This window comes from Ambystoma mexicanum, chromosome 8, assembly GCF_040938575.1.
Source record: "Ambystoma mexicanum isolate Mex_15411 chromosome 8, UKY_AmexF1_1, whole genome shotgun sequence".
In the NCBI taxonomy this organism is placed as follows: Eukaryota; Metazoa; Chordata; class Amphibia; order Caudata; family Ambystomatidae; genus Ambystoma; species Ambystoma mexicanum.
Window position 1 is genome coordinate 457982613 of NC_090929.1, and position 576716 is coordinate 458559328.

General features: G+C 47.2%; 1 protein-coding gene across 1 annotated transcript; it reads right to left on the minus strand.

Moving 5' to 3' along the window:
- Positions 1–62772: 62772 nt before the first annotated feature.
- ZMPSTE24 (zinc metallopeptidase STE24) lies at positions 62773–476668 on the minus strand. Its single transcript, XM_069610066.1, has 10 exons — positions 476407–476668; positions 433537–433683; positions 388274–388360; positions 376786–376902; positions 352245–352397; positions 302598–302739; positions 215737–215930; positions 161785–161895; positions 159956–160099; positions 62773–64418 (listed from the first exon to the last, which is right to left on the minus strand). The coding sequence occupies exons 1-10, from the start codon at positions 476512–476514 to the stop codon at positions 64194–64196; spliced, it is 1428 nt and encodes a 475-aa protein (XP_069466167.1). The 5' UTR covers positions 476515–476668; the 3' UTR covers positions 62773–64193.
- Positions 476669–576716: the final 100048 nt, after the last annotated feature.

Consider the following 576716-nt stretch of genomic DNA (forward strand, 5'->3'; position numbering starts at 1 on the left):
GTTTATACAGCCCAGGTAAAAGAGTACCAGGGAAAGTAGTTCCAGGCCTGCCACACCCAAAACACTAGACCGCATAGCTTGGTTCTTAGGAACCAAGCTATGTGGATGCCTCCATGTTGGCTGACAATACAATAAAGTAGTTCCCAAGCACATTGTTGTGCATGGTGTATGAGCCTGGCGCCATGGGCGCCAGGACTGGCCCCATGAAGGCTTTTGAAGAGGATGCCAGGCTCTAGAGGCCCGAGTCCTGGACTCCACCTGGCCAATGGGTTTGCCAGAGGGGGTTTTGGGGGGAGGGTCGTGACACTATCTGGTTGCAATCCACGCTTCAGGAAAGTGCAAGGATTGTTCACGTCAAGGGAAGGGCCTGTATTCCTGAACCCAGCAAGGTAGGACAAATGTCCCTGTCACCCGAAGACAGCCGACTGGCACATAAAGTCCTCTTCCGCCTAGTCACTGACTGTCCAGAAATGGTAGGGAGACCTGTCGAGGTTGACGTCCTCAGCTTCATCAGAGATCCAGCTAATGTCGCACAGATGGGAATGCTCCTCCACGGCATAATGTTGCAGGTGGAGCTATCAAACTTTCAGAGAGATTATATGAGGAGATTCCAGTGAATCTTTCCGCCGATGGACAGATCGAAAGAGCAGAGACAAGAACTTCACCTTTTGTTGTGTGATTGCCATTTTCCCATTTTTTCACAGTGACCAGTGTCCAGAATGTCCTCAGGACTGAAGCAGATTTGAGGGGTGGACTGGGAACTCACCTACTTTGAGCATGCACAGTAAAAGTAACTCACCAAAGTATTAGTCTAATCTATTCTTTCCATAGTCTAGCAAGACAACTGTATCCTGTATCAAAAGACAGTCGTCACCCGCAAGAGGGGGGACACCTGTGAAGCACCAGACACTTTATGACACAAACTGTTTGAGAACTAAATCGAATTGGGGGAAAACAATAACATTGACATTAAATAAATAATCATGATGGGGGCCCAGAATAGTAACCTGGTCCTTTCACAGGGGCATCCTCCCTTCTCTGGAAGGAAATGCTGCCGTCTGACCTACCGTACTATCATGTATCTATGTATTGTGTTTATCATTATTTTGCTGTCATTGACGATCAAAAGTGCATTTTTCCTTGGTGCACGAAGCGGTCCAATTTCAGTGCACCCACCTGATGGTGGGTGCACTGAAATTGGCCTGGGTGCTTTTGTGGGATCATGAATCCCACAAAACCACCCAGGCCCTATATAGGTATCCCAGTCCCGAGGAAATCTGATGATAAGGCAAATGAACTGAGAATGAATGTAATTAGCAGTGATACATACACACTTGAGGTAATGAATGAAGACAAAAGCTGGAGACAGGGTCAGCACGGAATGAACGAAAACATAGCACTGACAACTACACGCACCCACACACTGAATGCACACGAACCAGAGCATGCGTCAATGGCCACAGAACCTCAAGCAAATGCAACCGAGAGTATGAGACTGCCTACCAAACAATCAGTTCCAGAAAATAATGAGAGAGACCAAACAGAATCCAGAGAAAGGCCAACGAAAAAAGATTTAACAAAAGCCCTTAAGAAGACAGAAGTGGCTGTAGGAGAATTCACTGCAAGAACACACATGTTAATAGATCATTTATTCCCATTTATAGCCAAAGCTAAGAGGCGTCATGAGGAACTGAAAAATGAGACCACAGAGACTCTATTGCCCGGCACACAAGTTCCAACACAAGGAACAAGTGCCAGGTCCACGATGCAGCCATAAACTGGGCCAGCGACAGGCTGGTGGTTGATAAAGGCACTTATAGAGAGCAGAAAATTAATGCAATGAGAGAACTACAAAACCTCACCTACCTCATCGATGCAACTAAAGAAACCTGCTCCATGGACCAGAAAACCTGAGAGTCCCCCAGCAAGGAAATGTCACACAGGCACGTTTAGAGATGTAGTTATAGCTAACTACAGGAAGATACTAAGAAGCCCACACAAAGATAACAATGAACTGAATGATTACCTGGATAGCACAGCACATCTAGGAAACAACATCTGGCATCAACACATGAAAGAAGGCGGATGAAAGAAGGCGGAAGAAGAGGATCAGAAGGAGAATGCTTCGTTTACGCACTTCTACCGTACAGCATGGGGAAAACCAAGATCTTCGTGGCTGTAGAAATTGATGTCCCGACAGCACACTGTTTGTCATATGTAGCAATGTGCAACACCAGAGGACAGTTTATGGGAAGGGATGCCTCATTGATATGGGCAACTGAAACGGATTACCCCGATGAAGATGACTACGTCCAGAACATTAAGACAAGAAATAGAGCTCATACTAGGAATCACGTGATCAGGTATGAAAAGCCAGGAGTTAAAGGGTCAAGAATAAGATGGGAAATTAACCCAAGACTAAACGTCCAAGGAAAAACTCCAGAAGAAGCTCAAATTTGGAAGAACCGAGGCCAGATGCAGATTTGGGGAACAGTGCTTTCACCAAACAAATGGGAAGAAAGAGTGGTGATCTGCCGAGCATGGATGGTCCTTGAAGCCTGCAAGGAAGCAATAGAAAACTCACAGAGATTGTGTAAACCTTTATGGCCGAAACTCACTAAATTACTGACATGGGTCGAAGACAGAGGAGGACCCTTGCAGATAGTGCCACTGGAGAGCCCAAAATTGTGCTTCAGAAACAATGGCACAAGGAAGATGAGAGAGAATCAGAACTGCTGACACATTTTTGAAGCTCCAGGAATGACTCATGGAACCGCAGTTATTATAGATCATTGCTGGGCGTGTGGATCGAAAGCATACATAAGACTGCCAAGGAACTGGGGAGGCATATGCACAACAGTGAACGTCCACGTTCCTGCACTAGTGATCCCGTAAAGTGATCTGAATATAGACAGTTTCCCGAAAGCAGATGCCCACCTGAGGAAAAGGAGATCTGTGGAACTGACAACAGGCTTTCAAGCCTCACCTCATCAGTGTTCACAACAATCTTCATGCCAAGAATCCAAGTTGGGGTTAATACCAAATGGTTGCAGATAACCAGATTTGAGTTATTCCAGACCATCAACACTACCATAAAAGGATTCAATGTGATTAAGGAAGAATTAAGAGCAATCCAATTGATGACTCTACAGAACAGATATGTACTTGACATGATCACAGCGATGGATGGAGGTGTTTGTGCAAAAATCGGAGAATCATGTTGCACATTTACACCTTCACATGACGAAGAAAATGGAACTTTAACTGAAGCCATACATATGCTGACAAACCTACAGAACCAGATGATTGATGAAACTGACGAAGTTGTTGATGATAGCTGGTTTGGAACACTATTCTCATGGATCCCACAATGGATGGCAGACATATTCAAGTTTCGGGGAGCCCTGCTATTGATGATACTACTAGGATTTTGTGTCATTAAGATAATAATCTCACAATGCCAGAAAACTTGCAAAGAAAGCCATAGGGAAGAAAATCATGATCGATGTCAAACCAGGTTGGAAGCCCAGGGACCTGACAGACGGGGAAATAAGTGTGAAGGCCAGCAAATATGTGCCAGAAGGAACAAAGTTTGTGTATCCCAGAAAACGTAGAAATTATGAAGGAAAATTGATCTATTGCAGTCCAAATGGACAGTGCCAGCTAATGACCTGGAACAAAGACAAACATGTAAAAACAGCAGGAAGTTTGAAACGAGTGATAAAAATATGGACTCCAAAGAAACACACATTGACACCATCATGTACGAACCCAGCAGACGAAGAAGTGGATACAGAAGAACCAAGTAAGACTAATTGAAAGGCGAAAGAAGAAGTGGTTGATAAACCGACCAGAGGGGGGAGTGTAGAGGAGGTCCCAGATATGGCCTGCACTCCAGCCACCCATTTTGAAATACCAGGAACATACTCGCCGAGATATGTGACGTATGAGGAGCAAATAAACCAACAGAGAGCAGCACTAGGGCTCTGCCCAGTGCCCATTGGATGAGCAATACCTGTTTAGGTGCCGATAACCAGACAACCATGGGCAGCACGGTACCCATTCAGACAACTGTACCAGCAGCTGACACTAAATGAAGACTACTTACATACTGTCCCAGAAGAGAACCAAATGGCCTTAATTGAAGGCGAATGGTGACAACACAAGGGCTCGGACAGATTTACAGATGAACGTAATAACAACCAAAGGATGACAAGCAAAGATGAAATGATATGAATAAAGAGGTAAAGGACTTAAAAGAAGAGACGATGGTGAAATACAAAGAAACGTAACCATAAAGCAGGATGGAAATATGCAACTGGCTAAACGCCTGTAAATAGGCTTGGAACGCAAGAAGCTAAGGAAACAGTACTGCTTGCTATGCTTAGTAGAAGAATAGAGCGGCAAGCGCCAACTATAGATCTACCTCAAAAGAAGCACATTATACAAGTGCGACTCCATTTTACAAAAGCAGAATTAAGCTCAGAACGGCAGGGGTCAAACAAGCCAGGATTCATATACCAGCACAAAGCCAAACGAAAGAGCGGAATCGAAACTTAGCAAGAAGCAGCTCATGCCTGGGAATTCGACGTCACCCAAGGAGGGGAGGAGAGCGGCAACTTCGAGGAATCGAAACAAAAGAGCACATCATCCTGCCAGTGAAGGTAGAGATAAGGAGGCCCAGGCAGGTGGCAAGGCTAAAGGAAGAATCAAATATGCAAATAGAGGGAAAATTAAGCAGATTCACGGTGTACTGACACGTGACCAGCCAAGCTCGAAGAGGTACCAACGTTTGATGTCATCCAAAACCAGAGGATGCCATAACTTCTTCTGATAAGGAGCTACAGTTTCGAGGCCATCCTCTGCCAACTAATTGACACATAGCCCAAAAGTACTGATTGATGGAAGGGAGGAGGCAGGGTGAATCTTGGGGCATACCGCATCTGGGTGATCATTCTGCACGCTGCTAATTAAAGTGGAGATTTATGCCTAGGGGTGTAACCGACCCAATCACAATGGACCAAATAATCAAGGGTCCTATAGCTAGTAGAACCAATGAGATGTCATACTTTTTGTGACGTATAGCACGAGTGATGTAGAGGGATGGGCTTAGACGCCTGCCCGATAAGTTTTATCCAATCTGAAGGGGCCCCTGAGGGACCCTCGAATGTGGAAACAAGGCAAAGTCACCACACACGAATAGATACGCCAAACACGAGGTTCCGTTCCCAAAATCAAGGGTTTATTGCAATACAAAATATTCCCAATTGGCCAAGTGGTCTAACACCCCGCGACGTGTGTCTAAACAGACCTCAGGGGACGCAAGCAAGCAAACGACGTACATCAGTTACATATATACAAAAGGAGCACCTTACAATCAGCAATGACACAGTATGATACATTTGATACCGCCCCCAATTCATTTCCCTTTGAATTAGAGGCGATTATTGACCAGTGTGACAAATATGACACCTTAGACCACCATATTTAGTAACAGGTTGCAATCTCCAGTTTTACAGACATCATTCTTTGTTTGAGAGAACACAACGTTTCTGTATCTCATAGGCAAGCTGTACGTAGGAGACTGGCGCATACCAGGTCTCCCAATCTCTAAGTTTCGATTCTCGCTCTGGAGGTCAGCCCGCTCTCCAGGGCCTCACTGGGCTTTGGAAGGGGGGCCGTAAAGAAGAACATAATTCAACTCTTTAAATGCTAGTTTCGTACATTGATATTCTTTCAAGAGACTCGCTGGCATTTATGTACTGATTAAATGCCTTGCTCCCTGTCTTCAAGGATATATGAGGGAGGGAATCGGGCATTTCTGTCTGGCTCTCCAGTGTAATGTTTCAACATGTTTTAGTAGCGTTGGACCATTGAAGCAAAATAATATCTACAGCAAAGCAGTTTTACATGAGGTAAAGAGGCAACGTTAAAGAGAACAGAGAGAAAACAAAATGGCGATTCTAGTCATCTTAAAATGGCCGCACTCTAGCTGGGCCAATAGCTACGTAATAACTAATGAGCATGTATTCTTAACCCTTTAAATGAGGCGATTGGTCTTCGGCCAACCAATTATCCTACATCTCCTTCCACTCAAGGGGTGTCCAGTTTTCCTGGACTGACAAACGCTCCTCTTGGCCGTATGCCAAACGCCTCATCCATACATTGCATCCTCCTCTGACCAAGTACCTAGATCAGATTCGGAATCTGATTCCAATTCTGACTCATATATGCTTGTTGTCTCCTCCTTATTATTATTAATGTCGATTGCCATGAACTCTTTGATCGTTCTAGATTCATCACCTGTGTGGGTGTCTGGCCTGATTATATTCTTGTGTGTTACCATCTGCACACATTCTTCATTGATTGCAGCGCACACTATGGGAAGACAGTGTATGCAACAAAAGCATGTCACGAATATTCCCAATATTGCTACTAAGATTGCAAACAGTTTCCATCCCCAGGACCACAACACTCCCCAGAACCAGGAGCTTATGTTCAATTCCCAGCCTCCTTCAGGGGGATGGATATCCGAGCTTAATACATGCAATTTTCTTATCGCCTCAAAAATCGTGGGGGAGGAATCACTTACGAATATGCAACAAGCTGATCCCACGATTTTGCAAACACCACTGCGATCAACTAAGATTATATCAAGGGCCATTCTATTTTGCAGTGACATTAATCTAATTCCCTTTTCCTCAAGAGTCATATTATATAATATGTCAGTTGTTCCATTTATTGTTTCTTCTAATATTCTAGACAATCGTCTTATGTTATACGAGTTTATCGCCTGGCCCCAAAATGGTACAAATGATTTCGCTATGTCTTCTGCAATGAACCCATCCACATTATTCTGGCGAGATCGTGACCTAGCCAGCTTGGCAATATCTGCGGTGTTTGAAAGGAACACCCCAGGAAATAGGAATCCCAAATAACAAGTACCTCCCCAGTTTCTTGGCAACCAGGGATAGGCTTTTTCTCCACATATAAAATAGACAGGATCTCCCACATAAATTGGTTCAACTTATTTATCAAGGAATGCTATATTATTACTTCTAGTGAATGTCCCTACCTGAAAGGAGCCCTTCTTTCTTAAACAAAAAGGGACAGAACATGGATTATAATTTACTGTACAGGAAGGGGGTTCTGCATCCTTATTCCCCTGTGGGTTCATGTGGAACGTGATCACAGATGTTTTATAAGGTACAGACAATCTATCCTCTGGCATTATTGCTGGTGTAATTAATCGGCTTTTATGGAACATGGAGCAACCCACCGGTTTCATAATCACTTCCTCGAATTCATTCATATTTGTTTTATCTAGTTGACCAGTTTCACTTTCGTTCCATTTCCCATAATATAGGGCACTTAGAGAGGCATAGCATGCAGAGGTTAATGGCAGGGGTTGTACGTACCATCCTATTCCTTTGCCACCATGTTGCGGCAAATGGGCACAAACCCAACAATTATTTTTTCTTAGGATAGAATGTGTCATATTCATTATTAATAACAATGTATTGTTCCCATATCCTTCCTTATGTCTCTCTTCCATTGGGGACAATGTATATGAAATCACATGGACTGGGCTTTCTGTTGTCGAAATGTTCATAATTGGCAAAAGTACTTCAAGAGGGTGCATTTCCTCTAGATAGCATAACACAGATATAGTCAATACTGGGGCTATTATACTCATTATGCACATTACTATAGTTAGACCCAGCATACAATTTGTTTTACCATGTCCTTTTTTCGCTTTCTTATGCACTACGTTTAACTCTCCATCGTATCGGTGCAGGAGGGGGCATTCGCTGATTTCGACATTCTTCTCTCGTCCTTCTTCCGCTGTGGTCGTCGTGAATATATATATTTGTTTTTTCTCCTGTGTTTCTCCGGACATTGAAACAGTTCAATTAATGTCTACAGTCTTTTATGCCAGTTGCTGTCTGCCTTGATTACTTTTTCATTTGGCAAAGCCTCCGTGCATTTTGCACATTGCTCTATAGTTTCAGAGCAACGACCTTTGTGCCATGTGCACCCCGCTTGTTCACTCGGGTTCCTGACACATGGACTTAACACCGAGGAGTTGCGTTTCGTGAGCTGTCTAACTTGCACAACACTTACGCCACCCTCCTCTAGGCCTCCGGCTCCCACTTCATCCGAAAATAGGAAACAGAGTCAGGAAATTCACAATGAGATGAAAATGTGATCACTCCTTCTTTCTGCTCCGCAGGTTGTACCGGTTTGCTCCTGGTACCGGGTGATCAACAAAATAGTGCGGATGCACTTCTAGTTTCAAGCTCTGAGTTCAAGCCTGGGGAACAATGGCAGATGATGATGAGTGCTCAGGCGACAATGCAGGCTGTGGCACAACAGGAGATGGTGGGTGCCACAGATGTATGCGCTCGATGTTCGCAAGCAGTGATGCGCAATCTGCTGGATAACGTTGAGGCACTCTTTGTCCTTCCGCTCTTATGGCAATCACATCAGGCTCTGTGCTTCGATCCGGCAGCTTTCGTGGCACAGGACTGGCAATGGCATTTTTCGTTTCTGGAACCGTTGCTGTCTCTTTCTTGTCTTTGTCTCGATGAGTTGACGTGCCGAATGGCGATGGCACTTTCTTGGCGCCTTGCGTCCATCCACGCGTAGTGCTGTCTGCGTGGTTAAGAGAACTTCGTAGGGCCCACGCCACCTAGCTTTAATGCATGTCCTGGGCCCATATCACATCGGTAATGCCTCCTGAACCTGCTGATGAATTAAACGTAGTTTTTTTTTTTACTTAACAAATTACAATAACTGCCGAGTACAAGGTCTTTAACCTTCGTCTTTCTCCTTGACTGAGGTGCGTACCACACATTCATTTGTTTCCCCACTTTTTTTATTTTAATGAGTGGAAGAGACCCAGTCCTGGCCCATACTAACATTCACATGCCCTACCCCAACCTCATTTTCTAAATGCACTTCCCGCTGGAGTGACTATTCCTTTTCCCATATTGTGCTGTATTGACAATATCCTGTTCACCCAACTACTCGATTCTGCATAGCCCTTGGCCCATCCCTGTATTTCGTCAGGAGTGCCCCCACCTGTATTTCTTTAACCATCATAATTCTATTATTTATTATGCAGGGCACTTCCTCCAATCGTACTGTCAACATTTCTGTATTTAAATCAGTGGTAGTTTGTTTCAATGTCTGCAAATGCGTTTCCTTCTCCCACATTACATATCACTTTTTATGTGCCTCGCATTTCATTATTGCCACGTGTTTTGGACACGTAAGTGCAGACATTAATCGCACAATCAAAGGGCCATGTTGTATTCTAGCCCCATGCGATGTTAAGAACCCTCTCTCGGCCCATAATCGGCCAAAATTATGGACTACGCCAAAGGCATACTGGCTATCAGTATAAATATTTACACTTAAGTCCTCTGAACTTTCACAGGCTCTTGTTAAGGCAATTATCTCTGCTGCTTGGGGGAGTTATAAGGAATTCTATTACTCTCCACAACATTTTTTTAAAGTGGTGACAGCGTATGCAGCAGTTGACATGCCGTCAGGTAATTTAAAACAGGAGCCGTCACAAAACAGTTCCCCTTCTGATTCTTTTAGGGATGTATTACTTAAATCAATTCTCCCCTTTGTTTCTTCCTCTGTAACCATTAAACAATCGTGGGGAGGGAATTCAGCCCCATAAATGTTTTCTCCGGGTATGGGCATTAGTTCTGCTGAATTCAAAAGCGCTACACCTCATTATTTGGATATGGGGTGCGAATAAGACAATTTCATATCTAGTCAATCTAGCAGAGGTGAGGTGTTGCGTTTGTGTTCTATTGAGTAGAACATCTATGGCATGTGGCACCATCAAAATGAAGGTGTGCCCCAATACCATTCCTTCTGTTTGTTTCACTGACGCAGCAGCCGCTGCAAAAGCTCGCAAACATCGGGGTAGTGCGCGCGCTACAGGGTCCAGCGCAGAAGAAAAATAGCCGCACGGCTTATTTCTTCCACCTTGTTCCTGTGTTAAAACATATAACGCGCATCTTCATTTCTCATGCATTAATAGCCTAAAAACCCTGCCATCATTCGGTGCGCTCAAAACTAGAGCAGAACTCAAAATGGTTTTTAGCGAATGAAATGCTTTCTGACATTCTTCATTCCACTACTAAATCACCACTGCATCCTTCTTCGTTAATCTCACCATCGCTTCCATAGCTAAAACGAAAGACACAATTCACTTATCAACAATATAAAGCCATGCCTATCATAGCTCTCACATCTTTCTGTATTATTGTAATAGGCAAACCAGAAATGATTTTTATTTTGACAATACACGTGATTTCTTTACACTTACTTTATGGCCCTATGCAGCAGCTAGATGAGTTAATAATAAAATAATACCTTTTGTCTGCCAACATTTTGTACTGCTTAATTCGAGGTAGCATTATTCCTCTTCTTTTGTATTATTTGTTTTCAAGCATTTCGCATCATTGATATTCATGGCCCAAATATAAGTTGGCATTGTACTCAATTCTACTTTTCTTTTTAATTGTTTTTAATTCTAAAATATTCTCTCTACAATACTTTTTTAGCGGAAATGGACAATGTTCAGTAAAATACCCTATTCTGCTTTACTGAAATAAACCCCTCGTTCCGACCCCTATTCTGGGCTGCTCTACTGGGGTTACAACTAGAGTGGTAACAACCCATCATCCGATGTGTAATCACCACTGTTATTGCAGTATGCACCTGTCTGAGTATCAACAATGTTCCCCCTTCATTCTCTGTTTCCCATTTGTGCACCCTGCTCATTTTCACTCCAAGTAGTTACATTGAACGCCTGGCCTCCATTTTGTGCTCCATTCCCTTGATCATTCTGATGCTGCTGCATACAATTTCTGTTATGACCATTTGTTCCCCTGTGCCCTCTGCGAGACCTTCTCTGACCATCTCCGCCTCTATTTTATAAGTGCGGACATTGTGCTCGCCAATGTCCTTCCTCCCTGCAATATGCACATTGGTTTAATCCCAAAGGCCCTCTATACGTACTTGAATTTCCCCTGTTCCTGTCTTGTCCTGCTACCTGCTGAAGTAACATCCCTACTATTGTTCGCAAGGCTTCTATTCTCATTTGCAAAGGATACTCATTACATATCTCATTTATTTCCCCCTACCGAAGTGTTAGGGCTTGACATCCATCTCATTGTTTCCCGCACACACCTCTGCAATCTTTGTCTATCTCCTATCTGTCCCGGGGGTGGCAAAGATCTCTGCATATATCGTCCTGCTGCTTTCTTTCTGCCTCCCTCAACATTCCTTCTCTTATTCTCCGGTCTGACAAATACTTCAGAATATTCTTCATCAAGCTCATTCTTTATTTCAAACAGTCTATCTACATGTTCTTTTATTTCCTCATCTACCACGGGCTAATGCATTTAAATCCAACAATCGTTGCGGTGGTAGCTTTCCAATCAACTTTTTCCATTCTCCCAATATATATTCCCCCATGTATTCCAACAATACCTGTCTTTCATTGTTCCCTCTGAAGTCGTGCAGCGATGCTAGCGTAGACGCCTCATCATTGTCGTCTATATACATTTCCGCCTGCATTTGTAGCCGACGCTTTCTTTACTTGCTAATCGCGCTGCAAGTTATTCTCTTACATTCATCTTGTTTAATTCCACTGATGGGAGGGGATGTTGGAACAGTGACACTTTCTAGATCAGGAGGTGCGAAGGGATACGCCCGCTGAGGCTGTGATAATTGCGAAACACTCGGAGCTTGCTGGCTAGTGGGTAGTGCAGTGTCTGATACAACCTGTGGCTGTGCTGGCGTTGGGAGGGGCCGAGCAACGGGAGGGGGTTGAGCGACGGCTACTCACGTACTCTGTTTGGTTCCACCCCTCTGACCCTGTTTTGTATCAGTCAAAATGTTGTTCGTTAATTCGTCTGATGTGTGTAGCTCTCCTTTCGAATCTATTTTCTCTCTGTTTAATTCATCGCGTCATTTTGCTTTTCGCAAGCTATTTCTCCACTCCGCCTCCTTTTCCTCAGCCTGCCCTGTTTTTGACTCACGCCTGCGCGCATATTCCTCTCCACTTCTAAATCTGAGCATCGCTTCCCTCCTCCAGTCCCTAAGGATGTCTAGTGCCTTGGGGCGTGCTCTTTTACTTATCAACACCTTTTCCAGGTTATCTATACGCCCCATCTCAAAACTCCCATGGCTCGGCCACTGAAGGTCTGCCTGTTTTCTGGTTTGCTTATGCCAAGTCTCACACAACATTATCGCTCCCATACCATACTTTATGTACATCTCATAAGCCGGCGTTCCTCCTGGGGGTGCTTCCTGGCCAGTTTTCAAAGATTGTTCACAGCAGCGGAAAAATCCCGCTAAAGTGGACAATACCCCAGGCATGTTTTAACCTTACCCTTGGCTAATCAAACTTACTCTGGGTGTTTGATTTTGCAAAATCATCTCTCAACCAATATCAGGATTACTTACGAATTGGGGCACGACTCACCTGATCAATCAATTTGTCTTCTTCAAGACACAATTAGTCCGTATACTGATGCAACCAATTACGTCGTGTCTGCGTATCTCGCTCTGCCTTGTTTTCGGGACCCTCGCCCCCTTGTCCGCTGGCCAGGGACGTCGATCAGGGATCAGCGGTGCGCAGATCTGCAAAATGAGTCTCTCATTGCTTTCACAGAGGCCCCCGTACACCTCTCGATCGCGGCTCGATCGCTCCCCTCCTCGCCGTTCTTCCGCCTTCCTTATGTCACAACGTACATGATGGAACAAGTGGGGGAGGGTCCCTATTCGTGCACCATCTTGAAGGGGCCCTTGAGGGACCCTCAAATGTGGAAACAAGGGAAAGTCACTACACACGAATAGATACGCCAATTACGATGTTCTGTTGCCAAAATCTAGGGTTTATTGCAATACAAAATAGTCCCAATTGGCCAGGTGGTCGAACGCCCCTCGATGTGTGTCTAAACAGACTTCAGGGGCTGCAAGCAAGCAAACGACGTACATCAGTTACATATATACAAAAGGAGTACCTTACAATCAGCAATGACACAGTATGACATATTTGATACCGCCCCCAATTCATTTCCCTTTGAATAAGAGGCGATGATTGACCAGTGTGACAAATATGACACTTTAGACCACCATATTTAGTAATAGGTTGCAATCTCCAGTTTTACAGACATCATTCTTTGTTTGCGAGAACACAGCGTTTGTTTCTCATAGGCAAGCTGTGCGTAGTAGACTGGCGCATACCAGGTCTCCCAATCTCTAAGGGCCTCATTACACGGTAGGCGGTGAGCCATGGCGCTATTAGCGCCATTGCTCATGCCGGTAAAATACCGGCACCGCCTTGGCGGAAAGGGGATTTACCGCCCCATTCCAAGGTTGGAGGGGCGGTAAATCCCCCTTCCGCCATTGCCCTTCCCCATTCCCATTTCTGCCCCATAGGGATCTATGGGAATGGGGAAGGCGCTTATTACGGCACCGCAATTTTGCGGTGCCGTAATTAGCTCCGAGGTCCCTTAGCGGGTTGGTTTTAACGCCTGCAAAAAGCAGGCGTTAAAGCACCAACCCGCTAAGGGACCTCGTAGTACGGCGGTAAGGGTTAACGGTCACCGTTGCCATTAACGGTGACCGTTAACCCTTACCGCCGTCCGTGTAATGAGGCCCTAAGTTTCGATTCTCGCTCTGGAGGTCAGCCCGCTCTCCAGGGCCTCACTGGGCTTAGGAAGGGGGGGCCGTAAAGAAGATCATAATTCAACTCTTTAAATGCTAGTTTCGTACATTGCTTTTCTTTCAAGAGACTCACTGGCATTTATGTACTGATTGCCTTGCTCCCTGTCTTCAAGGATATATGAGGGAGGGAATCGGGCATTTCTGTCTGGTTCTCCAGTGTAATGTTTCAACATGTTTTCGTAGCCTTGGACCATTGAAGCGAAATAATATCTACAGCAAAGCAGTTTTACATGAGGCAAAGAGGCAACGTTAAAGAGAACAGAGAGAAAACAAAATGGCGATTCTAGTCATCTTAAAATGGCCGCACTCTAGCTGGGCCAATAGCTACGTAATAACTAATGAGCAAGTATTCTTAACACTTTAAATGAGGCGATTGGTCTTCGGCCAACCAATTATCCTACATCTCCTTCCACTCAAGGGGTATCCAGTTTTCCTGGACTGACAAATCCTCACACTCCGTTACCATATACAGATATAGTAACTATACTTAAGTTTTCTTTTAAACCAATAGAAGTGCATGCCAAACTTTTGAGTGTTACACGTCAATGATGATGAGAATTTGCTATAACTATTGCTGTCTGAATGAAGAATTTGGAAGTTGAAGCGAGACGGGCGATCGCATCACTGAAGATTTCCTACTGTTTCCCCTTGAGTTGTCCTTATTGATTGGTGTTGGAGTAAGAGAATCCCGCACCCCATCCACCTCAAGGTGCAGCTATCTCGTCTTAAAGTACTCGAGGGTGAGCTCTGATCCCATGGGCCCGTCAGAGGTAGCTCCGCCCTCTTGTACAAATGAATGTGTGTTAACACCTGCAAGTAGAGCGTCCCGCCTTTCTGTGCAACATGGGGCTGCATCCAGATGAGCCCGACGCCGCTCCCCTCAGCCCACCATGCCAAGATGAACCAGAGAGTTATACAGTGGTGTTTGAATAAACTGACCCTTACCACTTAGTAAAACCTGCTGCCACCATGCTATATATTGCTTGTGAACTGACACACACCCCATTCTTGTGCCCCCATTGAAAATGCCAGGTGAACATTCCAATTGAACTTGTTAATCTAATTCATGGTCCTTTGAACATATATGTCTTGAAGCACAATAACTTATTGTCAACCCATCCAATGATAAGATCTAACATCAGACCCATCAAGGGACCCCTAACCTCTAAGCTGGGATGAATAACCTGAACTAAGCATTCTATTCTCGTTTGATGTTAACTTAATGGTTTTGTAAATTTGTAGGACACAATGATTTGTAGCTGTTAAATGAATGAGTATGTGTGGCCACAAGGGCAAATGTTAGCAATTATTAGATAAGGCAACATGTATCATCTCGAGAACTGCTTGGACCCACATGCCAGCCCAGCTGACCGATTGACCCAAGAAACGTCATCACAGCATCACATGAGTGTCTGCCAATCACCGAGCCATGAACCTATGGAGGCCATAGGTGCCAACCCTTAGCAACCAATCCCCACTTTCCATGTGCCCCCTAGGACTCCCCTACACGGATGACGAAATTATGCCTTAATACCAAACTGTAACATGTTTTCGGCAGAGCGCTCTCGGAGTTGGCAAAGCAGCTTTTGCTTACCCTATTTTCGATAAACGATTTTTGTTATCACATGCACTTGGTTTTGGTCTCATTCCCTTCGGGGATGTGTTCTATTTGACTCTCATTGGGAGTGTTTAAGTGCAAATTAGGGACTTCTCACTTTCACATGATAGCAGTCAAAACCACATTATGATCCCATGAAGGGGAATGTTCCCTGTAATGGGTGTGTATATGAAGAAGCCCCCAAAAATGCAACTTTACAATTTCATTGTTTAAAGAGAAGATTTCTTCTGGAGAATACAAGTATGTAGCTATGGCAGAATAATGGTGCTTACAGGATTGAATCTGAATGCCTAGTTCTGCTAAATAAGTCATAAAAGACAAATCATTGTCCAAAGAGGCTTTATCGGTATCAGTAACCGAATCTTAGTAATTTGCTTTTATATTTGCTTGTTGTTGAATCCTTTTCTGCTGCTCACGTGATCAGTATGTTTTCTTCAGAGATTCCAGCTGTGGCATAAACTAGTTCTTCAGGAACCAGACGTTCAAGCTGATTAATGGTAGGGAAGGATGAAGAACCAGCCCATTTATCTGCTGTACTAGAAGATCTCTGGTTAGTGAAGGGGATGGACCACTCCCTTTGAGAAGAGGAAGTCCAAAACCCACACCTCGTGTGGCCAGTAACGAGCCACTAAGAAGAGGCTGCAACCGCGGGCCTCCATGTAGGTGCATAAAGTTTGTCGAATTAGAGGAAATGGCAGGTGGGCAGAGGAAGCAGAGACATTTGTCCAACCGATCCAGACTGAAAGTTTCTCACAGAGAGCAGAAGACCCAACCCCTAACGAGAGGAATATTCCAGACGGTCACAAACAAGTTCACTGAGAGAGGGCCCCATTTCCCTCCCCCTCAAAAAGTGTATGACAAGTGCCATGAAAAGGCTTGCAGGCTAGGAAACGAGGAGAGATATTTTGTTAATCTCTGCTTATTCGGCCATAACATTGCTGGGGTGTTGCCCATGAACACCTGAATCACTTTCCCCTGGATCAGAGGGATGAAGGACTTGAGGTGCAAGAATATTGTCTCGAGTTCCAAGAAATGTATGTGTAGAGCCCTCTCGTGAACATTCCACAACCCATGAGCTTGTTGATTCTGACAGTGACCTCACATCCTGAGGCAGGAATCTGTCATCATGGAAATTTGCGGCAGATGGGGACAAAATGGCAATCTTCAGGAAGGTTATCATCAAAGGTGCACCACTCGAGAGAACTCAGAATTTCCTTTGTGATGTAATCTCCATGGATAGAGGATATGGTATGTTACTTGGCATTTATATAGCGCCTTATATATCATTGGTATGACCTCAAAGCGCTGGTAGGTTCAACGCCCTCGGGAACCGCAGTTGAGGGCAGTAGAGAGCGAGAGTGTCGAATAGTGCGTGGGCGCATCAAATATGTGTGCATCTGGTGTGGTTCTTGCATGATAGCTGCTTCTTAGCAGTAGGTGTGGGCTTGAGGAAATAAGTTGGATGTGTTCAGTCTGGAGGGTGGACACCCAGACTGAGTTCTGGCTGCATTAGTCCTGAGGAGACACCTAAGCTAGCCGGAATGTGCTCAGCTAGCTTTGTTTTATTAGGATGATGAGGTGTTCATGGGCTCATGTTAGTATGAGAACAGCTAGCCCGAATTTATCATGGTTTAGCTGTGTTCTAGTTGGTTGATGGTGTATAGGGAGAGTAAGCGTAGTAGTGTGATATGGTGGTTATCAGTAAAGCGCCTGCGACCAGGTACGAAAGCAGGACAGAGGGGCGTACATAGCGGTATGTGTATATAAAGTGCCAGGATGGATAGGGTAAACATGTGATACAGATAGGGATACAGGTACATAGCATATATAGTATATACAGATATGTACCATCAGCCACATCATTCGTACCATCCGCATCGTCCGTAGCATCTGCACCGTCTGCAGCATCCGAAGAGTCCGCACCATCCGAAGCGTACGCACCATCCGTTACATGCACTCCCTCCGTTACATGCACTCCATCAGTCCCATGTACTTCATCCGTACGATATACTCCATCCGTACCATGTACTCCATCCGTTCCATCTGCTCCATCAGTTCCGTCCACCCCATCCATTCCATCTGTTCCATCCACTCCATCCGTTCATCTACTTCATCCGTTCCATCCACTTCACCCGTTCCATCCATACCCTCTGATCTATTCGCACCATCCAATCCATTAGTTCCGTACACTCTGTTCGTTCCATCCTTTCCATCCACTCCATCTGTTCCATCTACTCATCCGTTCCATCCACTCCATCTGTTCCATCCACTCTATCCGTTCCGTCCACTTCGTCTGTTCCATCCACTTATCCGTTCCATTCACTTCATCTATTCCATCTACTCCATCAGTTCATTTCACTTCATCCATTCCATCCACTCAATCAGTTCCATCTACTCTATCCCTTCCATTCATTCCATCCGCTCCATCCGTACTATCTGCTTCATTCATTTCATCCGTTCCATCCCCTCCTCTGTTCCATCTCCTCATCCGTTCCATCGACACTATCCGTTCCATCCACTCTATCTGTTCCATCCATTCAATCCATTCCATCAACTCGAAACGTTCTATCTGTTCCATCCATTCCGTTCCGTCCATTTCACATACTCTATCCGTTTCATTCGTTCTATCCGTTTTAGTTACATTATCCATTTTAGTCTTTCTATCTGTCCCATCAACTCCCTTTGTTCTTTTATTTTCTTTGTTCAAACAACCTTGGATTTCTGTTTATTGTGACTATTCATTCCATTTTCTCTAAGGGTCGATTCGTTATGGGAAGAGCCATGTTTTCAGTAATTTGCAGAAAGACAGGTTGTCTTTGGTGAGACGAATATGGGGTGGAAGCAAGTTCCATAGAGTGGGGGCCAAGGCTGAGAATGAGGATCCTCCTAACCTGACCGAGTTTGTGTTTGGTATCACTAAAAGGAAGGCAGAGCTTGATGTTAGAGTGCGCGGTGGGTGGTTGGGTTTAAGCTTATCCTGTAGGTATAAAGGTCTGGTTTTATGCACTGCTTGGTGGGAGATGCATAAGGTTTTGAAAGTCACCCTTCGTGCAACCGGGAGCCAGTAGAGCGATCTGAGAGCTGGAGGTCTCTTGAGCCAAGTGCCAGAAGAATTTTAGCGGCAGCGTTTTGTGCGCTTTTTAATTGAATGATGTGGTATGCTCAGACCCCAAGGTAGAGGAAGTTGGCATAGTCCAGTCTCGACATTACAATAGATTGGACTTCGGCGAGTCTGTTGGGAAAGGAGAGGTATGTAAAGATGCATCTAAGAAATTTGAGGTGGTAGTGGCAGGACTTCGAGACGTTGTTGATTTGGCGGGAGAGGGTTAGGCCAGAGTCGCAAGTGCATCCAAGGTTTTTGACAGGTGGTCCCAATTTGCCAGCAAATGGAATGTTAAGGACCTCATTCTGAGTCTTGACAGAGGTACAACTAGAATGAATGAGGCCATCAGCTCCAGAAGCCAATGGAACCAGAAGTTTGAGCCCTGAATTTGAAGTGGTGGCTTGTTCATTTGAAGGCTGGAATCCGTTTGGCAAGGGAGAAAGGTATACCTGGAGAGGTGTCCAGAACCGGCCCTATGAACAAAATCTTATGGGCTGGAACAAAAGAGGACCTTGAAGAGGGAGACCTAAATGTGGCCCTCATTACACTGGTCCCGCCCCCATCTCAAAGTCACAGAAATGAGAGGTGTACCTCATTCCTGGTCCCCTCCTCCCCATCATCGATGTATCACAAATGTGAGAAAGATTATTCACTCAGTCAGCCATTTCGACCCTACCCTGATGACGTAGTTGAAGAGATACATTTGTAATCGATGGAGCAAGTCGATGGACTGTAACCACAGAGAACGCTGATGACATCACACTTAGACCCTGATGTAGATGCATTGGACATGAAGCACACATGCATTTCTGCATGAAGTTACGCACACACTTTGGCTGCACTACACTTGGACACAAAAAACTTGCCTATGCGTCACTTGGATGGATGACAGATACCTCTATATTCAGAAACCGCGAATTGTACAAGGCTACATGACTGCTTGTCGATGCTTAAAAGCAACTAATATGAACAGTCCTGTAAACAAAGATGGACGCCCCAGCTGCATTGAAATGAATGGAAGACGCTGGAAGGGATTGAGAATACAGAGAAAGACCTGACATGTTGAGACACGCAGACCAGGCTATCAGTGCCGCCATGGTGCATAGCCTTGCCAAGGATACCGAGGGATGGAACGGTTCAAGATAATAGGAGAGATAGGACACCTGCAAGAGTAAAAGCCAAACATCCTCATAAATGCAAGCAGGAAAATTATGTTTGTGGTCCCTACACACATGACCTGAAACCTGCAAGACAGAGCCTATTCATTCAAGCCAGACGGAGACCATTGCTCCCATCCAACTGAAGGTAGGATGATGAAAAAGTAATACCAGGAAAAAAGCTTAATGTTCTGTCTCAAGGCCTAGAGGATCGGAGATGGTAACTTGCTAGGTATAGACAGGAGCTCTGTGGCTGTTCACACAACCTTGAATAGTTGCTCATGAGCTGGTACCCTTCCAAAGCGCCATGGCTGAGAAGACCCTTGCTGACAAATCCCTATCCACATTCCACGGTAGTTCACACTTTGTTGCAAGACCCAATCACAGCGCGCTAACCGACATACCTCTAGTTGCAACATTTGGTAGGTGGTCGCAGGAGGAGCCACCAGATATTGCCTAGCCAATAAGGTTACTAACCCTGTATGTACTCCATATGTAGTTTACCTCATTAACCAATCCTGTGTTCCCTTAGGTTTTTGTCAATGTAACTTGTATTTTGTGACATCACAGGCACTTAAGAGACGGTGACAAGCCTTAAAACAACGAGACCGTAATGGAGAATTGCTTGTTGTCCATTAACTTGATCCATGTACCGAAAGCTTTCGATAAATAGTGAATTTTGTCACATTGGTGGACTCTTCAGTTTTTAGTGCAGGGGATTTCCTTCGCCAAGTTCCTCTTGCTTGTAATTAGGGAGATTTACAAATCCCCCGCCTGATTTCAGGTGGTTGCAGAGGACAGTCGCTAAAACCCCCAAAGCAATTGCCGTTTTTTCTGTGTGCCCAGAGGGATGAGGACCAGACCCACCAACCACATGTGAAAACTGAGATGGTCATCAGGAGCCCGCTTGGTGAAATTCCTGCCCGCTGCCCATGGGACGGCAAGCAGACGAAAAGGAAGAGTGGCAGATTGTGGGAGTGACGGCAGCCAAGGGCTTCAGCGGATCAACAGAGAAGGGAGTATAAGTCAACCAAGTCGACAAATTTTGTGAGGGAAAGGATTGCTGTGTTGTGGTTTGTTCTAAGTTATTTATGGAAGATTCTGTTTCCGAACGTTAGCTAGGTTACGGATGATGAGACAATTCCCTGTGGTTAGGCGGTTAGCTTAGGTTGCAGGAGGTAGTAAATTATTGATGTTATAGAAAAAACAATTTGGAGGCTATCCTGTGCACTTACAATGTAGAAGAAGGGCCACATGCCCTTGAGTGGGCAATTAAGATGGATTCCCCTGTGATTTGAGAAACTTCCATATCTGTGGTGTTGTTTGTTATTGCTGGGTTTAAGAGTGCACTCAGATATCTAAGCAGTTAAACTGTTTTACATGCGCTGGGGTTGGTGAAGTCACCTAAGGGTTGTTAATAGGATACAGCGCATTGGCAGTGGTAACGGCCCGCAGTGGGGCACAGAGTTGTTGGTAAAAGAAAAACAGAGGTGTTTTGTGGCAGAACGATCTGGAGGGGATGTTTGTTAGAAAGTGAGAAGTTTGTGGTATAATTTTTGGGTTGGGCTTGAGCAGCACATGAAGAGTTGTGACTTGGCCTTTGAAGGTGGAGACTAGAGTGTGGGTGGTGTATGGAGCACACCCTTGCTGGTGTTGGTGAGCCAGAGAGGCTAGTGGAATAAATCGGAAGCTATTTTGTTTTTGGAGAACTTGATTAAGAGTTGACAATTTTGACATTGAATTTGACATTATTGAAGTGTGCATAAAATCTTGATTTGAGGTCAAATACGTATCGGCAGTCAGAGAGTGACGTGCCACCATGGGGGATACACCCCTTAAGCACTTGTGCAAGTCCCTTCCGTGGTATCAGGTCAAAATATGCAAGTATAATGCGGAATGGACTCGCAATACAGAGGGCAAAATGTTGAAGCCATGGCCTCGGGAGGGTAGTCTTTCCAAATATGTGATGCAGTACATGATCACGTATTTACATGCTGCATATAAGGGAAAGAAATTAAGCACGGAATTAGCAATATTGGAGTTATGGAAGATGTCTGAGGATAAGGAAGAGGACCCACCGAAGAGAGAATGGATGCTTAACCAGCATGATGGGTGGTTGGGGGGAGGGCAAAGTACCACACGGCACCTCCTCCATCCTCAAACAACTGGGCCACCGACAGGAGGCCACACATTTTACCCCTTGGAGTTAAAAGCAGCGGCAGGGTACACTAATCCTGTTTATGCACCACCTGCGTAAAGAAGCAAAGATGTACTTAGTGGCGCAAAGCTGGCGAATACAAAAACAGGGGCTATGAAAAAGGAGCATAAGGAGCGCAGCAACCTGCAAGCGAAGTTGACTGGGGGTGACAAAGTGGCTCAGGCACGCATAGACAATAATCCCGCTGAATGAGTGGGTGGGGGGACAGATATTGCTTAAACTGGATGGAAGGAGTGTAACAAAGCCTAGAAATATTGATTACTCTAAGAAACAAAAGGAGGAAGAAGAAGACAGAATGGGTAGAGGTAATAGAGGAAGTGATAAGAGAAAGAGGAGGGAACAGGAACGATTGAGAAAGAAGGCAGAGACAGTAGGAGAGAAGGAGAGAGAGGAAAGGGAAAAAAGAAGACAGAAGGAAATTGAGGAGAAGGCGATGAGAAAGGCTGAGGAAGAAAAGGAGAGGCAGTTGCAATTGAAGAGAGAGAAGAGGAAAATGGAGATTGAAAGACGTGTTAAAGAATGTTGACGCAGAGAGGAAGAAGGGTGGGACAGAAGGCAGGAGCGAGAGAGAGAGAAGTAGAGAGATACCTCAAGGAGGTAGAGGACATAATGACTGAGCACAAATGTTTAGATGACGATGAGGAAGCAGGAATATGGAGAGTAGGTATAATGTATAAGAACAGGAGGGATAGCGCTTCTGTCCCCAAGGCAAGCATGAGTGTAGTGGGGTCACCATTGGAGAATGACTCACTGGACAGAGGAATGGGGGGATGACAGGGGAAAAGCATGTTGAGGAGGCTCCATTTTGAGAACGAAAAAGGGTGAAGGTATGATGACAGCTTGGGGACAATGGGGTCAGACAAGGACCATGGGGTGAGTGAGGACGGAGGCCACACTGCCCCTCCAGGGAAGTAAGCCAAGAGCAGGAGACACTGTGGGACAGAGAGAGGATACCGAAAAAGGGAAGCTAGAACCTGGGGGACGCCTTGAGCATTGCAAAGGCAGATCGCATAGTGCAGACAAACTTACTCCATACGTGCAGAGGTTGAAAACATGACTGGAATGAAATAGAACCAGCATGACAAGAGCATTTACAACTATGAAACACATAGGGAAATATGACAGAGGTATGGGGTTGACATAGTTTCAGCTGCTAGAAAAGGGCAAATGCCAAGCACAATATATACCCTGGCAACAGATGAGGTATAAGTTGCCGTAGCTGACTGCAGAAGCAGGGAAATGGATTTATGAGCTAGAAAGACTGACAGCAGGGACGACACAGGCCGTGGGCGACATGAAGAGCTTACTTACTCTCCGCCATCCTTGGGGAGGTAGCTGACGATGTTTGGAAATGAGCAGGGTATCCCAGAGTGACAGCGTGGAATAAAGCACAAAATGGCGAGCCGCTTAATAATTGTAGAGCAGCGTATTGCAGGCTCTGAGGGTACAGTACACTGACATGAGCGCAATTATGGCATGCAAAATGCGTGCTGGCGAAGATCCACTTCAATATATTCAGGAGATACAGGAACACTGGCGTCTTGAGACTCAGGAATCGTGGGATAAAATGGTGTGTTTATTTTACCACATATTAAGGCAGGGGCTACCAGAGCAGGTACATAAGCAATTGAAGATATTGGTGGGGATGGAGGTAAAGCCTTGGCTTAGAAATTCAGTTGACTATAGTACATTATTGTGAACTAATGCAGGAGAACGGGAAAAAGAAACTTGAGGAAAGAAAACAGGAAGAAGCAAAGTTGGTTCAGAAAAAACTGTCAAAGTATACAATGGAAGGAGGGATGTTGACAAGTTGAGAGTGAGTGGTTGCCCAAAACGTGCACAATCAGCCGCAGATGGCAGGGGGAAATTTTACGGGATGAGGAGACACAAACTATTGGGGGCATGGAAGAGGTGGTGTGTCCAGTGGAAGAGGAACAGGGTACCCAGTGCAGCAAGATGCAGTTGGGTTTAACAGGGGACAGCCTAGACCCATGGGAGGTCCAACACAATGTTGGACGTGCGGAAAACTAGGACACATATCACAAGTGTATGAGAGCAGAGGAGGAATGCAGCAGAATGGGGGGGCAAAATACCAAGCGCCATACCATGCCAAACAGCCTTACTATTATGCCCAAGATCGCACGCACACTCAGATACATGAGCTGCAAATGGCACCAGCACAACATGCATCAGTACAGTCACAACAACCCATGACATACACACATCCACGGCAAGCACTGACAAATCCAAATTCTGCAGCCACGACACACAGACACCACAATGCAGACTCCTGTACAAAAACTCGGGGCAGTGACTGTAGTAGGAGGGAACCCTTTCACTGGGGCAGGGATGACTATATCCACAATAGGACAGCCCACAGACTGACTTGATGTGTTGAATCCTATCCGTTACACCCGACACAACATGAACGAGGAACCACATGCAGGGGTAAGAATGGGTGACAAGACTTTCTCTTTTCTCGTAGATATGGGGGTGACCAGATCCTATGTTATGGAGGGGAGATAATCTATGCCAGGCATTGCGATGAATGCTCAAGGCTTCTCTGGGGCTACATATTTTGTTCCTTTCACTGACAAACTGCCAATTTCCATTGGGCAGCATGACATTACTATGCCACTGTTATATTCCCGACAGACACCAGTCAAAAGTGTATTCATGCATTTTGCAGCCAGGCTGCGCCCCTAGATCAGGAGTTAATTCAGTGTGGGGTGGGAGTACTATTAGCATGGCTCCCAGGGAAACAGGGCAATCTGCTTCACTTGCCCAACAAATTCCTGTTTAGACCAGAGATTCCCCTAGATGAGGAAAGTGGACAGGTGTTTCCACTAGAATTGGAGACAGTTGTAGTGAGAGACAAAAGAATAGTCCTGCACAGGACTGATGACACAGGGCGAGCGTGGAGAGCAGTAATTGCGGTAGTAGAAGGGCATAGACTGACTTGACAGACAAAGATTCTGATCTTGAGAGTGCTCTTTATGAGCATCACTTACTGGGTAAGAATTCATTACAGTGAAGTCCCACAGACAATGGCCCCAATGAAAAAAGGCGCTAGAACCATTTCTTGAGGAAGGCCTAGCACAGGTACCTAACGCATTATGGACCAACAGCACGTATGACGTTGGGCTGTTGAAAGGGGTGGGAGCTGTTCAAATTAAGCTCAAAGCAAAGGATAATAGGTCGACTACCCCTACCTCGAGTCCCTGAGTTGCACAAGGTTAGATCCAAGATAATCTCATATAATTTTAAGATTACTAATACCACACGTGACGTTCAAAAAAATATATTCTCTTTTTATTATTCAGACAAAACATGCCTAGAGTTAAAAAAGGCTTTGTGACGCCTAAAGCTATAAAAGCGAACTGTGCTAATCACTTACAATCTAACTGGTGTTAACACACCAGCCCTTTCAGAATGCCAAAGTACATAGAGAAAGGAAGGAAAGGAAAACGGGAAAAACAGTATACATTACTGCAAACATGAAAACGTATAATCACTCAGAAGGGTCAAACATATTAGAACCTCCTAACTATAATGTATGCCTCATAGGTTTTTTGACCAGAGCGGGTGATCTAATTCTGTAATTCATTTACTAACCACTCTGTTGTAATATATCTATGTTGATGTAGGGTATCTGGGAGTTACTCAATGCACACCAACTACCCTTTCACAGATTTGCTGAGATGAGAGATAGGAAACAAAAAGATAAAAGAGTTCATATTAGCAAGTCGACATATGTTTCGGCCTTTTTGACTCATACGGTACTCTCTCTTGGTGCCGTTGGTTCTGATATTACTGATGGCCGTCTTCAGGACAAAGAAAGTTGTGTATTCGGTAATTAATACTTTGCCATTGCTGTAACATCTAAAAAGTGAAATACATAAAAAGTATATTTTACTAAGGGCATTTTATGAACAAAAAACGTGCTAAAAACAAACTAAAACGGTGGTAGCTCACAGTGTTCAAACTGTTGTTTCTTGGACTAACCTGTGTGTTTCTCAATTTCTTTGGGACGTTTAAGGTAACTTTATCAGCAATTTAATCCGGCTCCTTGACGGATGCCGCGCATTCGATGTAATTTCATGCACCGTATCTGTAAATGCACATACAGCGATCAATAGGGCGCTTATATCTACTTCGCGTTATTTAGTCATTTAGATGTATAAGCAGGTGAACTGCCCAAATTAGGTAAAAGTACCTTTAATATTTTGACTTTTGACTAAATGACAAGTGCAAGAGTCTTCACGCAATATTGTTCACGGAGGTACTGAGTTCAATATGATGGCACTTTCAACTGTCCACATGAAGTGGCATTAGCTGTAAAGAATAACATACAGAGTTGGTCACAACTCACTACAAAGATTAGTTAATTCTAATTATTAGCTTTTGCACTCCGCTAAAAGTGCCTGTGCCCATAATACTCATTTTAGCATTAGACTCTGGGTTGCATTTACCTTGTTCATAAATTTGAATTAAGGTTATAGCCTTTAGGACTACGGACATAGAAAGGAAACTTTCACCCGATTATATTGCTTCTCATATTTAAAAAGGCCCCAAACTCTTTCTGTTGAATTGTTGCGTAATGGGTAAATATAAATAAATGCAAACATACCCAATTGCCTTATAGCTCTAACATATAGCATTAATTAGAGAAACTCACCCGGCCCCTGATTCCACGCGGTTTAAAACGTGGTGGGGGGGTGGGGAGGACAGGGAAGGGGGGTAAGGTTGATTGAAATGCCATTTGTACCATTCTTGCGCGCCTAGACTCACCTCTAAGGGGGAACCTTTTCTGGCTCCTGACTTGCACTCGTTCAGAACGGGAAACCACTGTCTCACCAGGTAGGCATTCGTTTACTACTTTCTAAGTGTGATATTTAAAAGAACGTAATAGTCACGTGATATAATGTCACGTGATAATTGGGGAGAAGTATTTTATTCACCCAGATTCATACGCCGCTTTAGCGAGAGAGTTAATGTTTAATAATATCATCATAGGGGCAAGGTCTCTCTATCTACCGCTCATAATTTCAAAAAACCCCATAGGCTACATTTTATGTGTGTGTAGCGCCGAGGTGACTACAGATACACTGGGATGTGTAGTTTCCAGAGGGTATCTATTCCGTGTGTCAGCATGTTGCAAGTATAAGATACTTTGTCCAACATCAGGGCTCATTTGTAAAAGTGCACAACCAAGTGACACAGATGTTTTTGCCACTTTAGAAGGAAAGCTATAAAGGAAAGCTATAAAGCTATATGTATTTAGCGCTGAGGTGACTCCGAGTTCACTGGGACATGTAGTTTCCAAAAGGTGCATATTCCGTGTGTCAGCATATAACAAGGAAAAAATACTTTGTGAAACATCAAGACACATTTGTAAAGTGTACAATCAAGTGGAACGGTTGTTTTTGAAAGTAGCCACTTTAAAAGAAAAGCTATAACCAGTATATAATACTTTAGATTGAAGGCCTACAGCAAAATGCACAATCAAGTGGAACAGATGTTTTAGAGAGTAACCACTTTGAAAGGAAAGCTATGACCAGTATATAATACATTACTTTGAAGGCCTACAGCACTGTAGCAGTTCAAATACATACATAATTCAAAAACATAAATAATGAATGTCAAATGAAATGTAGCTGTACTGGTTGGAGGTAAGAAACAGATGTCAACAATTGAGGCTCTATAGTTACTCGAAAAAAAGGTTTTCTCACAAGAATTTATTCCATTCTACAGCTACATTCAGACCTCCTTTCACTGAATTGGTTTCATAAATCCAGCGTTATTCGCACCTGGTCAAAGCCAAATCCCGGTTTCCTCCTCTTATAGCTAGTTGGACAACTTGTAGGACACACCACAATTATTTTCAAATAATGTGCCACCAAAGGTTTATTATTTTTGATGGCACATTATTTGAAAAAACAGCACAAACCGACAGATATGCTCTGGTGTGTCCTACAAGATGGCATAGTAACCACATAATTCACCTGTTGTGCTTTTTTAGTAACCGGGTGTATACAATCGTCTGTATAAAAATGTGAGCATTAATTGTACATTCATTATTTATGTATTTGAAATATGTATGTATTTGAACTGCTACAGTGCTGTAGGCCTTCAATGTAATGTATTATATACTGGCCATAGCTTTCCTTTCAAAGTGGTTACTCTCTAAAACATCTGTTCCACTTGATTGTGCATTTTGCTGTAGGCCTTCAATCTAAAGTATTATATACTGGTTATAGCTTTTCTTTTAAAGTGGCTACTTTCAAAAACAACCGTTCCACTTGATTGTGCACTTTACAAATGTGTCTTGATGTTTCACAAAGTATTTTTTCCTTGTTATATGCTGACACACGGAATATGCACCTTTTGGAAACTACATATCCCAGTGAACTTGGAGTCACCTCGGCGCTAAATACATATAGCTTTATAGCTTTCCTTCTAAAGTGGCAAAAACATCCGTGTCACTTGGTTGTGCACTTTTACAAATGAGCCCTGATGTTGGACAAAGTATTTTTTACTTGCAACATGCTGACACACGGAATAGATACCCTATGGAAACTACACATCCCAGTGTATCTGTAGTCACCTCGGCGCTACACACACATAAAATGTAGCCTATGGGGTTTTTTGAAATTATGAGCGGTATATAGAGAGACCTTGCCCCTATGCTGATATTATTAAACATTAACTCTCTCGCTAAAGCGGCGTATGAATCTGGGTGAATAAAATACTTCTCCCCAATTATCACGTGACATTATATCACGTGACTATTACGTTCTTTTAAATATCACACTTAGAAAGTAGCAAACGAATGCCTACCTGGTGAGACAGTGGTTTCCCGTTCTGAACGAGTGCAAGTCAGGAGCCAGAAAAGGTTCCCCCTTAGAGGTGAGTCTAGGCGCACAAGAATGGTACAAATGGCATTTCAATCAACCTTCCCCTCCTTCCCTCTCCTCCCCCCCCCCCCTCCACCGTGCTTTAAACCGCGTGGAATCAGGGGCCGGTGAGTTTCTCTAATTAATGCTATATGTTAGAGCTATAAGGCAATTGGGTATGTTTGCATTTATTTATATTTACCCATTACGCAACAATTCAACAGAAAGAGTTTGGGGCCTTTTTAAATATGAGAAGCAATATAATCGGGTGAAAGTTTCCTTTCTATGTCCGTAGTCCTAAAGGCTTTAACCTTAATTCAAATTTATGAACAAGGTAAATGCAACCCAGAGTCTAATGCTAAAATGAGTATTATGGGCACAGACACTTTTAGCGGAGTGCAAAAGGTAATAATTAGAATTAACTAATCTATGTAGTGAGTTGTGACCAACTCTGTATGTTATTCTTTACAGCTAATGCCACTTCATATGAACAGATGAAAGTGCCATCATATTGAACTCAGTACCTCTGTGAACAATATTGCGTGAAGACTCTTGCACTTGTCATTTCGTCAAAAGTCAAAGGTACTTTTACCTAGTTTGGGTTGTTCACCTGCTTATACATCTAAATGACTAAATAACGCGAAGTAGATATAAGCGCCCTATTGATCGCTGTATGTGTATTTACAGATACGGTGCATGAAATTACATCGAATGCGCGGCATCCGTCAAGGAGCCGGATTAAATTGCTGATAAAGTTACCTTAAAAGTCCCAAAGAAATTGAGAAACACACGGGTTAGTCCAAGAAACAACAGTTTGAACACTGTGAGCTACCACCGTTTTTAGATTGTTTTTAGCACGTTTTTTGTTCATAAAATGCCCTTAGTAAAATACACTTTTTATGTATTTCACTTTTTAGATGTTACAGCAATGGGAAAGTATTAATTACCGAATACACAACTTTCTTTGTCCTGAAGACGGCCATCAGTAATATCAGAACCAACGGCACCAAGAGAGAGTACCGTATGAGTCAAAAAGACCGAAACATATGTCGACTTGCTAATAGGAACTCTTTTATCTTTTTGTTTCCTATCTCTCATCTCAACAAATCTGTGAAAGTGTAGTTGGTGTGCATTAAGTAACTCCCAGATACCCTACATCAACATAGATATATTACAACAGAGTGGTTAGTAAATGAATTACAGAATTAGATCACCCGCTCTGGTCAAAAAACCTTTGAGGCATACATTATAGTTAGGAGGTTCTAATATGTTTGACCCTTCTGAGTGATTATACGTTTTCATGTTTGCAGTAATGTATACTGTTTTTCCCGTTTTCCTTTCCTTCCTTTCTCTATGTACTTTGGCATTCTGAAAGGGCTGGTATGTTAACACTAGTTAGATTGTAAGTGATTAGCACAGTTCGTTTTTATAGCTTTAGGCGTCACAAAGCCTTTTTTAACTCTAGGCATGTTTTGTCTGAATAATAAAAAGAGAATATATTTTTTTGAACGTCACGTGTGGTATTAGTAATCTTAAAATTATATGAGATTATTTTGGATCTAACCTTGTGCAACTCAGGGACTCGAGGTAGGGGTAGTCGACCTATTATCCTTTTCTTTCAGTGTAATAGTTTCCCATTGATAGTGTCGTCCCCCCGATAACAAAAAACTGGGAGTACCCAATTCTGAAATACTAACGAATTAAGCTCAAGCCAGGGTTGATTTTTACCAAGGGTGAAGCAATATCTTATCTAGGGAAGCAGATGAAGGTTTATTTGAGAAAATGTCTGTGCTAGTGGAGCAGTGGATTTTGGTGCCATCAGAATCACAGTGTAACATGGCTGCGTACCCGGTGAAAAAGCTGACAGGGGGATGGTGGAGTTTTATTTAGGATTTGCGCCCTTTGAAAAACATTGTTGAAGCAGAGTTTCCTTCAGTTCCCAAACCAGCGACAGTATTGCGTTTTATTCCGCTGGAAGCCACTCATTTTACGGTGATAGTTTTGAAGGATGCTTTCTATCGAAGAGTCACAGGATCAGACATAATTCCTATATAGAAATAAAAATGTTAAACATACAAGACTTCCTCAAGGGTACATTCCATAGGATCCTCCAAATGGACTTAGGGAACATACATTTGGATATCATGATCATTCAGTACGTAGACATTTTAATATGTAGCAGGTCAGAAGAGCAGTGTCGAAAAGACTTAGTACAGTTAACAGTACTAGCAGGAAACGGTTACAAGTTGGACAAGGCGAAATGACAGTATTGCCAGAACAAGGTTTAATATATTGGACAGTTAATATCGCAGGAAAGTAACCCTGGAAAGAGTATAGGCAATTTTCAGAACGGCATCAACAAAGACTGTGGGAAATGTAACAATTTTTAGGTCTCTGTAATTAGTGCAGGGCCTGGGTGTTCGTCTACAGTACATACAGTAGAACTCTAAAGCGGGCTTGGGGAGGCCCAGAGGGGGGAGAGTAAACTAACATGGACAGGGGGGATGATAGAAGCATGTGAAGAACTGAAGGGGGCAATATACACAGCCCAAGTATTAAGGATTCCAGATTATGGTGCAGAATTGTATTTGTTCTCACACTTCAGAGTGTGATGATGGCAATGCTCACACAGAAAACTACTCTAGGGCATAGACCAATAGATTACTACAGTGGGCATTTAGACCCAGTGATGAGACGTCATTATCCTTGTAACCAAGACTTGGCGGCATCTGCCTTTGCAGTAGAGAAATCAGCAAGTGTCATGATGGTCTCTAGCACCACGCTGTTCGTGGAGCATGCTCTTGTTGCCATCATTGAAAAGCCCAAGAGCACATTGGCCACACAGAGAGCGTCAGGATATGAGGTAATTATCTAGAATCTAGCGATAAAAGTAGTTAGGTGCAGAGTTGTGAACCCAGCGACATTTATAGCAGAACCAGTAGAAGAAGGAGACTATGTACATGACTGTACCACGTACACAGAATAGTAGGACAACATTCATAGAGCAAGGGAGAATGCCCTTGGAGGAGGGGAGGTACACTTTATTGACGGGTCCTCAACCATTGAACAGACAACAGGAGAGACACATAGTGGGGCGGCAGTAGTAAAGCTGAAGTCGAGTGAGACAGATGAAGTCGTGGCGAGCGCGAGATTACCCCCGCATTTTTATGCGCAAGCGGCAGAATTGGTAACTCTTATAATGATATTAGAAGGGTTTGAGGATATCAGTGTTCTTTGACTCTGCCTATGTGACATCAACAGTACACGCAGGAGTGTCACGTTGGAAAAGGAGGACCTTTTGCCATGCTGACGGTACGCTGGTGCAGCACACACCCCGATTGGCCATGCTCATAGATGTGCTTCAGCTCCCATCAGCCACAGCGGTAGTGAAGTGTCAAGCCCACACGAGGGGGGAAGACGCAATTTCCTGTTGCAACGTAGCCACAGAAGCAAAGCGAGCAGCATATTTTACAGAAACAAACGAGTTTGACACCCCACCTAATAATTAACGCATACGAGCGATCAGCACAATATTGCTGGAAAAATATAGTTAATTGCCTATTACCCAAATAGTAGAATTCCAGGGACAAGCACCAGCACAGGAGAAAGAGTTGTGGATAAAGAGAGGGTGTTCGATATCCCCCACAGATGCACTGTGGTGACAGAAAAGCATAGGAAAACCAGTTATTCCCTCTGCATTATTGCAGATTGTGCTCACGCAGCTGCATTACCCGGTCCACCTTAGCAAAGATGTTCTTGCAGCACATATAGGGAAAGACTGGTTCTACACCCAATCTGGCAGAATATTGTCACTTTTATGCACAATTGTTTTGTCTGCCAGAAATTCAATGCGGGTTAAATGTTGCACGTAGTGCGGGGAGCAATACCGCGCCCTAATGAGCCCTTCCAACATCTCCACATAGATTACATGGATATGAGCCAAAATTGTAATGGCTATAGATATATGCTTGTAGAAGTGTACCTATTATCTCACTGGATCGAAGCTTGTCCATGCTCACACCCAGATGCCTTCAGTGCAGAGAAATTCCTCGCCAGAAAGGCATTCCCATGGTGGGCGGGTGTGCAAGGTCCTATGATCAGATAATGGACCTCACTTAGTAAACAAAGTGTTTGAGCACATCACAGCTGTGCTGGGGATTAAGCATTGAGCACATCACAGCTGTGCTGGGGATTAAGCATATGTTTTCCTGCACTTATCACCCACAAGCAAATGGGTTTTGTGTACACCTTAATGGCTTGCTCAAAGAAAAATAATCGCAAAGATAAAAATGACACTGAAGAAGGGATGGCTTCATTGACTACCCTTAGCATTATTCACATTGCACAATCAGCCTGCATCTGACCACCATTTAACCCCTCATGAGGTGGTGACAGGACGCATGCACCTCCCACTTGCTCCTTCTCTTGAAAGGGGCCCCTAGGGGACCCTGACGTCTATGGAAACAAGACAATTCACCACACATGATAGAAACGCCAGACACAAGTTTGTATTCCCAAAGCTAGGGTTTATTGCAAAGCAAAAGTCTCAGTTGGCCAACTCGGTCTCACGCCCTGCGACGTGTATCTCTAGACCTCGAGGGATGCAAGAGAGTGAATTACGTACATCAGTTACATATATACAAAATACATATCAAACAATCAGCTATGACATGTTTAACACCCCCCTTTTATTGGGTTTCTTTGAACTTGGTGTGATGATGGACATCTCTGACAGCTATGACACCTTCAAACATCTATTCTAGTAACAATTTGCAATTTGTGAGTGCGGAGGCATCTTTCAGTTGTTGAATAGAACACAGCGCTTCTGTTCTTGGAAGCGAGCTACATACCGGGGGGGAAGAGTTGCATTCCGGACCTTGCTATCTATTAGGTGCTATTCGTGTCCTGGGAGCAGACACGCTCTAGCGGGCTCAGCAAAGGGGGGCCGTAAGAAAAGCATAATTCAAGCCTTTAGCAGTATTATTCTAACATATTCTACCATATAACGAGACTGGCTGGCAGTTGTGAAATGATTAAATGCCCTGCAGCTCTGCTTCAAGGCTACATTCGGGAGGGAGCCGGGCATTCTTCCTGGCGCTGCCTACGTTTGTGTTTCAATGAACTCTTGTTATCCTCTCGGACCTGCGGCCTTGTCCTTTCTACGTACAGACAACAATGTTTTGCAGTCGAGCAGTGTAAGTGGAAAATATACTGCGAAGCAATAGGAACAGAAAGCAATGAGCAATGGTTAGAAAACAAAATGGCGATTCTTGTTACATCAAAATGGCCGTTCATAGGCAAACTCAAAAACCTATATTCTGTCATATCGTGCATGAGACGGTTGGCCCACGGCCACCAAAATACGTTTGCGGTCACAAAGTATAGGTATCCATTTTTCTAGACTGACAAACCCTCCTTTGGCCGTATGCCAAACGTCTCATCTATTTATTGAAACCTCCTCTAGTGATGATGAGTCTGAAGTACTTATGTCTGAATTTTGCATGCTATCGTAAACATCATCGTCTTCATCAATATCTATTGCCATCAACTCTTTTACTGCTCTCATCCCATTTGGGTCTGGGTCAGTTCGACCATGAGGTTGTTTTTTCTTTGTCATCATATGCATAAAACCTTCCGTACATCCCTCAGTTACCTCCGTGCAAATTATGGGTAGACAATGTATACAACAACAGCACGTTAGGAATATTCCAAACACCACTACTAATATTGAGATCAACTTCCATCCCCAAGAACGTAGTATTCCCCAAAACCAAGATCCTATTCCCCAGCTCCCTTCTCCAGTGGGGAGTTCAGAGCTTAGGATGTGCATTTTCTTTATTGCTTCAAAGATCGTGGGGGAATAGTCACCGACATAAGCGCAACACGCTGATCCCACTATTTTGCAAATTCCTCCACGATCAACCAGGATCACATCGAGAGCCATTCTATTTTGCAGCGTCATTAACCTGATTCCTCTTTCTTCCAGCGTCATGTTAAATAGTATATCTGTTGTTGTGTTTATTGTATTTTTTAGGATTCTGGACAGTTGCCTTATATTATAGGAGTTCACTATCTGCCCTAAGAATGGAATGAATGATTTTGCTACATCAGTTGCTATTAAAACACCCTTGTCAGGCCTTTTGACTCTAGTTCTGGATAATCTGGCCATGGCTGCTGTTTCTAAGAGGAATACTCCTGGGAACAGTAGTCCTAGGTAACATGTACCTCCCCAGTTTCTGGGCAACCAAGGATATGCTTTCTCTCCACATATAAAATAAACTGGATCACCTACATATACTGGTTCTATTTCCCATTTTAATACCACTGTATTCATGCAACCAGTATATGTTCCGACTGAAAAAGAGCATTTCTTTTTTAGACAAAAAGGGACAGTTCTTGGGCTATAATTCACCTTGTAAAATGGGGGGATTGAATCTTGTTCCCCTTCTGTTCTTACACGAAACGTCATTACAGATGTTTTATCTGGTGGGGACAATCTATCTCGTCTATTTTGTCACGTTATCTTTCGTGTACTTTTCCTCGTGGGCTCTGGGGCTATTACTTGTACTTTATGGAAAATGGAACAACCCACAGGCTTCATTATTATCTCCTCAAACTCATTCATGTTGGTTCTGTCTAATTGACCCGTATTACTCTCATTCCATTTCTCATAGAACATTGCACCTAAAGATGCACTACATGCAGAACCTAATGGTAGTGGCTGCATATACCACCCTATTCATTTCCCAGCATCCTGTGGTAAATGGGCACATACCCAGCAATTTGTTTTCTTCAGAATTGCATGTGTCATGTTCATGATGAATAGCAAAGTATTATTTCCAAAACCTTCCCTGTGTCTTTCTTCCATTGGGGGCAGGTGATCACCTGAACCGGGCTTTCAGTAGTGGATATATTAATTATTGATAAAAACATTTCTAATGGGTGTATTGTTTCCACCCACCATAATATTAGGGCTGTTGATATTGGTGCTACCATGCTCATAAAGCACATTATTATTGTCAGTACCAGCATACAATTTGTTTTACCATGCGTTTTTTTTAAGCTTACAGTCTTTATTATTGACTCATTCTCAGCGGTGGTGGTGCAGGAGGAGGTTGGAACCGGTCCCAGCATGTTTCTCGTCGTCCTTCTTCCTTATCACAGTTCGTTGTGGGTATCTCTCTTCGTTGCGCTTGCTCTGATGTCAATAAGTTCAACGGAATTGTCACAGTTCAGTTCTGCCTGTCCTTTTTTTTAGCCTGGACTCGATTATTTGTTTTTAGGCGGGATCACTTGTCCTTTCTTATACTGCTCAGAGGACCTTTGATCAGTTATCTTATCGCCTTAGTATCATGTGCACCCAGCTTGTCCGCTCTGGTTCAGGACACATGTACTTTTATGATTGCACCGAGGAGCCGCGAGTCTTGAATTGTCTGACTTGCACAATTCTCACGCTTCTCTTCTCTACACCTCTAGTTCCTTCTCCGTCCATGAGCTGAACCAGAGGTTGACATTTACACCAAAAAGAACTGCGGATCACTTTGTCTTTCGAGGCTGCAAGTTGTATCGCCTCACTCCTGGTATCGTGTGATCCGTAAACAGTGCCGGTGCACTTCCAGATTCAGGCTCAAAGTCAGCCTGTGGCGCTACTGCAGGTGCTGGTGTGCGCCACGCCAATGATGCAGATCCGTTCTTTGGCGTGCTGGCAAGTGCTGGTGGGCGCCAAAGGGGTACACGATTTGTTTCTGCTGGTATTTGCAAGGCAGATTTCGTGTCGGCCAGCAGTGATGTCGATTCTGCTGGGCAACTTTGGGGCACTCTTTGCCTTTCCCCCTCTCTGGCAATTGTCTCAGGCTTTGTTTTGAGTTTCACTTCTCGTTTTGGCAGATTAGGTGGCTGCTTACTGACAACAGTTTCTTTCGTTTCTGGGACCGCTGTCTCTTTCCGGTCATCAGTGTCAGGCAAGTCTTTCAGTGCAGTTGGAATCTTCTTGGCATGGATCCACGACTTCCTTCCATCCACCCGTATTGCCGTCTGCATAGCCAAGAGTACTTTATAGGGGCCGCGCCACCTGGGTGCTAATGATGACTTTCTTTCAAAGTTTTTGAGCAGCACCCAGTTGCCTGGCTCCAGCGCATGCCCCGGACCGGTGTATCTCACTGGTAATGCCTCCTGCACCTGCTGATGAATCAAACGTAATTTCTGCATAAAAAGGCCACAATAAGTACTATGCACAGGATGTTCTATCTCACTAAGTCGTTTTGGCTGTGGTGCGCACCATACATTTGCCGGCCTCCCCATCACCATCAAATTCGTACGTGACCATTAAAGTCACGTACGAATTTGGCAACATCCACTTTCTAGTTCCCTTGTCCACCCAACAACCCTCCAGATCCAACTCAGCAGATCCCTCTGCCAACCCCTGTATTTCATCGGCCGTAGCTTCGGCCTGCATTTCTTTGACAGTGGCAACTCCATTTTCGATCATACAGGGTACTTCCTCCGTCTGAACTGTCATAATTTTGGTATTCAAATCAGTGGCAGTTTGTTTTGCAATTCTGTCTGTAAACGCGTTTCCCTCTCCTACTTTGCATGTTACCTTTTTATGTGCCTCGCATTTCACTATTGCTAGGCGCTTTGGAAACTTGAGTGCAGACAGCAATCGTACAATCAAAGGACCATGTTGAATTCTGGTGCCATGTGATGTCAAAAACCCTCTCTCAGCCCAGAGTCGACCAAAGTTATGAACCACTCCAAAAGCATACTGACTATCAGTATATATATATTTACATTCAAATTTTCAGAAATCTCACAGGCTCTGGTTAATACTATTATTTCTGCGGCCTGTGCTGAGTTATAGGGAATTCTTTTGCTTTCTACAACACTCTCTAGGGTAGTGATAGCATATGCGGCAGTTGTCGTGCCATGTGGTAATTTAAAACATGAGCCGTCACAAAATAACTCTCCATCTGGCTCTTTCTGTGGGATATCACTTAAATCAACTCTCCCCTTGGATTTCTTCCTCAGTGACCATTGAGCAATCGTGGGGGTGATTCATTCTTCCCAATTTCTTTTATGGTTGGTGGCATTAATTCTGCAGGATTCAAAGCGCTACACCGCATAATTTGGATATGCGGCGCGAACAAGATAATCTCATATCTTGTCAATCTAGCAGAGGTGAGGTGTTGCATCTGTGTCCTATTTACTAGAACGTCTATGGCATGTGGCACCATCAAAATTAAAGTGTGCCCCAATACCATCCCTTCCGTTTGTTTCACTGACGCAGCAGCCGCCGCGACAGATCGCAAACATCGTGGCAGGGCGCGCGCTACAGGGTCCAGCGCAGAAGAAAAATAGCCGCACGGCCTATTTCTTCCACCTTGTTCCTGTGTCAAAACCGCCAATGCACATCCTGCACCTTCACACACAAATAGTCTAAAAATGTTCTCATAGTTCGGCATACCCAAAACTGGAGCCGAGCATAATGCAGTTTTCAATCCATCAAATGTTTTCTGACATTCCTCATCCCACTGCAAAGGCATAACCGCATCCTTTCTAGTTAAATTCACCAACGGCTCCACAATTAACGCAAAATTACCAATCCATTGTCGGCAATATGAAGCCATGCCTATTATGGCTCTGACTCCTTTTTGTGTCTTTGGAATAGGCATGCAAGAAATACTTTCCATGTGTTCTGGCGTTAGTCTTCTCCCTCCTTTCGAAAGTAGGTAGCCCAAATAGGCCACCGCCTTTCGATTATATTGAAATTTCTTCAAACTAGCTTTATGGCCATGTGCCGCTAGGTGTGACAGTAGTGATGCAGTGCTTTCTTTACAAATCTCCTCTGTGTCTGCAGCTAGCAATTGATCGTCTATGTATTGCAAGAGTACACAACCCATGGGTAATTCCAGCATGTCTAGCTGCTCTTTTAATGCTCTACTGTAAATACTTGGACTTTCCGTGTAGCCTTGCGGAATCCGCGTAAATGTAAATGATCGTCGTCCTAATGTGAACGCGAACGAATATCTGCTGTCCTTGTCCACTGGAATGCTGAAGAACGCGTTTTTCAAATCCACTACACTAAAATATTCTGCTGAAACAGGTATCATTGTCAATATTGTAGTGACATCTGGCACTAGAGGAAATTGTGGATCTACTACCTTATTCAATGCGCGCAAATCAATTATGAAACAGTATGGTACCTCATTGCCTCCTTTTTTATAAACCGGAAGAATCGGGCTGTTGCATGTACTGCCTGTAATTTCCTCGATTACCCGTAATTTCACCAAATCTGTAACAATACTCTTAAATCATTTCTCACATTCAGCCGAAATTCTGTATTGGGGTATTCGGGGTAGAGAAACACCTTCTTTTAAGATGATCTTTACTGGCTCTATCTTTAAACATCCTACATCATTGTTATGCATTGCCCATTTACAGGTTGGTACTTTACTTAGTTCCCCTGGTAACACTTCAGATATGAATTTGGACACAGGGGCATCGTGTGGCCAAATCGTCAGAAACACCCCGTCTTCCGTGCAATGCATAACAGAACCTAGTTTCTTCAACAAATTTAATCCCAACAAATTCTCCCCACAATTTTCTGTTAAAAGGAAAGGACAATGTTCAGTAAATGGTCCTATTGTAACTGGGACTGGTTTGGACACTGGGTTTATGACTGGTGTACCTGCGAACCCTACAGAAACATTCTTTTGCCCTGACAGTGGTATATCCGGAACCAAGTGGTGGTTTATTGAACACTTCTGCGCTCCTGTATCTACAAGAAAGCGGTGCTCCTCATTCCCGACTCTCATTTCTACGTAGGGTCCTCTCTGATTCACGGGAATAGACACTGGTTCCGACCCCTGTCCTGGGCGGTCCTATTGGGGAAATAACACATCATCCGATGTGTAATCATTGCTGTTACTCTAATACGTGTTTGGCTGTGTATCGAAAATGTTCCCACTCTTCCCTCTATTTCCCCCACTCTGGTTTCCATATTGTTGATTTTGCTTTTGGCCTTGGTTTTTATTACCTCCGTTATCGTGATGCTGCTGCATACTATTCCTATTTGGTCCATTCGCTCCTGGGTGTCCTCTATGCTGTCTCCTCTGACCAGACCCATTTCTATTCTGTAGATACGGACATTGCGCTCGCCAATGTCCTTCCTCCTTACAATACGCACACTGATTCGGTCCCACTGTTCCCCCATGCATATTCGAATTACTCCTTCCTTGTGCATTCCCTCGCCCTACATTATGTCCTGTTACTTGCTGCAATAGTACCTGTGTTCTCAATAGGCATTCTTTCAAGTCTTCCCCCATCTGTTTAAGCAACGATAATTTGTTCACCATCTCCTTCTGCCCCGGTGATGGTAACTGCCGCCGTTTATTATGCGACCCCTTTTTCCCCTTCCCAGGTCCCCCGATATCCCTACTCCTGTACGCAGGTGTAGTAAACATTTTGACAGGTGTAGTAAACATTTCGACATAATCATTATCTAATTCATCTCTAAGCTCAAAAAGTCTATATACATGTTCTCTCACTTCGTCATCCCTTTCCCTAAAGCGTGCTAATGCATTCAAATCTAACAATCGCTGCGGTGGTAATTTCCCAATTAACTGTTTCCATTTCTCCACCAAATATTCACCCATACATTCCAACACTACCTGTCTTTCATTGCTTCTACGGAAGTTATATATCGAAGCCAATGTTGTCCTCCCATCATTCCCGTCTATATACATCTCTGCCTGTTGCTGCAATTCCACCTTCCTTTCTTTGCCGATTGCGCTGCGAGTTACCCTCGTGCATCCCCGTTGGTCAGTCCCGCCTCTTGCCCCCGTGGTTTCAACTTCAACCCCGGGAGCAACGGACAGTACCGAGTCTGTGTCTGAGGCGGGAGGTGCGGATGGGACAATGGGAACAGGGAGTGTCTGTTGTGGGCCTGGTTGGCTAATAGGAAGTGTTACGCACGCGGTCTGTGGCTGTGGGAGGGCTTGAGCTACCGGAGGGGGAGCTTGGGCTACGGGCAGGGTCTAGATAATCGCTACTGACGTTCTTGTCTTACTTCTGATCTTGGGCCTTGTTTTGTATGGGTCAATATATTTTCTATTAATTCATCTGCTATATGTAATTCCCGTTGTGGATATATCTTTTCTATATTCAACTGTTCTCGCCTACCTGCCCTTCTTAGACTCTCAGTCCACTCCTCCGCTTCTTTCTCGTCCGCTACTTCGCCTTTCGATTTATGCCTGTGCGCATGCTTCGCTCTGCTTTTAAATCGGAGCATTGCTTCCTTTCGCCAGTCTTTAATAGTCTCAAATGCTGCAAGACGCGCCTTTTTTCTTATCAACACCCTTTCCAGGTTATCTATCCTCGCTATCTCAAAACTACCATTAATCGGCCACTGATGGTCTTGTTGCTTTCTGGTTTGCCTATGCCAAGTCTCACAGAATATTATCGCACCCATACCATATTTCACATACATCTCATACGCCTGCGTTCCCCCAGGTGGTACAATTTGGCCATCTTCCAAAGATTGACTACCACAGCGGAAAAACCCTGCTAAGGTGGACAATACCCCAGGCATGTTTCAACCTTCCCCCTGGTTAATCAACCTTACCGAGGGCGTTTGATTTTTCAAAGGCAACTCTCAACCAATATCAGGATTACTTTGAATCGGGGAATGACTCACCTGATAAATCAAGTCGTCTGTATACTGACGCACCAAAGGACGTTGTGTCTGCGTTTCTTGGCTTCCGCCTCGTTTCGGGACCCTCGCCTCCTTGTTCTCTAGCCAGGCACGTGGATCAGATGTGTGCAGATCTGCAAAGGAATCGCTCATCACTTTTACAGGGCGCCCCGAACACCTCCTGATCCCGGCGCGATCGTCTCGTCCTCGCCGTTTTCCGCCTTACTCAATTACAACGTTATGTGATGGAACAAGTGGGGGGGGTCCCTATTCGGGTGCCATCTTGAAAGAGGCCCCTAGGGGACCCTGACGTCTATGGAAACAAGGCGAGTCACCACACACGATAGAAATGCCAGACACGAGGTTGTATTCCCAAAGCTAGGGTTTATTGCAAAGCAAAAGTCTTAGTTGGCCAACTCGGTCTCACGCCCCGCAACGTGTATCTCTAGACCTCGAGGGACACAAGAGAGTGAATTACGTACATGAGTTACAAATATACAAAATACATATCAAACAATCAGCTATGACATGTTTAACACCCCCCTTTTATTGGGTTTCTTTGAACTTGGTGTGATGATGGACATCTCCGACAGCTATGACACCTTGAAACATCTATTCTAGTAACAATTTGCAATTTGTGAGTGCGGAGGCATCCTTCAGTTGTTGAATAGAACACAGCTCTTCTGTTCTTGGAAGCGAGCTACATACGGGGGGAAGAGTTGCTTTCCGGACCTTGCTATCTATGAGGTGCTATTCGTGTCCTGGGAGCCGACACGCTCTAGCGGGCTCAGCAAAGGGGGGGCGTAAGAAAAGCATAATTCAAGCCTTTAGCGGTATTATTCTAACATATTCTACCATATAACGAGACTGGCTGGCAGCTGTGAAATGATTAAATGCCCTGCAGCTCTGCTCCAAGGCTACATTCGGGAGGGAGCCGGGCATTCTTCGTGGCGCTGCCTACATTTGTGTTTCAACGAACTCTTGTTATCCTCTCGGCCCTGCGGCCTTGTCCTTTCTACGTACAGACAACAATGTTTTACAGTCGAGCAGTGTAAGCGGAAAATATACTGCGAAGCAATAGGAACAGAAAGCAATGAGCAATGGTTAGAAAAAAAAATGGCAATTCTTGTTACATCAAAATGGCCGTTCATTGGCAAACTCGAAAACCTATATTCTGTCATATCGTGCATGAGACGGTTGGCCCACGGCCACCAAAATACGTTTGCGTTCACAAAGTATAGGTATCCATTATTCTAGACTGACAACTAGAGCGCTGACATGTGCCCAAAATGTTGCCATTGTTCTTGGTGATGAAATGCATGAATATCTCGCTTCTATAATGGCTAGTGCCTCTTATCTCTCAACAGATGAAGTCCTGGCTGGGGAGGTCAAAGAAGGGTGATGAAGATAAGGCACAAGTAGAGCAATCTGAACTGCTTAAACCACCACTTCTTTATTGAGGTGACAAAGTCCTTTGAAGAAACTCTGTTAGAGCGTGGCACACACCATGCTTTGATGGCCCCTTCATAGTAGAGCAAGCACCAAACAAGGCCGTCAATCTAGTAGGGAAAATGGCTTGGAACTACCTAGGAGATGGAAAGCCCTGCTGAGGTGAGACCCCCTCCGGCCCAACACGTAGACGATCCACCGCAAGAAGATGAACAGTGACAGATTCAAACACGTTCAAAGACCAGAGCTAGACAAGAGCACACACATTGTTTTTTCTTACTCTAGGTAATGCCCTGTATCGTTTGTGAACTGAGTTCAAGGAGAAATCTTACATCTACACTATTGAAGAAAAGCACTTTTATGAACTCCTAGTAACCCAGAGCAAATGGTGCCAGAAAGAATTGATAAATGCTTTCCTACTTTACATTCCACACTTACCCAATTCTGACAAGCAATAACGTGCCTATTGTTGACGTGTTTGGTAATCCCAAGGTACAGTTTATATTCAAACACCTTTTTATTGCCACATTGGCACAGCACTAATCACAGAAGAGCCGGTTTTCACAATGATGACCTCCAGAGGTATGAATTTTGGTAAAGGTTTGTGTTGAATTCATGGACAACGTCAAGAGCGTACCCCATATGCAAACTATGGACACTGCAACCAGAGTTATTGTACTGACATTTTTTGCATTCTGCGATCTCTACCGCTTTACCCTCTTTGCTCTACAAAAGGTTGCAGCTTATCACACACACTTCGAAGAGTATGCTAACACAACCATTATTCCCAGTGTTACCAAAACAATCCCCAAGCTAATTACCAGCATTGCCCGTGCAGTAAAGACTTGAGAGACGCATGAATACTGACTTTGAGCATGTAAATGCCTATTTATTTATTTAATGTTATATTTTTTTATAACGTGCCTAATACTGCACCTAAGTTCGGTTTCTAAGCGCGGATCCGGGATTCAAACCTCTGTTGCTCTGCGTGGTCTTGCTTCCAAGACCAGTGTGTTGCCCCTGTGCTAGCCTGCCGTTTATGAATTTAGCTGATTCGGCCCACTTCACCAATAATATGTGGTACCAGCACATGACAAAGGTGGGGAGAGAAACCACAAACGGTAGCTGCTATGTGTGTTCTCTCATCTCCTTTGCCATGTGTACCTCCAGAACATTCACAGCAACAGAAATTCCAGCAGCCAGAGCCCAATGCCTTATGCACTTCGCGCTCTACACCACGAGAGGCCAATTTCAAGGAAGATGGGCCACATTGCGATGGATGTCACAAAAGACATTCCTGTATGAAGATAGCTACATCAAGATCGAGCAATGATGGACTATTACAGGATCTCAGAAAAAGCGATACAGTATATACTGGACAGACGAAACAACGGGGAAGCAAGTGTAGTGACTCATAAGGAATTGCAGTGCCCATAAATTGGCAAAACGGAACCAGTTGGTGTATGGACAGGTGTTCACAAGAGAAGGATGGATGGAAGGGATGATGGGGTGCAAAGCACAGGCACTCCTAACGGTTACAGTAGAAGTGGTCCAGAAGGCAAATGATCACTCTCAAAGAAGGGGTGGCGAGTGCCAAGCTGTTCAAGTGGGTTAAGAATGAAGCAGGCCCTATGCCCATCATACTGCTCGAGAATATTCCCTGTGTTTCCAGGATGATGGTCCAGTGAAGGTTGGGGAGAGTAACGGATGCAAACAAACTTCAAAGATACAGGGTATGAAGGTTGATACTGCAGTGATAATGGACCAGTAATGGGCCTGTGGACCCAAAGTATACATGCAAATGCCACCAAACTGAGGACGGATCTGCTTTTTAGTACAGCTAAATACACCAGCTTTAGTAGTGCCACAGAAAGACATACAAATGTACGGGTTTCCCAGAATGGAGGCACACCAAAGGAAGAAAAGATCTGTGGAGCTGACAAGAGTGAAACTAGGAAACTAAATCTCACCCAAAATGGAAGAAGCCCTTGATGCAATACCAGAGCACAGACTGTTTAGCAGAACCAAAATGATCTTCGCATCAGTTGTTCCAGGCCAACTCGAACGCCAAATGGCTACAAGTAACACAACCGGAACTGTTGCAGACGATCAATTAGACGTTAAGGGGTTCAACGCCATCAAAGAAGAATTGAGATCTGTCAGACTCATGACCCTCCGGAATAGATATCCATGAATGGAGGCATGTGCACGGAAATTGGCCCGTCTTCCTGCACATGCGTACCCTCCCACGAAGGAGAGAATAGCATCCTCACAGAAGCTACGGTGCAATTATCAGAATTACATGTCAAAATGGAAGAAGTCACAAGCCCAGCGGAAAAAGATTAAGATTGGCTGACTTAAATTTTTTCCTGGATACCATCATGGATGGCCAATGGACTGAAGGTACTCGGAGCTGGCTTAGTGTTAGTATGACTGGCCGTCTGTGGAATCAGAGTAGCAATAACACAGTGCAGGAACACTACAAAGACGACATGGATGAAAATATTTACTGAATGTAGAGACAAAGGCAGGCAGAGAGACACAGACATTCGAAGTACTACAATCTCATTTGAAGCAGTGTCCCCTGTTCCCGCCAGGCACAAGATTCTCCCATCCCCCGGATCCACATAATTACATGGGACATTGGGTACGGTGCAAACCTGATGGAGAATGTTGCTATATGACCTGGGGTTTCGATGAACAAGTGAAGTATGAAACTGACCTGGGAGGAGTGACAAAAGTATGGATTCCAAAACTGTACCTCAGCAGGGAAAACATCCAAGGGAGTGTGGTTATTGCTCGACCACAGGGTGATTGAAGAGTGAAACCTAAATGTTGCACCAGCCAGTGTGTCTTCATCTGGAAGTCACAGAAATGAGAGGTATACCTCATTCCTGGTCCCCTCCCCCCCGTCATTGAGGTATCGCAGATTTGAGAAACATTTTTCACTCAGCCATTTCGACCCTACCCTGATGACATCGATGAAGAGATACATTTGCAATTGATGGAGCAAGTCGACTGGCTAACCGCAGATAAAGCTGATGATGTTGCAACTAAGACCCTGACGTAGATGCACTGGACATGAAGCACACACGCATTCATGCATGAAGTTATGCAGACACTTAGGCCGCACTACTCTTAAACATGAAAAACATGCTTATGACTCACTTAGAGGACAGACACAAATTTACTATGCAGTAACCAAAAGTTGCACAACAATACATATGAACTGCTTGCTGACGCTTAAACTCAACTAACATGAACGGCATGTAAACAAAGATGGAAGCCACAGCTGCATTAAATGAATGAATGGAAGACACTGGTAGGGATTGAGAATACAGAGAGCGACCAAACATGCTAAGACGCAGACTAGGCAGTCAGTGCAGCCATGGTGCAAAGCTTTGCCAAGGACACCAAGGGAAAGTTTCAATTTAAAAGAAAGGATAGGAAACATGCAAGAGTAAAAGCTTAAAATCCTTATAAATGCAAGCAAGAAAATTAAGTGTGTGGTCCCTAAGCATATGACCTGAAACCTGCAAGAGAAAGCCTATTGAATTGAGCCAGTCGGAAATGATCGTTCCCAACCAACTGAGGGCAGGATGATACAAAATTAATGCCATGATGAAAGAGTAATGTTCTGTCTCAAGGCCTAGAGGATCGGAGATGGTAACTTGTTAGGTACAGGTAGCACCTCTGTGGTTGTTCCAATCACCTTGAATAGTTATTCATGGGCCGGTACCCTTCCAAAGCACCAAGGAAGAGAAGACCCTTGCTGAACAATACCTATCCACCTCACACGCTAGTTCACACTTTGTTGTGAGGCCCAGTCACAGTGCACTATCCTGACATACATGTAGTTAAAACATTTAGTAGGTGGTCACAGGAGCCACCAGATATTGCCTAGCCAATAGGGTTACTAACCCCTTAAGTACTCCATATGTAGTTTATTTCACTAACCAACCCCCTCAGCCCAGTTCTTCGTGCTTGTAATTAGGGAGTTTTACAAATCCCTAGCCTGATTTCAACCTTTTCATGTTGATCGAGAACCCCAGATCGTGTAGGGTGTTGACAGGACTGTAAGGTTGTTTAGATTTGTCTCCTGAGACAGGGGTCCTCATCAACAAATCGTCCAGGTAGTGATAAATGTGGATCTTCATGGGATGAAGGTAGGCAGCCACTACTGAAAACATCCGTGTACAGCATGGGGGCCAAATGTAAACCAAAAGGACCTTGTACTGGTAGTGTTGACATTCCAGGGTGAAAATGAGGTAGTGACAGTGTTCTTACTTGATGTGAAAGTAGGTGTCCTGAAGATTGAAGATTCACTGATGGTAGTCAATCCCCGATCTGGACAGCCTCTACAATCTGTGCCAGGGTTGTCATTTGAAATGTCTCCAGAGGGAGGACCTCCTTGAGCTCCATGTGATCCATAACTGGTCTTATCCTGTGACCTATTTGGTACTGTCAAGTAATGAAAGTAAAATCCATGTTTTTTCCTCACTGTCTGGGACCAACTCGATTGCTCTATGAGGCAAAGATTTTGAATCTCCTGCACAAGCAGTGGGTTATACTACTGACATTCCAGTGGAGAAGGGATGTTTAAGCTCAGACCTTTTGTAACGTGTACCTTGGTACTCTGCGGAAGCACATGGATCTCTGCTGAATGTTCCATACCATTCACCGGCCCAAACCTGTGCAATGTACCTTGAAATCACTACCGGGTTTAGAATGGAAGGGGTGGGAATGTTGAGCGTTGTGAACCCCCAGGAAACAGATTGGTGTCTTGCTGTGATGTGGGGTACCTAGGGCCAAAACACATGGGTGTCAATCTTTGGCTGTTAAATCCCTGCTGCCCCTTAGCACGCCATACCCCGGGGAAGGATGGGCTCAGCCTTTATGTACTGCACATGGGAACATGGATTTTGGTCACATCCATTGCTAGTTACTTCACTAGCGTTCCGCTTGCTTAGCCCGGCTGTACCACGCTAGACGTGATGCTTCTTGTGCTCAAAGTCTTTCTGCTATTTTGCCTTTTGTCTGTCTGCTTTCAGTCTTTTGCTGCTTCTAATTGCTTTCTCAATGCGCTCAAAAGTCTGTTATCACTTTTGCTTTCAGTCTCTTTCTATGCCTTTCGTTCACTTTCTAGTTTGTCTCCCTTACTTTCGCTTGTGCACTCGTAGAGCTTCCTTGCTGTGCTCGAAAGCCTTTGTCTTCTTCCTGCAATGTCGCTTTCAGGTACGCGATTTGATGAGGCGCCGACTCCTTGAGGATAATGGGCCAAGGTCAGTGCGGATCCAATGCGGTAAGTATATGTGCTTCTGAATGCCCGAATTGTATGAAAATATGCACTGCTGTGGTCGCAGAGTCACTTACTAACGTGAATCTTATTCCCTTCTTTAGGTGGTGTTTGCAGTAGCCGGAGGGACCTGGATAATAGGTTAGCTGGAGAGCAGGTGGCTAAGTGTTAAGCTGCAAATTGCAGAATAACGCAAAGCAAGGACGAAAGGCATGGGTGCGGCTTTTATAGTGACCCCACCCTAAATGCTATATCGTGGCCTTAACTGGCTGCCTATGGGTTTCTCAGCTGCCATGTTGGGGTTGAAAATTGAAGCCCAATGTAGCAGCCATGTTGGTTGAATATTCGGTTATGTTGATGCTCCAAAATGGTGCTGCACGTGCCAGGAGCGAGTCAGAGCAGTCCAGCCTTGCCCCCTCTAATCCCATGATGAGGGGCGCCTTGGGTGGTGCGAGAGGCCCTGAAGCCCACACTGCCGGTGGTTTTACTGGTGATCATGACACCTTCCCAGATATAAAGTACCCCGGGATCTTGTGTGATATTCAACCAGGCTTCGTAAAAGTTGGAAAGCCTTCCTTTGACTGGGGATGCACAAATCCTGGGAGAGCAAGAACATGCACCCCCACTTTGAAGCTGAGCCAATTTGGAAGCACTGTCCTGGACGGTAGGAGGAGGAGACTGCTGGCTTGGGTCTTGATCGAAATCTGTATTTTTTTTGGTGAAATTAGAAGATTTGGATGGAGACATAAGACTTTGCCTTTCAGAATGTCTTGCTTTTAAAGCATGTAAAGCTGCTGAGGGCTGAAAAACAGATCTGGTCGTTACTGATATGACAACGATTTGGCAGTAATGAAGCCAGTCTTCCAGGTTTGAAGTACATCATCTGTTGAAGAAGAAAAAAGTTCTCTTATAAAGGTGTAAATCAATCACTGTCTCTTGGATATCGGCATGAAGAAAAATGTTTTGAGATAGGCATGCCTTCCGTTGCACACAAGAGTTCATGGCTCTGGATGTGGTCTGCAACTGTTGCAAAGCCGTGTCTTTGCTTTCCAACAGCAAAAAGAAAAATCCCTCTTGGGCCTCAGCAAGAAGTAGATCTTTAACATTTTGGAAAGCTCCTCCTTTCTGTAAGCTGTATTGGGTCAGTACATGTGCTGCATTAATCGGTCTCATGGAAAGAGAAGCATTCTGAAAAACATGTATGCCCAGAGATCCCCACAATTTGGAATCTTTGTTGAGCACGGAAGCCAGATTCTGAATAGGACCTTGCCCTTACACTAAGGACTGCATAGACAAACTCAGACTAAGCAGAGTCGACCTGTTTTTGGTTTGCCAGTACAGAGGTAGCCAATTTAGGAACTGTTGATAGGGACTTAGCAGTGATGGGACCTTGGCGGGTTAGACTTAACCTCACAGTGAATGGAGTTGGACCCCATTTTAGAGATCTTGCAGTCTTTAGAGTGAACTTGGGCATCACCGATCAGGATCTGGCCTGGCTGACCTCTTTCCTCTCTGATCGGCCCTCCCAGGTCCAACTTGGGTCCATCCTATCATCTGTCTTCCTCTCCACCTGTGGTGTTCCCCAGGGGTCTAACCTCTCGCCCTGGCTTTTCAACCAATACCTGGCAACTCTCACCCGCTGTATTGCCATTTTCTGCTCAAACTTCCAGTGCTACGCAGACAACACTCAACTCATTTTCAGGCTGCCCTCGGCCGCCTCCTCCACCTCTCTCATCACCGATTGCCTAACTGCCATCCAAGATTGGTGTGCCGCCAACAATCTTTGTCTTAATGCCAGCAAGACAGAGATCCTCCTCATTGGCACACCATCACCTTCCTTTCCCCTCACTCTCTGGCCGGCCTCCCTTGGCCCTCCTCCTATCCCCACCTGCGAGGCCAAGAACCTTGGTGTCACCCTTGATTCCACAATCTCCTTCTCTGCCCACATCGCTGAGATATCAAAAAAGTCAAACCACCTACTGCACCTCCTTAGAGGTATTCTTCCTTTCCTCTCATTCCCCCAGAAGCTCACTGTCTCCCAAGCTCTAGTTCTCTCCAAGCTGGACTATTGCAACAGCCTCTTTCTTAATCTACCTGCCTCTACTCTCCGCCCTTTACAACTTATCCAGAACAGACTGCGAGACTGGTCCTTGGCCTCAAGCCCTGGGATCGTATCTCTCCAGCTCTGAAATCCCTCCATTGGCTCCCAGTGGATGCAAGGATTAAATTCAAAACCCTCTGCAATGTCCACAAGGCTTTCTGGGGCCTGGGTCCAACATACCTTCAGCTATCCCTCCGCAAATACCACTCATCTCGAGCACTCTGCTCCTCTACCTCTAACTCCCTCAGGGTCAGTCGTTTCTCAAAGAAACAAGTTGGGGGTAGATCTTAGTCTTCGGCTGGGGTCTCCCTCTGGAACAGCCTCCCTGCCACTCTAAAACTTGAGGAGGACCATCTCCGGTTCCGGAAGCACCTCAAAACCTTCCTCTTTGCTTCTGCCTTCTCCTCCCCTCTCCCGTGTTGATTCTACTCTCGCTCGGCACCATGCACCTGGCCACCCTCTGTCCTCTGGGCCCAGGTACCTGCTCATCTTGCCACCCTCACGCACTGCGTCCGGGCCACCCCCTGCACTGGGGTCTATCTGTACCCATACAGCCCTCCCCTTTTCTTCCTGCACTTTCAGACCTACACGGCATGCTGCCATAAACCCAGCACTTGCCACTTGCTGGCTGCACTCCCATTGTTTGTTGCCTTTTTATTTCTTATTTTATTATTATTTTTGTTTTCTTTTCCTTCTCGCTCCGCACTCTCCTTTTGTTCCCCCTTCCATGCACTTCTCCCCCTTCTCCCTCTACCCTGCACTTGCACATTCTCCATGACACTGGGCCTAGTAAGATCCGTTTTGTTTTGTTCTCCCCGGTTCCCTTTCCCTGCCTGGTCACGCTCTGAAGCACTTGTGTATGAGCGCAATAGAAATAAAATATCAATATCAATCAAAAACTTTTTTCTTTTCAGGACAATGCTGAGATAAAAAACACTTCTCCATTACCTATGGAACCTTGCTTGGAGCGAAAAGGTCACCCGGTATCGAAAGCCAAGCCTTACGTCCTCAGGTTTTCCCAATAAGATAGGTGAAAGGTCCCTTGGGTCTATCTAAAGTGACTACCTTTGCAACCGTTACCGAAAGGCGATGCCGAATTGGAGACCGATCCATCCTCCTCACCGCTAGGATACAAAGACATCCGTCCTTCCATTATGTCCACGGTAGCTTGTGGGATTGAAGCATTCAGCATGGAAACTAAGCGCGTTAAGTGACCTAGGTTTCATTCCCACACAGAACTGACAGCTACTCGTCAGGGAATGTACCAAACACAGTTCGCCAAGGTTCTGCCGTGGACCTTGCTTACTGTATCCAATGCATAGCCTAAACCCTGTTCATGCGTGGAGAAGGAAGCAACCTCGACAAAAAAGATCCAATTAAATACACCCCATCAAGCAGGGGAGACAAAGAATAATAAAAAACGACCCCCAAAAAAGTGAGAAGCTCTTCCCACATCCAACCGCATAGGTGGAAAAACAGGAACTGGGAAGTGTTGATTGCCAACGCCCGGCCAGAGCCAGGAGTGCAGAGAAAATGCTTGTGTGTATCGAGCCCCATTCTAAAAGCCTTAAAGTGACCGCCCCTTCTTAAACATGTGTAGAAGTTATGCAGTAAAATGGTTGAGCAAGGACCAGCTAGACATGGAAAGGTCAAGGAGGCGTATTTATGGACGCCAAGACTAACAGACAAGCCTACTAATAAAAAAAAGAGGGTTCTCCAAAATATTGCAAAGGATTTGTGTGCATGAGGTGAGGCACTGTTAAAAGAAACTTGAAACGCAAACAGTCAGAGAAAGAAATCTGAAAGAGGACAAGAGAATAGGTAGGCCCAATGAGCTCAACGTTTAGTGTGTAATCAGATGTGTTAAAAAAGCAGGAAATGGGAAGAGTAAATGGGAAGCTGAATCAACTTAATGGGAGACCATTTTAATTATTTAAGTGTGGAAAGAAAATATTAAAAAGAAACCACCACAAATATCTCATGCCTGTTCCCAATATTTATGGCCAAGTACTTACATCCATTTTATAACTATTGAAAAAGTAAGAGAGCAACACCCACCATAGTTATGAGTCAGAGCAACAGGAAACAATTCAATGCAGCTTAGCCTAAGATAGATAATTCCTCAAAGGTATCAACAGCGTACCCAATGTTTGGTCCTCATCCACTCTCCCCCCTCACCCTCCCTTCTGGTTACCCCTCTCTCTTGGTCAGACCATTCTCTCCTCTACCCCCACCTGGGCCCCTTTCTGCCCTCTGACTGCACCCCCAAAAGCCCTGCCAACCTCACTCACGAACATCCACCTGATGAAACGAGTGACAGCTGCTGCCTTTGCTTCCACCTTCACCCCCCGGAACCCCAACCTCAGTCTCTACCACCGACTATGCTCTCAGCAACTTCCACTAGGCCATCACCAATACTCTTGACATTCTTGCCCCAGTGATGAGGATCCGCCTGAAACCTGCCGAAGCGTAAGGAACAAGTTACTTACCTGTAACTGTTGTTCTCCAGCATCTGTAACTGTTGTTCTCCAGCATGGGTCTGGCATGGATTCACATGCTCATGAATATTCCCCGTCGTCAGGCTGGGAATCCTCGGTAAAGAAAAAATCAGTATCAGTTTCGTTTCTGATCTGTCTTTCTTAGTAGTAACCAATCACTGATCTCTGGGTCATATTGCCTCCAGCCAATGACTGCCCTCTCCCTAAGCCCCGCCTCTGGCAGCCATCCTCAGATTTGGTAGCACGCCAAGTGGCAGTATGAGCAAGTGAAGAGCCGCAGAGGGGTAGGTGGGAGGGTTCACATGTGAATCCATGCCAGACCCATGCTGTAGAACAACAGTTACAGGTAAGTAACTTGTTCCTTCTCCAGCATGGGGTCTGGCATGGATTCACATGCTCATGAATAAAAGAATACATAGCAGTATACACATGCACAACCATGGGAGGTGGCAACAGGCTCAACATTAAGCAATACCACAACTCAACATTAACCATCTCTTTCCTCCTCACCAGGCTCACCCTAAGCAAACAGGTTTTGCAGCACTGCTTGGCTGACCCTGAACTCCTCCCCTGGAGTCCCGATCGACGCAATAGAATCTTGTGAAGGTGTGTGTCGACCTCCACGTAGCAGCCCTGCAGATGTCCAGCAGGGGCACACCAGACAGGAACGCCGTGGTAGCAGCGATCGCTCTGGTCGAATGGGATCTCGGAGGGCCGGGCAGTGGTCGGTTTGCCAACCGGTGAATATGCATGATGCAGCCGGAGAGCCATCTGGAAATGGAAGTCTTCGAGAGAGCCTTCCCTTGATTCACAGACCCAAAGTTCACGAATAGCTGTGACGTCTTCCAAAAACTCTTTGTGCGGTCCACGTAGAACTTCAGCACTCTAGCTACATCCAGCGAGTGCAAAGTCCTCTCGGCCGGCGTCGAAGGCGACGGGAAGAAAACTGGTAGCACCAAGGGCTCATTGAGGTGGAAGTCTGACGGCACCTTGGGCATGAAGGAGGGGTGCGTCCTAGGCACTACCCTTGTGTCATGAAAAGTCAAGTATGGAGGCTTGCAAGATAGGGCCTGAATCTCTCCCACTCGTCGTGCAGAGGTGATGGCCACGAGGAACACTGTCTTCCATGACAGGAACTTCAAAGGCGCCGAATGCATAGGCTCGAATGGGGCTCCCATGAGTCTGGTCAGCACCACATTAAGTTCCCACGCCGGGGCACGGGCCTTCACCGGCGGGAATGATCGGAATAGTCCCTTCATAAATTCCTTTACCAGGCGATGAGACCACAAGGACGCCCGTCCCGTAGTCCTGGTATATCGGGAGATGGCAGCCAGATGTATTTTTTTATGGAGGCGCGAGCCAGTCCAGCTTTGGCCAGCGACAGTAAGTACGGCAGCACTTGAGGGGCCGTAATCCACAGAGGGTTAATCTTCTGTGTACGGCACCAGATAGAGAACCTCTTTCATTTATGACCGTAACACTTGAGAGTTGAGGACGCCCTGGCCTTTGCAAGAACCTCTCTGCAATCAGCCGGGACATCGTACCCTCCAAACTCTAGTGCTGCAGGAGCCAGGCCTGCAAGTTCAGCGACTGTGGGTCGTGGTGTAGAATGGCGCCTCCTTCTCTGAAGAGAAGATCCGCGTCCGCCGGCAGCCTGACTGGCAGAGAGGTTGACAAGTCCAGAAGGGAACCAGACCGGCCACGCCGGTGCGACGAGGATCATCCTGCACCTGTACTTCTTGAGCTGGTTGATGAGGCAGAGCAGCAACGGCAATGGAGGGAACGCGTATAGAAACAGGCCGTCCCAAGGGAACGAGGAAGCATCGCCCATGCTCCTCGGCTGTGGGAATCTGCTGGCAAACCTCTGGCACTTGGATTTCTTCACTGTCGCGAACAGGTCGATCTGGGGTTTGCCCCATCGTTGTAAGAGTCGATCGACTTGATCCTGGTGCAGTTCCCACTCATAGCACAAGCGTAGCTCCCTGCTGAGTGAGTCGGCGATGGTATTTTTTATTCCTGCCAGTTGGAAGGGAACCAGAAACATCCCCTGGGCGACAGCCCAGTGCCACAGATCCTGGGCCACCTTAGATAGGGCTGGGGATCTGGTGCCCCCCGGTGCTTCCGTATGTAGAACATCGTGGTGGTGTTGTCGGTGAAGATCCTCACCACTTTGTCCTTGAGGGACGGGAGGAACCACTTGAGCGCCCAGAACACTGCATGGAGCTCCAAGATGTTGATGTGAAGAGACCTCTCCTCCGGGAGCCAAAGGCCTCTTGCATAGAGAACTCCGGCGTGTGCCCCCCAACCCTCCAGAGAGGTGTCCGTAGTCACCGTCTCCTGAAACACCGGGATTTGAAATTCCGTGCCCGTCGTGAGGTGAGCCCGGGTGCCCCACCATAGGATTGTCCGACGGAACTCCTCGTCGAGGGGGATCCGGTCCTCGAAGCAGCCCCCCGCCTGAAACCAGCGGGTGTCGAGGAACTCCTGTAGCGGACGCATCCAAAGTCTGCAAAGGGGTACAAGGTAGATGCATGAGGACATCATCCCGAGAAGGGACTTGATGGACCTCACCCTGGCCACGTCCGTGGCTAACAGTCGCCGTACCTTGCCCAGGATGGTTTTGGTCCTCTCCTCTGAAGGGGAGGCCAATTGCTCCACTGTATCGAGCTTCGCCCACAAAAACAGTGCTACTTGCGACAGAACCAGGTGGGATTTGGGGTAGTTGATGGAGAACCCCAGCTCCGTGAGCAACTGGACGGTCCTCGTATGATCGACGGCGAGTTCCCTTGACCTTGCCCGGATTAGCCAGTCGTCCAGGTAGGGGTAGATGTGGATCGCCTGCAGGCGCAGCGGCACCGCCACTGGTGCCAGGCACTTGGTGAAAACCCTGGGTGCCGACTTTAATCCGAACGGTAGGGCTCTGAATTGGTAGTGGCGTCCTTGAACCACGAACCTGAGGAACTTCCTGTGCCTTCTTAGAATGGGGATGTGGAAGTAAGCATCCTCCAGGTCCAGCGCAGATAGGAAGTCACCTTCCTCCAGCTGTCCCAGCACGTGCTGGAGGGTGACCATCCTGAATTTCTGCACCTTGATGTACTTGTTTAAGCGGCGCAGGTCCAGGATGGGGCGCCAACCGCCTGTCTTCTTCCTGACTAGGAAGTACCTTGAGTACACTCCGGAGCCCCGGAGCCTTCTGGGGACGAGCTCGATGGCACCTTTCTTGAGCATCGCCCTTACCTCCAACAGCAGTTGAGGGACATGATTTTTCCTTCCTGGCCACGGGAGGAATGCGAGGGCACTTCTTTTGGAATTCCAGCGAGTGCCCGTTGGCCAGGGTGTCCAACACCAAACGGTCGGTGGAGATGGACTCCCACACGCCGACGAACTTCGTCAGCCGGCCTCTCACCGGGGTGCTTCGGTGGGGGCCCGACAACACGGCCGGGTCAGTCTTGCTTGGAGGCGGCCTTGCCGCCTTGGCGACGACGGCGGGAACCCCCTTGTTTGCCGCGACCTCTGTAGGCCTCCTGGGTAGAGGAGCGGGCCGCCTGGCGGTAGGTGGAGGAGCCACTGCTGGATCCTTTGGAGGCACTCTGTCTGCCTCCAGAGCTCCGAAAGGGCCGTCGCTGCTGAAGCACCCCAAGGGCCCGGGCCGTCCGAGTCGGTCTTGCTGGCCTGTAGAGACTCATCCACTGCCTTACCAAAGAGGTTGTTGCCATCGAACGGCAAATCCAACACTCTGGTCTGGACGTCCTGGCGAAAGTCTGTCGCCTTGAGCCATCCTCTTCGTCGGAGGCAAAGTCCATTGCCCAGTTGGCTAAATCCGGTATCGGCAATGTCCGTTGCCACCGTAATGGCGTGATCCGACGCCACCTCGCCCTCCTGCAGAATTTCTAGGGCCTCTGCCCTTTTGTCATCATGCAGGAAATCTAGCAGGGGAGCTATCTTGAACTAGAGCTCCCTTTCGTAGCGGGCCACGATCGCTAGGGCATTGGCCGCCGACGAGATGACTCGTCGTCCCATAGAGTCGTCCCCCCCTCTTTGTCAGCCGGGGGCTTCACAGGGTCTTAGCGATGGGCTGGAAAGATGATTCCCTCCGCAGCGGCAGGGATACTCTGGGCGCAGAGGCCGTTTCCATTGGCGTAGTCTCAGCCGGCTCCGCCAGGGTCACAGAGACCACTTCGGTAGAGGCCTTAGCCGGGTGGATCAAGGCCCTCACCACCTTAGGTGCGTCCTGGGCCTTCACCTCGCTCCCCCTTCGAGATCGACCGGGTCCGCTCCAGCGGCCTACCCGGGTTCTCGGACTTCCTCTTCCCCGACCCAGAGCGCTGGCTCGTGGTCGAACGTGCTGGGGAAGTAGCGCCCTGCTTGGCAACTGAAGAGCCCGACCTTTCGGCGCTCCCGGAGCCCGCGTACTCACAGTGCTTGGCCTTCTGTTGGGCCCCCGTCGCCAGGGCGCCCTCAAAGGACTTAGAAGCCCGCTCAGACGACTTCTTCGCCTTCTCACTTGTTGTGTCCTTCACCAGCCAGGTGACAAGGCGGGAACGACGATCTTGTTTGGTCCGTTCCGAAAGGTTCTTGCAGAACGCACAGTCCTTATCCACGTGCGTCTTGTCCCCATGGAGGAAGTAGAGACATTGCGAATGCTCGTCCTCCTTGAAAACGTTATATAATCTGCATCCAGGGCAGTTCCTGAACAGCTTGGATCTGGGCGTCGAGCTCCCTTTGTCCTGGGCCATGTCTTGTGGTAGGCCGCAGATCTTCCGGAATCCTCCAAGAAGTGTAAACTTGACGAAAACTTCACCCTTGAGGGGCGTAGAAGAATTCCGAAACGGGTCCCCGTTATCGGAAGTAGAAACGGTGGAGCTTGAGGCTCGATTAAACCGAAAAAATGAGAAATTCTCCTGAAGAAACGTGAAACGCAGTAAAAAAACTCGAGAGCTAAACACGAGGACTCCCAACACTTGAGCGTGCGGTAAAAATCTGAGGATGGCTACCAGAGGCGGGGCTTAGTGAGAGGGCAGTCATTGGCTGGGGGCAGAATGACCCAGAGATGAGTGATTGGTTACTACTAAGAAAGACAGATCAGAAACGAAACAGATACTGATTTTTTCTTTACCGAGGATTCCCAGCCTGACGACGGGGAATATTCATGAGCATGTGAATCCATGCCAGACCCCATGCTGGAGAACACCTGGTACGACTCCGAACTTGCAGCCCCGAAACGAAAGTACAGAGTGGTGGAATGGAAGTGGCAAACCTCAGGCTCACCTTCTGACAAACTGGCCTGGCTCTTGCTCCAAAAGCAATACAGACTCTCCATCCAGGCCATGAAAAAGGGCCCACATTCAGGCACATGAATTTGGTGCATCCAACAACACGGCTGAACTTTTCAAAATCTGCAGGGAACTAGCCAACCCTTCTGTAATCTCCTCCTCTTCCTTTAGAGGACCTCTGCAATGTACTGGCCACACACTTCGCCACAAAAACTCAAGACATCAGGAACAACCCATCCCACACTCCCTTTGCCCCCTCACCCTCCTCCTCCCCCCCTCCTCTTTCGCGAGTCACGCCTGAAGTTACCAGAGTTGTCTGCTCCATGAAGGTCTCTTCCAAAAAGGTTTCCCCTTCCTCATCCAGAACCATCAAGGACAACATTGGCTGTCTTGCCGCCGCACTTGACGAATTCTGCAACCACTCTTTTGCCAGCCCCCAAGCACTCGCTGGTGCGCCCTTCCTGAAAAAACCTTCTGCAGACCCTAACTGTCCAGCTAATTACCACCCTATGTCCATCACCACCTTCCTGGGGAAACCGTTGGAGAAGCTGGCCTTGCCCCAACTCAACTCGCACACTGAACTTGTTGGTGGTCTCCACGGCCATCAATCTGGATTCCGAGCAGCCAGAGGCATGGAAACGGCTCTTAACACCCTTGAAGAACTGCTTGTATCACTGGACTCCAACTTCCCAGCTGTCCTCACCCTACTCGATCTCTCCTCTGCCTTTGACACAGTCAACTACTCCATGCTCTTACAAAGGCTCCCCGACTGCCATCCAGTCCTGATGCACTTCCAAAAATCTCTGCCTCAATGCCAGCAAAACCAAAATCCTTCCCATTGGAACTCCTGCTCCCTCCTTCACCTCACTCTGGCCTTCCACCATGGGCTCTCCCCAGCTCCTCCTTCTGAAGCAAGAAACCTTGGAGTCATCTTCGATGACTCTCTCGCCTTCCTCCCTCCCTTCCTCCCTCCCTCCCTCCCTCACACTCAGGACATTGCCAAGAAGTCCCATTTTCAGCTCTTCCTTCTCAAAGGAATTCTCACTTTCCCCAGAAGCTCAATGTTAACCAAGCCCTGGTGCTCTCTAGGCTTGACTATTGCAATAGCCTCCTCCTGAATCATTCTTCTACTCTGCCACCACTCCAGCTAAACCAGAACAGGGCAGCAAGACGTATCCTTGGCATTAAGCCTGCACTAAAAAGTCTTCACTGGTTCTCAATTGCTGCACAGTTTAAATTCAAATCCCTCTGCATCATCCAAAAGGCTGTCTGGAGCCGGGGACCACCATCTGCAACACTCTTACTAAATACTCTCCCTGTAGACCTCTACGTTCCTCTGGCATCAATTGTTTGTGTGTAAAACGTTTAGATAAATAGAGGGCAGGAGGTTGATCGCTTTCCTCAGCTGGCTCCCTCCTATGGAACAGCCTCCGCCTCCCGCTACATCTTGAGCAGGACTTGTTTAAATTCCAGAAGCTCCTCAAAACATTCCTCTTTACCACCTCCTTCCATTCTTCTCTCCTCTGATAACCTCTCAGTTGCTGTGATTGGTGTCCTGGGCCCTTGACCTCCCACACCAAATAGCCCGAGATTCTGTCTACCTTCAGCACTTGCCTCGGCACACCCTCCGCCCTGGAGGCTCGCACCTTCCACCCAACGAGGCTCCAGGGCGTGTAGCACTTTGCATACCTTGCACCTCATCTGTGGCTCACCCACGAGCATGGACACCCCTGCACCTACCCCCCACTGCCCTCTTCCCTGCTGCACTTGTAGACTCTGAATACTCACAAGGCATAGTAGGTCCATCCTTTTTTCCCTCCACTGTATTTAATGTGTTCAATTCCCATGTTCCCTCCCTGTTGCCCTGTGGGCGCTTTGAAACAGAATGTACTTACTGTATAAGCACCTAACAAGCGAACAAAAAAATAAATAAAATTGTGCATTAACCAGGTCCAACACATACATTAGTCTTCCGCATATAAAAATATGCATTTGTTGACATTGCCTACTTTTATCCATAGTTGGGAGTGGGTCACTAAATACTGCAAGTCATTAGTGAAAAGTGGTATTGCGAAGGATACAAGCAATGCCTTACTAAAGTGGGCGTTTCTTAATGGGACCTATGAAGAAGTCCATTTGTCAACATAGGTCTTAAGCCAAAAAGCCTAAAAGTGCAGTGGTGTATGATATGACATGCATTACTCACCGTAATAGTATTTCTGATGATCGTATCTGCTTAGATTCACATGCTGTGCATATGGTCCGACATCCAGTGGTAACTGCAGAGTATTGCATCTTGTCTTTCGAGGATCGAAAGGGGACGTTTGCATAGGCGTGTCTGTAACACTATCCCTATAGTGACGTGTAGTGTACCCAAAATCCCTCATGCGTCAAGGTCCCTCCGATTGTATTTTGTTCTGCCATGAGGGAGCCCAATGACTATCGTGAGCGAGTACATAAAAGAGAGAAAGTAGTAAGATGTCTATGTTCCTTCCACCCGAGCGGGGAAGAAGGGTGGGCGCATGTGAATCCAAGCATATACAATCATCAGAAATGCTATTATGGTAAGCAATGCATGTCTTCTGATGCTTGTTAATCTGCTTAAAATCACATGCTGAGCATAGACTAGCGTGAAGTACCATGAGTAGGAGGTGGGTTGTGAGAAGGAACAGTAGTGAAAACACGTCTTAATACTGCTTGTCCCACCTGGGAATCAGACCTAGAATTAGTGTCTAGGCAATAGTGTTTTGTAAAGGTGTGTAAAGAACTCCAGGTTGCCACCTTGCACATGGACTCTAGGGGAACATTTGCAATGAATGCTATGGAAGCCCCAGTGCCGCGAGTAGAATATGCTCTAGGCTTGAAAGGCAGTGCTCTCTTAGCAAGAGTGTAACAGTGTGATGCATTTGACTATCCACCTCAAGATTGTTGATTTAGAGACGTGATCCCCTTCTCTACCAGCTGCCACTGAAACGAAAAATTGGTTTGTCTTGCTCAGTGGTTTAGCTCTTTACAGGTAAAACATGACTGCCTTGTGCACATCTAATGTGAGTAGGCTTCTTTCGGCCAGGTTAGTGGGGTTCTGGAAGAAAGTAGGCAGTTTTATTGATTGGTTCACATGGAACTTAGAAATAAATTTGGGCAGAAATCGAGGGAGAGTGCGCAGAACCACCTTATCTCTGAACTGTAACAAAACTGTCTAGAACTGAAAGGGCCTGTAGTTCACTAACCCTTCTTATGGAAGGGATAGCCACTAGGAAGGCTGTTTTATAGGTAAGGTCTTTGAGACTTGCTTTATGCATAGGTTCAAAGGGAGACCCCATGAGTCTAGTCAAAACCACATTTGGGTCCCATCCCGGAGCTGGGTTCGAAATGGGGGGGGATGAATCTCTTAATCCCTTCCATGAAAGCCTTGATAACTGGTATTTTCCACCACAACACCCTTTGTTGTGACGTAGTGTAGGCTGAAAGAGCAGCTAAGTGTACCATCAGGGAATTAAAAACCAGGCCCAAGTGTAGTAAGTGAGTGAGGTACAATAGAATGCGAGTAGGAGAGAAGTCAATGGGATTTACGCCCTTGGTATTACACCAGATAAAGCCTTTCCACAATTTACTGGAATAGCAATATCGGGTGTTGGGTTTCCTTGCTTCCCTGAGTATGTCCATGCATCTCTGAGGAAGTTGAGGGTGTCCAAACTATGACCTCAGGAGCCAGGCTGCTAAATTCAGAGTTTGTGGGCATGGGTGAAGTGTTTCTCCCCTGTCTTCAGATAACATGTTGTATGGGCAGGGCAGTTTCATAGGAGGAGCGAGGAACATCTCCATCAGATGGTGACTGGTTCCCGGTGCATCTTGTGCACAATCTTGTTGAGCAGGGGAGTCGGGTGGAGGGCGAGCGAGCGTAAACACATTTTCCTGACCATGCTATCCAGAGACCATTCACCTTGGGTACCTGGAGGCGTAATCTTGGTCTTGGCATTGAGCGTTCTCCAGGTTTGCGAACAAATCGATCTCTGGAAAGTCGTAATCTAGGCGTAATCTCCAATGGCTGTCCATCAAGAGCAGAATTTCTAGTAAAGTACTATGACTCACACATAAATGTCTGGCTAACATAGCGCCTAAATACCTGATGTGCAAAATCTTTAAGAACACCTCTGCCCGTCCCACTAGAGCAACCCTCCAGAACCGTCTACTAATCCCTAGATTCAACCTTCATGTAAATGCCCTGATTGATTGTTATTTATTCTGTGTTCACCTAACCTATGCACCTAGATACCTTTGGGTTTGGTGCGCTTTATAAATGAATAAACTAAACCAATCGGGTTTGCTTTGCAGAACTGTTTTTAAAATTTCAGTCCAGTTTCAGTCACGCCAATCCCTCTCGTTATTACAAATTCGTATGTTTTCCCAGTTTATAATTAAGGTGCAAGAAACCTATGCAACAGTGCCTTCCGATCCCTAAACATACATATGCCTCTAAATGCTTGCCTTAACAGTTCAATGACCGCCAGTGATGGAGCACAATTGATTTTGAAATAATCTACTATGGATTCCCACACTTTGACCATTGACCTCACAGGAGGAGCTCCTGGGCAGTGGTCGCTTTGCCACTCATTAATCCAAGTTTAATAACATGAGAACTGTTCAGCCTGTTCTGTTATAGGATACATTTGTCATTAACGGGCATGAACAAAGAACACACAACTCATTGAGGTGGTCACATTTTAATGAGTGCACAGTAGGTTTCATTGTCAGAATCCCAACATACGTATGTAAAAAATACTTTTCTTCAGGTGTCAAAGTATTCTCCACACTCAACATAACCTATCATTCTGTATTTAAGAAACTGCATAATCCAACAGTTCCAAAACTTCAAACAAAGGCAGCCAGTGATCTCAAGACAAACATTTTGTTGATTTTGTCCGTAATGTATTAAAGAAACAATAAAACAGGTTAAAATCCATGCAAAATAGCATCCTAAACTTAAAAAGGTGGGTTCAATTGAAGAAAGGCAACAGTGTGTGGAGCGAGGCAAGAGGGACAAATAAATATTTGTTTACAGGACAAACAAAAGTATTTACCAGATGACATTTTTGTTAACATTTCTGTGAATTTAAGCTTAAACAAAATCACACCTCACACATCTTTCACAGCTATAGCTGGTAATGTTCTGCTTTCAAACAGACAAAACCTCACTAGTCTTAAAAAGAATGTACCACATTTTAGCAGAATCGAAAAAGACACTCAAACATACACATTTAACCCAGAAGGCAATAGGATAAGTCAATCAATTCCCTTGCATACATTTGAATGTTTCACTTGAAAAAAGAAATGCTGAAACACTATGGATAAAGACTAATTCCGAGTTATGCACGTAATTGAAAACATATCAACGCACCTGCGAACGGCTCATACAGAAATCAATTAATTACCAGCGTGTGTGCATTCATAACACCAAACTTATAAGGATGCCAAAATGTGGCAGATTCAGTACAAAGAAAATGTTTCAAACTTTTGAGTGTTCTATTCCTAACTTTTTAACTAGAGAAAGGTTTTAATTCACATAACCATCTTGTAATGGTCCTGGCGCTTATATAAATCAGCAGGTGATCAGCTTTCACACAAACCACAGGTTCCAAAGCCCGTTTGAATTTCTTTACAACTGTTTAAACACTGATTACTTCTTACAATCATAGCGCTGTAATCATAGCATCCAAAAACAGTTCTGGACGTCAAGTTACAGATGAAAACACAGTTTAAGATGCCCATCATAAATAAGATGCTTTGAGAAACAAGAAGGCAGTGAGTAACATTTTTTAAAACATGAACATTCTGTGCAGTATGAACGTTGTGACAAAATATTTCATGTTACAGTAACTCCAGTTTTTACCGGACAGTAAAGGTCTTATTTTTTAAAAACAAACTCTCCACCCATCTCTGAACACTAATTGGGCTCATGGGTCCTTTCTTCAAACAAACTTCAAAATTCAAATACATCTAGACTGCGGCATGGTTCACACAAAATGTTTCTAGAAATGGAATGGAGATGTAAATCAAGGTGCCTGAAATGAGTGGAGAATGTTCTCCCTCTGGCAAAACTGCATTATTCAGTTCTGAACAAACTGCGCTTCAGTCCTGTTTTGGAGCCTTTAATGCCTGCAGCCTCTCCAGCAAGGGAGGGTGTGAATAATTCCACATGGAATACATCCAGTCTGAAACAGGGAATCCCAAATTATCTTTGTTCAGTTTGATAAGAGCAGAATACAAGTCTTTGGCTTTCCCAAGGTTTTTGGCAAATGCGTCTGCCTGGAACTCAAATCTCCGGCTCAAAACCGTCAAACAGAAGGAGAGAACCTACGAAGAACAAAGATGAAAATAAGCTTCAAGAAACATTTTCAAATAAGACCAAATCAAACTGAGGAGCACCAGGAACAATTAGTAAACTATGGACATAAATTAATACATATTTGTAGTTCTAGTTTTCCATCTGGGGTGTCTATTATATTCATAAACACTTCTCACCATCCTTATCCAGGATCTCAGCATTTGATTTGCTGATGGAACCTTAACTGATGGAATGTTACGAAACGTTACACAGCAAAATTCAACAGAATTGGCAAAGCCAACAGTTTTGGTTTTGTATAGGCGCTGGACAGAAACACCACCATAACTCTATAACTCACCCTGCCATACAGAAACAGAAGAACAAGTTACTTACCCCTAGTAACATTCTTTCGACTGGATGTTCCTCATCTTTGTTATTCGTAAATCGTTAGCTTTGCTGCTTTTGAAAAGAAAAAATCCACACCAGAGGGCGCTGTGCTTGATGTCATGGCGTCAATGTCCCTAGAGGGCTGCCGTAGAGTGTCAACGTCATCAGGAGTACAAAGAGCTTGAGCCGCACCAGTTGGCTTCAATTCTGTTTTTTCGTTCCCATCAATAAAGGAATTGACCAGGTGTACCCCAAGACCGCAAGCTCTCAGGAAGCGCAGAGTGTAAAGCACGTAAATTGTACGGCGCAGTAGGCTGGGAGGGGCGATAAGGAATACGTGGGAGGAACATCCAGTCGAAAGAACATTACCAGGGGTAACTTGTTCTTTGAATGGATTGTGTCCTCCCACGTATTCCTCATCTTTGATAGACTCCCAAAGTAGTGATAATTTGGAGGCGCGAGCACTAATTAATTTAGTCATGGAACGCATGAAGAACGGCCTTTGCAAAAAGACCTCCTTGAGATGAAGTTGAGTCTAAACAGTAATGCTTTACTAATGATGTGTGCATAGACAACCAGGTGGCCGCTGCACAGATGATATGTACCGGGACACCTCTTTGGAGAGCCGCAGAAGTTGCCATGCCCCTAGTGGAATGAGCTCTTAGCCCATCTGGAGGTTCTTTACCTGTCAGTCTAACATTCGCCAATTGTTAAAATTATCCATCTGGATATAGTCAGTTTGGTTACTTCTAGGCCCAATTTGTGGGCAGCATACCCAATGAAGAGTTGATCATCTTGTCGAAATTTGGCAAGCCTTGAAATATAAAAGCTTTGAGCCCTTTTTGGGTCTAGCCTGTGAAGCCTTTCTTCCTCCTTACCTACATGAAGGGGGAGGATAAAAAAGGTTGTTCGTGTTATCTTCTGTGACAAATAAAAGTCGGAGACTACCTTAGGCAGGAATGATGGTTGGACTCCGAGGATGACTTCATCCTTAAGGAAGGCAGTGTGCAGAGGCTTACAAGAAAGCCTGTAACTCACTTACTGTGCGGGCTGTTACAGCCACTAGTAGGACTGTCTTTCATGTAAGAAGCGTTAGAGGACATGAATGTAATGGCTCGAAAGGCATGCATGTGAGAAATTTGAATCCCAAACACGCACATGAAATGGGACTGGAGGTTACGTTAGTGAGACCCTTTAGAAATTGAATGATCATGGGTATCTTGGCTAAATGCAACAGGAAAGAAAGCACCATAAGTGTGCCACATATAAATGGATCCACATTCTTATCCTTGCACCAATTACTGAACTTATTCCAACGACCATCGGTACAAGGATTTGGTTGCTGGCCTTCTGCCCGAAAGCAAAATCTCCATTACATCATCCGGGAGGTCACAATCCTTATATCTCAGCCTCTCAGAAACCATGCGTGAAGGCCGAGTGTCTTTCTTTACCTCTGGATTGAGAACCCAACCTTCCTCTTGCGAGAGAAGATCATTTCTTTGTGGAAGACCTGTTGGAGGGCAGATGGACATGTCCAGACGGTCCGGGTACCACGTCCTGGTCCAATTCGGAGCAATTAGGATAATTGATTTCCCAAATTTTCTCAACCTCCTGATCATGTGAGGAATGACAGGGACTGGAGGAAACACGTACAGAAGCGGAAATTCCCAGTCCACTACAAACACGTCCCCTAGCGCTCCTCTTGGAGGAAATTCCCTTCAGCAATACTGTTCGCACTTCCAATTGACTACAGTCGCGAACAGATCCACTTGAGGGGTACCCGAAAGGGTGAAGATCTCTTGAAGGACTTCCTGAGCTAATTCCCCACTTGTGGGAGGCTGTGGTCTGCCTGCTCAGAGTCCGCCGCCGTGTTCTGCTCTCCAGCTAGGTGAACTGCCGACAGAGATTCCTTCTTGTATTGCCCAGAACCAGAGCTGCATTGCCTCTCTGCACAGTGGTAGTGACCGTACACCACCTCTCTTGTTGTGGCAGTACATGGCCACTGTGTTGTCCGTCATTATCCGGACATTCTTTCCTCGTACAGAGGGCAGAAAGACCTTCAGCGCTAGTCTGATTGCCCTCAGCGCCAAAAGGTTGATGTGTAGTTTGGACTCCAATGGAGACCAACGACTGCTGATAGTCGGTTGTTGTGGGCTCCCCACCTAGTGAGTGAGGCATCCGTCACTACCGTTATCTCCGGCCATGGTTGCTAAAAAGATTCTCCCTTGAGTATGTCGTCTTCGCAAGCCCACCAAAGAAGGTCCTGAGCAGCTCCGCTCGGGACTTGCAGTTGGTCTCACATATTCCCTGAGAATTGGGACCACTGAGTTATGAGAGCTCTTTGAAGGGATCTCATTCTCAATCGGGCCTCTGGCACAAGAAAAATGCAGGATGCCATGAGGCCGAGCAACCTCAGGAAATCGAAAGCCGGAAGATGCTGGGCATTCTGGAACTTTGTTACCATCTGCAGAACGTGTTGAGCTCTCACCTCGGGAGGCAAGGCTTTCCCAGAGAAAGTATCCAGTACCGCTTTGATGAATTGGAGTCTTTGGAATGGTATCATATGGGACTTCTTGTAATTGAGGGAGAAGCCCAGTTTGTGTAGGGAGTGGCAGGTGATTCTGAGAGGCTTCCTGGGCCTGTTTGGGTGAACAAGCCCTGATCAACCAATCGTCCAGTTAGGGGTAGACGTTAATCCCCCCCACCTCTCCTGAGACTCGCTGCCACTACTGCCATCAGTTTGGTGAAAACCCTTGGGTGGGGGTCAGCCTGAATGGTGGAACTCGAAACTGATAATGAGAACCGCCAACCGTGAACCTCAGGTACTTTCTGTGCTTGAGATGGATTGGCACATGAAAGTAAGCATCCTGAAGGTCCAATGATCCCAACCAGTCTTGAAGTTGGAGAGCTTGAAGGATCTGAGAAAGGGTTATCTTGAACTTGTCCTTCCTGAGGAACTTGTTCAAGTTTCTTAAGTCCAAGATGGGTCTCAAACCTCCATCCTTCTTGGGAATGAGAAAGTAGGGGGGAATACCAACCCTTGTTCCTCTCCGCTACAGGTACCTGTTCTATTGCACCTTTCTCTAGCAGGGTTAAAATCTCCTGCATAAGGAGCGGATCCAAAATTTTGACAGAGTTGTATCCTGATGGATGATCCTGAGGCCTTTTTTGAAAAAGGAAGGCAGTAACCCTGGGCTACTATTTCCAGTGCCCAAACATCTGAAGTAATGCCCCGCCATTCGTTCAGATGCTGAAAGATTCTGCCTCCCACTGGGGTCTTGTGGGTCAAGGTCTCAGAGTGGCTTAGAGGCAGATGCGGCAGCAGCTGAGAGTAAAGATGCCGCTGCTGGGGCTGATTAGCACGCCTTCCTCCTCCACCACGAGGGAATCTTTGTTGTCCCCTTTGCCAGCCTGTCCTCTTCCCTTTCCAAATGAGGAATAGATTAACGAAAAGGACGACCCTCCAAGAAGATGAACCTGAATAGGATTGTTGTGGAGGTTGACGTATGGAGGCCCTACATGATTTAACTGCTGCTTTGGAGGTCTGCAGCTTCTCCAGACTCATCCACCTAGCTGCCAAACAACCTCAAGCCGTCAAAGGGCATATTACGTAGCCTGGCCTGCACATCCGCTGCAAAGCCCGACTTTCTCAACCACGCAAACCTGCGCAGTATGGTGCAAGAAGTCATGGACCTGCTGATGCGGTCAGCAGTATCCAGTCCTGACTGGAAACACTCTCCCATTGCCTCCTTTCCATCCTTCACTATAGCCAGGAAGCGGTCTCTTTCCTCGCCTATCGGAATGTGCTCAGCCGCCATGCTAACAGTCCCACAGGGTGTAAGCAAATCTTGAAAGTGTACAAGTAACATTAGCAGACTTCAAGGCCATAATGCCCGATGTGAAGATCTTAAGAGCCCAGGCATCAACCCACTTGTCTCTATCCGGGAGAATAGAGGGATAAGAAGACTGCCTGTACAACCAAGCTTTCTGGTGTAGGGTGCTTGGGCAAGTAGTCCGATCAATACTAGAAGGCCTGTATTTTCTTGCAAGATTACAGTTTACAGCAGGTCCAGATTCTGGAGGTTCCCAGTTTGCCATGACCTTTCTCTGAAGGGCTGAATGAAAAAGGTAATATTGGCTCCTTCTGAGGGCCTTGATTTAGGATATCAGTCATATCATCCTGCTCATAGGTGGGAGAATTCCTGCTCCAGCCCATGTACTCAATGACCCTATTCATGAGGTTCCTGTATGCAGAACCCCTATGCTCAGCTGGATCAGTCTTGCCAAATTCCAGCTCTGGCAAAGTGTCTATACCACTAGCAGATTGGAGGCAATCAAAGATCAGTTATCCTGGATTCCTGATCAATAAGCTCCTCAGGAGCATTTTGCGTGCCACAATGCAAACCAAAAGAGAGGAGAATCCTCTTCAGAGGCTTGATCTTCCCCATAAATTGAGGCCATAGACTTGAAAGTCTTTCTTCGGTGTAGGTCTATAAACCTTCTCCGGAAAGGGCAGAGGCCTCGAAATAGTCAAAGTAACCGTCGAAGACGTCGACGCTGGTTTCGACGATGGCGTCGAAGAAGCCTTCGACAATGGCACAGTTTTGCTTGCCGTTGCCTTCGATTTATGCAGCAACAGGATTGACTTCGATGGGAGTTGACAAATTCGTCGAATGTGTCGACGATTTGCTCTTCTTCAGAGGTATCAGAGAAGGACAATGTTCTCGAGACGATGCCCTCGACGATTTCTCTTCGGACCGAGAGCGACTCGCCGGTTTGAAACACGGCTTTGCGATGGTAGTCTTTGACCTCCCCAAGTCCTCCAAAGCAGCGACCGGGGCATGGGCTTTGCGCGATTCCTTCAAGGGGTTTGAGGCTGCATTCTCGAATATATGCAACATTTCATTCTTAAAAGCATCTAATTTTCTGGGGGAATCAGATATGGTTGGGCACCCGATAACCTTGGTAGAGGAATCAGAAGAAGAGGGAGACCTATGGCGTCCCTTCTTTGCCTTTTTCGACAAAGACGACGAAGATTGTCTCGACAGACTCCTCGACCGAGACTTTGACTTTTTATGCCAGGACGAGGCCATTGACTTCCCGGACTTTTTATCCGAAGAGGACTTCGAAGCCGCCCTCCAAACCGCCACTTTACCTCGGCGCTCCCCGAGAGCTTTCCTTGTCATGGCCTGACAGGACCTGCAGTCATCGGTTCGGTGTTCGGAACCCAGGCAGACACGATGGGGGGCGGAAATAGACATCTTTGCCCCGCAGTAATGGCATTTTTAAAAACCAGACCTTGGGTTGGAAGATGAAGACATTTTCTTGACGAAAACTGAAGTGCGTCGTTCAACATTCGAAGCAAAGCTTTCGGAAAAAAGGTATTGAAGCCAACAGGCGCGGCTCAAGCTATTTGTACTGCTGATAACATTGACACTCAACGGCAGTCGGAGGGACATAGATGCCACGACATTGAGCACAGCGCCCTCTGGTGTGGATTTATTTTTTACGAAGCAGCAAAGCTAACGATATACAAATATCTAAAAAATTGAGGAATACGTGGGAGGACACAATCCATTCAAATGACAATGCATTACTTACCGTAAAAGCATTTCTGATGGTTGTATCTGCTTCGAATCACATGCTGAGCATAGTCCGACATCCAGTGGTCACTGCGGAGTATTGCATTTTGTTTTTCGTAGTCGAAAAGGGGACGTCGACAAGGTGTGTCTGTAACACTATACATATAGTGACGTGCGTTGTACCCACAATCCCTCACGCGTCGAGGTCCCTCTGTTTGTATTTTTTCTGCCCTGAGGGAGCCTTCTATACGCGAGTACAGAAAAGAGAGAGAGAAGTAGAAAGGTGTCTATGTTCCTTCCATCCGAGTGGGGAGGAAGGGTGGGCGCATGTGAATCTAAGCAGATACAACCATCAGAAATGCTTTTACGGTAAGTAATGCATTGTCTTCTGATGTTTGTTAATCTGTTTAGAATCACATGCTGTGCATAGACTAGCGAGCAGTACCCGGAGTTGGCAGTGGGATATGAGAAGGAACAGTAGAGAAAAGATGTCTTAATACTGCCTGTCCCACCTGGGAGTCAGATCTATAGTGTGCATCTAGACAGTAGTGTTTTCTAAAGGTGTGCACAGAACTCCAGGTTGCCGTTTTGCAGATGGACTCAAGGGGAACATTTGCAATGAATGCTATGGATGCCCCAGTGCCTCGAGTAGAATCTGCTCTTGCTTGAAGGGTAGTTCTCTCTTAGCAAGAGTGTAACAGAGAGTGATGCATTGAACAATCCATCTAGATATAGTGGATTTTGAAACTGCATCTCCTTCTCCTCCTGCTGCCACCGAGACAAAGAACTGATTAGTCTTTCTCAGTGGTCTGGTTCTTTCCATGTAGAACATGACAGCTCTGCGCACATCAAGTGTATGCAGACTTTTTTCTCCCGAATTGGAAGGGTTTTGAAAGAACGTTGGTAGTTCTATTGACTGGTTTACATGGAATTTTGAGATGAATTTCGGTGCAAACCTTGGGTGCGTGCGTAGAACCACTTTATCTTTGTGACAAAGGGGTCTAAAACAGAAAGAGCCTGTAGTTCACTTACTCTCCTAATGGAGGTGATAGCTATTAGGAAAGTGGTCTTAAGAGTGAGGTCTTTAAGAGTTGCTTTGTGCATGGGTTGAAAGGGTGAGCCCATGAGTTTGGTAAGTACCACATTCAGGTCCCGGCCGGGAGCTGGGTTTGCTATCTGAGGGTGTATTCTCTTTACTCCCTCCATGAAGGCTTTGATAACTGGGACTTTCCACCACGACACTTTAAGCTGAGAAGTGATGTATGCAGAAAGTGCCGCTAGGTGGACTTTATGGAATTGAACACTAGACCTGAGTCCAGTAAATGGGTCAGGTATAGGACAATGTGCGTGGGGGAGCAGTCAACTGGGTCGATGCTTCTTCCTCTACACCAGATGACAAATCTCTTCCATTTGCTAGAATAACAGTGACGAGTGTTAGGCTTTCTAGCCTCCATGAGGATGTCCATGCATCTCTGCAGGAGTTGTAAGTGTCCAAATTCTAAGATCTCAGGAGCCAGGCCGCTAAATTCATGGTCTGAGGGCATGGATGCAGTGTCCTGCCCTTCTCCTGTGACAGCATGTTGTGCGGGCAGGGAAGTTTCACTGGGGGAGATCGAGACATCTCCATCAAGTGAGCGAACCATGGCTGCCGGGCCCACATAGGGGCCACTAGTATCATGGTAACTTGTTCCTGGTGCATCTTGTGCACAATCTTGTTGAGAAGGGGAGTCGGGGGAAAGGCGTAAGCAAATTTCCCTGACCATGGAATCGATAGACCGTTCCCCTTGGATTGGTTCTGGGGGTACCTGGAGGCGTAATCTTGGCATTGTGAGTTCTCCAGAGTTGCGAACAGGTCTATTTCTGGGAATCCCCATTGTGTGAAGACGTCGAAGACGATGTCTTCGTGCAACTGCCATTCGTACTCTGAGGGCAGAGCGAAGTCTCTGCTGAGTTTGTCTGCTAGCAGATTGAGTTCCCCTGGTACATGTTGCGACAGTAGGAACATGTGTTTGAGAGCCCACTTCCAGATATTCTGGGACAGCTTGGACAGTCCTGGAGAGTGGGTGCCCCCTTGCTTGTTGAGGTAGTACATGGCTGTGGTGCTGCACTGTCTTCCCTTGTAGGTGTTCCTGGAAGGCTTTTAGTGCCTTGAACACAGCCAGTAGCTCCAGTAGGTTTATGTGCTTGGATGCTACGCTCTGAGTCCACACTCCGTGAGCAGTCTGATGGGATAGATGAGCCCCCCATCCTGTGAGGGATGCGTCTGTGGTTAGAGTGGCTTCCACTGCGGGTGTGGCAAAGGGTTTCCCTCTTACCAGGTTTTCCTTTGTCCACCACCGTAGCGAGAGAACCAAGGCCTGCGAGACCACCACTAGATCGTCCCATTGTCCGCTGGCCTGACACCACTGGCTGTTGAACCACTCTTGCATTGGGCGCATGCGCAGGCACGCGTGAGGTACCAAATAAATACATGACGCCATCATTCCTAGCAAGCGCATCGCTTTGCGCACCGTCACCTCCCGACCTGCCACATATTGGGGGATCTGAAACAGCATGTTTTGGACCCTCTCGTTGGAGGGGAAGACGAGGCAGTTCGAATTAGAGCCCCTAGGAATTGTTTGACTTGGCTGCGGTCTAAGCTGGACTTCTTCTCGTTGATGGAGAAGCCCAGTTGGAACAAAAGGTCTACAGTCTTTTGGGTGTTTGAGAAGCATGTCTCGTAAGAATCCCCTGTTATGAACCAGTCGTCGAGGTAAGGGTATACTGGGATGGATAACCTGCACAGGTGGGCCGCTGCCACTGCCAGTATTTTCGTGAATACCCTTGGTGCAGATGCTATGCCGAAGGGTAGCACTCTGAACTGGTAGTGTTTGCCCTCTATCATGAACCTGAGGTATTTTCTGTGCGCTGGCAACATTAAAATATGAAAGTATGCATCTTTCATGTCCAGTGTTGTCATGTAATCTCCCTGTGATAGCAGTGGGATCACTTCCTGTAAGGTCACCATATGAAACTTTTGGGGTTTGACAAACTTGTTCGCTGGGCGCAGATCTAATACAGGGCGCATGGTTAGATCTTTTTTAGGTACAAGGAAGTACACTGAATAAATACCTTCTGTTACCTGAGATAGAGGCACGACCTCTATAGCTCCTTTTTCCAGTAGCTGGTCCATTTCTTGGAGAAGGATGGCGAGGTGTTCTGGTGTCATGCGTCGTCCCCTCGGGGGTCTGTATGTTGGGGAACTGTTGAACTCTATACAGTAGCCGTGGGCTACGGTGGACAGTACCCAGCGGTCTGATGTTATTCCCTCCCATGCTGGAAGAAAGGATGTTAACTGGCCCCCGACCGGCGATGCATGGGAGGGGACCCGAATCTTCGTGTCACTTGGTGTTGTTGGTGGCTTGGGAGCCTGTAGGGGTGGAACCCCGGCCTCTCCCCTTGCCACGGCTTTGAGATTTGGTCCAAGGTCTTTATGGTATCAAATTCTTTTTTTGCATTTTCCAGTGCGTCGTCCACTGCCTTTCCAAAGAGGATAGACTCTTCAATAGGCTTGTTAATGAGCGCTGCTTGCGTTTCCACCTTAAACCCGGAATTGCAAAGCCAGACGTGGCGCTTCAGCAGAATTCCCTGTACCAAAGAGCGGCCAGCTGTTTCCGCTGCATCGAGGGTATTCTTAACGATGCATTGGTTGACCAGAGACCCTTCATTAACTGTAGCCAGCAATCCAGTTTTTAGGGGTTCAGGGACTTCCTCGATGTCCTGCTTAAGCTTTCCCCATTGTGCATCAGCGTAGCTTGCCAGCAATGTGTTATTATTGGCAATTCTGGTTGAGAACGCTGCCGAGGTGGTAATTCTTTTGGCTAGGGCATAAAGCTTTTTCCCCTCTTTATCCGGGGGTGCCTCGCTGGTAGACAGTGGAACCCCAGCCCTTTTCCTAGTGTTAGTCACCACTAAGGAGTCCGGGATTGAGTGACCCTTAATATATAGTTGGTCTGATTGAGAGGGTGAAAACAATTTTTTGATTCTTGGATTAACCCCTCTTACTAGTGCAGGGGTGGCCAGTGAAGGGTTGATTCGTCTCTTAACAGAGCCGAGTATTGGAATTGTTTGGCTGGTGGGGTTTTTTTCTTTGATAATCCTTTCCACAAAGTCAGTGTCTGGGGTGACCTCCCCAGTTTCGACCTCAAAATGTGCTGCTGCCTTCCTCAGCAGCGCGTTAAAGGTGGGCTGATCGTCAACAGGCGAAGGGTTCCTAACTGGTGTGGTCTGAGGAGACCTGATGTCTATAATGTCTGGCTCTGTAGACCCTGATGGTGACAGCCAGGGATTTGGGTCACCCTCACCTGGGTCTTCCTTGTACCCTTCCTCACTTATGTTAGTGTCCTCATGGAAGCCTTCTCCCTCTTGTTGGTTTTCATCATTAATGAACTCCTCTCCTTCCTGGAAGTGAGTGTCCTCTTCGGTGAGGTCGTAAGAGTTCATATCCTCCTGAAAGGGGTTATAGAACAACTTTGGGTATTTAGCCCTTGGACTTTCTAGAAGTACCTCCCTAGGTCTTTTAGGTATCCTAGGTGTCCTATTTTCTGGAATGGCCACGAATCTGTCTAACTTGTCCATACAGGACTGGAACCTCTCTAAGGTCCACTGAGGTAGGCCAGAGCGGTCTGGGAGTGAAAAAGGAGTTTCTTCTCCTTGTATTCGCCTAGATCTGTCCCATAGCGTCGAAGATAAGGTGCCTTCGCCTTCTGAGAAGTGTTCTGGCAGGCTAGGGCTTTCCGTCGACCGTGGGAGCTGTCCCAGCCTACTTTTCGACGCCTTCGGCGTTTCTTTGGCCTTGTGCGCGGTTTTCGGCATGTCACTTGTCGTCCGTCTCTGGCCGTCCTTAGAAGATATACGCGCGAGGCTTTCGGCGATCATTCCGTCTGCCGAGGGATCGCTCGCTGTCGCGCTAGGTACCGTCGAGTCTTTACTGGCAACGTGCACACTCTTACGAGGCGCGTCGCCGCCTGAGGGTTTGGGGTTAGCGCCCTCATTTCCAGCGTGCCCGGTCGCCTGTCGCGGGGAGGGCTGGCGACCGTTACGGTCGGCGGAAGACGCCGGTGGGCCCGGCGCCTCCGTTGGCACTATGGCTGCCTTCGTCTTTGACGAATGCGTGCCGTGGGGTATGTGTTTATGAGATTTCTTGTGTGCGTCCTTGTCGCCAGGGTGTTCATCCCCATAAGCTGGGCGTGAGCCGGGCTTGTCGGGGCCGGGGACGGACGAAGAGGAGCGAGAACGCTCCCTCGAGAGGTCTACAACCTCCGTTACGGAGGCCGTGTAATCACTGTCCTCGGCACATTCGGCGGCGGCAGCGGGCGAGGAATCTGACCTAGACATGGCGTAGGCCGCCCACCTTTTTACCCTGCGGTCCTTTATCGTTTTGGGTTTAAGTAACTTACAGGCCGCACAGCCGTCCTCCTTGTGATCGAGAGGCAAGCAACAGTTGCACCGTTTCTGCTTGTCCTTCTAGGTATATTTGCCTTTGCAAAGTGGGCAAAACCTAAAGGGCGTCCTCTCCATAGCTGAGGGCAAGAAGTGTGATTACGACCTCGAAAGAGAGGGAGGGGAAAGAAAAGATCACACAACCCCTCTCCCTACTGTGTAAGGCCTGCAAGGCCAGGCCACGTGTTCGGCGACGCCGAAGGATCTCCTCCGCTCGTCTTTCCGTCCAAGATCTTGCTCGGCGGAGAAACAGCTTGCAGCTTCGTCGAGGGAGGGATCTATGTGTTAGATATTAATAATAATGAACGACCAAGGGTCGAAGAAATGATTTTGCAATGTCTCTCGAGGAGCTCCGCATAGAGGCGACCAATAACTGGGCGGAAAAAAACAATCTGAAGGACCTCGACGCGTGAGGGATTGTGGGTACAACGCACGTCACTATAGGGATAGTGTTACAGACACGTCTTGTCGACGTCCCCTTTTCGACTACGAAAAACAAAATGCAATACTCCGCAGTGACCACTGGATGTCTGACTATGCACAGCATGTGATTCTAAGCAGATTAACAAACATCAGAAGTATATTTACCTGGAAATTATGTTCTGCCTTCTAGGTTTATAAACAGTAGGGTTTAAAACTTTTGTCTGTAGATGTTCCTGTGGATCAAGAGTCATTGCTTGGTATACAAGGCTGCAAAGTAGTAGGCTCTAACCAGAGGTGCTTGTATAAAAAAAGAAAATAAAAAAAATTAAAAGCCTCACTGACGTACATGGCCGTGCTACAGGTGTAATTATCAACCCCTTTAACATAGCACTACAATTTAATGCAGTAAATCTGCTATGTGCCAATTCAAATGAAAAATGGCAATTTCAAAAGAAGACATACTGTCCATTAATGCATTTTTCTATGCTATATGTGATGTTAGGTATGATGGCCTGAGCAGTGTATTGAAGAGGCGCGTTAGAGGTGTGTTGCTAATGCATACCCATCAAGTGCACTGATCTTTCTGGACATCTAGATGCCTTTCAAGGCATCAACTACAAAATTCTCCTTACATTTCTTGTGGAAATTGGACTGTAGGTAACAATGGTGTGCTGGAAGAGGATGTTCCTCTCCAACTGGGCAGAGACAACCTTTTAAATCAACCTGCACATAAACAACTCTGGTGCCACCACAAAGGACTAGCTGGTCGCCAATGACCTTCAACGTCTCACCAGCTAGAATTTCCCAGACAATCCTCATATTGCCTACACACGTTCAGAAAGGAACAAGTTACTTACCTGTAACTGTTCTCCAGCATGGGTCTGGCATGGATTCACATGCTCATGAATATTCCCCGTCGTCAGGCTGGGAATCCTCGGTAAAGAAAAATCAGTATCAGTTTCGTTTCTGATCTGTCTTTCGTAGTAGTAACTAATCACTGATCTGTGCGTCATACTGACCACAGCCAATGACTGCCATCTCCCTAAGCCCCGCCTCTGGCAGCCATCTTCAGATTTGGTAGCACGTGAAGTGGCAGTAAGACCAAGTGAAGAGCCGCAGAGGGGTAGGCGGGAGGGTTTGCATGTGAATCCATGCCAGACCCATGCTGGAGAACAACAGTTACAGGTAAGTAACTTGTTCCTTCTCCAGCATGGGGCCTGGCATGGATTCACATGCTCATGAATAAAAGAATACATAGCAGTACACACATGCACAACCACAGGAGGTGGCAACAGGCTCAACATTAAGCAATACAACAACTCAACATTAAGCATCTCTTACCTTCTCACCAGGCTCACCTTAGGCGAACAGGTTGCGCAGCATTGCTTGGCCGACCCTGGACTCCTCCCTAGAATCCCGGTCGACGCAGTAGAATTTCGTGAAGGTGTGTGTCGACCTCCACGTAGCAGCCCTGCAGATGTCCAGCAGGGGCACACCAGATAGGAACGCCATGGTAGCTGCGATCAATCTGGTGGAATGGGCTCTCGGACGGCCGGGCAGCGGTCGGTTTGCCAACCGATGACAGTACATGATACAGCCGGAGAGCCATCTGGAAATGGAAGCCTTTGAGAGAGCCTTCCCCTGATTGACCGGTCCAAAGTTCAAAAAAAGTTGTGACGTCTTAAATCTTCGTACGGTCCACGTAGAACTTCAGCGCTCTAGCCACATCCAGCGAGTGCAAAGTCCTTTCAGCCGGCGACGAAGGCGACGGGAAGAAAACAGGCAACACCAAGGGTTTGTTGAGGTGGAAGTCCGACGGCACCTTGGGCATGAAGGAGGGGTGCGTCCTCAGCACTACCCTTGTGTCGTGAAAAGTCAAGTACGGGAGCTTGCAGGAAAGGGCCTGTATCTCTCCCACCCGTCGTGCGGAGGTGATGGCCACAAGAAACGCTGTTTTCCACGACAAGAACTTCAACGGAGCTGAGTGCAGAGGCTCGAACGGAGGTCCCATGAGCTTGGTCAGCACCACGTTGAGCTCCAACGCCGGGGCCGGAGCCTTCACCGGCGGGAACGATCTGAACACTCCCTTCATGAATTCTTTCACCAGACGATGAGACCACAAAGACGTCCGTCCCGTGGTTCTGGTGTATCGGGAGATCGCAGCAAGATGAATCTTGATGGAAGCGTGCACCAGTCCAGCCTTGGCCAGGGTCAGTAGGTACGGCAGTACTTGAGGAGCCGTAATCCGTAGAGGGTTAATCTTCTGTGCGTGGCACCAGACAGAGAACCTCTTCCATTTGTGTCCATAGCATTTAAGAGTTGAGGACGCCCTGGCCATTGCAAGAACCTCTCTGCAGTCGGCCGGTATGTCGTAACCTCCAAACTCTAACGCTGCAGGAGCCAGGCCTGCAAGTTCAGCGACTTCGGGTCGTGATGGAGGATGGCGCCTCCTTCCCTGGAGAGAAGATCCGCGTCCACTGGCAGCTTGATTGACGGGGACGCTGATAAGTCCAGAAGGTCCGGGAACCATATCTGCCTCGGCCACGCCGGTGCGACGAGGATCATCCTGCACCGTGACCTCTTGAGCTGGTTGATGAGCCGGATCAGCAACGGCAATGGGGGGGGAACGCGTATAGAAACAGGCCCTCCCAGGGGAACGAGAAAGCATCGCCCATGCTCCTCGGCTGGGGAAACCTGCTGGCGAACCTCCGGCACTTGGAGTTCGTCGCCGTCGCGAACAGATCAATCTGGGGTGTGCCCCACCGTCGGAAGAGGTGGTCCACTAGATCCTGTCATAGTTCCCACTCGTGGCACGAGCGCAGTTCTCTGCTGAGCGAGTCGGCGATGGTGTTTTTTATTCCTGCCAGATGAAACGGCACCAGAAACATCCCTTGGGCGACGGCCCAATGCCACAGATCCTGCGCCTCCTTGGACAGGGCTGGGGATCTTGTACCGCCCTGCTTCCTGATGTAGAACATGGTGGTGGTGTTGTCGGTGAAGATCCTCACCACCTTGCCCTTGAGGGACGGAAGAAAGGACCTGAGGGCCCAAAACACTGCACGGAGCTCCAGGACGTTGATATGGAGGGACTTCTCCGTCGGAAGCCAAAGGCCTCTCGCGTGCAGATTTTCGGTGTGCGCTCCCAACCCTTCCAGGGAGGCATCCGTGGTCACTGTCTTCTGGTGGCCCGGGGTCTGGAAGTCCATGCCCGCCGTCAGATGCGCGCGGGTGCTCCACCACCGGATCGCTCGTCGGAAGCTCTCGTCGAGTGTGATCCTGTCCTCAAAGCTGCCCGTCGTCTGGATCCAGCGAGCGTCCAGGAACTCCTGCAACGGGCGCATCCGAAGCCTGCACAGGCGGATGAGATAAATGCAGGAAGACATCATTCCGAGGAGGGATTTGATGGACCTCACCCTGGCCGCGTCCGCAACCAGCATCCGCTGCACCTTGCCCAAGATGGCTCTCGTCCTTTCCTCCGACGGAGAGGCCAGAAGCGCCACTGTGTCGAGTTTCGCTCCCAGAAACAGTGCGTCTTGCGCGGGCACCAGGTGGGACTTGGCGTAGTTTATGGAGAAACCCAGGTCCGTGAGTAGTTGGACGGTCCTCGCCATGTGCTCTGCGGCGAGCTCCCTTGTCTTTGCTCGGATGAGCCAGTCGTCCAGGTAGGGGTAGACGTGGATCCCGTCCAGGCGCAGCCGCGCCGCCACCAGTGCGAGGCACTTGGTGAACACCCTGGGTGCCGACCACAATCCGAAGGGAAGGGATCTGAACTGGTAGTGACGCCCTTGGACCACGAACCTGAGAAACTTTCGGTGTCTCTTTAGGATGGGGATATGGAAGTAAGCATCCTCCAAATCCAACGACGACAGGAAATCGCCCTCCTCCAGCTGACCCAGGACGTGCTGGAGGGTGACCATCTGGAACTTCTGTGCCTTGATGAATTTGTTCAGTCGTCGTAGGTCCCGGATGGGACGCCATCCTCCTGTCTTCTTCTTCACGAGGAAGTATCTTGAGTAATCTCCGGAGCCCCGAAGCCTCTTCGGGACAAGCTCGATGGCGCCTTTCTTGAGCATCGCCTTTACCTCCAAGAGAAGCTGAGGGACGTGATGTTCCTTCCTGGCCACGGGGGGGACGCGCGGGCACTTCTTTAGAAACTCGAGCGCGTGACCCTGGGCCAGGGCGTCCAGCACCCAACGGTCGGTGGAGATGGACTCCCACACGCTGACGAAGTTCGCCAGCCGGCCTCCCACCGGGATGCTTCGGTGGGGGCCCGACCCCACGGCCGGTTCAGTCCTGCTTTGACGAGGCTTTGCCGCCTTGTCCTCCCTGGCGACGACGGCGAGGTCCGCCCGACTTGCCTCGTCCCCGGTAGGCTTCCTGTGACGACGAACGGGCCGCTTGACGGTAGGTGGAATATCCGCCGCCAGAACCTTTGGAGGCACCCTGCTTGCCTCCGGCGCTCCGAAAGGGCGGCCGTCGCTGGAGAACACCAAGAGCCCGGGCCGTCTCCGTGTCCGTCTTGATGGCTTGTAGGGAATCGTCCACTGTTTTCCCAAACAGGTTGCTCCCGTCGAACGGCATGTCCAGAACTCTGGTCTGAACGTCCTGCCGGAAGTCCGTTGCCTTGAGCCATCCACGCCGTCTAAGGCACCCGCCGTTGCCCAACTGGCGAAACCCAGTGTCAGCGATGTTCGTCGCTATCGTAATGGCGTGGTCCGACGCCACTTCTCCTTCCTGCAATATCTCTAGGGCCTCCGCCCTCTTGTCGTCCGGTAGGAAGTCCAGCAGGGGGGCGATCTTGTACCACAACTCCCTGTCGTAGCGGGCTACGATAGCCAAAGCGTTGGCAGCCTTAATCGTCGTCGCTGCCGACGAGATGACTCTGCGTCCCATTGTGTCTAATTTCTTTCCCTCGCCGTCCGGGGGGGAGGTTGGCGTAGAGGCCGAAGCCCCCCTGCTTTCTTCCTGGCCACCGCGGAGACGACCGAGTCCGGGGACGGCTGTGCCCGAAGGCACAAGGGGGTCGCGTCAGGGACCCGGTACTTCTTCTCTACCGATCCCTTCTCGCAGGAGTTGTGGATGGGTTCTTGGAGGAGGGCGAGACCCTCATCCTAGATATCGTCCAGTAGAGGTACAGCGAGGACCGTCTTCCTCTTTGTCTCGCGCCGCTGATAAAGGAAACCTTCCTTCTTCTTCTCTTCCGGGCAGAGTTGGAAAAGCTTGGATGCCCTGGCGATCATGGCATGAAACGATCCAATCTCGTCGGGTGGGGAAGCCCGGGGAGGAGGTGACGACGGAAGATCCTCGTCGTAAACTTCGTTGTCTGTCCCCAGGCGAGACCGTGTCCGTCCCCGTATCAATCCCAAGGGTCGTGGACGGGGAGGAGGGCTGAGCAGGGCGCGATGGTTGAAAAGGAGGTGGAGGATGAATCCTTCTTCTCTTAGAAGGAGGGCTCCCAGAAGGGCCTGGCTACGGGTCCCCCGTCGGGAGCGGTTCCTCCGTTGGTGGTAACGGCAATCTCATCCTTATCTCCGAGCATAAGGACTGTATAGCCAACAAAATGGCAGCCGAGTTGTCTTGCGGCACTGGTTGAGGGGATTCCGACGGGCGGTCAGGAGCCTCGTCGGCACCCTCGACGTTCTCGTCGTCTCCTACGTCGGGGTCCCTCCTGACGGGCTGGTCTTCTTCCACGCCAATGCCGTGGCTTAAGACTTCGATCAGCTCCTCTTCAGAGGTTGAGGCCGAATCCACGACGACCTCCTGCCCCCCCCTTTTTCTTCTCCGTCGGAGGTTTCACGGGGGTCCTGTCGATGGGCTTGAAAGAGGACTCCCTCCGCGGTGGCAGGGAGATTCTGGGCCCCGAGGTCGCCTCCACTGGTGTAGCCTCCACAGGCTGAGCCAGGGCCGCCACGACTGTCTCGATAGAGGCCTTGGCAGGGTGGATCAAGGCTTTCACCACCTTAGGTGCGCTCACCGCCTTCTCCTGGGGGGTGGGGGGGGAGGGTCACCGCCTCGCTCCCCCTCCGATGGGGCCTTCGAGCTCGACCGGGGCCTCTCCAGAAGCTTTGCCGGGTGCTCGGACTTCCTCTTACCCGAGCCAGAGCGTTGGCTCGTGGTTGATGGCGCCGGGGAGGTTGCGCCCTGCCTGGCAACCGAAGAGCCCGACCGTTCGGCGCTCCCAGTGCCAGCGGACTCGCAGTGCTTGGCCTTCTGTTGGGCCCCCGTCGCCGGGGCGCCCTCAAAGGTCTTAGAAGACCGCTCGGACTTCTTTTTCTCGCCCGACGGGCTCTTCCCTTCCAGCCAGTTGGCGAGACGCAGATGGCGGTCCTTCATGGTCCGCTCCGACATGTTGCCGCAAAACGCACAGTCCTTCTCCACGTGCGTCTTGTCCTCATGCAGGCAGTAGAGGCAAAAGGAGTGTTCGTCCTCAAAGACATTCTGAAGCTGGCATCCAGGGCAGACCCTGAACAGCTTTCCAGGCGTCGAGCCTTCCTTCTCCTGGTCCATGTCCGAGATGGGCCTGAGAAACTTCTGGAGTCCTCCAAAAGCGTGGCTCGACGAAATCTTCACCCTTGAGGGGCGTAGAAGAATCCGACACGGGTCCCCGTTGATTGGATAAAGAAACGGTGGAGCTTGAGGCTCTTTTGACCGAAAAAAGAGAATTTTCCTATAAAAAAAGCGCGAAAACGCACTAAAGCTCGAGAGCAATAGCACGAGGATCCCAACACTTGAACGTGCGGTAAAAATCTGAAGATGGCTGCCAGAGGCGGGGCTTAGGGAGATGGCAGTCATTGGTTGTGGTCAGTATGACGCAGAGATCAGTGATTGGTTACTACTACGAAAGACAGATCAGAAACGAAACTGATACTGATTTTTCTTTACCGAGGATTCCCAGCCTGACGACGGGGAAAATTCATGAGCATGTGAATCCATGCCAGACCCCATGCTGGAGAACATACATCAACCCGACCTCTGCAATTGCCTCTCATGGACAGATGCATGGATAACTAACAGACAAACCTCAAACTAAACTTAGTATCTGCTACTGCAAAATGACACATCCCACCAACATTCATCTGACAGTAGAAATGGGAACTTGCACGAGCCAAAACAGACATTCATGCATCTCAAACCTCTTCTTTCAACTAAGATCTGTCTGTCAGGTCATGTTTGACCGAATGGCATAGCACTGAATCATGGTAGTCTTCACCCTAGCACACCCAAGACTGGACACTATGCCAATAGCCTTTACCAAGGCCTTCCAGAATGCCTGCTAACCAGTCCAAAAAGAGTACAAATCTTGGTAGAAAACTATGGCTAACAAACATTACGCTTGAGGTGCAAAACAAAACCCCACAAATTCCCCAGTTACTCAGCGACCGCCATGCAATGCTGAAGACTACTCACATTGTGCTCAGCAACGTAATTGGTGCTTGAATATAATCTTTACAGTCCATTCAGGATTTGTTGTGTTGTCTGACAAATTAAGTTAAAAGCGTGCATAAGCAATCTTGGTAACTACCGTTTCCTCACTTTGTTTCTCATGTCCTGTAGAAGCCATAGTAATTTGTGAAGGCATGTATGGAGTCATGAGCAGTGGACACTGAACAGGGCATGGCCTTCAGCCATGTCCCAAGCTCCTACAGAGCTGCAACGTGGCCACTGGAAATTACTTACGCCTTTGCCCAGTGGAAATTTGACTGGGGAATGACTTTGTTCCAGGCACGGACAGCTAGTGCCCACTTAGCTCAGGCATAGGCTTTGGCCATATCCTATTCATGTTTAGCCCCCAAGCTATACTATGTACGCACTTGGTCAGGGCCTCAGGCCATGCCCTATGGCTTCTTTTCCACGGGCAGTGCCTTAAGTTATGGCACAGGCTTCTCCCAGAGCCTCAATGGGGGCAGTTGACAGGGTTCAGAGCCACACTGAATAGAAACAGCCTCAGCATGACCTTTGGTCTTGCTGCGTGCGCATCCTAGAGACCCAAGGGGCATGTGGCCCAGAGCATGCCACAGGCACCCACAAGCTGTTCCATAGCCCCACTGGGCTTGGCCTCTGGCCAGGCCCTGTCGATAATGTGCATGAGGAATTTCCTTCAGCTATGCACAGATCTCCCTGAACCCCACTGTGGTCAACCAGATGTCGGTTTGCAAAGGGCATGCCTTCCCACTCAAAGTGCCCACTGCTTATAGCCTCTGGCAATGCACTTTGGCCATTTTGCATGGGCATGCCTTTGCCCATGCCTCTGGTAGTTTCACACCACCCAATGTGTCCACAGACATTCCCAGCAGCATTGGTCAGAAGCCACTTTACGAAGCACATAGATTTTAGCCATGCACTGGGCACCCCAAACCTTCTACCATGACACTGGACATGGCTTCAAGAGGGGGTAGGCCCTCTTCATTGGTTTCCTTTCTATATGTTTGTTAATATTGTGCATGGTAAACATAATGAGTTTTATGAAGGTTAAGGTTGAATGTGAAAAAAAAATCAAAATAAGCTGGGGATTGACGGGGAAGCAAAGTTATAGGGATGGCCTAAAAATATGTTCCACATAGGGCAAAGTTTGCTCCCCCCACAGAAAAAAAGGTTTGATGAATTTGCACTAAACCTAAATAAAATGCACCAAACCTAAATAAAAGGCTGGTGTATGGTCCAGAAAGCGGGCTTTTGCTGGTTTAGCACAAATTCACCCAGCAAGTGTTTTAAAAAAAAAAAAAAAAAGAAAAAACAAGTGTCAATTCTCCATCTTGGGATCTTCTCAACTATTCATAAACTCAAAACAATGGATAAAAAACAAGCTCATTCCTAATAATTGAAAGAAGGGCATACCAGACAAGAGGGGGTGGCGAAGATGGATAAAAAACAAATAAGCAAATCGGTTATGCAAAGGATTCCTAAAGACTCCTGATCCTCTTGGGCATTAGTTCTTGCGTCAGAATCTAAACAGTAATATGAAACAAAGTATGAACTGGCTTATGTGAGAAACCAGAAGGTGTCTCACCCACTAGTCCCCGGGGATCTGTTATGCAGGTGGTGTATGGGAGGATAGGTCCAAGAGACCCCCCTTGCCCTGCAGCCCCCCCCTTGTGGAGTCTCTGGCTTGTCGAGGGCCCCCCTGCCACCAGGGCCCAGGTGGCGGGTGGACCACTGGCTGACACATTGACCAAACATGCTGTATTAATGTAGGCCCTGGAAACCATTTTTCTTACACCAGAACGACATGAGCCCTTGTGCGCTGCAGCACGGCCCCAACCTTTAGAGAGTCCTCGCTTGTCCCTGTGGCCTTAGCTCCCTGGCAGATCCGCTGAGAGCCCGTTCCCACGAACAGACGGACATGAGCTAGTGCTAGAAGCAAACACTAACATTCGCCTTCCGCAGTGCCTTCCACAGTATGACCCGGCCAGCAGGGACGGGGTGGAAAAGAACTGTAAAATGGTCCCCCGACAAAAGTAGAGACCCTAAATACCAATATACAAACTGCCTGTGATAAAACTCTTTTCTCCAGGACCTTTTGATAAAATATGTAAACTCCATGAAGATGGCAGTATGTGTGTTCATGTGGCATCCTGGTTGAAATACCCATATCCCCTTAGCTATGCGCAAATGGTAGAAGTGTCCCGGGTTTTATGTTATATGTTTCTCCGAGAAGAATGTACTCCAAGGCCCTATGCCATAACTGAACTAATGCTGCTAGAGTGTAATGGAAAACAAGTGCAACAGCATTGGGAGCTCATGTAAATTGTGTAAGAAAACGCATAGAATGTATTCGAATGTTCAAGCTCACCATGTGTCACTGCCATCAGTCTTATTGGCCAGTTGTTCCTGCGCGCTCCACCAACCTTAATACTACCTCGCTTATCGTGTATGCATAGAGTGTAACAAAATGTTGTGGTTGTTAAATACTTAACATAACTTATCAATAGCAACATTGGTATAGGTAACGCATTTGAAATGGACATGTATAGGCACTAACAATGTAGAAATGTAAGCTTTTAAAAAACTCAATAAGTATTGTACATTATATGAATGTTTATGCCTTTTCTATATAATCTGCAACACACGAGGAGAATACCATTGTGGGCATATCCAAGGCAATTTCCCCTCCCTCCCCATTGAAGCCTGCCAGACGAAAGGCAGAGGCCCGGGCTGCTCTGCCTCACCTCCCCCAATTCGGCTGGAGCCGCTTCAAGCATTCACGTTCCCCCGCAGCTCACATGGCCACTGCCAGCCACCTGAATTATTTACAACCCAGCAGTAAACCCTGGCCATAAACGCAGGCCAGAGGTGCCCTGTCTTAGGCTCCACGACCCACCAGCTCACCCCAGGTCAATGGCCCCTGTAAAATTAGGACACCCAATATTATAGCAACACTGTAGGAACACATTCATAATGACTTCTAGCGAGACATGAAAACTTGGACAGATCACCCCTTGCCCTGAGACCCAACCTTGTGACCTATGATACCCAGCCAACAGGATGATGGTAACCATGTATTGATGTATCACCAAAGGACCCCACTCTAGGTGCAATCCTCCTGTGTTGCATTAACCTGTAGAATAACCTATTGTAGGATTTACAGGGAAAGATAATATTGCAGTATTGAATGAATGGGGTGTGCGTGGCCCTTAGGGCAGAAACCAAGGAAGACGTTCATCAATGACCATGGCCACGCCTGGCACCGCAGCACCGCCCGGATGAGCCCAGCTGACTTGCCTGCCCCACGTTGGCACCCAGTGACGTCCACCAATCACGGCGTAACACATCTCAGCTGCACCTATAGTTAGTCGCCACCACCCAATCCCCACGAACATGTGCCCCCTATAGTGGGTAGGCTCTTATGACGCGTTTTGTAAATATATATGCCTGTCTTTGCTAGTGTCGGACAGAGCGCTCTCGGAGTTTGCAGAGTCCTTTGCATGCCCTATTTTTGACTTATATAAACTCCCATTAAGCCCACCCGCACTTTGTCTTAGCCTTATTCCCATCTTGGGAGAGTCCACTACTGCCTCTCATTGTGGGGAGGGTCGTGCTATCTGGGGACGCTCGCCTTCAGTGGTGACCCCGACAGCGTGATTATTTTTCTTAATATATCCCTACCATCCCCTTTGGCACGAAAATCTCAGGTCGAAAAGGGATACGCACGGTGCACTGGCTCCTGTAAGCTGCCCGCCAACGGCGACCGGTACGCATAGAAGTGCGCACTCAACAGAGAGAGGGTACGGGATCCCGGTTGAAAAATCCCCTTTGAGTACCGCTCGCCGGAGCCGGGGCTGACCGTTGAGCGTGCGGCAGCGCTGCCTGGACGGACCCAGTTCGGAGACTCTCGGTTCAAGACGGGCACGTGAGTATTAAGTGCGAGCGACCATAAAGGGAGTAGGGGAGGAAAACAGGATAAAGAACGAGGTCATTTAAAAAGGGACACTTTGGGACTACTAAAAACTACTCTAGACTTTTACTTTTTCTTTGCATATGGCCATTAGGATCAAGAGGTGAAAAGAGATAAAGAGACGGGAACCTAGCTCTGCAAGGGGGGAGAAGGCGGCGCCGCATAGTGCTATCTTGACTAGTACTGGGAATAATATGAACAAGTGAAGAAAAAAATAAAAGGTGTCTGGTAAAAAAAGGAGACAAGGTGAATACATTAGTAACTGCTATTTTTCTTCTTTCACTCTGGGTTTATAGGGAAAACAGGGTCAATACTGAAATGCAATTTTTTTTTTTTTAGGAAAAAGGATACTTCATATCAAACCAAGAAAGAAGGAGACAACTAGGGAGGGAGGAAAAAAGATTACGAGTTGAACTGTGAATAGAGTGTTGCTTATCGGTGTATATGCATCATGTGTGTCAGGACATATTTGTTAAGATGAATATGGAAAAATGGTAAAATGTGCATAATTATGGTGTGGTCATGTTAAGTGTGACCAGAAGATATTTTAAGGGGACGAGCCCAATGCAGTAAACTGACTATTTTTTGAATAAGTGTGCTGAAGATATTGGTAGTGTACAAAAAGGTGGGTTGCTCTTGTATGTGCCCCCTAAACTATACAGAGTATAAGCTGTGCATACCCACTCCCATATTGCCCAGGTGGTGGAAACACACAGGTCTTTACACATATATATATATATATATATACACACATATCTAGTGATATATAGGGCAGCTACACACCATGGGGGCGGAAACACCCCTGGCCCATATTTGTAAGAATCTACCTGGGTATGCTGAACGTATTAAGAAATATCACAATCAGTGGGTTACGGAGCTAAAGGGGGAAGGGTTACCCCAAATATGGCCAGAAGGAGGATCGTTTGACAAGAGTGTCCTGGATATGGTAGCAACATGCATTTGTATAAAATACAAGGGGAAGCAGTTACATAATAGGCGAGAAATATTAGATCTATGGAGATTGTTTGAAGAAGTGCCCCCTCCCAAAAAAAGAGAGCTAGGAACTGATTTGCCATCTACCACTGATAATCCATTGTTGATACCTGAAGACGACAAGGTGTTGCAAGAAGGGGGACCACCAGTAGAGGTAACTAGATTGTACCCAATATTAAATAAACCAGTGCCCGCAGAAGGATACAGTGACCCCACATATGTGCCCCCAACAACAGTCACTACGACTCAAGGGCCGACTGCACTCCCACCGTACGAGAGCCGTAGGCAGCGCGACCAGGAAAGTACACCCGCAGTAAACATAGAAAAACTAACAGAAGACTTAGAGTCTAGGCTATCCTTAGCAAAAGATGAGCTCTCGAGGATAAAAAGCATATGTGAACAGAGTGGGGCTAACGCTGCTCGGTCAGAGCCGACAACAAGAACACAGGGTCATGATAAAACAATTGAGGAAGGGTGGAAGAAGGGGGAGATACTGTTCAGAATACAAGAAGAACCAACTCGAATAATTGAACTAGAGGAAAGGGAGGAGCATACCGACGATGAAATAATGGCCCCAGGAGGTAGAGAGGAACTATGGTGCGATATAGAAGAGGACGCAGAGGAAGGTGCAAGATTAAGTATGGCGATGGGAGGAGGAAATGAGGGGATGGATGGTGCATGTTCGGGAAGAACAATGGAAGAAGAATGGACAGGATGACTAAGGAATAGGTTGGGGAAAATGGCTCCACTAGGAAAGAAAGGAATGAAGGTGAGAACAGGCAAGGCAACAAAGGGAAAGTTACAACTCCCACTAATACACAGGGGAGGAGGGAGGCCGAATTACATACCCTGGGCTCAGATGGACAAGGCCAATTTGTTAAAGCTATTACCACTGCTATCAGGAGGGGCAAAAGCAAGTGGATATATGCATTTGAGAAGCACACAGCCGGGGTACCACTAGCAGTAGGTGATGTGAAAAGTCTGCTAGTATCGGCAGTTGGGGATCAAGCTGATAGAGTATGGGTAAAGGCTGGCTTCCCGGGGGTAACGTTAGACTGCGATCGCCATGATGGTGCCTCTTTTAAACACAGTACGTGCAAGGGTGTGGGACGCATTAAGATAAACATTTCCAGACACCCCAGATTTGCAGTCAGTCATGCAATGTACGATGAATGATGGAGAAGATGCTATGGATTACATTTTTCAGGTCCAGGAGATGTGGAGAGCGGAAACAGGCACGCCCTGGTATCAGTCAACCTCATTATTTTACTTCATAATAAAGAGAGGGCTCCCCAAAGAGGTACAAAAAGCACTTGACAAAATTGCAGGTATTGAAGCGAAAGGGTGGCCTGAAATACAGAGCATAATAGTTCACCACTGTAAAAGGATAAAGAAGAGGGAAAAGGAAATGTCGCCAATCTTTTTTGCGCTGAGGCAAAGTTAGTACAAACAAAACTGGTGAAGGTCACAGCAGCAGTAGCCGCGCTCCCACACAGCAGGGAGGGAGAAGAGGAGGAGGAGGGGCTGGTAGCAATACAGGGGAGGATGGCAACAAATTGGGCAGGAGCAGGGCAACCACAGTGGAACGAGCAGGAGCAGAACGGAGGTCCGCAGTGGCAAGATTGGGCCCCTCGAGAGGGACGAGGTGGGTACAGGGGTCGCAGAGGGGGTGGACAAGGGTACGGGGGAAACAGAGGGAATGGATGGCAAGGTCCCAGAGGTGCGCAGGAAAGTTGTTGGAACTGCGGGAGGTGGGGACACTTTTCTCGAGAGTGCAGGAACAGACCAAACAACAGATTTCAAGAGATGGAACAATATGGTAACCCCCACCCGGGAAGCCCATACGGTCTTCCAATGGGACAACAACAAAGGGAACAAGAACAGGGGTATGCAGAGCAAAGACAAGCACAACATTATAGAACACAGAATCACCCACAAAACAACGACAATATGCAATACACCCCAGGCAACCCTTTCGCAACGGGTGCCAATGGAGCACCAGCCCCAGCCCCCTATAGTGGTGTGTCAGTAGTTTCAGGAAAGGTCTTCAGCCGGGGGTGGAGGGGGCAATGAGGCAACCAGCATAGGACAGCCCACAGAGAACACTTGCGTGTCCTGTTCCATCTACTACCTACAATGCAGCGGAGGAACCATTGGTAGGGGCGCAGATAGGAGACAAGCAGTTCATATTTATGGTGGATTCGGGAGCCGAGAAATCATGTATCTGTGAAGGCCGGTTTCCGCTATCTAACCGGAAGTTAGAGACGCAGGGGTTCTCTGGGGCTGTAATTGAAGTTCCTTACACAGAAGATTTGGATGTGACAGTGGGGGGTAAAACGGTAAAGACACCCTTACTTTATTATGAATAATCACCAAAAAACCTGCTTGGAAGGGACCTTCTCAGCAAGCTTAATATGACAATATCGTTCACAGAAAGAGGGATAGTGTGCTCAACCCCAGGAATATGCCCATTGCGCGTAATGCTAGTGGTACATGCCCGAGCAACAGCACCAGAAATACGCGGCATGCCAGTGGACGAAACAATGTTTATTGAAGGATTAAAAACACTGGCCCAAGTAGTACCCGAGCTAAAAAAGTTAGAGTGGAGGGTACCAGCAGAATTCATCTTCCGCCCAATAGTACGCCCAGACATAGCACCAGGTTCAGTGGTATCCTTAGACCTGCATGCTGTGCAAGTATCAGCTAAAAGGATTGCAGTAATTGGGATGGACATAGATGGGTGTGAATGGCGCACTGTACTGTGCATCAATGCTGATATCGCCCTACGTGACTTGTCTGATGAGGATCTCTTTTCTGATTCAGAGAGTGATGGCGAAATAATAATGGAAACAGCAATACCATGTGACATTTTAATTCAAACAAGACAAGTGCCCGTCCAGTTGATGGCAGTGGTGGGAGTACCGTCGCCATTTTTTGATGATGACATGAGACTGGTGCCAAACAATTTGTGGACAACAGGCCCCCATGATGTAGGCTTGTTTCATGGAGTAACACCAGTAGTAATAAAACTCAAACCAGGGGCAATTGTGCCCCGAGTGAAGCAATACCCATTGTCCCGCGAAGCTGAGGAAGGGATAAAAGAGACAGTAAGTGCATTGATAGCACAGGGAATAATAGTGCCCTCAAACTACCCATGTAACACTTGTATCTATCCGACCAAAAAAGCAAAGGGAGGGGCTTGGAGGATGATCCAAGATCTACGCCCCCCAAAATGACGTCATACAAAAAGAATTTCCTTTGGTCCCGAACCCTGCATCCATACTGTGCAGTATCCCGAAGACGGCATCACATTTCACAGTGGTTGATTTGAAAAATGCATTTTTCTCCATCCCCTTGGCAGAAGAAAGCAGATACTTGACAGCATTCACACTAGGGGGGGGGGAGAGATACGACCATTGCAGGCTACCACAGGGGTACTGTGAGAGTCCCAGCATATTTAACCGCATACTACACGAAGACCTGGTAATTTAACAGTTGAAAGCACGATCATTCAGTACGTAGACGATTTGCTCATCTGCGCACAGAATGAGGAGATGTGCAGAAGAGACTCGGTTACCCTCTTAAACCTGCTGGCCCATAAAGGGTACAAAGTGGACAAAGGGAAACTACAATACTGTCAATCAGAAGTGCTGTACCTGGGGCAGCTGATATCAAAGGATGGGAAAAGAATAATACCTGACGGAGTGGAAGCAATCAGGTCAGTGAGAGAACCAACCACAGTGAAGGAGATGCAAAAATTCCTAGGAATGTCTAACTATTGCAGAGCATAGATACTAGATTATGCAGCCTACACCAGACCTATGCTGCAAGCACTCAAAGAGGCCCAGCAAGAGAACAGGAAAATAGGGTGGTCAAAAGAAATGAGTGACTCGTTTGTATCACTAAAAGAGCTGAATTTGAGTGCTCCACTACTCGCCAATCCTGATTATGAGCGCAAATTTTACCTGTTCTCACATTGCAAGGGGACTCTTATGACAGCTGTGCTGACACAAAAGACTTCCCTAGGACACAAACCATTGGCCTACTATAGCAGCACATTAGATGCAGTAATGCAAGGCCAATTCGTGTGTGAGCAGTCTCTCGCTGCCGCCGCATTCGCCATTGAGAAAAGTGCCACAATAGTAATGGGGTGCCCTGTCACATTGTTCGTGGAACACTCATTGTTTGCAATACTGGAAAGATCAAAAAGTACACTGACTACACAGCGAGCAACTGCCTATGAGATAATATTGTCCAGCGCCAACATTCACGTAGTGAAGTGCAGGACAGTAAACCCAGCAACATTCATCACAGAACCGTGCACACTAGAGGACATGCAAGAACACAATTGTGCAACATACAGAGGAGAAACAGGGGAGGGCACGGTGGTGTGTGAAAATGCCCTGAGCGAAGGAGAGGTGTACTTTGTAGATGGGTCAGCGTCAATTGACATGGACACAGGAGAGAAACATGTGGGACTAGCAGTAGTGAGGCTAGAAGAAGGTGAGTATGAAGTGTTAGTACAATACCGCCTTCCATCCCATTTCTCAGCCCAAGCAGCAGAACTTATCGCCCTAATGGAAGCATTACATGCAGCTAAGGGATGTGCAGTGACGATATACACAGATTCAGCTTACATGACGACCACTGTACACGGAGGTCTAGCCCGGTGTGGGCGGAGAGGGTTTCGAAGGACAGATGGGACCCCAGTGCAACATGCCGAACTGTTGAAGGAATTGATTGAAGCCCTAAAAGGCCCAACAATGGTAGCAATAGTGAAATGCCAAGCACATACGTCTAACACCGGCGTTGTGTCTTTGGGGATCGCGGCAGCAGACGCTGCTGTCAAGGAGGCTTCGTATTTTGAAAGACATGGAGCAGGTGAGTACCTACTGCAGCACCAGACGAGCAAAGAACTTCCAGAAGGATACAATGCCATGCCCATATCGCAAATACTAGAGCTGCAGGAAGGTGCAAGTAGTGAAGAAAAAGTGTTGTGGGAAAAGAGGGGTTGCAGCCAATCGGCAACAGATTTATTGTGGCGCCAAAATAACTCAGGAAAAGTAGTGATGCCCATCAAACTGTTAGAGATAGCATTCCAGTAATTACACTTTCCAGCGCACAATGCTAAACACCACATCACGGCAGAGATACAGAAAGATTGGTTCGTGCCATGTCTCCAGGAGCACATATCCAGGTTGACAATGGAGTGCACGACTTGCCAAATATATAACTCCGGGATGACCCTACGGACACTCAGGGGGACAATTCCAAAACCAACAGGGCCCTTCAGAGAACTGCATATTGATTATGCAGACATGGGAGAGAGGTGTAATGGGGCACGCTACACGATAGTGGTTGTATGTCCATTCTCCAGGTGGGTGGAAGCGGGTCCATGTGCGCGCCCTGATGCTAAGAGCGCTGCAAAGTTCCTAGTGAGGGAAGTGTTCCCACGCTGTGGAATTTGTGACGTAATTCGCTCACACAACGGCACTCATTTTGTGAACAAACTCTTCAAGGAAGTGACTGCATTATTGGGAATAAAGCATAAACCCTGCTTGATTTATCATCCCCAAAGTAACGGTGTGGTTGAGAAAATGAACGGCCTGTTAAAAGGAAGATTGTCTAAATTGTGTTTTTCGTTAAAGAAAAACTGGATCTACTGCCTACCCCTTGCACTGTTTGAGCTGAGGAATCAGCCGAGCAAGGATCATCATCAGTCCCCGCACGAAATTGTGACGGGAAGACGGATGCATACAGCACATTCCCCACTGCGCCAACACTCAGATGCACACAGAAGCGCCACAATATTAGGAGATGACTTCACAGATTACCTGAAGAAGCTAACTAGGGCAGCGCGTGCAATTTCAAGGCAGCTCTGACCACCATTTACAAGGGCAGAAGGGAACACAACGGTGTCCTTTGTGGAACCGGACACACAAGTACAATTAATGCCAGGAGAGTTCATTTATGTCTGGAGCTTTGTGCGCCGGTGGAATGCCCCACGGTTCCATGGGCCATACGAAGTAGTGTTTTGTACACCCACAACTGTAAAGGTGAAGGGACTCAGGTACTGGATACATTTGACAGATGTGCGGAAGGCATATAATAGTGTGCGGGAAGAAGTGGATGGGGAGGCACAGACAACAGCAAACAAAAATAATGGAAATGATGAGTAAACAAGAACAGATGAATGGAGGAGTGTAACTGGTAAATTGAGAAGTTAAAAAAATAATTTCATTACAGGTTAATGCTTGAGACAAGTGAGAAAAGTTAATGATCGAAAAAGAAAAAAAAAGTTTATTATTTAGAAAATAACGGTGTAAAATATATTTATTTTCTGTTCCCTTCTCTGTGCACCCCCCCCCCCCCCCAACAATCTCCCTTTCTATGACTTCCTGGTACACACAGTATCAACAAAAATGTTTACATGCACGTACTTAATGCACTTTTATATTTTAAATAGGAACTACCATGGCAACAAACGGGCAGCCCGCAACTAATAGATTGATTAGATGTAGAGATGATTTAGCTGAAAGGTGTAGATATTCGTATGAGTGTGGATTGTCTATATGCATTACATTATTTTTTACAATACTTTTTGGCTTGGCTACCTATTGCTTTATAGCGTTCATCTCTATCGAGATGAACGAGGGGGGAGGGAATAACAGGAATAATGTTACAAATCAAACTACAACTGCGGATACTAAAGAAGGTGAATTTTTTTGGTGTGGGACGGATCTAAACTTGTATGGGGATAGAACACGAAACCGCCCAATGCAGCTACCTCGCCAAATGAAAGAATGCAGGATAAAATGCAGGATAGCACAACTTCCCCGCCAAATGTCTCCGATTACAATACCCAGAGTTTAAATGATAGCAACCCTTATGTTATATCATGGCTGTACAACACCCCCACCACCGTGCCCACACATGTAACCACCACCACAACAACAGAGAACACACTACCTGATAGAATAAAGAAAGAGAATGAAGAGATGGCAGTGAAATACGCAGCATTATATGATGAATGGGAAAAGGGGGGTGGAGGGAAGAAAGGGGGGTCTAGACTGCTCCTCGCCCGTGAAGCTGGGAGATATCTTAGAAATAATAGGAGAAAAAAGGGAGGTGGGAAGTAGAAAATACGAGTATTACGGGTTGGGACTGGACAAGATGGAAGACCCACGACACCTCCACCAGACAAATAAATGGTATGCAGACATGAGTGCAACTGCAAAACAAACAACAACTGAGAGTTGCTATGTCTGCTCCCTTATTCCCCATGCTTCAGGTACACCCAAAGTATTGCTACCAAAAGAGCTGCCTATTGTAAATGCCCAATGTTTCCATCTCATGTTGTGCAGAATTAAGAACGCCTTCCAGGCACACGAGGTAACTTTTAAAATGCTGCAGAATGAGAAGACCTGTTACCCGAAAGCGGAAGGAGTAATATGTTTGGAGAACCATTTTTTATAATAAAAGGGACATTATTCTCGGAAAATAAGTGGAAAGATGAAGAGATAACGTGCAAAGCTGAGGCGCTGCGAGGTGTGTCACCAGAGAAACTGCAGTGGATAGAAAAAACATGTACACCAGTATGGAAGGAGCACATCTCAAAATTGACCTGGGTGACTGCCATTGAAAAGCCATTCAAACTACAGAAAGAAATAAACTATGAACTGTGTTTCCAGGGAGACGGGAAAACTATCATGGGGGTAAACAAAAACTGCAACAAGACCCTCACAATCCCGGATATGAGAAAAGGGACAGCGGCACTCATGGACACTTACTGGGTATGTGGCAGCCAGGCATACCTGCACCTCCCAAAATCATGGAGCGGCATCTGCTCACTGGCCACACTACATTCTGCACTAATGGTGATACCAGAGAGCCACATTAGTGGGAGCAAGAAAATGCGAGAGACTCCTCGGGAGAATGATGCCCAACCATGTCCTGTCTTCCGGCAATAAGGGGGAAAGGCTGGTTCGGAACAGACGCTCGTCGAACTACATATCAAAAGCATCCTCAGAACTACTGGCACAGATCCCAGACAAATATCGATTGTTCAGCTCTGCAGAGACTTTCTTTGCCTCACTCATCCCCAGCATCCAGGCACGGGCAAATGCAAAATGGCTCCAAATCACACGCTGGGAGCTGATCCAGTTGGCAAATGACACTGAAGAAGGGTTTAACGTAATAAAAGTGGAGCTGAGAGCACTGCGGCTAATGACCATGCAAAATAGGTATGTCTTAGACCTATTAACAGCGATGGACGGAGGTGTTTGCTAAAAAATTGGAAGTGCCTGCTGCACTTTCGTACCTTCTGAAGATGCAGATAATGGTACCTTATCCCACGTGATCGAAGCAGTACATATACTAAGAGAGAGGATGAAAACGGAAGGTGGGGCCGAAGCAAGCGCATGGTTCGACAACCTCTTCTCCTGGGTCCCGTCATGGTTGGGAATGACTGTGAAATTGCTGATGCCCACGGTGGTGTTCTTCCTTTTTATTTTTTGTATGTGCCAGGTGGGTCTTCGATGTTGTGCAGACGCAGTACCAAATGGTGCGATGATGATGGTGACAATGGGTAACACTCGCGGTGCAATACAAAATATGCAGGAGGTGGAGGTGCAAACAGGAGAGGAAAACACACCAAAATTTCAGATGGTGTCCATATACCACAGTGGGGATGTAGTAGACAGGCTATGGCACACTACAATTAAAGAGCCCCATGAACTTGAGTGGTATAAGGAGGTGTGGGTGGATTTGGAAGGGGACGGGGATTGTATATATATGACCTGTACACCAGACAAGTATGCTAGAAGGGGGGGAAAGCCTGCGAGGGGTATGTAGGGCATGGATGCCCATAAAAGGCACCCCTGCGTGGGACGAGGCAGTAGCTGAAGAAAAGGAATGCCAGAGGTTGGGGCAGTTACAGTATTCGTTACTTAAGTAACGAAAGGGGGGAAATGTATGGGAGGATAGGTCCAAGAGACCCCCCTCCCCTGCAGCCCCCCCCCGTGTGGAGTCTCTGGCTCGTCGGGGGCCCCCCTGCCACCAGGGCCCAGGTGGCGGGTGGACCACTGGCTGACACATTGACCAAACGTGCTCTATTAATGTAGGCCCTGGAAACCATTTTTCTTACACCAGAACGACATGAGCCCTTGTGCGCTGCAGCACGGCCCCCCCTTTAGAGAGTCCTCGCTTGTCCCTGTGGCCTTAGCTCCCTGGCAGATCCGCTGAGAGCCCGTTCCCACGAACAGACGGACATGAGCTAGTGCTAGAAGCAAACACTAACATTCACCTTCCGCAGTGTATCACTGTCCACAGTATGACCCGGCCAGCAGGGCCGGGGTGGAAAAGAACTGTAAAATAGTCCCCCGACAAAAGTAGAGACCCTAAGTACCAATATGCAAACTGCCTGTGATAAAACTCTTTTCTCCATGACCTTTTGATAAAATATGTAAACTCCATGAAGATGGCAGAATGTGTGTTCATGTGGCATCCTGGTTGAAATACCCATATCCCCTTAGCTATGCGCAAATGGTAGAAGTGTCCCGGGTTTTATGTTATATGTTTCTTCGAGAAGAATGTACTCCAAGGCCCTATGCCATAACTGAACTAATGCTGCTAGAGTGCAACGGAAAACAAGTGCAACAGCATTGGGAGCTCATGTAAATTGTGTAAGAAAACGCATAGAATGTATTCGAATGTTCAAGCTCACCATGTGTCACTGCCATCAGTCTTATTGGCCAGTTGTTCCTGCGCGCTCCACCAACCTTAATACTACCTCGCTTATCGTGTATGCATAGAGTGTAACCAAATGTCGTGGTTGTTAAATACTTAACATATAGTTATCAATAGCAACATTGGTATAGGTAACGCATTTGAAATGGCCATGTAAAGGCACTAACAATGTAGAAATGTAAGCTTTTAAAAAACTCAATGAGTATTGTACATTATATGAATGTTTATGCCTTTTCTATATAATCTGCAACACACGAGGAGAATACCATTGTGGGCATATCCAAGGCAATTTCCCCTCCCTCCCCATTGAAGCCTGCCAGACGAAAGGCAGAGGCCCGGGCTGCTCTGCCTCACCTCCCCCAATTTGGCTGGAGCCGCTTCAAGCATTCACGTTCCCCCGCAGCTCACATGGCCACGGCCAGCCACCTGAATTATTTACAACCCAGCAGTAAACCCTGGCCATAAACGCAGGCCAGAGGTGCCCTGTCTTAGGCTCCACGACCCACCAGCTCACCCCAGGTTAATGGCCCCTGTAAAATTAGGACACCCAATATTATAGCAACACTGTAGGAACACATTCATAATGACTTCTAACGAGACATGAAAACTTGGACAGCTCACCCCTTGCCTTGAGACCCAACCTCGTGACCTATGATACCCGGCCAACAGGATAATGGTAACCATGTATTGATGTATCACCAAAGGACCCCACTCTAGGTGCATTCCTCCTGTGTTGCATTAACCTGTAGAATAACCTATTGTAGGATTTACAGGGAAAGATAATATTGCAGTATTGAATGAATGGAGTGTGCGTGGCCCTTAGAGCAGAAAGCCAAGGAAGACGTTCATCAATGACACTGGCCACGCCTGGCACCGCCCAGATGAGCCCAGCTGACCTGCCCACCCCACGTTGGCACCCAGTGACGTCCACCAACCACGGCGTAACATCACAGCTGCACCTATAGTTAGTCGCCACCACCCAATCCCCACGAACATGTGCCCCCTATAGTGTGTAGGCTCTTATGATGCGTTTTGTAAATATATACGCCTGTCTTTGCTAGTGTCGGACAGAGCGCTCTCAGAGTTTGCAGAGTCCTTTGCATGCCCTATTTTTTACTTAGATAAACTCCCATTAAGCTCACCCGCACTTTGTCTTAGCCTTATTCCCATTTTGGGAGAGTCCATTACTGCCTCTCATTGTGGAGAGGGTCGTGCTATCTGGGGACGCTCGCCTTCAGTGGCCAGGAGACAGCCATCACTTTTGGATCCAGTTCCTTGGGGTGGACTAGTGCGGGAGGATCACCTGGGTGAGGTGTCTTCAGGGAGTGGGACACCGGATGGTGAGGTGCAGTATTCCCCTTCCCTATAACACCTTTACCCCATCCTACCCAATATGATATTCAGAAACTCTATCGCCCACCCTCTTTACAACCCGAACACTTTCTCACGGACAGCCCGCTATGAGAGAAAACGGACTAACACCCGAGCCGTATACCAGACGTGTCCCACTACAATAGTCAGGCAAGATCAGGCAATTATTGACTATTAGTTTCGTTTATTTGTTTATAGAGCACACTTAACCCTCAGGTATCCAGGTGCTAAAGCTTGAATACATAGTTACAGAAACAAGACAGATAGCAAATAAATTAAATACCGTTACAGAGACAGAGCACATAGCAATTGACCTAGGTTACATAACCATTTGGGAGTCAGGTGGCAGGCAAAAAATTACAAGTACATTTTCAGAAACAGAGGCTACCTACATATGCTTAGAGAGTGTGTGTAGAAAGAAGTGATCTACAAGGTTATAGGTAGGTCACTGAACAATTGGTACATAGCGGCACTGAGCAATTGGTACATAGTGGCAGGGGTGCACCTTAGTTCTGCTGGGCGAAAAGCCAAGCTTTTGCGCTATTTCTGAAGGACCAAAAGGATGGTTTTCCTCTGAGAATGTTGCGCAATGTGTTCCACAGCTTGGCAGCTAGTACAGGGAAGCTGGGCCCGCCTGCTTTTGTAATTTGAATGGAATGTTAAGGCGATGTGCGTAGTTGGATCTGGTAGGTCTAGTGGAAAGGTTCCTGGTGAATTTGTCAGACAGGGATTTTGGAGTTTGTTGGACAGGCATTTATGAATGATTACTAGTGTTCGCAATGAGATTCCGTCTCGCACTGGTAGACAGAGTAAATCCCTCCGGAATGCTGAGACATGGTTAAACCGATGGATATTTAAGGCTGATCTGAGTGCATTATTCTGAAACACTTGAACTTTGTTTAGATTACGATCATTCGTGCCTAGAAATAGAATGTTACAATAGTCGAGCATGGATAAAATCAGAGCTCTGGCCAGTGCAATACAACTGTTGGTGGAAAGATGAGGTTTGCAGGCATTGATCAACTTGGCAGTGTATGCTGTTGATGAGGCAGTCACATTGACTTGCCTAGTGAGAGAGAGAGGGTGGAGTCTAAATAGATACCTAGAGTTTTGACCTCACTAGAGACCTTGATGATGGTCCCATCAATGTTGAATGATTTGTAGAGTGCATCTAGCTTATTTAGTAGTGATTGAGAACCTATGATAAGCAACTGTCATCGTTTAGGCATAGGCCGTGGGTGGCCATCCAAGCCTGGATCTGAAGATAGATGATATGTAATATTTTCGAATCCTTGTCGTAGCAGCCCGTCAGAGTGATGAAGACTTGGGTGTCATCAGCATAGTTGGTGTGGGTGACACCCAAGCCATCAAGGTGGTTGAACAGAAGCTTTGTAAAAATATTGTATAAGGTAGGAGAGACGCCAGAGCCCTGAGGGACTCTGCAGGAGATTGGTACTGGATCAACAGATGAAGTGGGAGAGAAGACCCTCATGGTCCTATTGGCTAAAAAGGATTGAATCCAGGTGGCTGCGTTGGTAGAGAAAGCAGTGGCAGTAGTCAGATGTTTGGTGAGGATCTGGAAGTCAACCAGATCAAAAGTTGCTGAGAGGTCAAGCAGCAGAAGGATGGCTATGTTGCCTTATCCTTTAATTCATCCATTTGGATTTTTAAATCAAAGAGAGCTGTTTCCATACCATGTCTAGGTCTAAATCCAGATTGCCGCAGGCCTAGGAGGTGGTTGTCTTCTAAGTTATTTTGTATCTGGAGGTATGCCGCTCTATCAAGGACTTTCAAGAGAAACTGTACTGTAGTTCTAAGTCTATAGTTGTTAGGGGTGTTTGGATCTAAATTGAGTTTAAGAAGGGGCATGACCCAAGCCTCCTTAAGATTATCAGGGACTGTGCCAGATTTGAAGGAAGCATGAATCAAGGAACTGATGAATGGCGCTAGATCCATTGCTGCTTCCTTTATAGCCGAAACTGGGCAAATATCCCCTTGACATCTAGAGGGTTTTAGACTGGCTATGATGTCTTCTACCTCTTGAGTAGTAACTGGTGAGAATTGGAATGGCTGACACGGTATGGGTTGTAAGTCATGAGGCTTGTTGAAGAAAGTGCTCTGTGTCAAGCTGCGCTTTTTTGCCTCTATTTTGGTTTGTAGCAGAGTTCTTTTGTCCAGAAGGGCTTTTTAGATCTTGGCACAAGCGCCTTTAGTGCAAGATTCTGTAGGTGGAACTGGAGTCTCCAACTCCCTGAGGATAGTGAAAAGCTCTTGAGCCTGAATTAGCGTTTTGTATTCTTGCGTTATAGGTCTCTCTTTTGGTGTTTAATATAGCTGCTTTGTAGGTGGTAGCGGCCGTTGTAAATGTTTCTTTGAGGTCGGTGGGTGTTTTTTTCAGTTATTTTCTGAGATTGTTTTGATAGTACGTAAGGCTTTTGAGTCAGCAGAGAACCACTTGTTTAGCTTTTCTTGTTTTTAGCGGGCCGATTTTGTTTAATTCATGAAGTAGGGTATGGTTGTACAGCTCCACGAGTAGATAGGTGTCATGATGCCTACCCCCGGGCATCAGGACCAAGGCCATCATCTCCGGGAGCAGGCATCCAGACATTTATTTAAACCTCAGCAGCCCCGGCTAGGGTCTGTCTGGGTTCAGTCCTGGCACCTTAGGCGCCAGGCTCATCATAGAAATCAGTCCTGGCGCCATAGGCGCCAGGCTCAGACTTTACTTACCTGATGCAGACCATGCTGCAAAAGAGTCCAAGCCTACATGAGGCCTGGATGGGACTATTTTGTTACAGGGACTATATTTTACTCGGGCGTGGCTCTAGGGAACTTCTTACCTGGAACTACTTTGGAGGCTATTTAAACCACGCCCGAACAGCAGCACATGCTTCGCGTTATTCTGCATTCAGTAGCGTGACGCTCACCGTGCCTGCAGCCAGCATCCAGTCTTCTGCCACGCCCGCCTCGAATCCGGAGCTCCTAGAATAACAAGGAAGAAAAGGACAAGGTTAGAAAACTAACTTATTTCAATTTCCTCACCTGATTCCAGATCCATTTCATCTCCTGACATGGAAAGTACATCAATCCTGCACGCGCCGCTTCGCCAGCTCCAGCGCCGCGCCATACTCACCAGTCCTCACAGCACCATTCGATCCGGCGCTGTGTCCATCATTTCTTCGCCGCACTCTGGCACCTAGAGGACACAAGAAAGAACAAGGTGAGCCAAGGGAATCAACAAATAGTACCTCTTTACCACCATAGACTTACCGGATTTACCACCGGAGGCATTATACTGTAACTCTCCACATTTTCATATGCCGCACCTGTAAAGAGGGAGAAAAACAACACGTTAAAGCATGCAATAGTTACTGGACTGCGTTGGGTAATACAGACTCTTACATGAACTCCATCAGCAGCCACGGGACTTTCTTCTCACGAACTCCGCTGCAAGATAAAGAAGGAAGGGGACAAGAGTGAACATCGGACACATTGAACTCTTTGAACTTGATACTTACTAATCCCGCCAGGAACCTCAGAGTCAATACTCTCCGGAACTCCTCCAGTACCTTCAAACCAGTGAAGTAACTGGTATCTACGCGCCCCTGCAAGACTCGCAGGATGGAGAGCTCATCATTTAAAAATATAAGGTGAGGCTACTAGAGGGGGTATCAGAGGGGATTAGTGGGGGAGAACGAGAACAGTGGGGGGGCCCATCAATAAAACCCACGGGTGGCTAAATCCCTGTCTCCACTTGCAGGAAAATACTTCTTCGGGTCCAGCAGACAAGACTAGGCGGGCCAGTCCAGACAGTCATCTCTGCACTACGCATCACGTTAGCGGAGACCGCAGCTGTCTGGGTCCGATCGACGCCTCTGTGGGGTCCAGGTGAGCGTAACAGAACGCAAAGCCTTTCTACAAATACCCACCCGGGTGTCATGGAAACCTCAGAAACCGACCAACTGGCCCAATTATTGGGGGAACTTAGGGCGGAAGTGCATGCCACTCGCCAAGAGACTAATGCCCTCGGGAGAGAGCTGATTGTCTCAAAGGAGCGCACTGATGATCTGGCTAGGCAACTACTGCAAAACCAAGCTGGGCAAACGCCTCTACCTGGATATGGGGGGAACCCAACCCCTGTTGCATCAAGCAATCCTGTGCAAGTGGTTTTACCAGGAAATATTCCATTAGCTTCACCCGAACGCTTTGCTGGGGACCCCAAAAGGTTTGCTGTGTTTATGAACCAATGCCGCTTGCATTTCTTATGCAGACCGGGAGCCTTTCCAAATGACCAAGCCAAAGTAGGCTTTGTATTATCATATCTTAGTGGCAGCGCAGCGGATGGTCCATTCCATTAGTTAACCAGGATGACCCTCTTCTCCGGGATTTTCAGGGCTTTCAAAGGAGCATGGAAAGACTATTCGCCAGACATTCCCAGGGTCAAGCCCTGGACAACAAACTTATCCCTACGACAGGGTAACCAGGATCTGCTAACCTATATCGCAACCTTCAATAGGTTGGTGGTAGAAACCGAATGGCCGGAGGAAAAACAACTTACATTGTTTCATCGTGGACTTCGGGGAGAACTCAAAGACGTCTTCGCTCAAGTTGTGAACCCACCTCAGGATTGCGCAGAGTTTATAGACTTAGTGGTCCAGCTAGACCACCGACTTCAGAATCGAAAGACTGATCGAGCTAAGTTCGAGAATCGGGTATTAGTTAAACCCAACTTGGCCCCCAAAGGAACAGATGCATCTGAACCATTGCAGATCGGGGGGCTTAAGGGACCCTTAACTCAAAAGGAAAGGGAAAGAAGGCGACAGATGCAATTGTGTTTGTACTGTGGAACCTCTGGACATTTTCTACGGGATTGCCCCATAAAACCACCCAAGAAGGTGGTAGGAGTTGCTGATAAAAGCCACATAGAGCCTGATCCGGGAAACGACCACGCCCGACAAGCGTAGAGGACCGCTTGCCGAGCTTAAAGAAGGACACTCAGACCTCGCAACTGATCATCCCAATGGAACGAATTGATCCCAGGCAGCCATCACGTATGCACGCCGTAAGGGCATACATTGATAGCGGGGCCGTAGGAAACTATATGGACCACGAATTGGTGTCAAGGATGAATCTACCTCTTTGCAAAAAGACTACTTTGGATGTCATCACCACAGTTGATGGAACTGAGATTGCCTCGGGGCCTGTAACTCATTCCACTACAGAGATGACACTGTTGAGTCAAGATGGGCATCGAGAGACTATTGTGTTTGATCTAATCAAAGCCCCACAGTTCCAAATAATACTGGGGATGCCATGGTTGGAAAAACAATCCTTGTATTGAATGGCGAGAGAAGAGAATAGCCTTCCCGGATTGTGCAAACACCTGTTACCCGGAGAAAACCTGGAACAAAGGCCTGGCTACAGTCGTTAACCCAATCGTGCAGTTACCTCAGGAATACCAAGAATTTCAGGATGTTTTTCAAAAAGAACAGGCCAATACATTGCCACCTCACAGATCATACGATTGTCAAACCGACCTCCTACCCGGTGCACAACCCCCATGCAGTAAAATCTATGCCCTCACGGAACCTGAAAATCTTCACCTACGGCAATACTTGGACCAATACCTTGCTAATGGCTTTATTCGTCCTTCCAAGTCTCCTGCATCCTCAGCTTTATTCTTCGTGCCGAAAAAGGAAGGTGACCTTAGAACATGCATAGATTACCGTGCATTAAATCAGATTACGGTAAAAAACGGATACCCATTGCCTCTGATCCCCGAATTACTAGACCAAGTAAAGGACTCTTGTATCTACACTAAGTTAGATCTCCGAGGGGCATATCATCTGGTACGTGTCAAGAAAGGCGACGAATGGAAGACTGCCTTTCGCACCAAGTACGGATTATTCGGATATCAGGTGATGCCCTTCGGGTTGTGCAATGCGCCAGCAGCCTTCCAGTATTTTATGAACGTTGTCCTTCGTGAACTCATTGACGTCTGTGTTGTTGTATACATAGATGATATTCTAGTGTACTCCTCTTCAGAATCAGACCATGTTAAGCACGTGCGTGCAGTCCTTGAGAAACTACGCCAGCACAAGTTATATGCAAATTTGGAAAAATGTGTTTTTCATGCTACGGAAGTTGAATTCCTTGGATTCATCTCAACTCCAAAAGGAGTCCGAATGGACTCTCGGAAGGTGGACGCAATTCTCAAGAGGCCATCACCCAGTTCAGTCAAAGGGGTACAAAGCATGCTCGGAATTGCTAATTTCTACCGCAGATTCATTCCGGACTTCTCCCATGTTATACACCCCATCACAGCACTTTTGCGAAAAAACAAACGCTTCTTGTGGACCGAAGAGGCTGAAAAGGCCTTCCAAGAGCTGAAAGCGAAATTCACATCAGCACCTGTCTTAAAGCATCCACGCCCTGAGCTTCCATACATAGTTGAAACTGATGCATCCAGTTTAGCCATGGGAGCTGTCCTGACCCAGAAGGATCCTGAAACCCGTCAACTTCACCCAGTAGCATTTTGGTTCAGAAAGTTCTCAGCACCTGAGTTAAACTATGCGGTTACCGATAAAGAGCTACTAGGCATCAAATCTGCCTTTAAGGCTTGGCGGCACTATCTCCTTGGTGCCAGGCATACCATTACCGTAATCACTGATCACCGGAACTTGCAGTATTTAAATACAGCCAAAGCCAAATCATTGCGACAACTTCGATGGGCATTATTCTTTGCCGAATTCGATTTCGTGATCACGTATTGACCAGGCTGCAAAAATGGCAAAGCAGATGCCTTATCCCGAATAGGGATGGGAGAAGCATATGCGAACCCGGAACCGGTGCCAATAATTCCCGAGCAAAGGATTCTTGGCATAACTACTCTACAGACACTAGAAGATATTCATTCAAAAATCCAACAACTCTTCGATCCAGCAACCCTGCAGGACTGGGTAAAGAAAGGCCCGGACTACTCAGTCATCAATGATCTACCTTATTATCAAGGACGACTATTTCTACCACACAAGGAAATACAAGAACTAGTCATCTCCAATTACCACGACACCTTGATAGAAGGGCACCCAGGTATCGCAAAAACTGAAGCTAAAATTAAGAGACAGTTCTGGTGGCCCACTTGGCGAAAAGACGTAAAGTCATTTGTGATGTCTTGTGGCATTTGCGCCCAAAACAAAAGCCAGAAGAAAAAACCTGCTGGCCTTTTACAACCTTTGGATATTCCACCTACACCATGGCACACCTCGTCTTTAGACTTTATTACAGATCTACCTCCATGTAATGGATTTAACACCATCTTAGTTATTGTGGATCTTTTTTCCAAGATGGGCCACTTTATTCCTTTAAAGGGGTTACCTTCTGCTTCGATTCTGGCCAAGGAGTTCCTCGAAAACATTGTTCGATTACACGGATTTCCTTACGTATTGGTTTCTGACCGAGGTAGTCAATTTATCTCGCATTTTTGGAAGAAATATTGTCAACTGGCGCAAATCGACGTGAGGCTATCAACAAGTCACCATCCCCAGACCGAGGGTCAGACGGAAAGGACCAACCAGACCCTTGAACAGTACCTACGCTGCATGCTACACCAGACCGAAAGCAATTGGTAAGATATTTTATGGATTTCCGAGTACGCATACAATAACTCTGTACATTCAGGAACCGGACAAAGCCCTTTTTGTACCATATATGGACATCACCCTTGGACCTCAGAACTCGATTCGCCTCAGCACTTAGAAATGCCCGCAGTTAGTCATTTGCACTCTATTACACAAGCCTTTAAGGAAGCCACAGAACATTTAAAACAAGCAAAAGAGAAATACAAGAAAAATGCTGATCAACATAGAAGTGAAACTCCACAATACCAGATTTACCAGATATTTGGGACCTTACACCATTAGGGCCATTGTCAACCCAGTGGCCGTCAAATTGGAATTACCCTCTAATATGCGAATTCATCCCGTCTTTCATGTTTCACTTCTAAAACCAGTTCAACCAGGGACAAGATTAACCAAACCACCTGACCCCATCTTGATAGATGGAGAACCTGAATTTGAGGTAAAAAATATCCTGGACTCCAAGATGATTAAATCAAAACTTTTTTATTTAATCAATTGGAAGGGCTACGGACCACAAGAAAGATCATGGGAGCCTAGCGACCACGTTCATGCACCTCGGTTGGTGAAAAGATTCCATTGAACTTCCCAGACAAACCGGGGCCAGGGGGAAGAACAACTTTAGGAGGGGCCTTGGGGCGGGGGGAGTGCTGTCATGATGCCTACCCCCGGGCATCAGGACCAAGGCCATCAGCTCCGGGAGTAGGCATCCAGACATTTATTTAAACCTCAGCAGCCCCGGCTAGGGGCTGTCTGGGTTCAGTCCTGGCGCCAGGCTCATCATAGAAATCATTCCTGGCGCCATAGGCGCCAGGCTCATAGACTTTACTTACCTGATGCAGACCATGCTGCAAAAGAGTCCAAGCCTACATGAGGCCTGGATGGGTCTATTTTGTTACAGGGACTACTTTTTACTCGGGCGTGGCTCTAGGGAACTTCTTACCTGGAACTACTTTGGAGGCTATTTAAACCACGCCCGAACAGCAGCACATGCTTCGCGTTATTCTGCATCCAGCAGCGTGACGCTCACCGTGCCTGCAGCCAGAATCCAGTCTTCTGCCACGCCCGCCTCGAATCCGGAGCTCCTAGAATAACAAGGAAGAAAAGGACAAGGTTAGAAAACGAACTTATTTCAATTTCCTCACCTGATTCCAGATCCATTTCATCTCCGGACCTGGAAAGTACATCAATCCTGCACGCGCCGCTTCGCCAGCTCCAGCGCCGCGCCATACTCACCAGTCCTCACAGCACCTTTCGACCCGGCGCTGTCTCCATCATTTCTTCGCCGCACTCCGGCACCTAGAGGACACAAGAAAGAACAAGGTGAGCCAAGGGAATCAACAAATACTACCTCTTTACCACCATAGACTTACCCGATTTACCCCCGGAGGCATTATACTATAACTCTACTCATTTTCATATGCCGCACCTGTAAAGAGGGAGAAAAACAACACGTTAAAGCATGCAATAGTTACCGGACTGCGTTGGGTAAAACAGACTCTTACCTGAACTCCATCAGCAGCCACAAGACTTTCTTCTCACGAACTCCGCTGCAAGATAAAGAAGGAAGGGGACAAGAGTGAACATCGGACACATTGAACTCTTTGAACTTGATACTTACTAATCCCGCCAGGAACCTCAGAGTCAATACTCTCCGGAACTCTCCCAACACCTTCAAACCAGTGAAGTAACTGGTATCTACGTGCCCCTGCAAGTCTCGCAGGATGGAGAGCTCATCATTTAAAAATATAAGGTGAGGTTACTAGAGGGGGTATCGGAGGGGATTAGTGGGGGAGAACGAGAACAGTGGGGGGGGGGGGCATCAATAAAACCCACGGGTGGCTAAATCCCTGTCTCCACTTGCAGGAAAATACTTCTTCGGGTCCAGCACACAAGACTAGGCCGGCCAGTCCAGACAGTCATCTCTGCACTACGCATCACGTTAGCGGAGACCGCAGCTGTCCGGGTCCGATCGACGCCCCTGTGGGGTCCAGGTGAGCGTAACAATAGGGGTCCTTATCAAAGCTTTTAGATGGGTTGGGAATTGGTTGTAGTAGTGGCCGGAGACTGTCCATAGTAATGTTGCAGTTGTTTCTAGTTGCGCCCTGAGGTGCTAGGATGGCCTTTGGACTAGGGCACAGGCTGTCCTGTACAGTAAAGGAAATGCAGCGATGGTCTGACCAAGCGCTGGGTGAGTTGGCGATCATTGTGGTCGAGCAATTTAAGTCTTCTAGACAGTCCAAGGTTCTTCCTTTGATGTGTAGGGCCGCTGACACAGTGTTCGAAGCCTAGCTGTGAGACAGTATTCTTTAGCGCTGTTGCACTGGTGTTGTTCATGTCATGAAGACCTAAGTTGAAGTCTCCTAACACTATGATTTGGGAGTTCAATTTAGTATTGCGCGTGAATAGGAACGTAATGTCTTCCTCAAAGGAGGAAATTGGTCCCGGGGGTCGGTAAATGAGATGCAAGAGCAGAGTCTGAGAGGCTGACATGGGAAGTTTAACTGATAAAAGTTTGCCTGAGGGGAAGCTTTCTTTGGTGAGTTCTCTGAGGCCCTGTTGGGTTTTTCGCAATTAAAGCCACTCCGCCACCTCTGCCCGAATCTCTATCTGCTCCGATAATGGTGTAATCTTCAGGGATCGCGAAGGACAGGGAAGGCCCTGATGCTGCGTGTAACCAAGTTTCGGTTATCGCCAGAAAGTCAAGCTGGTTAGTAGTGAGGAGATCCGAAATGTCTAGCGCATGAGCGTTGTGTTAACTTGTATTGATGAGTGCTCCTTTGATGATCGGTGCACCAGAGGTAGGTTTTGCATTAGCTAAGTTTCTAGATACAGCCAAAGGGTGTTTGTTAGAGTAGATGGGGTGGTTGGGCAAAACACATGGCCTAGCGGTGGTGGTGGGGAGAGGTTTATGCTTGGTGGGTAATGAGCGATGCATGTTAAGCCTGTTAATGTGACGCACCCTCCGCACTAGTACTGCTCTAGATATCTGACACCTATCTCTGTTCCACTGTTATCTGGCGGCCTCCTGGCAGTCTCGACCTACGGTTTTACCACACTGTACTTGTTACCTACTGCACTACCTGACTGCATTATGTATATGTGACCTATTGCACCACGCCCTCACTGTAATCGGCAAGTGGTAGCAAGTTATCCCTGTATGCCTGTACCCATAGTTTTTTGCTGTAACTAAGCTTTAAGTATACTTGTCCTGTTTGCGCCAAGCTACCCAAGGGTTCGGTGCATATAACCAAATAAATTAACAAACAAAGGCGGGATCCTAGTTTCACATTCCTGGCATGGGCTGAGAAACATAGGGATCCATTGTACTGGAGTCAGGGGGCACTGGTCAGTGTTGTCGGTTACAGTTGGCAGCGGTTGAGTTATCCCTCAGAAGGCAGAGTTTGCACACCCGGTGCTTGTCCTTCCAGGGAAATTTTTTGTTGCAACTGGGGCAAAATTTAAAGAGTGTACTTTCCATAATTGGTTGGAAAGGCAGCCTGGGGAAAATAGAGGGGGAAAGGGGATATATGCATTCTCTTAGTAGCTATGACCACCCCCCGCTCTCCCTACTGTCTGGGCCGAGGTACAGATGGGCCTTCCAATGCCGAAGGGGTGTTGTTGAGGCAAGTTCTGCGTCGACAGCGTTTGTCCTTTAAAACATTGTCGAAGATGACTGTCGAAGACCGGCAATACAACGGACAGAAAGCGTAACTAGCTCTAAATATGATGTTAATCAATAGCGTTAGCTGAAAAGGAACGCTGCGTTTTAGCATGCGACGATGATGGCGGAAAAAAAACAATCTGCGCGACCTCAACACGTGAAGGACCATGGGTACCGTGGACGTCACACTAGGGATAGTATTACTGGCACGCCCTGTCGATTTCCCTTTTCGAGTTTCGAAAACAACAACTGTAATACTCTGCAGCTTCCACTAGATGCCGGACTATGCAAAGCATATGATCTAAGCAGATCCCACAAGCCTCAGAAATTGGTATGGAATTTCTTTCCTGGCTGGGAGTTGTGATATGGTAGCACTGGCATATATTGGTGCAGCCTGAATGGACACGTATGGAGAGGGCCAGCATGAAAAGGGTTCTTATACTGGCTTTATGTTGTCAGCAAAGGCATCACGAAAACGCTCCTGTGCACTGTTGGGGACTTGCATCTATTGTGCTTTTTCATGTGCTTCATACGAAACAGGAGTTGAAACTGTGCTGCTTTTTACCCAATTTCGCAAATAAAGTGTGCTGTAAAATGCACCATTTTAACCCATTATTTCAAAAAATGTCTTGGGGTGAAGAAACCACCATAACCACCTGTTGGTTGGTTTGGGCTCCCTTGCTATGCTCAGTGACTCCCACATATTTGGAGAAAATATGTATGCCCCTCCAAATCAAAAACTCACCAGCCGCAACCCCTCATTGCAGTGTTCCTGTGAAAAACGTGTCATCTCATATTTTGCCCATTTGGCATTTAGATCATGCACAAATAAGCAAGGGGTTTACCAAACTGTCCATGATTACATAAACAAATTCATTTCTTGTTAATTTCTAGTTAAAATGCCAATCCGTTTCTCCAAATATCAAAAGGTAGAACTACCAAACCACTCTGTACAGCAGCGTTTGAATGCTCCACTATTTGACCAAACTGACTGGCCTAACTTGATTACAAATGCATCATTTGCCACCATTTCCCAACTATTTCTAGGACAATAGCCCTAAAGCACCAGTAAAGTACACTTTTAATCCTATATGTTTTAACCAGTGTTAACGGTCGTTTCTGATTACAAATGCGCCCCATTTGCCACTTTCACTCCTTGAAAACATAAACTTGATCTCAAATTCAGTTAATTCAGTTAACTATTTCAGAAATCGCTTGGCCTAGATTTGCACGTCAAACTACTATTAAACTGCTGTACATTAACATGTTCTATTTGTAAAATTCCATTTACTACCATTACAATTCGGGTTGCAATAATTTTGCCACCCCCTGAAAGACTATATGTTCCGTCACGGCACGGCTGTTGCTCACCATTTCATTTGCTAAGCTAATATTGCTTATTGCCCACAAAAGGTTGGGGGCCCTGTTGTACCACCTGAGGATGTGGGTAGCAGGAACAGAGCAGCCAGGCTTAATTCAGGAGGGAGAGAGGGCTACGTTAGAATGCAATTCAGGGAAAGCAAAACCCAAGTACACTTTAAGACGCAATGCATTTCAAGGTTAAGCAATTGACCTATTGGTATATAACTATCCGCTACCTAATAGCTAGTTATACCCAGTATACTTTAAAGAAGTGTAGAATACTGTTTCTAAGGTAAGTAAGATCTTTATGAAACTATTTTAGAATATCACAAATACAATTCAGGGAAGTACAACCCACAAGTTTAGAAGAGCAGCAGCTTATCAAGATGAGTAAGACCTATATACTTTTAAGAGGGGCTACAAGCAACTCAAAGCTTAGTATTAACTCTCAGACTGTTTTAGGTCTATATAAAGCAGAGCAGGGAAAGCAAAACCCAATGGTACACTAAGAAACACTGTATTTCAAGGTAGGTAAACCATAATGATGAGCTTTTACACTCATTCAGTTAAGAATACTAAAACGTTTACATGTGACTGCCTAAACAGTAGTGGCTTGCACCCACAATTTACAGAAAAATGACAGTAATGACAGTTCCACTGTTTAACTAGTAGTGGCTTGCACTAGCAATTTTAACAGTTACACCACTAACTGATAAGGATTCTGTCTGGAAATTGTATCGAGCATAACAGTACTTAAAGTCTTTCCCGAGTCATGGTGTGAGTTTTCTCAGAGGCAGAAGAGGGACTCTAGTGGTCTAGGTGCCAGCTGTAGGCAAGTTAAGCTATGGTTTAGTTGCAGGAGAGTGGCAGATGATACCTTCTTTAACAAGTAAGTATTAGCTTCATTTGGTTAAAAGTGTTCAGGGACTACAGAGAAAGCTCCCTCATATACGTTCCAGCATTAGGCCTGGGCAAGTGGTATGGGCAATCTCCCAACTACACGACTCACCCCGGAGCCTCACAGGATTCACACAAGACTTAAAGGTAAGTATTACCCAAGCCAGCACAGTACATTAGGAGAAAAGAAGAGCTTCGGAGTGGATGCCTTCAGGATGCAGCAGCACAGTATCCCTGGATTCTTGGTCTGGAGATGAAAGAACTGGACACTAGATGGGAACTTGCAGCAGCAGTCATCGGAGGCTTCCAGCAAAGGCTTCTTAATGGATTCTCAAAGCTCTGTGGATTTGGTGCCATTTTACAGCGAGATGAAGAACAAATATCTGTGGTTGGATCCACTTCACTAATATGGTCCTGCACACTGGTGAGGGGACTTCAAGGATTTGAATTGTGTTTCTTTAGATACAGCAGGAGTCCAACGTTTCAGATAGATTCGGACTTCGGAAGACCATGCACTGCACTCAGGCTCGCTGTCCCAGCGTATTGGCGTTTTGCAGTCCAGCAAGGTCGCAGCACGTTGTGGGATTGCTCTAAATGCAGGTCGTATGGAGACTAGTGGATCTCACCAGCCTCTGGGTATGAGTCGCATTCGGGACACCCCCCCTTACCCCCCAAGTCGATTGGAAGGAAGGGGTGCTTAAAGTTCCGGTAACACAGCAGGCTCTCTGGTCACTGGAAATCGCTACAGACATCTTTTCTTCATCTTACTCTTTGGATTCCGCTCCAGTGGTCAACTTGTCAGCAGCTTCCAGGATCGGAGTATTTATCAGGAACTACAGCACAACTTCTGCAAACTCTCCCTGCAGTTAACAGAAATGGGCGGTCTGGCTGTCCAATCAAGATAGCCCGCCCACCCCCAATTGGGAGGGACTTTGTCTTTCATCTTGCCTGAAAGGAACCAAGGGCTGCAGAGTTTTGGACTACTCCGTCGCTTTCTGCCTTCTCAGACACTCTGGAGCCTAGGCGTGGAATACAAAGATTCCCGCCGAAGACTAAACTTTAACTGAGGTGGATCCCACCTAGAATGGCAAGCGAAGACTTCAGAAACAACAAGCAAACGGGAAATGGCAAAAAAAGATGGAACCCACCATTCTAGCAGAATGGTGGCCCTTCTGTGCATTACAGAGGCTAATTTAACAGCCTGCGAGTAATAAGACTAAAAGGTCATTACGGTAAAACCACTGTCACCAGCTATTCAAGTAACCTTGGATTGTAACAAAAATGTTACCAGGTAAGTAGGAAAGGGGATACATTGTATCCCCCCAGCACTCCACATAAGGTGGGTGTTAAGGGAGTTTTCCTAAAGTCATACTGGTAATAAGACTTTAGTAAACTATCCCAGTGGTTTGTAGATCTCCAACTCTTAGTATCAGTATGTACCAACTCAGGACCTTAGTAGAGTGGCAGAGCAGTCACCTTAAGAGTAAGATGTGAGCTGTAGGATAAGTCCACTGAACCTAGTTTGACATGCACACCAAAGAAACTCTTACACTTATAATTTAAATACAATTATATATACACACCAGAATCACTTTAAATACTTTAGACGTTTACACTATAACACTTCGGAATACTTGAGAACATACTTCAAAGGACACTTTCACTTTTGTGTTGGTTTGCGGTTACATTTGTAGCAACGTTAGAAATGGAAAAGACAATGTTATTGTATTAGTGGTTACTGCGCGCACCTGTGGTTCTTAACAGTTCACACGGTAATGCATTTACTCTGCAAATACATATAGTAAAGTAATTTAAAGTGAGGAAAATGGTTATTAAGTGTAACATTAGCTTCATTCAAGGTTCTAGAGAGGGTTTCTTCACCCAGTAAGTATTTTAAGCCCCAAAATGCAACCCCAGCTAAAGGCAGTTCAGAGAGGGCTCACAGTCTTGACAAGCAGCAGAATACAGAGTTCCAGAAGATTTCTTCCAGTCTCTAGTGTTATAGAAGCAACTAACGAAGGAGACCTTTTAAAGGACTCGAAGGGACACAAGCAGCAGCTTGAGTCAGAAGTAAAAGGGGGCTAACCTGGGCACCTCTACATGCACTACAAAACTCTGAAGCAACTTCTTGGAATCAGGTAATTGTTAGGCAAGAATTGATGTAGTAACCCTGTGGGAGACTACACAACACTTGTCCTCTTTGTATAGGTCTGCATCTCACGAGGGATAAATGGGAGCCTTAGAGCTGCAGCAACGAAATCCACCAATACAAGTATCCAAATAACACTTACACAAGGTTTTCTAGTAAAATAAATATTTAACAGTCAGTTTTAAATAAGCTTTCTTTAAAAAGGGCAATATATGTAACAATCAAATACACTTCAAAATACTTTCTCAGAATCAACACAAAGGAAGTAGATACTCGTTAGAGATGCTTTTTATACACACTTCCTACACCCTGAGGTGACTTCACTAACTAGGACAGTAGAACAAGTTACTAACTGTAACGTTCTTTCGACTGGATGTTCCTCCCACGTATTCCTCATCTTATGATATTCGTATCCTGCCAGCTTCGTTGCTTCGGAAAAAAAAAAAACTCTCGGCAGAGGGCGCTGTGCACAAGGTCGTGGCATCGATGTCCCTCAACAGGCTCTGTATACTGTGTCGACGTCACCATCAGTTAAACTTGTACCGTGCCAGTTGGCTTCAGTTCCGTTTGTTCGAGGAACACCCCGGCGTGCCTCATGACCGATAGACTCTTCATGAGAGGAAAGTGTAAGAAATGCAAACTGTACTGCGGGGTAGGATGGGAGGGGTGATGAGGAATACGTGGGAGGAACATCCAGTCCAAAGAACGTTACAGTTGGTAAGTAACTTGTTCTTCAAATGGATTGTGTCCTCCGATGTATTCCTCATCTTATGATAGACTCCCATAGCAGTGGTAATTTTGGAGGTGGGAGTACGAATTATTGTTTTCATGGACGGAATGAAGTACGCCATGGCAAATAAACCCTCATTGGAGGAAGAGGCATCTAAGCAATCGTGCTTGATGAAGGTATGCTTTGATGCCCATGTTGCAGCTGAACAAATATCTGCTGCAGGGACTCCCTATTCAGAGCCGCAGAAGTAGCCATCCCCCTAGTGGAATGGGCTCGAAGCCCATCTGGGGGGGAGGGAAGGGGGGAGGGGGGAGGTCCTTCCCCGCCAATCTGTAGCACTCAATTATAGCCAGAATGATCCAGCAGGATATGGTTTGTTTTGTCACGGCTAATCCCAATTTATGACCTGTATAACCTACAAAAAGTTGGTCATCTTGACGTAATTTTGACATTCTTGAAATGTAAAAACTGAGAGCCCTTTTGGGGTCCAGTCTATGCAGTCTCTCCTCGTCTTTGCCCAAATGAGGAGAAGGATGGAATGTTGGTAATATGATTTTTTGTGACAAATGGAAGTCAGAAACTACTTTTGGTAAGAAAGAGGGTTTAACTTTAAGAACCACCTTGTCCTTGTAAAAAGTAGCATATGGTTTACATGAGAGAGCCTGTAGTTCACTAACCCTGCGGGCTGATGTTAAGGCCACAAGGAGGACAGTTTTTAATGTTAGAAGCCTCAAGGGACAAGGGTGCAGAGGCTCAAAAGGTATACAAGTTCTAAACTTAAGTACTAAATTTAAATCCCAAGTTGGGACATGAAAGGGGACTGGAGGATACACGTTAGCAAGCCCTTTCAGGAATTTAATTATCAATGGAATTTTGAAGAAACATCTTCCGAAAAGCGCTTGAAAATGGACAGCGGCACCAGATATCCTTTGATTGTCCAGATCTAGCCGATCTGGAGCCCCAGATTGGCTAAATGCAATAGGAAAGAAAGCACCATTGGGGTGCCACATTGGAAAGGGTCAACATCTTTATCTTTGCACCAGTTACTGAACTTGGCACAAGGCTTTTGTTGCTGGCCTTCTGGCCGAAAGCAAAATCTCCATTACGTCATCCGGAAGATCCCAATCCTTGTATCTCAACCTCTCAGAAACCATGCGTGAAGGTTGAGTGTCTTGACCTCTGGATGGAGAACCCGACCTGCCTCTTGTGAGATCCTCTCTTTGCGGAAGACGTATTGGAGGGCAGATGGACATGTCCAGAAGGTCCGGGTACCACGTCCTCCTGGCTCAATCCGGGGCAATTAGGATCATGGTTTTCCTGAACTTTCTCAACCTCCTGATTACTTGAGGAATCACGCGGACTGGAGGAAACGCATACAGAAGTGGAAACATCCAGTCCACCACAAACACGTTTTCTAGAGCTCCTCTTGGAGGAAATTCCCTGGGACATGTCATGATCTCTGCTTCCAAAAGGTCAGGGTTTTCCCAACTCCCTTGGAAGCAGATTCATAACCCAGGTTCCGAGTGCCAACCAGTCCCAATTGGGACCTTTTGGACCCAGTCCTGGCGCCAGTGGCACCAGGCTCATAAATATGCCCAGTACCAGCGCTGGAAGCGCTGGGCTCATAATGCTTGGGTGGACTTACCTGCAGCAGACCATGCTGCTTACTTGCCTGCCAGTTGAGCATCTGATCCTCTTCTGTTTGCAACTACTTTTCCTGTTGGGTGGGGCAGGAGCCACTCCCTAGGTTCAGAACACTGGAACTCTTCTGGAAAGCAGGAACTCTTTTCTTACCTAGGCGTGGCTGTGGAAGGAGACACCTAAGCACTACAGGAGGCTATTTAAACCACACCCGATGGATGGATCTTGCTTTGCGTTATTCTGCATCCTCTGCAGCAGAACGCTCATCGTGTCTTCTGCATCTGATCCTGGGCCTAAGGAAAAAGGCTTACCATCCTGAATCCAGTCTTCAGCAACACCTATAAAGACAAGAAAGAACAGGTTAGCATTACGGTCTTCAGTGACAGCTCTTCACTTACCTGGGCCATCGGCTGTCACCAACGCCTCGCGCTGCATTCTGAAAGACAAAGGCTTACCTACTCTTCGTGCGCTCCGGAGGTCTTCACACTGCATTCCGGCATCTGAAAGACAAAAGCTTACCAACTCTTCGCACGCTCCGGAGGCCTTCGGCGCTGCATCCCGCATCTGAAAGACAAAACAAGGTGCGCTTAAAGACATTGGGGAACTTTAATACTCACGTGCCATTACTCCTTTCCACATCTAACCCAGTGGGCATTCCGGCACCCTGCAGCCGCTCCGAACTTGTACCTGCAAAATAAAAAGACAGTTAGAGCGCATCGTGAAGCAGGCAACAAGCGCTTACTTACGTGCTTCCAGGCGCTTCTATTCATCACACGGGCTCCATCTTCAACTCACTTCAGCCCGTCATCCACCATCGCCGGAACCCTGCAAAACAAGAGACATCATTACTAAAGACTTTAAAGACATTAGAATTACTCGAAACTTACCGTTCGTGCAGTAAACGACGGACAGCAGTCCTCTGAAGTCAAGAGGCCTGCTCCCCTTATCCAGTGAAGAAACTGGTTACAGCACCCTGCCCCGAGGCAGATGGAGAGCACGGCGTTCACTTACCTAAGACATATTACCCTTCGAGTCAAACATACAGTGCACAGAGGTCCAGCCCAAAGAGCCAGCCGTGTGTTACACATCACCTTTGAAGATACGGTATACGCCCAGTCAAGACCGGCGCCTCTACGGGAATCAGGTGAGCGTTACAGGACAGTACTGTTCGCACTTCCGGTTTACCGTGGTCATGAACAGATTCACTTGAGGGGTTCCCCAAAGGGCGAAGATCTGCAGAAGGACTTCCTGACCTAGTTCCCACTCGTGGGAGACTGTGCTCTGACTACTCAGAGCATCTGCCGCAGTGTTCTGCTCTCCGGCTAGGTGAACTGCCGATAAAGAGATTCCTTCTCGTATTGCCCAGAACCAGAGCTGCATTGCCTCTCTGCACAGTGGTAGTGACCCTACGCCTCCTCTCTTGTTGAGGTAGTACATGGCCACTGTGTTGTCCGTCATTATCAGGACATTCTTTCCCTGTACAGATGGCAGGAAGGCTTTCAGCGCTAGTCTGATTGCCCTCAGCTCCAATAGGTTGATGTGTAGTTTGGACTCCGATGGAGACAAACAGCCGCTGATTGTCAGATCTTTGGTATGGGCTCCCCACCCAGTGAGTGAGGCGTCCGTGACTACCGTCATCTCCGGCCATGGTTGCCAAAAAGATTCTCCCTTGAGGATGTTGTTGTTGCAAGCCCACCATAGTAGATCCTGAGCGACTGCGCTCGGGACTTGCAGAAGATCTGACACATTCCCCGAGAACTGGGACCACTGAGTCCTGAGGGCCCATTGAAGGGACCTCATTCTCAACCTGCCCTCTGGCACCAGAAAAATGCAGGATGCCATGAGGCCGAGCAAGCTCAGAAAATCGAAGGCCGGCAGAGGCTGGGCATTCTTTGTTACCATCTGCAGAATGTGGAGAGCTCTCATCTCGGGAGACTAGGCTTTGCCCGAGGCAGTGTCCAAAACTGCTCCGATAAATTGAAGCTCTTGGGATGGTATCATGTGGGACTTCTTGAAATTGAGGGAGAAGCCCAGTTTGTGAAGGAAGTGACAGGTGATGGATAAATGTTCCTGGGATTGTTTGGGAGAACGTGCTCTGATCAACCAATCGTCCAGGTAGGGGTAGATGTGAATCCCCCCCTCTCCTGAGACTCGCTGCCACAACGGCTATCAATTTGGTGAAAACCCTCAGGCGGAGGTCAACCCGAATCTGATAGTGAGAATTGCCAATCGCGAATCTCAGGTACTTTGTGTGCTTGGGATGGATTGACACATGAAAGTAAGCATCCTGAAGGTCCAATGATACTAACCAGTCTTGGAGTTGGAGAGCCTAAAGGATCTGAGAAAGGGTTACCATCTTGAACTTGACCTTCCTTAGGAACTTGTTCAAGTTTCTCAAGTCCAAGATGGGTCTCAATCCTCTGTCCTTCTTTGGGATGAAAAAGTATGGGGAGTACCAACTCTTGTTCCTCTCCGCTACAGGTACCTGTTCTATTGCACCTTTCTCTAGCAGGGTTAAAGTTTCCTGCAACAGGAGCAGATCTGGAATTTTGACAGAGCTGCTTCTCGGTGGATGGTCCCGAGGCCTTTTTAGGAAGGGAAGACAGTGACCTTGAGCTACTGTTTCCAGTGCCCAAGCATCTGAGGTAATGCCCCGCCATTCTTTCAGATGCTGAGAGATTCTGCCTCCCACTGGGGTTTTGTGTAACAAGGCCTCAGTGATTTGGAGGCGGCTGCAGGAGCGGCTGAGGGCAAAGATGCCGTTCATGAGGTTGGCTTTGCAGTCTTTCCTCGTTTACCACAAGTTACATTTCACTTGCCTCTTTGAAAGGCCTGTCCTCTTCCTCTACCAAAAGAGGAGTAGTACCGAAAAGAAGGACCCCTCCAGGAAGATGAGCCCGAATAGGGTTTCTGAGGCGGTCGCATGGAGGCACTAAGATTTAGCTGACGCTTTTGAGGTCTGTAGTTTTTCTAGGCTTTCATCAGCCTTACTATCAAACAGCCTCAAGCCATCAAAAGGCATGTTGAGAAGTCTGGCCTGCACATCTGGTGCGAACCCCTACTTCCTCAACCACGCAAATCTGAGTAGCACTGTGCTTGCAGCCATGGATCTGCTAATACTATCAGCAGTATCCAGTCCAGACTGGAGACATTCCCCCATTGCCTCCTTTCCGTCTTTAACAATATTCAGGAAGCCTTCCCTTTCCTCGCCTTCTGGAATATGTTCAGCCGCTGCCGAAATGCAGTCCCACAGGGTATGGGTCAACCTGGCCAGGGTACAGGTGACATTAGTTGACTTGAGAGCCATGCTACCCGAAGTAAAAAAACGTTACGGGCCTAAGCATCCACCTTTTTATCGTCTCTATCCAGAGGGATAGACGGATATGCAGTCTGTCTTGAGGTAGTTGCAGCTTGAATAGCCAGACTTTCTGGAGTGGGATGCCTGTTTAAATACTCAGGATCAGAATTAGAAGTTCTATACTTTTTAGCAAAATTATTGTTTACTGCAGCAATGTCGTCAGGAACTTAAGTTTTTTTTCTACCGTTCCCTGAAGTGCCCTATGGAAGTGGAGAACTGGATCCTTCTGGGGGCCCCGATCAAGTATATCCGTCATATCGTCCTGATCAAAAGTGGGTGAGGCTCCACCCCAGGCCATGTATTCTACCACCCTATTCATTAAACTCCTATACCCTGAATCTGCATGTTCTGCAGGGTCAGGTTTTGCAATCTATAGCTCAGGTGACGTATCAAAACCACTAGCAGTGTGAAGGGTGACACACAGGTCTCTCATTTTCGATTCTGGATCAATTAGCTCTTCTGGGACCTCTCTAGTACCATATTGTATTCCAAAAGGAGAAATCTCCTCTTCATCCGAGCCACTTTCTTTAAAAAAACAAGACAATGACTTAAACAAGTTTGATTTTGGTAAAGGAGTAAATCTCCCGTCTTGTTCATAAGTTTTGGTCGAAGGCATCGAAGGAGTCTTCGAGGACACCGATGTCTTCGAAGACGCTTTTGGCTTCAATTTTGAATCCGTCGGCGCCGACGAAGTTGCGGATGTTTTCGACGACTTTTGTTTTTTATACGTGTCAGGGAAACACTCGATTCTCGAGGAATCTTCGACGACTTTGCGTTGACTCCAGTTTTACAGGTTTCACCCATACTACTGGGTTTTACCACAGCAGTTCCTGACTTCCCTGTGTCGTCCGATGGAGCGACCGGGGTCTGGCTCTTTTGAAGCTTCTTTGAGGGGGGGGGCGGGTCGAGGCCGCATTCTCAAAGACCTCCATCATCTTCCTTCATCCCATTTTCTTGGGTAATCCGACTTAGTCGGGCATCGTACCAATTCGGTAGATGAATCGGATTATGAAGAGGGAGATCTATGTCTCCTTTTAACTTTTTTTGAAGAGGAAGATGAAGAGCGCCTCGATCTACTACGAGATCGGGATCTTTCGAATCGCTCGATTTTTTATGTCTTTTTGCTAATGCCTTTGCGGAGGCCTTAGAAGTTTCCCGCCCCCGAGAAATTCTTTTTCCGAAGCAGCAAACCTGGCAGGATACGAATATCATAAGATGAGGAATACGTGGGAGGACACAATCCATTCAAAATGGCATTTATATATCACTTGTACACATTGTATATTCTGAGCTTGGTTGGGAGGGAAGGTTAAAAGGAAGAAAAAAGGTTAAACAGGTTCTCGGGGCATGTGAGAACTTTAAATCTTCTAATGAAATCTAGATAAAAACCTTGCCCAGCAATATTATTTTAAAACCAATGCATCACCTATGAGGGACAGTAAGATTCAAAGTCAATGGAATAGAAGAGTCTGCAGGGAGCCAGGACAGCCAATGTCAATTGAAGCAAAGTCTATGGAGCTGAGGCATTTCTTAGATAGCAAAAGTCTTGCACAAAGTTCTAGAGTGTGTTGTAGAAAAATCACTGTAGGTTCACAAGCTGCTACACTTGTGAAAGTTAGAGCTGGACTTAACTTAAGAAAAGCAGCTACTGCAAGTCTGAACTGAGAAGATCAAGCTACAGACAATGAGGCAAGTACCCCACAGTCAGACAGTACCTTTGGTTAAAAGAAGAGGGTCCAGCTGGCTCCTGTATGGTTGCAGCAATGCAGATCCTTTGTTCCTGGGCCTCAGTCGTGGGGACAAGAGGGAGGATGTTTGGGAGCTTCTGCGGCAGCAATTCGATAGTCAGCGGCAGCAACGTGCTCTTTTCGGATAAGCAGTACTTTGCAGTTTCAGCACACTGTAAATAGCACCACCGTGGATCTTGGACACCGGTTGGGCTTCCTTCACTCCTTGAGTCTTGCTTCTGGAGGGTCCTCTGGTCCTCTGGAGCTGGTGTCAGACTTACAGACGTTGCACTCGACCACAGATTTCTCGACCTCTGGCACCGTGTCCCTCCAGCAGCAAAGTACAGCCAGTCGGGGAAGGTCTTCCAGCAAAGTTGGTCTCTGGCTTAGCTGGTCCCACTAATCCAAGTGAAGAAGTCGTCCTCTCCGGAGCTTATTTATTTATTCGTATTTGTATAGCGCGCAGCAGCCCTAAGTCATCGTGGCACTTGTTACAGAGAATGAACATACTTAGTTGGAGCGATATACAGTTGCCATTTACACTTATTGAACATTTATGATATACATAATTACATTACAATTATATTACAGTATACAGTTAGAAGAGAGTGGAGAGAAGGAGGAGGAGAGTTACTTAAGGAGGGTGGTTTGAGATTTTTACAGAAGGCATGGATGGAGGTTTCAGCTATAAGGGTGGTGGGGAGAGAGTTCCACAGTTTAGGTGCTAAGTATGAGAAGCCCATCACTCCGGCTTTGACTCTTTGGATGCGAGGGATGTGAAGTTGGTTGGTATACTAATAAATAGTAGGGCGTGCAGATGCAGATCTGGATATAGATTCTGATAGGTATGTGGGAGCTGTGTGATTGATGCATCTGTGTGTGATAGTGAGGATTGACTAAGTGTAATGCAGCCTTTGACCTGGAGCCATTGAGTTGACTGTCTAGCTTGTGAGAAATGGTCTCTTCTAGGGATGTTCATAGCAGCTCCAAGAGCGTTGTTTTTTGTTTGTAGCCTGTGTACGTTTTTGGAGGAGGTGCCTTCTAGTGGAGCATTGCAATTGTCGAGTTTGGCGCCTATGGTTGCTCTGGCTATTGCAAAGCTGTTGGGTTTAGAGAGGTAGGGTTTTATGGCATTGATGAGTTTGGTGCTGTATGCAGATGCGGAAACAATGGCGCTAACTTGTTTGTTCATTGGTCAGTTGGCATCAATGTGCACACCTAGTGTCTTGACAGAGGAAGAAACCGTGATGATGGAATTGTCTATGTTAAAGTTGGAGTATTGAGGGTTTAACTTGGCTATGGTGACTTTCTTGCCGTGGATAAGAATTTCGGTCTTGTCCCCTTTCAGGCATAATCCATTGACAGCCATCCATGCTTGTATTGTGGCGTAGAATTTGTGTAAAGCTGTAGCGTCTTGATGGTAGGAACCAGATAATGGTATAGTCAGCATAATTTGTATATGCTATACCCAGAGTCAAGTAGATCAAAGAGGATTTGTGAAAAGGTTGTACAAGATGGGGGCTGTACAAGAGCCTTGGGGTACTCCACAGTGTATAGTGGTGGGGTCCGCGTTTGCTTTGTTGGAGAACACCTTCATAGCTCTGCCTTCCAGAAAGGAGGTGATCTAAGAGGCTGCTTTTTTAGAAAAGTGGGTTGCTTGAATAAGATGGGTGGTAAGGGTCTTATGGTCAACCATATCAAAGGCTGCCGATAGGTCGAGAAGGAGGAGGAAGGCAGGCTTACCTTTGTCCATGATGTGGGTGATTTGTTTTTTTTTAGGTCTAGTAATGCAGTTTCTGTTCCATGACCTTTACGGAATCCAGATGGTCTTTTACTCAATATGGAGTTGCATTCTATGCATAGTTGCATCTGGTTGTGGGCTGCCTTGTCCAGGATTTTAAGGAGGAAAGGGATTGTTATAGACCTGTAGTTGTTGGGCTGAGCTGGGTCTAATGTGTTTTCTTTTTTAGAAGGGGGCGTACCTTAGCTTCTTTGAGACTGTCGGGAACAGTACCTGCTCTGAAAGAAGCATTGATGAAGGCAGTTAAGAGGGGAGTAAGGTCTTTGGCACATTACTTAATAATTTTAGGAGGGGCATATGTCTCCTTTGCAGAGGGAGGGTTTGAGATGTTTAATAAGATCTATGTCCTCAGATTCAGTGGTGTCTCTAAAGAAGAAATGGGAATGGTGGGAGTCATTATGCTCGGCTCGTGAGACAGAATTTGTCTTTTGGTTCGGAAGGGCTTTGCAATGGTCGATTTTTTTTTGGAGGAGATCTATTTTGTTTAGCATTGCAGACTGAATGCTTGCACAGCATGTTTTGTCTTTGATTATCTCATCTGTACTGGTGGGCGATGTGGTCATTTCATTTAGGATTGTGTGTCCAGGTACCTGCAGGTACCTGCTCATCTTGCCACCCTCACGCACTGCCTCCGGGCCATCCCCTGCACTGGGGTCTGTATCTGTACCCATACAGCCCTCCCCTTTTCTTCCTACACTTTCAGACCTACACGGCCTGCTGCCATAAATCCAGCACTTGCCGGCTGCACTCCCATGGTTTGTTGCCTTTTATTTATTATTTTATTATTATTTTAGTTTTTTCCTTCTCGCTCCACACTCTCCTTTTGTTACCCTTCCATACACTTCTCCCCCTTCTCCCTCTACCCTGCACTTGCACGTTCTCAATGTTACTGGGCTTAGTAAGATCGTTGTTTTTGTTCTCCCCTGATCCCTTTCCCTTGCCTTGTCGCGCTCTGAAACACTTGTGTATGAGCGCGATAGAAATAAAACATCAATCAATCAATAGCTCTTTGGCTTGCGAGTTGGCCTTGGAGATCCTGTCGTTGAAGGAGTTAGCTCTCCAATACAAAGAAGCTATTATCGCAGCAAAAGCTATGTTTGAAATTGTTCTTATTTGGGTCATTGGGGTTGGCTTGCCAGTTTTTTTGAGCCTGGCACTTTTGTGAACGGAGGGTTTGGAGCTCGTCCGAGAACCAAGAGTTGCAGTGAAAAGATTTTTCTTTCTCGTTTTCGAGTGGGGCTATTGCGTTTATAGCATTGTTAAGTGTGTCTTTAAAAATGTCTGCTAGTACGTTAGGATCCCGAGAAAATGGGGGAGCTAAGCATGGGTTGTTCAGGTATGGTCAGAGGTTGTCCGAGTTGAGTTTTTTAGAGCTTCTAGTTTTGGCTGGAGGGGCGTGTGTGAGAGCTTTGTAGCTGGGGGCTGTAAGGATGGTGAATTCAATGCAGGTGTGGTTTGTCCATGGGTAGGCAGTGTGAAGTAATGGTGGGTGCACAATTGTGATCCATCACCCAATTTAGGGTTCGGCCTTTGGAGTGGGTAGGTGCGAGTACTTGTTGGGAGGAGCCTAGGTCAGATAATTCTTTAGCTAGAGCTGTGGTAGGTTCATCCTTCGGGTCATTGAATCCTAGGTTTAGGTCTCCTAGAAGTACATTTTTGAGGATATTTGAGTCGGTGTGTGAGGTGATCTTGAAAGGCCAGGGGGCCTGTATAGGATGTGGATATTAATGGAATTATTAGGTGAGGGTTAGTTTAGCGAATAGGATGTCCGCATTACCACCCCATGTGCTGGAGTCTGATAGCCTGATAGAAAGGGAATCTTTGTAGATGAGGGCAACTCCACCTCCTATTTTGTCAGATCTATCTTGTCTGAGGATGGTGTAGCCTGGAGGGAGGGCTAGACTGACAGCAGGGCTGGAGGCGTCATGAAGCCACGTTTCAGTGATACTTAGTATGTCAAGATTATGGGTGGATAATAGGTCATTTATTTCTAGTGCATGCGCGGGAAGTGAACGAACATTCAGCAGTGCCCATTTGCGGTGTGGATGGTGTAAGTTTATTTTTTTTGTTTCTGATTGTGAGGTGGCTGGCTTGGTGTTGTGCAGGATCTTGTGTGACTTGGTGCGTGAGAATGCTGGATAGGATTGGAATGGCGATGAAGAGGGTGCATAAGCTTTGCTGTGGTGGGTAGAAGGTGTAAGAGGTGTACGGATGCTTAATCTTGAGTTCCTTAGGGGGAGAGGTAAAGGCGCGCAGAGCAGGTATCTAGGTAATGTGCGGTTTCTCGGTCTATGAAGTCTATCAGCTGGACTGGGGGCTCAGACAGTGTGAGGCCATAGTTTAATGGGGTGGGAGGTGTTTGTGTCCTCCGTAGTGGGTGTTTGCGAGTGTAGTACTGTGCATTGAGTGCAGTATATTAAAGCAGGGGAAGAAGATATGTGTCATCGTTGTGTAGGACAATACATAGGCTGCAGCGATGGCTGTGAGGAGCGCAGCGATGGCTGTGAAGAGCACAGCAATGAGGATAAAGGTGTGTTGGCCGATGTGTGCAGTATGTGAGACCATGGGCCGCATGATGGGAGTGGACTGTCGGAGTGACTTTCTATTCGTACGTGGGAGTTTGGAGATCTAGGATAGTCACTGTGGCAAATGCTAGGTGTTTAGCATATTAGAGAACTTGCTCTGGGAGCCTGAGAGGGAGCGAAGAGAAGACGTGGAAGGTCTGCTATCTTATTGTGGTGGTTGATTGATGTGGGTAAGATTGAGTAATAGTAATCAAGCATGAATTGGGCATGAGCAAAGTATTAAGTCAGGATTGCTAATGGCAATAAAATACAACAATGGTGCCTAATAAAGTTCGGGTAGTTCAATGCAGGAGGAGCAGCCAATGTTAGCAGGCATTGGTGCAGCGTAAATAATGCTAATCCATATGGAGAATATACATTAAAGTAGGAGCAATGCTTAATCGTTATACAGGCAAAGTCAACGTGATACAATATACTGTTCGTGAGATGCTGGGGTAGATAAAGCGCATTAGTGTCGTCTCCAATCAATGTCTACAACGCGGGGAGTGCTAGGCGTAGAGAGCGGTTGCTTGCAAGTAGTCTCTGATGTGGGCCTCTGAGGGGTTCTTACCTCGGTTAGTGACGCACGGCGAATGGGCAGAGTGGAGGGCCCAACGGCCCTGTACGGCCACAACAGGCCAAGACATGGGTGATCCTTTGGAATAGGTCCTTTGGGATGAGGTCCGGCTGACACCTTTCTGGCAAGGGGCAACAGAGGAAGTAGAGAAATCCTTCAATCCGGACGGTGCAGCATCCGCTGCGGGGGGTTGCCTAGCAACCGCACTTATCTATTTAACCCTAAAGGCTTGGATGATGCCGGGGTGATGCGGGCGCAGTCGTAGGAGTCAAGAGCTTTTTCTCAAGCCGCGGCGGTCAGGGCTCCTGCCCTACCTACGGAGCTACAGCTGCTGCTGCGGCGGCGGTGATGGTGGTGAACTGATGCAGTTGTTTCATGGACTTCATTACTCCTGCACAAAACAGCCAGACGTCTCCGATTTTCATCTCCTTCAGAACCTAGAGCGTGTTTTTAGGCCAGGAACTCGCTCCAACGGCACGCGTGCTGCCACAAGCACAGGAAAACCGCACGTGCTGTGCTGCTGGACAAAATGTCGATTAGAAAAAGGCGTTTCAGCACAGCAGCAGGGCTTTACCGGGAAGTTCAACGGTCCAGGAGGAGGCAGCAAGCTTCATTTACGGTTTCTTCGTCAGGTTGTTCTTCCCAGTGGTCGATTGTCTTCAGTCCCAAAACTCTCACCTTTTAAGCAGGTTTCTCCCATTCATGCACAGCCTAGCTGTCACTCACACAGCAGGGTGGCTGTCCTACAAAGACAGCCAGCCAATCAGGACTAGGTGCATTCAGGTTTCCCTGGAGAATAAGGACAGGGAAGTTTCGGGCACCTCGGGTTTCAGTACTGAAGCCCGCCAAATGCAAAACAAAGGGTTTAAACCTGGTTTGGCACGCACAGAAAACCCTAGAAAGACCTCACAAATAGAAAATGGCCGAAAAAGAAGACCGGTGCCATTTTGACACAATGGTCACCTATGGGTACTATACTTAAGTTGAGGATTCAGCCTGCGGTAGAAAAGCAAAATGGTAGGAAAATAAACCACTGCCACCAGCCATTTAAAGTAGTGAGGGTAACCTAAACAATGTTACATGAATAAGTAGGAAAAGCGGCTACTAAGTAACCCCCAACACTCCACATAGGATGGTGCGCGCTGGACCTACAAAGAGAAAAGGTACGTAAAGTCAATTTCACTTTACTTTTCTTGGGAAAACTAGTTCTCACAAGAAAGAAAATAGTTGAATTAAAGTAATCATAGCAATGGTCTAACAAGATTAACACATTTTCAAAAAATTGAACAATTCCTGCCAATTACATTTTCTTTCACCTGTGATTTGTCAGCTCCAAGAATTTCGTTTTGTAAATATACATGTATCTTTTGTCCGTATATACCTTCAACAAAATTTGTTGTATGATTTTGAACTATGTCATATGTTTTTGGTTGTTTTTAGATGTTTTCTTTTCCCAAATTCAAATATATTAAATCTTTAACTCCATCAGAGTGTACTCTCACCTTGTTGTTTCTCTTAGTGTCCCTTTGGGCACAGATCCAAGCCCTTCTCTCCAAGCACATCATTTTTTGTAAATCAATGACAATGAAATGAATATTGCTCTGCATGTGGATTTCCTCTGTTTGTTAAATAGTACTTTATACCCCCTTATCCACATTAGCATTAGCGGTACCCCTATTGTTTGTATTGGCGTCTCTGGTCGTCTTCTTCAGTGACTTCAGCTTCCAGTGGTCGACTTGCTTTTCATTCCAGAAGCCTCACATTTTATACAATTCCAGCACACACGCCTCTGCAATCTCTCTCAGCATTTTCCAGAAAGGGTTAATTGGCTATCCAAACATCCAGACCCTCTGTGGGAGCTGGTCCTCTTCAGGCGCTCTGGCAGACAAAGGAAAGGGGGCGGAGGGGAGAAAAACACCTCCACCACTTCCTGCCTGTCCAGACACTCTGGAGCCTAGGCGGGGACACCCAGGGGTTCCCACCAAAGGCAAAACACACACTGACCACCCCCTCCCAGAATGGTAGAAGGGATAACAAAAAACAACCACGCAAGTAATGGTGAAAAAAGAATGGCGGCCCCAAGTTGGTACTTGGGTGCCCCTATTGTGCACTACCAATGCTATGGACATAGCCTGCGGTACAAAAACGACACAATAGTTGGTAGAACATCTCCACTGCCCCCAGCCATAACTAGGAGATTGTCTATGTGACTACAAAGTCACAGGAGCAAATAGAAGGGGGCGGGGGGTACTAGGTATCCCTTTGGCACTCCAGTGAAGGTGGTATGTGCCAATCTCTCAGACTAGAGTTTTGCGAGAGATAGTAAGTATCTCTCTATCCTTGTGACTTTGTTACTACTTTTAGTAACTTATCACTTGTGGTAACTTTATCGTTGTACATTGCATCTTACAATGCAGTACACATTTTGTTTTGCCCTAGACTAACACTCAAAGGATTTTTGGTTACTCTAGGTGTGCTAGATGGCCAAGCTGGTGGCAGCAGTGATTTACCATTTTTGGCGCTTCTCGTTTTAGCCTTACTGTGTTTGGCTACTAACTGTGGCTTGTGTCCAAACATGGCCGTGCCACTTGGTTTTTTTTTCCGCTTGTCTTTGGCCATCTTGTCTTTTAGCTTTCTTCCTGGCCTTTGAGGCCAGGAAAATCCTTATATGGACTTCCAGTGCCCATGAAAGCAGAGGCTTTTGGCAGGCTACTGGAGGGCTATGTGTTTTCTGGCAGGATGTGGGCTGGGACTGTGTGATCAGAATCCACAAACTGGTTTCAGTATGTCTGAGTGATATGCACAAGTGTTCCTGCCAGTGGTCCTGATTGGACCACTGCTGGGGTGTGTGTGTGGCCAGTCCTGCTATTGGTTAGTGGGAGTTTCGACTCTTACCTGGCTTTTATGATAAGAATAGGACTCCTGCACCCACTCCTCACAGATCCTGGAGTAACCTGAAGGAGCCAGGACTCCTGTCCAGCTGTGAGAACCGTGAAGAGACTGGAGACCTGACTGTAGGAGCCCCGTCTTTCACTTAATCTTCAGCAGTCCTGCAAAGGAGCTGCAACTCTGGAGTTGAGGGAACAGAGCCTTTGGAAGTGTCCCGGGACCGTCCTGTGGCTGACTAGCTCCGAGTTTGGATACTGTGCTCCTGATGTCGCCATTCCGAGTTGAGGCCTGGAACTTGAGAGGATCCTCGGCTTGTCCTACAAGACTTACCTCTGCGAAGTTTGAGTCCTAGCGTCAAGGGGACCCGAGATAGGAGGGAAAGTCTGACCAGGACAAGTGAGGCCCTTTGCGTCGCCGTGCTACGGAGACCACTGTCCAAAACAGCTTACCTGCGTCAAATTCAGTCCTGTGTCGGGTTTTTCTGCATTCTTTATATGAGAGTCCTTGCACAAGCCAAAGACACCGACCGGAGATCAGTTCGAACCTGCAACCCCTGTGAATCAAGGACTGAGGCCGACGGTGGGAAAAGCAACCGTGGAACTTCTTCCATTAACCTGCCAAGTCCTCGGAAGAATCGGAGTACCGGAGAGGGGGGGGGGGGGGGGGGGGGATAAGTTACAGTGGTTCTTACCTGCCCCTAAACGCCCTTTAAAAGTGATGCTAACGTTTACAAAACTTTTACTATTCTTTGGTTTTACCATAGCTTGCTGGCGCAAACAATCCAAAAGTTGGGGACACTTCTATTTAGTTAGAATATATTGTCCTCTAATCTTTGGAACTGTTTACTGGACTCCAGAGACCCTACCTTCATTTTTTCCTGCATCACAAACTGTCGGAATTTTCCTGAACTTTGGGTATAAGTCCCCAGACAACTTAGAGAAGGACTTTAGAAGATAGGGTTAATTCTCAGTGACTGTATATATGTAATCTATTATTAGTATTGTGTGATACATTTCTACTCGTTAGTAGTCATTGTTCATAGTGTTGGCCATAAATAAACTATTTGTATACATACTGTAAGTGTAATTTGTGATTCACATTGTGTGTACTCATTGTGGACAGTTTACAAGCTCACCGCCTCTTGAGACTTAGCCTAGACCCTCGTCACTGCTACCTTGAACTGGTTTGGCTACAGCTCCCCAGAGTTGCCCCTGTCACTGTCCAAATATAGCTTGGCCTTCTATACATCAGCCCAGAGTATAGAAAATCAGTCCTAACACTGCACATAAGGAGCTGTGTGCTGCAGTAATAAAATACAGATGCCTTTAAGAGCTATGGAGTAGACAGATTCCATAATACAGGTAGAATACAAAGAATAGAGTTCCGAAGACAGCTGACAAGAATGAATGAGAGGAAAAAGGCTCCACTCATTCAGGATTGAAAGAAAAAGGTCCAATGTCTAGCAAAAAGTGCTGGGGGTCTCACTAGGAGAAAGGATGAAGCATACAAATGATAAATCTCCCTGCTGGCTCATTAAAATCAATGTAAAGGGGATGTGAATCCCACTTTACCTCTTGGGAACAGTAGTTCCCCCCAAGAAATAATGAGAATTAAAAGGAAGTCACAACATTTAAAATGCAGTGTGCTGTCATAGTACATTACAGTCAGTCCAAAAACTATGGAGAGACAAAAAGGTCACCCAGTAAAGTCCAGGCAAAATGTTCGGGTTGACAAAGGTCAGGAAGATTCATCATAAAGGTGAAAATCTTCCCCTAACGGATTCTGAATGGGTCAATAAAAACAAAATAAAAAGTTGTGACAGGAAAACAGACATGGAAAATCTTGACCACCTATATAGAGATAGAGGAATTGTGCATGTTCTTAAGAAAGAAATTAGATTGTACCTTCGCAAGTTCCCCTCACATGGCCATAGAGATTGGTATTTTAGATTTTGTTTGAAATGTCTGGCCACATTGGAGGTAATTGGACCAAGACTTGGTATTCCACATGAACTTTGAAAGTGTCAACTCTGCAAGCCAGATTGTCAAGAGACATTGAATCATGTTTAGAATATTGTGAAACCATCTCTTTAAGGCTTACAACATTGGGACCTTTTCTACATTCCACATCGTCGGTTGTATCAAGGTACTGTATATAGGTGCGACCATGGCCCTTTAACAGTCACCACAATTATCAGCAGAGAACACTTGGGACATCAGACTCCCCGCCACAAGAACTGAAGACTCAGTCATGGGGCAAAATGAATGGCTTTTATTAGCACAACATAATGACAGGGAAATCACACCAGAAAAACAAGTATCCTCCAGAGCTCACGTCCAAGCATGTGTCACCAGTTTTTAGCCCGGTATGACGTCACAAGTTCAGGTTCCATCCCAGAAACCTATCACACATTTACATTGGTCAGTTTGGGCAGAATACATATAGAAGGTATAATGGATATTTCTACTATTGGATAGATATATCTAGTGGCACCTCCTACGACCACCTATACTAGTATCAATCTACAATGTTGCAGGGTTGAAGAGAGATCACTGGCCCTTGCAACAAATGATATCCCCACGTGAAAGATGAATCTGGATTCGGCACAATGTGTCCTCTCATCCCTGGGGCCCTGGACGGTACCAGACTGAGTGTACCTTTTCAAGGCAATGGGAATGAACATGGGAGGTGCAAAGTGTTCCCTATTATTTCCATCTCTGATCACCTAAGCCTGGAAGAGTGCATTGAGTTAGCAGGCACACTTGCATAACCTTTTCTCCTCTGGTTCTATGGAACAGTCCTCTTAGTCTACCTCGATTGAATGGGCATTGTTCTGTTCGGCTGGATCATGTGTGTTGAGACCACAAAATTAAGTTGTTCTGCTTGCAATCATGAGGATTTTAGCCTGATTCTCTGCAGGTGGCTCACTGTCTTGGTAACTGGAACTTTCCATCTCCACTTGTCCTAAGCTGGGTGCCTTGTCTCTGCACACCTCCGGCTGTGACGATCATGTCAGCATGTCCATGTACTCGAAGCCTACGTCTCCTTTTCCATCCATTTCAGAGATCTATAGCTTCCATATCATTTCCTTATGGCTTCTCCAAGTTAGTAGCAGTCAAGCATGTGCAAGCTAAATATACGAATACTTTGCATTTTGCAGCTTCAGCGAAGGAAGTGAATATAAAGATATATATAGATATATATATGTGTGTCCGTCCTCTACCAACGTGAGTCATAAGCATGTGCGTTGTGCCTATATGCAATAAACGTGTGCATGTTTGTGAATCTTCTGGAATGGATGAGTATGTACTTCATGTATAAGCACGGCTATGTTGTGAGGTTAGTGATGACATCATTGATTTCTGGCTTTGCAGTCAGTAGACTTGCTCGATCAATGTAATTTCCATATCGTCCAAATCAGTGATTGGGTATGGTCTAAACGGTTGTCTGAGAGAATAATGCTTCTCACACCAGTGATTCATCGATGATTGCAGTGATGGGCCCAAGAGTGAGGCACATCTGTCATTTCTCTGCCTCGGGAGTTGTGAGGGGCGCACAAGGGTCATATTTGGACCCCCCCTCTACAGGACTTGTGGACGAGATTAATGACGTGTACTAAAGTACCTCTTCTATTAGCATTATTAAGACTTAAAGAAAATATTGGCTGAACTTCAACGTGTTATTGATCAGGCCGAACAGCTAATAGTCGGTTTGATGCACAATGCACTTAATTGAGAAAGTAGTTCTGCTTTTTAGTCAATGTTTTAAACTTTTAGATTGTATTGATTTGGGTTATGAGGTGCTACTAAGGTATTCCTTTTATGTGGTGTTTTAAGGATCATATTACAAATATAAATGAAATGTATATAACTTATGGAACGAAATACGAATGCATATACATGAAGTTGACATTTGTATATTTCTCTTTGCTGAAGTTTGTATCTTATATTTTGTGTAAGTTATCTTGTATACCAAAAAACAATAATAACATTTTTTTAGCCAGTATCCAGGTGCGGTCCAGGTGTGGACTTGTTTTGCACACCCATTAAGACCTCAGAGCTCAAATGTGGGAGCAGGGAATAAATATTATTGTATCCCCTCCACGTGGGATTGCGAGGGGGATAAGTCCCCCTGCTCTCGCTGGTTCCTAAACCCATGATGCTGTGCCTCCACATTAACCTAGTCATGCTCCTTCCTACAGGTCCTATTTAAACTACATTACAGGAAGAATTTCAAGACCCTCCTCTTCACGGAATGGCTCCATCCCACACACTCTACTGCACACCTAATTTAAGACAGGGTGATATGCTAACCAGTTTGCTTCTAGATCCCTTGCTGACAAATTGCCTGCCCTCCCACTCCCCTGCTGTTAGCTCCCCTGTCCCATATATATATCTTCTTCCCTCACCAGGTCGTTCCACCTATGACTTTTAAAGCGCTCTGTTGCTTCCAGAGGGTAGGTCCACCTTCCATAAATACCCTAATAGTAATAACAATAATAAACTACATTACAGTCGGCACATTGAGTAATGAGCACTGACACCACAAAAAGAGCATACAAAGGCAGCTGTACAATGGACACTATAGTGATATTGTGCAGCTAGCACACAAAGCAGCAAGTATAAAAAAAGTTGGATCATAGCTACATTCTCAGAGCTAGATAAAGTAATCGATTACGTCAAAGCACCACTCTTAGTTTAGGGAGGAACTAGAATAAACTGATCTGAGTTGAAAAGTCCGACTACCAAAAGTCTGCCCCCTCCTCATTTTTATGTATTTGGCCTTGGATATGCTCTTTACTTTTATCTTATCCTTTTAATCTTGTTTATTTTTTGTCCACGATCTGGCTGCTTACTATCGCAATCTGTGGGGAATGGTATTTGCCTATGTATTTCCATACATTTTGGATTTCAGGAGGGATTTATTTCTGATTTGTTCTTCTCTTTTTTACCTTCTTTCTCTCTTTACTGGTGGTCGGTATTATATTTTCATCATTTATTGCATTCGACCTTGTGTCACAGCTTTTGAACTTTTGGGCTCTTCTCTATGACATGCTTTAGTCTGTTGCTAATGGTGGCTTTTGTTTTTTCGGGATTATCCCAGGGTTATTTTTCCTGCGCTTGCACTAGCACTTTAAATTGGCCCTGCCATTACGCGGCCTTATAAGAGATATTTTCTTTACCTGTTGCCACGTATGCACCTTAAGCATGGTAGAGATGTTCTTGCATTTGCACTTTATGTCATATCATCATTCATGCACTTTATGCGTGGATTGCATTGTATCGCATTTGCATTTTGTTATATTTTTACTCTGCCCTCTTTTTTTGATTTAAGTAACGACCATTATGTATACCAGTAGCCATTGTTGGTACTCTCGGTGGAATGAAACTGTGGTAATTATTTTACATCATGAGGGATGCACTTTTAGACTGTTTCTTCCTTACTAACCCTGCTAGCATTGAACTTGCTTTATCATGCTTTTTCATATACAGGATCTTGCAACATTGTCATACCTTATGTCCAAGCACGGTTGGGTTCTTGTTTTTGACTCCTGCTTGTAGGTATTAGTATAACTTACTTTTACCGGTGGTGATTTTATCCCCACCCCTGAACTAGCACTTAAGTCATTTCTCTCCTTTCTGGTTGCTGTAGCCAGTCCACCCTTCTGCTGCCTGTCTTAGATTAGGGTTTTAGCATTTGTACATTTGTCCTATGTGCATGCACGCCTCATGTTGGTCATTTTATCATTACTTATAATCTGGTGGTTTTATATTTTACATTTTTACCATCTATGAATTTGGCCTTCTTACCATCAACTGTTACTATATTGTGGACATACATGCCTTGCCATATCATATTTTGCTAAACAATTCAGTTTATATTTGTCATCAACCTTGAGTATGCATTTTACATAGATGTATGGCATATTTACACCTTTTCTGTAACTTTACATTGGACGGCTTTGTTTGCCTTTTCTCAGCCGTATTGTCATTTATATGTACTGGTACTTGTGCACTATGCACTTAAGTACGTGTTTTTTGCTTTATGTGGTTTTGGCTTCCCATTGTTAAGTATGCGTTTCCACTCCATTCCATCATGGCCACCAGCGCGTTTATTCCATTGTATTGACCTCCACTGAGTCAATCGACAGAGCAGAAGGACTAACTTTGGTTCAATACTTATGTCAGTCATCCCTCCCACCCCCCTACGTGATCAAGCGCTCAGTGTAGCGCGAAACGCGTTGTTTGCAGGTCGTGCACCCGGCGTCCTGCCTCTGTCTGTGTTTTGTGTTGCTGCCTTTTGTGCATTTCAATTTATTTTAATTTTATTTGCGCAACCTTTTTTCCTTTTAACCATTAAAATTTTACATCTTTATTTATTACATGGGGTCCGTTTTGTCAATTTGTTTTGGAGTTTGGCATCCGCCATTGGCCCGCGGGAGTGCGGTTCACCCGCTCCTCTTTTTTTATTGATATATATTATATATATATATATCTGTCCAAATGACTGACTGTTTCTTCTGCAGTCCGTTGAAAAGCACTCCCCCAGTCAATTAATGTTGCTTCAGGAAACCAGTATAAAAAAAAATTGTCTTTATTGAATAAAAGTGCGCAACATATGGCTCATGAAATCCACTAGCATCGTGGTTCTCCCAAAACATATGGCCCTCGCATAGCAGAGTTTATGCGTTTCGCGGTTTCCTCACCGCTTGAGCACAAGAGGTGATCCATGTTTTCAAACATTTAAAATACCTCATGTGGCATGGTTTTAGGCATAGAAAGAGGACTAATTCTTGTGTGTGGTTAGTTGTCGGCCACCTCAGAATGGGAAAAACCAAACATGAAAGAGGGACTAATTACTTGCAATTGCATCTATTTGCCCAAATGTCCGCAATCTTTCACTGTGAAACTTCTGTTTTAAGATATAGTGGTGATCTTTAATTGTTGTCGTAAGCCCATTACAAAATTACTTCGTGCTTACGCATTTTGCTGATAGGGTAATACATTGTGCAGGCATAAGTGAGCAACAATATGTTACTTCATACTTATAACTATAGACGATATCGTATGTGTCATTATATAACTTCATTTGCAAAATAAAGTGCATAGTGCAATTCCAATAAAGTGCATAGTTCCTTAAAAGAGCAACATAATCATCTGTTCCCAGACATTCCCATGGTCATACATTAAAGTGCATAGTGCTCCAGATATTCCTATGTCCATACATTAAAGTGCCTAGTGCTAGCAGCCATAAAGGACACATCATATACTGGTTGGTAGACACTGGGTTATGGCTACCCATTAAACGCACCATTTACACAAAATATCGGATATTACTCTAATATACATGATGATAAAAGCCTGATGATAAAAGCCTGCAATAATGAGTTTAAAGCAGAGGATCTACAATTAAAAGTCTGGTGGCCATATTTGATTTGCTGGTTAAAATACATGAGAAAAAAGATTAGTTTTTATCCACACTTCGTCACTGCCTACTCTCACCATACACATGTAAAATTCACCAAAATTAGTTAGAAAATCACCATAAGTGTACCACTATAAAAAATGAACCCCCAACCGGGGTCCTACAAACACCAAAATTAGCACCATACTTTTTTACCCTTACGAAGACTTGAGAAGCTCTGACCGAAATACACCCTAGAGCAGTGGTCTTCAAAGTTTTTTGGGCTGGGGCCCCCCCTGAGCAAAGTTTGGGCAGGCCGCCCCCCCCCCCCAAGAGTACCAGATGGACCGTCTGTAGAAATCGCTATGAACTTGTGCCGTCACCGCACCCTACTCCCAGTACAGACAATGGACTCTCCCCACCCTACGCCCACCACTATCCCAGTGCTGCCGCCCATCCTGCTCCCGCCACAGTCCAATAACACAAGCGCATACACATCCATACATATTTAAATAAAAAATAAATCGCCATAAACGTACCTTCTGCAGGGGCCTGCACGTGGTTGCTAAAATGTCCCGCTCCAGGTTGCTCTGCCCATATGTGCGAGGAGGCGCAGGAGCACCCCTCGCACATACAAACATGCAGTGCCCCAGCCAGCATTTCCAATGAGCTATGCAAGGCTGGCAAACCAAAACACTGCCAGTGTTGCATTGCTCAGTGATCATGTGCGGCTGGGGAAATGAACTGTTAAAGGCAAACAGTGTTTCCCTTTGACAGTTCAGCCAGCCCAGGAGCACTCCCTTAGCTGGAAAAAGCAGCCGAGGGAGTGCTCAGTGTTTCACTGGGCTGACTCCTTGGCTCCTCCATAATGGGTGAGGTGGCCAGTGGGTGGACGCCCCCTCACCCATTATGGATGAGCCGGCAGGCTTGGACTGGCCTATAGGGCAATAGGATGAGGACCGTACCAAAAATGCAAAATGCTATTGTAAGCCAGTCAAAATGGGCCACTTTTTTGGCCAATGTGGGCCAGTTTGAGGAGTTACTTCACTAGGCAGCTAGTAGTTTTGACCATTGTTGTTGAATAAATATTCTTTAAATATCACCATTTGTTTACATTTGAACAAAAAACAACCCCTTGGGTACTTTTCAAACTGTCTGTGACTTAAGGACTGAATATCCATTTGCAACTGCTGGCCATTTTTTCATTGGTGCCCAAGACCGTTTGACCATGTGAGCTGCCCCTTCCCATTTCCTCCAATCTTTAAAAAGAAACTTTTTTTTTTACATTTCACGCTGGGCTCTGGTGCCCCCCCTGGGATGCGGCTGGGCGCCCCATAGTTTGAAGACGTCTGTCCTAGAGGAACTGGCCTTAGCGGATCAGAGGGATTATAGGTACAAAAATCAGAATATCCACATACAATAATAATATTGTTCAATAAACTCCCAAACAAAGAGGGGAGAACAAAATCCATCAACAGAAAAAAATCAAAATCAAAATAAATTGGTAACATTCTTAACACATGGACTCCTTAGACATATTAGCCCAGAAAGGTATACATCTCTTCATCTATGTTATGTCCTTTTGGGTACTTGCTCTCGAAGTCCAAGATGCAACATGTCTCTTTCTGGCAGAGTTTCTTTTCTCTATCTCTGCCTCTTGGATTTTGTTCAATTTTGTGAATGCCAAAGAAATGGAATCCCTCCAGGTTACATTGATGACAGTCATAAAAGTGTTTGGCCATTGGATAGTTCGGATCCTGATTTAGAATGGCCCTCACATGTTGCTGAATTCTTATTTTCAGTTTACATTTGGTGCTGCCTATGTACCATTTATGGCATGTACATGAAAGTACATACACCACTATTCAGCCCCACATGTGATTTTGTCTGTGATCATAATTGAATCACCTAAAATCGGGTGTATATAGTTTGAACAATTCTTGGCATATTTACAAATGCTGCATCTTGTGCATTTCGGAATGCCTGGCTTCTGTTTCGTAAGCCGTATTTCTTGTCCAGGCATTAACTCTTGTGCTAGACAGCTTTGAACCAGAGTGTCTTTGAGAGAACAGTTGCGTCTGATGCTGATTTCTGGGTAAGTTTTCAGAATGGGTGCAAGGTCTTTGTCAGCTCGCAAAATCTTCCAGTGTCTCGGATATATATTTTTGATTTCGGATGTTTCATTGTTGTAGGTCAGAATTAATCTTGTTGCATCGTTATCATTAGTGAACTCATTTGACAGGCGAGGTCCTATCAGAAGGCAAGATCTTTTTTTTTCCTTGCTTTAATGTATGCTTTTGAAATGACCTTCTTTGGGTAGCATTGATTCAGAAATCCCTTTGCTGCAATTTTGCTGTCAGAGTCATAGGCCTTCTGAGTTGAGCAATTTCTCATGTTTCTTATGAACTCGCCATACGGAATGCTCCATATCAGATTTTTTGAATGGCCGCTGGTTGCATGCAAAGGTGCATTAGTACCAGTTGGTTTCCTGTGTAATTCCGTAGTCAATGTCTCATCCACAATTCGAAGATTCACATCTAAAAAAGTTTAAAAAGTTTTACTGTGCGTTTCCGTGAAGCTCAGATTGTGGTCATTGTCATTCAGAAGCTTTACAAACATTATCCATGCTTTTTTCCGACCCTTTCCATATTATGAAAAGGTTGTCAATGTACCTGAGCAACAATACGATGTTTTCAGTAGCTGTATGATTATGTTCTGTCCAGACATCCGAAGCCTCCCATGGTAAGATTAGCGTAGATTGGGGCACAAGTTGTGCCCATCGCTGTGCCTTGCACTTGTCTAAAATATTCATTATTAAAAATGAAAACATTATTCGTCAGACACAAATCGATCATCTCAAGAATCATCTTTGTGTGTTCTAAAAGGTTTAGAGATCTTGTGCTTTAAAAAACGTTCACATGCCTTTTTCACGTATTCGTGCCCTATGTATGCGAGACCCCCAGAAACCCCCCACCTAACGCCTATACATTTTGAATTAACTTTACCACCCCACATATACATATGCGAACAAATGGGGGTCAGACTTTTGGTACTCAGTCCTTTTGACCTCTGTCATTTTGGCCTAACCCGAATAAACACCATGGATTTAGGGAGTACATTAAAAGTATGCCTTCCATGCTGGTATTCCTACCATGGTAAATTCTATGCGTTGAGTGGGTGCTGAGTGTCTCGTGTGCTCAGAACCAATCTTTCTTTATTGGCATAAAATTGCGGTGAGCAACTTTGCTTTTGGAACACTGTCCCAGCTTGGCTCATACTTCTCATTGAGCTGCTTTCTACTGCTCTTACCTGGAGGCAATCGAGCTCTCCGGAATCAATCTGCTAAACCTGATCTCCCCGGGGACTGACACGAGACTCAGCTTCAAAAACCCGACACGAGCACGTCAGAGTCGAGAAATTGCTGAGTGTCTCGTGTCTGGTGGCCTGGGGGAGTGGGGTGTGGAGCTCCATTCCACCTTCTAAATTTTGGTGTATCACGCTGCTTCTTCGTAAGGTAAGCTAACCTTGCAGCTTCAATTTTCCTTTTGATACTGTGAAATGACACGCAAAGCTACATTGTGTAGCGCAGGCGCTCAACATAAACGTAACACCTGCAAAGTCAAATTAAACATGACATGGCTAAAAGTTTGAAACATGCCCTACCATCATACGCTCAAATCACAGCATTTTTTGGAGCCAAAGACGGTGAGGAGCCTCGACACTCTTCAATAAGACACAAAGGGGTGAATGAGTCCATTTTGGCACAGACGTTGGATAATAACTCACTGTTAAATTTGGTCACCAATTTGAAAAGGGCCTCTATGGGGGGGTGAGCATTTACTGCCTGAAACGATAAGCCCGGAAGACGCTGCGATAATCAATTTATCATAAACACCGGACATGACAGTTTTCGCCTCACCTTCAGACTCTAACACAACTTAATCTGATGGGGAAAATGAGTCGTACACATCTAGTAAGACGATGGAAGGGCAACAGGCTGTGATAAAGGCTTATTTGACAAATGGAGAGTAAGATTGACGCTCGTTACGTTTGCTACCATTGTCGAGAATCTAAGTGCCAGTAAAGCACTCACCCATAAATTGTTAGATCTTCTGGTCTTTTTGACAGAAAACTGAGTTCAAAACCATGGTGGATAGCAAACAAAGGGATCATGTGTCTGATAAAGGGCTAGACCAAGCTCTATCAAAGGATCCGGGGAAGAAAGGGAAATTGGCTGCGAAACAGACATTAATGGGAAGGCACATTAAAGAGTCGACGACAAGTTGGGACTTTGAAGACGTGTATATCCCTCCTCCAACTGAACTAAAAAAAAAGTGCTCAAAAACAAAACGTTCACACTGAACCCATATAGACCACCAGTATCGATGAATTCTGTAATGGCCCCAATAAATCAAAACCAAAAAAATGGCTAGAAGGAAATTAGTTGGTGCGTATGCAAAGGCTCTTGGTTTCAAAACTGTGCTTCGGCTGGATCCAAACCCCAAGCATACTTGCAGGGACCTATTGGAAGAGGGGTCAGCAAAGTGTTAATAAAGCAGCAAATAAGTAAAGTCGATGGGAAAAAAGTGCATCTAGGCAAGGCTAGGGAAGCTCCATCAACTATTCTGCCCACAACCGTAACTAGGTTGGAGGAGAGTGTTCAGAGAAAGGGAAAAACAGACTATATCCCTACACAGCCTTTTGAATCAAAGATTGTACTGCCTATTATACATCCAATTAAACTAAAAGATAGGATCGATCACCTGGGTTATTTTGGAGAACAAACCTACATCATTTAGCCCATTCTTAAATGGAACAGTGCTTCCATCTATTTTAAACAACTTCCTTATTTGGAAGTCATTCAGACAACAGATATTTTGAAAATTGAGCTGCCACTATGGAACACCAACACGAAGTGGGCTTTTGTAGAGTTTGCATCAACAATGATTGTGTGCTCATAAGCCTTCATGTTTTAGCATTACATTATGGGCACATTTGATTGAATGACACTATGCTTAATAAAAAGCTGTAATAAGACAACAGAATGATTATGTGCATTTCTAGGTTGCTTACCAATGGGCCAAAAGTTCTAATGTCCCATTGTTGTTTTCTCACAAGGGTTTGAATGCATCTGCCCTAAATAATAGCATACATTTGAATTCTAGAGGGTAGGACACCCCCTCTCCACCCCCCCGTTTCAGCATTTTCCCTGCCCCTTGTCCTTCCTGCTTCTGGGCTGTCCCTTTTTGTACCGATGTTGAAATCCCATGCAGAGATCCTACTGCAGGCTGGATATACTTTAATTGCTTGCCCGAAAATTAGTGGGTGGAAGCAAGAAGAAAATAAACAAGTACCAGCAATAGGTCTATCAAACCTCACTCAAACATCCAAGAGAGCTGCGTCAAGAGCTCTACAAAGCCAGAGCAGACAAGCACGGGAAAAGACATCAGACACTGTTAGGAAAAGTTTGAATGCAGTACCCTCTGGAAACACTACAAGCAACTAGGATTGCAGGTGTAAGCAAGTTATCTAAAACTCCATAATCAAAGAACACAAATGTAAAACGCACATCAAAACACGAGAGTGGGGAAAAAAAGACTCGCACTCTTTCCAGTTAAGAAATCAAGTCCTCAAAATCCAGCAAAGTTGCTGGGGGGTCTCTAAGTTGAAGGGAATTAGCACATTTATGCAAATTCTCCCTACCACCACCAAGGGAGAATGAACAAAGAGACCAAACCTGTTTTGGCTCCAAGAGAAACACTCGAGAAGAACCTTTCCAAAAAGAAATGACGAAAAAAGAAGACCGGGACCCGTTTAACAAAGGGAGCTCAGACGCCATCTTGAACAACATGGCTCCCGCGATTTAACGTTACCGGAACTACAAATAGTTTGCGGTCTGGAAAAATCATGGTAGTTCATTGTAAAACCACTGCCAACAGCCATTCTAAGAGGAAAGGGTAGCATTTCACTGCTACATGAGTATCTAGACCCCGGGGATACCAAGTAACCACTCTATTGTAAGATAGGGTGTGCTGGGTCTAGGAATTCAAATGACTAGTAAAGTAATTTCAAACAGTAGTTGATCCCAGAGAAGGTATTTAAACCTTGGGAAAGCCTAAGAAGGTTTCCCTGTGCCACTGCACTGAGGGCGCTGTGTGACATAAATGAAAAAATGATGCCTATGGAGTTGGTTAGACTCCATAACCAAAGGAAACACAAGAGTAACACACACATCAAAATACATGAGAGAGTGGGAAAAAGGGTCACACTTTCCAGGTAAAAAAATCAAGTCCTCAAAATCCAGAAAAGTTGCTGGGGGTCTCTAAGGTGAAGGGAATTAGCACATTTTTGAAAATTCTCCTCTACAGACTCCAACTTCTGGATACCACTATGCTCCCATGAAGGTGCAAACTGACAAGTGAAAAACTGCTCAAGTTTGTCCTGGGTCTCATGGAATTCACAAGGTCACGCTCTTTCTTGGACTACCCTAAAGGTCAGTCCATATTGAAGGAGACCGATATAATTCCTACTCCAAGAGACCTGGTCTACCAAGTCTATATTAATAGACGGCTATTAAATCTTGTCCAACTATGCCACCCAGGTTAAGGAGGGGCGGGCAAGTGGCGGTGTTGCAATAGGAGTAAAGATGATCGGGGTCGGACCATATTCCCAAATGCGAAAATGACACCAAACGTACTAATGGGAATATTACAGCCCTCCACGTCCCCATCAGAGGAAATCCTGATCATTAACATTTATGATCCACCGGGTGGCTCTCTGACCTTGACAATACAGAACACACTAATAAGCGCCATCTCATATTGGTCTGAGAGATCACCATATGTCATGTTCTGTTGGCTGGTGAAGCCACCACGATGGGGTGAAATAGTTCTTGGTTAAAACTAATTCATTTCTATGACTTAGAATTCCTTAGAATTGCACCAAGGAGTGATATCAAACCTCAATATACATGGTCTAATGCTATCGAACATCCTTTATTATGGTATAGCAGATGCTGAATTGAGCATCGAATTCAGCCCAATCAGTATTGTGCACAGTAGTGCATTATGTTCGTTAATGGAGGTGAAAAACATGAAAAAATATGTAGAGACATGCTCTAAAATAAAGATGAACTTTGCTGGCAATAGAATACGATGGGAAAATAGGGACACTAAAATTGTGAATGGGTCTTTAAAGCACAACTTCCATGTTTTAGAGCATTTGTTAAGGGCGGTTGATTGGGATTTGATCAAAATTCTAAAATGCCCGATCCCATCTTTCACAAACGCAAAGAAAGGGCACATAAAGAATAGTACTCATAACTGCTCGAAATCTTTTGATTATGTCATCTTGTAAAAATTGAAGCAATACCGCAGGGACAGGATGGCAATATGAAAGAATGCAAAGCTATCCCCATGTACCAGACAGAAAAGTATAACTAATCTGGCTACAAGGTATAGGAACTGGCAAAAAATGCCTAAGTTGTCTATAAGAAGCATTGCTAGGCAGAACCTATTCTTGTGGCTAAAAATGAATAATACGGCTAGATTTTGGCGCAACTATAACAGTGACGGGCAAGCTGGATATTCTATATCCAACATCTGTATTCTCCCCCAGTAAACCGTTGCATCTGAGCGTGCAGCATGGAGTTAGGAAGGGATGCCTCGGGTGAGTGCATTTGAGGCAGAGATAAATTAGATCAATCTGGAATTAATCGTGCAATCTAAAGCATCACAAGCCGATTGTATGGGCAAAGTTGTTAGAAATTTACTTTGGTGATATAATTAAGACTGGCAAAATACCAAATAGCTGGTGCCAATTCATACCGGCCTGATATTCAAAAAGAGTGATAGATTAGTACCATCAAATTATTGTCTGTTGGCAAAGATGGATTTGAGCCAGAAACGGTTTGCCAATATATTATTGGAATGCCTAAATACGTGGTTGGAAGAGGGAAAATATGTTAAGCATATTCCAAACAGACTTAGAAAGAAATACAACACTACATCCAATATTATGATGATACAGTTTGAGGGATTTAAGCCCAAAAGGGGGAAAATAGACAAACAAGTTACTTACAAGTTATAACTCCCAAACCATCACCATCTACTTATTATACAGATCCCCGGGACCCCTAGATTCCTTCGAGGAAGACCTCAACTCCATCCTCTCCAACAACTTAAAAAATACCTCAAAAAGCCTTCTCTTAGGAGACTTTAACCTTGGCTACAATGACTCTAAAGACCCCCAAGGGTCCACCATTAACAACACTGTCAGAACTAGGCTACACCCAGAGAGTGTCTACCCCCACTCATAACAAAGGGAGAACCCTTGATTGGGTAGCAGACCACAACTGCGTGATTTCCATCACTGCCATCACACCGCAACCATGGTCAGACCACCACTTTCTCTCCTTTACACTTGAAGCGTCTAGCCCCATCACTAACAACACTCTAGCCACAGCTATCCCGACTAGAAGTAAGAAAAACATAACTGAGGAAAAACTCATCCCCCTCATTCTGTCAACCCTGAACCAACTCTCGGCCAACTCTAACCCCCACCACCTTGTTGAAAGCTACAACAACAGCATGTGCTCAGCCTTAGACGCAATCGCACCACTAAAGCTGAGAAAATGCAAGCCGATAAAACACCTGGTTCATGGCCCACCTAAAATCCCTTTGATTAGAGAAACGCAAAAAGGAACAAATTTGGAGACACTCTCCCACAGACAGCAATAAACTGATCCTCAACAAAATAGTTTCTACCTACAAAAAAGAAATCTTCCGTGCCAAACAAGAATCGTACAACCTGAGAATACTTCAGGCCAAATCGAGCACTAAAGCACTGTTTACCATCTTAAAAGAGCTAGAAACACCCATCCATGCCCCAGACACCTGTAAGAAAGATAAACAATGGTGTACCAGGATCCAAAATGCCCTGTCCAATAAAGTTGCAGGCCTTCAAATCCAAATTAATAAGAAAGAGGCTTTATCCAACACTTCCAAACCAAACAACACCCCCTGCGCACCTGTCCTCAATACCCTCCCCCCAACCCCTTCACCAGCGTCAGCTTCTCCAAAGTTTCCATGCTAGAAGTGGAAAAAAATCATACTCCGCCTCAAACCATCTAACTGCCAAGGCGACCTATGCCCACCTTAAATCATCAAAGACGCAGCAAGAGACCTATCTCCATTCATTACCAAACTTATCAACGCCTCCTTCTCATCAGGTACCATCCCCAACAACCTCAAAGAATCCTGGGTCCTCCCCCTACTAAAAAAACCCTCACTAGACCCAGCCGTACCCACTAACTACAGACCCATCACCACCGTCCCCTTCTTACTTAAAATCCTTGACAAGACAGCCTATCAACACATACAAAAATTTCTTGAACAAAACCATCTCCGAGGAGTCCGGCAATCAAGATTTAGACTCCAACACGGCACATAAACTGCTCTCATTGACCTCAAGGCCCAAAATGACACAGAGATAATGGGAAAACTGCCTTACTGCTTCTCCTAGACCTTTCGGCAGCATTTGATCTTGTTGATCATAAAATCTTATGTAGCCACTAAGACGTGGCTGCCCACTTCTCCCAAGAAGCCATTGGCTGGATCAAGTCATTCCTGAGCAATAGATCCATGCGCGTCTTTTCCACCACGGCCTCCACTGACCCCATCACATGTGGGGTCCCTCATGGGTTATGTGTCTCCCCTACACTGTAAACGTGTTCTCTAAGCCCTTGTTTGATGATCGACGGTCTGGGTGTCACCTACACTAACTAACCCAGATCCTCATCCCGCTGACGGGCGATTACAACACGGATTTGGCCTTGCGAGCAAGGTGTACCTCAACATCCAGGCATGGATGGCCTCCCATAGTCTATGCCTGAATGATGACAAGACCGAACTCATCATCCTGGGATCAGCCACAAACCTAAACAAATTGTACCACAACTACTCCAGTTTCACCATAGACGGCAACTCTATAAAGGTAGCCAAGGAAGTGAAAACCCTCGGTATCTACCTCAGCTCCACACTCTCCTTCCATAAACAGGTCAGCTCCATGGCCTCCACCACAGCTTACACATGCAAGCTTATACGTTCGGCCAAACCCTTCCTTTCCACCCAAAGCTGCATTACTCTAGCCAGAGCCCTCATATTATCCAAACTGGACTGTTTTAACTCCCTCTATGTAGGTGCTAACAAACAGGTTATCAACAAAATCCAGATCCTACAAAACATTGCTCTTAGAGCAGCGCTTAGCTTCCCTAAAAGAGAACATCTCGAATATTAGGAGAACTCACAACTGGCTCACCACCTCTCACAAAATCCTACTTAAGGTAGCCTCCCTCACTCACTCACTCACAAATGCCTTAACAATGCAGCGCCCCGGTACTTAGCCAACAGAATAACTAGATACACGGCCAACAGACACTAGAAATAGCAATGCTAACCTGCTCGCTGTTAGCGGATTCAAGCGAACTAAAATGGGCGGCAATAGCTTGCAGGTGAAAGCAGCCCAACATTGGAAGACATTACCATCCTCCGTTAGAGCACCGCAAACCTATCACCAATTTAGACGTAACTACATCCAGTGGCTAAAGAACAAAGACCAATAACTGACACCATATTGTAAATATGCTCAACTTGTAACCATCGCTCTGTCGCTCGTAATTGTACTTCACTGTCTCCTATGTAACTGCATTACCTCACTGTGTCCTTCGCAATCACATTACCTATGCTCACAATGTAAATTAATGTACAGCACTGTAAGCCGAGAATATACTTGTAATGTTTGCGCCCTCATACCTTCTGGTCCGGTGCGCCATATAAATAAACAAAACAAATTTACCAACTGTAACGTTCTTTCGATTGGATGTTCCTCCCAAGTATTCCTCATCTTAGATCTTAGATATTCTGACCTTCAGCTTTGCTGCTTCGGAAAAAAAATGCGTCTCTCTCCACCAGAGGGCGCTCCTCTCGAGGTCGCAGCGTCGATGTCCCTCGGCGGCATCCATCGAGCACCAACGTCATCCGCTGTATAAATCCTCAAGCGCGCCTGTTGGCTTCAGCTCTGTTTTTTCATATATTGTAGTCCATGGATAATAGTTAAAGGGCCGTGCCTCTTTTGACCCAAGCCTTAAAAGAATTGAGTGTAATTCATGTAAAATGTACTTTGGGGTTGGCTGGGAGGGTCGATGAGGAATACATGGGAGGAACATCCAATCGAAAGAACGTTACAGTTGGTAAGTAACTTGTTCATCGAATGGATTGTGTCCTCCCACGGATTCCTCATCTTAGATAGACTCCCAACGCAGTTTTGTCTCGGAGGTGGGAGGACAGAATTGTTCTAATCGTGTACAGAATGGAGTACAGATTTAGCAAACAGACTTCCTTGAGAAGAAGTGGAGTCCAGGGCATAATGTTTTATAAAAGGTATGCATGGATGACCATTAGAATTTTTCTAATCGTGTACAGAATGGAGTACAGATTTAGCAAACGGACTTCCTTGAGAAGAAGTGGAGTCCAGGGCATAATGTTTTATAAAAGGTATGCATGGATGACCATGTTGCTGCTGCACAAATATCTTGTACAGGGGCACCCCTTTTTAGTGCTGTTGAAGTTGCCATGCCCCTGGTTGAATGAGCTCTCAGTCCATCTCGTGGTTCTTTCCCAGCTAATCTATAGCATTCTGTTATAGCCAAAATTATCCATCTAGATAATGTTTGTTTAGTTACAGCAAGTCCCAATTTGCGGCCAGTGTACCCCACAAAAAGTTGATCACACCGACGTATTTTTGCCAATCTTGAAATATAGAAACTAAGAGCTCTTCTGGGGTCTAGTCTATGTAGTCGCTCCTCTTCCTTACTTGCGTGAGGAGGGGGGGGAGCAGGCAAGTTATTTTTTGTGACAGATGAAAATCCGAAACAATTTTTGGCAAAAAAGATGGTTTAACTCTAAGAACTACTTTGTCTTTATAAAAGATGGTGTGAGGACCACCGCTAGAAAGCGCCTGTAACTCACTTACCCTGCGGGCTGATGTCAATGCCACAAGAAGCATTGTTTTTAAAGTAAGGAGCCTTAGCGGACAAGAGTGTAAAGGCTCAAATGGAATGCAGGTGAGGAATTTCAGAACTAAATTGAAATACTACACTGGAACTTGAAAAGGTATTGGTGGAAATACATTATTTAAAACTTAAGAATTTAATTATTAAAAAGGTATCTTGGAAGTAAGATTCTTCCTCTGAAGAGCACTTGAAAATGGATAGTGCTGCTAAGTATCCCTTTATCGTACCAACCTGGAGCCCCAGATTAGCTAAATGTAATAGAAAAGATAAAATTGTGGGGATATTACATTGAAATGGGTCCACATTATTTTCTCTGCACCAGTTACTGAACTTGTTCCAACAACACCGATACAGAGATTTGGTTGCTGGCCTTCTAGCTGAAAGCAAAATCTCCATCACGTCATCCGGAAGATCCCAATCTTTATATCTCAACCTCTCAGAAGCCATGCGTGAAGGTTGAGTATGTTGACCTCCGGATGGAGAACATGACCTTCCTCTCGTGAGAGAAGATCCTCTCTTCTTGGAAGACGTATTGGAGGGCAGATGGACATGTCCAGAAGGTCTGGGTACCACGTTCTCCTGGCCCAATCCGGGGAAATTAGGATCATGGTTTTCCTGAACTTTCTCAACCTCCTGATTACTTGAGGGATCCCAGGGACTGGAGGGAATGCGTAGAGGAGTGGAAACTCCCAGTCCACCACAAACGCGTCCCCTAGAGCTCCTCTCGGAGGAAATTCACTTGAGCAGTACAGTTCACACCTCTGGTTGGTAACAGTCACGAACAGATCCACTTGAGGTGTTCCCCAAAGGGTGAAGATCTCTTGAATGACTTCCTGAGCTAGTTCCCACTCGTGGGAGACTGTGCTCTGCCTGCTCAGAGCGTCCGCTGCTGTGTTTTGCTCTCCGGCTAGATGAATTGCCGATAGAGAGATCCCTTCTTGTATTGCCCAGAACCAGAGCTGCATTGCCTCTCTGCACAGTGGTAATGACCCCACTCCTCCTCTTTTGTTGAGGTAGTACATGACCACTGTGTTGTCTGTCATTATCAGGACATTCTTTCCCCCGTACTGAGGGCAGGAAGGTCTTCAGCGCTAGTCTGATCGCCCTCAGCTCTAAAAGGTTGATCTGTAGTTTGGACTCCGATGGAGACCAACGACTGCTGATTGTTAGATAGTTGGTATGGGCTCCCCATCCCCGTGAGGGAGGCGTTCGTCACTACTGTTATCTCCGGCCATGGTTGCCAAAAAGATTCTCCTCTGAGGATATATTGTCTGCAAGCCCACCATTGTAGATCCTGTGCTACTTTGGCTGGAACTTGCAAAAGATCTGACATTTCCCCTGAGAATTGGGACCATTGAGTCCTGAGAGCCCATTGAAGGGATCCCATTCTCAATCTGGCTTCTGGCACCAGAAGTATGCAGGATGCCATCGGACCAAGCAACCTCAGAAAATTGAAGGCCAGAAGATACTGGGCATTCTGAAATTTTGTTACCATCTGCAGAATGTGGTGAGCTCTCTCTTCGGGAGGCGAGGCTTTGCCCGAGCAAGTATCCTGGACTGCTCCGATAAACTGGAGTTTCTTTGGTGGTATCATGTTTGACTTTTAAATTCAGAAAACCCTAGTTTCTGAAGGAAGTGACAAGTCTTGGACAGATGATCCTGGGCTTGTTCTGGGGAACGTGCCCTGATCATCCAATCATCCAGATAGGGATCGACATGAATCCCCCTTCTCCTGAGACTCGCTGCCACCACCGCCATCAACTTGGTGAAAACTCTTGGGGTGGAGGTTAATCCGAATGGCAGAACTCAAAACTGATGGTGAGAATATCCAATCGCAAACCTTAGGTACTTTCTGTGCTTGAGATGGATTGGCACATGAAAGTAAGCATCCTGAAGGTCCAATGATGCCAACCAATCCTGGAGTTGGAGAACCCAAGAATCTATGAAAGTGTTATCATCTTGATCTTGTCCTTCATTAGGAACTTGTTCAAGTTTCTCAAGTCCAAGATGGGTCTCAGTCCTCTGTCCTTCTTTGGAATGAGGAAATATGGGGAATACCAAAGCTTGTTCCTGTTATGCTCACCTGGCTCCCACAGGGGTGTTGATCAGACCCGGACAGCTGCGACTTCCTCCAACGTGAAGCGTAGTGCAGAGATGACAGACTGGACTGGACCGCCTAATCTCGTCTGCTTGACCCGTAGAAGTATTCTCCTGCAAGTGGTGAAAGGGATTTAGCCACCCGTGGATTCTAGTAATGGCACCCCACTGTTCTCCCCACTAATCACCACCGATATTCACTTTCAGTAAGCTCACCATATGTTTTTAAATGATGAGCTCTCCATCCTGCGTGGAATGCAGGGGCGCGTAGATACCAGTTACTTCACTGGTTTGAAGGCGTTGGAAGAGTTCCGGATGAATATTGACTCCGAGGTTCCAGGCGAGAACCCGTAAGTATAAGTTCAGAGAGTTCAATATGTCCAATGTTCACTCTTGTACATTCCTTTCTTGTGTTGCAGCTGGGTCCAAGGGAAGATTGTCTTGTGGCAGCTGATGGTGTTCAGGTAAGAGTCTGTATTACCCAACACTGTCCGGTAAAAGATGCGCGTCTTTAAATTGCTGGTTTCTCTCTCCTTATAGGTGCGGCGTAAGAAGTTGCGGTTTGTTACAGAATAATGCCTCCGGTTGTTTTTATCAGGTAAGTCTATGGTGGAGAGGTTGTATTTGTTGGCTCTCTCGGCTCACCTTATGTTTCTTTTGTCCCTTAGATGGTGGAATTCGGCAAAGAAAATGATGGAGGCTGCGCCGGATCGAAAAATGCTGTGAGGACTGGTGAGTATGGCACGGCGCTGCAGCTGGCGATGCGACGCGTGTAGAATAGTAAAATAGTCCCATCCAGGCCTCACGTTGGCTTGGATTCATTTGCAGCATGGTCTGCATGAGGTAAGTAAAGTATATGAGCCTGGCGCCTATGGCGCCATGGCTGAACCCAGGCAGCCGGGCTGCTGGGATTTTATTGAATATCTGTATGCCCGCTCCCGGGGCTGATGGGCTTGAACCGGATGCCCGGGGGTAGGCATCATGACAGTTCGTCGTTGATACAGGTACATGTTCTATTGCACCTTTCTGTAGGAGGGTTAAGACTTTTAGAAACAGGAGCGGATCTGGATGTTTGACAGAGTTGTATCCCAGTGGGTGATTCTGAGGGTAATGCCCTGCCATTCTTCCAGATGCTTTGAGATCCTGCCTCCAACTGGGGTCTTGTGGGTCAAAACCTCAGAGTGGTTTTGCGGTAGCTGCAGCAGTGGCTGAAGGGACAGATGTCGCTGCTGGGGCAGATCTAGCACCTTTTCCTCGCCCCGAGGAAACTTTCTTTGACCTCCGACTGGCCTGTCCTCTTCCTCTTCCAAATGAGGAGTAATAACGAAAAGGACGACCCCTCCAGGAAGATAAGCCTGTGTAGGGGCGCTGTTGAGGTTGTCTTATAGCAGCACTGAGATATTTAGCCGCCGCTTTGGAGGTCTGCAGCTTCTCCAAACTTTCATCCGCCTTGCTGCCAAACAACCTCGAGCCTTCAAAAGGCATATTAAAAACCTGGATTGCACATCCGGCGCAAAACCAGACTTTCTTGGCCACGCAAATCTACATAGCACCGTGCTAGTTGCCATGGACCTACTGATACTGTCAGCTGTGTCCAAACTTGATTGAAGGCATTCTCCCAAAGCCTCCTTTCCATCGCTTATTATGGCAAAAAAGCCATCACGTTCTTCATCTTCTGGGATGCGTTCAGCTGCAGCTGACATGCAGTCCCACAGGGTATATGTAAACCTTTCCAAGGTGCAGGTTACATTAGTGGATTTCAAAGCCATACTCCCTGATGTCAAAATCTTCCTAGACCATGCATCTACCTTTTTGTCGTCCCTATCCGGCGGGAATGTGGGGTATGCAGCATTTCTAGTGGAGGTAGCTGCTTGAACTACCAGACTTTGTAAAGATGGATGTTTGCTTAAGTATTCTGGATCAGAATTACAGGGTCTATATTTAGATACAAACTTTTTATTAACAGCCGGTATGGTTTCAGGCTGTTCCCATGCAGAATTAACCCTCCTTTGCAAGGCAATATGAAATGGGAGAATGGGGTCTTGCTGAGGTGTTCCTGATAGAATATTAGTCATATCATCATCTTGATAGACTGGTGAATTCCTACCCCATCCCATAAATTCAGTGACTCTATTCATTAGTTTTCTATAGCCCGCATCAACCTGCTCCGATGGGTCTGGTTTATCCAATTCGTATTCTGGAGAGGTGTCCAGACCACTTGCTGTTTGCAGGCATTCCTGTAAATCCTGAATTTTGGATTGAGGATCAATTAATTCCTCCGGAACAGGCCTCGTGCCAAATTTAACACCAGCAGAGGTGATTTCTTCATCTGCTGATGATGCCCCCTCGTAGATCGATGACCTGGTCCTAAAGAAATCATGCCTACTCTCAGGGTGAAAAACATTTTCGGGTAATGTAGGTTTATCCCTTGTTAAAAGCTTGGGCGTCGACAAAAACGTTGATTGTGCCAATGCTGTTACAACAATCTTCGATGTTGTCGAGGGAGCCTTCGATGATCTCGAGGCAGTCATCGAGGGATTTGTAGAAACCATCGACACTGTCGAAGGAGCCTTCGAAGACGTCGACTGCGTACTCGACATAACCTTTTTTAGAAGGAGTGGTCGAGGCCTTGTACTGGAGAGCCTTCGAAGACTTCAATGGCGTTGATGTCTACTTCGATGGCGCATGATAGCTTGACGACATCTTGTTTCCCTCTACCTCCGATTTATGCACCGGTAGGTCTTTTTTTATGAGGTGACCGGGAAAGTCCCTGGACAACCTCGACAACCTTTTGTTGGACTTCCTTGTTTTGGATCTTCCCCCGTCACGTTTTTTCATGAGTAGGGGCATGGTTTCCTTAGATTTTTTTTGAGGGGGTCTGGCCCGCGTTCTCAAATATCTTTAACATGGAAACTCTAAAGGCTTCCCATTTACTCAGAGTCATGCTTTGAAGGGCATGCTATCACTTCCTCAGAGGACGTCGAGGAAGAAGAGAGAGAGGGAGCTCGGTACCGTCTTTTCTTTGTCTTTTTAGAGGATGAAGAGGAAGACTTCCCGGATCTACTCCTTGATCTATATTTCTTTTGATGTTTTACCAAAGACTCGGCCGAGTCTTTCCCCTTCGAAGTAGACTTCGATGAACCCTCCCCCATCGCCAGTTTACCTCTGCATTCTTTTAAGGCCTTATGGGTCATCGACTGGCACGAACCGCAGTCTTCAATTCGGTGGTCGGAACTGAGACAGCAGAGGCAATTTTTATGTGGCTCGGTTAAGGACATTTTCTTTCCACATTTTAGACATTTTTTAAAACACGTCTTCGGTGTGGAAGGGTTCGATGAAGACATTATTTTCTTCACAAAAGACTAAAGTGCCGTTTGTAAAGATCCGAAGCGAAGCTAACGGAAAAACGGAACTGAAGCCAACCGCCGGGCTCGAGGCATTTATACAGCGGATGACGTTGGTGCTCGACGGATGCCGCCGAGGGACATTGATGCCGCGCCCTCTAGTGGAGAGAGACAGAAAAAAATTTCCAAAGCAGTAAAGCTGAAGGTAAGAATACCCAAGATCTAAGATGAGGAATACGTGGGAGGACACAATCCATTCGAATATACTGTTATGTTGATTTTTCCAAAGCCTTTGACCTAGTTTCCAGAGTAAAGCGTTGGGGGAAATTGGAAAAATGGGGCATATATCCTGATCCGCTTTATTACATTCAATCTGTGTACACAAATACATCCATAGCTGTACGTTTTAGCTCAGAAGGTTGTCTTTCAGAATATAATACGACTCACCAGGGATTAAAACAGGGTTGTGTTTTGGGCCCAGTTTTATACAACCTTTACACAGCAGATATATAATCAGCGTTTATAAGAAACTCCCTCCACCCCAGCATTAATGGTGTTAAAATTATATGCATGTCATATGCTGTCTGTGATGCTGGAAATGCATCGGAGGGACAGGGCCTCCGTGTCCTTGTCCTTTACGGCTTTTTATTGTGTGTTCTGTTGCGTTTTCCGTGCAGGAGTTCATGTGGGACTCCTGGCGGTGCAGCTCTCTTTTGGTTTGGTGAACAGACCCGTGGGATACCTTTATGGCACCCATGGGTAGGGGTACAACCCTGTGCCCCTAGTGTATGTTTTTGGGCACCTGTATGAGACCCACAGAGCAGGGTACGGGCTGGTGGCAGCGCCATGCTGAAATGACTGGTGCCCTGAGAGTCCTCCATTTTGGGATGCCCAGCCCCTGTCATTGGAATCGGTAGATTCCTGATGGAGACAAAATGGCCCCCATGGCCTCTTGCCTTCATCACCTGTTACCTTGATCTTCCCGAAGTCGTGGGAAGCCCTGCCTCTGTCCCTTCCCCCTGACTGGCTGTTGGGTGGAAGTTCCATATATGGTAGTGTGGGGAAGTGCCGACCAGACTGGCTGGAGCCTTCTCAACGACCGTATGTTGTGGGTGGGACCTGTGTGAATGGAGTGTGTGACGAATATGCATTGCATGTTGTGGCTGTCTAGTATCTGGCGTTTGACACAATGGTTGAGACAGCACTGCCCGAAACCGGTATGAATGCAGCTTGGAGTCTTGAATGACTCGGTACTTGTCCCAATACACAACTTGTTGTGAGTGTCTGGAGAGAAGTGAATGGCCTGAATACCTTGTGTGCCCGATTGGCTGCCTGCCTGCGTGAATGCCTGTAGTCGTGCTTGGATGCTTGAGTGTGACCCAGCGGAATGAATGGGAGATCAACAGTATATCTGGGGACTTCTCACTGCTAGGAATCGTGTTCGGAAGCTGAAGTCCACTACGACGAGTAACTGGAGTAACTGAAGCTTAATCTTGAAGCCCTGCTGGACGAGAAGAATTGCTGTTGCTCTCCTTTCGCAATCTGAAAGCTGCTTGCCTCCAGAACTGACCCAGAGAGGACCTGGTAAGGCACCCTCTTCCCGAGCTACGAGGGACCATCGTGCACAGCTGATCTTTGCCTAAGCTCCCTGGTAGACAGACCTTCGACAGGCTGCCGACCCGATACGGGGATTGCTGCGGAACTCCAAGGAGAAGCGCCCAGACTGTTGTCCACCACTGTCGCTGGCCGCCGTCGCCGACTGGGGCCGCCGTGCTCTCGTTGCCTAAGAAACTTAATTGATCTAAGGACGCTCTCGTCCACATCGTCGCCGCTGTATCCTGCCGGAGAAGGCCTGACCGTCAACGCGCCGAGGAGCATCCACCGGTGGACTTCCTGCCACCCAAAGACCACAGAGACGCTGATGACTCGACGCCCTTGCTAGGCCACAATTCTTCAACTCTTTGCAGTCCAGAACTATCAACACCGAGGTGCCTCACACGCCTCTTCCCTGCAGGATGTTTACGCTTCCACGTCAACAAGCACTGGAAGGAACAACGCAGCCACTTCACTGTCGTAGCTCGACCTGTTCTCCGTCAGACGTTCGACGACCCGCGACTCCTGCCTTAAAGGGAGGGCACTCAAGAAGGGTTGTCAATTTCCCCGACGAGGAACGCTACAACGCCAGGTACTTTGCGGGTGCAGAACTATTGGAAAGTCTAGTGGGAACAATATATGGACTGGGCTTGTATCTTTCTTCTACAGGTTGCCCAGGTGGGGTTTAGGGGGGTGGGGGGGATCTCCACACAGAACTGTGTCTAGGTAGCAGGACCAGTATTTTGCCAATTGCTTAACCATCTTGCTTTCCTTCCTCTCTCTACTGCTGGTTTCCTCTTTATTTTGATCTGTGTGTCATTCTGACCGTATGCACTTTAAGGAGATCTAATAACATTAGTGGTACGACTTTAGAATTGTATATATTTACCATGGTTGATTTTCGGAGTACAAAGTGAGTTATCGTGATCGTGTATACGACCTTGAATATTAATTATATAAAGACTGTTTTAACCGATACATTCCTTTGTGGGTGCTTGGGGACTACACTGTACTTAAGAACCAGCTCGCATCACCATCTGAGAAGCTAGGCCTTGATTGCTCGACCACGATACCAATAATAGAGAATCTTGGCAGGGGTCCTCTGTGCCTCTCCTGGTCCTCTGTGCCTCTCCTTTACCATATAGAGAGCGGAAGTACAGACCCCCCCCGGTCTTTACACCGATGACATAATATTTGATCAGACACAAATTGGTCTAAAGCGTACGTTGGATGCATTGACAATCTATGCAAAAGAAAATGTAATGGTTACAAATAAAATGAAAACAAAAACAATGTGCTTGGGACGGGTTACAAGTTGCTGCCAGAAAACCTCAGTGGTACATGGAAAATATTGCCCTAGAGAATGTCAAGAAAGTGGTGTACTTGGGCTTTCCTATATGGGTAAAATCTTCGGCGTCCCATTATGAGGCCTTTATACACACATACATTTGGAAGAGATGGTTAGCCATAAAAGCCTACATAGAACATTGTGGAGGACAAAATACTGAAGGATTCATCCAAATTTACAAAGCCAGCACAGTTCCTGCAATTCTGCTTGCATTAGAGGTTCTACCATCTGTACATATGATTTGGCTGGACAAGCTTGAGGGTAAAATACTATGCTCAATTATCAACTTGCCTCAAGGTGTCCCAGTTGAAGCCCTGAGATTAGAATATGGGTTGCAATCTCTGTTCTCATTGTGGTCGGTAAAGAAGGCGCTGTTGTATTTCATATTGGGCAAAACAAGCTGCAGCTCTAAACGTGTATTACAAATGGTTGGTAAAGAACTGCAGATGGTCCCTCAGAACCATGTTACCAAGGACCTTCATTTGTTTACAAAACTATACTTGACTGAATTGGGTCTTAATTTGGAAATGTTGGAGGGTTGCCCCGATATGGAAAAACCACTAAAGAGAAAGGCACAGGGATTGGATCTGTATACGTGCATCGATAAATAATACGGCCTCAAGAGAAACATGGAATTTGCTTCTCAGGGCTGCAACAGTGGTCAACTGCGTAGTTATTTAATTAAATGGTCAAACCCAGAGCTCAGGTGATTCACAATGCAATTTCGCTTGAACATATTGCGGACTAAGGAAATCACTAGCAGATGGAGGAATGCAGAAATACAGGATATGATTTGTAGGCATTGCTCACGTGAAGGTGAGACGAGAAGGCATACATTGACCTAATGTATAGCGCTGACAGACCTCTACACAAGAGGGTAAAGAGGTTTTGTCAGTTCCTTTGCAAACAGTGGGGATCAATTTTGGGCTAGCTTGATGGGGGCAGAATCGGTTGTTATGAACATAGCTGCTTATTATATTTGGAAGCGAGCCATGAGGGATGTAGTAGAACCTGCTGTTCCTAATAGATATGTTATATGTTATCAGAATGAAATAGATCTAAAAAGATTACACATCTTTAATTTGTTGTTTTAATGATTTAGTTTATTTTGACTTATTTTTCATTATTTGTATTTTAATGTCATAGTGAATTGATAGGTCATTTTATATTGTAAAGTTGAGATTTCTTGTGGAATTTGCAAAAAAGTTGAATAAATAAACTATATGCACAGCAAAAATTAAATAAATAAAATTACATTCTAGGGATTTATCTGATGATGCAACATATAGACTTCACTGTGCGGTTAAAAAACTCTTAGCAAAAGGCAGTCAGGCTTACCTCGTTATAAGGTGAGAAAATGAACTGAAAGATTATCATCAGGCCAATCAGGATTGGCTGCCTTTCATAGAAACCAAATGCAGTAAAGAGTTCCTTTTGACCAATCAATACCGCAAAGAGGAAGAAACAGAGGAAAGAGTTCATCTGCAAAAAAAAGTGGTAAGCAGACCAATGATTTGTCATTCAAATATAAATGCCACATTGAGATCAAAATACAAAGCATTTTCTTTAACAGCAACACAGACATACAACATACATCTTACTAATGGCTATTCACCGCTCACAGGTTTCAATACCTCAACATTATGGCGAGCAGCAAATATAAGTAGAAGATGAATACATCCAAAGGGGCTGTAACCAACTAATCGGAGAAGCTGCCAGTCAGTATTCAAAATGCTGGCACCTTACAGCAGAAGCTGGAGGGTGACACTGTAGATGCTACCTAAATAAAGCAGCAGTCATGAGGAAATACAGGAGATGCCACCAAGAAATAGTGGGTATTGCCAGCCAACAGAATTGGTTGAAGCCAAATCAAGCGAGTGGGGATGGGAGTAAGAAGGGAAACCACACATCGGGTCAAGTGTCCACATACTACCAGTCAATACAGTGGACATGGGCCGGATGGACATTCATGGTTAAAGAACAGCACAGATTGAGAGGAGCTTAACCAGAGCAAAATGAAAGGGCCGAGGGAGGTCATCCACCACCAACAAACCATGGTGTTGGAAAAGGAGAGATTATGCCATCCACTTACAAGGAACGTTACCTCCACCCAATGTGCTGAAGAGAGAAATTGGTCAATGGAGGCCCCATTAATCAATAAATTGGTGTCAAATAATGGGATGGACTGAACAAAAATATGAACGAGCAACAGCTGCATCATCAATATCCCATAAAATAAACCCTACAAACACTTGAAAATCAACAGTACCAAAAACAGAGTTATCCAACTGACAGTCAGAATAGGACGGATATCTAAGCAATGTATAACACCTCCCTAACTTCAGAGGGCAACTCAACCCACCATCTACAATGCAATGTAGCAACTGAAGTTGTCCCTACACTCTATGAAACCGATAACCTAAAACCACACGCAGCTTCCAAAATAGGAGTTGATGTTTTATGTATGGGCACATTTATGCAGTTCAATAGGCGCAGCTATTTAGAGGTTTATTTCCACTTACTCATTGTTTTAAAAAATAATCTTATGCGACATACAGTAAATTAAGGTCTAAGTGCCCCATCATGCAGACTGCTTTCAGAGTTGAACTTGCTTATAGACTGCTCATTCAAGATGGTTCTCATGATTTAGGACTACAACAGCCATCAGTTATAGCCAGAGGATCATGGGAGTCTTGGATGAAAACACGTGGTGAGCTGCAGATTGCAGACCCCGGTTCTTGAGTGTGTTATATAACTGCAAGCATGCGACAAGGGGCATATTCAGTATGAAATAATTACACTAAGCCTTAAATCATTTGCACATCAAAAGAATGCATACTTAACTAAAGGCAGAGAGAAACTATCAGCACTTTAAGGCTTATAAACATACTAAACAAAAGCTACATACACAACAGTTATTTAACATCCAAAATTCATGTAAATTCTAGATCTGTTGGGCTTCTAGCACTCAGCAAGAATTGTTTTGTTATTTTGTTTTAAAGTGGCTTTAAACATAACAGTCAGGATTGACCACATTACCTCTGTCTTATGATCAAGACCAAGATCGACTCAAGCTGATGCTTTGCAAAATTACAATCCTAATTGAGGCCCTACTGCACAAAATATGACTTTAACCTTTACTCCAGCACATTTTGCCCCAAAGTTACCTGGCTGATGACAATGTTCTTCACAGTATGACCCAGTTTCCAATGACCAAGCTCGTGACCGAGCACTGCCAGGACTTCCTGGTTATTGCAGCCTTGCTTCTTATTTTTGTTCTGGCAAAGAGGAAAATTAAGAGTATTTAAAATCATTTACTGTGAATGTCAACACTTGCACTCCATCACAGGATTCACCATTTCCTTAATTTGGTCCTCCAACCTCCGACTTTATGCTGAGCTACGTTATCTACCCACTGTCAAACCATCTTCCTCAGCTTATCCACGTTCGCACATACAGCCACCTTTCTTAGACCATAACTGTCTTAGTTAATAGAATGCTGGCCATGAGGCTTGGTGAGAAATGGGCCCATTAACCTTATTGATGTTGCAAAATAAAAGGGTGGCTCTAAATGCATGTTCTTTCATGTTGAAGGTGGTTTCAGAATGCCCCAAAACCAGCTGTACATGAATAAAATAAGGCACAGTAGCCCAACATCCCTTAGAACTGTTTTGGTGAGGTTTTCTTCAGACCATCTTTGGTTTACTCTTCATGACCCATCTCGCCATCTACCAATCCAGGGTGGGCTTGCTATTCAATTTCACAAGTAGAAAGAAAATGTTCTTACTCGTAATCCTATTTCTTCATGCTTAGCCACATTAAATTCATAACCACCGCCCCCCCCCATCCCCCTACCGACACCACCAAGAGAAGGAATCAGAAAAAATAAGATTGAGAAAAAGGAGATGTTCCTTAAAAAAGTCAAAACGAACAAAACTTCAACTGCCACCAAGGTCCATCATGGGATGCTGGAGTAGCCATGCTATCTTCAAGAGGCAGTGCTCTAGATTTATTTCTGCACAGCAGCCTGCCTCAATTTTGTCCCACATTCAGTGTTAAATGAAAGGGGAAATAGTAGATAGATTCTAAAGGAATACCAATGTGTTTTCTAGAGGTACATTCATTTATTGTAGAAAATAAAAAATGAGATGGGTGGGCTTTTAAAATAATTGGCTTGGCCAATAACGTTCTCCCTCTAGTATGTTGTTCCAAGAATCCGTAGACAGGTGGCAAGGGTCAGCATTGCGCAAAGGAAAGGAACAAGTTACTTACCTGCAACTATTGTTCTACAGCATGGGGTCTGGCATGGATTCACATGCTCATGAATATTCCCTGTCAGGCCGGGAATCTTCAGTAAAAGAAAAAAACAGTTTCACTTACAAACTATATTTCTCCTCTACAACCAATCGCTAAGCTCTGGGTCATACTGCCCCCAGCCAAGGACAGCCCTCTCCCTAAACCCCTCCTCTCGCATCCATCTTCAGATTTGGTAAGCACCTAAAGTGGCTGTATGACCAAGAAGAGATGCATAGGGGACGGGGGTGGGTGGGGGGGGGGGGGGGAGGGTTCATGTGAATCCATGCCAGATCCATGCTTGGAGAACAACAGGTACAGGTAAGTAACTTGTTCTTTCTCCAGCATGGGGTCTGACATGGATTCACATGCTCATGAATAAGGAATACCTAGCAGTACAACATTACACAACCACGGGAGGTGGCAAGGCTCAGCAGAAGCAATTACTCTTACCTCCGGAACAGGCTCACCTTCAAGCAAACAGGTCGTGTAGCACTGCCTGGCCGACCCTGGACTCCTCTGGAATCCCTGTCGATGCAGTAGAATCTTGTGAAGTTGGGCGTGGACCTCCATGTAGCAGCCCTGCAGATGTCCAGCAGGGGCACACCAGACAGGAACGCCGTTGTTGCAGTGATCGCTCTGGTGGAATAGGCTCTCAGACGGCCGGGCAGCGTTCGGTTTGCCAACCGATGACAGTGTGTGATACAGCCAGAGAGATACCTGGAGATGGAAGCCTTGGACAAGGCCTTCCCATGGTTCACAGGACCACAGTTCACAAATAGTTGAGACGTCTTCTGGAAACTCCTTGTGCGTGCCACATAGAACTTCAGAGCATGAGCCACATCCAGCGAGTGCAAAGTCCTTCAGCGGCGACAAAGGTTTCTGAAAGAACACAGGCAACACCAAAGGCTTGTTGAGGTGGAATTCCGACTGAACCTTTGGCATGAAGGAGGGGTGCGTCCGCAGCACCACCATTGTGTTGTGAAAAGTCAGACAAGGCTGTTTGCAGGATAGGGCCTGGATCTCACCTACCCTCCTGGCAGAGGTGATGGCCACGAGGAAAGCCATTTTCCATGAGAGGAACTTGAGGGGCCTGATGCATAGGCTCGAAGGTCCCCCGAACCCCATGAGCTTCGTCAGTACCACGTTGAGTTCCCATGCCGGAGGCAGGCGCTTTCACCGGCTGGAACGATCGAAACAGTTCTTTGAAGAACTCCTTGACGAGATGGCAGGACCAAAGAAGATCGTCCTGGAGATCTGGTGTAGCGGGAGATAGCTGCCAAATGCACCTTGTTAGAGGTGTGCGCCAGCCCAATCTTGGCCAAGGACAAGTACAGAAGAATCTGCAGGGCCGTGACCCTCAGAGGATTGATCTTCTGCGCTCAGCACCACGTAGCGAAACGCTTCCACTTGTCACTGTAGCACTTAAGAGTCCACGATGCTCTGGCCCTGGCAAGGACCTCCCTGCAGTCCACCGGCAACTCATACCCTCCAACCTCTAAGGCTACAGGAGCCAAACACTCCGTTTCAGCGACCCTGGGTTGTGATGCAGGATTTGCGCCTCGTTCTCTGGTGAGCAGATCCGCGACCACTGGCAGCTTGACCGAGGGTGAGGTTGACAGGCTGAGAAGGTCTGGGTACCAAATCTGCCCCAGCCACGCCAGGGCGACAAGGATCAACTTGCATCAGCACCGTTTGAGTTGATTGATGACTCGCAGCAGGAGAGGCAACCGAGAATGCATACAGGAACAGGCCTTCCCACAGGAAGGAAAACGCATCTCCCATGCTCCTTGGCTAGTGGAACCTGCTAGCGAATTTCTGGCATTTGGAATTTGCCGCCGTCGCAAAATCGATCTGAGTTCTGCCCCACTTGAGGAAGAGGCGGTCCACCTGATCCTGTCGAAGTTCTCACTCGTGGCAGGAGCGCAGCTCTCAACTGAGGGAATCAGCGATGGTGTTCTTGACAGCCGTCAGGTGAACAGGGATGAGGAACATCTCTTGGGCGATGGCCCAGTGTCACAAGTCCTGCACCTCTATGGAAAGCACTGAGGATCTGGTCCCTCTGCCCCCTGCTTCCTGATGTAGAGCATCGTGGTGGTGTTGTCCATGAATACCCTCACCACTTTGCCCTTGAGGGACAGAAGGAACGACTTGAGGGCCCAGAATACAACAGGCAGGCATACAGGCATCACATGCATACAACACGGGGGACGGAGTGCATCATGCATCACTTTGGCATCATGAAGTGAATATGCACACTACATACACTTGGGTTCTTTTTTTCCTATGTGATTACCCTATGGAACACTATATTGTTACGCTTACCTAGCCTCTGCAGGAGCGTTAGGAGCCTCTCAGGTGAAGAGATGGTACTACTGGGACATCCGTGTAGAGCTGTCTGTAGGGACTGCACCTAAGGTGAAAGATTAGCGTGGTTACTGTCTGTGCACTGACTTCCCTCTACTCTCCTTATCCACCCTTAGGTGAAGCCTTAACCATTTTTGTTTTATGTTTGTAAGTCTTCTCCTGTCTGTGCCTTTATGCCCGAGTGTCCAAAGTGCGCATTACAAAGGTTGCAACATAAAGGTGTCCCTGGAATACCCAATGGGCATTAGCTCACCTGAGGTTTCACAATGGTGAGCTCTCCATCCTGCTTTCTCTGGCAGGAATGTTATGCTTCGATGTAGTTGTGCTGAGGAACACCGGTTACTTCAATGATGCTGTGGATGTTCAAACTCAGACCAGCTGCAGCTTAAAGTCGTGCCTTGTTTGCCGTCTGCGCTGAGAGGCCAATGGAATGTCTGTTACACCTTGCTGGTCCACTCGTGGTATGTTGATAATGTCCTTGTGCTTGTGGCTACTGCACCAGTGGCAATATCAGTTGCTATGGTGCTTGCAAGTTGTAGAACTGACTTGTTGCCTCCAAAACAACTGAGTATCTCAGAACAACTGTTTGCTAAGGTATGCGTGCGTGCTGAAGGCGTATTGTCGGTGCGCACTTAACTCGCTTTGTAAGGTTTGTATATTTGCTCTGGTCTTGCAGGCGAGCGGGTATGCAGGGAGCGAGTCGCATTGTTAGTGTGCTTTTAACTTGCCTTCGAATATCTTTACTCTTTCCTTTTGCAGCGCTGGTGTTGCTAAAGCTCCGATAGTGGATGAGGGATGGAACGCTGTTGCCGTCGGAATGTCGTCCATAATGGAATATGGCCGCCGGATTGATTGCAAGGTAAGTTCTATCCAAGTCTTGATGCTCTTAAGATATTTGCCTTCTGATGTTGTCTTTCTCCCTCTTTCAGGGTCGGGGATCGCCAGTAGCGTCACGCTGCATGAATACAGATTAACGCGAAGCGTGCAAGTAGGCACGGGCATGGCTTATATAGCCAACCACGCCCAGCCAATAGCACTGAGCTGAATTAAGTGCATGGCCCTCTGCACGGACATTTTAGTAGAAAGCAGGAAGTTCCCCAAATACTTTGCTCTGATGATGGCTTTGGCTGCAAGGAGCAACAGGCACGACAAGACTCAACCCAATTAATCCCCAAGGCCTGCTTTCTTGGGCCGCAATGTACCCCCACCGGGATACCTACACCTAGATGAGGAGCGGACGTATGTCTGTGGGGTTGCCCTGTTAGTAGTCATGGCATATATTGCGTGAAATTCTGAATAGAGATACCCCTTTTTTAGAAGCCATTTGCAATTGATGCATACTAAAATAACATGGTTTATTCCGTTCGAAATTAACGCATAGCAATTCTCAGTATATTGCTACTCTGAATATGATTCAATATTGGAATCCAATATGACTGAATACCAAGTCTTAACGACCTAATCTACTTTCATATTGTTAATCCTCAACACGAATCTACCGCATCCTTCACTTTCATTCCATTACTCTGTGCAGTCGTCCTTTAATGTCTACATGTCACTTGCGCGTCCTTTCTACATTTCGCTTCCATGTATACTTGATCAACTGCCCCATTCGCCTCCCAATCGCGGTATCTTGAGTGAGTCTTCCTTTGACCATAAAGAGATTACCGTCCCTACAGGAGGGCCAGTAAGTAAATAACCCCCTCGTTTTACATCACACACCGAATTTATTTCAAAGGCCATATTTCGATCCTGAGCACAGTTGACCTCGGTGTCTGCTTCATTACAGCACCCGACCCTTTTGAAGTGGACGTGCCTCCCTGCCATCGCCATTGTACGTCGCCACCACTAGACGCCAGACTACCTCTCCCATCTTCTTTCTACTGTCGTTTACCGACCCAATAGGTAATTTACACTTTTCTAACTAGATCTACACATGGTGATCTTTTCTTTTTCTTCAGCGTGATCATTATCTTGCCTTGTGTTACTTCCAGTGACATCTTTCATTCCATTGCCCACTACAGGTTTATCATAACCAGTTATTCTTCATTTCTTCTGCTATTCTTCAGCTCTAGGAACTGAATTTAGGTATTTTCCACAATCGCCTAGTTTCCTACCCATATACATGCATGCTTGACCTTGGTAATGGCGACTTCGGAGGTCTACCTACACTCATCAATACAGTATCGCACCCTGAATAATCTGCACACGCTCTCTTTACTTTCTCCTCTACTCGAAATGATTATATTCACAAAATGCTGAGATTACGGTACTGAAAGACATATTTTTGGGGGAATTATTTCAAGTTCACCATAATAATTATACACCAGACAGTTGCCAATGGCTTACATTTACATTTAACAATTAAGATTAATGCTAGACTAATTGTCATGGCTAACATTCTCAGCCGTATGGGGCTGTATTGGTATTAATTTTGAAATGTGTTATTCCATAGATTCATTGATCTGCACCTGATGAAGGGAATTGTTGATCCCGAAACATGTTGTGCTTCCTATTCTCAAATATAAAAGAAAAATTGAATTCATAAGTGTTTGTGCACAATTATTATTTGTTAAACAGTTTTTACCAATATTCATAGGTATACATCATATTGGCTGTGATTCAGCACCAAGGTATGCAGGGGACGGGAGGGAGTGTCCGAGTCTCTTCGGACTACACTTTGTATTTTTATTCAAAGCACAAGGACTCGAACATGCGGTAAAAATCTGAAGATGGCTGCCAGAGGAGGGGTTTAGGGAGAGGGCAGTCATTGGATGGCGGCAGTATGACCCAGAGCTCAGTGACTGGTTTAGAGGAGAAATACAGTTTGTAAGTGAAAGTGAAACCATTTTCTTTTACCTAAGATTCCCAGCCTGATGACGGGGAACATTCATGGGCATGTGAATCCATGCCAGACCCCATGCTGGAGGCCAAAGTTTTGTTGTCAACTTGTGCAGGATATTTTTTTAAAAAAAATCTTATTATGCATATATAACATCGTAGCATTCAGGGTCCATATCTCATACATCGTAAATCCAGAAATAGGACTGCTAAGGCAATTACACATCGGCATGGCTGTGGGAGAGAAACAACCACGAACCCCGCCATATATCTCTAGGTCTGGATGCCACTGGCTGTGTTAAGATACATTTTTCCTCACATTCATTGGACCATGTTAGTTCGTTCAGGCATTCTTTCTCCAGTGGAAGGTGTGGGGGAGAATTTTCATTTCTGTGCTAATTCCCTTCAACCTTCGAGACCCCCCCCCCCAGCGCTTTTTCTGGACTTGGGGCTTGTGATATTTACTCCCGAGTGAGTGGGACCTTTTTCTCACTCCCTCGTGTGTTTTTCCTGACTAGGATTTGTGTGTTTTACTGTTCTATGGAGTCTGAAACGCCACAGGCATCTGCTTTTTGTATAGTTACACACATCACCTTAGTTGCAGTGCCACTGAGAAGTTCCTTGGACTTCTCAACATTTTAAAATACATTTTCTTGGGTGAACTACCGCTGCCAAGAATAGTAAGATGATCCCAGTCTTAATTACCTTTTTCTTTGTGGGACCAGCACACACCACGCTATGTGGAGTTCTGGGGTGTTACTTAGTAATTCCCTACCCCACTTCTCATGTGACGTTTTTTGTTACACTAACATACTTTAAATGGCTGGTGGCAGTGGTTTACATTTTACTACCAGTGTGCATTATTACCACAGGCTGAACCCTCCGCTGCAGTACTGCACAAATGGGTGTCCATTTTCCCAAAATGGCCCCAGTCTTCTTTTTGCACCATTTTCTGTTTGTTAGTTTCCTCTGGGCTTTTACTCCGTTAGCTGAAGCAGGTTTGAGTCCTTTGTGTGTGTTGCCTTTGGCGGGCTTCAGCCCTGAAACCCGCCCAGGCTCCAGTGTCTGGAAAGGCAGGAAGTGAGGGAGGGTCCCCAAAACTTCCCTGTCCTTTGTCTCTAGGTGTGCCCGAGTGAAACCAGTCCTGCTTTGCCTCTATGACATGAGGCTGAAATTGGGACGATCAATGTTTTGGATGCATGGATTTGATAAACTGACACTTGACCAAATCTACTCAGTCAAAATTAATTCCTTGAACGAAGCCTCAGGGTCAGAAAGTAAAACTAGAAGGTGGTCCGCGTAAAGAAGGACTTTAGAGGTACAGTTACCTATCAAGATACCTTTTATTCAATGTTTTCCATGATAGTGATAGCCAGAGGCTCTATAAAAAAAAAGAGCAAATAATATAGGGTACAAGGGACAACCCTGCCTTTTACCCAGATTTCTTCTGAACATACTAACTTTGTAAAGACTTTATCTAACAAGAAGTGCATCAGAACTACTTACTTTGTCCATTGACTTTGGCTGCCCTAGATCCCTAAAGGCACTCATCTGAACCTACTGGTTTTGGCAGTACTTGTTCCCTAATAGGTTATAATTGTTGACACTTATTGCTGGGATACAAATTTACCTGCCTCGCTTTAGGAGATTGTAATTGTTTTACAAACTGTTAAAAGTATGTTGTAAACCTTATTCTAACATTTCCTTCCTTAAACAACTCAATAACTGAACAGGTAACTGAAAATAAGTGCAATGCTGACCTTTACTGAAGTCAATCTGTGTGCTGGAATATGTGTTAGCATCAGAAAAGTATTTACCAACTTTTATTGTCTTTTAAAAACTGAATTCAACTTTGACTGCATGTTACTAGTAGACAATGGTTTTTAAAGAATGCTTATTTAAACCTTGTGTACATTATACATAAATATTTATATATACACCTTTAAGTGTGTAAGTGTTACTTGGCTACTTGTACTTACCGATTTAAATTGTACAGCTCTACAACTCACATTACCCCTCTTAAGATAAACCAGGCTTCTAAATTACTGCGTAGTACAGGCCTATATTAAAAGGTGGGTTACCTAATACCAAGCAGATAAGTCTTGTGTAGTCCTCACCAGTTGGACTGCACTAATTCTCACAGAAAACTGGTGGCAGTGGTGGGATTGGTGTAGAGTGGTTAAATTGACTATTGATTCCACTTGTGCCCAAATAAACCAACCACAAGGAAAGCTCCACCAAAAATTATAACAACTTGTAACAATGCCTAGTATGGATAATTTGAATGAAGCATCCCTAACTGCACTTACCATTGATCAACTGAAAGATTTGTGTAGAAACAGGGGGTCGTGTTTAAAATGAAGAAAGAGTGAATTGATTACTAAGTTGTAAATCACCAACAATTGGGAAGTAGGCCTGTATCACCTACTCCCCATAATGATCTGGAAGAAAACGATGAGGATATTAGTTTAGTGCTTTTCTCCAATCTGCCCGAGTCAGAAAGTGAAGAGGCTTCTCAAAGGGTGAACAATCCTCCTCCCAAATTGCCTGTTGTACCTCATCCACTTCCTACGGTGACCCCACAAGGTCACAATCTAAGTCCTGAATATCTGTCTCTTGAAAGAATGAGATTAGAAATAGAAAAAAAAAACTGGCAGTACTCTCTGAAGACAAAGACAAGGAGATGAGACGAAGAGAAAAAGAAATGCAGCATGAATAGGAGATGAAAAAGATGTCCCTTGATTCTACTTCCTGTTCAGGGTCTTCTCGGTTTACTATGTCAGAACACCGATTCCTAGTGCACGTTCCCGCTTACCCGACAGACTTTCGGGAGTCAAAATAGCTAGGAACAACATCAATCGCTTCCGTTCCTTTAAAGGCTTGTTTCAAAGGCATTGGGGGTTGCCATGGCGATGCTGGCCGCTAGTACGCCTGCAGTCACGTGTTGCTCCGGTTTCCCGGTCAAGTGACTCCCGCGTTGTGGTCACGCAAATTTAAGTCCGCCCCGTTTGCTGCTTCGGTGCTTCTGATCGTTTTCCTCGGAACACAACAGTGGCGCTTTGTTATCCTGGATCTTGCTCCTTTTCGACCTCTTGCCTGTCTATTGGATTTGCTCTTGTCTTGCCCACGGTACTTCTGCTACGAACTGCTGCTACGACCCGGACTTCCTTTTGACTTCGATTCACGTCTCCTGCTTCACTTTGTCTGCTTACCTGGTTTTGACCCGGAACGCTCATTGCTTGGATTGTTTACTTACGTTTCTCAGAAGAAGGATCTTTCACCCTAGGTGTACGCGTGCCGGCGGGAATAGGAAACGAGTGCTGGACTAGAGACTGCCTATAGCACTTTTGGGAACTCGCTGAACTTTTCTAGGCGTACGCGTGCCGGCGGGAATAGGGTTTGCACCGGACTCAAGAAACCTTCAGCATTGTGAGACTGCGTTCTTCTCGGACCTTCCTTTGGATCCGTTTAGATCTAATACATCACTCCTTCCCCGTTGCATCCCTTCTCACTGATATACAAGTAAGAATATTCACCTAGTGTTCATTTTCCAGTTATTGACTCTTTTGTTTATCTTGGTCTTATGTAAGTTCTTGTATCATTCCAGAGGCTGATTAGTTCTGATCTGCTGTCGTATTCTTGTTGGACATGTTATGCACATTACCCTACTGACAATCAGTGAGCTTCCAGTGTGTCCTGTGCAGTTGCCAAGCATCTGGAAGGCAGTTGCAGTCATCAGGAGTTCCAGAGTGTTCTGCTCCTTCTTCAAACATCTTTCAACCAATTGAACGCTCAGATTGTTTTTATGCACAACTGAGTGTTACATTGGTGGGAAGAATAAACTACTGCACTACGGGTTCAACAGCTCCTCTTCGGTCACCAGGCGCTTTACCCTGTTAAGGTTCACTGTTCTGACATACTAGTCCCAAGAGAAAAGAAGCTGCGAGTATGTATGATCCTAAACTTGATGTGTTAGATTGGCTGGGTACATTTGAATTCACCTATGGTTTGCAAGAGATAAAAGGGAATTATTTGTTTTCATGGTTGATGTCTAGGCTCCCCCAGAATGGTTGTGATGCTATTATAGAGTTAAATGCCAGTGACAGGAAAGGCTATGAGCTAGTCAAGCTGGCATTTAACTCTATAATAGCCGGTAGAGTGGCACAGCGAGTAGAGCGCTCGCTTTGGCATCAGTGCAGAGCCTGCGAACGCAGGTTCGAATCCCGGCAGCGCCATTCTCAGCGTTTCATCCTTCCGAGGTCGATAAATGAGCACCACACACCGTGGGTAATAATAAGCAGCGCTCAGATACCTGAGGGTTCGTAGCGCTATATAAATGCCAAATTAATAGCCAGATTTGGGAAGACTCCTTCCGAATACCTTAAAAGGTTTAGAAGCCTTAAAAAGACGTACCCCATGGGCTACCTGGGTGTGTGAGTGTTTGAAAAACGTAGATGGCTGAGTTAAGGGTCAGAGTGAACACCTTTGAAGGAATGAGAAACCTGTTTTTACTTAAGAATATTTGTGATGCCGGCTCTCCTGAGCTGAGTCAGCACTTGGCTGACTATAAGGAACTTGATCATGGCTAGCCAACAGGGCCACTCAAGGATTCTGGGGCCACTCATAAAAAGGAAGAGGGGAAGCAGCCCAAGAAAGAGGGTAAATAAGTTTCATATTCCAACCATGCAAAAGATGGCCACAAACACCATAAGGGTAAATCCCATGGGAAACCATACAGGGCTAGTGAACCCTCTGCGGCCCACCCAGAAGGAAGTCATCAGAAACCCCCATTGCAGATGATTTGGTAAATGTTTTGTTTGTGGGTCTACTGACCATGTGAAAGGGGATTCTAGATGCAAGGGTAAACCTTCAGGGGTCCACAGTGCCTCCTTAGCCTTCACCCCAGTGGCTGAAGCGCCAATGGCTAGTGCACACTTTCACTTACTGGCCGAAGAAACCATTGGAGTTCAAGCCAGTGTTTCTTTAGGGCCCTTGGGTCTGTGGGAACAACAGAATATAGATGTCTAGAATACCATACCTGACAACACAAAAGATTATTATAAGGACAGTGTAATTGTAGATGGTCAGTAGACTCCTGCCATTAGAGAAACTGGGGCCAGCATTATAGTGGTTGATAAAAGTTTCTTTAAAGCTGAGGATGTAGCTAAGGCACCCGAAGGACCCACTAAAGTCAGTCCTTGCCCCACCACAGAACCACCTGGACTACCCAGGATATTCTGCTTTTCACAGCAGATGCTCAGCACTTATTGCTGAAATCCCATGTTCCAGAGCAATGTGGCCACTTCAAATACCATGTGTCCTTTTAACAGTATGCAGCTAGGTTTTTTGGCATCAAATCTGGTGCATTTAGCGCTGAGCCAGGGTCAAGCTGGAGAGCACTCGAGACAGATCCAACGATACAGTGGTGATCGGTAGCAGCAATGTCTTGTGAGTAAACAAAGCTAGGGGTGTCAAGCAATTTGGGGTCAGTGGCATTCGAAGACTTGTCAGCCTCTGAAGCGGAGAAGCAGAGAAGCAGAGACTGGTTTACCACAGTCTTAAGGTCCTGCAATGGCTTGGGCACAAATATGCTAGGGGCCAGGTGGCGGTGTCGAGTTGGGGGACACCAGAAGAATCATGGGGTCTTAGATGTGGAGAAAGCAGAGCTGCTTCAAGCAAACGCAGATGCAAAAGTTGAGCATCACCGTCATCAGGGTTAAGGACGCGCCAGTCTGTTTCCCTTGCAACAGCTTGGACACCATCAAAGGGGCCCAATCTGGAGTCGAGGTGGTGTGAAGCAGGGATAGCCTGGGGTCACAGCCTTGGTTCTTTAGTTGATGAGACACCCATTCCAGGATTTCAGAGGCAAGGTCAATTATTTCTTCTGCTCTTCACAAGCCAGGAAGGTTTGTGGAGGGCACTTGCAGCAGTTCGGTTACCTCCAGTGGAAGGGTCCTGGATACAAGTGCCACAGTTGCAGTAGGCATTGTCCACACAACACTTTCACCACAAATGTGCCCTTCGGATTGGAAGGAAGAAGAGCTTTCCTCTTCTTAGGAGCCTCCGTCTTCATCTCTAGAATAGAGGACTTTGGATGATTCTGCATCCGCAGAGTTTCTGGTGAATCCTTCTGGTCTGGAAGTCCAAAGATCAATCAACTAATGGGTGGTTTTCACTTCTTTTATAGGCAAAATGCTAAGTGAATTGCTCCACAGCAAATTGTTGGATGTCCAATGCAGGTTACTGTAGCCAGCGTCTTGCTCTGCAGGAAGTGGGGAGGGGCAGGATGTTTTGGGAGACTTTGCAAAATCAAGATGATGGAACCACTCTCCGACCTAAACCACATCTGGGTTACTTCAACTCAAGCCCTTTCCCAGCATGCCTACTTCAAAAGGACTACAGTAATCAGCACCCTGGTGTGAGAGAGCCTTTCCCAGGTCAGGACTGTCTTTGAAGCAACGTTCCCAGAGGAGGTTTTTTTTTCTCCTGTAGAAGGGTATTGACCCTCCTCAGGGAAGGAAAACAAAAGAAGTTTCCTGGGCATACTCCCACACCCCAGTCAGACACAACGTACACAAAGTCCTGTCATGAACGAGTCACCTCACCCAGCGACAATACAGGACATTCAAATGTTTGTGACTTTACAATTGTGTGTTCCCGATACCCACCATGTCAATCCAGACATGGCATATTTAATTATTAATCCTGTTTCACCAGGCTAACTAGGGGCACACAATTACATTTTGAATTAGCTTGAAGTTAATAGGCCACCTCTGCGTGTTACAACGTTTGGGTTCCTGCAAGTCGGAAATATACATGTGACCTTTGAACCTGCCCTGCTGCCACTGCAGGGTAGCTGTTGAGGGATATCAGAAGACAGCCACAGCCAGGTACATTGCACAGCATGCTTTTTGTTATGAAGCATTTACGAAAGGGAGCCTGACTAGCAGAGCTTGCTTTCAGAGACAATTACATGCATCCTTTTATTGCTAAAAATGTAAAAAAGCTAAGGCTTTTATAGCCTAGCAAATGGCTTTCCATCATAGCTGTCAACTGGGCAAGGGAACTTGCAGAGGGAAACAGAGTGCCTTTGGGGTACATCTTCAATTTAAGAGACGCTCAAGGATTCAGAGGGGCGGAATAACACAAATTTCATCCCTAGCAGAGACTCACCAAGGAAAAGGAGAAATTACTCACTGTAACAATCTTTCTATGGATCCTTCCCCCACAGATTCCTCATCATGATAGATATCCATCATCCAGCTCTGCTGTTTGGAATCTTTGACAGGGGGCATAGTGGACCTCGACTCGTTCGGTCGTCTGCTCCAGAAAGGACATCATGAGTCTTATGTATAGCACGTCACTACGCCCCATGCTTCAGTTCCTCCCCCCTCCCCGCGTTTGAACGTTGCAGAAGGAAAAACCACAGGAGAAGGCTAATCAGCCATTAAAACACTTTAACAAGGATACATCCCAAAAGGGTGATCCCCCACAACATTGATTGAAAAAGGTCTTTTTTTAAAAAAAAAAAAGAACAAGACGAAGTGGCCATCCAAGAGCCATCACCAGATGCCTTCTTGTTTGGATAGAAGCGACAACGCACATAATGTTCTGAGCGGGGATGAATGGGAGGAAGGGTCGGTGAGAAATCTGCGAGAGAAGAATCCATAGAAAGATCATTACGGTGAGTAATTTCTCATTCTCCTTCAATATATTGCTATTCTCCCACAGATTCCTCATGATATTCTTCCTTTCCTCTCCTTCCACCCAGAAGCTCATTATCTCTAGAGTTCTGGTTCTCTCTAGGCCGGACTACTGCAACAGCCTCTTTCTAAATCTGCCTGCTTCTAAATCTGCCCGCTTCTACTCTCCGCCCTCTGCAACTCATCCAGAACAGGATTGCAAGACTTGTCCTTGGCCTCAAGCCCAGGGATCTCATCTCTCCAGCACTGAAATCTCTTCACTGGCTCCCAGTGGCTGCAAGGATTAAGTTCAAAACCCTCTGCATTCTCCACAAGGACTTCTGGGGCCTGTGGCCTCAATACCTTCAACTCTCTTTTTCCTAAATATCTTCCTTCTCGAGCTCTTTGCTCATCCGCCTCCACTCCCTCAGGGTCAGTCGCTAATCCAAGAAACAAGTTGGTGGTAGATCTCTTTCTACGGCTGGAGTCTCCCTCTGGAACAGCTTTCATGCCTCTCTGAAACTCGAGAACCTTCTCCGGTTCCGGAAGCACCTCAAGACCTTCATTTTTGCTGCTACTTTCTCTCCTCCTCTCCCCTGCTGAACGCTTGACTGAAACTGAAACTACACTGGTTACCTGGCTACCCTCTGATCTCGGGCCCAGGTCCCCTCCCCGCCAGTTGCACACCTGCACTCGGGGCTGTCTCTGTATCCCTACAGCCCCCTACCAGCACTTGTCACCAGCTGGCTGCACTTTTTATTTATGGTTTTATTTTTACTGTTATCCTATGTACTGCACTGCCCCCTCCCAGTTTCCCCCCGCACTTTTCCCCTCCCCTGCACTTGCGCAATCTCAATGTCACCTGGCCTAGTAAGATCGTTGTCCCAGTCTTCCCTCTGTTCTCCCTCCCTTGCCTCGTCGCGCCTTGAATCACCTAGACGCGTTATAAATGCCATATCATCATAGATTCCCCAAGAAGTTAGTATAACGGAGGAGGCAGAAAGATTTAAACCAGTAGATTCTGTAGAACCGCCCTACCAAACCTTGCATCAGCTACCCATGCAACATCCAAGGCATATTGCTTGGTGAATAGATGCAACGATGACCAAGTGGCTGCTCGGCATATATCCATAAAAGGAACCTCTCTCTGGAGGGCTGTAGAGGCTGAAACGCCCCCTGGTTGAGTGGGCCCTGATGCACGCTGGAAACTCCTTGACTGCCGATTGGCAACACTCGGAAATGCACAAAATAATCCAACGTGACAGAGTTTGTTTAGAGATGGCAAGACCTTTTCTAGACAAGGAATGGGCCACAAACAACTGGTCCGAATTCCTAAACTCGGATGTGCGAGCAATTTAGAAGCTTAGCGCTCTCTTGGGGACAAAGCGGTGGAACTGCTCTTACTCTTTTGAGGGATGTGGACGAGGGTAAAAGACAGGTAAATCAATAGAGGGGGAGAGATGAAACTCTGAAATCACCTTAGAAAGGAATCCAGATATGACTTTAAGAGAGACTTTCTCGCAAAAGAACTTCAGAAAGGGGGGTTTGCAGCAAATGGCTCAGGCAGGACAGGGGGGTGGTATAGGCATAGTGGATAATACACCAGAAGCGCTTCCCCCAGTGCGGTTTTCGCTGGGAATTCCCCTTGAGCTAAACTGTGTGCACTTCCTGGACTCCGTGGTGAAAAGATCCACTGCTGGAGTACCCCAGAGAGCAAAGACCTCCCTGAGGACTTCCTGACACTTCCCCACTTGTGTGAAAGTGTGCTCTGCCTGCTCAGAGCATCCGCCGAGGTGTTCTCTGCCCCCGCTAGATGAACTGCCGAGACTGAAAGTTGGTTCTCCCTGTTAGGCAGAGTTTGTATGCTGTACCCTTTGGGCCCACTACACACAACTATGACTACAGGTGTAAGCAAAACCAACCTTTGGTATAAGTCTGTACTACACAGTTTTTGGTAACAGAGTTGAGCAGCCAGGCTTATCTCAAGAGGGAATGTGAGCTGTAATGATGTTACACAGAGGTCTACAATCACAAGTATTCAAATAAACTCTTACACTAAAGGTTTCTTGGTAAAACACTTATTCATTTATTTCACAGTCAGTTATAAAACATTCACTAGAAGGAGGCAATCTATAGCACACAAAAATATACTTCAATACTTTATACTATCAGTTCTGATGCATTTAAACTACTTTGAAGGAGGAGCAAAATGGCATTCAGAGCATTTGAAGTAGGAGCAAAAAGGAATAGGTTAATATAAAGAGGCTTACAAGTATTCTTAGACAGTGCAAATATGGGTTCACCAGAGGAGTTCATTCAATGCAATAGGGTAGGCCAAAGTCAATGGGCTAAAGTCTTGTATAGGATTAAACGGTTCTGGTTGTTAAACAGAAAAGTCTTTGCCAAAGTTCTTAGAAGTAATTCGTAAAAGAAAGAATCATATGTTGGGTCACAAGCTGACTAAGCCTGTAAGTTGCCAAAGTTTCACGCACTTTCGCAGTGAGAGGTAAGTTCTCTCGGTCGGGTTTTCACAGTACCTTACAATGAAGAAAAAGATGCCGCTGAAGACGTCTGTTCCGGGCAGTTCCTGCAGATCTCGCTGTTCCTGAGCCTCAGTCTTAGGGACAAGAGGGAGGACATCGGGGGACTCCTGCACTGCACAGGGACTGGTCCAAAAGCTGGCAAATTGCACTTCTTCGTTTCCGGTAGCTGTAAGCACACAAACTGGTGTCCCTCTCCCTGGTTATTTGGTTTCCTGCAGCACTGAGGAAAATACAACCAGCTCTGAGAATGGTATCCAGGTGGCTTACGAGTCGATTGGTCCCACCAACTCAAAGAGAGAAGTCGTCCTTGCAGGGCTTCTCTGTCGAGAGGAACTTGGCAATTTGGACCTGCAGCAGGGCTTCACCGGGCAAACCAACGGTACAGGAGTTGCAGCAGCCGTCCTCTTCCAGCTCGTCTTTGGTTCTTTCGTTCCAGTGGTCGACTCTGCCTTCCAAGCCAACAGACTTGCCTTTTATCCAGTTTCCTCCCATTCATTCCAGCCTAGCTGCCACTCACCCAGCAGGGTGGCTGTCCTTGCCGGACATTCCACCACTCAATCACGCCAGAGTGCATTTTGGTCTCCTAGGAGACTAAGCACAGGGAGTTTTGGGCACATCCCCTACTTCCGACCCACCCCACTTACTTGGGCGCCAAAGGCGGTCTTCAGTCCTGAAGCCCACCAAAGACGTAGGAACAAAGGGACCAAACCTTGTTTGGTGTATAGAGACAAACTCTAGAAGGAACTTTCCAAAAAGAAATTGCGAAAAAAGACGACCGGGACCCAATTAAACAAAGGGGGCTCGGACGCCATCTTGAAAAACATGGCTCCCGCGATTTAACGCTACCGGTGTTCACGGTCGGGAAAAATCATGGTAGTTTGTTGTAAAACCACTGCCACCAGCCATTTCGAGAGGACAGGGTAGCATTAACCCCTCCAGTAACCCCTCCAGCACTCTATTGTAAGATAGGGTGTGCTGGGTCTAGTCAATTTCACTTGACTTACTCTGGGAAACAGTAGTTTATCCCAGAGAAGGTATTTAAACCTTGGGAAAGCCTGAAAGGCTTCCCTGTGCCACTGCACTGAAGGTACTGTGTGACACAAATGAAAAGATGATGCCTATGAGGTTGTCTAAAACTCCATAACCAAAGAAAATACAGACAGAAACAAACAGAATTAAAAATTAAGTCCCAAAGTTTAGCAAAAGAGCTGGAGGGCTCCAAGGTGGGAGGAATTGGCACATTTATGAGAATTCTCCCTAATACTGCCGCAACTAGAACCACAGCTGAATTGCCTCTGTGCAGAGTGGGCAGGAGTGCACACAACATCCTGCTTGTTGAGCAGTGCATGACCACCGTGTTGTCAGTCAGGACAAGGACAAGCTTCCCTCAGAGACAGGGCAAAAGCCCTCAGGGCTAAACCTGATAGCCCGCAAGTCCAGCCTGTTGATATGCCACCTGGCATCTGATGGAGACCAGAGGTTGCTCACCTCCAAATCCTCGCAGTGAGACATCTGTGACCACTTGGGTCTGGGGTCAAGGAGGCCAGAATTGATTGCTGCATGTGTTCCACCAGCCGAGCTCAAACTACCTGGCTGGACACTGAAAGGCACCCCATGAGCACTCCCAGATATGATGCCTCAGGAGCCACTGGAGGGATCTCATACGCAGCCTGGCCTCTGGCAATAGAAAAATACAGGAGGCCATGAGACCTAAGAGGCGGAGGAAGGAAGCCGCTGGAAGGGTGGCATGGTTCTGAAACAAATGCACCAACTGGGCTACGTTGCCGACTCTCTCCTTGGGAGGACTTGCCCCGCCGCCTACAGTAACACATGGACCCCAGATCTCCTGGAGGTGGGCCACAACTACCGCCATGAGCTTGGTGAAGACCCTTGGCACGCAGGTCAACCCAAAGGGGAGCACTTTGAACTGATAGTGCTTGTCCACTATGATGAAATTTAGGACCTTCCTGTGCTTTTGGTGTATCGGCACATGGAAATAAGTGTCTGTATGTCTAGTGACACTAGCCAGTCCTGAAGTTCAAGAGCGTGGAGAATCTCTCTCAACGTCACCACCCTGAATTTGTCCTTCCTGAGGAACTTGTTCAAGGCCCTGAGGTCCAGGATGGGACAGAGACCACCTCCCTTCTTGTGTACCAGTAAATACCAGGAATACCAACCAGACCATCTCTGATCGATGGTACCTCTTCCACAGCACCCTTCGATAACAGGGCTCTCAGTTCTTCCTGGAGCTCCAGTATGGGTTGGGGGAGGTGGTGGTCTGTCTGGAGGCCTCTTTCGAAAAGGCAAACAATAACCCCACCAAATCAACTGTAGGACCCAGGTATCGGAAGTTAATTGCTGCCACTGGGGCCAATGCCCAAAAAACCGTCCACCAACCAGTGCATCGTGGGAGGGGAAAATCAAAGCGGCTTGGAGTGCATGGGTGCCCTCTCTGCCGCTTGCTGGCCTCTAGAGGCCCCTCTCCCCCATCCGGGAAACCTGTATCACCTTTGCCCTCGCTTGGCTTGCGGGAGCTGTGTCTTTCTGCCATTGGGTACATAACGTCTTATAGCCTCTGCACCTGGAGGCAAAGCTGAAGGCAGGTTTGGCTGGCTGCACCGCTAGGCCCAATGATTTAGCAGCCAACTTGGATTCCTTAAGTTTCTCTAAGGATTTGTCCGCTTTGTGACCGAAAAGCATGTCACCTTCAAAGGGCATGTCCAGCAGACTGTTTTGAACATTTGAAGAGAAGCAGGAAGTTTTTAGATAGGCTTTGCGTCTCGTCACTACCGCTGAACCCATTGCTTCCGCCAATGATCCTTGTCTGAATGCCAGCAAAATGGAGATCCGCCTCATTGGCACACCTTCTCCATCCTTTCCCCTCACTCTCTGGCCGGCCTCCCTTGGCCCTCCTCCAACCCCACCTGCGAGGCTAAGAACCTCAGGGTCATCTTTGATTCCACACTTTCCTTCTCCGCCCACATCTCTGAGGTCTCTAAAAAGTCTAAACTTCCTACTGCACCTCCTCAGAGGTACTCTGCCCTTCCTTGCCTTCCCCCAGTAGCTCACCGTCTCCCAAGCTCTGGTTCTCTCTAGGTTAGACTATTGTAACAGCCTCTTTCTTAACTACCTGCCTCTACTCCCCGCCCTCTGCAACTAATCCAGAACAGGACTGCGAGACTTGTCCTTGGCCTCAAGCCCTAGGATCGTATTCTCGCCAGCTCTGAAATCTCTACATTGGCTCCCAGTATATGCAAGGATTAAATTCAAAACCCTTTGCATTGTCCACAAGGCATTCTGGGGCCTGGGTCCAAAATACCTTCAACTATCCCTCCGCTAATACCTCCCCTCTTGAGCTCTTTGCTCCTCTACCTCCAACTCCCTCAGGGTCAGTCATTTTTCAAAGAAACAAGCTCGGGGTAGATCTCGGTCTTCCGCTGGGGCCTTCGTCTGGAACAGCCTCCCTGCTACTCTAAAACCCGAGGAGAACCATCTCTGCTTCCGGAAGCACCTAAAGACCTTCCTCTTTGCTTCTGCCCTGCCCTAACCCTCCGCTGCTGATCTGTTCTCTCCTGGCACCGTGGACCTGGCCACCCTCTGTCCTCCGGTCCCAGGTTCCAGCTCACCCTGCCACCCTCCCACACTGCCTCCGGGCCACACCTTGCACTGGAGTCTGTATTTATTTGATTTATTATCAATTATTCTGTTCTCCTTTTGCTTCGCACTTTCCACTTCTCCCCCATCCTTGGACCTTCCCCCCCGTCTCTCCCCCATGCACTTGCGCATTCTCAAGGTCACTGGGCCTAGTAAAATAGTTTTGTTCTCCTCTGTTCCCCTCCCTTGCCTTGTCGCGCTCTGAAACACTTGGGTATGAGCGCGATAGAAATAAAATATCAATATCAACGCAGTCCGCTACATTCATGCCCTTTGCAATGACTGCTTGGCTACCTCCTTCCCATCCTCCACCAGCTGTAAAAAACCATCCCACATGGCACCCTCAAAGAGGTATTCAGCAGCATGTCCGACAGCCTTCTATAAGCCAAAGGAGTACTTGGCGAATCCACATACTACGTTAGTGAATTTGAGCACCATGCTGCCAGAGGTGAAGACCTTTCTGGTAAATGTGTTCGATTTCTTTCCCTCTCTGTCCGTAGGCAGATTGGAAGTGGATGCCGCAGGTCTGGTGGAAATAGTGGCAGCCTGTATAACCAACCCTTCCAGGGAAGGGTGTGTGGCAAGGAAAGAAGGGTCTCCTCGTGCTGGCCCATACTTCCCTGTACAATTGGCATTCACAGGGACAATAGTACAAGGATGCCGTCATTAAGTGCTAAAAGGTCCGCAATGGCTGGGTTGAATGGCATATTATGCTCAGCTGTGGGACCCACGTGTAAAATGTGAGGGAGCTCATACCCCTAAGAGGTGTGGTGGAAAACTTCAACCCAAGGGTTTCAACAACCCTGTGAACCAGATCCCAGAACTTGATATTAGCATGGGTATAGGGCTGGTTCTGTTGTAATTCAAGGTCTGGGGAAGTATCCAGTCCGCTGGCGTCTTATAGACCCTGAGATAAGGGCCAATAAAATCGGCCTGGTCGTTGAAAAAAAAATAGAAGCCACCGGTTCCCGTGTAAACTGAGTCGACTGGGTCATCGAAGCCAAATACGGATTGCATAGAGTGGAAGAAACCAGATCTAGACAGCAGCACAAATAAACCATCGCCTACTGTCGGCGCCAAGGGCTTGAGAGTGGGTTTCGAAGCCAAAGCTTTCGATGCCGAAGGTTCTTCCAGCGCAGAGGGATGCTCGGATAACCGATGGGTGTTAGGCAAGATTGGATGCAGTGCCCTGTAGGAAGCTGCACCAGCTTTGTCCTCTTGGGAATGGTATAAGCATGTACTACACAAGTTGGTGGACTGACTGAGCAACCAGGCTTATCTCAAGAGGGGTCAATGTGAGCTGTTTGGTTATAACAGAGATTCATAGTGACAGGTATTCAAATAAACACTTACTCTCAAGGTTTCTAGATTAAACAATTATTTATTAATTTAACAGTCAGTTCTTTAGAAGGGAGCAATATATGGAACACAAAGATATACTTCAAAAATACACACAGTTTCAATAAATCAGCAGATACCCATTTGGGATGGCACGCAGACACTTCCTACACCCTGAGGTGACATATAACTAGGACACTGTGCAATACTGAGTGTGGTGTTAAAGAAAACGTTTTAGGGAATAAAACAAAGGTTAACAAATATTCTTAAGAGGCAAGTACTTTTTAACCCCCAATGCAAAGCATATCAACCCTTTCCCAGCTACACAAGTTATCTAATGTGTGACTTTTGTTGAGGGATAGTTAAAGCACAAAGTCAGAGGATAAAAGTGTCTTTCAGGGAGCCAGGGCAGCCAATGTTAATTGAGCAAAAGTCTAGGTGCGCTGAAGCACTTCTTGCAGATAAGTAACAGTCTTGCACAATGTTTTAAAAGTCTTTGTAGAAAATAGAATCACTGTAGGGCCACAAACTGGGAGGCTTGTGAGGGGCAAAGCTGCAAGCAACTCTGCAAAAGCAACTAAGACATTTCTCAGCTGAGCTAGCAAGGCTACACAACAAGGAGGTAAGCAACCCCTTAGTTTACAGTACCTTTGGTTTGAAGAAATTGGTTCCAGAGGGCTTTTGTTCCTGTGCAGGTCTGCAGATCCCGTTTCCCTTGGCCTCAGTTGTGGGGACAAGAGGCAGGACGTCTGGGGACTCCTGCACTACGAATGGAAGGTCAGCGGCAGCAATGGCCAAACTTCAGATCAGCGGCACTTCTTGGTTTCAGCTTCTTGCGACTCTCGCAAATAGCACCACTGCGGTTCTCAGATACCTAGATGGACCTTCCTCGCATCTGGGGTCCAGCACTCTGTTGAGGTGGCTCAGGCTTGGTCAGTCCTGCTTCATGGAAGTCTAGAGGATCTTCCTGGCGCTCCGGTCCGACGTAAAGACCTTCACTCGATTCTGGTGTTCCTCTCCCTGGCAATCGGTTTGTGCAGCAGCAGAGGAAGTACAGCCAGCTCCGAGAGGATTTCCAGATGAGCTTGTCTTGGGGGTCGATTGGTACCACCAACCTAAGGGGAGAAGTCGTCCTTTGCATGGCTTCTCTAGTCGAGGCGAATTTGGAGTTTTAGGACTGCAGCAGGGCTTCACCAGGCAAACCAACGGTCCAGGAGTTGCAGCAGCTGTCACTTCAAGTTCTTTTTCGGATTCCTTCATCCAGTGATTGACTCTTGTCTTCCAAACAAAAGACCTTGCCTTTTATGCAGGTTTCTCCCATTCATTCGCAGCATAGCTTTCAATCACACAGCAGGGTGGCTGTCCTCTAGGACAGCCAGCCAGCCAATCAACTTTGGGTGCATTCCTGTAACAAAGGGGATTAAGCACAGGGAGTTTCGGGCACCTCCCTCGCTTTCTGCCCCTGCCAGACATACTGGCGCCAGAGGCGGTCTTCACCAGTGAATCCCACCAAAGACAAAAACGAACAAAGGGTCCAAACCTGGTTTGGCACGCAGAGTAAATCTCAAGAAGGACCTCAGAAACAAGAAATGGCGAAAAAAGAAGACCCGGGCCATTTTGACAAAATGGGCACTCAGGGGTGCTTTACTGCAGCTGCAGTTGCAGCCCGTGGAAGAAACACACTGTGGTAGGAAAAAGTAATCCACTGCCACCAGCCATTAATTGTAGAAAGGGTAACAACATTTTTACATGAGAAACTAGACAAAGGGTATACTAAGTAACCCCTCCAGCACCCTATTGTAAGATAGTGTGTGCTGGGTCTAGAAAGTTAGAAAATATAAGTAAAGTCAATTTCACTTCACTGCTCTTGAAAACAGTAGTTTCGCCAAGAGAAGGTATTTAAGCCGTTGAGAAATCTGAGAGACTTCCCTGTGCCACTGCACTGAAGGTGCTGTGTGTCACAATGTAAAGAAGATGCCTATGGAGTGATGCCTATGGAGTTTGTCAGACTCCAAAGTCAAAAGAAACGGTCCAAATCACAAAAAAATACACGAGTGTGGGAAAAAGGTCTCACTCTCTCCAGGTTAGAAATTAAAAGTCCTAAATTCCAGCAAAAAGAGCTGCGGGTCTCTAAGGTAGAAGGGAATTAGCACATTTCTAAGAATTCTCCTTAACACTGGGCATCGTGAGCCTCAGTCGTACATCCTGAAAGGCGATTTATGCCTGGTAGGTGTGATGCCCAAAGCCATTTGACATAGACGGAGTGGCTGGCTTGGGGGTCGTGGGCACCGAGCGCTGCTTTTGCCGCCAAAGCTTGCTGGTCGGGGGCCGGAGCTGCACCTACAGCAGCTTGTTGCCTAAACATATCAAGCATGGAAGTTTGAAAACGTTCTCATTCTTAGAGTGGTCGGTCCTGCCGAGGCCTTACCTCGTTGCAAAGACTAGCTGGACTTGCATTGATGGTGTTTGTGCTGCTTCTTCCGTGAGGAAGACTAGGAATGGCTCTTGGAGTGGGATCATTTTAGTCTTCTTGCAGTGCCGTCGTTTCCACTTGTAGGGAGTTGGCTCCTCCATCTCGGCCTCCGGGGACCGAATGAGGGACTGCGCTGGAGATTTGGCAACCGGTCGGCCCAAAGCCAGCTTCCCGGCCCTCTCACATAGGGGATTGGGTTGCATCTTTGCACACGACGCGCAGGCCTCTGTGTCGTGACCAACACCTAAGCGCCACAGACGCATGTCGCGGCAGTCGATTAGCATCATTTTGGCCATGCAATTTCAATTGAAACCCGAGACATTGCATTGAAGTTTTCGGAGAAAACGTACAACTAGGTACGTAAAAAGTAATTATATATATATATATATATATATATATATACACACACACATATATATGTTCAGTGAAAAAAAAAAAACCGAAAAACCCTTGAAATTCGCCAGTTATGGTAAGCTAAGCAACCATAACTCGCGGCACCACCGTGCACTGCTAAGACTAACACCCACGACATCAAAGATGACATTACAAATGTCATTGATGACACTGATGACATCATATGCCTGGCTCACTCTTTTTTCTTTTGCTGACATATCTAGGCCACATGTTTTTCTTCAGTAACAGTCAGAAACAAAACATTTTATTTTATTTGTAGACGTATCCTTCCCTTTAACAAAGTTTTATTCACTGAATTTCATAGGTTTTTAGTAGCGCAACCTAACCATAACGTCCCTTTAACAAAGTTTTTTCATTGAATTTCATAGTTTATTAGTGCAACTTAACCATAAAGTCCCTGTAACACATTTTTATTTTTACTGAATTCCATAGGTTTTTTATTAGTGCAACGTCACCATAACATCCTTTTCAATAGATGAAGACCACTAGCATCTTAGATCCTCAAAGTGGGAACCCCGGGTGGTAATAAAGATTTTTCTTCCCAAACCGGGACGCCTGCAGCGTCCCAGTGTAGGGAAAAAAATCTTTTACCAAGATGGCCACCATGGAAAGGGAAGGTGGGGTGTATAAAGAGAACACAACAGGGCATGAGCAGGGGTTGGGGGGGGAACAGGGGAGACACGGGGCATGAGCGGGGGTGGGGGGGAACAGGGAGAACACGGGGCATGAACGGGGGGTAGGGGGAAACGGGAGTGAGACATGGGGCATAAGCGGGGGGTGGGGGGAAAAGGAGGGAGACAGGGCATGAGCGGGGGGTGGGGGGAACAGGGCAGACACGGGGCATGAGTGGGGGGTGGGGGATAACAGGGCAGACACTGGACATGAGCGGGGGTGGGGGGTACAGGAGGGAGGCACGGGGCATGAGCGGGGGGTGGGGGGTACTGGAGGGAGACAGGGCATGAGCGGGGGTGGGGGATAACACGAGGGAGACACGGGCATGAGGGGGGAAACAGGGGATACACGGGGCATGAACGGGGGGGGAATAGGTCACACACGGGGCATGAGCAGGGGGGTGGGGGGAACAGGGGAGACACGGGGCATGAGCGGGGGGTGTGGGGAACAGGGGGGACACGGGGCATGAGCGGGGGTGGGGGGAATAGGGCACACACAGGGCATGAGTGGGGGTGGTGGGAACAGGGGAGACACGGGGCATGAGCGGGGGGTGTGGGGAACAGGGGAGACACGGGGCATGAGCGGGGGGTGTGGGGAACAGGGGAGACACGGGGCATGAGCGGGGGGTGTGGGGAACAGGGGAGACACTGGGCATGAGCGGGGGGTGTGGGGATCAGGGGAGACACGGGGCATGAGCGGGGGGTGGGGGGAACAGGGGAGACATGGGGCATGAGTGGGGGTGGGGGCAACACGAGGCAGACACGGGGCATGAGCGGGGGGTGTGGGGAACAGGGGAGACATGGGGCATGAGCGGGGGGTGGGGGGGAACAGGGGAGACATGGGGCATGAGTGGGGGTGGGGGCAACACGAGGGAGACACGGGACATGAGCGGGGGTGTGGGGAACAGGGGAGACACGGGGCATGAGCAGGGGTGGGGGGACAGGAGGGAGACACGGGGCATGAGCAGGGGGTGGGGGGAAGAAGAGGGAGACACGGAGCATAAGCGGGGGGAGGAACAGAGGAAACAGGGCATGAGCGGGGGGTGGGGGCAACACGAGGGAGACATGCGGCATGAGCAGGGGGTGGGGGCAACACGAGGGGGACACGGGGCATGAGTGGGGGGGAACAGGGGAAACACGGGGCATGAGCGGGGGGTGGGGGAACAGGGGAGACACGGGGCATGAGCGGGGGGTGGGAGAGAAAGAGGGAGACAGGGGGCATGAGCGAGGGTGGGGGGACAGAGGAAACACAGGGCATGAGTGGGTGGTGGAACAAGGGAGACACAGGGCATGAGCGGGGGTGGGGGGAACAGGGGAGACATGGGGCATGAGCTGGGGTGGGGGGACAGGAGGGAGACACGGGGCATGAGCAGGGGGTGGGGGGAAGAAGAGGGAGACACGGAGCATAAGCGGGGGGAGGAACAGAGGAAACAGGGCATGAGCGGGGGGTGGGGGCAACACGAGGGAGACATGCGGCATGAGCAGGGGGTGGGGGCAACACGAGGGAGACATGGGGCATGATGGGGGTGGGGGAAAAGGGGAGACAGGGCATGAGTGGGGGGAACAGGGCAGACATGGGGCATGAGCGGGGGGTGGGGGGCAACACGAGGGAGACACGGGGCATGAGCAGAGGGTGGGGGGATCGTGAGGGAGACACGGGGCATGAGCGGGGGTGGGGGACAGGAGGGAGACAGGGCATGAGCGGGGGTGGCGGGAAAGAGGGAAGCACAGGGCATGAGCGGGGGGTGGGGGAAGAAGAGGGAGACACGGGGCATGAGCGGGGGTGGGGGCAACATGAGGGAGACACGGGGCATGAGCGGGGGTTGGGGGAACAGGGCAGACAAGGGGCATGAGCGGGGGCTGGGGGGCAACACGAGGGAGACACGGGGCATGACGGGGAGGTGGGGGGCAGGAGGGAGACAGGGCATGAGCGGGGGGTGGAGGGAGACAGGGCATGAGCGGGGGGTGGGGCAACACGAGGGAGACACGGGGCATGAGCGGGGGGGTCGGGGGGAACAGGGCAGACATGCAGCATGAGCGGGGGGTGGGGGGAACAGGGCAGACACAGGGCATGAGTGGGGGGTGGGGGGAACAAGAGGTAGACACGGGGCATGAGTGGGGGTGGGGGGCAGGAGGGAGACATGGGGCATGAGCAGGGGGTGGGGGGAAGAAGAGAGACACGGGGCATGAGCGGGGCAACAGGAGGGAGACACGGGGCATGACTGGGGGGGGGTGGGGGAACAGGGGAGACACTGGGCATGACCGGGGGGTGGGGGAACAGGGGAGACATGGGGCACGAGTGCGGGGTGGGGGGGATCGTGAGGGAGACACGGGGCATGAGCAGGGGGTGGGGGGACAGGAGGAAGACACGGGGCATGAGCGGGGGTGGAGGGGAACAGAGGAGACACGGGGCATGAGCGGGGGTGGGGGGACAGGTCAGACACGGGCATGAGTGGGGGGTGGGGGGGGACAGGCGGGAGACACGGGGCATGAGCAGGGGGTGGGGGGGGAAGAAGAGGGAGACCGGGCATGAGCGGGGGGTGGGGGGAACAGAGGAGACCCAGGGCATGAGCGGGGGGTGGGGGCAACACGAGGGAGACACGGGGCATGAGCGGGGGGGGTGGGGGGAACAGGGCAGACACGGGGCATGAGCAGGGGGTGGGGTGCAACAAGAGGGAGACACGGGGCATGAGCGGGGGTTGGGGGGTAACAGGGGAGACACGGGGCATGAACGGGGGTGGGGGGGATCGTGCGGGAGACACGGGGCAAGAGCGGGGCGGTGGGGGGGCACAGGGGAGACACGGGGGATGAGCGGGGGGGAATCAAGAGGGAGAAACGGACATAACCTTAGTGTGCAGGCGGCAGATCCCGCTCCTCGGCCCTCCGCAGGCCACCGTGTGCCGATGGCGTGAGCGGGGGCTGGAGGAACAGGGGAGACACGGGGCATCAGCGGGGGTCGGGGGGGACAGGAAGGAGACACGGGGCATGAGCGGGGAGTGGGGGGGAACGGGAGGAAGACACGGGCATGAGCGGGGTTGGGGGGGAACGGAAGGAAGACACTTACTAGCAGGCGGCAGATCCCGCTCCTCGGCTCTCAGGCAAACCACAAACAAAGATGGCGGGCGTCTTGAAAATACGACGCACTGCACGCAGCACTGCAGCCAATGGGAAAATACTTAACATGTCCGCGGACACCACGCAACCTGCTTGCCCAATCCCTGTCCTGTCCGCGGAGCGAACAGGGAAGTGTGTCTGCGAAGCGGACACAGATATCACTAATTTTTTCTGACCTACTTTTTGGTCATTTTTTTAAAAACTACTGGACGGATTTTCACCAAATTTGCAAAAGCACGCTTTCGGGACCAAGCCGCTGCTCCTGGTCCAAATTTGGTGAAAATCCGTCCAATGGTTTGAGCTGTAGTCGTGATTAAAGTTTTTTTCCCATTCAGTCTATGGGAAAAAAATAATTTGGGACCCCCCCTATAACTTTGCCCCCCCCGGACCAAACCTCACCAAACTTCTGCAAAAAAAATCAGAGTGGGTCATATACTTTTTTTAGCAAAGTTTGGTGTGGATTCATCCAGGAAAAGAAGGTGGATTGGGAACCAATCCGGGTGACATCGGCACTCCGGCTGTATTAGTAAAGAAAGACTGGATATCTCCAACAAATCCACACACGGGCTTGTGTACCGTGCAGTCAAAGTGTCCTTTATTAATTGAAATGCATGGACAAAGGAGGCAGCAACGGTCTTGGATGCAAGAAAGGAACGACGCGTTTCACCCTACTCGGGCTTCGTCTGGTATGATATATATATATTTCCAAACAGCAGAGCTGGATGATGAATATCTATCATGATGAGCAATCTGCGTGAAAAAAACAATCAATTGAAATATTTTTTGAACCACTTGTGAAAAAGCTAATGTTTCAAGAAGCTCATACCAAAGCTTCAGCTTAAAACTTTCTGCCCAAAACAGTTAAGGAGTACTTTCCCTAAAACTGAAAAAGAAGCTCTGCCTTTTAAAAATCAAGATTTTGGCAGATGGGGGCATTTTCTAACAATTTACCTACTGAATCACAGTTCAGTTCATTTTGGCGTTGCCCCTTCCGTGTCCTCTAAATCAGCTGCAGGGCTTACTAAAAGTCAGAATCTCCAAATATTTTTGGTGCAAATGAAATATGCTTGCACATCTCAGTTGTGCCCTAAAAAAATCCCAGCTATTCAGAAAGGCATTTAATGTGAGCATCACAGATATGCGGTATGAACCACTGCTGTCCCCCTTGCATTTCAATCCATCAAACAAGGACAGAAATGCCCCCCTCATATTTCACAGAGAATCGACCTGTATGTCAAATGTGAGCCAGTAATACATTAGAGGTGGGAGAATGTACGCCCATCACTCTTATGCAATAAAACAATAAGAAAGTAGAGACACCCCAAATTATTGTTGCTAGAAAGCTTCTAATAAACAATGTGTCCTGTGCGCTCTGCTTCAGAGAGATATTTTCTTTTCACAGTCCTATTTATTGAGATACTTCCCATACAGAATTAGGGAGGTCCTGTGCTCTCTGCCTAAATATTCACTTCTACAAATGTGCTAGTCCAAGCCATTTACAACAAAGTGTATTTAAAACCGTATTGAACTTCAAAACTTGCAGAATGTTTTTCATATTCACAACCATATAAGTCTATTACTTCGTCAATTAAGAATAGGTGTTAACGCCTGAATGAGCACATACATGGTAGGGTTTCTTTGTGACATGTGTGTGAATGTTCATGGAGCACTAAGCAATCCCACAACAAATCGAGAGAGGTTGTAACGATGTTAATGAGCTGCAGGCCCCCGTCTCACATAGGCAGGGATTTTTGATGATATCCATGTTTTGCCTGGTGTAAACCGGCCTTATGATTGGTTTTCAGCAACAAATACAAGTGGGTACAGATGGTCCATCCCTTAACCATTACAATGTCCTTGTTCATGAAAGCCGATATGGCATTTCTTTAAACTTATGGCAAAGGACAAACGAGGGCACAGAGCATTTAACAATCCCCATGGACTATTATGTCCAAAGGTAAAATAAGTGCCTTGAATTAAATCTATACAGTACATAAATCCTTTGACAGCCGAATGTTTGATGTAACAATGCCAAAGAAATGAGGCACTCTTGCATAATTGTGCTTTTAACAAACCTATTGTTAGGGGAGTTTGCCCAAGTCCACTATGAGGTAATACGTTCTAAAACTATCCCATTGGTTTTTAGATCCCCAAGTATTAGTATCAGTCTGTTCTACTCATGGAACCTTGGCAGAGAGGCACAGCAGTCAGGCTTATCATAAGAGGAAGATGTAAGCTGTAGGTAAATTCACTGAAGCTAGTTAGTAATGCAATTCAAAGAAACACTTGCACATACATTTAAATACAAATTTAGATCATATTTACACAAGATATACTTTAAATACTCTGCACATTAAACCAAAACGCATTAGAATACTTGTAGATACTTTTAAAAAGCCATTGCTTCGTTTGTAGTTGCTTGCGGTTACAATTGTTACAGCATTTTGACACTAATGACAGTTCTACCGTACTATCGGTAATAGTGCACACACAAAGATATACAGTAGTTGCATTTAGTTAGCAAAACCACATAAGATAATGACTTTTAGGCATGAAAATCGTTTTTTAGTGTAACACTAGCAGGGCTTAAGGTTAGAGAGTTTCTTCGCACAGCAAGGCTTTTAAAGTCCAAAACGCAACTCTAGCTAAAGGGCAGTTCAGAGAGGCTCAAAGTCTTGTGAAGCAGCAGAATAGAAATGTTTCTGTGGATACTTTCTAGTGTTTAAGAGGCAGATAGATTAAACCACCATTGGAGACCCTGTTAAAGGACTTGTTAAAGGGGCACAAGCAGCAGCTTGGGTCAGAGGTAAGAGGGGGGTAACCTGGATGCCTCTATGGGCACTCAAATGCTCTGGAGCGACTTTTCGGATTAAGGTAAGCAATACCTTTTCCCCCACAGTACCTTAGGTTTGAAAAGTTTATGGGCGGATTCTCCTCTGTGTGGCAGCACTGGACCAGACCTCCAGGTTCCTTGGTCTGGTGACGAAAGGCAGGCCAATGGACTGGATCTCTCAGCAGTAGTCGAGCGAGGACCTATGGCACGGATTGCTCCAGCTCTTCTGGTCAGTCGGCGGTTTTGGCACCTTTTCTTCAGCACCAACAAAGGATACGATTCGCCAGGTCAACCTTCCTCTATTCCTGGAGTCCAGCACTCTGCTGAGGGGACTTGGATGAGTCGGATTGTGTTTCGGGATGTTCACATGGAGATCAGCAAAGAATTGGACAGATTGGCGTTCTGCAGCTCGGGAGAGGCACAGAACCTTGGGAGATGGCCCAGATTGGAATTCATCTAGGGACTGGTTGTTCCCACCAGTCAAAGGGAAGGCGTCATCCTCTTCAGCGTTCCCTGTCGCAGGGGGAAATGGACCAGGACAGCAGTGGTCGCTTCACAGTGTTGCAAAGGGTCTGCAGGTGTCTCTGGTCGTCTTCTTCGGTTACTTCAGTTTCCAGTGGTCGACTAGCCTTTCACCTCAGGAACCTCACCTTTTATTCACTTTCAGCACACACGCCTCAGCAATCTTTCTGCCGTTTACAGAAAGGGGTGGGTGGCCGTCGGATCAGGACAGCCAGACCAACAGTAGGAACTTCTTCCACTCAGGCAGACAAAGGGTAGAGGAGTGAAAAACTCCCCCCCCCGACCCCCACTTCCTGCCTGCCCAGACACACTGGAGCCTAGGCGGAAACACCCAAGGGTTCCCACCAAAGGTTAAAAAAAAATAAAAAAAATCACACAGACCTCCCCCTCCAAGAATGGTAGAAGGGCTAACAAACAAGCACGTTAGAAATGGCGAAAAAAGAAAAGCCCCCAAGTTAGTGGTGCCCCTATTGTTAACAACTGGGACGGTGAATACAGTCTGCGGTAAAGAAAATAGCACAATAGTCAGTAGGACATGTCAACTGCCACCAGCCATAACTAGAAGGTTGTCTATGTCACTAAAAAGTCAGCCACAGAGAGAAGGGGCGATACAAAGTATCCCCTTGGCACTCCACATAAGGTGCTGTGCGTCAATCTCTCAGAATATAAAGTTTTAGGATATGATATGGCATTTATAACGCGCCTATACACAAGTCTTTCAATGAGAGACACAAAGTATCTCTCTATCCTTAAGAACTGTAGAAATTAAGGATAAGGTAAGAATCTCAAAGGAGAAAACAAAGGGTACCCAGCAACGCTGCCCATAAGGCGCTGTGTGCTGCAAAAGTAAAATACAAATGCCTTGAGATATGGAGGAAAGTAGATTCCATAGAATAAGTAAAACACAGAACAGAGTTCCAAAAGGTAGCACCCATAAGAATAAATGAGTGGAAAAAGGCTCCACTCATTCAGGATATAAAGAAAATGGTCCATAAGTCCAGCAAAAAGCGTTTGGGGTCTCACTAGGATAGGGGATGAAGCATACAAATGATACATCTCCCTAGCACCTATGCAATGAACAACAGGGTTGTAAACCCAAGATAGAGAACGACATATTGGATTTTCCCCACTGAGAAAGAAGATCACAAATCTTTAATTTGAAAGCTTAGTTTAAAACACCAAAGTTTGAAAATTAAATTTCGAAAATTAAAAGCTTGAAATTCTCCTTTTCATATATTTTAATACTTTGCATTTCAGTTTAAAAATGGCAAAAATATTTATGCATTTAAATATTTATGCATAATATTGGTGCATTTAATGTATCCATGTTACGTTTGAAGAGCTTTACCTTCTGCTGGCCCCCTGACATTCTGCCCTCCCTTCCTCGCTCCTTTCCTCCAATTCAGGTTTCCTAATCCTTTTAGATATAGGTTAGGGAGTTTTACAAAAGTCCACATCTGGTAGGACTTTTTTTATTTTTATTAATATAGTGAGTTATAGTTTACAAAAGAAACTTTTCACACGGACAAGATTAAAATGAAAATTCAAAAATTCATAGTAAAATTAACATTATTTTTTTTAAACTACAATTCATAAACAAGAGAGCATAAAAACAGAACATTCTAAGTCTGGTAGGACTTTAGAAGACTCACTCTTCGGTGTACAGGGTTCCAACTCTTAGGTTTGGCCTGAACTACCCAAAAGTTTCGGTAGCTATGGTCGAGCAGCCAGGCTTAGTTAGGGGGGAGAAGGGCTGTGGTAAGTACAAAGACCTCAGAGCACACTCGCAGTCAAAGAAACACCTACACACTGTAGTTATATAAAAATGTGAATATTTATTATAGACACTAAGGCAATACTCAACACAATACTAGGCTTTCAGTATAGAGCCCACGGGTGGAAGAACAAAGGAAGGCAGACCGTGTCAAAAGTTAGAATGTTCAGAAGATTCTTCCACGTTGCAAGTAAGTAAAGTTATTGGTAAAAGAAGGGTTCAGAGTAAACCCTCTGTAGGATTGTAGACCCAAGGACCAATGTCCTAGGGCAGGAAGAGCACGACTGGGTTGTCCATCCCAATGTGTCTCAGAAAGCTCAGGAGGAGTACAAACCAACACAGAAAGCACCCAGGTAGGTACCTAGGCGAGGAACAGTAGCTTAGTGAAGAAGAAAACGAGGTCACTGGCGGGTCCCTGTGGTGAGGCGACAGGCTTCGGTTCTGATTTCTTGGCCTGGTGGCCAAAGGAACTTTTGGCAGGAGCAGACAAGTCACCCTCTTGCAAAGGGGACGCTCAGCAGACAATATTCACAATACTGGCTTGTTGGGACTAGACACAGGCTTTACTTCAGCAACATTTGTCACACAGCAGATGCCCCTACGTTTCTCAGTGTTTGGGGAGTTTTCCTAAAGTCTACCAACAGGTGAGACTCTTTAAAACTTTCCCTTGGCATACAGGCCCAACTCTTAGTATAAGTCTGTACTACCAAAGGTTTGGCAGAGCAGCCAGGCGTATCCAAGAAGTAGGATGTGAGCTGTAGATAAGTACAATGAACTCAGTAAATACATGAACCCAAAGAAACACACACTTGTAGCTATAGTAAAATAGACGACCAGGTTACTTACCAACTGTAACTTTCTTTCGACTGGATGTTCCTCCCACGTATTCCTTATCTTTGTTATTCATTTCCAGCGAGCTGGACTCAGAATTATTTTTTTCAGTAGAGGGCGCTGCGCGTCGATGCCCCTCGGAGGCCTCTGCGTCGTCATCATAGGTATAAAGTTGCGCGCAGCATCCGTTGCTCAGTTCTGTTCCGTGCTATGTTTGTCCAGGATGAGATGGTTGGTACCCTTGAGGGAGCGTAGGCTGCAACTACAAGGGAATTTTTACTGCAGGGAAGGATGGGAAGGGCGATAAGGAATATGTGGGGGGAACATCCAGTCGAAAGAACGTTACAGTTGGTAAGTAACTTGTTCTTCGAATGGATTGTCTCCTCCCACGTATTCCTCATCTTTGATAGACTCCCAAAGCAGTAATGTGTACAGGAGGCAGGAGTAAAATTTTGTATGGTTTAAGTGTGCACAGAGTGCAATACAGCTTTTCCAAATTTAGTTTCTTGGTTAGTGGAGGACTATAGAACTTGGTAAAGGTATGTGTAGACGACCATGTGGCAGCTGCACAGATGTCTTTAATTGGAACTCCCATCTGGAGAGCTGACGAAGCTGCAATACCCTTGGTTGAATGAACCCTCAGATGCTGAGGGGGGTCTTTCCCTGCCAATTTATAGCATTCTAGGATAGTTAAAATTATCCATCTTGAGATGGTCTGTTTGGTGATGGCTAGTCCTAGGTTATGTCCTGCATACCCCACAAACAACTGTCTGCTTGCCTAAGTCTTGCAAGTCTGCTGATGTAGAAACAAAGCATGCTTTGGATCAAGTCTGTGCAGTCTTTCCTCCTCGTTCCAAGGATGAGGGGGGGGGGGGAATAGAATGAAGGTAATGTTTTTTTCTGCGTAATATGAAATTCTGACAACCTTTGGGAGGAAATTAGACTTCACTTTAAGAACTACTTTATCCTTGTGGAAGATAGTATGTGGGGTTTGCAAGATAAAGCAGGCAGTTACTCTTACTCTTCTGGCCAAAGTTATAGCCACTAGGAAAACTGTTTTGAGAGTGAGAAATCTTAATGGGCAGGAATGGAGGGGTTCAAAGGGAGTGCCCATTAGAAGCTTTAGAACTAGATTTAAGTCCCACAGGGAAACATGAAAAGGAGTTGAGGGTATACATTAGTGACTAAAGGCATCTTAAAATATGAGGGTTCCTCAGCCGTGTGCTTGAAAATTGATAGCACAGAAAGATAACCCATAATAGTGCCGACTTGTAGTGCTTAGTTGGAAAAATAATACTGTTGGTGTGTTGCATGAAAAAGGGTCAATATTCTTAGCTCTACACCAGCTGCAGCTGCAGAATTTGTTCCAACAGCAGCGGTATAGTGATTTGGTTGCTGGCCTTCTGGCCAAAAGCAACACCTTCATTACATCATCCGGGAGGTCCCAATCTTTGTATCTCAACCTTTCAGAAACCATGCGTGAAGGTTGAGAGTTCCGATATTCGGATGGAGAACCTGACCCTCCTCTCACGAGAGAAGATCCTCTCTTTGTTGAAGACGAATCGGAGGACAGATGGACATGTCTAGAAGATCTGAGTACCATGTTCTCATGGCCTAGTCCGGGGCAATTAGGATCATGGATTTTCGGGAAACTTCTCAACCTCCTTATTATATGAGGAATGAAAGGGACTGGAGGAAACGCGTATAGAAGCGGAAACTCCCAGTCCACCACAAACGCATCTTTTTTTGAGGTAGTGCATGGCCACTGTGTTGTCCGTCATTATCAGAACATTTTTTACCTGTACTGATGGCAGGAAAGCTTTCAGTGCTAACCTGAGTGCTCTCAGCTCTAATAGGTTGATGTGTAGTGAGTAGTTTGGACTCCGATGGAGACCAACGACCGCAGATGGTCAAATCGTTGGCTTCGGTTCCCCACCCTGTGAGTGAGGCATCCGTCACTACTGTTTTCTGCGGCCATGGGTGCCAATACGGTTCTCCTTTCAAAATGTTCTCCCAACAGGCCCACCATTGAAGGTCCCGTGCGACTCGGTTCGGAATTTGTAGAAGATCTGACATCTTTCCTGAGAATTGCGACTATAAGGTCCTTAGCGCCCACTGGAGAGACCTCATTCTCAGGCGATCCTCTGGCACTAGAAAAATGCAGGATGCCATGAGGCCGAACAAGCTCAAAAAAGTCGAAGGCCGGCAGATGCTGGCCATTACGAAATCTGGTCATCATCTGTAGAATATCCTGAGCCCTCACCTCTGGTGGCGAGGCTTTTCCCAGGGACGTGTTCAGGACTGCTCCAATAAACTAGAGTTTCTTTGATGGACTTCTTGAAGTTGAGGGAGGAGCCCAGCTTGTGGAGAGAGTGGCAAACATAATCCAGATGATATCAAGCATGTTGCGGGGACACTGCTCTGATCAACCAGTCGTCCAGGTAGTGGTAGATATGAATCCCTCCCCTCCTGAGACTTGCTGTCACAACCGCCATTAGCTTGGTGAAACCCATCTGGGAGGAGGTCAGGCCAAATGGCAGAACCCGAAATTGATAGGGAGAGCTGCCAATGGCAAACCTCAGGTACTTTCTATGCTTGAGATGGATTGGCGAATGAAAGTAAGCATCCTGAAGGTCCAGAGATACCAACCAATCCTGATGTTGAAGGGCCTGAAGGATCTGAGAAAGGGTTACCATCTTGAACTTGCCTTTCCTGAGACATTTGTTCATTTCCCATAAGTTTAAGATGGGTCTCATTCCTCTGTCCTTTTTTCGGAATTAGGAAATATGGTGAGTACCAACCCTTGTTCCTTTCCGCTATAGGTACCGGTTCTATTGCACCTTTCTCTAGCAGGTCCAAAATCTCCTGCATAAGGAGCGGGTCTGGAAACATCACAGAGTTGTTCCTCTGTGGATGACTGAGGAGTGTGTAGGAAAGGCAGGCAGTAACCTTGGGAAACCGTTTCCAATGCCCAAGAATCTGAAGTAATAGCCTGCCATTCTGTCATATGTTGAGTTAACCTGCCCCCTACTGGTGTCTTGTGTAGTAAGACCTCAGAGAGGATTTGAAGCGGGTGACAGCACCTGCAGATACAGACTTGGTACCTTTGCCCCGTCCGCCACGGGTGAATCGTCTCTGGCCCCTTTAGGCTGGCTGTCCTCTGCCTTTTCCAAAACCGGAGTTAAAGCGAAAGGACCTACCCCCTCCAGTGCATACTTGTGGGGCGATTTGGAGTTTGTCGAATTGCAGCACCAAGGAATTTGGCCGCCGCTTTGGAAGTTTGTAACTTCTCCAAATTGTCATCAGCTTTATTACCAAATAGATAGGTGCTGTCAAAGGACATTCTCAGAAGTCTGGATTGCACATCAAGAGCAAAGCCAGATTTCCGCAACCACGCAAATCTGCGGATTGTGGTACTAGCCGGCATGGCTCTGCTGATGCGGTCAACAGAGTCGAGACCGATTTGGAGGGACTCGCACATTGCATTCCTGCCGTCTTTGATAGTGTTCAAGAAAAACGTCTCTCTCCTCTCCTTCGGGATGCCATAGAAGCACACTCCCAAAGGGTGTGACTAAATCTTGCCAATGTGCAAGTGGCGTTAGACTTAAGAGCCATGCTGCATGCCGAGAAGACCTTCTTGGTCAGGGCATCAAATTTCTTGTCACGATCCTACAGTATTGTGGGGTATGCAGATTGTCTGCATGATGAAGTAGCAGCTTGGACTACTAGACTCTCTGGAGTCGGGTCTTTAGATAGATAAGGAGGGTCTGTAGCCGATGTCCTATATTTTGCAGAACGTTTTTTACTGACTGCAGGAATTACTTCTGGAGTCTACCAATTTGAGGTTACTTTTTTCTGCAAGGCTGTATGGAAGGGAACTATAGGGTCTTCTTGAGGTCCCTTATCTAAAATGTCAGATAGGTCATCTTGGTCAAAAGTGGGTGTGGGCCTCGTCCACCCCATGTACTCCAATACCCTGTTCATAAGTAACCTATAATTTCACTCTGCATGGTCACCAGGCTCCGGTTTACTAAAGTCTACCTCTGGAGAGGTATCAATACCACTGGCCTCCTTGTAAGGACTCTTGCAGATCCTTTAGCCTGACCTCTTCTGGTATAAATTCTTCTGGTAGAGGGGGTCTTGTAGGTTGTAAACCAAAAGGCCTTTCTGAGTCCGAGTCTTCCTCTTCGTCATATATGGAAGATAAAGCCCTGAAATAATCAGAGCGTCGAAGAGATGTAAACCCCATCTCCAGTGATGAAGGGGCTATATCAGTCATCACTGGTCGAGAAAAACTTGAAATCATCGAGGCAGACGTCATAGGTCTCGACCTAATTGTGAAAGGCGTCGATGTACTCGACATTGGTCTCATTGTTGTTGAGGTATTTGGGATGCTTTGATGTCGCCAATGTGGTCAACACCATTCTCGCCGTCGATGCCTCGGGTGCGAACGGCGTCGAAGGGTCACGAGGCGTCACCAATTTCTCCTTCGACGAAGTCGTCGATGGCGTGAATGACGCAGATTTGGACTTCGAAGGTACGGTCGACATCTTATGCATCGAAGAGGCTTTTTCTCTACTCCAGGGTTCATGACGCTCTCGAGGAGTATGTTTCGCTGAGGTCGACGACTCACTGCTTTTATGTTTATTGTTTTTTTTTCCTGGGGTATCGCCTCTGGGTATCTCCGAGGGGGGCAAGGCTGCGTTCTCGAAGACCCTTAACATTTTTAAATGAAACTCCTCCCACTGAGCCAGTGAGCTGTGCTTAGTGGGGCAAGCCACTCTTTCTGTGGAACTGGAAGACGAAGATGAGGGCGATCTATGGCACCTCTTCTTATTATGTCTCGAAGTGGATGAGTGGTGTGATCCACTCCGAGACCTCGAACAGGAATGCTTTCTTTTTTGACGAGGAGACGACGGTCTTGACTCGTCAAAGGTCAATTTTGAAGGGGTAACAGATTTAACGGTCTTGCCTTTTTCCAGCTTCCCGCTACGCTCCCTCAAAGCTTTTGCTGTCATCGAAAGACATTCTTCACACTCCGAACACGGGTACTCGGGGCCTCAGGCACCATAGACAGATCCTGTGGGGATCAGTCAAAGACAGCTTTTTCCCACAATCACAGCATTTTTTAAAGCTGGATCGGGCATTGATGGAGCTGACGAAGATGCCATCGTGGATCGACAATACAATGTTTTCTACACAAAATTTCAAAGTTTATTGATTCACTGAGGAACCGAGCGTTATGCCTCCGAGGCTTACGAAGCGCGGACAAACATAACTGAGCAACAGACGCTGCGCGCGACTTCTTATACCTAGGATGACGTTGACGTCGATACGGAGGCCTCCGAGGGACATTGACTTGAGGGACATCGACATGCAGTGCCCTCTACTGAAATTTGTTTTTCTGAGACCAGCAAGCTGGACATTAATATCAGAGATAAGGAATACGTGGGAGGACACAATCCATTCAAAATGTATTTTATATACAGAAGGCAGTTATATTTAGGTAAGCAAGTACTTTTTCAACTAATCAACACACTAGAAAACATGAGCAATACTTTAGGAGGTTTAAACCATTAGTAAGGGAATATACAGTCCATGAACACAGTTCAATGGTTAGTAAAAACACTTATTATAGTCACTCACAGCAGTTCAATACTTTCAAATACTTATGCTTTTCAGTGGCCTAAGGCTTGAGCAGTCCACACCAGTCTAGTTATTAATTCTTCAGAGTCCGTTTGGAGGGACAACTGGTAAGGCACAGCAGCAGAAAATCCAAAGTTCCAAAGGATTCCACGATTATAAGTAAGTATGAGGATTTTAATGGTCGAAAAGGTTTCAGGGACATTGGGAAAGGCTCACTAAAGGCACACATGCATTAGGCCTGGGCGATCAGTATGGGTGAACAGCAAACAACCCGAATCGGCACTCCAGCAACACAGGAGCGACAAAACGGCACGAGTTAAGTGTTAGTGGAGTTTTCTTAAAGTCCCACTTGGAGGTAAGACTTTAGTAAGCTATCCCAATGGTTTGTAGATTCCCCAGCTCTTAGTATCTGTCTGTACCTACTCAGGAACCTTGGTAGAGTGGCAGAGCAGTCAGGTTGATCATAAGAGGAAGATCTGAGCTGTAGATAAGTACACTGAACCTAGTTAGCAATGTTCATCAAAGAAACATACATTTATATTAAAATCCAGATTATATTTACACACGAGTCAATGTAAAATACGTACCACAATAAACCAACACACACAGGTATACTGATACTTTCAAAAGGCTACTTCTTAGTTGGTAGCTGCTGAATGCTTACAATTGTTACAGGAGTTTGACAGGTCTATCGTATTATCGGTAATAGCGCAGAGTCACAAACTAATACAGTAATTGAATAAAGTTATCAAAGACATAAAACAGTGATTTCTGGGAAAGAATACAGTTGGTTAGTGTAATTCTTGCATAGCTTAAGGTTTGAGAGGCAGTTTCTTCGCACAGCAAGTCTTTTAAAGTCCAAAAAGCAACCCTAGCTAAAAGGCAGTTTGGAGAGGCTTAAAGTCTTGAAAAGCAGCAGAAGTCAAAAGTTCCCGTGGATACTTTCTGGTCTCTAGGATAAGAAATGCAAGAAGGCTTAACCAACGTTGAGACACTGTTAAAGGACTTGCTAAAGGGGGTAAGAGGCGGTTGCCCAGGACATCTCTACGTGCACTCGCTCTGTAGCAACTTTATGTAATAAGGTTAACAATACCTTTTTCCCCCCACAGTACCTTGGGTTAGAAGAAAACATTTGTGGCTGGATGCTCCTCGATGTTGCAGCTCTGGACGAGACCTCCAGGTTCCTTGGTCGGATGACGAAAGGCAGGACCATGGGTGGAATCTATCCGCAGCAGTCTCCAGGGAGGACCTCAGTCACAGGGAAGGAGTTGTCCTATTCGGAGTTCCTCTGTCGCACAGAAAAAGGGGTTAGGACAGCAGTGGTCACTTCACTGTGTTGCAAAGGGTCTGCAGGCATCTCTGGTAGTCTTCTTCGGTTACTTCAGCTTCCAGTGGTGGACTTTTTCACTCCAGGAACCTTACCTTTTATAAAGTTCCAGCACACACTCCCCTGCAATCTCTATCAGCAGTTTAAGAAAGGGGCATATGGCTGTCCAATCAGGATAGCCAGACCCTAGTGGGAGCTGGTCATACACGGTCAGACAAACATACACGGACACACACACACACACACACACACACACACACACACACTTCCCCCTCCCAGAATGGTAGAATGGCTAACAAAGAACAACCACGCTAGAAATGGCGGAAAAATAAGGAATCCCCCAAGTTAGTACTTGGGTGCCCCTGTTGTGAACTACCGGCGCTATGGACATATCCTGTGGTAGAAAAATCGCACAATAGTTGGGAGAACACGTCCACTGCCACCAGCCATAACTAGGACTTTTTCTATGTGACTAAAAAGTCACAGGAGCAGACAGAAGTGGGATACCAAGGGCACTCCACATAAGGTGGTGTGTGCCAATCTCTCAGAATATAAAGTTTTAGGAGGGATACTAAGTACATCTTTAAGAACTGTAGTTACTCTAGGATAATGAATATAATCTCTAAGGAGAACCCAAATACAGAGAACAGAATTCCGAAATGATATACAAGTCATTTATAACGCACCTGTACACAAGTGGTTTTAGGCGAGACAAGACAAGGGAGGGGAGACGGGGAGGACAAAACAAAAGATCTTACTAGGCCTTGTGTCAGTCAGATCATGCAAGTACAAACGCAAAGTGCAGGGGGTAAGGGAGGAGAAAATGGAAGTGCCAGGCAGAGGGAAAGGGAAGTGCAATCAAACAGCATTGCTCTGAGTAAGTTCAGCCAGGGCAGCGCTGCTGTGGGTTAAGTGCAAGGGGGCAGGAAACTGTAGGGTTGCAGTTACAGCCCCTAAACTTGCGGTAGGCCCTAGGCAGTGCAGGGGGGACTGGCAGTGGAGAAGCCTGGTAACCAGTGGGACTCTAGTAGCCAGATCATCGGTCAGTGCAGCAGGCAGGTAGGTCAGCAGGGGAGAGAAAGAAAGCATAGGCAGAAAGGAAAGTCTTGAGCAGCTTCCAGAACTTCAGGTGGTCCAGCTCAAGTTTGAGAGGGGCAGGGAGGCCATTCCAGAGGGATGCACCTGCAGAAGAGAGAGAGAGAGAGACCTACCCCCACTCTCTGCCTGGAGAAGCGCCTGACCCTCAGAGAGTTAGAGGTGGCTGAGCGAAGGGCTCGAGAAGGAAGCTATTTTGGAAGAGAGAGTTGGATGTAGTGCAGGCCCTTGCTCCAGAAAGCCTTGTGGACGACGCAGAGGGTCTTGAACTTGATCCTTGCAGCCACCGGTAACCAGTGGTAACCAGTGGAGGGATTTCAGGGCTGGAGAGATACGGTCACTGGGCTTGAGGCCAAGGACAAGTCTTGCAGTCCTGTTCTAGATTAGTTGAGGAGGGTAGAGGAAAGTAGATTGAGAAAGAGGCTGTTGCAGTAGTCCAAGCCTAGAGAGTACCAGGGCCCTGGAGACAGTGAGCTTCTGGGGAAGTGAGATAAGGAAGAATACCTCTGAGGAGATGCAGCTGTTTGTGGGCCTTCTGGCAAGGTCAGTGATGTGAGGAGAGACAGAGTGGTGTTGAACTTGACACAAAGATTTTTTTGCCTCACAGGAAGGCGGAGGAGGAGGGCCCAAGGAGGGCAGCCAGAGGGAGGGGGGGAAGCAAGAGCAGGGGTGCCAATGAGAAGGATCTCAGTCTTACTGGCATTAAGGCAGAGATTGTTGGAGGTGAACCGGTTCTGAACCGCAGATAGACAGTCAGGAATGAGCGAGAGAGAAGGGGCTGAGGGGAGCCTTAAAGAGAGCTAAGTGTCATCTGCATAACACTGAAAGTTAAAGGTAGCGATAAGGTGCGAAAAAGGGGCCAAGTAGACATTGAAGAGCCAGGGTGAGAGGTTAGAGCCCTGGGGAACACCACATGTGGAGAGAAAGGACCCAAGTTGGACCTGGGAGGGTCGGTCTAGGAGGAAGGACAACCACTCCACAGCCTGATCTGTAATGCCCAGATTCTCAGAGTCCGATTGATCAGGCTGGCATGATTGACTGTCAAAAGCGGAGGATAGGTCAAGGAGGATGAGGACAGAAGAAAAAGATCAACTCTTTCAGGATTTCAGAAAAAGGTCCAGAAGTCCAGTAAAATGTTCTTGGGGGGGGGGGGGGTTGAGGGTCTCACTAGGAGAAAGGATGAAGCATAAAATGATAAATCTCCTCAACGGTAAGTACTCCTCCGAGTCCCACAGTACCCGAGGGGTGGTGAAGAAGATGCAGCTGCATTCTTTCACAGTGCAGCAGCAGACCAGGTCTCCTGTTCCTTGTTCATGACGACGAAAGGAGAATCTCTGTAAGAGATGTCACATTAGCAGTCGAGAGAAAGGTCTCTGCACAGTATTCTTCATACTCCCACGTTGGTGTGCAGTTTTCCACAGGCTCCAAGGATGAACGTTTAAGTCACCTCGATTATTCAGCCTTGCACTCTAATAAGGTGATCTTGTCTCTGGATGTCCAACTGGAGCTCACCAATGGCTCTGGGTGAATTAATTCATGGGATGATGATGCACTGCAATTAGGTTGGTGGTCCCCTGGTATTGGCAGTTTGCAACCCAGGAAGGTCACAGCACGTCGGGTGATGGCTCTTTCGGCAGGTCGTCTTATGGCTAGTTGGTACACCAGCCGAAGGCAAGGAGTCCTCTTTGGAGCTCCTCTGTCGATTAGAAAACAGGGTCAGGACAGCAGTGGTCTCTTCGTGGTTGCTGGAAGGGGCTTGCAGGCATCACTGGTCGTTTTCGGATCTTCTTTTCCAGTGGTCAACTTGCCTTCTGCCTCAGGAACCTCACCTTTTAATAGGATTTCACACTTATCCTCTAAAAACTCTCCCTGCAGTTTACAGAAAGGGGTGGGAGGCTGTCCAATCAGGACAGCCAGCACCCCAGTGGGAAGTGGTTCCTTTCAGGCACACCAAAGGATAGCAGAGGTTCAGGATACTCCCAAGCTTCCTTCCCTCGCAGACACACTAGAGCCTCGTCGGGCTACACAAAGGGTGCACCGCCAAAGACAAAACTTTAAATCAGGAGCTCCACCTACCAGGATGGTACAAGAAGAACCAAGAAAGAACAACCACAGACGAAATGTCGAAAAGAATGAAGGAGCCACCATGATGGAATATAGGTGACCCTTCTGTGCATAACTGCAGCTGCGAATACAGCCTGCAAGCAAAATTAGCACAAAAGTCGGTAGAACACATCCACTGCCACTAGCCATATAGGGTTGCTACTGTGACAGAAAAGTTACAGTAGCAGAGATAAATGGGATACTAGTTAACCTCCTCAGCACTCCACATAGGGTGGTGTGTGCTAAAAAGCTAAGATGGATGAAAAGTATCCTAACCTTGGGAACAGTAGTTCTCAAGGAGAAATGAAAATATAAAAAGGAGAACCCAAAGGGTTCCTAGCAAGACTGCACATAGGGTGCTGTGTGCTGCAAAAGTGAAACACAGATGCCTTTTAAAAAAGGTATGGAGGAAATCATGTCTCCATAAAATAAAGTAAGAACAAAATGTACATGGCTTGCATGGTCAGAGCACAAAGAACAAAGGTATAAAATATCTCTTCATTCAGGAGAACAAGAAAAAGGTCCAGCAATTCAGCAAAAAGTGCTGGGTGCCTCACTAGGAGAGGTGAAGAGCATACAACTGATAAATCTCCTTAACACTTGTTCTCCAATTCGGCTGAGAAGACGTCTAGGAGCGGGAAAGACACTGTAGGCGCACACGGATGCCCACAGGGTTACAGCCGAAACTGCACTTCACGAGACGATACACAGAAAAATTGTCCAAGTCCCAGTGTATTGGGAGATTGCAGCCCAGGACGGTCACAGCTCTTAGTCGCATGGCTCAAAATGCTGGTCTCGAAACTGGTTAGGCCCACCAGTCAAGGGAGAAAGTTGTCCGTCTGGATCTTCCCTGTCGAGCAGAAGAAGGTTGAAGCAACAACCGTTATTCAGCAGGCACTGGACGTGGCTGCATACTTCCTTCTTCGGATTCTTCTTTCCAGTGGTCAACTAAGTTTCAGCTCAAGGACCCCCGCCTTTTATGCAGGAAACCAGCTGGATCCACCCATACCAGGCATTCATTAATTCATTAATGGAAGGGGGGGGGGGCGGTCTACAAAGGACAGCCAAACTTCCCAGTTCAAACTGGTTCCAGACAGACACACTGAAGAACCAAGACCAGGGGAGTTTCAGTGTCTCCCCTACTTCCTGTCCTTTCAGGCACTCACAATCTTTAAGGGCTTTCGCAAGGAAGTCCGCCAAAGACAAAAGACCCCCATGACCTCCCCCACCCGTGTAGGCAGACGAAGACTCAAGAAAGGACAAGTCATAAGATGGTGAAAAAAAATGAAAAAAATAAAAGGACAGACACCATTTCAGATCAATGGTGACCCATGTGTCCCTTACCGCAGCTGCGACAACAGCCTGCGAGGAAAGTACATGAAGTTGGTAGAAAATATCCACTACCAACACGCATTCATATGAACTGGTCACTAACCAGAAAGTTACAGGAGAAATTGAAAAAGGAACAAGTTACTTACCTGTAACTGTTCTCCAGCATGGGTCTGGCATGGTTTCACATGCTCCTGAATATTCCCAGTCGTCAGGCTGGGAATCCTCGGTAAAAGAAAAAAAATCAGTTTCATTTCTGAACTGTCTTTCTCCTAACAACCAATCACTGAGCTCTGGGTCATACTTCCCCCAGCCAATGGCGGCCCTCCACCTAAAGCCATCTTCAGATTTGGTAGCACGTAAAGTGGCACAAGGACCAAGAGAAGAGCCGCAGAGGGGTAGGAGGGAGGGTTTGCATGTGAATCCATGCCAGACCCATGCTGGAGAACAACAGTTACAGGTAAGTAACTTGTTCCTTCTTCAGCATGGGGTCCGGCATGGATTCACATGCTCATGAATAAAGAATACATAACAGTACACATGCAAAACCATAGGAGGTGGCAAGGGTCAACATAAGCATCTCTTGCCTCCTCACCAGGCTCACCTTCAAGCGAGTAGGTATCGCAGCACTGCTTGGCCGACTCTGGACTCCTCGCTGGAAACCCTGTCGACGCAGTAGAATCTTGTGAAGGGGTGCGTCAACCTCCACGTACCACCCCTGCAGAGGTCCAGCAGGAGCACACCAGACAGGAACGCCGTTGTAGCAGCAATCGCCCTGGTGGAATGGGCCCTCGGACGACCAGGCAGAGGTCGGTTTGCCAACTGGTGACAATGGATGATACAGCCAGAGAGCCATCTGGAAACAGAAGCCTTGGAGAGGGCCTTCCCATGGTTCACAGGACCAAAGTTCACAAAGAGCTGAGAAGTCTTCAGGACGGGCCACATAAAACCTCACCGCTCTAGCCACATCCAGCGAGTGTAAAGTCCTTTTAGCCAGCCACAAAGGCGTCAGAAAAAACATGCAACACCAAGGGCTCGTTTAGATGAGTCAGACGACACCTTGGGCACGAAGGAGGGACGAGTCCGCAGCACCACCATCATCATCTCGTGGAAAGTCAGATACAGTGGTTTAGAGGAGAGGTCCTGGATCTCACCCACCCATCGTGCAGAGGTGATGGCCACGAGAAAAGTGGGTTTACACGACAGAAACTTTGAGTGGAACAGAATGCATAGTCTGGAACGGGGGTCCCATGAGCCTAGTAAGTACCACATTGAGCTCCCACACCAGGGCAGAATAGTCACTTGACGAATTCCTTGACCAACCAGTGCGACCACTAGTATCCCATTTCTCTCTGAAGAATGGCACCTCCTTCCCTGGCGAGAAGATCACGACCAATGGCAGCTTGACTGGTGGGGACCCTGACATGTTGAGAAGGTCCGGGTACCAGATCTGCCTCGGCCATGCCAGGACGACGAGGATCATCCAGCACCGCCCCGAGTTGACTGATGACAAAGTAACAATGGCAACGGAGGGAATGCATACAAAAAGAAGCTAATGAGAATGCGTCCGCCATGCTGCCCTGCTGGGGGAACCTGCTGGCAAACCTCCAGCACTTGGTGTTCAACGCCATCGCAAACAAGTCGATCTGGGGATTGCCCCACTTGAGGAACAGGTTCTCCACTAGGTCCTGCCGAAGTTCCCACTCGTGGCAAGAGCGAAGCTCCCTGCTCAGAGAGTCAGCGACCGTGTTCGTCACTCCTGCCAGATGAAACAGGAGGAAATACCCCTGGCCGACGGCCCAGTGCCATAGGTCCTGCGCCTCTTTGGAGAGCGCCCGTGATCTGGTGCCCCCCTGTTTCCTGATGTAGAACATTGTGGCGGTATTGTCTGTAAATATCCGCACCACCTTGCCCTTGAGGGACGGTAGGAACGATTTGAGGGCCCAAAACACAGCCCCTAGCTCCAGAACATTGATGTGCAACGTCTTCTCCTCCGTTAGCCACAGGCCGCTTGCGTGAAGACCTCCGGTGTTGGCTCCCCATCCTTCCAGAGAAGCATCCGTCGCGACTGTCTCCTGGTGTGGCGGGGCCTGGAAATCCACGCCTTCGGTCAGATGAGAGCGCACGCCCCACCACTTTAATCGCCCGCCGGAACCCTTTGTCGAGTGCGATCCTGTCCTGGAAGCTTCCGGACACCTGAATCCAGCAGCCGTCGAGCAACTGATGCAGTGGGCGCATCCGTAACCTACAGAGTCGGATGAGATAAATGCATGACGACATCATGCCGAACAAAGACTTAATGGCCCTCACTGTGGTGATCTTCAGAGCTAGCAGCCATTGCACCTTGCCCAGGATGGCCGCTACTCTCTCCTCTGATGGTGACACCAGGCATGACACCATGTTGAGTCGGGATCCCAGGAACAAAGCGTCCTGCGATGGAGTCAAGCAGGACTTTGCATAATTCACTGAGAACCCCACATCCATCAGTGGGCGGATGGTCCTCGCCATGTGGTCGACGGCGAGGTCCCTTGAACTGGCCTGGATGAGCCAGTCGTACAAGTACGGGTAGACGTGAATCCCTTGTAGTTGTAGATGGGCCACCACCGGCACCAGGCACTTGGTGAAGACTCTGGGTGCCGACTTCAGCACGAAGGGAAGGGCCTTGAATTGGTAATGCTGCCCCTGAATGACGAAGCGCAGAAACTTGCGGTGTCCCTTGTGAATGGTGATGTGGAAATACGCATCCTCCAGATCCGACGACGACAAAGTCTCCCTCTAGTAGCTGTCCGAGCATGTGTTGAAGAGTGACCATTCAGAACTTCTGGGACTTTATGCATTTGTTTATTTGACCCGGTATTCGTTCGCATGAGGAAGTTCCTTGAATACACTATGGGCCCCGGAGTCGCTTTGGAACTAGCTCCATCGCCCCTTTCTTTAGCATGGCCGAACCTCCAGCAGTAGCTGAGGGACGTGGTTTTCCTGCCCGACCACAGGTGGTATTTGGGGACACTTCCGTTGGAACTCTAGAGTGTGTCCTTGGGCAAGAGCGTCCAGCACCCAACAGTCGGTGGAGATGGTCTTCCACACACTAAGTTTGCCAGACGGCCTCACATCAGGGTGCATGGGTGGGGGCCCGATGCCCTGGCTGGTTAATTCTTGCTTGGAGGTAGACGGATCGCCTTGAGGTCCCTGGCGATGACTGCGTCCTCCTCTGAAGGCCTTGGAGCGATCCCTGTTGGTTTCCTGGTTCCTGGAGTGCGGGGGTTGGCAGTAAGTAGACCGCGCCATATCCCTTCAAAGATCGGGGAAACTTGCCTCCTGAGGACCAAATGGACGGCCGTCGCGGCTATAGCGTGGGAACGGCATGTGCCATCTGTGTCCGCCTTGATGGCCTGTAGAGACTCACCCACAGCCTTCCTGAAAAGATTGTCCCCATCAAAGGGCATGCCCAAAACCCTTGTCTGGACCTCCTGTCGAAGGTTGGTGGCCTGAGCCAACCACGGCGGCGAAGGTAAAGGCCATTGCCCATCTGTCGGAACCCTGACGATGTCCGTGGCCACCATGCTGGTGTGGTCCGACGCCACCTCGCCCTCTTGAATCTCCAACGCCTCTGACCTCTTATCGTCAGGGAGGAAGTCCAGCAGAGGTGCGAGCTTGAACCACAGCTCCCGGTCCTAGCGCGCTATGATAGCGAGGGCGTTGGCGGCTTTTATGGTCGTCGCTGCAGAGGAGATAACTCGCCTCCCATAGCATCCAATTTCTTCCCCTCGCCGTCTGGAGGGGTGGATGCTGCCGAAGACAGAGCCCGAAGTCATCTTCTTGGCCGCTGCAGGAATCACTGAATCCAGCGACAGTTGGGCCTGCAAGCACTAGGCACAGAGTCCGGCACCCTGTATTTCTTCTCTAAGCGGTCCCTCTTTGCCAGGGCCGTAGAAGGGTTCTTCAAAAGCACCAGTCCTTCATCCCAAATGTCATCCAAGAGCGGGACGGAAAGGATGGTCTTCCTCTTCGCAGCGCTGGTAAAAGAAGCCCTCCTCCTCCTCCTCGGGAACAAGCTGGTAGAGCTCTGATGCTGGGGGAAATCATCGCATGGAACAAAACGATCTCGTCTGGTGGGGAGGATCTGGGCGGAGGCAACGGGAGGTCCCCATCCCGCTGCAGTCGTCCGTGCCCATCATCGTCTCTGTGTCCGAACCCGTCTCACCCTGGATGGTCTGGAGGTAGATCGGCCAAAGAGATATCCATGCCCTGGAGGACTTCAACACCCCCCAACCCCCTTTTTTGCATCCAGCGGGGACGGTCTCGGGGAGATGACCGGCATCTTATTCTTCGGGGTCTTCTCAATGGGCTGGAATGAAGACTCCCTCCTGGCAGGGAGGGACACTCTTGCCTTAGGCAGTGTGCCCTGCATGTGTGCCCCCGTGGCCTTCGAAAGCGACGCCGCCAGCACCTCGATGGAAGGGGCCGCCTTTGTCTGGTGTACCTGGGCTTTCACGGTCAGGCCAGCCTTGTCCTGCTTGGCCTCCGTGGGCGCCTTGGCCTTCTCCTTAGGGGCCGACTCGGAGGCCCGATCCCCTTTGGCCTTCTCCACAAAGGGTAGGCCGGATGCCGGACCCTGTTTGGCCTTATCCTTCGTCGTCTCCGGGGCCACCTTCAGCTTGCCCGGGTGATCCGACTTCCTCCTGGATGAAGATCCGGAGCCTTGACTAAAGGCCGATGCAGCTGGGGATGTTGAACGCGTCATGGCCGCCGAGGAGCCTGCTGCGACAGCGCTCCCAACTGTAGCGTGCCTGGCGTTTTCTTGGACCCCCCCGCAGCAGGGGCGCCGTCAAAGGACTTAGAAGCCCGCTCAGCTTTCCCGGATCTGGGAGAGGCATGCTCCTCGGCACCACCAGGTGCAGAGGCCTTGGCCGGCAGCCACCTTTCTAGCCATTTACGCCAATCCTTCAACGTGCGTTTCGAGAGTTCACGGCAAAACGCACAATCTTCTTCCTTGTGTGTCAGGTACAGGCAGTCCAGTGACTGGGAATGTTTGTCGTTGTTAGGTAAGATTGTATGCGGTACCCTTTGGGTGCACTACAACAACCCTGACCTCTTGGCAATAGGAACCCAACCTTTGGTAGAAGTCTGTACTACATAGGTTGGTAGTGTGTTGAGCAGCCAGGCTTATCTCAAGAGGGGTCAATGTGAGCTGTAGGGGAGTTACACAGATTCACAGTGACAAGTATTCAAATAAACTGACACACAAGGTTTCTTGATTAAACAATTATTAAATTTATTTAACAGTCAGCGTAAGCCTTCTTCAGTAAGCCTTTTTCAGAAGGGGCAATATAATAGTAACACTCAAATACAGTTAAAAAAAATACACACTCTTAATATTTCCAAATCAGCAAGTACCCATTGTGGATGGCCCACAGACACTACCAACACCTTCAGGTGACTTCTATAGTTATGGTGCTGGGGACATTAATATATCACTGTTGCATTTCGAATAAGGTTTAGGAGTATTTATTTATTTGCATTTTCAAAGCGCTCACACAGCCCGGGGGCATCGAGGCGCTGTTACAGGAATATGTCTTAGTTGCATATTTAGAACGCTCTTAATACCCAGAGGTTTCTAAGTGCGGACCCGGGGAATCGAACCTGTGTTGCTTCGTGTCGTCTTGTTTCCAAGATGAGCGTGTTGCTGCTGAGCTATCGTCCCAGGGGTATGTTAAAGGAAAAAGGTTATTAGAACAAAACAAGGGATCACACAAATATTCTGAAGCAGGTAAGTACTTTTGGTAACCACCAATGCAAAGTTAGTTAACCCCTTCCTTGAAGGAAGCCAACACATAAGCAGAGGAGAGAAGAGTCATTCAGGGAGCCAGGCCAGCCAATGTAAGTTAGCAAAAGTCAAGGTGAACTGAAGCACTTCTTGTAGGTAAGTAAAAGTCTTGCACAATGTTTTAGAAGTCTTTGTAGGAAACAATAAATCAAAGTAGGATCACAAGCTGATTAGGCTTGCGAGGTAAAGAAGCTGTTAGCAACTCTACAGATGCAACCAAGACAAGTCTCCAACGAGGACAAGTGAGGTTACACGATAAGAGGTAAGTTCTCTTAGACTGTACAGTACCTTTAGGTTGAAGAAAAGTCCAGCAGATTCTGTTCCTGTGCAGCTCTGCAGATCCTGGTGTTCCTGGGCCTCAATCGTCGGGACAAGAGGGAGGACTTCTGGGGACTCCTACACTGCAATGGGACGGTCATTGATCGCAACCGGCAATCTTCAAACAAGTGGCACTTCAGTGTTTCAGCTCCTCGCGTCTATCGCAAATAGCAACAATGCGGTTCCTGGCTGTCGAGATGGACTTTCCTTGCATCTGGGGTCCAGTACTCTGTTGTGGTGGCTCAGGCTCGGTCAGAGGCGGCATTCACTCGTGAATCCCGCTAAAAGGCAAAATGGACAAAGGGACCAAACCTGGTTTGGCGCGCAGAGTAAATCTCAAGAAGGACCTTTCCACAAAGAAATGGCGAAAAAAAGACCAGGGCCATTTTGACAAAAATGGCACGCTTGGGTGCTATACTGCAGCTGCGAACACAGACCGCGGTAAAGGCACACCACGGCAGTTAAAACTTAACCAATGCCACCAGCCATTCATCGAGGAAAGGGTAACAGAAAAATGTTACATGAGAAGCTAGACAAAGGGGATACTAAGTAACCCCTCCAGCACCCTATTGTAACAGTGTGTGCTGGGTCTAGAAAGTTACAAATGTTAAGTAAAGTCAATTTCACTTCACTGCTCTTGGAAACAGTAGTTTATCCAAGAGAAGGTATTCAAACCTTTGGAAATCTAAAAGACTTCCTGGTGCCACTGCACTGAAGGTGCAGTATGACACAATGTAAAAAGATGATGGAGTTTGTCAGACTACACAACCAAAAGAAACACAGTCGCCAAAATCACATTAAAATACATGAGAGAGTGGGAAAAGGGGTTTCACTCTCTCCAGGTTAAAAATTCAAGTCCTCAAAATCCAGCAGAGTTGCTGGGGGTCTCTAAGGTAGAGAGGAATTAGCACATTTCTGAGAATTCTCCCTAACAGTCGCCCATAAAAATATTCTGCAAACCGCAGTCGGTGCAGATCTTGAAAAGAGAGGGGGAATCCTTCTCGTCCGACATGGTCCACGTGGTGTAGGCCTGAAGAATCTTCTGGAAGCCACCACGTAGATTGACAAAATATGCCCTTGCGGGGCACTGAATAAGCGGAAAAACTGATCCCCATTATTCAGAAAGTTGATCGACGGAGCACACAGGCTCGATTGACCCAAAAAAAAAAAAGTTAAAAAAAAAAAAAATACAAAAGTAAAACTTCAAAAAATGCGAAAAAGGCAGTAAAAGCCACAGAGCTAAGCACGAGAACTCCCAAGACTTGAACGTGCGGTAAAAATCTGAAGATGGCTGCCAGAGGAGGGGCTTAGGCGAAGGGCAGTCATTGGCTGGGGGTAGTATGACCCAGAGCTCAGTGATTGGTTGTTAGGAGCAAGACAGCTCAGAAATGAAACAGATTTTTTTTCTTTTACCGAGGATTCCCAGCCTGACGTTGGGGAATATTCATGAGCATGTGAATCCATGCCAGACCCCATGCTGGAGAAAGGGATACAGTGTGTCCCCTCAGAACTCGACATAAGGTGGTGTGTGCTTATCCCGCAAAATAAGTCAGGTAGAATAATAAAGTGTCCCTGTCCTTGGTAACGTCTATTCTTGCAAGGAAAAGAAAAAGGACAGCTCAAGGAGCTCCCAGCAACACTGCACAGAAAAGTGCTGTGCGCTGCAACAGTAAATTGTAGATGCCCTAAATGTTGGGGGAAAGCATAACTCCAAAAAGATGGTTCAAAAAGTGTTCCCAAAGGTAGAGGAAAAGAATGAGCGAGTGTGTAAAATGGATCCCACTCACTAGGGAGTACTGGTGAAAGAGTCCAGTAAAAAGTGCTGGAGGACTCATGAGTGCAGAGAATTAAATGAAAAATCTACTCCAACATTCTATTTTCCCCTTGGCCCCTTGGCTCCTATACCCATGTTTTGCCCAAAGTACTGTGCCACCTCCTTTCACTGAAGATGTGTCCTGCACCATTTCAAAGGAATCCCCACCTGCAACTACACAATGTTTTCCATTTAACAGTTGTTTTGTACTGCTCAGTCTTAGGTAAACACTGTAACAACAACACACCACCAAGGGGAGAACCTCAAGACATTTATTTGGAATCAACATCAAACTAAACCAAAAATCTCACTTTTACTTTGGGCTTCATTTCTTCATTTTCAGAAGCATCTCCAGTTTCTGGAACAGATGTTTCGACAACAGCCTCTTCTCCCTCCTCCTTATTTAGTGGAGAATAGCCTTCCAAGAGAGTATCAAACAAAACAATCCTTTTATTCTTGAAGAATCCATAAAAGTATGCATTGCTATGGGAGGAACGCTTCGAACCTATGGAAAAAAAGAAATCCTATTTAGAGCCATCAAATAATCACCCGATACTGGATGATTGAGTAGGACTACAAACAAACAATTAATTTGCTTAAATGTTACAATGATCTGTGTGCAATATGGCCAGAGTGGGCTATTGGTGCTGAAGAATAGACCATCATAATATCAGGAATATAGGCATTAGTATACATATAAACAGGTTTTCACATTTGTTCTCCTGAATAAGGTTCGGTCCTCAGTAGCTCAGATGGTATAATTTCCAGGATGTGGAAAAAGCACTTCCTAGATCAGGCTCTGTGGGACTTATTAAGAAAAATATGCTCTTATTGATGTGCAATACAAATATTTTTAATTTCAGCTTGTTCTGCCACAGGGAGCCAATGGGGTGTTTTTAATACGCATGAAACACTGACATTGTGAGAAAGGTTGAATTGCAGGCAAATGTCACCTTAGGAAGTCGAAGTGGAAAATGCTGATTGAAACATTCCAGCATTACTTGCCAAAGGAAGACCAAGCGAAATCATGTCTCTGCAGCATCTGCAGATGGTAGAGAACTATAGTGACAGCTATTTTCAGAGGATTCAAATAGATTTAGCTCAACCAACATCCATATTGTTTTTTTTTGTCATACAGCAAAAAATTTGTCATTAAAATGCATAACTCAAGGACATCTGATCAGAGCCAGTGAGAAGAATTTTAGAGAGATTGAGCTTGAACATAAAAAGTGCATCCAAACATTAATGGAATGAAGGCAGAAATATTGGTGTTAATCGGTTGGCATTTATGTAGTAAAGATGACAATAACCAGAAGCTAGTTCTCCAAAAGAAGTTAGAAAGTGGGACAAAAGTAACAACTCCTGTGGCAGGAGGAATAAGGTAAAGATGTAAAAGGACGGAACAGTGATAAGTGAATATCTGCGACAGGAAGGTCCTTAACTAGGAAAAGCCCGTTTTCTATCCCAATTTGGGGCAAGCTGCAAAATTCTGGAAGACCCCCTACCATATGCAATGTTTCGAAGAGGTCAGGCAAGAAGGGTTGTTTGATTAAGTTCATTCCTAAACATTTCTCAAATTACCAAAAACTAGGTAGTTTCTCTTTCATGTTGGAAACACGTGCTGGTATGGATCTAAAATGTTGCTGCATTTGACAACATTTATCCATTTTAGAGCTGTCCTTTTTAGCATCTTGGCTGTATATGGAAAGCTATGCATAGGCCTACAAATAGCCAACATACTCCAATCAAAGCTAATTATCGATAATGGTCAAACTATTTAGGTCTTAAATCTGGACCCCACCCAGTCAAAAATGTCTTTATAACCTGACAGAAGAAAGGCCAATGCCATTACCTGTAGCTTTCAAAGTGCATTAGAAGAAGCAGAGCCAGTCAGGCAGCAGAGGGCTTTCACAGTGCTTCAGGCAATTCTCCGCCAGGTGGGCTGTGCACTGCTGCAGCGTGGCCACTAGGCAGGCATCTCACTCAAGGGGACCCTGCGCTAAACCTCCAGTCCCTACATATCTTATACAGCAGCATCCCTAAGCACACTACAGAGGGATTCAAGATAGGGGACACAGTTTCTCCATTGTGGTCATGTGGCCCCATTGTTGGGGGCTGGTAAGCATGCTGAAGAAAGACTGGTGAGTCGCAGGGGACACTAAACTGAAGGGGAATGTTGGCCATCAACACACTAGGACACCAATCAATGCTCAAATGATGCATTTAAAAGAGCAACATTGCAGAAGACTGCCTGCTGAAGAGCGCCCTCTGCAAGATCACTCTGTCCCCCTCTACTTTGTTATTTTGAAGGGCCCTTGCGCTTCACGACTGCCACCCTAAGCCACCACTCTCTCGTTCCCCCTGCGCCATCACTTGTCATTTTGCTGGTCTAGTGGGTGTGCTGTGCGAAGCGTGACATTTCTGTATGTAGGTGCAAACACGACGCCCTTGTGTGTCACGTGCCCTCACCAACATGAGAAACACTGCATGTTGATGGGGAGGGAGGGGGTGTGATGGGACAGAAAGGGAGTGCCCAGGTGCACCGACGTAGTGTCACAGTACCAACTCAGACCAGACTTTGGGATGACAAAGCCATGTTAAACAGGTGGTAGCACTATCTAGATTAACAATGGCAAATGGTGTGGAGTCCCTTATGCAATGGCAGGTGTGTTCACATAGAAGAATGCTCCTGCTCCATAAATTAAGCCAAATTAGTTTCTTTCCAATGGGGTCTGTTGGGGAGATCATTGGTGTGCTTAATCCCCTCCCCTAGTGAGGCCCCCAGCACTTGTTGCTGGACTTCTGGAAATGTTCCCTTCTATCCTGAAGGAGGGGAGCCTTTTTCCCCTCCTTCATTCTTATGTGTTTTAACTTTCAGAACTCTTTTCTGTGTTTTACCTTTACTATGAGTCTGCTTTCCTCCAGATCTCTTTAAAGGCAGCTGTGTTTACTTTTGCAGCACACAGCTCCTTATGGGCAGTGTTGTAGGGAACCCTTTGGGTTCTCCTTCGAGATTCTTCCTTTATGCTTACTAACTACAGTTAGAAAGGATCCTAAAACGTTATACTACGAGAGGTTAGTAGACACCACTTTACTTGGAGTGCTAAGGGGATACCTAGTATCCCCCTCCTATCTGCTCCTTCGACTTTTAATAACAGACAACCCTATAGTTATGGCTGGTGGCAGTGGACGTGTTCTACCAACTATTGTGCTATTTCTTTTACTGCAGACTATATTCGCAAAAGGGTCACCTATGTTCTAACATGGTGGCTCCTTTATTTTTTCCACAATTCTATCGTGGTTTTTCTTTGTTAGCCCGCCTTCTACCATTCTGAGAGGGGGAGGTGTGTGTGCGCTTGGGTGTCCCCACCTAGGCTCCAGTGTGCCTGGGCAGGCAGGAAGTGGAGAGGAGTTAATCACTCCCCTGCCCTTTGTCTGCCTGAATGAAACCAGTTCCAACTGGGGGGCTGGCTGGCAGATTGGACAGCCACCCGCCCCTTTTTGTAAAATGCTAAGAGAGTTTGCAGAGTTTGTAGTGAAACTGAATAAAAAGGTGAGGTTTCTGAGGTGAAAGGCAAGTTGACCACTGGAAACTGAAGTAACGAAGCTGAAGACGACCAGAAACGCCTGCAAACCCTTTACATAAACGTGAAGCAACCACTGCTGTCCTAACCCCGTTTTTTACTCGACAGAGGAACTCTGCGGAGGACGCCTTCCCTTTCGGTGGCAGGACCAACCAGACCTGAGGCGAACTACAATTTGAGCCATCTCCCTTGGTGCAGTGCCTTTCCAGAGCTGCAGACCACGAATACCAGGAGACCTCCTACCCATTTGCAGTGCAATGTTTTCCAGAGGCCGAATCCGTCCAAGTCTTTGCTGAGCTCGAGGTGAACCTCCAGTGACACGATCCGACTCATTCAAGTCCCCCCACCCGAGTGCAGGACTCGGGAATCGAAGATGATGAACCGGGCGAATACTGTCCCTTGTTAGTGCTGAGAAAAAGGTGCCAAAACCACAGACTGGCAAACCGTGCCAAGGGTCCTCACTCGAGGGTCCTCGCTCGAGACTGCTGCTGAAGACATCCCATTCAGAGTCCTTCCTTTCGTCACCAGACCGAGGAATCAGGAGACTGGGTCGGTCGCTGCTGCACAGAGGAGAATGCAGCTACAAGCATTTTGATCTAACCTACAGTACTGTGGGGTAAAAGGTATTGCTTACCTTGATCTGAGAAGTCGCTCCAGAGTGACTTGAGTGTGTCAAGAGGTGTCCACTCTACCTCTGATCCAAGCAGCCGGCGGGTGCCCCTTTAGAGAGTCCTTTTGCAGGGTGTGCCTTGTTGCGTTATTTATCCAAGTAACTTTTACTAGAGACCAAAAGTATCCTGAGGAACTTTAGCTGTTCTGCTGCTTCCTAAGACTTTGAATCCACTCCTAGACTAACTTTTTCGTATAGTTAGGACTGGACTTTTAAAATGTTAGAAAAGATTCACCTTTTTCCTTCCTAAAAGACTTTATCTTATGTGGTTTTGCTAACAATTCCTGTACATCTTTGTCTTAATGCGAGGGCACGGTATTACCGATAATACGGTAGAACTGTCATTAGTTCAAACTAACAATTGTACCGCAAACTACTATCATTGAAGCAATGGCCTTTGAAAAGTGTTATTAAGAATTCCCATGTGTGTTGGTTAAGTTTTCTAAGTATTTATCTACCTTCCTTCAGTAAATATTATGTAAAAGCATTTCTGATGATTGTATCTGCTTAGATTCACATGCTGTGCATATAGTCTCCCACATCGACTCCCTGGCTCCTGCCCTTGCTGACTTCTTCAATCACTCCTTCGCCTCTGGAGTCTTCCCATCCCCCCTCAAGCACTGTCTGGTGCATCCCCTTCTTAAAAAACCCTCTTACGACCCTTCCTGCCTGGCTAACTATCGCCCAATCTCTGTCACTCCCTTCCTGGGCAAGCTACTGGAGAAATTGGCCATCTCCCAGCTTAATCTCCATGCCGAATCTGTTGGTAGTCTTCATGACCATCAGTCGGGCTTCAGAGCTGCCAGAAGCATGGAAACTGCTCTCCTGAACATCTGTGAGGACCTGCTCTCGAACCTTGACTCTAACACACCATGTGTTCTCATCTTGCTCGATCTCTCTTCTGCCTTTGATACTGTCAACCATACCATCCTGCTCAAACGTCTCCGTGTGTAACGCTCACCTGATTCCCGTAGAGGCGCCGGTCTTGACTGGGCGTATACCGTATCTTCAAAGGTGATGTGTAACACACGGCTGGTTCTTTGGGCTGGACCTCTGTGCACTGTATGTCTGACTCGAAGGGTAAGATGTCTGCAGATAGAAAATATGGGGTTAATGAACTGGGTTATTGAATGACTCTCTTCTTCCCTTTCTCTTCTCCTGTAGAACCCCAAAGGTTAACGCTCTCACCTTAGGTAAGTGAACGCCGTGCTCTCCATCTGCCTCGGGGCAGGGTGCTGGAACCAGTTTCTTCACTGGATAAGGGGAGCAGGCCTCTTGACTTCAGAGGACTGCTGTCCGTCGTTTACTGCACGAACGGTAAGTTTCGAGTAATTCTAATGTCTTTAAAAGTCTTTAGTAATGATGTCTCTTGTTTTGCAGGGTTCCGGCGATGGCGGATGAAGGGCTGAAGTGAGTTGAAGATGGAGCCCGTGTGATGAATAGAAGCGCCTGGAAGCACGTAAGTAAGCGCTTGTTGCCTGCTTCACGATGCGCTCTAACTGTCTTTTTATTTTGCAGGTAAAAGTTCGGAGCGGCTGCAGGGTGCCGGAATACCCACTGGGTTAGATGTGGAAAGGAGTAATGGCACGTGAGTATTAAAGTTCCCCAATGTCTTTAAACGCACCTTGTTTTGTCTTCCAGATGCGGGATGCAGCGCCGAAGGCCTCCGGAGCGTGCGAAGAGTTGGTAAGCTTTTGTCCTTCAGATGCCGGAATGCAGTGCGAAGACCTCCGGAGCGCACGAAGAGTAGGTAAGCCTTTGTCTTTCAGATGCCGGAATGCAGCGCGAGGCGTTGGTGACAGCCGATGGACCAGGTAAGTGAAGCGCTGTCACTGAAGCCCGTAATGCTAACCTGTTCTTTCTTGTCTTTATAGGTGTTGCTGAAGACTGGATTCAGGATGGTAAGCCTTTTTCCTTAGGCCCAGGATCAGATGCAGAAGACACGATGAGCTTTCTGCTGCAGAGGATGCAGAATAACGCAAAGCAAGATTCATCCATCGGGTGTGGTTTAAATAGCCTTCTGTAGTGCTTAGGTGTCTCCTTCCACAGCCACGCCTAGGTAAGAAAAGAGTTCCTGCTTTCCAGAAGAGTTCCAGTGTTCTGAACCTAGGGAGTGGCTCCTGCCCCACCCAACAGGAAAAGTAGTTCCAAACAGAAGAGGATCAGAGGCTCAACTGGCAGGCAAGTAAGCAGCATGGTCTGCTGCAGGTAAGTCCACCCAAGCATTATGAGCCCGGCGCTTCCAGCGCTGGGACTGGGCATGTTTATGAGCCTGGTGCCACTGGCGCCAGGACTGGGTCCAAAAGGTCCCAATTGGGACTGGTTGGCACTCGGAACCTGGGTTATGGATCTGCTTCCAAGGGAGTTGGGAAAACCCTGACCTTTTGGAAGCAGAGATCATGACACCGTGATAACCTGGGTATCACAGGTCAGGCTCTGGCGTGGCTGACCTCTTTCCTCTCTGATTGACACTCCCAGGTCCAAGTGGGGTCGTTCCTCTCTTACATCTTTTTCTCTACCTGTGGTGTCCCCCCAGGGATCTAACCTCTCTCCCTGGCTGTTCAACCAGTATCTGGCACTTCTTGCCCACCGCATCGCCGCTCTCTGCCCCAACTTTCAGTGCTATGCGGATGATACCCAGCTCATTTTCAGGCTACTCTCGGCCTCCTCTTCTCCTTCCCTCATCTCTGACTGTCTTTCTGCTATCCAGGAATGGTGTGCCGCAAATGACCTCTGCCTTAATGCCAGTAAGATTCTACTCATCGGCACACCCACTCCCGCCTTCCCTGCAGCTCTCTGGCCGACCTCTGTTGGCCCTCTTCCTGCTCCTCCCTGCAAAGCAAAAAACCTTGGGGTCATCTTCGACTCCACACTCTCTTTCTCTCCTCACATCTCTGATGTCTCCAAGAAGTCATACTACCAGCTACACCTCCTCTGAGGCATTCTTCCTTTCCTCTCCTTCCCCCAGAAGCTCACTGTCTCCAGAGCCCTGGTTCTCTCGAAGCTGGACTACTGTAACAGCCTCTATCTAAATCTTCCTGCCTCTACTCTCCGCCCTTTGCAACCCATCCAGAACAGGACTGCGAGACTTGTCCTTGGCCTCAAGCCCAGAGACCGTATCTCTCCAGGACTGCAATCGCTTCACTGGCTCCCAGTGGCTGCGAGGATTAAGTTCAAAACCCTCTGCATTGTCCACAAGGCCTTCTGTGGCCTTGGGCCAAAATACCTTCAACTCTCTCTTCCTAAATATCTTCCTTCTCGAGCTCTTCGCTCATCTGCCTGCAACTCCCTCGGGTCAGCCGCTTCTCCAAGCAACGAGTTGGGGGTAGCTCTCTCCGAAGCAGGGGCCTCCCTCTGGAACAGCCTTCCTGCCTCCCTGAAACTTGAGAACCATCTCCGGTTCCAGAAGCACCTCAAAACCTTCCTCTTTGCCTCCGCTTTCTCTCACCCTCTCCCCTGCTAAAATTACTGAAACTGCACTGAATCCACAACTGGGCCACTCACCGATCTCGGTCCTTGGCCCAGCCACTCTCCCCTGCTCTGCCTCCCTGGCAACCCCTGCACTGCGGGACTGTTCTCTGCATCCCTACAGCCCCCCTTCCGAGCACTTGTCTGCACTTGCCACCAGCTGGCCTTTAGTATTTATCTTATTATTCAACTAACCCTGTATTGCACTTTGCCCTCTCCCTTTCACCCTTGCACTTTTCCCTTCCCCTCTACCCTTGCACGATCTGAATGACAACTGGCCTAGTAGGATCGTTGTCTGTCTCCCCTTGTCCCCCCCCCCGCCTCGTCGCGCCTTGAAACACTTGTGTATAGGCACGTTACAAATGCCATATCATATCATAGTCAGACATCCAGTGGTAACAGCGGAGTATTGCATCTTGGCTTTCGAGCATCGAAAGGGGAAGTCGACATGGGCGTGCCTGTAAAACTATCCCTAACGCGACGTGTAGTGTACCCAAAATCCCTCACGCGTCGAGGTCCCTCCGATTGTATTTTTTCTGCCGTGAGGGAGCCTTATGACTATCGCAAGTAGAGAAAAAGCAGTAGACTACTATGTTCCTTCCATCTACGCGGGGAGGAAAGGTTGGCGGCGCATGTGAATCTAAGCAGATACAATCATCAGAAATGCTTTTACGGTAAGTAATGCATGTCTGCTGATGCTTGTTAATATGCTTAGAATCACATGCTGTGCATAGACTAGCAAGCAGTACCCGGAGTTGGAGGTGGGTTGTGAGAAGGAACAGTACTGAAAAGATGTCTTAGTACTGCTTGTCCCACCTGAGAATCAGACCTAGAGTGAGTGTCTAGGCAATAGTGTTTTGTAAAGGTGTGTACAGAACTCCAGGTTGCCGCTCTGCAAATGGACTCTAGGGGAATATTTGCAATGAATGCTATGGAAGCCCCTGTGCCTCGAGTAGAGTGTGTTCTAGGCTTGAAGGGCAATTCTCTCTTAGCAAGAGTGTAGCAGAGTGTGATGCATTTGACAATCCACCTTGAGATAGTAGATTTGGAGACAGTGTCTCCTTCTCTACCTGCTGCCACTGAAACGAAAAACTAGTTTGTCTTTCTTAGTGGTTGAGTTCTTTCCAGGTAAAGCATGACTGCCCTGCGTACATCTAGTGTGTGCAGGCTTCTTTCCGCCATGTTAGATGGGTTCTGGAAGAAGGTTGGTAGTTCTATGGACTGGTTCACATGGAACTTTGAAATGAATTTAGGCACAAACCTAGGGTGAGTGTGCAGAACCACTTTATCTCTGAACTGTAACGAAGGGGTCTAGAACTGAGGGTCTGTAGTTCACCGACTCTTCTTATGGGAGTGATAGCTATTAAGAAGGCGGTCTTATAGGTAAGATCCTTAAGATTTGCTTTATGCATGGGCTCGAAAGGAGACCCCCATAAGTCTAGTCAAAACCACATTTAGGTCCAATCGGGAGCCGGGTTAGAAATGAGGTCGGAGGGGTGGGGGGGGTGAATTCTTTTTACTCCTTCCATGAAAGCCTTAATAACTGGTATCTTCCACCACAACACCTTCTGTTGTGACATAGCGTAGGCTAAAAGAGCAACTAAGTGAACCTTTAGGGAGTTAAAAAACAGGCCTGAGTCTAGTAAACGAGTCAGGTACAATAAAATGTGTGTAGGAGAGCAGTCAATGGGGTTGATGCTCTTATAATTGCACCAGATGACAAAGTGCTTCCACTTACTGGAGTAGCAATATCGGGTGTTAGTTTCTTGCCTCTCCAAGTATGTCCATGCATCTCTGAGGGAGTTAGAGGTGCCCGAACTCTATGACCTCAGGAGCCAGGCCGCTTAGTTCAGAGTTTGGGGGCACGGGTGAAGTGTTTCTCCCTTGTCCTGAGATAACATGTTGTATGGACAAGGTAGTTTCACTGGGGGAGAGAGAGAGAGACATCTCCATCAAATGAGCAAACGAGGGTTGGCGGGCCCACATGGGTGCCACCAATATCATGGTGACTAGTTCCTGGTGCATCTTGTGCACTATCTTGTTGAGTAGGGGAGTCGGGGGTGGTGGGGGGGGGAGTAAACACATTTCCCTGACCATGTGATCCAGAGTCTGTTCCCCTTCCAACAGTTCTGGGGGTACCTGGAGGCGTAATCTTGGCATTGAGTGTTCTCCAGAGTTGCGAACAGGCCTATCGCTGGGAAGCCCCATTCTGCAAAAAACGTTGGAGACGATGGATTTGTGTAATCGCCATTCGTAAGCCATGGGTAGCGGGAAATCACTGCTGAGCACGTCTGCCAGAAGATTGAGTTCCCCTGGAACATGTTGTGACAACAGGAACATGTGTTTGAGAGCCCATTTCCAAATGTACTGGGACAGTTTGGACAGCCCTGGAGAGTGAGTGCCCCCTTGCTTTTTCAGATAGTACTTTGCCATGGTGCCGTCTGTCAGGATCAGGACAGTCTTTCCCTGCAGCTGTGTCTGAAAGGCTTTCAGAGCTTTGAATATTGCTAACAGCTCCAACAGGTTTTATTTGGTTGGATGCTACTGTAGTGATACACGAAATTGCAACCTTGCCAATCAGGGCTTTAGATGACAGCATTAGCCGCTGAAAGCCAATAGTGTATTCAAAGTATGTGCTAAAAATGCTGACAGTAGTACAGGCAGGGAGGGCCCCCAGCTATGTAGCTAATAGGTTTTTGGAGTGTTTGGAACATCATGGCACCTATATAGCGCTTAGATAGCCAGTCTTAAGCGCTATAAACACTAAGCTATGAGTGCATGCCTTTTAGAGCTTGCAGATGGGGTTAATACATCCCTGCTTCCCTTAGAATATTCAGCCTCACTAACGTTAGCCCTGGCTCCAAGCTAATCTTCCTTTTCTCTGGGAAGGTACTGATAAGACATTCCTCAGCCAGCGCAGATGGGAACAAGGGAGGGGGTAGGAGCGAGCAGGGAGCATCTCAGAGAGAGCTGGGTTTTTTCCATGAACCAGCCTCACAGAGAAAGTTCTGGAACTATGCGTCATGGTGACTGACAGCAAGAGATTATAAAACATCCATGCACACATGGGATCAGGGGGAGATCGCCTGTGGACTTGATTCGTGCAGAAACAGGTGCCCGGCATTGGCTCATACGGTGTCCTTCAGCATTGTCCTCTGAGCGGGGCTTGTTTACAGCTAGCTTATGAGGGCCCAAGGTCTCCCCAGTGCTGCTTAAAGGGACGTAAGACTGTGTTTCTCTATGTTTCTCTATATTTCTCTATGTTTCTCTATGTTTATCTAAGTTCCATGTTTCACTATATTTTGCATTGCTCTTTGTTTTATGCTTTGTAATATTCTCCAACTTGAATCCCAAATGTATATGAAATTCACTGCTTAGAATAAATATGCTAACACTTTGAGGGTGTCATTTGTCACTTGCATGAGATCACTGCTCAGCACAATAGAACCTGTATTTTGGGCTGAATTGGGTATTTTTGCTCTCAAAGGGCTGGCCCCGAGGAAGATTTTGCCCAATATCAAGACATTTGGTGGCAGCTTTGTGGGATTTGTGAAGAGCAGTGCCATGACATGACAAATGGTGTGAGAGAACACAGTGTAGAGTGGGGAGCAGGCTGTCGCATTTCCTTGATGGTCTCACTGCAGCTCTGAGACTTCAAAAGGCAGCAATGTTGTGTCGGTTTGCCGTGGCCGATAGCTTGTGTGGTTAAGACTCCCTTCAGTAAATCAGTCGTGACTGACTTATTGCATGGGATTGGTGCCAGGGAGTACAAGGCAATAAACGAGCGGGAAATGGCTTTGTTTAAAGCACTCCGATGAATGGTTAAGAAAGATGTATGCTCAATTAGAAAAAGAATTTTATCATGTGGTTTCCCAGTTTAAAGTTGTAATTTGGAATGCATAATGAGACGGAGTTCTCATCTCTATTCTGTCATGAGGGCAGGAAAAATAATTGCAAGAATTTGACATGCAAATTGTGAATAGTGATTTAACCATTGACTCAGCCCCAGTGTGCTAGCGAGTGGGGGCTGTAATGTTCGGAGGCGAAGGTTCGTCTTTTTTGATATATGCTTTTGAAGGGTTGGCATTCCTGAATAATGAGGAAGGGGAATGAGCCATGCTTAGGAGAATGAGTAACATCTGTGCTGAGAGCCTAAAGAGTTTTCTTTCTTTTGGCAACTGTAAAATTCCATGTGCTAATGGTGGCAAATTCTGTTTAAAGGAAACACACTAAAATGGTTATATTGCATTTTAGGCTGTGCCATGCTTATATTGGGTGAGAGACTCACTTAAAAGGAAAGTGAGTGAATGTTATTTGGATTTTCGATTTTTGTGTACTGATTTGAAATTGCAGAACCAGTTTGCAATGGTTGGGGGGAAAAACAATTTATATTTTTCTAAATTGCCCCTGGAGTATTTTTTGATCCCATGCTATGCCATGGATTTGTGCTGTTGCCTTATAAGTGATGTATGCTTTGGAAATAGTGACCTGTTGACTGTGATACATGGGGAAAAATGTTGTTGACACATTAAACAGCCCACAAGCAATAGAGTGTGGGTTGTTCTTGCAGAAAAAAAAACGTGCAGGGAGCTGCACTAAATATGGCATTTTTATTTTTTAAATGCACTGAACTGAGTGGTTATAGTTTGGCAATGGTACAACAGAATGAAACATCTGTGTGTGATAAGATAGCACAAAGATTTAATGGGTTGTGAGTTCTCTTGAAAGATCGCACATTACAAGAAAAAAAAGACGCTTTGACATTTTGCAAAATTACATGGAGTAGAAAAATGATAAGAAAAGTGCCGCTTTTGAAAAACAAGAGTCTTGCTGTGTGTGCAGAGCTTGTGCCTTGAAGCTGTCTTGGGTGAGGTGCGTGAAGGCAAACAAAAGCAGAAACAGTACAAGAAAGAGTTAATCTGGATGAATTGTCTGAAACGAGTGAAGCCGCCACAGTATAAGAGTTATAGGCAAAAGAGATAAGCTGCGTGCTAATGGCGCTGCCAGGTGCACACGAAAGATAAACATGCCTGCATTCCTGAGGAAGGGGGAGCAAAAACAGAGAGCTGTTCAAAAAGTAAAGAATTTGCCCAGTAAACTGTGGTACGGAGCAAAGGCTTCATGCAGGATGGCAGACGGGCACATCACATCTGAACATTTACCTATGCATCTGTGAATGGGCCAAGAAAAGACAGCTGCCCATTCCAACAGACATTACTGTGCAAACCGCATTCCCATGTGATGTGATGTGAAGTGAAGTAAAGCGCTATTGCTGTCCAAGCTGCATTCCAATGCTCCATGTGATGTGAACTGAAGTAAAGCGCTGTGCACTGGAGAAGAAACCTCTAGGCGCTTTGAGAAGAGAAAATACACATCTGGCAAACTGCAAGCTACATTGCCAGGGGATGGAGTAACTGACAAAGACATTATGGCATTCCAGATGGAAGCAAAACTGACAAAAAGTGCTTAGCCGTTTTGCAAGAGACAACATGCAGAGCGGGGCTTTGAAGTACAACATGAACACTGCACATTAGCCATGATCCAGAAGCCACACGGCTTAGTGCAAGAATGAATGATTTGTTGAAGCAACAAAAGAAACTGGCTTAGACTATCGCACTCAAAGGGGTGGTTCAAAAACAGCAAACGCCCTTTGAAAAAATGACAAGTGAAAAAACCAGAGGCTTGAAAAGACACTGCTAAGAAAAGAAAGATGAATAAACAGCTGTTTGTGCAACTGCAAGCGGTATTGGACTGAAAGACTTTACCTTTGAAAAATGGAGTGATGCCAGCAGGGCAAACTGAACCAAGATCATGAGACACTGGAAGCAAGTTGGCGCCTGGCATTGGTGATCGCTTTGGTGAAAAAGAAAAGCATTGTGCGACCTGGGTACTTACTATATGGCTTTGTAAAAGCACAGATCAGTCTGAGGTACCATTGACCAGCTATGATTGCATTGCACAAATGAGTTTGTGATTAGGCAGTTACACCCCGTATGGTTGAGTGTAAATAAGCCCCCAGAAACATGCAGAAAGGTGATAAATAATTGCAGTAGCAATGACAAAGTGTGTAGTTACCTGATGAGACCTTTTGAAGATGGGGGTGGTATTATGGGAAGGGGTGGATAACGCTGATATTGAAGTTTTGATGAAATCCTAACATTTCTGTTTGTATTTTGCCTAGGCAAAGCACGACAAGACATTTTACAATATCAGGAAGTTAATATACAGTTTGTGGGTGACACTGATCAAAGAAGGGTCAGACGCATTCTCAGAGAAAGCGAGCCACTGCGACATGCTATTTCAACTTTAACGTGCCCTGCACCGCACTCAATGCTGTAACCTGCGAATAGTGTCCAACAGAGTAATAACTTTTGCTGAACTGGCACGGTGCAGACTTGGCTAATTATCAAGTATTTGATGCTACACATTTAAATGACATGTTTTGCCCTTTCTTGTTTAAAGGACTATGGACAATGAATTATGGACTGTAACATCAGGCACCACATACAGCTGTGTGACACAGCAATTGAATGCTAACACATTGAAAAATGGTTTTTAAATGCACTGTTGAGATGAATCTGAAAAAACCAAATGGTTTTACTCTTCCAACTGAATGGCTTTAACCAGAGATGTTTTGTTTTTTGAAAAAAAAAATATTCTACATTGCACGTAGGCAGGAGAATGATTTATGAACTGTTGGGGCAGCAGAATTATGCAAGCAGGAGCGTAATTTATTTTGAGATAAGATGGGTGCGCACATCAAAGTCACCTGTGCGTAGGTTAAGATTCTTAATTGAAGTAATGCTGCCAAGTGTATGAGCTATAATTTGAAATGGTAATCTTTGAAACACTGGATACTTTTACAGCCAGCTTAAGGCAGGTAAATGAAACCATGACTGACTTGATGTTTGATTTTATGACACAGAGTGTGACACGGTTTTTGTTAAACCAACCAGTTTCATGTTTTTGTGGGGACAGCTGTCTCCAGCACACTAATGCAAAGAGTCACCTTTTGATTGTAAACATTTGGAATAATTCTTTGGAAAAGCGCTACAAATGAGTATCCACATGGAATTGCTAGTGTACTGGCCTAGGCACATTGTCAGGCATCTTTTGTCACTGAATGGATACCATTTGTTTAATTTGTCTAATGTGATGTTTTTCTGACCAAGAACTGCAGCGAGTGTTCTCGCCAAGATTTAATGAACTATAACTTGACTAAATGAATTTTTTCCATGGTGTGATGAAACAGCCACTGCCGGATAGTAGTATGGTGTTTGTGGCTAAAGTTATTATTGTATATGGTAGATATCCCACTTGAAGAAGGGTATTCTCCAAGTCACAGAAGGTAGACACTGTGAACCTGTTAGATTTTCCAGTAGTAAGACAACATGTAAATTGTAGACTGGTAATGCACACCTTCATTATTACAGTGCTACACTTAGACATAGATTTATCATGAGGCAATGTTTCCTTAGTACTACCAAGCTGCTACAAATGGAGTCCATTTCTATGGCCCATCACTAGAGTGCGCGTAGCTAGGGAGCTAGATTCATTAATTGCAGGAGCTTTATATGCTTGTGACATAGAAACTGTGCACAATAAGCTAGCCACTATGGGTTCTGATGCCAGCTCTGCTATAGAACTTCTGGCCTAGTGGGGCCCATTGATATGCCCAGCACTGCTACAAGTATTGACAGCCAATTGAAGATAACAGAATTTTAGACATGAAGACATTTTTGTCTGCCATAGGGCAGGTCAACAAGACTGCTAAATACACACGATGCATTGTATGGCAAACATTGTTAAATCAGCAGGTGTTGGCTTTTTACTGGGTGGGGGCAACCATCCTCCACACACTGGCACGCAGAGCTACAGTTACCAGCATACATATGGATTGAATTGCTTGCTTTTTGATTGCATGAATAACACATGCCATGCTTTGATGTAAATTAGTAGAATTGTTTTTATTTAGACAACCTGGTGCCCATGGGTTCACCTTGTTCACGAAATTAGATGGTTTCTGGTTGGGTTCCACCTACCTGGGGGAAGTGTCTAGTCACACAGCCCATAGTCACGCTTGAATGCCCTGGGATCAGGGGGAGGGTAGGCCCTTAGGGTGAAAGGCTGCCAGGTTTTAGAATTGGTAACCATACATAAATGCAATAGTGCATTATAGATTAGACTACACTGGATTGCCTTGACATTTTAACTGCATGCTGCTTTTTAACTGACAATCAGTTATACAAAATTGATTTAGGTATTTTTGTGTAGGCCAGGTTTTGGCTAGAGTAAATGTCCATGTTCACTTGGCATAGGTATTTTTGTGTAGGCCAGGTTTTGGCAAGGGTATATGTCACTGTTCACTTTGTGTACATTTTTGTTTAGGTAGTGCTTTACCTTGCATGCCACGCTAACTAACCGCTATAAGATAGTTTGCTTAAACCTCTTGCAAAGCCCCAAGGTCTTTATCACTGCACTAAATACTATGTTGATAGGTATTAGTCAGCATTTGTCGCACAAACGTTGAATAGGGGTGGAATGTAGTGATACACGAAATTGCAACCTTGCCAATCAGGGCTTTAGATGACAACATTAGCCGCTGAAAGCCAATAGTGTATTCAAAGTATGTGCTAAAAATGCTGACAGTAGTACAGGCAGGGAGGGCCCCCAGCTATGTAGCTAATAGGTTTTTGGAGTGTTTGGAACATCATGGCACCTATATAGCGCTTAGATAGCCAGTCTTAAGCGCTATAAACACTAAGCTATGAGTGCATGCCTTTTAGAGCTTGCAGATGGGGTTAATACATCCCTGCTTCCCTTAGAATATTCAGCCTCACTAACGTTAGCCCTGGCTCCAAGCTAATCTTCCTTTTCTCTGGGAAGGTACTGATAAGACATTCCTCAGCCAGCGCAGATGGGAACAAGGGAGGGGGTAGGAGCGAGCAGGGAGCATCTCAGAGAGAGCTGGGTTTTTTCCATGAACCAGCCTCACAGAGAAAGTTCTGGAACTATGCGTCATGGTGACTGACAGCAAGAGATTATAAAACATCCATGCACACATGGGATCAGGGGGAGATCGCCTGTGGACTTGAATCGTGCAGAAACAGGTGCCCGGCATTGGCTCATACGGTGTCCTTCAGCATTGTCCTCTGAGCGGGGCTTGTTTACAGCTAGCTTATGAGGGCCCAAGGTCTCCCCAGTGCTGCTTAAAGGGACGTAAGACTGTGTTTCTCTATGTTTCTCTATATTTCTCTATGTTTCTCTATGTTTATCTAAGTTCCATGTTTCACTATATTTTGCATTGCTCTTTGTTTTATGCTTTGTAATATTCTCTAACTTGAATCCCAAATGTATATGAAATTCACTGCTTAGAATAAATATGCTAACACTTTGAGGGTGTCATTTGTCACTTGCATGAGATCACTGCTCAGCACAATAGAACCTGTATTTTGGGCTGAATTGGGTATTTTTGCTCTCAAAGGGCTGGCCCCGAGGAAGATTTTGCCCAATATCAAGACAGCTACTTCTGGGGACCAAATGCTGTGCACCATCTGCTGAAGCAGGTGAGCCCCTCACCCCGTAAGAGATGCATCTGTCGTGAGAGTGGCTTCTACTGCGGGGGTGGTGAAGGACTTTCCCTTCAAGAGGTTTTCCCCTCGACCACCACTGCAGATAAAGAACGAGGGCTGGCGAGACAACCACTAGATCTTCCCATTGTCCGCTGGCCTGACACCACTGGCTGTTGAGCCACTCTTACATTGGACGCATGCGCCACCACGCGTGAGGAAGCAAATAAAAGCAGGACGCCAACATTCCTAACAGTCGCATGGCCTTGCGCACCATCACCTCCTGACTGGCTACATATTGAGGGATTTGAAACATGTTTTGGACCCTCTCGTTGGAGGGGAAGACAAGGCCGTCCTTTGTTCGAATTAGAGCCCCTAGGAACGGTTTGACTTGACTGGGGTCTAAGCTGGTTTCTTCTTGATGGAGAATCCCAGGCTGAATAAGAGGTCTATCGTCTTTGAGTGTTTGACAGGCATGTTCCGTAGGAAACCCCTCTTATGAGCCAGTTGTCGAGGTAAGAAACTGGGATGGATAGCCTGCACAGGTGTGCCGCTGCCACTACCTTTGTAAATACCCTAGGTGCTGAGGCAATGCCGAAGGGTAGTACTTAGAACTAATAGTTTTTGTCTTCTATCATTAATGAGGTATTTTCTGTGCGCTGGCAACATTGAAATATGAAAGTATGCATCTTTCATGTCCAATGCTGCCATGTAGTCTACCTGTGTGAGCAGGGGAATTACATCCTGCAGAGTGACCATACAACATTTTTGAGGTTTGACAAATTTGTTTGCTGGGTGCAAATCTAGTACAGGCCGCATGGTGAGATCCTTTTTGGGTACAAGGAAGTACACTGAATAAATACCCTTGTTTACCTGTAGAAGAGGTCCGACTTCTATGGAGCCCTTTTCCTGTAGGATCTCGACCTCTTGCAGCAGGATGCGCAGGTGTTCCGGCCTCAGGAGTCTTTATCGTGGAGGTCTGAATTGGGGGGGTCCAGCAGAATTCTAAACAGTTCCCATGGGCAACGGTCTTGAGTACCCACTGGTTTGGAGTTATCCCCTCCCATGCTTTAAGAAATGTTGTCAGGCATGTGAGGGATGGGAGGGGACCCGGATCTGCAGGTCATTTCTGACCCGAGGCTGGGGAGCCTCTAGGGGTGGAATTCCAGTCCCTTCCTTTTCCACGTCGTTGACCTCTCGGGGAATACGGGGTGGCGTAACTGGTCCTCGCCGAAGGGTTCCAGCTATTTCCAGCACCATATTGGTTCTGAGGGGGATTGGCCATGAAAGGAACGTCGAGAACCACCCCCCTCTTCTTTGGGAAGGCCTCTGGGAGATTTGATCCAGGGTCTTGAGGGTGTCTTGTTCCTTCTTAGCTGTCTCAAGCACCTCATCAACAGCTTTCCCAAATAAATTGGTCTCCTCCACCGGCTTATTTATTAATGAAGCTTGGGTTTCTGGTTTGAAACCAGAGTTTCGTAACCAGGCATGCCTCTTTAGGAGGGTACCTTGTGCTATGGTCCTGCAAGCTGTCTCTGCAGCATCCAAAGTATTCTTGAGAATGCTGTAATTAACCTGTTTGCCCTTAGCTACAATGGAAAGCAGGCAAGCCCGCAGCGGTTCAGGGACTTCTTGAAGGCCCTCTTTTAGCATATTCCATTGTGCGTCTGAATAGCTAGCCAACAACGTGGTGGTGTTAGCTATGCGAGTGGAAAAAGCTGCAGCAGTTGTGACACTCTTCAAAAGGTTATACGCGTTGGTGAACTCCTTGTTAGGGGGCGCTTCCCCTGTGGACAGTAGGACCCCGCTCTTTTCCTGGTTGTAGTTACTACCAGGGAATCTGGAGTAGCATGTCCCCTGATGTAGAGGGGATCAGAAGGGGAAGGGCAAAACAGTTTCTCAACTCTAGGATTGACAGTCCGTGTTAGGGCAGGTGTCAACAATGAAGGAGCCAAGCGTCCTTTGATTGAATTCAGCAATGGAATAGCTTGGATGGCAGGTGGCTTTCCTAATAAGATGTTCTTGACAAAATCAGCCTCTGGTACAGCTTCCTGGGTAGCAATCTGGAAATGTTCTGCTGCCCTCCTTAAGATAGTGTTAAATGCCATCTGGTCGTCAACTGGGGAGGCCTGACCAGGAGGTGGGATAGGGAGGGTGCGGTTTCAGAGGGGGGAGGAGGGGTAAAGAGTCAATGCACAGGGCCGTCCGGTTCTAGTGCTGGGGTAGGTGATGCCCAGGGCTCAGGGTCGACTTGCTGGACGTGGTCATCTTCTCAACCCTCTGTGGGGTCAATGGGATCACCCACAGGGTCCCCAAAGGGGTATTCATCTTGAATGAATTGATCTATAGGGACCTCATCATCAGTGAGGTCATAAGACTCTTCCTCCAGAAAGGAATTAAAGGTCTTTTGAAATGTTGGCACAGGAGTAAAAAGGCTCTCCTCTCGAGGCCTTTTAGGTGCAAATTTCTCTGAGAAATCCACAAATCTCTCTAACTCATTCATATACCCCTCAAACTTCTCCCTAGTCCATAATGAGGAGCCAGAGGAGTCTAGAGATGGAAAAGGCTCTTCTAGTTGAGCCTCTTCTTCTCTAGAACATTAAGTTTTTACCCTTAACGTCGAAGAAAGACACAGGGCTCTCTGAAAAGTCTTTGAGGTGCCGGTAGTTGCGACGTGTCCTCGGATGTATCTTTAGGCCTAGCTTTCTGTTTCGATGAATCCTTAGGCCTATCTTTAGGTTTCGATGAGTCCTTCGACAGTTCTCCTTGATTTACCGCCGAAATGTTCTTAGCGATGCTTTCGGTAATACTTGGTGTCATAGGAAAGTGTTTAGACTGGGCCGGTGGTTGCGCGGTTGTTTTCAGCATAACCGGGTCCTTGTGCGCTCCGCCGGTGCCTTCTTCTGAGGCGTTTCAATGGTCGCTTGAATATTGGGTGGTAGCACCCTTTGATTTAGATTGCCCGGTCACATGCCGCACCTGCGGTTGCAGGGAGGGCTGCTGATCATGACGATCGGTGGGCACTGCCGAACTATCCGGTGTGCCCATTGGCACTATGGAATGCTTCCACTTTTTTGTCAAAGACAGACCGGGGGTTGTGTCTTTAGTGTGCGTCCTTGTCGTGGGGATGTTCAGTCCCCATAGCAGGACTCGCGTGCCTGTTGGGGACGGACGACGCAGAGCGAAAGCGCTCTGCCATGAGGTCAATGGCCTCCGAATTGGAGCTCTGGTCGTCACTAAGCCCTTCATCACACTCGGTGGGGGAACTGCTCTCGGCCTGCAACATTCCGTAGGCTGCCCACCGTTTAAAGACAGCATTCTTTTAGGGTTTTGGGACGCAGGAGCTTACAAGCCGCCTAGTTGTGGTTAAGGGGAAGACACCTATTACACTTAAGGTGTTTGTCTTTCCAAGGGAATTTTGCCTTGCATGAAGGACAAAATCTAAATGGAGTCCTGTCCATAGCACAGGAATAACACAGTGACGACAAGACCAAGGGAACAAGAAAAAGGAAAGGGAAAGGCATTCTTAAAAAGGAAATGTCCACCCCAACCCCACTCTCCCTACTGTGTAGGCCTGCCAGAAGGTCCAGCCACGTGTCAGCAACGCGGACTGGATCAACTGCCGTCAAAGGTCCGTAGAACACGCTTCGGCATAGGTCAGGAAACAGCCGTCGAAGGAAGTGACGGTAAGAGAATATAATAAGTATAACAATATAGCAATGTCTCTGGAAGAGCTCCGCATAAGGCGACCAGTACACTGGGTGGAAAAAAAAACAATCTGAGGGGCCTCAACGCGCGAGGGATTTTGGGTACACCACACGTCACGTTCGGGATAGTGTTACAGGCAGGCCCATGTTAACGTCCTTTCGATTCTCGAAAGATAAGATGCAACACTCCACGATTACCACTGGATGTCAGACTATATGCACAGCATGTGATTCTAAGAAGATTAACAAGCATCAGAAATGTGCATATTTTAATTAAAAAGTATCTTTGTGTTTTTTTGAACTATTGTACTTACTGGGTTCAGTGTAGTTACCTACAGCTCACATCTTCGGTCTATATTAAGCCTGGACGCTCTGCCACTCTACCAAGGTTCCTTAAATAGTACAGACTTATACTAAGAGTTGGGAACCTGTATGCCAAGGGATAGTGCCCGTGCATGCCAGTGCTCTCACTTTCCCATGGGGAGCAGGAGCTCCCCCCTCTTCCAGCTGCAGGAGCAGCCCCCATCTACATTAGGCACTCACCTTTGTGAGGTAAGAGAGAGAGCCCATTACAGAAATTAGATGCGCCCAAGATCTCCAGTGCCTTAGATGTCCAGACCGCATGCAATTGTTCACCACTTGCTTGCAAGCGCTGACCGTCATCTACGATCAGCGACATCCACCTCCAGAGCAGCAGATGTCTTTTCACTGAATTGAGGCATTTCAATGCACAGTGATCGCTGCCATTCCAAAATGGCCACCTGTGTCGTTTCGTCACCTCCAGCAACGCTACACTGATCTGCTGCCATAGCTACGGCCTCCTGAACACTGCAGGATCCCGATTGGCCCGTGCTGCAGCCTTAATCCAGCCTAATTCGCCAGCAGGCAAAAGGCCGGCCCTCCCCCTAAGGCAATACCCACAAGGCTACCCTGTTCCGAGCCTTCTGAGCCGGGCGGGATAAGGCGGACTTTACCGTGACTATTTACATACATCCTGAGTAAATCGGCAGCATCACTTGTGTTCAAGCTATTTTTTCCACTAGCGCACCCCGAGCCCAATCAAAGCGAGTATAGTACTGCCTTATGGTCGGCTCTTCCACGCTTGTGCAATGCTGCATCTATGTCTCTGTCCACTGCTTCATATGACTTTGTCGGCTACCAAGGAGCACAACTCGTACCTCCTGCTAAATGTATCATGAACTTGTAACTAGTGTACATTAGGCACTAGCGCTCTGCCTAATTGCTCCCGGTAAACTGAACTGTGTTACTTCAGCTTCTCCTCATACAGCCATCGTGACGCGCAACGCCCAGGTACCCACTCTGCTACTAGCATTATTCAGGAGCAGTTATTCCCCAAGCACCTCAGATTTGCTTAAAAAATGATATTGTTCTCCTCTGCATCGTGCCCAGTAGGCCCTGATTTGTTAATTGATTGTTCTCTTCTGCACCGTGCCTAGACAGCCTGGAATTGCTTAGGAAGTGATTGTACTATTGTACAAATGTATCCCACTACGACCCGCAGAACACTCACATTCTCGTCAACGCACACATGGTACCGTCACCTTACACCTCCTCACCCTATCATTGACTCTCATCCTAGCCGCCTACTGGCTCACTAGGACCAAACTGCCCCTCACTTACACACACTCCTCACACCTCCTCACCAGCTCCAAAATTCCACACCCACAACAAAGGCCTCCATTCCTTGCTACCACATGGCCAAACCAGAAGGTCAGTCCCTTCTTGAATTCAGGCTCAGAGCCGAATCTATTCCTCTGCACACCTATCACCACACATCATAGAAACCACTGTTTTAGCTCCTGCATCCCTGTTCCCCCACATCCTCTCACCTACAGCAGAGACCAGTCCTCCAGCAGCCCTCCTTGGTTCACCCTACCCAGCCCCCACCTCTGCTTGAGAGACTCTGCTCGAACTTTCAGGTGGTCTGACAATCTGCCTGAAAACTGAACCATTGAATCCTGAGAGCCCAATGAAGGGATCTCATTCTCAGGCGAGCCTCTGGCACCAGAGAAATTCAGGATGCCATGAGACCAAGCAACCTCAAAAGAAATCGAAGGCCGATGCTGGGCATTCTGAAATGAGGTGACCATCTGCAGACTAGGTTGAGCTCTCACCTCGGGTGGGAAGGCTTTCCCCGAGAAGGCATCCAGGACTACTCCAATAAATTGGAGTCTTTGAGATGGTATCAAGTGGGACTTCTTATAATTGAGGGAGAAGCCCAATTTGTGAAGAGTGTGGCAGGTTACACTGAGATGTTCCCAGGCTTTTTCGAGTGAACAAGATATCAGCCAATTGTCTAGATAAGGGTAGACGTGAATCCCCCCTCTAGTGAGACTCGCTGCGACCAACGCCATCAATTTGGAGAAAACCCTCGGGCGGAGGTCAGCCGAATGGCAGAACTCGAAACTGATTAGAACCGCGAACCTCAGGTACTTCTGTGCTTGAGAAGGATAAGCACATGAAAGTAAGCATCCTGAAATTCCAACAATACCATCCAGTCTTGGAGTTGGAGAGCCTGAAGTATTTGGGTAACCATCTTGAACATGTCCTTCCTGAAGAACTTGTTCAAGTTTCTTAAATCCAAGATGGGTCTCAATCCTCTGTCCTTTTTGGGAATCGGGAAGTATGGGGAATACCAACTCTTGTTCCTTTCTGCTACAGGTACATGTCCTATTGCACTTTCTCTAGCAGGGTCAACATTTCCTGTACAAAGAGCGGATCCGGAATTTTGAAGAGTTGTTCCCAGGTGGATGATCATGAGGCTTTTTTTTTTTAAAGAAAGGGAGGCAGTAACCTTGCGCAACAGTTTCCAGTGCCCAAGTATCTGAAGTAGTGCCCCGCTATTCTTTCAGATGCCGAGTAAGTCTGCCTCCGGCGGGGTCTTGTGAGTCAAGGCCTCAGAGTGGTTTTGAGGCGGCTGAAGCAGCGGCTGATGGTAAAACTGCACTTGAATCATGTACGCGCAATCTGAATGACACCTGGCCTAGTAGGATCGCTCTCTGTCCTCCTTTTGTTCCCCCCCTTGCCTCGTTGTGCCTTGAAACACTTGTGCATAGGCACATTATAAATGCCATATCCTATCATATCATAAACTTGCTGCTGCTTGGGTTGGCTTAGCACCTCTCCCTCATCCACCACGAGGGAATCTTCTCTGACCTCTTTGACCGACTTGTCCTCTTCCAATTGAGGAGTAGAATTGAAAAGGCTTACCCCTCCAGGAAGATGAACCAGAGTAGGAGTGATGAGGCTGTCTAATGGTGGCGTAAAGGGCCTTAGTCGCCGCGATTGAGACAATTTTTCCAAACTCATCTTCATTGCTGCCAAACAGCCTCGAACCGTTAAAGGGCATGTTGAGTAGTCTAGCTAGCACGTCTGGTGCAAACCCAGAATTCCTCAACCACGCAAACCTGCTTAACACTGTGCTAGTTGCCATGGATCTGCTGATGCTGTCTGCAGTAGCCATACTTGACTGGAGACATTCACCCACTACCTCCTTCCCATCCTTGATGATCGCCAGGAAGCAGTCGCTTTCCTCTCCTTCTGGGATGTGGCCAGCCGCCGTAGCTACGCAGTCCCACAGGGTAAACTTAAACCTTGACAAAGTTACATTATTTAAATTAATGCCATCCTGCCAGCAATAAATATCTTCCTCGCCCAGGCATCCACTCTTGTCATCCCTATCAGGAGGGATGGATGGGTATGCTGACTGCTTTGTAGATGTAGCAGCCTGAACCACCAAACTTTCTGTTGTTGGATGTTTAGTCGATACTCTGGATCGCTGCTGGCGGGCTGTATTTCCTAGCAACATTTTTATTTACTTACTGCAGCTGCAGTCTCTGGCGTCTCCCAATTTGTGGAGAGCTTTTTTTGTAGTGCAGTGTGAAATGGTCTGGGGACCTTGATCCTAGATATCGGTCATGTCATCTTGTTAAAAAGAAGGACTAGGCCTACTCCAACCTAAAAACTCTAACCTTTCCCATTAGTCTCCTATATGAGGAGTCAGCATGATCTGGTTTGCCAAATTCTAACTAGGGAGAGGTATGTAACCTACTGGCCGACTGAAGGTTGTCATACAAGTCTTTTAATCTAGACTCATCAGAGATCAATTACTCTGACACATTAGGGGTGCCATATTGTAACCAAAAGGGTGGTGTGTTATATGAAGGTTCATTATCTTCATAGATTGCTGTTAAAGATTTAAAATCTTTTTTGGGCAAAGGTTTGAAAACCTTTTCCTGGATTACCACTGGCTTCGACAATCTCAAAGTAATCGTTGACAATGACTTCGAAGTCAGGGGTCGCCTTTGTCAGCGTTGACTTCGATACTGGTGGCGACGGCTCAGACGGAGTCAGCGAAGGCGTCAACGTTGTTGACTTGTTATGCTTCTTCGAAGGAACCCTCGATGGACTGGATTCCTGACTTGTCGAAGCCCTAGACGATTTCTCGTCAGATCGACATCTTTCTCGATGCAGTACCAGCCTATGGCTTTTGATTTCGTCTTCGACTTTCCATTGTCTTTGTGCAGATCGATAGGGGCATGGGCTTTCTGCTTGTCCTTCGAGGGGGTCGGGCCGCATTCTCAAAGATATTAAGCATTTCATTATGAAACGCATCACATCGAAGACGAAGAATGGCATGATCGAGTTCTCGATCGAGACAGTTTTGATTTTTTACATCGAGGAGAATCCCTCGACTATCTTTCTTTTTGAACTCTTTAAAGGGGACTTCGAAGGTAACCTCCGCACTGCCAATTTACCATTACGCTCCCTGAGACAGGAGCCCCAGTCGGAGGTACGGTGACCGGTACCAAGACACCACAGATGATGCGGGGGGGGAAGGGGATCGGTGATAGACATCTTCGATCCACAGTCGTGGCACTTCTTGAAGCCCATATTATGCGTTGATGGAGCTGTTGGGGGCGGTGGGGGTCCTTTTCGAAATGAAAATACCCATCGAAGTTCACAGAAGAACGGAAGCATGCCATAATTCTTCGAAGCATTAGCTTGGAAAAACTGAACTGAAGCCAAGGGGCACTGCGTGCCCTACTTTTACAGTTGATGACGTCGAACTGAGGCCCTAGAGGGACATCAACTCGACGAGACGGCACACAGAGTCCCCTGTCGAAATAAATTCTGAAGCAGTTGAAGCTGGAAGGATATTTATCATAATATGAGGAATACAAGGGAGGACACAATCCAATCGAAGAGGGGAGATGAAGGTAGATGACCCATAAAAGCCAACTAAAAAGACAAGTGGAGACTAGTAAGGGAGTTCTAGGAAGGGTGAATAACTGATGAAAGGAACAGTGAGTAGACCAGCCAAGTTTGGCAGCAGGGCTTCCCTAAACTGGTTGTGCCAAAAACACGCGCAAGTTATTTTAGGTCTGCGAGAATGTTAATAGTTGCCATAAACGTGTCAAATGGTCTGTACCCTGAGTAGTACCAAAAAAAACCCTAAATAAATTATATATATATATATATATATATATATCTTACTGTATAGGCCGACATCTAGTGTTAGTCGCAGAGTATTGCATGATTTGTTTTCGAAATTCAAAAATGGATGTCAACTGGGCGGGTTTGTAAGACTATCCAGTGTGTGACGGGTATTGTACTCATGGTCCTTCACGCGTCAAGGTCCACCAGATTGTTTTGTTTCTGGCATGAGGGAGCATGAAGTGTTTCCTTAAGGATAAGATCAAAGTTGAAAAGATAAAGGAGTTTCTTTCTCAGCTCGAAGCGCGAGGGTCGCTTGGCTCACCCCTCCACCTACATCATCAAGCAGTCTGTCTGGAATTTTGGGTGGCATATAGCACTATTCTTGAAGGTATGCCGATTTAGGCGGCGGTTTACATTGTGGTGTGCTGCCTCATTGTAAATTCATAAAAGCAGCAGCAGCCTTTCAATATACATTATGGTGCATTCTTTTACTGCTTTGTCACTCCATTACACGTGCGTGCAGCACCAACTCCGTTGTGTATCAATTCCTTCATCACGGCTGGCCTCTTCCTCGGCACTGGAGAGCCTCAGAGGGTTGCCAGGGAAACAGGTGTGTTGCTCTCGATTGGCTCGTCCTTGTGCTAATTGTCCTATCGGGAGCCGGCAATCGAGAGAGCCAGCCCCCAGCACCAAGGCCCACAGAAAGGCCCCTGTCTGAGCCTGTCTGAAACTGGATGGAGCACCTCTCCCTGTAACTACTTTTTGGCATCATTCCTAAAGTATTTCTAAGGACTTAGTCCCCAGCACGCTCCGACAACAAAAATGTTTTCTTGACTCCACTTGCCCTGGTAAGCAACTATGGATCGCATTGCTCCGCCCACCTTTCTTGACACTAACTGCTCAAACTGCTGCCTGCTCCTTTCCCAACCTGCCTACAAGTAACCTCTAATCTCAGAACCAACAGTATTATCCTTCATGATGTGCCGCGTAAAGATTGCTCCTCTACTGCTCTTTAAACTCCATGCTCCAAAAGAAGAAGAAAATCAATAACTTACCTTTTTCTTTTCTCTCTGCTTCCAACTGCGCACCCATCTTTTTGTACTACTTTTGACTGCTTTCTGCTAAATTCGAATTTATATACGTTTACAAACTTGTTAATGATCTGTAATATGGGCATTTCCAGTGTACCCACTGATTTCTGTCTGCTTGGCCACCTGGTGCTATTCTATTTTGTTGCATAGTGCCTTTGACCCTCCCCTGCTACTCGGACATTCCCCGTGTTGGGTAGAATTCTAATTTCTGTGCTAATTCTCTTCTACCTTAGAGACCCCCAGCTCTTATTCTCGACTTTAGGACTTTTAATTTTTATCCTGAGTGAGACACGTTTTTCTCACTCAGTTATTTCAGATCTGGACTCTGTTTCTCCTTGGTTTTGGGGTCTGACAAACCGCATAGGCATCTACCTTTTGTATTGTGACACAACACCAACTGCCATGTAACCTGCTGCATTTGTAAATGGTGTCTGTATTCTTAACTCTATTGCGAGCTGACTCATCTACCTTGGCTTTATTTTGTAACCTTTGCTTGTACGTTTAATTCAACTGTGAGATGACCTCTATCTATATTGCCATTATTTTTGTAAATTTTGTATGTACATTTAATTCAACTGTGATATGAATTATCTGTAACTCTGTACCCAAGCTAAAGCGTCTAGATACCTCAGGGTTAAGTGCGCTATAGAAATAAATAAACTAAACCATCAGTGCAGTGTCACAGAGAAGACCTTTGGATTTCTCATTAGGTTTAAATACCTTCTCTTCGGTGATCTACTGTTCCCAAGAGTAGTAAAGTGAAACTGACTTTACTTACCTGTTTTTCCTATGTAGGTCCAATAAACCCCATCTTATGTGGAAGTACTGGGAGGTTACTTAGTAGCCCCATTTCCTACTTACTCATGTAACAATTTTTTATGTTACCCTCACAACTTTTGATGGCTGATGGCAGTGGTTTAATGTTCCTACCACTGTGCGTTTTTACTGCAGGCTGAATTCTCAGCTGCAGTACATCACCCATGGGTGATCACTTTGTCAAAATGGCCCCGGTCTTCTTTTTTCGCCATTTGTTAGTGAAGTCTTTCTTGGGGTTTACTCTGCGCGCCAAACCAGGTTTAGCCCTTTTGTTCATTTTGCCTTTGGCGGGCTTCAGTGCTGAAACCCGCCTCTGGCTCCAGTGTGTTTGGCAGGACAGGAAGTGAGGGAGGTGCCCGAAACTCCCTATCCTTAGTCTCCTTGGTTACCTGAATGCACACAGAGCGGATTGGCTGGCTGGCTGTCCTTGTAGGACAGCCACCCTGCTGTGTGAGTGACAGCTAGGCTGTGCATGAATTGGCGAAACCTGCATGAAAGGCGAGGTCTCTTGAACAGAGGGCAAAGTCTATCACTGGACGAAACATCCAACGAAGGAAACTAAGAGAAGCTTGCTGCACCCTCCTGGACCGTTGGACTGCCCGGTGAAGCCATGCTGCAGTGCTGACGCTCCAGTTTTGTATCGACTAGAGAAGCCTGGAACGACTTCTTCCCTTGGGTAGGTGGGACCAATTGACCCCAAGACAAACTCTGCTGGAAACCCTCACCCGTCTGGCTGTACTTCTTTGCTGCTGCTGTAACGGCGTGCCAGGGGTCAGGAAAACCAGAATCGAGTGCATTGTCTTTAAGCCGGACCAGAGCTCCAGGAAGATCCAGAGGACACTCCCGAAGTAGGATGACCCAAGCCTGAGCCACCTCAGAGTGCTGGACCCCAGCGGCAAGGGAAGCCCATTAAGTGTCCAACATCTGCAGTGGTGCCATTTACTGGTAGCTGAAACCACGAAGTGCCACTGAATTGGAAAGAGCCCGTACCCGCCGCTGACCTTCGAGCTGCAGTGCAGGAGTCCTCCAGACGTCCTCCCTCTTGTCCCCACAACTGAGGCCCAGGAACTCAGGATCTGCAAGACTGCAACCAGAACAGAAGCCAGCTGGATCCTCTTCTTCCAACCCAAGGTACTATCTTGACTAAGGGGTACTTGCCTCTTGTGTCTGTAGCTATTCTCACTGGAGACTTGCACTAGCTGCTTTTTGCAGAGTGGTTTTCAGCTCTGCCCTTCACAAGCCTTACAGCTTGTGGCCCAACAATGATTCTTTTACTACAAACTAAGACTTTTGTGCTATCTAACGAACTGCCTCAGCTCCCTAGACATTGTTCAAATTGTTTGGCTGTCCTGGATCCCTGCAGACTCTTATGACCCATTGACTTTGGTTCCAACTGTCCCTCATAGGTGGTACATTAGTTTAACTTGTATGGCTGGGAAAGATCGAATCTAGACTTCATTGAGAGATTGAGCAGTATTCAAATAGCCTGAGAATCTGTTAACCTTTTCCTTCCCTAACCTTTTCCACAAACCTCAGAATTGTATTAAGTACAAAAAGTGATATATTAACGCCAAACATTGTCCTAGTAATTTAAGTCACCTCAGGGTGTAGGAAGTGTATGTGAGGCATCTCAAAACGGTATCTACTTGCTTATCTGAACTCTGAGAAAGTGTAATGAAGTGTATTTTTATAGTTACATATTGCCCTTTTTTTAAAGAAGGCTTGTTTAAAACTGACCGTTAAATAAATACATTATTTTACTAGAAAACCTTGAGTATAAGTGTTATTTGGATACTTGCAATTGTGAATCTAAGTGTTACATCTCTACAGCTCACATTTACCCCTCTTGAGATAAGACTGGCTGCTCAGTCACTTTACACACTGGTGTAGTACAGACCTATACCAATAGGTGGGTTACCTATTACCAAGAGGACAAGGGTGTTATAGTCTCCCACAGGGTTACTGCATCCAATCTTGCCCAACAGCCCCGCCCCTCTTGCCCTTGCCCCAGGGTGCTTGCTGTCTCCCCTATCTTTTTTAACTGCTTCTACATTTCCCATCCTACCTCTCTCACAGTCTGGAAGGAAGAAACTAAAGAAGGCACTCGTGAGAACCAACCCTGGTCTGCCCATCGCAGACACCTACATCAATGCTTCCTCCAGACAGACTTTTACTGACATTCTTTTCGCTGTCCCCTCATCTAACCAATGGACTGTTAGCTTAGGTATGCCAGAGGTCTGGGGGTTACTATGAGCTCATTGTCTCAGCTCCCAGGGCCCAACAACCCTCCCCCAGTGTACAAACGGAGGACTCTGCCAAGCGCAAGTTAGAACTGTTTATTACACAAACCTACATCATACAGGACATTCAAAAAATGTCCAGAATCACCACTCCCGAGCCCGTATCAGGCTGTTTTGTTACACTTAGACATCACAACATGGGCCCTTCTCCAAAAAAACTGTCTGGTTGGGCGATTGGAGTGGTATCCCTTATGGACTGCACCTATAGATAGTGTTGTTGTTGGTCCTCCCATGTCAGGTGGCTGGCCTGCCTCTTTCTCAAGAAACCATTTATTACATTGTTGCGGGGTCGCAGGATTACAATTGTCCCTTGCACTCTGCCATGCACCCCTGGATTTCTGTTCCCTGATTGGTTGGAGCTCATCTCCCCAGGCCTGGGACCCAGCTCTGTTCTCGGCACTCTGTGCACCTTCTCAAGGTGATGAGGTGTGATCCCAAAGTAACTAAGTGGTACCACTTTTACCTGTGAGAGTGCCCTCAGCGTTGAAACTTTAACGATTCCATGTTTTACTTCATGTCTGTGTTGCCGAGAACCGTTTGTCTTCCCACCGTGGGTGAATGACCATTGTGTAGTTCGGCTGCATCACATGGTTGAGGACCACGAAATCGAGCTCTTCTGGTCTGCAATTTATTCAGATTTACTGCAGATGACCCCTTGTCATTTTAGGTTTGGAATGCGTTGCTCGTCTCAGACATTGACTACGAGCCCTGGCCTGCTGTTCTGTGCAGCCTGGTTCTGCTTTCCCTCGTCTCTCATCCTGCGGCCTCATAATTCTCATTTTGTATTCATTTATTTTTACATTTGCAAAGCACCCAAACCCAGAGGCATTAGGGTGCTGTTGCGAACAACCAATGACATGATACAAAAGCTTCAGCAGAAATGTGTCCTCCTGCCCACGTCACACAAAATACAAAGTATATATTATTGCGGTAGTGAGTCATTGTTCTCTAGCGGGTTTAGGAGAATCGCTAGGCAAACAGCCACGTTTTTCAGGGCTTTGCAGAAGGCCCAGTGGGAGTCCTCTGCTCTTAGTTCAGGGGGGGTGGGGGGTGTTCCATTGGTGCTTGGCAACTGAGGGGAATCTCACCCCACCTCCTTTGGCTCTTTTCACTTTGGGCTGGAATAGCCGATGTACGTGGATAGACCTAACCGGCCTGCTGGACGTAGCTCTTACAATTTTCTTAGCAAGGTTTTGCGGGGCAGAGTTGCTCAAGCATCTGTGGGTAATAGACAATGTTGTGATCCTTTCTCCAATAGGGAGCCAATGCACATTTTTTTTCTTCTTGCAGCAGTGATGTGGTCTCTTTCGGGAATGTTTAATTATAATTTTACTATGAATTCTACATATCTATACCGTGCTAAGTTTCCCATAGGTTAGTTGTGCTTGGGACTTTCAGGCGCCTTACATGATCCTGTAGTTCCACAGGGTTAGTTGCGATCAGCAGCTGCAAGCTTTCTCTGCATCTCTTAGTTTGCTTTGCAATCAGCGTTTCTGCAGTTGGCTAAAGAGAAAAATAATAAAAGCTTTTGACAGTATGTATGCATCGGAGCTCCATCTAGAGAACTGTGTAAGCATGATCTTCGTATTTGCACCTGTATGTTTGTGTAACTTCGTGCATGGCTGCGAGTGTACTTCGTGAATGACGTGATGTCACTAATTACGTCAGCACAATGGTTTGTAGGCATTAGTCAACGTCGTGTTGAGGCTCCCCCCCCCCCAAACACATTTGCTGGATAAGGTTTGAATGCTTGTCTAAGGGGGTATCTATCCGCATATGTGGATGTCACTGGCCCTCCTGAGGGCTGTCCAAATAATGAGTTGCTTTGTGTGTTTTTAACTCTTCGGGCTGTCATGTTCCTGGGGGTGAGGAGGGGCATTCCAGGGACCCTATTCAGTACCCCCCTTATGGTCTCTGTCCTCTCACCCTTCTCCTCCTCACCCATTTCTGGCGGCACTAGATGGGAAGAGCTCTTGGCTCACTTTGCATCTTCAAAATGTACCATTAATGTTCATCATTATGGCACTGTCACCGCCCATGGCTCTCAGCCCAACCTTCTACTTGACAGGTGTCTTCCTTCTCCAACTTCCCACCTTCTCCTTCAACCGCTCCTTCCCCTAAAATCCCCGTCCCAGGGGTGGCACCCCACCCCTGTACTCAACCTCGCAAATCTTTCAAAGGGAGACACCAGCTTCACTTAGCTACCCTCAATTCTCACTCTGCTATTAAACATTCCTCTGAGATCTGTCACCTCCTTGAAGACCTGGACGTCCGTGCCCTCACTGAGACATGGTTCAAAGCCAGCTCCATCACTGCTTTTGACACTCTTCTTCCTCAGGGCTACAAGATCCTATCCAACCCCAGACCCTCCCAGTCTTGTGGTGGAGTGGCTCTGAACTTCCCCGAGTAGGTACTTGCCTCGATCAAACGTATTCATCCTTTAAAAGCCTAGTCTGCAGGCTAGTAGGTACTTGCCTCGATCAAACGTATTCATCCTTTAAAAGCCTAGTCTGCAGGCTGTCTCTCCTACTTTCTCTGTTACTCTTGCTACAGACCCTGCCCCCCCGGACCTACCTCCCTCTTCCTCTCTGAATGGGCTGGCCTCTCCTCTCTTCTTGCCTCCTCCCCCCAAACTTATCTTCCTTAGGGACTTGAACATCCATATAAACTCTCCTGATGTGGCCATTGTTCTCTTGCGTGACATCTGCGACAAGCTCTCCCTCACTATCCTTCCCTCTGTCCCAACCCACTTTGGATGCGGATGCTCATCTCAGCAGTCATCCCTCTCACTACTCCTCTCTCCTGGTCTGACACTCTCTCCTCTCTTCCCTCCTTGACCTTCCCCATGCCCAGACTCCTCCCCCTGCACTGCCAGTCTTCTCAGTCATTCGACCGAAGAAGCGTGTGGTCAGTCGCTTTTATTTCCTCCTTCATCCCTACACCGCCCCCTTCATTGGACTATCCTTATGACTCCGTTCTAACTAACCTTCATCTTTCGATCTCTAACACCCTGGACATCATTTCCCCTCTCATGAGGATCCGCATGAAGCCGCCTCCAAATGCAACCCTTGCTTGGTATGACTCAGACTTAACCGCTTTGAAACCAAAGTGCAAAGCGGCAGAAAAGAAGTGTCAGACATCTAGTTCATCCCCCGACAAACTGAGCTGCAGTATACTCCAAAGGCAAAGCCGGCTCTCCATCTGCTCCAAGAAGAGGGCTCAAGTCCAAGCCTGCATCTCTGGAGCCACTAATAGCATGACTGAAATCTTTAAAATCTGCAATGAACCTGCCTATCCTTCAGCAGTCTCCTCTTTCCCTCCTCCATCTGAGGCACTATGTTCTGAACTGGCCTCACGCTTTACCTCCAAAACTCTGACATCCTGTCCTCTCTGGCATAAGCTCCCCCCTTCCCCCCGGTCTCTTGCCTCTGCTGCCCCCCCCCTCTGCCTTCCACCATACTGTCCTCCCATTGCACCAGATGAGATCTCTAGAGTTGTACGCACTATGGAAGTCTCCTTTAAACAGGTGCTCCCCTGCTCCTCCAGAACCATCAAGAACATTGCAACCCTTGTCCTTGCCTTGGCAGACTTCTGCAACCACTTCTGCCACAAGCTCTTTCCCTTAAGCACTCTCTTGTGCACCCTCTCCTAAAAAAAAAAAAAAAAAAAAAAAAAAAAAAAGACATTCACTGACCCCTATTGCCCGGCTAACTATCGCCCTATCTCTAGCACCCCTTTCTTGGGCAAACTCGAGGAGAGGCTGGTCATCCCCCCCACTGACCAGCCACACCGAAATGGCTGGCTGTCTCTATGACCACCAGTCCAGTTTCAGGGCAGCCAGAGGCACGGAAACTGCTCTCCTGAACACCTGTGAATACCTACTCTCCAACTTGAATTCTAACACTCCCTCTGCTCTGATCCTCCTCTATCTTTCTTCTGCTTTTGACACAGTCAACCACTCCACCCTCAAACTGTCTCCATGATACCCTAGGCATCACGGACAGGGCACTGGCGTGGCCGACGACCTCCCTCTCCAACAGACTCTCCCAAGGGCAAAAGGGTCCTTTTCTCTCCTCCACCTCACTCTCTACGTGAGGTGTCCCTCAGGGCTCTATCCTATCGCAATGGTTCTTCAACATTTATCTGGCCCACCCGATCTCCACTTTCTGCCCTAATTTCCAGTGTTCCGCAGAGATCACACAGCTCCCTTTCCGGCTGCCTTCCCCTTCCTCTACCACCTCCTCCCTCATGCCTGACTGCTATTCAGGCATGGTGCTCTGCCAATGATTTCTGCCTAAATGCCAGTAAAACAGAGATCCTTCTCATTGGGACGCCTGCTCCTTGTCCAGTCCTCCCCTCCCCTCCACTCTCTGGCCAGACTCCTTGGGTCCCCTCCCCTCACCAACTTGTGAGGCAAAAAATCTTGGAATCATCTTGGACTCCTCTCGCTCCACACATCACGGACCTTGCCAAAAATTCACATTTTCAGCTTCATCTCCTCAGGGGCATTCTACCGTTCCTCACCTTCCCGCAGAAGTTCAATGTCTCCAGAGACCTGGTTCTCTCTAGGCTCGACTACTGCAACAGGCTCTTCCTCAACCTGCCTCTTTCCTCCCTTGCCCCCTCCAACTAATCCAGAATAGGACTGCGAGACTTATCCTTGGCCCCAAGCCAAGGGACCGCATCTCTCCAGCCCCAAAATCTCTCCACTGGTTCCAGTGACTGTAAGGATCAAATTCAAGACCCTTTGCAGCACCCACAAGGCTGTCTGGGGCCTGGGACCTCTACATCCAGCTTGCTCTCCCGAAATACCTCCCAGCCAGAGTCCTTCGGTCTTCTGGCTCCAACTCTCTGCAGGTCAAACATCTCTCCAATCAGTGGGAGGTAGATCCCTTTTCTCGGCTGGTGCCTCTCTCTGGAACAGCCTCCCTCAGACTTGAGCGGGATCTTCTTAAGTTCTGGAAACTTCTCAAGATCTTCCTATTCTCCTCTTCCTTCCCGCTCCCGTGCTACACTCTCCATCTGCAGCAGCGACTGGGGCCTGGTTCCTTCAGAGTCATACAGGGGCCAGACCACCCCCACCAGTCCCCCCCCCAGCATCCTTTGCCAGCACCTGCCCTCTGGCTCCCTCTCCTGGACTATCCCAACTTAGTCCTCCCTATCCACTGCACTCTACCCCCCCCCCCTTACGCCTGGCACTTGCTGCCTTGGCTCGACCAGCACTTGCCTGCCCCCAACCGGTACCCCACTCCTGCACTTCTCCCTCTACCCCTACAGTAGGATTGTCAACAGGCCAATATAATCATTAATTGTTTTATTCTTATGATTTCCCATGTTCTCGACTCTCCACCCACCTCCCACCCCCATCTTGGCTTGTGGCACTTGGAAACACCTGCGCCGTACAAGTGTCCAATAAAATAAAAATAAAGGTGAAAGACATATGCACGGAGGAAGGGTGGGTGCATATGAATCTAAGCAGATACAAGCATCAGAAATGCGATTACGGTGTTATGTATGCCTTCTGAGGCTTGTGGACGTGGTTAGAATCACATCCTATGCATAGATTAGCGAGCAGGACCTGGAGAAGGAGGTGGGATTCTTGAAGGTACAGCGGCAAATAGAGGTCTTAATACTGCTTGACCCACCTGGGAATCTGCTTTTGAGTGTGTATTTTGAGACAGGAATGGTATCAAGAGAGACACAGTCAAATGGGTTTGTTTGAAAACCTTTATTTACTAAGGTTCCTGGGTTGGAGTAACGCCTGACTGGCCCTAACTCTAAAGGGGCAATTCCCTTAACTGATGTTTCTAACTGCCGTTGTTATCCAATAGTCCAAAATAAAAGTCAGTCTGTGTCTAAACCTATGCTTGCCCTCACTCTGTACAAAAATGTGATAGGATGTCTTCAAAACAAGAAAAATAGTGGTTCAACAAAAAGTGGAAACCACGGTTGGTTTCAGGTGGTCTTCTCACCAGGTGCTGCTCGGTCAATATCACACAAATGATTTCCATGAACAGGGCTGTTCGTAAGGCTTTCTGCACAGGCCCCTTGTAGTTCTCCCAACTACCCGAGTGTCTTGAAGTTCCTCGAGGTTCCCTTCCCCAAGCTTCAGCTTATTAAAGTTTCCACAAATAAACCACCATGCAATAATTGTAACAGTTCCTTTTGTAAGCTTCTCAGGGTTTCCTTCCCCACGCTTCAATCCTTTCAACGGTACAACAAAATTAACAAGTCTCCAACTTGGTTGTGCCTCTGATATGGGCGTAATTTTAGGGGGGGGACAGGGGTGTTTGTCCCCCCCCCCCCCCAACTTTCATGGCACACCATTTTGTCCCCATTCATTTGGCTGGGGCACCTTTTCATCAGATGTCATGTCCCCCCAACATTTTCAGCAAAGTTACTCCACTGCTCTTACGGTTCCCTTGCCCCAAGCTCAGGCCTCTTTTCAAACTTTAAGCACAAAGTCACTGTTTTCAGGATGCCTTTTCTTGATAGGCCTCTCAGGGTTCCTTCCCTTCCCCAAGCTTAGGTCCCTTTAGTTCACAACACAAATTCCGCTGGTTAAAATGATTGATAATCTTTTCCACATATCATCCTATCATGGGGTAGAGTCAGAGGCTTTTGAAAACACCAGGCTTTTTCTAGGCACAACCACTCTGACCCGTTTGCCTTTCTCTGTGTTCATGCTCTTGCAAATCCCCCCCGTCCCTTTACCTTCCCGTGCACACCTGCACTATTTTACACTTGCTCTTTTCGTGCCCCTGGCACCTGTCCTTTATTAATTCTGTGCTACTGTGCACCTTCTTTTCCGTTTCCTCTTTGGCGTGCCCCTGGCACCTTTCTTTGCCATTTCTCAGGCCCGTGTTAGGCAAAGTTTGAATGCAGTACCCTCTGGGAACACTACAAGCAACTATGACTACAGGTGTAAGCAAACCAACCTTTGGTATAAGTCTGTACTACACAGTTTTTGTAGCATGTTGAGCAGCCAGGCTTATCTCAAGAGGGGAAATGTGAGCAGTAATTATGTTACTCTGAGGTCTACAATCACAAGTGTCCAACTAAACTCTTACACTCAAGGTTTCTTGGTTAAACACTTATTAATTTATTAACCAGTCAGTTATAAAACATTCAATAGAAGGAGGCAATATATAATAACACACAAATATACTTCGATACCGTACACTCTAAGTTTCTGAATCAGATAAGACCCTATTGCAATGGCCCACAAACACAACCTACAATCACAGGTAACTTTTAGTAATAAGGGTGCAGGGGAAATATCTTACTGTAGCATTCAGAATACTTTTCAAGAGGAGTAAAAGGAAAAGGTTATTAGAACAAGAAAGGTTACAATTATTCTTAGACAGTGCAAATATATGGAGTTCACCAGAAAAGTCAATTCATATCAATAGGCTAGGCCAAAGTCAATGGGCTAAAGTCTTCGATAGGATAAAGCAGTTCTGGTAGTTTAAGTATTTGCAAAAGTTCTCAGAAGTAGTTTGTAGCAAGAAGAATCATCTGTTGGGTCACAAGCTGATTAGGCCTGCGAGTTGCAAAAGTTTGAAGCACTTTCACCGCAAGATGTAAGTAATCTCAGTTTGGTTTTACAGTACCTTACAAATGAAGAAAAAGAGGCAGCTGATGACTTCTGTTTCTGGCAGTTCCTGCAGATCTCGCTGTTCCCGTGCCTCAGTCGTGGGGACAACAGGGAGGCTTTGGGTCGGGTGGGGATTTGAACAACTCCTGCACTGCACTGGGACAGTCAAAGGCTCGCAACTGGCAAACTTCAATTTCGTTGGCTGTAAGTAAAGCACACAAACAGGTGTCTCTTTCCCTGGCTCTACGGTTACCTGCAGCAACTCTGAGGAAATTCAACCAGCTCCGAGATTAGTATCGAAGTGGCTTACTGTTGAATTGATTGGTCCCACCAACTCAAAGGGAGAAGTCTTCCTTGCAGGGACTTCTCTGTCGATTAGAACTTGGAGATTGGGACCTGCAGCAGGGCTTCACCGGGCAAACCAAAGGTCCAGGAGTTGCAGCAGCCGTCCTCTTCAAGCTCTTCGGTTCCTTCGTCCAGTGGTGGACTCTGCCTTCCAAGCCAAGAGACTCACCTTTTATTCAGTTCTCTCCCATTAATTCCAGCCTAGCTGTCACTCACCTAGCAGAGTGGCTATCCTTGCCAGCCAGCCAATCACCACAGAGTGCATTTGGGTCTCCAAGGAGACTAAGCACAGGGCGTTTCGGGCACCTCCCTCACTTCCTGCCCACCCCAGACACTCTGGCGCCAGAGGCTGTCTTCACTCCTGAAACCCGCCAAAGGCGAATTAACAAAGACAACAAACCTGGTTTGGTGCACATAGAAACACTCGAGAAGAAGCTTTCCAAAAAGAAATGGCAAAAAAGAAGACCAGGACCTGTTCAAACAAAGAGGGCTCAGACGCCATCTGGAAAAACATGGCTTCCGCGATTTAACATTACCGGAGCTACGAATAGTTCGCGGTCAGGAAAAATCATGGTAGTTCGTTGTAAAACCACTGCCACCAGTCATTCTGAGAGGAAAGGGTAGCATTTGATTGCTACACGAGTATCTAGACTCAAGGGATACCAAGTAACCCCTCCAGGAATCTATTGTAAGATAGGGTGTGCTGGGTCTAGGAATTTAAAAAGACTAGTAAAGTAAATTTCACTTTACTTACTCTCGGAAACAGTAGTTTATCCCAGAGAAGGTATTTAAACCTTGGGAAAGCCTGAAAAGGTTTCCCTGTACCACTGCACTGAGGGTGCTGTGTGACACAAATGAAAAGATGATGCCTATGGAGTTGGTTAAACTCCATAACCAAAGGAAAAACAAGAGTAAAACACACATCAAAATACACAAGAGTGGGGAAAAAAGGTCACACTCTCTGGGTAAAAAAAATCAAGTCCTCAAAATCCAGCAAAGTTGCTAGGGGTATCTAAGGTGAAGGGAATTAGCAAATGTTTGAGAATTCTCCCCAACAATCTCTGTCATTACAGGCCACTCAGACGGTTGGGTTGCCTTTTCCTCTGGCCCCCCCCTCTCGTTACAGGCAACTCACACTTTGGGATTCTTTCCCCTTTCTCTCACCTTCTGCTTCGATCAGTCTGTCTGCTTTAGATCCGATCAGGTTTTCAACTTTCCACTTTACTTTTGATCTCAGCTGTGCTTCCCGCCAAACACATGCTCCCAAGTTTCTCATATTCTCTACGAAACTCACCGAGCAGCGGTGTGCTGAGAGGTGGTCCCTACAGGAATTGCGGAGGGTCTCAGCAGCTGCCCCTCAGACACCCTTGGGGTCGGCACTGCCCCCCTAGGGAACAAGCACTCTCCTGAACCTGGCCTACAGAATGCAGGCATCGCTTCTGAAGCTCTGTGGAGGTACGGCTCCCTCGCCACATTGTAGCCCACACATGCCGGGCCAGCATCTCTGCACACAGTCCTCCTCCAGCCTGAAGCTTATCTCTGCTCCTGGGCTCCACTGGTCTGGACGGCATTGCTCGCTCGCTTTGAGATAGCCCGGAGTGTATATCCAAAAAACTTCCCAGTGGGCCCTTCATCTGAGACCACAGGGTAAGTGACAAAGGAACGGTTACCAGTTTGTTTGTACTTTTAGTATGCAAGACCTTTTAACTTGGCACGAGGAGACACGTAGTTAACAGACACAGTATATACTTTACTTCACAGGTTGAATATGTCCATAGACCAAAGATCAACCGTCAAGGTTAGTGGTCATCAAAAGTGTATGGTATCAGTTGGTGAATATAATATGGAGTTGTTACAGAGAATAATTACCTAGACAGTAACACTGATTTGTTATATGCTATAGGCACACAGAGGAATATGTAAATACGATTATCTTATTCGTGAAACAATCAACTCTAAAGCCCTGGAGATGGATTTTGTGTATCCGAAACACGTCGTCAATGACAATGTTATACTAGAGTTGACTGTTTAAAAGAACATGTTACTTTCTTACCTGGTAACGTTCTTTCGCTGGGATGCTCAGACGACGTATTCCACATCTATGACAGGTAATCACCACAGCTGTGCTGCTTCGGAAGATTTTCGGCGTCTGCGTTCATGACGTTGATACGCCGTCCTCGAGGGCCTCCGTCAAGCCGACGTCAACGGATGTTATAAGGAGGACGCACGACGCCCATAGCCACAGTTGTAGTTTTTTCCCCCAGAACGTGTGGCACCAATCTTCTGCCAGAATGACTACAGAAAGCCTCGCGGAAACGTAAGCTGCAATCGCATAAGAAATTCTGTAGATGGGCAGGCTGGCAGGGTATGATGTGGAATACGTCGTCGGAACATCCCATCGAAAGAACGTTACCAGGTAAGAAAGTAACTTGTTCTTCGAGGGGATTGGTTCCTCCGACGTATTCCACGTCTATGACAGACTCCCAAAGCAGTACCAACGTATGGAGGTGGGAAAAGAATTTTTAATTTTAGAATGCCCAATCAAATTGCAGAATAGAGGACTGCCTTACCAAAGGCCAAATCTTGCCCTTGGATAGAATCCAGGGAGTAGTGCTTGACAAAAGTATGGACAGAGGCCCATGTGGCTGCTTCACAAATGTTACGAATGGGAACTCCCCTCTGCAGAGCAGTGGAGGCAGCCACACCCCCAGTAGAATGGGCCGTCAAGCCTACCGGAGGGTCCTTACCAGAGGTAGCATTCCGAGATGGTCAAGATAATCCATCTGGACAAGGTCTGCTTAGTAACAGCTTGACCCAAACGCCTTCCAGCGTATCCTACAAAGAGCCGATCGTCCACTCGGACCCGGGACATGCGTGAGATGTAGAAGCTTAACGCTCTCCTAGGATCCAACCTATGGAGCCTCTTCCTTACCAGGATGCGGAGGAGGATAGAATGCCGGAAGAATGACCTTCTGGCTTAAATGAAATTCAGACACAACCTTCGAAAGAAAAGGAGGACGAACCCTAAGGACAACCCTGTCCTTATGGAACACTGTGAAGGGTGGCTTAACGGATAGTGCCTGCAACTCACTCACTCTGCGAGCAGAAGTAACCGCAACTAAAAATATAGTTTTAAAGGTCAACAGTCTCAAAGGGCAAGAATGTAAAGGCTCAAACCGAGTTCCCATTAGGAATTTTAGAACCAGGTTCAAATCCCAACCAGGCACCTGGAAAGGTGATGTTGGGAACACATAAATTAGCCCTTTAAGAAAATGAGAAATCAAAAGGAATCTTAAAATAAGAACACTCTTCAGACGAGCACTTAAATATGGACAGCGCCGCCAGGTAACCTTTAACAGTACCCACTTGCAGGCCCTTGTGGGCTAATGAAAGCAAAAAAGACAGAACCACAGGAATGGCACATGAAAAAGGATCCACATTCTTAACCCTGCACCAGTCGCAGAACTTTCTCCAACGGCAATAGTACAGGGACTTTGTTGCAGACCTTCTGGCCGAAAGCAACACCTCCATCACGTCTTCATGGAGGTCCCAATCCTTATACCTCAACCTTTTAGAAGCCAAGCATGAAGGTTGAGGGACTTGACCTCTGGTTAGTGAACCTGACCCCCCTCCCGTGACAGCAGATCGTCTCGGTAGGGAAGACGGCGTGGAGGGCAGATGGACATGTCGAGAAGGTCCGGGTACCACGTTCTCCTGGCCCATGCCGGGGCAATGAGAATCATCCGGGAACCAAACCTCCTTAACCTACGCAGCACTTGCGGATGTTAGGAAAGATTTCGTAATTGTGGGTAATTTTCCTTCCATGTGGCAACCCCTAAACCTTTTGCTGTTTTCACCATGATCTATACTTTTCCAGAGAAGTGCAGCATTCTGCCGCACTCCTCTGGGCTTTCGCTCCATTCTTACGGGGAAACTGACATGCCCTTAAGACAGTCAGTACCGGGAAACGCTGTTTTCCGTAGTTTCTTTATCATGTTGCGGCTTTCGTGCAACATGACACAAGAGGGCACTGTAAGCTAAGTTACTGCTCTCTTGGGTCTCTAGCCTTCTACAGGCCCTAGATACTCTTTTTGGATTGTAACTGATCGGTGCAAGTGAATCACGGACGGGAATGGTGGCAGCGATCGTTTCTTGTGTTTTGAGCTCCTTTTGGCATTTTAAGCGTGTTTCTCGCGCTTAGCCCAAAATGGTGGCCTGGCTCCCAAAATGGCCAGACCACGAGGCTCCTTTGTCCTGTCCGCTGACCGTCTTGCTCCCTTCACCTTCCCCAGGTCGAGCCGACCCGGGGCCTTCCTTATTTGGGCATGTACTTTCCCCCGAAACACAGATGCTTTCGCGGGCTTCTACAGGCCTTGTGTGTGCCTCCAGGATGTGGGCTGGGATGTCTGGTCCCAATACACATCCTGGGTGCCAGAGAGTCTAGTGTGGTATGAATGCCTGGGACCACCGTGGCCCGTGATAGGTCCACGTATGGTGTGAGTGTTTGATGAGCGGATCTCCCATTGGGTCCCCTCCATTTTGGCGCGAAGGGATAAGAGGGGGCTGGAAACGCCACTACCATGTCGATCTGAGTTCTCACGAACAAAGGAATACAGGAGCAAAGTATCCTGCAACCACGAGGCTGAACCGAGGAATCGCTGGTGACCCGCTGAAGGACTACTCCTCTGCACTGCTGTCGCTTTGTGAAACCCTTTCTACCTCTGATCGAACCAGAAGGCCTGTACTGGTACTTCGACCCTTGGAATAGCGGGAACAGCTATTCTCGGCATCTTCACCATCTCCTGCACATAAGCCTTCGGAAGTGTCTCTGGGCCATCCAGCAGACTGACCAGCCTACCCAGGAGTCTTGCTCTGTAACTGCCGCCAGGTTGTGTAGTATTTCGAGTCCTTTTCACTCTCACACGATTCGTACACTTGGCATTCCCAGGTCTGAAGTGAGTAGTGTACATTTGGCTGTGATACACACGGCCGCTCCGTTGCCCTGCTGTGGTAACAAACTGTGCGGGTTCACTTCGTTTGGGGCATCTTTAACTCAACTCTGCTGCTGCAGAATCTACACGACGACGAGACGTCCCTTGCTCCCCTGAACCTGCCAGCACTGAAACTGACGCGGAGAAGCCTGGGTTTGCTTGCATCGGGGACTGGTGAGTAGCATAGCTAGGAACTGGTCGCCCTCCTGCAGGAGCCCATAGCTTTTCCCCGCTGTGTCAAACAGCACGCCTTTCCGTACTCGCGCTCTGCTTCTGCCCACAGTGGAGGCTGCGCTTGAGTCACGGTACTCTGTTCTTCTTCATTTGTGCACCAAACTGAACTGCCTGATTCCCTCGAAGAGACTCCCCTTTTTGCCCGTTGGCACCAGCGTGTGCAGGTACTTTTGAGCACAAGGCTCCACTCTTCGTAGGGCTTGGACTTCCTTTTAGTTAGGTGCCTCTGAAGGCGGACTGGGTCTAATCATTATTTTGCACTGCCTGTTTTCCTCCCCTTCTAGGTGGACTACACATTTCGTGCATCTAACGCTTTAGACTTGTTTGTATTTGTATATGAATTGTATTGGTTTGGTATGCGTTGGTTTACTAGAGTTTTATCGCGATTTCTCGCTACGGTCATTATTGCAAAGGCCTTGGAATAAATGTGTATATATTTTTAATATAACACCTGTTTGGAGTAGTTTGTAAGTGTCCTTGCTTTGTGTGCTCATTGCGGGCTTTCAGTCACCCTCACCCCTCTTGAGACCTAGTCTTGGCCGCCGCGATCGCTACCCTGATTGGTCTGGCTTGTCCAGAGGTTACCCTGTTCCAAGTAATTAGGTTGGCCTTCTGAACTTCTGCGCCGCCAGGACAGAGTTCAGAAATCCGTCTTAACAGCGGAATGACGGAGACTGGAGGAAACGCGTACAGGAGTGGGAAGGACCACTCCACTACGAACGCGCCCCCTAAGGCTCCTCTTGGAGGAAATTCCCGTGAGCAGAATCTTTCGCACTTCCGGTTGACACTGGTGGCGAAGAGATCCACTTGTGGGGTCCCCCAAAGGGCGGAGATCTCCAGGAGAATCTCCTGAGCCAGCTCCCACTTGTGAGAGACCGTGCTCTGCCTGCTCAGAACGTCCGCTGCCACGTTTTCGTCTCCGGCCAGATAAATTGCCGAGATCGAAATTTCCTGCTGGATGGCCCAGAACCAGAGCTGCATCGCCTCTCTGCACAGAGGGAGAGACCCTGCCCCCCAACCCCTTTTTGTTGAGGTAGTGCATGGCCACTGTATTGTCCGTCAGACTCAGGACATTCTTGCCCTGCACAGCTGGCAGAAAAGCCTTTAGGGCTAGACTGACGGCCCTCAGCTCAAACAGATTGATATGGAGTCTGGACTCCGACAGAGACCAACAACCGCTGACTGTCAACTCGTTGGCATGAGCGCCCCATCCCGTGAGGGATGCGTCTGTCACAATCGTCACCTCCGGCCAGTGTAACCAAAATGAAGCCCCCTTCATCAGATTGCCTTTGACGGCCCACCACAGAAGATACTGGGCGACTGAGGGCGGCACCTGAACGGGATCCGACATCCTGCCGGAGGACTGCGACCACTGGAGCTTGAGAGCCCATTGCAGAGACCTCATCCGCAACCTGGCCTCTGGCACCAGAAGAATGCAGGATGCCATGAGTCCGAGCAACCTCAAGATCTCGAAGGCCGGGAGATTCTGGGCATGTTGAAACTTGTTCATCATCTGCAGAATGTGATGAGCCCTCAACTGGGGAGGCGAACACTGCCCCAGAGATGTGTCGAGCACTGCTCCGATGTACTGGAGCCCCTGGGTAGGTGTCACATTAGACTTCTTTCAGTTGAGGGAGAAGCCCAGCTTGTGAAGGGAGTGGCAGGTGACTGACAGATGATCCAGGACTTGCTCGGGAGAGCGCGACGTGATCAACCAATCGTCCAGGTAGGGGTAGACGTGAATCCCCCCCCTTTCCTGAGATACACTGCCACCACCACCACCATGAGCTTGGTGAAGACCCTCGGGCGGAGGTCAATCGAAAGGCAGCAACTGAAACTGAAAATGCGAGTCGCCAACCGCAAACCTCAGGTGCTTCTTGTGCTTTGGATGAATCGGCACATGAAAATAAGAGTCCTTGAGGTCGAGAGACACCAACCAGTCCTGAAGTTGAATGGCCTGGAGGACTTGAGAGAGAGTAACCATCCTTTCTGAGGAGCTTGTCCAAACCACGCAAGTCCATGATGGGTCTCAGTCCCCGTCTTTCTTCAGGATCAAAAAATATGGCGAATACCATCCCTTGTTCCTCTCCGCTACAGGCCCCAATTCTATGGCGCCTTCCTCCAGCAGGGATTTGATTTCCTGCGCAAGGAGCAGATCCAGACTCTTCAAAGAGAGATTCCCTGGTGGATTGTCATGAGGCCTCTGCCGGAAAGGAAGACAGTAGCCGTGGGCTATGATCTCCAGAACCAACACATCTGAAGTAATGGCACGTCATTCTACAAGATGCTGCTCCAGCCTTCCCCCAACCGGCGAACCATGGGACATGGCCTCATGACTGAGCTGAAGCGGCTGTGGCAGTGCCTGAGGGCAAAGAGGTAACTGCCCGAGCGGCCTTGGCATCTCGAGTACCTTGTTTTCCACCTCTGGTACTCCTACAGTGGCCCCTTTGACTTGCAGCTCCCCTCGATCTACCAAAGGAAGAGTAGTATCGAAAGGAACCTCCCCTCCACTGCTGTCCCCTAGGACGAAAAGGCGGAGGTTGGCGAACTGCAGCGCTCAACGACTTCGCTACAGCTTTGGAGGTCTGCAACCTCCCAAGGCTCTCGTCAGCCTTGCTGCCAAAAAGATGTTCACCATCAAAGCATGTTGAGAAGCCGGGCTTGTACGTCAGGAGCAAACCCCGACTTCCGCAACCATGCAAATCTGCGCATCACGGTGCTCGCCGCCATGGACCAGCTGACACAGTCTGCCACGTCCAGACCCGACTGAACGGATTCACACATGGCATCCTTGCCATCCTGAATGAGGGCAAGAAAACTATCCTGTTCCTCCCCTTCAGGAATATGTTCAGCCGCCAAAGACGCACAATTCGACAGTGTGAGTGAAACGTGCTAGGGCACACACGGAGTTGGCTGCCTGTAAAGCCATGCCCCCTGAAGAAAACACTTTCTTCGCCCAGCCATCAAAACGTTTGTCGTCCCTATCAGGAGGGATGGTAGGGTACGATACCTGCTTTGCTGGAGTCATAGCCGCCTGCACCACCAAACTCTCTGGAGTGGGGTGCGTAGTCAAGTAGCAGGAGTCACTACTGGCTGGACAGTATTTTTTCAGCAACGACTTGCTCACTGCCGGGAGACTCTCCGGAGCAGTCCAAGCCGCTGCCACCCTTCTCTATAAAGCCATATGAAATGGCAGCACCGGGTAAATGGGCGGACCTTGGTCAAGGATATCTCATACTGCAGAAAATCCACTGGTGGCGCAGACCACCCCAAGTACTCCATCACCATCGACATGAGGCGCCTGTACGAAGATTCAGCATGCGTACCAGGCTCAGGCCTGCCTAACTCAACCTCTGGGGAGGTATCAAGACCACTGGCGTCGTGCAAAGACTGACGTAGGTCTTCCAACTGGCTATGACCAGATAACGGGTCGTCAGAAACCTCATCAGGAACCAAACCTCCCTCAGACCCTTCATCCACCTCAGAGATCTAATCCAGAGGCTGGAATAAATCCCAGGATGAGGGCACAGAAAAAGGTTCAAATACAGGCCTCATTGACTTCTTCAGGGCCTTCCTCTGAGTTTCCACCGATGCCCCGAGGTACCTCGGTACAGCCTCCACAAAAGGGGTCGACGAAATCGACGTCGAGCGTGGCACCAATGGCTTCGACAGAAGCCTCGCGGGCGGTGCCCAGAGCGTGTCCCTCGAAGGCCATGGCGCCGATGGCATCTACGTTCTTCTTAGAAGAAGACTGACAGGCTCCACCGGTCTCGAGGACGTCGAGGATTGGGACCTGGAGCGGGCATGGCTAGAGCGATCCACCTCGTCTGACTGGGACCTCTAAGGTGTTAGGGAGAATTCTCTGTTTAGGCTCAATTTCCCTACCTAGTGAGTCCCCCAGCAGCTTTGCTGGATTTCTGGGGTTTCTTTTTTTCTCCTGCCAAGAGTGAGACTCTTTTACCCTCACTCTTGTGCATGTTTGAAGTGTGTTTTCTTGGCTAAACCTTGTGTTGAATGGGCTATGGCGTCTTCTACTCCACAGGGCCTCATGTATTTTTGTGATGTGGGTTACACAGCACCCTCTGTGCAGTAACCCAGGGGTGTCCTAGGGACTCCCCAACATAGACTCCATACCCTGGGACTGACTACTGTCTCCCAGGGCATGTAAAGTCACCAAAGACTTTACTAGTCTTAAATCCTGAACAGAACCAGTACAAACCATCATATTGTGGACGTACTGGCTGGGGCAATTCGATTGCCCCAGGGTCTGTTAGTCGAAGGGGCACGTCTCCGTCCCCCCTGATCGAGTTTTGGCTGGTGGCAGTGGAAACTACTTTTTATATTCAACCGCGAATATTTTCCTATGGGATTTCCCATTGTTTTAGGCTAACACATTTAATTATTTATTTACGGTAGCCTCAAACATACCGCCGGTTTATATATTTATTATTATAACTCCGGTTGGGATTTTTTGCCAAAACTTGATTCTAAAATGGCGTTGGCGTTCGCCTCTGTAACTCTGACCCAAAGTGGAGCCCTTTGTTCCACTTTTAGCGGGCTTCTCCACAGAAGCCCTCCAAAGTGGTGCCACTCTGTCTGGGGTACTTAGGAGGGGTGGAGGGGGATTTAGGCACCCTGGACTGAGTTACCTTGGTAACTCAAGTCGCACTCCGTCCTGATTGGCCCAAGTGGTGAGCCGGCCGGCTCACCACTTAGCATGTTTGAGTGACAGCTAGGCTGGGTGAATGGGGGTTTGCTGCATAAAACCAGGGCTTTGGGGACTGGAACTTCAGAAGTCGCCACAGGACCAAGAATCCAACGAGGGAAGAGCTGAGCCGACCTGCTACGACGACACCACCCGGTGGAGCCCTGCTGAACCGTCTCACCACTCTTCCCAACGACCGAGGAGAACTCTTAACGGAGTGGCTCCTTCCCTTGACTGGTGGGGACAACCAGTTTTCACCTTCTTCGAGGTATCTCGTGGCCGCCTTGCCCGTGCCAAGCACCCCGGCAACCGGAATACCACACTTTTACCACAACCGCGAAAGTCGGTACAACCCTTTAACCGGAGGACTCCGCGGCTTGTTTCTTCCCGGGCAGTGCAACGACCTTCTTCTGCTCTTCAGCGAGAACTTCTTCTTCCCTGACCGACGTCGAGCCTTGCTGCCACTGCCTGGAACAACTTCCACCGCTGGAGGATCCTCCCCGTTTAAGGTACCGTGTTCCGCCTGGCTTCCCTTGCCACCGACTGTACGGGGTAGTTTTAGCCCCCGGCTTTCGAACCTGGGAGTGCCTGGGACACCCTGGCTAAACTTTCTAAGCCTCTCTAAACTCTTTCTGAACTCTTTTGCAAGACTCTGAATCCCTAATAACTGTGTGATCTTGGGCACATTTTCGCTCTGTCTGCTCTAAGAGTGGGCCCTGCCTAGTGACCTTTGCTCACCTGTGACTTTGTGCTTCTTTGAGCCTACTGAAAGTGTTCTTGACCTTAGAGTGGTGTGTTTATCCTAATTCTGCTCTTTTTCCCTCCCTTCTTTGAACCACTAGAGTGTCATCTAACGTTAAGCATTCACCTCTGTTTGAATTATGTGGTGTTAACCAAGAGTTGTCTAGTTAGGAATAAGGGTTGGGACTGCTTTCCATATAACTGTGTTTGAAGTGTTTTACTATATATTGCTAGAGTGTTTTCAACTTATGTGTTCTTAAAAATAAATAACTATATACTTTTGAAACCAAGCTCTGGTCAGTGTTTGCTTGTACTATTGTGTTTGAGTACCTATTGTGTATACTTTGCATACTGCCTAACTCTTCTTGAGGGAAGTCTGACTGCTCAGCCACAGCTACCAGGTAAATCTGGGTGGTGCAGACTGCTACCAAGTGGGTTTACTGCTATACCTGTAGTCTTAAATCTTTTGCAGTGTTCCCTAAGGGAACTGCACAGGTTTCTGCCTAACACTAAGGTTCCCGGTGATCGTGCCGACCGCCCGAGCCCGAAGGCGTGCGAATGGTGGCCCTAGTGTGTTCCTTGCCGGCTTCTCTCGAAAGCGCGGACGAGCCCTGCGACTCGAAAATTGCCATCATTTCCTTACGAAATGCATCCCATTCCGCAGGAGAGGAATGATTGGTAGGGCAAGCTACCCGCCATCTGGCGGAGTTCTCGGACGAAGACGGCGACCTGTGACGGCGCTTCCGCGAGTGCCTCGAGGAGGCAGAGGAATGGCGGGAACCACTCCAGGACCGAGACCCCCCCCCTGGACTTGCGGAGAGTCGCCCCTCGAATCGTCGGTCGAAAACCCAGCGGATTTTGACTTTTGGGGTTTGGAAACCCTACCTACAGAAAGCTTCTTCCGCTCCTGCAAGGCCCTGGCAATCGTCACAGTCATCGTTGGCGTGGTCCTCGCTGAGGAACAATAGGCAGACGTAGTGAGGGTCCGTGAGTGACATCTTGGAACCGCAGTCCCGACACTTCTTGAATCTCGACCGCAGGGTAGAAGACAAAGGCATGATATCTTCACAAAACACCAAGTTCGAAGAACCGATAGAACAGAAGAACGGAGACGCGCCGAGATCTCCGAAGCGAACAAGTTTGCAGAAAAAACGGAACTGAGGCTATGGGCGTCGTGCGTCCTATTTATAACATCCGGTGACATCGGCTCGACGGAGGCCCTCAAGGACGTCATCGACGCAGGACATTTTCCGAAGCAGCACAGCTGTGGCGATTACCTGTCATAGATGTGGAATACGTCGGAGGAAGCAATCCCCTCGAAATATTGATTATGAAAGTGTTTTGCCTTACAATGAGGAGATGTGATGTTCACTTCGCATTAGATTTGTGAAAAACAACCAGGCAACACATTTATTTTTTATATGAATTCATTTTGGGTGCACTCGCATAATACATCCGATTTATCTCCTACAATCTTTTGTAGTATTGAATATTTTTCAGTAAAACATGCTATTAGTTTGTACGTGAATCGCAAAATAATACATGAAAGACAGACTATGTCCTGAGGGAGTTCACTTGGGTCACCTGTTGGAAACTGGCTGGTTTTACTAGAAGTTGTATTTTGAGTCGTCATAGGCCCTGAGATTACACCCTTGTGCACCAGAAGCATTCATTTTGAGTTAGTAGACACCTAGTAGACACCTATTACACTGAGTAAAGTTAGACAGATGACTTTAAAACACACTATTGGAAATACGTACTAGTGCCCCTAAGTTTACACCTACCTTTAAGTGGCTGATTGCTACTGTAAAATGTGTTTAGGTTTGGCTTACCTTGAACATAACTGTTATCCTAAAATAAGGAACACGTTACCTACCTGTAACTGTTTTTCTCCAGCATGGGTCTGGCATGGATTCACATGCTCATGAATATTCCCCGTCATTAAGCTGGGAATACTCAGTAAAAGAAAAAACAGTTTCACTTTTGTTTATAAACTGTCTTTCTCCTCTTAACCAATCACTGAGCTCTGGGTCATACTGCCCCCAGACAATGACAGCCCTCTCCCCAATCCCCTCCTCTGGCAGCCATGTTCAGATTTGGTAGCACGTAAAGTGGCAGTATGTCCAAGAAGAGCCGCAGAGGAGCAGGAGGGAGTTTTCGCATGTGAATCCATGCAAGACCCATGCTGGAGAACAACAGTTACAGGTAAGTAACGTGTTCGTTCTCCAGCAAAGGGTCTGGCATGGATTCACAGGCTCATGAATAAAGAATACATAGCAGTACATATATACAAAACCACAGGAGGTGGCAAGGCTCAAAAGAAGCAATTACTCTTACCTCCTCGCCAGGCTCACCCTCAAGAAAACAGGTTGCGTAGCACTGCTTGTTCCGACTCTGGACGCTTCCCTGGAATCCCTGTCGACGCAGTTGAATTTCGTAAGGTGTGCGTAGACCTCAACGTAGCAGCCCTGCAGATGTCCAGCAGGGGCACACCAGACAAATGCCGTTGTTGCAGCGATCACTCAGGTAGAATGGGCTCTCGGACAGCCAGGCAGTGGTCGATTTGCCAATCAATGACAATGAGTGATGCAGCTGGAGAGCCACCTGGAGATGGAAGCCTTGGACAAGGCATTGCCATGGTTCACAGGACCAAAGTGCACAAAAAGCGGAGAAGTCTCCCAGAAACTCTTTGTGCGGGCCACATAAAACTTCAGCGCTTGAGCCACATCCAGCAATTGCAAAGTCCTTTCAGCTGGCGACAAAGGTGTCGGAACAAACACAGTTAACACCAAGGGCTCGTTGAGATGAAATTTCCAACTGAACCTTAGGCATGAAGGAGGGGTGCGTCCGCAGCACCACCCTTGCCTCGTGGAAAGTCAAGTAAGGCCGCTTGCAGGACAGGGCCTGGATTGCACCTACTCTCCTGGCAGAGGGGATGACCACAAGGAAAGCGGTCTTCCAAGACAGAATTTAGGTGGAGATTGATGCATTGGCTTGAATGGGGCCCCCCATGAGCCTAGTTAGCACCACGTTGAGGTCCCACGCCGGGGCATGCGCCTTCACCAGGTGGAATGAACGGAACAGTCCATTGATTAACTCCTTCACTAGAGGGTGTGACCAAAGAGAAGACCGTCCCGGACACCTGGTGCAGCGGCAGATAGCCGCCAGATGCACCTTGATGGAGGCGTGCGCCAGCCCCGACTTAACCAACGATGAACGGAAGGATTGGGGGGGGCGTGACCCTCAAGAGGGTTAATCTGCTGTAACCGGCATCAAGTTGCAAAACGCTTCCATTTGTGTCCGTAACACTTCAGAATCAATGACGCCCTGGCCTTGGCGAGGACCTCCCTGCAGGCCGCAGGCAGCTTGTACCCACCGAACTCTAATGCTACAGGAGCCAGGCCTTCAGGTTCAGCGATCCTGGTTCGTGTTGCAGGATTGCACCGCCTTCCCTGGCGAGAAGATCAATGACCACTGGCAGTTTGACTGGAGGGGATGCCGACATGCTGAGAAGGTCCGGGTACCAGATTTGCCTCGGCCACGCAGGCGCGACGAGGCTCAACCTGCACTAGCACCGTCTGAGTGGACTGATGACTCGTAGTAGCAGTGCCAACAGAGGGAATGTGTACAGGACAGGCCTTCCCAAGGGAATGAGAATGCGTTCCCCCCCCCCCCCCCCCCATGTTCCCCAGCTGGGGGAGCCTCCTGGCGAACCTCTGGCACTTGATGTTCATCGCCGTCACAAATAGATCGATCTGGGGAATGCCTCGCCTGAGGAGAAGTTGTCCACTTGATCCTACCAAAGCTCCCATTCGCGGCAAGTGCCCAGCTCCCTGCTGAGGGAGTCGGCAGCGTTTTTGACGGTCCTGTCCTTGAAGCTTCCGGACACCTGGCTCCAATGGGAGTCCAGGAATTCCTGGAGCGGTCGCATCCGCTACCTTCAGAGTCTGAACAGGTCGATACATGCCGACATCATGTCGAGCAGCAACTTGATGGTCCTTACCCTTGTGATCTTCAGTGCCAACAGCCATTGCACCTTGTCCAAAATGGCTGCTATCCTCTCGGCCGCTATCCTCTCCTCTGACGGAGCCGCTAGGCAGGATACTGTGTTGAACCTGGACCCCAGGAACAGCATGTTCTACGATGGAGTCAAGCAGGATTTTGCATAGGTTCACTCAGAACCTCAGATCCGTCAGCAGCCGGACGGTACTCTCTGTGTGATCGACGGCAATGTCCTCCGACTTGGCCCGGATGAGCCAGTCGTTGAGGTATGGGTACACATGAATTCCCTGTAGCCGCAGGTGGGCCAAAACCGGAGCCAGGCACTTTGGTAAGACTCTGGGCGCCGACTTCAGTCTGAAGGGGAGAGCCTTGAACCGGTAGTGCTTTCCTTGTACGACAAAGTGTAGGAACTTGCTGTGTTTTACGTGAATGGGGACATCCTCTAGTTCCAACGACAACAAAGTCTCCCTCCTCCAGTTGGCCGAGCAATTGCTGCAACGTGACCATCCTGAATTTCTGGGACTTGATGTACTTGTTGAGTCGTCATAGGTCGAGAACGAGCCTCCAGTCCCCGGTCAAACTCTGGAGCCCCAGAGTCGCTTCGGAACCAGCTCTATCGCCCCCTTTCTTAACATGGCCCAAACTTCCAGCAGCAGCTGAGGGATGTGTTGTTTCTGACAAGCCACCAGTGGTATTCGCATACACTGTCGGTGAAACTCTAAAGTGTGTCCATGGGCGAGAGCGCCCAGAACCATCGATCGGTAGAGATGTTTTCCCACACGCTGACAAAGTTCGCCAGGCAGCATCCCACCCGGGTGCAGGGGTGGGGGCCCCACCCCTGACGTCCTGGCCAATTCAATCTTGCTTGGAGGCTGTCACGCCGCCCTGTGAGCCTTGACGACAGCGGCCGTCTCCAAAGGACTTGGAACGACCCCTGTAGGCTTCCTTGGTCGTGGAACGGGAAGGCTGGCCGTAAGAATGAGCCACCGCCGAAACTCTTCGAAGATGTACCAGACTTCCCTCCTGAGGGACGAAAGGACAGACTGTGCTGTTGCAGCGTGCCCGGGGCACGGGCTGCCTCAGTGTCGGTCTTGATGGCCTGAAGAGATTCGTAGACGGCCTTTCCGAAAAGGTGGTCTCCGTCGAACGGCATGTCTAGGACCGTCTGGACCTCTTGAAGTTGGTGGCAAACCCGGTTTCCCATTTGGTGGAACCCTGTGTCTGCAATGCGCAGGGCCATGGTGATGGCATGGTCTGACGCCAATTCGACTTCGTGAAGGCTCTCCTTCGTCTCTACACACTTGTCCTCGGGAGGAAATCCAGGATCGGGCCATCTTGCACCAAAGCTCCCAGTCGTACCTGGCCAGGATCGCTAAGGCGTTGGCCGCCTTGACCGCCGTTGGCCGCCTTGACCGCCGTTGCCGCAGAGTAAATGACCTTCCGTCTCACATGTCCAATTTCTTCCCCTCGCCGTCCGGGGGGACAGAGACCGACGATGGATTGGACTACTACTTCCTAGCTGCAGCCGAGACCACCGTGTCCGGAGATGGTTGTGACCGCAGACATTTGGGTGCATACTGCGGCACCCAGTATTTCTTTTCTAGTCGGTCCCTCTTCGCCGGGTCTGAGGCAAGGTTCTTCAGCAGCACCAGCCATTCAGCCCAGTCATCGTCTAGGAGCGGTACTGACAGAATTGTCTTCCTTTTCTTCTCCGGCCTCTGATACAGGAAGCCCTCCTTCTCTTCCAGGGTGAGTTGGAAGAGTTACGGGACCCGCTTCGTCCGGCGGAGAAACCCTTGGCGGCAGAGAGATTCCGCCATCATCTGTCTGTCGTCACTGTATCCGTCCCCATATCTGTAGATGGGAGGGGGGTATATGAGGGGACAGCAGTGACGGTTGGAGTGCAGTAGTGTGCCTCCTCCTTTTCTTCGGTGGTGGTGGACACTGTCATCACCCGTGGTGTCACTGGTGGTGCCGTCGGCATCCTCTTCTGAATCTCCAATACCAGTGTGTGGAGGGTCAAGAGAATATCCTGCAACAGATCTCTGAGGTGGCTGGGGAACAGGGTTGCGGGGCCCATTTCATCCGGTGGGCATCTCTTCGACTCTCGTAATCTTCGCCATCGTCCCCCACCCTTCTCCATGATGGTGTGGACGGAAACTAGGTCTTCGTCGGACGAAGAAATATCCGTGCCCTGGAGTTCTTCCAGATTCCCCCCCTTCTTTGGGTCCCAAGGGGTCGGCCTCGAGCTAAGGTCCGGCATCCTTTTTTCTGGAGTCTTCTCCACTGGTTTGGCCGAAGCGAGTCACCCAGAACGCCACCGGGGTATCCTAGACCGGGTCAGCCCCTTTGGCCTTTGAGAGGGCAGCAGCAACCATCTCCATCGAAGAGGATGATTTGGCCTGTATTACCTGGGTTTTAACTGACATGCTGGACACCTTGTCCCACTTGCCTTCTCCGGCTTCTCTCGCAGCTTCCCGAAGACTGTAGCGATGGCTGGAGATCGAGGCTGATGGAGATGATGAACACACCCTGACCGTGGCGGGACCCGCTTGCGCAGCGACCCTGACAGAAGCGGACTTGCAGTACTTGGCCTTGTCTTGGGCCCTCACGAATGGAGCGCCCTCAAAGGACTTAGAAGCCCGCTCTGGCTGACTGGAGCTGGATGAGGCATGCCCCTGTGGACCACACAGGGTAGAGGCCCTGGCTTTGAGCCACGCAGCCAGTCAGACATGCCAGTCCATCGTGCGCCTGGAAAAGCCACGGCAGATCTCAATCTTCCTTGTGCGTCGGATGAAGACAAAGGCACTGGGAATGCTCGTCATCCGTGAAAACATTCCACAAACGGCAACTAGTGCAGAGCTTGAAGAGCGAAGCCCCCGTCGTCCTCCTCCGACATCATCCGGCACGGTATAGGCCCGATGGCCTTCTGGAAACTTCCAAGAAGAAACACAAGACTATTCTGCCCTTGAGGGACGATGAAAGATGCTGTAAAATCGGATGGATAAACAATGGAGCACACAGGCTCGATTGAACAAAATAGGGTTTTCCTAGTCGAAAAAGCAGAAAGCTCTGAGAGCTAAACACGAGGATTCCCAACACTTGAACGTGTGGTAAAAATCTGAAGATGGCTGCCAGAGGAGGGGCTTAGGGAGAGGGCAGTCATTGGCTGGGGGCATTATGACCCAGGGCTCAGTGATTGGTTTAGAGGAGAAAGGCCGTTTATAAACGAAAGTGAAACTTTTTTCTTTCACCAAGGATTCCCAGCCTGATGACGGGGAATATTCATAAGCCTGTGAATCCATGCCAGACCCCATGCTGGAGAAGAACAAGTTACTTTCTTACCTGGTAACGTTCTTTCGATGGGGTGGTCCGACGACGTATTCCATATCTATGACAGGTAATGTCCACAGCTGTGCTGCTTTGGAAAATCTTTGGCGTCTGCGTCGATGACGTCGATGCGCCGTCCCCGAGGACCTCCTCCGATGGCCGACGTCACCCGATGTGATAAGTAGGACGCACGACGCCCATAGCCTCAGTTATAGTTTTTTCCCAGAACGTGTGCCACCAGTTTTCTGCCAGTCAGACACACAAGGCCTTGCGGAACGCAAACTGCAATTGCAAAAGAAATTCTGCAGCAGGGAAGGCAGAGAGGGAGCGATATGGAATACGTCGTCAGACCATCCCATCGAAAGAACGTTACCAGGTAAGAAAGTAACTTGTTCTTCGAGGGGAATGGGTCCTCCGACGTATTCCATATCTATGACAGACTCCCAAAGCAGTACCAAGCAAGGAGGTGGGAAAGAATTTAGAATACAAATTTAGCATGCCCAATCAAATTGCAGAATAGAGAACTGCCCTGCCAAAGGCCAGATCTTGCCCTCTGATGGAAATCAAGGGAATAGTGACGTACAAAAGTATGTACTGAAGCCCAGGTGGCTGCATCACAGATGTGACGAATAGGAACTCCCCTCTGCAGGGCAGTAGACGCAGCCACTCCTCTGGTAGAATGGGTCCGCAAGCCAGCCGGAGGGTCCTTACCCCCCAAGCGGTAACACTCGGAGATAGCTAAAATAATCCAACGAGACAAAGTCTGTTTCATCACAGCTTGTCCCAAACGCTTTCCAGCGTAACCAATGAAAAGTTGATCGTCCACTCTGACCCGGGACATGCGCGAGATATAAAAGCTCAACGCTCTCCTAGGATCAAGCCTATGGAGCCTCTCCTCTTCCTTACCAGGATGTGGAGGAGGATAGAACAACCTTCTGGCTCAAATGAAATTCCGAAACCACCTTCGGGAGAAAAGAAGGACGAACTCTAAGGACATCCCTGTCCTTGTGAAACACAGTGAAGGGTGGCTTAACTGAAAGTGCCTGTAACTCACTCACTCTGCGAGCGGAAGTAACCGCAACTAAAAACACAGTTTTCAGAGTTAACAGCGTCAAAGGGCAAGAATGCAAAGGCTCAAACGGAGCACCCATAAGAAACTTAAGAACAAGGTTCAAATCCCAACCTGGCACCAGAAAAGGTGACGGAGGGAAAACATATGTGAGCCCTTTCATAAACTGAAAAATTAAAGGAATTTTAAAATAGGAAAACTCTTCAGACGAGCGCTTAAATATGGACAGCGCCGCCAGGTAACCTTTAATGGTCCCCACTTGCAAGCCCCTGCGGGCCAAAGAAAGCAAAAAAGACAGAACCAGGGGAATGTCACATTCAAAAGGATCCACATTCTGAACTCTGCACCAGTCGCAGAACTTTCTCCAACGGTACAGACACTTAGTTGCCGGCCGCCTGGCCGAGAGCAACACCTCCATTAGGTCTTCAGGGAGGTCCCAATCCTTATACCTCAACCTTTCAGAAGCCAAGCGTGAAGATTGAGGGATCTGACCTCTGGATGGAGAACCTGACCCCCCTCCCGTGAGAGCAGATCGTCTCGGTAGGGAAGACGACGTGGAGGGCAGATGGACAAGTCTAGAAGGTCCGGGTACCACGTCCTCCGGGCCCACGCCAGAGCAATGAGGATCATCCGGGAACCGAACCTCCGTAACCTCCGCAGCACTTGCGGGATGACGGGGACCGGAGGAAACGTGTACAGCAGTGGGAACGACCACTCCACCACGAACGCGTCTCCTAAGGCTCCTTTTGGAGGAAATTCCCGCGAGCAAAACCTTTCGCACTTCCGGTTGACACTGGAGGCGAAGAGATCCACTTGAGGGGTCCCCCAAAGGGCGAAGATCTCCAGGAGAATCTCCTGAGCCAGCTCCCACTCGTGAGAGATCGTGCTCTGCCTGCTCAGAGCGTCCGCCATCTCGTTGTCGTCTCCGGCCAGATGAACCGCCGAGATCGAAACTTCCTGCTGGATGGCCCAGAACTCGAGCTGCATCGCCTCCCTGCACAGCAGAAGTGACCCTGCTCCCCCCCCCCCTTTTTGTTGATGTAGTGCATGGCCACCGTGTTGTCCGTCAGAATCAGGGCACTCTTCCCGCGCACAGTCGGCAGAAAAGCCTTCAGGGCTAGCCTGAAGGCCCTCAGCTCCAACAGATTGATATGGAGTCTGGACTCTGACGGAGACCAACGACCGCTAACTGTCAGCTCGTTGGCATGAGCTCCCCATCCCATGAGGGATGCGTCCGTCACGATCGTCACCTCCGGCCAGGGCAGCCAAAATGGGGCCCCCTTCATCAGATTGCCCTCGAGGGCCCACCACAGAAGGTCCCGGGCTACCGAGGGCGGCACCTGAACAGGGTCCGACAGCCTGCCGGCGGACTGGGACCACTGGAGCTTGAGTGCCCACTGCAAAGATCTTATCCGCAGCCGATCCTCTGGCACCAGAAGAATGCAGGATGCAGGATGCCATGAGGCCGAGCAGTCTCAAGAACTCGGACGCTGGGAGATTCTGGGCAAACTGAAACTTGTGCACCATCTGCTGAATGTGAAGAGCCCTCACCTGAGGAGGAAAACACTGCCCCAGGGACGTGTTGAGCACTGCTCCGATGTACTGGAGCCGCTGCCTTGGTGTCAAATGGGACTTCTTTAAATTGAGGGAGAAGCCCAGCCTGTGAAGGGAGTGGCAGGTGAAGGACAGAGGATCCAGGACTTGCTCGGGAGAGCTCCTCCTGATCAACCAATCGTCCAGGTAGGGGTAGACGTGAATCCCCCCCTTTCCTGAGATGCGCTGCCACCACCACCATGAGCTTGGTGAAAACCCTCGGGGCGGAGGTCAATCCGAACGGCAGGACCGAAACTGAAAGTGCGAGTCGCCAACCCGCGAACCTCTGGTACTTCTTGTGCTTGGGATGGATCGGCACATGGAAGTAAGCATCCTTGAGGTCGAGAGACACCAACCAGTCCTGAAGTTGAAGGGCCTGGAGGACTTGAGAAAGAGCCACCATCTTGAACTTGTCCTTCCTGAGGAGTTTGTTCAAACCGCGCAAGTCCATGATGGGTCTCAATCCCTCGTCTTTCTTTGAAATCAAAAAATAAGGGGAATACAACCCTTGTTCCTCTCTGCTACAGGCACTAGTTCTATGGCGCCTTTCTCCAGCAGGGCTTGAATTTCCTGCGCAAGGAGCGGATCCGGACTCTTCAAAGAGAGGTTCCCTGGTGGATTGTCGTGAGGCCTCTGCCGAAAAGGAAGACCGTAGCCTTGGGTTATGAACTCCAGAACCCACACATCCGAAGTAATGGCTTGCCACTCTACAAGATGCTGCGCCAGCCTTCCCCCAACCGGCGAACCATGGGACCTGGCCTCATGACTGAGTGGTAGCGGCTGCGGCGTTGCCTGAGGGCAAAGAGGCAACTGCCCGAGCGGCCTTGGCACCTCGAGTACCTTTGTTTCCACCTCTGGCACTCTTACGATGGCCTCTGACTGCTAGCTCCTCTCGCTTTACTGAAGGACGAGTAATAGCGAAAGGAACCTCCCCTCCATTGCTGTCCCCTAGGACGAAAAGGCGGAGGTTGACGAACTGCAGCACCCAACGATTTCGCTGCAGCTTTGGAGGTCTGCACCCTTCTCAAGGCTCTCGTCAGCCTTGCAGCCAAAAAGGTGTTCACCATCAAAAGGCATGTTAAGGAGCCGGGACTGCACATCAGGAGCGAACCCAGACTTCCGCAACCACGCAAACCTGCGCATAACGGTGCTCGCCGCCATGGACCGGCTGACACAATCCGCCAAGTCCAAACCCGACTGAACAGCCTCACACATAGCATCCTTGCCATCCCGTAGCCGCCTGCACCACCAAACTCTCCGGGGTGGGGTGCCTAGACAAGTAGCAGGGGTCGCTACTGGCTGGATGGTATTTTCGCGACAAAGACTTGCCCACTGCCGAAGACTCTCCGGAGCAGTCCAAGCCACCGCCACCCTTCTCTGCAAAGCCATATGAAAAGGCAAGACCGGGTCAGTGGGTGGACCGAGATCAAGGATGTCCGTGAGATCATCCTGAACGAACTCCCCCAGGGGAGCTGACCAACCCAAGTACTCGGTAACCCGAGACATAAGGCGCCGATATGACGAATCGGCATGAGTGCCAGGCTCCGGCCGACAAAACTCCACCTCCGGAGAGGTGTCCAGTCCACTGGCATCATGCAGCGACTGCCACAGGTCATCAAACTGGCTATGGCCCGAGAAAAGGTCATCTGGAACCGCAACCAGGCCGCCATCAGAGCCTTCATCACCCTCTGAAATGTACTCCAGGCGGGGAGAGGAAGACCTCTGCGGACCAAAGCAGTGCCGACCTTAGCCATAGCCTTTCTAGGGGCAAGCCCCGTGCCATGGGGCCCCTCCGACACCACCGCCTCGAAAGGCGTCGAGGGTGCCGAACGAGTCCGCGCAGACAGAAAAGGCATTGACATCGAGCAAATCGGCGTCAACGTCAGCTGCAACGCCTCCAGCATCTGCGGCGGCGACAACCTGGTCGCCAACGGCGTCGACGACCCCCTCGGAAACGGAGCCTCGATAGAAATCGTCGACGACCTCGGCGCCACAGGCGTCGACGTCTTCTTTGAAGACGGCACAGGATCACGCGGTCTCGAGCGCATCGAGGACCGGAACCTGGCACGGGCATGGCGAGAACGGCTACCCTTGTCCGAGCGGGACCTCTCCCCGCGAGCCGTGCTGACCACCCGAGCCCGAAGGCGTACGGGCGGTGTCTCTCGACCGGTGCCGACCGACCCCACTCGGAGGTGCGGACGGACCGGTGCCCTGCGATTCCAGAATCGCTAGCATCTGCTTCCCGAAGGAAGCCCATTCCTCCGGTGTCGCTTGCATGGAGGGATAAGCGACCCGCCGACGGGCGGAGTCCTCGGAAGAGGACGGGGAAGGCGACCTATGCCGGCGCTTCCTGGAATGGCTAGAAGAGGCGGAGGAGTGGCGAGACCGACTCTTGGAAGGAGACCCACCGGACTTCCGACGACGACGCGGAGAGTCACCCCTCGAGTCATCGGTCGAAAGCCACGCAGACCTCGACTTCCGGGGCTTAGACATCCTGCCTACCGACAGCTTCTTCTTGCATTCCCGCAAGGCCTTTGCAGTGAGCGACTGGCAGTCGACACAGTCGTCCGTATCGTGGGCCTCCCCGAGGCACCAGAGGCAGGCGTCGTGCGAATTCGTGACCGACATCTTGGACCCACAGTCCCCGCAGTTCTTGAAGCCCGGACGCGGGGTCGAAGATGAGAAAGACATCGCCACGAACAGGTCTTCACAACAAACCGAACAGGTTCAACGAACCGAGAATAGAAAACAGCAAACTCCAACGAGTCGAGGCGTACCGAGATTCACGAAGCGAACACGTTCGCGGAAAAAAACGGAACTGAGGCTCTGGGCATCGTGCGCCCTACTTATCACATCGGGTGACGTCGGCCGTCTGAGGAGGTCCTCGGGGACGGCGCATCGACGTCATCGATGCAGGACGCAGACGCCAAAGATTTTCCGAAGCAGCAGAGCTGTGGACATTACCTGTCATAGATATGGAATACGTCGGAGGACCCAATCCCCTCGAAGTAAGAGTTATTGCTTCCCTTAGTCTGAACTGAAAAGCAACTAATTGAATATTACCCTCCCCCCCAAGGTCCAACGCCCCTAGAATAAAGGTTATGCTGAATTAGAGTTATAGGTGTTTTATTTAGAATAAGTGTTGCACTATTCACAAAATGTATATTGTCAAGTTGGTTTACCAAGTGATTTCTTGCTGAGCATCAAGGTACAACCACTACAGTCTACTACCCTAATATTACTGAGTTATTGGTTTGACTTCCCTAGAACTCCCGTTAGGTGTTCCAAATTAGGTTATATGCTTTGGTCTGTATACCTTTAAGCATAGTTTTGCGTTTCACAATATAATCTGCGATAGTACTTATTTCCCGCAAGATGTATCTGGGCCTACTTTTATTTAAATAAAACATTTATTTTTACAATACATAGTCTTTTGGACCATTTGTATTGCAATTTCATTGTACTGATTCTACAGCCTCCTAAGATAAGCCTGGCTGCTCTGTCTACGCTACCCTGAACTGTACAGCCTTATACTAAGAGTGGAGTCTTGTCCTTGTTTACTAAACCCTTAGTTGGACTTAAGAAAAATTGTACTAACACCTACAATGTGGGAAAGAGGGTTCATGCATTACACACTGCAGTGAGAAGTGCGTGGCCAATAATGATTTGATGAATGAATGTTGGAAAGAACGAATCAATCCTAAAACGCTAAAATGGTGAAAAAAGAAAACAGGGGCCGTTTTGGTCAAATGCGCACCCCATGGGTGCCTTTAACGTGGCTGTGGAAACAGCCTGCGGTAAAAGTGCACCAAATTAATAAAATTGCCACCAGCCATTAAAGGTAAGACTGTCTTTGTAACATAAATGTTACATTTAAAATGAGGAAGGGGATACTCAGTATCTCCCTAGCACTCCGCATAAGGTGGGGGTGCTGGTCTCACCTAATAAAATGTAAAAGGGATCCAAAGATCCTTTCTACTCTTGGGAATAGTAGTTCTCACAAAAGTAGTCAGAGAGGGGAGTAAAAGCCTCTGAGTGTGGAAAAAGATTCACACTCACTGAACCATAGGGAAAAATAATCTTACCAGTCCAGCAAAAAGTTCTGAGGTTGACACAGGTCAGGAAGATTTATAATTGATAAGAAAATCTTACCTAACAGTATGTGAGCCGGTGCTTTAACTGCTATCTGCTTCGAGACATCTCGAAGAGCAGGTACAGCTTCCACTTTTTAACAGTGACAAATGTGTTTTCTCCAGGATCCCTTTAAGCCAAATACACCTTCGGCCTACACCTTGTTAATAAATAGATGTAACTTTTGCCTCTTATTTACACAATGAAACTCAGGGGGTTAGCACCAAAGGATGTTGTGAGCAGAGTATGCTGCCAGCTGCTTCTTTCAATTTTCGTTGGTTCATTTCAGGAGGTGTATTCAGTTGTGCGTAAAAATGTAAGTCCTAAATATTTGAAAAAAATAAATCGGCTCTAAAGTTGATCAACATAGAAGCCCCCTCCCCCCCCCCTCCTCTTGCTGACTTGGCCGACTGCTTGTCATATTTGTGATAAATCTTCCTGACATGTGTCAACCCCAGAACTTTTTTTTTTCCAGACTTGGTCATTATTTTACCTTGTCCCTAGGTGAGGGGGAATCTTTTTCCCCTTTTCACCTAGTATTTTACTCTTTATGGGTGACTTTTGTATGCGTCTCTCCAGAGTGTGTGATTGAACTTATAGTTTCAGGGATCTACGTTAAACTACTGAATTCCGAAACACTTGAGGTTCAAAATTGCAAAGCTGACTTGCTCGTATTTTTTAATCGCTTTTTGGATTTTGTTTTGTCCCTTTCTTCCCATTTAATGTAAGCTGGGGGATACCCCTGCAAACCCCCCCCCCCATCCCCACAAGTCCATAATGCCAAACAATGTGAGCAGGGGCAATCACTGCACACCAATCACTGCTCACCTAGTTCAGTATTTTCGGTTTCATCATTTTCTATCATGGCGAATGTTAGTAAAAGCGCATTCATCATTTTATTTATGTTATTTTGGTGCGATACCATAGTTTCCTATAACTTTTGGGCTTAGGCTGAGTTGCCCCTTTGGGCTTCCCTGTTAATTTCTCTTTACTGTAGGATATGACATATGTCATTTATAACGCGGCTGTTACACAAGTGTTTCTAGGTGCGAACTTGGGTCGAGCATCGTATTTGGGTGAACTACTGTTCTCAAGTAGTAAAGGGGGATTTCCATTCCCTTTACATTTTGTATAAGTGAGCCAGCACACGCCACCTTATATGCAGTGCTGGGGGATACAACGTATCACCTTTCTTACTTACCTGGTAACATTTTTGTTACAAGTGCAAGTTTACTTGAATGGCTGGTGGCAGTGGTTTTACTTTACTGACTTTTGAATCTTATTACTGGCAGGCTGTTAATCAGCTTTGGTAATGCACAGAAGGACCACCATTCTGCTAAAATGGTGGGCTCCTTTTTTCACCATTTCGCATGTGCTTGTTGTTTCTGAGGTCTTACCCTGCCATTCTAGGCGGGAACGACATTAATTGAAGTTTTGTCTTTGAGGAGAATCCTTTGTATTCCCCGGCCAGGCTCCAGAGGGTCTGGGATGGCAGAAAGCGAGGGAGGAGTCAAAAACTCTGTCGCCCTTTGTCTTTCACCTTGCCTGAAAGGAACCAACTCCCAGTGGGGGGCTGGCTGTCCCGATTGGATAGCCAGACCGCCCCTTACTGTAAACTGCAGGGAGTGATTGCAGAAGTTGTGCTGTAGTTACCGATACATACTCCGAACTTGGAAGCTGCTGACAAGTCGACCACTTCAGCTGAAACCGAAGTTGAGGATTAAGAAAAGATGGCTTTAGCGATTTCCAGCAAACGGAGAGCCTGCTGGGTAACCAGAGCTTGCTGTAACCCTTTGTTCCAATCGACCTGGGGGTCCCGAATGAGACTCCGACCCAGAGGCTGGTAGGATCAATTGGTCTCAAGAGGACCCACATTTTGAGCCATCCCACAACGTGCTGCGACCTTGCTGGGATCCAATACCCTGGGACATCATGTCATTGTGTGGTGCATGGTCTTCTGAAGTCTGAATCCGTCTGAAACTGGTGGCCTCCTCCTGGCTCTCCAGAGACACGATTTGAATCCCTGACCTCTCTTCACCACAGTGCAAGACCAAGAGAGTGAAGAGAATCCAACCTGCAATATTCATTCTTCATCTGGCTACTGTAAAAAGGCGTCAAATCCACAGAGCTGCGAGAATCCATGAAGTATCCGTTGCTCAAGCCTCCTCCGACAACTCCAAGTTCCCATACAGTGCCCAGTTCTTTTGTCTCCAGACCAAGAATCCAGGGACCAGGTCCTGTGCTGCTGTATCCTGAAGGCATCCATTCTGAAGCTCTTCTTTTCTCTTAAGGTACTGTGTGGGCTTGGGTAATACTTACCTTAAGTCCTGTGTGAATCCTGCGAGACAGTGAGCGATGTGTGGTTGGGAGTTTGCCCACACCACTTGCCTAAGCCTAATGCTGGAACACATATAGGAAGCCTTCTCAGAAGTCCGTGAACACTTTAACTCTGAAAGTGAATACTTACTTCTTAAAGATGATCTCCTATGAACGCTGATTTTCCTGCAATTGAAACCCATCTCAACCTGCCTACAGCTACCTCCTAGAACACCAAGGTCCCTCTTCTGCCTCTGAGAAAACTCATGCAATAGACTAGGGAAGGACTGGATAATAAAAAGCTTCTATCTTGAAAATTATAACGTACTTGCTGAAAGAACTAGCGTGGTAACTATCTCTGTGAAAGAAGGTACAACATGTCCTTTGAGTGCATTGTGCCCTCTAAAAAGTATATAAGTGGCTTTACTTACTTTGAATGGCGTTTCCCCTTCTGAAAAGTAATACATGTTTACTGTTTATCATTGCTTAACTGAATGAGTGTAAAAGCTTACCAATAGGGTTTACCTACCTTGACTAACTTTGTCTTCTTCTTAAAGTTTAATTGAGTGTTGCTCCCCCCCCCGATCTGCTTTATTCAGACCTAAAACAGTTAATACTGGTCTTACGAGTTGCTTAAAGCCCCTCTTAAAAAGTACATGGTTACTTAACTTAAATAGCTGCTGCTCATCTAAACTTTTAATACTGGGTTGTGCCTCCCCTAAAACTGCCTAGAGCATTTCCAAAATAGTTACAGGTTCAATAACCTACCTGGAAATACATTGTGTATTTCTTAAACTGTAATTTGGATTTGCTTTCCCTGATTTGCTTAGTGCATTCTAAAATAGTTATTACACGTCTTACTTATCCTCGAGTAGCTTAAGGACCCTCCAGAAAGTAGTAGTTGATTTTTCAATTTATTTTTCATTACCAAGTGTTTACCAGTTTACAATGAAACTTTTGACACTATTATTACATATAAAACATTGCAGTATTTGCAATGAGAAAAGGAAAGGCATATAACTTCACAATAAAAGGATAAAACGCAAACAGAAACGAAAACTCCAGTATTCACAACCAGTGTCTGTGTTTGCGGCCTTTATCATTTTTCAGTCCCAAATAGCATGTCAGTCAACCTCCCCCTGATGCACCCCCAGCTTCAACTCCGCAAAGATTTTTTCTAGAAATTTAGCAAAGGCCAATATCAAAGCCTGGTGTGAGGTCATAATGAACTGATCTCAAAGCGATAACTTATGCAGGAGAACATAAGAATGGGCCTAATAATCTAATCCTTTCATAAGTACAGGACATTCTAAAACTAAGTGAAATAATGTTTCCAATTGCAAGATTCCACACAGACGACACCCACGCAGATCTGTTGACAGTTCTAATTTTGGAACAATAACCTCTAGTGTTGATAAAGCGTTTAAACACTATCTGAAATACCAGGTCCTATACTTTTGCGATGGAAAAAAGTATATGATCTCTCGGTTTGGACCTAGACACATAATAAATCTATTTTCCTTTAAACAACTTTAATCTTTTCAAATGCTCCCCATCTGTGCACTTCTCCCACTGCAGGATTTTTTTGGCTCTTTACATAATCTGAATCCCTTAATTTTAGCATAGTCATTTTCTCAAAAGTCACACAACGCTTGAAAGTTACTCAGAAAAGGCACTGACTTGGGCCTATTTCTCAGGCAGTCATACAGGTGAATGCCCAAAGAGGGATCTTGTGTCAATGTTAGTTTTTAGAGTAAAATAAGGCTGCGCTTCAATTTCGCAAAAACGTGTGCTGTGGAATCTATCAATGCAATAGGGCGATAGCTAGTTGGCAAAGCTCTATCACCTCTTTTAAAAAAGATTGGAACAATCAAAGACTTCTGCCAAGAACTTGGACTGGAAGAACCTTTCACAATTTGAGAGAAGAGTCTGAATAGAATGTCTGACCATAGACCAGAGTTTTCTTTATACATACACAGTTTGAGACCCCATCCATGCCATTTGCTATTGAATTGTTTAATTCCCCCAGTGAACATTTCTTGTAAATTCTGTCAAATTGGAAGTTCCAGTCAGCCATCTCCAGACAATTCTCTTCCAAGGGCCTCGAATACCCCAAACCTGCTTTAAATGTAATTGCCAAATACTCTGCCCTGTCTGACACACAGCAACTTTGCAACTTGAAAATCAACCCAGAAAAGACAGAAATCATGATTATATCCAAAAATCAAGAGACCACCACATATATTCCATGGCCAACAGAAATAGGAACCACACCATGTCCATCTAAGGTAGTAAAAAACCTGGGAGTCCGGATGGACAACACCCTAACCTTAGAACCACACATAAATGCAATAATCAAGAAATTATTCTTCCTCCTCACACAGTAAGAAGAATCTTACCCTTCCTCTCCTTCACCCACAAAACACTTACCATTGTCGCCCTCATCATGTCAAAAATCGACTATGCAAACAGCCTCTATCTCGGGATACCAGAATACCTCCTGAAGAAACTACAACAGATCCAAAATGCAGCAGCCAGACGACTCCTCAAACTACCCAGAAGAGACCACATCACTGCAGCCCTAAAAACACTGCAATGGCTCCCAGTCAAACATTGCATCACCTTCAAAACAATGTGCATAACACACAGGGCAATCAGCGGACAAGGAGCCGAATTCCTGCAAAAGAAATTAATCTACAAGCCGACAAGACTCCTCAGATCAAGCAACGAATTCCGTCTGGAAGAAAAACCATACCTCAAGAAAAAACTTGGAGGCTCTTCCTTCTCCCACTTAGCCGCAAAAACCTTGAACAACATCCCGAAAGAACTAAGAAACACCAAAGACCACCTACAATTCAGAAAACTACTAAAAACATGGCTCTTCAACATCACAGCGCAAACTGAAAAAAAAACGGGAAAAACAATGAAAAGGTTGACAATCTAGGAGGACAATGATAACATCCAAAACCGAATAAAGAAACTCTTACTACAACAAGAGAGACAACACTAAACCTAATAGGACACAAACGACACCCATGAACACAGAGCCCAACATCCCTAGCCAACTCCCAGCAAACAAACATCACCCACGCGATAATGCTACTATAGTTCATACCTGTATAAAGTTGGGTGAGCGTTAGCGCCTACCACACCAACTAAGCTGTGGATATTGGCAGGATCATGGACGAAGAGTTTTTGAATGAAGGCAGATGCCGCGCATGGAGATAATTTCAAGCGCTAGCATTGCCACATACATTCCAAAGGGGATAGTAGCGGTAACATGAATGAGCAACAGAATAAGAGGGTGAAGCCGAGGAGGGTGCAAACCTGGGCTTACCGATGCCACCCTCCCACTAGAATAGATTGCAAATGCTCTCTGGGACAGACTGCAAGGGACGCACAAACGTCTGCCTGCCCTGCACACAAACAGGGGCCACGTAGACGGCCGGTACACATCTTGGGCAAGGTTATGCATATGAATGGATGCCATATGGAAAAGGGACCGTGAGCGTTGCACAACCCTGTTCTGGACGCAGACACAGTGACATTCACACTCCCCCACCGAAGTAGAAATGTGGAAATGTAGCACCTCACTTCTAGACAGCAATGCCAATTAACCAATCCACCAACAACTTCACCCTCTGCATACACCTCTCAAACTCTAACCAAACACAACCCTACAAAACAACAATCCGCACAAACTTCACTACACTGCAACAACAAAACAACGCATGCATGAACCACCACAACGTCTCCCAAAATGTATAACATCCGAAGCCCAGCCAACAGAATTCCGGGTCAAGGCCGCCAACAGCACATCACTGCTCTCTTGCACTTCTTTTTTTTTTTTTTTTTATTTTATTGGTTTTTACAAACCTTTAAAATCTAACGCAAAACAACCACCCATCTTCGCCCAAGTTTCCCTTGCCCCGATCAAGTTCCTTCCCTCATTACAGCTTTCTTCTCCCTTTTCGAGTTTGGTCCATCAGCCACGGGCTCCGTTCCCCGAAGTGCTTTCCACTAATGACAATAGACTTGCTTCTATGGTTTCCAGCAGTCTTATTAGAGGCAGAATTAATTTTAGGTCGGTTCCTTGATACATTGAGCTCCACCACTCATCCGCACACAGCGATGGGTGGGCTAAGCTCCATGGACCCAAGTATCTAGTCCTCTCAGATCTCAATTTGGTGCAAAATAAAACTAGATGTTTTAATGATTCAGGACCTTTTGCACATAACCTACATTCTGGGCTTAGGTGGGCAAAGTCCTTCCATGATCGGAGGCGATCCTTCGTTTTAAACATGTTTAGCCTAAACAGCATAAACAGTCTGCGTGCCTGAGAGTTGGGAAATAAAGACACGTACTTCTGAAGGCTGTTAAAGGCACGTGCTTCCAATGGAGCATGACTCGAATTTCCAGCAGCAGCTCTTTCCGCACAGGTCTCGTCCCAGTCTATCCGCCAGATCTTTAATTTGGCTGCGTCCGGGTTCTCGTGAAGCAAGTCGACCGTTATGTCGTATTTTTCCAGAATAGCCTCACATCTTTTCAACCACATCTGTATAATTTTAGAGTTTCCGGGTTGGATATTCTGAAGAATCTCAAACTGTGGTATCTGCGCTCGACTGCAGGTTTTTCGATACAAACTCAGCAAGCTCCAACATATTCTTGCGTGCAGGGATATTAGCGCCAGTTCGTATCTTATACAAGCTGTTTTCACCCCCCTGGGGAGTGTTAAAACTCTCGACCAAAAACAGTTTTCGAGATTGGCCCAGGTCTCATAAGGGCATCCCAGCGCATTTTCTGCACCATAAGACACAACCGGTATCACCTTCTGTCGGTAAAAGGCTAAGACAGGACGTAGTGAGAATTTGCCAAACTTCTTGTTAAGTATCAGGGCTTGATTTGCGAGTTGGTTACATTTCCTTTTTGTTTCCGCAAGCCAAGGCCCGTCGTTGATGGAAGAGCTAATTGTCATCCCAAGATATTTGACACTTTGTGAGAGCTGCAGCTTTTCCTGCCCTAATGACCAAGCTATTCTTTTTCTTCCACCTATGCCGCCGCCGTTTAAGTTCTGCAATACCATAACTTCGCATTTCTTGATGTTGATTACAAGATTATTGGACGCGACATAATGTTGCACAGCATTCAGTTTCCTTTGCAGGCCTATTGGTGTCATGTCCAATACAATCAAGTCGTCAGCATAGAGCAGCCAGCTTAAATGTGTATTAGCCACTTTCGGGGAAAAGGATTTTGCATTGTTGATTGAATCGCCAATGTCGGAGATGAACAGACCAAAAATTGCTGCTGCTAGTGGGCAGCCCTGCTTTACTCCCCTAAAAGTGTCAATGGGGGCTGATAGCAAACCCGAACGGTCCAGTCTCACTCGAATGGAAGTCTTTGAGTGGAGCTCCTTAATGGCTTCCCTTAAGTCTACTGGACATCCCCAGTTCTTCAATTTCTCCCACAACAGCGCTCTATCAATAGTGTCGAAAGCGTGTGAAAAGTCTATAAAGGCTAAATACACCTTTGTGTTTGTTTTGATTGCTTCCATTTTAATGATGTTTATCAGTAGAAGATTTAACGAGCAACCCACTTGCTTAACAAAGCCTGCTTGACGTTTGTCGACGTGTAGAGAACTTGTTGACCAAGCTAATAGCTTCTTTTGTAACATTGTTGCGTAAATTTTCCCTAACACGTCTAACAGTGCCACAGGCCTGTAATTTTTCGGATCTGATCTGTTTCCCTTCTTAAAAATAGGCACGATAATCGCACTCTTCCACGATTTTGGGGATTGCCGAATCTGTACTATTCTTTTAAAAAGTGTCTCGCACAGACTTGCCCAGATCTCGGGAAACTGCTTGATCGTGAAGTTTGTGAGGCCGTCTGGGCCTGGTGCCCGCGAGTTTTTTGCTTTCTGAATAATTTCTATTATATCTTCTTTTCTAAATTCCAGATCCCATGGTTTGGCGCAATCCTCAATACCGTCCTCCTGATGTTCAGTTGACATGTATAAGTTTCTAAAGTGCGATATCCAATCAGCCTCTGACACCATACAGGTTTGAATTGCTTCTTGGGGCACGTGCACGTTGTTAATGAGAGACCAGAAGGCTGATGTATTTTTGTTTTGTAATGTCCTCATCAACACTTCGGCATCTTTTTGTAGTAAAATGTGTTTGTGTGATTTTAGCCAGTTCTTGTACGATTGTTTTGCAGCCTTAGCAACTTGTATACGGGCCGATTGACCCAAGGATTTTGAATGCCTTAAATTACTGCGTAGCATACGTTTATGCTTTAGCACCTCTACGTCGAAGGTGTGAGCACGCGCATAGCCCATATTTTTTAGGCCTACCCTTTTAGGTTTAAATTGCTGTAGCAGCTGTTCATATTCCAAGTGCTGACTAGTCTTACAATAGTCGCTTGTGAGCTTTTCCAGCTCATCTTTCTTTAGGGATAATCGCACTCTGTTCGAGATTGCCTGAATGTCATGTTGCCACATCTGTGGTGGAATTTTTTCTAGTGCGGTGAATTCTGCTATCAGCATATCATGGTCGCTAGCGTTTTTCTTTGAGATCTTAAATGAGACTATACGCGGATGTAACTGCTCTGAGACAAACATATAGTCAATCGTCGAGGCCTGGTCTGCACGGCGCCAAGTATTAGCAGGAGGCATGTCATTACAGGTATTACCGTTTAACATTTGGAAGTTACGAGCGGCCATCTCTTCTAACCATGCCTGCTTCAAGTATGTTTTTATCCTCAAATTTGTTGTTTTCAGCAGGTCAATGTTAAGATCTCCGCATAACATTATATTAGGCCATCCTGAAGTTGACACAAAAGAGTCCAATATCTCCATAATTTCGTCTATGAAGACTTGTTCGCCGGCCTTTTTATGATTCCAGTAGATGTTAACCACTATTAAGCAGTCCACCGCCAAGCCTACTACACCAACCCGTTCTAGGTGGGTAGATCGAATGAAAGGCGAGTGGTTCATTGAGCTTATAAGTCTCCAGCCCGAAGATCTTCTGATCATGGTGGCCATCCCCGCCATAGGACGCCCTTTACTAGATTAAATGGCTGGATTAATCACCACCTCAAAATCATTCGAGATCGGAGCTTCTGTTAGCCATGTTTCTTGTAGACAGATTACCTGCCATTCATTAATCCAGTTTAAGTTGAATAAATGCATAAATCCCCGCGTGTTCCAGGATACGAGGCTACACGCATTTCGAACCGTGGGGTTTTGGCATTATTGCTGTGAGGAATTTGCCAAGGCCTTTGATAGCCAACCCCACTCCTGATCTTTTGTACTGGATGTCTCGAATTGCACTTCTCCATCTTTAGTGGTGATCTGGGGTAAGCTTCTGTGTATTGTTATGGTTATCTCGTCTTTTTGATCCGCCGGAGCCGTTTTATGAGTCGATACGTCTTTCTCAACTGCTCGTGAATTGTTTATACCGCACACTGGATTTTTATTATTGCTTTCACCACAGGTTTTCTTTTTTTCACTGTCCTCTAGCACCTTATTCCCTAACGATGGTTTCAAAATGGATACTCGAACTACAGGTTTATACTTATCAATCGTATCGACTGACTTTGATGGTGCTTGCTGTAGTCCATTCCACTCATACACGTCGAAACCCAAAGAAAACAGTGCTGCATTTGCTTCCATGATTGTTGCTGCGATTAAAGAAGACGCCACGTGCAGTACTACTTTATCGTTTCTGTTCTCATCGTAGAATTCCACAATCTTCAGGTCATTTGAACTTATCGATCGTAGTGAGGGGACCGAATGCAGCAATCTAACAATATTTCTTCGGTTCAGTATTAAGTTGTCCGAGATTTCAAGGCTCTCGATTATAATTTTATTGGTCGGCATAGACGGGGAATTTTTTCTTGGCGACGATCTTGTACTGAATCGCACGTGTTTTGGCACTTCCTTTATGTCTCTAAGGCAGCCCGTATTTCGTGTCAAAGGCTGTGTACCATCCACTCCTTTTTGGTCGTGTGATTTTTTACTTTCTGCATATGCGAAGTTACGTACCTTCGGTGTAGTTGCCTCTACAATATTGAAGAGCTCTTGTTGATTGGCGGCCAAAGACCGCAGCCTCTTTTCTAGTAAAGTCAGAAAGGGAGGGCTCACAGGACCTTGCGAACAAGGCAACGCATGGTTGTTTTTGTTGACAATCTGGCAAATTCTGCCACCTGGCATCGTTGGTCGACACACATCATACAGAGGCTCTTCTTGATTTCGATCTATGTTTGTTGTAACGGGTCCCGTTACGGGTACCTGGTGACCGTTTGTATGGCCTTGTACAATTACGCTCGTCGATTGCTCCAGTGCAGTTTGTTGCTCACTCCCAAAAGGTGACGGTTCATTTTCAAGGTCTATGTAGTCCTCGTCATCATAAGTTGACATATTCATCAGTTCTATTGAAGACTCTTGAGTTTGGTCTGTAACAACTGAGTCTGTGTTATGTGAGGAAATTGATTGGGAGGCAGCTGTTTGTTGTGGAGGCTTATTTTGCAAAGCTGAACTACATATGCATTTGTTTAAAGAGCTAACTCCATTTTGGACCACATTGATGTTTCGCAAGAATTTACGAGCACCATTTAGAGACTTGTGTTTTCTGCTCGGTTGATTCTTAGTTTTTTTTGGTTGAGTTGTCGAGATCGCGTTTAACCTTTTTGGTTGAGGTAACATTACCACTGGTGGATGACCTCCGTTAAATAACGGATAGGTAGCAGTTTGGACCCCTTCCAAGTTTTTTGCAGACGACTCTGCGGAAGAGTTTTCAATCAAAGCCTGCTTTGAACAGGCTGGCTCCTGAGTAACCATTTGCGCTAGATTCGAAGAACTCCGGGCTTGTTCAAAGGCGGTATTAAACGAGATGTCTAAGGAGAATTCGCAACCTGTACCACTAGAAGATTCAGAGTTTTCAGTTTGATGTACAGATAATTTCTGATTTGGGTCTCTCAAAGCTTCCATCGTTTGCACCAATGCAGCAGACAGCAATGCAGGTTGTTCTCTCTTCTTGGTGGCTACTTTTAACAGGGTGCTACTTTCGCTGACCGTGTGCATTTCAATGCCTAGGTCCACCACAGGCGAACCTTGTGCGCAACTTGCTTCCTTATTTATGACCAATGGATTTTTTAAACAACCCCCTTCTTTGGGGTTGCATTCTCTAGTTGAGCAACGACCCTCAGATTTGAATAACGCAAGTGCTTCTCTAGCAACATCAGCCAGTAGTTTTTTGTCCAAGGTGTCATTTAGTTTTTGCTCCTTAAGGAGGTTAAAGGATAAGTCAAGTCTCTTTGCTCCTTCTTGTTGACAGTGCTGTGTCTGCTCACATACCTGCTCTAAGTGGATTAACTTAGACAAGGCTAAGGCCACCGTAGTGGTTAAATCCCTTGTTGCCTCGTGCAAAGTTTCGTATAATTTCATGAACGGAGCCAATGCAATTGTTGTTGATGACAATAAAATGGCCTGCAGATCTTGCGGTGATGGGCGAGTGTCTTCGTTGGGCGAGGACTCGTTAACTTGATAATCTCTCACATTCGTCGTTAACGGTGTTTTGCAGTGGCGTATTTTAGGGAATGGCCGTTCCATGAAGGAAGAATCTTGAGAGTTGGCCGAGCTTGTGCCATTTAAACCAGAAGATGCCGACATGGCTATGGGTATATCGGATACTGTGTTTATGTTATGTCGAGTCAAAGCTACCCTCTTCTGAGATGATAATAGTTGGGTAGATGGATCATCAGCATTAGCGTTGGACTCGGCGCACCAGTCAAATTTTGCACGCTTATAACACACTTTGTGCCATATATCCTCATTTGCACCTGACAACTGGCAGTTTGGTCTTTTGACTACAGGTCTTTCCGTTTGGTGTGAGAGCTGCGTGGAGCCTCTATTTGGAAGTTGTCGGTGTAATTTGTTAAGTGCTATCAAGTTACCCAGCACTTTGTCAGCAATTCCTAGTGAATCTCTCCTATTTAGGTCGTGCGCGCAGCCGACCACTCTGGGAGGCTCACTTTCGCTTGGAGTTATAACGCAGTCCTCCATGGGAGGCTGTATCTCGAACACCTCGTCATGCAGCTCTTCCCCTTGATGGCTGCAGGGCCGTCCGGCTGTCCGGGCAGGGTTTGGCGAGTTCTCATAACGAGATACCTCCGCGTCTGGCTCCTCGCCAGGACCAACTTTCTGTGCATCAGCACGCTCACCCCTGAAGTCTGTTGCTCGGTGGTCTGATGTCCGCGCCTTATTCAGAGACTCGCTTGTCTTTATCTCGCTCACAGGGCGGCCTCCATCACTGCATACAGATGCAACGTTTCCCCTCTCCTCAATAGACCGCCCTGGCACCCCCGGCGTTTCCGGCTGTTCCATCTGTTCTAAACCAACCACAGCCGCCACGGTATGAATCCCGCCTCCTAATGCGGAATTTCCGCCTTGAATGATGTTAGCAGGCGCCTGCACCGTGAGTGTGGCTGCTAACTCCTCAGGGGATACAAAGGGAATTAGCTCAGGATGTGTGTCGGAACTGGTATAGTTGCTGTCGTCAATATTGGCATGAATTCTAATGTCTGAAGCAGCTGTCTGTGAGATTTGACCATATACATCAGCACTTATGCCGGGTAAGAGTGAAGCACTCGCTCCGTTCAGCTCAACAGTGTCGTGCTCACTTGATTGTGACTCCATTGTGCTGAATAGCGTATGTGGAATGGACCCGACCACTTGCGTACATGAGATTGTAGGTTCGTGAGGGGCAGTGGCGGGGGTGTGGCCGCCTAGCTCCTCTGTGTTAGAAACACATGAAAAGTAACGACTTACTGTGTTCGTCGGCTTCAATACCGCAGACGCTACGGGTGCCTCGCGTTTCCTTTGCGCTCTGGTCCTGGAGGTTGGTGGGGCCGGTGATGGAAGAGTTGACTCAGGCATAATCCCTGTCGGCTCGCAGCTCGCCAAACAGCCTAACAGCCAGGAATTTGATTCCAGCCCTTTGCTCACAGGGCTTAGCGCCGCAAGGGCGCTGGAGGCGGCCACAAGTAGGTGGGAGAAGTCAGGTGACTCTGCCAGCTGACACACTAGCTCCTCCCCCTTAAGGGCACACGCACCTCCGTGAGTGCGAGTTCTTTCAGGCAAGCTCTCCTTCCTCAGTATGCTTCTCCACACGAACGCTCGCCACAGCCTAACAGCCAGGAATTTGATTCCAGCCCTTTGCTCACAGGGCTCTTCTCCAGCTAATCCCACAAACTACCCCCAGACCCCTGTTTTCTTTCAGAGCCGCCAGAGGACCATTCCGGTGGTGATAGTGTGCGGTACAAATATCCTTTAACATTAACATGTCCCATTCAGGATCCTCCAGATCACACAAGTGTCTTTGTTGACTAGATTCCTAAAATGTTCTTGATTCTTCTTGATATACAAGTCTATAGAATCTGAGCCACCTATGGTAGGCCTGTTTTGCCAATGTATTTCCCAGTGCTATATCACACCTATTTAAAGTTGGATAGCAACTTGTCAAGGCTTTAATACACTGCCACAGATCTTTCTTTTTCTCATTAATTTGTCTATCAAACCCATTTGGATGCCTGGGCACAAAACCCCCAGGAAAGTTGTTCTGGTGTATCAATAGTTGTCCCAGTTTAGATAGAACCAACAGGAATCCATTTGGATGGGTACATGTGTTTTTACTCTCATTGGGTAGACTGTTCCACCAATTCCCCAATCTATTTGCTTTGCTGCCTTTCCCGTGTTGCCCCAACCTAGTGTTATTCCCCTGTCACAACAAGATTTTGCACTCCTCCTGAATCAATTATCTTAGGGAAACCTAGATCTAGAGCTAGGGGAAGAATTGCATGATCGCTTGCTTTAGTCGGAACTATCTCAAAGGAGCAAACATTCACTGGGTTCACATTCCCCAAAAACAAATAATTGTGGACGCTGCAACCAAATTCTTCCAGGTGGGCACATCCCTCCGATTGCCATCAAATAGTAAATTAGTCTACCATAAGAGCTCCTCTTTGTACCATCTCTAGATAGCACCAAAACAGAGTCTTTACCTTCGTCAAATAAAAGCATTGTCTGACTCCACACAGTTACATTCACATTTAAAATCAGCCCCTACAATAATCGGACTCTTTAGGTATAGAAGCTGCCATTTTAAGAAAATATTTTCAATTTCTTCAACCAATATGACATGCATTACGTAAGCATTTCTGATGGTTGTATCTGCTTAGATTCACATGCTGTGCCATATAGTCCGACATCCAGTGGTAACCGCAGAGTATTGCATCTTGTCTTTCGGAGACCGAAAGGGGACATCAGCATAGGCGTGTCTGTAACACTATCCCTACTGTGACGTGTAGTGTACCCAAAATCCCTCACGCGCCGAGGTCCCTCCGATTGTATTTTTTCCGCCACGAGGGTTCCCAAGGATATTGTGAGTACACAAAGAGAGAAGTAGTAAGACGTCTATGTTCCTTCCAACCCGAGCGGGGAGGTAGGGAGGGCGCATGTGAATCTAAGCAGATACAACCACCAGAAATGCTTTTACGGTAAGTAATGCATGTCTTTTGATGCTTGTTAATCTGCTTAGAATCACATGCTGTGCATAGACTAGCGAGCAGTACCCGGAGTTGGAGGTGGGTTGTGAGAAGGAACAGTAGAGAAAAGATGTCTTAGTACTGCTTGTCCCACCTGAGAATCAGACCTAGAATGAGTGTCTAGGCAATAGTGTTTTGTAAATGTGTGTACAGAACTCCAGGTTGTCTCTGCAAATGGACTTGAGGGGAACATTTGCAATGAATGCTATGGAAGCCCCATTGCCTCGAGTAGAATGTGCTCTAGGCTTGAAGGGTAGTTCTCTCTTAGCAAGAGCGTAACATAGTGTGATGCATTTGACAATCCACCTTGAGCTAATTGATTTAGAGACAGGATCTCCTTCCCTACCAGCTGCCACTGAAACGAAAAATTGGTTCGTTTTCCTCAGTGGTTTAGTTCTTTCCAGGTAGAACATGACTGCCCTGCGCACATCTAGTTTGTGTAGGCTTCTCTCGGCCATGCTAGTGGGATTCTGGAAAAAGGTAGGTAGTTCAGTTGACTGGTTCAAATGGAACTTCGATATGAATTTAGGCGCAAATCTGGAGTGTGTGCGTAGGACTACCTTGTCCTTGTGGACTGTGACAAAGGGGTCTAGAACAGAAAGTGCCTGTAGTTTGCTAACCCTTCTGATAGAAGTGATAGCCACTAGGAATGCCGTTTTAGAAGTAAGGTCTTTAAGACTTGCTTTATGCATAGGTTCAAAGGGAGCTCCCATGAGCCTGGTCAAAATCACATTTAGGTCCCACCCAGGAGCTGGGTGAGAAACGGCAGGATAAATCCTCTTAACTCCTTCCATAAAGGCCTTAATCAGCAGTATTTTCCACCACAACACTTTTGTTGTGATGTGGTGTAGGCTGACAAAGCAGCCAGATGAACCTTTAGGGAATTAAAGACCAACCCAGTGTCCAACAGATGGGTTAGGTACAGCATAATGTGTGTGGGTGAACAATCGATGGGATTGACACCCTTGGAATTACACCAGATGACAAAACGTTTCCATTTGCTGGCATAGCAATAACGTGTGTTCAGTTTCCTAGCTTTCCTGAGTATGTCCATGCACCTCTGAGGGAGCTGTAGGTGTCCAAACTCTATGACCACAGGAGCCAGGCTGCTAAATTCAGAATTTGTGGGCATGGGTGTAGGATCTCGCCCCTGTCCAGAGACAACATGTTGTGCGGGCAGGGTAGTTTCACTGGTGGGCAGAGGGACATTTCCATCAGATAAGCGAACCAGGGTTGGCGGGGCCACCAGTATCATGGTAAAACTGGTTCCTGGTGCATCTTGTACACCATCTTGTTGAGAAGGGGAGTCAGGGGGAAAAGCAGACATTTCCCTGACCATGTTATCCAGAAACCGTTCCCCTTGGAGCGGTTCTGGGGGTACCTGGAGGCATAGTCTTGGCATTGGGCGTTCTCCTGAGTTGCGAACAAGTCAATCTCTGGGAAGCCCCATTCTGCGAAGCCGTTGGACACAATGTCTTCGTGCAGGCGCCATTTGTATTCTCCAGGAAGAGGAAAATCTCTGCTGAGCAAGTCTGCCAGAAGATCGAGTTCCCCTGCAACATGTTGGGACAACATACATCTTGTGCCTGAGAGCCCATATCCAAATGTTTTGGGACAGCTTAGATAGCCCTGGAGAGTGAATGCCCCCCTGTTTGTTCACATACATTGCTATAGTACTGTCCGTTAGAATCAGTAGCACCGTCTTCCCTTGCAGTTGCATCTGAAAGGCCTTCAATGCCTTGAACACCACTAATAGCTCCAGTCAATTTATATGGTTGGACGCTATCTGAGGGGACCACACTCCATGTGCTGTCTGCTGAAGCAGGTGAGCCCCCCCCCCCACCCTGTGAGAGATGCGTCTGTCGTGAGAGTGGCTTCCACTGCAGGGGTGGTGAAGGTCTTCCCCTTCAAGAGGTTTTCTCTTCACCACCACTGCAGAGAAAGAACGAGGGCTGGCGAGACAACTACCAGATCTTCCCATTGTCCGCTGGCCTGACACCACTGGCTGTTGAACGACTATTGCATGGGACGCAGTTGCGCGTGGGGAATCCAGTATATGCACAACGCCATCATCCCTAGCAAACACATGGCTTTGCGTACCGTCACCTCCCGACTGGCTACATATTGAGGAATCTGAAAAAGCATGTTCTGAACCCTTTCATTGGAGGGGAAGATGAGACTGTCTTCTGTCCGAATTAGAGCTCTCAGAAATTCTTTTGTTTGACTGTGGACTAGACTGGATTTTTTTTCGTTGATTGAGAAACCCAGACTGAAAAGAAGATTTACTGTTTTTTGGGTGTTCAAAAGACATGTGTTGTAAGAGTCCCCGTTGATGAGCCAGTCATCGAGGTAAAGGTAAACTGGGACGGATAGTCTGTGCAGGTGTGCTGCAGCCACTGCCAGGATTTTGGTAAACATCCTTGGCGCTCAGGCGATGCCGAAGCAGAGTACCTTGAATTGGCAATGCCTGTCCTCGATCATGAACCTTAGGTATTTCCTGTGCGCTGACAACATTGAAATATGAAAGTATGCATCTTTCATGTCCAATGTTGCCATGTAGTCCCCGTTTCAGCAGTGGGATCACTTCCTGTACTGTTACCATGCAAAACTTCTGGGGTTTTCTGAACTTGTTCGCTGGGCGCAGATCTAGAACAGGTCGCATGGTGAGGTCCTTTTTGGGTACAAGGAAGTACACCGAATAAATACCATTGTTTACCTGAAGAATAGGGACAGCTTCTATGGCGTCCTTTCCCAGCAGCGCTTCCACCTCTTGATTCAGGATCTCCAGATGGTCCGGTGAAAGGCGCTGTGAGCGCGGTGGTCTGAACTGTGGAGGTCGGGCAAAATCCACGCAGTACCCGTGGGCGATCGTCTTTAAGACCCACTGGTCTAAAGTTATCCCCTTCCATGCCGTGAGGAAAGATGTTAATCGCCCCCCAACCGGGGTGACCTGGGAGGGGACCTGGATCTAGTGGTCATTTTTGACCAGAGGCTGCAGCTCCTCTAGGATTGGGGCCTCTACCTCTGCCTTTGCCGCGTCGCTGACCTCTAGAAGGGTAGTAAGCGGGGCTTCCTGAAGTTTGTCCTGTGTTGAAATTCCTCGTGCCATAGTTTTGGCCTGCACGGGACTGCCCTCGAAAGGAGCACCGAGAGTTGTTACCTCTTTGGGGGGGAAGGTTTTTGTGTGATCTGTTGCAGAGACTTAAGAGTCTCATGCTCCTTCTTGGCTGTTTCCAAGGCCTCATCAACCGCTTCCCCGAAGAGGTTTGTTTGCTCAATAGGCTTATTGATGAGAGACGCCTGCGTCTCAGGTTTAAACCCTGAGGTACGCTGCCAAGCGTGTCTTTTTAGTAGGGTCCCTTGGGCCAGAGACCTGCCTGCTGTTTCAGCCGTGTCCAGGGTGTTTTTAATCACATTCTGGTTCGCTGGTCTTCCCTCACCTGGAGTGGCGAGAAGCTTGGATTTTACGGGTTCTGGAACCTCTTGGACGCCTTCCTGGAGCAGGTTCCACTGAGCGTCAGCATAGCTTGCCAATAGCGTGGTATTATTTGCTATCTGCTTAGTGGATGCGGCCGTCAAGGGGACTCGTTTGCCTAGGGAATATAGCCTCTTGGATTCCTTGTCTGGAGGTGCCTCCCCCGTGGCAAGAGGTACCCCTGCCCTTTTACGGGTGGTAGTTACTACCAGCGAGTCGGGGATGGCGTGCCCTTTAATGTATAGAGGGTCGGAAGGAGACAGCCAAAACAATTTTTCAACTCTCGGGATCACTGCTCGGGTTTGAGCTGGTGATACCAAGGAAGGGGCCAACCTCCTCTTGACGGAGTTAAGGAGGGGAATGGCTTGGCTAGATGGAGGTTTTTCCTTAAGGATATCCTCTACAAAATCCTACTCAGGTACCGCCTCTTGAGTAGAGATCTGAAAATGTTCAGCTGCCTTTTTCAACATCGAGTTGAAGGCCATTTGGTCATCTACAGGCGAGGCCTGACAAGCCGGAGTGGACGGAGGGGAGTCTAAACACAAAACATCAGTGTCCTCAACTTGATGTGGCAGTGACCATGGGTCTGTGCCCTCCTGCTGGGTTTCTTCCCAATTGTCTGTGGTTTCCTATTCATAACGTTGTAGGCATGAAGCTGCTTCTTCATTGTAAACGTCCCTATATGTGTCCAAGTGGACAATATCTTCACATGTTAGACTGGGACAGCAGGCTGCTCCTCTTGATAGTGAAGAAAATTGGGGGATAGGTCCTCTACGATACCTTTTCGGGGATGGATGATCAGAAAAACTGACAATTTTCTCCAGCCGGTCCATACACCCCTCAAATTTCTCTCTAGTCCATTTAGAGGACCCAGACAGGCCTACGGGAGGAAAAACGTCATCTTTTGCCCTATGGCGTCACAAAGAGTCTCTTAGGGTGTCGGAAGAGGCTCTTGGCTATCCTCAAGTATCGTGAGCATCGGTGCCCAAAGCTGCGTCAGAAATCTTTTCTGCGGCTTGCCCCATGCTTTTAGGCAGAACCGGGGTAAGTCGCACCGCCGCCGTAATCCTCTCGATGCTGTCTTCAATAGTCGCCGAATCGGCGTGGGATAATTGTTCCGATGGTCCATCGGTAGGTAATCTACCTTCCCCTGCTTAGAGGGACTAGCAGTCATTTTTTCAACCAGAGGCCTAGCCGTAATTTTCGGGCCTACCGTGGCCTTCGGAACCGTCGCAGCATCGGATTTCTGCGCTGACGTGTGAAGTCTTTGGAGTAGCGCCCTTACTGAATTTAGATTGCCCAGTCGCAATACGCTGTTGCGGATGCGGGGAAGGCTTTGGATCTGCACAATCCGAGGAAACTGTCGAAATTTTCGGCGCCCCTGTTGGCGATTTCACCTTTTGCGATGAGGACGTCGAAACTGGTGTAGGGTTTGTATGCTTAGTGTGATGCGTTTGTACGCTGTCGCCGGGTGTTTTCCCTGCAGCGAGACCAGAGTCAGGCCTTAAATGGTCGGGGACGGGCATGGTGGGCCTAGAAGTGTCCGCCTGAAGGTCTATTACATCCGCAACAGATGTTTGGTCATCTGAGGTGCCCCCACCACTCACAGCAGGTGTGGCGGTGGGGGAAGGGGGTTCCACTCACGACATATTGTACGCGGCCCATGCTTTACACGGCGCTCCTTAAGGGTCTTAGGCTGAAGGAGTTTGCAAGCCGCACACCGCTTTGCATTGTGCTCTAGGGGGAAGGCAGGCGTTGCATGTCCTGTGTTCGTCCTTCCAAGGATATCTAACCCTACACTTAGGGCAGAACCTAAAAGGAGTCCTTTCCATAGCCAAAGGGTAAGATGACCAAAAGGGCAACGAGGGGAAAGGAGCAAAGACATACCGAAAATATGGCCACCCCGACACCACTCTCCCTACTGTAAAGGTCGGCCAGAGGGCCCATCCACATGGAAAGTCCGGCTGCCGGAACTTCAGCGTCGAAATCCACCGCCGTAGACGAATCCCCTGAAGTCTTTGTCGAAGATGTTCTTGTGACCGAAGTGACTTAACGGGGAATAACCGACAAGTCGGTATAAGATAAACAATGTCTCTTCTGAAAAGAGCTCTGCCATAGGGCGACCAGTATCTGAGCGGAAAAAAACAATCGGAGGGACCTCGGCGCATGAGGGATTTTGGGTACCCTACACGTCACGGTAGGGCTAGTGTTACAGACACACCTATGCCGACGTCCCCTTTCAATGCCCGAAAGACAAGATGCAATACTCTGCGGTTACCACTGGATGTCAGACTATATGCACAGCATGTGATTCCAAGCAGATTAACAAACATAAAAAATCTAGTTCTGTACAAACTGGGTTAAAGTAGATGTTAAGTATGTAAAGAAATGTTACTATTTATCAATAACCTCTGTTACTAGGACAGCTTCCGACCCACAGTTGCAACTTTCGACGGATCGATCCTTTGTGATTCCTATAGCGGTCACCAAGCCTCCCATAGGACGCCGTCTAGCACGTTTTTTTGGTTGATTTGGGTTTTAACAAAAACACATCTGACCAGACGGTCAACCATGTCTCCTGTAACAACACAGAATCATATTTGCTTAGCAATTAAAACTGTGCACTTTGTGAAAGAGTTGTAACCATGATAATTCAAGTTTACGTATATGAGTTGATTTACTAGCTCTGAAATGAGTTCTAAAAAGTAATGTTGCAACGAGTATACTTGTAACAGGGTTGGCTTATTCTATGATTTCATAACTGAGTGTCACTGCATGAATGACCAAGTCTACTACCCTCGAATTATTGACTGTATTCTAAAAGTATATCTAACCTGGTTTTACTCCCCAAGAATAGCGGATTGCATTCTGAATGTGTTACAGGTGTGACTCACCATGAACTGCTGATTGCTATTCTGAATAAGGTCATACTTTGGGTTGTATGCCCCAGGCATTGAGTTGGTTTTTATAATTGTGTTTATATGATATGTGATCGTACTTATTTCCCCAGGATTTAGTTGGGCCTACTTATATTTAAATAAACCATTTATTTTTATAAAGCGTAGTGTTTCGTAAGACCATATGTATGCTACAATTTCTTTGTACCAAGCTAAAGCAGTCTCTCCCTCTTAAGATAAGCTTATCTGCTCTGTCCATGCTACCAAAACATTCTCAGGTGGTACAGCCTTATATTAAGAGTGGAGCATATGAACTGTCTGCGATGTATGGTTTCATGAAGCCCTTAGTTGGACATTAGAAAAACTGTCCTAACACTTGCCCTAAACAATTATGTTCGAATTAACTTTTATTTTGATTTTGCATTCTTTGAAAAGAGCTTTTGCACACAATAGCATTTGTTGCAATGCTCGAGAGTTAAGCGCGTAAAATTGAATTGTTGGCATGAAGAGTCAGAGACTGGGCGGCAGTTAAGCTTTCAGTTTCTGGGGCAATGCATGTATGGGCAGAGACTACCACACTAGGTCCGCATTAAGCCCACCATTAATGTACTGTAACGCCTCAGGGGGTTTAATAGTGTTGTGTTCATAGACTGTAGAATGAATGTTGCACACTTGCTCCATGATGCAGATAAGTTTTAGATTTCATATCTGACAAAATTGGTAGCACCAGGCAGGGATGGTCAAGCTGTTTGAATAAACTGCTTTGCTCTCCCCTCTAATTTTCTCTGCCATAGCACCTCCCCGTTCTTATACCTGCTAGGTCTGCACAATTAATCAAATTTTGCATGTAATGCACGTGTCTCCTGTAACCAGTGTTTCAATGCCCTCAGGTTGTTTGCGCGCTTTATAAATAAAAAATAAATATATTTAGTCATTCAAAGTGGACCTTCACACATGTGCTACCCTCATCTATTTTTAATTCAGTTTTAGCCACTGGGCAGGTCTCCTCCCCCCTGACCGCCCCCATCCCCCCCCACCCCATCACCATCACCATCACCACCATCCTGGAATCACTCCACTTTTCTAGAAGGGTGAGCACTCTAAACCCTGTCATAAACAGGTCCTTATCTGTAATTGATGGTGCAAGTACATGGGAAGGTTTTTCCTCACATGAATACCGGAACGGATAGACACGGCGAATACAATGGACATGGCCCAAGGTGTGTTAGGATCGGACAGGCACTGTAGAGCAGGGCTTCTGATAAACATAATTAGTAAGTTAACTATAAAAAGGGACAATATATTTGGCATTCACCGACCTCAAGGCTGCTTTCAACTCAGTAGGGCAGGTCCAATAATGTACGGAACGCACTGATGCACAAGAGTTTGTATTAAGGCTCCTTCAAAAACAGTATAGGACAACTATATGGGTTATCACAGGACTAATGACTTGAAGGCAGATTTCTCATTCTGCCAGAATGTCCGACAAGGTTGTGTCATCACCCCCCCACTTCATTAAATGTATTCTTAGATGAGACAGACTTGATGCCCCTAAAATGCAAAAAAGCAGCTTGCCGATTCTACATTTTGCAGACAATGCTGGGCTGTGGTCCCCAAACATAAAATGGCTGGATTAGACTCCTTGGGAGCTTAAGCGCCCTGTGAGAAGGGTCTTTTCATGTATATTGCCAAGAACATACTGGTGGCAGCAGTCCCTTATAGTCCCCTGAAGCACAAGATCCTGTTTGAAGGCGATCATGTGGAAGTGGTTGCTTGCTTTTATTATCTGAGCCCAAGCCAGATCTTCAAGATATTAATGAGGGGATGGTGTGGATTTCAAATGATACCACCATCATCATCATCATCATCATCATGCTGTGATTTTATGTGTGCAATGGACAGTGTAAAAAGTAATAGGGACCGGTCCCAGCCCCAGTATTTCAGTTTCTAGGACAATGCTTGTTGGAAATCTGGAGATTGCCCAACACACTAGTCCAAGTGTCATTGTTATGCACCCCCTTCATGGACTAGAACTGTGCCTCAGGTGGTTTAGTGATGTTCTTAAACTATAAACTTAATGTTCAACACATGCTCCACCATGTAGATGTATACTTTTTAAGCATTACATTTAATAATTACTTCTTGAATTTCATAATCAAATTATTCCCATCTTTTACTCAATCAAAATTTTTGACCAAAAACAGTGATGTGCTCGTTTATTTGTCATGGTCAATTCGAACAACGGTAAAGAACTTCGGACCCTACCTTTTGGGTTTTGAAGGAGAATGCAATTATTTCCCAAAGAATTTATCCGATGTACCAACAAACTGAAGCAGGCAGAAAAAGACATGCATATGAATTTTGTTCACGCATTTAAAAAACAACCTGCGCTTAAAATATACCTTGTCCTGCTCTACGCAGACATTATGTTAAAATTAGTCCACTAATTCTAGAAAATCAATGCGTAAAAAAAATCCTTACCTTCTACTACATATACTTTAGTCAAAGGAAAGTCAATGCTCTTTGCCATAGTTTCGATATCTTCTTTGAGCTCGCCTTCTGGCAGTGGGATGAATTTATCAAATAAGGGTGCAATATAATCAGCATAGATTGTTACAAGTACCTGCAAATATAAGGATTCACAATTCTCAGTACATGGTTGTCTGGACGTTTTGCACATTTGCTCTGGTTTTCTGAACTGTAAATCCTAATCAGCTCAAATTGTAAAACATATCCGACAAGTCTGTGTTCAAAGTAAGAATCTACTTTCCAACTCTAGAATTAGAGAGATTTTCCCCACATCCGCCATGCCAAAATACACATTGTGAAGAATGCAAATCATTTTATTGGCTTTGTGATTAACTAGATTCTAAAATGAAGGGTCAGCATGTTATAGTCCTGTAGGTCAAAATTTCAAACTGTTTACAGCAAAACTACAAAGGTAGCACTATCGTCACAGCTATTCCAATATTCTACAGGTGGGTGTTAGGATGTTTCTCTGGGAATCCAACCTTAGTGGACCTGCAGAGGTTTAAAGTCTAACTTCTAAGAGGGCAGTGCTACTTTATACATAGCTTAATCACATTTTCAAGGCTGCCAGGAAAACAACATACCTGGTTTCACCAGTAAAAGGGATCATTAGTGCAGTATAGTCCGGACAGCCTTGTGGTTGGAGCATTTGGCCATCTTTCCACAATACCAAGAAAGTTATGGTGGGTTTAAAAAGGTATGAAACAAGCCCTTTCACTTGAAATGTGAAAATAGGAAAGTCCACTTGAGCCAGGTCACACTTTCCACAATGCCACATAGTAGCCATTGCTGGAAGTTCACCTCCAGTTCTGAGCCACAACAGCAAGGCATTGTGGGTATACAAATTATCCCAAACGCAAAAAATTTTCTCCAGGAAATTGCCTTGGTCTTGGAGGGCAGTGCTACTTAAAAAACAAAAAAAGTTTAAACTATTTATTTGGTTGTGCACATGGAAAACATTAGATATAAGGCTTGTACAATGGAAACAATACTTTTGCGTATAACATGGTCATGTATTTCCCTGTGTCTGTCCTTCCCCGTATACAGCCCAGTTGATGATTGGGAGAGTTTGGCGGCTTCAAGAAATCCACAGATACAGTCTCTGAAGTTTAGGTTTATAGGTTAATGCTGGAAATTCTAGGTCATAGGGCCTCATCACGAGTTTGGCGGTAACCCTTAAATGCGGCGGTAACGCTATTACCGCCGCATTTAAGGGTCTGCCAGATCATGACCATGGCGGATTTCCCCCCAGCTCTGAGCTGACTTTGTTAGACTTTAAACCTCTGCTGGTAATAGCGCAAATTTTACCCATTGGGCCCAAAGGTGAATGAGGAATTCCCGATGGGCCCAATGGGAAATGGGCAATAACCGTTCCGGCGCTAATAGCGCCGTGGGGTTTGGCGGTAGGTCTATTAACACCCAACTCGTGATGGGGCCCATAGTCTAAAAACAAGGTCCAAATGTTTGTGACTTGGTGTAATACACCATCTTTAGCTGCGGTAACTTTCTCGGCCACCAGGATAGCCCATATCTTTATGATGGAGTTAATAAAGGGCCTTCAAGGGACTTGTGGGATACTGTGACCGTGAAGCCAGGAGAAGCTGTGTTATTAAGTTAGTGGTACCCCCCCCCCCGGATTTAGGGTAAACTTCTTCAACTGGAGCGCCCAGAAGAATAACCTCAGGATTAATAGGAAGTTTGATATCGGTAATGGCCTCTATTATGGTGACAATTTCCTCCCATAAAGAGTTAATGAGCCGACAGTCCCACCACATGTGAACATATGTACCTTATGTGTTGGGGAGAATTCTCATTTCTGTGCTAATTCCCTTAAACCTTAGAGACCCCCAGCTCTTTTGCTGGACTTTAGGACTTTTTCAATTGTAACCCTGGAGTGAGTGAGCATTTTTTCCACTCTCATGTGTTTTAACCTGATTTGGATTATGGTTTCCTTTGTTTTGGGAGTTGACAAACTCCATAGGCATCTACTTTTTGTATGGTGACAGTGCAGGGTCACAGAGACATCCTTTAGATTTCTCTTAAGGTTTAAAAACCTTTTCTTGTGAGAACTACGGTTCCCAAGAATAGTAAAGTAAAATTGACTTTACTTACCTTTTCTCTTTCTAGGTCCAGTACACCCCATCTTATGTGCAGTGCTGCGGGGTTACTTAATAGCCCCTTTTCCTACTTACTAATGTAAAAAATGTTTTGCTACCCTCACTACTTTAAATGGCTGGTGGCAGTGGTTTAATTTTCCTACCATTGTGCTTTTCTACCACAGGCTTAATTCTCAGCTGCAGTACAGCACCAATGGGTGACCATTTTGTCAAAATGGCCCAGTCATCTTTTTTCACCATTTTCTGTTTGTGAGGTTTTTCTTGGGTTTTACTCTGCGCGCCAAGCCACGTTTGAGCCCTGTTAGGAAAGATTTCGTAATTGTAGGTAATTTTCCTTCCATGTGGCAACCCCTAAACTTGTTGCTGTTGTTTTTCACCTTGTTCTCGACTTTGCCAGAGAAGTGCAGCCTTCTGCCGCACTCCTCTGGGCTTTCGCTCCTTTCTTACGGGGAAACTGACATGCCCTTAAGACTGTCAGTACCGGGGAACGCTGTTTCCCGTAGTTTCTTTTATCATGTTGCGGCTTTCGTGCAACATGACACAAGAGGGCACTGTAAGCTAAGTTACAGCTCTCTTGGGTCTCTAGCCTTCTACAGGCCCTAGATACTCGTTTAGGATTGTATCTGATCGGTGCAAGTGATTCAGGGACGGGAATGGTGGCAGCGATAGTTTCTTGTGTTTTGAGCTCCTTTTGGCGTTCTAAGCGCGTTTCTCGCGCTTAACCCAAAATGGTGGCCTGGCTCCCAAAATGGCCAGACCACGAGGCTCCTTTGTCCTGTCCGCTGACCGTCTTGCTCCCTTCACCTTCCCCAGGTCGAGCCGACCCGGGGCCTTCCTTATTTGGGCATGTACTTTCCCGCAAAACACGGATGCTTTCGCGGGCTTCTACATGTCTTGTGTGTGCCTCCAGGATGTGGGCTGGGATGTCTGGTCCCAATACACATCCTGGGTGCCAGAGAGTCTAGGGTGGTGTGAATGCCTGGGACCACCGTGGTCCGTGATTGGTCCACGAATGGTGTGAGTGTTGATGAGCGGATCTCCCATTGGGTCCCCTCCGTTTTGGCGCGAAGGGAACCGTGGATAAGAGGGGGCTGGAAACACCACTACCATGTCGATCTCCTGAGTTCTCACGAACGAAGGAATACAGGAGCCAAGTATCCTGCAACCAAGAGGCTGTACCGAGGAATCGCTGGTGACCCGCTGAAGGACTTCTCCTCTGCACTGCTGTCGCCTTGTGAAACCCTTTTCACCTTTGATCGAACCAGAAGGCCTGTACTGGTACTTCGACCCTTCGAATAGCGGGAACAGCTATTCTCGGCATCTTCACCATCTCCTGCCAGTAAGCCTTCGGAAGCGTCTCTGGGCCATCCAGCTGACTGACCAGCTTACACGGGAGTCTTGCTCTGTAACCGCCGCCAGGTTGTGTAGTATTCGAGTCCTTGTCACACTCACACGCTTCGTACACTTGGCGTTCCCAGGTCTGAAGTGAGTAGTGTACATTTGGCTCAGATACACACGGCCGCTCCGTTGCCCTGCTGTGGTAACAAACTGTGCGGGTTTCTTCGATTGGGACGTCTTTTTACTCAACACGACGACGAGGCGTTCCCTGCTCTTCTGACACTGCCAGCTGCTGAAACCGACGCGGAGAAGCCTGGGTCTGCTTGCATCGGGGACCGGTGAGTAGCATAGCTAGGATCTGGTCGCCCTCCTGCAGGAGCCCATTGCTTTTCCCCGCTGTGTCAAACAGCACCCTTTTCCGTACTCGCGCTCTGCTTCTGCCCACTGTGGAGGCTGCGCTTGAGTCGCAGAACTTGTTGTTCTTCTTTTGTGCACTAAACTGAACTGCCTGATTTCCCTCGAAGAGCTTCTCCTTTTGCCCGTTGGCACCAGCGCGTGCAGGTACTTTTGAGCACAAGGCTCCACTCTTCGCAGGGCTCGGACTTCCATCTAGTTAGGTGCCTCTGAAGGCGAACTGGGTCTAAGCATTATTGCGCACTGCCTGTTTTCCCTCCCTTTTAGGTGGACTACACATTTCGTGCATATAACGCTTGAGACTTGTTGTATTTGTATATATATTGTGTTGATATGGTATGTGTTGGTTTACTATCGTTATATTGTGATTTTCTCGCTACGGTCATTGTTTTAAAGGCCTTGAAATAAATGTGTATATATTTTTAATATAACAACTATTTGGAGTAGTTTGTAAGTGTTCTTGCTTTGTGTGCTCATTGCGGGCTTTCAGTCACCCTCACCCCTCTTGAGACCTAGTCTTGACCGCCGCGATCGCTACCTTGATTGGTCTTGCTCGTCCAGAGGTTACCCTGTTCCAAGTAATTAGGTTGGCCTTCTGAACTTCTGCGCCACCAGGACAGAGTTCAGAAATCCGTCTCAACAAATTGGTGTACAGCGGTGGGATACGACTGAAGGTATCCAGTGTTGCGCACGAACTAGGGCATTTCAGGTTATTCCAACCAGGACACGTAGTGAATTGTTGTAGTATAACTTTAAAAAGGCCATAGTCCTATCTAACAGTATGGAAACAAATACCTTGTTAACTTTAAATGCTTCCAAATCAGAAACATTGAAAAAGATGTGTGCGGAGAGAGGTGTTTCCTCTCAAGGCACGAAATTGGAAATGATCCAAAGAATCGTGGCGTGGCAAGAAGCGCAGCTTGACGCTATAACTTCTGAGGACCGTGCGGAAGGAGGTGGGGCTGCTCTCACTGGTAGAACCGACGGTTCTGCCGCTGCACTAATCCATCGCGACCACGAGGACAGGGAGGACAGGGAGGACGAGATGCCTAATGTTTCCTCTGCCAGTGCTGATGGGGAGGCTATGCTTGAATTCAAGAAGCAAGAGCTGCGGTTTAGACAGCAGGAGCTTGAATTCAGCATAGCCAAACTAAAAATCGAACAGGCAGAAAAACAAAAAGACAGGGATCACCAGTTGGAACTGGCCAAGCTTCAGGTTGCAAATGGGTCCAAGGGTCCTGGACATGGGTCTGGGGCCTCCTCTCATCCACGGTTTCCGAAAGATCTGCTCAGTGTGTATGAGGAAAGGAATGACATTATGGACTGGCTGAATGCGTTTGAGTATGCATGCGAAGTTCAACAAGTTGACAATGCTGATAAGATTGCCTGGTTACTCAGCAGACTGCCCCATTCTGGCTGTAGTGCCATTATGGAAATGTCGAAGGCTGAGCGAGCTGATTTCGCAATGTTAAAGCAAACTCTCATTTTAAAGTTTGGGAAGACTCCGGCCCAATATTTGAAACGTTTCAGAGAGTATAAGAAAAAGGAAGGTGGTACTTGGGTATCTTATGTCACGGAGTCCTTGAAAAATTTAACTGGCTGGGTCGAAGGTTATAAGGTTTCTACCTTCGAAGGCATGATAAATCTTGTCATGCTGGAACACATTTTTGCATCTTCTTCCCCGGAGCTTAAGCAGCATTTGGCCGATTCGAAGGAGATAGATCCTAAGAAGCTGGCCATTGCAGCCGACTTATGGGTGTCACATCGAGTGTCCCATAAGGACAAAACTCATCCTGGTAAGCAGGAGGAAGGGAAAAAGTCCAAAGATAAGGAGGGTGGAGAATCTGATAAATCTTCTTCTCATAAGGGCCACAAAAAGAAAAATAAGGGTAAGACAAGAGAACTCACAGGGTAGTGGAGGTCAGTCTCCGAAACAGAACTCTGGTTACAATAAGCCTCCCTATGTAAACAGACCCAATGGATCTTGTTTTGCTTGTGGAGCAACTGACCACGTGAAGGGGGATCCCCGGTGTAAGGTTAGACCTTTGGGGGTCCACTCCGCTAATCTGGCCTTCTCCTCCTACGAGGAAGAAGAGATTACAGGAGCATCCTTCTCCTCAGACTCATTTCCCAGCGGGATAGAGGCTGAGGTAGTTTTAGCTTCCCTGGGTTCCTGGGAGCCTAAAGTCGCAGAAGCTTATGCTAGGATTCCAGATAATACCAAGCACTACTTTAAAGACAGTGTGCTGATCAATGGAGTAGATACTCCAGCTCTTAGGGATAGTGGGTGCAGTCGCCCTGTAGTGGATTCTATCTTGGTAGACTCAGAGGAAGTTGCCAGAGCTACTCTGATGCCCACTAAGTTGGCTGACGGCCCACTCCGTATGTTCCCAGTAATACCTGTAAATCTTACTTTAAATGGTACAGCAGTCAGGATTCCAGTGAGCATTCAGAGAAACGTCCCGGGAAAGGTCTTGTTAGGTAATGATCTCAGAGCTTTAGGGCTCGTAGGAGACACTGCCGAAAGACCCTACACACGGTCTCGAGCACGGGCAGCATTGGCCAAGACCAATACGCTGCCCCAGCCGAAGAGGAAACCCAAGGCGAAAGGAGTCGACAAGTCAAGACGAGAGAAAGAGAATATTCCCCCGAGCTCGCCTACCACTGCGGTGGAGGAAGTTGGTCAATCGCCCGGGCCTGACGAGGAGGTGGCGATGCCTGAAGTATTTGACCCCAACGATCATCCTGAACTAAAAGACTTGTTAGTTGAAGGAGGTCCTGATAGGGACGAATTCAGTAAAGGCCAACGTGAGTGCCCATCTCTGGAAGGCCTAAGGAGACAGGCCTGCTCCCAGCTTGAGGGTGAACCTCCTGGGACGCATAGGATTTATTGGGAAGGTGGACTCCTGTATAGTGAGCCCACAGAGTCTACAGAAGGAGACCATAGGAGGTTGGTGGTTCCCCTTGCCGTTAGGCCCTTCCTCCTGCAGTTGGCGCATGAAGTTCTCCTTGCTGGTCACCTTGGTATGAAGAGGACCAAGCAAAGGTTATCCATGCACTTCTACTGGCCCAAGATGGGGGTGCAAGTAGAAAGTCACTGCAGGAGTTGTGCCTCCTGCCAGTTGTCTGGTAAGGTTGGTGCGACAATCCAAGCTCCGTTGGTACTGCTCCCAGTTGTGGGGGTACCATTTGAAAGGGTAGGGATCGACATTGTTAGTCCCCTTGACCCGCAAACATCCTCTGGCAATAGGTTTATCCTGGTGCTGGTCGACCATGCAACCAGATATCCTGAGGCCATCCCATTGAAAACTGTAACTGCCAAGTCAGTTGCAAAAGCTTTACTTGGCATATTTACTAGGGTTGGCTTCCCTAAAGAAGTTGTGTCGGATCGTGGCAGCAACTTTATGTCGAAGTATATGCAGGCTATGTGGAAAGAATGTGGGGTCACCTACAAGTTCTCTTCTGCATACCACCCCCAGACCAATGGTCTGGTGGAACGTTTCAACAGAATGTTAAAGAGCATGATTGGGGCTCTGGAGGAACCTCAGAAGAAAATGGGATCTTCTTTTACCATGCTTACTGTTTGCCTACCGAGAGGTACCACAGGAGGGTGTTGGCTTCAGCCCCTTCGAACTTCTGTTCGGTCATCCCGTACGGGGACCCTTAGCCATCGTCAAAGAGGGATGGGAGATGCCCACTCACCCCGTTACTACCAACGTAGTTGATTATGTGCTAGGGCTCAGAAAACGGATGGTACTTCTGATGGGCTTGGCTAGTGATAAATTGAAGGCAGGACAAGCGCTGGTGAAACATTGGTACGACCAGAAAGCTTCCCTCATCAACTTTACACCTGGTCAGCAAGTCCTGATCATGAATCCCATAAGGCCTCGAGCTTTACAGGACAAATGGTCAGGCCCTTACACAGTGGTGGAGCCCCTGGGTGAGGTTAACTATTTAGTGGACCTTGGAAGGCCTGGACAGGCTCCAAAAGTGTTTCACTTGAATAGGCTGACGGCTTTCGTCCCAAGAGTTGAAATCGCAGCACTGCTACTGGCTTCAGATGTTGAGGAAGAGGAGTCTGAACCTCTCCCCGACCTGTTCCAAAGCGGTCCTTCAGATAGCTCCTTTGAGGGTGTCCGAGTGGCCCCTCACCTGACTTCTGATCAGCAGGCTGAGGTGAAAAGTTTGCTTAGGCAGTTTTCCCCCCTGTTTTCACAGTCGCCTGGTTTGACACCTTGGTGCAAACATAACATTGACACAGGAGACAGTGTACCTACCAAAAGTAGGGGATACAGGATGTCAGACAAAGTACGGTCTTATATTAACACCGAGGTCAACAAGATGTTAGACCTTGGGGTGATTGAACCCTCTAGTAGTCCTTGGTCCAGCCCTGTGGTTTTGGTTCCAAAGGCAGGCACTTCTAAATTGAGGTTCTGCGTGGATTACAGGGCTCTGAATGCTGTCACCAAGACAGATGCACACCCCTTGCCTCGAACAGATGAGCTGGTGGATACTTTGGGTGCCTCCAAGTACCTCAGCACGTTTGACCTCACTGCTGGCTATTGGCAAATAGCTTTAGCAGAACATGCCAAGGAGAAGACAGCATTTTCTACTCCAGACGGCCTTTACCAATTCCGGGTAATGCCGTTCGGGTTGAAGAATGCACCTGCCACTTTCCAGAGGCTTGTGAATCATGTGTTGAATGGGTTGGACGAATTCTGTCTTGCATATCTGGACGATATAGCAGTTTTCAGTGCCACCTGGGAAGACCATGTGAAACACCTCGGGATTGTGCTCCAGGCTATTCAGAAAGCACACCTGACCATAAAGGCTAGTAAATGCCAGATTGGACAAGGCTCAGTGGTTTACCTTGGACATGAAGTAGGTGGAGGGAGGATACAGCCTCTTCCCAGTAAGGTACAAGCAGTACAAGACTGGCCTACCCCCACTACGCAAACCCAAGTGAGAGCCTTCTTAGGACTCACAGGGTATTACCGCAATTTTGTGGCAGACTATGGCACCATAGCTGCCCCTCTGACTGCCCTCACAACTCCGAAGAAACCCAAGAAGATAACTTGGACCGAAGAGTGTGAGAAGGCCTTCAATGGCTTAAAAGACTCCTTGTGCCAGGCCCCTGTCCTCAGGGCCCCTGATTATCAAAGACCTTTTATCGTGCAGACGGACGCCTCTGACACTGGGATAGGAGCTGTACTATCACAAGTAGATGAGAAGCGTAAGGAACACCCTATTGGTTTTATTAGCCGCCAGCTTAAGGACAGAGAGCTCAGATGGTCCACGGTAGAGAAAGAATGTTTCTCTGTTGTGTGGGCCCTAAGGAAGCTGAGGCCCTACCTCTATGGGACCAACTTCACTGTGCAAACTGACCATAAACCCTTAAAGTGGCTAATGAACATGAAGGGGGAGAATCCAAAGTTGCTTAGGTGGTCCATAAGTCTACAAGGCTTCGACTTCACTATTGAGCATGGGCCAGGTGTCCAACATAGCAATGCTGATGGGTTGTCCAGAATGTTTAACCGACCTGAACAAGAGACTCATCCAGGGGTGGATTAGTTCCCCCTGTTCATAGTCTGGGAGGGGCGAGTGTTAGGAAAGATTTCGTAATTGTAGGTAATTTTCCTTCCATGTGGCAACCCCTAAACTTTTTGCTGTTGTTTTTCACCTTGTTCTCGACTTTGCCAGAGAAGTGCAGCCTTCTGCCGCACTCCTCTGGGCTTTCGCTCCATTCTTACGGGGAAACTGACATGCCCTTAAGACTGTCAGTACCGGGGAACGCTGTTTCCCGTAGTTTCTTTTATCATGTTGCGGCTTTCGTGCAACATGACACAAGAGGGCACTGTAAGCTAAGTTACAGCTCTCTTGGGTCTCTAGCCTTCTACAGGCCCTAGATACTCGTTTAGGATTGTATCTGATCGGTGCAAGTGATTCAGGGACGGGCATGGTGGCAGCGATCGTTTGTGTTTTGAGCTCCTTTTGGCGTTCTAAGCGCGTTTCTCGCGCTTAACCCAAAATGGTGGCCTGGCTCCCAAAATGGCCAGACCACGAGGCTCCTTTGTCCTGTCCGCTGACCGTCTTGCTCCCTTCACCTTCCCCAGGTCGAGCCGACCCGGGGCCTTCCTTATTTGGGCATGTACTTTCCCGCAAAACACAGATGCTTTCGCGGGCTTCTACATGTCTTGTGTGTGCCTCCAGGATGTGGGCTGGGATGTCTGGTCCCAATACACATCCTGGGTGCCAGAGAGTCTAGGGTGGTGTGAATGCCTGGGACCACCGTGGTCCGTGATTGGTCCACGAATGGTGTGAGTGTTGATGAGCGGATCTCCCATTGGGTCCCCTCCGTTTTGGCGCGAAGGGAACCGTGGATAAGAGGGGGCTGGAAACACCACTACCATGTCGATCTCCTGAGTTCTCACGAACGAAGGAATACAGGAGCCAAGTATCCTGCAACCAAGAGGCTGGACCGAGGAATCGCTGGTGACCCGCTGAAGGACTTCTCCTCTGCACTGCTGTCGCCTTGTGAAACCCTTTTCACCTTTGATCGAAACAGAAGGCCTGTACTGGTACTTCGACCCTTGGAATAGCGGAAACAGCTATTCTCGGCATCTTCACCATCTCCTGCCAGTAAGCCTTCGGAAGCGTCTCTGGGCCATCCAGCTGACTGACCAGCTTAGACGGGAGTCTTGCTCTGTAACCGCCGCGAGGTTGTGTAGTATTTCGAGTCCTTGTCACTCTCACACGCTTCGTACACTTGGCGTTCCCAGGTCTGAAGTGAGTAGTGTACATTTGGCTCAGATACACACGGCCGCTCCGTTGCCCTGCTGTGGTAACAAACTGTGCGGGTTTCTTCGATTGGGACGTCTTTTTACTCAACACGACGAGGCGTTCCCTGTTCTTCTGAACCTGCCAGCTGCTGAAACTGACGCGGAGAAGCCTGGGTCTGCTTGCATCGGGGACCGGTGAGTAGCATAGCTAGGATCTGGTCGCCCTCCTGCAGGAGCCCATTGCTTTTCCCCGCTGTGTCAAACAGCACCCTTTTCCGTACTCGCGCTCTGCTTCTGCCCACTGTGGAGGCTGCGCTTGAGTCGCGGAACTTGTTGTTGTTCTTTTGTGCACTAAACTGAACTGCCTGATTTCCCTTGAAGAGCTTCTCCTTTTGCCCGTTGGCACCAGCGCGTGCATCTTCCATCTAGTTAGGTGCCTCTGAAGGCGAACTGGGTCTAAGCATTATTGCGCACTGCCTGTTTTACCTCCCTTTTAGGTGGACTACACATTTCGTGCATATAACGCTTGAGACTTGTTGTATTTGTATATATATTGTGTTGATATGGTATGTGTTGGTTTACTATCGTTATATTGTGATTTTCTCGCTACGGTCATTGTTTTAAAGGCCTTGAAATAAATGTGTATATATTTTTAATATAACAACTGTTTGGAGTAGTTTGTAAGTGTTCTTGCTTTGTGTGCTCATTGCGGGCCTTCAGTCACCCTCACCCCTCTTGAGACCTAGTCTTGACCGCCGCGATCGCTACCTTGATTGGTCTGGCTCGTCCAGAGGTTACCCTGTTCCAAGTAATTAGGTTGGCCTTCTGAACTTCTGCGCCACCAGGACAGAGTTCAGAAATCCGTCTTAACAAGCCCTTTGTTCGTTTTTCCTTTGGCGGGCTTCAGTACTGAAACCCGCTTCTTGCTTCAGTGTGTCTAAGGGCAGGAAGTGAGGGAGGGGCCCGAAACGCTCTTGTCCTTCGTCTCTAGGGAAACCAGAATGCACCCAGTCCTGATTGGCTGGCTGTTCTTTCAGGACAGCCACCCTGCTGTTTGAGTGACAGCTAGGCTGTGTATGAATGGGAGAAACCTGCTTAAAAGGCAAGTATTTTGGTACTAGAGCCGACCACCGGGAATCACACCAGACAAAGAAACCTCAAACGAAGCTTGCTGCATCCTCCTGGACCATTGAAACTGCCCAGTGAAGCCCTACTGCTGTGCTGAAACTCCTTTTTCAAAATCGACAAGAGAAGCTCCAGAAGGGACGACTTCTTCCATTCGGTTAGTGAGACCGACTAACCCCGAGATTAACTCTGCAGGAAGGCCATCCCCAACTGGCTATACTTTACTGCTGCAACAACTGAGTGCCAGGGGTTGAGAAATCTGTAGTCTAGTGCACCGTCTGTACGCTGGCCAAAAGCTCCAGGAGTCTCCCGAGGACCCTCCAGAAGCAGGACGACCAGAGATCGAGTCACCTCACCAGAGTGCAGGAATCAAGGAGTGAAGGAAGCCCCACCGGTGTCCAAGATCTGTGGTGGTGCTATTTACTGAGCGCTGAAACCGTAAAGTGCCGCTGATTCGAAAAGAGCCCGTAGCTGCCGCCGACCATCGAATTGCTGCTGCAGGAGTTGCTAGACGTCCTCTCTCTTGTCCCCACAACTGACGCCCAGGAACACAAGATCTGCATCGTTGCAACCAGACAGGAGCTATCTGGACCCTCTTCTAACCAAAGGTACTGTTCTGACTTGGGTACTTACCTCAGTGTCTGTAGCTTGCTCTTTTCAGTTGAGACTTGCAGTAGCTGCTTTTCTAGAGTTGATCTCAGCTCTAACATTCACAAGTGTAACAGCTTGTGAACATACAGTGATTTTTCTTCAAACAAACTAACTTTGTGCAAGACTTTTACTATCTAAGAAGTTCCTCATCTCTATAGACTTTCGTCCAATTGACATTCGCTGTCCTGGCTCCCTGCAGACTCATGCATTACTTACCGTAAAAGCATTTCTGATGATTGTATCTGCTTAGATTCACATGCTGTGCATATAGTCTGACATCCAGTGGTAACCGCAGAGTATTGCATCTTGTCTTTCGAGAATCGAAAGGGGATGTCGACATGGGCGTGCCTGTAACACTATCCCTACGTGACATGCAGTGTACCCAAAATCCCTAATGCGTCGAGGTCCCTCCGATTGTATTTTTCCTGCCGCGAGGGAGCCTTACGACTATCGTGATGAGTACAGAAAAGAGAAAGTAGTAAGACGTCTATGTTTCTTCCATCCAAGCGGGGAGAAGGGTGGGCGCATGTGAATCGAAAGCAGATACAATCATCAGAAATGCTTTTACGGTAAGTAATGCATGTCTTTTGATGCTTGTTAATCTGCTTAGAATCACATGCTGTGCATAGACTAGCGAGCAGTACCCGGAGTTGGAGGTGGGTTGGGAGAAGGAACAGTAGTGAAAATATGTCTTAGTACTGCTTGTCCCACCGGAAAATCAGACCTAGAATGAGTGTCTAGGCAATAGTGTTTTGTAAAGGTGTGTACAGAACTACTGGTTGCTGCTTTGCAAATGGACTCTAGGGGAACTCCGGAGCCCCAGAGTCGCTACGGAGCTAGCTCTAATGTCCATTTTTTTTTTTTAAACATGGCCCAAACCTCCAGCTGTAGTTGAGGGATGTGTTGTTCCTGCCGGGCTACCAGTGGTATTTGCGGACACTTTCGGTGAAACTACAAATTGTGTCCGTGGGCGAGAGCGTCCAGCACCCAACGATCAGTGGAGATGTTCTCCCACACACTGACGAAGTTCACCAGCCGGCCTCCCACCGGGGTGCAGGCCAGACTTCTCGGCTGGTTCAGTCCTGCTTGGAGACCGGCGCGCCACCTTGGGAGCCTCGACGACAGTGGCCACTTCCTAAGGCCTTGGAACAACCCCTGTAGGCTTTCTGTGCCGTGGAACGGGAGGGTTGGCGGCAAGAGGACGATCCGCTGCCGAAACCCTTCGAAGATCTGCCGTAGGGCATGTCCAGGACCCTCGTCTGTACCTCTTGCCTAACATTGGTGGCCTTCAGCCAGCTACGACGACGCAGGCAAACCCTGTCTCCCATCTGACGGAACCCTGTGTCCGCAATGTCCAGGGACACTGATGGCGTGGTCTGACGCCACCTCACCCTCCTGAAGGATTTCCATTGCTTCGACCCATTTGTCCTGTTGGGGGGCAGGAGGAAGTCCAGTACTGGGGCCATCTTGTACCATGACTCCCGGTCATACCTGGCCACGATAGCTAAAGCGTTCGCCACTTTGACCGTCGTCGCCGCTGAGTAGATGACCTCCTACCCACGGCATCCAACCTCTTCCCCGCGTTGTCCGGAGGAATGGAGGCTGAGGACGACGGGTTGGAGGACACCCTCCGTGCAGCCGGCAAGACCACAGAGTCCGGAGATGGCTGTAACTGCAAACACTTGGGTGCAGACTCTTGCACCCAGTATCTTCTCTAGCCGGTTTCTTTTCACCGGGGTTGAGCAGGGTTCTTCAGCAGCGCCAGACCCTCATCTCAGACGTCGTCCAGGAGGGGCACAGCTAGAATGGCCTACCTTTTCACCTCCCGGCAATGATAAAGGAAACCCTCCTTCGTCTCTTCTGGCATGAGCTGGAAGGGTTCCGATGTGTGTGTGCAACCATGGAGTGGAAGAAGCCCATTTTGTCAGAGGGAGAAGCCCTTGGTGGCGGAGAGATGCTGCCGTCTGTGTCTGTCTTCGCCGTGTCCGTCGTATCTCTAGGGGAGGGGTGGCACTGGCGGATGGAACAGAGGCATAGGGTGCCTCTTCCTTTTCTTCGGCGGTGGTGGCAACAGTGTCAAAAGGGTCATCACTGGTGGCGCCGCTGGTGGTGCCATCGTCATCCTCTTCTGTATCTCCGACACCAGCATGTGGAGGATCGAGAGAATGTCCTGCGACAGATCTCTGGGAGGTGCCTGGGGAGTAGGGTTTCGGGGTCCAGCACCTATGTCGTCCCCGCCTTTGGCCCCCCCCACCAGGGGGCTACCTCGTCGTCATCCCCAACATCTTCCGGGATGGTGTGGACGGAACCCCCGTACCCCTCGTCGGAAGATGAAATATCCATGCCCTGGAGTGCTTCCTCCTCCACCCCCCTTTTTGGGTCCTGAGCAGGTGGGACGGCATCCTCTTTTCTGGGGTCTTCAACACTGGTTTGGCCGAAGCCTCCCGCCTAGGAGGAAGAGCCACCCTGGCCGCCGTAAGGGTACCCTGGACTGGGTCAGCCCCTTTCTCCTTCAAAAGGGCAGTCGCCACCAGCTCGATAGAGGAGGACGATTTAGCTTCTATCACCTGGGCCTTCACGGGCAGTTCGGACATCTTGTCCTGTTGTCTGGTCTTCTCCGGTTTCTCCTGCAGCTTCCCTGGGGTAGCTGCCTTTCTCTTCGACGAAGAACTGGAGCGATGGCTGGAGATTGAGGCCGATTGAGAGGATGATCACGCCCTGGCCATCGTGTGACCCACTTGCACGACAACCCCGACGGGACTGGACCCGCGGTGCTTGGCCTTGTCTTGGGTCCCCACGGATGGAGCACCCTCAAATAACATAGAAGCCTGCTCGGACTGGCCGGATCCGAATGAGGCATGCCCCTGTGAACCACATGGGGTAGGGGTCTTGGCTTTGAGCCACACTGCCAGCCTGGTGTGCCGATCCTTCATAGTGCGCTTAGTAAAGTCACGACAGATCTCGCAATCCTCCTCCCTGTGCATCAGGTGAACACAATAAAGGCACTGGGAATGCTTGTGCAGAGCTTGAAGAGGGAAGCCATGTCCTACTCCGGCATGGTCCGGCGAGCGGTGTAGGCCCGATGGCCTTCTGGAAACTTCAAAGCAAAATCACTTGACGATTCTGCCCTTGAGGGGTGAAGAAAAATTCCGAAAACTGGATCCCCGTTAGTCAGATGAAGAAACGATAGAGCACAAAGGCTCAATTGAACAAAAATAGGAATTTCCTACCAAAAAAGTGAGAAAGAAAAGCAGAAAGCTCTAAGAGCAAAACACCAGGATCCACAACACTTGGATGTGCGGTAATAATCTGAAGATGGCTGCCAGAGGAGGGGCTTAGGGAGTGGCAATTCATTGGCTGGGGGCAGTATGACCCAGAGCTCAGTGATTGGAGAACTTTTTTCTTTTACCGAGGATTCCCGGCCTGGCGGAATATTCATGAGCCTGTGAATCCATGCCAGACCACATGCTGGAGAAAGGGCATCCATCCCCGACACGTCCCACATGTAAGGGGAGTAGGGATGTCTGTTCCCGATTTACCCGCAATGAGGTGTTAGGTGATGTGTAGTTGGCCAAAATCTGCGGAAGAGAGGGCCAATTGGAATGCTTCCAGGATTAACCGCATGAAGGTCCAGTCTGCCTCGTCAAATGCTTTTCTTGCATCCAGCAACAAGAGTACTAATATTACGGTGTTCAGATGTTATGTTTTCTATTAAATTCAAAGCGCATTGAATATTGTCCCTGGTTCTTCTCTGCAGGACAAACCCGGTTTGATCCAAATCAATCAATGTATGGAGTACTTGAGCTAGACCATTGGCCAATACCTTAAAATAGATGTTAGTGTCAATGTTTAAAAAAGAGATTGGCTTACAAGAAGCACAATCCTTGGGGTCTTTATCATGCTTTAGTAGCAGAATGGTTGTAGAGGTCTGCATAGAGGGAGTCACTTTCTTCTAGAGAAGGATGTGGTAGGGCTGCCTGCCTGATATTTTGCTACTGCCCCTCCAAAGACCGCGGGGGTGTGGGGGGGTGCAGACAGTTTCAATTAAGTGGGACCCCGCTAGTTGTAAGTTAGTCTGTACCCCATACACCACCCCCTGTCACGTAGGTCCATAATCATATTACGTCTTTTAGATCTGGTCAGCTTCCTCGCTAGAAAATCGTTAGCTTTATTGATCTTGGCATAGTATCCATGCTTACTAAAAGGGAACGCGCAGTATAGAGGGCCTCTAGCTTATTTCAGGCAATTTGTAGGTATCAGTGGATATTTCCTGCTCCAGCTGGGGTCTGGCCTGTCGTTTATGATGATCTGTTGTGTGGGCTATTACTAATCGCCCTCCCTCCCCCCGATTGCTGCCTTCATGGTATCCCACGTGGTTGCTGTCGACGTGAGAGCTACAGGGTTCTCTTGGAAATAATTCCGTATGGCTTTAGTTATTGCGTCCATAAGGGCCATTTCATTTAGGAATGGGTCATATGGGCGCCCCTGTGGCCTAGAAGGTGGGGCAGGGTCACAAATCCTGACAGTTAGGAGGACCAGGGCATCATCCGATAGCACTCTAGGGCCAATAGACACCCCATCAACAAAAGACATAAGGTGGGGGGACACCAAGAGCAGAACTATACGGGAGGAAGAGTGGTGAACATGAGGAAAAAAAGGCACAATCCTGTTCCCCCGGATGTAGTACTCTCCAGTTGTCAACCACACCTAAGGATTTAAAGAAATGGAGCATACCCATAGCAATTTTGAAATCTCTAGATGTGGTGTCATACGTTTAATGTCTCTGAAGGTCGGTGACCCTGTTAAAGTCCCCCTGATGAGAATTTGACGTTCTAAACAGGGGAGAAGGAACACGTTACTTATCTGTAACTATTGTTCTCCAGCATGGGTCTGGCATGGATTCACATGCTCATGAATATTCCCAGTCAGGCTGGGAATCCTCGGTAAAAGAAAAACAGTTTCACTTTCACTTACAAAACTGTATTTCTCCCATAATCCAATCACTGTACTCTGGGTCATACTGCCCCCAGCCAATGACAGCCCTCTCCCTAAGCCCCTCTTCTGGCAGCCATCTTCAGATTTGGTAAGCACGTAAAGTGGCAGTATGACCAAGAAGAGCCGCAGAGGGGCAGGAGGGAGGGTGGCTTTGCATGTGAATCCATGCCAGACCCATGCTGGAGAACTATAGTTACAGGTAAGCAACTTGTTCCTTCTCCAGCACGGGGGGGGGTCCGGCATGGATTCACATGCACATGAAAAATGAACACACAGGAGTAAAACGATACACAACCACGGGAGGTGGCAAGACTCAACAGAAGAGATTCACTCTTACCTCTGGAATAGACTCACCTCAAGTGAACAGGTTGTGTAGCACTGCTTGGCCGACTCTGGACTCCTCCCTGGAATCCCTGTCAACGCAGTAGAACTTTGTGAAGGTGTGCGTGGACCTCCACGTAGCAGCCCTGCAGATGTCCAGCAGGGGCACACCAGCCAGGAACGCCGTCATTGCAGCAATCACTCTGGTGGAATAGGCTCCCGGGCGGCCGGGCAGCGGTCAGTTCACCAACTGATGATCGTGCATGATGCAGCCGGAGAGCTTTCGAAAACTCTTTGTGCGTGCCACGTAGAACTTCAGGGCACAAGCAACATCCAGCGAGTGAAAGACCCTCTCAGCCGAAGACCAAGCTTTCGGGGGCAGAAACAGGTAACATCGAAGATTTGTCGAGGTGGAATTCCGACAGAACCTTCTGCATGAAAGAGGGGTGCGTCCGCAGCACCACCCTCGATTCGTGGAAAGTGAAGTATGGCGTCTGCATGACAGGGCCTGTATCTCACCCACCTTCCTGGCAGAGGCGATGGCCATGAGGAAGTTAGTTTTCCACGAGAGGAAGTTGACAGGGGCCTGATGCATAGGCTTGAAGGGGGCCCCAATGTGCTTCATCAGAACCACGCTGAGATCCCACACCGGTGCTGGCGCCTTCACCAGTGGGAAAGAGCGAAACAGTCCTTTGAAGAACCCCTTGACAAGGCGATGAGACCAAAGTGAAGACTTTCCTGGAGACCTTGTTTAGCAGGAGATAGCCGCCAGATGCATTTTGAACAAGACGTGCGCCAGTCCAGCCTTCGCCAAGGATAGCAAGTATGGTAGAATCTGCGGGGCCGTGATTTTATGCGACCAGCACCACATAGCGAAACGCTTCCACTTGTGACCATAGCACTTCAGAGTCCACAATGCCCTGGCCTTGGGGAGGAACTCTGTGCAGTCAGCCAGAAGGTCATATCCGTCAAACTCTAGTGCTGAAGGAGCCAGGCTCTCAGGTTGAGCGATCCTGGGTCGTGATGCAGGATTGTGCCTCCTTCTCTGGTGAGAAGGTCCGGGCCGACGGTAGCTTGTTTGGCGGCGACGTTGACAGGCTGAGAAGGTCCAGGTACCAAATCTGCCCTGGCCACGCCAGGCGAGGAGTATCATTCTGCACCGACACAAAGTGTGTTGATGACTCATAGCAGGAGAGGCAACGGAGGAAACCCACAGAAACCTACCTTCCCAATGGAAGCAGAATGCGTCCCCCAGGCTCCTCGGCTGATGGAATCTGCTGGCGAACTTCTGGCATTTGGAGTTTACCATCATCGTAAACAGGTCGATCCGGGGCCTACCCCACTTGGTAAAGATGTGGTCCATTTGGTCATGCCGAAGTTCCCACTCGTGGCAGGAGCAGAACTCCCTGCTAAGGGAATCCACGATGAGGTTCTCGACCCGCTAGGTGAGGGGGAACAAGGAATATGTCTTGTCTGACAGCCCTGCACCACAGTTCCTGCGCTTCCTTGGAGAGGGCCGGGGAGTGAGTGCCCCCTTGTTTCCAGATGTAAAACATTGTGGGGGTGTTGTCTGTGAAGATCTTCACCACCTTGCCCTTCAGGGACGGAAGAACGACTTGAGGGCTCAGAATACTGCCCGCAGCTCCAGGATGTTGATATGGAGATCTTCTCCTCTGGCAGCCACAGGCTTCAGGCCTGTGAAGACGTCTGGTGTGGGCTGCCCAGCCTTCCAGGGAAGCGTCCGCTGTAACCGCCTCCTGGAATGGAGGGTTCTGAAAGCCTGTGCCACGGGCAATGTTGAGGTGGTTGCCCCACCACCTTATCGCCCGACTGAACTCGTCATCTAGAGTGATCTTGTCCGCCAAGTTCCTGGACACCTGCTCCCAGATAGCGTGCAGGAACCCCTGAAGAGGTTGCATCTGTAACCTGCAGAGCCGGATGAGGTAGATGCAGGACATCATGCCGAGCAATGACTTGACGATCCACACTGTGGCCGTCTTCATCGGCAACAGCGGATGCACCTTCCCCTGAACGGCCGCTACCTTCTCTTGCAAGGGCAATGCTAGACGGAACACTGTATCGAGCCTGGCTCCCAGGAACAGAGTATTCTGCGATGTGTCAAGCAGGACTTTCGATAATTGATGGAGAATCCCAGATCCGTCAGCAGCTCTTGACGGCCACCTCTGTGTGTCCAATGGCCAACACCCACAAACGGGCCCGGATGAGCCAGTCGTCGAGGTATGGGTATATGTGAATCCCCAGTAGACGCAGACGGGCTGCCACCAGCGCCAGGCACCTCAGGGACACACTGGGGGGCAATTTTAAGCCGAAGGGTAGAGCCTTGAACTGGTAGTGCTGGCCCTGCACTATGAAGCATAAAAAATTGCGGCATTTCCTGTGAATGGGGACGTGGAAGTAGGCGCCCTCCAGGTCCAGCAACGTCAAGAAATCCCCTCTGTCCAGTTGGCCAAGCACGTGCTGCAACATGACCATCCTGAATTTGAGACTTGAGGTACTTATTTAGCCGTTACAGGTCTGGAATGGGACTCCAGCCCCCTCCTGGCACCCAGAGTCGGTCTTACCAAGAGGTATCCGTAAGTCGACTCCAGAGCCCTGAAAACAGAGGAACCAGCTCTATTGCCCCTTTTCGCAGCATGGCCTGTACTTCTTCCATGAGCTGAGGGACGTGCTGCTCCTGACCAGCCACTGATGGAATCTGAGGGCACATGTACTGAAATTCCAGGGTATGTCCATGGGCGAGAGCGTTCAGCACCCATCTGTCGGTGGTGATCTTTTCCCACTCGCTGACGAACCTAGTCAGCCGGCCTCCCACCGGGGTGCATGGGTGGGGTCTCCCGACGCCTTGGCCGGTTCAGGCTTGCTTCGGCGTCCTACCTTGCAGGTGACGACTCGGACCTCCCCTGTAGGACTGGGAACAGCCTCTGTCGGCATCCTGAGTCGAGGATCTGGACATCTGACGGTACAAGGAAAACAGACCTTGACGACCTGCCTAACTTTCCTCTGGAAGACCGGAAGGAAGAGCAGTTCTGTTGGAGCGTGCCCTGGGCCAATAAATATACGCTTTATTGGCCTGTAGGGACTTTCCGAAACGGTTCTCCCGACGGAAATTTATGCCCTTCCTCCATCCTTGGCGATGAAGGCAGACTCTGTTCCCCCATATGGTGGAAGCCAGTGTTGGCAACGTCCAGTGTCACTGTGATGGCGTCATCTGACGCTCTCTGCCTCGAGGAAGAGGGCGACCGCCTACATCCTCTTGTTGTTGGTGAGCAAATAGGTCCCAGCATGTACCACAGCTCACTATCGTACCTGGCTAGGATTGTCAGTGCGTTGGCCGCCTTGATGGTGGATGCCGTAGAGTAAATTACCTTCCTCCCCATGGCGTCCAACTTCTTGCCCTCGCTGTCCAAAGGGACAGAAGACTACTAGGACGGGTTAGATGACTGCTTCCTCGCGGTCACCGAAACCACCGAATCCGGCGATGGTTGCAACCTCAGGCACGTGGGTGCGGATTCCGATACCCTCTACTTCTCCAGCCCATCTCTCTTAGCCAGAGCCGTGCAAAGGGTTCTTCAAGAGGGCCAGGCCCTCCTCCCACACTTCGTCCAAGAGGGGTACCGCCATAATTTTCTTCCTCTTGGCATCACGCCTACGGTACAAGCAACCCCTCTTCCTGGTTTCCTCAGGCACAATCTGCAACAGCTGAGACTTTGGCGATCAAAGAATGGAATGATTTCACCCTGTCCGGTAGGGACCCCTAAATTGTGGGGACCCGAATGCCACTCTGACGATATTGTCGTCCATCGTGGCCGTTTCCGTCCCGTGTCCGGGTATGCTGGGGGAGATGGGACCTGACGCGGGTGTGAGGTTGAAAGGGTGCATTGGACGGCGCTTTCTTGTAGGCGGTTGATCAGGAGCCTGGGGGACAGCTGGAACAGGCCCTTGTGGCATCCTCTTCTGGATCTCTGACACCAAGGTGTGGAGGGTTGATAATATGTCCAGAGACACATACTAACTAAATAGATTTTTATATAGCACAGCACTCACCCGAAGGTCTCAGGGCGCTCACAAGGACAAAAACAAAAAGAAATCCCTAAGCAGAACTGGTGTAATCGGAAACACTGGGCCCTGCGTCCTTATCGCCGTCGTCCTCTTCCACATCCTCATGGACCGTGTGCAGGGAGTTTCGCTGTGACCCCGGAGGACCCAGACTTGCAGTGCTTGGCCTCATCTTGAGCCCCCCACTGATGAGGCGCCCTTACAGGACTTTGAAGCCACCTCCTCGGACCAACCGGTCTTGGGTGAGGCATGTCCCTGCTCGGGGCACTGGGTAGAGGCCTTGGCAGCCACACTGCCAGTCTACTGTGCCTGTCCTTTGTCTTCTTCTTGGAGAATCTGCGGCAAATCTCACAATCCTCTTCCCTGTGGTCGGATGCAGGCAGTAGAGTCTTTGTAGGTGCTTGTCCTCGACAAACACATTCTTGAGGCCGCACTTGGTGCAGGGCCTGGAGAGGGATCTTCCTTCTCCTCCGTCATGGTTGGAGGGCGCAAAGTAGGTCTGATGGCCTTCCAGAAACATTGACTATCTTTGCCATTGAGGGGCACTGAACTTCACCGACAACGGATCCCTGCTGACTGCAGATTGCGAGAAGAGCACACAGGCTCTTTTGGAACACAAATAGAACCTTTTTCCACGTAAAAAAAATGTGAAGTAGCTCGCAGAGCAAAACTCTGACTCCCAACACTGAAGCGCAAAGTAAAAACCTGAAGATGGCTGCCAGAGGAGGGGCTTAGAGAGGGCTGTCATTGGCTTGGGGCAGTATGACCCAGACAACAGTGTATGGGAGAAATACAGTTTTGGAAGTGAAAGTGAAACTGTTCTTTTACCGAGGATTCCCAGCCTGACGACAAGGAATATTCAAGAGCATCTGAATCCATGCAAGACCCCGTGCTGGAGAACTGTAGCTCCTAGGTCTTTAAAGAATTGTTCTTGTCCTTCGTTGGGGTCATAAATCGAAATATACAGTTGCCCATACAACTACCTTTAACACTGATATAACGCCCCTCCGGTCAATATAGGATGTCCAATTCCCTAAAAGGGGTTCCCTTTGCCAGTAGAATAGCTGTGCCTCCAGTTGAGCTACTGGAAGCTAGAAATTGTCTTGGGAAATCTTTGTTCCGTAGGCGAATGGACCCTGTAGGGGACACACCCGCAACCCTCGCATTATTTTTAAATGTGCGTGGGACACCCCCGCTCCCACAAAATATCCGCCCCAAAAATATCGCCTATGGCGAGACAAACAACGATATGTACTGCAATATTTTTGGTGGGGATATGTAGGGATACGGTCAGAAGGGAGCAGGTGGGTCTCTGCAAAAAGATCACTGCTTTTCAGCTCTTTCAGTCATCGCAAAATCAATTTACGCTTTGATGGAGAATTCAATCCCTTTAGGTTAAGTGACACGAATTCCAGTTTTTTCAGGTGTGTAGTGATTCACCTGGTCTACCACATTTGGGAACCTTCACCCAGATGTTACATCTCGGTTTAGGAGTTTCACCATTGTCAGACTTGTGAGAATTTGATAGGGAGTCTCAGTTTTTATTTAGAGGGGAGTTCAAGATTTTCCAAGCTTCCTCCAACATACAGATATTGCAGGTCGTCCCTTCGAACGTAAACTGCAGGGTCGGGGGAACAGCCAGCAATACTTGATTTTTTGGTCCTGCAGGAACAGTTTTAGAGGTCTGAACGACCGTTGTTTCTGGATTGTTGTTGCCAGACCTTGTAAGATTTGTAACGCTGTACCCTGCTCAGTCAGTTTGCATTATGTGCGACCTGCCGATAGGATCTCCCGTTTGGTGGTTAAGAAGTGACCCTCTGTAATTACATAAGGAGTAGTATTTGGCGACGGACCCCCTAAGAGTGCGTTAACTAGGAGTACGATCTAGATCTAGGAGCAACATTGGTTTATCCAGATGAGGCAGAAGAGTTTGAAAAAAAAGTCTCCTATAGTCGTTCAAAGCTTGGTCTGAGATTGAAGAGGGCACCCCTCTAATTTGTAGATTATTTCTGCAGGCTCTAATGTCTTCCTGTTTGCTTTACATGGTTTTGCGTCTGCTTTCCAGAGTCTGGATTCTGTGCTGTAGGTCTGCCAATGTGGTCATTTGATCCGATACATGGTCCTTGAATCCTTTGATCTAGTCGAGGTTAAGATTTCAGAAATGCAGTTGTAGAACTCATTCTTGATGTCCGTTACAAAAGACTGAATGTCATCTTTTGTGGCCAATTGACCTGCAGGAAGGTCTGGCGATTGGGGCAAGGACTTTACTATGTCCGCTTTTTTTCCCTCTTGACTGGAGGTTGCAGCATTGTGGTTAGGTTTGCATTTTTTTGTGCATTTAGCCGTCTTGACATGTTGCACGGCTATTCAAGGTTCCCGCTTAATGTTGGTGCTGTGTCAGTTTAATCAGTATAAGAGCGTAATTACCCTGTTCAGCCAGCGAAACAGGGCGTTTAACGTACACAAGAAGTATGACACACCAGGTAAGTAATTCCAGGCGGTTTCACTTTAAGTCTTGTGTATACGGAGGGCGTTAGTTCAACAGAGCCAGAATAGTAGCCTGGAAGGGCTGCGTACAACCAACCACGGGAAAACCACCTCCTCATGCGCTGCATGCTTATCGCCTGATATAAGCTTATGGTTCCCCAAGGTGCAGCCACCACGCGCAGTCAGCATAGAGCCAGAGTTCAAGCCAGTGTTCCTGCGTGCGTGCTGTACCTGCGTATTATCACTATGAAGAGCGGGCTCGTTCCTTTGCTGATTCGGCAAACCTCTGCTTCCTGCTCCAAACACAGCAGCTTCGATCCAGGCCTACGGCTCCAATGGTAGGGGGCCTAGTCGAGTTATGAGATCCGGCTGCTCCCTCCACTGTACGTCGGCACCATTTTGGAACCTTACCATTGCATCAGAGCAATTAGTCTGCACCTCGGTTCCCGGACTGAGTTTAGCATTCCCCCTCTCGTCCACATATCCCTCATGTTTTTGCCAGCCGCAGCCCTTGCTTCACAGGCCGCAGAGAAGGGTTGAAGCACTGATTTATGCATACTGTCTGGGTGTCACGCAGAGTCATCAGCAAAGCATGCGCATAGCTGCTAGCTGCTAGCTGCGCCCCCCACAGTGCTACTTTTTACATAGCTTAATCAACCCAAGACAGGCATTTCAAGGCTGCCAGGACAAATGCATACCTAGTTTCACCCTTATTAGGGATCATCAGCGCAGTGTAGTCCCAACAGACATGTGGTTGGATCATTTGGACATGCTTTCACAACACCAAGAAAGTTATGGTGGGTTTAAAAAGGTTTGAGAAAAAATAAAAACTTTCACCTGAAATGTGAAAACAGTAAAGTCCATTTGTGCCAAGTCACACATTCCACAACACCACCTAGTGTCATGGCCACTAGACAAGAACCACAGTTAATATCCCCTAAAGGGTCCAGTTGGACCCAGTCCTGGTGCCAAAGGTGCCAGGCTCATAAAAAATGTGCTCTGCACACTTCTTTCCTTGGGCACGTGTTCTTCTATCTCTTAATGAGCCTCCACGTGTATCTGGGCCGGGCATGGTCATAGAAATACATGGAGCTGCACGTACAGCATCATCTGGGAGTGGCATGGTGCAACCATCTAGCAGAGCAAAGGGGCGTGGCAAGGGCCAGGCTATTTAAGCCTGCCCCGCCCGCATGCCAGCGCTTCGTGTTGATCTGCTCTAGCAGCGTAACGCTCACCGCCGCCTGAAGAAGCATCTTACCTGTTTTCCAGCAAAACCATCGCTGAGGCGCATCTTACCTGTTTTCCATCAGAACCAGCAAAACCACTGCTGAGGCACATCTTACCTGTTTTCCATCAGAACCAGCAAAACCATTGTTGAGGTGCATCTTACCTGTTTCTCGCCCGGAGCGCCTTCTACCTACGCCTGAAGCGCCTCTTACCTGCTTGCAGCGACTCCATCCGCCGACTAGAGCGCTCTTACCGGGCTCCAGTAGCACACCAGCCGGCAGTGCGCCTTACCTGATCCGCAGCTCGGATACTGACACGGGAGGGTTCTACGCGGCCAGCATCCTCGCGGTCACAGGCGTCCATCAACCGCCGACAGGTCCCCATACCGCGGCTCCTCTCCAAGCGCCTTCAGGGGAAAAGAACAACAAAGGTTAGAAATCTCAAAGACATTCTCTAATGTTGCGCGCCATATCTCCATCGCACTTACCTTAAGACATCAATTTACCACCCATTTGGGAACACTGCGGACTCTCCACCAGTATAGCGGCTCATTCATCATCTATTGGGGAGAAAGACATTACTGTGAATACGAACAATAATCATTACAAAGAACTCCTACCTTCAAAGTGGTTTGGTCGCAGCCGGCCTGGGCTGCCACATCCAGGGACAAGTGAAACAACTAGGTCCTCTTGAAGCGCCCCTGCTGATGAGAAGCAGGACGGAGAGCTCATCCTCAATACAACAGGTGAGCTTATATGGGTAAACGTTTACTCACCCCATCGTGGCACGAAGGGTTCGAGGGACGTCACGATACCACCACACACGTTTCATTGCCTCTCGTGTTCTCGCAAGGGCAGTGCCTGCTTCCAGAGCAGTCTACTTGGCAGCAGCTGGGGGAGAGAACTGATCCAGGGGAGCCTAATCCAGGGAGGGCTCCAACCGTGCCCAAACATCCCCGCAGAGACCAGGTGAGCGTAACAGCTAGTAGCGATCGCTGGAAGTTCATCTCCAGTTCTGAGCCAGATGTGGGTAAGCAAATTAGCCCAAATGCAAAACTTTTTCTCCAGGAAATTGTCTTTGTATTAGAGGGCAGTGCTACATTATACACAGCTTAATCAACCCAAGACAGACATTTGCAAGGCTGCCAGGACAACTACATACCTGGTTTTACCCTTATAAGGGATCATCCGTACAGTATAGTCCCGACGGCATTGTGGTTGGAACATTTGGCCATGTTTTCACAACACCAAGAAAGGTATGGTGGGTTTAAAAAGGAACAACGCATTGGGGTTCAATTGGGACATGGACGACCCTTTAGATCAAAAACATTTATCAAGCAAAATACTGTTAAGATTGGCTTCATCAGTGGGTGGAAAAGGATGTCAAGTTTCATCACTTATCCTTGACCTTAAACCCAGGGACCGCATCTCTCCTGCACTAAAAAGTCTTCACAGGCTCCTGGTTGCTGAACGGATTAAATTCAAATCCCTCTGCATCATCCACAAGGCTGTCTGGGCCAGGGGACCACACCATCTTCAGATTATTTTGACAAAATACTCACCCCTAGACCACGTCGCTCCAACTCTTGTGTGTAAAGGGTTTTGCTAAACACTGAGTGGGGGAGGTGGGGGGGGTCGCTCACTCTCCTATGCAGGCTCCTTCCTCTGGAACAGCCTGTTACGGAGAATTCTCAGAAATTTGCTAATTCCCTCCACCTTAGATACCCCAGCAACTTTGCTGGATTTGAGGACTGGATTTGTTTTAACCTGGAGAGAGCGAGATCCTTTTTTCCCCACTCATGTATTTTAGTGTGATTTCTGAGCTTTGTGTTTATTTTGGTTATGGAGCCTGACAAACTCCATAGGCGGCATCTTTTACATTGTGTCACACAGCACCTTCAGTGCAGTGGCACAGGGAAGTCTTTCAGATTTCCCAAAGGTTTAAATACCTTCTCTGGGATAAACTACTGTTTCCCAGAGCAGTAAAGTGAAATTGACTTTACTTATATTTATAACTTTCTAGAGCCAGCACACACCATCTTACAAAAGGGCGCTGGAGGGGTTACCTAGCATTCCCTTTTGTCTAGCTTCTCGTTTAACATTTATTTGTTACCCGTTTCTCACTGAATGGCAGGTGGCAGTGGTTTCGTTTTAACTACCGTGGTGTGCATTTAGTGCGGGCTGCATTCGCAGCTGCAGTAAAGCACCCAAGGGTGCCATTTTTGTCAAAATGGCCCCAGTCTTCTTTTTTCGCCATTTCTTTGGGAAAGGTCCTTCAGATTTACTCTGCGCACCAAACCAGGTTTGGTCCCATTGTTCGTTTTGCCTTTGGCGGGATTCACGAGTGAAGCCCGCCTCTGGCTCCAGGGTGTCTAGGGTGGCCAGGAAGTGAGGGAGGTGCCCGAAACTCCCTGTGCTTAGTCTCCTAGGAGACCCAAATGCACTCTGTAGCGATTGGCCGTCTAACTGTCCGGCAAGGACAACCACACTGCTGGGTGACTGACAGCTAGGCTGGAATGAATGGGAGAGAACTGAATAAAAGGCGAGGCTTTTGGCTTGGAAGGCAGAGTCGACCACTGGACGAAGGAACCAAAGAACTTTAAGAGGATGCCTGTTGCAACTCCTGGGCCGTTGGTTTGCCATATGAAGCGCTGCTGCTGTGTTGAAACTCCAAATTCGTATCGACAGACGCCCCTACAAGGACGACTTCTCCCCTTGAGTTGGTGGGACCAATCAACTCCAAAGTAAGCCACCTGCACATCCTTCTCAGAGCTGGTTGAATTTCCACAGAGTTGCTGCTGGAAACCGTATAGCCAGGGAGAGGAACACCAGATTGTGTGTGTTGTTTTTAAGTTGGCCTAGAGCTGCAGAAAGATCCTCCGGACTCCCAGGAAGCAGGACTGACCGAGCCTGAGTCCCCTCAACAAAGTGTGGGACCCCAGAAGCAAGGAAAGCCCATCTCGACAGACAGGAACCGCAGTGATGCTATTTGTGGTAGACGCGAGGAGCTAAAACACTGAACAGCCACTGATTTGAAGATTGCCGGTTGCGAGCGGTGACCGTCCCATTGCAGTGCAGGAGTCACCAGAAGTCCTCCCTCTTGTCCAGACAACTGAGGCCCAGGAATAGTGAGAGCTGCACAGGAACAGAAGTCACCTGCTGCACTTTTCCTTCAATACAAAATGTACTGTAAAAAGTCTGAGAGAACTTACCTCTTGCTGTAGAGTTGCTTGCATCTTCTACCACTCACAAGTCTAACGGCTTGTGGCCCCAACATTTGATTTCTTTTCTTCAAAGACTTCTAAAACATTGCGCAAAGACTTTTATACTTACTTACCAGAAGTGCGTTATCCTATAGAAGACTTTTTGCCCATTGACTTTGGCTTAGCCTATTATACTGAACGACTCTGTTTAGGGGAACCAAAAGTATTTGCCTGCTTAATATTATTTGTGGTCTCTTGTTGTTCTAATCATCTTTTCCTTTTACCAACTTCTAACAGTATTCTAAATGCAAACTAAGATATGAATATCCCCAGGACCCTAGCTATTGAAGTCACCTGAGGGTGTAGGTTGTGTCTGTGGGCCATCCCAAAAGGTTCTTTACTGATTTAGAAACTAAGAGTGAATAGTATCGAAGTGTGTTTGTGTGTTACTTTTTATATTGCTCCCTTCTGAAGAAGGCTTACTCTAACTGACTGATAAATTAATAACGGTTTATTCAAGAAACCTTCTGTGTAAGAGTTTATTTGAATACTTGTCACCGTGAATCTCTAACTCCCCTACAGCTCACACTGACCCCTCTTGCGATAAGCCTGGCTGCTCAACACGCTACCAAAGCTGTGTAGTACAAGCTTATATCAAAGGTTTGATTTCCTATACCTGTAGTCAGAGTTGTTGTAGTATGCAGTACCCTTTGGCAACACAAGCTTTGCCTAACACAGACCCCACCCCCACCTGCTCCTTGAGCAGGATCTTATCAAATTCCGGAAGCTCCTCAAGTCTTTCCTCTTTTCTTCATCCTTCTCTCCTCTGCTAATCCCACCGTTGCCAAATCGGTGTCCTTGGCCCTTGTGCATCCCGAGGGCCTTGACCTCCCACACCAATTCTTACAAGCTGTGGTCTCTCCACAGCACTTGCATCTGCACTCCCTCGGCTCTGGAGACTCACACTTATGCCTCCCGCGGCCTAAGCTCTGCAGCACTCAACAGTCCTAGCACTTCGTCCATGGCTCTCCCCCGGGCTCCGACTCCCCAGCACTTACCCCTCTTCCTTTCTGCACTTGCACATTCTGAATACTCACAAGGCATAGTAGGTTTGACCTCCCCCTCTGCTCTTAAATATTGTGATGTAATGTCGTAATGTATTTCCCACTCTCCCTGCCCTGTGGTCACTTTGAAACAGTATGACAATGCATTACTTACCGTAAAAGCATTTCTGATGGTTGTATCTGCTTAGATTCACATGCTGTGCATAGGTCCGACATCCAGTGGTCACTGCGGAGTATTGCATTTTGTTTTTCGTAGTCGAAAAGGGGACGTCGACAAGGCGTGTCTGTAACACTATCCCTATAGTGACGTGCGTTGTACCCACAATCCCTCACGCGTCGAGGTCCCTCTGTTTGTATTTTTCTGCCCTGAGGGAGGCTTTTAGCCGTGAGTGAGTACAGAAAAGAGAGAAATATATATAAAAGGATGTCTATGTTCCTTCCATCCGAGCGGGGAGGAAGGGTGGGCGCATGTGAATCTAAGCAGATACAACCATCAGAAATGCTTTTACGGTAAGTAATGCATTGTCTTCTGATGTTTGTTAATCTGCTTAGAATCACATGCTGTGCATAGACTAGCGAGCAGTACCCGGAGTTGGCGGTGGGTTATGAGAAGGAACAGTAGAAAAAAGATGTCTTAATACTGCCTGCCCAACCTGGGAATCAGATCTAGAGTGTGCATCTAAACAGTAGTGTTTTGTAAAGGTGTGCACAGAACTCCAGGTTGCCGCTTTGCAGATGGACTCAAGGGGAACATTTGCAATGAATGCTATGGAAGCCCCCGTGCCTCGAGTGGAATGTGCTCTTGGCTTGAAGGGTAGTTCTCTCTTAGCAAGAGTGTAACAGAGAGTGATGCATTGAACAATCCATCTAGATATAGTGGATTTTGAGACCGCATCTCCTTCTCTTCCTGCTGCCACCGAGACAAAGAACTGATTAGTCTTTCTCAGTGGTCTGGTTCTTTCCATGTAGAACATGACAGCTCTGCGTACATCTAGTGTATGCAGACTTTTTTCTCCCGAGCTGGAAGGGTTTTGAAAGAACGTTGGTAGTTCTATAGTTTGGTTTACATGAAATTTCGAGATGAATTTAGGTGCAAACCTTGGGTGTGTGCGTAGAACCACCTTATCTTTGTGAACTGTTACGAAGGGGTCTAGTACAGAAAGAGCCTGTAGTTCACTTACTCTCCTAATGGAGGTGATAGCTATTAGGAAAGCAGTCTTAAGGGTGATATCTTTAAGAGTTGCCTTGTGCATGGGTTCAAAGGGAGGGCCCACGAGTCTGGAAAGTACCACATTTAAGTCCCATCCGGGAGCTGGGTTAGCTATCGGAGGGTGTATCCTCTTTACCCCCTTCATGAAGGCTTTGATAACTGGTATCTTCCACCACGACACTTTAAGTTGGGAAGTGGTGTATGCAGAAAGTGCCGCTAGGTGGACTTTAATGGAATTGAACACTAAACCTGAATCCAGTAAATGGGTCAAGTATAGAATAATGTCAGTAGGAGAGCAGTCAACTGGGTTGATGCTAGTACCTCTACACCAGATAACGAATCTTTTCCATTTGCTAGAATAGCAGTGTCGAGTATTAGGTTTTCTGGCTTCCCTGAGGATGTACATACATCTCTGTGGGAGTTGTAAATGTCCAAATTCTATGATCTCAGGAGCCAGGCTGCTAAGTTCATGGTCTGAGGGCATGGATGCAGTGTTCTGCCCTTGTCTTGTGACAGCATGTTGTACGGGCAGGGAGGTTTCACTGGGGGAGATAGGGACATCTCCATCAAGTGAGCGAACCATGGCTGCCGGGCCCACATTGGGGCCACTAGTATCATTGTAACCTGCTCCTGATGCATCTTGTGCACCACTTTGTTGAGAAGGGGAGTCGGGGGAAAGGCGTAAACAAATTTCCCTGACCATAGAATCGACAGACCGTTCCCCTTGGACTGGTTCTGGGGGTACCTGGAGGCGTAACTTTGGCATTGTGAGTTTTCCAGAGTTGCGAACAGATCTATTTCCGGGAATCCCCATTGAGTGAAGACGTCTAAGACGATGTCTTTGTGTAATTGCCATTCGTACTCTCCGGGCAGGGGGAAGTCTCTGCTGAGTTTGTCTGCTAGAAGATTGTGGTGCTGTCTGTGAGGACCATCACTGTCTTTCCTTGTAGCTGTTTCTGAAAGGCTTTCAGTGCTTTGAACACCGCTAGTAGTTCCAGCAGGTTTATATGCTTGGATGCTAAGCTCGGAGTCCAAACTCCGTGGGCCGTCTGATGGGATAGGTGAGCCCCCCATCCTGTAAGGGATGCGTCTGTGGTTAGAGTGGCTTCCACTGCGGGTGTGGCAAAAGTTTTCCCTAATAACAGGTTTTCTTTTGTCCACCACTGTAGCGAGAGAACCAAGGCCTGCGAGACCACCACTAGATCGTCCCATTGTCCGCTGGCCTGACACCACTGGCTGTAGAGCCACTCTTGCATTGGGCGCATGCGCAGGCGCGCGTGAGGTACCAAATAAATACATGACGCCATCATCCCTAGCAAGCGCATTGCTTTGCGTACCGTCACCTCTCGGCCTGCTACATAATGGGGAATCTGAAACAGCATGTTTTGGACCCTCTCGTTGGAGGGGAATACGAGGCCGTCCTTTGTTCGAATTAGAGCCTCTAGGAATTGTTTGATTTGGCTGGGGTCTAAGCTGGACTTCTTTTCGTTGATGGAGAAGCCCAGTTGGGACAAAAGGTCTACGGTCTTTTGGGTATTGGAGAAGCATGTTTCGTAAGAATCCCCTGTTATGAGCCAGTCGTCGAGGTAAGGGTATACCGGGATGGACAATCTGCGCAGGTGGGCCGCTGCCACTGCCAGAACTTTCGTGAATACCCTTGGTGCAGATGCTATCCCGAAGGGTAGTACTCTGAACTGGTAGTGTTTGTCCTCTATCTTGAACCTGAGGTATTTTCTGTGCGATGTCAACATTAAAATATGAAAGTATGCATCTTTCATGTCCAGTGTTGTCATGTAATCCCCTTGTGATAACAGTGGGATTACCTCCTGTAAGGTCACCATACGAAACTTTTGGGGTTTGACAAATATGTTCGCTGGGCGCAGATCTAATACAGGGCGCATGGTTAAGTCCTTTTTGGGTACAAGGAAGTACACTGAATAAATACCTTCTGTTACCTGTGATAGGGGGACGGGCTCTATAGCTTCTTTCTTCAGTAGTTCTTCCACCTCTTGAAGAAGAATGGAGAGGTGTTGCGGTGTCATGTGTCGGTTCCGTGGGGGTTTGTACTTCGGGGAACCGTTGAACTCGATGCAGTATCCGTGGGCTATGGTGGATAATACCCAACGGTCTGACGTGATTCCCTCCCATGCTGAAAGGAACGATGTTAGCCGGCCCCCGACCGGTGATGCATGGGAGGGGACCCGAATTTTCGGGTCATTTGCTGGTATTGGGCGTGGAACCTCTGGGGCTGGAGCCACGACCTCTTCCTCTGCCACGGCGTTGGCCTCTTTGACTGAACTGGGTGTTACCCTAGTTAGTGGGCCAGTTGGAGCCAGAGTAATATTGTTGTTGTTGGTTCTGCTGCTGCCTTTGGCCACGAAAGGAGCGTTTATTACCATAGCCTCGCCTGTTAGGGGGCCTAGAAATTTGATCAAGAGTCTTGATGGTATCAAACTCTTTTTTAGCATGTTCTAGGGCCTCATCTACTGCTTTCCCAAACAGATGCTTCTGTTCAATGGGTTTATTTATGAGGGAGGCTTGGGTTTCGGGCTTAAAACGTGAATTGCGTAGCCAAACGTGGCGTTTGAGAAGTATTCCCTGCACTAGGGAGCGGCCAGCCGTCTCAGCGGCATCTAGGGAGTTCTTAACGATGCACTGGTTTACCAGTGTGCCCTCTGATATTATAGCTAGCAGGCGAGAACGCAGAGGTTCAGGTGCTTCCTCTGCTTCGCTGCGCAGCTTGTTCCACTGTGCATCTGCATAGCTAGCTAAAAGTGAGTTGTTATTAGCAATTCTAGTAGAGAAGGCGGCGGAGGTCGTGATTCTCTTCCCCAGTGCGTAGAGTTTTTTGCCTTCTTTGTCTGGAGGTGCTTCACTAGTGGATAGTGGCACCCCTGCTCTTTTTCTTGTGTTGGTAACCACAAGGGAGTCCGGAATAGAGTGTCCTCTGATGTATAAAGGGTCAGAGGATGAAGGGCTGAAGAGCTTTTCTATTCAAGGGTTGACCCCTCTTACTAAAGCTGGGTTAGTAAGGGAAGGAGAAATTCTTCTTTTAATAGAAGCCAGGAGTGGAATAGATTGGCTAACAGGGGCTTTTTCTTTGATGACTTTTTCTACAAAGTCAAAGTCTGGAAGAGTTTCCCCTGTATCAATTTCAAAATGCGCTGCTGCCTTGCGCAATAGTGCATTGAGGGAAGGTTGGTCATCTATGGGAGAGGAGTTCCCATGTGAATCCTTGAGAGGAGAAGGGAGAAAGGCATCAGGGTCTGAATGTACTGATGGGGATTGCCAAGGCTGCACTGACGGTGAATGCCAGGGCTGCGAGGTAGCTGTATCCTCTTCAAAACCTGTAGCAGTGGTGTAAGGATCTTCTTCGAACCCCTCTTCCTCAAGTTCTACCTCTTCTTCTCCACCCAAACACTCCTCATCTTCTTGGAGGTATTGCTCCTCCTCAGTGAGGTCAACCAGCCTAGGAATCTTGACTCTCGGGTCATCCTGTGGCCATTCTCTTTGTCTTTTGTGAGTGGGTGGGTCTTGGTTTCCTAGAAACCTTTCCATTTTCTCCATGCAAGAATGGAGTCTTTCAAGGGTCTCATGGGGTACCCCTGAATAGTCTAGAGGGGGGAAATTAGTGTTTTCGCCTTCGAATCGTTTCGAACGCTCCCACAACGTCGACGAGAGGTTCCCGTCTCCTTCTGAAAAGCCTTCAGGTAGTTCGGAAGCGTCCTTTGGAGAAAGGGGCAGTTCCTGGCTACTTTTATGTTTTTTCGACGCGGTATTCGACGTTTGTTTCGTCGTCCGCGTACGTTTGTCTTCGGCGACAATTCTCGCTAGGCTCTCGACCACGATTTTGTCCGTCGAGGGCTCTGGTGTCGACGTTGTGTGCGTTGCGCGTTGTACCTCGACGGTCGCTCTATGGAGCGTTGCGTCGGATGTTTTTGGGGTAGCGCCCGTGTTAGATGGAAGCCCAATCGCTGGTCGCGGCTGCGTTTGCGGGTGGGGCTTGTGACCTTTACGGTCTGCGGTAGACGCCGGAGTGCCCTGCGTCCCCTTCGGCGCTGATGGATCCTTCGTTCTCGACGAAGAAGAGCCGTGGGTAGTGTGTTTAGCCTTATGGGGTTTGTGTGCGTCCTTGTCGCCGGGGTGTTCATCCCCATAAGCAGGGCGTGAGCCGAGCCCGTCGGGGCCGGGGACGGACGACGAGGAGCGGGAGCGCTCCTTCTGGGGGTTCATGACTTCCGTAACGGACGTCGAGTTATCGCACTCCTCGTCACTTTCAGTAACAGCGGCAGCGGGTGAGGAAACTGACTTCGACATCGCGTAGTCCGCCCACCTCTTAACCCTACGTTAAGAGTCCTGGGTTTTAAGAGCTTGCAGGCTGCGCAGCTGTTCTCTATGTGATCGAGGGGTAAGCAACGATTACAGAGCTTGTGCTTATCTTTCCAAGTATATTTGCCCCTGCAGCGTGGGCAAAACTTAAATGGTGTCCTCTCCATAGCTGAGGCAATAATAGCTGGCGATAACAACCCAAAGGGAAAGAAAGGGGAGAAAGAAAGACATTCTCAAAGAGAAGAGACAAAGTTCTAACCCCCACTCTCCCTACCGTAAGTTGGCCGTCGAGGCCAGGCCACGTGTTCGGCAGCGCCGAAGGATCTCCTCCGCTCTTCCTCTCCGTCGAAAATCAGTTCGGCGGAGAAACAGCTTCACAGCTAACGTCGAGGGGGAGGGATCGTTATCAGTATATTAAGTTATGACAAAAGGACCGAGGTCCGTGGCAAGTATAGCAATGTCTCTCTAGGAGCTCCGCGAAAGGCGACCAAAAACTGGGCGGAAAAAAACTATCTGAGGGACCTCGACGCGTGAGGGATTGTGGGTACAACGCACGTCACTATAGGGATAGTGTTACAGACACGCCTTGTCGACGTCCCCTTTTCGACTACGAAAAACAAAATGCAATACTCCGCAGTGACCACTGGATGTCGGACCTATGCACAGCATGTGATTCTAAGCAGATTAACAAACATCAGAAATTATTCTATAAGCGCCTAACAAGCAACCAATAAAGATGACAGTATGTTTTAAATTAGCATATGCATGCCAAACTTATCCTAGGAACAATTGTTCAACAAGAAGTTTAAATAATTAACCAATCTAGGGTACTTATAGGAAGTTTAGGGTAAACCAAAGTACACTCATAGGAGCTCAATGCATTAATAGTTCTGGCGATTATTGCGGTTATCACTGCAAATCTAGTTTCAAGTGCTTGGAAAGTCATGTAATGCATTACCATCATAACTACCCACAATATGGGACTCAATAGATCGTCCTGGGAAGTTTAGGGTGTGAAGGCCAAAAGTCAATCCAACCAGGGTATCAGACTAAGGATACATTGCATCATCTAGTTCCAAAGGTAAGAACATTGTGTTGGAGCCATTCTCCCAGAATGTAAATATCTAAATGCACTAGACAATTTGAAAGACAGTAGTCCTTGGAGGTTTCTTGTGAAAGAATAAGGCAGTGAAAAATCCCTAGTGTCTAGGGCAACCCCACAGAGGATTTCTGGTTCCACCACCAAAAGGTAAGGCAAAGGTAGATCGGCTTTTACACCTTTTTGGATTCAATGGGGGATCAGGGGGCACTTAATTATGAAGCCCAACTCATCCACGACACAAAGGCACCAATGATTTCAAGTAAGCCTAGGCCATTGGGGGCAACTGCTCTCCACAATGATTGCAGCGTTAGGACTAAGAATATAGTTAACTCTGACGGCTCAATCCCGTGAGTAAGTGTTTCTGGTCTCAGTTTGCAACCTCTCTGTTCATTATACTACCTTGCTGGACTTCAGGCTTTCGACAATGGGCCTCTGTTTCAGTACCCATAATAAAGAAGGACCTAACCGATGCAGCAGACAGAACCAATCTTGGTGACCTGGCTAGGGTCACCAGGGCAGTGCGGACATTAAGTTAGGTTATTGTGCATTTGTAGAACACCTTATATATCATTGGTATGATCTCAAAGTGCTGTGGGTTGAACGCCCTTGGGGACCGTAGTCCAGGTCAGTGGAGATAATAGGGTAGTATATAGTGCTTGGGTGCACTCTATATGTGTGCAGCTAGTGCAGTTTGCGTGGTGTGTAGCTGCATTAAAATGCCAATTGTGGTGCGCTGGTTGTGTGAGATCAGTAGAATGTCTGCAGCAATGCCACTGACCTTAAGAGTCTGCATTTTGGCAGTGGTGGAGCTTGTGTATAAGATGTGTGCAGCTGGGCCGAATTGATAGAGGGGGGTATAGCTGCATTCTATTGTTTGTTGGTGTAGAGGATAGAGTGAACATTTCAGTATGTGTGAGTGTCTGTGCGATTGGTGGGAGACCCTTATTCCAGATTCCCTCCAGTGCCGCTGAGCTGACCGTATCAATTCTAGAGGTTCTGTGCATTGGTTCTTCAAGGGAAATTCTCTGTCTAGTACAGAGTTTGTTCTGATTACTAGGCTCAAGGTTGCCTTTACCTGCTAGGCAGTGCAATTCGTGTACAGTTGCCCTATTCCTAATCTTTATTGAGTTAAGCAAATTGCAGGTCTATGGTCGTTCATGTGCCTCGTTGAGTGTGCCATTATTTATTGCATCATATCTTGTTCTGAGGTTACATCCAGTTCTGTTCTTTCAGACTTACGAATGCTAACTAGATTCAATGACTGGTGCTCAGTGGACCCAAGGACCAGAAACAGCTGCTATGGTAATCTCTGTGTCTTGTTGGGTCTGCAGATTGCTTAAACGATGACATCTCAGTGAGCATTTACTTCAGTTCTGTTCTATCGGCATACACGTATATCCTAGGTAAGAAGACTGTTACTCGGTGAGCCCAAAGGTTTGGCAACAGATCAGGCTGTGATGTTGCTGGTGTGTTTGACTGGCCTTGTTAAATGCAGCAGGGGTTGGACTGTTCCTGATCTTGTCGGCGGTTGGAGTGTTAACAAGCGGCCGCACCTCAGTGTCACTTGCAGGAGCTTGCCTAGCCATATACCTCGCCTCCTTCAGATCATATTCCCTTGTGGTGAAACAGTCAGCCAGTTTCTGAAGCTCGGTTAAAAGTGTAAGTGGACCCATTTTCCGGGTCCCGGGTAATTATTTATAACGGGTCAATGGGTGTTCTGGTCATTGTTTGGTTTGAATTGTGGAATTATATTGCATCATTGTCCCTTCTGGGAGCTAAGAGTGCCAGAGAGTTCATCCGATTGTAGAGTGTAGTGCATATCTGCAAGAGACAAAAGAGCAAGTCCAACTAAGCATAGTTGATACTGCGCACCAGGTGAAGGAGTTCCTGGCATCAATTCCTAGGCAGGTCAGGCTAACCTGACTTGATCAGAGACCATTTTGTATACTTCGTGGACGACATGATCTGGCCCAATCGTAATGTTTCGAACTACAAGTGCTCATAGACTCTGGGATTGTAGTTCTGCGCATTATTTCCCCAAATAAGTAAGATCAACATATCCACGGCTGATAACGCAGTGCATACTTAAACTTAGAGGATGGTAATGATTAAACTCAGTCATGGCGAAGAACATAAGTGCTGCTAGGACTTGGGTTTGGAGTCCGGGTATTAGTTTCCAGACAGATGTAGCTAAACATCTCCTGGTTATAGAGCATGGTGCATGTCTGGTCGAGGACAATGAGCGAGCCCAGTCATGGCGTAAGAGCATTTATATCTCAGGTTTGAAGTTGTGGGCATTAAGATTGTAGCGTGGTTTGGGGAATCGCAAAGTCAGCTCTTTAGTGCAAGGGAGCAACTAGTCAATTGCTGCCGAGCTAGCAGCTTCCTAACATTGAAACAGACTGATCACTAGAGCCGGCTTCTCTGTCCTGACTGTTCTTACATTCCCGTGTTGATGCCGTTACAGGCAATTCTGGACATTGATGGGTCGAGTGGCCCAAAGCAGTCCCTCACATGATTTAGGGAAAAAGTCAGGTTTTGAGTGCTTTGCGGAAAGCCATGTAGTCTTGGCTGTGTCAAACGTGGGGAGGCAGCGAGTTCCACAGTGTTGGCGCTAGGGTTGAGTAGGCGAACCCTCCGATGCTGAATTGGAGATGTGAACCACTAGGAGGAGAGCCGTGCTCGACCTTAGGGTGCGGGTTGGGAGGTAAGGCATAATCTTTTCTTGTAGGTATAAGGGGCCGGCTTTGTGCAACACTCGGTAAGTAGCGTACAGGATTTTGAAGGTGGCCCTTCGTCCAATTGGGAGCCAGTGTAGGGTACGGAGAGCAGGAGAGATTTGAGCCCTTCGTCCCAGTGCAAGAAGCAGTTTGACAGCCACGTTTTGGACTCTTTGGAGTTTAAGTTGGTAGGCTGGTGCACCCAGGTAGATTGCGTTCGCATAATCAAGTCTGGACAGGACAATGGACATAATGGCAGCCAGTCAATTAGGTGACGTAAGGGAAGAAGCACTTCAGAATCTTAAGGTGGTCGTGACAGGATTTGGATACATTATTGATGTGGCAAGACAGGGTTAGGTCAGAGTCCATTGTGCAGTCAAGGTTTTTGATGGTGGTGGAGGTAGGTGGGGAAATGCTGAGGGGTGGGTGGCCATGGGGGCAGTTGCAGGAATAGAATTGTATTGCTGGACACCATGATCACAGTTTTCCCTGTATTCCAAAGGAGATAGTTACTGGTCCATCCATAAGTCAATATCTGTGAGACATGCTACTAGGTCAGGGTGAGGATCTGAGCTCGATTTGGGAATTCTCAGGATGATGTGTGTCGTCAGTGTAGTTCTAGCAGCTAAGCTGAGAGCGGATTAACAGTACTCCAGCACCAGCAAAGCACTTCTACCCGGTGGAGAGCGACATAAGAAGAGCCCTCGAGTCAGTTACGTCGGGCTGTAATTTCCGCAGCATGTCTCCACTCCGGATGATGCAGGCTAACTATGGGCACATGGCTTCCATAAGACTGAAGAGGACGTTCAAGTAGGCACAGGCTATGCCCACTAGATCAATAGAGGGAGGCCTCATGGTGGTGTCCTATGGTCAATAGAAAGCAGATCCTCACCAGCCAGAGTTTGCTTTGGCAACAACCTGCCAGAGCAGCTTCCAGGAGTGCCACTGTGGCATTTTCTACTTTGGATTCCAAGTTCCAGTTCTCAGCCTCATGAATGGCTTCAAGTTTCCTCCTGAAACACATCTGGTATGAAGGCGACTCCAGTCCACATATCGGAGAACTTGCAACATTCAAACCCAGAGTGGCTATTCAATCACAGATAGCCAGCTCAGCCACAGTCATGACATCACTCTAGTTTGGATGTGGATTAGTGCGTTTAGGGTTTTCAGTTCAGACCAACCCCTGCTCAAGCACAAAAAGTCACCTTTTAGCCAGAACCCGTGAAGAGTACAACTATATATGGCCATTTCTTACCCCAGCCAGGGAGGAAGATCGCCAACAAAGAGTGAGCCAAGTAGAAAAGGCTTAAACAACAAGTTCAGCCATTTTTGCCACTGTCCTAAACAAGCATTGGCAATGTCAATAATTTTGGCATTTACTGTTCTTTGCATGTTGCATTTATAGGCACCAAGGTGCAAGAAGAGTGTAAAGTTTTAGGTGGATGCACTAAGGGGTGCAGGAGTGCAATAGAACAGGAATACAGTAAATGAGGAAGCCATTGATAGAGGGTGCCATCGATGATGAGCAACAGGAAATATGAGCGAGCAAGGGTGTGAGTGAGGGTAAGAAATAAAGCGAGATGGCGAGAGGGAATAGGGAGAGGAGGTTGGAAAAGGTAGGGTGGGGTAAAGAGATGGCAGGGTTGTGTAGAGAAAGAGGGTGTAGGGTGGGTGGATGGGGGAATGGAAAGTACAATGGGTTGTTAGGGTAGAGAGGGCGAGGGTAGGGTGGGTGCGGGTAGAGAGTGGATGGAGGTAGGGTTGGTAGGTGGGGCCAGACAGAGTGGGGGTCCGGTGGATGGATAAATCAAGTGGCTACAGGCAAACTTGGTTAAGACATTTGTTTTACACCGGGAGCTCATTTACAGCAGCAAACTAGTCATTAACCCTCAGAAGAATGCTTAGCAAGAACACTGGCAGGCTATATACAACACAAGGTTTGATGTTACTAGATAATATAGCTAGCTCAAAGATCTCCCAGGTGGTTTTGGCTGGGCCAGGCAGCCCACGCAAAACACAGTAGGGGCTAGAATGGCTATAGGGATTAGCATGGCCAGACCGGTCAATGGGTTGGTAAATAACCCAACACCCACAAACTGTGTGCCGCTCCTCACTTTTCTAGCTGAACTCCAATGCAATCATTTTGGCTTTTAGATGGAGCTAAAATGCCACCTAATAACACGCTATCAATGAGAGCACTTGGACATAGGCTCTACTACACACAATAGTGGGAATAATATTTAAACATTGATATTTAAATTGTTGGCGTGAGTGGGCCGGGACCATCCAAACAGTTCAAAATGTGTGCACACAGTGACTTTCTTTGGCAGCTGGCCACAGATTTGGTCCGATAATCTGCATGTCACAAGTGAGAAATAAGCACGCATAATTGATCAATAATTCTTTCCGGTTTTTGGCAGCGCATTCAGCTTTTAATTGCAAAACCACCCGCTATTGTGCCTGACAAACGACACACAAATGAAGGGAAGCACAGTGCTCAAATTGCAGCAGGCACACACCCATAAAATACACCAGTGTGATTAAAATAGCACATGAACATCCACTGAACAGCATCAGTTCTCGAGCATGGGGTCTGGCATGGATTCACATGCTCATGAATATTCCCCATAGTCAGGCTGGGAATCCTCAGTAAAAGAAAACATTTTCTCTTTCGTTTACAAACAGTCTTTCTCCTATAAACCCTTCACTGGGCTCTGGGTGTTACTGCCCCCAGCCAATGACTGCCCTCTCCCTAAGCCCCTGATCCAGCAGCCATCTTCAGTGTTTTGCTCCGTAGCTTATCGAGACGTTTTCACGCCTTTACGGTTAAAAGTTTGATTTTTGTCAAATAAGAGCCTGTGTGCTCTTTCCTTCTTCGACCAGCAAGCAGGGATCCATTTGTCAGTGTTTTCATCGCCCCCTCAAGGGCAAGGATCGTCGAGTTTCATCGAAGATTCAGGAAGGCCATTGGGTCTACACCGCACGCCAGACCATATCGGAGGAGAATAAGGACGGAGGTTCCCTCTTCAAGCTCTGCTCCAGCTGCAGATTAAGGAACGTGTTTGTGGAGGACCTGCCTCTACTGCCTCCAGCCGGACCACAGAGAGGTCGATTGTGGGATTCACCAAACGCACCATGAAGGATCGGCACAGCAGGTTAGCGGCGTGGATCAGTGCGAAGGCCTCTACCCCAGGCGACAGCAGCATGCCTCACCCAGGACCGGCCTGTCCGAGGAGCATGCTCATAAGTTCTTTGAGGTCACCCCACCTGTGGTTGTCCAAGATAAGGCCAAGCACTGCAGCATGGCTCAGTGCCAAGGCCTCTACCACAGGCGACAGCGGCATGCCTCACCCAGGACCGGCCTGTCCGAGGAGCAGGCTCATAAATTCGTTGCGGTCGCCCCACCTGGGGTGGTCCAATATAAGGCCAAGCACTGCAAGTCCGTTTCTGTTGGTGTCGCTGCGCAAGCGGGTCCCGCGACATGAAGGGCGCGAGCGACATCACCGTCGGCTTCCATCGCAAGCCAACGCTCAAGCTCCTCCTTGAAAAGGAAGTCGTCCACCCCTGGGAAGCTGCGGGAGAAGGCCAAGGCACCTAGAAAGGCGGCCGACCTGCCCTTGAAGGCTCAGGTGGCCCAAGAGAAATCATCCTCGTCGATCGTAACTTGTGGCAGCCGCCCTCTCGAAGGCAAAAGCAGCTGACCAGGCCAAGCGTACTCCAGTCATGCCCAGAGTGGCCCTTCCTCCCAGGTGGGAGGCTTCGGCCAAACCGTTGGAGAAGACACCGGAGAAAAACATGCCAGCCCTGAGCCCAGCGAGGACCCCTCAGGATGCAAAGAAGGGTGGGGGCAGTGGAGGCCTCCACGGTACTCCAAGGCACAGATATCTCTTCGTCGGATGACGAGGACATGGTGTGCATTCAGACCGTCGTGGAATACGCAGAGAACGACGACAGCGACGAAGAGGAGAAAGAGGCACCCAATGCCGCCTAATCAACCGCCGCTTCAGCCACCTCCTATACCTTCCCCCCCCCTATGGAGACGGACATGGAGTCGGAGATCGGAGACGGACACAGACGACGGCGGAACCCCCCCCCCCCGACCCCCTGTAGAGGGCACTGCTTCCGGACTAAGTGGTTTCATTCCACTCCATGGTCGCCTGGGCGTCTGAGCTCTTCCAGCTAAAGCCGGAGGAGACCAAGAAAGAAGGGTTCCCGTATCAGCGCTGAGAGGCTAAAACTAAGTCCATTCTGGCAGTGCCCCTTCTGAACGACATCTGGGACGAGGGCCTGACACTGCTGAAGAACCCTGCCTCAGTGAAAAGAGACCGGATGGAGAATAAATACTGGCTGCCGGAGTCCACACCCAGGTGCCTGCGGTCTCAGCCATCACCAGCATCAGTGGTCGCGGCGGCGCGGAAGTCGTCGTCCAACCCGTCATCCTCAGCCTCCATTCCCCCTGACAGCGAGGGGAAGAATTTGGATGTCATGGGTAGAAGGGTCATCTACTCGGCGGATACGACAGTCAAGGCGGCCAATGCCTTAGCGATCCTGGCCAGGTACGACCGTGAGTTGTGCTATGAGATGGCCCAGCTGCTGGACTTCCTCCCCAAGGACAAATGGGTCGAGGCGCTGGAGATAATCCAGGAGGGCAAGGTGGCATCAGACCACGCCATCACTGTAGCCCTGGACATCGCAGACACAGGGTTCTGCCAGATGGGCAACGGTCTTTGCCTTAGTCGTCGTGGCTGGCTGAAGGCCACCAACTTCATGCAGTCCTGGACATGCCATTCGACGGGGACAATCTCTTTGTAAGAGCTGTCGAATCACTCCAGGCCATGAAGACCGACACAGACGGCTTGTGACCTGGGCACGCTGCAGCAGCATCGTCCGTCCGTCTATCCATCCTTTCGTTCCTCGGGAAGATAGTCAGGCAGATCATCCAAAGGCTTTGGTTGGGGATTAGCCTTGTACCGCCAACCCTCCCCTTCCTCGGCCCAGGAGGCTTACAGGGGTCGCTCCAAGGCCTTCGGAGGTGGCCGCCGTCAAGGGCCCCAAAGCGGCGCACAGGCCTCCAAGCAGGATTGAACCGGCCAGGACGTCGGGGCCCCCCACCCCTGCACACCCTGGTGGGAGGCCAGCTGGCGAACTTTGTCTGCGCATGGGAAAACATATCCACTGATCGATGGGTGCTGGATGCTCTCGCCCATGGACATACCCTGAAGTTTCAGCAAAAAAGTGTCCACGGATGCCACCTGTGGCTCGACAGGAACGACATTCCTCAGCTGCTGCTGGAGGTTCGAGCCATGTTAAACAAAGGGGTGATAGAGTTAGTTCTAAAGCGACCTCGGAGCTCCGTATCTACTCCAGATACTTCTTGGTAAGAAAGGCGACCGGGGATTGGAGGCCCATCCTCGATCTACGAATCAAGTACATCAAGTCACAAAAATTCAGGAAGTTCATGATGGTCACGTTGCAGCACGTGTTCGGCCAACTAGAGGAGGGAAGACTGCCTGTTGGCGTTGGATCTAGAGGACGTGTACTTCTACGCTCCATTCACTAAAAACATTGCAAGTTCCTGCACTTCGTCGTACAAGGGAAACATTACCAGTTCAAGGTTCTCCCCTTCGGACTGAAGTCGGCTCCCAGAGTATTTACGAAGTGACTGGCTCCGGTGGCGGCCCCTCTGCACCCTACATGGAATACACGTGTACCCATACCTCGACGACTGGCTCATCCGCGCCAAGTCAAGGGACATCGCCGTCGACCACATGGAGAGGACCGTCCGGCTGCTGATGGATCTAGGGTTCTCTGAACTTTCCAAAGCCCTGCTTGATGCAATCACAGGACACGCTGTTCCTGGGGGCCGGTCTCAACACGGTGTCCTGCCTGGGGGCTCCCTCGGAAGAGAGGGTAGCGGCCATTCTGGGCAAGTTGCAATGGCTGTTAGCACTCAAGATCGCCACTGCTCGGCATGATGTGGTGTAGTTACCTGATCTGGCTCTGCAGCTTGTGGAAGCAACCACTTCAGATTTCTGGACGTTTGATGGATCCAAGTGTCCGGAAGCTTCAAGGACAGGATTGTGCTCGACGAGGAGTTCTGTCGAGCGATAAAGTGGTTTGGCGTGCGCTCCAAAATCACCGGAGCAACAGACTTCCGGAGACCCTCATATTAGGGGACGGTCACGACGGACGCTTCCCTGGAGGGCTGGGGAGCCCACACTGGATGTCTCCATGCCAGAGGCCTGAGGCAGCCGGAGGAAAAGGAGCTACACATCAACGTCCTGGAACTACGGGCTGCGTTCTGGGCCCTCAAGTCATTCCTTCCGTCCCTCAAGGGCAATGTAGCGAGGGTCTACATGGACAATACCACCACAATGTTTTACACCAGGAAACAGGGGGTTGGGGATGGGACACCAGGTCCCGGCGCTCTCATCCACCTGAGAGTTTCACCTGGCGGGAGTGAAGAACACTGTCGCTGACTCTCAGCAGAGAGCGGCGCTCTTGCTACGAGTGAGCTTCGGCAGGATCAAGTGGACAGCCTATTCCGTACCTGGGGGCAAACCGCAGATCGATCTATTTGCGACGGCGACGAACACCAAGTGTCAGAGGTTCGCCAGCAGATTCCCCCAGCTGGGGAGCATGGGGGACGCATACTTCTTCCTGAGGGAAGGCCTGTTCCTGTACACGTTCCCTCTGTTGACTCTCCTACGGAGAGTCGTCAGTCAACTCAGACGGTGCAGGATGATCCTCATTGCACCAGCGTGGCCGAGGTAGATCTGGTGCCTGGATCTTCTCCACATGTCGGTGTCCCCTCCGGTCAAGCTTCCAGTGGTCGCAGATCTACTCGCCAGGGAAGGAGGTGCAATCCTGCACCACGACCCAGGTTCGCTGAACCCCAAGGCCTGGCTCTTGCAGCATTAGAGTTTGGTGGTTACGAGCTGCCGGCAGACTGCAGGGAGGTTCTTGCCAGAGCCAGGGAGTTGTCGACTCAAATGCTACAGGCACAAATGGAAACGTTTCGCAATTTGGCGCCGGTTGCAGAAGATTTAACTCCTGTCCCCCCCGCTCAAGTCCTTCCCTACTTGTTGTCGTTGGCTAATGTGGGGCTGGCCCACGCCTCCATCAAAGTGCATCTGGCGCCCATCTCCCGCTACACCAGATCTCTGGGATGGTCTTGTCTTTGGTCACACCGTTTAGTTAAGGAGTTCATTAAAGGACTGCTTTGCTCATTCCCACCGGTGAAGGCGCCTGCCCCGGCGTGGGAACTCAACGTGGTGCTGACTAGGCTCATGGGGGCTCACTTCAAGACAATGCATCAACCTCCTCTCAAGTTCAGCTTTCCTCGTGGCCATCACGTTGCCAGGAGGGTGAGAGTGGGCGAGATCCATGACCTGTCCTGTAAGCGGCCCTATTGGACTTTCCACGAGATGAGGGTGGTGCTGCGGACGCTCAAGGTTCCGTCGGAATTTCATCTCAACGAGCCCTTGGTGTTGCCCGTGTTTCCCTCCCCCCCCGCATCCTCCCCCCACCCCTGCCCAGCGCCTTTGTCGCTGGCTGAAAGGACTTTGCACTCACTGGATGTGGCTTGAGCGCTGAAGTTTTACGTGGCCCGCACTAAGAGCTTCCGGAAGACTTCTCAGCTTTTTGTGAACTTTGGTCCTGTGAACCATGGGAAGTCCTTGTCCAAGGCTTTCATCTCCAGGTGGCTCTCCGGCTGCATCACTCATTGTCACCGGTTGGCAAACAGACCGTTGCCTGGCTGTCCGAGAGCCCATTTCACCTTCCGGTCTGGTGTACCCCTGCTGGACATCTGCAGGGCTGCTACATGGAAGTCTACGCACACCCTCACAAAATTCTACTGCGTCGACAGGGATTCCAGGGAGGAGCCCAGAGTCGGCCAAGCAGTGCTACGCAACATGTTTGCCTGATGGTGAGCCCGGTTCAAGAAGTAGGGGTAATTGCTTCTGTTGAGCCTTGCCATCTCCTGTGGTTGTGTATTTATGTATATACTGCCATTCATGAGCATGTGAATCCATGCCGGAACCCATGCTGGAGAAGGAACAAGTTAGTTACTTACCTGTAACTTTTGTTCTACAGAATGGGTCTGGCATGGATTCACATGCGAACCCTCCCTCCGACTCCTCTGCGGCTCATCTTGGCCCTACTGCCACTTTACGTGCTACCAAATCTGAAGATGGCTGCCAGAGGAGGGGGCATAGGGAGAAGGCAGTCATTGGCTGAGGGCAGTATGACCCACAGCTCAGTGATTGGTTTATAGGAGAAAGACAGTTTGTAAATGAAAGTGAAACTGTTTTTTTCTTTTACCGCGATGGGGAATATTCACAAGCATGTGAAGCCATGTCAGAGCCATGCTGGAGAACAACAGTTACAGGTAAGTAACTTGTTCCTTGTCAGTGAGGCGGGGACATTATTCACACCGCAGAGAGGTTGGGCATTATGGTGATAGCAGAAGTGCCTAGATTTGAGATTTAGCCCATGTGAGGTGAAGCCAGGGCAGCACATTTTTCAATAGGCGACTGCCATTTCTGACATGGGTCGTCATTTCCATATGTTTAGTGGGCACAAATAAGATTGCAGCATAGGCCTGAATGACATAGGTGAACGAACCACCACCAGAACCTATTAGCCTAGCAGCACACAGGAGTGGGTCATGTAATTTCTTTTGTTTCCCTTTGTGTTAAATTCAAATAGGCCCCATGCATTGGTAATACAACACTTAAATTGAAGTAGGAGATGGCACGTAGATCGATGCAAGAAGCCTCCTGGCGTTTTAACTAAATATATGGGGCAGCAGGGCCATGGGTGGAAAGCAGGCTGGCAAATAGTATACGCCAACATCTTAGTGAAAGGAAAGTGTGAGTAGCAAAGCAAGTGAGCAACACATGAACATTCATACAGAGTGTTCGTCTTTGAAGCCAGAGAGCTGGAATGAGGATCAATTACAAGGTAGCTAGAACCATCACCCAAAGCTCCGCACGGTCACCAAATTGGGGGTCAGGGTTCCCCTTAATCCCCAAGGCTGGCACTCCTGACAGGTGGTGGCCTGAGGATAAAGCACACTGCTGTGTGTGTGGCTGTGTGTGTGTTGTCTGAGCCCCTCCTTGACTGGGGGCAGACAGGTTCTATATAAATACCCCTGGAGAACAGCACCTCACAAGCATAAAAGGGAGGTAATCTATTGTGCCATGTCACAGGTTTCCCATGGGGGGGGCACAGTGATGGGCAGGGCAAGACAGACATAGGATACTGTTAAAGCAGCCACAAGGCAGCTACAAGGTGGGGTTATAAACATGTTGTGGGAGGGAGGGGAAACAGAGCCACAAGTAGCAAGCAGCTCGGGGAAGATATTGCGCAAGGCAGACCCGAGAGGCTAGAGGAAGCAAACAGGCTAGGGGGGCAGGTGACAGAGGGAACCCCGGCCACACAGGCTGGATCAGGCAGGGCACTGGCATTGTGGTAGAACACTGGTCTCAAGCCGACCTCGTCGGGTACTCAGGTTCTCCTTGTCACATTCGTAGACAGTCAGCAATGTTGTCCTGGTGGACATCTTGTACGGTGGGTCCGGGGCTCCAGGACCTCTACTTCTGAGCGTGTATGCACCTTCCCCAGGCTCCCTCGGAGGTCCCCGTTAGGCTGGGCGATGTATCCCCGGGAAACCCTGCAATGCCTGCCTAGGTCCCTATCTCGCACCATGGTACTAGTGCCGCCGCTGGGGCCCCAGCAGCATTCTGTCCTCTGATCGCTGTCCCCCGGCAGAGGAGATCCGCAGCAGCCCAGGAGACAGAGCAAAGCCCTGGTCAGCATCACATCACCGGACAACCATGGACCAGTCGTAGGTAGGAGGGGGTGGGGGGCAGGAGTAGTGCAGAAGGGTTGTGGGTGCAGGCAGTGCGGATGGTAGGCAGCACCGGGTGCAGGCAGGATTCGAAGAGGCAACACCAGCAGGTGGCGGCAGCAGCAGCGGCTCACTCCTCCCCCCTCCTCAGTGTCCATCCTGCTGCCCTCCTCAGCTATCAATATTGCCATGTACTGTCCTCCAATATTTAAGTTTATTGTTCAGAAGCATGAAAGAATGGACTATCTAATTGAGACTACAATGATCTAGAGTATGCCGATATTCAGACTGACAAAAGGCTGAACTGTAGTTTTTGAAACTTTCCACATACCAATTTCGAGCATTTTAATTTCAAGTACAAAAGGAGTACTAAATGTGTAGCAAAATTGTTCATTATAGCGCAGCAGGTCTTCTGAAAAATAGTCCCAACATCCTCCAGCTTGCATGTCCTTACGCTTGCCTCCATTTACTGCTACGCTGCTATAACCTCTACAGAAAATACAGAAAATACTCCACAATAGATGCAAACATATCTTAAGAGCAATACCAACATTAATTTAAAAAACCATGTAGCTTAATACTCACCAAAGAAACAACCAATGTGAACAGCCAGGCATAAATGAAGAAGTAGTCGCCTCCTATTTTTATAATATATAACAGGAGAGAAGTCACAGGTAGCAGAATGCACTGGGTCACCAGAAACTTCTTAAGAGCATCTTTGAAAAAAAATGCCACGGTCTGTAAAAAAAAGAAAAATAAAAAAAAAGGTACTAGTTTAATTTATGAATAATTATGAAGTGCAACTTACACCCTTCAGCGGTGAGCATGCAAGCACATGTGCAGAGTAAACACTACAGTAACTTGAGACGTGTATATTTTAAAAGACATTTTGAATTTTAAGGGTTTTGAATGTTAAGGAAACAAAAATGTCTGTTTACAGAAAGCAAGATGGTTGCTTTCTTTCCTTAAAGATTCAGCAATGTGTTCTAAATGGAAGCATTTTTCAACGCTACAACCAATTAAAAAAAAAAAAACGTATCTTCAGGATTGTTAAGAGATACGATTTCATGAACCTAACTGGCAGGTGGGCACATATGTGCTGGGGCCTTGTGAAAAATATGCATGATCAACCAAGCAAAGGGGTTTAAATGTAATGGTCCCGGCTACTGGGAACCAATGCAGCTATTTCGAAGCATGGGACGTGAGCCTTCTTTGCCAGTTTAAGAATTCTCATCAGGGAATTTTGGAGATGTGATGAATCTGATGGAGTCATCACAGATTTCCTGGCAGTGACGACCACCGATGTTGCCAGGGGACGGCAGCCGCTACCCGATACTGACCCTGGGGGGCAGCTATACGAGGAAGGATCCCAAGGGGGCAGACAACTTCCAGCGAGATGTCATGACTTCATCAGGTGAGACTAGGTATCCCCCGCTCCCCATTTCCTCATTGAAGATAACCTCCCTCCCACATCCAATACCCCTCAAGGCCTAAGACCTTTCCCCCCAGGCATATAAACCAACCTTCCTACTTTGGTCTGCCTTGTGAAACATATGAAACCACCTTCTCCAGTCCCACCTATCAATCTTCCAGTACCGACTTGCCATTGAAAACCATTGAGAATGTTCATCCAATTTTTTTGTTCCAATTGTCAGAAATTGACTTCCTTTCCCAGAATTATCAAAATACTGGGACGAGGAAGAGGGAATTGAGCAATGTAGAGCGAAAGAGGCCACAAGCCCAGCAAGCACTCTAGTTGTTGCTCGCATACACCTGTGCCCGGGAAATTTAAAGAGCAGAGGCAGAGAGCTGATGTCTGCTGCTGGCAGGAGAGAGCTGCATCTCCTCGCAGTGACTGAGAGACTGAAAGGCTGTGTGGTGGAGCCAGGCGGCTCACCGACCAAGTAGAAAAAAGCTGCTGCACGAGAAGGACATGCTGCAGGAATGCCAGGAGCTGACGAGAGACTCCTGGGCGTTCGCAGGCGACAGAGAGCAGCGCTTCACTTACCGGAAACTGGAACAAAGCAGACGTCGAGTGGAAGCCGCGAGAGACGGAAAAACCAAGAGGAAGCGGTCGCGAGAAGGAAGCAGATGGAAGCGCTTCAGAGGCTGACTGCATGACAACCCAGGAATGCCAACAAGAGCCAGTGAGTCCACACTGAGACAGCAGGGAGACACTGTGGCATATCGGCGGTTACGACGAATGCAAGTAATTGGAAATAAAGTCACTGAGCGAGAAAGAACAAAATGACTTGTTGGCTAAAGGGGCAACTGAACTACAAGCAAACGACTTACAAATATGTGAATGTATACAGTGCAAGTATATGGTAAACCAGAATAGGATAATATATCAAGAAGATACATGATCAAACAAATATATGTGCAACACTGGGAGAGGGCACAAACCTGTATGAAAGTCCTGGCAGGAGAGTATACCAGGCAATTACAAGTGTGTGAATACAAGAAGTCCTGAGAAGAAACATCAGGACTAGGAAAAGAATCGCGTTAACCAGGAGAAAAAAAGAAAAACTCGGGCAGAAAGCTATACTAGGTGTCCTCAAAGAGACGAAATTACAAAGACAGACAGTTTTGTACATCAGTGTTGTTGGTGGCCAAGAAAGGCACAAGGAACTGTTTGTGAAACAGCAGAGGGTAAAGAGGAATCCAGGGGAAGGGAATCTCCCCCCACCCCTCCTCTGGAGCAAAGACCTTTATCCTTGAACTTGTGTTGGCGCTATTTATTCTTCCTTTATGAACACTTTCCTGAACCACCCAAGGTCAAAGACATTTCCAACTTCACCTTAGAATTTAGTTTATAGTTTGAGGGTCAGATCGAGCTTTGGACAGACTTTTTTGTTTTGGACATGCTAAAAGGGCCTTTAACCAAAATCATGGCTAACTTGTGTCAGAGTTTTATTCCCGACTCCTCACAAAGCCTTAGTATCAGATAAGGGACGACCAAGATATAATTAATTGCAAAAAATCTAGGGTGGGCGGGGGGAGTTGAAGGTATTTGCGAATTGTATCTGGTGACTAAAGCAGAGGTTATTTAGTTAACAAATCTGTTCAACACAAATACCTACTACTTTATTCACGTATGGGACCACAGATAATTTGCTGTCAATGATCACACCTAAACTATGGAGTTTATCCACAAGAAGAGACAGATCTCATGGAAGCTGGCCATAACGAAGGAGTCCATTTAGATAGGTGAGAGATACACAGTAAAAAGTCAGTCCTCCCAGCACTGAATTTCAACAGATTTCAGCCCATCCATTTACCTACCGCTCAATCCCAAAGAAAGCTCGGATGTGGGGGCAATGTCACCTCATCCAGATGGAAAAGAAAGTTGGTGTTCATTTCAGAATTAGTTTTTAAAGAGGTTGCAGATAGAAATTTAATATTAGAGGCAACATAAAAGCACCTTGTAGGTATTTTTTTGGGTGGTGGGAATTTCAAATGTGTCGATGGATACAGATTGGAATCTGTCCCACATAAATTACTTCAATCTGGAAAATGAAGAGCCAGAAAGCCCAAAAACGTTTGAGTCTACAAAGAAGGATGGATGAATCCAGCAGCACAAGCTTTCCTTTAACGTCCCCATCTACCATCCTTCTTATGTCATCCAGTGCTGATGTCACCACAAGTTCTGCACCATGTTGGGGTGGTAAGGAAAGGTCCTCACGATGAAGAAGGGGCTCATGTTGTGAGCATCATATTTGTGACTGGGGGGTGCAGTGTACTGGGCACAATGTTGCAATTTCATATGTATGCAGTGTAGTTAATTGTGAATAGGATGTTTTACTTTTTGTTTAAATTAATACCTTAGATTTGCAGATGCATAGAAAGAAAATGCTAAAACCGCCAAATGAAATATAAACGTGAATCATGGTGTGCTACAAAGTACTTAGAAACAGAGACTGGGAGTTTTTAACGTGTATGCAAAGAAAGGGCCTGTCCCAAAGAACACACAGTAAAGGAAAGATAATATTTATTAAACATGCATTAAACATTCATGCACACTGAGGAACATTCAAAGGGAATGTATAAATCTCTGTGTAGCGAGCTTTCACGAATTCATGTAGACTTGCAGCCAGCAGTTTGTGCTGTGAATTTCAGGTGGCTGGTAAAAACTAGTTCTGCAGGATCGAGGGATGGGCGAAGGACAATTATTAACCAAGCAAATGGTCAGCCGTTGAACAGGACACAACGTTTATGGCTTGGTAGTTCCACAGAAGGCAGATGTAATATCTTTTAGTGCATTGAAGTTTCACAGAAGGAGCCGGCCAATTATTTTGACCAGCAATAAATAGGCGGTAATTAACGCCCGAGGCTAAAGTGATGAAAACCTAGGAGATTCAATTGTATTCTCAGATGTGCCGTGCGTGTTGAAATGGTAGTTATTTTGATTAGAATGTTAAAATGTAGCCAGTAAACCGGGGGTGGAGGAGACTTATCGTCAGGTCAAAGAGAACTTGTTTATTCAGCCTTCCCCAGGTCAGTTCTTACTAGTAATTAATTATGTTTGTACAACAAATGCTTCACTGTGTGATGATGTCATGACCTACCATGGACGAATCCCAAGAAGGGGTGTGCTATGAATAAGATCTGAAGATGGTAGTTAAGATAATAAATAAGGAGAATGAAAGAATTGGAGAAAGATGGGATTTCTTTGTATAGGGTTTGTCCAATTACATGTGGGGGTGGATTGTAATAAAATATATGGGAGTGTTTAAACTGTTGCAAAAATGTATGCGTCAACTTATGTGGTTCGATGAGACTTGGGTTAGTTGGCCCCACCATGTCGTCTAGCTCCTCCCTGGACGATTGTACAATAAGCTTGCTTTCCATACAAATGTGCACGTGTTCCTTAAGTAATGGGCCGCTTTGGGTTAAGGGTATTATGGGCCTGCCCCTACAACCATATACAGTTAACGGCAGAGATTCCACCTCAATTGTATAAACTTGTTCAAGGTTGTGGATAGTAGACACGTTCCCTAGTAGTATATTATAGTCTTCAGAGATATCAAATTTTTCCTGAATATCAAGTTTAATTTTCTATTCAGGAAGAAGCTGGCAATATTTTTTCAATATTCAATTTTCAATATTCAAGGTTTTTTGTTGTTGAATGAAGTTCATCCAAAACCTTAAACATCTCTTTAGGTGTGTTTTGTTCAGAGAAGATCTTATTGGTTTTTAATTATTTATAGGCACGGAAATTGGAGTTAATTCGGAAATTAGCCCTTTGCACTAGTGCTTCACACAGTTTGTGTACTTGACTTTAATAACAGTTGATTAATTTCCATATGTTTTTGTGAAGCTAATTTAAGGGGGAGGGACGGCTAGTACCGTTAGAACGGAGCAAGTCAAGGATGACTGTGAATGGTATCCAAAGTTACATTTGTGTCAAGTTTCAGTCGTTGAGTGATGGTGGTCGGATTAGTAAGCTACAAACCTCATACCACAATGCTAACCCATACATGCAAATTTAGTTTTACCTCTCTGATTTAAATGGTTCATTGCTTAGGCAGAGTGCAGACAGTACCGCAGAGTTTATCTTAACTTTAGCAAATGCAACATCATTAAGGACAGTTTACAATGGTGAATTTTACCAGATTGCATTTAACAGATTAGAACCTGTTGCCCCCACCTGCACTCTAGCAACTTCATGCTTGTAACAGAGAGAACACCACAGCTGTGGCCCCCTGACACATTGGGTATATTGGTGGGACTGAGAAAGTACACATGCGGGCAGGAGTGTGTTCCCACATCTCCAAGTTATGTGAAGAATCACATGGTTTAACTGATGTCAAAAGTTATCAGCAATCCAAAATCTTTGTGTGGGCATTACTTTGGTTGCACAGCTCCTTCAATACTGCATTTCAGGTACATAGCAAGTTTAACCTGAAACATTTATGTCCCAGCAAGTGAACTTTGGGGAAAGAGCAGGTACACACATAATTACATTTATAAAAACGAAATGTGTGAATAACTGGTCTAGGTTACAAATAAAAATAATTGTGTCCCAATGTAACCAACTCCTGTACTAGGATGGTTTGGTCTTATGCAAGTCTAAAGCTGAGAAAAGCTACAAACAAGCTCTTGTAGTAAAGTAACCCCAAACAGTGGTCATCCGTTTTAAATTCACATGATGGACACACAAGAACTGGTGTAAAATTGGGAAAGTAATCCATACATTTTTTTTTTTTTTTTAAACAGCCTGTCAAACTAGAGATGCTGCTCTTGTTTGTGTATCAAAGCAACACGTTTTTGTAGAGGTACGCACATAACCCTCACTAGCCGCTTTACAGTTCTGTAACAGTACATTTGCTAAAAATACAATGGTTGCTGTTGAAGTCCTGGTTAAATTGGCTCCTGATTTGCAATCATTTTTTGTAAGCTAATTTGTAACATTCCTCTTTACTTTGTGCACTCCGCCTTGATAATCCCAAATTAGAAATAGGATTGCCCTTGTGCTGTTGGTTAACTGCCTTATAGAGTGGGTCAGTGTTGCAGCATCCTTGGTTTGGTTTAAATAAAACAAAGCTTCTCCCTTAACATTCAACATGGAATATTTCTTTCAGAATTCTATTGAGGCCCTTAAGCGAAAACCGAAATCTCATAGCTTTTCACAACATGAAATTTAGATATTACATTGGAGAGAATCGTTAGTGTTCTACAAACGACATTGTCTTTGTGAATTAGTGGGACAGATTCATCCATTGATTAATATTGCAGTTCACCAACTCCATGAATGGAGGTTACAGAAACCACGAATTACTGATATTTATTACAATTGTGCATTGGCTCAAACGTCAACAGAATTAATCTGAAAACCACATTTAGGTCACTGCTAGAAGCTGCTCAGGAATGGGTACACTCATTATTTCCAACCTTTTAAAAAGGGACATTCCTGGGGGCGTGGCTTGGAGCCATGGCAGTCGGACGTGCTCTGTGAGAGCTCCCGGCTGGTGTCACGTCGCCACGGAAAATGCCCGGTGAACACTAGATCTTCTCGACCCACTCTTCAGCGATCGACAGCTGAGATGCTGCGGAACACTTGGGCGGCATGACGGAGCCCTACCGACGCGGATTGCAGAGATCTGCCGCCTGCGACACACCAATAGGGTGCGAGGGACGTAGCAAGATGGCGGCCGCCTCCCCAGCCCGGCACTAAGCCCGGAGCCTAGGGGTTGGGATCGGAGCACCCCGGGTGCGGGATTGGGCCGGCGGAATCCAGCGACTCGGCCATCACATCGCCCCGGAGGCTCGCCGGCTCCCTTCTGGGGCCCGGCTGCGCCCGAGGGTGAATCCGGCTCCGGGGGCCCCTCCCCCGCCTCTCCTGCTCCGGGGATCGGAGATCGGCGGTCTGCCGTTCCACGCCAGCCCCGCACACCAGCCGATCGATCTGGGCCGCGGTGTCTGAACGGGGGCTGGGTGCCCGGGGGGCCTCCTGGTTTCCTCCCTCCTCCCTCCCGGATAATTACTTCGGCGGCCCCCGTCTGCCTCCTGTCTCCTGTGGGGGCAGACCAGCAAATTGAGCCGATCCGGAGGACATCCAGCCGCGGCGGGCCGTCTGGGGACCCGGCCTCCAGACCAGCATCCCTGCGGAGCGACCCGGGGGGGCCTCCGGCCTGGACAGAGGCCGCAATTGAACAGACGCCCAGGGGCTGCTACGAGCTCGCTGCTCACCGTGCCCCCCCCCTTGCCTCACTGCCATCGGAAGGAGCCTATTCCTCAACAGCTCCCACCCTTTCCACCTCAACTTCGGCCACAACGCCTCAACTTCAGCTACATAGCCGCCTGGATCTGCCCGCTTCAGTGTGGACGGGGCCCATTCACCTCGGGGCCACGGAGGTCCCATCACCCAGCATACCTCCCAGGGGGGGCTCATCTCCGGAAGTAAGGTAAACCTGGCAACTAACGACCCCGGGGTCTCCCCACGCTTCCTACCCTGCAGGTTGAGCCCGCGCCGGGGCTCCCATCAGCTTCTTCTTCACTCTCCTGAGCCCCTGGACTTCCTTTCGCCACACGCTTCGGGCACACCTCCAGAGAGGGGAGGTAGCCTCCCTAAAGCACTGCTACAAGGTAAGGCGGCACCTGCCGCATCTCGCCCTAACTGGACGCTCTGCTGCCCCCCGGGCCTGGCTGGTGGCCCCTCCGCCCCCGTCATAGCTGCAGGGGCGTCCCCGGGTTGCCATGTCCAAATCGGGCAAAGCCGCCAAACAGACTGATATTTCTACTCTATTAACAATGCCTCCTGCGGGGGAAAAAAGCAAGAGGGGTGAGCGCATGGACGCGGGGATGGGGAACGGCCTCCCCAATGACCAAGTATCACAGGCGGTCACGAAAGCAGACCTCCATGAGCTTCTATCGGCCCTCACCAGGGAATTCCAGAAGGGCACTGAAGAGGTCAAGACCCAAATTACCCGGTTAGACAAGAGAGTGGGGGAGGTGGAGGCCAGAACCGAGGAGATTGAGTCTACATTATGTGAGCAGAACTTTGAGATCGGAGAGGGGGCGGACAGGATCAGGGCCCTGGAGTGCAGGTGCGAGGCGCTTGAGGCCAGACAAGAGGACGCTGAAAACCGCTCGAGGCGGAATAACATTAGAATCCGGGGAATCCCAGCTGCAGTCTCAGAGAAGGAGCTCCCATCCTACGTCTCCGACCTTCTCCGCCACATTATCACCCTCCCAGACAACTCTCCCCTGGAGCTGGACAGAGTACACAGGGCTAGGCCCAGGCAGAGGTCCAATGGGGCGGCCGATGTCCTGGTCAGGATTCATTTCTATAAACTCAAAGAGGAGATCATGCAGGAAGCCAGGGCCATGGGCCAGATCCACTTCCGGGACTCGGAGATCGCCCTGTTCCAAGACTTAGCTGCTTCCACCCTAGCCAAACGAAGAGCTCTCAAACCTACGGCCGACTGGCTACGAGAGCGCAAGATCCCCTACCGCTGGAGCTTCCCTTCAGGCCTCTCCTTCACTTGGGAGGGAAAGACTCAGCAAATTCCATCCCCACGGGAGGCTGCAGTGTTTATGAATCCGGACCTGGAGGGGGAGGTCCCAGGGGGCCCGGCCCGCTCCCCCGAGGGGGCCGAGGGGGGGGCTTCTTGCTCCTGGTCCCGGGTGGTTGGCCGACGCAGGATGCGCGGCCCTCCTGTTAGGGGGAATAAAACCAATACCAACTGAGAGGCCGATCTCGCCAGCTCCATGCTGGTCCTCTTCAGAGCCTGTCAACACACACTGGCCCGCCTTCTTGGGGGCCAGAGGGCTACCCTAAATACTCACATTTATCTGGCCTACTCGGGTCGCCGCCGACCTACCCTTTGTCCTCACAGCCGGGTGGGCCAGAGCTGCCGGCGGAGTGTTCTCTCGATTTGCAAGATCTTCACCACTACAGCATGAGACCCCGTGGTCTCCGACACAAATGGCGTCCGTGACCCAGCCGACAGCCCTGTTGGTAGAAGGCTGGTCTGGATACCTTTATATGTTAACTGTTTTAAGTTATGTTTTAGTTCATGTTGTTGGTTCTCCTTGGTCGGGGGGAAAATGAGATTCGGAGCTTGGGCTCGGGCGGGAGGTGACGTGGAAACGAAGGTCAAAATACAAGTAATCGGAGTGCCCTCCTCCCTGCACGGCGGCTCCAAGGCAGTGGCGGAGGGTCCACTCAGCGCTGAGGAGGCCCCAGCTCCACAATCCAAAAGATGCCACATAAATCCGCTATCAATCCTACCTAATAATGTCTCAGCCGGATAAGGAACTCTCAATGCTGACCTGGAATGTCCAGGGTCTGAACTCCCCCCGGAAAAGAAAGTCTGTGGAGCACAGGCTTGCTCAACTGGCACCTGATATTATTTGCCTACAGGAGACACATCTCCTCAGGAGCGACGAACGTCGCATTGCCTTCCACCGATACAACAGAAGCTTCTTCGCTTCAGCGGATCTCAAAAAGAGGGGGGTGGCCATCCTGCTAAATCGGGACTTACCTTTGACCAATATCACCACCAAACGGGACCCCGAGGGCCGTTATCTCCTGCTAAAAGGCCTCTTGGTAGAACTACCCATCACCATCGTCGCCATATATTGCCCAAACACCGGGCAAAGCAAATTCCTGCGGAATCTCCTACCAACTCTGTCTGCCTTCAGAGAGGGTCAATTATTCATAGGGGGTGACTTCAATTTGACTCCCGACCCAAATCTTGACAAATCGCTCCCCCCATCGAATGATGATTTCAGCAAAGCCCTGGCCATGGCAGAATTCTTAAGGGAAACCGACACCATAGATGTATGGAGATTGGCCAACATGGGAAAGAGGGACTACACTTTCTTCTCCCACGTGCACCTGGGATACTCACGGATCGATCTCCTTCTAATCTCAAGTAACCTCATTCCCTGCGTCGAAGCCATCCAAATCGGGCTCAGAGCCCTCTCAGATCATTCTCCAGTCACATTGAACCTAAGGGTATCCTGCCTCCCGGAGCCACCCCAGAGGCAATGGAAACTCCAAGAGCACATCCTCTCAGACATCGCAACCAGAACTGAAATTGCGGAAGCCCTTAAGAATTATTTCAGGGAAAACACCACCAAAGACTCATCGCTGGCTATGATCTGGGACGCCATGAAACCTGTCATCAGGGGCACGGTGAACGACTGCACAGCCCGACTCAGACTTCTGGACAAAGTACAACAAGACGCACTCGAAGCAGAGGTGGCAGAAGCGGAAAACACCCTTAAACGAGGCCCGAACAGGAAAGCTAGCCGCATCCGCCAAAGGGCGAAACGTTCCCTAGAAATGCACCTGGCCGACAAAGCTGTCAGAGCGCTAACTTACACAAAACAGTTTTATTATGTGCACAGCAACAAAGCAAACCGGCTCCTGGCTCACATATTAAAAAAGCTACAAACAAGAAACCTCATCCACAGCCTCGCTGATGAATAAGGGACTCTTCGCTACTCCATCAAAGAGAAAATGGGAATCATGGCTTCTCATCATAGATCGATTATGTCAGGTGCTCCCACCTCCGAAGTAGCACAAGCCAAATACCTAGCTGAAGTACAACCTCCCCTCCCAGGCCCGCAATTTGAGGCCCTGGAATCCCCCTTTTCGGCAGAAGAAGTCAGTGAAACCATAACCAAACTGAAAAACTCAACCCCCGGCCCAGACGGGCTCACTGCCCAATTCTATAAAAAATTTGCATTCATCCTAGCCCCCCACCTGGCTACCCTATTTAACTCATTTCTATCCTCAGGCACGACCACTCCTTCCATGGAAGAATCAATCACTGTGCTACTGCCGAAGCCTGGAAAGGACCGGAGCCAGTGCACCTCATATAGACCAATCACCCTCCTGAATTATGACGCAAAAATCTTCACTAAAACCTTAGCGAACAGACTGGCCCCACTGCTCCCGTCTATCATCCACCCGGACCAGACGGGATTTATACCCGGCCGTTGCACCCACGATAATATAAGAAGAACCATCAATGTCATTGAATCAGCCAATAGGAGGGGGCAGGCAGCGATGGTATTATCCTTGGACGCACATAAAGCTTTCGATATGGTTGACTGGGGCTACATCCGAAATTCACTCGTTCATTTCGGCTTCGGCCCAAACTTTATAAAATGGACACTAGCTAATTACCAACACCCCTCCACCAGCCTCAGAATGAACGGAGTCAGATCCGACACGATCAAAATCTCAAGGGGCACTAGACAGGGCTGCCCCCTCTCCCCCCTGGTATTCGCCCTCTCCATGGAGCCATTTGCGACCAGAGTTCGCCGCAATGTAAAGATCCAAGGGCTGTCAATCAAGGCCCAAACATATAAAATCGCCCTTTACGCCGACGACGTCCTTCTCACCTTAGTCAAACCAGAGGAATCCATGAAGGCCTTATGGAAAGAACTGCTAGAATTCGGGGACGCCTCAGGCTTTAAGGTCAACCTTACCAAATCTACAGCATTGAGCATCAACCTACCTAGCCAGCTAGTAGCAGACCTGGAGGAAAAATACCAGATCCCCTGGGCCAAGAGGAACCTCCCATACCTGGGGGTCCAGCTCCCCAGCGCTCCCAGCAGACTATACAAAGCCAACTTCCCGGCATTCCTGAGAGAACTCAGAGCTGATATCAGACGATGGCAAAAGCAGGAGATCTCATGGTTCGGAAGAATCACGGCCCTGAAAATGAACCTCATCCCCAGACTCCTTTATCAGTGCGCTGCCATACCCACCATGATCCCGAAACAGGAGATCCAGAAGCTACAAAAACATGTCATGAGCTATATCTGGGAGGGGAAACAGCCACGCATTCCGCGAAGGATCATGCTCCGGGGCCGTGAGACGGGAGGCCTGGGAGCGCCCGATGTGGCAAGATATGTGCTGGCTGCTCAGCTCTTGTCAGCGTTCGCCTGGCTCCCTGCCACCTCCAAGCCCCGCTGGCTGGAGCTGGAGGAGGCCTGGAGCTCAAGCCCAATAACCTCGCTGCCACACCTAAAGGAACCCAGTGCAATCGGGGACATGGGTCCTCTAACGGCGACTGTAAATACTGTAAGAAGCTGGAAGGCAGCAGCGCGACTCTGGAATCTCCGCAGCACGACGGGCCCCCTCACCCCAGTCTGGGGTAACTCAGATTTCACCCCGGGCTGTAACCCCAAGAACTTTGGGAGATGGAAGAATGGAGGGCTGGAGAGACTGCAAGATTTTTATGAGGAGGGAAACCCCCTAGACTTCGAGGCCTGCAAGGAAAAATTTGATGTGCCAGAGAGCGAGAGATTTAGATACACTCAGCTCCGCCACTGGCTCTCGAACAGGGAGGTGAAACGCCATGGAAGCAGAGCCCTTACCGCCCTGGAACTCACCCTCACCGGTCCCCCGCCAAAGGGCGGAATCTCCACCCTCTATAAGCTCTTGGACAGAACCGACCCATCACGCAAAGAGCCATATATGCTAAAGTGGGAAAACGACATAGGGAGACCTATCGAGGTGGAGGAGTGGAACCACATCTGGGCTAGAGCGAACAGGAGTTCGAAATGCGTTACCAACAAGGAAGGTGCATTTAAGGTATGCTTCAGATGGTATCGGACCCCAGAGATACTCAATAAATGCAATCCCGCAATTCCCCCGGCCTGCTGGAGAGGGTGCCCAGACAAAGGCACACTCTTTCATCTACTCTGGACATGTCCCAAGGCCACGGAGTTCTGGAAAACAGTGCTGGACCACATCAACAAAATCACAGGCCTCACCATCCCTTGGGACCCAGGCATCGTCCTACTTGGATCAAGCGGGGCAGACCAATTCCCCCTCTCCGGGCATAGAGCAGAGCTATGCTCCCACCTGCTCACGGCGGCAAAAATCTCCATAGCCAGGCTGTGGAAAAACCCAGAGGGCCCGGCAGTACAAATGTGGTGGACAAAATGTTGGGACATAATTGCAGCCGAAAAAATTACTGCCCTACGACTCGGAAACAGAGATAAATTCTCCCAAACGTGGGCTCCCTTTCTAGACTTTACCCAACAATTTCCAGGTCTAGCACGACAACCCCCTTCCCTACGATGGATGGACAAAACCGACTAAACACAAAAGGGGCCAAGGTCGTGCAGAGGTACAAAGTGGCCTAGGGTCTGGCCTGTCAGCGAACCCAGGAATGTGGCTCTAAGGCCTAAACAATCTAACGCACTGCGAGCTGAAAACGATCAAGGGCCTAAAAGCTCACACAAAGTCCTCTTTTCATCCACGTTTACTCCATCTCGGCCCACCAGGGCTAAACTATTCGCTTGCTTCACCCCAGAATCTCTCCCCTGACCTGTTGTTGTTATGACTGTTGTTCTGTTATGAAGGACATTGTCCTTGTTGATTTAACACTTGCACAACTGAATTCAAGCGCGCGGCGCGCAGCGCTCAGCGCTCTTTATGTACTTGCAAACATCCAATGCAATGTATGTATAAAACCAATAAAAATATATTTGGAAAAAAAAAAAAAAGGGACATTCCAACACACAAGTTCATGCTGAGAGGCGGTGTGTTCCGTCAACATTATCCAATGTACAAGAAGGGAATTTTAGGAGAGTCCTTTACTGGAAGACAAAGTATATCGCTACAAATGTCAAATGAAATACTGATTGTAATGTAAACCGTTAAGGAATTTCTAAAAGAAAGATTTTCTTTTTTTAATTACAAAGTAATTCCGTCCTAAACATAGATTCCAGTTTAAGAACTTGTTTTCTTTGTTAAAGTCCTAGTTATTTGATGTAAGGCCACCAACCTCACAGCTGAAGACTGCAAAGAATATAGTCTCTATGAAATATCAATAAGAAATGGTGCAAACAGGGTGTTGGGGAGAATTCTCAGAAATGTGTTAATTCCTCTCTACCTTAGAGACCCCTATCGACTTTGCTGGATTTTGAGGACTTGAATTTTTAACCGGGGAGAGAGCGAGAACTCTTTTCCCACTATCTCATGTATTTTTGTTATGATTTGAACACTGTTTCTTTTGGTTGTGGAGTCTGACAAACTCCATAGGCATCATCTTTTACATTGTGTCACACAGCACCTTCAGTGCAGTGGCACAGTGAAGTATTTCAGATTTCCCAAAGGTTTAAATACCTTCTCTTGGATAAACTACTGTTTCCAAGAGCAGTAAAGTGAAAGAGACTTTACTTAAATTTGTAACTTTCTAGACCAAGCACAAACTATCTTAAAATATGGTGCTGGAGGGGTTACTTAGTATCCCCTTTGTCTAGTTTCTCATGTAACATTTTTGTTACCCTTTCCTCGATGAATGGCTGGTGGCAGTGGTTTCCTTTTAACTACTGTGGTGTGCTTTTACTGCGGGCTGTGTTCGCAGCTGTAGTAAAGCACCCAAGGGTGCCATTTGTGTCAAAATGGGCTGGTCTTTTTTGTGCTATTTCTTTGTGGGAAGATCTTTCTTGCGATTTAGTCTGCGTGCCAAACCAGGTTTGGTCCCTTTGTTCGTTTTGTCTTTGGCGGGATTCACGAGTGAAGCCCGCCTCTGGCTCCAGGATGTCTGGCGGGGGCAGGAAGTAAGGGAGGTGCCCATAACTCCCTGTGCTTAGTCTCCTATGGGACAGGAATGCACTCCTAAGTGACTGGCCGGCTGGCTGTACGGCAAGGATAGCCACCCTGATGGGTGACCGACAGCTAGGCTGGAATGAATGGGAGAAACTAGCATAAAAAGGCGACGCTTTTTGGCTTGGAAGGCAGAGTCGACCACTGGACAAAGGAATCCGAAGAAGAACTTGGAAGAGACGCCTGCTGCAACTCCTCGACCCTTGGTTTGCCCGGTGAAGCCCTGCTGCTGTGCTGAAGCTCCGAATTCGCCTAGACTAGAGAAGCCCTGCAAGGATGACTTCTCCCCTTCAGTTGGTGGGACCAATCGACCCCAAAGTAAGCCACCTGGACATCCTCTTGGAGCTGGTTGAAATTCCACTGCAGTTGCTGCTGGAACCGAATAGCCAGGGAGAGGAACACCAGATCGTGTATGTTGCTTTTAAGTTGGCCAAGAGCTCCAGGAAGATCCTCCGGACTTCCAGGAAGCAGGACTGCCCGGGCCGGAGCCACCTCAGAGTGCTGGAACCCAGATGCAGGGAAAACCCATCTCGACAGCCAAAAGTCTGCAGTGTTGCTATTTGCTTCGACGCGAGGAGCTGAAACCGCGTAGTGCCACTGAATAGAAGTTGGTCCTTTTCTGTCGCCGACCGTCCTGTTTCAGTGCAGGAGTCCTCTATACTCCCTCCCTCTTGTCCCCATGACTGAGGCCCAGGAACACAGAATCTGCAGAACTGCTCAGGAACAGAGCCAGCCAAAGCCCTTTTCTTCTAACAAACTGTACTGTAAAGTCTAAGAGAACTTACCTCTTGTTGTGTAACTGCACTTGTTCTCAGTTGAGACGTGTCATAGATGCCTTGTAAAGTTGCTATCAGCTTCCTTACTTCACAAGCCTAAATAGCTTGTGTCCCTACTTTGATATCTTCTTTTCTATAAAGACTTCTTAAACATTGTGCAAGACTTTTACTTACCTGCAAGAAGTGCTTCAGCTCCCCTAGACTTTTGCCCAATTTACTTTGGCTTAGCCTGGTTCCCTGAATAACTCTTCTTCCATCTGACATTGCGTTTGGGCTTCCTTCCAGGAAGGGGTTAACTAACTTTGCATTGGGGGGGTTCTCAAAAGTACTTGCCTGCTTCAGAATGTGTGTGTGATCTCTTGTTTTGTTCAATAACCTTTTTCTTTGACATTCTAAATGCTAACAGTGGTATATTAATGTGTATAGTGTCTTAGTTACTAAAGTCACCTGAGGGTGTAGGAAGAATCTGACACATCCCAAATGGGTACTTACGGATTTAGAAATATTAAGAGTGTATTTTGGAGTGTATTTGTGTGTTCTATTATATTGCCCCTTCAAAAGAAGACTTACTCTGACTGTAAAATTAATAATTGTGTAATCAAGAAACCTTGTTTGTAAGAGTTTATTTGAATACTTGTCACTGAATCTCTGGGCAATTCCCCTACAGCTCATATTGACCCCTCTTGAGAGAAGCCTGGCTGCTCAACACGCTACCAACCTGTGTAGTACAGACTTCCACCAAAGGTTGTGTTCCTATTGCCAGGTGGTCAGGGTTGTTTTAGTGTACCCAAAGGTTAATGCATACAATCTTGCCTAACACAGGGAGAACTCATCCCACTCACCTCATAAGCACTCAAATACCTTTCATTCTTCTTCAACCTCTTCAAAGCTTATCGACTTACATCTCCCGGCCTCAGTGGTTTATAAAGTTGTTTAGTGCTAGTTTTGAAGCTTTTCTTGCAATTTTGAAGAAGTCAAAGTATTTTTTCTGCCAGTCACTGATGCATGCTTTTTTCTATGGTACTTGTTAGGGAGATGCATCACCGTTATGCGTCATCCCCTCTCCTAGTGAGACAGACTTCTGAAGCTTTTTCTTTCAATCCTGAATGAGTGGAGCCTTTTTTCTCTCATTCATTCTTGTGGGCTTGGTCTTTTGGAAATCTATTCTTTGTATTCTACTTGTACTATGGAGCTGGTCTGTTCCATATCTCTTAAAGGCATCTGTGTTTTTACTACTGCAGCACACAGCTCCTTATGGGCAGTGTTGCTGGGTCCCTTAGGCTCCTCCTTTAAGATTCTTTTTCGATATCCTAAAGTAACTACAGTTCTTAAGGACAGAGAGATACTTAGTATCTCTCCCAAAACTCTATAGTCCGAGAGATTGGCACACACCACCTTCAGCCTTCAGTGGAGTGCCAAAGGGATACCTAGTATCCCCCTCTCTCTGCTCCTGTGACTTTTTAGTCACATAATCACCTAGTTATGGCTGGTGGCAGTGCACCTGTTCTACCAACCATTGTGTGTCCATAGCCTAGGTAGTGCACAATAGGGGCAACCAAGTACCAACTTGGGGCCTCCCTTCTTTTTTCGCCATTACTAGCGTGGTTGTCCTTTGTTAACCCTTCCTCTACCCTTCTGGGAGGGGGGGACGTCAATGTATGTACTTTGCCTTTGGTGGCAACCAGTAGGTATCCCCACCTAGGCTCCAGAGTGTCTGGGCAGGCAGGACGTAGGTGAGGCGTTTTCCACCCCCCACTGTCCTTTGTCTGCCAGAGTGCCTGAATCGGTCCAGCTCCCACACGGGTCTGGGATTGGACAGCCAAACGCCCCTTTCTGTAAAATGCTGAGAGAGATTGCGGAGGAGTGTGTGCTGGAACCGATTCTTTTTTTTAATTTCTTTTTTTATTGACTAAATTAGCCTTTAAAAAGTAGACGTTACATTTATGCACATTTCATCAGTTATTCATCACATTTTCCTCCTCCAACCAAGCCTTAGCCTCATTGAGTCTCTTGGTCCTGGTAATCACCAGGCGTCACCTCCGTAAGTGCCATGTAACAGCATAGTCACTAAAATGTGTCCACGCCCCTTTTCTTGGTTATCACAGCAATTTTTCTAAAAGTGTCAGGAAGCGAATTAGAGCATAGTTCAATTGCCTCTCTCAACTATCTAACAATGCCTGCCACCAATCATCCGCACTTGGTGTTTGAGATTTCATTAGCTGTGGCCCCAAAGTCAGTGATCTTTGCGGGCAAAGTCCCGTGCAGAAAAGTGTCCAATGTTTTAAACTTTCTTCATTCTGATTGCATAATCTACAAGCTGCGTTAGTGTCATACGTTTTGTGTGACTCTCTTAACCAGACCTTAGTTTTAAACGCATTTAGGCGAAAGCGTATGTACAAGGATCTGCTGACACTGTTTGGATACAGTTCAATATGATTCTGCAGAGTGTTTAAGTTTCTGGATTCACTCGGGACGTCTTTCATCAATTTGTTATTCTTCCTTTGGGTCCCAGTCAGAATCCAGTCTAGTCCCCAGACTCGTTTTAGCTAAATTTGGGTCTTCGGGTAGAGTTTTTACATCTATTTCATATAAGTCCAAAATGTCCTCGCATCATTTGTTCCATAATGAAAGGACACACGCAGGATTTCCCTCACCAGGATTATGCAGTATTTCAAACTGCAGTGCCACTTCCTTCATTGTCACTTTCTGAAACAATCTCAGGAGGTTCCAGCTAACTCGTGCGTTAATTGAAATTAGATTTAATTCATATCTAATGCAGGCAGTAGCTGTTCCCTTCAGAAGTTGCAGAACTCTTACCCAAAAGATGTTTTCTAAAGTAGACCATAAGTCAGAAGAACACCCAAATGCATTTTCTGCACCAAATATTACCGCAGGCACTACCTTTTGGTAGTAAAAGTTCCTTACCGGCTTTATAGAGAATTTCCCATACTTCTTATGTGAACACTTGCTTGACAGGCAAATTGTCAACATTTTGTTTTGGCGATATCTTCCCAGGGACTATCATTCAAATTTGCATGGTATCTTGTGTTTGTTACATTACTTAGACACTCTTTTCCTAGGTGCCATTTGAAGTTTTTCCAATTAGATGTTTTCAGATTTTGCAATGTTAAAACCTCACTCTTTTTTTTGTTTATGCATAGGCCATTTGTTCTTACATACAATTCCACTGTGTCCATTTTTCGCTGCAATCCTATTGGGATGACATCCAGAAGTATCAGGTCATCCGCATATAATATCCAACTTATTGGAGATCCATGTATTCGCGGAGAGAACGAACGAATACTGTCGATGGATCTTCCAATATCCGATATGAAAAAGTTGAATATAATTGCAGCGAGTGGACAGCCCTGCTTTACTCCACAGAAGGTGTTAATCGCCTCTGACAAGGTGCCCTTTTGATCTAAGCAGATTTTAATGCTTGTTCCGGTATTTAGCTCTCGAATGGCCGCTAGCAAACATGCAGGACAGTCTTCAATTTATCCCACAATAGTTCTTGGTTTATGCTGTCGAAGGCGTGGGAAAAGTCAATGAGAGCTAGGTACAGCTTGGTTCCAGTTCTTATGGATTACATTTTTAGGAGATTTATCAGGAGGAGATTCAAGCCGCAGCCAACTCCCTTGACAAAGACAGTCTGACACAGATCCATATGTTTTGACTCGGCTGCCCATTTCACCAATTGTTGCTGTAAAAGGGTTGCATAAACCTTCCCTATCACGTCTAATAATGCTATAGGACGGTAATCCTTTGGGTCAGCACGGTTTCCTTTCTTGAACACTGGAATAATGATCGCACTTTTCCAAGATTTAGGACTTTTACAGTTGGCCACTATTCTCTTAAACAGCGCAAAGCATAACTCTGCCCACATCTCCGGATTTTGTTTGATGGTGTGGTTCGTTAAACCATCGGGACCTGGAGCTCTAGAGGAGCTGGCTTTTTTAATGACCTCCTCAATGTCACTTTTTTCAAATTTTAAGTTCCATTTTTCAAGTGTGGATAAGGAGTTTGCCCTTTCTACTCCCCTTTTGTTGTACAACGCCGAGAAAGGTTTTGTCCAATCGGCTTCGGTTATTACGTTAGCTAACAGAGCCGTTTGCGGAGCTCCTTCGTTGTTTATTAGCTTCCAGAATTCCGAGGAGTTTTTATTTTGCAGTTTTTCCATTATTAGTTCAGAGTCTTTTTGCAACATGGACGCTTTGTGTGTTGTGAGCCAATTTTTATATTTTTGCTTACATTGTTTCGAGGTTAAGTAGAAATTGCTGTCCTTTTTCGACAGATGTCTTATTTGTACTCTCATTTCGCGCTTCCTTCTTACAACCTCTAGGTTGAACGTGTGTTTTGCCACGAACCCATATGCCCTTGATCCTTGTTGTTTCTCTTTGAATGAGGCTAGTAGATGGTTACACTCTATTTCTTCTTGCCCCTCCACATATGAGCTTAAGATATTTTTTACATCCGTCTCCTTTAGACTCACCCTTACTCCGTTAGATTCAACCAGAAAAGGAAAGTTCCATGTCGAGAGATGAGGTTCAATAGATGTTGAGACGGACGCTATTACTAGATCATGGTCGCTGTTGCTCCAGGGATACACCTCCAAAGAGATGGTTTTTTGATGTATTTTCTCAGTGACAAAGTAATCCAGCGTAGATTTCTGATTGCCTCTAGACCAAGTTGGTTTAACTGGAATGTCTCCTGCAGTATTTCCATTCAGCAACACCAGGTTTCTTAGTTCCAACTCTAAGGACCATCGTCTAGCAAGTTGTGTTCTGACAGGCTTGTTCGCTTTCAAATCATTACTTATTGGTAAACAATTCATGTTCAGATCTTGTAACGCTCACCTGATTCCCACGGAGGCGCAGGTCTGGCTTCGAGTGCTGATGCTTCTTCAACGGTGAAGCGCAGGACTCTGAAGATGGACAGGAAGGGCCCCTCTACTCTGGCTTCTCCGGCTCGCAAGAATATTCCCCTGTGCGTGAAAAGGGAGTATTACCTACTGACTGAGTTATGCTCAAGCCTCCCACTCTCTTCCAACCCTCCACGATACCCTTCCACGATTCCCCGTGAAGTCTCACCTTAGGGTCAGGAAGGATGAGCTCTCCATCCTGCTTCTGATGCAGGGGCGCGTTGAAACCCAGTTACTTCACTGGATTGAGGATTGATGGGAGTTCAGGTAAGCTTGACTATTCAGGTAAGGCTCTGTAAAAGTTCTGTTGCAAGTTCAAAAGTCCAAGCTTAATAATAATGTTCATTGTCTTTTTCCCCTTAGGGGCCGGGGTTCGGAATGCCGGAGATATGGCGCCGACCCGAGGTGAAACGTGCAGTTCCAGTAAATGACAGGTAAGTTCTGGATGAGCGCTCATTCAATGTCTTTGTCTTTTTTCCCCATAGGGGCCGGGGTCCGGATGCCTGGAAGCGGCAAGACCCGAAATGAAATGGGAATGACCCAACAGGTAAGACTTAGAAGGAAACTGAGCTTTTCCTATTCCCTTCCTTCTCTCACCTTGTTCTTGTCTTTCTCTCTAGGTTCTGGGAAGTGGCTGTGGATCCGGATGATCGCTGCTGAAGATGGTGGCGTCCAGGAAAGGTGAGTGAAATGCAGCGCTGCAGCGATCGTAGCGAAATGCTTTTAAAATGATGTCTTCCTTTTCAGGATCGTCAGTGTGATGTCTCTGTGGTGCCGATTTAGTAGGTAAGGTCTTTTGTCTCCCTTTGCAGGTGACCCAGGATACTGACAGGCGTGGCTGAGGTCCAGATGCAGGAGCTGACACGGTGAGCGTCCAGCTGCGAGGAGCAGAACAACGCGAAGCGCGAGTTGCTGATCGGGTGTGGTTTAAATAGCTTTGGAAGAAGTTCCAAGTGTGTATCCTTCCTCCGATCAGGTATGTATCCTTCCCCGACCACACCCGGGTGGAAAGTAATCCCACAGGTAAAGTAGTTCCATTCAGGCCTCAAGAGGGCCTGGATGTGGCAGCATGGTCTGCATCAAGTGCACATTAAAACACTTGAACACATGTCTAGCTTTATGAGCCTGGCGCCTAGGGCGCCAGGACAGAGGTCCAACATGAGCCTGGCGCCTAAGGCGCCAGGACTGCGTCCAAAGGGTCCAAGCTTGGGCCCGCTGGCACTCCCCTGGGGGAAATGATGCCTGCTTCTGGGTTTGCTGGGTCGGACCTGGCTCCTTGGAGGTAGGCATCATGACAGATCTCCACATATCACGATGCCAGCAGTGACATCCGCTTCTAGCCATTCGTCTATTACAGCTGTAACTTGATCTATAAATGCATCTGTGCCTGCCATTTTATGGTTCCAATATAGATTCAAGATGTGGATCTTTGTATAGCCTGCGATCTTCTGTGTAATTGTCGTAGGCTGATTGTAATGAGACACATTCATGGTTTCAATAATATGATAGCCAGAGCTTTTTTTTACCATGGTAATAGACCAGCCATGGGCCTACCTTTCGTTTTTTTGAGAGCAGGATTAAAAGAGACTGCATACTCGCCAGAAATAGGGCATTCGTCTAACCATGTCTCATGTAAGCAGACGACATCCAGATCAAGTGGCCACCTCTCTTGGAATAAGTGGGTAAATCCTCTGGTGTTCCATGACCCAAACTTATGGGTTTGGACCTTATCCTCGAGTTGGCTTTGAGTCGTCATGTTTAAGGCCTTGGCTAGAACTGATTAAAAGGTGAAGCTTCTGGGGTGAAAAGCTTCTGGGGTGAAAAGCAAGTCGACCACTGGAAACAGAAGTAACTCAAGAAGACGATGACCCGAGATGCCTGCAGACCTTTTGCAAAACTGCAAAGTGACCACTGCTGTCCAGACCCTGTTTTCTGTGTGACAGAGGAGCTACGAAGAGGACTCCTTCCCTGTGGCTGGTGGGAACAACCAGTCCCAAGACGAACTTTGAAACAAGCCATCTCCCGAGGTCTTAGGAGCTTCCAGAGCTGCGGAACCACAATACCAGGAGACCTGCTGCCCCATTTTGAGTGCATGATTGTGTAAAGGCAGAATCCGTCCAAATCTTTATTGAAACCTTAAGGACACTCCAGAGATCCGATCCAACTCGCCCAGACCCCCTCACTAGAGGGTGGGACTGCAGGAAGCTGTTGGTGCTGCAGAAAAGGCGCTAAAACCGCAGAGAGACCAAGAAGTTGCTGAAAGTCATGCTACAGGTCCTCCCTCAAGACTGCTGAGAGATCTCGTCCATTGTTCTGCTAATATAGTGGTCTGGACCAGAGCTGCAACATCGCAGAGCATCCAGCATGAACATTTTCTTCTAACCTAAGGTACTGTGGGGGGAAACTGTATTGCTTACCCGATTTAGAGAAGTCGCTCCAGAGGGGAGAGCACAGAGGTGTCCAGGGCAACCCCCTCTTACCTCCTACCCAAGCTGCTGCTTGTGTTCCCTTTTCAAGTCAGTTTTAAGGTCTCTGTTAACTTGCTGCTTCGTTAACTCTAGACACTGGAAGAAATCTGCAGGAACCCTTCATTATTCGCCGATTGTCAATACTTCAAGCCCTCTACGAACTGCCTTTAGCTAGGGTTGTGTTTTGGACTAATAAAAGACTTACTAGGAGAAGAAACAATCTCTAAAACCTAGAACTAAGTTCATGCTAAACTAACTAACCATTTTCCTCCCTTTAAGTGACTTTACCTGTATAACCCGTTGAAAAACGCATAAGTGCCCAATAACCGATAATACGATAACATTGTCTTAACTTTCTAACGTTGCTAGAAATGTAACCGCAAACAAAAAGTGAAAGTGCCCTTTGAAGTGTATTTTCAAGTATTCCTAAGTGTTCTACCGTAAACGTCTGAAGTATTTAAAGTGATTCTGGTGAAAATATAATATATGCTATTTATTTATATAACTATATTGTTGTGCCTGTCCACCTCTTTTCTAAGGACTTTGCTAGTCATTTCTTTAAATGACTCTCTTTCCCCTTCACTGAGTCTATTTGTTTTTTCTTGTTTGTTTGTTTGTCCTTGTGAGCGCCTTGAGGCCTTTTTTTGGGTTAATGTGCGCAATATAAAAATTAGTTTAGTTAGTTAGTTGTCTAGCTAACACTCAGCACACATCTTCGTTTTAAGATAAGACTGACTGCTCTGCCACTGTGCCAAGGCACTGAGCTAGTACAGACTGATGCAAAGAGTTGAGGGATCTAAAAACCACTGGGATAGCTTACTAAAGTCTTACTGCCAGTAGAACTTTAGGAAAACTTCCCTAACAGTACTAAGCATAATTATTAATAAATGCATTCAGAGCATGTATGTCACATTCGAAAGATATTAAATAAATGTGTTAAATTAACTAGGAGTTAAACTCATGCAATATACATTTTACTTCACTTTATTTCTTTTGACTTTAATATTGTGAAGCCATGCTGCCTTACTGTTGCAAAGTAAGCAAATGATGTAGTTCAGATAGAAAACCAAGGCATAAACACACCATAGGGATTGTGTGAGTCTCAGAACCTAGAACCCTGCAATGTGTCCCTGAAACAGCTCAACACCCCCAAATGTCCCCTTCTACACTTGGTTTATTCTTCTAAGAAAACACATGTAGATCAGCTTACATGAACCAACCTGTGCCACCAATTTCCTCAACTGCAAGGCCCTCGCACTATTTAGTCTTGGGCCGAAAGGTCCCAACAACGTCTGGCCATGTCCACCAATTTGCCTCACCGGTTTCGCCTTGTGCTTCAAGGCCTTCAGATGATCTGCTCATTAGCCATAAGACCATCACACTGTCCATCCATGTACATCAACTCCTTCCAGTGTGCTCACTGTCAAGCTAGCTTGGGGAAATGAAAAGGATAAGTGCCGAGACTCTGAACCACTCTAAACTACCTGGCAGAGAGTAGAGGAAGAAATCATGCCCTCTCTTCCTAGACACTAAATTCTACAAATGTCTGTATTCAATAGGTTCCTTAGTGGGACAGAGCACGGAGTGCTCACACCCTAACAACCCAATACCTGCCGAATTCTGTTAGAAAACATATGAGGTGCGCTGGGGTCGGACAGTAGGCACCATCCTCATTGATGGCACCCTAATTCTTTCAACTCCTTCCCATCACTTCCTAAGAACCCTTTTGTCATTTAGGCACATTCCAATCCCTAAGCTTTTAAACATGCTCCCCACAAGTCCAATTTACTAATGTGAATTATTAAGCCACATGGTAGAACAAAAAACAGGTGCATTCAGGTCACAGAAAATGGATTGCAAAAGCATCATTACCTACCTGCTGGTTAAACCCGTGCCTCTCTTCAATGACAAATGTGTTGTAAAGGCTCCATGGAAGGCTGGTCACTGCACTAAACAACGTCGCCAAGAGCAGAAAAATCAAAGACTGAATGATCTGAAATAAAAAAATATTTTATCTTTCATTTAAAAGAAAACAAGCACCAAGGTCTCAGGCTATGCGTTTTTAGCTCCAAAGGGCAAGCTTTCCAAGTGCCTTAGCGTCGGATGTCCCATGAACCAAAGAGCTAGCTACTCATGTCTGCTTGGTGATCTAGACCGAGGAAACAGACATTAAGGATTCTTGAAAGAGTTAGGTCTGCAGGATGGGAATTACATAGGCCATGGCCAGCAAGCTAACCTTCTCTCGCTCAAAACAATGGGGACACAGGAAGGCGACCAGCCTTGTCTGGGAGAAGGTAAGACAATGGTGCTGTAAACCAGTCTATGATAGTGCAGATATAATAGCTCCAAATAGAGACACGGTTTGGCAGAAACTACTTCCAACACAAGGACGGCAGCAGCACACATTCAGAAGGTCACTTTGCTCAAAGCAGTCTCAAACATTTTTTTCAGATCATTTTAGGGATAATTTACTGTGTTTTTGCATTCATTAACCCATGAAACATTCTTTCTTACCAAGCATTCGCCACTGACATTTCAGCAGCAAAAACAGGCAACCAACAATTTTATGTGAAGACCGGAGGCTCACGTTATGATTCTCTTTCTTTTATTAACTTAAAGAGAAAAGGCTCAGCAGCAAGTATTTTATGCACCTGACTGAGGGCATAGCATATACATTAACAAGGTGCAAAAAATATCCAATAAACATGAGAGGAAGAACATTTAGTCCATATAAAGGTCACTTGAAGAAAAATTACCCAGGAGGCATTGGCTCAAGTCCATAATGGGTCACAGCACATGTGACAACAACCCTCCAATAGGCATCCAACTGTCCCTCCAAATAGGAACTAACAGTGTGTAACTTCCTCTTTCTTTGCTGCTCACAGCAAGAGACAAGTACAATGTATTACATTGTATCACTGTGATTAATCAGCAGCCTTTATATGTAATATTGCTGTTCTTTTAATATCGAGCGTTGCCAGCACTTGTAATGTTGTATTACGCCTTATTAACGTTTTACAGTATTGTTTACATTAGGTAACGCCAACCGCGTAATCCGCGTCCCCTTTCTTTTTTTATTTTGTTGTCTCCGACACCAGTTCTTTGCTGGCGTCGGAGAACGTTGTCAGGATTGGAGCCTCGCATTTCGCGACTAGCTCAATTATCTATTTTCCCTTTGTTTCCTTTTTCGTATTCCCAGACTCAAATGCTCCACGAGCCTCGGGGAGGCCGCACACAGCATTTTTGCTTCAACCGCGGGGACGCCTGCAGCCGCTAGGGAAGGCCTTACTCCTGGTTCTTTTTTCTACTGACCAGCGCTCATGCAACGGATTTCTGTTCTTCAATGGATTTTGCGAGCGCCGGAATCTACTTTCAAAGCAATTAAGTCTATTTTCTCCCAGATTCACTTAAAAAAAAAAAAAGAACGTTTAAAAATACTAAAAAAAAAAAAAAAATAAAAAAAAAAATACTACAAAAATTTAAAAAAAGGGGGGACATTATTTAAAAATCAGTTGCAGTGGGTTGGACAGAAGAAGGACTGATTGCCCCCAAAAACATATTGGTCAGAGGATGAGGGAGCATATCAGATTGATGAAGTGTCTATGGGACAGTTTTAAAAAGGGATCCTCTGTGGAAACCACCATTAAAAAGGCTGTTTCGGAAATGCTCGTCCATCCAGCAGTGCTTGGACAGTATGGAAGAGCACTTGCAGAAAACGCCCCCACTGGGGAGGAAGAGAAAACAGAAAAGAAAACACCTTTCTGATGGGGGATGTAACCCGGCTTGCAAGAGTAAGAACTCTTTGACCCCCCCATGAGCCAGCCAGAGCAAGCCACTGCTGCTATTTCAGACGCCTTCTCCAGGCTTAAGAAAGCATTTCCAACTAGGAAGGAGGCCCCTTCCGACGATAGACGATAGACGATCTCGCCCAGAGGAAGACAATAGGGGTGCTAGACCCTCGAGCCTGGAGGAGTACCAGCAGGGCACAGATGACGAGCATGATAAGCGGGAGTGCAATAATGATGACCAGACCCCCCCCCCCCCCATCTCCTCGGATGAGGACGATCAAACTCTAGGGTCGAGACCCTCTACCTTGGGAAATGCGGCAGCCCCCATTCCCAAGAGGACAGCCGGAGAACATTCTGCTTTAGAAGGAATGTTTACACCGGAGGATTTCATAGACCCCAGATCCACAGACTGGGAACCATCATATAGAGCCACATGAGTACATCAAAGCCAGACTATGTCTGCACCTAGAGAAAGAAGTTAGGGCCAGGCTCAAATCAGAATGCCCTCGCCCAGAGATTCCGGGGAAGGTAGCTCTAACTCCGGAACTCGACTCCAAAATGATTACCTTCCTAGGGAAGAACATCAAGGACCCCAGAAAAGGCATTGATCGTGCCTGGAGATCCTGCCAAGATAGGTTCCTGGACATTACAGAGCCCCGGGCAACGATAATGGGCCTGGCCGAAAAGGCCTTTGATACAGGCAAGCCGATTGACCCAATTATTCTATCAGGTTGGGCCCAGAGAGCAATCTGCTTACTTGGAAACGCCAACTGTGCCTTATCTACTGAACGCAAGAAAGGCATTCTCCTAAAAAAAAGACTCCAAGATGGGAGATCTGGCAGACGCCGAATCTGGAGCGGCAGCTCAAGGCCTGCTATTCAGGGATCCCTTCATGAAAGAGATGTCCAAATGCGTAGGCACCTTCACAGCCTTAGACAAGGCGCAGGCGTCTATTAAAAAGGTCTTCGCCACCAAAACACTTTCCCGGGCTGGACGAGGTAGGGATCGCTCCTCCAGCAGATATTTGTTTGATAGAAGACCTCAACATTCAAGGGACCAACATAATTTCTGGCAAGACCGTTCAGACACCACCTTCCCATCAAGAGGACGAGGAAGAGGTTGCGGCTGGAGAAGAGCGGCAAGATACCCAAGATACCCAGCCCAACAACCAACAGGTCAGCGTAACCATAGCAGCACCAGCGCTGCAGACACCCATAGAAAGGAGGATAGCTCTCTTTGCGCAAGCCTGGGACTCCTTGTCAGGAGATGCCTGGATCAGGGACACAGTTTAAGGCTTGCGTCTAGAGTTCTTTGCTCAACCCTTCCAAGCGAGTCGACCCGCACATATAGTAATGTCCGAGGCAGACGTGGCAGCGCTAGACAGTGAAGTACACAGTCTACACCAAAAGCTGGCAATACGCCTTTGTTCGAATCAGGGCAGATTTTTCCACAGGCAGCAGAAGGTACGTCCAGTGATAAATCTCAGGGTTTTGAACGACTTCATAGTCTACCGCTATTTCAAGATGGAGGGGATACACATGCGCAGAGACATTGTAAGATAAGGCGACTGGCTCATTCGCCTGGACCTCAAGGACGCTTTTCTGGCAGTGCCCATTCATCAGGCACACAGGTTACCTGAGGTTCTCCTGGAAGGACCAGAATTGGGAGTGTATGAGCTTGCCCTTTGGGCTCTCCTTGGCCATTTAACAAGCTCCTAAGGCCAGTCGTGGCTCATCTATGAGAGCAAGGTATCAGACTCATAATATACCTGGACGACATCTTCATGGCCCAAGCCCTGGTACAACAACATGCCAAACTCACCATAGATCTATTACATAGCCTCGGTTTGCTCATAAATTGGGAGAAATCAGTCATCTGCCCATCCAGGAACCTAGAATTTCTAGGGTTCGTTGTGGATATGCAGATCTCGCAGCTCCCTCTCCCTACTGCCAAGATACACTCCACACATCGGGGGATTTGCAGGCTTTTTCAGAGGAATGTCATCTCCGTCTGGGAGTTAGCGAGAGTAAAGCGGTCTACCATCCTCTTCCATAATCGATATTTCCCAGCCCACTTCATTACTGGGAGTTGCAGAGACTGAAAGGCCAGCATTTGAGGCGCAGCCTTTCTTACTCACAACGTCTGACACTCTCGCCTCAGGCAAGGACGGAACTCATCTGGTGGCTCACGCACATGGAAGCCTGGAATGGCAGAGCTATCTTCGGGTCCACCCTAGACATAGTAATAGAGTCGGACGCCAGCCGCTCAGGTGGGAGAGCAAGATGCGGCGCAGTAGCCACGGGGGCAACTTGGTCTCCTCAGGAGCTGGAAATGCACAAACTGCCTGGAGCTTTTCGCTGGCTCTTTTGCAGTACGGTCATTTGCCAGAGGCAGAGTTAATTGTTGTATTTTACTGGAAATAGACAACATTTCTGCAGTAAGGTACATCAATCATCTGGGTGGCACCAAATCAAGAACTCTAGCAGAGCTAGCCAAAGATTTTTGGCATTTCTGCCTGGAATACCGGATCACCGTCACAGCAGAGTATCTCCCAGGGCTCAAGAACGTTGTTGCTGACTGGCACACCTGTCATTCCACCGACTACAGCGATTGGAGGCTCAGAGAGATCTTCCTAGGCCTCCAACAGAGATGGGGCTGCTTGCCTCCCGCCTCAACACTCATCACCCAGAGTTTTACAGCTGGAAGCCGGATCCAGCTGCCGCCGCAACTGATGCATTTCTATAGCGAAGGACGAAGGGAATCCTTTACGCCTTTACCCGCTTCAACATGATAGCGAGGACCCTGGCGAAGGCCAGTCAAGAACAAACAGAGCTGGTCCGCATAGCCCCAGTCTGGACATCTCATACCTGGTATCCAGTTCTTCTGGAACTTACCTTGGATTTTCCAATCCTTCTACCCAGATTTCCAGATCTGCGAATCGGTCCGACAGGTCAACGCCACCCCCTTCTCCTCAGCGGCTTGCTGACCATAGCAGCCTGGAGGATATCGGGGCAAGATGGAGGGTCCCAGGGATCTCACACAAAGTCATCAGTCTCATCGAGGAGAGCTGGGCCCCCACTACCTTCAAGAGATACTCCAACTCTTGGAACGCCTGGACATGTTGGTGTCTGGACTGAGGGCTCCATCCAGTTTCGGCACCTATAGAGGAAATTCTGAATTTCCTAGCTTCATTAGTAGAGCGAGGTCTCACTTACAGGACAGTCAATACTTACCGCTCTGCAATTTCAGCCGGCCACAATCTCGTGCAAAGGGCTCAGCAGGAGAACATCACCTGGTTTACAGATTACTCAAGGGTATCTGTCTTACGGTGCCGCCTCTGTCCCGATGAGACAAACTGTGGGACGTTAACAAGGTGCTGAACCTTTACCTTTCTTGGCCTCATAATGAGGAACTTTCTCGCACCGCCCTTTCCGGCAAGCTTACTACGCTACTATGCTTGGTCACCTGCAGAAGAGTCTCCGATGTCAAAGCTCTCGACTCAGCAGGCAAGACCTTTTCTCCTGATGGCATAGTCTTCCACATTTCCAGAAGGACTAAATGCAATTCAAGAGTAATCTCATATCCTGCCTTTATAGAACAGCCAAAGCTTTGTCTGGTCAAGGGCTTAACAGGTCTACAAAGTTGTTACCGCGCCTCTTAGGATCTCTCTAACGGACAACTATTGATAGCACTGCACAAACCCCAGAGAGCAGTTTCTGCCCCGACATTGGCACGCTGGGTGCGATGGACTCTCACAAGCAAGAATAGATACTAATCACTTCTGCACTCACTCTGTGAGAGGGGCCATGGCTTCCAAAGCTTTTCAGGTGGTGGTCCGTCTACAGGACATCATGAGGATGGCCGATTGGGCAGGTGACTCAATCTTCAAGCAATTCTACCTGAAACTGGTAGCGCAACCTGCATCCATGGTGGTGTGTAAGCTTTAAACAAGCATAATGAGAGCCTCCGGTCTTGACATAGAATAAAGATTTTCTAGAATAACTTATAAGAAAGTCTTAATTCTATTAAAGACACGGAGGCGAGCATTATCCCGCCCGACTAGAGAAATAGCGGCGCATGATACGCTAAATTGTTCAATGTCATTTGCATTGGGGGAATTTGTCATTCAACATACTATGTAAAATTGCATAATAACGTACTGATTTGTCTCCCACCCTTGCAAGAGGAATAGGGTTATCATATACGTCAAGTAATCCGGATAATTATTCGCTCTTCCTTCGACAGTGACTGCAGACAAGCCCACCTGATCTGCCCTAGTTTTCCCTCAGGACGTCCGCAACTTACGACTTCATGCCCATTTTTTCTGGATTGCCAAATTCGCAGCCTCGAAAGAAGAAGTTACACACTGTTAGTTCCTATTTGGCGGGACAGTTGGATGCCTATTGGAGGATTATTGTCACATGTGTTGTGACCTATTATGGACTTGAGCCAAAGCCTCCTGGGAAATGGCGTTCTTTTTTCTTCAAGTGACCTTTATATGGACTAAAGGTTCTTCCTCTCATGTTAAATGCTTATTGGATATTTTTTGCACCTTGTTAATGTATACGCTATACCCTCAGTCAGGTGCATAAAATACTTGCTGCTGAGCCTTTTCTCTTAAGTTAATAAAAGAAAGAGAAGCATAAGGCTTGCCTCTGTGTCTTTAATAGAATTAAGACTTTCTTATAAGTTATTCTGGAAAATCTTTATTCACAGAGAAAGTAGTCAAAAGGCTGCTACAAAAGCTAAGTAGAATAGTGCACCTGTTGCAAAAATATGTGTAGCTGGTGGGCCATGTGTTTAAATCCACAGTGGTAAAGGCTCAGTCTATCATCATTACAAGGTTGTTGAAACAAGGAAGGCTGTTAAGTAGGGCCAGCTGAGTACGAGTGCTACACACTCTTCCTAGTTCCCTCAAGCAAGCGTGCTCTTCGGTAAGAACGTGTAAATAAATTGTTCACAATTTGGAAAACAAGCATTAACAAGGGGCAATTGTTCTGGTTGACGTACAAGACATGCATAGGCACTGGCATCATATCCCTAGAAAGTTATTATTTGTGAGTTGTTGTCATGGTGCGATCTGTTGAGCACATCATATGCCAGGTATTGCTAACATATAGGTTATGTTACTGGGGTTTATACCATGTATCACTGCCATCTGCATGGCCTCCAGCACACTGGCAGATCTGAAAGAGGAGGGTGCATTCGGTAAATGGACATGTAAAATTCAAGGAAGCATTGCTGCTGTGTTGATTATAGTTTGGAAATGGCCTGGAACTGTGTGCGGGTCTGTTACTACGACATGTAAAAATGCAATAAAAAAAAATAATAAAATACAAAACTCAGGACTCCCACCAGGTTTTATTATCAAAATCCAAGATTCTCACAACATTTCCAGATACTGTCACCAACCCCCAGTTACGTATTACTATCCGATGCCCAGGTGACAAGCAATAGTATTACTGGTGAGAATTGTCGGATTCCAAGATCAGTTAGCAAAGCAGTGTTAGATTGCATTATGTCCAGTTAGTAAAGAAATCACAGGATCAAGTATGCCTAGTTAGCATAGAGGTTACCATTATTCCAATTTAGAAGAATAAGGCCACATGTTATGCCCGATTGGCACAGTAATGCTGTACTCAGTAATACACAATTCCATAAATTCATAGGTTTCGCATTAAAGTTACATACCCTTACAGCGGCAGTGGTGGTGGTGGTGGTGGTGTGTAGAACAGCTCTGGGGGTTGTGTGTAGTTGTAGTGTGACAGAAGTGCTGGTGTCAGTGTCTGCAAACAATCCCAATGCATACAGAAATCGGGGCAATGTGCATTGCAGTGCAGGGTTAATATGTTTGCATGTATGAAGGTGCGATGGGGGGTGCAGTGGCTGGGGTTTTGCGAGTGTGCCAATGTGCAGTAGTGGTGTGGGTGAATGTGCGTATGTACACAGTGCTATGAGATCATGTACTGTAGTGCTTGTATTTAGAATGCAAAAGGGCACATTACAGTGATGCATGACAAAAGGGGAATGCCTAACAAACAACTGGCATTGCCGATCCTTAAGGCAATACTGCAATCATTTTATTTATTGTGCATTTATTAGGCTCTTATACAACAAGTAAATACGTTTCAAAGCGCCCATATGGCAACAGGGAGGGAACATGGGATTGAGATTAACAGTAAAAACAATATATGAACTGAAGATATAAATGAACCTACTATGCCTTGTGAGTGTTCAGAACGTACAATTGCAAAGAGAGAAGAGGGGGGACAGAGTGGGTGTAAGTGCTGGAGTGTCCGTGCTCGTGTTTGAGCAGCAGATGTGCTGTGTATAGGCAGAGGCTGAGGCGATTAGGTGTGGGAAGTCAGGGCCCGAGGACACATAAGGGCCCTGGTCACCAATCACAGCAACTGTGAGGTTAACAGAAGAGGGAGAAAGGAAAGAGGAAAGTCTTGAGGAGCTTCTGGAATGTGAGGAGGTCCGGTTCAAGAGTAAGGGGGAGGTTGTTCCACAAGAGAGCCAGCAGAAACAAGAGATCGGCCTCTGTCCCTCTGTTTAGCGAACCGCTTCACACACAATTGCTTCCAGAGGAACGTAGAAGTCTAGAGGGAGAATATTTAGTAATAGCAAGTTGCAGATAGCGGGGTCCCCGGGCCCAGACAGCCTTGTGGGTGATGCAGAGGGATTTGAATTTGATCTGTGCAACAACCGGGAATCAGTGAAGTGTTTTAGGGCAGGAGAGATGCGGTCCCTGGGCTTGAGGCCAAGGATAAGTCTTGCTGCCATATTCTGGATTAGCAGGAGGGGTTGTAGAGAGGAAGAGGGTAGATTCAAGAGAAGGGTATTGCAGTAGTCCAGCCTAGAGAGAACCAGAGCACTGGTAATATTGCGCTTCTGGGGGAAAGTGAGAAAAGGGAGAATTCCTTTGAAAAGGACGAATTAAAAGTTAGAGTTCTTGGAAATGTCCAGGATGTGAGGGAGGAAGGATAGAGAGGGGTCGAAGATGACTACAAGGTTTCTGGCTCCAGAAGAAGGGGGGTTGGGTGGAGGAACTAATAGAGGATGGCCAGATTGAGGGGAAGAAAGCGGGAGCAGGGGTCCCGATAGGAAGGATCTCCGTCTTTCTGGCACTGAGGCAGAGGTCATTGGAGGTGCACCAGAACTGGATGGCAGATAGGCAATCCGGAATGATGAGGCAATCCGGAATGATGGAAGAAGCAAGAGAGTCAGTAGGAAGTTTGACGAAGAGTTGAGTGTCGTCTGCGTAGCACTGGAAATTGGGTGAGAAGGAGGAAATGATGCGTGCCAGCGGAGCAAGATAAGTGTTGATGAGCCAGGGGGAAAGATTGGAGCCCTGGGGGACACCACGGGTGGAGAAGGAGTTAGGTGAGGAGAAGGTGCCCAGAATAACCTGGGACAGACAATCAGTTAGGAAAGAGGTCAAACAGTACAGTGCCTGCTCTGAAATACCCATGGTATCATGGATTCATTTTATGAGGATAGAGTGGTGGACATTGTCAAAGGCAGATGAGAGATCAAGTAGGATGAGGACAGCTGGGGAGTTGAGTCAAAGTATGCGAGCAGTTTTTCACGGGTGTTCAGAAGATCCGTTTCTGTGCCTCTGTATGCTCTGAATCCAGATTGATGGTCGTGGAGCCTGGCAACAAGTTCAGTGTTTGAGTTAAGTTAGGGGAAGGCCAGTATCTCGATAGAAATAGGGCGGTAATTTGCTGGATAGGTAGATCTGCTGAAGGTTTTTTCAAGAGGGGGCACACAAGGGAGTGCTTGAGGGAAGAGGGAAAGGATCCAGTAGCAAAAGAGTGGTTGCAGAACTCAGCAAGAGCAGGGAGGTGCGGGGGGTGGGAGGGAGGGAGGGAGCCAATGTTGTCCTTGATGGTTCTGGAAGAGTAAGGAGTAACCTGGAGGAGACTTTCATAGAGCGGACAACTCTGGTGACCTCATCAGGTTTGACATGGGAGAAGGAGGAGAGAGAGAAAGGAAGAAGGAGGGCGAGAGGCGTGGGTAGCAAGGGTGCGCAAGATGTCCAGAATTGTGGTGGTGAAATGTGTGGCCAGTGCGTTGCAAAGGGCCTGGGAAGGAAAAGGGGAGGAGACTGCGGAAGGGTTGGCTAGTTCCCTGCAGATTTTATAGGAGTTCAGCCATGTTGTTGGAAGCAGACGATACCAGAGCTTGGATATGGGCCCTGTTTCTGGCACAAAGGGAGAGTCTGTATTGCCTTGTGAGCAGGCGGCAGGCCAGTTTGTCAGAGGGTGTGCCCAAGGTTTGCCACTTCCGTTCTGCAGCTCTACAATTACCGGCTAGTAGTTTTGCACTTTACCTTGGACTCGGTTTGTTCAGACACCTGTATTCTTTCAGGCGTTTTGCAGTTCCCTGTACTGGCTGCCTCCTGCAGTGCCTCATCTTTTTCTGAGCCCTTGTTGGGTCTGAAGGCATCAGCATGCTTTTCATAAGCATTTTTTCACTTTCAATTGAAATAATGGCTTCTAAACTCCAAACTGTAGTGTGCTTAATGTCAGTAGGAAGGCTATTTTCTTTGCTCTGTAGGCGATAATGTAGTACAGAACAAGATCAACAATGTCATGTGTCTGGGTCTTTTTGCAACATGGATTCGGTCATATATTTGTCCAGATGCATGGCTTCTAGTTATTTTGAGGACAACAAGAAATGGAGGGTTTGCAGGAGGCTTATTTGGACAAGTGGTTGCACATCAAAGGTTGACGCGCTTTAGTAAAGCAGTGCAACTTTCAAAATAGATTTCGATTTCCTGGTTCTGGGTATTTAAAAATCAGTTTCACAGTCGGATGATCTTGTATGAATTTTGAACGGGAAGGAGTGACCAAAAGTGTTGTGATGAATGGAATGGCAGGAGTATTCATCCAAAAAAGTGTGCCCGACTGAAAGCAGCAGTAAACATTTCAAGCTGCAAGTTACGAACCTGGCATAAAAACTCACTTGCCACCTAAATTCTACACATACACACGATTTCTTACTCATCATGGATAGTGCAAAATTTGAACCCTGCCAAAAGTGCTGCATTAAAGTCAAGCAGAACCCTATTCGATGAATGGTCTACAAGGAGACCGAAAACCAAACTACTGCTGTATACAACAAAATTCAAAACCACGCGCAGGATTACTTTCGCCATTTCAGCAAAACTAACAAGTATTATTAAATACTGTAATAATTCAGAGCTAGATCGACGCAAGGACACTTCATACATTACAAACAAATATTATTAATATTGGTATAGATTTAGTTTGTCAATATACTGAAGTGACCAACTACCCACAAAAATGTATATTGGAATTATTGGCCAGTTTCAAGGGCAGTGTACTTCAATTAATGTTTGTTCTGCAGTTGAAGTATGTATTATAGCTTTCAAGCCCTTCTTATTTTTACAGCATGTAATTTCCACCTGAAGCCCTGTCCCTTTTAGGAGTACGACACAGAGCATGTCATCGCCCATCTAAATTTGAGAAAACAGTATACAGTGTAAAGGCAAATAAGAACTGGAAGAGGAACTTTGCCCAAAGGGGTGCATGCTTTTATACTTACTTCATATTCTGCTCCAAAACCAGCTTGTAAGGCAAGATGCTCTGACACATTCCAAACGAAAGGAATACCGCCAAAGAGAAGAATCAGCTAAAAGGGTGGGGAAAACAAGTGACAAATCTGCATAAGATACATAAAAGAACATTAATTCATTTTTTTCTATTCTCATAATCAGTCTACGTACCAAACATATGATATCAAATTTAGTGGCATTTTAAGACAAGAAATGCTTTTTCATGATTTTAAATCCATGTCGAACTTTTATATTGTAATTCAATAATAGATGTAATTAACCTAGTCGAAGATGGTGATTGTTACACTAACCCTACCACCCCGCCGTTCAACAATTGCTGCGGTCTCCCCTCTTCTGTCCCCAAGCCATGAACAGACTTCTGTCTTAATCTGCCTGAAGCTACAATATCAAAGTCTAAGCGAGGCATGCAAAAAGCAGCTTCATTGAAATCAACATGCGTGTTAACACACAGCACAAAATCACTTCTTGCTGCTTTTCAACCCAGTGCATTAATTTGTCGCCGTAGGTGCCACACACCAATGGCCAGCTGCTCCTTCCCATCCGTTTTTGTTTTGGAATGGGCAGTGCGTTTTTGTCACAGGGCTTTTTTCAGTAGAAAGGTAAATCCGGAGGCCACCAGGGGGCGCGCAGGCAATGGCTGCCTGAGTGTGTCGCTCCCGCCGTAGCTGGGCCGTATCAGGGAATTGAGCCCCCCCCGGAGCCCCCCAGGCGGATGAGACAGGACGGAAAGGTGTGGTGAACCCCCCGGGCGTCTAGCGAGCGAAAGAGCGACGCTCAGAGCCCCCGGGATCGAGGAGAACGAGACCCGTGGTTTCGGGCAGATACGGGGCGGTGCTAGGCCTCGGCGGCCGCACGCCGGGTAAGCGCGGGGACCGGAGGAACCTCCAGGGCGGAGCCGCGTCCCTCCCCCCCTCGGCTTCCGCGCCCCCGAGGTCCGGGAACCAGCGGGATAGCCTGCCCCGCACCAAGACGGGCAGAGCTCGGACAAGGCTTGGCCCGGAGCAGGAGGACAAGCGGACAAGCGCGGCGCTCCACACGCGCGGAACTCGGAACTACGCCACCCTCCCGTGAGTTACTTCGGCGACGACGGGCAGTCCCCGGGTGCGAGGCCCCCGTCGGACCTCGGTGGGGCGAGTGCCCGCCCGGGAAGACAGAGTTATCCCCCCTCGTTGGGGGCCGCGGAGGCCCGAGGGGGGCGGCCCAGGCATTCTGGCCCACAAAGATCGACGGACGGACGGGGGGGAAGGCCCAACGGACTGGCGGCTGACCCTACAGGGATTTCGCTTTAAGGAAATGGCGTCCAGCAGTAGAAGCCAGAGTCCCCTCCAGAGACCAGAACAGGCCTCAGGTCCCCCCGTATCTGCCATGGAGAGAGGCTTCGCCTCTGTATTACAGGAGATCAGGGATATGCGCTCGGACATCGCCCAAAATTTGAAAAAATAGACCAGAGGGTGGACAAGGTCGAGGACAGATTATTGCAAGTGGAGGCCAACCAAACATCAGCGACGACCCTGGAGATGGACCTGGGAATGAGAATAACGGCCCTGGAAAAGAGAGAAGAGGAAAGGTCCAGGCAAATGGATGACTTTGAAAATAGGGAGAGGAGGAACAATCTTAGATTCTTCGGGATTCCAGAACAGGAAGGGGAAACGGAGAGAGACATCACCCTCCTCTTCGCCGGTGAGATGACCACGGAACCCACGTTCGATAGAGTGCACAGAGCGGGGGGCAGGGCGGGGGGCCCCCGCTCTGTATTGGTCCGGTTCCACTACTACACTGAAAAAACCAAGGTACTGGAAGAAGCCAGGAAGGCCCGGGAGATCACTTATAACAATGCCCAGATCACGATTTACCAGGATCTCTCGGCCTATACCCTGGCCAAACGCAGGATGTGTCGTCCACTAACGATCCTGTTGAAAGATAAGGGGGTCCGCTACCGCTGGGGATACCCCTTCTCATTGTCCTTTGAATACATGGGCCAGCGGTCGACCCTGACCACGGAGGACGACATACGGATGGCCATCCAGGACTATGTGGGGGACCCGGACCCCAGGAGGGCCCCGTCGGGGCCCGGGAGAGAAGCCTCGGGGAGCCCGGGCCCATCCAGGGACAGGAGACGCAAAACCGGAGCGAGAAAATTCAGAAAAATGAATACCCCCTCGCCGTCCAAGGAGGGAGAGCGGAACGATCCTGAAGGCTGAGACTCAGGGGAGGCCTGCAGAGTCACGGGGGACGTTGGGAATAACCAGCGGATTCACCGCTACCAGCCCCCATACGAACAGCAAGTATGATGGAACCAGGGAGGGGGACAGCAAAGCGGGGGGGAGGGGGGGGCTCATAGGGACAAGCTTCAGAATGAATGCCCGGCTGCGGCGGGTAAGCTGGTGGTTCGGCCAGTAGCCAGGGATGGCGGATCTACTTGGCCGGACGCCAGGGAAGGGGGAGGGGGGTCACGTAGTTGGGGTTGTTCAGTTTGGGGAAGGGGGGCAGTTAGGGTTTTGTTTTTGGCCCGCCCGGGGGGAAGGGGAGGGGGGAGACGGGGGACAAAATACTGATTTAAGAGAGCACGCCAGGAAGAACGAGAGATGTGCGTTAGCCGAGAGTGAGGAGGTTCTAGATCATGGCTGACAGTCTGCCCTCTCTGGGCGTGGGTTCCCTAAATGTACGGGGCTTAAATACCCCCACGAAGAGGTCCCTGGTCTGCAGGGAGTTCAGGAGGTCCAAACTTGACTTCCTTCTTGTGCAGGAGACCCACTGGCCACGGGGTAAGGAGCCCAAAATGCGGGGGGGGGGAATGGGGGAGGTCTTCAGTGCCTCTCACAGAGGCAAAAAGAGGGGAGTTGCCATCCTGGTATCGAGGAATATAGGGTTTGAGAACGAGGCCATGTTGAAGGACCCGGAGGGTCGCTACTTGATGTTACGGGGGTCCCTTCAGGGGGCCCCAATTACCCTAGTGGTGATTTATGCTCCAAATGAAGGCCAGTCCCTATTCTGGGCAAAGGTAGGGGACAAACTCCAACAATTCTCCCATGGCTCTGTGGTGGTGGGCGGGGACTTTAATATGGTCTTAGACCCTAACCGGGATAGAAAACTAATAGGCCCGCAGCACGCTAGGGCGGCGGACGAGATCATGGCACGCAACTTCCAGGGGGTCAATCACGACCTGGGACTGTTGGACACGATCCCGACCCCCAGAACGGACACCCCCCACTTCACCTTCTATTCGGCCACTCATGCATCGTTCTCTAGGATCGATTACATTTTGGTGGACGAGATCCTGCACCCTTTCACCTCGGGCCATAGGGTTGACCCTGTTCCCTTGTCCGACCATGACCTGGTCCGTATTACGATAGCGAGGGGAGGTCTAAACGAACGAAGGGGGAGGTGGAAATGTAACGACTCTTTGCTGAAAGACGAGGTACGAGCCCAGGAAATACTCGAGGCCATTAAAGATTTCTTTGACATGAACGACAATGGGGAGGTGGGGGTGCACACCCTGTGGGATGCCTTTAAAGCCACCTTACGAGGAGTCCTGATTAAAATGGGTGCCCAGAAAAAGAGGGAAAGGGAGGTTCAAGAGAGACGACTGAGGGACAAAATAGCCCGGCTTCAACCGGGGGGGCTCCCCTCAGCCCCCTTGGAGCGTGGCCAAATAACCGCCTTGGAGGACTGTAGGCTCCAGCTGAGGGACCTCCTCCTCCACCAGACAGAGAGGAACCTCCAATTAGTAAAGCAAAAGTATTATGAAAAAGGGGATAAGGCAGACAGGATTTTAGCCTGGAAGCTGAGGGAGGAACAGAGGAGCAGACTGGTGAAAGCGGTTAGGAGTGAAGAGGGGGTGATAGGGTATGACTCAACCCACATTGGAGAGGCCTTCCGCCAATACTACGAGAAATTATACTCGTCCGAATTTAAGGGGAGGGAGGCAGAGATACAGGGGTTCTTGGACTCAATGCGGGTTCCGGCCTTGTCAGAAGAAATGGCGGAAGGGTTGGAGGGCCCAGTCACGGAGGAGGAGGTGGAGCGGGCGATTAGGGGTATGAAAGGGGGCACATCACCCGGGGAGGATGGTTACACAACCTATTTCTATAAGAGGTTCTGCTCCGCTCTGTCCCCCTATTTGGCCAGGGTATTCAACGCAGTGCTGGAAGGAGGTACCCTCCCGGACTCCATGATGGAGGCGATAATAGTGGTGGCTTCCCAAGGACGGTAGAGACCCCTTGGAGTGCTCCTCCTACCGCCCAATTTCCTTATTGAACACTGATGTAAAGATCTTAGCGAAGGTGATCGGGGGACGAGTGGAAGGGGTCCTCCCGAAGCTGGTTCACGGAGATCAGGTGGGGTTCATCAGGGGGAGACAGGGCTCGGATAACATCCGAAAAACTATAGACCTGCTCCATTACGCCCAGGAGTCAGATCTCGACGCGTGCGTCTTATCGCTTGACTCGGAAAAGGCGTTTGACAGAGTGGAGTGGAGGTTTATGGACCTCACCCTCAGGAAAATGGGCTTTGGGGCACACATAATGAGCTGGATATCAGCCCTGTATAGGGCCCCGAGGGCTAGAGTCCAGGTGAACGGCAGGCTGACGGAGTCCTTCCCCCTTACGCGGGGAACACGGCAGGGTTGCCCGCTCTCCCCCCTCATCTATGTCCTTGCAATGGAACCCCTGGCCATAGCGGTCAGAACACACCCAGATATCAGGGGGATCCAGAGAGGGGAGGTAGAATTTAAACTCTCCCTGTTCGCCGATGATATTCTGGCCTATCTGGTGGACCCGAGAACCTTGCTCCCCCCCCTTATGTCCTTGATGGCGGTATATGGGCGCCTCTCGGGGCTTAAGATAAACGCCTCAAAATCAGTCCTGCTCCCCATGAGAACGGTGGACTCGGTCTTGGATCCTATGTCCAGCTTGGATGGGATTAGGGTGGGCAAATCCTCCATCCGGTACCTGGGCGTCCTCATCACTCGGAACCTGTCCAACCTCGCCCCAGCGAACTACGATCCTGTCATGGCAAGGGTCACCGCGGACTTGAGGAGATGGGGGACGATGATCCTGTCCTGGTACGGCCGAATGACGGCCGTGAAGATGAACGTACTCCCACGCTTATTGTACCTCTTCACCGCCCTCCCAACTAACGTACCCGAACACACTTTCAGGGTCCTCCAGAATGCAGTGAGAGAGTTCATATGGCAAGGTAGGACCCCGAGGACAGCGAGAGCGGTCCTGACCCTTCCGAGGGAGGAGGGAGGGTTCGGGCTACCGGACTTCCGACTTTATTTTCGTGCGGCCCAGCTGCGAGTGTTTCTTGAACACATGAAGGAGGGGCTAGGCACGTACTGGACGTACCTGGAGGATAGGGACGCTCACCCACTCAAAGTTAGGGACCTCCTGTGGGCCCCTAGTAAATTAATTCCCAATAGACTAAGATCACACCCAACGCTGGGTGTCCTCTGGGCGATCTGGCGGGAAGGCCCTCAGACAGCACACCTAACGACTTGGCCGTCCCCGTTATCATCACTATGGGGACACCCCTTCAGACTGGGAAGCAGGGGGTTCCGTAACGCTCAGGCCTGGTCGGACTCGGGGATGGAATGGGCGGGGAAAATGTTCAAGGAGGGGGAAATTCGCCCATACGAGGAAGTGAAAGAAGCCCTGGGTCGGGGAGCCCTCTCCATCTTTGATTATCTCCGCTTGAAGGGGATCTTGTGTGACCAAGCCTGGGGACAGAACCTGAATAGGCAGCTGACTCCCTTCGAAAAATTTGTGGACACAGCAACCTCTAGGAAGGGGGCGGTATCAGGGATGTACAAAATACTAAACACTGTCAACCTAGGGGAGAGGAGGAGGTTTCGTATTTTCTGGGACGATCTGGCGGGGGAGGAGATTTCGGAGGACGCTTGGGCAAGGATATTTAAGATTGCTTTCCATGGGAATTTGTTCACGGCGGACATGGAGCATAACTTTAAGATCCTGCAGGGATGGCATAGAGATCCTGCGAAACTAGCGAAAATGTTCACGGGAGTGTCCTCCGCTTGCCCGAGAGGGTGTGATCAGGTTGGCACGAGAGCTCACATGTGGTGGCACTGCCCGAAAGTCCAGGCATATTGGGCGGAGGTACGGGGCTGGATCGCTGAAATCACTGAAGACATGCTCCCCCAGAACCCTCTGACAATGCTGCTGGGCCTCCCCCCGGAGAATACAGAGATACTTAGATACCCAAGGATGTGGGAAACCATGCTGAGGGCGGGGAGGGTGGCCCTGGCACAAAAGTGGAAGAGCCCAGAGACCCCAACGAAGGAGGTCTGGTTGAAAAAGGTCAAACACATGTTTCTAATGGACAAACTGACCGCAATGATGAACAATAAACTGGGTACTTTCCAGGCGAACTGGTTTGGTGTACAGCAGTCCTGGGGATGGGATGTGCATTGAGCTAAGAGGAGAGAAAGGATGGGACCGGGAGCCCACGGCCCGGGAACAGGCGGATGAGTTGCAGCCACAAAGACAGCCAACGTACCACTTTTCTTGCGTGCTATAGACAAATAAAATGACGGCAGTGTCCCCCCAACGAAGGGGATCTATCCGGGCGAAGCTACGGGGGGGGCTTGGGGGTGGGGGGGTGCGGGAGGGGGGTCGGGTCGTTGGGCCAGCAATCTGTATTTCCTTTTGATTCAGTTTTTTTTTTAGCCTGTTTGTTGTATTATTAAAAATGCCAATAAAACAAAGTTTAAAAAAAAAGAAAGGTAAATCCCTGCAGAGCATACATATTGTTGAAAGGGTGTTTTGCATTGTTCAGTTAGGCTGTCTAGAAAAGTATTATTCACAACAATATCAATAGGGAACAAGCAGAAACTTGAGTGCTCCCCTGCCCTCCCCTCCACATATCTCTTTGGACTCTGAGAAGAGGCAGATCTTTGTTGGCTCTAGGTAGCCCTTCAGAAAGCAATCACTGCAAGGTAAGGCAAAGACAAACGCAATTACCATGTGCACTCGGCCCAGGATAATGTTGACTACAGTGTTGTATGTATTGGAGGCCTAGTAGCAGTTTGTTCTTCGAGCAGGGCTCTCAGCAGTTTCACTCCTGTGTCTTCCAGACTGGTCATTGTTGAGCTAGCAGTCCGAATTCCAGTTGACGGCTGTGTAAAGGCTCATTCTTTTAAGTTTGGTATTATAATTTTTAGGGGACATCCATCTCTAGAATTCATACTTCAATCAGTAGTTCTGAAAGGGATTGACAGATCAACTGGTTCGTCAGGTCAAATATGTTCCTAGTAGCAGTATTATTATGGCTGTTATGAGCAATCTGACATCGTGCTGTGGGGTAAAGGGCCATGTTATCACAGGTCTTGCAGCCAGAGAGGTGGTGCTCATTTTATCTATAGATGGAGATAGCAGAGAATGCCATTGTTAAGGCAGATGAGGCCTTTATGTGTGTGGCCAATTTGGTTAAGGATTGCGTCACCATTCCGGTGAAAGAAAAATTGGGTAAATGTGTAAGCAAACCTTTGGTTGTGGTTGTATGGTGATGGGTGTCAAAAATTGGCAAATATTTTCAGTTTTGATGGCGAATTATGATATTACAACCAGATCTAACATGCACTTCAGTCGCTACAAGATTATCTGGATAGCCAAAGTTATAAACTTAATAAAAACACAAAAATAAGGGAGGCTGGAGTACCAGGTTAGCCCGATGGCAAGTATTTTTAATATTTTTTTCTCCAGAAAATAGAAACTGGTGGTAAGTAAGCTTTTTTTTTTTTTTAAACTTTTATTTATTTGGCATGGCAACACAAGAACACGCAGAGACATACAGACAATTACAAACAGAGCAGTGCAAGGAAGGAAAACAAGCATAAATTGTAGGGTCAAAGACAATATAAACATATCAAGGATACGTGAGGGCGGGTGAGGAGCAGAGGGGCTGCTCAACAGACAGAGGGAGACTGGCGGGGGGAAGGGACTAGGGAAGAAGCATCAGGGGCAGCGTCAGTGGGGGACATATATGACCGGAATTTTGACCAAACGTTTCTGGGCCTTGAGTGGGTTGGCTGTTGTATAGCCCAAGATTCCTCGGTGTCCGAGGCCCATGTGACCGCCCTGAGCCATTGGGCGTGTGTGGGAGGGGCAGGTCGGAGCCAGCAAAGTTGTATGGAGCGTACTGCGAGTAGCATGCAGAGACCAGCTAGTTTCTTGGAGTCTCGGCGGAGGTCAGGAAATTCATGAAAAAGGCTTCTCAACGGGGACGGAGTGATAGGAACCTCAAGCATTTCGGACATAGTTGAGCATACTGCGTTCCAAAATTGGGCGAGGTGCGGGCATGACCAGATCATGTGGATGTAGCCAGCATTATCTGAGCCACACCTAGGGCAGCCAGAGGGAAGTTCGTTCGAGATGTGGTGCAGCCTGTTTGGGGTATAATGGTATCTGTGGAGTACCTTGAATTGGATCAACTTGAATCAGGAATTATAGGATACCCCATGGATGCGGGCACACATGCGGGACCAACGTTCGTCTGATATATCCAGCCCAAGGTCGTCCTCCCAAGCTTGTCTCAGTTTAGTAAGTGGCGGGGCATCTCTGGATTGCAATAGGGTGTAGAGCCTGGAAACTTTGCCTCTCATGGGAGTGGGAGAGGTCAGCTCTGTGACTATGAGCTCGTTCGGTGGTTTCGCTGGGAAGCTGGGGTAGATGTGTTTAAGAGTTCTCCGGAGAGAAGTGTACTGGAGCCAGACGGAAGGTCTACGCTTAAGGGACAATGGGAGGTCAGGCCACTAAATGAAGTTGCCCTGTTCAAAGACATCGCAAAGCAGCTCGATGCCAGCTTCTGCCCATCGGCGGACAACGAGAAGAGGTACGTGTGGGACCCCAGGGAGGAAGTTCCAAAGTGGTAGGTTACCATGAAACGGATGTGAGATTCCCAGTAGCTTCCAAGTTTTTAGTAGGGCCAGCGACGTACAGAGCACCGTGTCGAGCGACTCCAATACAGTCGGTGTGGGTGTGACAATCAAGGATCGGATATCGCGGTCACTGACCAATAGCTTCTCGAGTCTGAGATGGGGTGGGGGATCCAACTCGTTGAACCAGTATGATGTGTATTGGAGTTGTGCGACTAGCCAGTACTTGAGGAAGTCTGGTGCACCGAAGCCGCCAACCTCCATTGGAGCAGCCAAGGTTTTGAGTTTGAGCCAGACCGCGCCAGAGTGCCAAAGGAAAGTATTAAGGATACGGGTCAATGTCTGGAAAAACCCAGAGCCTGGCCACAGAGGGATGTTGGTGAATTTATACAGTAGTTGGGGTAACACCACCATCTTCAGCACACCTATCCTGCCCGCCAGCGAGATCGGGAGCCGGTCCCATCCCAGTGACTTAGTTGTGAGGTTTGTGAGGTGCTTTTGATAGTTCTCCTCGATAACACTTTCGGAGTGGCGAGACACCACTATACCTAGATAGGTGAAGTGTGATTGGGCCCAAGAAAACCCTAGGGTGTCGGGAGGGGGGTGTGTGCAGGCGGTTAGCGGGAACAGGGCGGATTTAGGACGGTTTACTTTGAGGCCAGAGATTCGCCCGAAAAGGACGGGGTCTTCCAGTATCGGAGCTAAGTTGGTATCAGGAGAACGAATGAAGAGAAGGGCATCATCTGCATATAGAGATACTATATTCGACTGACCCGCTGTGCGTAAGCCCTATGTGCGTGGGATTGACAGAGCATGTCTGCGAATGGCTCCATCGCAATAGCAAAAATCAGGGGGGAGAAGGGGCAGCCCTGTCTTGTACCTCTGGCTCTTGGAAATAGGGGGGGGGGGGGACACCGATCTTCAGTGCGGACCCTGGCTACCGGATCGGAGTAGAGCAATTTAACCCAAGAGAGGAAGCAGGGGCCGAATTTGCATTTTTCGAGAACCCGCCAGAGGTATTTCCACGAGACCGAATCAAAGGCTTTCTGCACATCGAGGGTCGCGGCTACCGCCTGGTCATTCGGGCTAATTCTGCTTATGATGTCAGAGACGTCTCAAATTCAGGGATGTAGAGCGTCCCAGAATGAATCCCGCTTGATCAGGGTGGATAATATGAGGCATATAGGGGACCAGGCGTTGGGCTAAGAGTTTGGCATAGATTTTTACATTGCTATTAATAAGCGAGAGTGGGCGGTAAGAGCCGCATTGTGTAGGAGGTTTTTCGGGTTTCAGTAAGACGGTTATAGTAGCTTCACGGAGTGAGGGGGGAGCCAGCCCGCCTCTATGGATTCCTCCCAAAGGGACATCAAGTGAGGGAGGAGGAGGGGCTTATATTGTTTATAAAATTCAACGGGGATACCATCGGAGACAGGAGATTTGCCTGATGAGTGAATCGATGGCGTCTGAGAATTCTTCGAGAGTGAATGGGCTCTCGAGGGATGCGATGGTCTCGGGGGAGAGGACTGAAAGGGGGAGATTTTCGAGGTAGGAATCAATCTCCGTTGATGACACTATCTGCGTTGGCATATAAGGATTTGTAGAAGGAGTGGAATTCGGAGTTGATTTCTTGCGGTGTCGAGGCTAGGGAGCCATCGGGTCTTTCTACTCCAGGAATGGGCAGGATACCGAACTCTCGGCGGAGAAGTCTGGCCAGGAGGCGGCTTGGTCGTTCACCTTCGCCATACTTTCTAGCAAGGCCCGGGCTGTCTAGAAACTTCAGCTCACGGTCCGCTAAGGAGCGGAACGTATCTAGCTCCGCGCCAATTGATGCCAGGAGTTCTGGGGTTTGGTGTAGTGAGCATTGGGCCTCCAGTGTGGACAGGGTAGCCTCACTCTCCGCAATCTCTCTGCGGATCGTTTTAAGGATGCCATTTCCCTTGGAAAGGGCAATGCCTCCAATGCATACTTTGAAAGCTTCCCAGAGAGTGACCTGCGAGGATGCCGTATTGGTATTAATTTCGAAAAACTCCTCAATGGCGGTCTCCAGCTCGGAGCTAAAAACAGGGTTGAGAAGGGAGCAGGGTTTCATTCTCCAGCACCTGGTCCGGTCGCGATCTGGGCCCCATGCGAGGGTAATTGTCAGTGGTGAATGGTCGGATAGGGTCCTGGGGAGGATTTTAAGGTTGGATACATTCCTGATGAGTATATCAGACACCAGCCATCTATCGATTCAGGAATATGAATCGTGTACAGAGGAATAAAAGGAGTAGGAGCGGGAGTCGGGGTATAGGAGTCGCCATATATCCACCATGGAAAGACGGGGAAGAGATAGTAACGTAGTGTAAGCTGCTTTGGAGAGTTGGCGGGGTCTGGAGCCGGACCTGTCCAGGTCTACATCAAATATAGTGTTGAAATCGCCACCCCAAAGGATCGGTATGAGGGGAAAACTGTTGAGAAGTGATGTGAGATGCAGGTAGAACTCCGGGTCGTCAATGTTAAGGCCATAGATATTCAGTAGTACCACCTCCTTATTCTGCAGGGCGCCGTGGGGGAGGACATATCTGCCCTGGGGATCGATCTGTGTGGATATGGGATTGTACTTGAGGCTCTTATGAATCAGAGTCATGACTCCACGGCTCTGAGTGGAGTAGCAGGTGAAGTACCTTTGAGGGCCCCAAGTTTTGGCGAACCTTCCACAGTGTTCAGCGCAGGCATGCGTTTCCTGCAAAAATAGGATTTTGGCCCCATGTCGTTCGGCTAGCAGCTGTAATTGTCTCATTTTTTTGTAGTTCCCAGGCCCCGCACATTCCAACTCATGAGTGTTAGATTGTCTTCAATCATTAGTCTAGGGATATTTGTTAATGATTACAGGATAACAATACAGTGATCCCCAAGGACTGTGCACTGCTCGCTCAATTCCGCAACAACAACAGAGCAGCGTCGCCCCATGTTCCGTTATTCTCATGACTGCCAAGCCTTTTTTAACATAAAACCCAACATCGCCCACCCCCTCCCACATCCCTCCCCCAAACAGAGGAATGATAACCCCAAACCCAAACAACCAAATCCAAACCAATGGCATCAACGCCGAGGGGGCCCGTGAACCGGCCAGGCAGCGTCGCTCCGAACAGAAAGGCACATGAAGGATAAACGTGGTGCCTAGTGGTGGCCATGTGCACAACCCGAGCAAGGCCCTACGAGGGCGGGGAAGGCACAGCCAAATAGAATGAAGACATTGTTCTCAAGGTCAGGAGGAGGGGCCTCCCCTGTAGTCATTCAAAACATGTAACTGAATCCGTCAACATGTGAATCGGAGCCACTAAGGTGGTGGACGGTGTCCCCTTGGTCATGGCGTCAGCTGGGTAGGTGGCCCGGGGGTCAAAGGAGGCAATGGGCGCGTCAGGGCGCAACAAAAGGTGAGCAGATTGGGGTGTTAGGGACTTAGAGACACGTCAAGCTGCAGCGCTATGTGAAGCAATAGTAAGAGGTGGAGCCTGTTGAAGTGTGGCTGGCCACCCGCCAGTGGGACAAGGAGGGACTTCTCCAGCCCACCACAGTTGGGTGTAAGTTGATTCGGGCACAAAAGAGGGTATCAGAATGGACTATTCTGGTGGTATGGAGTGGGGGCTGAGGCCGAAGAGCCAGCATGGTAGCAGCGCAGTACCAGTGTCTAGGAAAGCAATTACTGAGAGTTCCAGTGAAGAGATTGGAGCAAGGGCCTCACCTGTCAGTGAGTAGACAGAACGCCACAGCGTGTCGACTCAGCAAATGGGGGGTAAACCGACAGCAGTTAGATGGTCGGGGTGGGGGCCTCCGGCGCAACGGGCGCACTGGTGAAGTTAGGGATCTGCTTGCCGCACAGTCCGAGTGGTGGGTACAGTTCTGGTGTTAGAGGCAGTCAGCAGGGCCCCCGGGCCTATCCCAGACACACACGTAGAGGATGTGGCTGGCTTGGGTCTGCAGGAGGGCTTTCACTGTGGAGTGCCTCAGGGAGAGCCAGGGGCCCCAGGCCAGGGAGGGATCTTCATCCGGCAGTTCACAGGCGACCTGGAGCGTTGGCGTCGGATGGGGGGGATGGGATATATCGATTGCTGTCCAGTGAGGTCCCCTAGCACTATAGTAGGAGAGGGTATGGGCGCCGGTGGCAGTCTCAAGACAGTACTGGGCAAGGTAGGTGGTGTCCGGGACCAGACAGCAATGGAAACGGGGGCCCCAGGACTCACTGCGGTTATCCAGGAGGAGGCAGCAACTCTCAATACACTCCAGGGCAACAGGCAACCACGACCCCAGGAGACAGCACGCCGCCCGAGAGGGGCAGCGGAGCAGGGCGCTCCGCAGCACGGAGGGCCTCCGGGTCCGAGGAGGCACCACACCGGTATAGGCACAGGGCATCAGCACGCTGCTCCAAAGTGCAGTGTAGGAGGGACCGCCAGGTCCGAAAGGAATCCAGGCTCCTCCGGTCACAGCTCTCTGGCAATAGGGAGGTCGCCCGGTACGGGGCGCGACGTGGAGGGTCCCCACAGGAAGGGAGGAGTAGCGGGGTGTGAAGGACCTCCGGGTCCGCACAGTATGTAGGCCCCCACGCCGCAGGTCGCCAGCGGATGAAGGAGGGAGGACGCCGCGCATGGCACACGCGCCCCTCCCCCACTGCAGGCCCTCGATCCTCAGCCCCAAGGTGGAAACACGCCGGAGCCGAGGGGCGGGACGGAGCATGGCCGGCCCTAGGGCTCAGATCAGCGACGCAGATCTCTGTCGAAGCACGGATCCAAGCCGCGGGATTCAGCCTGCGGGTGCGCGAGACCAACAGCTAGGTCTTGAGGTTGGTGGTGGAACGGAGAACAGTGCACCAGAGGGGAATTTATGCCAAAAATATCGCCTCTCAGCACGGAGCCTCGCATCAGGCGGCCATCTCTAACGAGCGCAACAGCGCCCCCCCCCCCCCCTCTGGTAAGTAAGCTTTTAAAATTAAACCTTTATTGGGCTGCTGTGCAGCCGTGAATAGCAAAGGTTGCTCTACCTTTCTTCCCAGCTTATGTTATTTGAGAACTCCACCATTGGCATCACTACACACAAATACCACACAAAGTGTAATTTTGAAACAGTTCTCAATTTTAATCAGCCCGCTCCACCACACAACTCATTTGCCCACTGCATGTGCACCAGTAAGCATTTTGGAATATCGTGCTCTTTGTATTTGGTCAATGCAGGCCATCTGGCTCGCCACCTCCAATATGCCAATTCTTTTCCCGTTTTCCCCTTGTGGCCTTCCTTTCCGGCCTCCCCCTCTAACCCTGTGCTTCCCATTGGGTGTGTGCAGACTCAGGTGACTGGACCTGCTTCTCATCAGGCCAGCCTTGCCCGGGCAGCTGGCTAAGGGCCAAAGACATAAGGCAGCTCCCCTCTGGGCAGCTTCCATCCCAGTTCGTCCGGGGACACCAGACGCACCATCCTAGAGCAATAACTAAGTTAAGGTTAGTATGGGCGGTAAGCACAGCAATTACCTTGCTCAGTTAAAACCATGTCACTCTTACATCGCTACCTGTTCCTAGCACTGTACTGATTTACATTGTGCCCTGTAACTCACCTTTCACTGCCACCATGTCACATCTAGAGGATTGAGTAGGGTAGCTAAGCGGTTATGTTATGAAAGAGCGGAGGGTAGCTATTCATTGCAGCAGGCAAGGTTTTAATTCCGGGCGGCCTCATACGATCACACATAGTGCAGGCTTGAATTTAGGTGTTTTTTACTACACCGAAAGTTTTGAATCTAGGTGCATTTTACACTACATTATTTTGTAGGAATTTGTTTTCCCCCCACTATTGGACAACATGCCACATGCCACCCAGATCAGAGCTGCATGCTGGCACTCCAGAAACCTAACTAATGACCTACCAAGCCAACCTCTTCCCTCTGCCCCCTACCCAATCATACATGCAGCTCCCCACACCCAGTTCAAAGCTCCCCCTCCCCCCAATTCAACCCCCTCCGCTAACCTCCAGTCCACCCTACATGCAGATCTCACTCCTCCCAAATCAGAGCTGCATGCTGGCGATCTAGAATCAAAAACATCAGCCCATCCAGACACCCTCTCCTGTCCAGCGGCTCCCAGTAAAACATTGCATCACCTTCAAAACAATGTGCATAACGCACAGGGCAATCAGCGGACAAGGAGCAGAATTCCTACAAAAGAAAATAACAGTCTACAAACCAACGAGACCCCTTCGATCAAGCAACGAAATCCGCCTGGAACTCAAACCATACCTTAAGAAAAAACTTGGAGGCACCTCCTTCTACCACTTAGCCGCAAAAACCTGGAACAACATCCCAAAAGAAATAAACACTGAAGATCACCTAAAATTCAGAAAATAACTAAAAACCTGGCTCTTCACCACTGACTAAATCTGGGAACCAAAACCGGAAAAAGGAGGACTAAACCGGAAAGGACACGGACATCCCCGACCCGAGAGGGTAACTCCCACGGCACCTGACCGGGTGACACCAGATAGACTGGAACACAGGCGGCATGCATGGAGACTGAGTCAACTACCCCAGACAATCCCACCAACACTTTCGCCTGCCCCTTAGTTACCCCCAGGTACCTCAATGGTGTGGAATTGTCGAGATATTAGCAATCACCACACTACCTGAGAGGTTGACATTAGCAAGTGCACTGGCCACAGGAGTATGAATGGCGGATAAGGGGAGCTATAGGAGAGCATGTTAGAGGTTGGGGGCAGAGGAGTAAGGAACCTTATATTCCAGTCGGACCCAGATCAGGACAGAGCAGCATCAGGGGAGACCACGCAAGCCGAGCACCTCAATTCAGGATAGACACGCAAACTAACAAACCCTACTAACAATTTCCCTTTCTGCATACACCTCTCAAACTCCAAACCAAACACAACCAAACCTACAGCACAACAAACCGCACAAACTTCACTACACTGCAACAACAAAACAAAAACACAGTCTTGCACAACAGTGCACGACGACTACCGGCCGCAAACACCCCAGGCCCAGGCAACAGACCCACTGGGCTGAGGCCGCCAACAGCATATCACTGCTCTCTTGCATTTTTCCTGCTTCCTCCCACTAACTCAACCTCCCCTCCTCTTTCAGAACCGCCAGAGCACCAGGGGACCACTACGGTGGTGATAGTGCGCGGTACAAATGTTCTTTAACATTAACACACACTTCTCCATGTCTCCCTCTACCCACATTCCCCTCACATGCTTCCCCACCCCTCGGCAACTCGCACTTCCCATCCCCAAACTGCAGGAAGGTCTCCCCTGGCCAACACAGCAATCTCAACAGCCCCCCCCCACTCTCACCCACACCCCTCTGGCCCCCTGAATCACCGAAAGGGCTATGGTCTCACCACCTCAGGACCCCCTCCACCACCCCTACTCTTCTCTGCTCCATACGAGATGCCAATCTTTGCCCCCTCCCTATTTCACCCAACTTTTCCCCTCCTCTGAACCGCCAAACCAATGCACAGTGTACAAGCCGTTAGGCCTGGGCAATGGGTATGGGTGAACACCCAAACTCTGTATACAGTACTCCAGTGAAGCAGGAGTGACAAATGGAACATAGGTAACCCTCTTGTGCATAACCACACCCTGCAGTGGAACATTGCACAAGTCGTAACATGTCCACCGCCACCAGCCATTACGTTATGGTTATTACGGTAACCAAAATGTTACAGGAGCAGAGAGAAGGGGGATACTAGGTATTCCCTCAGCACGCCACATAAGGTGCGATGTGGCGTTCACTCAAAAGTAAAATTTTAGGATGGCTAAGAAGTATCCCTCATTCCTTACGAACAGTAGTTTTTAAGCAAAATAAAAGAACATAAAAGAAGAACCCATAGGGTGCTGTGGGCTGCAAAAGTTAAACACTGATTCCTTTAAAAGGTATGGAGAAAAGCAAGAAACCATAAAATAAGTAAAACCTATAAAACAGAGTTCCCATGATTAAAGCAGAAAAGAATGAATGAGGGAAAAAGGCTCCCCTCATTTAGGAGAAGGAAAAATGTCCAGAAGTCCAGCAAAAAGTGATGGCAGTCTCACTTGGTGAGGGGATTAAGCAGAAAAGTGATACATCTCCCCAACACTCGCCAAGAGAACATATTACCCTGCACTCAGAGTACTACACTGGCTCGCCCATCAGTCGACGGACTACCTTTGAGCCATGTGCATCACTCACCATGCTCTCCACAATACCAGACCTGAATTCCTCCAGGACAAAAAAAAAATAAAAACACGCCATCAACCCACTGAGGAACCTTAGTTCTGGTTCTGCCCTTCGCCTTGTTATCCCACATTTCAACTCCTCTAGAGTGGGAGGATCCTCATACCCCATCCAAGCCCCCGTCAACTGGAACTCGCTTCCACTCCACATACGCTGCATTGACCTCTTCTTCAGAAAGACCCTCAAACATTGGCTATTCTGTACGGCAACGGAAACCCTCTTTGCCACCTATATTTCTAGCACCACAGTCTCATTTGCATACATCAACCTCATTCACATCTAAACACCAACAAGTCACGTGTACACACACCTTTAAGCGGATGCCAGCTGTTGTCCTGGCGGCCCGCCCTACCCACATCAAAACACTGACAAGCCTCTTGTACATAAACCCACAGGCAAATGCTGACGGTTGTCGCAGCAGCCAGTCTTACACACTGAATTCCGTAGACCACTCAGTGTACACAGACACACAGCCCACTTGGTCTCCTTCTCGCCGACTGGTGCGCTCAGGCTACCTGTATACAGCTCTTGACATTTTGATGGTAGCAGGTACTTTACTAAAGAAATGCATTCGGATAGCTGCCCAGGGCACGAAATATGCACTGTGTTCCCGTCAATTACACCCTGCCTCGGCTGCACACCTAGAAGACCAATACTGGTAGCCCATCTCCTGTCAAAGATCCATGGGAAATGCTGATAAAGCACTCAGAATGTTCTTGAAATTGGAATCACAAGTTCAAGGACAATAACCTGTCTATTACGAATACAAGATTAGACAAGCATGACCTGTTCCAATCTAGAGATCACACAGCCTTTACACATGACCTAAGCACCAACTACTTCAGAGACAATTGCACATAAAGAACTGTGAAGACTAGCACAGGTACTGCTCAAGAAGAGAGTGTGATGCTTAGCACATGTATTTCACTTAGACGATCTTTGATGGTTAGACTGAGGGTGGGCAATGTGCTGCCCCAGGATAGATCTGGGAGTGGACACCTTGGGAGGCACCTTACAATAGTAACCAGTCTATTACGCTCGAAGATATATGATGGTAACCTATCCATTACAGTAAGAAGACCTAGAAGTTAGCCATTGTAACACATGATATATGCAGGTATCCTTGATACGGCACTAGAAGATGCCCGATGGTAGCCTATTATGGAACTTAGAAGATGTAGTGTAAAACTAGAAGGGTAGCCTGTCTATTGTGCTAGAAAATCCTATGATACTAGATTAAGGCAACCTGTCTGCCGCGTCTAGAAGACAGTACAAGATAGCCTGTCTATTTGCACTTAGAGGACTAGAGGCCTTTGACAGTAGCCCGTCTATAGTGCCTAGAAGAGCATTTGAGGGTAGCTTGTCTTTTTCACATAGAAGATCGTATCAAAAGCGATATCGAAGATAAGCTCCATCTGAACTTAAGGTATGCATAAATGAAGGTATGCATAAATGCACCACTTCAGTTGTCAGCTGTCGCAGGCACAGCGGTCCATCCCCACATTGTAGAATGCAGCTACGACTACGGCAAAAATCGGTCTAGCTGGACACGTAACGGCTTCACCCCTTTTACCAGACTTGCCTCAACACCTCAGCCATTAGAACCTACAACTATTTCTGGTCTAGCTGGTCAAATATCGAGTCTCTTGCACTAGCGCTCTGTCGTGACCTCACTCAGCACCCATCCACATGTCTGACTTGTTGGGTTGCTTACTGGAGCCTAGCCAGCCCACCCAATTCCTAATCTTGGCCAAATGCACACACGCACTCTAAGCCTTTTCGGAGAATGTTCCCATACCTGGACTTCGGTCCCTGTGGGCATTCCTACCACAAAGCACGTTGAGGCCATACAAATAGGAAAAGGCGCTATATAAAATGACAATTACTACTACATAAGTAACATCATATATAAACTGCACATTCCCAGTTGTATTTTTTGTTACACTATTGAAACAAAGGAATTTATTTTTAAAAAACAAACAGACAGAAATTGCCTATTGAAAGTAAAAGCACATAAGGCTTAAGTTACTTACCTGGAACTACTGTTCTCGAGCATGGGTCTAGCATGGATAAACCTGCTCATGAATATTCCCCGTCGTCGGGCTGGGCATCCTCGGTAAAAGAATCACTTTCACTTTAAAACTGTATTTCTCCTCTAAACTAATCACTGTCCTCTGGATCATACTGCCTCATCCAATGACAGTCCTCTCAGTAAGCCCCCACCCCTGGCAGCCATCTTCAGATTTGGTAAGCACGTAAAGTGGCAGTATGACCAAGAAGAGCCGCAGAGGGGCCAAAGGGAGGGTTTGCATGCATTAAGACGGATTTCTGAACTCCGGGTGGGCAGAGGTTCAGAAGGCCAGCCTAGTTTGTTGGAACAGGGTGACTTTCTGGACAAGCCAGACAAATCAAGGTAGAATTGGTGGCGGTCAAGACTAAGGGCATCATTACGAGTCCGGCGGTAACCGTGCCGGAAAAACCGATAAGCTATCGCCGGACCCGTTTTACCATTCCGCCTCCGTTATTCCCGGAATCACCGGGCATTACGACCCCGGTGACCCAGGAATTACAGAGGCGGAATTCTGTAAGTCCCCCTTCGCCATGGAGTCCTATAGGACTCCTTGGGGATGGGGGCAATGGAAACACCGGTTCTGTCTATGACAGAGCCAGCGTTTTCATTTGCGCCTGCAGGCGGGTGGCGTTACTCCCGCCAGGTCTGACCTGGCGGGAGTGACACCTCCCGCCTGCAGGACTCAGCCGGTCTGGAAAGAGCAGTGGCAGCGTTTTTACTGCCACCGTTCTTTCCGGACCGGCAGGGTCATAATGAGGCCCTATGTCTCAGTAGGGGTGAGGGTGATCGAAAGCCCACAATGAGCACACACAGCAAACACTACACATTACTCTCAGTTAGGTGTATATATCAGAAATAAAATATACATTTATTAAAGGCCTTTTAAGGAAAACCCACAATAGAAGCAAAGCAATAGTAACCAAAGTACCACAATCCTAACTAGCAAACATATCTACAATAACAGTTAACCTAAAGGAATATTACATAGTGGAGATCCACAACCTGCAAAGAAAGGGGTGTCCCAGTGCGAATATTATTTAGGTAGTCCTTCACAGTTCAATCCCTAACTAATTGAGGCAGTCCCAAGGCATAAAATAGCAGCGTCGCATAGCAAATTGCTATGCAATTCTGTCAGTTTTCTAATCAAATGGACACTTGTGTAGCAAATATAGCTATTTAAGTTGCCCTCTTCAATGAAAGTACAGCTCACCCTGCATTCCTCTCTTGCCTTCTGTGCTCTCTTCCCCCTCTTTTCTCTGTTCACTTCAAGTCCTAATGGAGAGAAAGTGCAGCAGTAATCATCTCCTCCACTCTTAAGTGCCAAAGGCATGTGTGGGAGTGCTAGGCAAGAATTTCTTTTTCAAATAATTGCAAACCAGAAATAATTAGGATGCTACTTTTATTACACTTTCTATGTGCTGTCTGGTAAAGACCAGTATGTGTCCCCTTTATTTATTTTTTTAAAAGACACTCGTGCAATTCCATTCCTTAAAATGTAGGTTGTTACATAATGCATGATTAGAGTATCGATGCTGTAATACACTGCATCATCTCCAAAGTTTAGGTTAGTGTATCTAAATTTAATTGTGTCAAGTAGATTTCATTTTTGGGGAAGATTGACGAGTGAACACTTTGAAAATGTACATGATCAAATGCTTTTGATGGAAAACCTAGTTATGTAACCTGCAGGTTGCATATATCTTGCAACTGGTGCTCAACCCATAAGCGAACCCACACTCCTTGAAATTCCATATGAATCACACAGTTGCTTTATACCAGGTACCCTACAATATTCCATCTAGCTTGCCCAGTTCTCTGCCTACTACGCAATCCACTATGCTTAGTCTCTTTCTTTCCTCTTACATAATGAATACACAAAGCAAACTAGATGCTTATGCAACATAGTCATCAATAGTTCCATCCAATCTGTACATCTACAGATCTATTGCAATACCAAACACTGTAGTTTGCCTCCAGAGCTCGATTTGCTTTAGGATTATGGTTGCATTATATATTACCACCTGCAGGAGACAACTGGCCAAACTGTTTTCATAGCCTTTTTATCATATCTATTCATTTGTGTCCATTCATGCAGCTAACCTTTTACATTTTATAGACACTCAGCTGTGGCTTGCAAAGACTTTTTCGCCCACTCGCATAGTTGAGTAAATGTTATGATGGGCCAGTAGCATTTGTACGAGAGGTTTGAAACGTTTATGTAACATCTGCTTTGTTTGCAGTAAATGTCAACCAAATGTTTCACTGTGCATGGCTGGGCTCTGGGTGGCAGCAGTGTGACAAACAAAGCGGGTGTTTAGTGACATGCACCATTGTACACAAATCACATTTTAAATGTGTTGTCCTCCATTGATATGGGTTGAGGGCATTCTCTTAGGTTGAATAGGGAAACTAAGTTACCCGACCTGCAGGTCTAGCTGAATTTTAAAGAATGTGCAAGGCCTGACTCCTCCTGTCCCATTTCAGCGGTACCCAAAACTGCTGCATTGTTCCTCATTTCATGTCTTGGTTACAAATGACGTCTGGTGACATTAACAATATTGGAACAAAATTGCTAATCAAATGGGTCCGTTTGCTAATCAAAGAAATGTTAATTAGCAAACTCTGCTAATCAATTTGTGAAAACTAATGTACGCCTTGAGTCCAGTCCCTAAGATGAGTGGAGCCTTGAGCTCTAAAGTACTTTAGTTGCTGGTGCATGCGATAATGCGCTAGAGCTAAAACAGGTTCTCTTGCAGGGGCTTATTGCAACTCAGAAAGGGGAGTAGAAGTTCCCACTATTCGAGGAGTGTCTCCCCAAGAGGGCAGGACATGATCCAAGAACTGGGAATAGATCAGTAGCACAGGCTACCTTGACAAAGAAGAGAGTGGCCCTTATGGGACACTCGCGTGTAAAAATGGATGGATGTGCCAGGGGCCACCGGTAAGGAATGCAAGTACTCACCGACCCTCGGCGCACTACAGACCAAACTTCTGCAGTCGAGTCCACTTCGGTCGCAGGTTCAAATCCTGCAGTAGCGCGGCTCTGCGGCTTTGAGGGGCTGCATTCCAGGGACGATTCCGTGGTACGGCAGTGGCGATTTCTCTGCTCCTGATGAAGGGATCAGGCCAATTCCGCTGCAGCAAGTCTGAGGGCACAGCAGCAAGGCACCCACAAAGTTCATCACCACAGCTGGGCAACAGTGACCGCGTAGGCTTGGGTTCAGGCGCACTCTCCCAATTTCAGACCTAGGAATGCTAGGTGTACGAAACTCGGCGGGAGAGTGCCTTATACCCAGAGCTCACAGTCTCCAAATGCTCCAGTGTCAACTTGAGAAGGCAGCGGTTCCAGGGCAAAGGTCCTGTACGAGCTGGTCAATATACTGGTTGGTCACTTCCGAGCAGGCTCGTTTACAAGTTAAGTTGGAGCTGGAAGTGCCGAGAATAGTTGGCGCCACTATTCCAATGGGTCGAAGCGCCTTTGCAGACCTAGGTTTAATCAGAAACAGGGGGTCCAACGGGACGACAGCAGGCTCAGGGTGGCAAACCTTCCAGCGGGTCACAAGCGGTTCCTCTGCTTCTTGGTTTCAGGATACTTGGCTCCTTTACTAAGTTCGGTGTGAACTCAGAGGATTGAACTGGAATGGGAGTAAGGTGCCTTCTCTTATCCAGAATCTCCTTGGCGCCAAAACGAAGAGGACCCAATGGAAGATCTGCTCACATACAGCCATCCCAGACTTTGACCAATCACGGACCACAGTGGTCCCAGTCATTCCCAGTGTTAGGCAGACTTTGTATGAAGTACCCTCTGCGACCACTAAACACAATTCTGACTACAGGTATAGGAAACACAACCTTTGGTATAAGCTTGTACTACACAATTTTGGTAGTGTGTTGAGCAGCCAGGCAGATATCAAGAGGGGAAATGTGAGCTGTAGTGGAGTTACACAAAGATTCACAGTTACAGGTATTCACATAAACTCTTACCCTCAAGGTTTCTTGCATAAACAATTATTAATTTATCAGTCAATTATAAAGCCTTCTTCAGAAAGGAGCAATAGAAGAGTAACACACAAATACACTTCAATACTGTACACTGAGTTTCTGAATCAGTAGAGACCCTTTTGGGATGGCCCACAGACGCAACCCCTCTCTAAAGGTCCTTTATGTTCAACAGGGTAGTGATGTGGGTCTACCTTTTTAATAAATAGAGGGATCACCTGGGTAGACTTAGATATCTAAGCAAAAGGATTTCATTGCAGAAAAGAATTATCTTTAATTACTTTTCATAAAAACATAAAAAGACGTTTTCACATTTGATCCTTTGATCATCATTCACCACTTTCATACAGCATATATTTATACAATGACAGGGTTAATTAAATTTGTTTTTCTTCAAGCATAACAATCAATATATTATGCACATAGGAAAGATACATTAAATTCCCTTTAAGGTCGACATATGTTTCGGCCCTTGGATGTGTACCACCCTTGTCTTGGGTAGTCACTGGTTCAAATATTGGGCCATCTTCAGGACATAGATTGTTTTTTCTGGAAGATCAGTTTCATTCCCCAATGGTAGGTTTAATGATCTACAAAAATACACAAAACAAAGGATTCTTTTAAATGAGCTAGTGCTACCCAACTGATTGTAAAGGTGATAACTCGTATTGTTTACTGGAAGAATCAACCACTTCACCCACCTGTTGTCCATATAATGTTGCTTGGGACTTCTGAGCTTGTATATTGGGAAAATAAATTTGGACATCCAGTATGCAGTTCCCTAGGAAATAGGGAAAAAGGAACTTGTAAATGTTCCGACATTCCTTTTGGGTATGGATACGTCCTTAATTAGAAGCCATTATAGGACTTACAGGGATTCACGTTTCAGCTCGTGCCTTCTGTTATAGGCATCTTGATAAGTCAGAGATCCGGTATGGAAATCCACAAAATTGGAGCGGCACTTCCAAAGCGATTCTGTGGAGATATCGGTCAATATAAGGGTGAATTGTTTCAGTTACCCCCTTAAATTGGTTGCTGTATCTTTTTCATTAATACTGTTGGTCAGATAGAACATACTGCTAGTTTGTGTTACACGGCAGAATTTGTTCGTTAAATCTCTGACTTGTTTTAAAAAGGTATCAGACAAAAGGCTTCCGCCTTGTGCTCATTTAACTGCTATTTGGTGCGCGGCTCTCTGCATTGCTTACCTTACTCGTGGTACTTGCAGAAGTAAATACTGCTCGTCAGCCTTTCCATACTGTGTGTGGTGCCTTAGCGGGCTGACCGTGTTAATCTTCCTCGTTCGGAGTCACGTATGCTTATGTAGTCACGTGACAAATTGCGTGTAAAAAGTATAATTTACATATTTTCTGAACTAGTTAGATATATTGTATGGTATCGGGCCTAGTTTATAGATTTATAACCATTAAGTGAGGAGACACACCTAACTGGCAATATGTAAACCAGGAAGTTGCACGCGTCATTACCGTATGATCGGTAGTATAGGGTCTTTTGGTAGAGTACCCTAAATCCTATAAATTTCTAGCTAAGTAAGGAGAAGCTCCCACACTGGTTACTAGTGTGAGCCGCGTGGTACAGTAATGTTCTTAAATTTACGGGTCACATTGATTACTGGCTGATATTGTTGTGCTAAGGCGCCGAGTGTCTATTAGTATTATAATGCGCACCCAGCACAAGCTGAAACGTGAATTTCTGTAAATCCTATCATGGCTTCTAATTAGGACATATCCATACCCATAATAAATGTCGGAACATTTACAAGTTCCTTTTTCTCTATTTCCTAGGGAACTGCATACTGGATGTCCAAATTTATTTTCCCAATATACAAGCTCAGAAGTCCCAAGCAATATTATATGGACAACAGGTGGGTGAAGTGGTTGATTCTTCCAGTAAACAATACGAGTCATCACCTTTACAATCTGTTGGGTAGCACTAGCTCCTTTTTTTAAAAGAATCCTTTGTTTTGTGTATTTTTGTAGATCATTAAACCTACCATTGCGGAATGAAAATGATCTTCCAGAAAAACAATCTATGTCCTGAAGATGGCCCAATATTTGAACCAGTGACTACCCAAGACAGGGGTGGTACACATCCAAGGGCCGAAACATATGTCGACCTTAAAGGGAATTTAATGCATCTTTCCTATGTGCATAATATATTGATTGTTATGCTTGAAGAAAAACACATTTAATTTACCCCATCATTATATAAATATATGCTGTATGAAAGTGGTGAATGATGATCAAAGGATGAAATGTGAAAACGTCTTTTTATGAAAATTAATGAAATAATGTTTTCTGCAATGAAAGCCTTTTGCTCAAATATCCAAGTCTACCCAGGTGATCCCTCTACCTATTAAAAAGGTAAACCCACATCACTCTACCCTGTTGAACACAAAGGACCTCTAGAGAAGGGTAGTCAATCTGTTCTTTGCTCTAATACATTGTACACTCACACTTCAATACAGATTTGACCCCCACACCCCCCGTCAACATAAATTAGGGAGTACCCAATTCTATATTTATTCCCACAGACACAACCTACACCCACTGGTGACTTCAATAACAAGGATGCTGGGGACATTAATATATTACTGTTGGCATTCAGAATACTCTTTAAAAGTTTGTAAAAGGCAAAGGTTATTAGAACAACAAGAGACCACAAATATTCCTAAGCAGGTATGTACTTTTAGATTTTCCTAGAAGAGTCATTCAGTTCAATAGGCTAAGCCAAAGTCAATGGGCAAAAGTCTTATACAGGATGAAGCACTTCTGGTCGGTACATTCTTAGGAGTTCTTAGAGTCTTTGATGCAAAGAATAATCAAATGTAGGGCCACAAGCTGATTAGACCTGTGAGTTGCAGAAGTGACAAGCACGCTACAGTAAGAGATAACTTCTCTCAGACTTTCTACAGTACCTTTTAAAGATGAAGAAAAGATGCAGCAGATGACTTCTGTTTCTGTGCAGCTCTGCAGGTCTCATTGTTCCTGGGCCTCAGTTTTGGGGACAAGCAGGACGACATTGGGAGACTCCTGCAATGCACTGACACGGTCAAAACTTGCAACCGGCAGACCACTTTCAGTGACTGTTCAGTGTTTCAACTGCTCGTGTCTACCGCAAATAGCCACACTGCGTTTCCTGGCTGTCAAGATGGACTTTCCTTGCTTATGGGGTTGCGCACTATGTTGAGGGGGCTCAGGCTTGGTCAGTCCTGCTTCTTGGGAGTCCGAAGGATCTTCCAAAAGCTCTAAGCCAGCTTAAAAGCAACGCACACAATCTGCTGCTCCTCTCCCTGGCTATACGGTTTCCAGCAGCAAATCTGTGGAAATTCAACCAGCTCCGAGATGGATGTCCAGGTTGCTTACTTTGGAGTTGATTGGTCCCACCAACTCAAGGGGAGAAGTCGTCCTTGCAGAGGCTTCTAGGTCAATGCGAACTTTGCGTTTCGGCACTGCAGCAGGGCTTCACTGGGCAAACCAACGGTCCAGGAGTTGCAGCAGGCATCCTCTTCCAATTTCTTCTTCGGTTCCTTCGTCCAGTGGTCGACTCTGCCTTCCAAGCCAAAGGACTCGCCTTTTATACAGTTCTCTCCCATTCATTCCAGCCTAGCTGTCAATCACACGACAGGGTGGCTGTCCTTGCCGGACAGTTAGCCAGCCAATCACGACAGAGTGCATTTGGGTCTCATAGGAGACTAATTACAGGGAGTTCGGGCACCTCCCTCACTTCCTGCCTACCCCAGACACTCTGGATCCAGAGGCGGGTTTCACTCCAGAAACCCCGCCAAAGGCGAAATGAACAAAGACCAAACCTGGTTTGGTGCGCGGAGCAAATCTCAAGCAGGACCTTTCCACAAAGAAATACGACCAGGCGCCATTTTGACAAAGATGGCTTCTGTGTGCGCTTTACTTTAGCTGCGATTGCAGCCCGTGGTAACGAGACTATGGTAGTTCATACGAAACCACTGCCACCAGCCATTCTATGAGGAAAGGGTAACATTAAACATGTTACATGAGAAACTAGAGAAATGGGATACTAGGTAACCCCTCCAGCACTCTAGTGTAAGATAGGGTGAGCTGTGTCTAGAAAGTTACAATGCTATGTAAAGTCAATTTCACTTTATTGCTCTTGGAAAGTTTAGCCAAGAGAAGGTATTTAAACATTTGGGAAACAAAGACTCCTCTGCGTCACTGCACTGAAGGTGCTGTAGGACACAATGTAAAAGATGATGCCTACGGAGTTTGTAGACTCCGCAACTAAAGGAGACACTGCTCAAAATCACAATAAAATTCATGAGTGGGGAAAAAAAAAGGGTCACACTATCTCAAGGTAAAAAAAAATCAAGACCTCAAAATCCAGCAAAGTTGCTGGGTGTCTCTAAGGTGGAGGGAATTAACACATTTCTGAGAATTCTCCCTAACACCCAGCACACCAGACATCCTTGCACCCAGTATGTATATTGGAACTAGACAGTTCAGCTCAAATCCTGGAGGCGCACACACACAAGGCATGCAGAAGCCCGCGAAAGCTACGGTTTGCACGGGGCATGACCAATAAGGAATTTTCTGGGTCTGCTCGACCTGGGGAAGGCAAAGGGACAAGATGGCCAAAGGACCTCATGGCATGGCCGTTTTAGGCACTGGCCACTGTCCTTGGCCAAATGCGGTAAACGCGTTATGGACCATAGAAAAGGGATAAAAATACATGAAAAGTAACAGCTGCCACCAGCTCAGTCCAAGGCACATTTGTACATTCACCGAAAAATCCTCCGAGGGTGTCTAGGGTCTTAAAAACGAAAAAAAAGACCCGAGCGCACTGTACTGGAAGTTACATTGTGCACTGATCAAATGTTGCTAAGAACTAGCAACAAAGTGAAAGTCTAAAGGAAACAGTCTCCCAGTACTGACTGTTTTAAAGGCATGTCAGTTTCCCAATAACAAAATGCACAAAATCCCAGCCGAGTACAGCAGAAAGCTGGGCTCCACTGGAAAGAGTCAGGCTAGGATGGTCAGACAAAAGCAAAAAGTGGGGTGGGGGGTTCTGGGTGGGTTCACAACTGGAGGGAAAATGACACAAATGGAAATCTTTCCTAACAGCATGTGTATCCATGCCAGACTGATTCTGGAGAGCAATAGTTACAGGTAAGTAACTTAAACCTTCTCCAGCATGGATCTGGCATGGATTCACATGCGCACGAACAACAAATACACAGCTGTACACAACCACAGGTGGTGGCAAGGCTCAACAGAAGTAATTAACACTTACCCCTGGGACAAACTCAAATCAAGCAAACAGGTGGCGTAGCACTGCGTGGCTGACTCTGGACTCCTCCCTGGAATCCCTGTTGACAGTAGAATTTTGTGAAGTTATGCGTGGACCTCCACATCTCAGCCCTGCAGATGTCGAGCAGGGGCACACCAGAAAGGAACGCCGTCATCGCAGTAATCATCATGGTGGAGTGGGCTCTCGGACGGCCCAGCAGCGGCCGGTTCGCCAGCTGATGACAGTGCATGATGCAGCCACAGAGTCATCTTGAGATGGAAGCCTTGGATTAGGCCTTTGCATGGTTTACAAGTCCAAAGTTCACAAACAATTGAGAAGTCTTGTAAAAAGTCTTTGTGAGTGCCACGTAAAACTTCAGAGCAACGTCTGGCAAATGCAAGGCCCTCTCCGCCGGCACAAAATTTTCACAGGCAAAACCAAAGGCTCGTTGAGGTGGAATTCAGACTGAACCTTCGCAGTACCACCCTTGATTTGTGGAAAGTCAGATATGGTTTGCTTGCAGGATAGGTCCTGGATCTCACCCACACATCTGGCCGAGGCGATGGCTACAAGGAAAGCAGTTTTCCACGAGAGAAATTGGTGCTTGATGCAAAGGTTTGAAAGGTGCCCCCATAAGCCTTGTTCGAACTATGTAAGTTCCCATGCCGGGGGCAGGAGCCTTCACCGGCGGGAAGGATCGGAAAAGTTGAGTCTGTGGGACCACAGCAAGGATCTTTCCAGAGACCTGGTGTAGCAGGAGATGGCCACCAGGTGAACCTTTATGGATGTGTGAGCCAGCCCAGCTCTTGCCAAAGACAGCAAGTACGGAAGGATCTGTGGAGCCATGACCCTCAGGAGGGGTAATCTTCTGTGACCAGCACCACGTAGCAAACGCTTCCACTTATGGCCATAGCACTTTAGAGTCAACGATGCCCTGGCCTTGGCAAGGACTTCCTTGCAGTCTGCCAGCAGCTCATAACCCCCAAACCCTAAGGCTCCAGAAGCCATGCCTTCAGGTTCAGCGATCCTGGGTCGTGATGAAGGAGACTCCCTCTCTGGTGAGCAGATCCACAGTACCTGCAACTTGACCGGAGGTGACTGACAGGCTGAGCAGGTCCGGTTAACATATCGGTCTCGGCCACGCCAGGACGAGGAGTATCATCCTGCATCAACCCTGTTTTGAGTGCGTTGATGACATAGCAAGAGAGGAAACCTGGGAAAACGTACAGAAACAGGCCTTCCCACAGGAAGGAGAATGCTTCCCCCAAGCTCCTCGGTTGTAAAATCTGCTGGCAAACTTCTGGCATTTGGAGTTAGCCACTGTGGCGAAAAGATCCATCGGGGGTCTGCCCCATTTGAGGAACAGGCGGTGCACCTGATCCTGACAAAGTTACCATTCGTAGCAGGAGCACAGTTCCCTGCGGAGGGAGTCTGCAATGGTGTTCTTGACGCCTGCCAGGTGGAGAGAGAGACGAGGAACATTCCCTGTCCGATTGCCCAGTGCCACAGGTCCCGAGCTTCCTTGGAGCGCGCTGGGGACCGAGTGCCCCCCTTGCTTCCGGATGTAGAACATAGTGGTGGTGGCGTCTGAAGATCCTCACCATCTTGCCCTTCAAAGACGGTAGGAAATACTTGAGGGCCCAGAACAACGCCAGTTGCTCCAGGATGTTGATGTGCAGATCCTTCTCCTCTGGAAGACACAGACCTCTGGCGTGTAGAGGTCCAGTGTGAGCCCCCCAACCTTGAAGAGGCGTCCGTAGTGACCATCTCCTGGTATGGTGGAGAGGGGTTTGAAATCCCTTTCCCTGGGTGATGTGGGAGTGCACCCCCCCCCCACCACTGAATAGCCCTCCGGAACTCCTCGTTGAGACAGATCTTGTCTGCAAAATGTCCGAAGACTTGTATCCAACGTGCATCCAAGAATTACTGTAGGGGTCGCATCTGCAATCTGCAGAGACAGACGAGGTAGATGCAGGATGACATCATGCCCAGCAGCGACTTGATGGCCCATACTGTGGCCGTCTTCACTGAGGACAGCTGTTGCACCTTCTCTTGAATGGCCGCCAGCCTCTTCTCCCAGGGCAAAGCCAGACAAGACACTGTGTTGAGTCTGGCGCTGAAGAACAGTGCGTTCTGCGATGGTGTCAAGCAGGACTTCGGATAGTTCACAGAGAATCCTAGCTCTGTCAGTTGTCAGACGGTCCCCTTTATATTCTCATCAACCAGCTCCCGAGAGCGGTCGCGTATCAGCCAATTGTCCAGGCATGAGTATACGGGTATGCCCTGCAGACGCAGATGGGGCGCCACCGGCACCAGGCATTTTGTGAACACCCTGGCAGACGATTTTAAGCCGAATGGCAGGGCTTTGAACTTTTAGTGCTGGCCTTTCACCACGAACCATAGGACCTTTCGATGTTTCTTGTGAATGGGGACATGGAAGTAAGCGTCCTCCAGGTCCAACAAAGTCAAGAAATCCCCATCTTCCAGTAGGCCAAGCACATGCTGCAAACGGACCATCCTGAATTTTTGGGACTCGGCAATTGGGTGGCGTAGGTCCAGGATAGGGCTCGAACCACCGGTCTTCTTGCTTACCAGAAAGTATCTCGAATAGACTCCGGAGCCTCGGAGCCGTTGGGGGAACGAGCTTGATCGCCCCCTTCTGTAACATGGCTCGCACTTCCGCCAGGAGTTGTGGAATGTGCTGCTCCTGTCGGGAACAGGTGGAATACGAGAGCAACTGCGTTTTAACTCGAAGGTGTGCCCCTGGGCGAGTGTCTCCAGCACCCATCTGTCCGTGGTTATCTTCCACTCGCTGACTAACCTAGTCAGCCCGCCGCCGGTTCAGGCCCGCTTGGGTGCGGGGCCCTGCCCTGCGGGCGATGCTGGCCTCCGCTACCGTAGGCCTGGGAGCAGCCTCTGTAGGCCATGGAGGTGTGGAGGATCAGGTAGGTTGCCTGTAAGATGTGGAGAAACCTTTGGACGATCTGCTCGACTTTCCCGTGGAGGAGGAAAAGAAGGGGAGCAATGCCGCTGAAGGGTGCCCAGGGAACATGCCGTCGGCGTATCTGTTTTTATGGCTTGGAGCGACTCGTCGATCCGCTTCCCAAACATATTCCCCCGCGTCGAAAGGCATGTCCAGCACCTTTGCATGCCCTGACAAAAGTTAGTGGCCTTCAACCATCCCTGCAGACGAAGGCAGAATCCATTCTCCATCTGCCAGAAACCCGCATTGGCGATGTCCACTGTCACGGAGATGGCATGGTCTGACGCCACTTCCCCCTACTGAAAGAGGGCGAGAGCTTGCATTTTCTTGTCGTCTGGGAGGAACTCCAAGATCGGGCCCTGCTTTTAACAAAGCTCCCTGTCGTACCCGGCAAAGATAGGCAGGACGTTGGCCGCATTTATTGTGAATGCCGCTCTGTAAATTACTTTCTTCCCCATGGCGTCCATGCTCTTTCCCTTGCTGTCCGGGGGGACCAAGGACGATGAGACCAGGTTAGCCAAACGTTTCCTTGCTGCAGCTGACACTACAGAGTCCGGTGATGGTTGAGACCTCAGGCACTTGGGCGTTGTATCCGGCACCCTGTACTTCGCTCAGTTGAAGCCATGCATGGGTTCTCCATGAGGGCTGGGCCCTCGCCCCAAATGTCATCCAAAAAGGGTAGCACCATGATAGTCTTCCTCTTGGATTCTCGGGCACCAGCTGGAACTGCTCGGAGGCCCTGGAGATCATGGAGTGGAATGATTCCACCTCGTCCAGTGGAGAAACTATGAGGAGTATCCAAATGTGGCGATTCATCGTCCGCCCGGACGAAGTCCTCATCTTCATCGGTTCCCGTGGCCGTCTCCATACCGATGTCCGTATCCGCTGGAAGGGTCTGGTCCCAAAGAGGTGGCAGAGGCTGGTGGAGGCGTCGGATGACGCTTTCACTTTTTACGTGGAGGCTGATCAGGAGCCTGTGGCACCATGGGTGCCGGTGCTGGTGGCAACCTCTGTTGAATCTGTCACCAGGGCGTGGAGAGTTGAGAGAATGTCCACGGAAAAGTCCCTTGGCTGAGGATGGAGCGATAGAGCGCTAGGCCCTGCGCCGCCATCTAAGTCGTCCTCGTGTACCGTTTTTCCACCCAGAGGGCCTTGAACCAGGACCTGGACCAGTGTCTTTAACCCTCCAGGGGTACCTGCAGCCTTCGCTGATGCCTCTGCGGTCGTGTCACGCCGCAGGGACACACTCTGTGCTGCAGGAGACACCTTCGTAGGATCGGCTCCCACCACCGTAGTGGTTGTCACCATAGTTGTCGACAAAGTTGCAGACGAAGTGGCCGACGAGGACTTTGGGTGAGCCTGTTTGTGCTGCACAGCCGCCTTCTCCTCCTGCGTTCTAGGCCTGTCTGACTTCTCCTGCAACTTGGCCGGGGTGGACGACTTCCTCTTTAAAGAGGCACTAGATTATCGGCTGGCTATGGAGGCGGACAGTGACGGTGCTCGTGGCCCATCCAACCTGGGACCCACTGCAGTGGCGAACCCAGTGGACTCGGATTTGAGGCCCTTGCCCTCAATCTTGGACTCCCATGGATGGGGCGACTTCAAAGGACTTCGAAGAGCTCTCTTTTGGACCAGCTGATCCTTGGTGAAGCATGCCCCTGCTGTGAGCACGGGGCATGTGCCTTGTTAAAATTGAGCCATGCCAACAGCCCTTCTTTCATTGTCTTCTTCGAGAACGCCAGGCATATCTCGCACTCCACCTCCATGTGGTCCGGGTGCAGGCAGTAAAGACACTGCAAATGTTTGTCTTCCACAAAGACATTCTGTAGCTTGCATTTGGTGAGGGCCTGAAGAGGGTCCTTCCCTCCTCCTTTTCCTCCGACATGGTCGGATGGCGCGAAGTAGGCCCAAGGTGGCCTTCTGGAAACATCGATGAATACTCGTCCTTAAGGGGTGCAAAACTTCACCGACAACGGATCTCCATTGCCGGCCGATGAGGAAAAGAGCACGAGGGCTCTTGGACACAAAAAATAAATACATAAAAAATAAAACAAATCAGGAAAAACGTACTACATAGCTCAGAGAGCAAACTCAAGGACTCCTAACACTGAAGCGTGCGGGAAAAATCTGAAGATGGCTGCCAGAGGTGGGGCTTAGGAAGAGGAATGGCATTGGATGGGGCAGTATGACCCAGAGGACAGTGATAGGTTTAGAGGAGAAATACATTTTTATAGTGAAAGTGAAACTTTTCTTTTGCCAAGGATTCCCAGCTTGACGACAGAGAATATTCATGAGCATGTGAATCCATGCCAGACACCATGCTGGAGAACGCATCTTCCCAATTTGTCTAGTAAATCATTCTTAATATAGCACGTCATGCAGACTGTGGTCAGTATTAAACTTCTCCCTCACCTTATCCCATCTATGATTCCCGTCATCCCTTTCCTTTTTTACTCCCCATCGCTTCAACCCAATAGTTAGTCCTTTAACAGCCTAGTTGCAGTGCCTTCCTTTATACCTCCCAGACAGGTCTCCTTCCTCCGATGCATTATCCCTGCTCATTTTCCATTTTTCACCTCCCATCTCATAGCCTTTTCTTTTCCCGCTCTCCACCCCTTTCTTCCAGATTTCTCCTGCTAACCTGTACCCTTCATTACTCTCCTTTGAACTCGCTCTACATTCCAGTCTTCAAATAATCTCATACATAATAATGCGAAAAGGAGCTACTACAATACATACTCCATTTCTTTCATTTCATTCTTTTTGCCCCTGACTCATCTCAAACTCTTTCTTCCTGAAATCTCAATTCTTTTCCTTTCATTCCTTCCACCAACCCCAGACCACTGCATTTTCCTTCCACCAACCCCACACCACTTCGCTCGGAAATGTTGGACAATATCTGTACCTAGGATAAAAAGAGCTAAATTCAGCAGTTTATTTTAAAGCAGACAAACTGATTGTTGCAATGAAACAGAAAATACGTTTCACTGGTTTAAAGGTGGATCAGATTTGTATTTTTGTGGCAACCTAAAATGGAAAAGGTTGGTCTGATTTTCAGCGGGTCTAGAACAGGAACATGTTCAGGGTAATCCCTAAGAAGTTGTAGAGGAGCAGACATGTATGTCACCGATAAGACTCCTCCCCCTCACCTCCATTATACTGGAACAGTAGAAGAGGCATGTGTGACACCAGGTATCAGCCCAATACCGCATCAAGTGTATGAGAGACGATCTGCACTCACGTATCGAATGTACCCTCAAAATGAAAGGATAGTGGGAGATTTGCAGGAAACACTAAGCTTTGAAGAGCAGGAAAGAAAGTCCGACAGCTGCAAAGTGACGTCATGAAGGAAAGGCACGAGGATGCACTGAAATTATATGCAAATATGCAAAAAGGATGAAGATGTAACTGAACTAACAAGAGAAACATGTAACTGAACAAAGAAATCATGTGCACCAAAGAAATAAGTGAGCAGAGACGAAGTGAATGTACATATATGCAGAAACGGAAGGTAGATGAGACATATAGAAGCTTGCTGCAGAAGAAAATTTAGCGTGACTAAAGCAGCCATGAGAAACAAGATCGACGCCAGACTTGAGTTGAAACCAATCAAGCTACCTCAGATACATACCAGGGCTACAGAGTCAGGAGACGCTGGAAAAACAGCTTTGTGTGAAGAATAAACAGGAGTCTATTGGCATAGGATAAAAGGATGCAATGTCAAGGAATAATTGCAAGGCACAAAGGGGGGCAAGAGGATAAGCATGCATGCAAGACTTATTTCTCTTAGATTAAGCAAAGAAGATAACATCTGCAGTATTGGACGATCAAAGAGAGAGAAAGTCTATGTGAGGTAGAGGCCAAGAGGAGTAATGATACCCAGCCTAATTGATTTAAATAGCACTAAATAAAATGTCTAAATGAACAAAATCATGGTCTCCTCACACGTGATTCAGAAGTCGAAAACAATGGCTATTCATTAAGCCCCAGACAAAGATAATTGTGTACCTACACTCCTGTGAAAGTCCCAGAGCAGAGAACAGGCTGCAGGGTAAACTACAAAGAAGCAGCCTTGGCTTAGGGCCTGACCAATGAGAGATGACTCATTGGGCAAGTAGGTTCTCTGCACCAGAGTTTCGTTTAGCTAACGTGCTGCCAACGAGTCAAAAGTCCAGGGTTGGGAGGGAATGGCAACCAGCCAAAGGGGTCTATGTAGCAACATGCTATACAATGTTGCGCAATCCAATCCACGGCTGTTATGATATAATCTGTATTATATGTATTTAGAGGTGGTTCAGGGAGTGCCTACCAGCTAAGGGGTATACAGTAACGTTACTAATACTTATATGACATATAGGTACATATGTTCCCTTAACCAATCCCCTCCTTCAATAGGTTTTACAGTTTACTACATAGGATGAAGTCATAGCTGATGAACATCGGAGTAGAAAGTCTTAGTATAATCGAAACTTGTGAGTGTGTGGACTACATTCTGTTGTTCGCCAGTTTGCCCTACTTTATTGAGTTGATAATAAAGTAGTACTTTGCCATATTCTTTGAGTCGGTGTGGTTATTTGGGTCCGAGATCATTATTGGTAATTCCATCAAGCACATGAGACGCTTCAAGGTGCTACTGCACAAAGTGGTCTGCTAGTTTTAGAAAAGAACAGTATGCTTCATTTGACCTAGTTGAGTAATGCCTTTTACCACATCTTTATAAGTCGAGCAGCTTTATATGTTGCCTTTCAGGTATTGCAATGCAATTTCTTTGCTTTGCTTGCATCACTGCTTTTTAGTATCGTTTGGAATGGATTTCACTGCAAGCCATGGAAACAAAATAAAGATTTCATAAGCAGAGGGTAAAAGCTGTTCTTGGTACTAGATATGACCCAGTATGCAGAACCCATCCCTATTACTATTACGTCGGTTTGTTAACAGATCTGATTACCCAGGACCCGTCGTGGGGTTCAGATATGCTACATCGGCCCTATAAAGTGTACATGCAATTATACTTTTTGCCTCCGAGTTCTTAAAACACTTGAAAATCAGACCTCATTTATGGAAAATACTCATGATGGCCCCGAGTTTTAAATCAAACGAGCATGTATCTCTCCAGGACTGAAATCCCTGCACTGGCTCCCAGTGGCTGCGAGGATTAAGTTCAAAACCCTCTGCATCGTCCACAAGGCTTTCTGGGGCCTGCGGCCTCAATACCTCCAGCTCTCTCGTCCTAAATACCTTCCTTCTCAAGCTCTTCGTATATCTGCCTCCAACTCCCTCAGGGCCAGTCGCTTCTCCAAGCAACGAGTTCGAGGTAGATCTTCTTCGGCTGGGGCCTCCCTCTGGAACAACCTCCCTGAAACTGGAGTAGAATCATCGTCGGTTCAGGAATCACCTCAAAACCTTCTATCTTTGCTTCTGCTTTTTCTCCTTCTCTCCCTTGCTGACTTCCTGGCTGACACAAACTGCACTGGTTACCTGGCCACCCCCTGATCTCGGGCTTAGGTCCCCACCCACCCAGTCACTTCTGCACTGCCTTCCTGGCAACCCCCACACTTGGGGGGACAGTTTTTTGCATCCCTACAGACCCGCTAGCAGCACTTGATATTGATGTCTGCACTTACCCTTGCACTTGCCACCTGCTGGCCGTTCTTTTACTTATTGTTGATTTATTTTCTTATCCCATGTACTGCACTGTCCTCTGCCTCTTCCCTCCCGCACTTCTCCTCCTCCCCTTCCCATGCGCTTGCACGATCTGAATGGCACCTGGCCTAGTAGGATTGTTGTCTGTCTTCCCTCTGTTCCCCCTCCCTTGCCTCGTTGCGCCTTGAAACACTTGTGTATAGGCTTGTTACAAATATATCATGTTCCTACTTACTTCTTCAATTAGCGTTAAACAGCATATCTTGCCACGGTGTATTGACATAGTTGGCAGCACAGAGCCGCGATTTCGCCTTCACATCTACGGTTTGGTGGTTCTAAAAAGAGGAAGGATACACCGAGCGCTTTTAATACATGATTGCGGCGTATTAAGCAATCGACTGCTAGACATTCGCACAAGCTTATTTAAATTGAAAACTTTTTGTATCTTAAAAAGACTTGTGTCTGCTTCCAAGATATGTTCATCGCAATCTACACATCCACCATGGTTGCCCATGCTAATGTTGCGACCTATTAATGATATAAATGCACCACCAACCCTACCCTCAATCGTTATATAGAGGGGTAATCTTTTTCTCACCCTTTATTTAGAAGCTTTAGACACATGCCATGCCACAATTTTTCTTTCAGCATCACCATTTGATCTAGCACTTTACCAAACCATTTACTGGTGGTTTTATGAAGTGTCAGGGAGCATTGAAATGTTCTTTGTATTGGACCATCACGTCTAGGATCGTTTCCTTTGATTTTGGACTTTATTGCAAAATATCCGTTAGCAAAACCCCAAATAGTCAGGCAGGGCGAGAAGGTCTCATAGAAAGAGTTAGATGACATTGTTTTGAAGGTTATGTACTGGTGAATCGTTGGTGGAGAATTTGAAAGGTACACTTGGACAGTAATTAGAAACGGTCAGAAATGCATTGTTCAATGGCCTTCAGGACCGGGGTTGCCTGTTGTGTGAGGGCAGAACCATACAGATGGATAAACCGCAGGTTGAAGATATGGGTTATAAATTAGGCCTTGTGCTGGCTTAAGGAAGAATTAATTTACAGGATGAGATTCCCTACATTTAAGAGTTTGACAATGTCTGCAAGCTCAGGGTTAAATTAGTCAGTTCGGCATCATAGCCTGGAAGATGTCATTGACTAGTCAAGATAAACAAGTGGTTACTGCACATTTTGCCTTTTGTCACTGTGTGCTGAAAGGAATGAGTTCTTGGAACATTTCAGGTTTTCCAGAGAAATCACTGCCATCCCATTCCATAGGTTTGCATCTCTGTTCCCACAGTCAATCTCAACAACCTATGGCAGGAAAACATTGAGGAGGATAGAGGTTTTGGAAGCTCATGGTTCTGTTAGCCCAAAATGTCACATAGTTTTCACAATTTAAAATAGATCACATTCTTATTTGCTGATTGTGCATTGTCCAGTCTCCCATGTACAGGTTCTCTGAGCGTACCGCTTTTATACAAGGTTTCGACTTTTCATTCTTAAGAATATTCAGAGGTAGCCATGTATCCTGAGCTATAACTTAAGCTTGAGGCCATTTGTTCTCATGAGTGACTTTCAAAAACTGATTATCTTTTTGTTTTCTACGTTGAATAGGACAGCTAGTTGGCAAAGTTACCGTTTGATAGGTAGATCTTTTACACTTGGTGTCAGTTTGAAAGGTGGCAGCACAAATAGAGAAATATCAAATAAAATGAATTCTCTATGGGGGAACAAAATGGGTTAGCATTGTCCATCACAGAGTGTAGATCTTTCCAAAGAGACTTTTTATCATGACCACACTGTTAAGGAAGAGTATGGATCACACTTTGAGACAATCGATGAATGGAAGGTTTTGAACTTCCCTTAACCACTGGCAAAGCTCTTGGCAACCTTCCACACCATCTCTGAGTATATGCGCTGTTAAAGAAGGGGCCCCACAATGTGCAAATGGGTCTGGAACTGCTACTTGCGATTTATCTTATGCATGCCAAATCTCCTCTACCCGGGAGGCCCCCTGCACTTTTTGCTGGAGTCCTGGATCTTTTTGTCTGTTCTCCTGAAAAAGGAGCCTTTTTGCCCTTCATTCTCCTTTTGCTCCAACTATGGGAACCCTTGCTCACTAGGTTTATACTTTATGGAGTCTTGCTTTCCTTCATATTTTCTAAGGCATTTGTGAGTCACATTTGCAGCAAAAAGCAACTTTTGTGCAGTGTTGCTGGGAACCCTTTGGCCTTTCATTTTTATATTCTTTTGTTTTCCTCATGATAACTACTGTTCCCAAGGATAGGGGGATACTTTGTACCCTTCTTACCTTTTATTTTATGAGATCAGAACACACCACCATATGTGGAGTGCTGAGGGGTTACATCATATCCCCTTTCTCACTGCTGTAACATTTCTGTTACAGTGACAAGAATGGCAGGTGGCAGTGGATGTGTTCTTTTACTTGCAGGCTTCATTCACAGCTGGGGTAGTGCACAGAAGGGTCACCACTGACACAAAATAGTGGTTTAATCCTGTATTGCCATGTCTTGTGTGCTTGTCATTTCTTGGTCCTTCTGCTGTTCCGGGTTGGGGAGGTCCTGGTTTGACGTTTGTCTTTGGTGGGACTCCTTTGTGAAGCCCACCAAGGCACCAGTGCTGTCTGCAAGGACAGGAGTAGGGGAGGACTCCGAAACTCTGCTGTTTGTCTCCTTGAATGCCTACCTGGAACCAGTTCCAACGGTGAGGCTGTCTGTCCTGAAAGGACTGCCACCGACCACAGTTTGAATGTAGCACGAGTGTTGATTGGCTGGGTTCTTGGATAAAAGGCGAGGATCCCGAGGCTGAAGTCAACCAATGGTACAGAAGAACCAAAGAAGAGTGACAACAACGACCAGAGATGCCTGCAGCACATTCCAGCAACTGGAAAATCCTGTTGAAGTACAGCTGCTGTCCTGAGCCCATTTTCAAATCGGCAGGGAAGCTCCAAAGAGGACTGCTTCTTCCCTTGGACTGGTGAGCATAATCAGTCCTAAGACTACCTTCAATTTAAGCCATCCTATGACCAGCTGCTTCCTTCCTGGACTGCAAACCACCAATACCCTGGGACCTCAAGCCTGATTGCAGTGTATCATCTTGCCACAAACGAACCCTACTGAAACTCTGGTGGACTCCTTCCAGACCTCCAGAGGCAAGATCTTCCTCCTCAAAGTACCCTCAGCAGAGAACAGGACCGAGCAAGTGAGGTGAAACGTTCGGACGAGAACCGTTCTTCTTTGGAGTCTATGAAAAGGTGCAAAAACCACAGAGTGCAAACCTATACTAGTTGAAGCTCTATATGCCAAGGGGCTAGTTTTATAAAGTATTACTAAAAGGAGACTTTAGAAAACCGTTCCTAAAACTACTAATGGCAGCAGTTCTGCCCGTCCAGCTAGGCCACATCCCCTTTTCATGGAAACACGAGCATTATTGGGCCCCCGTCAGCCAATACAGTGTTCCCAAGCTTTCAGAACTTTTTAATTACCTCACAAATTGCACCTGCTGCAGAGTTCTGTACAATTGTACAACTGTACAACTTGTTTTAGTTGAAGATATTTGAAGTTGTAAATCATTGTTAAAATTGTTGCAATAAGCAACTCCGGATGTGGTTCCTCCTCCGTGAACAAACGCAAGGTTGATGGTGCACTCCTTACATTAGTGTTATGGAACTACCTGTATACCCCAAGCCTGCCTACCATCAACATGCACAACATTGCTGGAAGTGAGAAGAGGAGCCCTTTGTTTGAAGTGGGCAAGAGGAAGTGTTTTACAGGTAGTGCGTAGAGTCCAGCACGTGGCTTAGAGAAGACAGAGGAAAGGTATAAGGTGAGAAGTGCCTGGACGAGAGGGGCAAGACCTTCGCCGAGGTAATGCAGAGACTGGCTAAGGATGTGCAGCCTAGTTAAGGATGTGTAGTCGGACTAAAACGTAAAGAGCATAAGTGTACAAAGTAGCTAAGGAAGGGTAGTGGGTTGCTGACTTCGCAGACTTCAAGATGTGGCATAAAAGTCACAAAATACAAATTTTCAGTCAACCTCAAAGTAGAAAGGACCTGACACCACAACTTCTTACCCCCCATAGGGTCAGGAAAAGCACTGGCAAGCTTAGTGGAAGACAATAAGCATATACTTCTGAAGTTTCTACTTCCTGAAACCAATTATTGAACAGCCTTCTGTTTTGAAGGCAGTAAACGTAGAACTCAGTTTTCAAGTGTCAATTATTTTTCACATTGCTGAAAGACTTCCATTTAGCTTCCACACTCACTATTTTCAAGATCCAGGAACAACACTGGCTCACTCCTAGAAATGTTCTGAAGTAACGACAAGAAAATGTTCCAGTAACAAACACATTTTTCTCATGCTATCACACAGTAAAGCAGCAGCTTTGGTTTCTTTGTAACAGTGAGATATTAGGGATGGTTCGGTATGAAGTAAAACAAGAAAGAATACATACACCTTTAATTGAACAGTTGAATGGTAAATAATAAAAAGTGCAATTATTACATTGCAAGTAAACAAAAATGGAAAATGGAACGGTGAACAGTTTAAATTAAACTCATGCCATTTGTCTATTCAATGCATAATGGTTCCCTTAACCCTTAGCCTAAAGAAATGTCAGCTACAGTGGAGGCAAGTAGGCTAACAACTTCTTTAAAAGGGGTAGGTCCCTAGATATTCAGCTGTACTACAAAGCGGTCCTTTTGAGGGTACAGATTCCCCACCTGAGAGGGAAGACTGACCTACATTGGGTACAGCTGGACAATTACAATTTAACCCCAGCTACGGTAGCAGAGTGGTTATGGGTCCCTAGACGCAAACTTATACGAAGGCTACGGACCCACTCTATACTTGGTACATTATGGAGAGAGGGACCCGACATGAAGGGAATCACCCGGTGGCCCTCCCCTCTGAGTCATATATGGGCTCCGGGCATACGGGAAGAAATCCACGATCATTCCATATTCCAGTCATGGTATGATGCAGGTCTTGAGAGAGTAGGACAGCTGAGCAGAAGGGGTCTACCTCACGTTCACCGAACTCCAAGAGGCCCTGGGGATACAGCCACTCTCGGTGTTCCTCTTCTTGCAGTTAAAGGGCACTCATGAGGAAGGAGTGGTGTGACAAAATACAGAGGCACCCCTTCGAAAAACTCTTGAATACAATGTCTGGGACCGGGGGCATAATCTCCAATATGTACAGGGCACTTTTGGAGGTGGGGAAGGTATCAACTGATAGCTTGAAACGCAGATAGGAGCGAGATCTCGGCAGGGAGCTAGATCCAGAAGAATGGGCTATTATTTGCAAGGGAGCTTCACAGGTATCCATTGCGGCACAATATAAGCCGCACGCCATTAAACTCCTTCATCGGTGGCAATACGACCCTTACAGACTAGCAAAAATGTTTCCGTCCTCTCCCCACACTTATGCTGGCGTAAGTGTGGGGAGAGGACGGACTACTGGCATGTGTGGTGGAGATGCCCCCGGGTTCAGACATACTTGAACAAAGTTCTTAGTTGAATCAAACGGGCGGATGGGATCTCCAGGGACACTATGCCCCTCTGGGTACTCTTCGGCCTCGAAAACTGAAGGTGAAATGAACAGAGTAAGGGGTATTGTAGCTCCACTACTTCTTGCCGCAAGAACATGCCTGGAAGGCTAGCCAAGTCTCCACCCTGAGAGAATGGACCGGGATTGCAACCAACATCTACACAATGGAGCGAATCACGGCCACCCTCCGTGGGAGAGCGGCTCAAAATGAGTTGATGTGGAAAGATTTTGTGAATGAATACCTGCCCGATTCATATAAGAATGTGGGGCAGTAGGAATATTGTTGGATAGTATGGTGAATGTTCTTGTGTGAGGTTAATACAAGGTGTGTACCTGGGCAACCTGGGCTTAACAGCCCTTGTGTTACATGTGCTGGACTATGGACGATGATATTGCGGAAGGCGTACATTGTATACAAACCTTAAGTAATTAACAAGTGTCGAATTCTCTGTATGAACACTGCTCGTCGAGGTGAGGGTTGGGATTGCTGGGGAACAGGAGGTTGTGAATAGAGTAACGAGTTTTTGAAATGTTCCAATTCTAACTGTAACTCAATTGTTTTGTTTGAGAAAACTTAATAAAACCAAAATTTGATCACCCTCCCCATCCCAATACCACTGGATGCTTACCGAACCCCAACCCAAAATAGTTTGCTGTAACAAATGTTTTGTGCATTCTTTTTTTCAAATTGATGTGTTTTCATCTCTTTTCATTTGACATTTTCAGGATTCCATCTTTTTTATTCTATATTTTGAATTTGTTCTCATTAGGGACACAAACTATTATAAATCTTGCTCTGCACTCAGACAAACAATGCACAAGGGTCCACTTGGACAATAGTCTCCTCAATCAGATGCAAAATACAATGGCTAAAGGGGAGGCCACTGACTTTCTTTCATTGAAATCTCCACGTGTAGGCCGATGAGGTGGGCTTTTTTAAAAGAAACATACGCTTCAGTGACATTGTATTTAAATCCAGTGGTGGTCAATTCTGACAATTGAGATAAGATTTCGGTGTAGGCAACGTGAACAGCTGTGCGACATACTTATTGCAAATTGGAATCATGAACAGACTAGAGAGCCCGAGTAGGCTACACCTGACAAACACTACATCTTCCTTTTGAGAGCCGCCATGGTTAGGGAGTTGGACCTCTTGTTAAGACAGATCTCGGGACTGCTGCCTGCAGGATGATCCGAAAACCATAAGCATGAATTCTAAAGTAGCTAAAATTTCCGGCAGTATGCATGTCTTGTATACATCAACTCAGAAAAATCATTTGTTCTGGTGAAATAGGACTACATGGGGAAGGTGCTGCAGAAAAGGGGGTTTGGGCGTAACTTCCGTCAGTGGATTTCGGCCCTATCCAGGGATCCGGTAGCCAAGGTGTCGGTTAATGAGATTTTATCGGCTCCTTTCCATCTTACCAGAGGCACTAGGCAAGGGTGCCCTCTTTCACCCCTAATTTATGCCCGGTCAATGGAGTCACTGGAGATTGCAATAAGGGAAACCCCAGGGATTAAGGGGATTGAGTGTGGGGGAGGTGAACTTTAAACTATCCCTGTTTGCAGCTCGAGTTACCTGGTCAAAGTCCATCATTCGCTCCCTGAACTGCTGGCGGAGATAGAAACCGTCGGGCAATTTTCTGGTCTTAAAATTAATGTGTCAAAATCCAGTGTAATACGGCTGCGTCTTGCAGATTGGAAGCTCAAGACACTTAGAGGTATGAAAGTCGAGCCCGAAAAGATCACATACCTGGGAATAGCCCTGCCAAGATGTCTAGACTCGCTTGCCAATTTCAATTATGTTCCCATGATGGAGGCGATTCGAACCAACCTCTCACGATGGGCACCTCTCACGATCTTGTTGTATGGTCCCCTGTAACCCACCTACCCACCCCCCTATCCTCCACACAAACGGCATTGGTTAACAACTCTGTTGCTGGGTTCCATCAGGACTGGGTTCTGTTTCTGTTTAAGTGGGGAAGCAGGTTTACGGGGTGAGTGAGCGTACTGGCACTTCCCTTGAGGGTGGGGTGGGGGTGGGGGTGGCGCAGGCCTCTGAGGAGGGCAAACCAGGCCCACTGGGAGGTAGTATCACTGTTTTAGCTTTAATAACCTTTCAGATATGATGCGTTAGGCGAGACGACCAGTAGTGTATACGTTCGATGTTAGGGGTGGGGGAGAATTAAACATAAGTAGATTTTTGTGTTTACCAAGAGGTTTGTATTGGTAAAGATTAAAGATCAAAGTTAAAACAAAATTACCCACAGTAGATTGAGCACTATCAAACACTGTCCACAAATACTGTAGACCAGGCCTATCTTTGGTAAAGTCTGTGCAGGATTACTTCACTATTTAGGGACAAATTCAATTTGTGTGACCGGTGGGGAAAACGAAGACTGCATATTTCACTGTTGGACCAAATGCTTCACTGTTTCTCATGTCATCTTCTAAGCATCCAATCTGTGCCCTAAAACATGAGCAAAGTACATGGCGGCAGGACAATAGCAAAAATATTTTTTTTCAGTACTCACTGTGCCCTCAGTCTCAGAATAAAGTCCAGACCAAAATGCGAAACCACTTTTGTCCAACTGATAAAGTCGAGATTTTTCAAAGGTTTCTTCATCCACAATCTTTCCCAGTTCAGACGGTACATGCGTAGTGGTTTGGTACACCCTCCTCTGAAAGTAGAATTAAGAACATAAGAAAGGTGTAATAAAATGCTCTACCTACGAATAACTTTCTTAGAAAAAATAACCTGACAAATACATTCAAAGACAAAATAACAGGTATAAAAGATAGTGTTTACGAAAAGGCACAGGAAAGCCCATGTTGCTGCTCTAAAGATCATGCCAAAGGGGAAATGCTGCTAAGACAACAGGGGCAGTCTCCCCCCTGCTAGCACGAGCACGCAACCCTATTTAAGGTGGGAGCTTCTTAACATTTTAACCATCGAAAAATTCAAGAGACTATGCAGTGCACAACAGAGTACTTTGAGGAAACCAATCAGTCTATAGGGGGCAAACTATTTGTACAATGTAAGTAAACAACGCCAGTTAGCTGGAGGTCCTGATAGTATAGGGCTATCTGGATTAAAGTCCTACAGCTTACTTGTGTGCCCAACAGACTTGACTGTCCACAAGTAGGCAATTTGCCAAGAGACCCACAAAATGAGAATGCCAAAAAGACAGGACCACAAAAGGTTTACATTAAAAATCCAAAGTAGGTGAAGATTTTCACTAGTGGCAAACAAGTTCCCAAAGACATCCAAGTGCTTTCTAATAAAGGGTTGCTTAGGGAGAGAAATAGGCTACTGTGGAAAGAAATGTCCTGCAAGAACCCACTTGAAAACCAGACTTAGTCATGCTGATCACAAATGACAGTAGATTGAATCCTTTACACAATCTCTTCACTTTGGTGTTGTGTGTGGGTATCAGGCTGCTAATATCTCTCCTTGAGTGAAAGGGTTAAATACTAATTCTGGTGCTAGAGAATCAGATCTTCCCTGAGGAGGCAAGGAAGACCTAAAGAATGGACAAGGAAGTCAGAACGACATGCTGTTGGGCCAGAACAGGACCACCAGGATTAAGGAGCAATGACAACTCATTCTGAGTATGTGCATCACTCTGGGAATTCATAGGTTAACAGATTCTTCCATGGGAGGAGCAGCATTTCATTTTCCATGATGATTAAGTGAACACTGTGACGAATCGGGGGAATTAGTCCCTTCTCCCCAAGCGAGAGCTTCCCTCCAACCCCTGTGAGGCTAGGGAGGCGAGCCAGCTCCGCAATACCCTCCGAAGGGGTAGAGGCAAGTGGGGCCTCACCGGGAGAGATGCACCCTTGCAGGACAAGGGTGCCCATTTCAATGAAGAACTCCCTAAAAACCCTCTCTACGATACTTCTGAGAGCATGTATGAAGAAGCCAGCATGAGGAGGAGGAGGAGGAGATTATATGGAGGAGAGAAGCCATGCGAAAGAGAAAGGCCCGGATGTACGCCGGGGGAAGTCCCAAACCTATGTCACGCAGGAGAGGGGAGTTGACTGGAAAAGAGAAAAGCCAGCAAGTTACAAAACGAGAGCTGAGTTGGACGTGCAGAGTCCTGTGACCGGAAAGGAACACAAAGCAGAATTAGACACGTGGCGTCCGTCACGCACTCACTGCAGTTGCGTTCTTGGAGTCTGGCACCTTGCAGGCTCTAGTTCTGGCGCCGACTCCAGGGCGGCTCCGCCCACACTTTTGCAGGGGACTCCGAGATGCCGCGGTTCTCCCTCACAGCATTTTCGGCTGCCGCTACATCGCCGCTGGCAGTTGCCATGGCGGCTTCTGGATACACAGCAAGAGCACGGCATGCCTCACTCGCATGATGTAACATGACCAGGAAGTCCTCCATAAAAGCCACAGCTACCATTCACTCAGTGCTTCTTAGCTGTTGTGTCGAGTGGAGCTTTTTTTGGGAACTCTGCTTACCTGTGTTTTGTGCTTATGACCTTGGCTCCTTGTACCTCTGGATTGCTATTGGATTACCCCTGGAATACTGATTAAACTGGTGCGTTTTTGGACTTGGCTTTTTCTACTCTGGATTTCTACTGGATTTTCCTTCTGCCTTGACAACCTGGATTCACTCTTGAACTTTACAAGTACTTTGGCCTTGGTTCTGCTTCTGTTGGACGTTTATCCTGGAACGTCGACTAGAACTTTACAACTGCTGCACACTTGTTCCCCTAGGAAAGGAGTTTCTTTTTTTTGTGTTTTTCCTCCCTTCTTCATGGTTCATCCTTTGGCACCTTACTAGGTAGGTCACATTACCTGTCTCCATACATTTTTCCCCGATACCACATATTATTGAGCTAACACCGTTCCTTTCTTTCCAGTTACCTGGGGTACCGGTGCTGCGGATCCAGTCCACCTATGGCCCTAATAACTCGTATAGGAGTGGTTTGCGCTTCCCTGACTGGTGCTTGGGGACGGAGGTACTTGGAAAATCATGACTTGACAGTCTTGCCTTGAGGAAACCCAGGAAAGTGAAGTCGGACACAGAGCGCCCTGGAGTCCAGAGAGAGATAGACAGAGAAAGTAGTGGCGTGACCACCTCGTTGTGGACCAGGAGTCCCCCAAACAATGCCGAAACCACTCTGTAGCCAGAGACGCGGAACCCAATGATACGGAAAGTATCATATGACCATCCTTGACAAAGGCATGAAAGAAGAGGCATTACAGGAGAGACCAAGCGGACGATATATAGAACCTAGCACATAGAAGTCCTGGAAGAACCGGGAGGGAAACAGAATCAATTTGGGACCAATCATACTATTACAGTCGAAAAGTGAAGAGACTGAATGAGAATTGTTACAAGACCAATTTTACTCATCTCAGTCAAGATTAAGACATCCGAATAGTGCAACCTCAAGTAATAGATCAGAATAAATGCTGGATAATTAATGGCCAAGAAAGTAAAATAAAAGGAGAGGGTTATAAATACTGGATAACGTTACCCTGTAGGCAGGATCAAGATGAACTGACCAAAACAGTCACCAGAGACCATCTGAAAATCAACTATTGAAACAGAAATCTGCAAGAAGCAAATAAACTCCTGGAGAACTGAGTCTTTCTCCGGTCTTTAGTTGTAGTCCTAGTGGTAGGGTCAGTTAGGCTTAATTTGGACAGTGGAGAGATTCTGTGAAGATAGTGGGCCTCATTACGAGTCCGGCGGTAACTGCGCCGGAAAAACCGGCAGGTTACTGCCGGACTCGTATTCCGCCTTCCGCCATTCCGCCTCCGTGATTCCCGGAATCACCCGGGCATTACAACCCCAGTGACCCGGGAATCCCGGAGGCAGAATTCTCTAAGTCCCCATTCCCATGGAGTCCTATACGACTGCATGGGAATGGGGAAGTGGGAACACCGGCACCATGCTGTAATGGTGCCGGTGTTTCTATGTCCGCCTGCAGGCGGGTGGTGTTAAACCTGCCAAGTCAGACCTGGCGGGAGCGACACCTCCCGCCTGCAGGACTCTTAATCAGCCGGTCCGGAAAGAAGGTAGCAGCAGTTTTACCACCACCGCCGCTCTTTCCGGACCGGCAGGGTCGTAATGAGGCCCAGAAGGAAATGGGCTAAAATGATTCCGATAATGGATACTTATGCTGATGCCACCCCAAACTAAGGTCTGCCTGACAGGGGACACTAGGGGGGAAAAAAAAGGAAAAAGAAAAAAAGCGAGAGAAGGTGGTGCTTGGGGGTGGGGGGGGGGTTGGAGAAGGAACACGTGTGTAGGCAAATATGCATATAAAGATCTGCATTGTTAAGAGCCAAACCTCTGCTGGGAGTTTGGAGGATCTTGAAAATCCACAGTATTCTTAATGTGGTGAAACAGGTGTAGAGGAAAAATAGAGGAAGGATGACTCAAAAATGTTAATTTTGAAGAATTGACAATCTATGTAAATATAACTCAATGATGAAACATTGTACTAAGGATTTGTGACTAATTAACAAATCACGACGAATCAAATCACTGTGTGAATAAAAAATGTAACATTTGAGAAGAGAGACTAAAATACACTTTACCGAAAGGAGCAAGGACATTTCTACATCATGTGTATGGTCTGGTGCATAAACCAACCCTCCCACCTCAAGAATTAGATTCTGTTGGACATTCATGGATGACTGATTAGCACCTTAGCTAGTTTTGCTAGGTAGGGATGCCTTACAGCATAGCTAAAGTTCAGCTTTTTTCCCCTTTTCTTTAATAAACATCAAAGTGAAATCAGAGTCCACATCCTCCTTATGACATGCCACAACACTCCGTTCTTTCAGAATTTGTAGCGATCCCACCAAGAGATGCTTCGTTTAGAAAAAACATGCCTCATCACCAGGATTTAAAAGTACGGACAAGAGGGGTGCAAGGGTGTGCAGTCTCATCGTATTTACTTTGGAATTTAGGAACCCTCTTGAATAGATGACTAAAGAGATCCAATAGGCAAATGGCCAATTCCATAATTACAAAGCCAGTAAAATGTGGGAAAATCGTAACCCACCTTGCTTGTTCACATGTAAAATGGTTATGGTTTTGTCCAAGGAGAGGAAACCTCTGCAGCCCATGACTAGAATGGTCTTCAACTGCTAAATATAAATGTGGATAAAGAAGGGAAAAGCAGACAGTTCACAAAGGTCTCAAATCAGCCACTAGAATCCCACCCATATGCCAAGAGTCATTGAAAACGTACATCATTGCTGTTAGAGAAGCAAAAGAGGAACCATTAAAGTAAGTTTTAAACCTGGTTTCAACACAGAAGGTAGTCCATAATATCCATAGCAAACATCTGGAATAACTGCGGCCCACAGCTGGCCCAAACGCTGAGCCTGGTGAACTTGGATCCTCCTCATTCTAGAAAAGGAACAGCCAGAATGCAATATATTAACACCAAGATCCTACAATACCAAGTTCCTCAAATGGTGCCAAAAATCAATCGCTAGAAACTACCCGACTCCTCTTGTAACACCCAAATGCCCAATAAATGTCAGAGTTTGTGTTGGGGTAATAGACTTCCTTACACAGACACACAGGACCAAAGAGGAATAAGACCAAGCGTAAGGTGGAGGGAGAACACGGTGATGGGCCAAAATGATTCCGATAATGGATACTGATGCTGATGCCAGCCCAAACTAAGGTCTGCCTGACAGGGGACACTAGGGGAAGATGGGGGGGGGGCGATTTAGAAGGAAAAAAAAGAAAAAAACGAGAGAAGGTGGTGCTAGGGGGGGTTGGAGAAGGAACACGTGTGTAGGCAAATATGCATATAAAGATCTGCATTGTTAAGAGCCAAACCTTTGCTGGGAGTTAGGAATGCCGGTAAGATAGCACAGCAAGGTGAAAACTCGCCCCCGATATTGGTGCGCAGCCTGCTGTGGTAGATTTGAATTCGGCAAGGTCAACTCAGCCTTTCATCCTGTCAAGGTTGATAAATTGAGTACCAAACTGGGATAATGATAGGACATGCATTACTTACTCTAATAGCATTTCTGATGATTGTATCTGCTTAGATTCACATGCTGTGCATAGACTAGCAAGCAGTGCCCGGCGTTGGAGGTGGGTTGTGAGAAGGAACAGTACTGAAAAGATGTCTGAATACTGCTTGTCCCACCTGAGAATCAGATCTAGAAAGAGTATCTAGGCAATAGTGTTTTGTAAAGGTGTGTACAGAACTCCAGGTTGCCGCTTTGCAAATGGACTCAAGGGGAACATTTGCAATAAATACTATGGAAGCCCCAGTGCCCCGAGTAGAGTGTCCTCTAGGCTTGAAGGGCAGTTCTTTCTTAGCAAGAGTGTAACATAGTGCGATGCATTTGACAATCCACCTTGAGATAGCTGATTTAGAGACAGGATCCCCTTCTCTACCAGCTGCCACTGAAATTAAAAACTGGTTAGTCTTTATCAGTGGTTTTGTTCTTTCTAGGTAAAACATAACTGCCCTGACCACATCTAATGTGTGTGTAGGCTTCTTTCGGCCATGCTAGTGGGATTCTGGGAGAAAGTGGTTAGTTCGATTGTTTGGTTCACATGGAACTTCGAGATGAATTTAGGTGCAAATCTGGGATGAGTGCGCAGAACCACCTTATCCCTGAGGACTGTAACAAAAGGGAGTTGAAGGTGTCCAAACTCTATGACCTCAGGAGCCAAGCCGCTAAATTCAGAGTTTGCGGGCATGGGTGTAGGTTCTCCCCTCCGACCTGAGACATGTTGTACGGGCAGGGTAGTCTCACATGGGGGGCAGGTGGGGGTGGGAAGAGGGACATTTCCATTAGATGAGCTAACCAGGAATGGTGGGCCCACATGGGGGCCACCAGAATCATAGCAACTGGTTGTGCACTATCTTGTTGAGTAGGGGAGTCAGGGGAAAAGCAGACAAATTTCCCTGACCATGCTATCCAGAGTCCGTTCCCCTCGGAGCGGTTCTGGGGGTACCAGGAGGCATAGTCTTGGCATTGGGCATTCTCCTGAATTGCGAACAGGTCGATCTCTGGGAAGCCCCATTCTGAGAAGACGGAGACGATGTCTTCGTGCAGACGCCATTCGTATTCTACGGGCAGTGGGAAATCTCTGCTGAGCACGTCCACTAGAAGATTGAGTTCTCCTGGGACATGTTGGGACAGTAAAACATCTTGTGCGTGAGAGCCCACATCCAAATATTCTAGGACAACTTGGATAGCCATGGAGAGCGTGTGCCCCCGTGTTTGTTTAGGTAATACATGGCTGTGGTCCTGTCTGTTAGGACCAGGACTGTCTTTCCCTGTAGTTGTGTTTAAAAGGCCTTCAGTGCTTTGAACACCGCTAGCAGCGCTAAAAGATTTATATGGTTGGATGCTACTTGTGGGGACCACATTCCATGCGCTGTCTGCTGAAGCAGCTGAGCCCTCCCCCACCCCCCACCCCGTAGAGAGATGCGTCTGTTGTGAGAGTGGCTTCTACTGCGAGGATGGTGAAGGTGGCCCCCTTCAAGAGGTTTTCCCTCGACCACCACTGCAGAGAGAGAACGAGGGCTGGTGAGACAACTACCAAATCTTCCAATTGTCCATTGTCCTGGAACCACTGGCTGTTGAGCCACTCTTGCATGAGACGCGTGCGCAGCCGCACGTGGGGAACTAAGTAAATGCACAACGCCATCATACCTAGCAAGCGCATGACCTTGCATACCGTCCCTTCCCAAATGACTACATATTGAGGGATCTGAGAAAGCATCTACTGAACCGTCTCGTTGGAGGGGAAGACAAGGCCGTCTTTTGTCTGAATTAGAGCTCCTAGAAATTGCTCGACTTGACTGGGGTCCAAGCTGGATTTCTTCTGGTTGATTGAGAAACACAGATTGAACAGGAGGTCTATTGTCTTCTGAGTATTCAATATGCATGTTTTCTAAGAGTCCCCTGTTATGAGCCAGTCGTCGAGGCAAGGGTAAACCAGGACGGAGAGTCTGCGCAGGTGTGCTGCCGCTACTGCCAGGACCTTTGTAAACACCCTTGGTGCCGAGGCAATGCAGACTTTGAATTGATAGTGCTTGTCCTCTATCACAAACCTTAGCTATTTTCTGTGTGCTGGCAACATTGACATATGAAGGTATGCATCTTTCATGTCCAGTGTTGCCATGTAATCCCCCTGTTTCAACAGTGGGATTACTTCCTGCAAAGTTACCATAGGAAACTTTTGATGTTTGACAAATTTGTTTGCTGGGCGCAAGTCTAGTACAGGGTGCATGGTGAGGTCATTTTTGGGTACAAGGAAGTACACTGAATAAATACCCTTGTTTACCTGGAGAATAGGGATGGCTTCTATGGCATCCTTTTCCAGCAGTGTTTCCACCTCTTGTTTCAGGATTCGCAGATGGTCTGGTATCAGGCGTCTTGGGCGGTCTGAATTGTAGGGGTCCGGCAAACTCCACACAGTACCCGTGGGCGACCGTTTTTAGAACCCTCTGGTCTGATGTAACTCCTTCCCATGCCGAAAGGAAAGATGTTAAGCGCCTTCCGACTGGGGTGACATGGGAGGGGACCCGAATCCGTAGGTCTTTTCTGACCAGAGGCTGTGGCTCCCCTGGAGTTGGGGCCTCTGCCTCTACCCTTCCCGAGCGCTGACCCCTTGGTGGGTGCTGGATGTTTGCCCCAAGTTCCAGTTGTTTCCCCGTGTTGTACATGTTTTGTGAGGAACGGGACTGGCCTCAAAAGGACCGGCAGGACCCACTTCCCTTCTGGGGCGAGGGGCTTCTGAGTGATTTGTTGAAGAGGCTTAAAGAGTCTAATACTCTTTTTGCAGTCTCTAGGTCATCGTCGACTGCTTTACCAAAGAGGTTTTATTCCTCGATAGGTTTATTTATAAGGGATGCTTGGGTTTACGGCTTGAAGCCTGAGTTTCAGAGCCAACCGTGCCGTTTGAGCAGGGTGCCCTGAGCTAGGGACCTTCCTGCCGTCCCCGCAGTATCCAGGGTGTTCTTTATTACATTTGTGTTAACCTGTCTGCCCTCGGGCACGATAGAGAGTAATTTGGTTCTTGCGGGTTCAGGCACTTCCTGGAGACCTTTCTGCACCACGTACCACTGTGCATCGGCATAACTAGCAAGCAATGTAGCGTTTGCTATGACCGTGGTAAATGCAGCTGCCGTGATAATTCGCTTACCCAAGGCGTACAGTCTTTTTGACTCCTTATCGGGAGGTGCCTCTCCTGTAGCATGGGGTACTCCTGCCCGTTTCCGGGTGGTGGTAACCACTCGAGAATCGGGGGTGGCATAGCTTTTAATATATTGAGGGTCGGTAGGTGATGGCCGAAATAATTCCTCCACCCTTGGATTCACTGCCTTGGTCTGGGCTGGTGTGAGCAGGGAAGGAGCCAATCTCCTTTTGATGGAATTAAGGAGGAATGGCTTGGCTGCAGGGGGGATGGGGGGGGGGGGGGTAATTCTCTTTGAGAATGTCCTCCACGAAATTATGTTCAGGTATGGCCTCCTGGGTGGCGGTATGGAAGTAAATAGGCTGCTTTCCTTAGGATGGCATTGAAAGCCATCTGATGGTCTACTGGTGAAGCCTGGCGTGCCCGAGTGGAAGGAGGGGAATCCAAACAAACAGTGTTACGCTCACCTGGTTTCCGCCGAGGCGTTGGGGGCCCGGGCGCACCCCTCCCAGGGATGAAACTCCTCTCGTCTGTTCCTCCCTCTGCGACTGTATGGGGAACTGCGGTGATGAGCAGTGCGGTTCCTGTGTGAATATAAGGGGGAGGGGGGTTGTACGAGTATGCAGCCTGTGCTCCCTGACCCCTTCTCTAGAACTCTTCTCCCTGGATGTGGCTTCCCTCAGGTTGCACTACTCTTGAGGCTCACTTGCTGAATGATGATGATGATGATGATTATCTCTCCGTCCTGCTGCTTCTGGCAGGGGTGCTTGTTGAAGGGAACCGAGTTCTTTCACTGGTCCCTTGTCGTGGAAGTCCAGGCCAGCTGCAACTAGTCCACTTCTCTTGTAAGTAAGTGTTTCCCTTGTTTCCACTTGCCTGCTCGTCTTCCGACTTATGCAATTGTATTTCTCAAGTTCGCTCTCTGTCCATTGTATGTAATGTCTCTTTTCTCTGCTCTCTCCCCTTGCAGGTGGTGTAACGGTGCCGGCGGTAGCAGAAGCGGAGCCAGCGGTACTGAGGAGCGGGGCTGAGATGGTCCGACAGCTGCTAGGTAGCCTTTAATGGTGCCTTAGGGTGCGCGTTGGGTTTTAAATGCGACGCGACCCTGGGTTGGGTGTTTTCGGGAGTTCTAATCTTGTCTTGTCTTCTTTTCTCATTTCAGGACTTTGGCTTTGTAGGACAGAGCGCAGGTGCTGCAGCGTCGATTCAGGATCTGCCAAGAAGATGGAGCGTTGACGTGAGATGCGAGCCAGGGTCCAGGTAAGGATGCTGTTGTTGCAGGATCACGAGGTAAGTAGCTGGTCCAGGCGGCAGTGAGCGTCACATTGCACGGAGGTTCAAAGTAACACAAACCGTTTGCTCGAGGGGTCCGTGGGTTTATATAGTCTTGTTCCCGGCCACGCCCAGTAGCTCTGGCCAGCCTGCTGCCATGCCCTGCCACACCTGATGAGTCAACACCTGAAGACCAGGCCTAGGGAGCCATGCCCAATGAGTCAGACATGGTGATGTTCTCTGGAATAAAGGCTTTCAGCACCTGGAAAGTTCTTGTAAAATAAAAGCACTCCTGCACTGAAATAAAGTGTTCCTGCTCACATCGCTATATGAGCCAGGCGCCAAAAGTCCAGGGCCCCTGTGTTTGAGTCCCAAAGGGGCATAAGTGAGTCAAGTGACCCATTGCCCCCTTCACCAGATGGTGTGGTTTTTGTGCTCTGGGGCCCCCAGTTTTCCGTGGCATCCACCTGGTCATCTTCAGTGTAGTCCTGTAGGAAGGTAGTAACCCCTTCCTCATCGTAAATGTCTAGTGTCCATCTGGATTTCATCTTCAGGGTGGATGGAAGTGAAATCTTTTTGAGAAGGTCCTCTATTTCCAGGAAATAAGTTGACAAAGAAGTGGGGGTCCTCCCGAGGTCTCTTGGGGGAAGGGTGCTCTGAAAACCTGACAAACCTTTCCAAACGGTCCATGCACCCTTCAAATCTCTCCCTGGTCCATTTAGACGAACCAGAAGGGTCAATGGGTGGAAAATGTTCATTTTCCTCCCTATGGAGCCGAAGTGTATTGCCAATAGCGCTAGACAAAGTTCATGACTGTCTTGGTAGTCCTCACGATCATCGGGGTGCTGTGGCGCGTCTTTCGATGTGTCCGTGGCACGCTCCTTGCGCTTCATCGACTCTCTAGGCTGCAACCCCACTGTGGAAGTAATTCTCGCAATGCTTTCGGCGATGTCCAGCAAAGTGGTCCTTGCCGTATGGCTAGGAAGCCTAGCAGTAGATTTTTCTCTTACCGAGACTATAAGGCCTAGCGGCAGATTTTTCTTCTACGGGGGCATTAGGGGGCATTGGAGCATCAACTGAATGTGCTTTGCCGGCCAGATGTGTTTTTGAGGAAGCGCCCTTTATTTTCGAAGGCCCAGTCCCAAGACGCTGCTGCGGATGTGGGGAAGGCTTTTGATCTTCAAGATCAGAGGAATCTGTCGAAATCTTTCGGGGGTCCTGTCGGCGCTTTCGCCCGTTTCGGCAGAACCGTCGAAACCGGGATTGGGTTGTGTGTTTTCTGTAAGCCCGTCACCAGATGTTGTCCCCATAGCGTGACATGCATCAGGCCTAGAGGGGTCAGGGCATCTGGCACGGATGCTTGGTCATCACTAGTGCCCCCGTCACTTTCGGGGGGGGGGAAATCAATAAGATCCAGCCCGCGATATGCCGTAGGCGGCCCACCGCTTAACGCAGCGCTCCTTAAGTGTTTTGGGTCGAAGGAGTCTACAGGCTGTGCACCGTGCTTCGTCATGGTCAAGGGGCAGACAGTTATTGCACTTATCGTGCTAGTCCTTCCACTGGTATATGACCCTGCAAGAAGGGCAAAACCAAAATGGTGTCTTTCCATAGCTAAAGGTAATGAAGGTGATGACTAGACCTAGAGGGTAAGGAGAAAAAAAAAAAAAAAGAGAAGAGCGACATAGAAGATATGATCACCCCGACCCCACTCTTCCTACTGTGTAGGCCGGCCAGAGGGCCCAGCCACATGGATGGCTCCGCCGTCGGATCTTTAGCGTTGAAATCCACCACAGTCGAAAGTTCCCGCAATCTTCGTCGTAGTATCTGAACACCGTCTAAGTGTCTTTGGGGAAATAACCGACAAAGTCGGTATACCAGGAAAAACAACTTCTCTGCAATAGGGCAACCATTTGCATATCTGGGCGGAAAAAAAACAATCTGTGGGACCTCGGCGGGTGAGGGATATTGGGTAAACTACATGTCACGATAGGGATAGTGTTACCGACACGCCTATGCCGACGTCCCCTTTCGGTCCCCGAAAGACCATACAATACTCTGCGGTTACCATTGGATGTCGGACTATATGCACAGCATGTGATTCTAAGCAGATTAACAAGCATCAGAACATCTGTTATTTCAGCGCTCCGAGACCCGTGTGTGTGTGTGTGTAGACCTCTCTAAGAAATAGGGATTACTATTATTACCCAAGCCGGAGTGCGGTTTGAACTTGGACAGTTAAAGGATAGTCCTCAGACCACCATTCTGGTATTTCCCTACAGTGAAGAAACTGCAGAAGCATCCGCTAGTTGCTTGTGGAGAAGGACATCCTCAACCTCCTGAGGTGCAAGGGGATGGATGATCACAAGGAGGCAGTCGCCAACCTTTTGTTTGAAGGGGAAGAGTGTGGGAGGGTGGGGCAGTGGAAGTAGATACCCCATCACCGCTAGTGAGAGGATCCATGGGTTCCGAGTGATAAACCAATGGTTTGAGATGGAATCTCTGCACCCATCATGTAGTACAGTATGAAGTAGGAGTACAAAACAGACGTCCAGAGCATTAGATTAAAAGCCATGGGAAGTGATTTGTTGCAATTGTTTCCTGAGCCTCATTGCAGGTGCCATCATGTGAAGACAGGTTTAAAACTAATTTTAGGAAGGAGGATTTGCCACATTCCTAATCCCTCCTCAAGGTGTATGATCACTGGGGACACCCCCAACCAACACAGTTGGTTACTTGCCGTTTAGATCAACCAGGCAGTACTTCCAAGCGCATCTCAGGCAAGGATTTATGAGTCATCGGCGCAAGAGGCACTACATTTAGGTATTGGAATGAAGCCATTGCAAACCTATGCCACAAGTCTTGTGGGCACTTGTGGTTTGGATCTTATGATAAAGCAAGCAAACTCGTCTCTTCCCCCCCCCCAATGGGAGTCCCCTCTAACCCCTCGTGAGGATAGGGAGTTGAGCCTGCTCCGCAACACCCTCTTTCTAGGTGTTGAGGCAAGTGGGACCTCACCGGGAGCGACTCCCTCTTAAGGGACAAGGACTCCCGTTGCTGCGAGGAACTCCCTGATGCAGGAACCATGATGGCATACATGGGGACTGTCAAAAAAGTACACAGACTGGATTGAAGAAGATGCAAACAGACTATCATCCTGAGGAAAGAGAAACTGTCCCTTGGAAGTAGACCATTCACAGATGAGTTGATTAAAGGTCAGAGATGTGTCAGGAAGGAGGAGCAGAGTGGAAGAGGAACGTAAAAGCAGGGGGCCTCTCCTGCAAACGCAAACCTGAGAGGAGAGGGAGCCACAGCAGGACGCAGAGCCATTGAATATGAGGTTGCTGGTAAGCAGAGAAGGGAACACCGAGCATAACCAGAGCAAAGCTGCCTTGTGTGGAGCGCAAAAGCAAGAGAGCAAGAGAGAGAGATGTGGTGGCAGCCCTGAGACTGCCTCTGGGAAGCCACAGCAAGTGGGACAACTCCCCGTTCCAAAGAAGAGTACCCGAGAGAAGAAGCACAAAATGCCCAACAGACGCAGAGAGAGAGAGACAAGTCGGCGGTGCAACACAGAATTGTAGGAGAAGAATGAACCGTGAGGGTCCCAAAAACGGTCCCCAATCAAACATAAGCTAATGGGGAAATGGGGACACACAGGAAAGCAACAAAATAATATTAAAGGAGTTGGAGAACTCGTCTCAGTGCCAATGAAAAAGCTGTAAAAGAAAGAGAATATGAATGTTCCCTGAAAGGAAGGTGAATGAAAAGGGTATCTTACTTGAGAAAGAACGTAAATCCAATTCCCAATGCAAGTAAATAGGTTTTGACTGAAAATCGGAAATATTTTTTTAATATTTATTTCTTTGCACCTAGTTTTTCCATGCACATTAGAAGATACATGTTTACTTCTTCCAATGAGGCAGTTAAAATAGTGTTTTTTCCCTGTGGTACTATGTGCACTACTGGTACAAACACATCCATTGGGCCATGAGGGTGAACACAGGGGAACAAGAATTTGTTCCTATTTTTTGTTGGGGATATTTTTACTCCCTATTTTTATATTGTTTATTTTTGGGGAGTATTTGCCAACTTTTAGGGAGTAAAAATAGCTGATACACCCCTTAACTCTGGTGGAATGGAAGCAATCTGAATATTTCTTAATAAAGGAAACAAAACGATAGAGAGGATCCCAAGAAGTAATGATAAAGCAGATATACATTTAACGAGGAAAGAAGGGAAAACAAATGCAGAGTCAAAGGTACAACCGTGGGAATAAAGTAAGAATACAATACAGAGGATCTGCAGGCCAAGATAGCCTTTGTGATGAGTCAAGGAAAGGCACTGCTAAAAACAAAAGTTACATTTCCCAACTTGGAGGAAAGAGCTACTGGAATTAATCCGGAGAGTTGCTAAAGACTATCGAAGGAACTCTTTTTAAACCAAGAAGGCTAGTGCGAGAAGCATCAAACAGGAGAAGGGAGTTATTCTCTGGTCCTTATTTTGTTCATATAAGTGATAGGGTTAGATAGCTTTTGGACGAAAGATGCATTTTCTTTTTTTTGGACATTATAAGATGACGACTAGCACTGTATTAATAAAATAGGTAGGGAATACCCAAGAGATAGGGAAAGTTAGGCCTTCCTATACATTTTTAATAAGTCTTATTCAAAATGTCCTCAAAGAGTCTGCATCCTTCTGGCCCTCCACAATCCCCATAGTCATGTGCCCAAAGGGACATCACCCAGGGTTCTTTGGTGCAGCCAAACAGAATAGAAAAACAGGACAAAAAGACCTGTGAAAACCAGGCACTAGACCACCGGAATGGAAAAATAAAAGGAGTTACACTCACCAGTCCCACATTTTTTGTGGCAGGAAGAGCTCTTTGGCCCAGGGGAGGAGAAGATCTAAAGAGCTCTTCACTCTAAGTGGATCAATCAAAAAAGAAAATGAGTCACATGGGATGCACCGCTATTGGTGCAGTCTGGAATTATATACCCAAAGCACAGAGTTCATGATGGAAAAAGGCAGATCGCAGAGTTCAAAATAGCTGGGAGCTATTTAGCTCCTGCTTCTAGCATAGTAGAGCCTGCACCAACCAGGAGCTACACTTTTGGTTACTAGAGCCCTGGTGCTTTCCAAACATGTAAATGTGACATTAACTGAGCATTTGAGAATGTTAATAAAGAATAATTAGAACACATCTAATATACCTAGGCTTTCCTGTTTACAGTGAAATCTGATAAACACCGGAAAAAACACCCCCGGAAGAAAAAGTGCCCCTAGGGTTAAACTGAAAACTCTGTTTTCCCTCATCCCACTGGTGCCTTACTGTGAGCATGGATGGGAGGAAGTTTGGGGTGAAGGGGTGGCTGGAGCAGGGGCTTTACAGACAAAAGGAAAAGGGCCCTACTTCACCCCATGTATGCTTGTTTGCTTTCTCCCATTGCTTCCCCTCCTGTCCCCTGACCTTATTCAAAACACTGGACATTCAAAGTCACTTTGGTTTCTATGTAAAAAAAAAAAAAAAAAAAAAAAAACTTTTTTTTTTTTTTTTTTTTTTTTTAGTTATTGTAGACACATTTGAGACATGTTTGCGGTTGCCCATTCATGTCTTAAAATTGGCTAGAATTATTCAAAATAGCCCTTGACCACTGACAGATATTTGTATTTACAACAAATGGTTTAACGTGGATTTTTCAGTGTCTGTGGGCACAGACCCTATGTATGTGTATCTGTCTGGAGGAGAGCTGCAAAGTGTCAGCAGCCTGTCAGCTTTAAAAGAAAATCTGTGTGAGGCTTTCATGCCCAATGTTCGAGTGAGGCCACAGTGTTGGTTTCACAGTTACCTCCTAACCTCCTGCGGCAATGTAGAGCACCCAAAATAATCTTTATCTTCACCAAAGTGAGTGTTCCTGGGCAAATACTTTTATCACACTATGCCTCATCTGCTAATACTAGAAGTCTCTATAATGTGGACAAGTTGTTTTCACAAATCAAAGTCTTCATGGGAAGACAAGGGACAAGGATGGACAAAGAGTTCCTGAAAAGGTATTGCTTTATTTCCAATAATTTTGACTTGTAGAAAGGTTAGATATTACTGGATTAACACATTCTTCTTTAAACATCTTGCTCCGAGAGACATCACCCTACTTATGCAGGCAATGAAACAAGAAAAGAATATTTGTGTGTTTACTGATTGTTTCAAGGGGACAAACAGGAAAATACTGATAAACACAGATCCTTAAAATTTTTGAAAACACTGGAAAACACCTCGAAAGTAAATAAAAATAAATAACCCCCTAAAACAGGAAACTCTAAATATACCTTTAAAACACAATGATTCATACAAAATGGATAAAAAGTTAAAGGCGTATCTCTGGTAGCTCCTGGTTCCCCTGCGGTAGCTCCTGCCTACAGGGCGAGACCCGGCACCCAGGAGCAGGTTTTAGCTCCACCTAATCGAATCTCAATTTTGAACCCTGTATCGAACGGCTCCACATTTTGAACCAAGGGGAACAGTATAGGGAGTGGGAAGGGAAGCAGCAGAGTGGAAGAACACCACAGAAAAAAGACATCATGGGAAAGGGGCAAAAATAAAACAAAACAAACATAGACCCAAGGGGTGCCTGCTACACTTATATTGCCCATTCAAAGAGAAGAAATGGATGGCAGGAAAAGCCCCTATGGATTGACCAAGAATAAATTGGCACCTGAGGCTGGTCACTCCGACTAGGTGTGTGATATGGCACATATTTTGCCACATACACCCTCTGGTTTCATCAATTTGGTTTAAAAATTATTATTGACCCAGCCCCATTCCCAGAGAAAGGATATCCCATCAGTACGGAGGAAAGCTGATAGGACATCGGAGCACACTGGGTAACACTATGCAAGCAAGTTAAGGCTGTACTCGGAAGAAGAGTAGGGAGATGTAACTCAACGTAAAGGTCACAAACACAGCCCAAATGGAAGGAACACATGCTCACTCAGATAATTATTTAAGGATCTATTAATCCAACAATTAACAGAATTGCATACTATACACAGCACTGGCAAATAGGACACCAAACACAAAGTTTCTTGACCCATGGATCAAAGGTTACAAACGTCCCTTGATAAATTCCTACTGTAGAACATTGGAATGTGGACAATGACGGGGGGGGATTACAGGGTGGACGGTGGAGAAGGGTGCAGTTAAAGGAGGTAAGGTAGTGCTGGGTGAACTTGAATACTATTCACCACCCCCAGACTTGACAATGAGCAACATATGAAGATGCAGCAACAGTAGTATTAGCTGGCTACTGGGATGCTTTGGGAGTCCCTAGAGGCTGGGCACACAAGGATGCTCTTTGGAAGTCAAAGGACCCAATGGTTACTTTGGACCTTTTCGTTCAAACCGAACATACCACAGTCTATGGATGCAGTCTGGTGAAAGGCATCTAGATTATAGGCATCTAGTTTACCAGCAATTTCTTATAACCGTTAACACTTAGAACAGCTTCAAGATAAAAAGTCAGGGAGAACCAAATCAGACAGGATGAGTAATAAAGTAATCCAGGCAACTAATGGGAGTGTCCAGCTGAGACCTTCGGCTAATCTTAACCCTCTAAGGCTGCTGTGTCTCTCAACAACCATAAAGTGGGGATTTGTGAAATAAGTCACTACTTTTAGGTTTGGTGTTTTTAGCAGACAACAGTGGTTAATAGCCTGCAGTAGCTGATTCAGTGAAGGAATCTGCTGTGGGTCGCAGGGATGGAGGAGGGCTTCCGATTGTTGGGTGCAAAGTTTGATCATCTTCCGTGTCGAAGAACAGCGGGAAGACCTTAGCGGCAGAATTGCTGGGATGCCTCCAGGGTCATTCGGGCGACACTAGGGCAAATGTTGGCCAATGCATCTCAGGAAAAATGTTCAAGTGATGCCCTAAACTAGCTTCCAGGACAGTTAGTCTTGCTTATGTTCATAGACACACATGATGGGAAGTAGTTTCCTAGCAAGGTGTGAGTGTTTAACTGGAATGTAGACTCAAGTACAATGAGTGTTGCTGTCCTGCAGTGCGCTTGGAGTCACCGATACCTTCTCATTCCTTCTTAGACGATCACCAAAGCGAAGAGCAGGTGTTAAAAAATGAAACGGGGGTGTGAAACTCTTTGAAGTCACTTAAGAGGCAAGGTTTCAGGAAGACACTCCATCACCCAAGGGAACAACATTTTCAGTCCTGGGTATTACCAACAAGACTCTTAGTTCTGTGGTGACAAGAGGTTCCTTGTTGTTGTATCCTACAGGTTCTCCTAAAAGACAAACGTGACTTCTCTCTCTGATTTCCTCCCAATCCTCCCAACCTAAGAGCCTCCAAAAATCTCTCTACTCAATTCGCTCACCTCCTAATCCCACCTCCATCTTCTATACTCCTTCTGCAAACAATCTTGCTTTCTGCTTTAAATCTAACATTTCTACCATTCACAACACCCTCACTAATTATCTTCTATCCCCTCCGCCCCCTTGAGTTTGTCCACCACTCTACCCTCCTCTCCCACAACTAGCTCTTCCTTTGCACCCACCAACCACAATGTGATTATTGCCCTACTGCTCAAGGGTAACCATTCCTGTGCCCCACTGTCTCCGCACATTGTGAAGCACATAGCTCTCAGCGTTGCTCCACATTTTACTTCCCTCTTCAACTCCTCTCTTGACAATGCAAATTTTCTCTCATATCTACTGCCATCCACTACTTAAGAAACCCGGTCTAGATCTGCACTGTCCTGCCAACTTTTGCCCCGTCCCTCTTCTACTACACAATTCCAAAATCCTAGGAAGTGAGGAAGATTCAATAGACCACTGACTAACTTGATACTCACAACCTCCAGGATCCTCTTCAATCTGGCTTCCAACCTCTGCATTCTACCGAGACAGCTCTCCTCAATGTCAGCAACTTCTTCTCTTCCGCTCGGCATGAAAACCTTTCATCTATTCTTATTATCCTTGACCTCTCTGCTGTCTTCGATATGGTAGACCATTCTGACCTTCTCTCTGCATTATCTCTCCTTGGCATCAGAGATGAGGCCCTCGCTTGGCCTGCTTCATACCTTGACCCCAGACACTTTCAGGTGTCCTGGAACAGCCATACCTCCCCACTCCCCCTACCCGCCCTTACAGAGTTCCCCAAGTGTCTGTCCTTGGGCCACTTCACTCACCATACTTCAGTTCTTTTTATTATGGTGTTTATTGGGTGCGACCTAGCTTCGAGAAGCAACAGAGCCAGAAGTATACACCAACACAGAAACATGACTGAGCGCTTGACAGAGGTGTACAACATTACAGATCCATAACGGAGTGCTTTTCAGTGGTAACAACGGAACAGATATACAGCACGGGGGAGGGGTCGGATACAGAGGAGGGGTACAGCTGTACAGGGTGGCAGTGAGAAGAGGGGTGGGCGGCATCTAGTGAGTCAGGTGGCAAGAGGGGAGCCCCGTTCTCCGTACAGCTTCTCCCATCAGCACGGAGATCTTTTTCTCCCTTCACTCCTTATCCAATGAGCTGTTAAAGAAAATGTCAAACTGTCTGGATGGTGTCATCAAATATTGGATGGTGTTTCACTCGCTCATGCTCAACTCCACTAAGACTGAAGTTCTCTACTTCCCAGCTAAACAGGCAATCTTTTCCTCTCCTCTGCATATCTCCTCCGTCTACATTCCTTACTCTGCTTCTGCACATAATCTTGGTGTCCTCTCCCACCCATAACACGACATCTCGCACATCACCAAATCTGCCACTATCGCCAGACCCAACTTACTCAATATCAGAAGAATCCATCATCTTCTTCCTTTCAATATTGCTAAACGGCTAATCGCCTCCTTAGTCCTTTCTAGATTGGACTACTGTGCCAGCCTCCTCCATCTCCTCAAATATGTATTTTTCACCTCTGGGCAAAGTCCTCAACTTTGTGGTCCACACACTTGTCAAACTTTCTCGCTTTACCTCTACCTCTTCTGCCTGTCACCAGATTGGCTGGCTATCTATGAAAGAAATGGATAACTATGAACTTCTTCTCATCTTCAAAACTATCCATGGACTCACCCCACCCTATCTGCACATCTCACTCCCTACTCTCCTCCGCGCTAGTTTAGATCATCCTCAACTCACCTCCTTGCCACCACGAGAAGCCCTCTGTGCTCCCTCATTTCTGCTCTCCCTCGCTCTCCCCTTCACTGGGATTCTCTTCCTCCCCAAACTACGTACTACTCCAACTTAACACTATTTAAATCCAAACTCAAAGTTCTCCTTTCTGAAGAACCCTTTTCCTAGCACGCTACGCTACGCTACGCTACATCTTCACCCAGTTTTCTCCTCTCCCAACCCTTCATGGGCAATGCTACCGCACTTTTCCCCCCTCCACCCCATCATCCGTCCGTCCTTAATTCAGTTCTTTCTACATCATCCCATTACCATTTCATGTTGTCCTGTCCTCGTCCCTGGTTTATGTTACCTGGTCTGCAACGGGGTAAGGGTGTGGTGTTTGACACTGCTCTGGGCCCAGAAAACACTCTTGTTTCTGCACCACTCAGGCCACGCCCCACCTGGACCTTAGTCGATATAGCCCCGCAGCAGGGCAAGGGCGCAGTGTTTGGCGGCGCGGGCATAGTGGGGGCCTAAGGCAAGCCTGGGATGGCCTTGAACTTTTCCCCAAAGATCCCAGGTGAGAGTAAGGTGAAGGTGGACTGAGTTGGAGCCTGTTGCTGAAGTATGGCAGAATATTTTTGGTTCAGTTCTCGGGGCCAGCCGAGGAAGCCTTCATCTACCTCCCACTGCTCCTTTTCTGTCCTGAACTTGATGCACAAGATCAACCAGTTCACCTGCCCCAACGTAAGACGCTGGTCGTGAGGATGCAGCAGCAAAAGGGTGGGGAGTTGTGCATGGTCGCTACCACTGAATTAGTTTCTTGGGGGGACACCTGGGTGATCCGTTAAAAAGCATACCGATTCCGTGGGGGGAGGCCAACTTGCTGACAAAAGAGGTTTGTCAATTCCTGGGGGACAGTCAAGACGCCTTGGGAGGGGCATCAATAGCATCAGACCATCATAACCAGGGTCTGATGTATAGTAACTTGAGTAATCTGCTTGACATGTGACTCATGTAGGACGCACACATAAGAACCAGGAAGATTTACCCACTAATGGAAGTAGGTTCACCATCGGAGGGAACTCCACGCGTATGGACACTGCTAATGACATTGTTAATGTCAAAGCCAAAAGGATTTGCTGGTACGAACAATTTTTCCATTTTAATCTTAGCAGATAACTTCCTGCACTGTGATCCTCCCGACCACACTCTGGCCCCAACCATCTCCTTCTAGCGTTTGCCATCTGACAAAGCACCTTGGGTGTCAAAGTGGCCATGAACAGTGAGGGTGGTTGTCACTCCGGCGGTCCCTGCTAGCTAAACCCTGTCGCCAAGGCTTACTTCTGTGACCTCCAGTCTGACTCCTGATCTAGCATCCACCACTAGCTCTCTCATTGACCTCACTCTGTCCACCCCCACCCCATCTTCCATGGACCTAGTGGATACAATGACCAATGATACATCTGGAGATAAACCCCCTTTCAGCTCCTCCTTTAGCGTCTGGTGTGACCACCTGTCGTCCACGAGCTAAGGGTCTAGTTCTTTTCTTTGCTTAACCCTCCTTTGGGTTCCTAAGCCCCCAAGACACACAATCAATAAGGGTAGCGACATGAACACTGACTTAGCTGCCGAGGATGCCCACACAGCTGGGGGTGTAGGTGTAACCAAGTGCTTGTCGAGCTGGCGGACATCAGAAAATTGATTCTAATACTGATAGAGGTTCAGGGGAGGAGGGAGGGATTGATTGATTGATTGATATTTTATTTCTATCACGCTCGTATACAAGTGTTCCAGAGCGCGACAAGGCAAGGGAGGGGAACAGGGAAGAACAAAACAGCGATCTTACTAGGCCCAGTGTCATTGAGAACGCGCAAGTGCATGGACGAGGGGGGAGGGGAAAAGTGCATGGAAGGGGGGGAGGGGAAGTGGAAAGTGTGAAGCAGAGGAGAAACAGATAGATAAATAATAAAGGCAACAAACAGTGGTAATGCAGGCAGCAATTTGCAAGTGCTAGGTGTAAGGCAGCAGACAGGGTAGGTCTGATAAGTGCGGGAAGAAAAAGGGGGGGCTGTATGGGCACAGATACAGACCCCAGTGCAAGGGGTGGCCCGGAGGCAGTGCGGCAGGGTAAGTAGGTACCTGGGCCCGAAGGACAGAGGGTGGCCAGGTGCACGGTGCCAAGAAAACAGATCAGCAGAGGAGAGGGGGAGCGAAGGCAGAAGAAAAGAGGAAGGTCTTGCGGTGCTTCCGGAACCGGAGATGGTTCTCCTCAAATTTTAGAGTGGCAGGGAGGCTTTTCCAGAGGGAGGCCCCAGCCGAAGACAGATCTACCCCCAGCTCGTTTCTTTGAAAAACGACCGACCCTGAGGGAGTTGGAGGTAGAGGAACGAAGAGCTCGAGAGGGGACGTATTTGCGGAGGGATAGCTGAAGGTATTTTGGACCCAGGCCCCAGAAAGCCTTGTGGACAATGCAGAGGGTTTGGAGTTTAATCCTTTCATCCACTGGGAGCCAGTGGAGAGATTTTAGAGAGAGAAGCCCCAGGAGGGAGTAACCCCTGAAGAGAATGCTGTCCGCCATAAATTGGCACCTGGGAGTTCTCACCCCAGCAATTCCCCCCGTGAATCTAACAACAAGCTCAGGGTGCTTAAAACCAAAGCAAAGCCCTCTTCACTGGTGGACCAGTGGGCACACATTGCTCCAGAAGGGAGCAAACTACAGCACCTAGCCCAGAGCATAGAGGGAGCATGCTCAAGCACCCTGACCAAGGAGGGCATAAATGCTCCACAGTATATTTGCATGGGGTACCCAAACTGGCAATAAACAAGTTAGAACCAAGGATGCCCTCCTAAATAAAGGTCTACACTGTTTGCAGATCGTTAGAGGTGTGTTAGTCTCTAGGGAAGCTATGGCTGGATGTTGTAGAGTTCCTAGTAAGGGCAAGAATCCCTATGACACTGTTAAGCTTGACTTGTGAGACTTGGGGAGTGGCTAATGGGGTCCTGGAAAGAAGTGGGTGGGCCGGCTGGACGGGCAGGAGTGGGATTTTAATCATCCTCCAATACTCACCTAATTGGCGCAAACCTCATACCGCTGGATCGATGTCATTCGGGGACGAATTGACCGGGCCCATGGAGTTTGTGGTATTTTGAAAAGGGCTGGTTTTTCTTTACCGTCGACTCTTTTCCATTTTTTCTATTCTTGATGTGTTAAATTATGATCATGGTTATCAAGTATAATATTGTGTTAGGATGTACTTTGATGGCCGAATAAAGATCGGAATGAATGGTATCTGTCTTTAAGTCACATTCTCTGAACCCCATTGTAAAGAACACATGTCCTCCGCTCTGTTATCAATGGTAAATTCTGCATGCTTTTATGACAAAAATGCATTGCTTTCCCTTTGTTTTTGTATTAATAAATAAAATAAATGAGGCTGAAACAGATAAGATGCAAATCTCAGTCTAGTGATAGAGCTGCTCTTAAGCAAAATACAGTGACAGGGGTAGGTATCTATTCAGTTGAGGCAATTACCTGAATTAATTATTTCCTATCCGGACAGGTCTCAAGGATTGTTTGGGGAAATACCCCCTCGTCCGATGAATTGCGCAAATGCGGAGTGCCACAGGGTGCATGCTTATCTCCTTCACTTTTTTCAATGTCTTTTGTTGCCCTCTTTGTGATTTCTTGGAAGGGCTGGGAGTACATTTCACTAATTATGCTGATGACACTCAGATTGTGTTTGAGCTGAGTGGTAACTACACAAAAGACCAAATGTATCCTCTAAAAACTAGAGGATACATTTGGTCTATGCCAAGATACAGAATTGGATGACCAATAATGGCCCGTGTTTGAATGCTACCAAAACCGAACTTATGCCATTTGGTTCATCCCAGGCCAAAGCAAAACTGGATAGTCAGTATATAGGATTCATTATTGAACAACATCTTATCAAGGTAGTTGGCTAAGTTAAAACATTTGGCGTTGCGATCAAATCATCCTTGAACCTTGATGCCCATATTACCAACGTTTCAAATAAAGCCCACAACTCTGACTCTCGAGATTAATAAAGCTGTACGTCTCGGAGTCAAACTGTGCCACCCTGGTTCACGCACTACTCCTAGGCTAGATTATTGCGATGGGCTTATGTTCAGAGTAAGTACTAATGGACTAATACGCCTGCAGGTGTATCAAAACAACACTGTGCGGATCATCAAGAATGTTAACAGGCATGAGCCTATTTCTGCTCAGAGAAGGAAGCACACATTCAGTTTAAGGCGTTGACCTCAATTCATAAATGCCTCTATGGTCATGCACCCGGTTACCTGAGAGTAGGCATAAATGCTTACTGTTCGGGACGAACTACTAGATCTAGTAAGGAGCAAAAGAGCAAGAGACATGGGTAGGGCCTTTGCTGTTCAAGCCACCAAGAGATTGGATGAACTCTAAAAACGCGCGTCTGGATGATAATCTACTGAGTTTTAGAAAAATGTGAAAAACCCTCTTCTTTGAATAACGTGCTAGTGCCATTTTCTTCCCTGTTGCAATTCATTTGTATTCATCTGCTCTGTCCCCTCTCCCCTTTTCTCTTCTGTGCCGTAACGCCTGCGGGCTACGGTGCATTATAAACATATAATAAGGGTAAAGGAGGAAAATAGCTCTTCTCTTCCTAAATCAAAAAACCAGCCCAAGCATGAAAGTATTGTTAACTACCTTTCATCACTCAAAGACAGGGGATCCTGGGTATGTGGATGAGGCCAGAACATGCCAAGTCAAAGGAAAAGAGCATAATGTATCTGGTGGGAAGACGACAGGGGAATACATCTATATGTGGGTTGATCTTCTCAGTAGGACAAACATTTGGAAGTGGAAGGTAAATCGGCCAACACAGACACCAGAACCTCATTCAGTTAGAAAAACAAATCCAACACAGAAAAAACTACTTTGACGACCGCAACTTCGTGAAGGTAGGTAGCAAAAGGTAAGAGGGTTGGGGGGGGGCGGAGAGGCAGGAGAGAGATGGGGGACAAGGGGAATGATGGTGTGTGCTGCATTAGAAAAAGACTGCTCCCAAAAAAAAAAATCAGCAAATTGTCAGATTATGCTCATTTTCAGCAGAGCGAGAAAATGAGCAATTCGCATACTTGACATACAAACCACCAGCGCAGTATTACAAAGGTTTTCCTGACTATTTAGTGCCTTCAGTGCCTGCCTTCCTAATACTTGAAAGAGAATTTAAGTTCAAAGCGCACCTGCCCATTAAGGAACCAGAGGCATCCCCGGCCTCAATTTTAGTATTACGTGGAGAAAATAGCTGAGGGGTTGTGAAAAGGCCTGCCATAATTCTCAAGATGACCGACAGTGTGAAGGCTGGCAGATAAGAACGGGGCTGTGTGGAAAGGACGGGGCTGTGTGAAAAGGGTGTGTAAGTGTGGCGGGTGAGTGGGTAGCACATGATGGAGGTGCAGCCTGAGGATGTGCAAGTGGGGACGAGTGTGTGCAGGAAGGATGGAGCCCCTTTTCCATTTCCATGGCGGCAAGTAGGAAGACGGAGCAGCAGAGGGGGCGCTGCCACCACTGAAGGAATCAGGTAAGTGGGGGTGGGAAGAACGGGAAAACAAAGAGTAAGGGAAGGCTGGTGGGGAGTTAGATGGCGGGGGAAGCAGCAGTCAGGTTGCTCAGAACACTGACTTGTATCATGGGGTTCAGCCCAAATTGCGAGTAACCCGACCCGATCGGTTGCTCGCCCAGTCCTAATTGAAATTCCTGACATCCCCCTCTCACCATCAGGGAGACGGGCCTTTTGTTCTGAAAAAAAGTAAGAATGGAGGGCACCGAGCTAGCACTGTTTCAGTCAACCTACTTAAGAGATTGTGTGTTCAACCCATCATTAACTGGGATGAACTGATGAAAACTTATGCATTTATTCTGCATTTGTTAAAGCCCATTTAGGAGAAATTAATCATGTGCATGGTCTGAGGCCCATCATGACCTGCCTACAACTAGCTCTTACACCACTAGGGTTCCTCCTCTGCATCTGAGAAAACTCATGCTATAGACTATGAAAGGACTTTGATGATACAGATTAGTTCTGGAAATGACGACAAGTATAAGAGTACTTACTTATAAATTAGTGTTGTAACTAACAATTGCTAGTGCAAGCCATTACTATTTAAACAGTGGAACAGTCATTACTGTCATTTTCCTGTAACATGTGGGTGCGAGCCACTACTTTCCAAGCAGTCGCCTTTAAAGTGCGAGTTGCTACCGTTTTATTATTCCTAACTGAATGAGTGTAAAAATAGTGTTTACCTACCTTGAATAACAGATAGTCATTCTTCAAGTGTACCATTGGGTTTTGCTTTCCCTGATCGGTTTTAGACAGATCTAAAAAACAGTCTACTAGTTAACTTACTAACCTTGGGTAAAGTTTCACATTCTAAAAAGTAATAAGCGTTGGTACTGTTTTACAATTCTTAATTGAGTGAGTGTAAAGGCTTCATCAAAAAAAGTCATTGCACCAAGAAAAATGACATTGAAGCTGAACTCCATTTAAGCTTACGCTATGTATACCTTGCACCACGTTTGTGGACACAGGCCACAGGCACAGCCAGCCATCCATCCATCCTAGAATGCATCTATGGCTATGCTATTCCGGTCTAGCAGCTCACATAGCCGTCCACACTGAAAACCTTGACGTACCTCAACACCTCCGAGTATACAGCGACAACCTACAAAAAATGTTGTCTAGCTGGTGTGAAGGCATCAGGGAGTAGACACAGACAAGGGAGGAAAGATTGGGTTACAAACTAAAATGGGATTTCCCTACCTAACTGAAACCAATGATAGTCTGTGTCATGAAGTCCAAAATAAAGGTCTGTCTGTGTCCAAAACCTATACTTGCCCTCACATCTATTTATTCAAACTGTGTAGGGATGTCAGCATAAAGTGTTCCAAAAAAAGTTCAGAGCTTCTTCCAGCTCTTGGTCGGAAAGGGGTTCTCCCTTCCCCAGGATTCCAAATAGTTCACTTTCAATCGCAAGGCATTCCCTTCTTTAAGCTTTCAAGTCTCTCACTGTTTTCACAATATACTTCCTTAGGATTCTTCCCAGCTTTCTGGCTATTTGGCTCTTTTATCAATATCATAAAGTTCACTTCTTGAAGTTCACAATGTACCAGCTTCTCTGGATATTCACCATAGACAGAATAATCAAGTGGCTTCTCTTTAGTGGGGGTGTATTCGGTATAGGCACAGTTGTCAGACCACACGGTCCACCCATTACGGGTCATGCAACCGACACACCCGATTGGCTTGCTTGCCACATTTACACAACCACTGCTTCAGCTCAACAGCGGTATGGACATCTTCTTGCAGTCCTTTTTAACACTCATTCACTTGTTGGATTATAAACCTTCTCGTAGTATTGCCACATTTTCAACTTTCAATGTATACATTTGCTTCCCACCCCATCCCTCTTATGTCTCTTGCCAATGCTCGTTTTGTTCTCATTCATTTTAAAGTTTACTGCTGTTCCGGCCCTTTCGCAGCCTTCCCAATTTCACTAGTTATTAGTATTCACAAACCACTCCATTCATCAACCTTCACATTATCGTAGTCAAAACACATGCGTTTTACATTTGGACCGGCAATCTCATTGCCTCCGCTCTCCTCCGCTCACTCGAGCACTCAGACAGGCATTCACAACGCGGCTCGCACCACAGCTTCCCCGAGTCATTCAGCCTTACTCGACTCACCAGGTACGCTGTCCCTGCGTGACCTTCTGCGCTTCGGTGGGTTCTTTGTGGCTGCTGCTAATCCCGGAAAGCCCCTCTTCCTGGGTCTCTGACACTTCAGGCTACCGGGGCGGGAGTCCTCTTGACTGCAGGTCGTCGGCAACCTGACCCTGCCACCAGACCGTCAGACAACGCCTGCCACAAACTTCTTCCGCTGCAACGACTCTGCAGCACCACAGCGCTTCAGACACGCATCTCCCTACCTACACCTCCAGCTTCTCCATCTGCAAGCATTCCACAGGTGATCTCCTCAGCCTCACCTGAGCAGGTCATTTATACCGCCCCTTTGGCTTCAAGTGCAGGACATTCACATTGATTTCACAACAGTCTTTCTACTCGGCATCCGTCTTCCTCATCTCAATACCAGAGTGGTGTTGGTTTATGTCCGAGTTAATAAAGAATGAATGTGGCCTCTTCCTCGTCTCAGTACCATAATGGTATGCATTGGGAGGTTTTCTAACAACAGGGAAGGGATTGAAAATATCCCATAAAAGCCTGGGGGACATTTGATTCCTGATTAAAGGGAAACTGGGGATACAGTGTCTCACCCAAGGGGGCCTCATCCCCACTCCTCTCAAGTGATCCTCCCTCGCATATGCACCCCCAGGGTCAGAATCCGAAAGAGACCGATTTTCCCTGGCCACCGTGTGGGGGAGCGGAGGGGGTGAGGAGGGGAAATTTTGCGGAAAGAAGTGAGGACGCCCTCAGATTCCACACACTGGGCACACATCGAATCTCCAGCACACCATCCTAATCCACCAACAGAACCCGCCCACGTGCCTGACCTCCGGCTGCTTCCTGGAGCCTAGCCAGCCCACCTAAGCCCTAACCTGGCAAAATACACAACTGCATCTTTAAGTTCCCCACATGAACTGCAGTCACCAAGAGTATTCCAACCACAAAGCGCATAAACGCCATACAAATGGCTAAAGGGCACTGTATAAAAAGACCAATAGAATACAATTCCAAATCTTATCCCACCAACTTGGCACACTCTAAGATCACACTTCTTGATCCCACCAATCTTGGCATACTATGCTTCCAAGCATAGTATTCCTTTTAGCAATTCCAGGGTTCTTGAACCTCTCAATTGGGTGCAGGTCCAGACTTGCAGCACTTCATATGGCTTGGTTCACCGTTCTGCCAACCAAGTATCCTTTCATGGACTGTCTCCATCCACAGGGTCGCAGACCCTCTTAATGTTCGTTACTTTAAATATTGGCTTTTCATAAGGGTGCAGGTCCCAGACTTGCAATGTAGCACAATGTCTGCTTGGTTTACTTCCCTGCCAAGCATACAGTTCTTCTTTGTGCACTTTTCTTATCCTTAGGGTTCCAGACGCTGCAACTCTTGACTTGGGTGCGGGTCCCAGACTCACACTGTAGCGTTGCATCTACTTGGTTCACTCTCCTGCCAAGCATACAACTCCTTCTGGTTTCTTATTTGTATATTCAGGGACCAAGACCCTCTTGCTTTTCACTTCTTATTGATTTCAGGGTGCACGACCCTCTCCTTCCAATTTCTATGTCGAGCATGTTGCTCTCCCGAACCTCCTGGACCTCCTGGGGAACCCACGTATCTGATAGTTGCTTTTGCATAGTTACCAGTTTTTGCCCCTGAGGCTGCATCACTTCTTGATGCTCCGGTTTCAGTCAGGTGGCCAGTGCGGACTGCAGCGGCTGTGCAGAGGTTCGACAACTGTAGGCTGCGTGTTCTTTCCCCTCGCACTTCCTCAGGTCTTGGGATGCCGACAGGGTTCCCTCAACAGTAGCCAGCGTAGACTTCTCGTCCTGGACCACGCTCAGGCACATCTCTCCCTTCGGTTACGGCTGCCCCATTCATTGGTTCACGTCTGCCGCTTGGTACATGGCCCCCGCGGTTCCTCTCAGAGGATTCTGCTCTTCACGCGTCCCAGATGAGCCCCATTCAAACTCCAGCGTGGGATTGTTGCATTGATTTAGGCCAATCAGTGGCCTTGAGAAGCTAGACTGCTCACATTGGTTCACGCTAGTGATCCTTGGACTCATCTTCTTCGTCACTTTACCAATTTTAAAAGCATTTTCATGAAACATTGTACTGGTTAGTCTTCCAGTCCTGTCCGGTATATTGGATTGACTGGTTTGGCAACCTTATTTAGAGGGGGATGGAGAGGTGCGGGTGGAGTGAGAGGGGGGGGGTTTAGGTTTGGAAAAGGGCTTGGATATAATGAATTGAGTCATACCGTGTTCTCTGATAAGGGTTGTCTCTAATCCCAGGGGACTATTGTACAGTGGATGCACCTCCCTGGCCCGATGAAAAAGGTCTCCCACTAGGGAAGAAGGGGCGACATCCTCAGATTCGTCACAGCGGTCTATTATTTGTATTTCTCATTCTACTTTCTAGGTGCTTTGGGGCCTATGGGCGATGTAGCGCTCTACAAAATTTAAATCAAAGAATCTCCTTCCCCCCTTCAAGATATTTGTTTTTTCTCTGGTCATGCTATTGTCAACACGAACTGAGGTGGCTCTAGCAAATGCGCACATTACAATGGGACACTCGCCCACAGTAAGAGAGAGGGAGGGAGGCAGAGAGAATCGGAGAAAGGGCGAGCGAGAGGTACAGTATATGGCACACACAAACGGAAAAACTTTAGTTTAGGGAGACTTAAGTTAAAACAGTTCAATGTAACAAACCCCTACAAAATGTCAGCAAGTGTTGAAAGCTGTGCCACCCTATCTCTGAGGCCCCTGTTGCTCAACCCATGAGCACACTTATGACACAAATGAGAACACTTGTGACATCACCGGAAGCTAGAGTGCACTGATGACAGCCATGGCCTGTTGTCACTCTTACCAGGACATGGCCTTCAACCATGACCCACACCATGCAAAGCCACCCGAAGTAGGCACTGGGCCTGGCATGTAGTTAAGCTGAGTCACTACTTCTGCCCACTTTATCTCCATAATGGGCCCACGGGTGTACTACATTTATGTTGGAATACACTAGACATAATCCTGTTGGGGACGTGTCTTGAATCGGACCAAGAGAATGTTTTACTCAGAAGGACAGTTTCCTCCGATAGAAAAGGTAGTTGCATCATGGATGTCAGAGTGAGCTCTAGTCTTCCCGATAAGGTCATCTCTTAGATGGTCAGTCTGGTAATGGAGGGCATCTGAGTTAAGTTGGCGTAGTTTTGAACGTTTGCCAAATTTTATGGGTTTTGTCGTGTAAAACAATCACCTTAACGTCACTTCAACTGAGGTTTTTGTCATTGAATTTCAAGGGTTTTGTTATGCTAGATCTCGGGCCACGTGTACTAATGTTCTCTTTTCATATCCTCACAAAGGTCATGTTCAATATTATCAGTATGGTTATCTACACACCATGGAATTTTTACCCCATTACTGGTCCATGAATGAAAAAAAAGACAGAAAAAAAAGGACAGATTTACACCAAACCACTAAAAGGCACATCTGCAACATTTCTAGATTTGCATTGAGCATTTTGTTCTATGAGCCTGTTTAATGAACACACATGGTCGCCTATGGCAAAACCAATGCAAAAGGTGAAAAACAAGCCATTGTTTAAATTCTTTATAAGGTTGAAACCTGTGGACGAGATAGCACCAAACGTTGCAGCTTTGGGTGTCCTTTTGAAAAGGGTCATCCAGATACAAACGAATCAAACATTATTAGCACTACAACTTTCTCAAAGTCATTGAATCATGGGAGTCATCTTAAATATGGGGGAAAAAAGACCGTCAAAAAATATACACATGTGCACAAACACTGAAATCGGGAGCTGGACCACATACATACATAGCGGACACAAAATAACCTATAGTCGTGGGTCTACAGATAAAGAAGACTTGGGGGAAATAGGACAAAATACAAACAAGGCCAGGTAGATTCTATTTTCACATTATTTGCAAAAATTGGGATCAGGTTCAGCTTTTTCAAACAACATTTTAAGTCGATTAGAATTCACCAACATGTTTAATATTCTAAAGCTTTGTATAAGATTAATGGTCAACGCAGCTGGTCAAAGGATATGGCTTCAGACAGCAAAGCCACGCCTCGTGTGACGCAAATCAAAAAGCATAACCTTTTACACCATAACATTAGGTCAATACTTCCAACAAATAAATGTATGTGCACAAACATATATGCATATTTTTGCTCATTCTTTAATACATTTTGCCAGGCAATCTGCTCAGACCAGTGAGGTGAGCAGCACCTTCCACAAACTAGACTCTGTTATAGTGCAACCCAATGTGAAGAAATCCTATATGATAACAATGATTATTTTCATTTATGGCAACTGCTAGCTAAAAAAGAAAGTTTGGATTACAAGAAAAATACTTTTTAACTTGAAATATATTTTTACTTGTCTAAAAACATGGCAGCCAGGAAAAAGAAAGTATTTCTTCTGGAAGGAAAAAGTAGTAATTTCAGCTTCCATAATGGGGAGTAGAATATGCTTAACTCATTCTCACCAGGAGCCCTGCATACAGGTTCAGGCCTCAGACAGTCCCCTGTGCCATACAAGGCAGAAAGCCTATTCTGTATGATCAATTGTTTGCTATCAGGGGTTGTTGGGCATGCAGTTTTATTGCCAGCTGCAACCACTAGATAGCAGCACAGTGCATTAAACAAGGAGCCCTCATGCTCGAGTCCCCTTTATTAAAATTCAAAATATATTCTTATTTATTTTTGCATTTGTAGAAGCGTGCTTAACCCATGGGGCAACTAGGCACTGGTTACAGGACAAAGATCTTGGTTGGAGTACTGACGACTGATGGCAAAGGATGGAGCCCCTATACAAAGAGCCAGGTTTTAAGGTGTTTTCTGAAAGTCCAGTACGAAGGCTCAGAGCGCAGGGAGAGTGGCAAGGAATTCCAGAGCTTGGCTGCAGTGACTGGGAAGCTGGTGGCAGTAAGATGAGCGAGTGGGCCTTGTCGAGTTTGCTTTTTCCGAGTCCGTCATGTATGGTGGGGTAGTGTTGGTGATGCATCGGTGGGTGATAGGAGAGGTTTTTGAATATGATGCATTCACGAATTGGAAGCCAGTGCAACTTTATTCTGGCAGCTGAGATGTGATCCTGTTTGGGAAGGCCAAGGGCGGCATGGAGGGTCTCGTTTTGAATGATTTCTAGTTTGTTGATGTTCCACTCTGAGGTGCCTGTGAAAAGAGAGTTGCAGTAGTCTAGTCTAGGGCCTGTGCAATCGTGAGGCAGCTGTTGGCGCAGAGGAAAGAACTACTCGAGTTTATATGTTTCATACTGTGGGCAGCTCACGATATAATGGCACTGGCATGAGTTAGGTTTAGGGTGACGTCGAGGTAGACTGCTAATGCTGTCACTGCAGGAATGCCGTCCATCATAAAGGAGTGGTACACTGAGTCTAGGTTGTAGAGTAGAATTTGTGGCTCGAGAAGTAGGATTTCTGTTTTTTCACTGTTCAGACAGATGGGACGCCATCCAAGTCTTGATAATCTCGTAGACCAAGTTGAGTGTGGTAGAATCCAGAGTCTGGTCTCCTGTGAGGGGTAGGAGGGATTGTGTGTTGTCAGCATAGTTCGTGTATGTAATTCCAAGGGCATCCAGGAGATTGAAGAGCGGTTCTGTGTAAATATTGCATAGTGTGGTGGACACACAGAAGCCTTGCGGTACGATTGTTCTGATCCAAATCTATTTAAGTTATCTACTTAAGCTCGCCACGAAAATGAGCTTACAAGTCTCTTTGCACAGAACGCTGGTCCTGAACATATCGCTACGTTACCGACCGAGCGAGAGCGTATAATATATATCTTTTGAACGAGACTACTCATACATCCGTTTTGAATACCGCACACATCAAGATGGGTAAGCGCCTGTCAGGTTAAGACATTGTCACTTATTAGAACCAATGGATATGCTATTTTGTGGCATAAGATCTCTCTCGCACACATTGATATTTTGACATTTTTGTGTTTTACCCTTAGTGCACCATTTGACATCTTCTGTCTCGACTCACCTTGTTCAAAAACAGAAATCCTTCTGTTACTCCACACTCTAAACAAACTTGATTTGCCGAGGATTGCATTTAGAAACGCTAGATACCGAGAACCCTGCATTTCAGAACTGTTTGGATAAAATCAGTACCTCCCACGTTAGAGGGCGAGTTCCTTTGATTTATATTGCATATGCTTCATTGTTAAGGATTCTTCTTGGTCTGGTTAAGCAGGACAAAGCACTTTTCTGAAGCGACTGTTCATGCTCCAGACCAACGAATCTGTGCTTCACAGACATACCAATGTACTTGTCAACAACGTCATGATATCCGATTTGGAGACTCCAAATCGCATTTCTAATTACCCCATCAGCTCATATTCAGGAGTTTGGAAGTTACTCGATTATTTTTTGGTACTTTCTGTCAATTCATTCTTGAGCTCCGCACTAATAACTATGACACTTACGCTGTCCTAATCTTTAAACATACTTATATTTACCTTATTTTATCATATTTTCAGAATGAATTAATCTGGATATCTTATACCTGGAGAAGGGTAAAAGGCCTGAAACGCCTAGTAGAAGATAGGTGGACAAACAACATCTGTCACTTAACCTCAATATCTCCTATCAAGATATCAAGACAACCCTACAGATGAAATACAGTTACCCTCCCACTACTATGGGATTATAGAATTACAGTTGGGTTACCTAATTAGTTTAGGATATCTTATTTTCCTTGAAAAACCTTTTTTGTGCCTCAAACACATTGCTGTAACCTTTGTTTGGACCTAGATGACCCAATTAATTTATAGATGGAATGTATATTTGAAATACATTGTTGAATGTTTATCACTTGTGTTTACCTTATATGATTTTTTGAAACTATTTATTTGCCTTTCTTGGTTACGTTGAAAAACTGAGGAACTTAAAGTACATACGAATAGAAAAAAAAACTTTGAAGTTTATTAGCAGCTTGTTTTAGTAGTCTTACACTTTGTGCTTATTTGTGCCACGATGTTTTCAAGTCACAATCTTTTTTCTACTGCTCTGGTAGCACAGATCTAACAAGGAGCATGTGAAAATTATGTTGGAATTATTTACAACTGAAGAACAAAAGAGTTCACTTTTTAACTGGTGTGCACCCTTACAACCCAATTCCCAAGAGCAATAGGGATGTCAACCTCAGTTGCCTCGATTTCTTCATGCCAACTACTTCCCTTACCGACGCATCCTACCATAATTCTCCCTTGCCTCAAATCCCTTGAAGGAGTGGTATTTGATTGGCGTGTAACAACCAATAAAATAGACCTCCACGCCAGTGGCATTTCATATTGAGCCTCCCATGGACTACATAAATTGTTTGTAACCCCCCCTACACTATTGAATGCAAAGTATGTCCAGGGGGCCCATGCTCTAAAATAAGAAGTTTGTCTACTGCTTATATTTTCTATTAAAGCAGTCATCTTAATCCTTTTTTAAAAGAGTCTAGTCCCCCCCCCCCTGACACCCTTCAGGCCCTCCTAGGGAAGTTGGCCCCACAATTTGAAGACCACTGCACACACCTCCCCACCCAAAAATAAATAAACACGCCTTCATTTGTTTGCCATAAACGATACTGACACTTCGATGAAGGTGATGGTCAAGGAACATTTCGGCAGTTGTAGTCAGATCAAAACAGTTACACTAAGATAAATTTGGTAGCAGCATTCTTTTGTTTACGGACAGAGTCTTCAAAATACAGGTGGCACAGTGAAGTCACCTATAATTAAGTTTCACATCACTTTGGTTTTGGCAGAGACTCCTCTCATACAGACCTCAACCTGGACATACCCACAGCCCAATTCTCCCATGAAAATATCATGACCATACTTTACTCAACAGCATGATCTTCAATGCCCTCTCCATTGCTAAGCAAGTCATTGAAATCGACAACCTCTGGAACTATCAACTAGACATCCTCTACACAACACAAGGATCGAAATTAAAATTGGATAAGCAGAAGCTAAAATCAGCTGCTATGCATCTGGCTTTAAACAGTGAGCAGAAGCTACCACTAGGTAACGAGGAGCTGGTACAAAGCATTCCACAAATGTAACTTTCCCATAAGATGCAAACGTAACATTTTGACTAGTATGTATCACCCCTTATGCTTTAAATGTTGCATAGATGTGTCCTAAAACTCATTTATAGATTGTCCCAAGCGTACAGAGTTAATGTCGCAGAGAGGTAGGTTTGTTCAGCATCAGTTGGCCGAAGGAGCAAAAACTAGCTCCTTATAGCTCTTGGTATCAAGGTAACCAGGATCTTCTAGGCCACAAGTGGGAGCTAAATAGCTCCCAGCTCCCCTAAATCATAAACCCCATCTACGTTAGCCAACGCTTGGCTCATAGAAACCAGCAAACGCACCATTATAGAGAGGTTGCCACCAGACCAAAACATTCTCCAGAAAAAATGGTTGGGAGTTGGATTGGTAACCTCACCTTCAATCACAAAGGGACACTCCGTGCTACTCTCTCCAAACATACGCCAATACCAGGCCTCAAAATGTGCACTCGCCACTACCCGACGGCTACTGATAATCGGCACTTGGCGAGTATGAAATGGAGTGCTATATCTATTTGGCCAACAAACAGGTGGCGAGTTACTTTATGTATCCAACTAATAATCTGCAACTTGAAATTTGTAAGGCTGCTACTAAATTGCTGCTTCTCCATTAACATCACATTCCTCGTCATCATTTGCTTTCTGCGCTCTACGTTCAACACCACCTTCACAGCCAATATTGCCTAACTTTCTTCAACTCCAATGTAATCATTATAGGGGAATTAACTTTGGGTCAACAAACACAACATTCCTGAATCAAACTTCTTCATGCAAAACATCAATGCCAGGTATGCAATTTACCCTCCCAAACAGATCCAGCATTGTTTAAGAAAAATGCTACCAAATGGTTTACTGCCAAACGTCCTCCACTCCAAACAGTATCTTCACTCCCTGCAACACGTTTGCCGCTTACAACCCTCCTGCAAAACCTGCCTACCTCTCCCATACAACAGCGTACAAAAAAAAACAGATAATACCTCAAAAGGGCATTCATTCTGCACCGCCATGATCTGATGCTTCCAACTAAATCCTATTCGAAACTCTCAATTCCTACATCACCACATGCTTGATGCATTCTTTGAAGAACATTCCCTTCTTCGTCAACAAAATGTCCACCATTTGCTACACTACAAAATTTGCTTTACCAAGTGCCCCTCCTCCACCCTAACTCCTGTCTTTAAATCTGCTCCCAAAGTCAGTTACTCAAGATCCACGACTCTGCCGAAACTTCTGGATCTCCAATTGAACCCTGCCCCGTCCCCATCATCTTCAACATTTCCACCCTGATCTGGAGGGGGCATCCTCCTCAATTCCACACTGGCCTCTACACTGCACCTTCTTTCAAGTAGGCTATTGTCACATCCCTCCTTGAAAACTCCTTTGCTCTCTCTGTATCAAATTTGTATTTACTGCAAGTCATATAGTGTGTTCCCCGAAAATGCTGTTCCTCAAGTTGGTGGGTTAAAATCACATTTGTCCTTTAGTGCGGTGGGCGGAGCTATGCCAATGTTTGGACTTTGGGCCACAGGAGTATGAGCAACGCATAAGCTACCCTCGAGCCTACAGTGAGAAGTTGGTATCTATGAAACGTGATTGATTTAAATGGGAGCAGTACACAGTGCTTTATTAAGTGGGCCGTGGACAGCCAGGGCCCTCCCCACCCCACGGTCCCACCACAATATTGGCGAGAACCAACTAATTTCCCTAATAACTTCTCTGTGCAAAGCTGATTTTAGAATCATGCCTAATACCCTCCCTGTATAAAGTTTAATTGAGAGAAGTGTGCCTATTAGCGTGCCCTAACTGAACTGACTCGTGTCCAGAATTGTCTCTCTGCGCTTAGTTCAATTTAGTCTAAGTAAGTCTAAGACTGCGCAAAATCTAAGTTAGAAGTATAGCTAATAGTATACCTGTGTAATGTAGAATCTAGAAATGTGCCTAATAGTCTAATATCCCCTCTATACAAAAGTGAATCTAGAGATAGACCCAATATCATCCCTATACAAAATGTTATCTAGAAGTCCACCTAATAGTCTAATATCATCTGTGTAATGTAGAATCTAGAACTGTGTCTAATATCCCATCTATACAAAATTTGAATCTAGGAGGTAGACCTGATACCGTCTGTGTACAGTTGAATTTAGAAGTGTACCCTAATAGTACATAATAGCCTAACATCATCTCTGTGTACAGTTGAATCCTGAAGCGCACCTTATAGTCTAATATCATCTCTGTGCAAATTGAACTTGGAAGTGTGCCTAAAAGCGTGCCCCCACTGAATTTAGAACTACAATTAGGAAGCCCTCCTAAAATTCCACCTAAAGGTCCAAACTAAAACCATACCTGGGGTGTTGCTACATTTCGCCTAATAGCTTACCTGTATTCCAGCTAACTAGAAGAAAGCCTTCCGAACAGCGTAACTGCGCTGTAGCTTCAACTAAATAGGCCGCCTAATTGGCATATCCTGAGGTCTAGCTACACCTCAAAACGGCCTAATATCTGCAGGCTAGTACAAATAGTACACCAAAACCTAGAAATAGGTGAATAATATCACCCGCCTTCGTGGAACGTAAATAAAGTCCAATAAACGGTAAATTGCACTTGAATCTACACCTAACAGCTCGTTCCAAGCATGACTGCACCCACTCCACCAGAGTTTGTCGGAAACATCCACCGTGGACCGCCCCCACTCCCCGATCTGCCTTCCCCCAACCCTCCTTCCCAAATCATCCCACCCTCCTTCGCATTCCCTACCATTCCCCTCTCCAAACACCAAGCCAGAAGGGCACGATGGCGAGCAAACCACCCTAAGACCACTCTTCCCCCGAACCCCACCACCGACCAGCCAACGTTAACCATGCCCGCTCCCCCCATTATCATACCAGGCACACCCCACCCTGCAATCATCCACCCCCGCCTTGCCCACAAACCCCTGCCACCTTCCCTCCCGTCCGCACCCTTTCCCCTCCCTAAAAACTGCACGCCTAGCCCAAGCAAGAACCGAAGCCGCATCCCCTTCTGACCCTCCTACCCTCTCCGACACTCTAATCGCAGCAAAGAAACTAAAGAGGAAACGTACCTGGTCCCCCTCAATCTCTCAGCACTCTTCGCCTCCCCTGTCTCGACCCACCACCTCATTCCACCAATCACCTCCTTCCTCCTTCCCCCGTAGCTTCACCCTTCCTGAAACCCCTCTCCCTCGATTTCTCATCAACTGCAACTCCTAACCGCCCACACCCCACCTTCAAATCCCCCGAGCCAATCCCGATCATCCGAACACACGCAGCCACCCAATACCGGCCGAAGCCCGCCAACTTTTCTGCTTGCCCACTATTCCCATCGGTCATCGACCACCCTCCCCCTCTCCCTTCCCAGCTTCCACTCTCTCCGCCACCACCACCCCCTCCCCTCCAGCTCCGAGGCCAACCTCGCCTACCGATGTGAACTGCATCCTATTTAATGCCCGATCCGTAGCAAAAAACAGACACTGCATCTTTGACCTCCTCACCTCTGACAAACCAGACCTGGTTTTCATCACCAAAACTTGGTTCTCTGACGACTTTGCTCCAATCGCTAATGAAGCCTTCCCGTCACCCCCCCACACCCTCACCCCCCCACCCCCGCCGACTACTCCCTCATCCCACTGAACCGTCCCTCTAGAGGAGGGGGAGTAGCATTTGTCTTCAAATCTCTCTTCTACGCCTCAATCATCGACAACCAACCTTCCATTCCTTCCTGCAAATCTCTCCTCGTTAAACTATCCCTCTCCCCATCGCTCTCACACAGCTTCCTAATAATCTACAGGCCCCCTGGCTAAGATAGACAATTCGCAAACAACCTCTACGACTCTATTGCCACCCTTCAACTAAACCATCCCAACCTCACCCTTCTTGGAGACTTCAACATATGGCTCGACATCCCCACCAACCCTATGACACACTCTCTGGTTGACGTTTAGACGCAATTAACCTCCAACTCCACATAAATGGCCCGACTCAATATAAAGGACACACTCTTGATGCCATCTTTAGCTCCAACACCCATCTCCAACACCCGGATGCATGTAAACCCCCCCAACCCTATCATCTGGTCCAATCATTTCATTCTCTCTTTCGCCATTCGCTCACCCAACCCCCTTCCCGTACTCGAATCTGAACCTCCGAATCTACGCATATGCTGGAAAAAACTAAATCGTCCCGGACCTAGCCTACGCACTCCTCCAGTCTCCACCACCTACCTGCCGTCCCAATAAACAACTAATCCCTGACGCCTTCGACTCATGGCTCAACGCATCTCTGATGCGGCTCACACCCCCTTGCAAACCATCAACCCGCCGCGGCCTCTTCTGCGATGGTTCACTCCTGAGTTGAAGAACACTAAACAACTATATAAATACCTAGAACGCAAATGGCAGAAAGACAAAACCTAGGAGAGCAGAGCCACCTTGGCCCGACACCTTTACCAGTACAAGGCCGAAATCCGGAAAGCAAAAAAGACCCACTACAGCTCCCGAATCCTGAACTGCAAAAACCCAAGCAAAGAACTCCACAAAATCATCTATGAATTCACCAAACCGGCTTGCACCACGACCGTCCCGACCCCCTCACAATCACTGTGCGACTCACTCTCCCTCCACTTTTACACCACGGCTCTCGAAAGAACTCATACTCTAGCCACCAAACTGGCCCTCCTACATCCACCAGGCAATACTCCTCCCATACCGGACAGCCCACCAGCTGCGACCACTACGCAACCAACGTTTGAATCCTTTAGTCCAATATCAACAGAGCAATTTCTCAAACTTCTATCTGCCCGCAAACCATCTGGCTCTCCGCTGGACCCTTGCCCAGTCACAACCCTCAAAGAAATGTTCGCTTCCACCTGCGCAGGAGAACACGCAAGATCCATCATAAATGCCTCCCTTTCCTCTGGTATCTTTCCCGACGCATTCAAAACGGTTCATGTCAAACCTCCAATTAAAAAACCTTCCCTCGACCCTCTCGAGCCCAAAAACTACCACCCCATCTCAAACACCAGGTTCCTTGCTAAACTCATTGACCGACCCGCCTTCTCCCAACTAAATGCCTTTGTCGAAGCCAACAACCTCCTAGACCCCGCACAATCAGGTTTCAGAGCCCGTCATGGAACTGAAACCACCCTAACCTCAATCTGGGATGACCTTAAAATGACGGCAGACTCCGCGGGATGCGCCGCACTAATCCTTCTCGACCTATCCGCCGCCTTTGACACAATCACTCAATCCTCCTAGACCGCATCCACTCCCTAAGAATTTGTGGAACCGCTCTTAAATGGATAGCTTCATTCCTCAAAGATAGGTACCAAATAACGATAATTTCCACCTATACCTCCCAAGCCCGACCAGTCGACACAGGAGTCCCACAAGGAGCTTGCCTACCCGCCCTCCTGTTCAATCTGTACTTGATCACCCTCCCACCAATAATTCGTTCACACAACATCCTGTGTTACAACTACGCCGACGACACTCTTTCTAAAACTCCTGAACTCAAAACCCAACCCCCGACCTGACCTCCTGCCTCCTTGACATAGAACTCTGGATGACCCAAAGCCAACTCTTGTTAAACCCCTCCAAAACAGAAATCATGGTATGTGGCAACTCCGAACTTCTTCCGCACCCACTATCCTGGCCATCCGACATGGGCAACTCACCGACCCCCTCCAACTCAGTGAAAAATCTTGGATGCACCCTTGACTCTGACCTAGCACTCTCGCGCCAAGTCAACAACGTCTCAAAGTCCTGCCACTACCACCTTAAAACCCTTAGGCGCATCTTTCCATATCTCTCCGCGGTCCAATCAATCGTTATATCAAGACTGGACTACGCAAACCCCCTATACCTTGGAGTACACACGTACCAACTGAATAAACTCCAAAGGGCACAAAACGCAGCAGCCAAAATGCTACTTGCACTCGGCCCAAGAGGCCACATCTCCCCAGCCCTTAAGACGCTGCACTGGCTCCCGGTAGTCCGAAGGGTGACTTTCAAAACCTTATGCATCTCACATCGAGCACTGCACAAAACCGGACCTCAATATCTTCAAGACAAGCTAAAAGCCTATCACCCCCCACGCACCCTAAAATCAAGCTCAGCCGGCCTCCTAATCATACCTAAGACAAACTCAGTCAGCTTAGGCGTATCATCATTCTCATGCTTGGCCCCCACGCTGTGGAACTCACTCCCACCCCAAATCTGCCTAACTGAGGACTTAACGCCTTTCCGCAAACTGCTGAAAACCTGGCTCTTCCCCCAAAACCAACCAACTAACCCAAACAGACTAACATCATCTCAATGACACCAACCCAACAAACTACCTGATCCGAGAAATTGACAGCTAATAACCCTCATTATAAACTAGAAGGACAAACAGAACTAAACTAGATCAAAGCAGTGAAGTGGTTAATAAGAATAAATCATACGGAAACAGTAAAGAGATTTAAACTTCTGAAATGGACATAATGCATGAGGGGTGAACGAAGTGAATGGTGTGGATGAAATAGTTAGAATGGATGAAGCGTGTGGAACAGAGGAATGCTTGAAAAGGAGACAAACCAGTACGCATACAAATACATGAATGGTTACATGCATTTATATATTTGTTTGCGTACCTTACTATGGGCGGTGTACTTTTTTAGGCCACGCCTATCCCGCAATCCACGCCCCCACGCAAGTCAAGCTAGCTATGATTCAGCCAGCACAAAAAAGTCAGACATACCATGCTTTAGAAGACGGACTTGCAGTACGACAGATATACAAATAAAAGACATTCTTCATATTTCCATATGACTCAGCCCAGAAAAGCTAGCTTGGTCATTTACAGGCAGCAAGCACGAAAGCTGTTAAAGAGAGAGACCATGATCGCACCCTATAATGGTGGCAGAACAGGCCACTCTTCAGGAAGGAGCCAGCTCTCCTCCGTCACCTGCCAGTGATTCAGTTCTAAATCATAGTGCCCACTTACCTGTCGGTAGCTGAGGTAAGCCTCCCATAGATAGACGACCCAAGAGAAGACCAGCACCGATAGGAAGATCCGCTGCTCCACCGGCAGATCCAGCAACGCTAGCAGCATGACCGCCGAGGGAATGTGGGTCCGTAGGACAGCTTGCTAAAGGAAAGCAGGACAGTAACAGAAGTCGCTCTGCTATACCCAGATTCTGTCAACGCTACACATAAGGAACTATGAAGGAGGAGAGGTTGCTTGGCCGGTAGCAATAAACATAGAGAACGGACTACCAGCCCTTCTCATAGGGGAGGAGTGCTGCCCGGCAACTGTAGAAAAGAGAAAGGACTATTAGCAATGCACAAGAGAACCTAGCAAAACTAGACAAATAGCGCCCGACAAGAATGACAAAGAACTGTTTTAAATTCTATGTCAAGACTGCATGCTCATATTATGCTTTCTCTCTTTACTTTAAACTCACGCAGCATTGAAACACTTACAAACCATATATACACATATTACACATTAAAAACTACATATCCCAGATATAGTCTTTCTGTGTGTAGTCCATTTTGAAATGTCAACCAAAACCACGTGACATTTTGAACCAATCCTGGAACCCAATGTGCCTTGACATTCCTCTGTCCTTCCTCTTTCTTTGCTGCTCGGCAGCCAGTTAAGTGTTGTGGATGCATTTACGGTTAGTTATTGTATTAGATGACAGAAAATGCTTAGAGAGCTTTAAGTTTATTAGACAGAGAGAGTGCAGCGGATAGGAATTTGGTGGCGCGTATCCGCATTCAGTAAGAAGGTGATTATAATAATTTGACAAAGCATACATGCCAAAATTCTGCATAACTTTGGAGGGAGATTGTCACAAAAATACAGATTTTCAACACATTAATAAAAAAGTCATGATTCTGTTAAAGATTCGGAGGCGAAGGATTATGCTCAGTTCTACTCTTCTCCTAGTAAAAAAAAAACGGAATGAACACCAACAATGAACTACATATCCCAACATAACATGAGTGAATCTATAGTTTGTGCTTCATAGGTCTGTTTGTCCACATGATCCTTTCAGTTCAATTACGTTCTACAGTCCCTCAATAAACACTCTCCACTTCCTTAGTTCCTCCTCTTTCTACCACTGATCGACAACTGATAACTTGCGCCCCAACTGGTAGACGTCTTCTCTCTTCCATATGCTCTGATCACTTCACAAAGCTGCTGGTTTAGCCTCTGCCCCTGTCAAAACATACATAACATCAATTAAACGAATCTTCCTGGACCAGTGGGTAATCGCATATAATAACAATGGTTTATGGTCATTCCATCGAATCATTCCATCAAATTTTTACCATCGAATGACCATTCCATCTAAAAAAAATGCATCGAAAATATTAACATCGAATGCATGTTTTTTTCCTTTTTTTTAAATAGGGGGCACCCTCCAGCCCCCCATTTTTTACCCTTTAAAACCCATTATAAATTACACTAAACCGTTTACCTTGAAAAAACATGCATTCAATGCATATTTTTTTGATGCAATTTTGTCGACGGAATGGCATTCAATGGTAATGCTTTAGATGAAATGACCAGATACCAAAAACAATACGCGACATGTCCAGTATCATCACAATACATTGATAAACATCTTGTTATCATTCATACCATTTTCTAGCTATTGAATGGGTGGAATAATCCTTCACCTCTGAGTCTTTAATAGAATCATGACTTTCTTTAATGAACGTGTTGAAAATCTGTATTCCATGTCAAGACTCAGAGGCTCTGATTATGCTAGTTTAAAGCTTACCACCAACGAAGCTATCTGATCTACTGGCCTAAAATAACAATTCTTAAAAGTCGTTTCATTTGACCAGTCTGCCACCTTCAAAATATCTTCTAGGCATGTTCCTAGTTTGAAGGCCGTAGATGCCATGACCCCTCTAGTCTAATGAGCTCCGAACTGACCCACATCAATGCCTGCTTATCCCATACACTAGTTCACCCATCTTTCTAACGTGGCCGATGCCACTGCCTTAAACGGCTTCTTCATCGCTATTAGCAGTTGAGACTCCCCTACGGGTCTGACTCGTTCTGCCATGACCCCATAAGCAATGACCTCATAAGCCTTAAGGCACCTAACCGGGCACACTTTGGATCTTTCTGGGAAAGCCACATACTCTACGGTTCTAATCCCCGTCTTCGTCCTCTTTTCTATATAAAATATAACTCCTGTGGGCGAAAAGGATTTTCTATCCAACTCCAAAGCTCTGACCTCCGACACTCTCTTATAAGAAATCAAACACAATAACCTAGTCAGTTTCGCCCAAAGGGCCTTCCTGGATAGATTTTCATGGTCCGGCCAAGACTCTAACATCCTTAACACCACGCTCACGTCCCAGAGGCGTGAATATTTCAGAGTCGGTGGTCTCATGCATCTAACTCCCTTCAGTAATCTACAGATCAAGGGCTGTTCCCCCACTGGCTTCCCTTCTACATATTCATGACCGGCAGATATTGCTGATCTGTAAGTATTAATTGTTCTACATGCCTTGAATTGTGCTGCTTGACTTGCCAAAAAATTCACGTGAATTACATCTGTTTGTACGGGATGCACTTCCCTCCATTTGATCCATGCCACTCTGTAAGCCTTCCCAGGGCCCAGGATTCTCTGACAAATTCTTGAGCTGTTCCCGAAAGACCTGGCTTGGCCCAAGATCTCCTGAAATCGCCCATGCTATCAGGTTCAGGTTCCTCGCTTGAACCAGTGGGTGATGTTCTCCTGCCGGGCCCAGCACACTGTCCTGTCTGTGTGGCAATAGAATTCACATTTTCCACTGATACGTTACAGAAAGTCATAATTCTATTAAAGACACAGAGGCAAAGGATTATGCTTCTGTTCCTTTACTGGAAAACCGAGCAACATTCAAATATAACAGTTTCAACCATAAAAGAATAACACCACCAAAGCTACATTTCCCAATAAAGTCTTTGAGTGTAGTTCATTCTTTTGTGTTTATGAAAAAACAAAACCATGTGACTATTTCCACCAATCACCACATAGACAGCTCTTTATCATCCTTCGCAATCCCGTGCCCTTCCTCTGTCTTTGTCTGTGTGCCCTAAAACTTCAACCTTGCGTCCCAACAGGTAAACGCTGTCCAACAAATTTGACCTTATGATCCAGTAGACTTATTCTCTACCGTAGAACCTGAAACACAAACCATATTTCAGACTACTGTCCCAAGGGTGGGTAATCAGCATGAAAATCACTTTCCATATACTGTTATACAACAATAATATTTTCTTTAACATTATTATCATCACACAATGCAATACATTCACTTTTATAACATCGATTATTGTTTTTCGGAAGGGCTGGCAGAGGAAGGGGCTGCTCAGCCAGCCGGTTCTCCTCATACAGGCCCAACTGCAATACCAGAAAACACTGGAGAAATCAAGAAGAGTGCAGACCCAACCTCTTCTTTCAGTCGAGAGGAAGGGTTAGAGGCAGAGGCTGGAGAGGCAATAGCAGAGGCCAGCAGGCAAACACAGGTGAGACAGGGCGAAGCTTTACACAATCAGCCAGTAGACACAGGGACCCCAGCGATAGGGGGGAGAACAGCACAGTTCTTAGAACAGTGGAGAGAGTTATCAAGAGCTTGGGTAGAACAAATGATACAAGGTTTCCACCTAGAATTCTGGCATGAACCAGTACAATTAGAATACCCGAGGTCCATAAGGTTCAACGAAGAAGACGAAAGGTTATTAAGCAAAGGGATAGAGGAATTAGAAAAGAAGGGTGCCATTGTTATAGTGTCCGACTCCTCAAACGGGTTTGTGAGCAAAACGTTTTTGGTCAAGGGCAAAAGGAAGCAGAGACCAGTGATAAACTTGAGAAGTTTGAACACATTCATAATATACAGGCATTTCAACATGGAGGGTATCCGTCTCTTGAGGGATGTGTTACAGGGGGAAGATTGGCTAGTCAGGATAGACCTCAAAGATGCCTACTTGACAATCCCAATAGCGAAAGAACATCAGAGGTTCCTAGAATTCTAGTGGGGAGGCTAGAAGTGGGAATTCACATGCCTCACATTTGGTCTAGCATCAGCGCCTTGGGCCTTTACAAAGTTAATGCGGAATGTAGTGAGTCACCTCAGAGAACAAGGCATCAAACTGATAATATACCTAGAAGGTTTCTGTCTGATGGGACAAGACAGGAGGAGACTAGTAGAACAGTCAGAGATGACAATCCAACTATTGCAGGATCTGGGCTTTCTAAATAACTGGGAGAAATCTGCTTTGGAGCCAGTACAGACAATAGAGTTCCTAGGCTTTGTGACAGACACGAGGACAGCCACGCTCAGCGTACCAATAGACAAAATGAATGTGATGAAGAAGGAGATCATCTCAATATTAGCAAAAGAAGAGTTATCGCTCAGAGAGCTAGATAGATTAGTAGGAAGACTAGCATCATCCATTCAGGCGATCTTCCCAGGCCACTACACTACAGAGCTCTTCAACGCCTGAAGATCCAACACCTGAGAAAATGGTTATCATACGAACAGAGAGTACCTATCTCCTCGGAGGCGAGGACATAACTATGGTGGTGGTGCAGACGCATGGATGCCTAGAATGGGAGAGCGACATTTGGCTCATCCCCGAACCTCATGGAATCAGATGCCAGCCGTTGGGGCTGGGGGGCCCGTTGCGGAGAGATGAAAACGGGAGGCAGGTGGTCGGGGAAGGAACTGGAGCTCCACATCAATTGTCTGGAGCTGATGGTGGGGTCCTTTGCAGTGAGATAATGGACCCAGGACAAGGTGAACTGTTGCGTACTACTAAAGATGGACATCTCTGCAGTACGATACATAAACAGGGTGGGCGGGACGAAGTCCAGGATGCTAGCGTAGCTAGCAAAGGATTTCTGGCACATGTGCCTAGAGAACAAGATCAGCATTACAGCAGAGTATCTCCCGGGTCTGCAGAACGAAGTGGCAGACTGGAATTTGAGACATCTGAGAGATGCCAGCCATTGGAAACTAGACAGGACAGTATTTGTATCTTTAATGGAAATGAGGGAACCATGCAAGACGGGTCTGTTTGCATCCAGGCCGAACACACAGCTGAAGCTGGAGGCCGGATCCAGCAGCAGAGGCAACAAATGCATTTCTACAAGAGTGGGGACCGGAAAAAGGAATACGCCTTTCCCTCGTTTGCAATGATTCTGAGAGCGGTAGCACAGGTCAGGAGACAGGCGACACTAATAATAGTAACACCAGACTGGAGGAGTCAAGTATGATTCCCGGACCTTCTCGAATTGTCAGAGAACTGATTCAGGATCCAGTGGGGCCTGAACCAGGAAGGGGAATTGAGACTGCATGGGCGATTTCCAGGTAGCCATGCAGAAGCCAGGACTTTCGGGAGACTGAAAAGTTTGTACCAGGTACCAGAAAGGCCTACAGATTGGCCTGGACAAGGTGGAGTAGGTGGTGTGTGGAACAGCACATACATCCCACTAGAGCAGATGTAACTGTCAGGAATAAGGGGTGTTGTTTGCGGGCGAAAGGGTCCCGACGACTGCATTCACGGGGTAAAACGGCCAGAGGAATTCATTCCCCATGAGGATGTGGGGATTTTGTGGACCGGTGCATGCGCACACGTTCGCATTCTATTTAAACCCCTCCCCGGCCCATTCTGCTTGTTGATGATTGTTGGCGTGGCAGGCACGAGCCGGAGGGGAGCAGGTAACGGAGCTCTGAAGACCCGGCTGTGGTGGTTAGAAGGTGGAAGGACACAGGTGGCAGAGCTGATAACGGTTATGGGAAGCCCTATCCCTCATGGAAAACCAAGCAGATGGATAGCGGCGTGACCACTCATCACGGGATTCAGCATTGCCTGGGGTGGTGCCGTTTGGCCCCCCCAGGGCTCAGTTAAGTGCTCATTGGGAACTAGGGGGGGTGTGTGGTGCCCAGAAAAGACTGTATGTAACCTTTGTTCACAAAGCTCATGTTGGTCAGGCACACATGCTAATTTACAGCACGCCAGGACACAGAGTATTATTGCAGCCACGTGTGTTCTCGCTGCAGAGTTCTCACAAACTTTCTCTATGCACATGTGCACGCCGCAGAAAGTGGACCTCTTTAGGTTTTCTTGAGCGTTCCCTATGTGTGAACTGGGAGTGAGGGACGCTACATGTTGTTTGTGGCTGCTTTCTCTTGTCAAAAAACTCCTACAAAGGAGGGATATGTGTAATGCTTTCTACTGGTTCAAGATGCACGCAGTAGAAATAACCTCTGCCAAGTGGTAGGCAAGAGGTGTCAGAACTATTGGGGGGTACTATACTCACATGCAAATGTATATGTCATTTTTCATGTTGTGTGCTAAAGCTGTTATCAGAAGGTTATCCTGTTAACACATTATGTGCTTATGTTAGTCGCTGGTTAGGAATGAGAAGTGTGTGGCACAGGTTTCCAGGGGAAATATCCTAATTAGGAAGGGTGTTGACCTATGCCAGGAGAAGGTGTAGGTGGTGTTGTCAAGGTACGAGATTGTGTGTGTTATTCTGGGCATGACTTTCCCTGTTATTCCCCCATACCTATCCAATTCAAGAATCCTAAACCTCTTTCTGGTTACCCTAAACATCCCCTACCTATCCACAACTTCTCCCTAACCCTCTCCCCCCTATTGGCTGCCTCAAGGTTACCTGTGATACTGGGCATTCAGAAGCCCATGCCAACCAAGGTGGGAGGGCTCAACTACATTTGGCTTCTTTTTTTTTTTAAACCTTTATTTATTTGACTTGACAACGTACAAACAACAGAGATGATCACAGCATAATCACAAATAAGTCCTTTACAGCATGCATGCTTCGCAGTACAGTGTTGGCCTTTCGTGTACATTAAGAGGGCTGGGATCAGGACATTGCCGTGGAGACAGGATTTAAGAGAAACAGTTCAACAGGGCGACCATTAATGGGGGAATGGTGGGGAGGCGGATTCTGTGTCCGAATTTGAGGTCAAGGTGGACATATAGCTACAGAACCTCCGCCAAATTTCCCTTGGTCTTGAGTGTGAATGTTGCAATACAGCCCAGGCATCTTCAGTATTGTGCGCCCACGTGACAGTCCTGAGCCACTGTGTATACGTGGGTGCTCTAGGTTGAAGCCAGTTCATCAGGATGCAGCGAACAGCCAGTACCATGCAGAGTCCAGCTAGTTTCCTCGAATCGCGGCCCAATTGAGGCAAGTCGTGAAATAGGCATCTCATTGGGGACGGGTCTATCGTATGTTCCAGTATGGACAACAATGTAGAGCATACTTCGGACCAATATTGCGTCAGACGTGGGCAGGACCAGATCATATGAATGTAGAGAGCCTGGCCGGCACCGCACCCAGGGTAGTTGGAAGAGCGTTCGCTGAACATACGGTGTAATTTGTCCGGAGTGTGATGATACCTGTGCAACACCTTAAATTGTATTAGTTTAAGCCTAGAATTATAGGATACGTTGTGAGTGCGAGCGTACATTCGGGCCCAACGTTCATCAGTAACCTCAACTCTGAGATCTTCTTCCCACCTATGTCTCAACTTGGTGAAGGAGGGGGCAGCTCTAGTCTGTAGTAGTGTATAAAGCCTTGATACTTTCCCCCTAAAGGAATCGAAGGAGCATAGTTCCGTAATTATGGGCTCGTCAGGCAGTAATTTAGGAAAGTTGGGGTATCTGGCTTTGAGATTTTTCCAGAGAGAATATTGTAGCCATGCGGAAGGCTTCCGCTTGAGGGAACTTGGGAGGTCCGCCCATTCAAGAAAGTTTCCCTGTTCATAGACATTTCGAAGTGCCAGTAAACCTGCGTCAGTCCAGCGAGATATAATGGATTGTGGGATGCATGGAACATCAGGGAAGAAGTTCCAAAGCGGGAGGTCCCCATGGAAGGGGGAAGGCGTATCTACCAGTTTCCAGATCTTAGTAAGTGCCAAGGATGTGCTAACGACGGTGTCTGCCGAATCAGGGTCAATCGGGACGGGTTTGCGGATAAGGGAACCAATCACTCGATCGCTAACCGTTAGTTTCTCTAGGTGATCATGCGGGGGGTTTGTGGTGTTAAACCACTAGGAAGCAAATTGGGCCTGGGCTACCAACCAGTACCTAATGAAGTCGGGGGCCCCGAACCCGCCCATCTCCATAGGAGTGGTCAGTGTAGTTAACTTGAGCCGGACTGCACCAGAATGCCATAGGAAGGTATTGGTTATATGTTGTAGCGACCTGAAGAAGTCATCGCCTGGCCACATCGGGATGTTAGTGAATCGGTAGAGGAGCTGGGGCAGTTACCACCATTTTAAGTATACCTATCCTACCCGCTAGGGAAATGGGGAGTCTAGTCCAACTATCAGTTTTAGTGGCCAGGGTTGTGAGGTAATTCTGGTAATTGTCTTCTCGCAACTTAACCGTATGGCGGGAGACTACCACCCCCAGGTAAGTGAAGTTAGATTGGGACCATGCGAATCCCCTTAGGTTAGAGGGGGATTGCGTGCCTTCAGCAAGTGGGAATAGGACAGACTTGGAGCAGTTTACTCTCAGCCTGGATATGTGGCCAAATCGAGCTACATCCTCTAGGATCGGAGCAAGATTGGTTTCTGGGGAGCGAATATAAAGGAGGGCATCATCGGCATACAGGGATACAATGTCGGACTAGCCTGCAGTCTGCAAACCTCTATGAGAGTGTGACTGGTGCATCATGTCAGCAAAGGGTTCCATAGCTATGGCAAATATAAGCGGGAAAAACGGGCAGCCCTGACGAGTCCCCCTGGCTATCTGGAATGGGGTGGAGCAACTGTCCTCAGTGCAGACCCTGGCTGTTGGGCCTGTGTAAAGCAGCCTGACCTAGGTCCAGAAGTTGGGGCCAAACTTGCATTTTTCAAGGACTCGCCACAGATATTCCCACGACACTGCATGTCCAAGACGGCCGCCACCGCCTGCACCTCTGGGCCAACCCTACTGATTACATTGAAAAGTCTTCTTAGGTTCAGGGAAGTAGATCTGCCCGGGACAAAACCCGCATGATCAGGGTGAATGATGTGGGGCATAAACGGGGCTAGACGGGTGGCTAATAGTTTGGCATATATTTTGACATCGCAATTAATTAGTGAAAGAGGGCGGTATGAGCTGCATTGGGTGGGGGGTTTGCCAGGTTTAAGAAGAACTGTTATCATTGCCTCTCACAGTGTGGGGAGGAGTATGCCCCTCTCACAGGTCTCCTCCCACAGGGCCAACAGATGTGGAACCAGGATGGATTTATATTGTTTATAAAAGTCGATGGGAAGGCCATCAGGGCCAGGGGCCTTACCAGAAGCCATCGATTCAATGGCCTCTGTAAGCTCTTCAGAGGTGAACGGTTTCTCTACGGAAATGCCTGCATCTGTGGAGAGGACTGAGAGAGGGAATTTTTCTAAATAGGAGTCCATTTCTGATATCTGGGGGCCATCAACTTTCGAATATATGGAAGAATAGAATGCTAGAAATTCCGAATTGATGTCTTGTGGTGAAGTGGCTAGTGTTCCGTTGGGTCTTTCTATTGCCGTAATATTGGGTGCTCCAAATTCTCGGCGTATCAACCTTGCCAACATGTGGCTTGGCCTTTCACTTTCCCCATACTTCCTTACCGACTGAGGGTTATCAAGGAATTTGACTTCTTGCTCGGCTAGGCTATGGAATGTGTCTAATTCTGACCCTAGCAGTGCTAGTGTTTCAGGGGATTGATCCAGGGAGTATTGCGTCTCCAAGGCAGCTAGGGTTGATTCGCTGCTAGCGGTATCAGCACTGATTCCCTTCAGGATGCCGCTCCCTTTCGAGATGGCAATGCCCCTGGTGTATGCCTTAAAGGATGCCCAGAGGGTGGCCTGTGATGACACAGAATTAGTATTAACCTCGAAGAATTCTTCAATGGAAGATTCGATTTCAGAGGCGAAAACCTGATCAAGTAGGGCATGAGGACTCATTCTCCATTGCCTAGTTTATTCGTAGTCCTGGCCCCAAATCAATGAGATAATCACTGGTGAGTGTTCAGATAAAGTTCTAGGGAGGATCGCCAGATGGGACAAATGCCTGACCAATATGTCTGATATGAGCCATCTATCTATCCTAGAATGTGAATCATGTACTCTAGAATAGTAGGAGTAAATGCGGGCGCCAGGATACATGAGCCGCCAAGCGTCAACCAGTGCTAGTCGAGGAAGCGTTGTTAAAATAAATAGTATGGGCTGCCCTGGAGAGCTGACGGAGTCTAGTGCCCGATCTGTCTAGATTGATGTCTAGTATTGTATTAAAATCGCCTCCCCATATAATTGGGACCAGAGGGTAACTCTCCAAAACAGAGGCTAGGTGCAAGTAAAAGTCTGGGTCGTCAATGTTTGGGCCACATATATTTAAGACGGCCACCTTTTGGTTTTGGAGTCCGTCAAGGATTAGTACGTACCTCCCCTGTGGGTCTATCTGTGTCTGAGAGCATGCAAACTTAAGGCTTCTGTGTATTAGTGTGAGGGCACCTCGACCTTGGGTGGAATAATTAGTGTAGTACCTCTGGGGTCCCCATTGTTTAGCACATTTTTCGCATTGTTCAGAGCGAGCATGGGTCTCTTGTAAGCATAGGATTTTAACTGTTGTATCTGCCGCATCTTTTTGTGGTTACCCAGACCCCTCACGTTCCAGCTCATAAAGGCCAAGCTGCTATTCGCCATTTATTTGAAGGTGCTGGATAAATTTTGGTTCACAGGGCGGCGGTCGCCAACACCAGCCCAGTTTGGGCGGGGATGTCGCTCTATCTGCATGCCAATGATACAATTCCTCGGCATATGTGGCATCTCTGGTGGTTGTCAAGACTTTTTTAATGTAACCCAATTCCCCCCTCATCCACCCACATCCCTCCCCCAACCAGAGGGATGATAACCCAACAGAGCCATAACAACAGCAAACTTAACGGCATCAGCACCTGGGGGCCTGTTAGCTGGCCTGGCGGTGACGGACCGGACTGGGGAGAGTATAAAGAGATTTTCAATACCGTACAATTAAGCAGTATAATTGGTATAGGCTGTGTAATCGAAGGATCAGTAGTTCAGGAAAAGGAACAACAACAAACTGTTAATGCCTTCCCGTGGAACATAGTCCAAACTGTGTGAGCGGGGTAGGTGGGCCTGTCTCCGGGCACGGGCCCGGTGTGTAGTGAACGGGCCACATTGGTATCACCCCCACGGTGAAGAATCAGCCAGGAAAATGTTCATCCATAAATTTTGAAGCCTCTTCCGGGATCGTGAAGAAAAATGTCTGATTCAAGTGTTCAATCCTTAGTTTGGCGGGAAATAGCATAGAGTATTTAACCCCTTGATCTCGGAGTCTTCTTTTTACTGCCACAAAGGTTTTGCGTTCCTGCTGCACCGCTACAGAGAAGTCAGGGTAAAGGTGGATTCTCACTGCCCCCAGACGTAGCTCCCCTTTGATTCTAGCTGCTCTTAGGAAAGCATCTCGGTCACGAAAATTTAAGATTCTGGCTATGATGTGGTGTGGAGGTGCACCAGGTTTAGGTTTAGCAGTTAGGGAACGGTAGGCTCTTTCATCTGCGAATTGCGGTGACAGTTTCGGGGAGTCTAAAAATGACAGTAACATGCGCTCCACAAAGTCTTCCATGGGTTCATCAATATTGTCCTCGGGCACTCGAACAATGCGTAGATTATTGCACCTCGAACATGATTCTAAGTCATCATTCTTTTTTTCGACCGCCAGCATCCGAGTGGAAAGTGAGGAGACAGTGTCCCGTAGAGCACCCAGCTCATGCTCGGTGGCGCCCACCCTTGTTTCGATCTCCATCCGACTATCTTTTTTTCTCAATGTGTGCCTTTATGGACGAGAGGCCATTCATATCGTCTAGTTTTGTATGTAACATGGTGAATCCCTCGCGGATGAATTCTAGCATCTTCTGCGAGTCATCCGGTGTCGGCGTGGCCATTGTTGTGGGGGTCCCAACCGGTGATTCAGCCAGTGTCTCAGTTGCTGATTTAGCTGGGGTCTTTGTAAACATATTCCGGGAGGTCTGCTTCCTTCCCGCACCTGCTCCTTTTGTCATGGTGACGGGGGGGGGGGTTCCTTGGAGTATAAGCCAGTATGGGAGGCCATTGATGTCTAAATTATGTTTCAACTCCACGTGCAGCAGGATATTTTTAGTACCACCCTGGTGAGATTGCCAGGAGGGCTGGGTGGGTCCTTGAAGAAGGGTATAACACCAGGCTCTACAGGGGGTTAGAATCCCACCCCCATATAGACTGCGCTCTTGCCTTGCCTTACCTGCTGAGGACGTTACCCCAATTGCCTTGATTGAGGACCACCCTTAACTGCGTGCAGGGTAGAGAGATGCTTCACCATAGGGCAGGGACAGTGGGTAGGCCTTTCCTGGTGGTGGCTCCCCGTGAAGTGTCCTGTCTGTAGTTTGATTTAATTGTGGTAGGTGTTCAAATCCTCGCCTATGGGCCGTTTGTTTGTTCCTGGTGCCAGTGGGAGCTGAGTTGTGCTGTGGGTGGGGAGGCGAGAGCCCTTTCCTATCAAGCGATTGGGCTGCAGTATGCAAAATGGGGCTGCTACTGGCGGTATGAATGTAAGCCAGTGATGGTTGCTGGAGGTACGTTATGAAATTAACAGTCTGGTAGTAATCGTGCCCCCCCCCCCCGCTGTGGAGATCTGTCTCAGCGGGTGCCGCAGAATATAGCAACCCTCCCTACCCCCCTACTGTGACTTCACATCGCCAGGTCCCATCTGCCGGCAGAGGGGGGCGGCAAGGAGCGATAAGCCAGTGCTGGTCCCTCCGCACACAGCGATCCCTCAGCGGCTCCCAGGCCGTTCGCAGGGGTGGAGGATCGGACTGGAGGCGTTGAGGCTCAGCAGGCATCCGACCCTCCCATTCTCAGGGCCGCAGACGTGACGGAGGACTCCTGCATCACCGGGTCGACTGCTCATAACTCGGCGCGTAGCATGGGGCCGGTCGCCCCTCCCCCTCTTAGGCCGCCGCACCTCGGTGCCCAGCAGTCAGGAAGGCCGCCCTTCACAGAGCCGCAGTGCGGGGAGAGCCAGCAAGCTCACCCGCCAGCCTCAGATGCCACAGTATCTCCGCCGCTCCAGGGTCGCAGGCACTGCAATTCGGCAGGGGCAGAGTGTGGGCAACTGCCTGTGGGATCCCAGAAAATGAGATAGAAATTCCAAGAAAAAGCCGTTCATTTTTTCAAACGAAATCGCCCCAGTCCGGAGCTCGGCACCTAGGCTGCCAGTTCCATTGAGCGCAACAGCGCCCCCCACCCCAACTACATTTGGCTTCTGTGTCTAGGAAGGAGTTGCAAGATATTCCAGGGGTGTGACAGTAAGGAAGATAGTGAATTTCCTAGCGCCTTTGGCAGCAAAAAGCAAAGCATACACATGTACGTCAGCCATATCTTCCAGGCCATCCCAAGATAGGGAGCGTGGCCGTAGGAGAACACCCACTTGTATGTAGACTTCTCAGAGGAGTGAGACTTTCAAGACCACTATTACCCAAATATTCACAGATATGGGACATGAATACAGTCCTGAATTTGTTTAATAATTAGGAGGACAATGAGCACTTGACAAGAAATGCAATATCGGCAAAGCTCACTACACTGCTCTGCCTCATAGCTTGCAAAAGAGTGTTGAATGTAAGAGTACTCGAAATGGACAGAAGACCCTTTAGCCCTTTGGGGGTCACGTTTTACATTAACAAAAGAACTAAGACAGGTATCAGAACTGTTTCCTACTCAGCTTTTCCGGAACAACCTAAATCATGTCCAGACCTATGCCTGAAAAAATACAAAGAAATTACAGGTACTCTTAGAACTACTGGGGTAACACAATTGTTCATCACACTAAGGGAACCATTCAAGGCCGTAGCAGGGGCAACCCTAGCCAGTTGGGTTTGAGAGTGTATGCTTCAGGCAGACATTGACATTGGAACTTACGGGGCGCATTCCAATAGAGGAGCTGTGGCGTTCAAGGCTTAGAACACAGGGGCTAGGTTGGAAGACATCCTAAAGGCAGCAGACTGGTCTAGGGAGTCAACGTTCAAGAAATGTTATTTTAGACCAATAGATGGGATGTCTGCGTTGGTGGTAAGTAAACTTTGAACAAGCATAACCCAAGCCTCTGGTTATGTCATAGAATACTGATTTTACATCATAATGTTATGGAAAGTCAAGATTCTATTAAAGACACAGAGGCGAAGGATTATCCCACCCGAACAACCGTTGTATGGAATTTGTGACAGACATGTAATGCATACGGGATACAAAAGATGTGAAACATTGCTGTGTCATAACGATTACCCACCCTATCACAGCTAGCCTGAGCTTGTTGTTTGATTATGTTACAGGAACGGAGGTGAAGAATACAGAATCATGAACAGGGAAAAGAAGGCGAAGGAGTAATGCAACGTCTACCAGTTGGGGTGCAGATGTTGAAGTTGGAGACAGACAAAGAAAGAGGAAGGACAGAGGAATGTTAAGAAAGATAAGGGACATGTCACGTGGTTTTTGTTGACCTATCAAAATGGACTACACACAAAAAGACTATGGGACTAATTACAGGTCCGGCAGTAACCGTGCCGGTGAAACCGGCTGTTGCCGCCAGGTCTGTGATGATTTACTGGCACCTGCCTCCTGGTAAAACCTGGGGATTACAACCCCGGCGGACCGGAAAGTCAGGCGCCGGTAAATTGTAAGTCCACATTCCCATACAGTCCTATAGGACTCTATGGGAGTGGGGACCACGGAAGCACCGGCACCGCTACGGTGCCGGTGCTTCCATGAAAACTCTGCGGGCGGGTGCCGTTCCGCCCGGCAGGTCTGACCTCCCGGGCGGGATGGCACTCGCTCACAGAGTTGTAGTGTGCTGGTCTGGAAACGGTGCCGCTAAGCCTTCTGGCACCGTTATTTCCGGACCGTCACACTTATAGTGAGGAACAATATCTGGGATATGTAGTTTTTAATGTGTAATATTTTTATATGGTTTGTAATTGTTTCAATGCTGCTCGAGTTTAAAGTAAAGAGAGAAAGCATAATCCTTTGCCTCTGTGTCTTTTATAGAATCTTTACTTTCTATATAGTTAGTATGGAAAATCAGTATTCTATGTCAAGACCGGAGGCTCGGATTATGCTCTACTCTTTACTTCTCGAGCAGCCAAACTATTACTTTCACTTTACACAAACTATCAAATTAACTATAACATCCATGAAAAACAGAGACATTTGAAGTTTGTCTCTCATTGGTTTATCTTTCCACGTGATCTCAACAGTCCAGTCACGTCCCAAAGTATATTATAAATACTCCAGTCTTGTTTCCTTCTTCCTCTTTCTTTGCTGCTTAACTTTTTTATTCATATGGTGTGTCAATGTGACTGTGCCCTTAGTTAAATTCTTAACACATTGCGCATAGCGCTGTTGGCGGAGCTTATCTGCGAGATCAGAGAGCACGACAGGGCTCGGCTCCAACGCTCAGCAGGCGGTAGGAGGCGGTGCAGCACGGAAGTTCACTCCAGGCGCAACGGGATCCTAGGAGGTTCCGGCGCCAGAGCGTTACTTCTGTATAGGACCGCCTGAGCACACCAGAGTGTATAATCATTCACCTCCTGGTCTTGACACGCACTGGAGAAAGATTATTGGTTTAGTTTATTCAGAACAACAGAAACAGCAGCTCCTAGAGGCATGTCAGAGATGTATCTCCAAAGTCTCATTCTCAGCACGCCACCTGCTGGCGTACCGCAGGTGAAAAACCTGCAAACAAATAGGTGCGTGTGATGGGCACAGTCCCAAGTGAAACTCCAAACACTCCAGAGGTCACAGACCAGGGAGTAGCTCCCTACAGATAGGCACAGTCCCAAGATAAACTGTGGATTATTCAGACCTGCCTAGCTACAAAGAATAATAAAGTGATTGGGTTAGTCCAAGTATTCTGCTTATTAAGAGACGGCACAGGCAGACAACATGAGTAGGGATTATGTTTATGTTTATTGGGTTTATATAGCGCTTTAATCAAAAGCGCTTTACAGTATAACAACAAGGTACAATAATGAGAGAAGCATATTTACAAACATGAAACAAACCAGTAATACAGTTTGCAGAACAATTTACTTAAAAGGAGTTGAATAAAGGGGTTAGGGGAAGGGAGAGGAGGTAGGTAAGGAACGTTTCAATGTCTTTTTTGGGGACAGTGGGAGGGGCGGGGGAAGGAGGGAGGCCTGGTGACCTCCTAGGACCCCTGGTGGTTTCAATGCTAGATTTGAGGTCAGCGGGAGGAGGGGGCAGGAGAGCTATGAAGGGGAGTGGAGAAGAAGGGCTTTCAGAGAGGAGCGGAAGGATGAGTAGGTGGGGGAAGAACGGATAGTAAGAGGTAGGGAGTTCCAGTGAAGGGGGGCCAAGAGTTGAAAGGAGCGGAAACGGGAGGAGGCACATGGGGATGGGGGAACAGTGAGTAGGTAGAGATCAGCTGAGCGGAGAGGGCGGGAAGGAGAGTAAAATGAGAGGAGGGAAGAGAGATAGGGGGGCAAGATCATGGAGGGATTTGTAGACAAGACAGAGGAATTGAAATTTTAGTTGTGAGAGGAAGGGAAGCCAGCCGAGTTGAGAGAGTGAAGTAGAAATAGAGTCTCTAGGGCCAAGAAGACATAGAGTATGGATAGAGGAGTGGTAGATGGATTTTAGGGGAGTCAGGTTAGAGACAGGGAGTCCAAAGAGGAGAGAGGAGCAGTAGAAGAGGCGGGAGAAAATAAGGGAGGAGATTAAGAGTTTTGAAGTGTGAAAGGTGAGAGAAGAGCAGATCTTGCGTATGTAGAAGAGGTGGTGTCGACAGGCACGAGAGGTTAGAGAGATGTGGTTGGAGAAGGAGAGGGAGGAGGCAATGTGGAGGCCAAGATTGTGGGCATGAGTGGAGATGGGGAGATTGGAAGGGGGAAAGTGGATGAAAGGAGGGGGGAAGGGGAAAGAGTGTTAGCAGGATTACCCTGAAGAGTACTCTGATGGCCTAACGTAAGTGGTATCAGGATGAGCCAGGCTGTCCAGAGAGCTATGAGTGCCGGCAAGGCTTGATATGAGAAAGCAGGGGCATTATGGAAGACCTTGGGGCCTTCTCTGAGGGCATGGCAGGGTGAGGAGAGAGTCACACAGTGGCAAAGGGTGAAGGAAGAAGACCTGCAGAGTATGTACTGCCCAGACCCCACCCTAGGTTCACCACACAAGAGAAGGGGTGGCAAGAGAAAGGCATGGTCATGGGCCAAACATGGCCGGGATAGCTCAGAAGATTCATCTGAGATGAGCTGGCTAAGCAGCGACGAATCAAAGGACGGAAGCACACAAGAATCAGAAGACTCAACATCTGAGGATGCCGGAAAACCCAGAAGTAAAAAGAGTAAGCCTACTGGCAAAGAGCCTCAAGGGGACAAATGTGACCCACATACTTTAATTCACCCGAGGTCCTCTGAATGGGAACCCCCAGACAATATTGTAACCTATCTGAAGAGAAGGCTGAGAACGCCCTTGAACAAAGAGGCAAGAAACAAAATGAGGGCAGAATGCCCCATGCCCAGAGTGCCATAGGAGGTGGCCGAGACCCCCCCGATTGATGATTGCATGTTGACCTTCATGGGAAGGTACATCTGCAAAAAATCTAAACAGACTCCAAGTCACTCAGAACAACGCGCTAAGAGCAGCATTAATCATTCCTAAAAGGGAGCACATTTCCCACGCCAGGCAGGCAGCTCACTGGCTCCCGGTTAAAGGGTGCATCACTTTCAAAATCCTCACCCTCACCCATAAATGCCTCACCCTCACAGCACCATCATATCTATTAGAAATAATAACAAAAGCCACTTCTACACGACCTACCAGGGCGCGCTACCCCAACAAATTGTACCCGCGTCACATCATCAGGGCCAAAGCAGGCGGACTAGGCTTCCCCCACTTAGCCGTAAAGGCTTGCAACGTGCTACCCACAGATATCAGAGCAGAAAACTCCCTCCTGACCTTCCAAAAAAACCTTAAGACCTCGCTTTTCAACTGATACTTTTATTTAATTATTTATTTGCATTTTTAAAGCGCACAACTGCCCTCGGGCATCATGGCGCTGTTACAAGAAGGTTGACTTAACATAGGTGAATATTACAAGAACAGTGGGAGCATGGTTACAAACATGGCAGAGTTCCGTGGTTACATAGGAACAGTGAGCATAGGTACAGTTGTGTGTTATAGCCATTGTTCATTGTAGTGGTGTTTTCGTAGCAGTCACTTAAATAAGATGGTTTTCAGTGCTTTTCTGAAGGCCATGAGGGATGGTTCAGCTCCCAGTTTGGGGGGTAGAGAGTTCCAGTATTGATTTCACTGCTCCCTTTTCATGCCTGTACTGAAAAATGTAAGTGTCATCTTTTTCTGTAACTAAGAATGCTGTCTGTAACAAGCGCCACGATGCCTTCGGGCTGCTGCGCGCTTTACAAATACGAATAAATAAAGGGACAGTGAGCTAAAGACTTGGTAGAGTCTCTCCCAGGGGTTATTCACCCAAGAACAGGTCATTGGGCTGTGTTCGCTGGTAGAGAGATTCCCAGACCCCCCTTGTTTTGCATAAATTAACTTTGGGTCTCACCCTAAATTACCAGGGCGATCCAGACGTGGACCCCTTGCTCACTGTTCTTAGAGAGGCACAGCTTCACCTCACTGATGATGCCCAACAAGGCTGAAACAGGTGTATGGGGTTGCTGTTGGTACTCTTGTTCAGAGGAGAATTGCCTAGTATTTGGGTGCTGGACTGCCCCTGAGCAGGACAAAGACTGATATGCAGGGAAATGTCTTCCCTGTGAAAGGGACAGTGAGCTAAAGACTTGGTAGAGTCTCTCATAGGGGTTATTCACCCAAGAACAGGTCATTGGGCTGTGTTCGTGTTGGTAGAGAGATTCCCAGACCCCCCCCCTTGTTTTAAATAAATAAAAGACATTAAAAAAGGCATTTACCGGTCCTGGAGGACGTGCCAATACAAGCTGCTCGATGTAGTAGGGCCAATCACAAAGATATAGCAGTTGGCGGTAGGGGCCAAACACAGAAAGGAGTCTATCGACCCATACAATGTCTCAGGCTGGGCGCAGAGGGAAATTTGCCTTTTGGGGAATGCGAATAGTTCCATCGCAACCGAGAGAAGACCTCATGAAGATCGACTCCAAATTAGTGGAACTATTCCCGTCAGAAGCAGCAGCGGCTGCCAAGAGTAAATTGTTTGGTAAGACATTCATCAAGGACATGGCAAGGTTTGCTAGTACATATGCCACACTAGATAAAGCCCAAGCTTCCCTAAAGAAGCTCTTTGGGAGGAAGGTATTTGACAGGGATGGCAGAGGCAGGGGCCGCTCGGCCAGCCGTTACTCTCACTACAGGCCCTATGGCAACAGAATATACTGGAGAGAGCAGTATGACCGATGAGCCAACCCCTTCTTCCCATCCAGGGGAAGCGGTAGGGGCAGGAACTGGAGAGGCAATTGCAAGCAGCATCAACAAAACCCCACAGGTGAGAGAACAACTATAACTCGTGTACGCACAAAACACACACATCCCTCCAGTGGAGGTGTGGGGGGGGGCAGAGTGTGTTTCTGAAAGTCAAATTTAGGTGTGTTTTTTTAAAGTCGAATTTGGGTGGGTTTTTCGTTTAACTTTGGCCCTCAATTGTAACCTTCTAGCCCAGTGACTGTTCTATGCCGCTGTTCTTGCACTCTTCTCCTACTGCCTCCTCACTCTACCTGCCCATGGCATTATCTGTTTCTCCTATTTACTCCAATTGCTTCTCTATCAACTATCCTTCCCTCCTCACTAAGCCTGGTAAGAAGAAATTCAAAAAGGATATCTTGCCCTCCAACCCAGGTCTCCCCATCACTGATACCTATTCCAGCGCCTCTGCCAGACAAACCCTCATGGACATCCTCTTTGTCGTTCCTTCACCAGATCTCTGGACCCCTCATATGATCTCTGTGCTCTGCCCTGTCTCCTCCTCTCCCTTTAATGGAGTCACCCGCTGGGAAGTCCTCATGGATTCCTTTGACTCCTCCAGAGTCATCATTAATGTCTACCTAAACTGCACTGTCATGGTGCAAGGCCCTCAAGCCAATCTTCTCTTTGATAGGCGGTTCCCTCGCCTCATCAACTTCCTCTCATCTCCAGCTGTCCCCTGCTCTCCTCCCTTGGCTACCTCGCCCTCTTTTCCTTCCTCCTGTGCCCCACCTCAATCTCCCTCCACACCTCTGCAGGGCGTACCTCTGATTTGAACCCCTCCCCGGAAGGTCTTTAAGGCTGGCAACCTTCTTCATCTTGGCACTCTCAACTCTCTCTCTCTGCTGTCAAACATGCCACTGACATCTGCCACCTCCCTGAAGAACTTGATCTTGATGTCTTTGGTCTTACAGAGACATGGTTCACAGCCAGCACTGTCACAAGCTTCGACACACTCCTCCCTGATGGCTACAAGATCCTCTCCGCCCCCAGATCCACCCGGCCCGGAGGGGGTGTAGCCCTAATCTTCCCTGAGTGGATTCCTGCCTCTATCATCCCCACTCAGAGTTACTCTTCTTTCGAATGCCTTGTCTGCAGGTTCTCTCTCTCTCCTACCACTCTCATATTGTTGCTACTCTCTACCAGTCCCCTGGTAAAATTGCCTCTTTTCTCTCTGAGTGGGCAGACCTCTCCTCCTCCCTCCTGGCCTCAACCACTCAACTCCTCCCCCTTGGTGACCTCAATATCCATCGTGATTCCCCCTGTTCCTCATCTGTGCTCTTTTGTGACCTCTGCGATTCACTCTCTCTCGCTCTATCCTCCCCTCCGGCCGACTCACTCTGCTGGTCATACACTTGATGTCTTCATCTCCTCTGGCCTCCCCCTCTCTATTCCCCTCACCACTCCTCTCTCCTGGAGTGATCACTGCCTCCTCTCCTCTCATCTTTCCATCTCCTCCCCTCAAGCCAAGCGTACCCCAAGATTGCCACCCACCTTCTCAGACATCCGTCCCATGAAGCGTGTGTCAGTCAAGGCTTTCGCTGCCACTTTCTCCCCCCCCTCCAACCTGGCCTGTCTCACACCCTAACACAGCCCTGTCAGGGTGCTCTACTCCTCTATTTCTGCTACTCTTGATGCTCTTGCCCCTGTCATGAGGATCCGTTTGAAGTCCAAAGCCAAGTGTAATTCTTGGTATAACTCTGACATAGCTACACTTAAATGTAAGTGTAGGGCGGCTGAGAGGAAATGGAAGGCTTCTTGTTCATCCTCTGACAAACTGGCCTGCCGCCTGCTCCAAAGGCAATATCGACTCTCTGTCTGCACCAAGAAGAGAGTCCACATTCAAGCTGGTGTCTCGGCAGCATCTAACAACTCGGCTAAACTCCTTAAAATCTGTAAGGAGCTGGCCAATCCTGCTGCAGTCTCCAACCCTCCTCTCACCTCCCAGGCTCTTTGCAATGCTCTTGCCTCTCACTTTATCTCTAAAACCCAGGACATCTTGTCCACCCTCTCCTCTACTCCCCCTCCTATCCCCTCACCTTCTCTGCTTGCTGACCCTCCTTGAGCTACCCCCGTCCCTCTTTCTCCTCCTTTCCTCTTTTCTCCCCTGATGAGGTCGCTAGACAAGTCCGATCTATGAAAGCCTCATCAAAACAGGACCATCCCTGTTCCTCTAAAACTATTAACGATCACATCGATACTCTTGCTACGGCCCTTCCTGGTTCCTGCAACCTCTCCTTTGCCTCTGGATCTTTCCCCTCCCCTCTGAAGTACTCCCTTGTGCATCTTCTCCTCAAGAAACCCACAGCTGATCCTTCTGTCCAGCTAACTATCACCCAATTTCCATTACTCCCTTTTTGGGAAAACTCCTTGAAAAGCTGGCCATCTCTCAGTTTAACATTCATTCCGATTCTGTTGGCTCTCTCCATGACCACCAATCTGGCTTCAGAGCTGCCAGAAGCGGAGAAACTGCTCTCCTGAACATCCGTGAAGATCTGCTCTCCAACCTTGACTCTAACATTCACTCTGTCCTCATCCTACTTGATCTCTCCTCTGCTTTTGACACGATCAACCATACCACCCTGCTTAACCGTCTCTGTGACAACCTGGGTATCACTGATCATGCTCTGGCCTTGGTGACCTCTTTCCTCTCTGATTGGCCCTCCCAGGTACAACTTGGGTCCTTCCTATCTTCTATTTCCCTTTCCACCTGTGATGTTACCCAGGGGTCTAACCTCTCACCCTGGCTTTTCAACCAATACCTGGCAACTCTCGCCTACTGCTTTTCCATTTTCTGCTCATATTTCCAGTGCTAGGCTGATGACACCCAACTCATTTTCAGGCTTCCTTCAGACACCTCCTCTCCTTCTTTCATCTCTGATTGCCTAATCGCCATTCAAAATTGGTGTGCCGCAAACGATCTTTGTCTAAATGCAAACAAGACCGAAATCCTCCTCATTGGTACACCTTCACCATCCTTTCCCCTCACTCTCTGGCCGGCCTCCCTTGGACCTCCTCCTACCCCTACCTGTGAGGCCAAGAACCTCTGGGTCATCTTTGAACCCTCACTTTCCTTCTCCGCACACATCTCTGACGTCTCTAAAAAGAAAAAAAATTCTTGCTGCACCTCCTCAGAGGTACTCTGCCTTTCCTCTCCTTCCCTCAAAAGCTCACTGTCTCCCAAGCTCTGGTTCTCTCTAGGTTGGACTACTGTAACAGCCTCTAGCTAAATCTACCTGCCTCCACTCTCAGCCCTTTAAAACTAATCCAGAACAGGACTACAAGACTTGTCCATGACCTCAAGCCCTTGGATCGTATGTCTCCAGCTCTGAAATCCCTTCATTGGCTCCCAGTGGATGCAAGGATTACATTTAAAACCCTCTGCATTGTCCACAAGGCTTTCTGGGGCCAGGGTCCAAAATACCTTCAACCTTCCCTCCGTAAATACCTTCCATCTCGAGCCCTTCGCTCCTCTACTTCTAACTCCCTCAGGGTCAATCATTTTTCAAAGAAACATGCTGGGGTAGGTCTCTGTCTTCAGCTGGGGCCTCCCTTTGGAACAGCCTCCTTGCCACCCTAAAACTTGAGGAAAACCATCTCTGGTTCCGGAACCACCTCAAGACCTTCCTCTTCACTTCTGCCTTTGACCCTCTTCTCCCCTGCTGGTCTGTTTTCTCTCTCGGCACCGTGCACCTGGCCACCCTATGACCTTCGGGCCCAAGTATCCGCTGACCTTGCCAAACTCCTGCACTGCCTCCGGGCCACCCTTTGCACTGGGGTCTAGATCTGTACCCATACAGTCCCCCACCCACTTTTCTTCTGCACTTATCAAATATACCCTATCTGCTTAACCTAGCACTTGCCACTTGCTGGCTGCACTACCACTGTTTATTCATTTGACTTATTATTTATTATTCTGTCCTCTCCCCCTTCCATGCACTTCCCCCGTTTTCCCTTTCCCATGCACTTGCGCGTTCTCAATGTCACTGGGCCTAGTAAGATCGTGGTTTTTGTTCTCCCCTGTTCCCCTCCCTTTGCCTAGTCGCTCTCTGAAACACTTGTGTACGAGCGCGATATAAATAGAATATCATTTAATTTCATATACAAAAGTGGAGAGAGAGAGATCTTCAGACGCCTGGGTTTTGCAGACAGTAGAAGATTTCCTCTTAGATTTTTGTCAAGAACCAGTACAGATATATCCTCCGAAACCGATCAGGCTCAGCAGGGAAGACACATTGTTGCTAGATGGTGAGATAGGGAAGTTACGGCTAAAGAAAGCCATCAGACCAGCTGTCAGAGAATAGGGAGGTTTTATAAGCAACATGTTCTTGGTGAAGGGCAGACACAAGGTCAGGCCAGTGATCAACTGCAGGGCAATTAATATGTTTCTGGTATACAGGCACTTCAAGATGGAGGGCATCCATCTAATGAGGGACATACTCCAGAAAGGAGACTGGCCGGCCCTGATAGACCTCAGAGACACATACTTGATGGTCCCCATAAATCAGAGCTTATGTCAGTTTCTTTAATTCATCTGGAAAGGTCGGAGATGGGAGTTTACATGTCTTCCGTTCAGCCTAGCTTCAGCGCCTTGGTGCTTTACAAAGCTGATGAAGCCAGTAGTAGGACACCTCAGAGAGCAAGGTTTCAGATTGATCATATACCTGGACGATATACGCATTATGTGCCAGGACAGGGAGTTGTTCTCAGAACAGGTGAAGATCACGACAAAGGCTTGTTACAACAATTGGGGTTTCTAGTCAATTGGGAAAAGTCTGAGTTGACCCCAGCCCAGTCGCTGGAATTTCTGGGATTTATTTTGGACACTGTGCAGGGCACTCTCAGTTTACCACTAGAGTAAGTGAACTCTATTGAGACGGAGATAAAGACCATGATGTTGAAGGAGGAGATATCTTTGAGAGGACTGGCCAGGCTATTAGGCCGTCTGTCATCTTCAATTCGGGCCATTTTTCTGTGGCCCCTTCATTATCGGGCGTTACAATGTCAAAAGATAAAGGACATCAGAGAGGGTCTGTCATACAAATAGAGTCCCTATTTCACAAGAGGCGAGGACGGAACTAGAGCAGTGGCATCACTACATGGAAGCCTGGAATGGCAAGGCGATATTTGGCTCCTCCGCAAACCTGATTATAGAGTTGGATACCAGCTGCTGGGGCTGAGGGGCCCGGTGAGGGAATTTGACAACCGCGGAAGATTGTCAGAGGAGGAGCTAGTCCTCCACATTAATTGCCTTGAGTTGTTGGCAAGATCATTTGCAGTACAATGCTGAACACAAGAAAGGGCAAAGTGCTCCATTCTGCTCAAGATGGACAATGGGCCTCATTACGAGGTAGGAGGTAAGGGATTACCGGCACCGGTAAGGGTGCCGGTGCCGGTAATCCCTTACCTCCATATTCCGAGGTCCCTTAGCGGGTCCAGCTATGGGCGCCTGGTTTTACCAGGCACCCTTAGCGGGAGCCGCTAAGGAACCAGGGAGCTAATAACGGGCCCGCAATTAGCGGGCCCGTTATTAGCTCCATCCCCATTCCCATTGAGCCCTATGGGGGCTCGAATGGGAAGGGGGAATGGTTCTCGGAATGGGGACTTACCGGGCCCTCCCAGGTTGGAATGACCCGGTAAGTCCCTATTTCGAGGACCCGGAATGCGGTAAGGGGGTAGCCATGGTGGTAATAGCACCATGGCTACCTCCTACCTCGTAATGAGGCCCAATGTGTCAGGGGTCATGTACATCAACTGACTTGGCGGGACAAGATCCAAGATGGTGGCAGAGCTAACGAAGTATCAGGAGCCAGGGTTGGGGCAGAAAGAGGTGTGGGGTTCTCCAGTGAATAATGGAACTACAATTCCCATTAGGCCAAGGGGATTGGTGTATTTCTTTATGCGCGCCACTAAGCAGCTGCAATTAACTGCAATGCGTGCTTATAACGGCCGTCCGCCCGTGCTCCGGTGCTGATGATTGTTGTTGGAGAGCGGCGGCGGCGGTGTCGGCAGCAGCAGCGGCGGCAATGAAAGCAGCAGAGGCAGGCTTTGAGAGACGGACAGACAGACACATTTCACGACCTCCGACAGGAATGCGAAACTTAGCATTTCCAGTCGCTTGAGGAGAGTCGCGCATGAAAAGAACCGGCTTGCGGCGGTGAAAGGAGCCTGCAACGCTGCAATTTCTGCATCATGTCCTCAGGTCCAGGTGCCTTCCGGGACACCCGGACATCCAGTTAAGTGGTATTTCCTGCCTTGTTTGTTGACAGGGCTTTAGTTGCCTAAAATCCCACTTCATTGTTTTCGGAAGCACGCATTAGGTGCCTTTGGAGGATCAGTTGTCTTTGCTGAGTCTCTCTGCATAAGGATTGTTTTGGTTTACACCAGCAAGACATTTTGTTGGTTAAAGTAACAGAACAGTGTGTCTAGGGAGGGGTGGGAAAGGCTGGAGGTGTTGAGACAATCATAGAAGAGTGCTAATAGTACTGCCACACAATGATTCACCTCCACCATGGTTACGCGCATGTTATGTACTGTGCTATGTGTATTGTCTGTGGCTTCTGCTTGCCCTTTTAGGGCCATGTGTCATTGTCACAGTCATTGCAGGGAACTCCCTGTGTTTGTGCCATCCGGCTTGTGCAACTTTAGGGTATGTGTATGAGTTTCATGTGTTTTCAAGTCAAGGTCACTAATCTTCATGTTTCATGCGCTTCTGTGAGTCTCTCATTAAGTTCCAAACATTATGGTGTAGAGTAGGCTTGAGGAATTATTAAGTCAGGAGTATGTTTTCAGCAGGCAGGTTCCAGGAGTAGTTTTGAGTTACTTTTGCTATGTATGCTTGTTTGTTTCCCTTACCTTACCTTTGTTATTCCATCCCCTTTCCCTAACTCCGTCTTCCCCCCATTGGCTGCCACGTGGTTCCCTGTATTATTCATATTCAGGTGCCCGTGCCAACCACGGTGGGCGGGTCAATCTATTCGGCTTCTGTGGTTCGGGAGAGGGGATTGATTTCCCCCTCCGTATGCATTATTGACAGAATCATCAGCCTCCGATTTCGGGAACCACCCAGGCCAAATGGAGAACCCTCCCTCGTTAGCAGACGTGTTAAAGGCGTTACAATAAATTCAGGTAGAATTAGTTCAGGTTAGACAGGAATCAGGGACACTGAAAACACAAGTGCAGGGATTAGTAGCACAGGGAACACCCCTGGAGGCGGCAGGGTCCTCAACAGGAAGGGTAGCATCAAGTCCACCAACGGTGATTATGCAACCTCCAAGTAGTGTGCCTCTGGCTCCACCGGAAAGATTTTCAGGGGATCCCCGAACAATTATGATGTTTTTGGCACAGTGCAGACTGCATTTTTTGTGCAGGCCTTCAGCATTCGAGACTATTCAAACTAGAACCGCTTTTGTTATATCATACTTAACAGGGGATGCGGCAGCATGGGCCATGCCATTGGTGCAGAAGGATGACCCATTATTATATCATTGGGACAATTTTCTGGCAGAATTTGGTCGATTATTTGATCGCCGGGAAGTATCTTTGGCACAGGATAAGGAATTATTGGCTTTAAAGCAGGGTACAAGGGATCTAGTTTCATATGTAACCCAATTTAATAGATTGGTAATTGAAACAGATTGGCCTGAAAATAAACAGACAGTGCTGTTTTACCAAGGATCAAGAGAGGAGTTGAAGGATGGGATGGCTCAGGTAGAGCCTCAGCCCAGTAACTGTACAGCCATGATTGATTTGGCACTAAGGTTAGACCATCGCATGAATGAACGAAAGGGGGACAAGAAACGGCCTGAGGTGGTACCATTTGTAAGAGATTTGTAAGATTGGATAGGGGGAAGGTTCATAAAAATGGTGAAGGAGAACCTATGCAGATTGGAGGGATCAGAGGTCCATTATCAACAGCAGAAAAGGAGCAACGAAAAGCTAATAATTTATGTTTGTACTGTGGGCAACCAGGACATTACATTCGGACTTGTCCGAACACACCAAAAAAGATGTCGGGTGTCGAAAAGAAGAAGGGGGAGTCGGGAAAAGGATTGGGCCGGCCTTAGAGGGGACTCAGGCGTCAGGCCCAATGGTAGGAATGTTCCCCACTTGGCTAGCGAATACTACACGGTAGAGTAATTCTCATTTGTACATTTTGGTGACGTTATTTTTTGCATGTACAAAACAGATGGTATCAGCTATGGTGGACTCGGGGGCAACTGGAAATTTTATTGATATTAGTTTGGCCAAATGATTGGGGTTGCCATTAAGAGAGAAGACACAGATGGAAGGGGTGCAGGCGGTGGATGGATCCCCCTTAATTTCTGGGCCCATTTGTCAGCAAACGCAACCCATAAGAATGAGGTGTGGGTCAGGGCATGTGGAAGAGATTTGATAGCTGCACCTCAGTTTGGGCTCATTCTGGGAATCCATTGGTTAACGCAACATAATCCCAGAATTGATTGGGTGACTAGAGAAGTTGTTTTTGAGGGTCAGGAATGTATGGGTCACATGGAGGAGGAGTTGGGCCCTGCTTGTATTTTGGCAGATTAGACAGTGTCCTCGCAAATAGTGGGGGCGGTGGGTTTGCAAGTTCCTGCTCAGTATCAAGAGTTTGTGAACGTGTTTGATAAAGGAGGGAGCTGAAAGATTGCCGCCCCACAGACCATATGATTGTGTAATTGAGCTGGAACCAGGGGCCAAGTTGCCCTGTAGCAGGATATATGCTTTGACAGAAACAGAGAATCAGCACCTATCTAGATGATATGTTGAAAAAAAGGGGTTATTAGACATTCCACTTCACCAGTTTCATCTCCATTGTTTTTTGTTCCAAAAAAAGAAGGCACACTTAGGACATGTATCGATTATAATGCTTTGAACAAGTTGACGATAAAGAATAGGCATCCATTGTCGTTAATTTCAGGACTGTTAGATCAAGTCAAAAGAGCAGTGGTATATACCAAACTTGATTTACGAGGAGCATACCATTTGATTCGGGTTAAGGAAGGAGATGAGTGGAAAACTGCATTCAGGACTAAATTTAGGTTATTTGAGTATTTGGTTATGCCTTTTGGTTTATGTAATGCTCATGCAGCCTTTCAGTATTTTATGCAAGAGGTTTTGAGTGAATTTTTGGACATTTTTGTTATTGTATATATTGATGACATTTTGATTTATTCCACTTCAAAGGATTAGCATGAAGGCCATGTGAGAGCTGTGTTGGAAAAATAACAGGAATACCAGTTATATGTAAAATTAGAAAAATGTGCCTTTCACGTCACTCAGGTGGAGTTTTTGGGGTTCATTCTGACTTCAGAGGGAATAATTATGGATAAAAGTAAGGTACAGGCAGTGCTTGATTGGCCCACTCCCCAATGTATTAAGGATATTCAGTCCTTTTTGGGTTTTGCTAACTTCTATAGTAGGTTTATTGTTCATTTTTCACAGACTGTTACTTATAACAAGGTTGTTAAGAAAAGCAACAAGTTTCTGTTGGAATCAGGAAGCTGAAGAGGCTTTTCAAGAGTCAAAGCAGGCATTTACATCAACACCAGCATTAAGACATCCTGATCCGGAGAAAATGTTTCAAGTAGAGACCGATGCATCAAATGTGGCGGTGGGGGCTGTGTTGTCCCAAAAAGATCAGGAGGGGGTTTGGCATCCAGTGGCTTACTATTCCAAGAAACTCACGAATTGTGAGCAAAAGTATTCAATCACCGATAAGGAGCTGCTCGCTATTTGGGCGGCATTTCTGGAGTGGAGACATTGGCCCTCATTACGATACTGGCGCTAAACCATGGCGCTATTAGCACCATGGTTGGTGCCGGTATTGTAACGATTCCGCCAATGTTCAATGGGGAATCACCACCCCATTCCAAGGTTGGCGGGGCGGTAATTCCCCATTGAACATTGGCCCTTCCCCATTCCCATTTTTGCCCCATAGGGCTCAATGGGACTGGGGAAGGCGATAAGTACGGTACCGCAAATTGCGGTAACCGTACTTAGCACCAAGGTCCCTTTGCGGGTCCCTACTTTAATGGCTAGTCTAGACCAGCCGTTCAGGTCGGGTCCCGCAAAGGGACCTCGTAGTAAGGCGCTAATGGGTTAACGGCGCCGCAGCCTTTTACGGCGCCGTTAACCCATTAGCGCCAGGGTCGTAATGAGGCCCATTATCCTTTGGGAGCTAAGCACCAAGTAGTTGTTATTACTGATCAGAAAAACTTACAGTACTTTGAAACCTCTCATACCTTGAGTCCACGGCAATTTTTCAATGAGTTTGATTTCTTGGTGAAATTCAGGCCGGGAAAGAAAAATGGGAAAGCAGATGCCTTATCTCGTCAGCTAAATTTAGAGAATATTGTGACGGAAGTTAGGCCCATAATCTCGGCTGAGAAAGTGGTAGGAGCGGTGATGACAAAATTATTGTCACAAGTGAGACAAGAAATGAAAAAGACAAGACATCTGAAGTGGGGAGAGAAGGACCAGTTGGAAACCTTTAGAAACAAGCTTCCTTATTATGATGGACGATTATATTTGCCCACCCTTGAATTACAAAAGAAAGCAATGCATTGGTGTCATAATTTGCCTTTGGCAGGTCACACAGGCACTAAAAAGACACAAAAGTTGTTAGAACATAATTTTTTGTGGCCAAGTTTGAGGCAGTATGTCATAAAGTACGTGCAAAGATGTGAAACATGTGTAAGAAGTAAAACTGATCATACTAAGAAAACGGGATTACTCAAACCCTTGCCCATGCCTCAGAAGGTGTGGACTCATATATCTATGGATTTTATCACAGATTTGCCACCGGATGATCAGTATGACACTATATGGGTGGTGGTGGATTACTTGTCTAAACAAGCTCATTTTGTGCCTTGTAGAGGAATTCTTGCAGCAGGAAAACTGGCAGAACTATTTTTGCAACATGTGGTCAGGTTACACAGCTTACCTCGTAGTATTGTATCAGATAGGGGGCCGCAATTTACATCTCGATTCTGGTGCGCCTTCTGTCAGATGCTAGGAATCACTTGTGACTTGTCCACTAGTTATTATCCTCAGACGGATGGACAGACTGAAAGAGTCAAATGCTTGAACAGTACTTGCGCTGTTATTTACATGAAGGCATGGAGTCATGGGTTCAAGCATTATGGTTAGCTGAGTTCACGTACAATAATACGGAGCATGCATCATTGGGTATGGCTCCTAATGAATGTTTGTATGGGCAAGTACAAGAGATGTTGCCTGAGCAGTTACCTGAGGTGAAAAACCTTCCAGTGCTACAAGACAGAAAACAATTGCTTCTGAACATCAGACAGAAGGCTCGGGACAATTTAGAACAGGTGAAGGCACAATATATGATATATGCAGACAAAAGGAGAAGGAAGGCCCCTAACTACAAGGTGGGGGATAAAGTATGGTTGTCCACACGAAATTTGCCCTTAATTGGATCTTGCAAATTTGCCCCCAAGTTTATTGGACCATACAAAATTGTGAAATGTGTGTCAGAAGTGGCGGTGAAATTACGTTTGCCCCAAACTTTAAAGATACATCCTGTATTACATGTGTGTTTGCTTAAAACCACAGTGCCTGGAACATGAGTACAGAGGCCTCCGGCTATCCACAAGGACGGTCAGACAGAGTATGAGGTGAAGAAAATTTTGGATTCAAGGAGAAGACGACAAGGGTTGTGGTATCTGATCCAATGGGCAGGCTATGGAATGGAAGACTGCTCCTGGGAACCTGCTAGTTCAGTGAATGCTCCGCGTCTGGTAAGACTGTTCCATTTACGCCATCCTGAAAAAGCAGGACCTGGGAAGAGCCCTGGGAGAGGAGGTACTGTCGGGGGCCGGGGTTGGGGCAGAAAGAGGTGTGGGGTCCGCCAGTGAATAATGGAACTACAATTCCTATTAGGCCAAGGGGATTGGTGTAGTTCTTTATGCGCGCACTAAGCAGCTGCAATTCATTGCAAGGCGTGCTTATAATGGCCGTCCGCCCATGGTTCGATGCTGATGATTGTTGTTGGAGAGCACGGGGGTGCGGCGGTGTCGGCAGCAGCAGCGGCGGCAATAAAAGCAGCAGAGGCAGGCTTTGAGAGACGGTGAGACGGGCAGACGGACACATTTCACGACCTGCGACTGGAATGCGAAACTTAGCATTTCCAGTCGCTTGAGGAGAGTCGCGCATGAAAAGAACCGGCTCGCGGCAGTGAAAGGAGCCTGCAACGCTGCAGTTTCTGCATCATGTCTTCAGGTCTGGGTGCCTTCCGAGACGCCCAGACATCCAGTTAAGTGGTATTTCCTGCCTTGTTTGTTGCCAGGGCTTTAGTTGCCTAAAATCCCACTTCAGTGTTTTCGGAAGCACGCATTATGTGCCTTTGGAGGGTCCGTTGTCTGTAACGCTCATCTCGTATCCACAGGGACGTCACTCAGCCTTTTCTGACCGCTTACGACCTCAAACCCTTCCCTGGAGCCTACTCGACTGGAGACTGGGCCTTGTTTTCTTGGAAAGTGTGCTGTCCATCCTGCTTTCAGCGCAGGGGCGCGTTGATTGATGCGGGCTCGTTGCTGCCTAGTTACTTCACTGGCAAGAGTCCGACAGGTAAGTATAATGAGTCTTTTGAACAGTTCTCTAACTTCGTTCCTTTCCTTCCTTAGATGATGGCTGGCATCCGGGGATGGTGACATGCTGCTGAGATGAGTAGCGCTGAAGGTGAGTGAGAGCGCGATGCGTGATGCGACCCTTTCGTATTTGTATTGAGCTGAGTTCTTTTTCTGTGTCTTTTAGGTGCTGCGACATTTTCAGCATGGATGCCGTTTATGAAGAAGAAATGCGGTGAGTAAGCGCGGTATGCAGCGCTTCTAGATGTTTCCACGCTAACCTGGAGTGTCTTTTCCCTCTTGCAGATGGATGAGAAGTTCCAGAGACAGAGTTCCCCCAGAGCGGCTGGGATTCAGGTAAGCGTTTGAAGCTCGTACAGTCTTTAAAAATAAGCGAAGATTTGCTGAATGCTTACTAATGCCTTTTTTTCTGTTCTTTTCCCTTTTCCTTAGGAAGCGGCGTGCCAGGATGGGCATGACACCGCCGAAGACGCCGCAGAACAGAAGGAGCGATGAATGATGGGCAGAAGCGCCGAAAGGTAAGGCTGTTCCTAACAGTGTTCTTGTTCTTGCAGGAGCTGAACGCAGAAGAAAGATGCAGGCCTACTGGAGACCGATCCAAACACGGTGAGTGTCACGCTGCAGATGCAGAAAACACAAAGCATGTTTGTCAGCCTGGGCGTGGCTTAAATAGTCTCTGGGTATCCCAGGTGTCTCTGGACTGAACCACACCCAAAAGACTAGACTGCACATGCAGTTCCGGGAACCGAAATATGTGGGTGCATCCATCTTGTCCCCATCAATGCACTACAAGTCCAATCCCCAATGTTATCCTATGGGAGTGAGTGAGTCGGGTGCCACAAGCGCCAAGTCTGACTCCAAGTGGGTCTTTGGAGGGATGGAGAGGCCCTTGAGGGCCATGTAGGTGATCGTGGCCTGGCTCCAGCCTGACATCTTGGAGGGCTGGGGACATGAGGGGCAGGAATCATGACATTGTCTTTGCTGAGTCTCTCTGCATAAGGATTGTTTTGGTTTACACCCGCAAGACATTTTGCTGGTGAAATTAACAGAACGGTGTGTCTAGGGAGGGGTGGGAAAAGCTGGAGGTGTTGAGACAATCATAGAAGAGTACTAATAGCACTGCCACACAATGGTTCACCCCCACCATGGTTACGCGCATGTCATGTACTGTGCTATGTGTATTGTCTGTGGCTTCTGCTTGCCCTTTTAGGGCCACGTGTCATTGTCACAGTCATTGCAGGGAACTCTGTGTTTGTGCCATCCGGCTTGTGCAACTTTAGGGTGTGTGTATGAGTTTCATGTGTTTTCAAATCAAGGTCACTAATCTTCATGTTTCATGTGCTTCTGTGAGTCTCTCATTAAGTTCCAAACATTATGGTGTAGAGTAGGCTTGAGGAATTGTTAAGTCAGGAGTATTTTTTTGGCAGGCAGGTTCCAGGAGTAGTTTTGAGTTACTTTTGCTATGTATGCTTGTTTGTTTCCCTTACCTTACCTTTGTTATTCCATCCCCTTTCCCTAATTCTGTCTTGCCCCCATTGGCTGCCACGTGGTTCCCTGTATTATTCATATTCAGGCGCTCGTACCAACCACGGTGGGAAGGTCGAACTATTCGGCTTCTGTGGTTTGGGAGATGGGATTGATTTCCCCCTCCGTACGCATTATTGCCACAAAGGACTTTTGGTATTTGTGCCTCCAGAGAAGAGTCAGTGTAACGGCAGAGTATCTGCCAGGTGCACAGAACCAGATAGCAGACTGGAATTTGAGAAACATGAGGGACTCCAGTGGTTGGCAACTGGAGGAGTCAATCTTTCAGGAGATCATGAGATGGTGAGGTCCGTGTCAGACAGATCTGTTTGCTTCGAGGCTAAACAGGAAACTGTCTCAGCTCTACAGTTGGAGGTCAGACCCGGAAGCATCAGCGACGGATGCCTTTCTCCAGGTCTGGGGCCCAGCAACAGAATATGCGTTCCCTCTGTTCACCATGATACTGTGAACACTGGCACAAGTCAGAAGACAAGGAGCAAGGGTGATACTCATGACTCCCGATTGAAGAGGTCAGGCTTGGTTTCCGGATCTGTTGGAGATGTCGTACGATACTCCAATTCTGCTACCACAAAGAGGGGACATTGTGCTGGGCCCAACAGTGGAGAGACATCCTCTAGTTCAGGTAGAGAGTCTGAGCCTGGTAGCGTGTGTGATTTCGGGAGACCCTGTTCCAAGCGGGTCTTTCGGGAGAGGCTCAGGAATTCATTAGAGAATCATGGACTCCCAGAAACAAAAAGGCACACAGAGGTGCATGGCACAAGTGGAGTAATTGGTGCATGGAGAGTGAGGTACATCCCGTTCGAACAGATACAGTTCATGTGGTGAACTTTCTAGCTAATCAAGCGGCTCAGAACAAGGCTCACAGAACAATTAACACTTATAGGTCGGTGATTTCAGCTGGGCACGAATATGTTGAGGGTAACACAGAAGGCAAACACCCTTTGATATGTAGATTAATGAAAGGAATAAGAGTTTGAGACCTCCAGCTCCAAAATATTCGCGTCTTTGGAACTTGAGTGTAGTGCTGAGAATGTTTGAGTCATGGCCAGATAACAAAGTGCTATCCAGAAAAGCTCTCTGGGTGAAACTAGCTACATTGCTGTGTTTAATTTCTTGCAAGAGGGTTTCTGACTTCAAAGCTTTGGAAGTGGACAGGAAGTCCTTTTCACCTATGGGAGTAACATTTTATATAGAGAAAAGGACTAAGACAGGGATCAAAACTGTTGATTATGCAGCATTTCCAGACCGACCCAGATTATGTCCGGTCAAATGCCTTAAGGTTTAGGAGAACGTTACAGCTCAGGAATTGGGGTTGTTTTACCGTGGCGGAAAGGACCATGACGGAAATGACTGTATGAGAAATGTACAATATACATAAATGTTCTTACATTTCTCATGCAGACATTTGTTGTAAAACAACCCCAAAACCTAACCCCTGCTCACACCCCCACCCCCGCCCACACCTCCACCCACACCCCCTACTTACCTTTCACCTCGAAGCACGGTGTCCCTGCAACGCTGGTTCCCTTTCACTTCCGTGATTGGGAACCAGCGCCGCAGAGTTCTTTTCTTTTTTTTTGTCGGGCAGCTGCAGGGGTGTCCCCCTCAACCCCGCTCACTATACTGTAAAGTATGGTGAGTGGGGTGTTGCAGGGGAAACCCCCGCAGCCCCTACAGCCTTTTTATTTTTATTTTTTTCAGGTCAGCTGCAGGGGTCTATAAAGGCTCACTCCACGAATTACCAATACAAACTTATAAAGTATAACACATCCCACTAGGGAATGAGACTAGGAGAACAGGTTGCAAGATTAATAAGTCTTTATATAAAGTTGGCATCCAGAGAACTCTGCTGCCTCGAGAGTGTTCTAGCAAACAATACACGTACATGGAATTATAAAGTAGAACAGCGTAATCGGTGAGGCCATTAACATAGGGTACTACATTAGTACAGGATTGGTTGGGGAGCGATGTTACATATTTTCCGGTAGGCGCTGCTTCTTCTGAATAGGCTGTCCAGTTGGCGGGAGGGTGAGCGTCATGAGGTCCAGCTGTCTGTGTCCAGGTGTGGTGAGGGTTAGGTCACGGCGAGATAGAGTTGATACTAACTAAGCTGGCATGAGAAACTACCACTAGACATATAATAAATGACAATCCTTAATACACCCTTGAGTAAATCTTTGCAAACCTATAAATTGCATTCACGTGATTACATTGTCTTTCATTGAGACTTTTATGAGACACAATGCTTAGGTGTCTTGTCCCTCGTGATGACCTGGGTGACTGGGTGGGTCTTAGCACATCAAGGCAAGTGGGGAGTGTAATGACATATGTTAGTTTTAGGACACAATATACTGCGCCAGAGGTCTGGATTTAGTGGGGGCACTCTAGGGTGGGCCGCACAGTAGGGTCACACTTCTGGTACATCAAGAGAATACCTTAGGAGGGCACAGGGTTACATTGGCAGTAATTTTCCAACAGCGGGGGTAAGAGGATAGGAGCAGGTTTGTGGAGATGGATGAGTTACAAGTCATGGTTCGAGTCGGTTCACACACAGGACAGTGATCACAGAGGAAGAGTGAGATGATACATTTTACTATTTGTTTCCATTATCCCCGGTGCATCCATGAGAAAGGGATTTGTGAAGCTTTCAGGCAGTGAAAAAAAAGGTGGGGGCCATGAGCGTGCTGTGCGCAGCGCTGCAGAGGGGAGAGAAGCCTTTTTTTCATAGTATCGGAGTGCGGCCTAGTCCAAAGATGGAGTCGAGGGCACACAAAATGGAAGCCAAGTGTATCTCGCAATAGCCCCACCTATGCTGATGTTAGCATAAGGGCAATGGAGGCGTCCCCCGATAGTGCGTGAGCAAGTGGTCCGTTTCATGTAGAATGTACGAGGGGGGCCCAAACGGCCCTTCACTCCCACACATTCCCACCTTTCATTACATTTAAAGTAACAAACTAATCCTTACAATTATTTTCATTCCGATAATACTCTGCTTCTTGCACTGCTTTGTCCCATGCGGGCGTCCCTTTGCTTGGCATCCAAGCTTTACAAACGCTTCATAAGCTCTGACCTCTTCTGGCATATTCATCAGGTGTACATGTCATGTATATTCCCCATCTCCATCCAGGTCCACCCAGACCTCTCTATACCATTGTCATTCTCATGGCTCTTTGATTGTGGTGTGGTATTGTTACACTTCGGGCTTCCTTGCAGAATACGACTCCTTTACAAGCTCTTCTGTGGAGCAGATACAAGTTGCCATGGCGCCTGTACGAACTACGACAGAGTCTGTGTCAGCTGACACGTCCTGTACATGGAAGACATACAGCAAGATATGCCCCATACAGCTTTAAAACCTCCGTCTTTCAAGGGGCTTGTTGCTGCTAATTAGCGTTACAAGCTACAGCGGTTACGTCCGTTTACTCCTTTGTGTTTTCTCCGCACGAATTCCTAATCTGCCTACCTGGTTTTGACCCTTGCCTGGCTTCTGTATTGGCTTGCCTCCTCCTTTATTCCTGTCGTGCTCGCCTGGCTTTTGACCCGGAACGTTATTGGATCCTGCTTCCTGCTGTCTCTTGCGGTACTTTATTCCAGCTAGCTGCTACTAGACGCGGAACGACTTTGCCTTCCTCGCAGGTGACTTGCTATCAACCATCCAGAACTTTTCTACGCCTTATCTGGATGCGTGTGTGCTCAGGTACATACTTGTAATTGGCAATTCCACCCCTGCTATTAATTTTCTCCACGGCCTTGCTTGGATCTTTGCCTTTTGTTGGATTCTGGGACATTGAGTGACTGTCTTGTGAACTTATCTTCAAGTGCATATAAACGCTTTGCTGATACTGCACCAACCCGGCACTAGTGCGACCCTCGTGCCGTTCGGGGCTATTTCCCTATACTAACATTCCTGTTTGTTATTTTCTCCTATCGTTGCCTTCTGTTTCATAGACTACTTTCCATCCTCAAAATATCCATATTCAGGTTAGTTGTTATTGGCTCGATACATTAGGAAGTCTCTTTAGAATTATTCCCACTCATTGTGCTTATTCATATTTTTGTAGATTCTCCCCGGGGAAGCTCCTCTTCAATACTTACCTAGGTATTTTCCTGTTATATACTGCTGTTCTGATTACTTGGTTTATTTTCAACACTGTATAATATCTTTGTATTCCTTTGCAGCATTGGTATTGGCGGTGTGTGTTCTCCCCGCTCTTTTATTCAATTGACACCTCTGTCTGTCCCAATCGAAACAGCGGAGAGGCACATTGTAGAAAAGAGCCCCGCTTTGAGGAAGCCTGAGTCTTGTACTCAGGGGAGCTGGGATGGAAGGCTCAATATCGATTCTTGTACAACCATCATCTCCAAGGTCACTCATCCACATCTTGGGCCTACTTCAGAGTGGTGAGTAACAGAATTAGCAGCCGCAAACAATGTCCACGGAGGCCAGTGATGCTTTGACTCAAATCGTGCAAATGGTCACGGATCTACGAACCGACTTGACCAATGCACAAGAGGCACTGCGCCAACGTATGGATGCCATTCAGGCCTTGGTTACCACACCAGCGCCACAGATGGCCAGTGCCAGTGCTGGTGCTACAGCTTCAGGATCAGGGTTTCCACCTCCACAGCAGGAATCAAACCCTATTATGCTTACAACCCAGTTCCCTCTAGCTCCTCCTGAACGCTTCGTAGGCAATCCTAAACAATACCGACCCTTCATCAACCAATGCAAACTGCATTTTTTGTGCCGTCCCGCTTCATTCCCTACTTCTACTACTAAAGCGGCTTTTGTTTTGTCACTTTTAGGAGGCACTGCAGCCGCATGGGCTAACCCATTGTTAGAATCCAACAGTCATGTTCTCTACAATTGTGATGCCCTTCTTGCTATGATGAGTAAAGTATTTGATACACGTTATACTACTCAAGCTACTGACCTGGAACTCTTAAAGCATCGACAAGGGAACAACTCCCTATTGGTTTATTTGGCCTGTTTCAATCAGTTGATAGCAGAAACTGACTGGCCCGAAGAAAAGAAGACTGCAGTCTTCTATCAAGGCCTCTCAGATGAGTTAAAGGACATCCTCTCCACTGTTCCCGTAGTCCCCACGGCATTTGGGGAACTGCTAGATCTAGTCCTTCAGATTGATGCCCGTAAATCCGAAAGACGTGGCGAAAACAAACCTGCTTTGTTCAGCACGGTTCCAGCAGAGACCTCGTCCTCTTCACTTCCTGCGCCAGAACCTATGCAGATTGGTTTGGTTAGGGGTCCACTCACCCCTGCTCAGCGAGAATATCGTAGATCGCACAATCTCTGCGTGTATTGTGGGGCCTCTGACCATTTACTGCCCGAATGTCCCAAAAAACCCAAAAGAAAGGCGGGAAACGCCAAATCCCGACAGTAGACGGAGTCCCTACGTCGGGAAGTTCACCTTTGGACTCTACAGTACAGAACCCGAGCCATCTAGTTTGCCTACCTGTTACGTTTTCCCTGAATCATGGTGTTTCATTCCAGACAACAGCAGTGATTGATTCAGGAGCAACAGGTAATTATGTTGATCAATGCTTTGCCTCTATGTCAGGGATACCACTGATTCGCAAAGCTATACCTGAAACAGTGAATGCAGTGGACGGTTCAATCCTTGTATCCGGAATGGTAACTCACCAGACGGTTCCATTACATATGAGTACCGACGAAGGCCATACTGAAGAGATATCATTCGATATCATCAAAGCGCCGGCCTACAGAGTCATTCTGGGTATTCCATGGCTGAAGCTTCATAACCCTGTCATCGATTGGTCGACATCTCAGATTCAGTTCCCTTCCTATATATGCAATACCCGATGCACTACATTGCTTGGAATTAGCCAGGATAGTCCTGTCAGGGCACTGGTTTCTCCTACTATGCATATTGGAGCCGTTTCTAACAACGCAGTCTCTATGGTACCTTCTCAATATGCAGACTATGCGGATGTCTTCGACAAAGGGATGGCAGAGACTCTACCTCCACATAGAGTCTATGATTGCCCAATAGACCTAGTACCGGGGGTAAAGATACCATCCGGCAGGGTGTATTCACTCACTCTCAAAGAAGACAAAGTACTTAAAGAGTACATAGACAAGGCCTTGGCCATGGGATTTATTCGTCCATCCAAATCACCAATTGCATCACCGCTTTTCTTTGTTCCTAAGAAGGAAGGGGATTTACGTCCCTGTATTGACTATCGTGCATTGAATGCAGCTACCATAAAAAACCAGTACCCACTCCCCCTGATCTCTGTTCTCCCTGATCAGTTGGGATCCTCCAAAGTATTTACTAAGCTCGATCTCAGAGGAGTTTATAATCTGGTCCGTATGAGAAAGGGGGACGAATGGAAGACCGCTTTTAAAACATGTTACGGTCTATTTGAATACCTTGTGATGCCCTTTGGGCTATGTAATGCCCCGGCCACCTTTCAGGCATTCATGAACGATTTGTTTTATGACATCCTTGACCAGTTTGTTGTAGTCTACCTGGATGACATTTTGATCTATTCACGAAACCAGGAAGACCACGAAATACATGTCAAAACAGTGCTCCAACGTCTGAGGGATCACAAATTGTTTGTAAAAGCCGAAAAGTGCATATTTCACGCCTCAGAGGTGGAATTTCTGGGGTATGACCTTACTAACAACGGGGTGCGCATGAGCCAGTCCAAAATTAGTGCTATCCTGGAATGGCCTGTGCCCAATTCAGTCAAATCTTTGCAATCATTCCTGGGATTTGCAAATTTCTATAGACGCTTCATCAATGACTTTTCTGAAATCTCTGCACCTCTTACCTCCCTGACAAGTGCCAAGGTGCCATTTGTATGGTCTTCTGAAGCTCAGAAGGCTTTTGATCAATTGAAATCCGCCTTCACTTCCGCCCCTGTCCTCAAACATCCCGATCTTCCTTTTTTTGTTGAGGCTGACGCCTCGGGTTATGCTCTTGGGGCGGTGTTGTCACAAACCTGTCCTCATTCGGGCGAGATTCATCCTGTTGCCTACTTCTCTCGTAAGTTGACACCTTACGAAAGGAACTACTCCATCACGGAACACAAACTCTTAGCCATCAGAGACACATTCTTGGAATGGAGACATCACCTTCTGGGGGCCAAACACCTTGTAACGGTATACTCGGATCACCGTAGTCTGTTAGCCTTCAAATCTATGAAATGTCTTACAGCTAGACAGGCGCGGTGGCATTTATTATTTTCACAGTACCAATTTGTTATCACATACCGTCCTGCTAAAGCTCAAGTTTCGGCTGACACTCTCTCACGCCTCCATGCGGGTGGCCAGTCCCAACAGGTCAAAGCACTTCCTCTCCTACCGAACAAAGTTGTGTGCGGGTGTTCGGTTCAGCCCTCTTTGCAATCGATCATCCTTGATTGGGTCTCAACCCATCCAAAAGAAATCACGGATTTCAACCTAGAAGTAATTCAGGGTATGCCATTTATCCAAGGGCGCGTCTATGTACCCTCAGGTCAAGCTAGAACCTTAGCTCTCCAGTGGTCCCACGATTCTTTGGTTGCAGCACATGCAGGAAGTCACAAAACTCTTGAGGTCTTACGGCGTTGGGCTTGGTGGCCTTCCATGGCTCGTGATGTAAAGGACTACATTTTGACCTGTTCCATATGCACTCAATGTAAGACCTCTAGAGCCAAACCAGTAGGCTTATTACAACCTCTGCCTGTTCCGTACAAACCTTGGCAGATGGTGTCAATGGATTTCATTGTGGAACTCCCCGACATCCAGGGTCATTACACCATTTGGGTGATTGTGGATTATTTCACAAAATACGCACTGTTCATATCTTGTTCCAGCTTGCCTTCGGCTCTGGAATTGGCGAGACTGTTCATGACGAATGTGTTTCGTTTCTTTGGCTTACCCTCGATCATTGTTTCCGACCGTGGTACACAATTTACTTAACGATTTTGGAAGGCTCTTACAGCTTCCCTGGGCATCGAGCACAGGTATTCTTCGGCATACCATCCTCAGACGGATGGGCAGACTGAGAGAACCAACGCTACTATTGAACAGTACCTACGCTGTTTATGCCTTCAGTTCCAACAGTCCGGGTTTACTTCTCTGCCTTACACGGAGTTTACATATAACAACTCTATGCATACATCAACAGGGGTTTCTCCCTTTTTTGCCCTGTATGATGGTCATCCTAGGGCACTCCCACTTGATCCGGTATTGCCGGCTGTCAACCCAGCGTGAGAGATCTCGATAAGATTCATCGGTATGTACGCTGTCATTTGCTCCGAGCTCAAGACCGTGCCAAAAAATATGCTGATGTGCATCGATCCCCGGCACCGGTCTATCGGAGCGGCATGAAGGTGTGGTTGTCGTCCCGTAATTTACGAATTGCGGGCAAACATTCGCTTTTGCCTAAATATGTGGGACCCTATGCCATTACTGATGTTATAAATCGTGTGGCGGTCAATCTCTCCCTGCCGCGCTCGTGGCGTATACATCCAGTTTTTCACGTCTCCCTGATCAAGCCTTTCATCCAGGGAACTCGTCTACCTACACGTCCCTCGCCGATCTTGGTGGATGGAGAGGAGAAGTACGAGGTTTTGCGCATCCTGGACTGCAGGGTGTCTAGGGGTACGTTGTTCTACCTAGTGGATTGGAAAGGTTATGGGCCTGAGGACCGTACCTGGGAGCCTTTGTCCAACTTACATTGTCCGGAGCTTCTGAGGAGTTTCCATTCCGCCAGGGGGTTGCCGGTGTCTTTGGGGGAGGATGCTGTTACACTTCGGGCTTCCTTGCAGAATACGATTCCTTTACAAGCTCCTCTGTGGAGCAGATACAGGTTGCCATGGCCCCTGTACAAACTACGATGGAGTCCATGTCAGATGACACGTCCTGTACGTGGAAGACGTACGGCAAGACACGCCCCCATACGGCTTTAAAACCACCATCGTTCAAGGGGCTCGTTGCTGCTAATTAGCATTACAAGCTACAGCGGTTACGTCAGTTTACTCCTTCGTGTTTTCTCCGCACAAATTCCTAATCTGCTTAACTGGTTTTGACCCTTGTCTGGCTTCTGGATTGGCTTGCCTCCTCCTTTATTCCTGTCGTGCTCGCCTGGCTTTTGACCCGGAACATTATTGGATCCTGCTTCCTGCTGTCTCTTGCGGTACTTTATTCCAGCTAGCTGCTTCTAGACGCGGAACGACTTTGCCTTCCTTGCAGGTGACTTGCTATCAACCATCCAGAACTTTTCTACGCCTTATCTGGATGCGTGTGTGCTCAGTTACATACTTGTAATTGGCAATTCCACCCCTGCTATTCATTTTCTCCACGGCCTTGCTTGGATCTTTGCCTTTTGTTGGATTCTGGGACATTGAGTGACTGTCTTGTGAACTTGTCTTCAAGTGCATATAAACGCTTTGCTGATACTGCACCATCCCGGCACTAGTGCGACCCTCGTGCCGTTCGGGGCTATTTCTCTATACTAACATTCCTGTTTGTTATTTTCTCCTATCGGTGCCTTCTGTTTCATGGACTACTTTCCATCCTCAAAATATCCATTTTCAGGTTAGTTGTTATTGGTTCGATACATTAGGAAGTCTCTTTAGAATTATTCCCACTCATTGTGCTTATTCATATTTTTGTAGATTCACCCCGGGGAAGCTCCACTCCAATACTTACCTAGGTATTTTCCTATTTTATTCTGCTGTTCTGATTACTTGGTTTATTTTCAACACTGTATAATATCTTTGTATTCCTTTGCAGCATTGGTATTGGCGGTGTGTGTTCTCCCCGCTCTTTTATTCAATTGACACCTCTGTCTGTCCCAATCGAAACAGAGGAGAGGTACATTGTAGAAAAGAGCCCCTCTTTGAGGAAGCCTGAGTCTTGTACTCAGGGGGCTGGGATGGAAGGCTGAATATCGATTCTTGTACAACCATCATCTCCAAGGTCACTCATCTACATCTTGGGCCTACTTCGGAGTGGTGAGTAACAGGTATAAGTTATCCACCCTATCCTCAGGATGGCGGTATACTGCTGTCATGTGATACTGTGCTGCTCTCCCCAAAGTGCACGGAACAAACATAAATCACCAATGCAATTACAGAGCAAATACTTTGAACGTAGACAGACGCAATAACTCACAGCCACGCACTCTTAGAAGATAATCAGCTCTTATACGGCTATTTATTCAAAGCTTAGAAGTACATAGAAATAACTCACAAAAATAATATGGACATAAATCACAAAAGAAGCAAAGAATTCAAAAGGAAATACATCACCGTGAGCGTAACAGGATTCCTCATCATGCCCAGAAGCGGCTGGAAGAGCCTGGGAACATCGAGCCCGAGAGCACCACGGCTCACAGGAGGGTCAGACGTAAGCGTCCTTCTCCGGCTGAAGTCTCACCTGACCACCTCCGGTCTTCCGCATATATACACACTCCACAAAGGGGAGTTAATTCTCAAACCTTCTGGAAATTGCACTTGCGCAGTTGAGGAGCAGCAGTCGGTTGCCAGCTGAGTCAATCGAGAACTACCCCCAAGAAGCGCAGTGCCTCCCTTCTCTAAAAACATACTCCACCCAGAACAGTAGCAAACCATAACAAAGTTATCTTTCCCAGCAGAAATGTCCTTGACAGCATACCAGGTTTGGAAAGCATGTTTTTCTCAACACCGTGAATCTAACACTCAGCAAAATGTGTGCAGCTTTTCAATGCGGCATGAAGTAAATATCCATCAGGGCTCCGAGCGCTCCCAGAATGCATTGCGCACCAGCGCCATTTAAGTTCAAGCATAACAATTCCACCCTTGGATATTTACCTTCCATAGCCCGGTGGCACAGGAACCGGTCTCTGAAACCTACGAAATGTTAAAACTAAATTGGGAATACATTCAATGCAACAACAACAAGCAATTATGATAAATAATATAATAAAAATGCAAGCAAAAGCGTAACATAGTGTACCCCCAATATCAGGTATCCATGAAAATAACCAATCCCACCAATTTCCAGTACGATTTTGAGACACTTGAGAAATGAGATCCCTCAAACCTCGAATATGACTTTCAATAGATCGCGAATGGTCACTTAAATTGAAACAACACATACCTTCAAATGCGTTACACCCTAAATTATGTTTTAGCAATAGATAATCAACAGCAGCTCTGTTCTGCAAAGTTGCCTTTCTAATAACTTGACTATCAAGGAGTAATTCTTCTAATGCCTGCGAAGCATGATTAAGGCTTTTGACTACTAAACATGCTAATTTCATCAAAGATTTGTAACCTCCAGCAGCTAAACCCCAAACTCCCACTAATGAAAGGGTAAATGCTAGAACCTCAGCTTCTGATAACAAGTGTACAGGTGAATCACAGTCAGGAGATAGACCTACAGATTCGAAAGTTGACCTTTTACCTCGAGTTATCGCTGGGTGTAAAGGAAACATCATAAGTCCTAATCGAGTTAAAGCACATGGACCTCCAGAAATGTTAGCCGGAATATAAGTATATGTGATATTACCACATGAAAAGAGCCATTGTGTTGGAAGTTTCACATGATTCAAATGACTGGCAGTTATCACTGTATGATTACAAGACATAGGGCCTCATTATGAGGTATGCCGGTAAGGGAAAAATGATGCCGGTATGTAAATACCGGCATCATTTAACGTTCCGTAGCATTCTGACCCACAAACCCAGTATTAACGGCACCGTTATTTACTGTGCCGCAAATAGCGGCATAGGCGCATACACCCGCCTCTTCAGGCAGGAAATACCAGCATGCCGGTAATAGGTGCCAATTACAACCCACGCAAACATGCAAATACCGGCATCGCGAACCCGGTAATAACGGGCTGCATGATGCCGGCAAAACAGGCATCGCGGACCACCCGCAAACAGCAACCAAGATACAAGGCAGCTGCCACAGGTGCACACAATCCCCACAGGTGGAGTCAAAGGAGGCTGTGCCAGTATGAACTGAGCACACCCACACACCACAACCCCACCACAGGTGTAGGCAATGTAGAGTGGCCCAGTACAAAAGGAGCACACCTACACACCACACCCCTTCCTACACCAAAATGCTACCACTAGCATTTGCAATCATGGCGCAGGAGGACATGCCTATACTGCTACAACTACAGCAACAACAGCAATAACAACAACAACTACAGCAGCAAGAACACGCAGCACAGAGGAGACGCAGGAGGAGAAGGAGGGTGAGACAGGCCCAGCAATTACCACCAGCGCAGCCACCAGCGCCTCGTAGGCAGCCACCAATCCCTCGCACCAGACCCAGCCCATTCAACCTAACCCCTGAGCAGATCCACACCCTGTACCGGTTGGACCGTGACACTATCACCACCATAGTGGACATGATACAGACCGACATTGCCAGCCACATACAAATACGCACTGCCATCCCCCCACTACTAAAGGTGGTGTCTGTGCTACACTTCCTGGCCACAGGCACCTACCAACACACAGTGGGCCAGCTGCATGGCATTTCACAACCACTATTCTCACGCATGCTGAACCAAGTGCTGGATGCCCTCCTGAAGCACGCAAGCACCCACATATCCCTACCACGGACTGCCCAGGGGATAGCCGAAACCAAAGTAGGCTTCCATGCACTGGCAGGCATGCCCAATTGTGTTGGTGCCATCGACTGCACCCATGTGGAATTGGTAGTCCCCCATGCCATAGAGGCGGTGTACCGCAATCGCAAGCAATACCACTCCATCAATGTGCAAATGGTATGTGACTCCAGCAAGATCATCACCCATTGCTGCGCCCGATTTCCTGGATCCATACATGATGCCATGGTACTGCGCAACTCCACGCTACCCCGTCATATGGAGTGACATGCTGGACCACGTGCCTGGCTGCTCGGTGAGTTGCACAACAGGCCCATGGCCATGCTGTGGGGTACTCATGTGTGCGGATGCAGAAGGGGGGGGCTACTGCACCCGGGTGGGAAAGGGGGGGGATACTTCACCAGGGTGGGAAAGGGGGGGATACTTCACCAGGGTGGGAAAAGGGGGGTTAATAATACACCTGGGTGGCAATAGCCAGTGAGTGGAGAATGAATGCAGAGCTAAACACTCCTCACCTGACCCAGCCAAATGGAAAATGACACATCACTGGGCCACATATCACAAATAATGCATATGGATGACAACAAGTAAGAGGCACAACCGGGGCACCATGGTGATGGCAAGCAATGCATGACTGAATAGGATGGCAACTGTAGCAATGCGGCTAGTGTGACCATGCATAGTGAAGAGTATACAGCATGAATTGGAGGCTAAACATTGTCGCACTGCCACAGCACATCTGCCTCAGCATGCATGATTACCCCCTGCATCATCTATTCAACCCCATCCAGTGTTCCACACCTCTTTACAGTATACATTCCATATAGATGACTATTTGGTACACGTACAGGGACATGTGCATGCCCACACCAAATAGCTGCTGCCATGACCGTGCTCACTGAAGGTGGCAGTTCAGAGTGACACACACCTATTTGTATCTGCTTGCAGGTGATGGAGGATATCCCTTGAGGCCGTGGCTACTTACGCCTGTGCGGAACCCGCAGAACAGCCATGAAGAGGAGTACAATCGTGTGCACACTCATACCCGTGTTGTGATTGAGCAGATCTTTGGCCTGTTGAAGGCGCGGTTCCGCTGCCTAAGCAGGTCTGGTGGGGCACTCCTATATCGGCCTGAGAAGGTGGCAAAGATCACCATGGTCTGTGTCATGCTGCACAACATGTGCGTCCGAAGGAATGTACCACTGCCACCTGACATTGACATGCATGGGCCGGGTGAGGATGAAGGGGATGGAGACGGAGGCGAAGGAGCCCCCCTGCCAGTACATGATGCAGGGGACGGCCATGCTGTATGCCAAGCACTAATTGACAAATACTTTTGAAACACAGGGACGATGAATGACTTGTGTCAGTCAGACACTGGGCCAATGTGAACATGCACAAAGGGAATGTTGGTGGTTGGGCACTGAACACCGTAACACATTAAATGGATGAACATGAAAAATAACAATGTCCAGCCATGGATTTTTCTCATCACAACTTGTGTATTATTTGTAACAGCAAAACTGTGCCCACTCCCCCCTCCCAGAACCCCCAACAAACTCCCTCACCCACCCCACATACCCCAGTGAATAGGCCAACAAACTCCCTCACCCACCCCACATACCCCAGTGAATAGGCCAACAAACTCCCTCACCCACCCCACATACCCCAGTGAATAGGCCAACAAACTCCCTCACTCACCCCACATACCCCAGTGAATAGGCCAACAAACTCCCTCACCCACCCCACAGATCCCAAATGTCCCCATGTGTGCAACAAACAGTTTTGCCTTCACCATTGTAGTTCCTCACATTTTGTCATTTCCCATATTGTCATTTCTTTGCGACTTTTGGGTCTGGGGATGCCCTGGCTGAGCGCCGTGCGCTCCTGCGCGTTAAGCGCACAGGGCTTTATTGCACCGAGGTGGAAGGGGATGATGTGGTGGAGGTGTCTATTGTCAGTCCCCTGGCTGGGCCATGGTGTGGCTGCTGCACTTGCGTGATGTTCGCAAGAAGGGCCTGGGTCAGTGACCCCATGCACTCCCGGAATGCACACGTGGACACCTCCACGGCAGCTGTATTGGCAGCAATGGCCGTGGCTATGGCCTTCATGGCCTCATCACCAGCGACGACCTGTTGTCGCATTATCTGGAGCATTTCTTCTTGGCGGGCCTCTACCCTTGCCAGACGGACCTCGAAGGGGGTTTCAGCCGCAGGTGTACTGGTGGCTGGCGGGGTGGTGGAAGGCAGGGTGGTGGAAGGCAGGGTGGTGGCTGGCGGGGTGGTGGAAGGCAGGGTGGTGGCTGGCGGGGTGGTGGAAGGCACCTGCGTGGGGTCCTAGCCCTGGGCAGTGTCCTCCTCGAAGATGCCAATGTCCGATTCTCCAAGGTCAGAGTCATGCAGACATGGGTCATCCTGGCTCTCAGTCTCCGCAGGTGGATGGGTGCTGGCAATGGGCGTTGGGCTGGGCGTTCTGGACATTACCTCTGCCTCTTCAGCCACCTCTGTGGACACGACGTCCGTGGTGGCCGGCGGAACAGCTACCACTGTCGCAGCAGGTGCCCCCTGCAGGGTTGATGCCTTGCGTGGCACACTGGGTGTGGCTACAGGCAATTTCTTGGACGAGGGGGTGGCGGTGGCCCTGGTCCCCTTGCGTGCACTGGATGTGCTTGCACCCCTGTCCTCTGTTCCACCTTCCTCATCGGTGCCTGGGAGATAGAAGAGATGCAGGTCATCAGTGATGTTGCCAAATGGCATCTGTGATGTTTTGCGGTGTGATATTTTCATACATTCAGGTACAATTTAATTTCTGTTGTGTGGCATTTGGTGTACTGAGGGGACATGTTGGCAATCATTGCATGGCTGGTGGCATTGGATTGTTTTGGTGTCTGTGGGGGGGGGCCATGGGCATGGTTGGGTCATGTTGCACCTCTGTTGGGATTGGAATTTTCACTCATCATGCGTGTGGTGCAGGGGGTGGCACTCATTATTCTATTGATTTGTTGATGTCGCCTTGGGACATGCATTGGCGTGCCTAATCTGACCTCAACATCACTTGTGTCACATCATGTTTTGTTATGCGTGGATGTGATGGTTCACTCACCTTCCTCTGTTGTAGTTGCTGCGCCAAACTCCTGGTCTCCTATCCCCTCTATGGATTCCGGGTCAATAGATCCACTTGCGGTCTCCTCCCATGCGGTGAGTTTTACAGGGGAGTATGTGCCACCGCCTGTCGCCATTGTGGCCCTCCGGTTCTCCGCCTGGATCTTCCGGAGGCGGAGGTCGTTCCAGAGCTTTCGGCAATCCCGTACGCTCCTTGGGGTGCTCACCACTGCCGACACCCTCGTAGCAACCTCCTGCCACACCTCTTTGTTTGGGTTTGGGCCGCATGCTTAAGGTCTGTGCTTCTGATGATGTCAGCATGCTGTTCGAGGGTGTTTGCCAGCATTGTCAGTTCAGCATCACAAAAACGCTGCTTCCTCTTCCTTTGGGTGCTTTTTCTGGTGGCCTTCGACATCCTGATTGAGTTGTGGCACTCAACAACACGGGTGTAGTGGTGGTTATGGAGGATGGCAATGAATTGTGTTTTTAAAGATGGCCGGCGGCCCATTCCCCATTCCTGCGCGATGACGTAATTTCCGGATCCGGTTTTTACGTACACAGTGATACCACGCCGGTATCACCGTGCCGGTATTCAGGTGTTGGTATGAAGCGGTAAAGCTATGGGCGGGCCGCGCGATGCCGGTATAAGGGGGTTGGTGGCACTTTACCGGCATGGCGGGATTGCCACTACCGGCATGGGGGAACGCGCGTGCTCGCGCACTCGTAATCACCCGCTGTTAGCGGGTTCATACATGCACGGACACGCTCATTCCGGCATGCCGGAAATGGAACCGCTATTACCGGGCAACTCGTAATGAGGCCCATAGTATTATTTACACTGGTGCATTTGCGTGGCACTCGTGAACATAGTTGTCTCTCAAACAATGTACGATTGTGCTGATTGGTCAACTCTATTTGGCGGCATTTGCCGATTTCTTGTGCATTGCATGTCATAATGTAACATACATCACCTTGGGTTATAGTATAATTAATACCACGTGTCAAATTTCCCCATTTACGGTCAGTCTCTTGGCAGAACCTACAGTATTCGTAGACTGAAAAAGATTGCCTAATATCTGAGTCTTGAACTAAAGAATCATTGTGTGTGACGCCGAAGGTATGCTTTAAAACCGGAACAGGCGTCGGCACCGCTACTAAACACGTAGTCAATAAAGCTTCAGCATTGGGCACATCAGTAAGACAAAAGTGTGATATGTTCAGTACTTGCTGTGCCAGATATATCCACATATTCTCCGCTTGAGTGATCATAGAAAAATGTTTTCACCTACCTGCAAACGCATCTTGCGCGACTGGCATCAAGGTTATTTTCACTTGCTCCTGATGTGTTTGCCGCATTTCACGAATCCATGTCTTCGGTCTGGCTGGCTTTTTGGCACTGGCATAGGGCTGCTTCGGGACAACATTATTCATCACTATCAGTATCCCCTTGATCACTGGCACAGATGTGACATTTTTCGTTGGTAGCAGCAGACTGTTTAACTCTCCCAAATGGAGTCCATTTAGTGCCACAATTACACCAACCAGACACAGGATCTACAAGGCAAACCCAGAAAAGAGATATCAGTGTTGCACATCACTCTCTCAGGTAACATATTGCCATTTCTTTCTACCAGGCTCCATAACTAAAACTACTTGATCTTTGCCTGATGCAATGACATCTGCGGGCACTGGTGGGCCACTAGGCTTTTCCACCCACACCTTTGCACCCGGTACCATACTGTCTGAAGAGCCAAAACCGCGGTCCCCACGGGTAGTTAATACTGTAGGAAGCTCCCCCTTCTTAATCATGGACAACTTAATTGGAATGGCTATCAATTGGGCCACTCGATCACCCTTGTAGATTGATAGCAATTGATCCCCACTATTCATTAGGATGACTTTAATCTCGCTTTGGTAATCAGCATCAATTACCCCTCCCAACACTTGAACTCCCTTCAATGCTAGGCCAGATCTAGGGGCAATCCATCCCATATGCTCTGGGGGAATCTGTACTCCAATCCCTGTTTCAATTACAACTATTCCTCTTGGGTCTGATCTGATTTCTTCATGGGAATCCAAGTCTACCCCTGCTGACTCTGGAGTTGCTCGATAGGGAGCTAAAGAACCTGGAGTAATTTCCCAGTACAATAGTGTTTTTCTAACTGAATTGTGTTGAACCTGTAAAGTAGGAGTCATTAATCGCATCAAACGAGTTTCATGTTCATACACAGGCCTATTGTTTGATACTTGCACCGCATCAAACACACGATCACGCCAGCCTGCCAAACTGCCGTCTCCAGATTTGCGCAACTGTTCTTTCAATAACCCATTCATTCGTTCAATTAACCCTGAAGCGGCTGGGTAATATGGAACGTGATACAACCACTCAATGCTCTTTTCCTGACAAAACTCCTGGATTAATTTGCCTTTGAAATGTGACCCATTGTCACTTTGAATCTGCAAAGGCACTCCATAATGTAGTATGATCGATCTAACAACCTGATGGTGTTCAGTTGGGTAGCACGTTTGCATGGCAAAACCATCAAATATCCTGAGTATGTATCCACAATAGTGCATGCATACTGACAACCTCTACTAATTGGCATGGGACCGATATAATCAATCTGCCAAATTTGACCTGGTAATTTTCCTCTTCTCAATGTGCCTCGAACAATTTGAGGGATAGATCTATGTAATTGGTGTTGGCAGACGGGACACTGCAAAATGATCGTTTTCACTACTTCTAAAGGAAGACTGATTCCTCGAGCTTGTGCCCACCTCATAGTAGCCTTTTCTCCAAGGTATCCACATTTCTGATGGGCCCATTTGGCCAAACCCTCCAAATTGTCTTTCTGAGCCTCTGCATCCACAGATGAAATCTTGCTGTGCTCGTCTGCAACAGAATTAAACCAACGTTCTAATGAGTCTGTGGCACAATGCGTGTCCACATGATATACAGTGACTTCACGTTGTAATAACATTTCCGCAATATCTTGCCACAGTTCTTTTCCCCACAACTCTTTTGAATGAATCTTCCACCCATTCTTTTGCCAAGTTGGCAACCACACTGCCAATCCATTCGCCACTGACCATGAATCTGTGTACACATAACATTGACCAGGGGTTTCTTGTTTCAATGCTTGGTAAACTGTGTAAAGTTCTGCAAACTGACTGCTCTTCCCTTTCCCTGTCGTTGTCAACATCTTTTTTGTTTTGGGATTGTACGACACTGCTTTCCAGTACCGCTCAGTTCCCACATATCGAGCTGAACCATCCGTGAACCAAACATGCTCTGTTTGCTCCACGGTCACATCGCTGTAAGGTACTCCCCATTTCACGGGAGACTCACGTTTTTCAGGCACTTCCGGTGGTATGTAATCTGAGGGTGGTATGTTGGCTACTTGCTCATGTAGTTTTGCCACTCCACCCTTTCCTGATTTGGCTCTGTCTTGAATGTACCATTTCCACTTAATTATGCTGGCTTCTTGAGCATGTCCTATTCTATGCGTTTTAGGAGAGCTCAGTACCCATTGCATGATTGGTATTTCTGGTCTCATGAATACATCATGGCCCACCGTCATCTGCTCGGTATCAACAAGAGCCCAATAACACGCCAGCAATTGCTTCTCAAACGGAGCATATGAGTTACCAGCGTCGGGCAACTTACGACTCCAAAACCCTAATGGCACACGTTTCCTGTCTTGTTTTTGCCACACACTCCAGTTAGCATAATTGTCTTGTACAGACACATTTAATTCCACTTCACCTTCCTTCAAGGGCCATAAATCAAGCACCTGCTGCACAGTGTCTTTCGCCATCGCTAAAGGCTTTCTGCTGCTCCTCCCCCCACTGAAACTCATATTTCTTTCGTGTCACCTTGTAGAGGGGGGCCAATATCTGCCCTAAATGAGGAATGTGCTGTCTCCAAAACCCAAACAGTCCTATAAACTGCTGAGCTTGCTTTTTGTTCATTGGAGTGGTGAATTCAAGTATTTTCTGTCGGGCTTTTGGCACCATTTCTCGATGCCCATGATGCCACTGAATCCCTAGGAATATCACTGTTTCAGCTGGACCTTGAATTTTACTCGGATTAATCTCCCACCCTTCCTTCTTCAATCCTTCTATAATGACATCTAACTGACTTTGCACACTGTGCTCATCCTTGCCTTGGATCAAAATATCATCAATGTAATGAGAGATTTGTATGTCAGGTTTACACGGTATCTTGTCTAAGTGCTCTGCCACCAGCCGGTGACAGATAGTCGGGCTGTGTATGTACTCCATAGGTAGCCTCGTGAAAGTGTACTGACGTCCACTCCACGAAAATGCAAATTGTTCTTGACACTCTTCAGCAATTGGCACGGAGAAAAATGCATTAGCTAAATCGATTACTGCATACCAAGTACCCTCAAACTTTTGGACATTTTCAATCAAGGTAATGGCATCTGGGACTGCGGGCACTAAGGAAGGAGTATGTTTATTCAACTCCCTGTAGTCCACCGTCATCCTCCACGACCCATCTCCCTTTTTAATAGGCCAGAGAGGATTGTTCCATGAGGTGGTAATAGGGCGTAATACACCCGCCTCCACGTACTCTTCGATGGTGTCTGAAATTTCCTTGGGCCCCCCAGGAATGCGGTATTGTTTCATTGCTACCTGCTTGGTTGCCACTGGCACATGCACTGGGGGCATCTTCAATTTGCCTACGGTAATGGGTGTACAGATTAATGCACTCACTCCAAACTGGTACGTATTACCGCCAAGTCCCAAGGTTAACCCTTCCAAAATGTCAAAGCCAATTATATATTCAGGTATCGGGACAATCAACACTTGGTATTTCTGCCTTTTCAAATTGCCTATTTTCATCTCCACTTTCGTTTGTACTGCGGGGGTCTCCTTTCCCCCTAGACCTGTAATAGTAAACTGTTCACCTTTAAATCATGTTGGATTACCATGAATCAAAGAGGCCTCCGCCCCGGTGTCTATCAATGCTCGCACCCCTTGTGTATTTCCTGGCCCAAAAAATCTTAACATCAACATGAGGCCGCCTATCCACTTTTATGCGGGCAGACGCTGCCGGAGCTTGGCCGAAGCCCTAGTCAAACTTCGAATGAGTGTGACTTGACTCCGCCTCTAGCATCGCACTCACCACCTTTCTCAAATCAGCGTATGTTGGCTGGTACGGGAAAGGTGTCCCCATAGACCCTTCATCTGGTTCTTCCGCAGGGGGAGCAGAAGGTGAGGTGTCCCCCTGTGGCGTGGTGACTACTTGTTTCTTAACCTGTTTATAGCGCTCTTTGGCTGCAAGTCCTCGTTTTTTGTATAATTCATACATTACTCTGGTTTCAATGCCATCAATTTCTTCGTGTGGCACCCCATCTTTTAACAAAGCCAAAAACATGTCTTTTTGGGACACTCGGTAGTCTCTACTATCTTGCCGCCTGCCTTCGGTTCTTCTCTCACTACGCCCCTCTCTCTCCTGTGGCTTGTTATCGCTCTTATCCCACTCCCCCAAATCTGCAAGTTGCCGAATGGCATCTGCTACCTCATCAGTAGCCTTGCCCGTCATACCTACGAGCAAAGTCATAATGACACTTTTGTATGCGGGTGGCGCAGTTCTAATCACCATGTTTCGAGTTGAAACTGAGAGCGGCACGGCTCCCATGTGATCAGGAGCATCTATGTGAATAGCCTCTTTCATAGCATGCTCTCTGACATTTTTAATTGCTTCTCTCAACGTATACCACTTTGTTTCTTCACTAGGCCAATCTGTGATAATAGGGTATTTACGGTTACATGCTTGGGCTACCAGGTGCAACAAAGACACCTGCGTATCTTGACCATTTGCATCAGGGGGCGGTCCTGCTCTTAAGACCTCCTGTACATTGGTGTCAATTGACAGGGGTAAAAAACACGGTGAATCTGTAGAATCTACCAACAACCCTGCAGCACCCCCATCTAGTAATCTCACCATCCATGTCAATAAAGCTTCCCCTGATTTTTGCTTCAAACGGTAATAATTTCCCCAACCTCCTATTGTGTGTAATCCTCCAGCGTGGTTAAATCCACCATTCGGCCAGCAGGATTCTGCGGGTGGGGTCCGGCTCGCCGTCTTCTAACGGGCTGAGCCGCCACTGTTTTCTGTTTCACTTCCATTTTGGGGTCAGACTCATCTGCGGAACTACTTTCTGGACTGGTCGAATCAAAAATACACCATCCCACTTATCCGGATTCCAGTCTAAACCAGCTGTAGCGATTACAGTTGCCACCTTTCTTTTGTTGACCCCTCCCCGTCTTTTCCTATACTTATACCGGGCTACTCTGACTGCTGCCCTCTCGACCACCACCTGATATGTGTCGGCCTTATCTTTAAACAGTTTCATTTGAATCTGCTGCATTAACGCAGTCTGCCGTTCTGCAGCCAGCTCTCTCTCTAATCGCAAAACCTAATTTTTCATTTCCACCTTCATTTGATGTATTTTCCTATAAGCATGCAAAAGAACCCAACCTCGCCTACCTAATGCCGCACATTCTTTGCCACGTTCTACTGGAACTTGTTGCAACCATGCCATTACATCAGAGGGATCGGCATCTCCCAATCCTTGATCCCATGTTTCACTTAGACCTGTACTACATGCCCACGCCTGAGCCAACTTATCATATGGACTCTTAGTCCATCCTGGAATAACAACATCAGAACAGTCACCGCCAGCGGTAACGCTCTTCTTCCTGAACAAGCTACTCATTATCGCAAACAAAACAAAACCTCGTTGAATCTATGGGCCTCATTCCGAGTACGGCGCTAACCAATGGCGCTATTAACGCCTTGGTTGACGCCGTACCCGGACCGGCAGCGCCTTGGTGGATGGCGGAATTACCGCCCCATTCCAAGGTTGGCGGGGCGGTAATTCCCCAATCCCCATTTACCCTTCCCCATTCCCATTCTTGCCCCATAGGGCATAATGGGAGTGGGGAAGGTGTTAATTACGCCACCGTAAATTACGGTGGCGTAATTAACATCAAGGTCCCTTAGCGCCATGGTTTTTAACACCTGCTAAAAGCAGGTGTTAAAACCTCCACGGCGCAAAGGGAACTCGGAGTATGGCGGTAAGGGATTACCGCCACCGCTCTCGTTAGCGGTGGCCGCTATCCCTTACCGCCATACTCGGAATGAGGCCCTATATATTTTCCTCTCCACACTACAATCACTCCCACAAACACTCACACACTGGCAAAACGGAGAAAAAAAAACTTCACTATTCAAAAACTTCACTTACAAGACAACCAAATCCTATCTACGTTTCAACAGATTCTTGAATACTCTGAACCACTCATCACTGTTCGTGACGCCAAAATTGTACTGCTCTCCCCAAAGTGCACGGAACAAACATAAATCACCAATGCAATTACAGAGCAAATACTTTGAACGTAGACAGATGCAATAACTCACAGCCACGCACTCTTAGAAGATAATCAGCTCTTATACGGCTATTTATTCAAAGCTTAGAAGTACATAGAAATAACTCACAAAAATAATATGGACATAAATCACAAAAGAAGCAAAGAATTCAAAAGTAAATACATCACTGTGAGCGTAACAGGATTCCTCATCTCGCCCTGAAGCGGCTGGAAGAGCCCAGGAACAGCCAGGCCGAGAGCACCACAGCTCACAGGAGGGCCGGACGTAAGCGTCCTTCTCCGGCTGAAGTCTCACCTGGCCACCTCCGGGCTTCCGCATATATACACACTCCACAAAGGGGAGTTAATTCTCGAACCTTCTGGAAATTGCACTTGCGCAGTTGAGGAGCAGCCGTCGGTTGCCAGCTGGGTCAATCGAGAGCTACTCCCAAGAAGCACAGTGCCTCCCTTCTCTAAAAACATGCTCCACGGAGAACAGTAGCAAACCATAACAAAGTTAGCTTTCCCAGCAGAAATGTCCTTGACAGCATACCAGGTTTGGAAAGCATGTTTTTCTCAGCACCGTGAATCTAACACTCAGCGAAATGTGTGCAGCTTTTCACTGCGGCATGAAGTAAATATCCATCAGGGCTCCGAGTGCTCCCAGAATGTATTGCGCACCAGCGCCATTTTAGTTCAAGCATAACAGATACTTAGAGGGACCTGACTCCCCAGTGTGGATCTGTGCATCTTTCATATTTTGTACCCTTGTCGATTTGCCCACTGTTACCATCATCACTGCAGAACTAGGCATTGATTTTGCACAACATCGAATTCCCACCTGGCACACACAAAAAATAGCAACAGGAAGACGATGAGTGGGGCAAAAATGTTCATCATCATGCTGAACCAGCATGGAATCCAATTGAATGTGTCGTCGAGCCAGTTGCTTGGCTCTATTCCTCCTTCCTTCCGCATTCTTTCCCCCAAACTATACACAGCCGAGATGACGTGGGAAAGGGTCCCATTGTCCACGTCTTCAGAAGGTATGAATGTGCAGCAGGCACTCCCGATTTTTCGGCAAACACCGCCATCCATTGCCGTGAGGAGATCCAAGACGTACCGATTCTGCAGGGTCATCAACCGCAGGGCACGGAGTTCCACCTTTATCACGTTAAATCTGTGTTCAGTGTCGTTGGCCAGTTGGATCAGCTCCCAGCGGACGATCTGCAGCCATTTGGCATTTATTCACGCCTGAAATCCTGGCACCAGGAGGGAAGCAAAGAATGTTTTGGCAGGGTTGAAGAGCTTGTATTTATCTGGATTCTCAGCCAGGAGGCCTGATGACTTGCTGGAGATGTAGTTGGATGACCTTCATTTGCGGGACACTCTGTCTTGTAGTTCGTTTTCAGACAGAATGTCATAAGTGGAGGGCTCTGTTTTTGGCTGGGGTGCTGCCGATATGTCAGTCGAATTTCTACCCCCCTTGGATATGGATTTCTGCAATCACCATTAATGCCAAATGCAGTGTGGCCATGGCACAGGTACCCCTCCACAGGTATGCTTGTTTGCCACATACCCAGTAAGTGTCCATTAGTGCTGCTGTACCCTTTTTCATGTCCGGGATGATGATAGTTTTGTTAGATTGTCTGTTTGAGCCCATCTGTACTTTCCCTTCGCCATGGAAACAAAGTTCATGTGCAATTTCTTTCTGTGTTTTGATGGGTTTCTCGAGAGCTGTAACCCACATGAGTTTTGCGATGTGTTGGGACCAGACCCGAGTGCATGTCTCTTTGACCCATTGAAAGTTCTCTTTCGTTAGACCTCACAATGCCTCTACTTTGCACGTGATTGTCTCGTGTCCCTTTGATAACAAAAAATGGTTCCTTGATGCAGATCACTCCTTGTGGCTTACTCATGCAGGTTTCATTTCTATTGTAACTGTGTGTGACTGGAAGGTGCTTCGAATCCTACACAATACTAGATGAACCAAACATTGGGCATTCGACAAGGGAACTTCTTGAGGTATAAGAACTTTGGGTGTGTCAGAGGCATGAGGAATGAGAGAGCAAACATAACAGCTCTCATTCGTTGCTTGTTTGGCTGTTGCGCTCATGTCTGAGTACCATTTGTTACATTGATCCGGGTGGCGGGGGTCTTCAATCTCGTCTAATCCCAGGCCATGGTATGCATCATAACTCTTCCCTCCTGCCCCTCCTTTTCACCTCCTGCTCCCCCCTTGACCATTATATAGCATTTTCACTCTCTGATACTTCATAGGAAAAATGTTTGCCCATGTTGCATCACTCCGTTCATTAGCATTTTGCCAGGACTGTGGTACTGAAGGATCTTGGGTGGTTGGGGCATTGGGGCTAAAGTGCATATCAGTGCCATATGAGGTAGAATCTGTGGTTGCATGTGTGTTTGTATATGTCAGGTCAGGCGTACCGAACAGGGAATAATCACCATCAAATTCGTTGGTTTCATCATCAATATCGAAAACCCATAGCAGCGTATGTAAGAAAAGGGGTTTTGACGGTTTGGTTTTTATACACTGTTGTAAGATTATCATTTAGGGTGGCATTATGTGACCAAATAGTCTTAACTCCAGCCTATATAAGGCTTGATCCTTCTTGTATTAGGTGTACCCCACACCCCCCCCCACTTTCATATCCCCAACTATGAAAGTCAGGCTCCAATAAATGCCAAGGCAAAATAACATCACAGAAAACACTATCGCTACAAAGTATAAACCACACTCATAGTTGTAATATCTATTAACTCTATTATCTACCCTATCACTATCTAAATTGGAGTTGTTGTTACTGAGGGCCCACCTCTCTGTCATATTTCCACCTGAAGGGACGATATAAAAGGGTTAAGTACACAAAAATACTTTATATATATACATATTTTTTCTTCCATTAAAACGCACATTAGCATTTACACATTTCTTACTGATAGTCTTTAAGTTAAATTACAGAAACAAAACCTTTTAATAGGTGTTAACCAAATTTATCTGACGTTTACTTTTCTAATTTTATTCTTTTAACTCGTATTATAATGCAAAAAGATAATCTGAAAAGGTAAGTAGAGAGAAAGACACAAAGAGATAATAAGAGACAGAAAGAGAGAGATATACTACATACTTGTTTAAAATCCTTTTATGTGCAATGCTCATTTTTGTATATCTCTTTTTTTATGCGCTTTTTTTCCACTCTCCCATTTCGTGCCTTATATCTCTCTTCTCTATATTATGGAATTGCAGTTTCTTGGCTTTGTTGTTGTTCACTTTGGGGTGTTGTACTATCATGTGCCCTCCTCACATCTGAGAGATGCACCCAGTACTTCAACCCCTTAACTTTCACTGCGGTGGGAGTGCAATAAATTACCTCGTATGGGCCATGAAATCACAGGGAGTTCCATCTCCGCATGAAACTGTGCACATATACATTTTCTCCTGGCATTAGCTGTCATGTGGGGCTGTCTTGTGCTGCTATTGTTGTATCTGTTTCATTATCCTGTGTAAATGGGGTTGCTATTTGTTTTGCTATACTTGGCACTGCACGTGTCAGTTCAGTAAGGTATTCCTTAAATTGGTCCCCTAGCACTGTGGCAGCTCTGTGAGCGTCTGATGCTCTTCTCACTGGGGATAATGGCGCATGTATGTGCCGTCCCGTCACTATTTTGTGCAGGCTCAAATGATGATCCTTACTTGGTTGTATTCTGAGTTGGCACAGTGCTAGGGGCAAGCAATACACCCAGTTCTTCTTAAGTGTGTTACATAATTTGGACAATTCACTCTTGAGCAGGCCGTTGATTTTTTCTACCAGACCATTAGCTTGCAGGTGATAAATCCCACACAGTTCCTGTTTTGCTCCTAACACTGTGGTCACCTCCTTGAAGAGGTCGTTTACAAAATGGGTGCCGTTATCTGACCTGATCACATCGCATATACCCCACTTGGAGAAAACTTCCCGTATCAAAAACTTTGCTGCGCATTTTGCGTCGGGGTGGGCACATGGTCCAGCTTCAACCCACTGTGAGAAGGGGAAAACAATTTTTTAAAATTTTTTTTAATTGAATTTAGCTGAAATTAATCAACTTTTTCAATTATTACAAAACAAAATTCAGCAATCATATTAAACAGAATAAACACACCAAATTAGACACAAACCAAACAATTAACAGCAGCAAGTAAACACAAGAAGAAACAAAAACAGAAACAAACACAAAAGAAAAGACAAAAAACAACACTCTTAAACCAACATCCAAGGGAATATCAAATAGAGAATACAATAAAATATGCCTAAGGTAATACTCTTTTGGCTCAGAAGCAACAAGATTTCACATAATATAACATTTCTCTTGATATTTCTCTCAGTGTACAGTCTTACTATAACAATTGTGTATATTATTCCAATTAAAATTCAGAGTTTATCTAACTCAGTTCTACAGCGTTTATTCCAATTTTAAAGCATTCAAAAAATTAACTGTAGCTATTCTGATACTCATAATATTAGTAGCTACTATTGCGGCCCATCTATTTTCTGGCTTCATTTGTGCAAAGTATGCCATGTGCTTGATGAAATGTATTTGTCTCAAGCACATAAGCTCTGGACAATCTACAATCACATGTTCCAGAGTTTCCTTAATAGAATGATTATGGCAAAAGCGACACCAATTATTTTCAATATTAATCAACTTTCTGCGAGCTTGCATATCCCGAGTGGGCCATAAATTGAGACAATAACGTAATATTGCATTTCTCATTGAGGGAGTAGGTGCTTTGCAGAGATAAGGTTCAATCTCTCTATATTTCTTTGGGCCAAACAAGTGAGTGTTAAAATCCTTGTATTTTAAACAAGTAGCTCTTGTGTCAATCCAGTACATCATGTGCAGTTTTTTCTTAGCTCGGTCTGGATTGAACACAAGAGTGTCAATGGTGATGTCAGCATTAGCCATTACTGTCATGATCTTTTTAGACCACTGTTTCGGAAATTCATGAGCTGAAGACAGCAAATAGCTTGATACAATTGCTAACGTAGAGTCATTCAGAGCAGAAAGCAAACACTTCCAAAATAAACTACACAAATGCCAGTTATAGATAGCCGTTAATTACGTTAGCCCTAACCCATAGCGCATCCAAGGACCTGGAATGCACTGAGGAAGATGAAGGGTTGCCCGCCAAAATTTTGCTTCCAGTTGATTCAAAAAGACTGGTTGAATTACTTTGTGGGTTTCCAGACCGACCATACAGTAGAGTAGCTACCACATTTTGAGTCCAAAACATAATGGCTGACCTGATAGAGAATTTGCCGTATTTAAACAAAATGAATCTTGTCTGGCAAATTGCTGAGGTTAATTTTTGTTCAATTTTAGACAATTGAGAGTGGACAGAGGGGAGGCCATCAAAGATCAGGCCCAAATATACATAGTTTGGGACAACCTCAATAGCTGTGTTCTTAATTTTCCACTCCAATTTATTTCACCGAGAACCTCTAGGTGCATACAAGACAATTTGTTTTTTTTTTTGCTGTTGAAGACCAACTCATTAATGCTGAAATAATTACAGAGGGCAGTCAGCAAATTTTGTAAACCAATAGGTGTTTTAGAAATTAGTACAAGGTCGTCAGCGTACCACAGAGCTTTAACTTCAACACCATTCATTTTTGGGGCGTCAGCCATTACCTTATCAAAAATCCATCTGACATCATTGATTAAAAATTGAAGAGAGCTAAAGCCAGAATACATCCCTGCTTCAGCCCTCGTTTGGTTGTTACTGCAGCTGATAACAATCCCTCAAAGTTCATTCTTATATGCACAGCATTGTTTGAATGAAGGGCATTAATGATGTTGCTCAACATAGCTAGACATTCCGCTTTGATAAGTTTGTTCATGAGTTTAGATCTAGAAACTGAATCAAAACCAGAATGCAGGTCTACGAAGGCGAAATAAGTCGGTTGCTTTGTTGCTTGGGCTTGCAGTTTGATGGCATTTAAGGTAATCAAATTAACAGCGGTTCCCAACCCAGCTACGAAACCCGTTTGCTTTGGATCCCGCTGATGCACCTTAGTGGTCCATGTATTGAAATCCCTTAGAACCAAGCGTGAAAATATTTTTCCGGGTGCATCTAGCAAAGCAATTGGCCGATAACATTTAGGGTCCTTGCGATCTCCTTTTTTGTATATAGGAACAATCAGCGAGGAACGCCAAGACTTAGGTAGCTTTCTGGATGACAAAATGTTTTGGAAGGTGTTGTTAAGAATAGCCTCCCAGTGTTGCAGATTTTGTTTAAACATGTGATTCGTAAGCCCATCCAGACCTGCAGCTCAGGATGAGAAGGATTTATTGATAAATTATTTTACAATATCTTCGGAGCAAGCTAAATTCCAGCAGTGGGCAGATCTATTTATGTAATTATAATCAGCCATGTTCTCGTCAGCAAAAAGTTCGGTAAAATGCGTGAGTCATTGTGCTTCAGTAACCCCATTAATTTGATGATCAACTTGAGAGGAGGAGTTGCATTTGTTTAGCAGTTCCCAAACTTGTGTTGAGTTTTTCTTATGGCAGGCTGACATGAAAAGTTCACCATCACTTTGAAAGAGATGAGCTTTCCTAGAACGTGACCAATTACGATAGGAGCATTTAATTTCCTTGTCTCTTTCTGCTAAATGTAATTTACGTAAATTCCGCAGATTTCTTTTATGGTCAGTTTTTCTCTGTTGTAGCAAAACATCAAAACCATGAATATGAGTGTTCGACAGTCTACTAGTACAGGGTAAGATGTTCCTAAATGTATCTAGCACATCTATATATGACTGAAACCCATTCAACCTTTGACTATTTAAGATGGAATAATTCAAAGATGTTAACTTATCTTCTGACTATCTGATCCAGTTTTTTGCATTATTGACCACTATCATTTGTTTAGACCAGTTCTGTAATTTGACGCTTCTCTGGTCTGAGATAGTCCAATACAATGATAATAAATGATGATTACTTTTGGTTTGTTTAACGATTAAAAATTTACGAGCAGTCACAAAAATATTATTTCTCAAAAAAATGTAGTCAATCGTGGATCTGGATTCACCTCTCTCCCATGTATGGTTTGGTGCGATATCCCCCTGAATGGCTCCATTGGCCATTCTAAGATTTAGTTCATTCACAAACCTAACCCATCTCTGACTTTCTCTACTAGCCTTCTTATTTTCTAACTGTATACACGTAAGGTTTAAGTCACCCACCACCAAGATACCAGGAATATTACCATTCTTTGCAATTTCCTCAAAGAGGGTTGACAGGGCACGGTAGAAGGCGTCATCTGTAATCCCAGCCGGGTTACGATATAAATTGATTAAGGCATAAGTGTGCATTGCATGAGTAATCTTCACTAGTTGCATGAAATTATTTGGTGACATCCAGGCAGAAATTTGAAGTCCCCTGCTGGATTTCACTGCAACCAACAAGCCTGAAGTAGGTCTACCTTTACCTAATGTAACCGCTGGTGACAAGAAGAGATCATGATCATCCCATACAGGGTTTTGCAACATCCAGGTTTCCTGCAACGCCACAATATCAAAACAATTCAACTGATCATTTAGTGCCCATTTTAAATTCAGAAAACCTCTCGTGTTCCAACTTGCCAGCGAAATTTCCTCTCTTTTCTTGCTATTTAGTGGTTACTATTGGGTTTTAGAAGACAAAACCTGCTGCGAGCTGTTCTCTCTAGTCCAAAACGGACATGAGCAGTCTGGCTCTGGCAATGGTGTAGATTTAGTCAAACTTTGGTCACCCAAATTGTGATTTTGACGAGCTGGATCTAAGGCCAGCAGGAAGCCCATGTTAAAAAGTTCAATTTTGGCCTTCCATAGGGTGTTCCAAACCAATCCTGATTTAATCCACAGTCGTACTATGGAAAGATTTCTATCACATAGAAATTCAACTTGGTCAAAATCACTTGAGGAAAGATCTTCTAGCGCCTGAATGTCTCCAAAAATGTTTAGGACACTCGAGCGACAAAGATCATATTTCTCGAACGGACCATCACGGCACTTTAGTATCAGTGTGTGGAAGGAGTCAAATCTGTTTTTGTTGGAATTTCTCTGATCATTAGGTCTAGGTTTAAAGTTTGAGTTACCTTCAGCTCTCATCATTGGAGCATCTTTGTGGGTTGGACCACTGGAGGAATTGTTATTCTCAGGTCCAAGGCATTTTTTTGAACATGCAGTCAAGGTTTCCTTACCTACGTTACATGCCTCGGGCAATTGTGAGCCATTGTTCTGCAAAGGCTGTGAATTATTATTCAACGGAATATCCCCCGGCAATGCCTTTGTTATTCTACGAAGTATGTAGGCATCCATTGCAGATTTAAGTGTGGCCATGCGTTCCTCAAAGCCTGAATCGCAAACAGGTACAGAGGCAGAGTGTTTATCTATGCCAAATGTATCAGCTTGCGTTAGGATAATTGGATTAACATCCCCAGGGGCAGATTTTTTTGGGTGAATAAGAAATAGATGATTTGATTTCAAGTAATGCTATAAACTCATTCAGGGGTTCATACCCCAATGAAGGAGCAAGAGTAGGAGGTTCATGTATTTTACAGGACAACTTAAAGGTGTCACCAACGTTGGATTCTTGGCCACAGCTACAACTTTGGCCGCCACATTTGGAGTATTCCCTCTTTCCGTCTGAGCAGACACATGTGTGGCAACGCCTACTAAAGTTGTTTCAGCCGGGTTGATCACTTGCTCTTGCAAGCCTTTTTTGTTTGTTTTATTTGCCTTCACCACAGGCATCAATTTGTGAGTTGATGCTTTTGTTTTTTTCAGTACCAATGTTTTTCGGCATTTTTTACGAATCTGCTGGGAGGCCACTTCACAATGATTTTCTTGGATAGACTGGACAACACCATTGGACACGATTCTCACCGGAGAATGAACACCAACCCATGAGTCATTCTTCTTGTCATCTGTTTCTTCCACGCACTCCACAGGGTGAATGATCCTGGGAACATGGGCAAAACCGAAAGCCAAAGGGCTCAAGAGGTAGTGATTTAATGGATGTATAGTTAGTCTCTAGAACTGTGAGTCTCTGAACCATATTCATGATCATGTCTGCATTCGAAGGGTCACACGAAACACCTTTCATCCATTCACCAATTTGATCTATTTTTGTGGATTGGAGAGAAATATTACTGTCCATAGCTTCAACGAGTTTGTAGAGGCTCGCAATGGTTGTATTAACTGCCCCTAAGGTGATTTCAATAAGTGCTCGGTTGCCAACTGAATCACCAGTTTTACCAGTTGACAGGCCAGTTGACAAACATCGCAGAGGGGTAGACTGTATGTAAGACTCTTCCACTGCCTGTCTGGTTCAGTCCATTGAACACGGGAGATGGTAATAGGTAACATTAGAAAGCCTAGAACTTTCAAGTTCCCCAATACTTGCATGCAGTGATATGGCACCCATAGGAGAGCCACTCACACTTTCATCATAGACTTCCACAACACCCTCCGCACTAGCAAATGCTTCAACATCAGTCACTGTTTCCTCTTGGACTATAGAGAAAGTTCTCTTACGCTGTATAATTTTCAGAGGAGACTGTGGAATGGTCAAAATAGTTTGATCAGAGATAGTGGCACTGGGGTTTCCCACTTTAGGATCAGGTTTATTTGAAATTGAGCTCCCAGGTGGCATTATATGGGACAAAGAAGGATCAGCAAGGTCTGCTTGCAGAGTGGGTTGACCAGTAGCCGGCATTTGACTTTTTTTTTCATAAAATTTGCGAATATCTCGATTGTGTAGTGGTGTTAGGGTCACAGGGGTAAGGATGATGCTTTTTTTTGAGGTTCGTCTGGCACGTTTACTTTTGTCACTGGATTTGGTCAGTGAGCCAGTAGCAGGAGACCCACACATGTTGTTTTCACCAGACACATGATCCGGTGATGTAGACATCCCGGATTTTAGGGTATATACAACTCGTGACATTTGATCTGCTACACTGAGGCTTCGAACCTTTACACAACCACAACCACAGAGCAGATCTCTTTGTTCTTAAATGACAATCGTATGAGCATAGATCTTGTACTCACTTACCGGTGTCCGCAAATTCGGTGATGGGAGACACACCACAGGAAACACTACAAGATAACAGTGCACCATGATGACAGTGCACAAACAGTGCACCACCAGTTGGAAAATGTGTGATAAAGGAGTGAATTCAGAAGTACACCACCTAAAACTGTCAGGAAGGCAGCAAGCCCCACCGTGTCGCCGCGTCTAAGCGGCCAAGCGGGACTTCTACGGGACTTGCTACGATGCCGAGCATGATGCACGCGGGTGTCTGCTTTTGTAGGCCGGGCACGTATTGCGTGCAAAGAGCCTAAAACAAAAACAAAAATAAATAAATATATTATAAGGTAGTAAGTAAGGTTGAGAGTCCTTAAGAGTCCTGAAGTCCTTGGCACCTTGTGGGCAATGTAGTGCAGTGAAGTAGGTATCCAAAAAACGCTGCAAGTCTTCACTGAAGCAAGACCTCGGGCCAAGCGGGACTTCTACGGGACTTGCTACGATGAGGGGCAAACTATTACAATGAGGTATCTTGCCCCGTTACATCTTTCTCCAATATCTGCATAGTCAATGTGGAGCTCCCTAAAAGGCCTTACAGTGTGTGGCAGTGTTCCTCGTAATGTTCCGAGTGTCATACCTGAATTGTATGTTTGGCATGTCGTGCATTCTATTCTTAATTTGGATAAGTGTTCCTGTAAATTGGGGAAAAACCATTGTTCCTGAATGTCTGTGGCAATATGTTGTTTTGTTACATGTGTTGGAAAATGTAGTTGTTTAAAGGCTATTTGTAATAATTCCACGGGCATGACTACTTTTCCTGTCATTTCCTGTCGCCATATGAAATCTGTGGGTGACTGTTTGTATCCTTGTTTTTTCCATAATTCTTGCTCTTCTGGGGGTGCACGTCTTTGTAACTCTATTATTTTCAGTTTGGGGGTGCAGTTGTACCCTTCCTCTTGCTCTTCTTGGTTGGGTGGTTTACAATGCATTCTAGCAGTTGGGGGACATAAAAATATGCTGCTTCTTTTGTGGCGGCGTCCGCTGCCGCGTTCCCGAGTGAGATCGCATCTGCTTTGTTGGTGTGCGCCTGGCACTTTACCAACGCTACCACTGATGGTTCTGCTAGTGCCTCAATTAAATCATTCAATAAAGCTGCATGTTGTACAGGTGAGCCATCTGCGCTCCTAAACCCTCTTCTTCGCCATCGTGACAACCCGGAATGTACAGTCGTCGTCACTTATGCCGAGTCAGAATATATTGGGCCTCATTACGGTCTGTGCAGAATGGGTTAACGGGTCCCACTAATGGGTGCGGACCCGTTAACACCATTCTGCATGATTACAAGGTCCCCTCGTGGGACCCGGTAAGGAACGCCTGGTCAAACAGGCGTCGTTACCGGGTCCCGCGAGGGGAAGAGGGAGCTAACAACGGGCCGGTCGTAACAGGCCCGTTGTTAGCTCCCTCTCCCATTCCCATTGAGCCCTATGGGGGCTCAGATGGGAATGGGGAAGGTCCGGGCCCGGGTTACCAGAGGGAGTAATTACCGGGCCCTCCGCACTCAGAATGGCCCGGTAATTCCTCATTCTGAGAACCCGGTAAAGGAGCCCGGTTTGGTGGCAGCCATGGAGCTAATAGCTAATAGCTCCATGGCTGCCGCCAAACTCGTAATGAGGCCCATTGTCACTGCACACCCTTTAGCTATATATAGTCCCTCAATTAGCGTAATCTATTCCGCTGCTTGTGCTGAATAGTGTGATGGGAGGCGTTTCTGCACTATAACTTCGTACTCTTCCCCTTCTATTCTCACTACTGCTGCCCCTACATGTTCTTCTCCTGTCTCACTGTCAATTGATGCTGACCCATCCACGAACTATATTTTCCCCACCCTTCAAGGGCATTTTCACTTGCTTTCGGAATGTCATCTTCTTCTCCCTCATATGTGGCACAATCATGTGCTTGCATGTCTTCTACAGTGCAGGGCTCTGTGATGAATGTAGCAGGGTTTACACTTTTACATCTAACTACATGGATGTTTGGGCTGGATATTATCATCTCAAATGCTGTTGCTCTTTGTGTTGTGAGTGTCGATTTTGATCTTTCCAGAATAGCAAACAGTGAATGCACAGTGTCACGGAATATCCCATTACAATAGTGGCGCTTTTCTCTATTGCGAAGGCCACTGCTGCGAGATCTTGTTTGCACGCGAAATGGCCTTGCATCACTGAATCTAACGTGCTGCTGTAGTATGCCAATGGCTTGTGGCCTAGCAATGTTTTCTGTGTTAGAACTGCTGTCATTAATATTCCATTGCAGTGTGAAAAGAGGTAGAACTCCCGGTCATAATCGGGGTTCGCAAAACTGGCACGTGTGTGATGAGGTCTTTCAATTTAAAATATTGTGTCATCATTTCTTGGGTCCATTTTAGTGGGGCGCTGTTTTTTTGTGCTTCTTTTAACCCTTGCAGTAACGGGCATGTGTAGGCAGCATAGTCCAGTATCCATGCATGGCAATAATTACATATGCCAAGAAATGTCTGAATGTCCTACACTGTCTTGGGTATTATTGTGTGACATATTGCTGCTGCTCTGTCCGGTATAATTCTTTTAGCATCTTTTGAAATCAACTGCCCCAGGTATAATACCTCTGCTATGCAGTATTAAAGTTTGCCCTTATCTACCTTGTACCCCTTTGTAGCTAGTAAATTTAGCAATTTTATTGAATCTGCTCTGCACTGTTCCTCACTCTCACTGCAGATGAGGAGATCATCCACGTATTGGATTATCATGCTTTTTACATCCACATTACCAAGGGCTTGGTGCAAAATTCTATTGAAAATGCTGGGGCTCACGCAGTACCTTTGTGGCAATCTACAATGTTCATATCTGTTTCCCCCCAATGTGAATGCTGTGAGATACTGACAACTGTGGTCGAGTGGGACTGAGAAAAAGGCGTTTTTCAAATCTACAACCGTGAAACATGTGGCCTCCTTCGGTATACTACACAAAATGGATGCAGGATTAGGTACTAGAGGGAATTCTTTTTCTATTACGTCATTAAGTGGGCAGAGGTCCTGTATCATCCTCCAAGCCCCGCCCCTTGCTTTCTTGATCAGATAAATTGCCGTATTGCAAGGCAAATTTGATGGCACTATTATACCCTGTTGTAGTAATGCGTTTATAGTTTCTTTTATTCCTTCCTCTGCTTCTCTTGATAATGGGTATTGCTTCACTCTAGGTGGAATTGCACCTGGTTTCAGCTTTATATTTATGGGCGTGACCTCTTGCAAAAAACCTACATCATGTGGGCCTGTTGTCCATAGTTCTGGCAGTACCTTTTCCATATCATCATCAAATATAGTGGGTGGTGCACTAACGCTGGCCATGAGGGGGTCATGTATTTCTCTGTGCTGGATCATTATGTCACAAGGTACACTTATTTCCATTATAATTTCCCCATCAGTATCATTGTCAGCGAACAATTCTTCATCAGTCAAATCACGCAAAGCTATATTTGGATCTATGCACAGCACTGTTCTCCATTCGCATCCTTGTGTGTCCAGTCCTATTACCGCAATACGTTTGCTTAAAACTTGTACCCCTTCCAAATCAATAGACATAATGGTACCTGGCACAACAACTGAGTTCACAATTGGGCGGAACACAAAATCAGATGGCACTCTCCATTCTTTTCATGTTATCTCGGGCACCACTCTAGCAAGTACCCGTATTCCATAAATGAACATGTCGTTATCTATGGGCACTCCCCTCACTGCTATTTCATTTGTCATAGTACTTATCATTAACATAGCTCTTACTGGGCATACCCCTGGAGTGGAGCACACTATCCCTCGTTCTGTGAAGGAGATGGTCATATTCAATTTGCTCAGGAGGTCCCTTCCTAACAAATGTATTGGTGAGTATTCAATATATAATAGGGGTGTTCGCACAGTCTTTTCCCCCCAACGTTATGTCTAAATCTTTTGTGTAAGGAACTCTCAAAATATCCCCAGAAAACCCCAGCTTTTCCAATATTTTTCCCGAGAGTGGGAAACGGCCTTGCATGAGGCACGAATTTTCAGCTCCCAAATCCACCATAAAGATGAACTGTTTGTTACCTATCTCCGCACCCACCAGTGGTTCCTCTTCTGCACGTAGGGTAGTTGATAGGACTGGACACGCAAGCGCTTTCTGCGGGCTGTCCTAGTCTGGGTATGTCTCTGTTCCGGGTCCTGAGAAGACATTGGGCCTCATTACGCGGTAGGAGCTATTAGCGCCATGGCTACCCCCTTACTGCATTCCGGGTCCGGGTTCCCGGAATAGGAACTTACCGGGTCATTCCGACCTTGGAGGACCTGGCAAGTCCCCATTCCGGGAACCATTCCCCATTCCCATTCGAGCCCCCATAGGGCTCAATGGGAATGGGGATGGAGCTAATAACGTTATTAGCTCTGAAGTCCCTTAACGGGTCACTTCCTTAAAGCCTGGTAAAACCAGGCGTTGAGGAAGGGACCCGCTAAGGGACCTCGGAATAGGGTGGTAAGGGGATACCGGCACCAGTGCCCTTACCGGTGCCGGTAATCCCTTACCACCTACCGCGTAATGAGGCCCATTGTCTCCTACCACTGCTGTGCGACGGAACGGTGCTGCTGCACCATTGGCAGTTGTTGCAAAATGTTAGTGTGTGCGTTTCCCAACGGGTTCTGGCCTGCTATTTGTTGTTGCATAACCTGCTGCTGAGGTTTCTGTCTGGGTGGCATTTGTTGTGCTCTCTGCGGGTACTCATTATAGCACTGTTCGTGTTGCCCACTCCCACCCATTAGTAACCCATAGGGACTTCCTGGATGTGGGTGACCAGATTGTTGCTCGTTACCCATGGGAGGCGGTCCTTGGTAATATCCCATCGGTCGCATCCGGCATTCTCTGGAAAAATGTCCCCACCTCCCACAATTCCAGCATGACCCTTGGGGTCCTCCCCTCATTCCTGATCCTCCAAATCCTCTATTTCCCATCCCCCCAAATCCTCCTCTCTGTCCCCGGAACCCACCTCGTCCTCTTGTAGGCCTGCCCTGCCATTGAGGTCCTTCGTATTGCTCCTCTCCCGCCATTTGCTCTTGTCCGTTTGCAGACCAAGTTGCTGCCATCCTTGCTGGTGTATTTCCTGACCCCTCCTCTCCTTCCCCCTGCCTTTCAGTGGGTATCGCTGAATTGATTGCCGCGACCTTCACTAATTTATTCTGAACCAACTTTGCTGCGTCTGCCAATCTTCTCTGTGCTATCTCCTTTTTTCTCTCTTTGATCCTCTGTTAGGGAGAATTCTCTGTTAAGGCTAATTTCCCAAACCTAGTGAGTCCCCCAGCAGCTTTGCTGGATTTGTGGGGTTTATTTTTTTCTCCTGCTAAGAGTGAGACTCTTTTTCTCCCACTCTTGGGCATGATTTGAGAATGTCCTTTGACTATGTAATGTGTTTTATGGGCTATGGGGTCTTTTACTTCATAGGGCTTCATGTGTTTTTGGTATGTGTGTTACACAGCACCCTCAGTGCAGTAACACAGGGATGTCATAGTGACCCCCAAACATAGACTCCATACCCTGGGACTGACTACTGTCTCCCAGGGCATGTAAAGTCACCATTGGCTTTACTAGTCTCAAATTGTGAACAGAACCAGTACAAACCATCATATTGTGGAAGTACTGGTAGGGGTAATTCGATTGTCCCTGGGTCTGTTTTCCAAGGGGGCACTGTCCAGTCCCCCCTTGTCGAGTTTCTGGCTGGTGGCAGTGGATACCACGCAAAGTATTCCACCACAATATTTCCTATGGGATTTTCCCATTCATTTTAAACGCACCACTTTTTGGTGCAATGTTAAAGATACCGCCGGGTTATTTATTTAATATTTATTCCCCGGTTGGGTCTTTTTGCCAGGACTCGGTTTTAAAATGGCGTTTGTGTTCGCCTCTGAAACTCTAACCCAAGTCGAGCTCTTTGTTCCACTTTTTGGCGGGCTTCTCCACAGAAGCCCTCCAAATGGTGCCACTCTGTCTGGGGTCAACAGGACGTGTGGGAGGGGGATTAGGCACCCTGGACTCAGTTGCCTTGGCAACTCAAGTCGCACTCTTGTGTGATTGGCCCAGTGGTGAGCCGCCCGGCTCACCACTTAGCATGTTTGGGTGACAGCTAGGCTGATGAATGGGGGTTTTGCTGCATAAAAGCAGGGCTTTGGGGACTGGAACTTCAGAAGTCGCCACAGGACCTAAAGAATCCGAAGAGGGGAGAAGCTGAGCCATCTACAATGACAACACCACCGGTGGAGCCCTGCTGTACGAAACTCACCACTTCCCCGACGACAGAGGAGATCTTCCTCCAGGAGAGTCTTCTTCCCTTTGAGCTGGTGGGACCAACCAGTTCGCCTTTTTTGCCTTTCTGGATCGTCTCGTGGTCGAATCGCCCGTGCCAAGCACCCCGGCGGGCGGATAGCCAGGCTTCACCACTACCGCGAATAAAAGGGTCGTACCTTTTAATCGGGAAACTCTGCGGCTGGTTTCTTCCCTGGCAGTGCAACGACCTCCAGCTTTCCTCCACGTCGAGATCATCTCTTCCCCTGGACGAAGCCCCGACTTGCACCCACTGCCAGGAACAACTGCCCCCGCTGGAGCTTTCTCACCATTTCAGGTACTGTGTCTCGCCTGGTCTCCCTTGCAACCGATTGTCCAAGGTGTCCTGTAAATCCTTGACTCTCTATCCTGGGTTGACCTTGGACCTGCTAACTTTACCTTTCTGAACTGATCCAACCTCTTTTGACTTTTCTGCAAAGACTTTGAGTGCATTTCCACTGTGTGACTCTCTCCAAGAGTGGGCCTGGCCTATGAACTTTTTGCTCTACAGTAGACCCTGCATTTATTGACTTGCTGTGGTTTCTTAAAAGTGTTGGTACTGTGTTATTGTCCTATTCTGCCTTTTCTCTCCCTTTTTAAACAAATTATTGGAGTGCCATCTACGGTTACGCGCTCACCTCTGTTTTGCTAAATAAGTGGTGTCTTAACCTAGACTTGTCGAATAATTAACCAGGGAGGTGTATATACTTATAGTGACTGTGTTTGAACTTGCTTGACATATTAGTGCCAGTGTATTTTTACAAGTGTCTTTTTAAATAAATAATTATATACTTTTATACCAAAGCTCTGGTCAGTGGTTGCTTGTGCTACTGTATTTTTAGCCCTATTGTGTAAACTCTATATACTGCCTAACTCTTCTTGAGAGAAGTCTGACTGCTCAGCCACAGCTACCAGGTACATCTGGGTGGTACAGACTGCTACCAATTGGGTTTACTGCTTGCTCCTGTAGTCTTAAATTTTTAGCAGTGGTCCCTAAGGGAACTGCACAGGTTTCTGCCTAACATCCTCCTACGATGGTGTACTATTATGCTCTGAATCTCTGGCCACCCTTTGGCTTCTATCCCAGCTATTTTATCCAAGGCCGTCTGTACCTCCTTTGGGAGCCCTCGCTTAATGATAAGGTAAAACAGGGCGGTGCATTGGTCCCACGCCGTGCCGTTTCTGATCTCCACATGTCCTGTACCCGTAGGATGAATTGCACAGCCTCTTCCTCCTCTCCCATAGTGCATTGCATTATCTAAATGTAAGTCGGGGGTGTCTGGGAAGGTTGTCCGCAATGCATCCCACACTTGCGCCCTCACATTGTTGAATGACGATCCATCATGGCGGTCACAGTTTATTGTTACTCCCGGGAAACCGGCCTTCACCCACACCCCATCTGCTTGTTCTCCAACTGCAGACACTAATAAACTTTTTACATCCCCTATAGCCAAGGGAACTCCTGCCGTGTTCTTTTCGAAAGCATATATCCACTTCCCCGCCCAACCCGAAAGTGGAGGGAGCAGTTTCAACAAGTTATTTTGGTCCATCTGTGCCCATGGTATGTAGTGGGGCCTCCCTGCTCCCTTTTGTATCAGAGGCATCTATAGTTTGGCCTTACCTCCTTTTTTACTTACTGTTTCCTTTTTTGCCTTGCCTAACGACATGTTTCCTACTCTTTGCCTCAGTCTCCCTTGCCATCTTGGGAGCCCTCCCCCATCCTCTTGTTCCTCCCGTAATGGAAGCGAAAATCCTGCCGCTGCGACCCCTTCTTCGTATTCATCTAGATCACTCCATACTTCATCTATCTCCCTATCCAAATCTCCCTCTCCTTGTCCTTCTCCTGCCTGGTCACCCGCGGGTTCTGCTCACACTATTCTTATTGGTTTGTCATTTAAATGGAAGAACTCTCCTGATTGCCACTCATGTTCTGGTCCCTTAGGCCCATTTCCCTGTGGCGGCGGGGAGAGTGTATACCCCCCCGCTATGCTGCGTGGAGGTGTCAAATCACTGTTTACACTTGGTGGTACCTCTCCTCCCCTGGGCAACATCTGTCCCCTATCACACAGTGCTCTTAGTCGTGTTATCTCCATTTGTGTACTAGCAAGTTGTCTTTCTAAATCCCCAGTAAGCCACGCTATGTCTACTGGAGGGGCACTAGTGGGCCCGTATAGCCCTCTTAGGTCACAAGGTGGCGGGGCCGTGGCAGCTGGAGGTGTCGGGGCACTCGGCGCAGGCACGTACCTGGGATCACTGTATCTTGCAGCGGGCTTCGTTAATAATGGGTAAAGCCTGGTGAGGTCATTTTCTCCTGTTTTTACTGTACACTCCTCTATGGTTACTCCCTCCTCTCCCGTTTGGGCTGTTGGCCCTTCTGAGGACACTTCTTTATTTGTGTCACTGCTCGGGGATGTTTCTTCAAACATTCTCCATAAATCTAGTATTTCACGTCTGTTTTGCAGTTGTTTACCTCAGTACTTTGCTAACAAATGAGTTGCTACAAGGTCTAACACTCTTTTCTCAAAGGACCCTCCTTCTGGCCATATTTGGGACAAGCCCTCTCCTTTTATCTCTGTAAGCCATTATTCATGGTATTTCTGTATTTTTTTCACTGTACAAGGGGAGGTGTTGACAAATATGTGCTAACGGTGTACTCCCTCCCATGACATCCCGTCCCAATTTTCTGTCTTTTTCACTCTTATACTTGGTGTATTACACAATGCAACCAAAAAACCCTTTCCAGTACTCTTTTCAATAACCTTTGGCCCACACCAAGTTGAATGTTAATAACCTTTTTTTACTTACACCTTATTTCAGGAAACACAAAACACACTTTTCATCAATGCTTATTTCATAGATAACATAAACACACACATGCTTTATCGACAGACCAACACAATTGACTTCAACAACATTGAACATGTAACATGTACTACCCTCTGGTGTGAATCACCCCTTTGCTTTCTTCTAGTCTCTTATTTCTTATTCTTATTTTCTCTTTCACTCCCCACCTCTGAGCACCCTTAGGCTACCTCCTTGAATAATTCTGCTCACACGGAAAAAGAATATTCTAAATTACTACTCTGAGCCTACTAAATATATGAGACTCCTATGTTTTTTCTTTATTTCCACTTATATCCTGCACTGGTCGAGACAATGCTACGCGGTGCCGCCTTCTACCCCCCTTCGGAGCTAGGATTCCATATTCCGTTTTATCTTTTTGTCCACAACAACCTAATGGCCATATAAAGGATAGATTAGAAAAGCCTAACAGTTTCAATCACAGGGTCTCATTACGAGGTGGGCGGAATGGGTTTAACGGCGCCGGTAATGGCGCCCTATTCCGCCCTATTATGAGGTTCCCTTGCGGGACCCGCTCAGAACGGCTGGTCAGACCAGACGTCCTTTGCGGGTCCCGCAAGGGGACCAGGGAGCTATTATTAGCTCCCTCCCCATTCGCATTGAGCCATAACGCCAAAATGTCAATTCCCCCTATTCTCTCGCCCTTATCTTTACACCAACTATTTTGCAATTTTACCCCTCACTTGAAAATCTCACAACCAGTACTCACATGTCCGGGGTGGTCCGAGAGCCTCTGTTCACGTACATGGAATTATAAAGTAAAACAGCATCATCGGTGAGGCCATTAACATAGGGTACTACATTAGTACAGGATTGGTTGGGGAGCGATGTTACATATATTTCTGTAGGCGCTGCTTCTTCTGGATAGGCTGTCCAGTTGGCGGGAGGGTGAGCGTCACGAGGTCCAGCTGCCTGTGTCCAGGATGGGTGAGGGTTAGGTCACGGCGAGATAGAGTTGATACTAACTAAGCTGGCATGAGAAACTACCACTAGACATATAATAAATGACAATCCTTAATACACCTTTGAGTAAATATTTGCAAACCTATAAATTGCATTCACGTGATTACAGTGTCTTTCATTGAGACTTTTATGAGACACAGGGCTTAGGGGTCTTGTCCCTCGTGATAACCTGGGTGACTGGGTGGGTCTTAGCACATCAAGGCAAGTGGGGAGTATAATGACATATGTTTGTTTTAGGACATAATATACTGCAACAGAGGTATTTAGTGGGGGCACTCTAGGGTGGGCCGCACAGCAGGGTCACACTTCTGGTACATCAAGAGAATACCTTAGGAGGGCACAGGGTTACATCGGCAGTAATTTTCCAACAGCGGGGGTAAGAGGGTAGGAGCAGGTTTGTGGAGATGGATGAGTTACAAGTCATGGTTCGTACCGGTTCACATACGGGACAGTGATCACAGAGGAAGAGTGAGATGATACAATTTACTATTTGTTTCAATTATCCCCGGCGCATCCATGAGAAAGGGATTTGTGAAGCTTTCAAACAGTGGAAGAAAAGGTGGGGGCCATGAGCGCACTGTGCGCGGCGCTGCAGAGGGGAGAGAAGCCTTTTCGTAGTATCGGAGTACGGCCGAGTCCAAAAATGGAGTCGTGGGCACACAAAATGGAAGCCAAGTGTATCTCGCAATAGCCTCACCTACGCTGATGTTAGCATAAGGGCAATGGAGGCGTCCCCCGCTAGTGCGTGAGCAAGTGGTCCGTTTTGTGTAGAATGCCTTCACCCCTGCAGCCTTTTTTTCTGGTCAGCTGCAGGGGTGTCCCCCTGCAAATCAGCAGGCGGGACTCACAAAGCAGTTTTCAAACAATAAACCTTTATTCGGCACCCAGCAGAAGTGTCAGTCCACATACAAGGATTACCAAGGAGTTCTCCTCTTCACCCTGCAGAACCGGCGTCTGCTAATGTCTGATCCCTGCTTCTGGAAGCCTGTGTCAGCTCGGTTATTGTACACACAATTGAAAAAAAAGGAAAAAAAAACAAAAAGGCACCTTTTCTCTGTGTCGCAGTTGAGCCCAACTTGTCAAAGTTCCTGAACCGCAAAGCACCGCTCTAGTTCTCGGTGGAGCTTCCGGGCCGAACAAAACCTTTCAGGTTCCCTTTTTCACCCTGGGAATCTGTCAGTTCTTCTCTCTCCCTCTCACGGTCGGGTAGAAGGTGTTTTCCTGGATCGGTACTTCTCTGGCTTAGTATGCCCAATTCCAGCCGGTAGCGTCCTCCGTCCACTCCTCTCTCCCCTCGCATGGCTTCTAGATGTACAAGTAGAGAGAGCCGCTGAAGTTACTCATGCTGGTTTTAATGTGCGTTTTTCTCCACCCCTCCCCAGGTGCAGTCAATTCCACAGCACTCCACTGCATCAACCCCTCCCTTTTCCAGCCTTTGCCTCCTATCATTTCCTCCCACTGCCTGACCTCATTCACACCTTGTCCTACTCGCCCTTTCTGCTTTCCTTCTGCCCTTATATCCCTCCTGCCCTTCTGGTATGTTGATTGTATCATCCTCTGGTTTTTAAAATTGTGTGACGCCAGCATTTTTAACCTGCCAACTGTTTGCCGGGCTTCCAGGAAATGCATTGTGGGAGTAGTAGTGCCCAGGTCTGTACATGGTACCAGGTTAATCCCAGTTGTAACTGATATTTCGGCATTGTGTCCTGTTTGCTTTACACTTTCCTTTGGTTCCTCCTTGATTTCCCCAGGCTCACTATGATGTCTCTGAGGCTCAGTCTCACCCCCCCTGCAATCCCTGCTCACTATACTGTAAAGTAGGGTGAGCAGGGTGTTGCGCGGGACACCCCCGCAGCGTTTGTTTTTCTTTTTTTTTACCTACCACACCAAAACATACATATCACAAAAGGTTCGAACTTTTTGTAGTTCGAACCTTTGGTGGTAGGAATTTTAGGTCTTTTGGTGGGGTAGGTCAAATGGATTCGGTCATTTTGGCTGAATTCACAGCTCAGTATAGGCCAGCAGGCGAATCTCAATTATTGATAGCAGTAAATAAGCCCTTCAGGCAGTAGAGATGGGTGAAATGGTGCATGAGCCAGGCAGGCATTGATGTAGATCATTTCAGGGCACATTCGACTAGAGGGGCCATGGTGTCCATAGTTTTCAAGGGCACGCTTAGAGGACATTCCGAAAGCAGCAGACTGGTCGAGTAGTCGACTTTCAAGAATTTGCATTTTTAGACCAGTGTATCAGGTGGCTACGTTTGTGGTAAGCAAGCTTTTAACAAGCATAATCCGAGACTCTGGGTCTTAACATAGAATACAGAATTTCAATACATTTGTAATAGAAAGTCATTATTCTATTAAAGACAGGGAGGCGAAGGATTATCCCACCCTTTCAATCGTAAAGATAGTTGGCATGACTGAGAATTGGTTGTTGATTATGTAATGATTCATGGCAGTCCATATGTGATGTATCCCTCTGCGATTGCCCACCCGTCTTGGGATAGTTGGTTCAGTAATACTATTTGTGTTTGGACAAGTGCAGACTCTAAACCTTCGGGTTCATGAAGAATGATGGAATGAGTTTTTGGGAGTTCAATCGTTTACCGGTTGGGACGCAGGTTTTCAGTTGTCGATCAGCTACAGAAAGAGGAAGATGGAAACAAGACAGGAGTGTTTATAATATACTTTGGGCGTGATTGGACTGTTGAGATCACGTGGAAAGATAAACCAATGAGAGACAAACTTCAAATTTCTCTTTTTTTCATGGATGTTGTAGTTCATTTGACAGTTTGTGTAAAGTTAAAGTAATAGTTTGGCTGCTCGAGAAGTAGAGTTGAATAGAGCATAATCCTTCGCCTCTGTGTCTTTAATAGAATCATGACTTTCTATTACGAATGTATTGAAAATCTGTATAATGCTTTCTCTCTTTACTGAAAACTCGAGCAGAATTAAAACATCAAACAATATATAAAAATTCCACACAATAAAGGACTATAGTTCCCAAGAAATTGTCCTTTTTTGTCGCCCATTTTTGATATGTTTAAATTGAACCATGTGACATGTGCACCCAATCCTCTCTGTCAGTGCCATAACCTTCTCTCTCACTCCTTGTCCTTCCTCTTTCTTTGCTGCTTGGACAGCAGTTAAGTATACTTTTTATTATAATAAGATTTTGTTGTATGTATGTGAAATGCAATGGTAATGATTCATTATAATGATTTATGGTACTTTTTATGATTGCGCGCGTGAGTAAACTTGAAGGAGATTTATGACGGAACGTTTCTGTGTTAAAACACTTAGGAAAGGTCCGGCACAGCAATAAGTGAGGAGAAGGGGTGCTCTCACACGGAAGAGGGCTAGGCGCGACGGGATCTCTTTCCTGCACCAACCCAACTTCATTTCCGTGAGGAGAGCGCCTCAGGAAGCACCATTAGTGATCACAAGGAATATTAGTTCAAAGGCAGATTAAGAACACTCCTCACAAGTGCGGGATACACGGCTACAGAGCCAACAATATCGATTCTATGTCAAGACCGGAGGCTCGGATTTTGATTCTCTTCCATTTTACTGATCAGCAGCAAAGTATAAAAAACCAATGAACATGAATAACAAACTCAATAAACTACAATATCCATTTTTTTTGTGCTTTGGTAGTTCTGTTTCCATTGGTCCTGAAACTGACCATGTGATAAACTTAACCAGTCCTCATAGTCTCTGCCCATAAATCAAATCACCCTGTCCTTCTTCTCTCTTCCTCTTTCTTTGCTGCTCGGCAGCGACTTAAGGGCCCTTTTTCATTACTTTGGTTGTGTATGTTTGATAATTCAGATTTTCAACACATTCGTTCCAGAAAGTCATAATTCTATTAAAGACACGGATGCGAAGGATTATGCTTCTCTTCCATTTTACTGATCAGCAGCAACGTATAAAAAACCAATGAACATGAATAACAAACTCAATAAACTACAATAACCATGTTTTTTGTGCTTTGGTAGTTCTGTTTCCATTGGTCCTGAAACTGACCAGGTGATAAACTTAACCAATCCTCATAGTTTCTGCCCATAAATCACCATGTCCTTCTTCTCTCTTCCTCTTTCTTTGCCAGTCGAGAATGCGTCCTGTGAACTTTGCAATCCTGTCTGTTCCATGCCGAGGTGAATTCAATTTCCAGATTGTTTGTCCACCACGGTACCTATAGAACATAAAGTAATAGGTGACTATAAATCGAAAAAGGGTGGGACAATCGTAAAACTCAACCACAATTTCAATAAATTATCCTTTGTGCCTTTAATAAACTGTAAAACATTAATGTATTCATCATCAAAATATATCAAAGCAGTAAAACATGTAAATATTCCAGTATTTTTCCATTACATTACATTTATTACAATTCATAGGGTGGGATAATCCTTCGCCTCTGTGTCTTTAATAGAATGATGACTTTCTGGAACGAATGTGTTGAAAATCTGAATTCTATGTCAAGACCAGAGGCTCGGATTATGCTTGTTCAAAGCTTACTCACCACTAACGATGTTGCACTTTCCATAAGTTTGAAATAGAAAGTTTTAAAAGTCGATTCATTCGACCAATCTGCTGAAATCATAATGTCCTCTACTCTGGCCCCTATGTTGGAAGCCTTGGTAGCCATCGCTCCTCTAGCTGAGTGAGCTCCATATTTCACTATATCAATGCCTGCCTGTACCATCACCCATCTAAACCATCTGGCTATGGTAGTCAGTGTAATGGCCTTAAAGGGTTTACAAATTGCTATCAATAGTTGGGATACTCCTGGAGGTCTTACTTCTCTTGTCATATCCTCATATGCTGCTAAGCATCTGACCGGACATCATTTTGGTTGTCCCGGAAAGGCTTCGTAAGATATGGACCTCAAACCTGTCTTGGTCCTTCTCGTTATGAGAAAAGTCACTCCGTTCGGAGATACACATTTCCAGTGCTCTAACGTCTGATGATCTCTTACAAGCTAAAAGGCATAAAAGCATGGCTAGCTTGCCTGAAATAGCCTTCCTGGATAGATCCTGATTATATGGCCATGATAGAAATAATCTCAAAACTTTGTCTACATCCCATAATTGATTATACTTTTCGCTAGGGGGTCTAATCATTTTTACTCCCCTTACTAATCTACAGATCAATGGGTGATCCCCAATCGCTAAGCCTTCTACCCTAGGGTTTCCTGCCGATATCGCGGACCTGGCCGTGTTGATAGTTCTGTATGCCTTTCTTTGAGCTGCCAGCTGTGTTAAGAAATTAGCTACGTGTACTACATCCGTTCCATCGGGATGAATATTCCTCTTCAGACACCAACTACTCCATCAAGCCCATGCTGATTTATAAGCCCTGTGGGTTCCTTGAAACCTAGGATTTGCTAATGATGTTTTCAGCCTCATTCGATAGTCCTGGCCTAACCCAAGATATCCTGAAATCGCCCACGCGATCAGGTTGAGTCTTCCTGAGCTCACTAGTGGATGGCTGAGGTCTCTGGGGTCTTGAACAATGAATTAGTCGTTGGGTAATGCCACTGGGTTGTGTTGTGATAATTCCAGTAGGCTGAGAAACCACAACTGCCACCTCCAGTCCGACGTAACTAGTACTAGGGATGCTCTCTGGCATCTCACCTGGGCTAGCGTCCTCTCTATCATGGAGAAAGGAGGGAACACGTAGCTCGTCTGGTGGCCCCATGACTGTAGCAAGGCATCTCTCGCCTCTGCCGCTGGGTCTGGTCACCAGCTGAAGAACCGGAGTAACTGCTTGTTTAGTCTCTATGCAAATAAGTCGACCTGGCCTGGTCCCCATTGAGTCATTAGTTATTGAAACACTACCTCATCCAGTTTCCAATCGCTGGCATCCCTGAGGTATCGGGAGTTCCAATCGGTCACCTCGTTCTGATGGCCTGGCAGGTATTCCGCCGTCACTGAGACTCTCCTCTGAAGACAGAGTTCCCATAAGTTTTTTGCCAGTTCTGCCAATAGTCTGGATCTTGTCCCGCCCAGTCTGTTTGTGTACCTGACTGCTGAGACATTGTCCATTTTTATTTTAATAATTTTTATTAAGGTATGTAGTATACAATCATAAAGTCATAACTTCATAAACATAATGCAGTCAAACCTTTACAATAGTATAGGTTAAACAATGGTAAAAGAAAGTGTTCCGAAAGAGCAGTTAATTGAGTACACTGTGTATAATTAGGAGTTGAGCATTTGAGGAACAAATTGTCAATACAATTGAAAACATACGCGAAACAACTATATCACAGTGTTGTGCTAAACTTAGTGTAGAACGATTTCTGCATTATGATGTCTTAAGTGGGGGAAGACAAACACAAGACTGACATTTGACAAACACGAGATGTGAGGGGAGTGGGGAAAAGAGGGGAGGTAGATATTAATGAAGAGAGGCACATTGGCATATATTACAGTAAATATTCAGTTGAGTGATCGGATCAATATTCACATGTAAATATCTTGGGAGCATCAAAGGAGTATGAGATATTTGAGGATGTCACATTCCGTGCGTGGTTACATTAAAGTGATTCAGATAGCGAATGAAAAATGACCACTTAGCATTAAACTTGGGTATAGAATTAAGATTGTTTGCCATGCACATTTCCATCTTTTGCGTGAGACATATATTGTTCCACCAGCTTCTTATACACAAGGAACGAGAATCTTTCCAATTGGCAGTTATACACTTCTTAGCCAAACAAATAAAAAGATCATAGAGCTTGGATGCACCAGAGGGCAAGTGGGTGGTAATAGCCAGACTACCTAAAACAATATTCATAAATGAAAGTGGTATGTCAGTGAAAAAAATAGAGTCAAGGTATTTCCACACTTGTTGCCAGAATTTAAGGGTATAGGGACATGAGAAGAACATGTGCTCATACGATGCAGGAGTGACTCCACATGTCCAACAATTATCATTGTTATTGATATTGGATAGAAATAGTTTGGCTGGTGTGATGAAAGCTCTGTGTATAAGGAAGAAAAAATGTTGGGAGTTATTTGCTGATGTTGAGATATATTTGATTCTAGAGAAGAGCTTAGACCATGTGTGATCGTTTAAAATGTATCCAAAGTCATCTTCCCATTTGTGGCGTATCGAGCACAACTTCAGGGATGATATGAGAATGTTGTAGAATGTTGAAGCCTTTGTGTCAGTGGGCATTGTAAGATGTAGCAATCTTGAGGCATCAGGAGTCAGAATATCATTGGAGGAGCTGTGGAGAGCATCAAAGCAAGAATTAACTAATTCATTATAGAAGTTGTAATCTGTGTTGGGGATTAAGAATTGATTTTTAAGCTGCTGAAAGGAAAGGATAGATGATTTATTTATGATTTGTTGTATAAATCTAATACCCTTTTTCTTCCAGGATTTTCTATTTAGGGTTTTATTCTTAATCAGTATCTTATTGTTATGCCATAGGTAAGGAGAAAGGCGTTTTTTTGGGGAGTCTGTCTGTGTGAATAAAAAGAGTTGGAGGGCTGATATTGTGGCTCTAATGGGTTCTAATATAGCCAGCGAGGAGTGCTTAAATATATAAATGAGGTCGGTGATTTCTACGGGATACATTAACTGCTTCTCTATGGTACACCATGTGGCAATGTCTGACGTTATGGGGCAGGCAAACCAATATCTAGCTTGCTTCAAAACAAAAGCAGTGTGGTATGCTTTGAAATCAGGAAACCTGACACCTCCTTTGTCATAAGGTACCTTCAATTTGATTAAGGCTATTCTTTTGCTTTTGCCCTCCCCCCATAGGAAATTTAGTAGGATAGAGTAAATTGATTTATAAAAGGAAGGAGATATCGGAACACATAAGAGCTGTAGATAATATAAAATTATTGGTGATAACATCATCTTGATCGTATCTAGTCGGTCCCACCAAGACAGATATAAGGGGGACCATCTGGATGTTAATTCCTTAAGTCTATCTAGTAATGATTGTGTGTTCTGTTTAATGGTGTCTTGGATGGTAGGAGCAAATCTAAGGCCTAGGTATTTAATAGAGGAACTGCACCATTTAAAACCAAAGGGGTCTATGTCATGTTTAAAGCAGTAGGGATTGAGGGGCATAATTTCTGATTTATCTTTGTTAAGTTTGTACCCTGAAACTGAGCTAAATTGGGATAGTACTTCAAGTAAATATGGGAGGTGTGTTTTGGGTTTTTTGATGAGAATAAGGATGTCATCAGCGTAAGCAGCTATTTTAATATGGGATGTGCCACTTGCTATACCTGGAATATTTTTATTGGATCTGATTAGTTCTAGTAACGGTTCTAAGGAGAGGATGTATAGAATAGGTGAGAGGGGGCAACCTTGTCTAGTACCTCTGCTGAGGGAAAAAAATGGGGAGGTAAGACCATTAATACATATTGAAGATTTTGGGGATGAGTAAAGTAAACTGACTAGAGAAATGAACTTGTCACTGCAACCGTGCCAGCGGAGGGATTGAAACATGAAGTCCCAGCTGACTCGGTCAAAGGCTTTTTCTGCATCTAGTGCTATAACCGCTGCGCCCTGTTTATCTTTTTTATTTTTATTAGATAGGTGGATAGCATTTAGAAGGAGTCTGGCATTGGAAGAGATGTTGCGCCCTTTAACATAGCCGACTTGTTCAGGTTTGACAAGAGAAGGAAGGGAGGATTCGATCCTGTTGGCTAAGATTATTGCAAAGATTTTACTTTCTACGTTTATTAGAGAGATGGGCGATAATTACCTGGTAATGATGGGTCCTTATCGGGTTTGGGGAATAGAATAAGCAAGGCTTCTGAGAAGGAACCTGAGGATGCTTCTTGGGATATAAAGTAAGAAAATAGATTTTGAAGCTTGGGTATGAGAGATTGAGCTAACCTATCATAGAATTCTGTGGAAAGGCCATCTGGGCTTGGAGCCTTGCTTTTACCCAATCCTTTGATTGCTTTGGAAATCTCTGGAAGAGTAATTACAGAGTCTAAAGAGGATAAATCAGCTTGGGGTAGGAGGATCTATTAATATTATCAAAAAATGACGTGATGTTATTATGGGGAATGGAGTTCTCGGGAGTATATAGTTTGGTGTAGAAGTCTCTAAAACAATTTAGTATATCTTTGGGATGGTGATGCACATTGCCTGAAGAGTCTTTGATGTGGGATATGAAAAATTGTTCCTTTTTGGTTTTTAAGTAAGAGGCCAGTGCTTTTCCAGCTTTGTTGGATGTTTGATATATTTTCGTTTTGTATTTAAGAATTGTCCCTGCAGCAAGATTTGTGATCTCCTTATTAATTGAGAAGCGTAAAGTCAGTACTTTGTGGAGATTGGTAGGGTTGGAAACACTATCATAGTGTTGTTCGGCTGTAGTTAGCTGAGAGTAAAGGTCATCTAAGTGTTTTTTGCGTAGAGCTTTCATTTTTCCAGAGTAAGCCATGATGTGACCTTTCAAGGCAGCTTTAAAGGCATCCCAATTATTCACTACCGAAGTGTCACTGTCTTGATTATCCGCATAGAATTGTTGAACAAAAGACTCTACGGATAGGATGAATTGAGGGTCTTGTAAAAGAAAATTGTTAAGCTTCCACCGAGATGACGGTTTCCGAACATCAGAAAGACTGAAAGGGGTACAAACAGGGGCATGATCAGAAATAATGATATTTTCTATTTTGGAATCTATAATGGTACCTGTAAGGTTTTTAGTGGAAAAAATATAGTCAAGGCTAGAGAGAGTATTATGTGGGGAAGAGTGGAAAGTATAGTCAAGTTGAGTAGGGTGGGATATTCTCCATGTATCAATAAGACCAGTTTCGGCTAAGCATCCTGAAAAGGATTTGTGTGTTTTGTTATTTTTGAACAAGCAGCTAGATTTTCTATCCAGAAAAGGATCAAGGACTTGATTCATATCCCCACACATAATTAAATTGATAAAGTTTTTTTGAAGTATCATTTGTTTGATGGTGGTCCAAAACTTGGGATCTGGGTTGGTGGGGCCATAAATATTCAGAATGGTAACATCAGTAGAATCTATATTTAGTTTAGCCCAAACCCATCTGCCATCTGTGTCCGCACCTTGGTCGAGAACTTTATATGATAGTTTCTTGCTGATTAAAATAGCTACCCCATTTTCTTTAGCAACAGCAGGACTAGAAATGATGTCTTTGATCCAACGGGACTTCAGTTTCAGTGTTTCTCTAACAGATAAATGTGTTTCTTGTATATAAGCTATGGAGGGGTTTAGTTTGTTAAGATGCGAGATGACCTTACACCTTTTGATGGGATTATTGCAACCTTTAATGTTCCATGTGACACATTTAAAAATCATAATGACAGTTTAAATGTTATGATAGCATAGCGATAATATAAGACCATATACATACAAAGGTTAGGTGCTCTGGAACAGTGTCTGAAATAGCATTTGTGAACCATATAGATGCAAATAATGAGTGCCCAAGAACAATATTTTGAATACCAATTAATGAGAAAAGGACACATTAGGAAAACACATGAGGTAATAGGATGAGGGTTGGGGTGTCTGATCATAAACGGTTGCCTAATGGCTTGGAGCTATGGAATAGAACACTGATCAGACTGGAAAAAAAAGGAGGCTAGGGGAGTTTCAATTTGTAGGGAAGGGTGACACCCGCTGAGTCGTCAAAAGGGAAGTAGAGCGACTCAGGATGGAAGATAGACGTCACGAGGCCACCCATCCCACGTCATATATATAGGAGATAATCATGGCATTAAATAATAGTAAGGAGAGAAAGGGAGTAAAACGTTCATGTAACAAAAGAGGTGGAGGTACTTGCAGGCGAGGTAGTGTCCATGTTATCGGATTTGATGGATCGTATAAGTGCTTTTAGGTCTGCTGGTTCTTCAAACATTCTGGTACGGCCTTCATATGTTATTTTGAAAGAACAAGGGTGGTATAGCCCATAACGTATATTGAGCTGTTTCAAGGCTGGGCGAAAGGATAAGAATACTTTCCTGTGCTGGGCCGTGCTTTTAGCGACATCCTGTGAAATGAAAATCTTAGAGCCATTCCATATAAGGGATTTACGTTCCTTTGCTGCAGATATAATGAGCTGAAGTTGGGAGTATTCCAGAAGATAAAAGATCATTGTTCTGGACGAAGGTCGAGGAGAGGTGGAAGTAGATAGTTGGCCGACTCTATGAGCACGTTGAATATTAAGTGTTAGATCAGGGGGTAAGTGAAGCAGCTTTGCTAAAAATGTTTGCAAAAAGACAATGGTATTAGTTCCCTCTGATCCCTCTGGCAGCCCTGAGATGCGGAGGTTATTACGTCTGCTGCGATTTTCCAAATCTTCATTGTGTTTTTGAAGTTCTTTTATTGCATTTTCCAGTTGTGTTACTTTAGATGTAGTTTCTTCTACTAGACCCACTCTCTTCTCCACCTCGTCCATTCTATTCTCAAAACCCCTCCATCTGTCGTCCAATTTGTAGTCTCTATGAAGGGTTTGAGTGATCTAATCTCTGCCAAAATGGCATCCAAAGCAGGGTCCGAGATGCCCAACGGAGGAGGTGAGTCCCTTTTGGGTCTCTTGAGGTTGGCGGTGAGAGTATTAGGTTCTTTGGTAGTTGAAGTATTGTTTTTTTTGTTGGCCGCCATGATATTGGCTGCAAAATATGGATATATGAGCAATTGAAAAGAGCTTGGTTAGCAATATTAATGATGCAAGGTAAAGAATTGCACAAAGTTGTTACATGTAGAGCAATAGTAGGTTCTGTTTCAAATAGAAGCTATTTTGAGAAGGGCTTGTGATGGTAAGCACATATGTATAGAGTCTTTAAATAGCAACTTCGTGGGGTTCTATGTACCAAAGTTTACAATTATTACGTCCATACTATTTAGGTAGTACTACTCCTGATAGAGGAGGTTAATAGAAGCACTGTTGAATAATAAGGCGTAAACTTAGGTGTGAGTTGAGAGTGCTATAAGCCTTGTAGTGGTAGGAAGCTTCCATTTAATATGGGTATCCAGTTACAGTCAAGTTCAATTTTGAGTTGTAGTTATACCCAGTTCCATGCATATTCCTGCATATAGAATGCGTGGTTCACCTATGTGTGCTCGCTATCAGAACCAAAATCGAGCAACAAATAGAAAGGGTTGTGTCACATGAATGGCAAAGTGTGGAGGAGATCCTGTGCAATAAAACAGTATTCCTTTCTATGTTTCTTTATTGTTGTTTTTTTTTCCTCTTTATCTAGTCCCAAAGGTCTCAGCGATCATGAAAATGGGATGTTCAATTTCTTCTTTGTGTGGAAGGGTATAGCCGAGATATTGGTTATATTTAAATCGTTTCTGTGTCTTGTGGTGTGTGGTTTTTTATAAAGCCGTATTGGGCTTCCTAATCCTTTTTTTTTTTTTTTCTCTCCTCTGGGAAAGCTTTATTTATGGTGCTGTTGCGCGCCGGCACCAGAGGCAGCAGTTTTGAGGCGGGGAAGAGAAGGAGGGCGGACCAGGCCGCAGCCGGCGCGTCACGTAACACGTGACGCCGACACTTACTTCACTGTGGGCGGATGCCGGAAGGCGGCTGCGGCTGTCCCCGGAGCTTGTTAGCTGGAGCTGGTGAGCCGGCACGGGCGAACGTGGAGCTGCGCTGAATTTCGTTCAGCGGTTCGTGGAGGAGGTCTGGACCATGGCGCAGGAAGGAAAAGGTAAGTAATAGGGGAAAAGAATAATGGGAAATGCCTTATTTAGTACACGGTGAGACGGAGCTGCCAGGTCACGCCGCTATCTTCGTCGGCGTCAAGCCACGCCCCCCACATTGTCCATTTTTAGCAGGACACAACATTGTGCCCTCTCTTGAGTCCAGCATTTCACTGCAATGGACCCTGCTAGCAATTCTAGGCAGTTGATATGGAGAGTAGTCTCTTGATCCGACCACCTGCCCCCTGTCGACAGGTTCTCGCCTCAGGCTCAGGCAATTTCCTGATTAGACGTGGTGCGTGGATATTCTCACTGGGCTCCCAGGATCTATCTTGTGGTCCAAATCCTTTCCAATCGACGAGATGATATAGCTTGGTCCTAGAGTATTTAGAGTCCAAGATATCTTTGACTTCGAATTCTGGTTCTCGGTCAACAAGTATGGGCTTAGGTGGTGTCCCAATCCGTGTGCCAGGTTGCATTGGTTTCAGGAGGGACACATGGAATACCGGGTGGCTGTGTAGATTAGGTGGTAAATCTAGTTTCACGCCTGCTGGGTTGATAATTGTCTTAATGGTATAGGGTCCTAAGAATCTGGGATGAAAGGTCCGGGTTCCCTTGATGGATACAAATGTAGCGGCTAACCAACTTTGTCTCCTACTTGATAATCAGGGGCATTTTTCCGGTGTTGGTCGGCGAATCTATTTTGTTTTTCTTTGGCATGAATAAGGTGTTCCTTTGCCCTTTTGAAAGCCTAAGTAATGGTTGTGTGTAGAGTCTTTACTGCTGGCATTTCCAAGCTGGCTGGAAGGTCTAGTTCAGAGGTACGTGGATGTCTGCCATAAAGGGTATAGAAGGGCGTTTGTCCCGTGCTTGAATGCAAAGAATTGTTATATGCATATTCGGCTTTCCATAGTAGGTCTTTCCAATTCCTTTGTTCGTGGTGAAGCATGCACCTTAAATATTGCTCGAGTGTCTGATTGGTTCTCTCGGTTTGGCCGTCCGTTTGGGGATGGTGACTGGTAGATAGCCGAACGTCGATCTGCGCCATTGCACAAAATTTTTTCCAGAAGTTTGAAACAAACTGGCTGCCTCGATCAGAGACCAGAACCGAAGGGAAGCCATATAGCTTAACCACGCCCTCCAGGAACACTTTTGCTAAAGTGGCTGCGTCTGGGAGGCCTTTGAGAGGAATAAAATGAGCCATCTTTGAGAATAAGTCCACAACTACAAGGATGGTGTTGAACCCTTGGCTTGGAGGTAGATCAGTGATGAAGTCAAGGGAAAGAGTGTGCCATGGAACTGGAGGAATGTCCAATGGTTGTAGGAGACCAGATGGTTTTTGTTTCTGTGATTTATTTTGTGCGCAGACATCGTAGGACTGAATATACTGAATGATGTCCTTACGCCAGGTAGGCCACCAAAAGTTCTCTTTCAACTTAGCTAGGGTTTTGGTGATCCCAGGATGCCCTTCGATCAGTGAATCATGATATTTTGAAATAATATGCTGTTGTAATTCCTTCTTGGGTAAATATAGGCGATCCCTAAAAAAGGGTAGATGGTCCTTGATGGTATATTGTTCTCCTTGAGTTTGCCATGCGAGGTAGGCATCAGGATTCATTGTCCGTTGGATTTCTTTTCGTAGTTCTGCTTGTGTTAAGGCTGTCGTGTTACCCAAGAGTTTGTCTTCGGGTATAATAGGTACTGGGTCTGGAGTTGTATATACTATTTCATCTATGCCCATGCGAGATAAGGCATCCGCCTTTCCGTTTCTGACTCCTGGTCAAAATGTGATTACATAATCATATTTGGCGAAGAAAAGGGCCCACCGTAATTGGCGCGAGGACTGGGCCTTGGCTGTTTTGAGATATTCCAGGTTTTGGTGGTCTGTGATGACTGTAATGGTGTGTCTGGCCCACAGAAGGTAATGCCTCCAGGCTTTAAAGGCGGATTTGATAGCCAGGAGTTCCTTGTCCGTGATGGCATAATTAATCTCTGGAGGTGAGAACTTTTTCGAACAGAAGGCCACAGGATGTAGCTGGACGGTTTCCGGGTCTGTCAGTGAAAGGACAGCACCCATCAGTTTCAACAACATAAGGGAGGTCTGGACGAGGATGTCGCAGGATTGGAACGGAGGTAAACATTTGTTTAAGTTCCTGAAAGGCTTCTTCTGCTTCTTCGGTCCAAGCAAACTTTTTATTGTTTTTTCGTAATAGTACTGTGATTGGGTGCACAACCTGAGAGAAGTCTGGGATGAACCGGCGGTAGAAGTTCGCAAAGCCCAGCATGCTTTGTACCCCTTTCAAAGACGTCGGTGAAGGCCATTTCAGAATGGCATCTACCTTGTGCACGTCCATTCTGATGCCTCCTGGAGTAAGGATAAAACCAAGAAATTCTACTTCGGTGACGTGAAAAAAGCCTTTTTCAAGCTTTGCAAACAAGCGATGTTGACGGAGCTTGGTGAGGAATGAACGAACGTGCCTAACATGATCTTGTTCCGAGGCTGAGTATACTAAGATGTCGTCTATGTACACTAAGGCACACACATCAATTAACTCCCTTAACACGTCATTCATGAAATACTGGAATGCCGCAGGAGCGTTGCATAACCCGAAGGGCATGACTTGATATTCAAACAAGCCGTACTTAGTACGGAAGGCGGTTTTCCATTTATCTCCTTTTCTGACTCAGACTAAGTGGTACGCTCCTCGAAGGTCCAATTTGGTATAAATCTGGGCATCTTTAACTTGGTCTAACATCTCAGGGATAAGTGGCAAGGGGTAGCGGTTCTTCACAGTGATCTGGTTCAATGCGCGGTAGACAATACAGGTTCTCAAGTCTCCTTCCTTTTTCGGTACGAAGAACAAAGGACTGGCTGCGGGTGACTTCGAAGGACGGATAAATCCGTTTGCAAGGTACTGGTCTAAATAGAATTTCAAATGAAGGTTTTCTGGTTCTGTGAGAGCGTAGATCCTGCCGCAAGGGATTTGTGCACCAGGAACAAGGTCGATCTGACAGTCATAGGGCATGTGTGGCGGCAATGTATTGTCTTGGTCCTTTTGGAAAACATCCTGGAAATCATGGTATTCACTTGGCAAGGTATTAGTTGCTCCCAGGGTTGATACTGTTGCTCCGGGAGTCATGGGGATACAGACGTCGGGTTTCTCCTCTTGGTAATATCAGGCAGGGGAGCAGTCACCGGGGAAGGTACATTTTCGTGCCCGCCAGTCTATCAAAGGGTTGTGAGCAACCAACCATGGCATCCCTACTATTAGCCTGAACTGAGGTGCCTTGATGAGATCGAATAAAATAGACTCCCGATGTCCGTCCTGGCACAGCAAGGTTACCCTGGCTGTGCACTGGGTTACTGGTCCGGAAGCGATTTCTATTCCATCCACGGTGGTTACCTTGTCCATAGTTGGCTTAGAACACAAAGGAAGCCCCATCTCTACTGCCAGTTCTTGATCAATATAATTTCCAACTGCTCCGCAATTGATGTATGCTTCAAGGGCATGCATTCTTGACGACTGTTGGTGGTTAATTAAGATCACTGGTATTGCAAAGTGCGAGGTCAGCAACTCTTTCTTTTCACTCGACAAACTGACCTCTACGTTTGTCGAGATAGTGGTAGTTTTCCGATTCCTTAGCTTCATCCTTTTCTGTGGCCCCGACTGTTCTTCTTGGGGGTTTTACTGGACAGTCCTTCAGGAAATGTCCTGGTTTCCCACAATACAAACAAAGCTGTTGTTGTCTTCTTTTTGTCCCGCTCTTGTTTTGTTAATGGAGGCCGTATCCCTCCAATCTGCATGGGTTCTACAGCATTTTCAGGTACACAGGGTGTGTTTTCCCTTGGTCAAACATACACGGTCCGAGGGCCCGTCTTAGACCGGTCTGCCTTTCAGTCCTGCAATCGGTGGTCTAGCTGCACGACCAGATTTATGAATTCTGCACAGTCTCTGGATGGATCAACCACCTGGGCTAAGACGTCCTTTAATTCGCCTTGTAAGCCTCGATGGAATAATGTGGTTCTTTTGTTTTCTGGCCACCTTGCTTTCGGCAACCAGTCTGTTGAAGGTAACAATGTATGTTAACAAGTCCTGATTTCCCCTGTCGGAGGGACAAGAGTTCATTGTCTACTGCTTATTCCTGGGTATGGCGAGCAAAAGGTTTTTCCATTTCTCTCTGGAACCCCCCAAAGCCATGTAATAGAGGATCGTCATGGGTTATCAACGGCACAACCAATCTGCTGCACTACCACTCAGGCATGATAAGACAAAAGCTACCCGAGCTTGGTTGTTTGGAAATGCTCCAGGCCTACAAAGAAAATGAAGGCGGCACTGATTGATGAATGCCGCATACTTCCGTGGGTTGCCTCAGAACCTTTCTGGTGGTGCCAAGGGCACTGTTCCAGGTAACCTGATCTGTACCAGAGTGGGTCGTATGGCGGGGTTTTGCATCGTTGGATTGCTTCCAGGTAGAGGCGTCTGTCCTGCCTGTGATTGCAAGTATTGCCTGCTAATCTCTTCAGTGCGTTCTTTGGTCACTATTAGGTCTCTCCAGGGGGCATTAGTCTCTTGTCGGGCAGAATGAACCTCAGCACGAAGCTCTCCTATTAATTGGGCCAATTGGTCCATTTCTGATGTCTCCATGGCGCCCAGGTGGATTTGTTATGGTGGTCTTCGCGTTCTGTTACGCTCACCTGGTATTCACAGGGACGCCACCCAGCCGGGTTACTCTCTGGTATGCTTCTCAGCTTTGCCCTAATGTGGTCTGCGGGGATGGTTCTGCCTGAAAATACAGGAGGACTGTGTTCAAGACTGACCGACTGGAGTAAGTATCCTCCCTCCACCCCCGTATGATTTCAGTCCTTCTGGCGCCCTCTCCTCACCTTGTGGTACAATTAGGCGTGCTCTCCGTCCTGCCTTCTTTGCAGGGGCGCGTTGTCTTTCATGGGCAAGTGCGGTCCAGTTACTTCACTGACGGCGGCCCGTTTGATATTGTTCAGGTAGGTCTTATTGCTGTTCTTTAGTTTTGTTGCTATCCTGCATGCCTTTCTTTGTTTAAAATGTCTCTTTTTTCTCCCTTAGGTATGCAGAGCTTCAGCGCGGTGAACTGGCTTGGTTGAGCCCCACTGGTAAAATGATGGCGCATTAAGAGCGCTATGATGCGGTAAGTAAGCGCTATGCGCAGCGCTGCAAAGTCTTGCCTTTGCTAACCTGTGTTTTCCTTCCTTGTAGGTCGCAGTGTTCTTCAGCGCGAGTGGAATGCCCAGAATAGTGCCAGCCGAGAGGCGACCAGCCAGGTAAGCCTTTTGAGCAGTTCGTAATTTGTAAATGTCTCTACTGTTTTCTTTAATGTCGCCTCTATCTTCCTCTTTCAAGTCGTTCTGTCCGGGAGGCGTGCAGATTCGAGGAAGCTGTTCTCAGTAGCTGCAAATGTTTAAAGATGAAGACTGCTGCTAATGATGTTCCTTTTGTCTCCTGGCAGGTTCTGCTTCTCCGAGGTTCGAGGGAATAGCTGGACATGGTGAGTGTCACGTTGCATGCTGCAAAGTAACGCAAAGCGTGTTGTCTTGCTCGGGTGTGGTTTAAATCCCCCAACAAAATAGTCCAGGTAAAGTAGTCCCTAGGCTACCACACCCAAAACACTAGACTGCATAGCTTGGTTCTTGGTTCCATGTTGGCTGAATACAATAAAGTAGTTCCCAAGCACATTGTTTTTCATGGTGTATAAGCCTGGCGCCATAGGCGCCAGGACTGGCCCCATGAGGGCTTTTGAAGAGGATGCCAGGCTCTAGAGGCCCAAGTCCTGACTCCACCTGGCCAATGGTTTTGCCAGAGGGGGTTTTGGGCGAGGGTCGTGACTTTTGCAAAGGGAAACTAAGGAAGGGGGATTTGGATATCCAAATTTGGGAAAATATTATAGGGGTTTTGTTTTGAAGAAGGCTGCCCAATATGCGACGTCAGAGACTGTAGAAGAGCCAATTTGGTTGACTATAGAAAGAAATGCTTTGGTGCCTTTCAAGTTAGAAATTATTTTCTCAATGGGGACGTTGCCTAGAGATTCTACTAAGTTACCAACTATTAAAGTGTCTAAAGACTCAATGGGGGTCATTCCGAGTTGGGCGGTAGGGGCTTAACGGCACCGTTAAGGATGGCAGTGCCGTTAAGCCCCTACCGCCCTATTCCGAGGTCCCTTAGCGGGTCCCAGCAGGAAAGGCTGGTCTGATCAGCCGTTCTTAGTGGGACCCGTTAAGGGACCTTGGAGCTAATAACGGGCCTGCAATTTGTGGGCCCGTTATTAGCGCCTTCCCCATTCCCATTGAGCCCTATGGGGGCTCAAATGGGAATGAGGAATGGTTTACTGAATGGGGACTTACCGGGTCCTCCAAGGTCGGAATGACCCGGTAAGTCCCCATTCAGTGAGACCGGACCCGGACTCGGGTTTGGAGGCAGTCATGGCGCTAATAGCGCCATGGCTGCCTACAAACTCGTAATGACCCCCAATGTCATGGTGGGTGCTTAACTTTGAGAGCAATGTATCTTTGAATTATATTTCTTCAATTTGGTATAATCCTGCATTACAAATAGGTAATAGAGTTTTGTGTTGGCGTAGTTGGATTTCAAAGGGAGTGCTGACATTGGGAGATTTATTGCGAGATGGGGTCTTGAAGTCTTTTGAAGAACTTCAAGGAGAGTTTCATTTAAGTGGCCAGGAAAAGAATAGATATAGGTATCTAGAATGTCTCCTGACCCAAATATTTGGTATGATGAATTTGCAGCTGGAGAAGGAACCGGTGGGTTGGACCATGTTCCACTTGTTACCACATAATGTATCCACGTATCTGAAATGTATGCATGTAGATGACTCAGTATTGCAGTCCTGGGACACATTGAAACAGAAATGGGAGATGGATTTAGGTTTTGCAATCAGTGATGGAATCTGGAAGTATGTATGGCAGATTGGTTATAGTAGTAAGATGGTTTATAATCATAATGTCAAAAACAAAAATGTCGAAAGTAATAATGTAGAAAAAGAAATGTCAACAAAAAAAAGTCACATTTATTTTTCAATACGTTTTTTTTTCAAATGGGGGGTTCCCCCCCAACCCGCCTTTTTTTATTTTTTTATTTTACCCATTTTTTATACTTACCAAACCCAAAAAATACATATAAATAAAAAAATAATAGACTCAACTTTTTTTTTCCACATTTTTGTCATTCGACATTTTTTGTTTTCGACATTTTGACTGACCACCTAGTAAGATGGATCTCAAGTTATGTCTTGTACATCAGAAGATTTTGGGAAGGTTATACTGGACTCCAGTGTGAATGTATGGTTTGGGACTACTTGCTGAAGATATTTGCTGCGGGTGTGGATGTGAGAAGGGGACATTGATTCACATGTTATGGCGTTGCTCGAGAGTGTCGACTTTTTGGAAGGAGGTGTTGGATAGGTTAGATATCACTTTGTCGATTTCCTTTCCAAGGGAACCTTTTCAGGTTTTATTATTGTCAAAAAGAGGTTGTTGTTTGAAACCTCATCTGTATGGGTGTTGGATAGATAAGGTATTAGTAGTAGCAGAGAAACAAATCATGAAAGTGTGGAAATCTAGGGAAAAAAACGACTATTGAGGACTGGATTAATGACGTGATTGTATTAGCGGAATTTGAATTAGTTCTATCCAAGAAGCAGGGTAAAGAAAGGGAATATTGGTCTTTATGGAAATCTTTCATTGATTTGTATGGTAGTGTAGCACAGGATGGAGGAAGTGAGGTATGAGGGTTTCATTTTTTTTGTATCTGTTTGTTATGTTTTGTCCTCTTGTCTATATGTCATGAGATTTGGTCAATTTTGTTGTGCAGATGTTTTTGTTTCATAATTATTTATTCATTTTTTGTCAAAGAACTTGTTAACTCATTCTGTACATTTGACTCGCATTTGGTTCTTGTTTCTTTTTTTTTTATTGCTCATTTCCGTGTATCTCATTCTGGGAAATGTTTAATGTAATGGGCTTTATGGGAAGGTTTAAAGCTGTTTTTTGTTATTCTTCTTATGTTATTATCCTTCCCTGTTTGAATTTGTTTGGAAATTATAAATAAAAATGATTTAAAAAAAAAAATGAAAGTGCCTGAGAGCGCCCCTAGCCAAAGAGGCTAGGAGTAAAATGAGGGTGGAATGCCCTAGGCCTCACCTGCCAGAGGGCGCAGCAGATACACCAGAAATAGACGACACAATGATCACGTTTATGAGCAAATACACTAAAGACGTGAGGAAGGGTCTAGATAGATCCTGGCGTTCATGCCAAGACAAAATGCTGGACATGACAGGACCCCTCACTAAGATTCTCCAGATTGGAGAGGAGGCCAGAGAAAAGGGAGAGCCGGTAGACCCGACGATCCTAATCGGGTGGGCCCAGAGGGCAATATGTATGTTGGGAAACACCAACCACGCTATCACCACAGAGAGAAGGAGGTCTCTGTTGGTTAAGATAGAGCCGAAGTTGAGCGAGTTAGCCTCTTCGGAATCAGCGTTAACCGCGAAATGGAAATTATTTGGAGACTCCTTTATTAAGGAGCTAACCAAGTTTGCGAACTCCTATGCTGCGCTGGACAAGGCACAGGCCTCTCTCAAGAGAGTGTTTGGGAGGCAAATTTTTGGATGGGCCAGCAGAGGCAGGGGTCGCTCAGCTGGCCGATTCCACTATAATAGATCCTATCATGACAGAGCGGAATACCGGCCGTGCCATCAGAACGAGGTGACCAATTGGAACTCCAGATACTTCAGGGATGCCAGCGATTGGAAGCTGGATGAGGTAGTGTTTCAAGAACTAATGACTCAATGGGGTCCATGCCAGGTCGACTTATTTGCATCGAGACTAAACAAGCAGTTACCCCGGTTCTTCAGCTGGAGACTGGACCCAGAGGCAGAGGCGACAGATGCCTTGCTACAGTCATGGGGCCACCAGACGAACTACGCGTTCCCTCCTTTCTCCATGATAGCGAGGATGCTAGCCCAGGTAAGACGCCAGAGAGCATCCCTAGTACTAGTTACGGTGGACTGGAGGGGGCAGGTGTGGTTTCCCAGCCTACTGAAATTATCACACCACAACCCAGTGGCATTACCCAATGACAAATTCATTGTTCGAGACCCCAGAGACCTCAACCATCCACTAGTGAGGTCAGAAAGACTCAACCTAATCGCATGAGCGATTTCAGGAGATCTTGGGTTAGGCCAGGACTATCAAATGAGGCTGAAAACATCATTAGCGAATCCTGGGTTCCAGGGACACACAGGGCTTATACATCAGCATGGGCTAGATGGAGTTGCTGGTGTCTGGAGAGGAATATTCATCCCGATGGAACGGATGTAGTACACGTAGCTAATTTCTTAGCACAGCTGGCAGCTCAAGGAAAGGTATATAGAACTATCAACACGGCCAGGTCAGCGATATCGGCAGGAAACCCTAGGGTAGAAGGCTTAGCGATTGGGGATCACCCATTGATCTGTAGATTAGTAAGGGGAGTAAAAATGATTAGACCCCCTAGCGAAAAGTATAATCAATCATGGGATGTAGACAAAGTTTTGAGATTATTTCTATCATGGCCATATAATCAGGATCTATCCAGGAAGGATATTTCAGGCAAGCTAGCCATGCTTTTATGCCTTTTAGCTTGTAAGAGATCATCAGACGTTAGAGCACAGTAAATCAACAGGAAAAGTGTATCTCCGAACGGAGTGACTTTTCTCATAACGGGAAGGACCAAGACAGGTTTGAGGTCCATATCTTACGAAGCCTTTCCGGGATAACCAAAATGATGTCCGGTCAGATGCTTAGCAGCATATGAGGATATGACAAGAGAAGTAAGACCTCCAGGAGTATCCCAACTATTGATAGCAATCTGTAAACCCTTTAAGGCCATTACACCGGCTACCATAGCCAGATGGCTTAGATGGGTGATGGTACAGGCAGGCATTGACATAGTGAAATATGGAGCTCACTCAGCTAGAGGAGCGATGGCTACCAAGGCTTCCAACATAGGGGCCAGAGTAGAGGACATTATGAGGTCGGCAGATTGGTCAAATTAATCGACTTTTAAAACTTTCTATTTCAAACCCATGGAAAGTGCGACATCGTTAGTGGTGAGTAAGCTTTGAACAAGCATAATCCGAGCCTCTGGTCTTGACACAGAATTCAGATTTTCAACACATTTGTTCAAGAAAGTCATAATTCTGTTAAAGACACAGAGGCGAAGGATTATCCCACCCTATCAATCGTAATAAATGGAATGAAATGGAAAATTACTGGAATGTTTACATGTTTTACTGCTTTGATATATTTTGATGATGAATACATTAATGTTTTACAGTTTATTAAAGGCACAAAGGATAATTTATTGAAATTGTGGTTGAGTTTTACGATTGTCCCACCCTTTTTCGATTAATAGTCACCTATTACTTTATGTTCTATAGGCACGGTGGCGGATAAACAATCTGGAAATTGAATTCACCTCGGCATGGAACAGACGGGATTGCAAAATTCACTGGACGCATTCTCGACTGGCAAAGA

Coding starts and splice junctions, on each gene's coding strand:
- ZMPSTE24 (XM_069610066.1), bottom strand. CDS start 476,514: ATGCTGCTAGCGTTGCTGGATCTGCCGGTGGAGCAGCGGATCTTCCTA. Junction 376,903..388,273: donor GTTTTGGAGCAGAATATGAA/GTAAGTATAAAA, acceptor TTTTTATTTCAG/ATCATTCAGTCTTTGATTTT. Junction 160,100..161,784: donor AGAACATTGTCATCAGCCAG/GTAACTTTGGGG, acceptor TTTTTTTTGCAG/ATGAACTCTTTCCTCTGTTT.